General features: G+C 41.8%; 4 protein-coding genes across 14 annotated transcripts; 2 read left to right on the top strand and 2 right to left on the bottom strand.

The window, feature by feature from the left end:
• Nucleotides 1–23,528: 23,528 nt before the first annotated feature.
• On the bottom strand, nucleotides 23,529–91,389 carry LOC144604862 (zinc finger CCHC domain-containing protein 2-like). 5 transcript variants are annotated; one of them, XR_013548782.1, is made up of 15 exons: nucleotides 90,558–91,389; nucleotides 84,745–84,850; nucleotides 79,587–79,663; nucleotides 74,777–74,848; nucleotides 73,576–73,688; nucleotides 64,875–64,966; nucleotides 63,362–63,445; nucleotides 60,207–60,261; nucleotides 55,086–55,218; nucleotides 52,430–52,494; nucleotides 51,994–52,091; nucleotides 40,813–40,938; nucleotides 36,355–37,767; nucleotides 32,046–32,701; nucleotides 23,529–27,989 (listed from the first exon to the last, which is right to left on the bottom strand). XR_013548782.1 is itself a non-coding variant. In XM_078419632.1 (14 exons), the coding sequence occupies exons 1-14, from the start codon at nucleotides 91,239–91,241 to the stop codon at nucleotides 32,649–32,651; spliced, it is 3,171 nt and encodes a 1,056-aa protein (XP_078275758.1). In that variant the 5' UTR covers nucleotides 91,242–91,389; the 3' UTR covers nucleotides 30,491–32,648. The 5 variants fall into 5 exon arrangements, 4 of the variants coding, with proteins under 4 accessions (XP_078275758.1, XP_078275772.1, XP_078275790.1 ...); XM_078419632.1 differs by lacking the exon at nucleotides 23,529–27,989 and having other exon boundaries at nucleotides 30,491–32,701; XM_078419646.1 differs by lacking the exon at nucleotides 23,529–27,989 and having other exon boundaries at nucleotides 30,491–32,701; nucleotides 63,362–63,406.
• A 124,658-nt stretch (nucleotides 91,390–216,047) lies between these two features.
• Nucleotides 216,048–335,033, bottom strand: relch (RAB11 binding and LisH domain, coiled-coil and HEAT repeat containing). Of its 5 annotated transcripts, none has more exons than XM_078419588.1 (29): nucleotides 334,621–335,033; nucleotides 317,314–317,403; nucleotides 296,794–296,865; nucleotides 296,631–296,695; nucleotides 295,767–295,880; nucleotides 290,730–290,921; nucleotides 289,631–289,722; nucleotides 288,796–289,125; nucleotides 287,030–287,105; nucleotides 284,863–284,958; nucleotides 269,346–269,458; nucleotides 268,491–268,581; nucleotides 263,519–263,590; nucleotides 263,298–263,438; nucleotides 263,015–263,179; nucleotides 259,634–259,781; nucleotides 258,824–258,980; nucleotides 258,260–258,383; nucleotides 253,525–253,573; nucleotides 252,829–252,914; nucleotides 252,630–252,736; nucleotides 246,365–246,464; nucleotides 243,148–243,230; nucleotides 241,781–241,844; nucleotides 238,879–239,017; nucleotides 237,411–237,527; nucleotides 234,170–234,258; nucleotides 232,086–232,156; nucleotides 216,048–217,241 (listed from the first exon to the last, which is right to left on the bottom strand). In XM_078419588.1, the coding sequence occupies exons 1-29, from the start codon at nucleotides 335,018–335,020 to the stop codon at nucleotides 217,121–217,123; spliced, it is 3,564 nt and encodes a 1,187-aa protein (XP_078275714.1). In that variant the 5' UTR covers nucleotides 335,021–335,033; the 3' UTR covers nucleotides 216,048–217,120. The 5 variants fall into 5 exon arrangements, 4 of the variants coding, with proteins under 4 accessions (XP_078275714.1, XP_078275746.1, XP_078275723.1 ...); XM_078419620.1 differs by having other exon boundaries at nucleotides 289,631–289,719; XM_078419597.1 differs by lacking the exon at nucleotides 216,048–217,241 and adding an exon at nucleotides 230,323–231,456.
• An 889-nt stretch (nucleotides 335,034–335,922) lies between these two features.
• On the top strand, nucleotides 335,923–496,951 carry pign (phosphatidylinositol glycan anchor biosynthesis, class N). Of its 3 annotated transcripts, none has more exons than XM_078419540.1 (29): nucleotides 335,923–335,957; nucleotides 339,692–339,952; nucleotides 342,432–342,553; nucleotides 343,334–343,432; nucleotides 347,385–347,491; nucleotides 348,778–348,902; nucleotides 356,241–356,371; nucleotides 360,012–360,128; nucleotides 362,417–362,457; nucleotides 365,289–365,348; nucleotides 371,437–371,529; nucleotides 375,147–375,202; nucleotides 388,096–388,174; nucleotides 391,081–391,263; nucleotides 391,495–391,637; nucleotides 393,937–394,036; nucleotides 396,426–396,518; nucleotides 398,882–398,973; nucleotides 400,203–400,317; nucleotides 403,480–403,588; nucleotides 406,485–406,587; nucleotides 411,122–411,224; nucleotides 415,531–415,617; nucleotides 417,906–417,961; nucleotides 418,258–418,333; nucleotides 420,898–420,971; nucleotides 421,091–421,133; nucleotides 424,622–424,674; nucleotides 485,439–486,524. In XM_078419540.1, the coding sequence occupies exons 2-29, from the start codon at nucleotides 339,732–339,734 to the stop codon at nucleotides 485,581–485,583; spliced, it is 2,826 nt and encodes a 941-aa protein (XP_078275666.1). In that variant the 5' UTR covers nucleotides 335,923–335,957; nucleotides 339,692–339,731; the 3' UTR covers nucleotides 485,584–486,524. The 3 variants fall into 3 exon arrangements, with proteins under 3 accessions (XP_078275666.1, XP_078275686.1, XP_078275675.1); XM_078419560.1 differs by lacking the exon at nucleotides 485,439–486,524 and adding an exon at nucleotides 496,815–496,951 and having other exon boundaries at nucleotides 335,926–336,120; XM_078419549.1 differs by lacking the exon at nucleotides 485,439–486,524 and adding an exon at nucleotides 442,012–443,262 and having other exon boundaries at nucleotides 335,926–336,120.
• Nucleotides 496,952–497,017: 66 nt separating this feature from the next.
• Nucleotides 497,018–499,943, top strand: rnf152 (ring finger protein 152). Its single transcript, XM_078419574.1, has one exon. It carries the CDS (start codon nucleotides 497,018–497,020, stop codon nucleotides 497,633–497,635), a length of 618 nt encoding a protein of 205 aa, XP_078275700.1. The 3' UTR covers nucleotides 497,636–499,943.
• Nucleotides 499,944–529,447: the final 29,504 nt, after the last annotated feature.

The following is a 529,447-nucleotide window of genomic DNA, read 5'->3' as shown; positions in this document are numbered from 1 at the left end:
GCAACAAAGGTAAAACAGTTATAATGGGTGACTTAAATCTACATATAGATTGGGTGAATCAAATTGGCAGAGGTGCTGAGGAAGAGGATTTCTTGGAATGTATGCGGGATAGTTTTCTAAACCAACATGTAGAGGAACCAACGAGAGAGCAGGCTATTCTAGACTGGGTATTGAGTAATGAGGAAGGGTTAGTTAGTAGTCTTGATGTGCGTGGCCCCTTGGGCAAGAGTGACCATAATATGGTTGAGTTCTTCATTAGGATGGAGAGTGACATAGTTAATTCAGAAACAACAGTTCTGAACTTAAAGAAAGGTAACTTTGAGGGTATGAGACGTGAATTGGCCAAGATAGACTGGCAATTGATTCTTAAAGGGTTGATGGTGGATATGCAATGGAAGGCATTTACAGACCGCATGGATGAACTACAACAATTGTTCATCCCAGTTTGGCAAAAGAATAAATCAGGGAAGGTAGTGCATCCGTGGCTAACAAAGGAAATTAGGGATAGTATCAAAACAAAAGATGAAGCATACAAATTAGCAAGAAAAAGCAGCCTACCAGAGGACTGGGAGAAATTCAGAGTCCAGCATAGGAGGACAAAGGGCTTAGTTAGGAAAGGGAAAGTAGATTATGAAAGAAAACTAAGGAAGACATAAATAATCTGCCGGAAATAGAAGGGGACCGGGGGTCAAATGAGATGGAGGAACTGAGTGAAATCCAGGTTAGTTGGGAAGTGGTGTTAGGTAAATTGAATGGATTAAAGGCCGATAAATCTCCAGGGCCAGATAGGCTGCATCCCAGAGTGCTTAAGGAGGTAGCCCCAGAAATAGTGGATGCATTAGTGATAATTTTTCAAAACTCTTTAGATTCTGGAGTAGTTCCTGAGGATTGGAGGGTAATGTAACCCCACTTTTCAAAAAGGGAGGGAGAGAGAAAACGGGGAATTACACGACCAGTTAGTCTAACATCCTCTAGTGGAGAAAATGCTAGAGTCAGTTATTAAAGATGGGATAGCAGCACATTTGGAAAGTGGTGAAATCATTGGACAAAGTCAGCATGGATTTATTATGAAAGTTAAATCATGTCTGACGAATCTTATAGAATTTTTCGAGGATGTAACTAGTAGAGTGGGTAAGGGAGAACCAGTGGATGTGTTATATCTGGACTTCCAGAAGGCTTTCGACAAGGTCCTACATAAGAGATTAGTATGCAAACTTAAAGCACACGGTATTGTGGGTTCAGTATTGATGTGGTTAGAGAACTGGCTGGCAGACAAGAAGCAAAGAGTAGGAATAAACGGGTCCTTTTCAGAATGGCAGGCAGTGACTAGTGGGGTACCGCAAGGCTCAGTGCTGGGACCCCAGCTATTTACAATATATATTAATGATTTGGACGAGGGAATTGAATGCAACATCTCCAAGTTTGCGGATGACACGAAGCTGGGGGGCAGTGTTAGCTGTGAGGAGGATGCTAGGAGGCTGCAAGGTGACTTGGATAGGTTAGGTGAGTGGACAAATGCATAGCAGATGCAGTATAATGTGGATAAATGTGAGGTTATCCACTTTGGTGGCAAGAACAGGAAAGCAGACTATTATCTGAATGGTGGCCGATTAGGAAAGGGGAGATGCAACGAGACCTGGGTGTCGTGGTACACCAGTCATTGAAAGTAGGCATGCAGGTGTAGCAGGCAGTGAAGAAAGTGAATGGTATGTTGGCATTCATAGCGAGGGGATTTGAGTATAGGAGCAGGGAGGTTCTGCTGCAGTTGTACAGGGCATTGGTGAGACCACACCTGGAGTATTGCGTACAGTTTTGGTCTCCTAATCTGAGGAAAGACATTCTTGCCATAGAGGGAGTACAGAGAAGGTTCACCAGATTGATTCCTTGGATGGCAGGACTTTCATATGAAGAAAGACTGGATAGACTCGGCTTGTACTCGCTGGAATTTAGAAGATTGAGGGGGGATCTTATAGAAACTTACAAAATTCTTAAGAGGTTGGACAGGCTAGATGCAGGAAGATTGTTCCCGATGTTGGGGAAGTCCAGAACAAGGGGTCACAGTTTAAGGATAAGGGGGAAGTCTTTTAGGACCGAGATGAGAAAGTTTTTTTTCACACAGAGAGTGGTGAATCTGTGGAATTCTCTGCCACAGAAGGTAGTTGAGGCCAGTTCATTTGCTATATTTAAGAGGGAGTTAGATGTGGCCCTTGTGGCTAAAGGGATCAGGGGGTATGGAGTGAAGGCAGGTACAGGATACTGAGTTGGATGATCAGCCATGATCATATTGAATGGCGGTGCAGGCTCGAAGGGCCGAATGGCCTACTCCTGCACCTATTTTCTATGTTTCTAACGACCTCAAACTCTGTGGCAGACCAGTGAATAGGGCATGTGAGAACAAAACCATCTGCGGTTTCTCCAAGTGACATAACAATCAGCTTTTTAAAGATGGGTGGTACTTCTTATGGCCAAATACTGGAAATTGCCCTCTAACTACTTTACTCACCACCACCTTCAAGCACAATTAAGAATGTGAAAATAATATTGGTACTGCCAGTGATGCCCAGATCCCAGAATAAAATTTTAAGAGGATTGCATCCTGGGACCATTAGATCAGGTACCACTAAAGATCTATCGATAATGTTCTTCTCTGATAGTCTCCCTCTTCTGCACATTCCTCTGCTGACATATCCTGTTGTTCTGCATCAATTGAAAAGGATCTCTGGCAATATGTGAAATCTTGGATCTCAGTTTGCCTTACCAGTAAAACATTTTGAAGAATTCTCACTCATAGAGCAAGCCTGAAACTAGATTGCAATAGTTACATTTTGAACTGAGCAGTCTGCTTAATTTCTCATCTGAAAGCAGGACCTTCAACAATACAGTGTTTCCTCAGTCATGCATTGGTACATTAGCTAAAGTTTATATGCCCAGTCCCTAAAGTGCAACGTGAAGGAATCTATTTTTTGAGCGGAGGTAAGAGCACTACTGGTGGTCTTTACTTGGAAAATAAATGGCAAAAACATTAAAATATCACAGACATTAAGATTAAAATTTGATTGATCTATTAGTCATAGAGTGATACAGTGTGGAAACAGGCCCTTTGGCCCAACTTTCCCACACCGGCCAACATGTCCCAGCCACACTAGTGGTAGTGTAATGATATTTTTAAAATTCTACCGAAAGGTATTTATTGCTCTCTTTCCAAAGTACATGGCACGGTTAGCAAGTTTGCAGATGACACAAGTGGGTGGTATTGTAGATAGTGAAGATGGCTGTTAGAAATTGCAGCAGGATCTTGATCAGTTGGGCAGGTGGGCTGAGGAATGGTTGATGGAATTTAATACAGAGAAATGTGAGGTGTTGCATTTTGGGAGCACTAACATTGGCAGAACCTACACAGTGAATGGTAGGGCTCTGGGGAGTGTTGTAGAGCAGAGGGATCTAGGAGGACAGGTACATAGTTAATTGAAAGTGGCATCACAGGTAGATAAGGTGATCTAAAAGTATTTTGGCACATTGGAATTCATCAGTCAGAGTATTGAGTTGGGAAGTCATGTTCCAGTTGTAAAGACGTTCATGAGACTGCATTTAGAGTATTATGTTCAGTTTTGGGCACCATGTTATGGGAAAGTTGTTATCAAGCTTCAAAGGGTGCAGAGAAGATTTACGAGGATGTTGCCAGGACTCGAGGGCCTGAGCTATAAGGAGAGGTTGAGTAGGCTAGGACACTATTCCTTTGAGCACAGGAGGATAGAAACATAGAAAATAGGTGCAGGAGGAGGCCATTCGGCCCTTCAAGCCAGCACCGCCATTCATTGTGCTCTTGGCTGATCGTCCCCAATCAATAACCCGTGCCTGCCTTCTCTCCATATCCCTTGATTCCACTAGCCCCTAGAGCTCTATTAAACTCTCTCTTAAATCCATCCAGTGATTTGGCTTCCACTGCCCTCTGTGGCAGGGAATTCCACAAATTCACAACTCTGGGTGAAAAAGTTTTTCTCACCTCAGTTTTAAATGGCCTCCCCTTTATTCTAAGACTGTGGCCCCTGGTTCTGGACTCGCCCAACATTGGGTACATTTTTCCTGCATCTAGCTTGTCCAGTCCTTTTATAATTTTATATGTTTCTATAAGATCCCCTCTCATCCTTCTAAACTCCAGTGAATACAAGCCCAGTCTTCTCAATCTTTCCTCATATGTCAGTCCCACCATCCCAGGGATCAATCTCGTGAACCTACGCTGCACTGCCTCAACTACAAGGATGTCCTTCCTCAAATTAGGAGACCAAAACTGTACACAATACTCCAGATGTGGTCTAACCAGGGCCTTATACAACTGCAGAAGAACCTCTTTACTCCTATGCTGAAATCCTTTTGTTATGAAGGCCAACATTCCATTAGCTTTCTTCACTGCCTGCTGTACCTGCACGCCAACTTTCAGTGACTGGTGTACAAGGACACCCAGGTCTCGCTGCACCTCCCCCTGACCTAACCTAACTCCATTGAGATAATAATCTGCCTCCTTGTTTCTGCTGCCAAAGTGGATAACCTCACATTTATCTATATTATACTGCATCTGCCACGCATCTGCCCACTCACTCAACCGGTCCAGGTCACCCTGCAACCTCCTAACATCCTCTTCACAGTTTACACTGCCACCCAGCTTTGTGTCATCTGCAAACTTGCTAGTGTTGCTTCTAATTCCCTCTTCCAAATCATTAATATATATGGTAAACAGTTGCGGCCCCATCACCGAGCCTTGCGGCACTCCACTCGCCACTGCCTGCCATTCTGAAAAGGACCCGTTTACTCCTACTCCGCTTCTGAAAAGGACCCGTTTACTCCTACTCTTTGGGGGTGGAGGGTGATCTTAGAGGTGAGAGGAATAGTTTGGGTAGACACAGAGTCTCTTGCCTAGAGTAGGGGAATTGAGAACCAGAGGACATAAGTTTGTGAGGGAAGAAAGTTGTAATAGGAACCTTAAGAGGTTTTTTTTTTCACGCAAAAAGTGGTAGGTGTATGGAACGAGCTGCTCCATGCAGCAATGTGCCAATGGAGGTCATTGTGGCAGTGTTATTGCAATGTTTAGGAACATTTAGACAGGTACATGGATAGGACAAGTTTAAAAGGATATGGGCCAAATACAACACTTTCTGAATCAAAATGACATTTCAGAGATATTTAAATCTGATTTCAGAGCAAATTACAGCACCAAGACTGCTCTGATAAAAAATAGTCAGTGAACTTAGAGTTTGCACTGAAGAGGACAAAGTCTCAGTGCTGGTCCTCTTAGACCTCACAGCAGCTTTTGACACCATGGATCGCAGTATTCTTACAGGGAGAGAAGGAATTCCTTCTCTCCCGAGATGCTGCCTGACCCGCTGAGTTACTCCAGCATTTTGTGTCTACCTTCGATTTAAACCAGCATCTGCAGGTTTTTTTCCTACCGTATTCTTATAGATCGCCTAGAAAACTGGGTCTGCCTGTCAGATCAGGTACTGTTGGTTCCAATCATATATAAGTGGAAGGAAGTACTTTGTTAGTTTTGGGGACTATGTGTCATATTCTTGATATACCCTTTGGTGTAGCACAGGGTAGCTCCCTTGGCCCGTTACTCGTTTCCTTGTACAGTGCACTCAGAAAGTATTCAAACCCCTTCATTTTTTCCACATTTTGTACGTTACAGCCTTATTTTAAAATGGATTAAATTCATTTTTTTTATCATCAATCTACACATAATACCCATAATAAAAAAGCAAACAGCGGTGTTTAAAAATGTTTGCAATGTAACTAAAAAGAAATAACAGAAATATCACATTTACATAAGTATTCAGACCCTTTACTCAGTACGTTGTTGAGGCACCTTTGGCAGCGATTACAGCCTCAAGTCTTCTTGGGTATGTCGCTACAAGCTTGGCACACCTGTATTTAGGTAATTTCTCCCATTCTTCTCTGCAGATCCTCTTAAGCTCTGTCAGGTTGGATGGGGAGCGTCGATGCACAGCTATTTTCAGGTACCTCCAGAGATGTTCGATTGGGTTCCAGTCCGGGCTCTGGCTGGGCCACTCAAGGACATTCACAGACTTGTCATGAAGCCACACCTGCGTTGTCTTGGCTGTGTGTTTAGGGTCGTTTAAGATAACTAAAAAGGCAATACGGGGAGAAAAGATGAGGTACGAGGGTAAACTAGCCAATAATATAAAGGAGGATAGTAAAAGCTTTTTTAGGTATGTGAAGAGGAAAAAATAGTCAAGGCAAATGTGGGTCCCTTGAAGACAGAAGCAGGGGAATTTATTATGGGGAACAAGGAAATGGCAGACGAGTTGAACCGGTACTTTGGATCTGTCTTCACTGAGGAGGATACAAACAATCTCCCAGATGTTCTAGTGGCCAGAGATCCTAGGGTGACAGAGGAACTGGAGGAAATCCACATTAGGCAGGAAAAAGTTTTGGGTAGACTAATGGGACTCAAGGCTGATAAACCCCCAGGGCCTGATGGTCTGCATCCCAGGGTGCTTAAGGAGGTGGCTCTAGAAATTGTGGACGCATTAGTGATTATTTTCCAATGTTCTATAGATTCCGGGTCAGTTCCTGTGGATTGGAGGGTAGCTAATGTTATCCCACTTTTCAAGAAAGGAGGGAGAGAGAAAACGGGAAATTATAGACCAGTTAGTTTGACATCAGTGGTGGGGAAGATGCTGGAGTCAATTATAAAAGACAAAATTGCGGAGCATTTGGATCGCAGTAACAGGATCGTTCCGAGTCAGCATGGATTTACGAAGGGGAAATCGTGCTTGACTAATCTACTGGAATTTTTTGAGGATGTAACTAGGAAAATTGACAGGGGAGAGCCGGTGGATGTGGTGTACCTCGACTTTCAGAAAGCCTTCGACAAGGTCCCACATAGGAAATTGGTGGGCAAAATTAGAGCACATGGTATTGGAGGTAGGGTACTGACATGGATAGAAAGTTGGTTGACAGACAGAAAGCAAAGAGTGGGGATAAATGGGTCCCTTTCAGAATGGCAGGCAGTGACTAGTGGGGTACCGCAAGGCTCGGTGTTGGGACCGCAGCTATTTACAATATACATCAATGACTTGGATGAAGGGATTAAAAGTACCATTAGCAAATTTGCCGATGATACAAAGCTAGGTGGCAGTGTGAACTGTGAGGAAGATGCTATGAGGTTGCAGGGTGACTTGGATAGTTGTGTGAGTGGGCGGATGCATGGCAGATGCAGTTTAATGTGGATAAGTGTGAGGTTATCCACTTTGGTGGTAAGAATAGGAAGGCAGATTATTATTTGAATGGTGTCAAGTTAGCAAAAGGGGACGTACAACGTGATCTGGGTGTCTTAGTGCATCAGTCACTGAAAGGAAGCATGCAGGTACAGCAAGCAGTGAAGAAAGCCAATGGAATGTTGGCCTTCATAACAAGAGGAGTTGAGTATAGGAGCAAAGAGGTCCTTCTGCAGTTGTACAGGGCCCTAGTGAGACCGCACCTGGAGTACTGTGTGCAGTTTTGGTCTCCAAATTTGAGGAAGGATATTCTTGCTATTGAGGGCATGCAGCATAGGTTTACTAGGTTAATTCCCGGAATGGCGGGACTGTCATATGTTGAAAGACTGGAGCGACTAGGTTTGTATACACTGGAATTTAGAAGGATGAGAGGGGATCTTATCGAAACGTATAAGATTATTAAGGGGTTGGACATGTTAGAGGCAGGAAACATGTTCCCAATGTTGGGGGAGTCCAGAACCAGGGGCCACAGTTTAAGAATAAGGGGTAGGCCATTTAGAACAGAGATGAGGAAAAACTTTTTTAGTCAGAGAGTTGTGAATCTGTGGAATTCTCTGCCTCAGAGGGCAGTGGAGGCCAATTCTCTGAATACATTCAAGAGAGAGCTAGATAGAGCTCTTAAGGATAGCGGAGTCAGGGGGTATGGGGAGAAAGCAGGAACGGGGTACTGATTGAGAATGATCAGCCATGATCACATTGAATGGCGGTGCTGACTCGAAGGGCCGAATGGCCTACTCCTGCACCTATTGTCTATTGTTGCCCTGTTGGAAGGTGAACCTCCTCCCTCGTCTGAGGTCCAAAATGCTATGGAGCAAGTTTTCATCAAGAATCTCTCTGTACTTTGCTCCATTCATCTTTCCCTCTATCCTGACCAGTCTCCCAGTTCCTGCCACTGAAAAACATCCCCACAGCATGATGCTGCCACCACCATGCTTCACCGTAGGTATGGTATTGGCCAGGTGATGAGCGGTGCCTGGTTTCCTCCAGATGTGACTCTTGGCATTCAGGCGAAAGAGTTCAATCTTAGTTTCATTAGACCAGAGAATCTTGTTTCTCATCGAAGGTATCAAAAAATGCTGGAGTAACTCAGCAGGTCAGGCAGCATCTTGGAGGGAAGGAATGGGTGACGTTTCGGGTCGAGACCCTTCTTCAGACTGATGTCAGAGGGGGGGGGGGGGGGGGGAGACAGGAAGACATTGGGAGAACTGGGAAGGGGGAGGGGAAGGGAGGGACAGAGGAACTATCTAAAGTTAGCGAAGTCAATGTTCATACCACTGGGCTGTAGCTGCTCAAGCGAAATATAAGGTGCTGTTCCTCCAATTTCCAGTGGGCCGCACTATGACAATGGAGGAGGCCCATGACAGAAAGGTCAGACTGGGAGTGGGAGGGGGGGTTGAAGTGCTCAGCCACCGGGAGATCAGGTTGGTTAAAGCAGACTGAGCGAAGGTGTTGAGCGAAATGGTTGTCGAGCCTGCGTTTGGTCTCACCGAAGTTGACATCTGGAACAGCGGATACAATAGATGAGGTTAGAGGAGGTGCAGGTGACTCTCTGTCTCACCTGGAAAGACTGTTTGGGTCCTTGGATGGAGTCGAGGGGGGAGGTAAAGGGACAGGTGTTGCATCTCCTGCGGTTGCAGGGGAAAGTGCCTGGGGACAATAGACGCAAGAGTAGGCCATTCGAGGCAGCACCACCATTCAATGTGATCATGGCTGATCATTCTCAATCAGTTCCCCGTTCCTGCCTTCTCCCCATAACCTCTGACTCCGCTATCCTTAAGAGCTCTATCTAGCTCTCTCTTGAAAGCGGAAGCTAGGAGGGGGTGGTTTGGGTAGGAAAGGACGAGTGGACTAAGGAGTTACGGAGAGAACGGTCTCTGCGGAACGCAGAAAGGGGAGGAGATGGGAAGATGTGGCCAGTAGTTGGATCCCGTTGGAGGTGACGGAAATGTTGGAGGATAATTTGTTGGATACGCTGGCTGATGGGGTGGAAGGTGAGGACAAGGGGGATTCTGTCCTTGTTACAAATGGGGGGAGGGGGAGCAAGAGCGGGCTATAGAGGTGGCCCTAGTTAGAGCCTCATCTATAATGGAAGAGGGGAAGCCCCGTTTCCAAAAGAATGAGGACATCTTTGATGCCCTAGTGTGAAACACCTCATCCTGGGCGCAGATGCGGTGTAGATGAAGGAATTGGTAGTAGGGGATAGACTTTTTGCAGGAGACAGGGTGGGAAGAAGTGTAGTCCAGATGGCTGTGGGAGTCAGTGGGTTTGTAGTAGATGTCAGTCACTAGTCTATCTCCTGTGATGGGGATGGTGAGATCCAGAAACGGTAGGGAGATGTTGGAAATGGTCCAAGTATTGGAGGAACAGCACCTCATATTTCGCTTGGGCAGCTTACAGCCCAGCGGTATGAACATTGACTTCTCTAACTTTGGATAGTTGCCCTGTCCCTCTCTTCCCCTCCCCCTTCCCAGTTCTCCCACTGGCTTCCTGTCTCCATATCCTTTCTTTGTCCTGCCCCGCCTGATATCAGTCTGAAGAAGGGTCTCGACCTGAAACGTCACCCATTCCTTCTCTCCAAGATGCTGCCTGATCTGCTGAGTTACTCCAGCATTTTTTGATACCTTCGATTTGTACCAGCATCTGCAGTTATTTTCCTACACATCTTGTTACTCAAGGTCTGAGAGTCCTTTAGGTGCCTTTTGGCAAACTCCAAGGGGGCTGTCATGTGCCTTTTACTGAGGAGTGGCTTCCGTCTGGCCACTCTACCATAAAGGCCTGATTGGTGGAGTGCTGCAGATATAGTTGTCCTTCTGGAAGGTTCTCCCATCTTCACAGAGGAACTCTGGAGCTCTGTCAGTGTGACCATCGGGTTCTTGGTCTCCTCCCTGACCAAGGCCTTTCGCCCCCGATTGCTCAGTTTGGTCGGGTGGCCAGCTCTATGAAGAGTCCTGGTGGTTCCAAAGTTCTTCCATTTAAGAATGACGGAGGCCACTGTGCTCTTCGGGACCTGCAATGCTGCAGAAATTGTTTTATACCCTTCCCCAGATCTGTGTCTCGACGCAATCCTGTCTCGGAGGTCTACGGACAATTCCTTCGTCTTCATGGCTTGGTTTTTGCTCTGACATACACTTTCAACTGTGGGACCTTGTATAGACTGGTGTGTGCCTCTCCAAATCATATACAATCAATTTAATTTACCACTGGTGGACTCCAATCAAGTTGTAGAAACATCTCAAGGATAATCAATGGAAACAGGATGAACATAAGCTAAATTTTGAGTGTCATAGCAAAGGGTCTGAATGCTTATATAAATGTGATATTTCAGTTATTTCTTTTTGATTACTTTGCAATAATTTCTAAACACCTGTTTTCACTTCTTCATTCTGGGGTATTGTGTGTAGATGGATGATTAAATTTTTTTTTTAATTCATTTTAAAATAAGGCTGTAAGGTAACAAATGTGGAAAAAGCAAAGGGGTCTGAATACTTTCTGAATGCACTGTATATTTTCTAAGATATGCCGATGACACTCAGTTATACCTCTCTGTCGAACCCAATGATGCAAATGCCTTGTTCCTTGACCTCCTGCCTATTTTCCATTAAAAAATGGATGAATGCTAACTTTCTTAAACTCAATGATGACAAGACTGAAATTTTATTACTTGGATCAAAACCCAAGAGAGAGACGTTACCCGGTAAACTGGGAAATTTGACTGCCTATGTCAGACAAGAAGTCACAAGCCTGGGGGTAAAATTTGACAATGATAATTTTAAATCTCAAGGTAACAAAGTGTGCTTTCTATCACCTCAGAAATATTGCTAATGTACGGCCTTTCTTAACTCAACATGACTAAAAAACTCATACATGCATACATATCAATCAGACTGGATTACTGTAATGCCTTATTTACCAGTCTGCCTTCAAAATCCACCAACAAGTTACAGCTCATTCAAAATGCAGCAGCCCGGCTTTTAACAAATACCAAGAAAAGGGAACATATCATCCCAATATTATACTCCCTTCTTTGGCTTCCTATGAGACCCAGGATAGACCAAGAAGTCCACCTTCTTGTCTATAAAGCCCTAAATGGCTTAGGAGCAGCATATTTTACAGTCCCTCCTTCCCTATGCCCCTACTCCAGTGCTCAGGTCTCAATGCCGCAGCAATAAGAAAATTGGTGAAGCAGCCTTTTTCAATTATGCCGAGCTGTGGAATATTCTACCCAGGGCAATGAGCGACGCCCACTCAGTTGACATTTTTAAATGGCAGCTAAAAACTTATCTTTTCAATCAAGCTTTTAACTGACTTTACTTCTCCTGATGGCATTGTAAAAATTACCTTTCTTCCCTTGTATTTATCTCAGCATACCCTTCAGCAGCTTCTGTGCTCATATAGTATATGGGACTCTGTATTTGACCTCAGTGTTTTTGTTTTTTTGCCTTTTACACTCAATTTTTTATTTTATATTTTTGTATAAATCTGTGTTTTTTAAGTTATTAACTGTCTATGTCCTTACCGTTTTAAATTGCATTTTTGTTTAGACCTGTGTTTTTGTGAAAAACACTGGGTGGCATTCAATTGTATGAAAAGTGCTATACAAATAAAATTATTATTATAATTATAAATACAGGCAGGTAGGACTAGAGTAGATGGGACATGTTGGCTGGTGTGGGCAAGTTGGGCCAAAGGGCTTGTTTCCACTCTGTAAGACTTTGGCTCTAATCACTGCCATACCTATTCTACATAGTATATACAGTAAATAAATAATTTGTGCACATAAAAGCCAATTGCTTCAAATTATTCCAGGAACCACAGAAAATTGCAAGTCTCTGGGAGAAGGAAAATTAATTGTATAAAATAAATAGAATTAACAACCAAGTGCTTTTTAAGCCAGCAGTAAGATGTTAGTTTAATATTTCTGGAAGGATATAAAAATTGTAAAATGGCTGCAGTGTTAGACATTTACTTTATTTATAAAATTAATATGTTCTATCAACACTTTTCACTTCTTGCTCATTTCCCAGTTCATTACAATGCCAGTCATATTTAAGGTATTGCTAATCCAAATTTCTAGGACAAATGTAGAGGTGCAGCCACTTAAAAACATCCCCATCTTTATAAATTGACAAAGCTGGAAGTGGGTGTATTTTCCGGCTGTGGAAGCCTTCACAAATTTTGGGTACATGGCTTCTACGATGCATTGTATTTGCCTAGGATAACAGCAGACCTCCCAACCCTTCCGAATTTGGCAGAAAGTTTCTGCTTTATTAAATTTCCGGCTTTCCGATTTCACATCACATTTTTCCGCAAAACACATGCCTCGCCGTTCGCCCAGCGCCTCACGCCACTGGCCCCGACTCACCTCGCTGCTGGCCTCCCCTCGCCGCTGGGCTCGCCTCGCCTTGCCGCTGGCCTCGACTTGCCTTGCCGCTGGCCCCACCTCGCTGCGTATGGCGAGGCCCGTTGATGTTGAGGGGAGGGGGGCAGGGGAGGGGGGAATGGGGGTCGGGGGGTGGAGGAAGGGAGGGGGGAAAGGTTGGGTGGGGAGGGCAGGAGTGGGGGGAAGAGGGGAGTAGGCGGAAAAGGGGGGAGTCGGGAGTGGGGGTAGAGTGGGGGGTGTGAGGGTAGTGGGGAGGAGTGGGGGTGGAGGGGACATGGACTGTTGTGATCTGCTGTTGAAGACCACTGGAGCAAGTATGTCTTCAATGAAATGTACAGTTTTGCACAGGTATGTGCAGTTTTAAATGAAACTCTTTCTTCATTACTTAATCATACATTTTGTGTAAGGCAAAAGCAAAATAGAGAAAACAAAACAAAACAATTTTATCTTTGTGTTGTAAAAAGTATTTCTGTTCAATAACCTTTCGATAAATAGCAGAATATACTCATGATAGGCCTGACATTGTACATGCAGTCCAAGAACTACAGACTGTTGGAAATAATAGGTTTTTTTACACATGAATGTAGCGCAATGCGTGTGCGCATTTGGCGTGCATACTTTTTTTTGCTGAAAAGTTGCATTACATATAACATATAACAACTACAGCATGGAAACAGGCCTGTCCGGCCCTACCAGTCCACGCCGACCATTCTCCCTGACCTAGTCTCATCTACCTGCACTCAGACCATAACCCTCCAATCCCCTCCTATCCATATACCTATCCAATTTACTCTTAAATAATAAAATCGAGCCAGCCTCCACCACTTCCACCGGAAGCCCATTCCATACAGCCACAACCCTCTGAGTAAAGAAGTTCCCCCTCATGTTACCCCTAAACCTTTGTCCCTCAATTCTGAAGCTATGTCCCCTTGTTGGAATCTTCCCCACTCTCAAAGGGAAAAGCCTACCAACGTCAACTCTGTCCGTCCCTCTCAAAATTTTAAAAACCTCTATCAAGTCCCCCCTCAACCTTCTACGCTCCAAAGAATAAAGACCCAACCTATTCAACCTCTCTCTGTAGCCTAAGTGCTGAAACCCAGGCAACATTCTAGTAAATCTCCTCTGTACCCTCTCCATTTTGTCGACATCCTTCCTATAATTTGGCGACCAGAACTGCACACCATACTCCAGATTCGGCCTCACCAATGCCCTGTACAATTTCAACATTACATCCCAACTTCTATACTCGATGCTCTGATTTATAAAGGCAAGCATACCAAACGCCTTCTTCACCACCCTATCCACATGAGATTCCACCTTCAGGGAACAATGCACAGTTATTCCCAGATCCCTCTGTTCCACTGCATTCCTCAATTCCCTACCATTTACCCTGTACGTCCTATTTTGATTTGTCCTACCAAAATGCAGCACCTCACACTTATCAGCATTAAACTCCATCTGCCATCTTTCAGCCCACCCTTCCAAAAGGCCCAAGTCTCTCTGTAGACTTTGAAAATCTACCTCACTATCAACTACTCCACCTATCTTAGTATCATCTGCATATTTACTAATCCAATTTGCCACACCATCATCCAGATCATTAATGTAAATGACAAACAACAGTGGACCCAACACAGATCCTTGGGGCACTCCACTAGACACTGGCCTCCAACCTGACATACAATTGTCAACCATTACCCTCTGGTATCTCCCATTCAGCCATTGTTGAATCCATCTTGCAACCTCACTATTAATACCCAACGATTTAACCTTCTTAATCAACCTTCCATGTGGAACCTTGTCAAATGCCTTACTGAAGTCCATATAGACAACATCCACAGCCTTGCCCTTATCAATTTCCCTGGTAACCTCTTCAAAAAATTCAAGAAGATTAGTCAAACATGACCTTCCAGGCACAAATCCATGTTGACTGTTTCTAATCAGGCCTTGATTATCCAAATAATTATATATATTGTCCCTAAGTATCTTTTCCATTAATTTTCCCACCACAGACGTCAAACTAATAGGTCTATAATTGCTAGGTTTACTTTTAGAACCTTTTTTAAACAAAGGCACAACATGCGCAATGCGCCAATCTTCCGGCACACCCCGTTTCTAATGACGTTTGAAATATTTCCGTCATAGCCCCTGCTATTTCTGCACTAACTTCCCTCAATGTCCTAGGGAATATCCTATCAGGACCTGGAGACTTATCCACTTTTATATTCTTCAAAAGTGTCCGTACCTCCTCTTCTTTAATCCTCCTAATTTCCATCACTACTCTACTTGTTTCGCTTACCTCACATAATTCAATATCCTTCTCCTCGGTAAATACCGAAGAAAAGAAATTGTTTAATATCTCCCCCATTTCTTCCGGCTCAGCACATAGCTGTCCACTCTGACTCTCTAATGGACCAATTTTATCCCTCACTATCCTTTTGCTATTGACATATCTGTAGAACCCCTTGGGGTTTACTTTTACATTACTTGCCAAAGCAGCCTCATATCTTTTTTTCGCTTTTCTAATTTCCTTTTTAAGATTCCTTTTACATTCTTTATATTCCTCAAAAACCTCATTTACTCCCTGCCGCTTATATTTATTGTATATCTCCCTCTTTTTCCGAACCAAGTGTCCAATTTCCCTGGAAAACCACGGCTCTTTCAAATTATTATTCTTTCCTTTCCACCGAACAGGGACATAAAGACTCTGTACTCTCAAAATTTCACCTTTAAATATCCTCCATTTCTCTATTATATCCTTTTCATAAAACAACAATTTCCATTTCACTCCTTTTAAATCCTTTCTCATCTCCTCAAAATTAGCCTTTCTCCAATCCAAAATCTCAACCCTTGGTCCAGATTTGACCTTCTCCATAATGATATTGAAACTAATGGCATTATGATCACTAGACCCAAAGTGCTCCTCAACACATACCTCCGTCACCTGACCCATCTCATTTCCTAACAGGAGGTCCAACACTGCCCCTTCTCTGGTAGGCACCTCTACGTATTGCTGCAAAAAACTATCCTGCACACATTTTACAAACTCCAAACCATCCAGCCCTTTAACAGAATGTGATTCCCAGTCTATATACGGAAAATTGAAATCACCCACAATCACCACTCTTTGCTTACTACTAATATCTGCTATCTCCTTACATATTTGCTCTTCCAATTCTCGTTCCCTATTTGGCGGTCTATAATACACCCCTATAAGTGTTGCTAAACCTTTCTCATTTCTGAGTTCCACCCAAACAGCCTCCTTAATCGAGCCTTCTAGTCTGTCCTGCCAAAGCACTGCTGTGATATCCTCCCTGACAAGCAATGCAACACCCCCACTTCTTGCCCCTCCGATTCTATCACATCTGAAACAATGAAATCCTGGAATATTTAATTGCCAATCGCAACCCTCCTGCAACCATGTTTCACTGATCGCCACAACATCATACTTCCAGATGTCAATCCAGGCTCTAAGCTCATCCACCTTTCTTACAATGCTCCTAGCATTAAAATATACACATTTAAGGGACCCATCATTTCTTATTCTCAGTTTATTTCTTTTCCCTTCTTTCTCTCCTACATATTGGGTCTGAGTGTTTCCCTTTTCTGCCTCCTGCCTCACACACTGCCTATTAGCTATCTGTGTTTGAGTCCCTCCCCCCAACCGTACTAGTTTAAAGTCTCCGCAGTTATTTTAGCAAATCTCCCCGCCAGGATATTGGTTCCCCTCGGGTTCAGATGCAACCCGTCCTTTTTGTACAGGTCATACTTCCCCCAGAAGAGGTCCCAATGATCCAGAAACTTGAAACCCTGCTCCCTGCACCAGTTCCTCAGCCACGTATTTATCCTCCACCTCACTCCATTCCTATTCTCACTATCGTGTGGCACAGGCAGTAAGCCTGAGATTATTACTTTGGAAGTCCTTTTTTTTAACTCTCTTCCTAGCCCCCTGAATTCTCCTTTCAGGACCTCTTCCCTTATCCTACCTATATTGTTGGTACCTATATGTACCACGACCTCTGGCTCCTCTCCCTCCCCTTTCAGGATATCCTGGACACGCTCAGACACATCCCGGACACCGGCACCAGGGAGGCAAACCACCATCCGGGTCTCCCGACTGCGTCCACAGAAACGCCTATCTGACCCCCTCACTATAGAGTCCCCTATTACTACTGCTCTCCTCTTCCTTTCCCTACCCTTCTGAGCAACAGGGCCGGACTCCTTGCCAGAGGCCCGGGCACCGTCGCTGCCCCCAGGTAGGCTGTTCCCCCCAACAGTACTTAAACAGGAGTACTTATTTCCAAGGGGTACAGCCACCGGGGTACTCCCTAGTCCCTGCCTCTGTTCCTTGCCCCCCCTAACAGTGACCCACTTGTCTACCTCCCGTGGTCTAGGAGTGACCACCTCCCTGTAACTCCTATCTATAACCTCCTCACTCTCCCTGATCAGACGGAGGTCATCAATCTGCCGCTCCAGGTTCCTAATACGGTCCCTTAGGAGCCCCATCTCGTCACACCTGGCGCAGATGTGGATGTCTGGAAGACTATCAGACTCCCAGATTCCCCACATCTGACACCCAGAACAAAAAACTGCCCTGGCAGTCATACTCTCCAAACAAAGCCCCGCGCTCAGTTACTAAACCTACCGCCCGGCCGCTACTCCAACCGCCCACCCAAAAGAACTGAGTGATCTCCTGGGAGAGGCGAAAAACCGGATAAAAAACCCAGGCCAATTTGGGAAAAAATCCGGGAAATTCCTCTCCGACCCCAAGCTAGGCGATTGAAACTAGTCCGGGAGATCACACAGGTCTTACTCCTTACTATCCCCACACACTACTTCCCAAGCAACACAGCTTGGTGCTACTGCTGCTTGCTGCTGCTGCTACTGCTGATTGCTGCTGCTGCTACTGCTGATTGCTGCTGCTGCTACTGCTGATTGCTGCTGCTACTCATATTACGTGCCATATTATGAATTTTGTTGGAAAATTCTGAATTTTGGACATCAAAATTCTGAATTTGTAAAATCAAATGTTGGGAGGCCTGTAACAGACCTGTAACCAGTAGGTCTAATGCATTAGTTATTTGGCTGCCTGAAGGAATCCGAATTTGCTACTACTTTTAAACATTTGATTCTGATGAGTTGACGATTTATCTTTGTAAATAAAGGACCATAGAGTCTCATTCAATATCTTTATTTCAAGCAAGCATAGGTATGAGATCTGATATTTCTCGTACTTCAGATATAACTCCGCCTCCTGCAGAAGTTTTCAGATGACTGCAATTGTGGGCTGCATCAGTGAGGGGAGGGAAGCTGAATACAGAGGTGTAGTCAACAACTTTGTTGAGTGGTGTGGGTTGAATCACCTGCAGATCAACACTGACAAGAGGTTCGCAAGAGGTTCGACTAGCCCCGACCCGGGGTCCAATCGCCCGGCGCGGGGACCTGCGATCACCCCGCTGCAGAGGGCCTGACCGCCGGCTAAGGGAGCAAAGATTGTCCCGTCAACAGAAGGCTCGAGCCCCCCAACCGCAGGAAAGCAAAGAGGGAAGAGATTTAACTTTTTTTCCACCATCCATCACTGTGAGGAATGTGGAGTCACTGTGGTGGATGTTTATGTTAAAATGTGCCTTGTGTGTTTTGTTGCTTTTTATTGGTATGAATGACTGTATGGCAAATCAAATTCCTCGTATGTTGCAAAACATGCTTGACTAATAAAGTATGATTATGATTATGATAAGACTAAGGAGTTGGTGGTGGACTTTAGGAGAGGAACACCCCTGTCCCCCTATCTCCATCAATGGTGTGGAAGTGCAGTTTACCAGGGAGTACAAATACCTGGGAGTGTACCTGCGCAGTAAACTAGACTAGTCCAGGAACGGTGAGGCCCTGTACAAGAAGGGATAGAGCCGCCTGTACGTTTTGAGAAGCCTCCGCTCCTTCAACGTCTGCAGTAAGATGCTGCAGATGTTCTACCAATCGATGGTAGCCAGTGCCATCTTCTTCACTGCCGTGTGCTGGGGCAGCAGGGTGAAGGCTGCAGACGCCAATGTGATCAACAAACTCGTCAAGAAGGCTGGCTCCGTCCTGGGGGCAGAGTTGGATTTATGGGAGGTGGTCTTGGAGGGGAGGATACTCCTCAAACTGCAGAGCATCCTGGACAATACATCTCACCCCCTCTATGACACACTGGTCAACCTGAGGAGTGCCTTCAGCACCAGACTGGTTCCACCAAGAAGCAGGACAGAAAGCCTTCTTCCCTGTGGCTATCAGACTGCATAACTCCTCCCCCTTCTGTCATGTGGTACACTGAGACTGACCTCCTCAATCTTTGCACATCCCCAAAGCCTTTCCACGTCACTTTAATTTCATGTATTTTGTTTTTTTATGACAGTTGGCAAATTAATTTCCCTCCAGGGATAAATGAAGTTCTATCGTATCGTATTTGTATTTAACTTGTTATTTCAAAAGTAATAATTTACTCCTAACTTTTAGCAAATCTATATTATAAAGGAGCAAAATTCCATACGTAACACAAGTAATCTGGCTCCAGATCGTTGTGGATCTAGCCGAGTCCATCACACAGACTAGCCTCTGAACCCCCCCCCCCATGAAAGCAGCCCAACATAAAGACCATTCCATTTCTAATCCTCTCCTATCAGATTGAAGATACAAAAGCCTGAAACCACCCGATCCAGGGACAGCTTTTTTCCTGCTGTTATCGGACCTCTCTGTAGTGGCCCTCCATAAAATAAGATGTAGGCCTAATCTCATAACCTACCCCTTGGACTTTTTCTCTCTAACTGTAATGCTATAATGCTACAACACTATATACTGCACACTGGTATTTTTTTCCTTTGCATACTGGTATTTTTCTCTTTGCATTGCCTGTTGTACTGTTGTATGGATTGATTGCACTCATTTATAGATAGAAACATAGAAAATAGTTGCAGGAGTAGGCCATTCAGCACTTCGACCAGCACCGCCATTTAGCACTCACCACGCAATATGATCATAGCTGATCATCCAAAATCAATACTTCATTCCTGCTTTCTCCCCATATCCCTTGAATCTGTTAGCCCTAAGAGCTACATCCAACTCTCTCTTGAAAACATCCAGTGAATTAGCCTCCACTGCAGAAAATTATAGATTCAAAACTCTCTGGGTGAAAAAGTTTTCCTCATCTCAGTCTTAAATGGCTGACCCCTTATTCTTAAACTGTGACCCCCTAGTTCTTGACTCCCCCGACATCGGGAACATTGTTCCTGCGTTGAGCCCGTCCAATCCCTTAAGAATTTTAGATGTTTCTATAAGATCCCCTCTCATCCTTCTAAATTCCAGTGAATACAAGCCCAGTTGACCCATTCTTTCATTATATGTCAGTCCCACCATCCCAGGAATTAACCTGGTGAACCTACGCTGCACTCCCTCAATAGCAAGAATGTCCTTCCTCAAATTAGGAGACCAAAACTGCACATAATACTCCAGTTGTGGTCTCACCAGGGCCCTGTACAACTGCAGTGGGACCTCCTTGCTCCTATAAACATCCATTTGCTATGAAGACCAACATGTCATTTGCTTTCTTCACTGTCTGCTGTACCTGCCTCCTTACTTTCAGTGACTGATGTTCAAGCACACCCAGGTCTCATTGCACCTCCCCTTTTCCTAATCTGATACCATTCAGATAATAATCTGCTGCCTAGTTCTTGCCACCAAAGTAGATAAACTCACATTTATCCACATACTGCATCTGTCCACTCACCCAACCTATCTAAGTCACCCTGCTGCCTCATAGCATCCTCCTCGCAGCTCCACTGCCACCCAGCTTTGTGTCATCTGCAAACATCAAGACGTTACATTTAATTCCGTTTAAATCGTTAATATATATTGTAAATAACTGGGGTCCCAACACTGAGCCTTGCGGCACCCCACCAGTCACTGCCTGCCATTCTGAAAAGGACCCGTTAATTCCTACTTTTTGCTTCCTGTCTGCCAACCAGTTCTCTATCCATGTCAATACCCTACCCCCAATGCTGTGTGCTCTAATTTTGCACACTAATCTCTTGTGTGGGACTTTGTCAAAAGAGTATGATTTGACTGGATAGCAGACAAAAAAAGCTTTTTAACATATCTTGGAGCACATCGCAATAATAAACCATTATCAAAGACCTCAGCATTTATTTAGGCATTTAACTTGGAAGACATCTGAGCAGTATCATGCACATTAAGCACAAAATGGTTAAGGAAATTGAATTATAGATGTTTTCCATTTGGAATACAACATGCTTAAACTGCAAAGGTGTATTTAAAAGTCTGAGATTAAAAATAATAATTTTCTTTGGTGATTTAAGCATTGCTATAACTTTACACCGATATTAGAATTGGAAATTCACATGTCCAATAGCTTAAATGGGGCTGGGCCATTCTAAATGAACTAAGATGTGTGCAAGGATCGAAAGATAGTGTTGATAAATACAGTGCCCTCCATAATATTTGGGACAAAGACCCATCATTTATTTATTTGCCTCTGTACTCCACACTTTGAGATTTGTAATAAGAAAAAAAGTCACGTGGTTAAAGTGCACATTGTCAGATTTTAATAAAGGCCATTTTTATACATTTTGGTTTCACCATGTAGAAATTACAGCAGTGTTTACACAGAGTCCCCCTCCATTTCAGGGCACCATAATGTTTGCGACACAGCAATGCCATGTAAATGAAAATAGTAATGTTTAGTATTTTGTTGCAAATACTTTGCATGCAATGACTGCTTGAAGTCTGCGAATCATGGACATCGCCAGTTGCTAGGTGTCTTCTCTGGTGATGCTCTGCCAGGCCTGTATTGCAGCCATCTTTCGCTTATACTTGTTTTGGGGGGGTAGTTTCCTTCATTTTTCTCATCAGCATAAAAAAGGCATGCTCAATTGGGTTCAGATCAGGCGATTGACTTGGCCACTCAAGAATTAACCATTTTTTAGCTTTGAAAAACTCTTTTGTTGCTTTATGTTTGGGATCATTGTCTTGCTGTAGAATGAACTGCCGACCAATGCGTTTTGAGGCATTTGTTTGAACTTGAGCAGATAGGATGTGTCTTTACACTTCAGAAATCATTATGCTACATTATGCTATTTCAGATATTACGCAGTTGTATTATCAATGAAGATAAGTGAGCCAGTACCTTCAGCAGCCATACATGCCCAAGCCACAACACCCCCACCATAGTGTTTCACAGATGAGGTGGTATGTTTTGGATCTTGGGCAGTTCCTTCTCTCTGCCAATACTTTGCTCTTGCCATCACTCTGATATAAGTTAATCTTCGTCTCATCTGTCCACAAGACCTTTTTCCAAAATGGTGGTTGTTCTTTTAAGTACTTCTTGGCAAACTGTAACCTGGCCATCCTATTTTTGCGGCTAACCAGTGGTTTGCATCTTGCAGTGTAGCCTGTATTTCTGTTCATGAAGTCTTCTGCGGACAGTGGTCATTGACAAATCCACGACTCCTGAAGAGTGTTTTGGATCTGTCGGACAGGTGTTTTTGGGGGGGTTCTTTATTATAGAGATAATTCTTGTCATCAGCTTGCAGGTCTTCCTTGGCCTGTCAGTCCCTTTGCGATTAGGAAGTTCACCAGTGCTCTCTTTCTTAAAGATGTTCCAAACAGTGATTTTGGTATGCCTAAGGTTTCTCTAACAGTTTTATTTTTGTTTCTCAGTCTCATAATGGCTTCTTTGACTTTCATTGGCACAACTTTGGTCCTCGTTTTGATAAACAGCAATAAAATTTTCCAAAGGTGATGGAAAGACTGGAGGAAAGACTATGATCTGAGAGCTCTCTAATACCTGCATTAAGGAGGCAATTAAACACACCTGAGCAATTACAAACACCTGTGAAGCCATATGTTCCAAACATTATGGTGCCCTGAAACGGGAGGGGGGGGGGGGGGGATTATGCACAAAACACAGCTGTAATTTCTACATGGTGAAACCAAAATGTATAAAAATACCCTTTAATAAAATCCGACTATGCACTTTAACCACATGTGATTTTTTCTATTACAAATCTCAAATTGTGGAGTACAGAGACAAATAAATAAATGATGGGGGTCTTTGTCCCAAACATTATGGAGGGCACTGTAAGTACATGCCTAATTCTTGGGCAGATATTAACTTTTTCTTACATTCTCTTGGAAATATACTTGCATGTTATATTAAAAAACTCAGGAAGAACTAAGATTCAGTATCCAAAAATTGACAGAAATCAATCAATTCCAAACTTAAAATCCAAAATAAAATCAAAATACTCAGTATGTCTGCCAGCACTTGAGAGAGGGATGATCTTTCATCACAACTGAAAAGCGAAGATGCAGAAGAATGGGGATGAAGTATTCCCCCTCCTAATTCACTGCAATTAACCATGCCACTACAGGCAACCTCCCACCACATTAAAGGGAGGGGGTGGAGTAAGAGAGAGGAGTGGTAGTGTTACTAGAAAACTGTTCATATCATGATTTTACATAACGTGAAACTGCATCACCTGCATCAAGAAATGCAAGTTGAAAATAAATAAACGTGTATTTATTTGCTTCTCCATATGGTACTGTACTACCTGTACCATACCCAAATGAAGACTTGAATCCACAGCATCAGGATTCATGAAACAAGAATGTTGCACTGCCCACTAAGCCAATCCTGGCAACTGACAAAACAGACTCTTGACTCAAGATCTCTTATCTATCAAGCTGGTTTCCAGAACAGATGATTGGACCTAACCAAGCAATTGGCTGACATAAGCCAATCTCAATTATTTCCCTTTATTATCATATTACTTGACAATTTTAAAGGTCAACTTAAGCCATGTAACTACATAGAAAATCATGCACATGCATTTAAAACACGACAGCTCATTCTCTATCAAAATAACCGAATTGCAAGGAATTCTGGCCCCCAACCCATATTTATCTAAAATCTACTGCTGCCCATTGATAACAAATGTTAAAACAGGTAGATTTCCAGAATCATAGCAAAGGATTATTTTATTAATCATTGCATTTCATTATTCTTCGTTTGTCCCCACTATAATTTGTAGAAATAAATTGAATATTGTAGCGAATCTGGAAGCGGATGAGTGTTGCAGAGTTTATTGCATGGGCAAAAACCTCCGTGACAATCGCAACACCCAAAACAGTAGACAACCAACAAAACGTCTTCTCTAAACGGAGTTCAACTCTAGACTGCTTGTCCCTCCCGCGCTGGCACACCTGGTGACATCGCTAGCCAATCCGAGGGTTCGAACTCTTCCAGCCAATCCCTATGTCCCTACATGACCCCCCCCAGAACCCTCGGTACCGTACCTAACGGGCACCCGGACCGCCCTGAACGAGTGCGGAGAGGGGAGGCCGGTACCGCCAGCGACGAAGGAGGCGGGGAGGGCCCTGCAGGTGAAGGCGATGGGGGCGCGGCTGGAGGGGGCAGAGGAAACACGGCCGTGGGCAGCGGAGGCCCGAGCGGTGGGAGAAGAGACGAAGCTGGGGAAGCAGGTGGGCCGGCCAGAGGGCGGCCCCGGTGAGGAGGTTGGCCCACCAGCACGGGACGGTCCTGGTCCAAGTGGGCCGGTTTCAGCCGGGAGACAGACGAGCTCCTGTCGGGTGCCCACTTGTAAAGTGAAGGTGACCGTCCCCCTTTTCAGCACCTGTAACGGGCCCTGGTAGACCGGCTGCAGAGGGGGGCGATGGGAATCCCGCCGGAGGAAAACGAACTCGCAGTCATGCAAGTCTGCCGGTACGTGCGCTGCAGGACTCCCGTGACTGGAGGCCGGGACTGGGGCCAGGGAACCTACCCGAGCCCGGAGAGAAGCCAAAACTGCCGGTACAGACGACGGCAGGGCGGAGAATAAGGGAAGAATGTCACCCGGCACCCGCAGGGGCGAGCCGTAGACGAGTTCCACCGAGGAAGTACCCAGATCAGACTTAGGGGCCGTGCGAATGCCGAGGAGGACCCAAGGCAGCTGGTCAGCCCAATCAGGGCCGGTCAGCCGGGCACAGAGGGATGCCTTCAGCTGTCGGTGGAAACGTTCTACCATCCCGTTAGCCTGGGGATAATAGTCTGCTGCAAGCGGGACCCATACAGCTGCGCAAGCGCGACCCACAGGGATGAGGTGAACTGGGCGCCCTGGTCGGTAGTGATGATGGCCGGGACGCCGAAACGGGCAACCCAATGCAACGCCAGGGCCCGTGCACAGGAGGCCGCCGAGGTGTCCGACAACAGAAAAGCCTCCGGCCAACGAGTAAAACGGTCGACCATCGTCAGATGAGTGTAGCCCCTAGAGTAAGGCAATGGACCAACCAAATCCACGTGAATGTGGAAAAAACGGACGGGCGGAACCACGAAATTCTGGAACGGAGGCTGGACGTGGCGGTGGATCTTGGAAGTCTGGCACGGGACACAGGCGCGGGCCCAGGCGGCCACCTGCTTCCGCAGGCCGTGCCAGACAAATCGGGCGGCCACCATAGCCAAGGTCGCCCGAATGGACGGGTGTGCCAGGCCATGAATGGCCTCAAAAACCTTGCGCCGCAGGGCGGTCGGCACAACCGGGCGAGGGCGGGGAAGGGAAACGTCACACCAAAGTGTGGTACCTGTAGGGCCGCACGCCACCTGGGCCAACCGCAACCCTGAGGCGGTGGAGGCATACGCTGAGGCAATATCTTCCAGGCGCTGAGCCTCCGCTAGCTCCTGAAAATCCACCTCGCCCCCCACCGCAGCTACAGAGGAACTGGCCGGCCGGGACAGGGCGTCAGCAACGGCGTTAAGCCTACCCGCGAACATCTGTGGTGAACTCCGAAATGAGGGTAAGGTGCCGTTGCTGGCGGGCCGACCACGGATCAGAAACCTTAGAAAAAGCAAACGTGAGGGGTTTGTGATCCGTGTAGGCAACAAAAGAGCGGTCCTCCAAAAAATAACGGAAATGGCGAGCAGCTAAATAGAGGGCCAGGAGTTCCCTGTCGAAGGCACTGTATTTCAGCTCCGGTTGAGTGAGCTGCCGGCTGAAAAACGCCAGGGGCTGCCAGTGACCATTGACCTGTTGCTCTAAGACCCCACCCACCACCACGTCTGAGGCGTCCACCGTCAGGGCCGTGGGGGCAGAGGCGCGGGGGTGCACGAGCATGGTGGCGTTGGCGAGGGCCAGCTTGACCGCATCAAAGGCCGCCTCGGCAGCTGTGGTCCAGACCAACTCAGCGGGGTTACCCGCGAGGCATTGAAAAAGGGGGCGCATGATCCGGGCTGCCGCAGGCACGAAACGGTGATAAAAATTCACCATGCCCACGAATTCCTGCAAACCTTTGATGGTGGTAGGGTGGGGAAAAGAGCGGACAGCGTCCACCTTAGCGGGCAAGGGAGTGGCACCGGCCGGTGTGACCCGGTGACCCAGGAAATCCACCGAGGACAGGCCGAACTGGCATTTGGACGGGTGGAGGATCAGGCCGTGGTCCTGTAGCCTCTGGAACACAGTGCGAAGGTGAACCAGGTGCTCTGGGACCAAACGACTAGCGACCAGGATGTCATCGAGATAAATAAACACAAAAGACAATCCGCGACCCACATGATCCATGAGACGTTGGAATGCCTGAGCCGCGTTTTTTAAACCGAACGGCATGCGCAACCACTCAAATAAACCGAACGGAGTAATCGTAGCCATCTTGGGAATGTCCGGTGGGTGGACAAGGATCTGATGATATCCCCGCACCAAATCGATCTTCGAGAAAACCGTAGCGCCCTCGAGGCTGGCAGAGAAGTCCTGTATGTGAGGGATCAGATAGCGGTCCGGCCGGGTGGCTGCGTTAAGACGCCGGTAATCCCCACATGGTCTCCACCCCCCAGATGCTTTAGAGACCATATGCAAGGGGGAGGCCCACAGGCTGTCTGAAGGACGAACAATCCCCAGCTGTTCCAAATTCAGGAACTCCTCCCGAGCCATGGCCAGCTTGTCGGGAGGCAGGCGCCGAGCCCGGGCGAATACAGGCGGCCCCTCGGTAGGGATGAAGTGGACGACACCGTGCTTAGCGGAAGGGGCATCGAACCGCTGTACGAGGACCGCAGCGAACTGATCGGGGGCCGCGGTGACGGCCCGGATCGACGGGCAGGGTGGGGCGGTGGGGAGAGGAGTAGCAGGCTCCATGCTGTTAGCCGAGGGTTGCAGGCCCTTCCCGCGGACGTCTGCGACCAACGAATAAGCCCAGAGGAAATCCGCGCCCAGGATGGCCTAGCCCACGTCGGCAACGATGAAATCCCAATGGTAGGTCACTGAACCGAAGGACAGGGACATGGCCCTCTTGCCGTAGGTGCGGATGGGACTGCCGTTGACCGCAATGAAGGACAGGCCTTTCCTACCTGCTCGAACTTCGCAGCCGTAGGGAGGCACAATGCTAACGACCGCTCCCATATCGACCAGGAAAACGGTGCCGGGACCTTGATCCGTGACGTAGAGGCGGCGATTGCGGCCGACCGAGACTGCCTCTATATTCGATCGGCCGAGGCATTTCCCGAAAAGGTGCATGGGGCCCTGCAATTTCAGGCTTCACTGCCCCACCGCTTGTGGAAAAAACACCAGCCGCGCCTGTGCGGCTGTTGCCTGGGCCCGCTGCAAAATGGGGGGCGCTGCCGCTCCGTCTTGGCGGGCTTTTTGTAAAATGGCGGCCGATGCGCCGCCATCTTGGCCGCGCGGCCGGTCGCTCCTAGGCCTTGAAACCCGATTTACCGAATCGTCTGCCGCCGAGTCCTCTGTTACGAGCGCGTCAGCCTTCTCCGCGAACGCCACCGGGTCTTCGAAGGAGGCGTCCGCCAAAACTAACCTGACGTCCCGAGGCAATTTCTCCCGGAATGCCGCCTCAAACATCATGCAAGGTTGGTGGTCGCCGATTAAGGTTAGCATTTCGGTCATCAGGACAGACGGTAGCCGGTCCCCTAGCTCCGGTAAATGCAGGAGCTTCAGAGCCCGCTGGTTTTGGCTGAAACCAAAAGTCCTCAGCAGGAGCTTCTTGAGTCCCTCGTATTTCTCGGTTTGGGGGGGGCTGGTCAGGTACCGTCCCACCCGCGCGGCCACCTCGGGCTGTAGGCAGCTTACCAGGTGGTGGAATTTCTATTGGTCCTCCAAGACCTTCTTGATGTGGAACTGGGACTCTGCCTGCACGAACCACAGGTGCGGCTGATGGGTCCAGAACGGAGGCAGGTGAACGGCGACCGTGTTCGGCTGCCCGCTGCTCGCTCCTTCTTGCGACGTGTTCTTGTGATCGTTGATCACGTCGGGGTCACCAATATAGCGAGTCTGGAAGCGGATGAGTGTTGCAGAGTTTAATGCATGGGCAAAAACCTCCGTGACAATCGCAACACCCAAAACTGTAGACAACCAACAAATCGTCTTCTCTAAATGGAGTTCAACACTAGACTGCTTGTCCCTCCCGCGCTGGCACACCTGGTGAGATCGCTAGCCAATCCGAGGGTTCGAACTCTTCCAGCCAATCCCTATGTCCCTACAATATCTAGTTGACGTTATTGTGCATCAATGTCAGCTTTTCGCCAATCTGTTTACCGTTGAACTAGGTGTCAACGGTTGCAATGCTCGGCATCTCAGACATGGTATTTGGAGGTGTAAAGGGTGGCGCAGCGGTAGAATTGCTGCCTTACAGCGACAGAGACCCGGGTTCGATTCTGACTACGGGTGCTGTCTGTACGGAGTTTGTACGTTCTCCCTGTGACCTGCTTGGGTTTTCTCTGAGATCTTCAGTTTCCTCCCACACTCCAAAGACATACAGGCTTGTAGGTTAATTGGCTTGGTGCAAATGTAAAATTGTTCCTAGTGTGTGTATAGGATAGTGCTAGTGTGCGAGAGTTGCTGGTTGGCGTGGACTCAGTGGGCTGAAGGGCCTGTTTCCGCTCTGTATCTCAAACTAAATCCCCAGACACATGGCAAATAGCTTCCCTAAACGGGGGCCATATTCCTGCTACCAATTGTGCTTGCATTGAGAGGACATTAAATAAATAAGTTAACCAGAAGACATCGACCTAATTCATTGATCGAAAATTCATGGTAAACAAAATAGAACATAACAATAAAGAGGAATCAGTATTGTTTGTACGATGTGAAGTTTCTTTGATTTATTTTACGATCAAGGTTTGTAGATACAGTGCCCTCCATAATGCTTGGGACAAAGACCCATCATTTATTTATTTGCCTCTGTATTCCACAATTTGAGATTTGTAAAAGAAAAAATCACATGGTTAAAGTGCACATTGTCAAATTTTATTAAAGTCCTTTGGTTTCACCGTGTAGAAATTACAGCTGTGTTATACTTAGCCCCCCCCCCCCCCCCCCCCATTTCAGGACACCATAATGTTTGGGAAACATGGCTTCACAGGCGTTTGTAATTGCTCAGGTGTGTTTAAATGCCTCCTTAATGCAGGTATAAGAGAGCTCTCAGCACCTAGTCTTTCCTCCAGTCTTTCCATCACCTTTGGAAACTTTTATTACTGTTTATCAACATGAGGACCAAAGTTGTGCCAATGACAGTCAAAGAAGCCATACGAGACTGAGAAACAAGATTAAAACTGTTAGAGATATCAGCCAAACCTTAGGCTTACCAAAATCAACTATTTGGAACATCATTAAGAAGAATGAGAGCACTGGTGAGAGCTTACTAATCGCAAACGGACTGGCAGGCCAAGGAAGACCTCCACAGCTGATGACAGAAGAATTCTCTCGATAAAGAAAAATCCCCAAACACCTGTCCGACAGATCAGAATCAAAAAAGGAACTGCCCAAGATCCAAAGCATACCACCTCATCTGTGAAACACAGTGGTGGGGGTGTTATGGCCTGGGCATGTATGGCTGCTTAAGGTACTGGCTCACTTATCTTCATTGATGATACAACTGCTGATGATAGTAGCATAATGAATTCTGAAGTGCATAGACACATCCTATCTGCTCAAGTTCAAACAAATGCCTCAAAACTCATTGGCCGGGAGTTCATTCTACAGCAAAACAATGATCCCAAACATACTGTTAAAGAAACAAAGGAATTTTTCAAAGCTAAAAAATGGTAAATTCTTGAGTGGCCAAGTCAATCACCCAATCTGAACCTAACTGAGCATGACTTTTATATGCTGAAGAGAAAACTGAAGGGGACTAGCCCCCAAAACAAGCATAAGCTAAAGATGGATGCAAATACAGGCCTGGCAGAGCATCGCCAGAAAAGACACCCAGCAACTGGTGATGTCCATGAATCGCAGACTTCAAGCAGTCATTGGATATGCAACAAAATACTAAACATGACTACTTTTATTTACATGACATTACTGTGTCCTAAACATTATGGTGCCCTGAAATGGGGGGACTATGTATAAACACTGCTGTAATTTCTACATGGTGAAACCAAAATGTATAAAAATGGCCTTTATTAAAATCTGACAATGTGCACTTTAACCACATGTGATTCTATTATAAATCTCAAATTGTGGAGTAGAGGCAAATAAATAAATGATGGATCTTTGTCCCAAACATTATGGAGGGCACTGTATGTTAGAACTTGCCACCAGCAAAACTATTTTTGAGGACAAGAAAATAAAATTGGTTCCAACAACATCTAATTAGGTGACAAGTCTGGGATTTAAGCACTGCTCTCTCAGGTACATTTTGCTGACTGAGCTGCCTATTCAATAGATAATATCAAAAACAATTTTGGTTATTAGATTTGACTACTGGACAGGCAAGGACAGCACTTTAAAAAAAGAAACAAATAAAAGATTTGTATATTTTTTATTGCTGTTAATTCAGGGGAAAGTTGCATAAAATCCAAAAATTGTTCTAGAAATATAAGTGACCTTTCCAGTACATAACATTTTGAATATCAAAGAATACCAGTAAACAAATGAACAAACTGAAGGTAACAATATACCTCCTATATACAGTACAGTTTTTAAACCATAAAATTAGTTCTAATACAACCAAGTTATTCAGAACACATTGTCTTACAGGCTTGTGTGATTTCCCAGTCTCTCAGTCTCATTTTAAGAACCATCAGCACAGTCACATCAAGATAATTATCCTGTATTCAATTGGTCATCCAAAAGTTCAGGTAAAAGAAATGTGTTTTAAGGAAATTAATTGCCACACTTTGAAAATGAGTTCTTAATTGATTCATACAGGTGGCAGTTTTTTTTAACATGTAAGAAATAATTTGGGTCATTGTCATTCGGCAATGACCCAAATTATTTCTTGCATGTTAAAAAAAACTGTACACAAGATCTGGCACACAAGATCTAGCTACTCAAAGCAGCTGAACTAGAATAACCATAGACTCATTAACTCAGCTCCTTCTTTTATATATGTGTAAGCATTTTTGTTGACACTGGGCTTTTAGGACAAGACAAAGGCTTTTAAGATCCTACAAAACACTTTCAAATCCTATGACACTGTTGCTTGTTTTCAAGTCAACAAAATACATCAATCCACTCGAGGACAATTCATTTACAGAAAAAGCAGACTGCTGCACACCAATATCATAGCTCTGTATATTCCCATTAAAGTTAATGTTAAAGGAATGCCAACAAGATTAGGCAGCATTCTTTGCAACAAAATGCAGCAACCCTCAAAAACCACCATCATCTTGTGAATAACATCAGTGCACCTTTGAGAAATAAACCCAGAAACAGAAATAGTGCATATTGGCTTTTTTTCTTTCTTTAAAAAAAAAAGCAGCAGCATAAATTAGGGACTTTGCTGACATGATTAATACCATCTACAAATATCGAGCGTCAGTCTTCACATTATAGTGGTGGCAAATGCATGTGAAAAGGTAAATTAAGTTCCGTGCCAAATTTTCAGAGCTGATGCTACCTACAATAAATATGCAACAGTGGTATTTCTGATCATGGAAATGTATGTTTTTTGTATCATACGAGAAAACAAAATTTGTTATATATTCTAATATCCAAGTAAACACTGCTACAGAAATTTTTTTGCTTAAAGCTTTTTTGTTTTGAAAAGAATCAAGTAATTTCCAATGTCGAATGGTGCAGTATAAAGAAGGGATTCATTAAAAAAGTGTGGCTATTCAATATTCTACACAAAGACAAAGGGGAGAAAAAACATTCGTACATTGTCAAATTCAACACTCACAATAAATATTATCTAAAGTTAAAGCAACAGGAGTATTTAGCTGTCTAAATAAAATGTTTAAAAACGTTTGTTTATCTAAGCTCTAATGAAAATAAACACTAACCAGCCAACTTTGAAAACTGTTTCCTGTTAATTTTTATCAACATTATTACAGGTACTCAATTTTCTAAAACATTTTCTTTAAAGATCAATATAAAAGGTATTACCCATGTCAACACCAAAATTTATTCTTTTTCCAGTAGGCGAAAGTACTTTTAAATTCATGTCTATTTTTGAAAGTGGAGTTGCTTCCAAACAACTGAAAGAGGATACAATAATATTAAACAAGAACAAAAGAGACTCAGAATTTGAAGACAATTTGTTGCAGACAAAAGATGTAGCATGATGTAAGATGTGACCTAACATTTCAACTGGCAACAGGTCTGCTCATTCCAGCTCAAGTATCTACTGGACAGGTAGATTCCAAAACACTGCCATAAATTATTAGACAATGAACATTGCACGTGCCACTTGGTATAATACATTCATCAGTGCAAAATCAGAGGTCATTATTGTAAGCATTTTTAGGACGTTACACAAACTGCTCTGTTTGCTTCATGAACACTGCAGCCAAAACAGGTGAAGACGCGTTCATAGGAAACAAATGCCACAATAAGTTCAAGGCAATCCAGACTTCAGTGACCACGTACTAATCCCAAACACATTTAGAAAACCCATTCAGCTTTTTGCTGAATGAGAGAGCATCAACTGTGTGGTTAGGGTCAAACCCACAAAATCAGGCTCATTGCTAAAATAATGAATGTTCTAGCTTAGTCAGCTGGATCCAAATCATGAGGTGGAGCAAACTTTAATTTAAAGGCACCTGTAAAACAAAAAAATGGGATTAGTACAAGTTAACCACAGAATTTATTACAAGCAAAGAACATATAAACATGTCAATAACCTGTTGGGGGGAAAAAAACTTTCAATTTCAAATTATGTAATATATACAGCCCAGTATTGCAAAAACACTGTTTTGTTCAAATTATTTAAGGCGAGGGACTGTTTTAGTTTTGTGGAGGTGGGGAAATTAGAAAGCAATCATTTAAAATAGTTCTCACTTTCTATTCCAACTGTGACCTGTGCCAATATTTGATCGAACCATTGATTGTGGTATTTTCTTAATTGTGTCTGTTGTGCTAAAGACTGTTGCATTATTCTTAAAAAATGTACTTAACACCCAAGAGAGAAAGGCTCACAAGTTTCCTAATCTTAAGCTTCTGCATATCTAAAATATCTGACAATAATTCCACCTTTCAATTGCTATCGCAAACATTAAAATTGCTACATTTCTCAACAGATTTACACACCAATCACATCCAACTGAATTTTGGTCTTGCACCAGGCATGAAGCATTGCAACCAGTCAGTATGCCCTGTACCATACACCTATGGACGTTCAAGAGAATATTTGTCGACATATGGAATCTCCTCAGGAAGTAGCATTGATAGGCTTTCTTTGTGATTGTTTCAATGTGCTGGACCCAGGACAGATCTTTAGAGATATTCATGCTCAGGAACTTGAAATTGATGAGTCTACTGCAAACCCATCAATGAAGACAGGTTCGGGGATGTCCATGCCTGAGAAATCGCAGAAAAATACAGCAACAGGAGGGCTAAAATTAAGCTGTTGAGATCATGGGATATGATGTTCAAAACTTTCAATGATTTTGTTAGAGTTTTTTTTTTAAAAGACCATGTTCCAGACTTGTATGGTAATTGGTAATTGATCGAAGTTCAGAAATGGCATGTTTCAGTAAGGAGGAGAGATAAGGATGGCAAAGTAAGGGAACCTTGGATGACCAAGGAGGTTGTAAGTTTGATTAAACAGAACAAAGATTGCACATGCAAGATTTAGAAGAATGGAATCTGCCAGGGCCTTTGAGAAATACAAAGAAAAAAGAGAAAATAACTCAAGTGGGCAATTAGAAGGGCCAAAATAGGCCATATAATGGCTTGGGTGAGACAGATTAAAGAAAATCCCAAGGCTTTTTGTACCTACATTAAAAACAATAGGGTGACCAAGGAGAAGGTGGGACTGCTCAAGACGAAAGGAGGCAATTTATGCTTGGAGTCTGGGGAATATAGGCAAGGTACTAAATGAATCTGTTTTAACCAGGAAGAAGGACATGGACAGTGAGATCAGTGTGGAGAATATGAATATGCAAGGGCAGTTTAAGACTAAGGAGGAGGTGATGTTGATGCTCTTGAACAACATGAAGGTGGGTAAATCCCCAGGACTTGATGGGACCTAACTCCCTGAAAGTGGCAACAAAAGTAGATAGAGTGGCAAAGAAGGTTGTGGAGAAACTTGATAGAAGTGTATAAAACGATGACAGGCATAAACGAGGGGCACTCAAAAAAAAGATGTGCAGGGAAGTTTGTTTCCTATATAGGTGGTGGGTGCTCGGAATGACCTGCCAGGGGTGGTGGTTTAGGCAGATACGATGGTGGCATTTAAGAGACTTTTGCATAGGCAGATAAGAGTTGGTCTTGACATTATGTTCAGCACAGACAATGTGGGCCAAAGGGCCTGTCCTTGTGCTGTACAGTTCCATGTTCAATGAAACTAGAATAAAAAATGTAGCCTTTTCATAGCCATTCAAATTTTCATGAGTAAAAAAGATATGGATGGTCCTAGAAACACGACAGTCTACCAAAAGATCAGAAATTACTCCAGAACTATTATCTAATTTCCATGAAAATTCCAGATATTACTCATGGATAACGAGCTTCCCCCGCTCCCAATCCTGAACTGATCCATTAATTTCTTCATACTACAATTGCATGAGGAATGATTTACCAGTAGCTTTCCAAATGTGCAACTTAATTAACCGGGCTGGGGGTTGGGGGGGGCACAAGGTGTGGGATGCATTCCACAATCACACATCCTTGAATTTCAACATACAATGGTGGGACACAGCCTGCAATTTCCCAAAGCATAATGCCCAAAATGCCTTTTAAGAACCATAGTTGGAGTTCTCTCCCTTCACCACTTCTAGTCTTTCTAACTCAGTAATCAAAACTGGATGCAGCATTTATGATGTTGCCTGATAAAACACTTGATCAATATTTGCTGCCACTGAACATTTGGTACCAGAAATATAACAGTCTCTAGCCAGAGGTGGATTATTGATGCGAGTGAGAATAATGACAAATTTCACAGCCTCTGAACAATTTCCGCAATGAATAAAAACTATCTTTACAAAAGAACTAGACTGCAATCTGTTATTATTTTTAGTGCTGATCGATTAATAAGTATGACTTGCTTCACATAGTTAGTAATGTATTTGCCAAATATTTGCAGCTTCAGCTCTGCAGCAATGAGAAACAGTCGGAATAAAGGGAAGGACACGCAAGACAGAAATTAATACTGAAAACATTTGTTCCACGTGGAGCTTTTCAATCAGCCCAAGCATCTTATTTGTTTTTAAAGAGGAAAAAATCGGGAAAATGTTCTTGATCTAGTCTCTCAAATGTCATTAAAGTTCTCAAGAAATAAATCAACAAATATGTTTGGATTTGGTACATTTAATTGAATCTTGAATTAACAAAATCTTCTTTTCAGCAAGCTTCAAAAGTTCACTTTCAACTCAATGCACTGATCATCACTAGTTCAACACCTGCGCTCAGTCCGCGTTGGCCAAACTAATCTCCCGGTGGCCGAGCACTTGAACTCCCCCTCCCGTTCCCAGTCTGACCTTTCTGTCATGGGCCTCCTCCAGTGCCATAGTGAGGCCCACCGGAAATTGGAGGAACAGCACCTCATATTTCGCCTGGGCAGCTTGCAGCCCAGTGGTATGAACATCGACTTCAACTTTAGATAGTTCCTCTGTCCCTCTCTTTCCCTCCCCCTTCCCAGTTCTCCCTCTATCTTCCTGTCTCCACCTATATCCTTCCTTTGTCCCGCCCCCTTGACATCAGTCTGAAGAAGGGTCTCGACCCGAAACGTCACCCATTCCTTCTCTCCTGAGATGCTGCCTGACCTGCTGAGTTACTCCAGCATTTTGTGAATAAATACCTTCGATTTGTACCAGCATCTGCAGTTATTTTCTTATATCACTAGTTCAGGAATTACCTTAGATTGATACAAAATATTGGAGTACTTAGCGGGTCAGGCAGCATCTCTGGAGAAAATGTACAGGTGACTTTTTGTGTCGGGACTTCAGTCTAACGCAAAATGTCACCTGTCCATTTTCTGTTGGTATAAAACCACCATCTGCAGTTCCTTTGTGTTTTACAATCAGGAATTATTTTGTTGTCCATTACTCTCTGACAACTTTAATAAACATTTATGTTTCAACCACATTGATTATAAATGGTTAACATTCCAGTATTTCTTAGTGCTTTACAAACATAGATACAAGACCACACCACAGTTTAAATATGTAAAAGTCCACTTTAAAGATCCCAGTGTAATGAAAAGCTGAGAATTTTGCAGACGGTTACCAATTTTGTTATCAAACACACTGCTTACCTGGCTGACTGGCCTCCATGGATGGTTGTTTACAATCTTGTGCATGGTGTCCACCTACACCACAATTATAACAAGATGCAGTTCCATTCTTTTTAGGTCCTAACCCATTAACATTAGTGACCATGTTAGCTACTTGGTACATTAATGGAAATCCACGGACAAATCCCGGCATTTGTTGCATCCCATAGTTTGTCTGATTTGCCATAGGATCATGCATTAGTCCATTAGTGTAAGGATTCTGATAAAAGGGCATCTGGGTTCCATTGTTTTGATGTGCTTGGTTGAGGTAGCTACCATTACAAAGAGAAGTCATTCCACTTAAGGGGATTAACGGAACTCTGATAAACTGGCTAGGGATCGTACTAGGATAGTAGTAATTAAACAGTGGATTACCATTGTTCCCACAGCTACCTCGGCACCCACAAGAACTACAAGCCCCACAGGCAACCTGTTGAGCTGGTTGAATGGTCCCATTCGTACTAGTATTTCCTATTGTATTTATGTAAGAGGTGCTATCACTCTGAGCTGTGCTGTGAGTTAATGCAGTATTCAGGCTTGGTACAGGGCCCGGAGTGTGGGTGGGAACAGAAGATCCAGTGGACTGGATTTGGCCTACAGGAGATGGTGTGCTTGCTGTTCCCTGTAAAGGCAAAACACCAGCCGGAGTCCCACTTAAGTTGTATGAGCCAGGTTGTGGTGGCAGAGCAGCAGCAGGAAGCATTACTTTTAAATTGGCAGATTCAGGTGCTGCTGCTATATTTCCATCAGTCTGAGGCAACAAGGTGTTCAGTCCTGCTAGGTTCTGTGTTGAAGGTTTAGCAACAGGATCTAAAACAGATGATGCTGGAAGTTTCCCGGATGGAGAATGGCTTTGAACTGGGATGAAGGCAGTGTTGGCTGATCCAATGTTCACAGTGCCTGCTGGTGGCTGGGGTCCAGGAAAATGGCAGTTCTCTAAATTAATTTGTGGTGCTGTCATTTTATGTCTATGCACCATTGGATGTAGAGCAGGACCAGCAGCCTGCAGAAGGAAAGGAGTTGCCACTGACATGGGTGAGGACATTAGGTCCAGTCTCTTCCCTGTTTCTGCAGCGCCAACTGACGTGATGTGCGATGAATTCCGAAGAGAGGCGACAGCAGGAGGGATAGTTACAATCATCCCCATAGTTTTACTATCTACAGTAGGAACATAGTCTGGTTTTGTTCCACCGTTTTGCATCATGTAGTGTGCAGGAGGCATCAGAGGAATGCGAGGAAGCAAAGGGGCCGGCGGATTTCCCGGAATAGTACCATTTTCACTCTGCACTGGTGCAACCTGAGCAGTTGGCCTGCTGGTAGATCCACGGGCAGGGTTACAAGGAGGCATCTCTTTCTGCCTCTCCTTCACAGAATCCTCCGAAGTGCTGTCAGAATCTAGCCAAAAGAAAATAAATATAAAGGTGGCAAAGACATAAAGGCATTGCTCTGATAACATGAAATATTACTTTTGGATATATGAAGCAAAAACCACTGGAACATCATTATTGTTCACCAAAGCATCCATTACAAAATGGGAAAACAGTAGTATTCCTTCAATAACCAGATGAAATAAAATGGAAAAGGTTATTTGCCATTATTAGGTCTAATCACAAAGGGTGGTTAAAAACAAAGAGGCTCAAGCCTCTTTGAACACAGCTCAAGCCTATTTTGTCATTCATTTATATTGACCATAATCTGCATCTCACCTCCCACTGGCCAAACGCACGCCCAACCCTCTGTTCATACTTTTGCCCAGTAAAAATGTTTATCAACCTTAAAAACTACATCTGAATATATGCAATATATTAAGCATGCATGCTGTTCATTCTGTCGATGCAAAACATTTAATTTATCAATGTTTATTCGGGTAAACTATGAAACTAGCATGACGTTTGTTTTGAAGAAAACATTTTAGATTCGGCATTTTTTAGTGTTGGCATCAGTGGTAACAGCTTCTTTTGCTTAGCATGGTGCCACTTACATTATAGCTGTACCTGGTTCACACCACATTTTCTTTTAGGCAAGTCTGATGCTGAACCTGGAATGCTCTTCTATACTCTACATTGAACCAGAGTGGACCTCCGTTGTGACAGCAATACTAGAATGAGAAATATGCTGACCAAGTCACATATTGCAATGGAATTCAATCTTGCTGAAAGTGACAGCTCAGAGACATCCCATCACGAGTTCTGAATCTATCCATTTAACATTGCCACACATGACAAGATATTCAACATGAAAGTCGCTCTCTCCAACGTCATGGCAAGATACAATTGATAACGAGTAGATTAGTGAACACAAGGTTAAAAGGTGTGCATATTGCTTCCCAGTTTAATAGCCATGCCCCTCGGTAGTAGGTCAGTCTTATTAGGACAGTTGCTAATGAGACACTCCAGTTAATGAATAAAGTTCACCATTTAGAATACTTTCCCCTTATTCGCAACAATTTTTGCTAAAATGTTATTCAATAGGGAAGTACCAGTTAATCAACTGAAGACAGAATAGTGTTTTCCTTTCCATGTTTTGTTAGATGACATAAAAAATTCATGTGGGACTGATTCATTCCCTTCCTAGAATGCACCACTGTGATGACTTCTTACAGATCTATCCCAATTCCTTTTAGTGTCCTACTTTTCAGACATATTGCGTATAGACAGGACACTAACATTGAATAGGAAGAGTTTGGGAATGTTGATACAACATGTGCAAGAAAAATGATCTGAGAAAAAGGTCATGTTCAAACAATGGACAAACCCAATTGTTAAAAATATTTCACAATATTTACAGAAATTGTATCATGAGCACCAGCCTCACAATTAATGTTGTGTCAAGACTGTGGATTGAAGCCCCACTCCATTACTTGCAGTTAAAAATACTCGAGAGTGGAGTTTGAGGAGAATGCCCTTTTCTAAATGGTTGGAAGGAACTAAGGCCCTATTTACTTGGCAGAAGCAAAATATCCATGGAAGTAACTGTAGAGTAACAGAGAGCTCACTTCTCCTCCTGCAAAGTCAACTCGCTCATTGAAAGTTTAACTGATGATGTGCCTCCTTGGCCATGTGCAAATTAGTTACAGGTTGAACAGAGCCATTCTGGAATATCCGTTTTTCTGGACTAACAGAAGTCACATGATAATGAAACAATGCACGCCTGGCCCACTGATGACACCCCTACCATGTCTCTAAAGCACCATGGAGTACCAGAAATTTAATAAAACAAATATAAAACGTAAACTGAATGTGAATGGAATGACCTGCCAACCTATCCCCAGCTCGCACTGTCTCCATGGTCGTTTAGAGCACCGGCTTCTGCCGCCGCTCCCGACTTACAGGGTGCGCGGTGAGCCCTTCACTCACCGAATGGACACAAAGTCCTGGAGTAATTCAGTGGGTCAGGATCTCTGGAGAACACTGGCAGGCCACTTCAGGACCCTTCCTCAGACTGGTACAGTCAGCTGAGTTACTCCAGCAATCTATGTTTCAGTGTGCCCCCTTGGTCACCATGGGGCTCTCTCTCCTCTCACCTGCTATCACTTCCATGGTGGAGTATGTCGGCGACTCCGGGGGGAGGAAGCAGCGGTGGTGGAGGGAGGAGGCGGGAGCCCTGACATCCAACCTTTGGGTCGCATCAGCAATAAAATAAGAAGGGTGTAAAAATGTAAATCTGTATGAAGGACACAATATACTACATACAGTTACCATCCTAAAGCACATTCAGCAGAGAAACATGAGAATACGGAAGATGTACCCTGTGAGGGAATTTTGGATGGGTAGGTTAATGGCCTCCTTTTGCTCTGGTATTTTATTTCATTCACATGTTTAAACTATAATGTTTTATTCTTAATGTTTTAAGGTTTAATGTTTTATTCTTAATTGTTTACTGTATGTCGTGTTGCTACTTGCGAGCGGACCACCTAGGCAAATTCCTTGTATGTGTACATACTTGGCTAATAAACTTATTCAATTCAATTTTGGCTGGATTGTTTGAATCATCTTTAGTTTCTTCAAAGAGGCTCATTAGTTGATTTTTATTCTTGTTCATTCATACTGCATGAGACAGTAAAAAGCTGAAGGTAAATAATCAAAGGTAATTATAAATCGCTATTTATTTGTGATTGTGAGCCATTTGTAATATTGTGTAGTACTTCTGGTCCCTTTGTTTAGTGAGAATATTTTGCTTTTTTGTATCTTGTCTTCTGGAGCATGAAAATTGCAAAAACTTCAGGAAATTGCAGAAATTTCCAAGAGACAGTTTGCAACTATTTTAGTTGCATCAAATACCCAATTATGATTCAGATTTCCACCCTCTGCTTGCAGATTGAAACAGCACCCACAAGTCAGCCCATTTTAGCAGCCTCAGTGTCATATAAATAATTGGTGATTTGACTGCAGGAGATTTAAAACCAATCTAGCAGGTTTTTAAAAGTACATAATAACTCACCTTTGACTTTCTCATCTTCACTTTCACAACTCTCTCTCCCATCGTGTCTTGGGCTGGAAGGAGAACTGTAACTTTCTGAAGAGCTGTCTCCACATGCCTCCAGACCACAGCCAACATCCCTTAATTCTAAAACAATCAGGTAGGTGCCATTGAGTAATAAAGCACAGCCAATTACCTTTTCTTCAAAAAAGTCTGTGGCATAATCTATTGCATTATTTTGCAAAATACTCTCATCTCTTCCCATCCTCATCAATCAGGCAAGTGTGCTGGACAGTTTAAGATAAGCCTCCATTGCTTCTAATTTCATTCCAGAAGTAAAGTTGAGATACAGGAATTAATTCCTGTGAATAGGAAATTTGGCTGTGTAATCTGCATTACCACCCTCAGTTCCAAATCAAAACAATTAGCAGCTTGGAAATTAATATCTTCTGAACAATTAATCAGCACACAACTCTGATTAACATGCCAAAAATATACTCACAAGCAAGCACTTATGAAATGTTGATAAGGCTTAATTTGATGAAAGCAAAAACACTGATTATTTCTCAGATGAAAAGGCAAAAACCCTCAATGCATTGACATTATATGTGATAATTAGATAAAGTATTAGATAAAATTAGTAATGCAAAAGAATAGTAAAAAGTTAGACACAAAGTGCTGGAGTAACTCAGCGGGTCACCTATTTTTTTTCCCACCAGAGATGCATTTGGACCCACAGAGTTACCTGTGCCCTTTGAGTCTATCTTTGATATAAACCAACATCTGCACTTCTTTGTTTCTACAGCAGTAAAAGGTTAACGGTTTACTTAACCTTAACCACTAGATGGTGCAACAACTTCAATTAAATTGTTTTAATACTGAAAAACTGGCTACAAACTCCAACATACATAAGATGATAGTTAATGTTGTTTTCATGCATTGAATTGACCTCAACGTGGTTATTAAGATTCTGAATAGAAATCAACTATTTCCTTTCAACAAAATTAGATGAAATAAACCCTCTTTTACTACCTCAAATTCTCAACGTTTTTTGGAGGACTCCATGATTACAAAAATGTAAAGGAGGTAAAAGTACAAAAGGTGTGGAACAGAGTAAGCCAAAAAATGTTAACAATGCTTTGGAATAGGCAGGGGGACGGTGTCCTGGCAAATTGCACAAGTTGGATATGGACAGGGCTTTCATTGCTGACAAGTTTAATAAATCAAACAGAAATGAGACACAGCAAGGTACTGAAGGCTAGAATAAAAATCAAACCAAAAGTGATGGGGAAGAAAATATGGGAAAGTGTTTAACAAAAAGTGAATGTTAAGTCAATAAATAAAACTATAGAAATGTTAAAGCTTAGGACCTTATCTGAATGCATACAGTTTTATAACAAGATAGATTAGCTGCCAACAAGATGGAAACAAACAAGTTTTATCTAATAGCTATTACAATGGCATGTATTCTCGTTATTCAGGAATGGGATCTGAATAAACTAGATTACTAAAATTCCCAAAACATCAGGTTTTAAAAAATTTGGAAAGGGTAGCACTGTTATTCAAGGAAAGTTTCAGTGTTGTGGTTATTCATGAGAGAGTTCCAGTGCATGGCAATGTGGTATCGTTTTGGATTGAAGTAAAGAGTAGCAAGGGAAAAAGGAGAGAGTAGGCAATCATCTTCCTGCTCCCAACACGAAACGGTTCGGAGTCAGTAAGAGAAATTACATTTGGGACAATATCAAGGAAAGCGAGAAAGAAACTACAGTTATAAATTATTTTAATCTGCATATTGATAGGATTAATCAAACTGGCAAGGGTACCATAGAAGAGAAATTTAATAAGCGCATCAAGAATTGTGCTGGAGAAACCACCTGGGGAAAGGTTATTTAGATTTATTGATGTGAAAAGGTCAAGTTAATAGGAGATCCTATAGTTAAGGGTCCTATAAAGAGTAGAGATGACAACATGGTGGTATTCCACACAAAACCAGCATCCTCAACTTAATTCACCACACCTAGCTCTGAGGGCTAATGGAATCAAGGGATATGGGGAAAAAGCCAGAACAGGGTACTGATTTTGTATGATCAGCCATGATCATATTGAATGGCCGAATGGCCTGCTCCTGCACCTATTTTCTATGTTTCTATATTACCAGTTCCCTTATTTATCTTGTGTGGACCTAGAAAGAAAAAGTCAGTAGCTGAGCAGTGGCAGTGGTTCAAGTAACTATTTCATAATGCTCAGCAGAAATTGACTCAATGACAGAGGATGAAGTGAGAAAGATAATCATCTATGGTTAACAAAAGAACTCAATGAAAATATGAATTCAAAAACTAGACTATATCAAAGGGCAGACGACATTTTTTCAGGAACCAGCAGCAGGACTAAAAAGCCAATGAGGAGAAAACTGATGGGATAAAACTGGCAAGTAATATTAAAAAAAGCAACGAACTTCTCTTCATACATGAAAAAGAGGAAAGTAGCTAAGATAAGTATACGACTCCTGGATGGTGAGACTAGTTAATTAATAATAGGAAACAAGGAAATAATTTATACCAGAACCTTGCCATTAGTCGTCAAGGTGGGGGACACTATTAACATCCCAACAATAACAGATGGGCTAGTTTTGAATAATAAGAACAAACCTGTAACAGTCTCCATTATGAGGGAGAACTAATGAGACTAAAGGCAAGCAAGTCACCAGGACGAGATGGACTGCATGCAATGGTGCCATTGGTTGATCTCTTTCAAAACTCAGTGCGAGAAGAGTACCAACTGACAGAAAACTACACAAATGGTTCCCTTGTTCAAGAGATAGACAAAAAGCATGTCTAAATGCCAGTGAGTATAACATGTGCTTTTGGCAAGTAGGAGATCAAGGAAGAGGTAATCAAGGAAGAAATAGCCAGTCATTTAAAGAAGCTTAAGGCAATCAAACAAGTTAACACGGTTTTATGAAAGAAAACTCAAGTTGGACAAATACGCTACAGTTCTTCAAAGATATAACAAACAAGGTCTGTGGACATAGTGTATTTGGGTTTCAGAAGGCATTTGATAAGATACTACATAAAAGGCTGCTGCATAACATATGAGCTCATAGTATTAGGGGAAGTGCACTGACATGGATTGAAGAATACTTAACAAATAGGCGTCAGAATAAATAATTCTCTTTCAGGCTGGCAGGATAATCACTCATGATGTGTCCATACTTGGCATTCAACTATTTACGATTTATATTCATGATCCAAGGAAGGGGTGTCATGCAAGGTATTCAAGTTTGACGAGGATACAACAATGACTAAATGGAGAGACTGCAAAAGAGTGGAACTAAGGGATTGAGATGTTCTTGCATATGAAACAATAAGTCTGCATGTAGGTGCAGCAAGAAGTTAGAAGGAATAAGGTCTGTCAACCTTTGTTGTGCGTGGGTTCAAAGTTAGAAATGGATTCTGAATCAGATTGCAAACATGTGTCTTGATGTTTGAAGGCATACACCAGATGGGATGGAGTGTTACAAAGAATAACTTGTTTTCCAAATATTTTCTCGGTCTTTTTGATGTCAAAAATTAAACTAAAAATCATAAATCTATTACAACAGTGATCTGACTAATTTCATTGGAATTAAATTTCTATTTCACATTATCAATTAAGCTCTTTTTTGATGGTAAACTAAACCTTACCATAAAAAAGTTACTAATCACTACCTATAAATGTATTAAATCAGTCTGAAGAAGGGTCTCGACCCGAAACGTCGCCCATTCCTTCTTTCCCGAGATGCTGCCTGACCTGCTGAGTTACTCCAGCATTTTGTGAATAAATACCTTCGATTTGTACCACCATCTGCAGTTATTTTCTTATACTATATAATGTATTAAATCTAGCCATTTCATAAAACCTTTCAATAAAATAGGTTTTAAGTTTCAACAATTACATTCAAAAAGAGTTTAACTTGGTTAAGTAGCCAAAATAAAGCACACTGGAGAATAAGGTAATGAGCAGTAAAAATAAATGTGATCTATTTATCTAAAAGCATATACTTAGCTACAAATATAATAACTGTCTGGCCAAGGTGCTCAACTGCAGCAATCTCAATTCACACAATGATAATTAGTTACCAAACTCCACTTAAATTAAGACTGTACTAAGGCACAAAGATCAAGGAATTGATCCCAAATGGCACCAGATACATACAAATTAATTGAACCTACTAGTGGGTGGTTTGGAAATTCAAAAACAAGAATAAAGGAGGCCGTGATAGACATTTCAACCCACCACAATTTGGAGGAACAGCACCTCATATTTTCCTTGGGCAGCTTACACCCCAGCGGTATGAACATTGACTTCTCTAACAATAGATAGCTCCTCTGTCCCTCTCTTCCCCATCCCAGTTCTCCCACTGTCTTCCTGCCTCCATCTACTTCCCTTCTTTGTCACCCCCCCCCCGACATTAGTCTGAAGTAGGGTCTCGACCCGAAACATCACCCATTCCTTCTCTCCAGAGATGCTGTCCAACCCGTTGAGTTACTCCAACATTTTGTGATACCTTCAACCACATGTCAATGCCTTGGGAAAACAACCAACATAATGAAGAATCATAATCAAGTCTGAAGAAGGGTTCTGACCCAAAACCTCACCTATCCATTTTTTTTCCAGAGATGCTGCATGACCTGCTGAGTTATTCCAGCATTTTGTGTTTATATTCAACTCAGCGGCGGCAGCAGGTACCTTGGTAGCAGTGGGGCCTCAACGGCAACGTGGGCCTCAGTGGCAGTGGGGCCTCGCGGTCAATGAATGTGAGGGGGGAGGGGAAGACAATGACCCAGCTGGGGGGACTGGCGTGAAGAACAATAGGAACCCGGTGTGGGGGGGAGGGCACTCTAGTTTAGAATCCTCTGCCCAGGGGATAAGTCTGTTTGTTTGTTTGTTCATTTGTTCCGGTGAAGGCATTGTGCACACTTTTTGTTTTCACTTTTAATTTCAAGTTTTTGTGTACCATGTGTGTTGTGAATGTCAGCAGACCAATTTTCCTCCGGGGATGAATAAAGTTTTATCGTATCTCGTATAATCAAGTTCCATTTACACCCATCATTTTCTTTTCTCTCCTCCCTGGTTGCACCAGATTCAGGAAAAGCTTCTTCCTCCAAACTGTTATCAGACAATTGGTTGGTCCTCTCATTATCTAAGAGCCTAATCTCCCACACGACCTCATTTTGGCCCTCACGCTTTTTCCCCCTAATCTGCATAAGTTTCTTTAGAATTTAACACTCTAATGTTGTAACATTTTTTACGCTGGTATTTTTCTCCTTGGACTACCTGTTGTACATATATGGCTTTATTGTACTTTCGTATAGTGTAATGAGTCGATGGCAATTTTTTTCACTGTATCTCAGTGCAAGTGACAACAATAAACCATTACCAGACCTCCCATTTGATTTGACAAATTCAGAATTTTACATCAAAATTCATAATATGGTGCGTAATGCAACTTTTCAGCAAAAAAAAGTATGCACGCCAAATGCGCACACGCATTGCGCTACATTCATGTGTGAAAAACTACTATTATTTCCAACAGTCTGTAGTTCTTGGACCACATGTACAATGTCAGGCCTACCATGAGTATATTCTGCTATTTATAGAAAAGTTATTGAACAGAAATATTTTTTGCAACACAAAGAAAAAATTGTTTTGTTTTTTTTATTTTGCTTTTTCCTTACACATCCCAATTCTCGGTATTGAATAAAAGAACAGTCATAAAATGTATGACTAAGTTACAAAGAAAGAGTTTATATATGCAATTCGTCTAAGCATATGGAAGTACTTGAAGTAAATTCGAACATTAATTGATAATCAGCCCAAAAAGGTGGTAATTGGCTTTTCTGCTGTGTTCTATATTTTAACCCCATCTTAATTAATTAATATAGTTATAGAATCTTGCACTTAAATTCAATATTTATTCATTACAGTTCCACCACTGATTTTCTGGCACTCATCATCATCATCATATATATATACAGCCGGAAACAGGCCTTTTCGGCCCTCCAAGTCTGTGCCGCCCAGCGATCCCCATACATTAACACTATCCTACACCCACTAGGGACAATTTTTACATTTACACAGCCAATTAACCTACATACCTGTACGTCTTTGGAGTGTGGGAGGAAACCGAAGATCTCGGAGAAAACCCATGCAGGTCACGGGGAGAACGTACAAACTCCTTACAGTGCAGCACCCGTAGTCAGGATCGAACCTGAGTCTCCGGCGCTGCATTCGCTGTAAAGCAGCAACTCTACCGCTGCGCTACCATGGTTTATCCAGCCGGCCAAGGAAATCAGCTATGGGGACAGTTCCTGAGCCCTGGCCGCAGGTTGCAAATTCAACCCACCAATCGGCCATGGAAGTCCTGATGAGGTCGAGATTGGTTGCATTGCCCAGCCTAGGTGCCACATTTTCAGGGAGACTTCCAGGGCAGGGGGAATTTCTCGCGGAACCCCTAGCGACCTCTCGCGGCCACATTGACAAATTGCAATTATCAACTGTTTTGCGGAAAAATGTGAGACGAAATCGGAATGGCCGAAATGAAATAAGAAAGCGGAATAATGCATTACCAATGTCTGGTCCATCATTGGTACCAACCTCCCCACTGTCAAACTGATGAAGGCCAATATGCCAAAAACCTTTTTGACCACCCTATCTACCTGCGATTCCACCTACAAGGAACCATGCACCTGCATTCCTAGATTCCTCTGCTCAACAACACTCCCCAGAGTTTTACCAATCACTGTGTAGGTTCTGCCCAAGTTAGACTTCCCAAAACGCAATACCTCACATTTCTATGTATTAAATTCCATCAACCATTCCTCAGCCCACCTGACCAATCGATCAAGATCTTGTTGTTGTTGCATCCAATGTGCCCATAAAGCTGCAGCAAGTAAGGCTTTAATTGAAGATAAACACAAAATGCTGGAGTAACTCAGCGGGTCAGGCAGCATCTCTGGAGAAAAGGAATAGGTGATGTTTTGGTTCGAGACTCTTCATCAGACTAGAGTCAAGGAGGAGGAAACTGGAGGTATAAAAAGGTACAGAACAAAACGGAGTCTGCATTGATGACTCAGGAAGGGTGCAGCCCATAATGGTCCATTATTGACTGGGGACAAGGTGATAACGAGGGGATACAAACAGTGAAATTAGCGAGAGGACTGGGGGAGGCACGGAGAGAGGGGGAATGCAAGAGTTCGGGGATAAGGCCAGTGTAGGCCTGGAACAGGGATTGTTCGACGTACCCTACAAAGAGACAGGCATAGCTGGGGCCCATGTGAGTGCCTTTGATTTGGAGGACACGGGAGAAGTCAAAGGAGAAGTTGTTGAGCGTGAGGACCAGCTCTGCTAAGCGGAGGAGAGTGTTCATAGAGGAAAATTGGCTAGTTCTGCGGTCGACAAAGAAATGGAGGGGTTTAGAGGCCTTCGTGGTGGGGGATGGAAGTGTAGAGTGACTGAACGTAAAGATGAGGGAATTGGGACCTGGAAAATGGAAATGATTGAAGAGACGAATGGCGTGTGACGTAACTTGAACATAGGTCAGGAGGGATTGGACCTGGGGGAATAGGATGGGGTCGAGGAACATGGAAATTATTTCAGTGGGGCAGGAGCAGGCAGAATGTTTAATTGATCAAGTTCATAGAGACAAACAAACATTCTTAAATTTCCTTGACTGTTGAATTTATTTTGATATAATATCCTTACCAGGCCAACTGAACACCGTGGGGAGAGATTACAAAATATCCAAAATGGATAAGAAGTTAAAACATAAACATTATCAATCCAATTCAAACATGTCTAATTTGGAACAAACACATGTGTTGGTTATACATTGAATGCCTTTCTTGAAATGTGCATCCACTTTAAAAAGACGTATGACATTACGGGTCTATTTTTTCACGTCTCAGGAATTCCAACAGGTAATAGGAAGCAAGAAGGATCCAACTCAGAGCCAAAACAACACAGCGCAAGGTTAAACGCCTCATTCAGGCTCAAGAAGCTAGAACGTTGATAACGCACAGAAAAATAGTTCTTCCCACAATAGCTGATGAACATTGAACGTGTTCTCTCTGTGTTTACCATTAAGCTTTACCACAACCATCAATAGTCAAATGAAATTTCAATAACCTGACAGAACAAAACAGATTCTTGAGAGATTGGTGGACACGGTCTGGTTCACCACAGCATCGAAAGCATCTGCATGGCGCATTGTATCAAGAAGGCAACATCTATCATCAAGCAATCTCACCATTAGGGCCATGCCTTCTCCTTGCTATCATTTGGCAGGGTATACAAAACCTGAGCTGCACACCACCCAGTTCTGGAACAGCTACTTTCCTATAACGACCATGTTCTTGAACCAACCTTCACAACCCTAATCCTACCTCGGCAACAGAACACTAGAGATCACCACTTGCATCACTGTGGACTTCTTTCTTTACAAAATGCCTTTCACACAAATGTCTTTTTTTTGTTGTCTTTTTTCTTTACACTATCTTGCAGGATTTATGTAATTTATGTTTTTGAGTGAGTGTCTGTGATGCTGTTGCAAGTTTTCATTGCACCTATGCCTCACTGTGCTTGTGAGCACAACAATAAACTCGTCAGGCAGCTAGGTGAGATCATTGCACTGGAAGTAGATAGGGACAGCTTACAAGAGGGGAATGTCTCCAAATTTGAGGAAGGATATTCTTGCTATTGAGGGCGTGCAGCGTAGGTTTACTAGGTTAATTCCCAGAATGGCGGGACTGTCATATGTTGAAAGACTGGAGCGACTAGGCTTGTATACACTGGAATTTAGGATGAGAGGGGATCTTATCGAAACGTATAAGATTATTAAGGGGTTGGACACATTAGAGGCAGGAAACATGTTCCCAAATGTTGGGGGAGTCCAAAACCAGGGGCCACAGTTTAAGAATAAGGGGTAGGCCATTCAGAACAGAGATGAGGAAAAACTTTTTCAGTCAGAGAGTTGTGAATCTGTGGAATTCTCTGCCTCAGAGGGCAGTGGAGGCCAATTCTCTGAATACATTCAAGAGAAAGCTAGCTAGAGCTCTTAAGGGTAGCGGAGTCAGGGGGTATGAGGAGAAAGCAGGAACAGGGTACTGATTGAGAATGATCAGCCATGATCACATTGAATGGCGGTGCTGGCTCGAAGGGCCAAATGGCCTACTCCTGCACCTATTGTCTATTGATAGGAAGAAGGCAAGAGAACAATGTAATCTAGATTCATGCTCCGGTTCATCATGAGAAATGGGGCTAGACCATTCTTCCCTTTGCCTGCTCCACCTTTCTGTAACATTGCCAATCTTTTACCTCAGCTAGTTTTGTGCCCAACCACATATTCATCATTTTCACTTAGCAAAACTTTACATGACTGCAAATAGCTACTTAGGAAGTAATTATAAACTGCCAACATTTCAAAAAGGTTAAAACAAAAATAGAATGTAAAGAACTAATACAAAACCTTATAATCTCAAACAGACCAAAATAAATCCTTAATTAAAACTTTAGACTAGAGATACAGCATGGAAACAAGCCCTTCAGCCCACCAAGTCGACCAGCAATCACTATAACACTTTCATGCACGCCAGGGACAATTTGCAATTTTTTAACCAAAGCCAATTAACCTGCGAACCTATACGTCGTTAGAGTGTGGGAGGAAACTGGAGCACCCACATGGTCACAGGAAGAAAGTACAAACACCGTACAAGGCAGTACCTGTAGTCAAGATTGACCCCAGGTCTCTAGCGCTGTTAGGCAGGAGCTCTACTGCTGTGCCACTGTGCTTCCCTTTTAAATATTTAAACACAGTCCAGTAGAAAAGTATTTTAAAATAAATTATAAAAGTGGAAATTATAAAATTCATGAACAAAGAAAATAACTGTAAATGGTTATCAAGTTACGCTCTGAGGTGCCTTGGGCTGCATTGTTAATGGTATTAGATAACCAAATTCCTGTGGCTTTGTCAAGAAACATAGAAGAAAAGCAGATTCCACTTGAGCCCCTCAAAGTTCTTTTCCCCAAAAAATGTTTAAACTGCATATGGAAAACCCTATGCTGGAGAAAAAAGGAATGCGATGGAAACAATTTGTGGAGGAAAGATTGATCAGTGTCGGTACCCAGATTGAAAAATCACTGGAACAGCAAATATTTAACAACCTGTGATTAAACTGGCATGACCACAACAGTTTAATTTGAGAAAAGGTTCAGTAATAGAACAATGAAAAATAAGTGCTGAAAACACTCAGCAGGAAAGAGTTTCATTGTCAGTTAAACTCTCCAGACTTTATCAAGAGCATTGATTTGTCATATGCACTGGATGTGAACCAGAACAATGAAATGCTTACTTGCTGCAGCTTTGCAGACACATTCTGTTGATCTTTAATTTGGTACCATGCTCAGCAGTTGTGCAAGCAAAATTCTACAGCAAAATCAATAATCAGTCTACTAATCCTAAACTGCTCACCTTTCTGCCATAAATGTACAAAAGTAAAGTTTTTCAGCACATTCACAAGGATGACCAAATTTTCATTTTGTCTTACACCACATGGACTTATCTTGGAATCCACCTTGGCAACATCCATAGATTTGGATTTTGCAATCAGATGGCTACATCAATTTTCTTTTCATCACACTTATAATCAGGAAATATGGACGTCTCTCAGAATGGAAGGCTTTTAAGACATCAAAAATGACCAAATTTTCATTTTGTCTTACACCACATGGACTTATCTTGGAATCCACCTTGGCAACATCCATAGATTTGGATTTTGCAATCAGATGGCTACATCAATTTTCTTTTCATCACACTTATAATCAGGAAATATGGACGTCTCTCAGAATGGAAGGCTTTTAAGACATCAAAAATTTGATTTTAATGCCATTTTATTGCACTAATCCATTACTTAACTGATTGTTTCCCCACCCTCCCTAGTATAAAACTCTTCTCATCTTTACCACATCCAAGTACCTTGCCATATTTCCCACTCTGGATACTGCACTTGGCAGGCACTGCACAGTGTGCCTAGGCAGGATCCAGAATTTGTTTTCCCAGGTTTAACAAATTTTGAGTCAGCTGACTTAAATTAATCAGTTATAAATGGTTACCACAAACAAATATGACCATAAATTATTAAGGAATAACTTTGATAATTTCTTTACCTTTTCCTGATCCAGTCCACATGTGATGCACAGGAGGAATTCTGAGAATGCCATTACCAACAGGTGCCCGTTGATTGCCACGGTCTGCCTTGTTTTTACTATGGTGGAACAAATAAAATTGGATCAGAAAGACAACTTATTTCTTCCACTGCAATCCCCTCCACTCCACCCACTTCAAAATGTATTCTAAACTACTGCCCTTGTATTTACAAAAAAGGCGACAATGTATTTAATGTTTATCAACCCTTACGTAGACTCCTCAACCTAAGGATACGAAGACTTCAGTTGTACCGGAATTTACCACTAGCCTTCTGTTTCTCCAAATCAGTCTTACAATCCTTTCCTTTCTGGAGGCATACAACTGGAATTACTTACCTTACCTCAATGTACATTTTAAATAGACAATTTTCATTACATAGGATAGTTCAATACATACACATCAATGCGAGTGTTCAGCTTTTTATTCCCAGATGAAGCATTTCTTTTGTCTTCTGTCAAACACTACAACAGATGTGGAAAAATAGATGCAGGATTAGAAGTCATTGAATATTCTATAATAAGACCCAGTGAAGATACAGGAATGACATATTAAAATGGTTGATTTTTGTACATTCTGCATTCTCATATTCCAACATATATTGATTTACAGCATCAAAGTTTTTTCATTACTATAAAAAAATATCATAATTCTTTCCCAAAAACTAGTAATTATATTTTGTACCAAATGTAATTTAACAGTGTGTAGGAATAGATGAACATGGGAGCGTACATACATAACTCTTTGAAAACATCAGTTTAATTTAGTGAGTAACCCAATTGCCCTGCATTCACAATTGCCACTTGCCTTAACAACCATCCATTCAATACAGAATCAGAGCACAGAAACAGGCCTTTCAATTGATATTTTCAAGAGAGAGTTAGATTTAGCTCTTAGGGCTAAAGGAATCAAGGGATATGGGGAAAAGGCAGGAATGGGGGTACTGATTTTGGGCCATTCTTAGTCATGTGTGACCAAAAATGTTAAAAATTGTGGAATACATCTCTTCCAATTCTGAAAGCATTACAGGTATACTGTTTTGTACTGTATATATGATTTATACATCCATGTGAGGTCACACACGTGACCAGTCATATTTGACCTCTGACCCTAAACAAACATTGTCAGCATAACAAATAAAAATTTCACTTGATAAACTTCGACGTTTATAAGTCACATATAAACAGTACAAAACAATTTCCCTGTAATGCTTTCAGAATTAGAAGAGATGTATTCCACAATTCCACGTGGTCACACACATGACTAAGAATGGCCCATTTAGATGATCAGCCATGATCATATTGAATGGCGGTGCTAGCACAAAGGGCCCAATGGCCAACTCCTGCACCTATTTTTCTATGTAACTAGTCCATGCCGACCATGATGCTATCTACACTAATCCCATTTGCCCCCACTTGGCCTGTATTCATCTCCTGAAGTCCTGGCGCATAAATGAAAAGCATTCTAAGTTCTTAGCCCACCAAACCAATTAACTCATGTTGTAACCACAGAATTCAGGATTGCCAACTAAATTGCCTTCAAATTTAAGGATTCTCAACTCACTGCTGAAATGAAAATTACTTTTATTAATTTCTCAAAAAATTCCTATTTATTTACTGCTAAACAGTATGTAATTCAAGCTAGTGGGGAGAGGGATGGAAAATTCAACTCTGAAAATCTTTATGCTGAAACCCCTCCAAATAAGGCATTAATTTCAAGCATCAAGATATAATTCCTTCCAAATAGCTTTAACAGCATTTCTTTCAGGGGCTCAATGGAAAAATAACCAAGACAGAGACAATTACACACTAATTAAACCAGACCAAACCAAAATATGGTAAAGAATGCTGGAACAAGTTTTAATTTCATTTCAGAGAACAGAGACTGAAGATTGACAATATACTATGCATTACATAGTACCAGCTACTGCAAGAGCAAAGGTTTTTGGCCAGCATTGGGCAAATATTGGCAGAAAATCCCAACCCAATTCTTTGCAGAGATTTCCTAATATAATTACCACGGGAGGTCAGAATTGTCTGCTCAGAAATGGAATAATTGATATTATGCATCATAACATCTGTCATTTTTGGTGACATTGGATGTCAAAAATGCTAACAATGCTAAGGGAGGGAGAACTTTAGTGGGAAATAGTATTTATAAAAATTAGTCCGACACAGAAAAGTATCCATCCCCTCTCAAAAGCCAAAAGGTGCAGGGTGGAGATCAGGAGTTTTCTGAAACGACTTACCACTTAAGAGCTTGTTTGTTTCAGGTTTAACACATTTATCAAACGGTTGAATTATGATTAAGCCAAGAAAACACCAAATCCCTAATAAGGAAAAGTTCATGAGTGTTGGTCAGCCAGGGCTTTCCTCCCAGAGAGGAAGAACATTTTCAAGACGAGAGATGTCAGTATCAAATAGATGATGGAGTAAATCACTGCTGAGATTCAGTTATTTTCAAGTGATTAACTCTGAATAAAGGGGAGGCCATTTAAAACTGAGGTGAGAAGGAACTTTTTCACCCAGAGTTGTGAATTTGTGGAAATATCTGCCACAGAGGGCAGTGGAAGCCAAATCACTGGATGGATTTAAGAGAATTAGATAGAGCTCTAGGGGCTTGTGGAATCAAGGGATATGGGGAGAAGGCAGGCACGGGTTATTGATTGTGGACGATCAGCCATGATCACAATGAATAGGGGTGCTGGCTCGAAGGGCCAAATGGTTTCCTCCTGCACCTATTTTCTATGACATCTGTGGGTGCCTGAAGCAATAGGACTTTGCAGGAGAAAGAAACACAGACATTGAATACACAACATTTGTATACATTGTGTATGCAAGCAAAGAATTTCTCTGTGCCAAGTCACATGTGACAATAAAGTATTCCTTCCTTCCTACACAATAATACTTAAAGAAAAATGATGCGGCAGGAGGAAAACAAAAGAGAGCGAAAAGATTGGATAATAATTTTAAAAACACAAGGTTCCGTGGTATCATCAGTTCAAAGTGCTCCTTAAGAACAGTAAGATTAGGTAAAATAAAATATTCATACTCACATGTTCCATCACAGCTGTACAGTGCTCAGTGCTGTGTTTTGTGCTGTAGTTCCTTTTCCTCCAGTCCAGTGCACCATTCTGCTCAGAGTGCTGTAAGCCTACACCAATCCCTGGAGATTTTACACTCGGGATACTGTAAAAAGAGATGGTTCAGGAGAAATTAACTACAAGGTATTTTTAAAGCATGACCTGAAGCAGTGTCATTATGCAGGGCCAACACCACCAATAATGCATGCACTAGACAATGAGAGTACAGACCATTATAACTAAATTTAGTTTCCTTTTCAAAAATAAGGAAGTTACTCTCCATTCCTATTCAATTTATAAATGCCAAAACTAATTGGTAAAGCAAATGCACCCACCAAAAGGTGTTGCAAGTTTTACCTCCATAATGTTTGGGACAAAGACCCATCATTTATTTATTTGCCTCTGTACTCCACAATTTGAGATTTGTAACAGAAAAAAAATCACATGTGATTAAAGTGCACATAGGCAGATTTTATTAAAGGGTATTTTTATACATTTTGGTTTCACCATGTAGAAATTACAGCAGTGTTTATACATAGTCCCCCCATTTCAGGGCACCATAATGTTTGGGGCACATGGCTTCACAGGTGTTTGTAATTGCTCAAGTGTGTTTAATTGCCATCTTAATGCGGGTATAAGAGAGCTCTCAGCGCCTAGTTTTTCCTCCAGTCTTTTGAACACCTTTGGAAACTTTTATTGCTGTTTATCAATATGAGGACCAAAGTTGTTTCAATGAAAGTCAAAGAAGCCATTATGAGACTGAGAAACAAGAATAAAACTGTTAAAGACATCAGCCAAACCTTAGGCTTACTAAAATCAACTGTTTGGAACATCATTAAGAAAGAGAGCACTGGTGAGCTTACAAATCACAAAGGGACTGGCAGGCCAAGGAAGACCTCCACAGCTGATGACAGAAGAATTGTCACTATAATAAAGAAAAATCCCCCAAAACCTGTCCAACAGATCAGAAACTCTCTCAGGAGTCAGGTATGGATTTGTCAATGACCATTGTCCACAGAAGACTTCATGAACAGAAATACAGAGGCTACGCTGCAAGATGCAAACCACTCCAAAATAGAATGGCCGGGTTACAGTTTGCCAAGAAGTACTTGGAAGAGCAACCACAGTTCTGGAAAAAGGTCTTGTGGATAGATGAGGCAAAGATCAACTTATATCAGAGTGATGGCAAGAGCAAAGATGGAGGAGAAGGAACTGCCCAAGATCCAAAGCATACCACCTCATCTGTGAAACATGGTGGTGGGGGTGTTCTGGCCTGGGCATGTATGGCTGCTGAAGGTACTGGTTCACTTATCTTCATTGATGATAGAACTGCTGATGGTAGTAGCATAATGAATGCTGAAGGGTATAGAAACATCCTATCTGCTCGTTCAAACAAATGCCTCAAAACTCATTCTACAGCAAAACAATGATCCCAAACCTGCTGCTAAAGAAAAAAAAAGGAGTATTTCAAAGCTAAAAAATGGTCAATTCTTGAGTGGCCAAGTCAATCACCTGATCTGAACCCAATTAAGTATGCCTTTTATATGCTGAAGAGAAAACTGAAGGGGACTAGCCCCCAAAACAAGCATTAGCTAAAGGTGGCTGCCATACAGGCCTGGCAGAGCATCCCCAGAGAAGACACCCAGTAACTGAAAGTTGGCATACAGGTACAGCAGGCAGTGAAGAAAGCTAATGGCATGTTGGACTTCATAACAAGAGGATTTGAGTATAGGAGTAAAGAGGTTCTTCTGCAGTTGTATAGGCCCCAGGAAAAAGTTTGTGGAGTGCCTCCGAGATGGTTCTTAGAACAGCTTGTACTGGAGCCTACCAGGGAGAAGGCAATTCTGGATTTAGTGTTGTGTAATGAACCTAATCTGATAAGGGGACTCAAGGTAAAAGAGCCATTAGGAGGCAGTGATCACAATATGAGAGGGAGAAGGGAAAATCAGAAGTGTATTACAGTATAGCAAAGGGGATTACAGTGGCATGAGCTGGCCAAAATTGACTGGAAGGAGGCCCTAGCAGGGAAGACGCTGGAAAAGCAATGGTAAGTATTCCTGGGAATAATGCAGAAGTTGCAGGATCAATTTATCCCAAAGAGGAGGAAAGATTCTAAGAGGCACCCATGGCTGACAAGGAAAGTCAAGGACAGCATAAAAATAAAAGAGAAGTATAACATAGCAAAGAAGAGTGGGAAGCCAGAGAATTGGGACTCTTTTAAAGAGCAACAGAAGATAACTAAGGCAATACAGGGAGAAAAGATGAGGTGCGAGGGTAAACTAGCCGATAATATAAAGGAGGATAGTAAAAGCTTTTTTAGGTATGTAAAGAGAAAAAAACAGTCAAGGCAAATGTGGGTCCCTTGAAGACAGAAGCAGGGGAATTTATTATGGGGAACAAGGAAATGGCAGACGAGTTGAACCGGTACTTTGGATCTGTCTTCACTAAGGAAGATACAAGCAATCGCCCAGATGTTCTAGTGGCAAGAGATCCTAGGGTGACGGAGGAACTGAAGGAAATCCACATTAGGCCGGAAATGGTGTTGGGTAGACTGATGGGACTGAAGGCTGATAAATTCCCAGGGCCTAATGGTCTGCATACCAGGGTACTTAAGGAGGCGGCGCTAGAAATTGTGGACGCATTGGTGATCATTTTCCAATGTTCTATAGATTCAGGATCAGTTCCTGTGGATTGGAGGGCAGCTAATGTTGTCCCACTTTTTAAGAAAGTAGGGAGAGAGAAAACGGGAAATTATAGACCAGTTAGTCTGACATCAGTGGTGGGGAAGATGCTGGAGTCAATTATAAAAGACAAAATTGCGGAGCATTTGGATAGTAGTAACAGGATCGTTCCAAGTCAGCATGGATTTACGAAGGGCAAATCAGAAAGCCTTCGACAAGATCCCACATAGGAGACTAGTGGGCAAAATTAGTGCACATGGTATTGGGGGTAGGGTACTAACATGGATAGAAAATTGGTTGACAGACAGAAAGCAAGGAGTGGGGATAAATGGGTCCCTTTCAGAATGGCAGGCAGTGACTAGTGGGGTAACGCAAGGCTCGGTGCTGGGACCGCAGCTATTTACAATATACATTAATGACTTGGATGAAGGGATTAAAAGTACCATTAGCAAATTTGCAGATGATACAAAGTTGGGTGGTAGTGTGAACTGTGAGGAAGATGCTATGAGGTTGCAGGGTGACTTGGACAAGTTGTGTGAGTGGGCGGATGCATGGCAGATGCAGTTTAATGTGGATAAATGTGAGGTTATCCACTTTGGTGGTAAGAATAGGAAGGCAGATTATTATCTGAATGGTGTCAAGTTAGGAAAAGGGGACATACAACGAGATCTGGGTGTCCTAGTGCATCAGTCACTGAAAGGAAGCATGCAGGTACAGCAGGCAATGAAGAAAGCCAATGGAATGTTGGCCTTCATAACAAGAGGAGTTGAGTATAGGAGCAAAGTGGTCCTTCTGCAGTTGTACAGGGCCCGAGTGAGACTGCACCTGGTCTCCAAATTTGGTCTCCAAATTTGAGGAAGGATATTCTTGCTATTGAGGGCGTGCAGCGTAGGTTTGCTAGGTTAATTCCCGGAATGGCAGGACTGTCATTTGTTGAACGACTGGAGAGACTCGGCTTGTATACACTGGAATTTAGAAGGATGAGAGGGGATCTTATCGAAACCTATAAGATTATTAAGGGGTTGGACACGTTATAGGCAGGAAACATATTCCCAATGTTGGGGGAGTCCAGAACCAGGGGCCACAGTTTAAGAATAAGGGGTAGGCCATTTAGAACGGAGATGAGGAAAAACTTTTTCAGTCAGAGTTGCAAATCTGTGGAATTCTCAGTTCTCTGAATACATTCAAGAGAGAGCTAGATAGAGCACTTAAGGATAGTCAGGGGGTATGGGGAGAAGGCAGGAACGAGGTACTGATTGAGAATGATCAGCCATGATCACATTGAATGGTGGTGCTGGCTCGAAGGGGTGAATGGCCTACCCCTGCACCTATTGTCTATTGACCACATCTGGAGTATTGTGTAGTTTTGGTCTCCTAATTTGAGGAAGGACATCCTTGCAATTGAGGCAGTGCAACGTAGGTTCACGAGATTGATCCCTGGGATGGCGGGACTGTCATATGAGGAAAGAATGAAAAGACTAGGCTTGTATTCATTGGTGTTTAGAAGGATGAGAGGGGATCTTAAAGAAACATATAAAATTATAAAAGGACTGGACAAGCTAGATGCAGGAAAAATGTTCCCAATGTTGGGCGAGTCTAGAACCAGGGGCCAGTCTTAGAATAAAGGGGAGGCCATTTAAAACTGAGGTGAGAAAAAACTTTTTCACCCAGAGAGTTGTGAATTTGTGGCCAAATCACTGGATGGATTTAAGAGAGAGTTAGATAGACCTCCAGGGGCAAGTGGAATCAAGGGATATGGGGAGAAGGCAGACACGGGTTATTGATTGTGGACAATCAGCCAGGATCACGTTGAATGGCGGTGCTGGCTCGAAGGGCCGAATTGCCTCCTCCTGCACCTATTTTCTATGTTTTTATTAACTCATGATGTCCATGAATCGCAGACTTCAAGCAGTCATTGCATGCAAAGGATATGCAACAAAATACTAAACATGACTACTTTTATTTACATGACATTGCTGTGTCCCAACATTATGATGCCCTGAAATGGGGGGACTATGTATAAACACTGCTGTAATTTCTACATGGTGAAACCAAAATGTGTAAAAATGGCCTTTATTAAAATCTGACAATGTGCACTTTAACCACATGTGATTTTTTTCCTATTACAAATCTCAAATTGTGGAGTACAGAGGCAAATAAATAAATGATGGGTCTTTGTCCCAAACATTATGGAGGGCATTGGATGTAAATCAGATTCACACAAGGCTTGGAAGCATTTCTTTAATACAAAAACAAAGATCAGAATTTGGCACCGTTTGTATGTTTGTAATAGTAGTGATTTTAGATTTCTCAACCATTTCTTTTGAATTGCAAAGCCACCAGTTATGTTTTGCATTTTTATATCCAACCATTCCTACATGTCTTCATAACCCAGTAATGTTACTAGTCTTACCTGCAGACTCTAGCTTTCCCCATATTTTTGTAATGAAGTGTTTGCTGCTTTCCATCTAGAAAAATATTAAAAATCCTACTTAAAATTGATGTCCAAAACCTTTCCATCTTAAAGTAGCTATTCTTGGATAGATTGATTTTGATTTGTCATCACCCATACTCTCAATCTGCAAACATCCTGCAGAAATACAATTTCCTACATTTTAAAATTTCAATTCCTCATCAAGAAAAAACAGAAATCTTGTCCCATTTTTTAACCAATGTTTCCATCCATAAGATGCCTGCAAAGGATAAGAAATCCAGGACAGAAAGTAGCCAGCAAGTAGTGGCGGTTACATAGATGAGAATAGAGATGCAATAACGACTGCAATGTCAACAACGTGACAGGACCAATAAGATGAGACTTCACAATGTCAAACACATTTAAATTATACAGAAATATTGAATATTTTCAATAATTTCCCAATAAATTGATTCCCAACATATCCATTTGAATGTGGTATGTCAATAGTATATTGTTTACAGTCAGCTCGTGGTTCTACTAGATATGTTTAACAAACAAATTGTAAAACTTCATCCTTACTTTTAAAACAATGTGAATCTGCAATTGTCTTTTTGCAGCAGTACTATAAAGTGATTAAATTAAACCACCCAGATTGGTGGTTTGGCATGGTATTTGGCATTGGTATGGCAATTTACACTCCAATAAATAAAAATGCATTTATTTCAATGTGTGCCTGCCTAAAAACTTCAGACACTTATTTCAATGTCAGATTAGGTATTTTGTTTGAGGGGGCAGGAGTAGAAGATGAAGGGGTTATATCAGTGGAGTTAAAATGGAATTGTATGGGCAACTGCTTCTCTATGGGGAACTGGGAACCGAAAAGGCACAAAGACTTTCACGGTGGATCTCTTTCTACATCTACATTGTATGTCCCGGTATTAAAAAATTGAAAAGTTTTATCCACAGATACACATTCCATCCAGCGCTCTCTCACCACCACTTCTATTGACCTCCTCACCGTCACCAAGAATTACTTTATCAATATCTATAGCTAGACGATAATTAGGTTCCCTCAAATTTGGGGAAAATGAATTGTGTAATTTGCATTTTCAAATCAGCTATTTAACTATCTTTGTTATATGACTATGCCTAAAATAAACAGTTTGCACAATTGGTGTCAAGTTGATTTTCAAGAATTCCAGACCGCACATTCACACTATGGGTACAACTGCCCACTTACACCTCTGCAACTATGACAACTTTAAATTCCATTCTGTTCCCTGCTAACCTAAGACACCCAAAACGATATAACCGCTCTCCTAAATTAGCCTTAATTTTGCTAATTCATCAAGCTTCCTATTGACATACACTGACTTTGTTTATGCCTAAATTTGAAATGTTGTCACCTTTGTTTTTAAATCTCAATTTGATCAGATCACACCATTTATTTTATCTTCTCTGGCATACATCACTCCGTTTCCACATCTCTCTAGTTGCAGCTTCTTGACCATCCCGAATGTACACATTTTGTCATCATCAGCCTCATCTTTAGCAAATACCTTCGCCCTTCTTTCCTGATCTAAGACACCCTCTAGGTTTTGTCCATCTATGCTAATATATCATCGTTTGGATTGACATTAAACTTCATTTGACAAACTTTACAACATTAAAGGCACTGTATAAATAACAAGTGCAGAAGGATTGATTAGTTGCTTCCAGCTTTGTACGGTTCAATCAGATTCCCTCTCACTCAGCTCTCACAAATACAAACCTGGTCAAATATCCAGTTCAACACCCAGAAATTAGTGTGGCAAATATTTGCGACTTTAATTTTTTTCTTAGGTAGAGATGTCAAAACTGCACACAACATCCCAAATCTGGTCTCACCAAGGTCCTGTACAATTTTGGCAAGACTGTCTTGCTCCTGTACTAAAACACTCTTGCCATGCAGGCCAATATACTATTTGCCTTCCTAACTGCTTGCTACATCTGCATGTTTGTAGACCAGCAGAATTCAACAAAAAAAGGTCAAGCATTGATGAGTCTAATTCATTTTCTCAAAACAGTGAGTGGCATGGAACGTCATCACGTTTAACATGCTTACAATCTACAAAGTTACAGATAAATCTGGAAGCAAAGTGCTCCTCCTTGGCCAGCAGACATGAAGGACCAAAAAGGATTTTGTTAATTTCATTGTTTCTTTAAGTTGCATATATATTTGTGGTTACCATCTCACCTAGGTTAGAAGCAAGTGAAATACAATCCTTTTGGAACTGCAAAGCCTTCTAAAATTGTATTTCTAAAGCATTTGTTGTTTTGATAACAATGGTTAAACTAAAAATTAACACCACATTCCATAAGTTATACTCTGATTGATGATCTTTCCAGGATAAGGACTCCACAATCAGATTAAACCAGTAGTCTGCAAGATGGAATGTAACAATGTTATCATTAATGTGATGTACATGCCCACTACCCATTTTCCAGCACCCTTGGTTCCAGAGTCTTTCTGGATTATCTATTCTGCCAGATCAACAGAGACCATGGCCTCTGAAAGGAGTCAAAAGGTACCAGAACAGTCTGCCTAGGCCGCCAAATGTCCGAGATACCAGCCCGCAAAGTTGGCCTTGGAAGTCAGCTTTGGGAGCCAATCTGCTGTCTCTGGCTGCGCCGGAGTTCCAGAGCACCAGCGGGAGAGGGCTAATTCGAACCCGCCAATCAGCCATGGAAGTTGAGTATGGGAACAGATCTGCTGGCTCCAGCCAGGCCGGAGTTCCAGATCCCTGGCCACAGGCGGCAAATTTAACCCGCTGATTGGCCACGGAAGCTGGCTATGAGAATGGATCAGCTGGCCCCGGTCAGGCTGGAGTTCCAGAGTTGCCCCGAACTACACGAGCAACTTCGACCTTCCGATCGGCACGGAAGTCCCGATGACGTTGAGATCGGCCTGCCTTACCTGGCCCTAAGAACCACATTTTTGGGGAGTATTCCAGGAGGGATTTCAAGTGCACTCTCGCGATTTTGTCTAGATTAAAGGAGGAGCTGGGCCATTATTTGCTGGAAAATCGGTGGTGGGCGTGTATATCCATTCAACATTACAGATGTTGCACTTAATTAGCAGGACCAATGTTAAAAAGCACAAAGCCATGTACCTTCTTCCTGACTGGAAGCTTCAGAACTGTCTTCTTTGAAGTGCTCTGTAGATTTAGACAATTTTAACACTGGCTGTAAATTTGCTGTTAAAATAGTGAGGTGATTAAAAATAACTCAATCTTTATTATTCATGATACTGCAGTGAAACAAAATGGAAAGACTATTATCAAGGTAACTGTAGATTCATACAAGAACTGCAAACGGTCTCTGTAAAATGCCTGCAGTATCATACTTTCATGTAACATCCCCCTCAAGAGAATTCTCCTTCATAATTTCTTTTTTGAGAGCTCCAAAAACTCCAACTACCCATCAACATTTCAATCACTCCCTTTAAAAAAAGAGACAGGACCATTTCTCTTACCCATCTTAACCCAATTGCTATAGGAACCATCATCTTTGTTAGCCATAATCAGATGCAACTATTCCAAAACACACACACCCCTCTAATCCCACTCATGCATAACAAAGAATGATTTTAAGAGCCAAAACTTTAATACTCCTATTCTTGGTATATAAATGTGACCCAGAGGGTTTCCCCACATAGAAAACTCAAAAATAATCTTGGAATTTCCGACACCTGACTCATGAGAAACTGAATGTCCTCTCAGCCCCTCAAACTAATTCAACAAATTTAACAAATTCATTGGAAATTTCTGAAGATGCATGTGTAATATGTTTTGATTTCCAGATGGCTATTGATAAAGTGCTGCATTAGAGGCTATTGGGGTAAATTAATGGTGTAGGAGATAACAATGGCATGGATAGAAAGAAACAGTAGGCAGAAATGGGTCTTCACCTAAATAAGAACATGCAAGGCTCTTTGGCGGGGAAATCATGAATTAAAATCTAAAAGAATCTGCAGATGCTGGATATTCAAAATAAAAATCTGAAAATTCCAGAATTACTTCGGAAGTGTCAGACATGTTGTGTTCCAGCACATTTTTAAATGCTACCTGGCCTACTGAGTGTTTAAAAATAAGGTGTGGCTCATTTAAAACAGAGTGACCCCAATGGATAACAAGAGTGACACCATAGGGTTAGCAGCCTTTGGAACTGTATGTCAAAATAGAATGCAATGTAAATAGAGTTTTTGAACATTTTTCAGATTTTGGTAGTCTTAATAAGCAAGGATGTGAAAGGTCATCTACAGTAGGCTGCAATGCAATATTGATCAGATCATACATGATCCTACCAAATTATATAGCAGAGCAGGATCAAGGAGTTTAGCAGCCTACTCTTGTTTCTGACATGTGCATATATATTCACTTCTGAGGTGTGCTTTCAGGTCATTTAATCCCCACATGCAGAGTTGATTGTTGTCCTTTCCTAATTTGCTGAAATGCTGTTTTGTTTTCTGGAGAACAACTGAAATTTTATTGTTTCCGCTTCAAATTCTGACCAGCTCAAGCATTTCCATCACTTGTTCCTGCGAGGCAACAGTTGAATAATGCTCACAATCTATGTTCATTCATTAATGAATTCCATCAAGCCTGCACAACTTTGATTACTTACTATGAAACTGACTGTGGTCAGAAGGTTTCCCGAAGAATTCAAAAACATGGTCACTTCTTAAGAAAGAGCGAGAGGGCGAAAAGAACAGTTGCCTAATGGATAAAAATTAAGAAACAACTTTACTCTTTGCACTGGACAACTGGACCTACGCAATATCCACAGCTCAAGCAAAATACTCTGTAAAATTAGTGTTTTGTAGCAATAAGGAAGCTCACTCAATTCCTTCTGCTGCAAAATGACTAGGTAACATTACTAAAAGCAAGACTCTAAACTGACCAATTCCCATTTGGTGGAATATCCACAACATACAAACATATCCATATATACATTTACATATCTATTACAGTTTTGCAAAGTACAATGCCCATTCCAGCAAGAGGTCACAACTAACGTGCACAGCGTCTGTTATTTAAAGGTATATTTATATTTTGCTTGGGTTACACAAGACAAGATAAATTGCTCTTCCAAGCAGAATACAGAGAACAATGGCAATTTTATTAAATGTTAAAATGTTCACTAGATATAGACATGGCAAGACTTGAAGGATACACAATTTTCAAGAGACACAGTGCAAAAGTGAAATGCTTCAATATTTTAGAGAGATAAAACCGTCGGATAGGGAAAGATGCAGCATTTTAAAGTTTAGAGATACAGCATGGAAACAGTCCCACCAAGAACACGCCAACCATTGATCACCAGTTCACAGTAGTTCCATGTTATGCCATCGTCGCATCCTACTACTGGGACAATTTACAGAAGCTCATTAATCTACAAACCTGCAGGTCTTTGGAATGTGGGAGGAAACCATAGCACCACGAGAAAACCCATAGTGGGCTCACTGTGTTCACTTAAGAGTTCACTATGCATAGATGAGCTACATTGCAGCAGTGATAATACTTCAAGAAGTATTTCATCGACTTATAAAGTGCTTTCGATCAACTTGAAAGTAACATGAAATACACCACAGAAATACAATTCCTTTTTTTCAGATTTGGAAACTCAGTGTCTGTGAAGACAGAAACAACTCGAATATTTCAGACTAGTTAAGCAACTGTTCTGAATCACTAGCTTGGTTTCTTCTCTGCAGTGCTACCCAATATGCTCAGTACTTCCAGTAAGTTTTGCTTTTAAAGTCATTATAATTTTGGATATGATCTCAACGATAAAGGTGAGTTGAAGCCGAGACAATGGCTGACTATTTTGCAGGGATATGGAGAGAGAGGAGGAAATAAGATTAAACTGGAATAATCTTGAACAGAACCAATACAGATTCAGTGGGCTGAATGGTCTCCTGTGCTATGATCATGCTGTAATTATATGGAGTCGCAAACCGATGGAAGTGGTCCTTAGCAGGAATACCGTCAAATAAATCTTAAATTAATCAATATTACCTATGAGAAAAATAGAGCAATAGGCAAGCGATATATTTCCAGGGCAGGGAGACCAGGATGTCATTTGATTCAGGTTCAGGGACATGACTTGGAATTGCCCACTGTGGATCAGATCTCATTTAATAAGGCATTGATGAGTGAATGCTAAAGTCAGGATCAGATAAGAAACAACCTATTTTGGTGGAAGACATGCCATGGAAAGATTTTTTGAAAGAATGGAGGTGAAAGAAATCAATTAAGGAAACCTGTCTGAAATAAATTATCATAAAGTGTAGAGACATCGTGGTTAATTAATTGTCCAAGTTGTGAAAACAGTATTGTGCAATGTTTGGTGGCAGTTCCGCACAGAATTATTAGCATTTTTGAACCCGTGGTTTCTTGGTCACGCTCAACGATTAACAGATAACATAGAACTCAGAATAGAGCACGGGCCGAAGTGTTTTATTGTTTCATGTCGTGACCCACATCCCATATCTACCTGTATTTGTAACATAGTGTAAAAATACTATTTAAATTCAATCTGAAACTCGTCAAGAACAAAACCTGCACATATTTTAAAAACATGGAAAAAACCCTCCAAAATCTTGAAAATTTGCATAGCTGTAATTGACCAATCAAGACACGTTTGTCATTGAGTCGAACGCCAATTGACCAATCAGGCGCTTTGTTTCAGGCTAGCTAGGCAGGGAGCCGACTGTGATCATGGCAGAGAGTATTTCTTCTGAAGATTCCCAGGAAGGTTCTTTGGTCCTCTGTGCAATACATGTCGTCGAAACCCATAGCAAGGTAATTGCATTTAGTGAGAAAAGCTTTAAGAAGTCTCAAGAATGTACAGCTAAGTGGATTGAAGTGGAAGGAAGTCTGGAAAGCAAAGTCTCTGCTGAGGTGCTGCAACACAAACAGGACAGCGTGGGACCATTTAAACTTGAAGCTGCAGGCGATGATCATGATGGCCATTCTCATGGACATTGTGAAGCAACTGGAACTGGAAGTAGTTAACGTCTTACATAATATCAAAGATGAAAATAGGTTAAATACTCCCTTACACATTGTATCTTCTATTATTAGGAGGCAGCAGTGCATCCCGTGTTATCATGCCAGTGCTATCGTCACTTCTGTAACATCACAACAAAACACTGAGCTTTTACATCAGTATAGATAGAAGAAAAATGAAAGTGAAAGAGTTCACGTTAGCTAATGTCAGTACTTTTACTAGTATGTGATGTGCAGGAGCATTAAAACATGTTACAGTCATATGGGGAATTGCAGATTGTCATTCCCAAGGCATATGGATAACATGGGGTTCCATATTTTGTAAAAGTAAAAGTATAAAAGGTCCAAATCTAATTTATTTTGATTACCAGAAATCATAACGTGTTGTTTCATTATTGTGAAGATTGTTGCGAACTTATCAACAATGAGCGAGAACCTTGATCATCACTCATCAGTCTTCATGTGCTGTGAAATTTCATGTAATATGTCCTTTCAGGGTGAACAAATAAAAATTCAATGTTTCTGTTTGTAAACTAGCCATTCATTACATACACACGAATGAAATCTAAATCAAAACCTTTGGAAAAAACATAATTAAATACAGTTAGATTTTGCTGTTCAGTGTGTCGAATAAATTAATCAATGAGTGAATGGCTTATGATTATGGTGTACTGATGAATAACATGATGTGCTGCTTTTGTGCTGGATGCTAAGTTCGCGCGCGCGTGCGTGCGATTACTGGTGTTGCCACAACTGTCAGGAGGTGGGTAATAAGGGGCAGGGGACATTTTGGAACCATATTGTTATCATTATGCACACATCTACACACGCATACATACACAAGTGTGCATAATATACATGTTCGGCAGGTAGACACTGACACACACATACAATGCAACACCTTTTTGGGGTAATTTAGGTTAAAGGTAGTAGCACTCATTTGCAAGACACCATGGGGGGGGGGGTTCTTGAACAGAAATATAGGCTCGTTGTAACTTAAAATGACTACTCATCGAGTAAACATGAAAGTATTCGATTCTTGGTCATAATGTGACATTTATATCAGAAATAAGACGTTTTCCTCTTAAAGCGACTGGAAGATGCCTTACAGGTAGCCCTCATTTGCAAAGCATCGTGGGGGTCTTGAACAGAAGTAGGTTCATTCAAATTAAAATGACAACTCATCATGTAGACATATCACGACATTCAATTCATGGCCATAATATGACATCTTTTGTTTGTTTGTTCCTGAACTACAACCAAAACGGTACACGATAGCGCGACAATTTTAGGCCCACTTACTCACCGTCGTCCCTTTGGTGCTAATGGAAGAAGTTTCATTGGTGTTATATTTTTTAAGTTATTCACATTTTAAAGTTTAAATCTATCTCCTAGGGAGGGAGGGGGAGGAAGGGAGGGGGGAGGATAGGAGGGGTTGAAGGGGATGGAGTGGGGGGAAGAGAAGGGGGTGGAGGGAGGGAGGAGGATAAGGGGGATGGAGTGGGGGGAGGGGTTAGGAGAGGGTGCTGCACCAATGCAGGAGAGGTTTGGGCCCAACGGGTCCACTTGGTCTAGTTTACATTAAAAATAAACGGTTTACCTCTTCATGCAACTGGAAGGTGCCTTAAGAAATCAAATAAAATAAATTCAAAGTTGAGTGTATTCAAATATCATTTCCAAACTTGGAGGTGGTGTGATGTAAAATTTCACAAATACTATATTGCAACCAAATGTGGGCTACTACCTTCAAGAACTCATCAATAAAAATAAAAGAAAATTTGAGGACTTTTGTTGGGGGGGACACACCGGACATTCCGGGAGTATAGAAACTCTCACCATGCACTAACACTGGTGAACATACACTACATTTCATTTCCCTCATCTAAATCTTGTCATGTATCCAGAGGAATCCAGCTCCCCATAGAGTAAGGTATCACAAAATGCTGGAGTAACAGCGGGTCAGGCAGAATCTCTGGAGAGACGGAATGGGTGACGTTTCGGATCGAGAACCTTATTCAGACTTCTCGACCCGAAACGTCACCCATTCCTTCTCTCCAGAGATGCTGCCTGACCCGCTGAGTTACTCCAGCATTTTGTGATACTTTCGATTTGTACCAGGATCTGCAGTTATTTTCCTACACTCCCCACAAAAAGTAATATACGGCAACCTATTATTGAGCACAAGAGGGCGCTGTTACTTTTTCTAATTAGCTTAATTATTTAGTGTGCAACTTTTGGCACTGACGAGTTATTATTTCCTTCTCAATTACTTTCTATCTAAATCTGTGCAAAATTGATGAGAGATGGGTCACGATGTTTAGCCTGGTCTAGAAACCTTTTGGTATGATTATAGCTTTATGGAGGAAGACAGAAAATAATAATTTCATTTATTGAAAATCCCACTTTTTTCCTCAGACTTGAAAGATGGGTGGTTTTGAAACTGACAAACATTTACAGAGTTTTGTGGCCAAATACTTATTCCAGCGGACCCATGCTGGAATTATCGCAAATTCTGATCCATTTGTATTGAAATAAGTCTTGCAATCCCAAATATTGTTCCTGCACTTATGGGGTAGGCAGCATTTGATCTAACTGAGGCAAGGACAAAAAGTAGGCAGTTTGTTCATTCATAATGAGGGACTTCAAGGCTGCTCCATCATTCGTCAACATTAAGCTGACCTTCTACCTTGGCCCCATTTTTACTACGTAATCATATCCTTCGAATCCCTTAATTTTCAGAAATTCACCAGTATTCAATGTTCAATGGATGAATGTCCACAGGTCTCCAAAATAGAGGATTCCAAAGACGGATTTCATTTCAACCTAATGGCTCACCCCATGTTCAGACGATGACCCTAATTCTAGATGATTCTGTTTACTCAACTACAGCCTCCTCCATGTATCCAGCCAGTGGAGCCCTGCTCTAATTTTAGTTCCAGTGAGAGCTCCAATCACTCCTTGAACACTCAATCTATCTTTTCTCGTTTCCAAAACAATTTATTCCAGAAAGCTGCACAGCAAATCCCTCTTGCACTCCAACAAAGGAAATTACATTATTTTTTAACAATGCAACCAAAATTGCACATAATAATCTGGATGCCCTCTCTCTAAGGAGTTAACTGCAATAAAATAACTTTACTCCAACATTCCAACTTTCATAATAAAAGACCAAGACCTGTGTAATTATTTGTTTCAACAGCATATCGCCTTCCAGTCACTTGTGTGCAAGGACATCCAGATTCCTCTGAACATCAACATGACCCAATTTCTCAACTCCACACTCACTTACATAAGTGGATAACCTGAATTTCCCATGTTGCACTATATCTCATCTATTCAACTTAGCATTTCTTTCCCTCAAAGTCTCTTCATATCCGCTTTCCTGTCACAATCCTGTTTTGTTTTGTATCATCACTAAATTTTTAAATAAGACTTTGTTCCACTCATCCAAATTGTGACACTGATTAGTTTGGGCTCAAGCACTAATCCCTGTTGTACGTCAGTTTGCGAATCCAATAGGAATCAAACCATTCCCACACAATGCATTCTATTGGTTGGCCATCGCTCAGTCTGTGCTAATACAGTATCCCCAAATTAATGTGTTCCAACTCCTGCATGTGATTTTACCCAAATACATCACATCCATCAGTTTCCCTTTATCAATTTTAATGGATATATACGCAAGAAACCTGTTGATCAAAAATACGACTAAATTTCATGTCCATGCAAATTGCTCTCACCTATGATTTTCTAAATGTTCTCAGTCTGAGGAATATTGAATGGAAACAGAATAATTTGACCCACCATGACCTTTCAATCACGATTTACAGCAATCCTACATGTGATTCTAAGAAAATAACTGCAGATGCTGGTACAAATCGAAGTTATTTAGTCACAAAATGCTGGAGTAACTCAGCAGGTCAGGCAGCATCTCGGGAGAGAAGGAATGGGTGACGTTTCGGGTCGAGACCCTTCTTCAGACTGATGTCAGGGGGGCAGGACAAAGGAAGGATATAGGTGGAGACAGGAAGATAGAGGGAGATCTGGGAAGGAGGAGGGGAAGAGAGGGACAGAGGAACTATCTAAAGTTGGAGAAGTCGATGTTCATACCACTGGGCTGCAAGCTCCCCAGGCGAAATATGAGGTGCTGTTCCTCCAATTTCCGGTGGGCCTCACTATGGCACTGGAGGAGGCCCATGACAGAAAGGTCAGACTGGGAATGGGAGTTGAAGTGCTCGGCCACCGGGAGATCAGCTTGGTCAATGCGGACCGAGCGCAGGTGTTGAGCGAAGCGATCGCCGAGCCTGCGCTTGGTTTCGCCGATGTAAATAAGTTGACATCTAGAGCAGCAGATGCAATAGATGAGGTTGGAAGAGGTGCAGGTGAACCTTTGTCTCACCTGGAAAGACTGTTTGGGTCCTTGGATGGAGTTGAGGGGGGAGGTGTTGCATCTCGTGCGGTTGCAGGGGAAAGTGCCCGGGGATGGGGTGGTTTGGGTAGGAAGGGACGAGTGGACCAGGGAGTTACGGAGGGAACGATCTCTGCGGAACACAGAGAGGGGAGGGGAAGATAAATGTGATTCTCATCAACTCCCCCAACACTCGCCTACACACTGGGGGGGGGGGGTTTACAGTGGCTAATTAACCTACAAACTATGCAGGTTATGTGGAAGTAATGGATAGGCAAAGTTTTGTCAGGACACTTTAATCGAACTGTTTGAAGGGTCCCAAGCCGAAACGTTGCCTGTCCATTCCCTCCACAGATGCTGCTTGACCCGCCGAGTTCCTCAAACGCTTACATTTTGCTTAAGATTCCATCATCTTTGGTATGTAGGAAGAAACCAAAGCACCTGGGCAAACTCACATCAACATAGGGAGTATGCACAAACTCCACACAAACAGCATCCAAGCTCAGCACTGATCTTGTGTTTCTGTTGCTGCAAGTAGGAGGCTATATGTGCTGTGCCTCTATGCCAACCCTTTGATATTATTCTGTTACTCCATCCCTCATTATAGATCACAATACTGAACTGCTCCAAGCACTGAACACAAGAAAATGTGAACAGCAGGCCACGAGGCTCTTCAAGCTACCATTAATATTATAGCCGACTTCTGCTGTCTTCAACTCTTCTATGCCAGTTCCTTGATCTTTCAAATATTTACCTCCCCTTTCATATTTCTATTGATCGTCCATTATTCTCTAAGCACATAATTGCATAGATTTATTATCACCAGAAGAAATTTCCGCCCACCTTTGCTTTAAATGAATGGTTCCTTATCTTGCAGTCATGTCCCCTTATTCATGATTCTGACACATCTCACCAACTATTGTGAAAAGTTTCCTTAGGATCTTGTATGACTTAAGGTAAAGTTTGGTAGTTTCCAATTTTCCCTTTCTCTTTCTTGCCTAAATTGTTACATTTACAAATCTCTAATAAGCAGGAATCACTCCAAAATCTATAAAATTTTGAAAGATGATAGCCAGTGCATTTACTATCTTGGTAGCCATCACTATCAAACCTTTGGCATGTAAATAATTGACTTTCACTCTCACCAACATTTTGGGATAAATACCAAAATTAATTCAGCTCATTATTGTTAGATTCTGGATTTCCTACTTTTGTATCTTCCCTGAAGGCAGATAGTATTGTTTGATCACTCTGCCATTTCTTTTACCCCATTATAAATTGTCTCATCTCTGCTAGGACTCTGCCTTTTTGTAGCAACTCTGTTTATTTTTAAGATCATCGCCAGTTCACTGCAATATTTTACTTTCCACCCCGTAGCAATTTCTCGGTCCTCCTTTACATAATTCAATTTAGAACTTGTAAATGGAATACACTAACACGATACACAGCCAAACTCAAATAGTGAAAATGGCTACTTTATTCATCTTTAATGGTGTGCATTAAAATTAACCACAAGCAAATCAAAGTAAAATGCCATGAAGGATTAGTGATAGGGTCCATGTGAATAAAAGTCAGAAACAATCTGCTTAAGGCCAGACAAAGCTAAAGATAGAAATGAGAGAGAAAGGCGGGCAAGAAGGAAATGCACAATTTAATTGAAGGAAAAAGGGTGACAAGCAGAAATGGATTCTAAAAATTAAGCTCTTATTGTAGGAGAAGACCTGTAACAAAATGCTGCAACAAAACAGAACTTTCAATGATTTTGGTCTATGGACATTTAAATGAAAACTAACTTTAGATAGACTTGCACAATGCAAAACAACATGGTTATACTTTATAGACAAAGGGGACATCAATACAAGATAAAGCAAAATTAGCACTTTGGTTTCAGATTGTCACCAACAATTACCTTATAATTGACTCTATATCAGAGTGCTTCCTGTCTTCTCTTGTCTGAGAACTGTGATTGAATGCCCGCAATACAGTCTTGCCAAAAGCGTCAAGAGAAATATCCTTGGGAAGCTTCATTTGAAGAAAAAGTATTTCAATTACAGAAAGTCAAAAAGTGAAGACTATTATTCACAACCAATTTAACTTACGGTAATAGTAAGTTTTATTATAAACCCTCCAACGACGTGGCTATTAACATCCACATACAACGAAATGTTAGAAATATTGAAAACTCATTTTAAATCCCAACATATGATCAGCAATATAATTCCATATTATTCCTCAGAAACCAAGCATCTTTAAGGATGTCAATATTTCTGACAATGGTGCAAATTTATTCCAATCAAATCTTTCCAGATTCCACCACACCTACACTCTAGGGATAATTTACAAGAATCAATTAACCTACCAACCTACATTCTTTTGGGCTGTGGAAGGACCCGTTGGAAATCAATGCTGTCAGAGGAAAGAATGTACAAACTTCACACAGACAGCATCAGAGCCAAGGTCTGGCATGGAACGGCAGCAGTTCCACTAGCTGTATAACCCAATTTTGAAAGTGTTTTAGAGATTGGACTGCATTTCCAATGCCTGTGGCAAAATCACCGACTTTAAGGTATTTGTTATTCCTGAGAGGCGAGGAGTTTCTTCAAAGGGCTTCAATTCTTTGGAATTCGCTACTCCGAAGGACTGTGGATATCACTTGTATTCAAAGCCAAGGTAGACAGTTTTTTGACAATAAGTGAACCAAGAGACACGAGATTGGTAAATGTGATAGCCATAATTTTAATGACAGCAGATTTAGTAGAAAAAGCTAAAAGTTAGTAATTTATAAATAATTGAAAATAGTAAATTCAAAATGACTAGCTTGTCTAAAGAAATGATTTGGAATTGTTTCATACACAAAGAGCTCAAATGAGCTTCCATTTTACAATTTAACGAAAATTCAGAAATAAAATAAAAACTGGTGAGTCCAATATTAGCATACAACAAAAACTGCTTCCAACATCAAATAGCTAAAACAAGTTGACAAATACAGTCTCTCGTTAATTCTAATTTTATGCAAGATTAAATTGATGCGAGAAATAAAGATTAGATTACTATCTATGCAACAATTTCATTCAACACCTTGAAAAATTGCAGTTTTAGACAAAACTTACTTTAGTTAAAAACTCCTGGAGATCATGGTGTGTTTTTCTCACAGTGCATGTTGAATGGTCAGTCCTTGTGATCTTAAAAACAAAAGTAAAATAATATTAAAGTTCCAAGTATCAAAGAGTGCTGACTGCAGAATGGCAGTCCATGAGTCCAAACTAGTACTTTGTTTTTTGTTTAAAAAGCTAAACTTTCCCTCTCCTTCAGATTCAGAACAAAAAAAACGTACTCAAATGTCAGATCTTCAGCTGATTTATAATCAAGAGGACAATGTCATATAGCACACAGTGTATCTCCAATCCCAACAGAAAAATATTTACCTTCAATGCGATCCCACCATCAGTCACATCTTCCCATCCCCTCCTCTATGCAACTCCTTGGTTTGCTCATCCCAGCCAATTAACCCAGGCACTTTCCCCTGCAAATGTAGACCTGTCCCTACACCTCCCCTCTCACTTCCATCCAGCGACCCAAACAACCCTTCCAGATGAGACAGAGGTTCACCTCTTCCAACTTATTTTAATGTTCTCTGTGGCCTCCTGAACATCGGCAAGATCAAGCATAGGCAATGCGACCGTTTCACCAAACACATACTCTGTCCGCCCAGACCAGTCGAGCTCCCGATCTCTAATCACTTTAACTCCCCTTGGCCTTCTCCATTGCCACAGTGAGGCCACATGCAAATTGGAAGAACAGTACCTCATATTCCATGTAGGGTAAACTACAACCCAACAATAAGAACACTGAATTCTCCAATTTCAATTAATACCCTCTTACCTCCTCCCCCTTTCCCTTCACCCTTGTCATCCTGCTCCATTCCCCTCTTCTGTACACTCGTCTCCCATGCCCAACTCCTATATTTATTTTTTCCCTCCACTGTTTTCCCTCCTCTGTTCCCTTCCACCCATACCCCTCCATCTGGATTTACGTTTCACTCCACCGATACACTCATCTGATATCCTTTTGTCTCCATTTCACTTGAAGCCTTTGTCACTTACTTCACCCATCTGCCAATCAACCCCCCCTCACCTTTAATCATCCATTGCTTGCCAGGCTTCATCTCACCCTACCTCTCCTTTCTGGCTTTCGCCTTTCCCCCCCTGCCCCCCCCCCGTACGATGACAGGATGTACAGAGAACTGACCAGGGACTTTGTGGACTGGTGCCAGCGGAACCGCCTCCGGATCAACGCGAGGAAAACTAGGGACATGGTGGTGGATTTCCACAGGTGCAGCCACGCCCCCTCGACACCGGTGAACATCCAGGGAATGGAAATCAGGAGAGTGGACTCTTATAAGTACCTGGGTGTTTACCTTAACAATAAACTTGACTGGACCGAAAATATCAATGCACTGTACAACTAGGGCCAGAGCAGACTTTACCTGCTGAGGAGACTCAGGTCCTTTGGAGTGCAGGGGGCACTCCTAAGGACCTTCTACAACACTGTGGTGGCATCAGCCATTTTCTATGGAGTGGTCTGCTGGAGCAGCAGCATCTCAGCAGCGGAGGGGAAGAGACTTGACAAGCTGATCAGGAAGGCCAGCTCTGTCCTGGGTTACCCCCACGACTCAGTACAGGCAGTGGGAGAGAGGAGGATGATGGCAAAGATAACATTGCTACTGGACAACGACTCCCACCCCATGCAGGACACTGTCACTGCACTGAGTAGCTCCTTCAGTGACAGACTCCTTCACCCCAAGTGTGTGAAGGAGAGATATCGGAGGTCCTTCCTTCCCGCTGCTGTGAGACTGCACAACCAGCGCTAATCCCAGCAGACCAGTCAACAGACCAGTTAACAGTAACAGTTTAAAAAAACACAGTAAATGAAGACATTATCCTTATCTTTATTTTTATTTATAACTAGACCAAGTATATTAATAACTGCCCATTCCTCGTAGAGGGGGGGCAGGGAAGGGGAGAGGGTATGATTGAGTGAGGCCTAGACCCAAAGCTTGTATTTTAGCACCCTCAACCCCCCACTCCTCCCCCTACTAACCCACTCCATCCCCCCAGCCACCCCCACTTGCCCCTCCCCTGCCCCCACCCGGGAACGCGGGGGGATGGAGTGGCCGAGTGTTAGACCAATGCAGTAGAGGTTTGGGGGAGTTTCAAAGGGGGTTCAGGGGGGATGAATTGGGTGAATGGAGGATAATAGACAATAGGTGCAGGAGTAGGCCATTCAGCCCTTCGAGCCAGCACCACCATTCAATGCGATCATGGCTGATCACTCTTAATCAGTACCCCGTTCCTGCCTTCTCCCCATACCCCCTCACTCTGCTATCCTTAAGAGCTCTATCCAGCTCTCTCTTGAAAGCATCCAACGAACTGGCCTCCACTGCCTTCTGAGGCAGAGAATTCCACACCTTCACCACTCTCTGACTGAAAAAGTTCTTCCTCATCTCCGTTCTAAATGGCCTACCCCTTATTCTTAAACTGTGGCCCCTTGTTCTGGACTCCCCCAACATTGGGAACATGTTTCCTGCCTCTAATGTGTCCAATCCCCTAATTATCTTATATGTTTCAATAAGATCCCCCTCATCCTTCTAAATTCCAGTGTATACAAGCCTAATTGCTCCAGCCTTTCAACATACGACAGTCCCGCCATTCCGGGAATTAACCTAGTGAACCTACGCTGCACGCCCTCAATAGCAAGAGTATCCTTCCTCAAATTTGGAGACCAAAACTGCACACAGTACTCCAGGTGCGGTCTCACCAGGGCCCGGTACAACTGTAGAAGGACCTCTTTGCTCCTATACTCAACTCCTCTTGTTATGAAGGCCAACATTCCATTGGCTTTCTTCACTGCCTGCTGTACCTGCATGCTTCCTTTCAGTGACTGATGCACTAGGACACCCAGATCTCGTTGAACATCCCCTCTTCCTAACTTGACACCATTCAGATAATAATCTGCCTTTCTATTCTTACTTCCAAAGTGAATAACCTCACACTTATCTACATTAAACTGCATCTGCCATGTATCCGCCCACTCACACAACCTGTCCAAGTCACCCTGCAGCCTTATTGCATCTTCCTCACAATTCACAAGGATGGAAGAGAGGGGTGGATAATGGGGCTGGGGGATGGAATGGATGAGAAGAGGATAAGGGGGTGGGTTGTGGGGGGGGTGATAAGGAGTTGAGGGGGTGTGGATGGAGTGGGTGAGTGGGGCTCTTAAAAAAAAAAACCTGAAACCAATTTAAGTTAATGCAGCACAGGTTTGGGGGAGTTTTAAGGGGGATTAAGGGGGGAATGGAGTGCGTGAGTGGGGCTCTGAAGAAAAATCCTAAACACAATTTCAGTTAATGCAGGAGAGGTTTGGGGGAGTTTTAATGGGGGGTTGAGGTGGTAATGGAGGGGGGTTGAGGTGGGAATGGAGGGGGGGTGAGGTGGGAATGGAGTGCGCTCCCCCCTCCTCCCTGTCAGTCGGGCAGGTGCCCCCCTCACGGAACAGGAGAAGCGACGACACCTCCCGGCGGTCAGCGCGGCCCGATCTGAGGAATGGCAGGCACGAGGCATGCCGGGACGGGCGGCTGTGATCCGGGGGCGGGGGGAGCGCATTAGTGAAAGGTCCGGGGGGGAGCGCATTAGTGAAAGGTCCGGGGGGGGGAGCACATTAGTGAAAGGTCCGGGGGAGGGGGAGCGCATTAATGAAAGGTCCAGGGGAGGGGGGAGCGCATTAGTGAAAGATCCGGGGGGGGGGGGGGGAGCGCATTAGTGGGAGGGGGGAGCGGAGGGGGAGGGGGGATTGGAGAGCGGATGGAGTGGGTGAGAAGGAGGGCGGATGGAGTGGGTGGCGAAGGAGGGGGGATGGAGTGGGTGAGTGGGAGGAGGAGGGGGATGGAGTGGGGGGTAGGCAGTGGAAGTGGTGGAGGGGAGGGTGCTGCACCAATGCAGGAGAGCTTTGATCCCAACGGATGACTGTCGCATCCGCGCCTCGTGGTTGGGAAGGGTTGCCATTTTGTGTTCAGCCCTGACCTCCCGCTCGATGCCCGATTGGCCCGGTGCTCCTCACTCTGATTGGTCGCCGGCGAGTCCTGATTTGCTCCTGCTGCTCACCCCCACGTGGGATCCATTGATTGGCTACAACCTCCCGCTCAACACCCGATTGGCCCAGGTCCCCACGTCGGGTCGAATGATTGGCTCCGACCTCCAGCTTGACGCCCGATTGGTCCAGGTCCCACGTGGGGGGAGCAGTTTCTTCCCACTCAAAGCAACTGCCCTCGCAGTCGAGCTGACGCTGCTGCTGAATGAGGGCACAGTCTCGAGGATCTCCAAGAGAGGATTTTAACCATAAAAAGCAAAGGCATTCCAGATAAGATTTATTTTATTTAAGGAAAAAATGCTATTTATTTTAAAAGAAAAACACAATGGGAACCCAACGAGGAATGGACCCAATGGGTCCATTTGGTCTAGTGCAACATTAAAACTGGTTTTCAAAGATGTTACTGTCACAGGGTAGTCATCCCATGGTCAAACCTACTCACTTCAAATGCAGATGGTCCATTATGTTGAGCCAATGCATCACAGTGTCAAGACCACCACCAAGCCCAGCGTAATCATACGCAAATGTTGTAGTTGTAAAGCAGGTCAAAGATTTGACATTCTTAAGCAAGAGACTCAGTGCCCGACTTATCAAATAGCTACATATGCAAGCCAGGTCTATGATGGAATATCACTCAATTACCTTAATGAACCCATTTCCAAAAACATTAGAAAAATAAGTCAATTAAGACAAAGTGAAACGCAATCAACCCTGTTTTCTTCCCTCCACTCATTGTAAGCAAAGACCCCACTTTGAAAAGAACATTCTACTTACATCAAATGTGTACTCCCAGTAGTTTTCAGATCTCTTTTTTGATACATTCTTAAAGATAATATTTTCAATCTGCACACCTGAAAATGAAGCATTCAGAAATTCCAAGTTACTCAAAGATCAGTTGTAAATAACTTCTACCAACAAGGATACAACTGACAGTTGTTCTTAGTGGTCATGCAGTTAACTTGTACCTCATTCCTAACTACTTTGATAAATGTGTTGGAAAGAACTGCAGATACTGGTTTAAATCAAAAGTAGAAACAAAATGGTGGTGTAACTCAGCGGGTCAGGCAGCATCTCTGGAGAGAAGGAATGGATGACGTTTAGGTCGAGACCCTTCTTCAGTCTGAAGAAGGGTCTCGGCCCGAAACATCATCCATTCCTTCTCTCCAGAGATGCTGCCTGACCTGCTGAGTTACTCCAGCATTTTGTGTCTACTTTGATAAATGGACCTATTGAGAAACCAAGTATTCACAGAATTTTTTCCAGGAAAAATACAAATTGATTTATAGCAAACTGTAATCTTTAAAATATAGTAACCTTTAACACGGCAGTTACGGCAATCTAAGAGGCCAACTAACTTGTGTTATAACTCTAGTCTACAATTTGCACTGCAAGCCGCATCAAAGTGACCCCCTGAAGAAAATCTCATGATGGCTTGAAATTAAGCCAAGGATAGTATTTACACTTTTTACAGAAATTAGTTGTTCCAATATTAAATGTAAAGGATAAACAGAATTCTGCAAAACATATCCAATCCTAATATGAAAAAATTCTGACACCTTACACTTAGTCTTTTCTTTGCTATAGCAGTTAATAATTTGGCAATCCCCAAGCCCCAAGATGATGTCATGGAAAGATCATATTTCAGAAAGAAAGTTAGCTTCAAGTTAGAGTAATATTTTTTAAAGTGTGAGCCACCACATTCCACTGGATTAGGCAATTCATCTCTTTAGTCACAACACCACTGTAATCCATTGAAGGTCTGTTTGGGAGCAAATTTCAACACCATTTCCTAATTTCCAAACAGCTTTGTTAAGAGCGATTCACATAAAAAGTACACACTACCTCCAAACAAAATGTAATAGTTCAATCATGTAGTCATTTACATGCAAACTAAAGGTAACTTCATAGAACATTTATGACAAAGTTATTCAAACTTCCCTGTTCCCACTGATTATAAAGAAGCAACCCAACACAATCCCATCTTCCAGCACAAGTGCAGGTCACAACTTTAACTGCATGCACAATTTCTAAAAGGAAGATTTGCTTTTTTAGAAGTGCTAAACTCCTTCCAATCTCACAGAAAAAAGCTTTTCCTCATTTTCCTTCTATTTGTCCACATTTGTTCAGTGCCAATTCGTTTTTTGACCTCGAAAGGAAATGGAGCAAATAAGATCAATAAATCTCCCCTTTTTTAGTTTCTTGGTGGACAAATTATTAATACCAGAACATAGAATTGCACAGCACAGGAAATGGTCCATTGTCCCACCACGTCTGCAATGACCATGATGCCTATCAAACTAATCCTATCGCCTGCACTTATTCTATATCCCTCCATCCCCAGTCTGTTCATGTGTCTAAATGTATCTCAAACATTTCTTTCGTAGCTACTTCTACCAACCTGCCAGTGTGTGCCAGCCACGCACCTATGTGTGAAAAAAACTTGCCTTACAAATCTCTCTTAAACATTCCCCTCACTTAAATCTATGCCCTCTAGTGTTTGACATTTCAACCCTAGGAGAAAGATAACTACCTACTCTATGTGTTTGTCCAAACACGTCTTATAACTAATATTTTCCAATCCAGCCAATATCATGGTTAACCTTTTCTACACCACCTCCAAACACTCCACATCGGGGTCGGTCGGGGACGAGTTGTCTGTCCGTGGGCGTGGGGAAGAGAGTGGAAGTTTTGTTGCCTCCATCACAGTGAGGGGGTGTTTGGAGTCACTGTGATGGACGTTTGTGTTGGGGTTATGTGTCTTGTGTTCTTTTTTTCTATGACTGCTATGTAGTTTCGTTCGGTACTTCGGTGCCGAACGACAAATAAAGCTCTGTTATACCTGTTATACCTGTTATCCTTCCTGTTGATGTGAAATGAAACAAGTATAGCAGAGGAAGATTTTGAAAGAACCAAGGGGAAGACCAAGAAAGAATGAATGGTGGTGATGTTGCTGCCATAAAAAAGGGACCACTAGCAACTTCTGGTATTTTAGAGGAGTCTCCTCTTATTTACACATTCCCAGAATATTTTATTCATTACTCACTGGGCTTCATAACATTTTCAATAGATCTTCCTCCAATTCTTTATCACTCCCTATTTTCTGAAATGATTTTAAAAAATGAAGGGGCTGAATATATACAATTAAAAAAATAGAAGAGGCTGGAAATATTCAGCTGGCCAGGCAAATCAGAGGCAGCCTAACCTGCTGAATATGGCATTCTTTATTTTTGTTTCTTTAATTTTTTCCAGATCTGATGAAAAGTCTTCCACCTGAAGTGTTAACCCACAGATGCTGCCCAACTTGTTAAATATTTCTGGCATTTTCCAGTTTCATTGTGCATTTTCAGCATCTATCTATAAGGAGGTGGCTCTAGAAATAGTGGAAGCATTGGAGATCATTTTTCAATGTTCTATAGATTCAGGATCAGTTCCTGTGGATTGGAGGATAGCAAATGTTATCCCACTTTTTAAGAAAGGAGGGAGAGAGAAAACGGGTAATTATAGACCAGTTAGTCTGACATCAGTGGTGGGGAAAATGCTGGAGTCAATTATAAAAGACGAAATTGCTGAGCATTTGGATAGCAGTAACGGGATCGTTCCGAGTCAGCATGGATTTACGAAGGGGAAATCATGCTTGACAAATCTACTGGAATTTTTTGAGGATGTAACTAGGAAAATTGACAAGGGAGAGTCAGTGGATGTGGTGTACCTCGACTTTCAGAAAGCCTTCGACAAGGTCCCACATAGGAGATTAGTGGGCAAAATTAGGGCACATGGTATTGGGGGTAGGGTACTGACATGGATAGAAAATTGGTTAACAGACAGAAAGCAAAGAGTGGGGATAAATGGGTCCCTTTCGGAATGGCAGGCAGTGACCAGTGGGGTACCGCAAGGTTCGGTGCTGGGACCCCAGCTATTTACGATATACATTAATGACTTAGACGAAGGGATTAAAAGTACCATTAGCAAATTTGCAGATGATACTAAGTTGGGGGGTAGTGTGAATTGTGAGGAAGATGCAATAAGGCTGCAGGGTGACCTGGACAGGTTGTGTGAGTGGGCGGATACATGGCAGATGCAGTTTAATGTAGATAAGTGTGAGGTTATTCACTTTGGAAGTAAGAATAGAAAGGCAGATTATTATCTGAATGGTGTCAAGTTAGGAGGAGGGGGAGTTCAACGAGATCTGGGTGTCCTAGTGCATCAGTCAATGAAAGGAAGCATGCAGGTTCAGCAGGCAGTGAAGAAAGCCAATGGAATGTTGGCCTTCGTAACAAGAGGAGTTGAGTATAGGAGCAAAGAGGTCCTTCTACAGTTGTACCGGGCCCTGGTGAGACCGCACCTGGAGTACTGTGTGCAGTTTTGGTCTCCAAATTTGAGGAAGGATATTCTTGCTATGGAGGGTGTGCAGCGTAGGTTCACTAGATTAATTCCCGGAATGGCGGGACTGTCGTATGTTGAAAGGCTGGAGCGATTGGGCTTGTATACACTGGAATTTAGAAGGATGAGGGGGGATCTTATTGAAACATATAAGATAATTAGGGGATTGGACACATTAGAGGCAGATAACATGTTCCCAATGTTGGGGGAGTCCAGAACAAGGGGCCACAGTTTGAGAATAAGGGGTAGGCCATTTAGAACGGAGATGAGGAAGAACTTTTTCAGTCAGAGGGTGGTGAAGGTGTGGAATTCTCTGCCTCAGAAGGCAGTGGAGGCCAGTTCGTTGGATGCTTTCAAGAGAGAGCTGGATAGAGCTCTTAAGGATAGCGGAGTGAGGGGGTACGGGGAGAAGGCAGGAACGGGGTACTGATTGATAGTGATCAGCCATGATCGCATTGAATGGCGGTGCTGGCTCGAAGGGCTGAATGGCCTACTCCTGCACCTATTGTCTATTGTCTATTGTCTATCTATATATAATATATTACTAAAACTCTGTTTGTTTGTGTGTGTGTCCACCATAACTTATTTGGTTCGCACAGCCAAAACGGTACACCATAGCGCTACAATATTTGGCCCACGTTACTCACCATTATCCTGGGCATAATGTCTAACAACTCTCATTCAAATTGAAGCGACGTTTTTAAAGCTAGAGAGATTTTAAAGTTTAACATTTTCTTTTCTAACCCATTTCTTGACCGTCTTCAGCGTGTGACGTCACAATGGCACTCGTGCGACTGAGAGATGAGATGAGCTCGCGCTCCCCCCCCCCCCGTCGGTATTCAACATGTGACAATGGGACACGCACGTCTTTAAGAATAGCGCTCTCTTCTCCCCCCCCCACCCCCCCGATGAGCTCGAGCCGGGGATCGCCAACGGGTCCACGCCTCCACTGTTGTAGAGAGGATGGGGTGTGTGAGTGGGGAGAACAATGTCCATTTTTAAGTGGGGGTGCGTAGGGGGGATGGAGTGGATCAGTGGGAGAGGAGGGGGGGATAAGGGGGATTGAGTGGGGGGTTGAGGATGCTACACCAATACAGGAGAGGCTTTGGGTCCAGGGCTCACTCAGTCACACCCTCTCCCCTCCCCTGTCCCCCCTCTACGAGGGATGGGTCCCACCTGGTCTAGTCTGTACTATTTTCTTTTACAATGGAGGACTTTTTCACATCTTTGGGTTCACCAAACACTGAAGGCCTCCTCTGGAAACAGATTATACCAAAGACAGGCACCAAGTGCTAGAGCAACTCAGCACGTCAGGTAGCTCTAAACAAAAACGATAGGTGACATTTTGGGTCGGGAACTTTCTTCAGACTAATAATTTTTCTCCAGAAATGCTGCCTGACCCACAAAGTTACTCCAGCACTATGATTACCAAAGGCCTCCTGATCAATTGCAAATCCAAAATCCTCCAATGTTTCAGAAGTCTCAAAATAAGTGCCACATTACTAAATTGCTTAAAAAAAACAAATGTGATTTAAGTGTAATTAAAGATTACCTGGTCGCTGAGTGATTGCTTCTGCCCCTTCTTCAGAAGATAGAGGTGGCCTCTCATAATAATTATTTTCTGTCCCCAAAGAATAGTTTTTCCTGGAGAAGCGCTCCTTTCAAAGCAAAAGTACAAAGCAAGAATAATGAATAAACCAAAGGCTATTTTTAAGAGAGACAACTAAAGCAGTTTGAGTACATTTGGGAAATCCTATTGCAGGTGTATAAATTTTGGTTCAGCCCCTTGTGTGCAATTCTAGTGGCCGCATTATAGCAAGGACGTGGAGACAGGAGAGGGCCCCTGGAATGCACCCTACCTCTACAAGCAGAACCATCCTTTAATACCACTGTCAATGGGATTTTGGTCGGGTTCGAGAATATTAGTACTGCATATATTAGTTTGGATTGCATACTATACAGAGCTGGAAGCCAAGGGGCATCCTGAAAGAAGCATATACAATTACCAGAGACATTGATAGGGCATGATATTAACATCATGGTTGGGACATACGCTGTGGCCAAAGGCCCTGTACTGTTCTATGTAATTTCATGATTTCTTTTCTCAAAAGTATGCTAATTAATGTTAAATTGTACATTTGAACACTGCGATTTTAAAGGAACATATTCGGGAACTGAAATCTTATTTTTCCCAGACAATTTTAACCTGGAATTCTCATTTAAGATGGGCAATTTCTAAACAGTTCAAAAAGGCGTAGCCCAAATATTTATTAATTGTTAGCAAAAACATATTGTATTCAGTACACTTGACCAATTGTTTACTATTGCATGGCCCAGAATATGCAACCAGTGATGCTGTAATGGTGAATACTGCTGAGCTTGATTAAAGTTTCCACCACATTTTGTCCATCTGTGGAGCAAGAACTACCCCATTACCTCGGCCCATTTTCTTCTTCAGCAAATGTGCAGGATTGAGGAGGAGATGTTTCCACTCTGGTTTTATGGGCTCCGAGGTGACTGATGAGGCCAATGTAGGAACTGACAGAGAGGAAGAGGAGCCAATTCAAATGGGTGAACAATTAATTTTATGAAATAGCTCTCTCCTCCTGCTGTTTACACAAGAAGTCTGTGCGTTTCTGATGCATGAACTCAAGGTTCTCAAAATATTACAGAAGTTACTTTCTTAAATATGAGCAATTATCACAGGCATTCCCAGCAGTGAAGGGAATGTTAAGAATTTTTTGAAGAAGGCTTTGAGCACAACTGTTTTTTTCCCTGCAATTTAAAGACATCATTGACTTCAATGATAATTGTTGGAAGCAATTTAAGAGGCAAACGAGAAGGCAAGTCATCTATTAAAAATTTACTAGAATTTATTTTAATGATTTTTAAATGTCTCATATCAGACATCAAAAAATCATTGGGCCAAATCATCCACTGAACACGAGATTGCCATCTGTTCTGCCTCTACCTGCATAATGGCTTGACAGCACAAGGTCCAGTCCTCCTGATCATAAAATGATAAAGGTGCCACTGAAAATCAATTCTTACAAATGGCCTTCACAAACCAAAACATCTAGAACCTATTAAAATGTTTTTCAGCTATATGCCGTTAATTACTTAGAACACCAGAGAACATCTATGGGTAGAAAACTACGGGTCATTAACCTGCAAAAATACAAAATCCCAAAAATTCAATATTTCTCACTCCACACTGTTAAAGTAGAATCTTTTCTATGAAAGCATTTAAAAAAAACAGTAAAGACAACCCTTCAGATCCAAAAGACAAATATTCCATCATAGATGAATATTCATAAAGATCTTTGATCGGGATATGAAAGATATAGTGCAGTATGATCATGGCTGATCATCCAAAATCAGTACCCCGTTCCTGCTTTTCCCCCATATCCCTTTAGCCCTAAGAGCTAAATCTAACTCTCTCTTGAAAACATCCAGTTAATTGGCCTCCACTGCCTTCTGTGGCAGAGAATTCCACAGATTCCACAGATTTTTTCTCATCTCAATCCTAAATGGCCTACCCCTTATTCTTAAACTTTGGCCCCAGGTTCTGGACTCCCCCAACATCAAGAACATTTTTCCTGCATCTAGCCCGTCCAATCCTTTAAGAATTTTATATGTTTCTATAAGATCTCCTCTCTTCCTAAATTCCAGTGAATACAAGCCCAGTCGACCCATTCTTTCATCATATGTCAGTCCCGCCATCCCAGGAATTAACCTGGTGAACCCACGCTGCACTCCCTCAATAGCAATGATGTCCTTCCTCAAATTAGGTGACCAAAACTACAAACAATACACCAGGTCTCAGCAGTGCCCTGTACAACTGCAGTAGGACCCCCTTGCTCCTGAACTCAAATCCTCTCGCAATGAAGGCCAACATGCCATTAGCTTTCTTCACTACCTGCTGTACTTGAATACTTAATTTTAGTGACTGATGTACAAGGACACCCAGGTCTTGTTGCACCTCACCTGTTCCTAATCTGACACCATTCAGATATAATCTGCCTTCCTGTTCTTGCCACCAAAGTGGATAACCTCACATTTATAGTCACTGCCTGCCATTCTGAAAACGACCCGTTAATTCCTACTCTTTGCTTCCTGTATGCCAACCAGTTTTCTATTCATGTCAATACCCTACCCCCAATACCATGTGGTCTAATTTTGCACAATAATCTATTGCGTGGGACCTTGTCAATGGCTTTTTGAAAGTCCAGATACACCGCATTCACTGGCTCTTCCTTATCTACTTGTGACATCCTCAAAAAATTCCAGAAGATTCGTCAAGCATGATGTCCCCTTCATAAATCCATGCTGACTTTGACCGATTCTGTCACTGCTTTCCAAATGCGCTGCTATTACATCTTTAATAATCAACTCAAGCATCTTCACCACTATCGATGCAAGGCTAACTGGTCTATAATTTCCCATTTTCTCTCTCCCTTTCTTCAAAAGTGGAGTTACATTAGCCACCCTCCAGTCCACAGGAACTGATCCAAAGTCTAGAGAACATTGGAAAATGATCACCAACAATTTCTAGGACCACCTCCTTGTGTACTCTGGCCCCATCAGCCTCCAGGGATTTATCAGTCCCAACAATTTACCTAACATCATTTCCTGACTAACGTGGATTCCCTTCAGTTCCTCACACTAGATCCTCGGTCCTCGAGTATTTCTGGGAGATTGGCTGTCTTCACTAAGGAAGACACAAACAAAGTACTCGTTTAACTGGTCAACCAGTCACCAAACCGAACCTTACATTTAACAGTTGACTATTGTGCCAGTTTACATTTTTGATTCTTGAGAATAGTCTTGATATCACCAATAACACTCACAACAAGGAATGTTCGGTCCAGTCTATCAACAAGCCTTCAATCTGGTCTGAAGGATCCCGATCCAAAACCTCACCTATCTACGTTGTCCAGAGTTGCTGCCTGACATACTGTTACTCCAGCTCTTTGTCTCTTTTTTTTGTAAACCATCATCTGCAGTTCCTCATTTCAACAATTATGTTTTCAAAAAAAATTGAGGTTTTTTTCAAAAAATACTTTACTGAAGTAATGCTCTTATTTAACTCTGGGGTTGAGTTGCAGTTCAAGTATGTAATCCCTTAAATCTATCCAAATGTGTATTAAAGGTTGAAAGTATCACAAAATGCTGGAGTAACTCAGCAGGTCAGGCAGCTTCTAGGAGAGGGAATGGGTGACGTTTCAGGTCAAGACCCTTCTTCAAACTGATGTCAGGGGACGGGACAAAGAAAGGATATTGGTGAAGACAGTGGGAGAACTGGGATGGGGGAAGGGGGAGGGGAAGAGAGGGACAGAGGAACTATCTAAAGTTGGAGAAGTTAATGTTCATACCGCTGGCCTGTAAACTGCCCAGGCGAAATAAGAGGTGCTGTTCCTCCAATTTCCAGTGGGCTTCACTATGGCACTGGAGGAGGCCCATGACAGAAAGGTCAGACTGCGAGTGGGAGTTGAAGTGCTCAGCCACCGGGAGATCAGGTTGGTTAAGGCGGACTGAGCGAAGGTGTTGAGCGAAACGATCGCCGAGCCTGCGTTTGGTCTCGCCGATGTAGAGAAGTTGACATCTGGAGCAGTGGATACAATAGATGAGGTTGGAGGAGGTGCAGGTGAACCTCTGTCTCACATGAAAAGACTGTTTAGGTCCTTGGATGGAGTCGAGGGGGGAGGTAAAGGGTCGAGAGGGGAGGTAAACAGTTTAAATTATTTTAAAGTAATTAGTGTTGCAAATTATAATAAAACATCTCAGGTTTCACTACTGAATCTCAAACTCCAAGTCTGGGGCAAGGACAATCCAGCCGAATCCATGCCATTAAATTCAACGGAGAAAATACATTTGTCGACTTTTCTCCATACACTCGTGTGCAGTTTCACTTTCATACCGCCACAATATTCAGGAGTTTGAAGGCGCAGAATCATTTCGGCAAAAAAAAAAAGAACTTTTAGTCAAAAACTTGTTTTGCATAAATGCAAGCATCTTCGTTTTTAAACTACATACAAGTTAAAGAATTTCAAGAGGGCACGGGTACATCTCTTCCTCCACCATGCCCTGGGATTAAGCAGTAAAACATTTAAACATTTTAAATATCCATTACGTCAAAATGAACTGTGGCAACGCTCAGCCTTGTGAACCAATCCGTTTTTAGTTAAAGGCAAAGACCTCCGTCGCCCTTTGCCGACTATTCTTTAGTAAGGACATGTGATCTCATGAAGGCGGATTTTCTCTTCGCGGCGACTTGACATACGAATGGGGAATCAGGGCAGCCTGCAATGCCGTGCCAGAATAGCTGACAACTAGCCCAGATTTTGGATACAACTTCTTCCACACCCACCAACCGACACCGACCCAATACCGCCATCCCATTGGTCAACATTAAGCGCCAACGACCCATTTAAAAATACACAAGAACCCCACCTCCTCCTCCCTCACTCGGTCCCCGCCCCCGCCACAACCCGTTGCCAATCGTTTGCCTGCGCCCACCCAGCCGAGCGATGCACCCTGGCGGCGCGGGGGGTGATGATTGTGAATGCGAGATAGAGGAAAGAGCGAAAGATGATAATTCATTCGCTAAGATATAAAAGACATCTCTCACCCCCGTCGCTCCTCTCGCCACACCAAGCGCAGAGAGAACGTGTGGGAAGAACTGCAGCTGCTGGTTTACACACAGAAGATAGACACAAAACGTTGGAGTATCGCAGCGGGACAGGCAGCATCTCTGGAGAAGGAACGGGTCGACACACCCTTCTTCATATTGAAGGGTGACATATGAAGAAGGGTGACTCGACCCGAAACGTCACCCATGCCTTCTCTCCAGAGATGCTGACTGTCCCGTTGAATTCATAAGTAACAGTAGCAGAATTAGGCCCTCAATACTTCGCCATTCAATCGTGCATGGTCTATCTTTCCCCCTGAAGCCCATTCTCCTGCATTCTGCCACTTAACCCCGACACCCGTACTAATCAAGAATCTATATCTCAGATTTAAAAATAACCATTGATTGGGTTACTCCACTGAGTTCCTCCAGCATTTTGTGTCCAGCATATCAAGCGCAGAAAGAACGCGGCCCGGACAGTGACGGCGGGCGGGTGGTCGGGGCAGTGACGGCGGGCGGGTAATCGGGGCAGTGACGGCGGGCGGGTAATCGGGGCAGTGACGGCGGGCGGGTAATCGGGGCAATGATGGCGGGCGGGTGGTTGGGGCAGTGATGTCGGGCGGTCGGGGCAGTGACGGCGGGCGGGTGATCGGGGCAGTGACGGCAGGCGGGCGGGCGGTCGAGCTCGAAGGCTGCCTGGCGCGCGCTGCCCTCGCGCCGCGGGTTCCATTTACCTTGGCGACGGTGTTCTGGAACTTGCGGCCGTTGGCGGCGGCCCCCCCGCGCCGCCGCTGCAGGCCGGCCAGCTGCTCGCGCAGCGTTTCCTTCTGGTGGAAGGAGAAGGCCGGGTGGTTGGACGCCATGGTGAGCAGCAGCAGGAACTCCTGAACGCCGCGCTCCGTCAGCTGCAGCCCGCAGTTGCGGATGACCGAGTCGATGCGGCCGAGGGCTCGGGCCAGCACGGCGGCAGTCTCCCGGTTCTCCGAGCCCAGGAGCGCCAGCGAGACCACCAGCTTGCTACGCACCACCTCGTCCGTAACGTCGCCGATGGTGGCCAGGTCGGCGGCGTTGTTGGCGCGGATCTCCGAGTCCCGCAGCGAGTGGTAGTCCTTGCGAGCCAGATCCTCCAGGCAGCTGCCGAGGAAGCGCAGTTCCAGCGGGTGGCACAAGTCCAGAAGGCCGCAGCAAAACTCTAGTCTCTGGGCCGACGTGAGGGCCGAGCCGAACCACTCGTACACCGCCTCCTTCTGCGGCGGCGGCGGCATAGCGGGGACCGCTCTCACCCCCTCCTCGTCGTCGTTGTCCTCGTCCTTCTCTTCGTCGTCGTCCTCCTCCTCCTCCTCCTCGTCGTCCTCTTCCTCCTCCTCCTCCTCCTCCTCTTCGGGATCGGGCAGCTTCATCAGCACCTTCATCTTCATCAAGTGAAAGCGATGTCCGCCACCGAAGAGAAAAATATACAAAACACAAACAGCTCGTTAATTAACTGGAACCATCCACTCCACACATTCTCAGCACGTCTCGGTCACGGTTTGATGGATATTTTTTCCCTCCTCCCTCTCCGATCAGCAACGAGCGCCGATTGAAGTGAAAGTCTCCGCCTCGGCCCCCGCTGTCAATCACCCGCGCCCCGCCCCGCATGTCAATCACTGGCGGCGGCCCCGCCCAGTGCCGGATGGCCCCGCCCCTCACCCAGTCCATGGGGCAGGTCGCAGCTGCCTTCCCGCAGTCACACCGAGCCCCGATCCGCTCCGGTCCCACTCGCCAATTACCCAAGCCCACCACTGCCTCCTTCAGGCAATACCCCTGCCATCCCTCTGCTAATGTTCCTCACTCTCTGGCCGTACTCCGGTCAGAGGTTTATCGCTTCTAACCGGACGGTTGGGAGAGAGGCGTCAGTCACGAAAGTTGGCACCACATATCCCCAGGACTATTTTGATAATTGTCTTATTTTATAGTATATAGTTATATTTTTTTGATATAATTTTGCTAAAAAAAATCAATTTTAACCTACACTGAAACATAGATAAAAGGAACAGGAATGGCCATTGTCTCCTTGAGCCCGCATTGTCATTTAGTACAATCATGTTGATCATTCCCTGAATTCATGTTTCTGCACATTGCCCATATTTCTTGATGCATTTGCACCTAGAAAATGTGTCTCTGCCTCTTCTTTGTACAGTGACTTGGCCACCACAACCCTTTGTAGTAACAAATTGCACACTCAAAGTGAATATATTTCTCCTCATCTCAGTCCTTAATTCCCCTGAAATTGTGAACCCTTTTTCTATGCACACCAGACAGTGGAGACATTTTTCTGCAGCATAATACTCTCAGAATTTTGTAACTTTCAATTAGATTTCTTTTTATTCTTGTAAATACAAACTAGTACCCTAATGCCTTCTCATTCTACAGTAATGCCATCTCAGGAATTAATCTGGTGAATCTTTCTCAATGGGAAGTATATATTTTCTTATGTAAAGAGACCAAAACGGCACCGCATCATTTTAGTGAGATATTTTTGCTCCTGTTGTCAAACCCCTTTCAATGAAAGCCATCGTATCATTTGCCTTAATTGTTTGCTGTAACTGCACGTTTGCTTTCTCTCTATTGTCCTACTTCTATAACAAATTTAGCTGCAACTTTTTCCAAAGGGGAAAACCTCATATTCTCCAGTCTATCCAGATAAGCAAAGTTCCTCTTCCCTGAAATAATTTTAATATTTCTCTTATGCGCACCCTCCAAAGCCTTCAAATCTATCCTGAAAACTGTGGCTGAACCTGTGTTTTGTAAAGGTTCATTACAATTTACTGGTTCATGTACCTGTCTATTTAAAAATAATGCAATCGACTGCAGTTTCAATGAACTAGGTTTAGGTGTATTAGTATCATGTGTATCAAGGTACAGTGAAAAGGTTTGATTTGCATGCTGTTCAATTAAATCAGAATACTGTACATAATTACAATCAAACTGAACAATTACAATAGGGAGAGCAAGGTGAAAGATACAGAGTGCAGAATGTAGTTCTCAGCATTGTAGCAATTCCAGAGTCAAATGTCCACAAAGGTGTTGAGGTGAGTCAAACACTCCCCTAGCTTATCAACAAATACCCCCCAAATCTCTGCATTCTTGCACCTTTTAGAGGCGTGAGCCACTTTCTCGATCAGAGAGAAAGAGTAGGGTCAACTTCCTCATGGAATGGCTCTTGGCCATGCAACAATGTCTACCAGTCAGTACAAGAAATTAGGTATTCGGGATTCTTTCAGTCTGACTACCTTCCTCTCTTCCAATGATTCCTCCATATGGGGAGGAAGCATATGATGAGGTGTCTGGATAGCATTAATCCCCTAGAATATAATTTTGCTTTAAGTTTACTTCAAATAGACATAATCATTGTGGAAAAAGATGAAACTGAATCTCAATGGGTTGTACAGGGATAAAGTCTGTTTTCAATAAACCAAAAGAACAAAAGAAGGGATAGAAAATATAATTTTAAAATTGTTTTTTCTTGATTTGGTCATTGCTTTTGGCTACAGCACAAGTTTTTATTTTGGAAGGTTTCGTTCATGTTATTGTTTCAGTTTCAATTCCAATGAAATGGAAATCAGGAGAGGCAGAGACATGTTTACTTTAATAAATAATGAGGGAGGGGTCATTCTCACCAGGTTGGGAGAGTGGAGCAAAAAATCTGAAACCAATGTATGAACACAGTTGAACTGCTGTAGGCATTTTTTGTTGTTCTATTGTTTTTATTGTTAGTGAGCCTGCAGACTTGTATCTAAAATGCTCACTAACACTTGGCATCACAAACACTTTGCTGGTTCAGGAAAACCTCATCCTGGCATAAAGTCATAACACTTCAAATACATATCCATGTTCTTTTTAAATGTGAAGAGCACTTCAGCCTCTACTATCCTAGAATGTCATGAGCTCTTGTTCCCAAAGTGAAAAATATTTTCCTCAGCTTTCTCATGTTGTTCTTGGGTGACCTTTGGGTTGAGGATAACTTGCTTCGATTGGAATACTGTGGAATGAAGGTTGCTTGAATTATTCTAGTCACAGTCATACAGTGCAGAAACAGTCCTTTTGGCCCAACTCGCCATGCTGAACAAGATGGCCCATCCAAACTGGTCCCATTTACATAGAACATAGAACAATACCGTCTCCGTCCATCCCTCTCCTTCACAGCTGCAGAAACCCTCATCCACGCCTTCATCACCTCCCGTCTGGACTACTGCAACAGCCTCCTTCCTCTATGGCTCACCCTCAAAAATCATCAGTAAACTTCAATACATTCAAAACTCCGCTGCCCGTCTACTCACCCACTCCCCGATCCGTGACCATATCACCCCCGTCCTTTACAAACTCCACTGGCTCCCCATCCCCCAGAGAATCCAATACAAAATCCTCCTCATGACCTACAAAGCCCTCCATAACCTGGCCCCATCCTACCTGACTGACCTCCTCCACAGGCACACTCCCACCTGCACCCTCCGCTCTGCTGCTGCCAATCTCCTGTCGTCGTCCCCCCCCCCCCCCATCCGGACCAAACTCAGATCCTGGGGGGACAAGGCTTTCTCCATCGCTGCTCCCACCCTATGGAACTCACTACCCCAAACCGTCAGAGACTCCTCCTCACTCACCACATTCAAAACATCACTGAAGTCTCACCTCTTCAGCACTGCCTTCAACCACTGAAGGTCACCTCACCTTCTGCCTCCTTTCTCTGTTCGTTTACTTATTTATCTATTTATTCACTTCTCTATGTTCTAGAAATCCCTGTAAAGCGTCTTTGAGTGTTTGAAAAGCGCTATATAAATGTAATGCATTATTATTATTATTATTATTAATACAGCACAGGAACAGACTCTATGGCCTGCAATGTTAGTGCTGAACATGATGCCAAGTTAAACTGTTCTAATTTATCTTTTAAAAAAAAAAGTTATTTAGTTATTTTCCGGTCAATACAATACAACAGATTGACCACACAGCTGTGAAAGTTAAATAATGCAAAATCAATGTATCAAAAATAAAACAATATAATCACACATGATATTTTCTGACTGAAAAAAAAGGGTGTAGACAGAAGTCAAAGCTTATTGTGCCTACCCATAATACTTAACAAAATATAATTTAAAAAAAACACAACATCATAAGTCAGAAGCAGATAAACAAAACATAGAAAAAAACACAAATATAGTCAAGAACCATCATTTCTGTCATGTCAGTCATTTCTCAGTGCTGATCACATAATTTGTATCTTTCAAATATAATATTTTTGAACATTTTCTTAAATTTACACATATTACTACACTCTTTTAATTCATTGTTGCAACTATTCCATAAATTGACCCCTTTAACAGTCACACATCTATTTTTCACATTTGTTCTTACCCTCTTTTTTTCAAATAGGCTTTCAATTTTGCCTGTACATGATCCATATCCCACTATTCCCTGCACTTCCATGTGCCTATCTAAAAGCTTCTTAAACTCCACTATCATATCTGACTCCACCACTACCCCGAGCAATTCCAGACCCCCATGACTCTCTATGTAAAAAAACTTGCCCCGCACATCCTCTTTAAACTTTGCCCCGCTCACCTTATAGCTATGCCCTCTAGTGTTGGATGTTTCCACCCTGGGGGAAATGATTCTGACTGCCTATCCTATCTATGCCTCTCATAATTTTGTATGCTTCTATCAAGTCTCCCCTCAACGCTGACATTCCAGAGAAAACAATCCGACTATCCAACCTCTCCCCATAGCTGAAACCCTCTAATCCAGGCATCATTCCAGTAAATCTTCTCCTGTGATGGGGTGACCAGAAATGCAGCCATTTCTCCAAATGTGACCTAACCAAAGTCGTATAGAGCTGCACCCTGACTCTTATATTCAATGTCCCTAGCAATGAAGACAAGCATTCCATACGCCGTCTTTAGCACCCTATCTACGTGCTACCACCTTCAGTGAGCTATGAACTTGGACTCCAAGATCCTTCTGCACATTACTGCAGTTAAGGGTCTTGCCCTTAACTGTTTACTTTCCCCTTACATTCAACCTCCCAGTGCAACTCCTCATACTTGCTCAGGTTAAATTCCATCTGCCATTTCTCTGCTCATTTCTGCAGCTGATCTATATCCCGTTGTATCTTCTGATAGCCTTCCTCACTGCCTGCAACTCCTCTAATTTTGGTGTCATCAGCAAATGTACTCACCAACCCATCTACATTTATATATATCACAAACAGCAAAGATCCCACCACAGATCCCTGCGGAACTCCACGTATCACAGAACTCCAGCCAGGATATCTACCTTTTACCACAATGCTCTGTCTGCTATGAATAAGCCAGTTCAGAATCCATACAAGCAACTCCTCACGAATCCCACATATCTTAATCCCACACTAAAATTCATGTACACAACATCCACAGCCCTACCTTCATCAATCTCCATCAACTCAAAAAACTCAATCAAGTTCGTAAGACATGACCTGCCGCATACAAAGCCATGCTGGTTATTCCTAATTAGTCCATTCTCTTCCAAATAAGAGTAAATCCTACCTCGAAGAATTCTCTCCAACGGTTTCATTAGGCTCACTGACCTTTCGTTCCCTGGATTCTCTCCACTTCCCTTAAACAAAGGAACCACATTGGCCACTCTCCGGACACAAAATACTGGAATAACTCAGCAGGTAAAGCAGTATCTTTGGAGAAAATGGATAGGTCATAAGTGATAGGAGCAGAATTAGGCCATTCGGCCCATCAAGTCTATTCCGACATTCAATCATGATTGATCTATCTCTCCCTCCTAATCCCATTCAGCCTTCTCCCCATAATCCCTATCACCCGTACTAATCAAGAATCTATGCCTTAAAAATATCCATGGACTTGGCCTCCACAGCCTTCACCACCCTTTGACGAAAGAAATTCTTCCTCATCTCCTTCCTGAAGGAATGTCCTTTAATTCTGAGGCTATGACCGCTAGTCCTAGACTCTCCCACCAGTGGAAACATCCTCTCCATCCACAAGGATAGGTAACGTTTCAGGTCGGAACCCTTTTTCAGACTGATTGTGGAAGGGAGAGTGGGGAAAAAAAACTGGAAATGAAAGACGTAGGACATCACTTTGTCATGAGATATGAGATTCATGAATTCTGCCCGAAGTGGAGCAGAAGATGCTTCATGGGGTGGTTGGTTAGGTAGCATCAGAGTTGGTATGCTCCTTTTGTTGTTTTTACTGAATTTCTGTGTACAACTGATGACCATAATAAATGGATGCTGACTATCCAACGAAATCCAAGCCTTTCTGAAAATGATTTATACTGTATCGTTGAATGGATTCTGTAATTTGCCCGTTACTGAAGTTAAACAAACTAGTCTGTAATTATTTGATTTATCCTTTCTTCTCAACCATTCATGATATGTGTCCTGCCCTGATTAGATCTCCTAAAATGTATCACATGTAGTTATCAGGAGTAAATTACATCTGCCATTGTGCTATCCAATTTACCAACTGTCCAGATCTGTAACCTAAGAGACAGCAATAACAGCATCACCAGTTTTTGTGTCATTGGCAAACTTAATGGTCATAACTCCTATGTTCATATCCAAATAATTAATGCATACTATAAAGAGTTAAGAATCCCAGCAATAATTGAGTCCCAGTAATGGTCAGAGGCTTCCAACAACAATAACTCCACCATCATCCCTTGTTTCCTATTACCAGGCCAAATTTGGATCCAATTTGCCAACTTGCCATGAGTTCTAACTTTTTGGACCAGCCATCAATTGCACTGCATAGATAAATAATTTTGTTACTTATTCAATCAAAACCATCAGATCTACTACCAACAAAGCTGTGCTGATTATCCCTGTTCAACCCTTCCTTTTTAAAATGTAAATTAGTCTTGTCCCTCAAAAAAAATCAAATTAATTTGCCACTGACATGTAATTATTTAGCTTATCCCTGCTAATCTTCTTGAATAACAATACCTCAATTTCTATCCTTGTTTCTTTGATTGTTTCTTTAACCAATATTATCAACCGCTGTTTATATTCCCCTCTCCATTTCATCAGGAAATCCTGTAATCAGGAAGGTTAAACTGCCAATCCTGCTTGGCATTTGGCTACATTTCCATGAGTTAAATTACATTTCCACATGTTCGCATAAATTATATTTCAGTATGTTTGGAAGATGCCATGTTTACTGAACTTGCTTTTAGGTGCAGACAATTAAGCACAGCCAGACTCAGTTTTAATCTATTTTCCCACATTTGTTTGCTGTACCTTCCAAACAGTTTTACTAACATGAAAATAAAAGAACAAGTAAAATATTAAATAAAAACAAAATGATGGAAAAACTCAGCAGGTCAGGCAGCAGCTATGAAAAAAAGAAACAAAGTGCTGGAGTAACTTAGTGGGTCAGGCAGCATCTCCGGAGAACATGGATAGGCAATGTTTTGGATCAGGACCCTTCTTCAGCTATGGAAAGAGAATTTTTACATCTCACTACATTTTTTGCCGTCCATTTCCAATTCTTTACTGGCTTTTTAGTTTAGTTAGGTGTGGAAACAAGCCATTCGGCCTGACGAGTCCACACCGATGTGATTCTCTCCTACACACTAGGGACAATTAACCGACAATCGTGCACATCTTTGGAATGTGGGAGGAAACTGGAGCACCTGGAAGAAACCCATGTAGTTACAGGAAGAATGTACAAACTCCATACAGACAGCACCCACAGTCAGGATCGAATGTGGGTCTCTGGCACTGTAAGGCTGCTACTCTACTGCTGCACCACTGTGCCGCCCACTAATCTATGTTGAGCTTCCATCATAGTACCAAGCCTACTTAAACCCTCCCGAGCAGTGCCAACAAACCTGCCTATCAGATTTTTGTTCCTGGCCCTGTTGAGACACAACCCATTGGGCTCTACATGTCCCAACATCCAATAAAACAGTTCTGATATCTCATGTATGTTCATTGCATTCTGCTTCCAAAGTTTGGTTCCAATGAAGACAATGACACAAAATTGAGAGCGAAGAGTGTTTTCTTTGGAACAGAGGAAAGAGAAGGAAGACTAAAAAGTAGTGAATAAAATTATGCAGGCCTTACAGAGGAAGGAGTTAATTGCCCAATGAGAGGGATATAACATCAGTGAAGATGGATTGAGAGCACATGGTAAAAGCATCAGTGAGGTCATGTTAAAAATCTTTTTCACAGAGAGCAGAAGGAATGCCTGAAATGGCAGAGGCAGCATCATCTCACTTTAGAAGTACTTGGATGTGCACTTAAAAGCATTCATGCTTGTGGACATTGTACTGGAAGATTAGATTTGGTTGGGTAATTCTTATTGACAACTGCAGACACAAAAGGGAAAGGTGGCTTCCTTCTGATTCAAAAAGTTTCCTTTATCCATGATTTCATAACTCCAGGTTGTAAACCACAGGTTCAGGTCAAATGCCAACTTTACAGAAATAAATCTATTGGAGAGGATTCTTTTGGAATCCCATACTCCCATTTGAAAAAGAATGGGTTAATTAGGGACAGTCAGCATGGCTTTGCATGTGGCAGGTCTGTCTTACTAAATTGAGTTTTTTGAGGAAAGGACATAGATGATCAATGATGGTAGGATGGTGGATGTTGTCTACATGGATTTTGGAAAGCCATTTGATAAAGTCCCCCATGATAGTCTAATCCAGAAGATTAAGATGCACGCAATTAACAATCACTTATTTGTATGGATCCAGAGCTGCCTTATTGATATATGACAGAGTGTTGTGGCAGATGGGCAATATTCAGACTGGAGGTCTGTAATGAATGGAGTTTCCCAGGGATCTGTGCTTGGACCTCTGCTATTTATGGTATATATTTAAAAACTTGGACGGAAATGTAGATGGGTTGGTTAATAGGTTAGCAGATGACATCAAGATTGCTGGGATGATGGACTGTGAGGACGACTTTCAAAGTATACAGTAGGATATAGATCAGTTATAGAAATGGAATTAGAAATGGCACATGGTGTTTAATCCAAGCAAGGGTGAGGTGTTGCATTTTGGGAGGTCGATGGATATGCAGGGAATGGAGGGTTATGAATTCTGTGCACGCAGACAAGGAATGGTCTAGGCATCATGTTCGGCATAGACATTGTAGGCCAAAGGGTCTGTTCCTGTGCTGGACTATATGTTCTAAATTCACAGCCTGCTCAGTCTTTGCCAATATAACTAATCTGTTTAAAAATCTTTCCTGCACCATCACCAATGCACCAAAATCCTTCTAAATGTTAGTACTGTCATACATATACTTTAAGTTATACTCCCAAAATTAGTCACAGAAAAGCATTTTTGTACCAGTTTATCCTTTTCCTGTTGTTATTCCTGCTACCACCTGAATAATCTAAATTGATAATTTTACCATTCTCTGAATATTTCTATGTATGATCTCCCTTTAATGTACAGTAAAGAATATCTAGCACAATTAATTTGCAATTGAGAGTGATCAATGGGTTGAGTCAATTTTACAGGAACACATGACATTCATGGATAATGAGGGTTTGGTTCACATTCATCAGGGAAATCCTATTATCTCCCTTATAGAATGCAAATGGTTCACAATTTGCTTTTGTTTTAAGTACTGTACTGTACTGTGAAATTTATTTCATATACTATTCAACAAAGAGTATGGTGACATGCCTCAGCGTTCAAACACCATCATCCTCTCCAAACTTGTTACTGAACTCTGGGAACTGGGTCTCCCTTTCAACTGAATCCTCAATTTTCACATCAACAGAACACAACCGACACAAATTTGCAAACACACTTAATTCTTGATAACCATCGGCATAGGGACACCTTAAGGATGTGTGTCCAGTTCCGTGCTCTACTCTAGAACTCCATGACTGTGTGGATGGACATAATTCCAACTCCTAATGACTTAGATGAAGGGATTAAAAGTACCATTAGCAAATTTGCAGATGATACTAAGCTGGGGGGTAGTGTGAATTGTGAGGAAGATGCAATAAGGCTGCAGGGTGACTTGGACAGGTTGTGTGAGTGGGCGGATACATGGCAGATGCAGTTTAATGTAGATAAGTGTGAGGTTATTCACTTTGGAAGTAAGAATAGAAAGGCAGATTATTATCTGAATGGTGTCAAGTTAGGAAGAGGGGATGTTCAACGAGATCTGGGTGTCCTAGTGCATCAGTCACTGAAAGGAAGCATGCAGGTACAACAGGCAGTGAAGAAAGCCAATGGAATGTTGGCCTTTATAACAAGAGGAGTTGAGTATAGGAGCAAAGAGGTCCTTCTACAGTTGTACCGGGCCCTGGTGAGACCACGCCTGGAGTACTGTGTGCAATTTTGGTCTCCAAATTTGAGGAAGGATATTCTTGCTATTGAGGGCGTGCAGCGTAGGTTCACTAGGTTAATTCCCGGAATGGCGGGACTGTCGTATGTTGAAAGGCTGGAGCAATTAGGCTTGTATACACTGGAATTTAGAAGGATGAGGGGGGATCTTATTGAAACATATAAGATAATTAGGGGATTGGACACATTAGAGGCAGGAAACATGTTCCCAATGTTGGGGGAGTCCAGAACAAGGGGCCACAGTTTAAGAATAAGGGGTAGGCCATTTAGAACGGAGATGAGGAAGAACTTTTTCAGTCAGAGAGTGGTGAAGGTGTGGAATTCTCTGCCTCAGAAGGCAGTGGAGGCCAGTTCGTTGGACGCTTTCAAGAGAGAGCTGGATAGAGCTCTTAAGGATAGCGGAGTGAGGGGATATGGGGAGAAGGCAGGAACGGGGTACTGATTGAGAGTGATCAGCCATGATCGCATTGAATGGCGGTGCTGGCTCGAAGGGCTGAATGGCCTACTCCTGCACCTATTGTCTATTGTCTATTGTCCATCTTTAAATTTGCCAACGACACCAAGTTGTTGGATGAATTACGGATAATGATGCGTCACAGTTTAGGAGAGACATTGATCGTCTGATTGAGTGGTGCCAGAACCATAACCTTGTCCTCAGCATCAGTAAGACCAAGGAGTTGATGGTTGACTTTAGAAGAAGAAAGCTGAGCATCCACAAACCTGTCTTTAAGACGGGTTTGTGGTAGAGAGAATCAACAACTTCAAGTTCCTGGGCATGCATATCTCTGAAGATCTGTCCGAGACCCAGGACATTAATGCAATCATAATGAAACCCCATCAATGCTTCTACTTCCTTAGAAGATTGAGGAGATTTGATATGTACCTGAATAATCTTTTGAACTTCTACAGGTGTACAGTAGAGAGTATATTGACTGGTTGAATCACGACCTGGTTTGGCAACTCATACACCCAGGAATGAAGGAGATTACAAAAAATGGTGGACACGGTCCACCATGGGTACTGAACTCCCTACCATCGAAGGCATTGGCTCAAAAAGGCAGCCAGCATCATCAAGGACACACACCACCCTGGCCATGGTCTCATTTCACTCCTGCCTTTGGGAGGAAGGTATAGAAGTCTGAAAATCGTGACCTCCAGGTTCAGGAACAGCTTCCCAACAATCATCAGTTTATCGAACATTAGGAGTGCATGTGCATGGTTCCTTGAAGGTCGAGTCACAGGTGGAAAAGGTGGTCAAAAAGGCTTTTGGCACATTGGTCTTCATCAGTCAGAGTATTGAGTATAGAAGTTGGGAAGTCATGTTGCAGTTGTATAAGACATTGGTGAGACCGCATTTATTGTGTTCAGTTCTGGGCACCATGTTAAAGGAAATATATTGTCAAGCTTGAAAGGGTTCAGAGAAGATTTACGAGGATGTTGCAGGAGCATGAAGGGTGATCTTCCAGAGGTGTATAAAATCATGAGAGGAATAGATCGGCTAGATGCACAGTCACTTGCCCAGATTGGGGGAATCGAGGACCAGAGAACATGGGTTCAAGGTGAAGGGGAAAAGATTTAATAGGAATCTGAAGGGTAACTTTTTCACACAAAGGGTGGTTGGTGGGGGTATGGAATAAGCTGCCAGAGGGGGTAGTTGAGGCTGGGACAATCCCATTGTTTAAGAAACTGTTAGACAGGTACATGGACAGGACAAGTTTGGAGGGATATGGACCATGCGCAGGCAGGTGGGACTAGTGTAGCTGGGACATGTTGGCCGGGGTGAGCAAGTTAGGCCGAAGGGCCTGTTTCCACACTGTATCACTCTATGACTCTATGACTACAAACACCAACTAAACTTTGAACTTTGAACTGTCTTGGTTGAACCAGGGATTTTGGGCCTTATTTTTATTTTGCACTAATATGAGGTTTCTATATTTATTGAACTTTTTTGTTTATTACATTTTCTATTGAGTACTGTCTTTACGGACTGTTATGCTGCTGCAAATAAGTATTTCATTGTTCTGTTTCGGTGCATATGACAATTAAATACGCTTAACTCTATCTTGACAATATTATTAACCATTTTAAACATCCTATAGAAACTACTTTCAAGACTTTAATATCATACTTTTTACCTTAACTCTGACTGCCATCTTTAATAAGCCTCACTAATTCCTTTGTTATACTCTTTCATCCTACCTATGAAGAAAATAAATTCTTCAAGTTTACCTACCAATGTTATTTCACACACTCCCTTTGTCTCCTTAGTGACCCTTTCTAATTTGACACCTATTATTCTGTATCTTCTTTAGCCCTCAGACTGAGGATGAATTTCTATGCAATACAGCTTTTCGCTTGCATGTCTCTCTTATTTCTTGGCATTTTGACCTAGATGTTGAAGTCAAAAGCTTGCTAGGGCTGTATAAAGTTATAAGCAGCTGTACAGGAGTGAAATTCAACAGCCTATTGGCTTATGAAATATCATAATTAATACTTCATATTCATTTATGAGCAGTTTGTATGATTTTTAAATGCAGTTTGTTTGAATTAAAAACAGTAAAATATTGCATGACTGAAGCTTGAGGCAATTTATTGGTTTAAACATTAGTTCTTTTTGTTTCTTGGAATTTCCAAGGTTTCCAAGGAACCTGGGCATCTTTATTATTTTTTCTTCTATTTTTCTTCATCTTCTCAGGCAGTCGCTTAGGAAGAAGGGTGTCTTATTTCCTTTCTGGTTTTGTGAGTTTTGAGGTAACTATTGAGATAGATATGGGAACTGCAGACTCTCCACTAACAGGGCAGGTTTTTCATATATAGGATGTTTGTGTTCTCTCAAAGCATGACCTTGAGATTCTCAATAAGATCCCAAATATTCCATCTCCGCTTTGAGCAGTCTTGGATCAGAAGAGTTATCGAATCATATAGTCAGTAATGATATTGTACGTTGAACAATCCCTGTTCCAGGCGTACATTGGCCCTATCCCAGAACTCTCTCTCCATTACATTGACAACTCCATCGGTGCTACCTCCTGCACCCATGCAGAACTCATGGACTTCATTAACTTCAGCAACAATTTCCATCCTGCACTCAAATTCACATGGACCATCTCTGACACCTCCCTCCCTTTTTTTGATCTCACCGTCTCCGTCACAGGAGATAGACTATTGACTGATGTCTACTACAAACCCACTGACTCCCACAACTATCTCGACTACACTTCTTCCCACCCTGCTTCCTGCAAAGACTCTATCCCCTACTCCGAATTCCTCCGTCTATGCCGGATGAGCACCATACTAGGTGTTCCATACTAGGAGATCCAAGATGTTCTCATTCTTTAGGGAACAGGGATTCCCCTCTTCCATCATAGATGAGGCCCTCACATGTGTCTCCTCGGTACTCCGCAGCGCCGCCCTTGCTCCCCCTCCCCCTAGTCGCAACAGGGACAGAGTCCCCCTAATCCTTACCTTTCACTACATCAGCCGTCACATACAACACATTATTCTCTGACATTTTCGCCACCTCCAACAGGATCCCACCACTAGTCACATCTTCCTATCTCCACCCCTTTCCACCTTCCACAGAGACCGTTCTCTCTGCAACTCCCTGGTTAATTCATCCCTTCCCACCCAAACCACCCCCTTCCCAGGTACCTTCTCCTGGAACCGCAGGAGATGCAACACCTGTCCCTATACCTCCTTCCTCGACTCTGTCCAGGACCATGACAGTCCTTTCAGGTTAGACAGAGGTTCACTTGCACCTCCTCCAACCTCATCTACTGTATCCGTTGTTCAAGATGTGGACTCTTATACATCGACAAGACCAAACATAACCTGGGCGATCGTTTTGGTGAACACCTTCGCTCAGTCTGCCTGGACCTACTTGTTCTCCCGGTTGCTAAATACTTTAATTCCCCAACCCATTCCCATACCGACCTTTCTGTCCTAGGCCTCCTCCATTGTCAGAGTGAGGCTAAACGCAAATTGAAGGAACAGCATCTCATATTTCGCTTGAACAGCTTACAACCCAGGGGTATGAATATTGATTTCTTTAACGGTTTCTCTTTGGTTTAAACCACCATCTACTGTTCCTTCCTACACATTGTGTTTCTTTCAGGCGGCTTTGAGCACATCTTTGGATTATTTCACATGTCCACTTGATAATTTCTTCCCATAGCCTCGCTTGGAATAGAGTTTAGTTCAGTTTAGTTTATTGTCACGTGTACCGAGGTTGCGTGCTATCCAGTCAGTGGGAAGACTATACATGATTACAATTGAGCTGTACAAATACAAGATAAAGGGAATAATGTTGGTGCAAGATGAAGTCCAGTGAAGTCCACTAAAAACTAGTCCAAGGCTCCCCAATGAGGTAAATGGTAGCTCAGAACTGCTCTCTACTTGGTAATAGGATGGTTCAGTTGCCTGATAACACCTGTGAAGAAACTGTCCCTGAAGTTGGAGGTATGTGTTTTCAAACCTCTGTACCTCTTGCCTAATGGGAGAGGGGAGAAGTGTGAGTGTCTGGGATGGGACTAGATGGAATCAATGGAAGCGAGGTTGGTTTGTGTGATGGTTAGGGCTGCGTCCACAATACTGCAATTTCTTGCGGTCTTGGATGGAGCTGTGATGCATCCCGATAAAATGGTTTCCACGGTACATTGGTGAGTTGTTGGGGACATAATTTCATTAGTTATAGGAGAAGAATTCAACCCATCAAATCTACTCCGCCATTCAATCTTGGCTGATCTATCTTTCCCTCTCAACCCCATTTTCCTACCTTCTCCCCATAATCTCTGACATGCCGAACTTCCTAAGCCTTCTAAGAAAGTAGAGGTGTTAGTGTGCTTTCTTGGCCATTGCTTCAATAAAACTAGTCCAGGACAAGTTGCTGGTGATATTTACTCCTTAGAACTTAAGCTTTCAACCATCTATACTTCGGTGCCATCAATGTATACCGGGGTATGTGCACCGCTTCACTTCATGAAGTCTATCTCCTCTGTCTTGCTGACATTGAGAGAAAGATTGTTGTCTTGACACGAGGTTACGAGGTTCTCAATCTCCTTCCTACACTCCTACTTGTCATTATTTGATATCTAGCCCACTCCAATGGTGTCGTCCGCAAATTTGTAAATTAAGTTGGATTTGTACTTGCCTGCACAGTCGTGGGTGTATAAGTAATAAAGAAGGAGGCTGAGAACACAGCAGTGTTGAGGAGTATCGTAAATGACGATTTGTCCTCTATCCTCACTGATTGTGGTCTGTTGGTCAGGAAGTTGAGGATCCAGTTGCAGTCTGGACTTTCCATGGGTTAACCCTCAGGAAGGCTGATCTAACATCTGCAACAGTGACCTTGGGAAGAGACACATAAATCTGATGGGGTAGATGTCATCGCCCTATAGGCCTTCTGCTCAAAGCAAGCACAGATTGCAGTGTTCATCAGGTATGGCCACACTAGCACCAGTTATGTTGCTTGACTTCGCTTTGCAGCCAGTTATAGTATTCAGACCTTGCTACATTCTGCGGGTGTCCAAATTATTATACTGGGACTCAAGTTTGTCCCGGTATTGTCTCTTGGCATTCTTGATGGCTTTGTGAAGATCATAGTGAGCTTTCTTGTACCGCTCGGGGTCGTTTGACTTGTATGCAGCCAACCTGGATTTCACCTGTGAATGTACCTCATGGTTTATTCATGGTTTCCGGTTGGGAAACATTCGGATTGTCTTCTTCGGCACGCACTCTTTTATGCACTTGCCGAAGAAGTGAGTCAATGCAGTGGCATACCCATTCAGGTTGGCTGCAGAATCCCCAAATATGGACCAGTGCTGTGAAACCAATCGTGTAGGATGTGAAGGGACGGCACTTCACAGTCAGAAATTCTAGGTCCGGGGAGCATGAGGGGAACTGCCACGTCTGTTTGATATTGACTGTTTCAAGGATTGGGTGCTGACTAAGTGAACAACATAGCCTGACCAACAGAGCCAACTATAACTAGGTCCTCAATACTGGGAATTATGGTCTGGCAGAGGCAGGAAGTCCAGATTTTGGGGCAGGTATCACAGCTGCCTGATAAATTATGTTTTGTGCCAGGTCTAAGATTTTGATTTTCAAAATTCTTTTTTTTCCATTTGACCCAAAGCTGAGCTGGCACATTGTATGCTGAGACATGGGAGGTGGTTCACATTTCTGTTTGTGATATATTATTGCTGGAGGGCAGTGTGGCACAGTAGGGATAGGTTGGAATAGTACCTTTTACTTGAAGATGTTCAGTGTAAGCATCCCCTTGAATGCTTCAGTGAAATTGTTAAAGATGGCTTGGAGCTCAGCAGACACAAGCAGTCATCTACATATTTCAGCTTGACTTCTAACATTTGCGCAATGTTGGTTCTGGATGTAGTCATTATAGGTTGAATGGATTCCCATTAGGCCTGAAGAGCAGTGTCACTCCCATGTGAAGTTTGTTGAGTGTGTCCATTAAGAAAGATTGAGAAAACTACTGGGGCAATGGAAGAGTCTTGTTTGACGCCATTCTTCACTGAAGATAGATGATTATGGTGTAAACCAAGTGTTCAAAATAACAGCTTGCATGACATTGTGGAGTAAATGTAAGATGGAAGTGAATTTCTGTGGTCATCCAAATGTAAGGAACATCCAACAGTCCCTCCGGTCTGAAGGATGATTCTGACCAAAAACATCAGCTATTCCTTTTCTCTAGAGATGGTGCCTAACCCACTGAATTAATCCAGATTTATTTATCATCCTGGCAAAAGGGCAAGCCATCCATCAGATCTCACTTATACTTGTAAATCTTGTTTACAGATGTGAAAACATAACCAATTTTGATATATTCAATATCAAAAAAGCTCTGTGTACTTAAAGTTGTTTATGTTCAGATTCAATGTTTAAAATCATAAATATGTTTCAGTCCTAATGTTTACAAAGATTGATCGTTGTAGAAATACAATTTTTTTTGGTCTAAAATATTAACTTATTTTAATATCTTTTCAATCTCGCCTTTAATTTAAGGGTTTTAATTCATACTTGTTGATTTTCATTGACACGAACCAATGTTTTTTCCTGTAGTGGCAGCTCTGTTTCTCCTCTTCCACAACATCCATGATCAGAATTTAAATGAGCTTTTCACACTGAAGAGCTGTACTAATAATAAATACTCACATAAAGTATTGTTGGACAAATCAATTGAAAGCATAGTTCCAATGCTGAGACTTGCTCGTGTTGAATATGGATTAGCAAAAGGGTTATGTAGCATTATTGTTCAATTTTCCCTAACTGATCAAATCATGAGTGAAACAAAATATTATAATAATAATAATAATAATAATAATAATAATAATAATAATAATAATAATAATAATAATAATAATAATAATAATAATAATAATAATAATAATAATAATAATAATAATAATAATAATAATAATAATAATAATAATAATAATAATAATAATAATAATAATAATAATAATTGTTGACTCTGGAAATGTGAAATAAAAACAGATAATGCTGGAAATACTCAGCAGATCAGAATGCACATCTGTGGAAGAAAAGTCACTGTTCATCTTTTAGGACAATTATCATTTATCAAGGCTGGAAAATATTGAAGATTTAACAGGTTTTAATCTGTTCCTTAGGAATTTCCTCTGGATTGAGAATGAGCTGCTTCCGCTTAGTTCCATGAGTTCCGGGATGACTAATGAGACAAACATAGGATCCACAGACTTTGCCACAGGTGGGACAGACACGCTTGACAGGACAGGCAAGTGAATAATCGAGGAGGTTGTGTATGCTTTCCATCATTTATACTGGGCTCTTGACAAATAGACTCAAGGTTCTCAATGCTATCCTGAAAGCTCTTTCATTATTCTGAGTGGTTATGGGCCATGAATTCTTGCAAGTCATAGAATGTTAAACTGATTTATACAAGATTTGAGAACATTCTTGAATCATTTTCTTTATCTACCTGGTAATTTCTTGCCATTATGAAGCTAAGAATATGTCTATTTTAGTACCCTGGTACTGGGCAGATAAACATCCTGCTCTACCTATTTGAGCTATCTGAATGTAATTAGGGTCCACAATGCAGATGATGTTGGTCTGGGAGAGGAAGGTGGCATTGGTTCACTTAAACTGCCAGTTTATTGGAGGATTTTGTGGCAATGATGTTCATATCTCTCTAGTGCTTTGAGGTTCCCGGTGCATGTAGTCCATGTCTCAAAGCAGACAGGATGTTTGGGATCATTTTGTACTCCTGGTGTTGGGTTTAGGTCTCCATCTTTAAACTCTATTTTGCTCAGTCAACCAAAAGCTGTGCTGTAAAGGCAGAGAATTTCACACCCATGATTATCTCTGTTGCAAGGTTGATCCCAAGTTATGGGAAGCAGTTCAGATTTTCCAGACTCTTGGCAAGGCCTTTCATGTTGATGAGCCATTTTGTATATAGGAACCAATTTTCAACAATGATTGTTTGGTAGTGTTAATGAGCAATTTAACCATACCACTTTGTGTATCAGTGAACATGATCCATGTCTATTCATATGGACTAGAACATCAAGTTTGATAACGTCATGAGTAATTTGCCAAAAAAATAATTCCTGAATAATAACATTCTCTGTTATATTCATAACATATCACCCACATCTCATTTAATTAAATAGATTTTAAATATATATGTTATATTCTGACTGATCTTGAAATATATTTATTAATTTGATTGTTAAGCGCTTCTACGGTTACTTCCTTCTGTTTAGCTGGTTAAACCTCCTTCCTTCTGCCTACTGACCAGCTAGATTGAGACCTGTTACACCATGTTTCTGATAGTTTGTTTCTGACTCAAAGATTCAGTAAGATAATTACAATAAAATGCAAAATAAAGGTTATATTAAATAATTTCTTTAAAAATTGAATCCATAACTAAAGATTTGAGCAAACACTGTCATCTCAGTCAGAAAGTTAGGCTGACATTTTAATGCAGGAGTAAGGGAATGAAACACTATTATCATCTTTGTATTAAAATATTTAAAAGAGGTTCCATCTGTTCAAAACTGGACATAAAGACATCCCAGACCATTATTTTGAAGAGCAGGATAATTTATCCCAGTGTTTTGGCCAATGATGATGACTTGATAAACATTATTCAATATAGATTGAATATTTCACTGTGCAACTTGTGGGAGTTTGCTATGAACATATTGATTCTTATGTTTCCTGCATTACAATGGTGGCTGCACTTCAAGAGCGCCTCACAGATTATAGAAAAGCGTGGAATTTCTTGAAAAGAACATAAATAATGCAATACAGCTCCATCTTTCTTTTTCCATGTGGAGCAAATTGCAGATAAGCAAGCTTGGTTCAACAGTAGTGCCACAGAAGACTATACATAAGGAAACTTGTACTTGCTTCTAACCCACAGATTGCCTGAATGTGGTTCTCAGAAGAACATCTATGTACTTTCCAGCATTATAATGAAAACTATAGGCCACTACTCTACATTTGTCAACATTACGCAGCTTCTCCCACTCCTTGGCCTTTAAACTTACCTGCTAAACACCATCAAAAACGTTCTAATCATTTAGATGCTGATAGTAGCTCCCTTTCTCATTAACTGTTTAGTAATGGGCTCATTCTTCAATAAAATTGATGCTTCAGACATAACAGTTGTACAAGTAAATTTTTGCCTGGGCCCTATAACCACTGAAAATAAATTAATTATCTTTACCATACTCCATCTCTTCATAATTTTAATGTGTAATGCCAGCACCATCAAGAAACTGTGTGTTGTGCATTATAGGCCCATAATAAATTGCTTCAGTGTTATAAGGGAGCAAAGTTTCAATGCAAAAGGTAATCTAGTATTCCTCAAATCCTCATGTATGTTAGAGACATTGGGGTGAATTTTGACAGTTGGGTTATGATTGGATGCACTGTTCTCATTCTGTGAAAATTTTTATTTTATTTTAAATCCATCTCCAAACTATCTTCTTGAGGCAGGACAAGCTATGGGCTAGCAACCTCATCCCATTTCAGGATCAAATTTCAGGATCAAGTAGAAATATAGCACAAGCTCCTTTTTTAATGTTTTTTTCTCACAGCCCGTGCTGCCAAAAAATGGGATCATAGGTGAAATATGAACTAACCCTGCATTCTCACCATTTCATCATTTCCCATAGCATCTCTAGTTAATATAATGATATCAAATTTAGATTAAATGTGACCCATTTCTCAGCATCAATTTGGATTTTTGGAAGAGATTTCCATTCTTCTGTTACACATGTAAATGGTCTAGACGTAAATGTAGATGGGTTGGTGAGTAGGTTTGCTGACAATACCAACATTGGAGGAGTTGTGGACAGTGAGGAATGCTGGCAGAAGATACACTGGGATATAGATCATCTGCAGAAATGGGCAGAGATGGGCAGATAGAGTTTTACCCGAGCAAATGGGAGGCATTGCACTTTGGGCGGTTGAATGTAAGGAAAGAGTATACAGTTACTAGCAAGATCCCTAAAGGCATTGATGTGCCGAGGGCTCTTGGACTCCAAGTTCATAGTTCACTAAAGGTGGCAGCACAAGTAGATAGGGTGATAAAGAAGACGAATGGTGTGCTTACCTTCATTGCTAGGGGCATTGAATATAAGAGTTGTATGTTCCTCCTTATGGATACGTGGTTTTTATCTTAACTCCCAACAGACCGTGCCATTTTGTCCCACACTCCACGCACAATAGAAATAGTTTCTCTTTGATCATCCCACTTACATATAAAGCAGTCTTTTGTTGTTAGATTACCGCAGGCACATTCAATGCACCATTTAGTTCAATAAAATATTCAACAATAGAGATATGATCTATAGAAGGCACTGCAAATGAATGCACCAATGTGTGTCATTAAACTTTGTAGATTGCCTATCAGTGTTATTTCCATGGGAAGCCAGGGAATCATCATTAATATTGTTCAACTGTGACATTTTGTTCACAGAGTAAATCACCAACTTCAGCACTGAATGGTTCTTATTGTAAATAAGGTGAACTCAGTAACCAAAATACAGGCGTTGTTGAGTTTTGGCAGGTTTCCTCCCTAAAAGTGTTATGGAGTGTACGTTATTTCTGGCAAAGATTAAGCAGCCTGCTGCCTACAACATTCCTGCTGTGTCTGAATCTGAGCCTACATTACTAAGATGTATGAGGTAGAGTATAAATATATCTTTAATCTGTCCAAGTGCATATATTTTCTAAAGGAACAGAAATAGGGAAAGAAAATGAAAAACTGTGGGTGTTTCCTGAAGACGAACATAAACATCTTGTTGGAATACCTTTGAAAGAAGATAAATATTATTTAATTCTATCATTGGTTCATACGCAAAATGAATGATGTCCATTGTGGCTATCAGAATAATTATATTTGATACTGCCTAGTGAGTAATGTACAAACTGGAGCTATTTTAAATACTAAAAAGAGAGTGTTTAGATTAGTGGTAGTGCCCAAGTTTGGCAAAGTTAAAGCTGATAAAGAACCAACTGCTGAGAATAAATTGCCTAAGCAAGGCTTCCCAGAGATTGTAGGCAGTTTTTTAATGTACGTTTTCTGGTTGATTGAGGTATAACCTTTTTAAACATATGTAAATATGAGCCAGCTTTCCCTGTTCTCCAACATGAAACACGTCAAGGGTTGACGGTACAAATTCGAAAGTCACACTTAACATTTGCATGTGGAAATGCACATCCAGGTTTGATGTTGCTTGTGGTACCCACATCCCAAGAGAAACCAAGAACAAAAACTGTTTGCTTGTTAAATAGTCAAAGAAATTGTCCTATTACAGCAGCTCTGCAATGTTACACTTCCCTTATATTATACAGTAATAAGCTATGTTGCACCAATTCATTGTGCGATCTGTGTTATGTAAGTACGTCAATCATGTTCTTTGTAATTCGTCATCAGATGTACTGAACAATGAAGAGTAGGGGAATAAATTCTTTATCAGTCAAATGACAACGCAATCATGGAAGATTTAACCTGTACTATCTAACGTTCACTTCTGTACAGTCTTCATTTCCTCAGGGGAAAGCATAATGCACATGAGGGACATGAATTCCAATTGTAGGCTGGAGGAATGAACATTTATAGGAGAACCTTGTGAAAGCTCTTTCCTTCTTTTACTTAACATAAAACTAATTACAAGCTGAATTGAAACAAAGCTATTGCATTATTGGTTCTTTCCATTTTATTACCATAACATCCAGTTAAGTTATAAAAGCCTCCCAAATAATTTTAACTTTTAGGTCCAGCAATTTACAAGAAATAAATAAATGTTCTTAAATGTAAAGGAAATATAAAGACATTGAAATGTATCTTTATGATAACTTGCAACAATGTCCAGTAAATGAATCTTTAATTTAAAGATTCCTGTATATTTTTGGAGAGTTGTCAGTTTTGGTAAAGTGTGGAAAACTACCAGGGAATTATATTGGTAAAAAATAATGTGCATTCCAACAACATGCTATTGTTTGTAAATGACTGAAATGGAGTAACTTTTAACCAAATCAACTACCACTTGCAGCATTGCTTGCCTAAGTCGTAAACAGTTAGACATGCAATTTAACTAACTTGGCCTTTGAAATGATTTTCATTTAACTTGCAGTGATTAGCTGTTGCATTGGTTTCCACTGATTTCAGGACACGAGTGCTGTTTAACTTTTGATCATTTGTCAACTTTTTAAAATACAAGCTCTTCTTCTGGTTTACCTGTTGTTCAATAAGCTTCATTACTTTCTCGCTGAATGGTTATATATTCCCACTAATTTTGTAGGAGTGCAGGAAACAAGTCCCTTTGGTCTGGTGCCTGCATGTTAGAACCACATTATTAGACCAGCAGAATGTTGCTGGAAATAATTAAAGTGGCTTATTGCTTCCCATCTGTGCACAAAGCAGATGAGCAACAAAATCAAAAACAAATTCTTCTTTCCAGTACCAAAATCTGCATCTAATTGTTACCCAACTATTTAATTTTGTGTCCAACTACATTTGTGCAGTTTCATTAGGTAGATTATTTCTTTCCCTTATAATGTTGCGCACAATACAACAGATTATCAAGATTTTTCCAACATGATTATAGCATTTTGCAAAGCATTGCCTGACAATGAAAGCAATGATGGTTCTCATTCTCATATTCTCTTTGCACTACAATCCTTTAGTACATTTGTACGTTCTCTCCATGACCGCGTGGGTTTTCTCCAGGTGCTCCTCCCACACTCCAAAGAAGCTTTTGTACAAGTTTGTAGGTAAATTGGCTTCAGTAAATTTGTAAATCGTCCCTAGTGTGTAGTGTAGTGCTAGTGTACAGGGATTGCTGGTTGGCACGGACTCAGTGGGCCGAAGGGCCTATCTCCAAACTAAACAAAAAAACAAAACTTTGTCCTAGGCTCATCCCAGAGAGACACTCCTCATAGTAATGCTTTTTATGAAGTGAAAACTGACAAGGTGACAACATTTGTTGCAAAATACTTTGGAATATTTTGAAAGAAACACGAAAGACAACTGTGAAATGCAAGTAGGTTATTTAAATTTAACACTTTTCCTCCAGTTGTTACAGTGTAAAGTGACAGCAGAGCTGTACATGTTGTGTACATGGACTTCAGTAAAGGTGTTCGCCAAAGTTCTGCATGGTAGGCTGCCCTAGAAGGTTAGATCGCATAGGATCCAAGGAGAGATAGCTGAATGGATAGCAAATTGGCTCCATGGAAGGAAGCAGAGGGTAATGGTGGAAGGTTGCTTCTCAGACTGGATTCCTGTGACTAGTGGTGTGCCTCAGGGTTCGGTGCTGGGCCCATTGCTGTTTGTCATCTACATCAATGATTTGGATGAGAACATACAGGGTAAGATTAGCAAATTTGCTGATGATACAAATGTTAGTGGTTTTGCAGATAGTGAAGATGGTTGTGAACAATTGCAGCAGGATCTGGATCGATTGACCAGGTGGGCGGAGGAATGGTTGATGGAATTTAATACAGAGAAATGTGAGGTGTTGCATTTTGGGACGTCAAACAAGGGCAGGACCTACACAGTAAATGGTAGGCCTCTGGGTAGTGTTGTAGAGCAGAGGGATCTAGGAGTACAGGGGCATGGTTCCTTGAAGGTCGAGTCGCAGGTAGATAAGGCTTTTGGCACTTTGGCCTTCATCAGTCAGAGTATTGGGTATAGAGGTTGGGAGGTCATGTTGCAGTTGTATAAGACATTGGTGAGATCGCATTTAGAATATTGTGTTCAATTCTGGGTACCATGTTATAGGAAAGATATTGTCAAGCTTGAAAGGGTTCAGAAAAGATTTACGAGGATGTTGCCAGGACTAGATGGTGTGAGCTACAGGGAGTGGTTGAGTAGGCTGTATCTCTATTCCATGGAGCGCAGGAGGATGAGGGGGGATTGTATAGAGGTGTATAAGATCATGAGAGGGATAGATTGGGTAGATACACAGTGTTTTGCCCAGAGTAGGGGAATCGAGGACCAGAAGACATAGGTTCAAGGTGAAGGAGAAAAGATTTAATAGGAATCCGAGGGGTAACTTTTTCGTACAAAGGGTGGTAGGTGTATAGAACAAGCTGCCCAGAGGAGATAGTTGAGGCTGGGACTATCCCAACGTTTAAGAAACAGTCAGACAGGTACATGGATAGGACAGGTTTGGAGGGATAATGGACCAAGCGCAAGCAGGTGGGACTAGTGTAGCTGGGACATTGTTGGCCGGTGTGAACGTGTTGGGCCAAAGGGCCTGTTTCCACACTGTATCACTCTATGACTCTGACTCTAAATCGCGTGAAATCTTGCTCCACCTGATTTCTCACTCTTTTATTGGCATAATTTTGAGTGAGGTGGATCACATACTTCACATACTGTAAGGAATCTGTTTTGAGCAGATGGGTAGTTTATTTCAAATTTTAATTTGGGAGCACAAATCTGAAATAAAACCATAAAGGTGCTGAAAATATTCTGCAGGTCCACCAAGTTTAGTTTAGTTTAGAGATACAATGTGGAAACCAGCCCTTCGGCCCACCGGGATGCGCCCACCAGCAATCCATGCACACTAAACTACCCTTCACACACGAGGAACAATTTACATTTATACCAAAGCCAATTAATCTACAAAACTGTACGTCTTTGGAGTGTGGGAGGAAACTGAAGATCTCGGAGAAAATTCACGCAGGTCACGGGGAGAACGTACACTCTGTACAGACAGCACCTGTAGTCTCATGATCTTTGATCAGATTGTCTGTGCAGTCAGGGAAATTTATAGATGTATGGTCACTGTACCTCTGGTTCATCAGAATCAATAAGCACATTCACCCAATTACACCCAGGTAGTTTGCCAAAAATTAATTGAAAGATTTTCACCTCCAATGCCACCCATGTTCCTCAGATACATTGCTCATTTTTTAGCTCCGTACAAAGGAAGAAATGAATTAGGAGCAGGAGTTGGTCTTTTGGCCCTTAAAACCTGCTCTGCCACATGAGATCATAGTTATGTTTATGTAATCTCATTTTAGCTGTAATATCTTGTCATCCCCACTTAACAAGTATTTAATTCTGCCTTTAAGTCAGACTGATTCAACTGTCATTTGAGGAAGTGAGTTCCAAAGACTGAAAGTTCTGAGAAAAGATATTCTACTTGTCTTAAACAGTGACCCCTATTTAAAGATTCTGGCACTAAAGAAAACATCTGCTAAGCTCTTGTCATCTCTTACTCTTTAAAATTTTTATTTGACTCTTGATTGTAATGATGTGTAGTCTTTTCTTTGACTGGATAGCGCACAACAAAAGCTTTTCATTGTACAAATGAAAACAAACTAAACTAATCTAAACTAAAACGAAGCTCCAGCAGATCCAAGCCTAGTTCATCTGAACATTCTTCATAAGGCAGCTTACCCACATTAATTATCTAGTAATCTCTCTGGACTACTTCTAGTGCAATGACATTCTTCCTTTAAGAAGGTGACCATTACTGTACCCAGAACTTAGATGTGGGTTTCACTAGTGCATCTGAAGAAGGCGACCCAAAATGTGACCTATTCCTTTTCTTCAGAGTTAATGTCTGACCCGCTGAGTTACTCCAGCTTTTTGTGTCTTTCTTCATTCCCAATAACTAATATCTTTGCACTAAACTCTAGTTTTTTTTGCAGTCTTTTTTACTGCGTTGCAGAATATTACATGTAATTTATGTATAACTTATGTTTTTTCTGTGTTTGTCCAAGTCTATGTGCCTGTGATGCTACTCCAAACAAGATTATCATTGTATCTGTACCTCACCATACCTGTGGATATGATAATAAATGACTTGACTAATCTACAATCTCACAGTTGAACATTACTTCTCCCTCACAATAAGTGATCACACTTAATACTTTTAATTACTTTCAGCACCTTTTGACTCATGCAATAGGATGCCCTCATCTCTCTGCATCTCAGAGTTCTACAATCTCTCATTGTTTAAAAAATATGTTCATTTATATTTTTCCTGATAAAATGGACAACTTTTACCTTTTCCTACATTAGTTGGCAGGTCTTTGTCTACTCAAACTTTTTACATCCCTTAGTAACCTCTTTATTTTCTCTTCATACCTTATTTTCCGTTCCTTTTGAATATCAGCGGATTTCAGTACGGTCATCCAAGTCATGATTAGCTGTTTCGTTAGCATTACGCAGACGTCTACAGCATATAAAATACTTGTGTTGTACACATGCAACAATATGGTAAAGCTGTGCCTGCGCATTTGCTAAAATACACAGAGAGTTAAAATGGCGATCTTGTGTCCAGACGTGTGTTGTTTTGGTCTCTCACTCAATGCGTGCTTTTGAGAATGATACTGAGAAGAACGTATCATTAATTGGCGACGAGGATAAACTTGTTTTGAAGTTTCGCCTGGTGACTTGCTGTTGTGGCTACCATGGCTATTTTTGGCTCAATAGGTTGCACAAGGCGACTGGGTGCAGTCTGCCGAGCGCATGGAACATTACTTCCAAGCCAACAACATTACAGATGCAGGAAAGAAGAGGGCCATCTTGCTTTCCGTTTGTAAAGGACCAACGTACAGACTCATCTCGAGTTTACTTGCTCCACAGAAACCTGGGCAAGTCGAATATTCTGAGATTGTGTCAACAGTCACGAATCACAAGGTCCCAAAACCGTTGGTCATCGTCCAGCGTTACAAATTCAACTCTCGTCATCATCAACCGGGTGTGTCAGTCGCGGATTATGTGGCCGAGTTACGTCACCTCGCTGAACATTGTGCTTATGGTTCGAATCTCAAGGAAATGGTACGTGATCGTTTGGTGTGGGGAATTGATGATGACCGCATTCAGCGTCAATTATTGTCGGAAGCCACGTGGATTTCGACAAGGCACTCGTTATCGCCACCGTTATGGAGACGGCAGACTGCAACACGGCTGATCTCCGTGATGGGAATCAAAAGCCCAGTGAAGTGATAAACAAAATCGCAAAATCAAGGGGGCATCACAGTGGTCAGCCCAAGCGGGGAACCCTAAGAGGATCTTTGTGTTATCGCTGTGGTGGCTCTCCCCACGCTGACTTGAACGACTGTCCAGCGAAACAGGTGGAGTGTTTCAACTGCGGGGAAAAAAGGGCATTTCTTGCGGGTGTGCAAGTCGAGTGGGAAAAATGCTCAGCGTGGAAGGAAAAAACAGCAGAAAAAGCAGTCAGCCGGAAAAACGGATAAAAGCCACCAACTGACCGAGGAAGGTGATGTGTATGGTCTTTATCATACTAAAAGTGAGAAGAAGAAAGTTACTCCTTTCACCGTGGACATGTGTGTGGGGGGAAAGACTATCCCCATGCAAATCAACACCGTAACTGGAGTTACGCTTATCAGTGAAGAGACATGGAAGGACCAGCGGCGAAAAGGTGAAAAGTTACGCCTTCGTGATAGCACCGTGGTTCTCCGTACTTACACTGGAGATAAAGTGGAATTGTTGGGAGAATGTTTGGTGCCCGTCTCTTACAACCAGCAAACAGCGACGCTCAAGCTGCTGGTAGCGAAGGGGGAGGGACCAAGCCTACTTGGCCATGAGTGGTTGAAAGTTCTGGACTCAACTGGCAGGAGGTGAACCAGGTCAACGTGAACGACCGCCTGCAGAGCCTCCTCTCCAAACACGGTGACCTCTTCAAAGCGGAACTCGGGACGCTCAAAGGCGTCGAAGTCGACATCTACATCGACCTGGCTGTACCACCGAAATTCATCAAGGCTCGACCAGTGCTGCTGGCCCGTCGTGATCGCGTTGATCGCGAATTAGATCGCCTACAGGAGGTGAAAATCATTGAACCCGTTCAACACTCGAAATGGGCGGCACCGATTGTCTCCATTGACAAGGCAGACGGTAGCGTGAGAATCTGCGGAGACTACAGGCTTACGGTGAATACAGCAGCTCGATCTGATACGTATCCGATACCTCAGATTGATGAGTTGTTTACGAAGCTGGTGAAGGGGAAGCAGTTCACCAAACTTGCCCTGTCGCACGCTTACCAGCAGTTGGTTTTGTCGTACAAACTGGGCTCAGCCAACGCCAACGCAGACGCGCTTAGCCGACTCCCACGACGAGCGACGGTATTGCAAGCGCCAATACCAGGAGAAATCGTCTTTCTGATGAGCGAGTTGGAGAAATCGCCCATCCCTCCGTCGCGTGTTCGCACCATGACGCAGAGGGATCCGATTCTGTCTCGTGTTCGCGAATACATCATGAGCGGATGGCCCGACAAACCACCAAATGATGATTTCAAGCCCTACTTCAGTCGCAGTGGTACTGAGCTTTCATGAGGGTTGCCTTCTCTGGGGTAGTCGTGTTGTAGTACCACCCCAATGTCGCTCGCAAATGATCGAGGAAGTGCATGATGCCCATCCGGGTATTGTGAAGATGAAAAAGATCGCTAGAAGTTGTGTGTGGTGGCTTGGAATCGATAAGGACTTAGAGCACAAAGTCCGAGCGTGTTCAGAATGCCAAATGCATCAGCGGGATCCGCCCAAAGCACCATTGCATTCATGGGAGCATCCTAGTCAACCGTGGTTCATGTCGATTATGCCGGCCCGGTACAGGGAAAGATGTTGCTTGTTCTCATCGACGCATATTCAAAGTGGATTGAAGTGCATATCACAAGTGAATCAACCCGTCACGTCACTATCGACAAGCTTTGCTTCGTGTTCGCGACACATGGCCTTCCGCATACACTGGTTTCGGACAAGGGCCCATGTTTCGCTAGCGAAAAGTTCACAAAGTTCATGAAAGCGAATGGCATTCGTCATGTCAAAAGTGTGCCATACCATCCAGCAACCAATGGTCTCGCAGAGCGCGCCGTGCAGATGGTGAAGGCAGTGCTCCGCAAGATGTCGGAACCGCTGCAAACACGTGTCGCTCGATTCCTTATCTCGTATCGTTCAACACCGCAAACTTCTACAACGCAAACGCCGGCTGAAATGCTGATGAAAAGGAAAATTTGCACGCGTTTCAACATCGCGGTGCCAGATGAAAGAGCGACCATTGGTGACAAACAATTCTCGCAAAAGTTACACCACGATTCACGCCCAGCTCGAGAATTTAAGGAGGGAGAGAGCGTGCTAGTGCGCAACTACGCGAGAGGGGAGAAATGGGTACCAGGACGCATCGCAAAGAGGCTAGGCCCTGTCTCGTACCAGGTCGAGGTTCACGTCAACGGTGTAGAAATCTGGAAATGTCACGCAGACCAAATTCTGAAACGCAAAATCGACTCTCCCAAAACCAACGAAACGGGAGGTTCGATAGATTTCGACATGGGTACGCCCACAGTGCGTGATGAAGAAGTCAACGAAAGAAGCATTGCACAGGAAAATTTAGACGAAAGCAACCACGAAAGAAGCATTGCACATGAAAACTTTGACGAAAGCAACCACGATGACACCGTCGAGGACGCGACAACAGAGCGCAATGAAGGAAGCAATTCAGGGCGTAAGCAGTACCCAAAGCGAAATAGAAAGCGACCGGATTATTACGGATTCTGAAAACGGATGATTTTGACAACGGACTTGACTATACGGACTCGGTTAGATGGACAATGTAAACGCCACGAAAAGTTGGGTTATCATTAATGGAAAGGATTGTAGCATGAATACTCTTTTGACATTACATTGAAGATGATACCCACAATCAAAAAAAGAATTGGATATGTAAACTTTGATTTGGTTTTAATTGGATACAAAATGATACATATTTTTGGACTTACTTAAATTGGGTTTTGTTATCGAAAAATATTTTGGAAACATAATGGATAAAGATCATTATGATTAAAAAAAAAGTATCACAATTCTAAGGGGGGAGATATGTGATGTATACATGCAACAATATGGTAAAGCTGTGCCTGCGCATTTGCTAAAATACACAGAGAGTTAAAATGGCGATCTTGTGTCCAGACGTGTGTTGTTTTGGTCTCCCACTCAATGCGTGCTTTTGAGTATGATACTGAGAAGAACATATCAATACTCTTCTGGAGTGTAGTCACTGGTGTGATAAAAGAAAAGGGCAGCCAAGCTACATACAGATATTTGCGCATTTTGCTCCTTTCCTATACTTTGAAGCTCTTGCTGTTGGAAGGGGTAGACATGGCCTTACTTTTTTTATTTTTTTTTATTTTTTTATTTTTTTTTATTTTTGAAAAGCATATGTACAAATCGAAATAAGAAAAAACACATTTGTTACAAAGTTCTTACATAGCTTCAATTTTTAAATTTTTGAAGAGAGAAAGTAAAAATAAAAATATAAAACTATAAACTTGGGGAGAGAGAGAGTAAGAGGGTTAAAAAAAAAGAAAAAAGGATCTAACAATAAAAATTAACGGGAGTAGATCCGGGAGACAAAAACCACAGCTGTACATCCAACCCCCAACTCAAGTTTCAACTTTTTATTTAAATTTTTTTTTTATTTTAGTCCTGTGCCAAACCCATTTACTTTTCTAAAAATTCAATAAATGGAGACCATATTTTTAAAAATAACTCAGGTTTGTCGATTAAGGCAAACCTTATTTTTTCCAAATGCAGGGTCTTACTTTAATGTTTAATTCAACTCTTCCAGCTGTGTGATCCTTTCTCAACATTTTACTGGAATATCGGTATAGGTTCACTCCTAGTATTATCAAGATGTGGTTGAGGTGATGGAACTAAACAACATCTCAGCTGTGGTATTGAAGAATTGCTCTCCAGCATTAGCTTTGCCTCTATCCATGTTGCTGCAGTACTTTTACAATGCTGGCATCTGCAAAAGTGTGGAAAATTACACAAAGTAATCCTCCTCACAAAAAATAGTATGAATTGAGTTCTACCAAGTGCAACCCAATTAATCAACTCAAAATCCATCACCAAGGGATATCTGTTCACCAATAACCCAATGAATGGTTTGGGCTTTGCCAAGATTGCTCTGTTCCGGACCTCATCCCAGGTTTCATCCAAATATGGATTAAAGTTCAAAATTGCAAAGTTGAGATCAGAGTAACTGCCTTTGACATCAAGGCAGCATTTGACAAAGAGCAGCATCAAGCATTCTGGTAATCAAAGTTACAGGTCATCAAAACAAACATGGTCCTTTGGTTGGAGTGATACATTGTATAAAGGAAGATGGCTGTTGTTATTAGATGTTATTCATTCTAGAAGTCAGAAGGGGTGATGTTCATTGATCAATTTCATTTGTAATTCATCAGCAAATTAAGCAGTCAAAGAATTAAACAACAAACAACAAACTGGTATGGGCTGATAAATGGCATGTAATATTGACAACCCAAAAATGCCAGGAAATAACCAGTTTAAACAAGAAATAGTCTAACCACCCACTATAACCATTATCTATCTATATTCTAAAATTCTCGTTTGTTTGTTTGTTTGTTCCTGAACTACTGCCAAAATGGTATATGATAGCGCGACAATTTTAAGCCCACCTTACTAACCGTCGTCCCTTTGGTTTCATTGAAATCGGTGTTATATTTTTTAAGTTATTCACATTTTAAAGTTTAAATCTATCTCCTAGGGAGGGAGGGGGGGGGAGGGGGGAGGATGGAGGATAAGGGGGGTTGAGGGGAATGGAGTGGGGGGGAGGGGAAGGGGGAGAAGGGAGGGGGAAGGGGGAGGAGAGGGTGCTGCACCAATGCAGGAGAGGTTTGGGCCCAATGGGTTCACTTGGTCTAGTATATTACTAAAACTCTGTTTATTTGTTTTGATCCTGCCTTATCTTTGTGCTCCCGTCACATGATAGCGTGATGATTTTGGACCTACATTACTCACCATTGTCTTGGGGTGTGTTTAACCCAAGTTTCATTCAAATTGATCTTATATTTTTAAAGTTATAGACACTTTAAAGTTAAAAAATTGACTTTTCAACTTACGTTGGCCGTCTTCAGCATTCAACGTCACAATGGGACCCGCCCAAGGGCCGGGAATGGCGGCTAATGAGGGAGGTGGGGCCCCCGATGACAGCCGGGGGCGGGATCCGCCAGAGTGATGGGAGTGGCGACCAATGAGGGGGGGGGGCTGCTGAGCCGCCGGGAAAAGGGGGGAGTGGGGGTGGGGAGGGTGCTAGACCAATACAGGAGAGGTTTGGGGGGTCGGGGAGGATGGAGTGGGTGAGGGAGGAGGGTTGAGGGGAGGGGGGATAAGGAGGGTTGAGGAGGGATGGTGAGTGGGTGAGGGGGGGAGGGGAGGAGGGGGGTTGAGGGGGAGGGGGGGAGTGGGGGAGTGGGGGAGGAGAGGGTGCTGGACCAATGCAGGAGAGGTTTGGGCCCAACGGGTCCACTTGGTCTTGTCATTACTAATTCCCCAACCACCGATATACTGGCGTTCACCATTGACCAGAAAAACAGTTGGAATGGCAACATAAATGCTATGTCAAAAAGAGCAGGTTGACAGCTAGATAACCTACAGCAGGTGACTCACCTCCTGACATTGCATAGCATTTTCACTATCTCCAGGAATGTTGGGAGCATGATGGAATACTCTCCATTTGCCTGAAGATTCACCATTTCTCCGAAATACAACATCGCCATTAACCAGCCGAAGCATTCTTTCCTTCCACCACCAGCGTACACACATACAATGGATCCGATGTGTACCATTCGCAAATGTGCTGCATTTTACACCCTCGGGCGAATCCAATAGCACTTACCAAACACCTGATCTCTACCAGAAAGAAGGACAAGGACAGCATGTTCCCTTTCAAGTTGGACACCACCCTAATTTGGAAATATCTGACCATGCTCTCATTGTTGCAGTTCTGAATGGTGGAACTTACTAGCCAATAGCACTGTGCAAGTAACTTTATCAGGAGGACAATAGCGGTTCAAGGTGATGGTACATCACTATCAATTCAATGATATTTAATTAAACAGAACAGCCACAGTTACCACTTCTTGAATAACTGATAGAGAAAAGAGACTGTTAATTGATGGGCTATGTGTACAAGGAGCATTATCATCATTGCTGGACTAATCTTTGGAAATGTCTGCTGAGTAACTCCACAAGCAGAATTGCCACTTGAAATGAACCAAGTACTCCAGCAACAAACAAATGCCTACCTAATTTTTGAGATGGAGCTATCAGGACCTATAGCTAAACAGCTAATGTATTTCAGTGGGATAGTACTGAGCACTTGACATAACTTGATCAAGCAATGTCCTCCTTCTGGTTCCTGCCACAAAAGTATTTATGGACCCACCTTGTTATTTACCCTTAGATCATATATGCATTTTACTTTTTGATTGGTCTGCCATTGATTGGCACAATGTCAAAAGCCTTGGTAAAATCCATGAAAGATTACATTAAACATGTTACCGTCATTAACCCTCCCTGTTCTCAAAAAGTTAATCAAGTTAGACAGCCATGACCTACTCTTAACAAGTGTACATTGACTATCTGTGATTACTTTGTACTTTGGTAAACTCTGATTAACACTGTCTCTCAGAATTTTTCCCATAAATCTCCCATCAGTTTATATTGATTGACCTGTAATTACTCTATTCCTTTTTAGACACTAACAGCCTTTCAGTTCCCTGGCACTATGCCTATAGCCAAGGAGACTCACATGTTTACTTCCTTGCATCACTTAACAACTTGGACTACATATTATCTGAATTTTGGTTTACTTTTTGTATTTTTCAGCATTTAATATTTCATTCTAATAATTAACACTAGTCCTTTCTACCAGCAATGTCTGAATCATTTTCTTTCATATCTGGACACACATCAGAGCTTCTCAATTCACACAGAGGTGATCTTTCTGGTTTTCAATCAGTCTGACTTTTAGAGATTCATCAAGAGAACGACAAAAACAAACAAGGCTTTCTCATGTCTTTGCTTGACAATATTCTTCATGCTGCTGTTTTCTTACAAATTTCCTTTATTAATTCATTCTTGGCAGTTTGGACACTGTTGTACAAGATGTTATTGAGGCAAAACTTAGAGTTCTAAGTTCAGTTTTGATCACCCTTGCCATTTGTGGCACATTGGCACACGTTTGGGAGGAGTTGTTGCCTTACAGCACCAGAGACCCAGGTTCGATCCTGACTACAGGTGCTGTCTGTATGGAGTTTGTACGTCCTCCCTTTGATCTGCGTGGGTTTTCTCTGGGATCTCCGGTTTCCTCCCACACTCCAGAGACGTACAGGTTTGTAGGCTGATTGGCTTGGTAAATTGTAAATTGTCGCTAATGTGTGTAGGATAGTGTAAGTGTGCGAGGATCGTTGGTCGGCGCGGATTCGGTGGGCTGGAGGCCCTGTTTCCATGCTGTAGCTCTAAGCTAATCTAAACTAAAGGAAGGATGTCATGAAGCTGGTAAGAGTGCAGAAAAGATTTATGAGGGTGGTGCCAGGATTTGAGGGACTCAGCTATAGGGAGATTGGGCAGGCTTGAACTTTATTCCTTGGAATGCAGGAGGCTGAGGTGTGATCTTATTGAGGTGTATAGAATCATGAGGGGATTAAATAGGGTGAATGCAGTCTTTTAAGGTGAGGAGCGAGATTTAATACAGACGTGAGAGGGAAAAGTTTAACTCAGAGGGTGGTGGGTATATGGAATGAGTTGCCAGGGGAGGCAGTTGTAGCAGATACCATAACAACATTTAAAAGACACTTATAGGAAATAGTCAGAGGTATATGGGCCAAACACAGGCAAAATGGAACTACCTTAGAGGGGACATCTTGGTCAGCATGGACGAATTATGCAGTAGAGCCTGTTTCCATGCTGGAAACTCTACGACTCTATAATTGATCCTTGCGTCAATTTTGGAATGTTTTTCACAAATTAATATTGTCTTTTCTTAACATTGCTAAACTGAATTAAAAGATGATCATTATCACATTGATATTTCTTCCACCTGTCCACTTCCCTTCTTTAAAATAGTCCACAACTGCTCTTTCTATTGTTGAACTTACTACTTGTTGATTTTTAAGCACGTTTTCATTAATACTTTTAAAGTTCTCCATCTTTTTATGCCATCTGTGCAATTCCTTTTCCTATTATTATTTAGATGAATTATGCTTCATATCTCATTGGTGACTAAAATTTATGTTATAAAAACTCAGTATTAAAGGCAAACACATATTCAAGTGTTTACAAAAGCATAGCAAAGTATCATTATTCATAAATTAGGATCTGGTTTAAGAAAGAGCTTTGACAATAATATCCATTAAACAATGGACGAGAGGAATGGTAATTGGCCATTATAACAGATAGATGCCAAGCTACTTTTGTAACATTCTTCGGCTATTAAAAAAAATAAGATTTTTAACCCATAATATATGGTTTTAGTGGTAAGGTTTTGTGGTTATGGTTCTCTACTTCCCCCTAAAAATACTTCTTTCTGCTGGTGTACAATTCCAGAAGAACAGAAGCCTACCAGTTTCTTGCTCAATTAATGTTATTCAATTGCAAATGCAAGCGATCAGATAAATATTCCTGCCAACTTCCAATGATTGTAAATGAAGTATCAGAAAGTGGGAGATAGTAATTGCTGCACTATCTATACCTTTTTCCACCAATGAAAGATGCCAGGTTTAGACTACCACCAATCAATTCCCCACTACAAACTTAAGCATGCTATCTCCTGCATAGTTGAACTGATATTTTATGAACACCAGTCTCTGGCCATCTCATAAGACAGCATTTGATTGTGAGAGTTGGATGATGAAATGCAGTTACATCACAATCGGCTGTAAAGTCTTTTTGACCTTCTGAGGTTGTGAAAGCTAATTTACAAATGTAAGTCTTTTTTAATTGAGGATGATGATGATTTAGAAGAAAACACTGGTTGGATCAGCTGCCAGTCAAAAGAAAACACAGAATGAGGAGAACATTTCCTCCAGTGTTTGAAGGTCAACAAAAAGGTTTTCTGAATGTCTATAATCATTTTACTAATATCACCTAAGGAATTGATTATGCAATACCATAAAGCAATAACAGAAACATGATATAACTGAACGTAACACATCTCAATATTTGGCTATTGAATATACTACACAAGTGGAATTTCCACATATACTACATATTGTTCAACCAATTTATTAGTACCAGAGCATTTTAAATCACATAGATCAAGGCTTACTCAGCCAAAATATCAATCTCCACCAACACAGAAATCATCTTCAGTTTAAAAGTATAGTGCAGAAGTGATAAGCATTTATTTACCCTATTGATTGCTCAGCTCATTTAGCATGCAGCAAGAAATTAGAGAGAAAAGAAAATAGTTCTATTAAAAATGTATATCCTGATTTGCAATTGTCCAATATTTTTCTTGAGTTTGTACACATTCTATGACTGTACAGAATTAACTTACCAGTTTTAGTGGTCTTAGGCTGAATAAAGGCTGGCCGAAATGCCGTTTGCAGAAATGATGATAGTAATACCCAATCTCAGCATTTTGGACTATTAACATGAAATCTACACATTAAACAAAAGAAAAACAATGCACTAAATAATGGCACATTAAGGACAAGTTTAAACTGTAAAACATTATTTGAGCCTTTGACATACATTTAAGAATTCAACATTGGAATTTAGTTTTCAAACAATATTTATACAACAGTTTATATGGTCACAATAATATTGCATTTGATTGGGCGTGCTAGATGTAAATTCCTAATGGTTTTCCGAGCGCTGTTATCATTGCAATATAACTATACTTCAAAAGTATTTTATTCTATTTTGGGATATACTGAAAGGGATACATTTGGCTTTATGTCCAGTGTTTGTTCTCCAGAGGACAAAAACAATTAATGAAGAGACACAAGAGATAGCAGATGCTGAATTCTTGAGCATACAACTAACTGCTGTAGGAATTCAATGGGTATGGCAGCCTCTGTGGAGGGAAATGAACATATGATGTTTTGATTGTGATGCTTCTTCAGTCGAAGAAAGGTCCTGACCCAAAATATAATCTGTCCAAATAATGAATAGAATAATGAATACACTACAGAAACAGACCAGAGAGCCCACCGTTTCTATGTCAACCATCAAGTGTTTACCAATGCTAATTGAACTTAACAATGCTTGGTCTGTGGTCTTGGTGATGTTTTTGAAAGATAAATTGCTTTGGGGGAAATTAGGGTAGTGTATGATTCAGTAATTTAAAGTAAATAATTGTCTACATATACTTGAAATTATCCTTCAAGCTGTCCATTTGTACCTGCTCTACGTACCAGCTCCTATCTACTTTTCTCCTATCTCTGTTTCATTCTTTCCCAGTCCCTTTTCTCCAGCAAGAGAGGGGTTCTTGGCGTTCAATCTCAGGGCCATTTATATTGAGGTCAATTTTAACCGGAATTTGACTGGATTAGGCACTTAATTACTGTGACTATAAGAACATGCCAGTGGCTCCCGATATTGTGAAAATGACACAGCTCCTTACATCCACATCCTTTTTAGCATCTATTCATCACTAGCCACAAAGGTGAAAGAATATATGAGTTCTGCTTCAATAGCCAATGATGGCCAACACCATTCAGGCTAAAAAAAAATAATTTGATGACCCAACACCACGTTAGAAATGCACTCCCTCCACACTAGGGCTGCATTGTAAAAGATCTACAAAATGGACTGCAGCAATTGCCCAAAATTTCTTCAATGGCACTTTCCAAACTTGTGTTCTCTACCTAATTGAATGTTTGGCCCAAATCAACCACCAATCTGACTTGGGAAATATATTGTCATCCCTCTGTTATTGCTGGTTAGAAACCTATAACTCCATTCGAACAATAGTGTGGAAGCAGCTTCACAATAATGGCCACAGCACTTCAACATGGTTGCTTATTACCTAATTCTTAAGGGAAAAAGGGGATAGACATTAAATGCTGGCTCTGCAGCGATGTCAGGAGTGAACTTTTAAAAAACAGCATGTAGTTATTATTACCTTATGATATTGGATTTTTTGTTGTTGTGAGAGATGCTTACCTCCATGATGTATGATAGCAGACTTGTTTTACAGAATTGGCTGTGCCTCTAGCTATGTGTTTCCAGTGTTATTACAATGCTGGCATCTACAGAACAATTTGCAGACTCTGATGATATACCTTGTTCATAAAAAGGAGAAATCCAATCTGACTAATTACCACTCATTCAGTCCAGCAACATTGGATATCATTCAACAAGTTATTGGTGACGATCGGACTGTTTATGACACCTTATATCATGCTTTTGCTAACAGTTTGGGTTTTACCTGGACCACCCCACTCCAGATCTCATCACATTCTTATCCAAATATAATCCACAGAACTCAATTTTAGAGATGAGGGGAAATAACTGCCCTAGACATCAAAGCAGCATTTGACCAAATGCAGCATCAAAGAATCTTGGAAAAACTGAAGTCACTGGACACCAACCGAGAATTTGGTGGAACTGCACTCATTAAGGCAGGTGAAGCATAGCCTATTTATTATGTTTCTGACTTCTGCTTATAGTTGTAGAAGGGCTTTGGGATGTCAGGAGTTGAATCAAGCACAATACCCAGCCTTTGAACTGCTCTTGAAGCCTTGATGTTTATGTGCGTAGACCAATGGAATTTTTGGTCAATGGTGATTGATTCAAGGGTGTTGATGCTTGGGTAATAAGTGATATTAATGCCTTAATACATCAAGATCGAGACAACATTCTGGCATGGGCTTATAAATGGGAAGTAATATGTGCCACAAAGTGCCAGGCGATGACCATTTCTATACACCCATCCTTGACTGGCAATGGCACTACTATTTTCATTATGGGGAATAAATTCTGGTCTTTCCAGCAAAGCCTGAAGCCCAAGAAATAAAGAGATGAATTTTAAAAATCTCTCATTTGGAATGCAACAAAGGTAAAATGAAAGAAAAAGTCTTTGAGCATTCAAAGATATTTCTTTAAAGTTCCCTTTGAAATCCAAGTAAATATATTCACAAGACATGAGGGAAAAGTATTATAAATATGAGTGATGAGTATTGCTAGTTTCTATTTTCCAAAGGTACATATTAAAAAATATTGAACCGTAATCACTTCATTAGGAAAATAAAGGACATTCTTTTCACATAGCACTGGTCTACTATTGTTAAAAAATCTGCAAAGTAAAAGAGAATGCATCAAAATAACAATGTAAAGTTGATACCTCTGCTAACATGATGAAGTATGTTTTTCAGGCCTTAATCTTCAGTGATACAATGGTTGCCAAGGACCTCTGCTATTGTAAAGAAACAGCAGTGACGTCACAATGACAAATTCCAATTCACATCATGTTCCAGTATCCACAACACCAATACCTGTTTGTTGATGCCATAGTGAAAGATTATTTGGTGATGGTAACCACAACATTGTTTAAATAGATGGAAATGAATGATAAAATACCATTGTTGTTTGGAAATCAGATATGAAAGATTGTGAACTATTGAAAGGCACTCAAAACATCTATTGGTGTGTTCTGCTAAGCTGCTACACAGATTTGTTTTGTGCGGCAAATAATTTTTTCTATTATGTATCCACCATAATACATATTGTATTCCAGCTATTATAGTTGCCAGTTAGTAAAGCAATTGCACGAAAGATTTCAGGGTGGATTTTCTCAGTTCATGTAGTCAGTGATAGGGCTTGAATGTCACCAATGTGTTTTGGAAAGCTGTGGAGCACTGCCTTTGGTTTTCTGTTATATGAAATCTTTCATGTTGCTCACATAAAGAACACAATTTTCTAATGTATGATCATGGATTGACTTGCAGTGACTCCAAGATGTTGAAGCTCTTCACCTGAGGGAATTTGGTTGATGGTAGAGTTAAAAGTTAAGTAGGTAGACACAAAATGCTGGAGTAACTCAACAGGATAGGCAGCATCTCTGGAGAGAAGGAATGGGTTACATTTCAGATCGAGACCCTTCTTCAGATTTAACTTAAAAGTCAAGTGTTGGATTCAGTATCAGTGTTCTTGCACCATTGTTTGTTTTCCTGTGACTCATTGATGGTAGATGTGTATATGGGAGAGAGGGGTGGTTAAGCAGAACTTTGAGAGGGGGAATGGATCCTGTATCATTATAGCTGAAAAGATTGTTTTTATAAAGCTTCTAATCAATTAAATCTAGTGATTCTGTGGGTCAAAAATTAAAAATTCTCTCCTATTATTTACCAATACCTAAGCAATTTATTTTCTCTTACTTATTCCAATCAACTCTCCTTAGATTATTTTTGGTATTAACCCACACTGGGGTAATTTATAGCAACCTATTAACTTGCCAACTGCATGTTGTCTGTTGAGAATATCAGACTCTCCTTTTAAGACTGCAATGTTATTCTTATAACACCAGCAATACAAATATACATTACAGCTGCTTTGTTCAACATAACACAATCTAAACTGAAGATGGTTTCTTTTCTTTACCATTATTTCTCATATTAATGATTTAAACAGAATCAAAATTCACTCTAGCGTTGCATTATTCGTCAGCTCAATTGATACCACATCTTTGCTTTCATCAGAAGTTGTGGATTTAATTTACACTCCAGACATTGAACAAAGAAAAGGTCAGTAGATATTTCTACAGAACTCTGTCAGGGACACTATCTTTCAAATGATTTGTTAGTATTTGTAAGAAGATAGAAAAGATTCCATGACACGATATGAAGAATAGCAGCAGGCTTATTCTGTAAAATTAAAATGCAAAAACATGTAAATGCTGAAAATCTGAGTGCTGATAAAAAAGTCTCCAAACTGAATCATTAATTGTTTCTCTTTCCATAGTTATTGTTGACCTGCTGAGCTTTTCCAGCATTTTTTTCAGTTTTATTGCTCCTGGTATTTTCTGTACATTATGTCCCCCTTACCAGGCATTTCTAAAACTGATTAATTAATCAATGGTTGTAGGAGTTTAGCTGTGTAGTTTAGCTGCCTTAAAATTGCCAGATTACAGCAACTACACTCCAAATGTACTTCAGTGGATGTAACATGCTTCGTGATCTTTTAAAGTGTTTTAAAATATATGGCTTTTTTCCAATGGTTAATTTCCAGTTGGTTTTTCACCTTCAGGACTGTGTGTGCCAATATTTGTAACAAACCCAACAACACTTCTTGACTTGCAATTCTTTAAGAAAATCAAATACCGCTCAACACAGCATCCAAACTCCCTCTAGTGTTACTAACCTGCAGTTTTCCCCAATTTTTTTAACTTCCACATGTAAAGAAAATATGTAAAATAAACAAAAATTGCTGCCTCTGAAGAAAATATGACTTATTTATTATGTCTTTCTGTCCTTCAAAAACAGTCCACTGAAAGACAGAAGCCATTTCACAGCAAAAATGCCCCTACAAATTGCAAAGCGATAACAACTGGAAAAGCTGTATTTTTAGGTATTGCAAAAATAAAATGTTGCAACTGGTGGATATCTAAAACAAAACCTTAAAAATACTGGTCAAGGAGCATGTGTGCAGAAAGAAAAACAATGTTTCCAGTCAATGTTTGGTGTCTCTCCCTCCTTCAGTAAGTTTTCTAATTCAATTTACAAATTTGCAGATGACACCACCATTGTGGGCCGGATATCAAATAATGATGAGTCGGAGTACAGGAAGGAGATTGAGTACCTCGTGTCCTGGTGTCAAGACAGCAACCTTTCTCCAACACCTCCCTGTCCTTTCTTGATCTCACTGTCTCTATCACAGGAGTTAGACTATCGACTGACATCTATTATAAACCTACCGATTTCCACAACTGTCTGGACGACACTCCTTCCCACCCTGCTTCCTGCAAATCCCCTATTCCTAATTCCTCCATGTACACCGCATCTGTGCCCAAGATGAGGTGTTCCGTACCAGGATATCCGAGATGACCTCATTCTTTAGGGAATGAGATTTTCCCTTTTCCATCATAGATGAGGCTCTCACATGCGTTTCCTCGGTACCATGCAGCTCCGCTCTTGCTCCCCCTCCAGTTGCAAAAGGGAGAGAGTCCCCTTAGTCCTTACCTTTCACCCCATCAGCTGTTGCATACAACACATAATCCTCTGACATTTTTGCCACCTCCAATGGGATCCTACCACTAGTTACCATCTTCCCATCTTTATCCCTTTCCACCTTCCGCAGAGACCGTTCCCTCCGCAACTCCCTGGTTAACTCGTCCCTTCTCACCCATACCACTCCCTCCCCAGGTACCTTCCCCTGCAACTGCAGGAAATGCAACACCTGTCCCTAGGCCTCCTTCCTCGAATCTATCCAGAGACCTCAACAGTCCTTTCAGGTTAGGCAGAGGTTTACTTGCACCTTGTCCAACCTCATATACTGTATCCATTGTTCAAAGTGTGGTCTCATACATCGGCGAGACCAAACGTAGACTGGCTGAACACCTTTGCACAGTCCGCCTGGGCCTATCTGATCTCCTAGTTGCCGAACACTTTAATTCCGCTTCCCATTCCCACACTGACTTTTCGATCCTGAGCCTCCTCCATTATCAGAGTGAGGCAAAACACAAATTGGAGGAACAGCACCTCATATTTTGCTTGGGCACCTTACAACCCAGCGGCTGAATCTTGGTTTCTCTATCTATAAGTAACCCTTGCATCCCTTCTCCCTTCATCCCTCCCCCACCCAAGTCATTGTACTAGTTTCAAAGTTGTTTTGTTGAGTCTCATTGTCTGTAACTCGTTTTCACCTACCCCACAGCTAACAATGGCTGTTTCCTTTATCATCATTACTTTTTTTAATATCTTTCATTCATTTGTTCTAAATCTCTCTATATCACCGTCTATATCTCTCATTTCCCTTTCCCCTGACTCTCAGTCGAAATGTCACCTATTCCTTTTCTCCAGAGATGCTGTCTGAGCCACATAGTTACTCCAGCATTTTGTGTCACCTTTCTCTCAATGTCAGCAAGACAAAGGAGAAAGTGATCGACTTCAGGAAGTGAAGCGGTAAACATACTCCAGTTTGCATTGACAGCACCGAAGTAGAGATGGCTGAAAACTTGAAATTCCTAGGAGAATATATCACCAATGACTTCTCCTGGACTGCCCATATTGAAGCAATGACCAAGAAAACACACGAACGCCTCTTCTTCCTAAGAAGCCTTAGGAAGTTTGGCATGTCCCCACCAACTTCTACAGATGTGCCATAGAAAGCATTTTATCGGGATGCATCATGGCTTGGTTTGGGAACAGCTCCATCCAAGATTGCAAGAAATTGAGGGCACAGCCCAGACCATCACACAAACCAACCTCCCTTCCAGCATAATCAAGGTTGAATCACACCCTGGGCACACCCTCTTCAGTTCAGTTCAGTTCAATTTATTGTCACGTGTAACGAGGTACAGTGAAAAGAGTGGGGATAAATGGGTCCCTTTCAGAATGGCAGGCAGTGACTAGTGGGGTACTGCAAGGCTCGGTGTTGGGACCGCAGCTATTTACAATATACATCAATGACTTGGATGAAGGGATTAAAAGTACCATTAGCAAATTTACAGATGATACAAAGCTGGGTGGCAGTGTGAACTGTGAGGAAGATGCTATGAGGTTGCAGGGTGACTTGGACAGGTTGTGTGAGTGGGCGGATGCTTGACAGATGCAGTTTAATGTGGATAAGTGTGAGGTTATCCACTTTGTTGGTAAGAATAGGAAGGCAGATTATTATCTGAATGGTTTCAAGTTAGGAAAAGGGGACGTACAATGTGATCTGGGTATCCTAGTGCATCAGTCACTGAAAGGAAGCATGCAGGTACAGCAGGCAGTGAAGAAAGCCAATGGAATGTTGGCCTTCATAACAAAGAGGAGTTGAGTATAGGAGCTAAGAGGTCCTTCTGCAGTTGTACAGGGCCCTAGTGAGACCGCACCTGGAGTACTGTGTGCAGTTTTGGTCTCCAAATTTGAGGAAGGATATTCTTGCTATTGAGGGCGTGCAGCGTAGGTTTACTAGGTTAATTCCTGGAAAGGCGGGACTGTCATATGTTGAAAGACTGGAGCGACTAGGCTTGTATACACTGGAATTTAGAAGGATGAGAGGGGATCTTATCGAAACATATAAGATTATTAAGGGGTTGGACACATTAGAGGCAGGAAACATGTTCCCAATGTTGGGGGAGTCCAGAACCAGGGGCCACAGTTTAAGAATAAGGGGTAGGCCATTTAGAACAGAGATGTGGAAAAACTTTTTCAGTCAGAGAGTTGTGAATCTGTGGAATTCTCTGTCTCAGAGGGCAGTGGAGGCCAATTCTCTGAATACATTCAAGAGAGAGCTAGATAGAGCTCAAAGATAGCGGAGTCAGGGGGTATGGGGAGAAAGCAGGAACGGGGTACTGATTGAGAATGATCAGCCATGATCACATTGAATGGCGGTGCTGGCTCGAAGGGCCGAATGGCCTACTCCTGCACCTATTGTCTATTGTCTATTGTCTAAAAGCTTTTGTTGCTTGCTATCCAGTCAGCAGAAAGACAAATCATGATTACAATCGAGCTATATAAAGTAAAAAGATACATGATAAGGGAATAATGTTTCATGCAAGGCAAAGCCAGCAAAGTTCAATCAAGGATAGTCCGAGGGTCACCAATAAGGTAGATAGTAGTTTAGCACTGCTCTCTAGTTGTGGTAGGATGATTCAGTTGCCTGATAACAGCTGGGAAGAAACTTCCCTGAATCTGGAGGTGTGCGTCTCCCATATTCTCCCCTCTCCCATTGGCAAAAGGTGTAGAAGTGTGAAAATGCACGCCTCCAGATTCAAGGACAGTTTCATCCCAGCTGTTATCAGGCAACTGAACCATCCCACCGCAACCAGAGAGCAGTCCTGAATTACTATCTACCTCATCGGGGACCCTCAGAGTATCTTTGATCGGACTTTACTGTCTTTACCGTGCACTAAACGTTATTCCCTTATCATGTTTCTGTACATTGTGAATGGCTCAATTGTAACCATATATTGGCTTTCCGCTGGCTGGTTAGCACGTGACAAATGCCTTTCACTGTACTTCTAAACTAAACTGAAATCATCAGGTTGTAACATGAATTCATTTTTTTCTCTCTTTGTAGATGTTGCCTGATCTGCAGATTATTTCCAACAGACACTTTTTTTCACTTTTACTCCAGTTCTGGATCTTGTTGTTTTTTTTTTGTTTTGCTCGCCTCTATTCTCATGCATCTCCCACCATTTACATTTCATGCAGATAGATACACGAGCTTTAAGATTATTAAGCAATCCATCTCTTTCTCAGCCAACACCAATGTCATATACTTCATTCAGTCTCTCTTGGTCTCCACCTTATCATAGCTATTCCTACTCTTCTCGCCACCCTTCTTTACAACTAGTTCTAGTGAAACGTCATCAACATGCAACATTAACTTTGTTTCTCTCCCCAATTATGTCACCTGACCTGCCGATTATTTCCATCATTTTCTGCTTTTATCTGTGATACCACCAATGTTCTTTGTTAAAACACCCAGTCTCACAAAATTCTCAAAATCAGCTCTCTCCAATGATGTCAGCAGCTTCAAAAATGAATAAAGACATTCGCAACTTCCTTGAGATAAAAGAATGACCAAGGTGATAATTTGTTTCAGTACTTCTGGGGTTTTTTTCTGGTGACATTCATTCTTTCTCTGACTGCTGTGATTTGTAGCTCAAAATATTTAAATAAACCTTGAAACTGAAAAAGGCTCCAATACATCATTTGGAGGTCTTTCTCTTGCTTCTCAGAGTAAAAGAAACTGAGAGTTAAATTGAAAGATCTGGATTCAGAGAAAGAATTCAATTAAAGATTAATGCATTTAAGGGATTTTACTTTTCTTATATTGCATCCTTGAATCCTGAAGAAGGAGATGTAAATTGTAGGAAATGGGACTGAACAGTTTGATTTTAAGGAATCCATGCCTGTGAGAACAATAGGTGACTTGTCAAAAACAGGTTCACTCCTGGAAAATAAGATTCTGTCACTGGTGAGACTGCACCTGGAGTATTGTGTGCAGTTTTGGTCTCCTAATCTGAGGAAAGACGTTCTTGCCTTAGAGGGAGTACAGAGAAGGTTCACCAGATTGATCCCTGGGATGGCGGGACTTTCATATGAAGAAAGACTGGATAGACTAGGCTTGTACTCGCTGGAATTTAGAAGACTGAGGGGGGATCTTATAGAAACATATAAAATTCTTAAGGGGTTGGAGAGGCTAGATGCGGGAAGATTGTTCCCGATGTTGGGGGAGTCCAGAACCAGGGGTCACAGCTTAAGGATAAGGGGGAAGTCTTTTAGGACCGAGATGAGAAAACATTTCTTCACACAGAGAGTGGTGAGTCTGTGGAATTCTCTGCCACAGAAGGTAGTTGAGGCCAGTTCATTGGCTATATTTAAGAGGGAGTTAGATGTGGCCCTTGTGGCTAAAGGGATCAGGGGGTATGGAGAGAAGGCAGGTACAGGTTACTGAGCTGGATAATCAGCCATGATCATATTGAATGGCGGTGCAGGCTCGAAGGGCCGAATGGCCTACTCTTGCACCTATTTTCTATGTTTCTATGTTTCTATGTTTCTATGTCACTCACAACTTGAAGCTGTATCACACAGATGCACAGAGAGATACAGCACAGAAACGGGTCCTTCCTCCCGCTGAGTCTGTACTGAGCACAAACACTATCCGATGAAAACAATATGCCATTATTAATCAAGCTTGTTCTCCTTGCATTCTCATTCATTCTTCTCAGATTCTACCACTCACCTAAACACTGGAGGCATTTTACAATGACCAATTAACTCACCAACCTGCACATCCTTAGGCTGTGGGAACAACTAGAGCACCCAAAGGAGACCAACAGGTAGAATGTGCCAACTCCATACGACAACAAGCTCCAACGACAACAACCGAGGTTATGCCTGAATCTGGATCTTTGGAGCTGTGATACAGCTTCTTTACAAGCTGAGCTACAGTGCTGCTCCTTTGCCAAAAGGCCAACATAGGAATTCCATAATGAATGTCGACTGCTTAGATCAAAATGCTCAGGAAAAATAAATATGTACTGAGTGATATGAAGGGTTCCAAGATAACTAAATCATAGAATGACTGCATTGTGCTCTCATACCACCCTCAACATGCCTTTAGCCACTTAACAAATAGTCTATACACAGTACGATCTGCAGGATATGTCCTATCAAATGAAAATATTATTAAAAATTGGTCATGTTTTTCAGACAGATTTCCAGTGTTTGGGTTGTTTTTTTATTCTTCTGTTTATGATATTTGAATCATTTTATTTTAAATGTTAAATGTTTAATTAGTAATTCAACAGGTTATGATGTGAATAGAGATCTACAGATATACATGTTACACTGGTACTTCAAAAACAGCCCAGACTTGTAAAAGGACTTAATTCATGCTGGATTCCATTCATGTGACGTTGGATTCAATGTGCCAATTACAGCTGTGAGGATGGGTTGTGGTGGAAAAAACTGTGTGTGTATGATAGTTTTTCAGAAGCAAACCACTTCACTGCACAGTGCATGTTAATGGACAAACACATTTACTTTAGCATTTGCAACTTCTATTAGATTCAAAAACAAGTAACAGGAGTCCTGGTAAAATTAACTTCTTTAAAGCTTGCTGTGATAGTTTAGCCTTCAATAGAAAAACTAACAGAAATTACTTCATCATTTATCTACTTATTGTAAATTCGATATAAGAAAGACTAGGAACTTGATTTTCCGACAAATCATGAGAGACTATACTTTAAAAAGTCTTTGGCTGTAAGTTGCCATGAAACTTGAGAATCAGAAAGGTGTCCAAAATAGAAAGTTATTTCTTTATTTTGGTTCTGTTACCAATATATTTATGGACTTCAAATAGATAAATACCATATAATGCTTCGGAATGGGTTACATTACCGTGTTACAATCCACGGAGAAAAGTTTAAATCCTACCATAGCACTTGGGCATTTCAATCAAGTTAACTAAATATTCAGGATTTTAAAAAATAGGATTGTTATGAAAACCCAACTTGTTTACTGAAGTGATTTTGGGAAGCTTGCCATTTCATAACCAGTAACTCCAGAGACTTCGCAATATGCTTGATGTGACTTGGCAAATGGCATGAATGAATCCATTTAAATAGTTGCAAATTATTCTCTCTTTTATCAGAAAATCATGCTGTTAATTATTTCAAGAAAAACAGTGAACAGATTTTAATGTGAACAGATTAACCAATTTATAAGTAATTTACGTATTTTTGTCTAATGCTTTCACAATCCTCTAATGTCTGTTACTGTTTCACAACCAATGGAGTAGCTACTGTTGTAACATAAAGAAACAGTATGAAGCAGGCTCCTAGAAATAGCAAGATAACCAGGCAATTTGATGTCAACACAATATCAACATCTGGAAGAATTCCCTACTCTACTTCCAATTGCCTCTTTAGATATTTTAGTTATCCAGATTGAAGACCTTTTATCAAACCCTTGTCTTTCCACAGATACCACCTGACCTGTTTTTATTACTACTCCCTATGTCCAGACTGGAGTCCAGTCCGGAATGGAATTTGCACACTTGACTTTCTGATTCTAGCACGAGGGTGCAGCCACAGGGGCCAACACATTCTTTCAGCAGAAGCAACCCTGGACGAATTTCTAAACGAGAGCATTTTGGTTATAAGGATTCATCCTGTTAGGTGTTGTGCAACTGCATGAACAATTTACATGTGAATGTTCTTTTAGTGATACATAAATACAAGTTCAAAAACTTTGTAGTTCTGATGAAAAGTCATCTTATTTCATCTTGATCTGATAAGGTGAACTTATTTTTCCTCTCTATAGATAGTCATAGATTCATAAACATGTAACATGGAAGCAGGCCCTTCCACCTAACTTGTCCAGGCCAAACAAGTTGTCTAACTGAGCTGGTCCCATTTGCTTATACTGTACTTGAGTCATTCCATCTAAACGTTTTCAATCCATGTACCTGTATGTTATAATTGTACCTGGCTCTACAACTTCCTCTTTCATTACCTCCTTCCTCTGTGTGGAAAAACGTTCTCTGATTCCCTTTAAATCACCTTAAACATATGCACTCCAGGTGTAGACTCACCTACCCTGGGAAAAGACTGACCATTCATCTTATCAATTCCCCTAACGATTTTATAAACCTCAATATGCTTATCCCCCAGCCTCTGAGATAGAGTCATAGAGTGATACAGTGTGGAAACAGGCCCTTCGGCCCAACTTGCCCACACCGGCCAACATGTCCCAGCTACACTAGTCCCACCTGCCTGCGCTTGGTCCATATCCCTCCAAACCTGTCCTATCCATGTCTCTGTCTAACAGTTTCTTAAACGATGGGATAGTCCCATCCTCAACTACCTCCTCTGGCAGCTTGTTCCATACACCCACCACCCATTGTGTGAAAAAGTTACCCCTCAGATTCCTATTTCATTTTTTCTCCTTCACCTTGAACCTATGTCCTCTGGTCCTCGATTCCCCTACTCTGGGCTAGAGACTCTGTGTATCTACCCGATCTATTCCTCTCATGATTTTGTACACCTCTATAAGATCACCCCTCATCCTCCTGAGCTCCAAGGAATAGAGATTCAGCCTATTCAACCTCTCCCTAAAGCTCACACCCTCTAGTCCTGGCTACATCCTTGTAAATCTTTTCTGAACTCTTTCAAGCTTGACAATATCTTAGCTATAACATGGTGCCCAGAACTGAACACAATATTCTAAATGCAGTCTCACCAACGTCTTATACTGTCGCCCCTAGGAAATACAGTACCGTCTTAGATGACACAAAATGCTGCAGTAACTCAGCAGGACAAGCAGCATCTCTGGAGAAAAGGAGCAGCAATCAGATACTGAAACTGTTCAGCATTTAATATCTGAAATTTTGGAAATGTTTAAAATGTTATTAAATAGATACTAGATTTGGGAGCAGCTACTGATTATTGAATATATTTTAGTATAATTAATGTAGGTCATAAGGCTTTCTTTCAATCATATCAATGGTTTTAAGTACATTTCATTGTACACACAATTATATTGCAAATGAATTGTACTGCTTTTGTGCTTCACACATTATATTCTCAGAACATTTATAAGAAAAAAGGTAAAATACAATACAAATCAGAATCTTCAGTTTATATACAACATGCAAACTTTATACGACTGAACAACCCTCTGTATTCTATTTTGTAGCGTAACGTTTATCACTATTAACCAATGCTGTAAAGCAAGTGGTACTGACAATAGACAATAGACAATAGACAATAGGTGCAGGAGTAGGCCATTCAGCCCTTCGAGCCAGCACCGCCATTCAATGCGATCATGGCTGATCACTCTCAATCAGTACCCCGTTCCTGCCTTCTCCCCATACCCCCTCACTCCGCTATCCTTAAGAGCTCTATCCAGCTCTCTCTTGAAAGCATCCAACGAACTGGCCTCCACTGCCTTCTGAGGCAGAGAATTCCACACCTTCACCACTCTCTGACTGAAAAAGTTCTTCCTCATCTCCGTTCTAAATGGCCTACCCCTTATTCTTAAACTGTGGCCCCTTGTTCTGGACTCCCCCAACATTGGGAACATGTTTCCTGCCTCTAATGTGTCCAATCCCCTAATTATCTTATATGTTTCAATAAGATCCCCCCTCATCCTTCTAAATTCCAGTGTATACAAGCCCAATCGCTCCAGCCTTTCAACATACCCTGGATACCATGTGACAGAATTTGAGAGCAGACATTGAATCATTGAAATTTACACAATACAGGAATGACATGCCAGTGGAAATGTTGATCATAATTCATGGTCTCTAGTTTCACAGGTTATGGCACATCAAATGCAATAAGGGTCTCTGCTTCACCAATTGCCTTGCAAGCAATGAAGGGCCTGCATCCTCTGAGTGAAAATAAATTCTCCTCAACATTTTTCTAAAGTTTCCTTCAATTACCTTAAATCTTTGTCTATTAGTTGTTTTAACCTTTTCTTAAGAAAGAAGTGTTCGTGTCATCCCATCTTGATCTTTTAGAACTTTGTAAACTTTAGTTAAATGTTCCCTTGGCTTCCCATGTTCTCTAAGAGACATAAGCCCAGAAATTCAACTTGATTGGCAGATATTCACAAAACACATTTAGTCATCCTACTTTGTCACAGAATATGGAGGGATTTAGCTGTTATTATGCAAGAATTGCAAAAGATTAGGCAAATATAGTGAGATTAAGAAAGCAAAGGGCAGATTGACTTGAAATGCATGTGCTTTGGAGTTTATGAATGGATATTATTAAAATTGTTTAGTGTACTGGTGAGGCCACATCTGGGGAATCAGTCTGAAGAATGGTCTCAACCCAAAACGTTACCTATTCCTTTTCTCCAGAGGCTGCCTGACCCGTTGAGTTGCTCCATCTTTTTGTGTCTATCTTCTGGAGGAATGTGAATAGTTTTGGAACACTTATTTACAAAAGTATATACTGGCATTGGAGGAAGTCCAAAAGTGATTCACTAGACTAACTCTAGAAATAATAATTTTGTCCTAACATAAATTGCTAAACAAAATTAGATCTTGTCAGCACCCTATATGTGGCGACCCTTTGCATACTTTGTGTGCGGTATGCAAAACAAAGAATTTCACTGTGATTATAAATTATATATCAACCCCTGCTATAAAAAAGAGACTATTGAACAGGAAAGAGTGCAGAAAATATTTACAGGGATGTTGTCAGGATTCGAGGGTTCTAGGGTTCAAGAATCAAGAACTAGGGTGTTGAAGTGTAAGGTAAGATGGAAAATATTTAATGGGAACCTGAGAGGCAACTTTTTCCATGCAGAATGTGGTACATTAATGAAATTATCATTAATCTGACACATGGCATTCCAGGATATTCACTAGCTGACACAAATTTGTGTGTATCGGAATTTAATACAGCTGTTGTTAATCCAACAATTCATAATCTAACAACGTTTTTCACAAAACTAATTTTTACTTTATATTTCAATCATTTAACTAACAGTCAGTGCACAAAACAAATATTTTAGCCAAGTGTCTCAAACTCTTCATTCAACTCCCAGCCAATCAAATATGATTGTCCCACCAATTCTCAGCTATAAGATCATAGTTTACCGCTCTTCTCACAGCCAATCAGAACCTGTGAAGTGATGACTTTAATCCATAGAAGTTCTCATTGGCAGTTCACATGTTCAACCATGCATATTTTTTGACAAAGAATAAAACAATAGATTTATGACAGACTCACATTTGGACATCTGATTTGTTTTTAGTTCTTAATAAAGTGTAAATTGTGCATCATATGTTGTGTATAAGTGCCCCTTGTTTTAAGCAACCATCATTCAGTTCATTTTATAAACCATACAAACTGTCTAAATGATGCGAGAAGAATACCGTGCATTTCAGCATCCCTACAAGCGCTTGCAAACATACGTCTGTTGCACAGTAGAGAGATTTGTGTTTATATAAGAATTCTAAAGTTTTCCAACTTGATATCAGCATTCACTTCTCAGTTTTCGAAGGTCACTATCCGCTACTACACTGTTCATGATATTCTTTGTCAAAAGAACAAATGGGCAGTAGTTACAAAGGACAGTGCCAGTGTTGTTTGAGTTTATAATGCTCAGCATTCAGCCCTAGATGAAGCTCTGATATGTGGTTTTGTGATGAGTCTGCAAAACACGTTGCTATTAATGATGACATCATGATCACAAAAGCTACGTCTTTTGATAACAAAATGAACATTGATTCAGAATTTTTTCCACACACAATATCAGTCACTTACAGTCAACATAGTCAGTTACCTCTGTGATCATAAAATTTAATAATATGACATATACAAGGCGTAATAGACTGTGTCAGATTAACAAGAATTGACAGTGTATGGAACAAACTGCCAATGGACGGTCGAAGAAGATACAATAACAATATTTAAGACATTTGAACAGATGCACGAATAGGAAAAGTGGAGTGGGATATGTGTCAAAAGTGGACAAATGTGACTAGTGTAAAAAGGCATTCGGTCAACAATAAAAGCATATCAGTATAATTTTTACCAGCAGAGGGACCTGTAATTTATTATAAAACCACTTCTAAACATTAACTTATCTGTAACCTTTTCAAATACTTGTGGAAGATACTTAGGTCATTGAATCCTACACTGCCAAGCAAAAAGTTCTTGTTTCTCTTCGAGAAAACATTGAATTATCCAAATCCTTTTTATGTACGCTGATACTGTATTGTTAGAAGCTACATTTTCACTGATATTCTTTTTATTAAATCATAAAAATCTTGTATAAAGGTAAATGTATTGTCAAGTTGTGCATCATTGTAAAAAAGAATGCAAGTACACAATAAAGTGATAGGAGTAGGCCACTCGGTCCATTAAGCCTGGCCTGCTCTTCAATTTGATTTTGGCCGATCTGCACTTTGCAGCATCTTCTGTTCTACCCATAACCCACAATTCATCAATCTTTCAAAAAATTACCTATCTCCTCTTTAAGTACCTCCAGTAAGCTAGGCTCCACAAGTCACTGGAAGTACTAAATGAGTAGAAAATCCCAGAAATTCAGACATCTCCATTTTTAAATGACTGTATTTTCTCCTGCAACTGTGTTCCCTCATTCGAGATTCTCTTATCAGTGGAAACAACTGAACATCTACTCGGCATTTCTCCTCATAATCTTGTACATGAGCACCCACCATTCAATGTGCTTCAATGGTGCACTTTTAATTTCTGAAATTGTTTTTCTAAACCTTTCAGCCTCTTTTACAGTCCCTCTTCAACTTGAAAATATTTCTTAAAACTTGCTTTTTATGACAAAACTTCTGGTCAACAGTCCTTGTAACTCATTATACTTGGCAGTGTTCAGATTATACTTCATAATGTTCCTATGCAGCCTCTTAGGATATTTAAAGGTGCCACACAGATTTTAGCTGCTGTTATTATAGTTCTGTGTTTTGAATGAAACTTTATCCTTGCACATTTGTTGCGACACAATAATTCCAATCTGGCAGTAAAGATGGCAAAGAAAAAACAAAAATGTTCAGGTAACATTAAAACAAGCAAACCAATTTCCTTTACCTCCAGTATGTAGAAATAAAAAGTCTTTGCATCTTTTTCAAAAAGTTAATGTACTTTGTTAATTGTTAATGTACTTTGTTAAAGTACTTTATTAAGAACTGCAATGAAGCATCTTGAGCTGAGGAGTTCTGCTCATTGATTTTCTTCCTCTTTTGGTAAATGTTCGGATTTTCCATCTTCTTGTGTAGGAAAGGTGTTTAATCTGGAATGGCAGCAACATTCCTGGTTTACTGTTCCACCAGTGAGGATCAAAGGTTCTTCCAAGCTCTGCTTGCTGTTTATTTGCTCTTGAATGGGAAAGTTGACTTGGTGGTCAATAAGACTAGTTTGTTCTTCTTGCACGGGGAAAGACATAACAGGCAATCCCGTGTCTGTTTCAAAACCCCGCATAATGCCTGATTTCTCCTCTTTGTCAGAGAACCTGTGAATTCTTCTAAAATGTTTTCCTTTATCTTTGTCTTCTGTGGCAAATGTTGCTCTATCATTTACACCTCCTTTGTTGCCCTCATCTGTACCATTTTTCACTTTGACAATTACATTGAAAATGACTGAACCACCAGCACTCGATACTGACTGGCCACAAGTATTATACTTCATGTTACTACCATGTGAAAAACCTAGAATTAAGGAATAAAAAGTTTCATGTAGACTCAATTTATTGTTTTAAATATACCAACAACTAATGTTCATACAATTTCATTTATTTTACAGTAAATTATAATGAAATATTGAAGGCAGATGTTTCATGGAATTTTTGTAATTTTATATAGTTTTAATGCTTCTGAAAAGCAGGGAAGGTTTAGACACTGACCAAAAGATTTTGCACTGCAATTTCATGAGGGAAACCTGTCTGGCCTGCAAGATAATATGATTTATTTTCATTTGTTCTTGGGATGTGGATGTCATTGATAATGTCAGTATTAATTGTCCACTGCTAATTTACCATACAAAACATACAGACAAGCACCCATAGCCAGGATCGAACCAGGGTCTCTGGCACTGGAAACGCTGTAAGGCAGCAACTTGACCACTGCGTCACCCTGCTGAGTTTTTAATACTGGCCAAGGTTTTGCTGAGTGGGGTCTTGTTACGGGGGTCTGGGGTCTGGTCAGCTCCAGTGGCAGCTGAATGTCAACAATCTTAGTGAGTCAGTTTTCATATAATGGACAGACCAGATACATTTTGTTCCCCGAGGACATTAGTGAACCAGGTAAGTTTTTACAAAAATCCATTAAATTCATGGCACTATTACTTCGACAACCTTTTAAAAAAATAAATCTCATAGGTGTGATTAGATGAATTTAAATTCTCCAGCTATCATCATTGGACTTAACCGCTTATGACAAGCCATTGGCACTGAACAGGGCTTCACCAATTAGGTTCAGGATGCTCTCTGTCAACAAACTTCAACTTCTTGATCCAATATGGTAAAGGGCGAAGGAGAATTCGTAACAAGACCCCACTCAGCAAAACCTTGGCCAGTATTAAAAACTCAGCACGGTGACGCAGTGGTCAAGTTGCTGCCTTACAGCGCTTCCAGTGCCAGAGACCCCGGTTCGATCCTGGCTACAGGTGCTTGTCTGTATGTTTTGTATGTTCTCCTGTGACCTGCGTGGGTTTTCTCCGAGAAGTTCGGTTTCCTCCCACACTCCAAAGAGGTACAGGTTTGTAAGTTATTTGGCTTTGTATAAATGTAAAAATTGTCCCTAGTGTAGGATAGTGTCAATGTGTGGGGATCACTGGTCAATGCAGACTTGGTGGGCCGAAGGGCTTGTTTCTACGCCGTATCTCTAAACTAAACTAAACTAAACTAAACTCAGACAGAATGAGTAAAGAAGCAGAGGAAAGTAGAGGACATCAAAAGCTGGAAATAACTGCCAACATCCAGTGGCAAATGATTGTAAAAAAATTGAACACAATGAGCTAGAAATCATTTCGGCCCATGTTGTTTGCTCCAGGAAATTGATTCAATTTGCTAAACTGCAAGTCAAGTTATTGATGTCTATGCGATTTATGACTGTGTGGGTGAAGGATGGAAGCAAGTTACATTGCTGCTTTTATCATTGGATGTGTAGAGTGTTCTTAATGTCCATATAATCTGGATTTAGAACTGATATTATCTCTAGGCCTAGTGAATCAGGAATGGACAATAGATTTCTGCAGAAATGGAATGGCTCTTAAGAGCACCTCAGGGCATAAAGTGATAAAATAACTCAGTAAATTAATTAGTTTATGCTGAGGGGGATAAAACAGCAGAAATCACAGGCACAGTTGCCAGATAGAGGCACAATCTTCTTATCCTCTCACATTGACTTTCGGTATTTTGTCAATGTGTGGAAAGGAACAGCAGATGCTGGTTTACACTGAAGATAGACACAAAATGATGGTGTAACTCAGCGGGTCAGGCAGCATCTCTGGAGAAAAGGAACAGGTGATGTTTTGGATCGAGACCTTTCTTCAGATTAAGAGTTGGGGAGAGGAAAACTAGAGGTATGAAAAGGTACAGAACAAATCAGACCTCTAGTATTCATACCGCTGGGTTGTAAGCTGCCCAAGCGAAATATGAGGTGCTGTTTTTCCAATTTGCGTGTGGCCTCACTGACAGTGGAGGAGGCCCAGGACAAAAAGGTCATTATGGAAATGGGAAGTGTGTTAAAATATTTGGCACCGGGAGATCACGTAGGCCAAGGTGGACAGAGCGAAGGTGTTCAGCGAAATGATCGCCCAGTCTGCGCTTCTTCTCGCTGATATATAGGAGCCCACACCGAGAACAGCAGATACAGTGAATGAGGTTGGAGGACGTGCAAGTGAATCTCTGTCATCTACGCCAGCTCCATTTTACTGTCATGTTTCCACATCCCTTGATTCCCATAATATTCTGAAATCTATTGATCTCTGATTTGAATGAACTCCAAAGACCTAACCTCCATAGCCCTCCTGGGTAGGGAATTCCAATTAGCAACCCACCTCTAAGTGAAGAAATTTCTCTTCATCCCTGTTCCAAATGGCTTGCACCTTATCTTATGACTCTGACCCCCTGATTCTAAACTACTCATCCAAGGGAAACATCCACTCCACCATGGTTTTGTTGTGTCTTGACTTTTGCAGGTTTAAGTGAGATATGGGAAGGAGATATAATGTGACATTGATGAGTTATGATAGTACAAGGCAGAGAAGGCTGACTTAATCATGTTCTTACTTATTAAGTGCTTACACTTCTGTGTTCGTTTTAAACAAAGTTTCTAAAATAAGCAGGTTAACTTACCAGCTGGCAGTGAATTTGCTGAGTTGTGTCTATTTTCATCACCCGGACTGGTTTGGTCAGAACTATAGTTGCTGGAATCAAGTCTATCAATGTGCTCAGCCTTCTGGGTAGAGCTGGAAGAGTTACTTTGACAATACAAATGACAATCATGCTTTGGAGTACAGTGTATGCCTGATTGAGTAGAGCACCTCAGAATTGTACTGTCCGAGGCTGGAGCTTTTTTTTGGCTGTTTCTGAAGAGATAGACACTGTTTCTGGCTTCTAGTGTGGATGAGTCACTGGGAATTGACCCCTCCATCTCATAGCCCACAGACATTAAGGGGTTTAGTGAAGTTCCACTGTTTCCATTGGCCAAAACAATTGTGCTGGAACCTCCTCCTCCACTTCTAATATATTTTGCAACATCTGGAATTTGCTTTGGGATCTTTGGGGAAAGTTTGGTAGTCGACAGGGTCTCAACTCCGCAGTAAGGATTCCATAGAGGGTGACAATCTGGACATTCTGCTAATGTACAGAATATGGAACCATTGTTATGATCAGTTTTCTCCACCAGATTTTTATGTTGCAGAAATAACTTGCTCTCTGGATCCCAATTATGGTCATCAGCTTTAATCACTGGATCCACAGGAGGATTTCCCTGGAAAGTAACAGAAACTCATCAGATGGCATGGCAGGAAAAGTACAAGTGAGTAGAAGTGATGCCTTAACATGACCAGCACAGAATTTCCAGGATGAAAGCAGGATTCCACCTAGAAGGTGATGACACCCCTTCGTGAAGTCCCAGGTCACCTTTCACTGCTCCACTCCAATGAATGAATGTTTCTTCTAGCAGAAACCTCACCCTGCAAGTCACAGCCAGCATCTGCCTGCAAAGGCTTCAGTTGCAGCTGGCTAAATGCAATGGGGCCAGCAGTCCAGAGTTCTGGGTTAGGAATTTTGAGAGATGAATTTGGCGAATTTGTTGAAATACATCAATCTGGAATGAAAACTTAGGATCTGTAAGGGTGATTGTTCAAAACTTGTCTAGTTCATAGACCTCGTTTGGAAAGGAAATCTCTGATCCTAGTTTGGTCCTGATTCACAGCAATGGTGTTGGCAGTTCTGAAATTAAGTAAATACTTTGTGCCTGCCTTCACAGAAGAATCTGCCAGAAATTGTGGGAAAGTGTAGGTAGAGATTGCTCAAATTATTGTTAGTAAAGAAATTATGAATGGAGAAATAAATGGTAAAATCCTTAGTACATAATTGCCTGCAACGTGGGATTTTGAAGAGCTGACCACAGAAATAGAACATGCACTGGTTGTCATCTTTAAAAACACCAAATATCCTTAAACAGTTGTTAAAGATTACAAGGCAGCAAATTAGATCCATTATGAAGAAAGGAAGGAAAGAGAAAACAGGGAACTATAGATCCCAGTTAACCTAACATAAATAGTTGGAAAAATGGTAGACTCCATTAAGTAATGAAAATCATGTTTGACATCCGTTAGAAGTCCTTTGGGGGCTTAACTAGCAGAATAGATTAGGGCAAAGCAATTGTTGTTGTATATTATAACTTTCAATCCCTCACCATTTAGAAAATTAATTGTCTTTCTATTTCTTCCACCAAAGTTGATAACCTTGTAACTTTTCCACATTATGTTCCATATGCCCCTCACATTAAATGTTTACATCCCTGAAGCTTTTCTGTATCCTTCTCTCACATCCCATGTGGTCACACGAGAAATTACTAGCCTGAATGTAGAGCACTGAATATTGGGAGGTGGGAGTGAGAGTGGGTAACATGCTGATGTAGATTTTGAATAGGTTTACAGACAGTTGGAATAAGTAGCTAATTTTCAGGTTGGGTGACTGAGACAACTGAGGCAGTCATAATTATATTGAATGATTGGGCAGGGATGAGGGGCTGATCATCTTCTGTATTCCTTCTTCTGTATCTTATATTCTGGATTAACAAAGCAGTTCAGGGAGGGGTGCATGACAAATACTGACTTGCCAAATATTCCCATCCCTGTGAATAAATATAAAATACTAAGTGCCATGTAACCATCTCCCAGACTCTTCCGCCCCTTTGTTGCCTCCTACTGTTCCTCTTGCTGCAGCAACATCTCAACCTGACTACTGCTGGGCATTCCACTTTCAAATATTAGTCTCCCATTTGGTAAGCTTACCTCATTTCTCTTTCTCCCACCAATACTGCACCAGGCATGAGCAAATCTTAGTTGAACAGAATCTGTATTAAGATAAAGAAATGTTATCATCCAAACACTAGTACACGACACAAGAAGAACAGTGCTACCTAACATCAGCAGTAATTCTCTTTATCTTCAAGCTATCAATAGTATAAGGTACAAAGAGAATAAACATTGACCTCTAATTTCAGGTAGTCCCTGCTTCCCCTCTCTATCCCCTCCCCATTCCCAGTTCTCCCACTAGTCTTCCTGTCTCCGACTACATCCTATCTTTGTCCCGCCCTCTCCCCTGACATCAGTCTGAAGAAGGGGTTCGACCCGCAAAGTCACCCATTCCTTCTCTCCCAAGATGTTGCCTGACCCGCTGAGTTACTCCAGCATTTTGTGTCTACAAAGAGAATAAAAGTGGTTCTACATAATTTACAAAGGTAGTAGTTATTTGGTCTGGCGCACTAATGACACTCATTGATGGAATAAGCATAATAAAGCATAACAACTGATGTAACAAACTAAGTTGAGTCCTGGGAATGGCAGTTTTTTGCATGAGGAGAGATTAAAAAGACTGGGCATATCGTATTTTCATCCTAGAATAATTGCCATAGAAAAGTACAAAGTTCTTACAGATCTGGAGAGAGGAGATTATGTTTCTTCTGGTTGGTAGTTGAGCTAATTCAATAAACGAATACTACCAGCCCAATAACCAATTAATAAAGTTTAAGTGCAATGCTGAAGCAATAAACCATAAATTGTGGTGCGTTTCATCCATTAAGATAGCACGATGGCACAAAAAACGATTAACTAAGAGCCCATCGTTGATACGAATTTCTGCTGTTGAGGTATGTGATGTCAGCAGGGGTCAGCAGAGATCAGCTCCTCAGACTTCTATAATCTCGGGTTCTTGATTCTCTGATAACGCACTTCATAAAATATTTCAATGCTTGTAAAGTGCATTCGCTCAGGTATAAAGGGGACTATGCAAATACAGATTTTATTTCTGTCAAAATAAGCTAGGCAGAGGAAGCTTTTCTGAGGAATGCCCCGATTAACATCTCTTTTTCTGCGGCGTGGGACATGCGTGTAATTTTTAAAATATTTACAATTTTTTGTGAAACGAAACATTAACACAAAATACCTGTTAAAGTTGTCAGAGTCTTTCTGTGGAATATTATGGCACAGATAAACACTGCAAGTATTGTACATCCGCATGAAAGGCCCACAACAATGGTCAACATTGTATCATCTATGATGGAAGGAGAGCAAGATTATAATTGAATGTACCTCAGTACATCCAGTGTAAATAATGCATAAATCAAATATGTGATGTAGCAATGGTTTGACCTCCACCTTTGAAATTTGCTTCTGTTTTCTTCAGTGAAATAACATTTCAGAATCAAACTCAGTACATATGCATTACTGCATATTACATTCAGTGCTTACAATGGAGAATAATGGATGGTAGGATCCTAGGAACAGGGAGATACAGTCGGAAGAAGGCATGTGGAATATTTTCTACATCGGCTGGGGCAGAGAACGTAAGAGCAGGGATGCTGTGGTAAAGCATTGGAAAGGGCACAACTAGAATATTGTGCGCATTTCTGGTTGCCACATGATAGAAAGGACGTGTATGTTCTGGTGAGGATGAAAAGAGATTCCTCCGAATGTTGCCGTTATGAAAAATGAGAATGGATTGGCTGGGTTTGTCATCCTTGGAGAGAAGTAGTATGATGGAAGATCTGACTGAAGTGTAAAAAATTAGAAGGGGCATCGATAAGGTGGATAAACTTACTTATTTGTGTTCAATATTATCAGCAAGCATAGGCTTAAAGTAAGTGTCAAGAAATCTAGAGACAATTTGAGTAAGTGTTTCACATGCAGGTGGATAAAATCTGGAAGGCATCGCTTGAGAAGATGGTAGAGGCAGGAAGACGTATTTAAATGAACACTTGAAATGCCATGATGCAGAAAGCTTCCAACCGATGCTGGAAAATGGGATTAGATAAGTGCTTGATGGCTGGCATGGGCACAGTGGGGCAAGGGGTCTATTCCTGTGGTATATGGCTCCCATTTATGGCTCAGATACTAGTTCACCGTGAATATCTATTACAAAGCAGAACCCTAAATGATAGATTTATCATCATGCCACATAAATTTTATATTCTCTACCTGAACTGAGTGATGTTGATGCAGCAACTGCGATGCATACAGCATCAGCCGTAGCGTTGCCAGGTACTTTCTCCATTAGTCCAAGGAGTGTGCAACTATGAAAAATGAAGTAATTTATTTGTCAAATTATGTACCTTTATTATCCAAAACAATACTTTTACTATAAGCATATAGATAAAGACAAAAATACCTAAATTAATTGCAATTTAATTCCTGTGAATTTGAGGAGGAATGTTTCAATGCAGTCCGGAGACTGGAACAGGGTGTGTAATCGATGATATTACAGAGGCAAAAGGATAGCCTTTGATGTGGCAGAGATTTGTGGTTCAAAGCGTATCTGAAGTCAAGCACAACACGAGGTTGTGAATAAGTATAAACAATGAAAAACAGATTCTGGTTAATACAAAGTGCTGGAGGCCAGGTAGCATCTCTAGATAACATGGACAGGTGACATTTTGGGTGGAGACACTTCTTCAGACTCATGATAGATTGATTCAGCATCAGACACTCGCCAGCTTTAATCCAACATCAAGGAATACCACAATTCCTTCAGACGTGAATTCAGTAATCACTGAGCTCCGGGAGCAGAGCAAGGACGCCCGTTGGCTGAGCAGTAAAGTAAGTGCTAATCACAGTTGAACAGGCAGTTTAAGTGAGAAGTCAGGTAAATTGGACAATCAGGCAATTTAAATTGGTGATATAAGCAAGGCTTACAAAAGGGTGCAGCCCTGTTCAGGTGCAGCCCAGTGAGAAAAGTGCGAGTCTTTGGCTGCGAGTCTTCGGCGAGGAGGCTGAGGTGAGGAGGATACGATTGTTTTAAGCCAGAGCTGGTTATAGGCACAAGGTGATGGCGGAAAAGTTGGTGCGGTGTGTTTCCTGCAGGATGTGGGAAGACGGGGACGTCGCTGGAGCATCTGGGAGCTACACCTGCAAGAACTGTGTCCAGGTGCAGCTCCTGAAGGGACGTGTGGTGGAGTTGCAGAGGCAGTTGGATGACCTCAGGGCCATCCGGGAATGCGAGAGTTTCCTGGACAGGACCTATTGTGAGGCTGTCACGCCAAGGGTCCAGGTCGAGCGAAGGTGGGAGACTGTTTCAGGGGGGAGTGGACGTGGACTACAGGAGACCCCAGTGGCTGTGCCTATTGCAAATAGGTATACCCTCTTGGGAACTGTCGGGGCAGAAGACGTTTCCAGTCCGAGTGGCGGAAGTCCGAGTGGCGGACCTGTTGGCAAGGATACTCGACAGGGGAGACCGAAGTCTGGAAGAGCCGTAGTGGTCGGTGACTCCATAGTCCGAGGGACGGACAGAAGATTTTGTGGCAGCAGGAGGGACTTGAGGATGGTCTGTTGCCTCCCTGGAGCCAGGGTTCAACACATCACAGACCGGCTTCAGAAAATCCTAGCGAGGGAAGGCGATCAACCTGAAGTCGTTGTGCACGTGGGCACGAATGACGTCGGGCGGAAGAGGAAGGAGGTGCTACAGCGGGAGTTTAGAGAGTTGGGAAAAACGCTGAGAAGTAGGACGTCGAAGGTAGTTATCTCTGGACTGCTACCGGTACCTCGTGCTGGTGAGGCCAGGAACAGAGAGATAGAGGGTATGAATTTATGGCTGAGGGACTGGTGCAGAGAGCAGGGATTTAGATTTCTGGACCACTGGGATCTCTTCTGGGCTAGGGGTGACTTGTACAAAAGGGACGGGTTGCATCTTAACAGCAGGGGGACAAACATTCTGGCAGGCAGGTTTGCTAGTGTGACACCTGTGGCTTTAAACTAAGTAGTGGGGGGGAGGGGTTAACAAATTGTGAATATGAAGATGAGGTAAAAGGGAATACAGGAGATATTGCAAAAGACTCTCGGAAGAATGGGAACAGAAGTTCTAGAGCGGAAAAGAAATTAAGGGCAGGGCCAATTGTGAACGATGTGAGAGGGGAGGTAAATACAGAAGTTAAAGTGTTGTACTTAAATGCGCGTAGTATAAAAAATAAAGTGGATGAGCTTGAGGCTCAGTTAGTCATGGGCAAGTATGATGTTGTAGGGATCACTGAGACATGGCTACAAGAGGACCAGGGCTGGGAACTGAATATTCAGGGGTACACAACGTATAGAAAAGACAGACAGGTGGGCAGAGGGGGTGGGGTTGCTCTGATGGTAAGGAATGATATTCATTCCCTTGCAAGGGGTGACATAGAATCAGGAGATGTTGAATCAGTATGGATAGAAATGAGAAATTGTAAGGGTAAAAAGACCCTAATGGGAGTTATCTATAGGCCCCCAAACAGTAGCCTCGACTTAGGGTGCAAGTTAAATCAGGAGATAAAATTGGCGTGTCAAAAATGTAATGCTACGGTGGTTATGGGAGATTTCAACATGCAGGTAGACTGGGAAAATCAGGTTGGAAATGGACCCCAGGAAAGAGAGTTTGTAGAGTGCCTTCGAGATGGATTCTTAGAACAGCTTGTACTGGAGCCTACCAGGGAGAAGGCAATTCTGGATTTAGTGTTGTGTAATGATCCTGATCTGATAAGGGGACTAGAGGTAAAAGAGCCATTAGGAGGCAGTGATCACAACATGATAAGTTTTACTCTGCAAATGGAAAGGCAGAAGGGAAAATCGGAAGTGTCGGTATTACAGTATAGCAAAGGGGATTACAGAGGCATGAGGCGGGAGCTGGCCAAAATTGATTGGAAGGAGGCCCTAGCAGGGAAGACGGTAGAACAGCAATGGCAGGTATTCCTGGGAATAATGCAGAGGTTGCAGGATCAATTTATTCCAAAGAGGTGGAAAGACTCTAAGGGGAGTAAGAGACACCTGTGGCTGACAAGGGAAGTCAGGGACAGCATAAAAATTAAGGAGAGGAAGTATAACATAGCAAAGAAGAGTGGGAAGACAGAGGATTGGGACTCTTTTAAAGAGCAACAAAAGTTAACTAAAAAGGCAATACGAGGAGAAAAGATGAGGTACGAGGGTAAACTAGCCAATAATATAAAGGAGGATAGCAAAAGTTTTTTTAGGTACGTGAAGAGGAAAAAAATAGTCAAGGCAAATGTGGGTCCCTTGAAGACAGAAGCAGGGGAATTTATTATGGGGAACAAAGAAATGGCAGACGAGTTAAACCGTTACTTTGGATCTGTCTTCACTGAGGAAGATACACACAATCTCCCAAATGTTCTAGGGGCTGGAGAACCTAGGGTGATGGAGGAACTGAAGGAAATCCACGTTAGGCAGGAAATGGTTTTGGGTAGACTGATGGGACTGAAGGCTGATAAATCCCCAGGGCCTGATGGTCTGCATCCCAGAGTACTTAAGGAGGTGGCTCTAGAAATAGTGGAAGCATTGGAGATCATTTTTCAATGTTCTATAGATTCAGGATCAGTTCCTGTGGATTGGAGAATAGCAAATGTTATCCCACTTTTTAAGAAAGGAGGGAGAGAGAAAACGGGTAATTATAGACCAGTTAGTCTGACATCAGTGGTGGGGAAAATGCTGGAGTCAATTATAAAAGACGAAATTGCTGAGCATTTGGATAGCAGTAACGGGATCGTTCCGAGTCAGCATGGATTTACGAAGGGGAAATCATGCTTGACAAATCTACTGGAATTTTTTGAGGATGTAACTAGGAAAATTGACAAGGGAGAGTCAGTGGATGTGGTGTACCTCGACTTTCAGAAAGCCTTCGACAAGGTCCCACATAGGAGATTAGTGGGCAAAATTAGGGCACATGGTATTGGGGGTAGGGTACTGACATGGATAGAAAATTGGTTAACAGACAGAAAGCAAAGAGTGGGGATAAATGGGTCCCTTTCGGAATGGCAGGCAGTGACCAGTGGGGTACCGCAAGGTTCGGTGCTGGGACCCCAGCTATTTACGATATACATTAATGACTTAGACGAAGGGATTAAAAGTACCATTAGCAAATTTGCAGATGATACTAAGTTGGGGGGTAGTGTGAATTGTGAGGAAGATGCAATAAGGCTGCAGGGTGACCTGGACAGGTTGTGTGAGTGGGCGGATACATGGCAGATGCAGTTTAATGTAGATAAGTGTGAGGTTATTCACTTTGGAAGTAAGAATAGAAAGGCAGATTATTATCTGAATGGTGTCAAGTTAGGAGGAGGGGGAGTTCAACGAGATCTGGGTGTCCTAGTGCATCAGTCAATGAAAGGAAGCATGCAGGTTCAGCAGGCAGTGAAGAAAGCCAATGGAATGTTGGCCTTCGTAACAAGAGGAGTTGAGTATAGGAGCAAAGAGGTCCTTCTACAGTTGTACCGGGCCCTGGTGAGACCGCACCTGGAGTACTGTGTGCAGTTTTGGTCTCCAAATTTGAGGAAGGATATTCTTGCTATGGAGGGCGTGCAGCGTAGGTTCACTAGATTAATTCCCGGAATGGCGGGACTGTCGTATGTTGAAAGGCTGGAGCGATTGGGCTTGTATACACTGGAATTTAGAAGGATGAGGGGGGATCTTATTGAAACATATAAGATAATTAGGGGATTGGACACATTAGAGGCAGATAACATGTTCCCAATGTTGGGGGAGTCCAGAACAAGGGGCCACAGTTTGAGAATAAGGGGTAGGCCATTTAGAACGGAGATGAGGAAGAACTTTTTCAGTCAGAGGGTGGTGAAGGTGTGGAATTCTCTGCCTCAGAAGGCAGTGGAGGCCAGTTCGTTGGATGCTTTCAAGAGAGAGCTGGATAGAGCTCTTAAGGATAGCGGAGTGAGGGGGTATGGGGAGAAGGCAGGAACGGGGTACTGATTGATAGTGATCAGCCATGATCGCATTGAATGGCGGTGCTGGCTCGAAGGGCTGAATGGCCTACTCCTGCACCTATTGTCTATTGTCTATTGTCTATTGTCTATTGTCTCCCTCCTCTCTCATCAGCTGACATTTCCTCCTCCACTTTGTCCGCTCCCCCTCCGCCTCCTCCTCCTTCTCCCATTGCTCTGTCCACTCAGCCTTCCCCCCCCCCCCCCCCCCTCCCATCCTCCCTCATCTCCATCACCACTGCCTTCTCCTCCTTCTCCCCTGCAGTCACTGACATATTCCACCTTGAAAGATGTCGGTGACTGACGGGCGGCACAGAGTGGTAGAGATGCTGCCTTACAGCGAATGCAGCGCCGGAGACCCAGGTTCAATCCCGACTACGGGTGCTATCCCATGACCTGCATGGGTTGTACGTTCTCCCCATGACCTGCGTGGGTTTTCTCCGAGATCTTCGGTTTCTTCTCACACTCCAAAGACGTACAGGTATGTAGGTTAATTGGCTTGGTAAATGTAAAAAATGTCCCTAGTGTGTGTAGGATAGTGTTAATATGCGTGAATCGCTGGTTGGCGCGGACCTGGTGGGCCGAAGGGCCTGTTTCCGCGCTGTATTTCTAAATTAAAGAAGGAGGAGGAGGCGGCATTGGAGCAAGAAGCAGACAAAGCAAAAGAAGAAGCAGCAGCTAGGGAGAGGGGAATGAGCCCCACGGTGACTGTGCATCCTGTCGTTGGCAGCGGCCTGAAGAAACCGCTGTTGGCCAGGCACTACAATGTGAGCCACAACAACAGCCACTTCAACTAAACCATACGGCTGATGGTGAATCAGGCCTCGCTGGTGCAGACAGCGGCATCGGTGCCTCGTTTTCAGGAGAAATGACATAAAGTACTGGCGTAACATTCTAATTGTAACCGGCACATAGAAGTGAAAACTCACATTTCTGGAAACATTCTTAAAGATGTCATCAAAGTCAAGCAAAACATTAAAATGCTTATGTAATCTTGCAGAAGGAAGTGATTATTTAGCTCTAAAGTATATGAAAACAAACTGCAGTTAATTAAGGAGAACGTTGGTCATCATGAGAGCCAAAGCATTCGATACTGAAGACCAGGCATTTCTAGGTCTGATCCAAACTCTGCTGGATTTTTAGCTGACCTCGTCACAGCACTTCACTTTAACAAAAATTAAAGAAAAATAAACCAAGGCGGTGAGCAAAGATGGTCAAAAAGTATATGTAATAAAATAACTGCAAATGCTGGTGAAATCGAAGGTATTTATTCACAAAATGCTGGAGTAACTCAGCAGGTCAGGAGAGAAGGAATGGGCGACGTTTCGGGTCGAGACCCTTCTTCAGACTTCAAAGTATATGATTTGTGCAATAAAAGCTTCAGTCATGAATTCTTCTTGGTGTGCTACTTCTTTTCTGCAATGTACCTAGTAATTGTGTTGAGGCAAGGATCATCCGTCTGTGGTCATGTGAGGCCTACAGAATTCACATCATGCACAATGATCAAAAATGAAAACAATTACACTCGTTATAAAGAAGGGGATGTTGGCAATTATATTGGGTGCTGTAAAAATTCATGCTGAGTATATAATATTCATGAAGTTACTGACCACAAACATTTGTTTACCATTTTGGTCACGTGAACTATTCTCATGACGGCTGCATCAAGAATATAAAAGTCCTGTTGTCTCAGTATGTCAATCGAAATAAAAAGCTGCAGTGTGTACTACTTCATAACAAAACATAGAAAGTGAAATTTATATTCTATTGGCTATTTCCCCATCAAAAATAACTTTTACAAAACATAGAGGTCTGATTATGAGGCAACTCTTGGATCTTGGTAGTAGAGCAACTCAGATACAGGTATGGATGAAGATTTGAAGAAGTTTCATTACAGACCTGCATCTGAGATGTGAAAGTCAGATATAGAGGAAATTATGGAAGTGCATGGTGCTAGGTAATATCCCGTGAGGTTTGGAGAGAAATTCCAAAATGGTGGGAAGTGGTCTGGGTGACCCGAAATGTCATCTGTTCATTCCAGTGCCTGACCCACTGATTTCCTCCAGCACATTGTGTTTTGGTTCTGTATCAATAGCCCAGTAATTTCATTGCTACATTACTGTACTAGTCCAGGAAGAAGCAAAGCAGTTCCAGTAACCAAAAACACTTTCTTCTCAGCAGAGAATGTTCCCTCCAAAATAATCTTTTATATTCTAATTTAAAGTCACATCAGCATGGAAACAAAACTTTGACAAGAAAACAGTAAAAGTAACACCACTGTTCAAGAAAGGAAGGAGAGAAAAAAAATAGGGAACTGCAGGCTGGTTAGTCTGACATCAGACATTTGGGAAGGTACTGGATTTTTTTGTATACCCCTGTCTTTCTCTCTCCAAGTATAATGCATTTCAGTGGGGTCATCTATTACCCTCCTAAATCTCAGGCAATCCAGGCTCTTTCTTTGCTGCATTTAGGAATAATCATTTCAAAAAACAATGACAAAACTAACTTAAGTTACTTTGAACTTACTTGGTCATTTGTTTACATTTCACTGTAAATGAAGTCTCATTTGAAAAATGCATCGGAGGACATGATCTGCACCTGGTATCTGATTTCCTGTTTACTGTAGGGCAGAATGACATTTGTTAGAAAATGGAATACAAGCAAAACCATCAATGTCAGAAGTATGTTCCTGAGAGGTGTCAGTTACCACATGGACAGCAGTGATTTAAGATGACCACCACTCATTCTGGGCCAATTACAATGGGCATACAATGCTGATCATGCAGATGAAACTTATATAGAAACAGTTTTGGAATACTACTAAATTCTGGTCAAATTTACAAAAAATACACCAGAATCAAACAAAGCCCACTATTGCAGCCCATAAAGAAAGAATACATCTGCCACAGTTTCATTGATATAATTTAGCAGATTGCTAGGCATTATCAGTGAAGAAACAATTAAATCTTGCTGTGGGTCAAGTCAAGTCAATTTTATTTTATTAGACACCAGATCAGATAAAGAATCAGCAGCTCAGGCAGTATCTGTGGTGGGAGAAACAGACTTTAATGTCAATGAGCTTTCCTCAGACCAGGAAAAACCTGGAGATAAAGTAGCTGGAAATTGGACCATTTGTGTATTTTTATACTCAATTTGCATATTAGTTGTACTGTGCTTTATCAGACTTCAATAGCAATCATATTGTATCAATTGGAGATCAATGGGGAATTGGTGTAGGCACTTCTGGGCTGGATCCAAGCTAGTATGACATTTTCCCAGTGTTAGACACACTCTCAATTATATCATCAATATACATGACACTCATTTGCACCCTTATTTGCGTGCAATTGAAGCAGGAAGTTTTAACTTAAACCACTGATGAATACTCCAAATTCAACCACAAGTACATTGTGGTTCTGCCTGTGATTTAATTGAACACTCTTCTGACATCAGATGATCTGACGGGGCATATCAGAATGATTTTAGATTGTTCAAATACTTCCCTAAGTCTCTAAACGGTGTGATTGTTTTGAAGAATTGGTTGCTCCAGAAATGACACCATTGGCAACACTCCATTATTGGAGGATTCCATATGACCATGACTGATCTCTCAGAGTTGTGGGAGATTGGAGGCAGGAAGCATTGACATGTTTGTGTTGAAAGAGCATTTACCCTGATGCAATAGACACTATATCTTATTTGGACCTTTGAGGGAAAGATTTTGAACATGCTCTTATACCTTAACTATTCTTTCTAAAGGAGATGAACTTAACCTCACTTCCTCACTTCCTTGCCATGAGATATTTTGAGATGGCTACAGTGCATCTTTGCCATGCTCTGTGGCATCAGCGAACTCACTCAGACATGCTACTCAAAGAGGGATGAGTTCAGACACTTCGGTGAGAAAGTGGTAGCATCTCGGACATGGGGATTTGCCAGCATTCCTGGTTTCCCTCCGGTCAAGGCAGTCATCGATTGCACTTAAGTGCTCAGAGTGGTTGCTCTTGCGTCAACCGGAAGGGTTTACTCTCCTTCAATTTCTACCTGAACGTAAATCATCAGAAGAATTTCAATTATCATCAGAAGAATATCAATTATGTTTTAATCAACAGGGAGATCGAATGCCCAGAAATTTTCAGCAGCCAGAATGGATCTTGGAAGCTGTAGATTAGTGTAATGGTGTCACTGATGTTATGCGTCATGCTTTTGTAGTTACGCCCCATTAACTTTTGAGTGACCACTGCTTGCGAGATTCGGGTTAGTGTAAGTGGAACATGCAGATGTGAGGTCATGTTTGCTATGTAGTTAATAAAGTCTTTGGATCGTTATCCAGGTGTAAGGCTTCTGTTATTATATGGCCACCACAACATGGTGTCAGAAGTGGGATAACGTTGCAGCGCGCTTCCGAGTCGACTTTGAGATAAAGGGTTTTGCCATTAATGAGCAATGCGACCTTGGGATCTAGCTTGGTGCCCGGCACTTGAGATAAACGAGGAGAAGTTTGAGAAGACATGCTGGCTGCATTAATGCTGGCTGCATTGCTGTCCGAGATGAGCTGGTGCTGCAAGATGGCATTGTTTTAAAAGGACACAAGGCCGTGGTTCCTGCTTCGTTGTACCACCGGTATTTTAACGTTGTCCATGCGGGACACCTGGGTGCTGAAGCCACTGTTTCACGTGCGAGAAGCATGTTTTACTGGCCTGGCATGGTCACCGAGAATGTGGCATCCTGCGCAGTGTGTAACAGTTTGGCACCTCACCAACAAAATCAACCGCTTCTTTCACATCCGGTACCTGAGCTCCCGTGGTCTACAGTCGCAGCTGACATGGTTGATTGGCATGGCAAACAATACCTGGTGCTCGTGGATTCTTATTCAGGATGGTTCGACATTGATTTTCTCAGCAGCCCCACTTCCAGCGGAGTGATTTTGAAGTTATCTCGCCGCTTTTCAATCCACGGATCCCCAGGCAAACTGCTAACTGACAACGGCAGTCAATTCACCAGCCAACAATTCAGGGAGTTCGCTAGACACTGGAATTTTTACCACATCACCAGCAGCCCGGAATATCCCCAGTCTAACGGGCTGGCTGAACGGGCTGTTGTAGTTATGCCCCATTAGCTTTTGAGTGACCACTGCTTGCGAGATTCTGGTTATTATAAGTGGAACGTGCAGACGTGAAGTCGTGCTTGCTATGTAGTTAATAAAGTCTTTGGATCGTTATCCTGGTGTAAGGCTTCTGTTATTATATGGCCACCACAACAAAAGCAGGAATTACCTGTCACTTATCTGACCTCGTTCCAGTGCACTCTCCCATCACAATTGCACAGCACTGTCACACAAGCACAAGGAGTATTATAGAAAACACCACTAATCCTGAGATCCCAATGCCTGGGTCAGTCCAGTGACATTTGGTGCTATTTGCCAAAGAGATACGCTGAATTCATGATTGCGTGATGTAAGCTGCACAATTCAGACAGCGGCCTGAGAGAGAAGAGCCTTGAAGCCTGAGGGAGGTCTAACTCTTGCATGAGCAGAAGGACTTATTAAAGTCTTTCTCAGCTAATCCTGTCCCATTCATAATGGGAAGTTCCAAGAGAAGAAAGGAGCAGGTTTTCGATTGCACCGTGTGACTTCCTTTCTATTCCACTACTTTTCTTTGGAGTCCCACCCTTTGAGGTGACCACAATAACTAAAATACAAACAGAACAAGCATTGGAGGAGAATTGCAACATAGTAATGAACTTCACATCATTGGTAACTTGTATCTTGTATTCATCACCTCCGAAGAGTCCACAAGGGACTATACTGGAAGTTGACGAGAGTGGGTTTGGTCTAGCAGGGGCTTTGGCGTCTGTGGGCCTGGATGGAGGTCTTGAAGGTTGCGTAGGTGGGCATGTCAAGAGAGGATTGTGGGAGGGCATTCCAGAGGGAAATTGCTTCAGGGAAAAAAGACTGGATGTAGGGAGTAGATGTGTGTTGTTGAACTACAAGTTGCTTGTTGTGGCTTCTTCTGGATCTTGTTGTTTTCTCTTTGACAGCGTCGGGGTCGATGTCCTTGTTGATGATCTTGTGAAGGGTAGTCAATCTGAGCATCTGGCGCCTGGTTTCAAGGGAGTCCCAGTTTAAGTCGGTGAGCATTTTGGTTACACTGGATTGTCGTCTGAAGTCGTGGTAACCACAACATTTATTGGAACACCATACAGTAATGACATGGGTTCACATTGTCTCATGCAGATAAGATCTGAAACAATTAGGTGACTATCAGTTAAGGGAATGCATCAATATAATTAAGCTTGGATAAGCTTAATTAGGATTAAGCTTGGATACATTCACATGACACATAATGCATAACATTAAGAAACTCATTAAGGGAAGGGGAAGACGGCAGGGGAAGAGAAAAGACATTCTGGCCTTCCATCACAGTGAGGAGGTGACTGGAGGAGACTCACTGTGATGGATGTTTCTTTTTTGTTTTGTTTTGTGTTGGTTTGTGATTGTGTGTGTTATTGCTTATTGTTATTGCTCTTATTGTTGGACTGTGGGTAATGGAATTTCGTCCAAAAGACTTGTTCTTTTGGATGGCAATAAAGGCTATTCTGATTCTGATTCTTCTGAGATGAGGTGTGGTGGAGGCCTTAACAATTAAGAATGTTATGTACACAAAATGAGAATACATTGCAACAATATTAATATCTTCACTCAACATTATAAAAGTTGCAAATGAAATTACACATCAGTGGATAATAACTGACACTCTTATGCGCTTTGTGATCGATCATAAGTTCTAGCACTAAGTCACAGTATCTCCTGTGCGGCTGATATACAGTAGCTGCTGGAAGGCTGTGCTTAGAGTTGGAGTCTACATGGATGTCCTTGATGACCCACGATGATCGCTTACTTACATGGGCTGGCCATGTACTTACTTACTGTTGCCCAGGATAACAGGGATTAATCGGAGATTCCTTCCTATTGGGAAGTGATGAGTGTGAAAGGCTATATTGGCAAGTGAGAAAGGGTTTTTGTGAGAGGAGTCATCAACGTCTTCTCCCTGAACACCAGCCAACTGCTCAGAGGATTGGCCTGCTCTGATTCAAACAATTGCTGGAATTCGGACCATTCCACAACCTGGAGTTTCCAACTTGGAGTTTAGCCAGCTGACTGACCGCAAGTCACAAATGTCTGGTCACTGATACATTCACTCTTCTCCTTGGAGACAGCTGTCTGCACAGGACTCTGTGCATAATGAAGAGATGTGTCATTGATGGAGGGAAGGAAATTGTCTCTGCTCTTGCATGCTCCATGTGAGCTCCCTGCAGCAGAGTAGTCTATTAATATGCAGTATCTCCTGAGAAAATGTAACATCAAGCTGCGCCCTGATCCTTGAAGAACACCAAACTGCTTCTGTGTGGTAGAGACCTGATATCTTCCTGAATCAGGGTGAGACTTTATGGAGACTAAAATAATTTGTGTGGCCTCTGTCTCTGCCTCCACAGCTGTTGTTGTCTTTTCTAGTGACTGCTATATGAGGTGATTGATGTAGGGTCCATGCCAGAGTAAATGCTTAAAAACACCAGAGAGGGGTTCATACTTTTTGGCTCCACACAAACCGCCTGTCAGAGCTTCGAGGTCGACTCCTCCATGGTGTTTTGGATCCTTTGCATTTGGTCAGGCAGGGCTAATAGCATGTTCACCATTCCAAATGTCCCTTCAGCTGAAGTTTCTGGGGCAGAATAAAGCAGAGACCCCTCCACTACAGTGAATGCCTGCACCACCAAACAATTCCCATTATCAGACTGGAGCCCACTGGTGCATGGTTTATTTCCATGTTTCATGTGTCCTTCCAACCCACTCTAACCCTCCCTTGTGCAGCCAGTCGCCGAGGTTGTGCTGGGGAGTCTCCAGTGCAATAAAAAGCTGAGTCCCTGTCAGCATCATTATCTCCCTTCAACTACTCCCCTCTCTCCAGTTCCTCACTTTCTTTCTTCTGTTCCATGTCCCCTTGTTTCCGTGTGGTATCCTCCCTCTCGCCTTAGTCTCCTTTCCTCTCTTCATTATCACAGCTGTTCATTCTCTTCCTCCAATGAACTTTGTCTCTGCTCCACCCTCTGGTGTCCTTCCTTTTTCTTGCTTCTTACCTGTACAGCCTCAGTCTCCTTCCCTCCCTTCCTAGGCATTTACTTCCTCCATTATTCCTGCCTATGCTTCTAGATCCAAACTTCTCCTCCATTTGTGGGGAGGTAGAGCATAAGATTCCTGTCTGGTTACACTGCTAAGCCAGAAGAGGATATAATTGCATTTGTGGTCTCTCACTATATCAACTTTAGGGTGATGATAATGAGCAAGCTTTTGATCATCTCAATGAGGATGTTCCAATCAGTATGAAACATCTTTATGAGTGCAGCTGGCAGGTTATGGATGGCATTGGTATCCCATTGACTTGTGGCCTAGTGATTGTCTGCTCATCAATCAGAGAGTAGTGTCCTAGAATGTCATGAGCTGCTGCCTTCTGGAGAGGCTTCCTCCTGTGCTGATGGCCTCTCGTGATTTCTATTCTGTAAGTGCTAAAACACGTTGAATTTCATTTTCATTTGCTTTTCATTTGCTTCTGTAGAAGTTGTGCTGAATGAGTATGGTGGAGGGATTAGAATGTCAGCGGTGGAGAAGGTAATGTGGGGAGGATATGGTGTATGGATGAAGTATCTAAGCACGAGTACATGAGCACGTGCATACTTGAATAAGTGTCAGTGTTAAGAGGCAATGTTTAAATTATTGTAGTGCTTACCTTCACATACCTAGCATGATCATGAACTCCTTTTTGGCAGTGCTCTGTAGTTCAGATTAATGTGTAGATAGTAGCTCACCCACCATATACCAAACACCTTTGGGCATTTTTCACTCTCCTTTACTGCTTGTTTGTCTTCCCTGTCAACTGTCATGTGCGTTAGTGGCATCTGACTGTGTGTCTTTAAAATCTGATGTCCTTCTGGGATTGGTGCACCAAAAAAATGTGTGCATCTGTCCAAATGTTGGTATCATCTCAACCAAACAGGCAGTCCCGTTTTAATGCATGACAGTGGATATAAGGCACATTAATGATTTATTTAATAGCGACACAATCAACCCCATCTTACTTGAATCCACCTATCATTTGCCAGTTCTTGCCACCCCCTTTTGTTTCACCTCTTTCTGCCAGCCATCTCCCTCTACTCCATCAGTCTAAAGAAGGGCCCTGACTCGAAATTTTGTCAGTGTGTCTCCCTGCACAGATGCTGCCTGACCTGCTGAGTTCCTCCAGCAGTTTGTTCATTGCTCGATGTTTCCCTTAAGATGATTTTGGCCAAATTTGTGTGTGACTTGATTGAGGCATTTGCACTAAATGCAATGTCAAATTAACACATCACAAATTTAACTGAAAGACTAACAGCGTTTAGGGTAAATATTATGGGGAGCTACTGATAACCATCAGATGGAGGGTGGTGAGTTGGCTACTCCAAATATACCACGTCTACCCTTCATGACAGAGAGATATTTCAGTCCTTTGGGCTTACTTGCATGTGATGTGGAAGGCTTGTATATTCTAGTGCACAATGCCTTTCAAATGCCTGATCAGAGAAAATTGTGCAAAGTAGGTGGATTTGTGATCAGATTCACATACTCAGCATGTAATAAGACAGGTTTCTCCTTTTCTGCAAGATAATGTGATAGTCTAGTCTTGTTCTTCAGCTTGTATTGTGTCCCAGTCCCCACCAGACAGGCACTGGCCTTGATTGCTTGCCCAGTGGTTGTAAATGATAGTAGTGTCGGGGATACAATGCAGATTCCATTCTATCCTCTTGTCTTTGAGTCACTAATGGAAAGACTGTGAGAGGTCACTAAAACTATGGGAATGGCAATGAGGTGACCCCAGTGTTGAAAGGTATTACATTCGCCTTCTTTCTTATTCTGTCCTCAGCACCTACTGGTAGAAGGTTTGCAGTCTCAGTTTCTCAGTGGTAGGTTGTTGACTCATCTCCTTACAACTTCTCAGCACCTCCCAAAATCATTCTATATTCACGCTGTGCTGAGTGGTGAATTGATGGGGAATTCCCTCTCGATTATTCATTTGTCCTCGCTCCCTACCAGCTCAGAACTTCCCATCTGTTTGGCACCGTGTCCGGGAGAGCAATTGGAAATGTGGATTAGATGATATCACAGCTACCTATAAATAAGGTCTGGTTCAAGCCCCAGTCCTGAAACCCAAGCATAAGTAAGACTAGTTCAGCATCGATATCTTTCAGATGATGTATTAAATCAGAGTTAGACACAAAGTGCTGACTCTTCTTCAAGAAGGGTTCGGACCCGCTAGGTCACCCAGCCTTTTTCTCCAGAGATGCCTGACCCTCTGAGTTAATCCAGCACTTTGAATCTATCTTTGGTATAAACCAGCATCTGGTTCCTTGTTTCTACATATTAAATTAGTCCCTTTTAATTTCTGCTGCAAATGTTACGTGGGTTAATCAAATGCTGAACCTTTCGAATTCCAAATTTAGTTTCATTGTATATTGTGAAAGAGCAGGGGAAGTTTTCTCCAGGGTTTGGTTGATATTTACTCAAACATAGTAGCCTCTATAAATAGCTTGTTGAGGGAATTATCTTTTGGTATACAACAAACCATGGTTCTTGCCACCAATAACTACATTTCAAAAATACTTCATTAGATGCAAATTATTTCAGGGTGTTGTGAAAGGCATGGGGTAAATGCAGTCGCTCCAGATTATCCTTTAGAATTTTAAAAAATGTTAGGCATTCGAAATATTTCCTTTGGAATCTTAGATCAAAATATGCTGCCCAATTTCTGCAATAAATTGGAGACACAAGAAATAGTAGATATTGGAATCTTGAGCAAAACACAAAGGACTAGTCGGAAGAAGGGTCCCGACCTAAAACATTGTCTGTCCACTCCCTCCACAGATGCTGCCTGACCCACAGAGTTCCTCCAGCACTTTATGGTTTTTTTCTACAATAATTGACCATTTGATGGTCATAAAAAAACGCTGCTTTAAGAGGGCTGCATGGGTTTTTCTTTTTGCCTCTCAATTACAATGTATCCATAGTATTTGCCTACCTTTTTCTTCCACTTCAGACCCTGGGGAACAGGGATTGTCCCTGAGACAGTATTCACAGTCTTGGGAGCAGTGGTAATTTGCCTTACATGTGCATTGTGTAGCAGTCACTGAATCTCCTTTACGGAGAACTTCAAATCTCTTCACTGTAAAGGAAACAAAATACTTTGAGACACAATGGTAACGAATGGCCATTTGTATCTATCTATTGCAGTCGTTTTGCCTGTGCGTAGTGACCTATTGTGTCACCTCAATTCTGTGACAAATAATATATCTAACACTTTCCGGTCGGTCTATGACGCCACTTAGACACTTTGAATACAATAAAAACAAGGAAAAAATGAAACACAAAATAACAGCCAATTGATGCAAGTAAGAGATTATTACGTATATCAACAAGTAACTTATTAATCTTGGATAAAGCTTAATTTTGTTTCATTTTAGAGTTAATATGAAGACTTCTTAAATTAGTTTAATTTGTTGACAATTCTCTTTTTGAATTGTTGCCGCATGTTCAAATCCTAACTCAAAGCTCAGCCGCATGTAACGAATGTTCAGATGGGTAGCTGAGTCAAAGGGATATCTCACCCAAGGCAGTAAAACCTGTTGTGCTGCTTGACACCTTGATTTTTCTCTGGGACTCTGAGGGGTTTAGGGAATTGAGGGAATGGGTTTCAATTTCCACATAATAAAACAGGAGACAATAAAGAGGGTTTAATGAACTTATTTTGCATTGTCTAATTGGCGTGATCTTGGATATGGAAGGGAGATTTAACAGTTTTCCATTTGTGCTCTAGATTAACGCTAATGGAAGAGCAACAACACCTTTCAGCAGGCAATTAAGTAGAGGGCTGGTGCAATAATTCAGTGTAGCTTGACTCCTGTGTGCACTTTGAGTCTATGATGCATCCTTTGGTGAAGACCATGGTTTGTCCAAACATCAGAATATAAATAAATTAGAACAAGATCAGGCCAATCACACCGCTGAATATACTCTGTCATTCAATAAACTGCAGATTCAGACTTGGTTTTCCCTGTTCTCTCCCTATTCTTCTTCACTTCTTTAAAGATCAAATATCTATCAACAACCATTTTATAAATTACAAATGACATTTTCTCCACATCTGTCTTGGATAGAGCATTGCAAGGAGTCAGGATCATCTGGGAGATGATATTTCTCCTCATATCCATCTTACCTATGTGACCCATTCTGAAACTATGCCTGTAGTTCTAGATACCCTCAAGAGGGAAACATTCTAACAGTACCGACCCAATCAATCCCTCTGAATATTGTGTTTCAGTAAGATCACTTCTCATTCTCTTAAATCCTTACTTCATACAGTCCTTACTTCATAGATCGATGCAGGAATTGAACCCAGTGAATCTTTTCTGTATTCCTCAAGCACCTCCTCCCTTTAATATAGAAAGCAAAACTGTATGCAGTACATACAGTCTTGTCCCACCCGTGCCTGTAAAGTTGCGCCAAAACATCCTCGCTCCATATCCATCTCAATAAATACAATCCTTTCAAAAATTTGCTGGGTTGCCGCAGAAGGACCCCTGGACTACCTTGTACCACAATGTATTGTACCATCACTACATTTAAACAATAATTTGCTTCCTTTCTAAGAGAATAACGCCACAGTTGCCACATTATATTCCGTCTGTCAATTCCTGTCTACACATTTAATTTATCTGTATGCATTTGCAGGTTTTTCTTGTCACAAATTTGCCATACCTGATTCCTGAAACAATTGCTCCTCTCTAAGGTCCATCAAATCCTCACTGAAATCCCAAGAATTATTGAAATCCCTTGCTCAAAACCACTTTAACTGACAGAAGCATCTAAGAAAGCACCAAGCACTAGGGGTCTCTCTGAAGAGAGTACACGGAGGCATGTGAAAAGAACGTACTACAATCCACATAACACATCCACCTGCCCTATCAAACTCCATCTGTGGCAGGGTCTGTCACAATTATTCTTAAAGGATAACTATCTTTATTTTTTTTGTCAGGTGTGAGTGTTGTCTGCATTTATTGGCTGTCATAACTTGTTAATGAAGGGAGTAAGTTGCTGCACTATTTCTGACAGCAGTTACAACTAGGTACATTGCCCTGGATATGGAGTCACACAGAGGCCAAACTAGGCAAAAGAAACAGATTGAAGACTCAAGGCACAATTGCTGAACAAAAAAGGACTGGAGGAACTCAATGGGCAGACAGCATCTGTGGAGGAAATGGATGACTTTTTGGGTTGGGACCCAGCCTGCAGAAGGGCAATAACCCAAACCTTTGTCTATTTCCCTCCTCAGATGCTGACTGACCAACTGAGTTTCTTCAACACTGTATTTTGCTCAAGGGAAATTATTTGCTCAAAGGATATTATGTACCCAGTGAGTTTGTGTGACAATTTCTTGGGCATTTGTTTCATGGCCATTTTAACTGATATTATTAATAGACTCTAGACTGTCGATATACTTGCAGAACCAGGCCCTTTGGCCCACCGAGTCCGCATCGACCAGCAATCACCCTGTACACTAACCTACACACACTTGGGACAATTTTACAACTTACCAAAGCCAATCAACCGACAAACTTATACATCTTTGGAGTGTGGGGGAAAAACCAGAGCACCCAGAGAAAACCCACTTGGTCACAGGGAGAACGTATAAACTCTGTACAGACAGCAACCATAGTCAGGATTGAACCCGGGTCTCTGGCGCTGTAAAGCAGCAACTCTACCAATGTGCACTGTGCCGCCCTAATCTTTTATTTCTGATTATTCAATGATATAAATTTAAATTCCCTAGACCCCATGATGGGTTTTAATTTATATTTCCAAATTATTAAACTCTATCATTAATCATTTTCAACTGTTCAGTTTATTATATTATCAACAGACTGGTAGTGACCAGTCCACAAGTAGATACTAACTTTGATCACACTCGATCTGTTTCAAGCATTCTGTCTGAGAATTATTGTGGTCCAGGTACTCGCCTTCTCCACAAGGTATGCATTGCACGGGTTTCTCCGCGGTACATGGAGTTGAGAGATGGAAGCCTAAAACAGAGCATCCAGTGTTAACATCTGTGCAACTTATCTGAAACTGGCACACTTTGGGAAAGGGGAACACAGATGGGATCAGTACTGAGGTTCAGGTATGCCACTGTTTTGGACCACATTGTTAAAATGACTGGATGTCTTACTCCTGCTGAATCCTCAACACTCAATGTCCACAATGTGCCATACACTACAAAAACAATCAAGTCAATAACTCATGAAACCTGATTGCTTCCCAGAATTAATGTACCACTCATCCAAACAAATTTCAATTCTCAGTCTACATGGACTGCGCACTATTTTAATGATTCTGTCCACAGTTAAGGCTTCATGTGTGACTGGGAATGTAACATGCGCAGAAAATGAAGTGATAGCATAGTTAGATAGAATCTTTCTTCCAATTATTAATTTTAAAGTTTGTGCTTCATTGCGTTTTTAGTCACTGTTGCAGCTGGAAAATAAAACCATCAATTGTAATAATATTATATGAATTTGATACAGGTGTAAGAGGAAATTTAGCAGAAACCCCCAAAAGTGGCTAATGGATAAGAAACAAAAGACTTGGTAAATGGATGCAACTGAAACTGGAGCAGGCCGACCAGTAACAATGGCTGCCACCAGAGGACAGAAATGGGTCAGTCTTGAAATGTGCCAGAGAAGGAGGAAGCTGCCAAACAACTTTTTGTCTTCAGACTTTGGCACACAGAGGATGCTGTTGAAGAACAAAAGGTGTGGCATGTGGACAGGAGAGGAGCAGGTTAAATGAATGCCATTATCGACAAGAAGAACATTTAGCATTTCAGGAAGTATAGAAAGAAACAAAAGTGCCCACTCACTGCAAAAGTTCCCTACTGTGTGGATGAACTTATGGGTCCAAAGACATTGGGGCAGAAGTTTGGCATCTCAGTAAACTTGTGGATAAATACAAGGACACAAGGCATGATTAGTAAATTTGCAGATGACACTAAAGTTGATGAGTTTAATACAGAGAAGTGCGAGGTATTGCATTTTAGGAAGTCTAACATGAGCAGGACCTACACTGTGAATGGCAGGGCACTGGAGAATCTTGCAGAGCAGAGGGATCTAGGAGTGCAGGTAGTGTAGGAAAGAACTACAGATGCTGGTTTAAATCAAAGTTAGACACAAAATGCTGGAGTAACTCAGTGGGACAGGCAGCATCTCTGGAGAGAAGGAATGGGTGGGGTTTCGGATCAAGACCCTTCTTCCGACTGCAGGTAGAGGTACAGGCGTGCAGGTACATTGTTCCTTGAAAGTGGCATCACAGGTAGATACAGTGGTCAAGAAGGCTTTCAGCTCATTGGCCTTCATCAGTCAGAGTATTGAGTACAGAAGTTGGGAGGGTATGTTACAGTTGTACAAAGCATTGGTGAGGCTACGATTAAAGAATTGTGCTTAGTTTAGGTCACCCTGTTATAGGAAAGATGTTAAATTGGAAATGGAGCAGAGAAGATTTACAAGGATGTTGCCAGGACTTGAGGGCCTGAGCTATAGGGAGAGGTCGAGCAGGTTAGGACACTATTCCTTGGAGTGCAGGAGAATAAGGGGTGATCTTATAATTGTATACATCTCTATAAGATCCCCTCAGTCACCATTGGTCCAGTGTAAAGAGCTCAGCTGATCCAAACTCCTCCCATAACTTAAGGTTACATTCTGGTGAATCTCCTTTGCACTCCCACCAGTACAACCACATTTTTCCTCCAGTATGGCAACCAGAACTGCCCACAATAGTCCAAGAGCAATCTAACCTGTGTTTTGTAAAGTTACATTACATCCAGGTAACATCCTGGTGAATCATTTATGCATCCTTTCCAGGTTAATGACATCCTTCCGAGACTGGGTTACCAGAACTATACACAATTATTCCATCTATTTTCATATATTACCCTGTCTTTGTCAATCTTCTTAGTTACTTTCCCAAAAAACTAAATCAAATTAATGAGGGATTTCTCCCATATACCACCATGCTGACTGTTGCTGATCACCAAAAGTCTTTCCAAATGTACATAAATCCCATCCCTTAGAATCTTCATTATTTTCCCTATCATTGACATAAGGCTCGTTGGCCTATTGCTACCTGGTTTTTCTCTCCTGCCCTTCTTTAATAAAGAAAAGCATTAGCTGTCCTCCAGTCGCCGGGTACCCCACCTATGGATACAGAAGATGCACAATACTCTTCCCTTGCTTCCCAAAGCATACTGAGATAGATCTCAACCTGCCCTGAGGATTTATCAACCATGACGCTCTCTATGAGATCTAACAATTCCCCCTTCTTAATAATGATGTGCTTCAGACTATCACCATAGCCCTCCCTGAACTCCTCCATATCCATCTCAATAAATACAATCCTTTCAAAAAATTGCTGGATTGCCGCAGAAGGACCCCTGGACTGCCTTGTACCACAATGTATTGTACCATCACTTCATTTAAACTGATTTAAGTGTGTAGACAGGAATTGACAGACGGAATATAATGTGGCAACTGTGCCGTTATTCTCTTAGAAAGGAAGCAAATTATTGTTTAAATGATGGACTTTAGCCTTTAGAGATACAATGCGGAAACAGGCACTTTGGCCTACTGAGTCCGTGCCGACCAGCGATAACTATCTTACACATTAAGGACAATTTACAATTTTACCAAAGCCAATTAACCTATAAACCTGTATGTCTTTGGAGTGTGGGAAGAAACCGTAGCTCCCGGAGAAAACCCACAAGATCATAGGGGGAATGTACAAACTCCGTATAGACAGCACCCATAGTCAGGATCGAACCTGGGTCTCTGGCGCTGTAAGGTAGCAACTTTACCGCTGTGCTATTGTACTGCCCCAGATGAGGAGACATTTTTATTATTCTGCCCTCCTGTGGCTATGTTGCTGTGGTTACGGAGGGAATGGGTTGGAAAACTAAGGTATTTTTCAACTTATATCCCTGTTGAAATTGTTCTCTCAATGTGACTGTAAGACAAATATGAAAATATCCACACTATAACAAATATGTACAGTGGCAATCTGGTGCATGTTATAGACAATGCGATATAAAGTTTACCTGCTTGGCACTCATTGCAGCAGTTCTTAGCTTTGTCAAAATGGTGAGCACACCCTGAATTTAATGGCTGTGATATTCCCTGCAAAACATAAAATTGTTAGAAAAAATAAATGAATTTCTGCAAAAAAATACCATCAAAGGTTATTATCAGCTATGGCTGAATAGGTTATCTTTGAGGAAAAAAGGCTGTAAATTTGTAACACCATAGAAACTTGAGCACGGATTTAGTCTGATGCTTTCAGTGCAAGACTGGGAGTGTGCTGCACTGTTGGATGTGTCCTCCTCCAGAGACATTAAATTGCTACTCTTCAGTACTCTCTCGGGATGTTGTAAAACGAATTTATGGCATTATTCTGAAGAAGAGCAGGAGAGATTTCCGCTGTGTACATGGCAGTGTTCACTAATCAAAGGAACAATCAATACAAAAATCTGTATTTTGGGAGCATGCAGTGTTCAACTTAGTTGCCATCTTTTCTAAATAAATGAATGAATGAATGAATGAATGAATAAGTTTATTGGACAAGTATGCATATACACGGAATGTGCCTTGGTGCTCTGCTCACAAATGACAACACAAACATGCAGTTAACAATTAAACAATAAAGCATAAACACATCAAAACAATTATGATACACCATTACGGTCTAAACATGTGGGTGAAAATAAACCAGAGCAAAAAAGAGACTACAAACTTTAGTTATTGAGTAGAACTATCACTCGTGGGAACAAAAGCTGTTTTTATGTCTGGCTGTGACTGCCTTGACAGTCCGGAGTCGCTTTCCAGAGGGAGTTGCTTCGAAGAGTTTGTGGCCAGGGTGAGAGGGGTCAGAGATGATCTTGCCCGCTCGCTTCCTGGCCCTTACAGTGTACAGTTCGTCAATGGGGGGAAGGTTGCAGCCAACAACCTTCTCAGCTGTGCAAACGATCCGTTGCAGTCTCCGGATGTCGTGCTTGGTGGCTGAGCCAAACCAGACCATGATGGAGAAGGTGAGGACGGACTCAATGATATATATAAACAACATAGATATAAATGTAGATGTGTTGGTTATTAAGTTTGCAGACAACAACAAATCTGGTGGAGTTGTGGACAGTGAGGAAGGCTGTCAAAGTATACACTGGAGTACAGATCACCTGCAGAAATGGTGAAGCAGAGGTTCACGCACCTCCTCCAACCTCATCTACTGCATCCGCTGTTGCAGCTGTTAACTTTTCTACATCGGAGAGACCAAGCGCAGGGTCCGCGATCGTTTCGCTGAACACCTCCGCTCAGTCCGTCTTAAATTACCTGATCTCCCAGTTGCTCAGCACTTCAACTCCCCCTCCCATTCCCAATCTGACATTTCTGTCCTGGGTCTCCTCCATTGTCAGAGTGAGGCCCAGCGCAAATTGGAGGAACAGCACCTCATATTTCGCTTGGGTAGTTTACACCCCAGCGGTATGAACATTGACTTCGCTAACTTTAAATAGCCCTTGCTTTCCCTCTCTATCCCCTCCCCTTTCCCAGTTCTCCCACCAGTCTTACTGTCCCTGACTACATTCTATCTTTGTCCCGCCCGCTCCCTTGACATCAGTCTGAAGACGGGTCTCGACCCGAAACGTCACCCATTCCTTCTCTCCAGAGATGTTGCCTGTCCTGTTGAGTTACTCCAGCATTTCGTGTCCACCTTTGATTTAAACCAGCATCTGCAGTTCTTTCTTATACAATAGACAATAGACAATAGGTGCAGGAGTAGGCCATTCGGCCCTTCGGGCCAGCACCGCCATTCAAAGTGATCGTGGCTGATCATTCTCAATCAGTACCTACAGAATGGATTGAGAAATGGCAGATGGAGTTTAATCTGAGCAAGTGTGAAGTCCTATACTTTGGGAGGTCGAATGTAAGGGGAAAACAACAGTTAAAAGCAGGACCCTTGGTGTATGGCGAGATCTAGAGTTCCAGGTCCATAGCTCTCTGAAAATGGCACATAAGTAGATGGCAGTGGTAAAGAAGACACATATCATATCATATCATATATATACAGCGCGGAAACAGGCCTTTTCGGCCCACCAAGTCCGCGCCGCCCAGCGATCCCCGTACATTAACACTATCCTACACCCACTAGGGACAATTTTTACATTTACCCAGCCAATTAACCTACATACCTGTACGTCTTTGGAGTGTGGGAGGAAACCGAAGATCTCGGAGAAAACCCACGCAGGTCACGGGGAGAACGTACAAAACTCCTTACAGTGCAGCACCCGTAGTCAGGATCGAACCTGAGTCTCCGGCGCTGCATTCGCTGTAAAGCAGCAACTCTACCGCTGCGCTACCGTGCATGGTATGCTTCCCTTAATTGATCGGGACATTCTGTATAAGAGTTTAGAAGATATGTTGAGCTTTATAGGACTCTAGTTAGGCCACAATTGGAGTATTGTTTGCAGTTCCGGTTGTCCCATTACAGGAAGGATATGGAGGCTTTTGAAAGCATGCAAAACAGTTTACCAAAATGCTGCCTGGATTAGAGGCTAATATCTATAGGAGAGGTTGGACAAACATTGATTATTTTCACTGAAGCCTGGTAGGTTGAGGGAAGACATGATAGAAAAATATAAAATTATGAATGGCATGGAGAGGGTAGACAATCAGAACCTTTTTCCCAGGGTGGAAATGTCAATGACTATAGCACATAACTTTAAGGTGAGAGAGGCAAAGTGTACAGGGAATGTGTTGGCAACTTTTTTTACACAGAAGGTGGTGGATACCTGGAACATGCTGCCAGGTGTGGTGGTGGAGGCAGATGTAATAGTATCTTGGACTTGGTAGGCATTTAAGAGGCTTTTAGATAGGCACATATGGTTATGCAGGAAATGGAGGAAAATGGATGATGTTCAGGCAAAGGAGATTAATTTAACTTGACATAATGTTTGGCATGAATAGTGGGGCCCAAAGTGCCTTTTCCTGTGTTATATTGTTCTATGCTCCATGTTCTATAACACACCAGTGACCTGATTTAATGCAGCTTTGTTTTTTTTGGCAGCTGGTAATGACTGTGACATAAAGTCTTTATGTTTTCAGATATACATGTACATATATTCAAGACTAACAAGTTACAATGATAAAATGAAGAAGTAAAGGCCAAAGAGAATTCAAAGGCCAGTTGAGTTGGATATACCTGTACATAATTGTTAAATTAATTTCACTCTTTCTTTACATTACAAGTAAAAAGTGGTACCATTTTTGTAAGTTTACATTTTGTGGCTGAATCAGTCTAGCCATTCAAAGTATACCTACAAATTTTATTCAGAACTAGGTTGATCTGTGACAGTCTTGCTATCTCTGTCACTGTCACATGAAAGTCATCCTCTGCTCCCTGCCAGGAGTAAATTACATTTGTTTTATAACTGTTGGTACTTTCAAAAGGCAATCTCGATAAGGGCAGCGCAAGACCACCTCAAATAGTGTAAGCGTCTTACAGATCCGGGTAAGTGTCTTACAGATCCGGGTAATGATTTTGACCTTAAATGTTTTGAAGTACATTCAAGAGGAAAATCAGGACAACAAAAAGAAGACGCGAGGTTGCTCTGGCAGATAAGGTAAAGGAGAATCATATTACTCAGGGTTAGAGAATTTCAAAGATTTAACAGCCTCTGAGTGAAGAAATATCTTTGTCTCAAAATAAGAGTAGACCATATCAGACTGTGACGCAATGACGCATAAATCTAGACTCCTCAGGTAAAACAAACATTCTCCTCTATATCAACTCTGTCAAGCATTCTAAGAATTTTGTATGTTTTAAAGGATCATTTTCATTCTTAAAATGAATAATTCCATAAATGCAGAGCATTCCAGGGAGTAACTACTATATCACTTCTTAACTGGAGAGTCATAAAAGAGGTTACACAATGCAAAATGTGCTTATACCTACTTTGGCTATGTCTGCTTCCATGAGGCAACAAAGATATCCCATGAGGTGGGATCCAACATACTTTCCTGACACACCATCACTAATGTGCCTGACATCTGCCTCACAGTCAAAGAAGGCTTGGGCTTGGAATTAATTTAAATTACTTCACCATACGGACTGCAACATTTCAAGATGATGACCAACTTCAAGAAGATTGCCCACCATCAAATTCACGACAGTGATTGTATCAAATATTGATATATTATGGGGAAAATCTGTGTTAGATGATTGCCTTAGATTACTCTGCTCCATTTTGCTGACTATTCTCTTTATATTGCCCTGTCACTAAAAACCTAATTTATAAAACAGGTCTACGGCTAGATTTTTTCCCAATGAATATTTCAACGAATAAGCAAAATTTTCAATTCATGTCATCCAGTATCACTTAAAGTTTGGACGTCATCCTCAATTCATTCTTATCTAGTTATTGCTAATCAGAGGGCAAAGATTTAATAGCAACCTGAGGGGCGACCTTTTTCATACCAAGGTTGGTGGGTGCATGGAATGAGCTACCAGAGGAGGTAGTTGAGGCAGGTATTATCACACCATTTAAAAGACAATTGGAAAAGTACATAGATAGGAAAGGATTAGAAGGATATGGGCCAAACACAGGTACGTGGGACTAATGGATACCATGGGACTAAGGGATATCTTGGTCAGCATGGGCAACTTGGGCCGAAAGGCCTGTTTCCACTCTGTATGACTCTATGGTTCTATTTGACCCAGTTACACTCAACTCACAACTGTAACTCCCATTTTCTGCAGTCTTTCTCCGATGTTCAAGCTAAGCTATGACCTATGAAAATGTAAAAACATGCCTCACAGAAAATCTCGAGGTTACATAGGTGTTTTGGGTGATACCAAACAGAATTACTTGACCCAGTAAAAAATATATCCCTTTTGTGTGGCATTGAAATTTACTGCAGATACTTGATACTTCTTTGTGGAAATCCCAGGAATTAATTTTCAAAAAGTTGGTAAAATCCCATGTATCTAATTCCTTGTTAACAATGTGTTTGTTCACTTTCTAATGCATGGGAAAACATGCTATTATCTTGGGAGAGGTATTGTATTGCCAATGATCTGGCATAACAAGTACAGCAAATATAAAAATGAATATAATTTTAGCTTCTGATAGAATAATTGACATTATTCCACACCCCCGAATTGCCAGAAAATGCAAGGCAAATAGGGATAAAATAATTATTAAACAAAAGAATTGGGATTTTAAGAAGGAAATTAGATCCAAACACATTGGTTTCTATTTTGGCAATATGCTGAAAAGCACACATTCACTAACAGTAAAAACTTCCATTAATAAAGCACTTTTGTGACAATAAAGAACCCTGAGCTGCATAATCAGACAAAATTGAACACCGAACCAGTTAATACAATTAGAAAATGGGTGATTAAAAGTTTTATCAAAGAAGATTTTAAGAAATGTCTTAAGAGAGGATGGTGAGGCAAAAAAGAGAAAATCCCAGAGCATAATACCATGGCAACTGAGGGCACAACCATTTATGGTGAAATGATTACATTTGGAAACCAACCAGGCAGCAGAATTGAAAGGACGGCGGCAAAATTGAATTGGGCGGCACGGTAGCGCAGCGGTAGAGTTGCTGCTTTACAGCGAAAGCAGCGCCGGAGACTCAGGTTCGATCCTGACTACGGGTGTTGCACTGTAAGGAGTTTGTACGTTCTCCCCGTGACCTGCGTGGGTTTTCTCCGAGATCTTCGGTTTCCTCCCACACTCCAAAGACGTACAGGTATGTAGGTTAATTGGCCGGGTAAATGCAAAAATTGTCCCTAGTGGGTGTAGGATAGTGTTAATATACGGGGATCGCTGGGCGGCACGGACTTGGAGGGCCGAAAGGGCCTGTTTCCGGCTGTATGTATATGATATGATATGATATGATATGATATGACATGGAAATCAAAATTAGGGAAGAGCAGAGCAAGAGAAAGGTTTAACCTCACAAATGAACATTTTAAATTGGAGTTACCAGATATCCTGCAAGTAGGTGCAGAATCATCTGTAGTCTGGATTACTGCACACCTAGGGATAGAGCTTGAACAAGCTCATGGCAGTCAGTGGAAAGGTTGCAGGAATGATCGTGCAATGGTAACTCAGTTATTCCAATCCCGACCCCTTTCTGGTTTCTGCAAAGACCACTGATCCCTACCCACTCAAACCATCCCCTTCCCAGGTACTTTCTCCTGCAACAGCAGGAGATGGATCACCTGTCTCTAAACCTCCTCCTCCACATGGACCCCAGCTGTCCATCCAGGTGAGACAGAGGTTCATGTGCAACTGCTCTATATTCCCGATGTGGCTTCCTTTACATCAGCGAGACCAAGTGTAGACTCGGCAACTATTTTGCTGAACACTGGTGCTCAGTAGATTTCTGGATCTCTTGGTTGTTGACCATTTTAACTCCCCTTCTCACACCCATACTGACCTTTCAGTCCAGGGCCTTCTTCATTGCCACAGTGCATGCAAACTGGAGGAACAGCACCTCATATTCATATTGGGTAGCTTACAACCTAACAGTATGGACATTGAATTCTCCATTTTTAGTAACCAACCCACAAATGACCAACTTTTTTTGCCTTTCCCCATTCACTGTTCCCCATCTGGATTCAAGCCATTCCTCCTACTCCCCCTCCACATCTTTTCGTTTCTCTAGGGAGAGGTTGGCAGGTTCGGACTTTATACCTTAGAGCACAGAAGGCTAACAGGAGATCTTATAGAGGTATATAGAATCATGACGGGAATAGACAACTCAACTACAGAGGAAGTAGTTGAGGCAGGTACAATAACAACATTTAAAATACATGTGGACAGGTACATGGATAGGAAATGTTTATAGGGATGTGGACCAAATGTGGATAAATGGTACTCGCTTAGATGGGGCATCTTGGTCGGCATGGATGAGTTGATCCAAAGGGCCTGTTTACCTGCTGTATGACTCTATAAGTTGTTCTTTCATGGGATGTCAATGTAATTGGCAAGGTCAGCATTCATCAACCATTCCTAATTTCCACCAGAGTCAATCACATTGGTGTGTCTGGAGTTACAAATAGACCAGGACAAGTAAGAGCAACAGATTTCCTTCCTTCAAGGACATTAGTGAACTGGCTAACTTTTATAACAAACATTCTAACAATTATTTCATAATCGCGGTTACTGAGATAGCTTATTAATTCAACTTTAATTAACTGTTTGAATTTAAATTGCTCAGCTGCCATGGTAGGTTTGAAACATTTATGCCTTCATCAGCAGTCCAGAATGTTAATGTGATCAGCACAATGGTGCAACTGACAGAGCCATTGCCTCACAGACCCAGGTTCAGTCCTGATCTTGGGCTTGTTTGGCTTGGGCACAATTTCTCTCTAACTGCATGGGTTACCCATGTGGATCAATTGATTAACAGGCCATTATAAATTATTCCTTGTGTGTAGATGGGTGGTGGAATTTGGGGTGGGGGAGGTGGGGGGGTGGAGTTAAGAATGTGGGGAAAGAAAAAAATGAAATTAATAGACAATAGACAATAGATAATAGGTGCAGGAGTAGGCCATTCGGCCCTTCGAGCCAGCACTGCCATTCAATGTGATCATGGCTGATCATTCACAATCAGTACCCCGTTCCTGCCTTCTCCCCATATCCCTTGACTCCGCTATCTTTAAGAGCTCTTTCTAATTCTCTTGAAAGCATTCAGAGAATTAGCCTCCACTGCCATCTGAGGCAGAGAATTCCACAGATTTACAACTCGCTGACTGAAAAGGTTTTTCCTCATCTCCGTTCTAAATGGCCTACCACTTATTCTTAAACTGTGGCCCCTGGTTCTGGACTCCCCCAACATTGGGAACATGTTTCCTGCCTCTAGCGTGTCCAATCCCTTCATAATCTTATATGTTTCAATAAGATCCCTTCTCATCCCTCTAAATTCCAGCGTATACAAGCGTAGTCGCTCCAGTCTTTCAACATAAGACAGTCCCGCCATTCCGGGAATTATCCTAGTGAACCTACGCTGCACGCCCTCAATAGCAAGAATGTCCTTCCTCAAATTTGGAGACCAAAACTGCACACAGTACTCCAGGTGCGGTCTCACTAGAGCCCTGTACAACTGCAGAAGGACCTCTTTGTTCCTATACTCAACTCCTCTTGTTATGAAGGCCAACATGCCATTAGCTTTCTTCACTGCCTGCTGTACCTAAATGCTAACTTTAAGTGACTGATGAACAAGGACACCCAGATCTCTTTGTACTTCCCCATTTCCTAACTTGACACCATTCAGATAATAATCTGCCTTCATGTCCTTACCACCAAAGTGGATAACCTCACATTTATCCACATTAAACTGCATCTGCCAAGCATCTGCATGGCATAATGTACAATCAGTGTACATGGATGGTTGATGTCAGCTAGACTAGGTGGGCTGAAGGGCCTGTTTCCATGCTTATCTCTCTAAGGCTCTAATTTAGCTCAAAAGAGTGTTTTATTGTCATATGTCCCACACGGAACAAATAAATTCTTACTTGCAGCAGCACAACAGAAATATGTAAACATAGTGCTCTGTAAACATATAATAAACTAGAAAAACACACATATATAGATTTTTTTTCTCATTTATTATATTGTTTACAGAGTATTATATATATATATTACAAAGTATATATAGATATATATATATATATATATATATATATAGTCTGAAGAAGGGTCTTGACCCAAAACGTCACCCATTCCTTCTCTCCAGAGATGCTGCCTGTCCCGCTGAGTTACTCCAGCATTTTGTGGCCATCCCCCAGAGAATCCAGTACAAAATCCTCCTCATAACCTACAAAGCCCTCCATAACCTGGCCCCATCCTACCTGACCGACCTCCTCCACAGGCACACTCCCACCTGCACCCTCCGCTCTGCCGCTGCCAATCTCCTATCCCCCCACATCCGGACTAAACTCAGATCCTGGGGGGACAGGGCTTTCTCCATCGCTGCTCCCACCCTATGGAACTCACTACCCCAAACCGTTAGAGACTCCCCCACACTCACCACATTCAAAACATCGCTGAAGTCTCACCTGTTCAGTACTGCCTTCAACCACTGAAGGTCACCTCACCTTCTGTCTCCTTTCTCTGTTCATTTATTTATTTACTTATTTATCTATTTATTCATTTCCCTATGTTCTCAAAATCTCTGTAAAGCATCTTTGAGTATATGAAAAGCGCTATATAAATAAAATGTATTATTATTATTATTATTATCTTTGGTGTAAACCAGAATCTGCAGTTGCTTCCTACGCACATGCGCACACACACACAACACATGCACACACATACCACGCCGCACACACACCACATATATATATATATATATATATATATATATATATATATATATATACACACACACACGCATACACACATATATGCATATACATACACATATATACATATACACACAAAAAACACACACATAAAAACAAACAATAATTGTGCAAAAAAAACAATGCCTAAAGTCTATGTTGCTACAATGGTACTATTAATGTGTCTCAAACACCTTTAGTTCTTTTGATTCAAATCAGTGTCCTCTTGTCCTTGGCTGTCTTGCAATATGGACAGTTGTTTTTCTTAATTATTTTGTCAAATATCTTTACAATTTTAAGCATAACCGTGATTATATTACTGGATTAATAAGCCAATGATCATAACTAATGATGCAGAGCTATGAATTTGACTCCAACCAAAGAAGCTTGGGAATTTACATTCAATTAATTAAATAAAAGCAAATATGGAATGGAAAAAAGAACTGCCAATAATAATAACCATAAAACTATCAGACTGCTCTCAGAAAACAAATATTTTTTTCAGTAAGAGAACCTACCATATTTACCTGGTCAATTTTACACTGGTCGATCTTTAACTTCCCTCTGAAATGGGCAGCAACTCACTCAGACCAAGAGCAATTACAGACAGGCAGTAACTCTGACACCAATGAATAAAAATAAAGAAACTAAAAATAAAACCATAGAATCCTGCAGCAATTCTGCAAATTAGTCTTCCTCAAATCTAGGCAGCTAAATAGATGTGAGCATGACTGGATATTAACCTGCACCTGGTCAATCAGTCTTGATCCTGGCCCTGTTTGCTTTCAGTTACTCTCCTCCCCTCTGCTAAGAACCGAGCTATTGATTGATTCATTGATTGAATTGATTGAAAGATACAGTATGGAAGCAGACCCACTGAGTCCACACCAACCATTAATCACCCAGTCACACTAATTCTCCGTCATCCCACTTTCGCATCCACTTCCAACACAAGAGGGACGATTTGCAGAGGCTAATTAAAACCTACAAACTCACACATCTTTGGTATGTGGGAGGAAACTAGAGAATGTGCAGACACCAAACAGACTGCACCCAAGGTCAGGATTGAGCCCAGGTCTCTGCTGTTGAGGCAGCGGTTCAAGCAGCTAAGCCTCTGTATTGGGATTCTAGGGTACAGCTCAATACCAACATCTCTCTGCTGCACAGGCTGACAGTCTAGTCCATGAAATTTCAGGCTGGTATGAAGAAAAAATATACAAGTCCTCCCCAGATTATGAACAGCCCATACATACGAGTGAGGTTTGGAAAACCAGCGGGATGGATGGGGGTTGAATTGGCTTGACTGCTGAGGGGCTGCAGGCATCTATTCATTCCAACCCCTGACCCACAACACTTAGGGGCTGGGTTGTGCCAGGTCAGTGATGCCAGTTGACAGTCACCCATGCTCGCTCTCCCACCACAGCAGTTTCTGCGATCCTCTCCCATACAGTTTTTGCTCATTTCAACTTAACAACAGTTATTGTTACGAACTGTTCTAGAAGTGGAACCCTGGCATAACCTGGGGAGTCACATTTGGAATAGCTAGGGTGAATGTACATTGTCTTTTACCCAGAGTTGGGGAATCAAGAACTAGAGGACATAGGTGTAACGTGAGAGGGGAAAGATTTAATAGAAATTTGAGGGGCAACATTTTCAGACAGAGGGTGGTGGGTATTTGGAATGAGCTGATAGAGGAGGTAGTTGAGGCAGGTACTATAACATTTAAAATACATTTGGACAGGTATATGGATAGGAAAAGTTTAGAGCAGGGATGTCAAACTCATTTTACGTCACGGGCCGGAATGGGCAAAATGCGACCATGCGGGCCGGATCAGTTGTGCACGTGCAAACGCACGCGCGTGTGCTCCCACAGCTTTCATTGCCTTCATTTTTTCAACCTGCTCTCATGTGTCTCAGTCTCTGCTATAACTACAAAGTGTTTCACTTTACGAATTTCGTTTCTTATGAAGATTGCCTCGCAAGCATTACTTTTATGATTGGTATCTAGGCCCTAGAGAGAGTGGATGTGGAAATAATGTTTCCAGTAATAGGAAACATTAGAGTTTAGGACCACAGCATCAGAATAAAAGGTCATACATTCAAAATGGAGATGAGGAGGAATGGGTGGTGAATCTGTGGAATTCATTGCTGCAGACAACGGTGGAGGCCAAGGCATTGGGTATTTTTGCGGCAGAGATTGATAGGTCTTGATTAGTTACAGGGAGAAAGAAGACAATAGAATGTAGTTGGGAGAGAAAATAGATCAGCCATGGTTGAATGGCAAAGTAGACCTGATGGGCTAAATGGCCTAATTCTGTTCCCCTGTCTTATAGTCTTCCTACAGTGTTTATGTTTTGCCCACAATGGGCTGGCTGGGTGGTGAACAGCCAAACAACTCCCTGGCATGGTGAAAGATGGTCTGTTCATCATCTCACCTGAAGGCCCCGCTCCCCATCTCATGTCTTCCTTCCCCTCACATCCCTCACCTCTCATGTCCTTCTCTACCCTCACCTTCTCCCTCACCTGCCCTCTCCCTTTCCTCAGCCTATCCCTTCTCTCTTCCCCACTTCCTTTCTTCCAACTACACCCCCACTCCGCTCCCTTACTTCATGCTCTCTCTTTCCTTACCTCGTCCCTAAATCCCCTCCCTTCCCTCATCCCTAAACACCATTCCTTCTCTCATCTGCTCCTTTCCTCAACCCTTTCCTCCCTACTTCCTTCTTTACCACCTACTCCCTCACTTCCCTCCCTCGACACCCTCTCTTCCCTTCCTCATCCCTAAAAACCCTCCCTTCCCTCATCTGCTCCCCCTCCCCTTCCTTTACCACCACTTTCTCCCTTCTCTTCCCTATTCCCGCATAATTACCAGCAAGTCTTCACATCCCACCTAACCTTAAGCCAAATCCAGAGCCCCCACCCTGGAGAGCAGCTCAGATTTTGGATCGCTGGCTGCGGCCCCATTCACAGTGCGGCGATTTCCCACCAGCCTCTATCCACGCACTCAACATGGTCTCAGGTACAGGGTGGTGGTCTCTGTGGTCCACAACCACGCTGAGTTTCCCCATCTTCCCCAGCGCCGGCCCCCTCCCGCCCGCGTCACCTTATGGCTGGATATGGGCGTAGCTTCCATTCACCCCCGAGAGCTGGGAAATATGGGGAGGTGAAAGCTTCAGATCGCACTTGCATTTTCCTTCTGTGCAAAATTCATATTTCCTGCGAGTTGAAGCGGTCATGTAGCTCACTTTCTGTGAATAATCTAACAGCGCTGGCCTTTCCCCAAATCATCCCACGGGCCGGATTGGACCCCTTCGCGGGCTAGATGCGGCCCGCGGGCCGGTAGTTTGACACCCCTGGTTTAAAGGGATATGGGCCAAATGTGGGCAGCTGGAATTAATGTAGATGGGGCATCTTGGTCAGCAAGAGCAAGTTGCGCCAAAGGACCTATTTTTGTGCTGTATGACTCTATTGCTATTGCGTAGACCAGAGTTATGCCATAATGCCAGGTATTTTCTTATACCAAAAATAAATCAGAATTTAGATGATGGCATTCATTTGAAGTTTGTGGTACATATTTGTGTAAATCTGGTGATGCTAATTGAGAGATAAATCTTGACTAGGGTAAATGGAGTAAATTGCTGCTGCAAAATATTGTCATCTCTAACATCCAGCTGAAACCAATGGATTTATATCTTATCCACACGTGAATACTTGGACGGGGAGCACTCTCAATTCACCGCTGAAGTCTCCCGACTAGGATTTAATATGAAGAAGGGTCTTGACCCGAAATGTCACCCATTCCTTCTCTCTCTGCCTGGCCCACTGAGTTACTCCAGCACTTAGTGTCTACTTTCATGCTGCCTGGCCTGCTGAGTTCCTTCAGCACTTTGCCTTTTGTTTAAACCCACATCTTTCTGATTCATATTTGGGAGGTGGTGAAGGCAACTAATCTTAAGGGTGACAAGTGGAAATTCTCAACATGCTTTGTCGAGACTTTTAGTCAAGAATTAAGAGTGTTTTATTGCCATATGTCCTAGATAGAACAATGACATTCTTACTTGCAGTAGCACAACAAAATATGTAAACACAATGCACTGTAAACAATATAATAAACGAGACAAAAGTTCAGTGTGTATATATACGCACATGCTCACACATATCACACACACATATATACACACACAGATATATACATGTATGCATAACAACAATCAAACAATAATAGTGCAATAATAACAATAATTGTCTATGTAGTTCAGAGGTTGTGGTATTTAATAGCCTCGTGGCTGTAGGGAAGAAGCTATTCCTGAACCTGGACGTCAGGTACCTTCTTCCCGAAGGAAGGGCAGGGCTTTTAGATTGCGTTTTGCCAGTGTGAAAAGTGGAGATCGAGATTTGCACCATTACTCACATTAACAAGTTTCCCTTCTCGGGATAAAAGTAATTGCCAACACGGGCATGGGTGAGTGGTAACCGTGCACACGCGGTGGGACTGCTCACGGCGGCAACCCAACACTGCAGAGAGAGCCGAGGGGGGACTTACATGTGCGGAGAAAGCGGAGCAACACAAGAGCATCCCAATCCACTTCTGGAGAACTTCTGCTGGTTTCATGCTTGCGACCAAGAAGTGTCCAATTGTTTCCTCAGCCGACGGTCGGTGCCGCGCAGCCGACCGACCCCGTGGAGACAAGGGCGGGTCTGGGTCGCTGCCCAGGTACTTACTCATGAGCTCTCGGGATAAACTCGCATGAAGAGTTGATGTTGGTCTTGATGTGGTTTGCAAAGATCTTACTACAACGTGAGTTTGCGGAAGTTGAAGTAACATGACACTGACATAACAAAATATGCGCACAGGGAGATAAGCTTGCCGGCATGTCATTACCACTTTGTATCCAAGCAGAGGAAGTTCCTTTTCAAAATAATAGATTTGTTAAATACTTTTATAATTATCGGCAGCATTAATTTGTGAATAAACCTATAGAGTCAAATCTTAATTTTAGAATCACTCTGCTAAGAATGTTCTTGACTATTGTTTTTGTAAATGTCATCATCAACAATGGTTTTGGTGCCTTCTCCACTTCTCACAACCGATGCTCACCACTGGCCAGCTCCTCTTCTGTTGACCTAATCTGGCTCCGGATTCAGAAATGCAGCAGCCTTAAGATTCTCACCTTGGTCTTTCAGTCCCATCTGGAAATTGTTCCTTTTCTCTTGAACTGTGGACTGGCAGGGAGAGAGAAAGAGGAACATTTTCCATTGGCAAGGGTGGTCTCATATCTAATACATGATATTCATGAGGGAAATTAGAAAAAAAAATCTTCACACAAAGTCTGATCCCAGTGTGGACACTTCCCCACAAAAAGCAATGGATGCTTGCTCGTTTCATCATTGGAATCTGAAATTAATAAGATTTTGTGAGAAAGTGGACCTGAAAGTGGAAGCAAAGTTAGGTGCATGGAGTTTGGATGGAATCTCATTGAATGGAAGACAAGATTGAGGGGGAGGGGGGTGGGGGGTGGGGGGACATGGCCCTTTCTGATTTGATATTCCAATATTTGTTGGCTGCAAGGGATAACTTTCACATTCTTCAGTGAGATGGGGGCATTGGTGTCAAAAGGGAAAGAGTTCTTGTTGGCAGTCTGAATATTCCCAACAGTTGAGACACAGGGAACTGCAGATGCTGGTTGATAAAAAATCACTCACAAAATGCTGGGGTAACTCAATGTTACTCAATGGCAGCATCTCTGGGGTCTCATGGATAGGTGATGCTTCACATGGGGACCTTTCTTCAGACTATTGTAGTAAGGGGGAGAAAGCTAGAATAATGGTGGGCCAGGACAAATCCTATCACTTGCCTGCTTTGCCTCATTCTACAATCGTTCTGAAGTAGGGTCCTGATCTGAAACATTACCTCTCCTGCCACGATTTGTCGACCCGTTGAGTTACTCCAGTACTTAGTGTTTATTTTAATTCACTATTATTGCTGTCCAATTTTTTGAGGAAATAAGTTCACACTCCAAATATATTTTATAAAAAGGTGGTTTGTCCATCTCTCATAACGCACCCTATCACGATAAATGCACATCTGAAGCATTGTTAGACCATAGCCGTGAAGTAACACTACTTCGTATAGTGCTCCTCACTGTTACAGTAAGTTGATGTTGCACTGGAAAGGATCTTTGCAAATAAGTCATAAGGACTCAAAACCTGTGGCTACAAGGAAAGTTTGGATACTGTGGAGCAGAAGGTAGTCTTTGGAACAGAGGAGGCTGGAAAAGAACCTGACTGAGATAAATAAAAGTATTAGGGGGGTGGATTGTATAAAAGAGGTCAGACCCACCCCCCTTAGCTGAAGACTGAAAGAGGGTCTGGATTTATGGTAAATGGCAGAAGGATTAGAGAGAAGATTTTTTTTAAACCCACCAATGTGGTAGGGGTCTGCAGGCTGAAATAGTCATAGAGGCAGAAACCCTCATCATATTTAATGGTGGCTTGGATAATCACTTGAAAAGCTGCCAGAGCAAAATCTTTGTCCAAGAATGTGGGATTAGTTCAGTTACTGAGTGGGCAGAATGGTCTTTCAGATTCATCGATGTTCTTGCTGTATTCCGTAATTCTGTTGTAGTACGGAATACAGCAAGAAATTTGCACACAGCTCATACAAGAGCAAAACAACGAAGATAATTAATACTTGGAAATGTAATTGAAGGATAAATATTGTCCAGAGTGTCATTGATGAATGGTATTCTCATTTCCAAAATATTGCTGAGCATCTTTATGTTCCACCTGAGAGGGCAGGAGGGGCTTCGGTTGACATCTCATCCAAAATATACCACCCCAAAGACAGTAAGAATTTACTGGCTAATCAAATCCCACTTGGGGAGAACAAATAACCCTTGCAGAAAGAGAATTGCCAGCTCTACCACAGCAAGTATCATTAATATGTGTTCTTAATATAACAGCTGCTGCTGCAGAAGGCAATATTCTGAACAAATGGATAAGGCCAAGCACATGGTGTATCTGCCTGAAATATCTCATTGGAGACAGTCCCTTGCATGAAAAAGAGGTTTCTGGTTTGTTTCTAAACTCCTTGGGTTGAAGCAGCTTGTGCGTCTCACACCAGGCTCAGTGCCAGATCACAGGTTGATTTCTGCAAATGCAGCACTCATCGGTTGGAAGCCGTGACCAGAACCTTGCTTCAAGAAAAGATTTGCATAATGCTTCTTAACCGCCACTTAATTTCTCACAGTTCCCTTTTCAAGGAAACTTTCTTTTCTGTATTTATTTTTATTTTGGCAGGCTGAGTGGGAGCTCATGCAAACCTGTAACATCCCGAGGATAAAGAAGCCTCACAAGCTCCATTAACAGTTGGTCCAGCTATGAACAGGAAATTTCTGTCACAATTTGTAAATGATAGCTCTAACAATAGACAATAGACAATAGACAATAGGTGCAGAAGTAGGCCATTCGGCCCTTTGAGCCAGCACCACCATTCAATGTGATCATGGCTGATCATTATCAATCTGTACCCCGTTCCTGCCTTCTCCCCATACCCCCTGACTCTGCTATCCTTAAGAGCTCTATCTAGCTCTCTCTTGAATGCATTCAGAGAATTGGCCTCCACTGCCTTCTGAGGCAGTGAATTCCACAGATTTACAACTCTCTGACTGAAAAGGTTTTTCGTCATCTCCGTTCTAAATGGCCTACCCCTTATTCTTAAACTGTGGCCCCTGGTTCTGCTACATTTCAGCCTCATTCACCATCTACCAGATGATTTCCACTGTGCAGTCATAAAGTGAGAGAGAGGTATATAACTTGGAAACAGCTCCTTTGGCACACCAGGTTTGCCTAAACCATCAAGCACCCATTTTGTAATTGCTCCTCCATTCCTACACTAACCTATTTTGTGCATTACACATTCCCATCAACGTGCTACTCTGCCCCACGACCTTACCTTCCCACCCCACCACTTCACCCAGGCTCCACCAATTATCTACAAGGTAAAGGCAATTTACAGTGATCAAGTAACCTATCCACACTCATATTTTTGAGACACAAGAAAATGCAGATGCTGGAATCTTGAGCAAAACACAAAGTGCTGGAGGAACTCAATGCATCAGGCAGTATCTATGGAGGGAACTGACAGAAGACATTTTGGGTCGGGACCCTTTCATATTTCTGAGATGTGGGAAGAAATCAAACCATGTGGAGACAGCAAATGCAGTCGACCTTTTCAAGAAGGACAGCAGAGTAAGCCTCACAATTACTGACCTATGAATCCAATGCCAGTGGTAGGGATGTTATTTTTTTTTTAAATCTGAAGGATAGGATTAATGATCACTTGGAATTGTAGGGACAAATCAGACATAGCAAGGGGAGATCTTGTTTGGCCAATCTGACTGACTTTTTTGAAAGGTTACAAAATATATTGATGAGACCAGTGCAGCAGATGTGGTAACATGGACCTTAGTGAGGTTCTTGGGAAGGTTGCACGTGGACATGGGTAAAAAAGGTTTGGGCCCCATGACATCCTCGGTCAATTGGCAAACTGGATCCAAAAGAGATTGGCGGGGTGGGGGGGGGGGGGGGGGGGGGGTTGAGGGAAATCTTGCTCACCCAAAGAGTGCCAAGTACCTGGAAATTTAAGAAGTAGTATTTAAGACATGTTGAGATGAGGACTGAATTGCAGAGGCATCAACGGTGACTGACTTAGTGCCTGAAGATGGGAGTAACCTGTATGGGTTCCCACTGGCCAGCATGGACATGGTGGGCCGAATGGCCTATTTCCTGGCTGTATAGCTTTTGGACTTTATGATCTATAATTCAATGACACTCAGTGGAAAATCATAAGGTCACAGGGAAGGCATGCAAACTCTACACAGATAGCATCACAGCATCAACTGAATCTTCAGAGCTGTGAGGCAGAGGCTTCACAAGCTGTGTCGTTGCGATCTTAAAGTAAGAACTACTTGTGTAAACTAAAAAAAAAAAACTGCTGGGGGAACTCAGTGAGTCTGGCAGAAGCTGTGAAGGGGAATGGACAGTCAATGTTTAGGGTCGGGACCCTTCTGCAAATGAAATAATATATACTTCACTGAAAAATTGTACCAGGAAAAATAAAATTAGAACTGCTGGGCTGTAGATTAGAAAAGGGAACTCACAATATTTATTATAACTGATGATTTCAAAGTTCTACTCAACAGGTTCCTGTCTATTACTTTATATTAACTTGAGGTAATTCAAAATTCTACTTCCTATTTACCACCCATCAACAGGTTCCATTTACTCTTCACTCCTGTGATCATCGACCAGTGTTGGTTTACATTCTGTACTTAATTTTAAGATGTTCATCCAGCTTTCAAATCCCTTATGTCTCATCCCATTCTTATTTCTCCAGCTTCCTCCAATGTGATATCTCTTCCAAATATCTCTGGTCCTCCAATACTAATCACCAAATCATCCTCGATTTTTAGTGCTCCACCAATGGCAGTGATTTATTGGTGCATAGAAGGTCGAGTTCTAAAATTCTTGTTGCAAACCTCTGCTCACCTTTCTATCTAAGCTGGCTCGAAGGGCCGAATGGCCACCTCCTGCACCTATTGTCTATTGTCTATTGATCCTGAAAATTTACCTCTTTAACCAAGCTATTTCTCATCTGCCCTTATAACTCCATTTGTGGCTCAGTTAAATTTTGATGAATTATATCCTGTCAAGCATCTAGATCATTTTACAATGTTAAAGATTCTTTATAAATGCAAATTAATATTGCGATTAAATTACTAAACTAAAGACTAATACTGTTGTATTTCAATGAAGCAGTTAGAGAGCAGGTTATTTTGACATTGGCTGAAAGCGTAAAATGGCAAAAAATTGAATTAAATACCATAGTTTGGAAAAATAAAATAAATATGTAAGTATTATTTTTTACTGCTTAGTTGTACTATTTACATGGCTGCATTTTGCCAAGTCTATTTTGGCAGCACCTCTCCAAACCGCAGCCCTATACCATTGAAAGGATTAAGGATAGCATGCTTTTTGAAGCACCACCAGAGCTAGCCTTACTCAGAGATATATTGCCTTTCCTTCTACGTAAGTGCTTCTCAACAAAAATGTGGAAGTACCTTCACCACAAAAACAGTAGTGGTTCAAGAGGTGGCTCACTACCACTTTGATAAGGATAAATTTGTGTTCACTTGCAATGCTTACATCCTGTAAAGGCATATATAAATAAAATGCTACAGTTCCTTTTGTAACTGATTGGGTGTTGCCACCACGTGGTAAATTGATCTGTTAAGAAAAATGGAACTGTTTATTTTCTAAGCCAAAGGTAATATTCTGATTTTGAGTCAACATTTAGATAATCAGGACTAGTTTATAATTTGAAACAAAAAAAGGTGTCAGAAAAACTTAATAGGTCAGGCAGCATATGTGGAAATAGAAACAGTTTGCAATAGTCCATCTCAGGAAGCAAGATGTAAGGAACCCGCTAGGATTTTCCATTTGAATAAATGTTATTCAGTAATAATTTTCGGCACTTCCATGAATGAAGGCAGAGTATCTTAATGTTATTGATTAAATAACATTAAACATAATGTTAATTAAGCTCTAAACATAATTTAGAGGCATGAGCTTAAATCCAGTCACAGCATAAAACTGGGAATCTTGAACTGGGAACTAGAACTGGGAATCTTGTAGCTTTTCTCATTCGTTAATTTTTTTCTCTTGTCCTCCAACTCATCATTTTCTTTAATGTAAATTGCTGGATGGATGGTGTGGGTCATGGGACATCTAGGTCCTCAGTGAACAATAGTCCAAGAGACCAAGGCTGGAAGAATTGAGGTAGAAATAGATTCTACGTCAATGTACAGAAAGTACAAATCACGTTGATAAATGATTATTAATATAGATAGGTACTTGATGGTTGGCATAGAGAAGAAATTGAATGAATAAGCGAGTTCGGTATTACAACTGCACATGCCCAGGTCATAAACATTCTTACCAGCTGAGCAACTGTGTGTATACAGACCTGCATTTCATACATATTTTCCAGTTTTGCTTCTTCGAGGTAAGAAAATACAGCTTTCAAAACTATTAATTAGGTGTATTTATGGTTCATTTGTACAAAACTATGATGATTTGGATGGTTTAATTACCTTTTCCTTGGTCGCTTGCTGGCCCGCTTTGGTGAGTGAGCAAGATGTGATGATTAATAACAACCAATTTTTATTGTTTTTGTTTTGGAAGGGGGGGGGAAGAATGAAATGAAATGTATGATTTCTATAACCATCAATAGATAATATGAAAAGTATTTGTGAGGTTTTCACCTCTTACTATACTTCTCCACAGCCACGGGCTGTATGTACGTTTGTTCACTTCTGAATGAGTCTGCATGTACATGTGTAAGTAAAGTCGTGTAGTACAAAACTTAGTCACGAGTCACCTGACTAATCATGTCGCTTCTGATTCCCATTACATTGGATAATTTTAATCAGTATTTGACATTCTAATTTTCAGTTATAATCTTGTGATTGTATAAATTAGTTCAATATACTTGCACCATTTTCTTACAGACTCTGCTGTAAGAGATGTAAAAAGCATGTTCAGTAAAAATACCAAAATACTGTGCTTTCCCAAGGATATGGTCTCTGACTTGGCAGAAAGAATCCTGCATATTGTGGCAGAACACCCAACTGTGAAAAACATCATACTGCACATAGGGGCAAATGGTGTTGTCTGAAGTGCTGAAACAGGACTTTATTGATCTGTTGAACACAGTCAGCTCTCTGAATGCTGAGGTGTTTATCAGTGGCCCTCTACCACCAGTCAAAAGAGGAGTTGAGAGATTCAGCAGGTTGTTGGCACTGAACACATGGCTTTCAACTGCATGTGCCATCCATTCAGTGCATTTTATTGACAATTTCAACTTTTTCTGGGACCGCAGACATCTTTTTAAGGTAGATGGTCTTTTCCTTAATAAGTCAGGAGTAAAGCTGTTCACCTCTAACCTACTTTACTTCCTGCGTCACCCATCTGTTCCCTCTGATAAGATAGAAGAGGAACCAGTTAGTCTGACATCAATGGTGGGGAAGATGCTGGAGTCAATTATAAAAGACGAAATTGCTGAGCATTTGGATAGCAGTAACAGGATCATTCCGAGTCAGCATGGATTTACGAAGGGGAAATCATGCTTGACAAATCTACTGGAATTTTTTGAGGATGTAACTAGAAAAATTGACAGGGGAGAGTCAGTGGATGTGGTGTACCTCGACTTTCAGAAAGCCTTCGACAAGGTCCCACATAGGAGATTAGTGGGCAAAATTAGAGCACATGGTATTGGGGGTAGGGTACTGACATGGATAGAAAATTGGTTGACAGACAGAAAGCAAAGAGTGGGGATAAATGGGTCCCTTTCGGAATGGCAGGCAGTGACCAGTGGGGTACCACAAGGTTCGGTGCTGGGACCCCAGCTATTTACGATATACATTAATGACTTAGATGAAGGGATTAAAAGTACCATTAGCAAATTTGCAGATGATACTAAGCTGGGGGGTAGTGTGAATTGTGAGGAAGATGCAATAAGGCTGCAGGGTGACTTGGACAGGTTGTGTGAGTGGGCGGATACATGGCAGATGCAGTTTAATGTAGATAAGTGTGAGGTTATTCACTTTGGAAGTAAGAATAGAAAGGCAGATTATTATCTGAATGGTGTCAAGTTAGGAAGAGGGGATGTTCAACGAGATCTGGGTGTCCTAGTGCATCAGTCACTGAAAGGAAGCATGCAGGTACAGCAGGCAGTGAAGAAAGCCAATGGAATGTTGGCCTTCGTAACAAGAGGAGTTGAGTATAGGAGCAAAGAGGTCCTTCTACAGTTGTACCGGGCCCTGGTGAGACCGCACCTGGAGTACTGTGTGCAGTTTTGGTCTCCAAATTTGAGGAAGGATATTCTTGCTATTGAGGGCGTGCAACGTAGGTTCACTAGGTTGATTCCCGGAATGGCGGGACTGTCGTATGTTGAAAGGCTGGAGCAATTAGGCTTGTATACACTGGAATTTAGAAGGATGAGGGGGGATCTTATTGAAACGTATAAGATAATTAGGGGATTGGACACATTAGAGGCAGGAAACATGTTCCCAATGTTGGGGGAGTCCAGAACAAGGGGCCACAGTTTAAGAATAAGGGGTAGGCCATTTAGAACGGAGATGAGGAAGAACTTTTTCAGTCAGAGAGTGGTAAAGGTGTGGAATTCTTTGCCTCAGAAGGCAGTGGAGGCCAGTTCGTTGGATGCTTTCAAGAGAGAGCTGGATAGAGCTCTTAAGGATAGTGGAGTGAGGGGGTATGGGGAGAAGGCAGGAACGGGGTACTGATTGAGAGTGATCAGCCATGATCGCATTGAATGGCGGTGCTGGCTCGAAGGGCTGAATGGCCTACTCCTGCACCTATTGTCTATTGTCTATTGAATCAAAACACAAGAGACAACACAGTGCGGCAGAGAACCACCTCAATCCCCGCCTGAGGAGAACTTTGTCCATGGGAGACATCAGAGCCGAGACGAGGAATCTCCACCCCCCTCCACCCCCCTCACCAACACCAACGCCTCTGAGGATCCACCTCCTTCACCGCCCCATTCCCCATCCATGTCACCATTCTCTCCTCTCACCTTTTCCCCCTCCTCCCCCCTGTTGGAGTTCACTGACCAGATGAAGGAGCTGGTCATTGCTGGAACCAAACTTACCCGCCCTACTCCCATTTTCTCCCCCATTATTCCCCCCTGGCATCCACTTGCCCCAGTTTTGACACAATCATCACAGGTACAACGCTGAGCACCTCCTGCACGACAGCACCATCCTCTGTCTCCCCATCCTGATAAGGTTGCCTGTGTACAAAATGCAACAAGCTCTAATTGATATGTGCTGGGTCCAGGCTGCACAGCTAATGGCACTCGTGACTCTTTCCAGGACAAGCCGGGGCCCTGTGTACCAAAAGCTTCCTCAATTTCTGTCTTGATAGGTAATAGAAAAAGAATGGTGAATCTGCTGAGAAACAAGAAGCACTCAACTGCAAATTTAGCAGATTTAGCATCCATTCCTCATCAGCCACAGCCTGTCCCAAAAAATGGGAAAGATAATGCTTTTAACACCCTAAAACTATCTTTATTAAATGTTAGGTTTTGGCAGGAAAATCTTTTTTAATCAACGATTTCATTATTAAACACAATCTTGATTTTATGTTTTTAACTGAAACTTGGTTGGACCAAAATAACAGTGCAGCTGTTTTTATCGAGTCAACCCCTCCCAACTTCAGTTGAGTGAGGCGAGAGTGCATAGGAAAGGAGGTGGAGTTGCCATAATGCTTAATGACTCACTCCAATGCAAACAGATATCTTATGGAAATTTTGCTTCTTTTGAATATGTGGCTCTTCAGCATAGTTCCTCTTTTTGAGGAGCTATGTTCCTAAATATCTACAGGCCACCTAAATACTGTGCAAGCTTCTTTGATGAGTTTACTGAACTGCTGTCTATAATCTGTATTGACTTTGACTGTGTAGTTATTGTTAGTGATTTTAACATTCATGTTGACAACCCCCAGGACAGAGGGACTAAAGAACTGTTTTGTGTTCTTGATAACTATGGACTGACTCAGCATGTGACGGAGCTCATACACCATAAGGGGCATACTCTGGACTTAATTATCTCCAAAGGTCTGAACATTTCCAAGGTTGTGGCGACTGATGTTGCTTTCTCTGATCATTCCTATGTTTTCTTTGACAGCACTATCTCTGTGCACACAAATGTTCAAACAGAGAAAAAGAAGGGTCTCGACCCAAAATGTCACCCATTCCTTCTCTCCTGAGATGTTGCCTGACCTGCGGAGTTACTCCAGCATTTTGTGAAAAAAATGTTCAAACAGAGATAATCACAAAACAGTATATCACTGAAAACCCCAGTGAAACATTTATTCAGCTTTTCCCTTCCACACCCTTCTTGGGTCTCAGTCAATGAGCTTGTAGATCATTTCAATTCTAAAATTACAAATGTTATTGATGCCATTGCACCCACTAAGGTGAAGGCTGTCTCTGGTAAGAAAAGATCTCCATGGAGAAATGCCACGCTGGTAAGAACAGAAAAAAAGAGTGTCAAAAAGTTGAACGCAGGTGGCAAAAATCAAATCTTCAGGTTCACTATGACATCCATAGGGAGAGACTTCGCATTTATGGTTTGGAGCTGAGAAATGCAAGGCGGTCCTTTCTCTCTGACATCATCGCCAAAAACAATAATAATGCAAGTGCCTTGTTTGCTAGTCGACAGGCTAACAAACCCTCCTGTGTCAGTAGCCTCTGTACTTCTATCTACCAGGGCCTGCAATGAATTTGCCTCCTTCTTCACTGACAAAATTCAGAAAATTAGACAAGCAGTCAGTGCCTCCATATCAGGTACAGGATGTGCATCGTCCTTGTGTCCACGTAAAACCAATTCAAATGCCATGACACAATTTTGTGTGACCAACCATAAAAACCTGGAGGACATTATACAACATCTGAAATCCTCCTCCTGCTGCCTTGATATTCTGCCAACAGGCTTTTTCAAAAATGTTTCAAATCATTTGGCCTCAGATCTTCGACAAATTGTAAACAAGTGTCTTCTCTCAGGTGTCTTCCCACAGGCCCTGAAAACTGCAGTCATCAAGCCGCTCTTGAAAAAGAACAATCTAGACACATCACTAATGAGCAATTATAGGCCCAGATCAAACCTTCCATTTTTAAGTAAAATTATTGAAAAAGCTGTTTTTCAACAGCTTAACAACTTCTTCTCACTAAACAACTGTTTTGATGTCTTCCAGTCAGGTTTTCGACCACACCACAGCACTGAGACTGCTCTTGTTAAGGTCTTCAATGACATCCACAAATACAGACAGTGGCAAAATTTCAGTCTTAGTATTACTGGATCTCATTGCTGCATTTGACACGGTCGACCACACCATATTACTAGACCGATTGGAAAACTGGGTTGGACTTTCTGGCACAGTTCTAAACTGGTTTGAATCCTACTTAAAGAACAGGAACTACTTTGTGTCTATAGGTAATTACACAGCAAAGCGGACAAATATGACATGCGGAGTTCCCCAGGGCTCCATTCTGGGGCCTCTTCTGTTTAACATCTACATGCTTCCACTGGCTCAGATTTTGGAAAACAACAAAATAAGTTACCATAATTATGCAGACGACACACAAATTTACATAACCATATTACCAGGGGACTATGGTCCAATACAAATACTGAGTAAGTGCAACGAACAAATCAACGATTGGATGTGCCAAAACTTTCCTCAATTAAACAAAGACAAAACTGAGGTAGTTGTTTTTGGAGCCAAAGAGGAATGATTAAAAGTCAGCAATTGGCAATGTTAAAAACCACAGACAAAGCCAGAAATCTTGGTGTTGTCATGGACTCGGACCTGAATTTCAACAGCCACATTAAGACAATTACAAAGTCAGCCTACTATCACCTTAAGAATATATTACGGGTTAAAGGACTTATGGCTCAGCAGGATTTGGAAAAACTTGTCCATGCATTTATCTTCAGTAGACTTGACTACTGTAATGCTGTCTTTTCAGGTCTCCCTAAAAAAAATGATAGGCAGCTACAGCCGATTCAGAAGGCTGCTGCTCAGGTCCTCACTGAGACCAAGAAAGTGGATCACATCACTCCAGTTCTGAGGTCTTCACACTGGCTTCCAGTCTGTCAAAGAATTGATTTCAAAATACTACTGTTGGTTTATAAAGCACTGAATGGTTTAGGGCCAAAATACATTTCAGATCTTCTGCTGCATTATGAACCATCCAGACCTCTCAGGCCGTCTGGGACAGGTCAGCTTTCTGTCCCCAGAGTCAGAACTAAACATGGAGAAGCAGCGTTTAGTTTTTATGCACCACATATATGGAACAAACTCCCAGAAAACTGCAGGTCCGCTGCAACTCTCAGTTCTTTTAAATCGAGGCTGAAGACTATTCTGTTTGACGATGCCTTTTTGTTTATTCATTTCTTACACTGCATTGTAACTTTTAAATTTATATTTTATGCCTGTCATTCTATTTTAGCTTGTTTTTATTTTCTATTCTCTTTAATGACTGTTTTTAATTGCTTTTAATTGCTCTTTAATGTTTTATATAAAGCACTTTGAACTGACTTGTTACTGAAATGTGCTATATAAATAAACTTGCCTTGCCTTGCCTTGCCCTGCCCCTGCTGAGCATTTCAAGCATTTCCTAACTTTAATTCCAGTATCTATAATGTTTTGCTCTCGTAATATTAAGACATTGAGCAAGGAATGATGCAGCTTTTCACCAACTATTTGTCCAACCATTCCTTATAGCTAATACCCTCTATTCCAGGCAGCATTCTGGTGAATCTCTTTTGCACCCTCTCCAAATCGCCACATCAATGTGCCTCTGCATTCAAAACATATTTCCAGCAATATTTCTGCATGCTTAAAGTCTTTAATAGTTTCTTTTTTTTAAACCTTAATTTGTCGTTTTCTCTTTTAAATCTGCTCTTTCTTTCTCCTTTCCGTAGCATGTTCAAATACAGTGCCCTCATTTCAGGGCACCATAATGTTTGGAACACATGGCTTCACAGGCATTTGTAATTGCTCAGGTGTGTTTAATTGCCTCCTTATTGCAGGTATAGGAGAGCTCTCAACACCTAGTCTTTCTGCCAGACTTTCCATCACCTTTGGAAACTTTTACAGCTGTTTATCAACATGAGAACCAAAGTTGTGCCAATTAAAGTCAAAGAAGCCATTATGAGACTGGGAAACAAGAATAAAACTGTTAGAGACATCAGCCAAACCTTAGGCTTACCAAAATTAACTGTTTGGAACATCAATGAGCTTACTAATCACAAAGGCACTTGGAGGCCAAGGAAGACCTCCATAGCTGATGACAGAAGAATTCTCTCTATAATAAAGAAAAATCCCCAAACACCTGTCCGACAGATCAGAAACACTCTTCAGGAGTCAGGTGTGGATTTGTCAATGACCACTGTATGCCAAAGACTTCATGAACAGAAATACAGAGGCTACACTGCAAGATGCAAACCACTGGTTAGCTGCAAAAATAGGATGGCCAGGTTACAGTTTGCCAAGAAGTACCTAAAAGAACAACCACAGTTCTGGAAAAAGGTCTTGTGGACAGATGAGACAAAGATTAACTTATATCAGAGTGATGGCAAGAGTAAAGTATAGAGGAGAGAAGGAACTGCCCAAGATCCAAAGCATACCACCTCATCTGTGAAACACAGTGGTGAGGGTATTATGGTCTGGGCATGTATAGCTGCTGAAGGTACTGGCTCACTTATCTTCATTGATGATACAACTGCTGATGGTAGCAGCATAATGAATTCTGAAGTGTATAGACACATCCTATCTGCTCAAGTTGAAATAAATGCCTCAAAACTCATTGGCCGGCGGTTCATTCTACAGTAAGACAATGATCCCAAACATACTGCGGAAGCAACAAAGGAGTTTTTCAAAGCTAAAAACTGGTAAATTCTTGAGTGGCCAAGTCAATCATCCAATCTGAACCCAATTGAGCATCCTTTTATATGCTGAAGAAAAAACTGAAGGGTACTAGCCCCCAAAACAAGCATAAGCTAAAGATGGCTGCAATACAGACCTGGCAGTGCATCACCAGAGAAGACACCCAGCAACTGGTGATGTCCATGAATCGCAGACTTCAAGCAGTCATTGCATGCAAAGGATATGCAACAAAATACTAAACAAGACTACTTTCATTTACATGACATTGCTGTGTCCCAAACATTATGGTGCCCTGAAATGGGGGGATTTAGTATAAACACTGCTGTAATTTCTACATGGTGAAACAAAAAGTGTAAAAATGGTCTTTAATAAAATCTGACAATGTGCACTTTAACCACATGTGATTTTTTCTATTACAAATCTCAAATTGTGGAGTACAGAGGCAAATAAATAAATGATGGGTCTTTGTCCCAAACATTATGGAGGGCACTGTACCACTGTGGCCACTCAAAATAAACATTCAAAAGATTTAATCAGCATCAAAAGGCTATTGTAATTCAGTTCATCAAACTAATACCAATAATGGTGACCATGAAACTATCGGACTGTTGTGCAAACACATCTGGGTGACTAACCTTCTTGAAGGAAGGAAACAGGTCAACTTGGCCTGACCTAAATATTGACTCCCAGCCTCCCTCTGCAATGTCTGAGCAAGCCTCATATATTCATTATACAGGTGGGAATACCACTCAAATTTGCACTGTGATAGTTCAAGCCAACAGATCAGCAGATTCTCCTCATCATCAAGGAATCATCAATGAATACTGACTTTGTCAGAGACAACCTTGCACTGTAAATTAAATTTAAAATTTGAAGTTTGTGGAGGGAAGTGTCAGTTCCTATTTTTGTCTTATGTTGCCACCGAAATGAGAATATTTCAGTTTCTTGCAACATATGACACATACTGCAAGAAATATTCAAGAGGAAAAACAATTCTTATCATGCATATATAATTTATTTCTTTGAGGCATAGGAAGCTGAGGGGTGACCTTATTGAGGTCAAAATTTAGTTCATCCTTCAGAAAAAAATATTCAGCGACTGTAGTGAGATAAAGTGCAGAAATAAAGCACAGTACTGTATTGTTACAATGCTAATTTGAATGGACAGTTGTTGTAACTAGGAGAAACAAAATTGTCTCCAAAACAATGCAAAACTTTATAAAAACGTTGCTGTACACTTGGCTGCCAAAAGGATGCTGTTCAGACTTGCTGCCAATAAAGAGTGGACAAATTGATGTGCTATTCCAGATCCAGTGCTGAAGTATTAAAAGGAACGTTTGTGAACACACTCAAAATTCCACTCTCAGCCACAACATTTCAGTTGTTATTTGCAATAAATTAGAGATGGAGGTTATAACCACCATTAGCAAATTTTCCTCTAATTACTATACCACTTAACATATCATTCTTTGCATATTAATGTAAAGATTGTGAATTCTGGAAGTAAAGTTGTGTTTTGCAATTCTAATCAAAAGGATAGGATAATAAAATGTATCCATTACTTTCAATTTATTTGACACTTTTGAATCAGTACTTGTATACTTACCTTTGGCATTCTTACTGGCATTTTCTTACTGGCATTGAGTCAAATGACAGGCACCAAAAAAAAGTGGTCAGTTCATGACGTCATTGTGTCATGTAGCCAAACAACACGGAAACAGGCCCTTTGGCCAACTCATCCATGCTGAACAAGATGCTCCATCTCAGCCAATCCCATTATTCCGTGTTTGGCCCATATTCCTCTAAACCTTTCCTGTCCAGGTACTCGTGCAAATGTCTTTTAATAGTTGCTATAGGACCTTCCTCAACTACCTTTTCTGGCATCTCATTCCATATATGCACCTGAGTGAAAAGGTTTCCCCTCAGGTTCCTATTAAATTGCTTCCCTCTCACCTTAAACATATGACCTCTTGCTTTTCGTTCCCCTACTCTGCGTAAAAGATTCTGTAACATTCATCCTATCTAATTTCCCCCATGATATTTTACACCTCAATAAGAGTCATCAGCTCCCTGGGCTCTGAGGAATAAGGTACTACTAGCCTGCCAAACCTCTCCCTATAGCTCAGGCCGTCAAATCCTGGCAACATCCTGATAAATGTTTTCTGTGGTCTTTCCAGCTTAATGACATCCTTCCTATAGTGGGGTAAACAAAACTGAACATAATACTCCAAGAGTGGCCTCACCAATGTCTTGTGCAACTGTAACATAACACCACAACTTCTATACACAATACCCTGACTGATGAAGACCCATGTAACAAAATCCTTTTTTACCACCCCATCTATCTGTGACGCCAATTTCAGGGAACTATGTATCTATATTCCTGGATCCCTTTGGTCTACAACACTCCTCGAGGCTTTGCTATTCATTATGAAGGTCTTGCCCTTGTTTAACTCCCCAAAATGCAACAACTCACACTTATCTGCATTGAACTCCATTAATCATTCCTCAACCCACTGCCAAGCTGGCCAAGAGCCTGCTATAATTTTTGATCACCATCTTCTCTATCTACGAGACCATCCACTTTAGAGTCATCTGCAAACATGCTAATCCTGCCTTGTACATTCTTATCGAAATCATTGATAGAAACCACAAGCAACAATGAGCCCAACACTGATCAGAGAGGCACACAACTAGTCACAGGCCTCCAGTCCAAAAAACACCTTCCACACTCTGCTTCCTTCCCTGAAGCCAATTCTGTATATAGTTAGTTAGCTCTCCCCTCGATCTACCTGGAGCGATGCAAGTCATCAAATTGTACAATAAAGAAACAGGCCCTTTGTCCCACTTTGTCAATGCTAATTGTGATACCTATCTATGCTACTCCCATCTACCCATAGTATACCCATGTCCCGCGATGCCTTCCTATCCAAACGCTTTTTTAAAAGGTTGTAATTGTATCTGCCTCCACCACTCCTCTGGTAGCTTGTTCCAGATACTACTACCTTCTGTATGAAAAATGTAGCCCTCACATCTCCTTTAAATATTTCTTCTCTCACTTGAAACGTGCTCTCAATTTATAAACTCACCTGCCTCTTGTGGAACAACTGGGGCAATCTGTGCAGCAGCCAAAAGGTATATGTAAGATCCTAAATGTTTTTCCATAGGAAACAGACCTTATTGTTGGAGAATTAACGGATAAGGCAGATGAAAAACTAATGCAGGTCTCCATAAATAAAGAGGACATATTCACTTCCTTGATGGGCTTACAGATGGATATATCCTTCGGTCTGGATGGGATTTATCCCAGACTGCGAAAGGGAAGCCAAGGGAAGCGATTGCAGAGGGCCTGGATGAGATTTTTGAATCTTCACTGAGCACAAGTGAGGTACCAGAGGCTGGAGGCCGGCAGTAGTGCTCCCTCCTTTTCAGAAAGGCTGCAGGGAAAGGCCTTGTAACTGCAGACCTGTGAGCCTAACATCAGTGGTAGGTAGGGAAGATACTGGAAAAAAAATCTGAGGGTGAAGATTAATGATCACATTGAAAGGCAGAGATAACCAACATGTCCTTGTCAAGGACAGAATTTGATTGAATTCTTTGAAGAAGTAACAATATATGTTGTGTGAGCATGGACTTAAGTAAAACCTTGACAAGATCCCACATGGGAGACTGGTTCAAAGGATGAGGGCACATGGAAGTCAGGGGAAGTTGGAAAGAGGATCCAAAATTGGCTTGACAACAGGAGAAAGAGAAAGTTTTTATGATTGAATGAATTTGATTATGTATAGAAACATAGAAAATAAGTGCAGGAGACGGCCATTCAGCCCTTCGAGCCAGCACCGCCATTCATTGTGATCATGGCTGATCATCCACAATCTGTAACCCGTGCTGCCTTCTCCCCATATCCCTTGATTCCACTAGCACCTAGAGCTATATCTAACTCTTTCTTAAATACATCCACTGATTTGACCTCCACTGCCCTCTGTGGCAGAGAATTCCACAAATTCACAACTCTCTGTGTGAAAAAGTTCCTTCTCACCTCAGTTTTAAATGGCCTCCCCTTTATTCTAAGACTGTGGCCCCTGGTTCTGGACTCCCCCAACATTGGGAACATTTTTCCTGCATCTAGCTTGTCCAGTCCTCTTATAATTTTATATGTCTCTATAAGATCCCCTCTCATCCATCTAAACTCCAGTTAATACAAGCCTAGTATTCCTATGTCCCACAAGGATCAGTGCTGGGACCTTGCTGTTTGTAACAACAAATTCTGCATATCCTCAATGACTCTTGCCAATTTTTACAGAGACACCATAGGAAGCTTGGTATAGCAAATGCACTGTCCAAGACTGCAAGAAATTGCAGAGTTGTGGAGAGTTGCATCTTTGTTTTATCTGCACTTTCTCTGCAGTTATAACACTATATTTTGCACTGTTTATTTTCCTTTTTGGAGTACCCATTGTACTCCTTGTACTCAGATATCTGAGTTGCCTAGTTTGCAAAATGACATTTTTCACTGTATGTGTGACAATAATAAACCAATATCAAATCCAATAACAGAATATAGTGTTAAAGAAAACTTTAAAACATAACACAAAATTGGGCGAGATAATCAAGACTTTATTCAAGAGCGCCAAATATAGTGATCACTGGGAGCAATCGGGAGCAATCTAGAAGATTGCTCAACGAACAAAGATTCATCTGTTCATATACAGACTTTCCTTTTGATGTTCCGTTTACCTTAGGTGTTTCCTTCTTCCCAAGTGGTTTTACAACACTCACAGACCATTCACCTCCGGGAAACACAGAATAAACAGAACCAAATGACACCCCATTGCAGATAAGCAAATGTCCTATTACCCTTTCAACCTCAATTTATTGCTTTATGATTGCCATTTGCCCTTTTACAACAGAGAACAGGATCTGACTGAAGTAGTCTGTAGAAGGTGTAATTTACACATGCTCAGTTTCACCTTTCTTTAAAACAATAATTATAAAAACATCATCAGGACTTTAAGTATTTCTAGGCACTCTACCCATCCCTCCACCCCTTGTTGTTTTCTTGAAACTTTACAATTCATCTTTGTCAGTAGTCACCAGATTGAAAGAGAGAATTGGTAATATATTATGGAGACAGGATGATAATAGCTCATAGATTTTTACAGGACAGTTTTAAAATCCATCAAAGTTTCTCTTTATACTTTGCAATGCTTGTATTATATTAATGTACGGTGTTTATATTAATGATTTGGACGAGGAGATTGAAGGCTTTGTGACAAAGTTTCCGGATGATACGAAAATAGGTGGAGGAACAGGTGGTGTAGAGAAAGTAGGGACTCTGCAGAAGGACTTGGACAGATTGGGAGAGTGGGCAGAGAAGTGGCAGATGGAATATAGTGTAGCAAATTGGGAGTCATGCATTTTCGTAGACGGAAGAATGGCATACACTATTTTATAAATGGGGATAGAACCCAGAAATCGGACGTGCAAAAGGACCTGGGAGTGTTGGTGTAGGATTCCAAAAAGGTTAATCTGCAAGTCGAATCGGTAGTAAGGAAGGCAAACTCAATGCTACCATTTATTTTAATAGATAATAAACAATAGGTGCAGAAGTAGGCCATTCGGCCCTTTGAGCCTGCACTGCCACTCACCGTGATCATGGCTGATCATCCACAATCAGAACCCCGTTCCTGCTTTCTCCCCATATCCCTTCACTATCATTAAGAGCTCTATCTAACTCTCTCTTGAAAACATCCAGGGGATTGGCCTCCACTGCCTTTGCAGAGTTCCACAGCTTCACAACTCTCTGAGTGAAAACGTTTTTCTTCATCTCTGTTCTAAATGGCCTACCCCTTATTCTTAAACTGTGGTCCCCTAGTTCGGGACTCCCCCAACATCGGGAACATGTTTCCAGCCTCTAGTGTGTCCAACCCCTTAATAATCTTATATGTTTCAATAAGATTCAAAAATGTTTCAAGAGTGTTTTATTGTCATATGTCCCAGATAGAACAATGAAATCCTTACTTGCTGCAGTGCAACAGAATATGTAAACATTGTACACTGTAAACAATACGATAAACGAGAGGGAAAAAAAAAAGTCCAGTGTATGCATATCCCAAAAAGTTAATTTGCAAGACGAATCAGGAGTAAAGAAAGCAAACTCAATGCTAGCATTTATTTCAAGAGGGCTTGTATACAAAAACAGGGATGTAATGCTGAGGCTCTATAAGATGTTGGTAAGGCCGCTTTTTTTAATATTGTGAGCAATTTTGGGTACCATATCTGAGGAAGGATGTGCTGGCTGTGGAGAGGGCCCAGAGGAGGTTTACAGAATGATCCCAGGAACGAGTAGGTTAACCTATGACAAGCATTTGTCAGCACTGGGTCTGTACTCGCTGGAGTTTAGAAGAATGAGAGGCGACCTATTTGAAACATACAGAATAGTGAAAGGTTTAAATAGAGTGGATGTGGAGAGGATGTTTCCACCAGTGGGAGAGTCTTAGACTAGAGGTCATAGCCTCAGAATTAAAGGACGTTCTTTTAGGAAGGAGATGAGGAGAAATTTCTTTAGTCAGGCGGTGGTGAATCTGTGGAATTCTTTGCCTCAGAAGGCTATGGAGGCCGTCAGTGGATATTTTTAAGGCAGAGATAGATAGATTCTTGATTAGTAAAGATGTTAGAGGTTATGGGGAGAAGGCAGGAAAATAGGGTTTGGAGAGATAGATCAGCCATGATTGAATGATGGACCAAATGACCTAATTTTACTCCTATTCCTTATGTTCTTATGTGTAGAAAAACAAATATATTGTTGAGATTAAATTCACTGCTTTGCAACAGACGTATATGGTGGTATAAAATAACCCAATACTGAACAAGCAGGCCGGCAATAGAATATACAAAACTTCAATGTCATTCTACCTTTTCTTCAATATGAAATCTACAGCATGAAAAGTCCAACTATCCTCAGGAACTAGTCCGTAAGTTTAAATATGAAGCAAAAACAGGTACTGCCTATTTTTACATGGTTATTAAAGGTGCCCCATATGACATCTGATAATCTCTCGGTGATCTAATAGTGTTGGGCACAGTCTGAAATATTTATTATTCATCTAATAATAATTTGCTTTTCCCTTAAGTGCACCTTGTTTGAGTATTGTTTTAAAATGCTTGTTCATAAATTGTGTGATTCTTTAGTCTCAATCTTCAGATTTTTTATTCCATTTGTGGTTTGCAATCAGCACTTTCAGGTGCTGTCTGCATTATGTGTTTGCTTTAGGAAATGACTTTATTATTTCTCATCCCAGTGTGCATTTTTGGAAACTGAAAATCATCCAGGCTGATTTGAATGTTCATAATTTCCTCCAATAAATCTACAACCTTTGAAATTCCCCTGAGGCGGTCCACATCAGTTAAAAGTTGATTTTTTAATTAAAAATTGTCTTAATATTCGACCCAACATTACAAAGAGGTACAAATTAGTCCAGAAATGTTGAATGCACCAAGCTATTAAGAAAATGGCATTTTATGAAGGAGGGGACACTGAGGAGCTGGTACATTTTATATATTTTATTTCAAGCCAGTTGCTGTATCAGCCAGCAAGTACAAACAGGCAGATTCTAAACAAGATAATCTAATCAGAAAAACAAATGTTGATTGATACAAGGAAGACTTTCTGCAAAGCCATTCAAGTCTGCCCTTAAGGAGTGATTTGGGAATGAGGATCAAGAGTCACAAGTTTAGAGGTACAAGAAAGCGTCATGAGATACAAGAAAGCGTGCTGTGATCTTCGCAAAGCCATAAAGGTTGCCAATCAACAAAACTGGAACAAACTTGAGTCCCAGTGTAGTAATTCGGACACTCGCAGCATGTGGCAAGGTGGCTGCCTCACTGGCTGCAAAGTGGTTAGACAACATCACTGGTGATAGTGCAGACCTACCTGATGAACTTAATGCTTTCTATGTTCGCTTCGAGCAGAAGGCCAACGGGGCAATGACATCCATTCCCTCAGATTCAAGTGTGCCTCTTCGCAGGGTCAATGTTGCAGGGGTTAGATCGGCCTTCCTCCAGGTGAACCCACAGAAAGCAACCGGCCGGGACAGAGTCCCTGGCTGCGTCCTTACAAAATGCATGAACCAACTAGTGGGAGTATTCGCATACATCTTTAATCTCTTCCTGCTCCGTTCTGAGGTATCCACATGCCTCAAGAAGACCACTATCACCCCTGTGCTGAAAAGCAAAATCTCATGCCTTAACGACTACCGTCCAGTGGCCTTGGCATCCACCATCACTGTGCGCCTACTGGCAGAACAGGTCCATAGCTGATGACAACCCCCTGGCCCTTCATTCATCTCTGGAACACCTGGATAACAGAGCAACCTTTCTCTCGATGTCACCAAGACAAAGGAGAGAAGGATCTTGACCCAAAACGACACCTATTCCTTCTCTCCAGAGCTGTTGTCTGACCCACTGAGTTACTCCAGCTTTGTGTACATCTTCGAGATAGTGATCACCTTCAGGACGCATACCCTGATTGATGGTACCACAGTAGAGATGGTTGAAAGCTTCAAGTTCCAAAACTTTGCATGATATCCAGTGAAATCCAGTTAAGTTTAGCATGCAACAAAAAAGCCTTTCACTGTACCTCAACACACGTGACAATAAACTAAACTAAAGAGTGTGTTTCATTGTCATATGCCAGGACCGGAACAATGACATTCATACTTACTGCAGTTTTACAGGCATATTAAATACAACACAACATATAATCATACAAGAAATTATCAATTATTCTGAGTAAACCGTACAGTGATAGTGCAAGCCAAAGTGTGAGGTATCGCAATGTATTGTTTATTATCGTCATGTGTAGCAAGATACAGTGAAAAGCTTTGTGTGATATCCAGTTAAATGCAGTCAAACCACATGAGTGCAATAAAGCCATACACAAGTAGAACAGCAAGTGAAAGGTAAAAAAATATCAGAGTACAGAATATAGTACAGCATATAGTGTTACAATTACAAAGAGAATTTTAGTAGTCATCGGCGGTCATTCAAAGCGAGTACGACTGTCCTCTCCATAGGGTCTGTTCCCTTTATGGAGGACGCCTGTGCATGACTTTGTTTAACGTGGGGAGACTGGTGCACAGAGCCACCACACGGTCCTTGACAGATCTGGGTCAGGATCCAGTGACATTGAGTCCAAGACAACCCTTTTCTGCTGCAGCCTTCATCCACCTTCCCAGCCGTTATGACGCTCCACTAAAGTCAGCCATCATCCTCCGCCTGTTCCACCGTTGAGGTCTTGGTTGGATTGCTCTGTCAGGGACCTCCCCCTTGACCTTACCGCCATGGGTGACCCTACCAGGAGCATAGCTCCAGACAGCATCGCTCTCAAGATCTCAGGACCACACAAGCTTCTCCACAACAAGGTGACAATCCACGGAGAAGAATTTTAGTAGTGCCACCTGTGCATACCAAGTGCATAGTAGTTTGATGCTGAGATGAGTTTGTAGTTAGGGTTGTGCAGAAAAATAGTGTTGCTCAAGGGCCTGATGGTTGATGTAAAGACCAATTCTGGAACCTGGAGTAATGTTTCTCAGGATCCTGTACCTTTTCCTGATGGTAGCAGCAAAATGGTAGATTGGTCATGGTGGAGTGGGTCTGGTTTGTAGTTTAATCGGCCTCTCTAAATTGGCTCCAATGTGTAGGGAGTGGATGTGAAAATGGGATAACATTGAACTAGTGTGAATGGGTGATAGATGGCTGGCATGGTCTCAGTGACCCAAAGGGCCTGTTTCCATACATAAACTAAAAAAAAATTTCTAAACAGTCTTGTTTCAAAGATTACGCTCAGAGCTGTTTATAGTGATGCTCAGCTTGGGTGAATGAAAATAAATGTGAAGCAGAGATAAAAAATAATTGATAAATATATGAAATAAATCAGGAGCTATTCACATTTAACAGTGTTTAAACCATTTGCAAATATTGCTGCTTTTAAACAATTTGATTATTGTGCTTCACATTGTTATTTTTGATCAGTTACTTGATCTGGAAACTTCTGGTCAGAGAAACAGGCAAAATGGAGCAAGTGCTTTCCAAGACCAGGGTGCATGTCTCTTTAAGGGCATAGTCCCTTGGTATAATTCTAGCATCAAATATTAAAAGTCCTTTTGCACACACTGCATATGGAGATGAAGATATTAACCTGCACTAAGACTAATTTTCTAACAAAGTTAAATGCATCAACACATTTCTGCAATAATTAGACTTTGTCTTCATGGCAGTATGCATTTTTTTTGAACAGTTCCTAAAATCAGTATGTTTTATAACATACAACTTACTGGGTGCTACAAAAGAAATTACTTGATGCACGAAAACTGATCTGCTCCTAAACCTTCCCAGAAAGCTCAGAGGAGAACAATGTTAAAACCTCATTTGCTTAAGTGGATAAAGATTTCCCAAAGTGTCAGTTACAATAGTCCATGACAAATTAACTGAAATGTATCTTTAATGGAGCAGAGAAGGGAAAGTATGGAGTGTCATCCAAATGACAGTATATCATTTCAAAAGGTGACAAGTAATTTCTCCAGTCAAGTGGATCTGACATAAAGATAAGCAGTACTCATGACGTGGAAAAGAACATTTTTGGCAGAATACAGGGGCTGTTTTAAGGAAAAAGTCGTTTTTCTGATCCAATATTAACAAATAATTTCCTTCGAGCCCATCATGATATTCGTCATCCTTCAATCGTTACGCATATTTATTTTTGTAATGGGACTTCTTGAACTGATGCAGCCATGGTGCTGACAATGTTCCCACTATGATTGATTGGATTCATGACTCAAGAACAAATTGTGATTTGCATCCATTTCAAGATGATACCTTGCTGTGTTGGGGACACAGTGATACTGATCAGTGATGCCAAAATAAATTAGGTTATCCGCTGCAGTGCATTTGTTCAGATAATAAACATAGCTTTGCCCAGTGCACTGGAGGTGGACAGCAAATCCTGTGTTGAGGAAATAATTATTCAGTTCGGACGTTATTGGGCATCTATCTGCCTTGCATACTAACCCTCAGGCTCTCGGGTGATAAAATAATAAAATCTGTCTCCATATACATGGCTGAGATCTCCTACAAACATACCGGTTCTCAAGATGAAGCTTTCCATTCCAAACGCCATGTGCTCCTCCACTGCCATAAATGGATCTCCAGCCTGGGTCTCCTCCGAGTCCTGTAGCTCTGCTCTTACTCCCCAGTTGGAACAAGGATAGTATTTTCCTATTCCTCGCCTTTCACCTCACCAGTTTCCAAATCCAACACATCATTCTCCAACATTTCCTCCACCTTCAACATGATCCCACGATCAGTAACATTTTCCCATCCCCACTCCTTTCCATCTTCCATAGACCGCTCCCTTAGCACTCATCTCTTCCCACCCAAACTACCCTTCCCCAGGTACATTCCCCTGCAACTACAGAACACCCATCTCTAAGCCTCCTCCCTCCCCTTCTTCCCAAGACCCCAACAGTTCTTCCAGGTGAGACAGAGGCTCACATGTAGCTGCTCCGACTCTCTACTGCACGAGGTATTCCCAATGTGGCCTTTTTTTTACCTCGGCTAGACAAAGTGTAGACTCGGTGACTAGGTAAGATTTCTGACACAAAGACTTTCCCTATTACCTTGACTAATCTGCTTTGAGGTCTTGAAATATTTACAGGAATATAATTTTTATGTTGAAGACAATTATGTTAATCTTCCTCATTTAGCTGGATTATGGCTGTGAAGAAGTCAGGAGCAGAATGGAACAGGGGATCGTGGCCAGAGCTTTAGCAGCCATATTAAAGATACAATGCTGGATACAATTACATAGCTTTTGCTAAAAATTCTTTGAAAAACTGATTTATCTCTTCAACATTTAGATATATTCTGTTTGCTACAAATGGTGGGTACATGGGCAAATTTCCACTTTGTTGATGGCACTATTTATATCCAGACTACAATGCTTTTTCAGGCTATTGCTAGAGGCATGACTTCTAGTTTACAAATCTTCAACAAAAATAAAATGAGAGTCTGTTTTACAGCAGTACAAAATTAGATGGGATTGTGAACAGCGGGGACGATGTCAAGAGCCTTCAAATGGATATAAGTTAACTGCATGGTTAAGAATATGGAATATAATCAGAAAGTAATAAATGAGGTTACCACTTTAGGACACAAAGTAGATGATTTTATAAAAGGAGCGATAGACTGGGAAATGTTATTGTTCAAAGGAACCTAGGACTTCCTTATACATGACACAAAGCTAACACACAAGCAGGTATGAGTGGGCAAATGATATGATTGAAGAGGTCTAACTGAACATATAGGACCTTGAGCAAGACCACATCAAGATTTTTTTGCAATTTTGGTGTCCTTAGCAAAGCGGAGTCTGCAGTGTAGAATTATCACACAGGCTCCTGAACTAACCGATCTGCAGAACAAAATAAGACATGCTAGCACTAAAAAGAAGAGCAGTTGGAGGAACTCAATGAGTCAGGCAGCATCTATGGTGGGAAATGTAACGTGACATTTTGGGACAAGAGGGGAAGGAGAGGGGAAGGGGGGAAGGGAGGGGGGTTGGAGGAGGATGGAATGGGGGGGAGGGGAGGAGTAGAGGGAGGGGGAGGGGAGGAGTAGAGGGAGGGGGAAGAGGGGAGTGGGGCGGGGGGGGGAAGAGTGGAGTAGGGGAGGAGAGGGTGGCTGCACCAATGCAGGAGAGGTTTGGGCCCAACGGGTTCACTTGGTCTTGTAAACTAATAAAATTCCAAAGCTTTACAATTTTATTCTTGTGTGTGGATTAGTTCCTCACCCACAAACTGAGTATTGTCACAAAAGTAAAGTGGCACAGAAATAATTTTATTGTTTCAATCACCATTTACAGAAACTTTTTAAAATTACATTATTGAATGCTTAGCCTACATTTGTTTTGCATGAATTTGTTCATAACCAGCACAAAGAAACATTGTAGATTTACATTAAGATTACATAAACCTTCTAGCTAATGAAATATAATTATCTCCAACTGTACACAAGGAACGTATTGCACTGTAGGTAAACAGTACACTCATGCAATTTAAATTTGGTACATTTTTTTCAGTTAAATGTAACCACCATTTCTTGGTCACAATTAAAACCAAGTTGAATTAAAAGCAATGCAAGGATTGAATATACACAGCCTTTCTGCAATGTCTTTTATATGAACATCACAAAACAGACACTCTAATTCACATTCTTGATTTTACAAATGTAAAATTAAACTGAAAAATTGGGACTTCTTCATTAGCATAGATGAATTATTTAACTGCTTATTGCAAAGTAATATTCATTATGCTGCAACACAACAGAAAATATTTCCAATTTAAAAGAACCATCAAGGTATATAACAGCGCTCCTACGCCAATTTCCCAGGTCATGTATTATGCTGTAGTCTGCTTTCTTCTGATCGGAAGGCACAGGAATATGCTGGTGACTTTTTAAAATCAGTCAAGAATCCAGGCAATAAAAGTAGTCCGAATGGATCCCGCATAATTAAATACATAAATGGTTCACACTTCATTATTTTGACACCAATGTGAAATTTACATTATATCCAAGTTAAAGATATAGTGCTTCAGTGTATAATACAAGTTTTTACTGTTCAAATTCTACTTTCAGAATAAAGAGAATAAACTGCCCATACAGAAGAAAATACTGGATACAGCATAGGACAAAATATATAGACACCAATACAGTCATCTCCACACCCAGCACACAAGAAACAGCAACATACACACAAAAATATTAAGTGCAAATATCTTTGGAAGTTAGAATAAAATAATTACCAAAACAAATGTGTTTTTAAAAAAAGGCAGATAATTTACTTCAAGTACAAGATATGTGACCCATAAGAGGTCAGTTTAGTGTTTATGAACTTTCTTCAATTCATTTCTTCCTCTGGAATACATTCGCCAACATTGCACCTGAAGTGGAGAGCTGACCCATTTTGTTCAAGAACCTCGTCTTCGTATCTTCACTTACAAGACTTGCAGCAATAGACATTGAACTTAAAACAATAAGAACAATGAGTAACTCAGGTTATGTACAAAATTGAATTTAACTGCTAAATATGCAGGGATATGTTTAATAATCATAATATGTTTAATAGCAAACAGTTCATATAGCAATTTTTTTCATCAAATCAGGTCTTTATGAAACTGACAGAAAAACACATTTGATTTAAAAAAGGATGGCAACCCATCTCCATCATTGCTGCAAAATAATGTTTCACTCTCAACATCACTAAAGCACTTGTAACAGGGTAGTATTCAGTGTTGCTGGGCATCTGCCATTTGTCCTACAAACCCAAAAAGGAGAGAATAATTGCCCACTGAAAACACAACCGATCAGATTGTTAACAGAGTCAACTACCTCCAGGAGACTTGATTAAGTCCATGTATTGTGAAAAATATATAAACCGCTGGAAAAACTTGGTGGGGAAAGCAAGAATCTGTGGAGGAAAAATGAAAGTCAATGTTTCGAGTCGAAACTTTGCATTGGACAGAGTGCAGAGGGGAAATAGAGGTGAGAGGGAGGGCCACAGAAGGCTGTGGCCAATTCCATGGATATTTTTAAGGTAGAGTCAAGAGTGTTTTATTGTCCGATGTCCCAGATAGAACAATGAAATTCTTACTTTCGGCAACACAACAGAATCTTTAAACATAGTACTCTGTGAAAAAAGTTAATTGTGTGTATATATAGAGACAGATTCTTGATTAGTATGGGTTATGGGGAGAAGGCAGGAGAATGGGGGTAAAAGTGAAAGATAGATCAGCCATGATTGAATGGCGGAGTAGACTTAATGGGCTGAATGGCCTAATTCTGCTCCTATCACTTATGAACTTGTGATATGTGGAATCAGATGATGAGAGAGATGGTGGACAGATGGACACAGGTAGAGGTGGGAAAGAGCGAGGTCATTGGGTATAAACTTAAAGAAAGAGGAAAAATACGTTTAGATGGAACCAGGTCGGGGAGGAGAAGGTGCAGGTTGGAAGGTAATAAATGGAAATAAGAGGTTGCTGATACCATCAGTAAGTTGATAAGTGGATCCAGATAAGGGAGAGATCATGGATAGATGGAAGAAACAAAATGCTGGAGTAACTCAGTGGGACAGGTAGCATCTCTGGAGAGAAGGAATGGGTGACGTTTCGGGTCGAGACCCTTCTTCTCTCCAGAGATGCTGCCTGTCCCGCTGAGTTACTCCAGCATTTTGTGTCTACCTTCAATTTAAACCAGCATCTGCAGTTCTTTCCTACACATGGATAGATGGAACCAGTTGGGTGAGGGGATAGTTGAATCAGTAGAATTGGATGTGGGTAACAGACCGATAGAATCAGGTGGGGGAGAATTATGAAACTGGGTAACTGCGAAGGGAACTAGAAGGAGCACAGGGAATGCGGATTAACTGAAGTTGGAAAATGTAATATTCAACCCATTGGGTAGAGCGCTGCCCAAACAGAATACATGGTGCTGTTCTGTTATACCCAGGTCATGGCTTGTAAAAATGGGCAGAGGAAAGATTCACTGTCATGAACAAAATAGGCAAATTTTCAAATCTTTTATTAAAATTCAGAGGTTAAGGAAGGTGGAACGGAGGAGAGGATGCAGAGTATGTTTATTCATTTGCCCAGAAGGACACAATTCAAGCCACTGTTTCATGTAAATCACAAGCTGTCATCTGATGTGTTCAACAATTCGCTGCTCTCTGTAACTACTTTTTTAATATAAAGAAAACAATCAAAATTCAGAACAGTGCCCATCAGTTCAAGTGATTATGTCAGAGGCATTATGGTCACCCTGTCAATATTCAGTGCTAATGACCCTATTAACACTATGCCTTTATGACCAGTGAAAGTGATGTATTGATTGTAAAGGTGGTAAATAGAAAATCATTGTCATTTTGTTCATAGTGACAGTTAAAATGATAGAACTTATCAGAAACGTCAATCACCTACAATTTGTGACAATTTTTTCAGTCATAGAGCAGAAACAGACCTTTTGGCCCAACTCATCCACGCCGATTGAGATTTACATTTGCACTCTCCCCATTTGGCCTATCGACCAACACTCTCCTCCGCCTAGCAGAGCTGGTTCTTACCCTCAACAACTTCTCCTTTGACTCCTCCCACTTCCTCCAAACCAGAGGCGTAGCTATGGGCACTCGCATGGGCCCTAGCTACGCCTGCCTCTTTGTCGGGTACGTCGAACAATCCCTGTTCCAGACGTACACTGGCCCCATCCCCGAACTCTACCTCCGCTACATCGACGACTGCATTGGTGCTACCTCTTGCACCCATGCAGAACTCACTGACTTTATACACTTCACCTCCAATTTCCATCCTGCCCTTAAATATACCTGGACTATCTCTGACATCTCCCTCCCGTTTCTGGACCTCACCATCTCCATCACAGGAGAAAAATTAGTGACGGACATTTATTACAAGCCCACCGACTCGCACAGCTATCTGGACTACACTTCTTCCCACCCGGTCCCCTGCAAAAAGTCTATCCCCTACTCCCAATTCCTCCGTCTACGCCGCATCTGTGCCCGGGATGAGGTGTTTCAGACTAGGGCTTCCGAGATGTCCTCGTTTTTCAGAAAACGGGGCTTCCCCTCCTCCATTATAGATGAGGCTCTCACTAGGGTCTCTTCTACATCCCGCAGCTCCGCTCTTGCTCCCCATCCCCCCACTCGCAACAAGGACAGGATCCCCCTCGTTCTCACCTTCCACCCCACCAGCCAGCGGATCCAACATATCATCCACCAACATTTCCGTCACCTACAACAGGACCCCACCACTGGCCATATCTTCCCATCCCCTCCCCTCTCTGCATTCCGCAGAGACCGTTCCCTCCGCAACTCCCTGGTCCACTCGTCCCTTCCTACCCAAACCACCCTAACCCCGGGCACTTTCCCTTGCAACCGCACGAGATGCAACACCTGTCCCTTTACCTCCCCCCTCAACTCCATCAAAGGACCCAAACATTCTTTCCAGGTGAGACAGAGGTTCACCTGCACCTCCTCCAACCTCATCTATTGCATCCGCTGCTCTAGATGTCAACTCATCTATATCGGCGAAACCAAGCGCAGGCTCGGCGATCGCTTCGCTGAACACCTGCGCTCGGTCCGCATTAACGCCACTGATCTCCCGGTGGCCCAGCACTTCAACTCCCCCTCCCATTCCCAGTCTGACCTCTCTGTCATGGGCCTCCTCCAGTGCCATAGTGAGGCCCGCCGGAAATTGGAGGAGCAGCACCTCATATTTCGCCTGGGCAGTTTGCGGCCCGGTGGTATGAACGTCGACTTCTCCAACTTCAGATAGCTCCTCTGTCCCTCCCTTCCCCTCCTCCTTCCCAGATCTCCCTCTATCTTCCTGTCTCCACCTATATCCTTCCTTTGTCCCACCCCCGACATCAGTCTGAAGAAGGGTCTCGACCCGAAACGTCACCCATTCCTTCTCTCCCGAGATGCTGCCTGACCTGCTGAGTTACTCCAGCATTTTGTGAATAAATCGATTTGTACCAGCATCTGCAGTTATTTTCTTATATATATATATATATATATATATATATATATTTACATATACTAAAACTATCGTTTGTTTGTTCCTGAACTACAGCTAAAACGGTACACGATAGCGCGACAATTTTAGGCCCACCTTACTCACAGTCGTCCCTTTGGTGCAAATGGAACAAGTTTAATTGAAATCGGTGTTATATTTTTAAAGTTATTCACATTTTAAAGTTTAAATCTATCTCCTAGGGAGGGAGGGGGGTGGAGGGAGGGGGAAGGATGGAGGACAAGGGGGGTTGAGGGGGATGGAGTGGGGGAGAGGGGAAGAGGAAGAGGGGAAGAGGGAGGAGGAGGGAGGGCACTGCACCAATGCAGGAGAGGTTTGGGCCCAACGGGTCCACTTGGTCTAGTAATATATATATTATATTACTAAATCTCTGTGTCACTGTGAGGGATCTTGTTTGTTTGGCTGAGGCGAGTTGTTTGTTTGGCCGTTAACCGTATTTGTGCCATCACACGTAGCATGACAATTTTAGGACCACATTACTCACCTTTGCACCGGGGAACCTTTCATCCATGTTTCATTCAAACTGGTCTTATATTTTATATTTTTAAAGTTAGAGAGATTTTAAAGTTTACAAATTTGGTTATTAAATGGCAGCTTGGCAAGGTTCAGCGTGAGACGTCACAATGGGAGGGGGGGGCACGACCAACGAGGGAGGGGGCGGGACCCGCCAGAGTGAAGGTAGTGGCGGCGAATGAGGGGAGGGGTAGAATTTTCTCAATTAAAAAACAATTTAGCTTAAAGGGGGAAAACAAAGTTTAGTTTATTTCATTCTTTCAAAAAAAAGTTCTTCAATAACAATCACGTGGGGGGAGCGCTGCCCATTAAAAAAAACCCAACAATCTTCCATCCAGCTCGACGCCCGATTGGTTCGGATGGACGGGGGGGGGGGGGATGGGGGTGTGAGTGGGTGGGGGAAGGGTTGCCATGTTGTCGTCCGCTCTGGCGTGTGCGCAGTTGGGGAATGGTTGCCATTTTGTGTTCAGCTCCGGCCACGCGCTCGACGCCCGATTGGTCCGGATCCGACGTGGGAGGAGCGCCGGCACTCCCCGCTCTGATTGGTCGCCGCGCATCCTGATTTGCTCCTGCCGCTCACCCCCACGTGGAGTCCATTGATAGGCTCCGACCTCCCGCTCGACGCCCGATTCGTCCGGGTCCCACGTGGGGGAGGCGGTGGGGGAGCATTCATAGCAAGAGGATTTGAGTATAGGAGCAGGGAGGTTCTGCTGCAGTTGTACAGGGCCTTGGTGAGACCGCACCTGGAGTATTGTGTACAGTTTTGGTCTCCTAATCTGAGGAAAGACATTCTAGCCTTAGAGGGAGTACAGAGAAGGTTCACCAGATTGATCCCTGGGATGGCAGGACTTTCATATGAAGAAAGACTTGGCACTCTTTGGGTGAGCAAGATTTCCCTCAACCCCCCCCACCCCGCCAATCTCTTTTGGATCCAGTTTGCTAATTGACCGAGGATGTCATGGGGCCCAAATCTTTTTTACCCATGTCCACGTGCAACCTTCTCAAGAACCTCACTGAGGTCCATGTTACCACATCTGCTGCACTGGCCTCATCAATATATTTTGTAACCTTTCAAAAAAGTCAGTCAGATTAGCCAAACAAGATCTCCCCTTGCTATGTCTGATTTGTCCCTACAATTCCAAGTGATCATTAATCCTATCCTTCAGATAAAAATTAAAAAAACATCCCTACCACTGGCATTGGATTCATAGGTCAGTAATTGTGAGGCTTACTCTGCTGTCCTTCTTGAAAAGGTCGACTGCATTTGCTGTCTCCACATGGTTTGATTTCTTCCCACATCTCAGAAATATGAAAGGGTCCCGACCCAAAATGTCTCCTGTCAGTTCCCTCCATAGATACTGCATGATGCATTGAGTTCCTCCAGCACTTTGTGTTTTGCTCAAGATTCCAGCATCTGCATTTTCTTGTGTCTCAAAAATATGAGTGTGGATAGGTTACTTGATCACTGTAAATTGCCTTTACCTTGTAGATAATTGGTGGAGCCTGGGTGAACAATAGACAATAGGTGCAGGAGTAGGCCATTCAGCCCTTCGAGCCAGCACCGCCATTCAATGCGATCATGGCTGATCACTCTCAATCAGTACCCCGTTCCTGCCTTCTCCCCATACCCCCTCACTCCGCTATCCTTAAGAGCTCTATCCAGCTCTCTCTTGAAAGCATCCAACGAACTGGCCTTCACTGCCTTCTGAGGCAGAGAATTCCACACCTTCACCACTCTCTGACTGAAAAAGTTCTTCCTCATCTCCGTTCTAAATGGCCTACCCCTTATTCTTAAACTGTGGCCCCTTGTTCTGGACTCCCCCAACATTGGGAACATGTTTCCTGCCTCTAATGTGTCCAATCCCCTAATTATCTTATATGTTTCAATAAGATCCCCCCTCATCCTTCTAAATTCCAGTGTATACAAGCCTAATTGCTCCAGCCTTTCAACATACGACAGTCCCGCCATTCCTGGAATTAACCTAGTGAACCTACGCTGCACGCCCTCAATAGCAAGAATATCCTTCCTCAAATTTGGAGACCAAAACTGCACACAGTACTCCAGGTGCGGTCTCACCAGGGCCCGGTACAACTGTAGAAGGACCTCTTTGCTCCTATACTCAACTCCTCTTGTTATGAAGGCCAACATTCCATTGGCTTTCTTCACTGCCTGCTGAACCTGCATGCTTCCTTTCAGTGACTGATGCACTAGGACACCCAGATCTCGTTGAACATCCCCTCTTCCTAACTTGACACCATTCAGATAATAATCTGCCTTTCTATTCTTACTTCCAAAGTGAATAACCTCACACTTATCTACATTAAACTGCATCTGCCATGTATCTGCCCACTCACACAACCTGTCCAAGTCACCCTGCAGCCTTATTGCATCTTCCTCACAATTCACACTACCCCCCAGCTTAGTATCATCTGCACATTTGCTAATGGTACTTTTAATCCCTTCATCTAAGTCATTAATGTATATCGTAAATAGCTGGGGTCCCAGCACCGAACCTTGCGGTACCCCACTGGTCACTGCCTGCCATTCCGAAAGGGACCATTTATCCCCACTCTTTGCTTTCTGTCTGTCAACCAATTTTCTATCCATGTCAGTACCCTACCCCCAATACCATGTGCTCTAATTTTGCCCACTAATCTCCTATGTGGGACCTTGTCGAAGGCTTTCTGAAAGTCGAGGTACACCACATCCACTGACTCTCCCCTGTCAATTTTCCTAGTTACATCCTCAAAAAATTCCAGTAGATTTGTCAAGCATGATTTCCCCTTCGTAAATCCATGCTGACTCGGAATGATCCTGTTACTGCTATCCAAATGCTCAGCAATTTCGTCTTTTATAATTGACTCCAGCATCTTCCCCAACACTGATGTCAGACTAACTGGTCTATAATTACCCGTTTTCTCTCTCCATCCTTTCTTAAAAAGTGGGATAACATTTGCTATCCTCCAATCCACAGGAACTGATCCTGAATCTATAGAACATTGAAAAATGATCTCCAATGCTTCCACTATTTCTAGAGCCACCTCCTTAAGTACCCTGGGATGCAGACCATCAGGCCCTGGGGATTTACCAGTCTTCAGTCCCATCAGTCTACCCAAAACCATTTCCTGCCTAATGTGGATTTCCTTCAGTTCCTCCATCACCCTAGGTTCTCCGGCCCCTAGAACATTTGGGAGATTGTGTGTATCTTCCTCAGTGAAGACAGATCCAAAGTAACGGTTTAACTCGTCTGCCATTTCTTTGTTCCCCATAATAAATTCCCCTGCTTCTGTCTTCAAGGGATCTACATTTGCCTTGACTATTTTTTTCCTCTTCACGTACCTAAAAAAACTTTTGCTATCCTCCTTTATATTATTGGCTAGTTTACCCTCGTACCTCATCTTTTCTCCCCGTATTGCCTTTTTAGTTAACTTTTGTTGCTCTTTAAAAGAGTCCCAATCCTCTGTCTTCCCACTCTTCTTTGCTATGTTATACTTCCTCTCCTTAATTGTTATGCTGTCCTTGACTTCCCTTGTCAGCCACAGGTGTCTCTTACTCCCCTTAGAGTCTTTCCGCCTCTTTGGGATAAATTGATCCTGCAACCTCTGCATTATTCCCAGGAATACCTGCCATTGCTGTTCTACCGTCTTCCCTGCTAGGGCCTCCTTCCAGTCAATTTTGGCCAGCTCCTGCCTCAAGCCTCTGTAATCCCCTTTGCTATACTGTAATACTAACACTTCCCGATTTTCCCTTCTGCCTTTCCATTTGCAGAGTAAAATTTATCATGTTGTGATCACTGCCTCCTAATGGCTCTTTTACCTCTAGTTCCCTTATACTCGCTGGAATTTAGAAGACTGAGGGGGGATCTTATTGAAACATATAAAATTCTTAAGGGGTTGGAGAGGCTAGATGCGGGAAGATTGTTCCCGATGTTGGGGAAGTCCAGAACCAGGGGTCACAGCTTAAGGATAAGGGAAGGGGGAGGGAAGGGAAGGGATGTTGAGGGGGGATCGAGTGCGTGAGTGGGGGGAGGGGACGAGGGGGGAATAAGGGGGGTTGAGGGGGGATTGAGTGGGTGAGAGGGTAGTATAAGGAGGGGTTGAGGGGGGTGTAATGGGTGAGGTGGGAGGGTGGAGGTGGAAGGAGGGGGAGATGAGGGTGCTGGACCAATACAGGTTTGGGGCCAATGAAGGAAAGGGGGCTGCTGAGCCCACGAGCTACCGCTAACTTTAATAGATGCGCTCCCTCCTCACCCCCACCGGGAGGACCTGACCTTCCTCCCTTGGTGCAGCGCGGCGGCAGAGGGTCCAACAATATGGCCGTCGCCGCCGTGCTGCAGGAAAGGCTTTGGGTCCACGGCTCGCTCTGGCTGCAGCGCTGGCGGCACAGGGCCGAGGTGAGTGGCTCCCTCTCCCCTTCCCTGTCCACCCTCACCCGCCCACGGGGGACACTCCCCACCTGGCAACGGGCTTTGTCAGTTGGAGAGGGTTGCCGGGCCTGCAGGAACATCAGTTGGGAGAGGGTTACCCCAGGAGAGGCCCGCAGGAGAGATTTGGACCCAACGGGTCCACCTCAGTCTAGTATCTCTCTAAAACTTTTCTATCCATGCACCTGGCAAAGTGTCTTTTACATGTTGTTATATTACCTGCATCAACCACTTCCTCCGTCAGTTGGTTCCATATACGTACAACCCTGTGTGAAAAGGTTGCCCCACAGGGTCCTGTTAAATCTTTACCCTCTCACTTTAATGCTATGCGCTATAGTTCCCAGTCCCCCAACCCTGGGTAAAAGGCTGTGCACATTCACCCTATCTATGCCCCACAATTATGTAGACCTCCATAAGATCAGCCTAAATACTCCTACCCTCCAAGGAATAAAGTTCCAGCCTGCCCAATATCTCCCTCTAACTCAGTCCTTTAAGTCCTGACAATGTTCTTGTAAATCTTTTCTGCACTCCTTCCAGCTTAATAGAATCCATTCCTCGAGCTGGGTGACATAAGCTGAACACAGTATTTCAAGTGCAGCCTCACCAATGACTTGTGCAACATAACATCCCAATTTCTATACTCAACACCCTTACTGATGAAGGCCAAGCTTCATCATCATCCTGTCTACTTGTAATAGTAGGGCGGCACGGTAGCGCAGCGGTAGAGTTGCTGCTTTACAACGAATGCAGCGCTGGAGACTCAGGTTCGATCCTGACTACGGGTGCTGTACTGTAAGGAGTTTGTACGTTCTCCCCGTGACCTGCGTGGGTTTTCTCCGAGATATTCAGTTTCCTCCCACACTCCAAAGACGTACAGGTATGTAGGTTAATTGACTGGGTAAATGTAAAAATTGTCCCTAGTGTGTGTAGGATAGTGTTAATAGTGTTAGTGTGCGGGGATCGCTGGGCGGCGCGGACTTGGTGGTCCGAAAAGGCCTGTTTCCGCGCTGTATAGATGAAATGAAATGAAATAATGCCACAAAGGAAATTAAGTACTAATACCCTGAGATCCCTCTGTTCTACAGAACTCAAAGGGACCTGCTGCTCACTGACCTGACTCCTAAAATACAAAACTTTCTATTTTTCTGTATTAAACTCCATTTGCCATCATTATTGTTTTTGCACTACTTTTGTTTTATTTGTGTATGGGTGTGTATGTATATATATATATGTATTTATAGATATGTGTGTATTTTTATATACATGTATGTGGATATCTATATATATACATATATATGCGTGTGTGTTCTTGTGGGTATGTGTATATATATATACACACTGAACTTTTTTTCTCTCTCTCGTTTATCATATTGTTTATAGTGTACCATGTTTACATATTCTGTTGTGCTGCAGCAAGTAAGAATTTCATTGTTCTATCTGGGACACATGACAATAAAACACTTTTGACTTGACATTCCCAGTTGATTAAGATTCAGCTGCAATTCCTGATGACCTCCTTCACAGTGGCACAGTGGTGCTGCTGGTAGAGTTCCTGCCTCAGCACCAGGGACCCAGGTTCGATCCTGACTTCTGAGGTGCTATCTGTGTGAAGTTTGCATGTTTTCTATGTGATCGCATGGGTTTCCTCCAGTTGCTCCAGTTTCCTCCCATAACCCACGACCTCCCAACTTCTTTACTCAATACTCTAACTGATGAAGGCCAATGTGCCAGAAGTCTTTTTGACCACCCAATCTACCTGTGACACCACCTTCAAAGAATTATGTAGTAGCACTCCTACATCCCTTTGCTCTCCAACACTCCCCAGAACTCAACCATTCACTGTGTAGGTCCTGCCCCTGTTAGACTTTCCAAAATGCAACAGCTCACATTTCTCTGTATTAAATTCCATCAACCATTCCTCAGCCCACCTCGCCAACCAATCAAGATACTGCTGCAATTTTTGACAACCATCTTCACGATCTGCAATACCACCCACTTTTATATCATCTGCAAACTTGCAAATCTTGCCATGTACATTCTCATCCAAATCATTGATATAGAATACAAACAGCAATTGGCCCATTAAGGCACACCACTTGTCAGAGGCCTCTAGTACGAGCAGTAACTTTCCACCATCATCCTCTACTTCTTTCCGTGAAGCCAATATTCTATCCATTCAGCTATCTCTCCTTGGATCTTGATTCACTGATGACACCACCTTTGTTGGACGAATTACGGATGATGACGGGTCATAGGAGGGAGATCAATCGACTGAACGGATGGCGCCAAAACAACCACCTTGCTCTCAACGTCAGTAAAACCAAGGAACTGATGACTCTAGAAAAGGAAGGCCGAGGATCCACAAACCAGTTTTCAGCGATGGGACAGAGTCAAAAAGTTTAAACTCCTGGGCTTACACATCTCTGAAGATCTGTCCTTGACCTGGCATGTTGATGCTATCATAAAGAAAGCCCATCAACTCCTCAGAAAATTGAGATTTGGTATGTCGACAAATAGTCTTTTGAACTATTACTGGTGTACAGTTGAGAGCATATTGAATGGTTGCATCACAGCTTAGTATGGCAACTTGAATGCCCAGGAATGAAGAAGATTGCAAACAGTGGTGACCACTGCCCAGTCCATCACGAGCACTGAGCTCCCCACCATCGAAGGGATCTACAATAGTTGCTGGCTCAAAAAGGTATCAGAGACACACACCACTCTGGCCACACTCGCAGTTCACTGCTGCCATTGGGAAGGTGGTACAGGAGCCTGAAAACTAACGTCCAGGTTCAGATGCAACTTCTTCCCAACAACCATCAGGTTATTAAACACTCCAAAACTACATAGATTTGGTGGCATTGCTTTTGTCTCTGCACTATAATTGTGTTTTTACAAAATACTGAACTTTGTTTGTTGTTCATTATGATGTTTACAGAGTATCATGTTTACATATTTGTTGTGCTGCTGCAAGAAAGAATTTCATTATTCCATTTTGGGTCATATGACAATAAAACATGACTCTTGATTCTGGAGGTACAATGGCGTGGTTTAACAAACATTTAGCCCAGGTACATGTACAGGAACGGCTTAGAGGGATACGAGTCAAGTACAGGCAAATGGGATGAGTTCAGTTGGACGCGTTGGGATGAAAGGCTCGTTTCAGTGGTGTATGACTGACTGGAGTGGGTTTATTAGCAAGCTAATATTATAATGTTTATAGATGTTAAAAGAGTACACAGTGTTCCCAAGAAAACAGATAGCATTTGAACAAACTTCTTCAGAGTTTACAGAAACTGATCAAGCTCATTATTTAATTGCAAATATTGGCAGTTTTATGGGTGGAAATGCTTAAGGCAAAATGATTTTTAGAACACAAATTCTGCAGAAATTGGACATGACTGTAACTAGAGCTCAGCATTTTGTTTGTTTGATCTGGATTGTTTTGCACAAAAACCCCTAACCCCAAAGTAATCCGAAGATGTCTGTATTTTAAATGGCATTCAGATCCTGATGAGCATCGTTGTTGCCCAATGTGGAAATGTGTCATTGCAGACTTCTTCTGCGATTTGAATTTGTAAATTACCTATGCAAATCTTGATTATTATAAAATGGGCTGTTGAAATATGAAATAAAATTTATGTTTTTAAACTCCATGCAAAATCACCATTCAAACTGACTTTTGCAGCTTATATTTAAAACAGTAGGGATATTCCAAGTCATGCACTGTGGCAGCATACTGAAAAGAGAAAGTTTAAGGCAGACACACAGCTTGTGAAATACTACAGAAAGTGCTAGAAATACTCATCAATTCAGGCATCACCTACAGAGAGAGAAAAGCAGAGTGGAAGTTTCAAGTTGATGACCTTACAGCTGGTGAAGTCATTGCTCTAAAACATTAACTCTCTCCACACATGCTTCCTGACCTGCTGAGCATTTTCAGCTTTTCTGTTTGTATTTCAGATTTCCAACCTCTGTTGGTTTACAATAATGATGCTGAACATTTCCGGTCCCATCTTGCCCGAAGGTAATGCTGATATTAATACAAATAGAAAACGATAATGCCCTTAGATTGTGCACTTCCGTTCAGCATGATGGCTGAGACTGAATCTCGTCCACATTAGTACAAGACCTCCTATCCTTGGACCCTGGACCCATTGGAGCCAGCTTTGAATATATTCAATGACTGAACATTCACTATCTTCACAATATTTAAAAAAGATTTAGGATTCTCTATCTACAGAAATTTCTCAGTCATAAATAGATGCTTTCTCACCATGAGATTTATGTACTTAGTTTTAGGTTCAATGGGAAGAAAAATAAACCAGCCTCTCAGCATCTGTTAAATTCTCACAGAATGTACAGTGCCCTCCATAATGTTTGGGACAAAGACCTATTATTTATTTATTTGCCTCTGTACTCCACAATTTGAGATTAGTAATGGAGAAAAAAAAAAAATCACACGTAGTTAAAGTGCACATTGTCAGATTTTAATAAAGCCCACTTTTATACATTTTGGTTTCACCATGTAGAAATTGCAGCAGTGTTTATACATAGTCCCCCCATTTCAGGGCATCATAATGTTTGGGAAACAGCAATGTCACGTAAATGAAATCAGTCATGTTTAGTATTTTGTTGCACATCCTTTGCATACAATGACTGCTTGAAGTCTGCAATTCATGGACATCACCAGTTGCTGGGTTTCTTCCCTGGTGATGCTCTGCCAGGCCTGTATTGCAGCCATCTTTAGCTTATGCTTGTTTTGGGGGCTAGTCCCCTTCAGTTTTCTCTTCAGCATATAAAAGGCATGCTCAATTGGGTTCAGATCGGGTGATTGACTTGGCCACTAAAAAATGGTGTGAACTGATTTAGCAGTATGTTTGGGATCATTGTCTTGCTGTAGAATGAACCGCCGGCCTACGAGTTTTGAGGCATTTGTTTGAACTTGAGCAGATAGGATGTGTCTATACACTTCAGAATTCATTATGCTACTACCATCAGCATTTGTATCATCAATGAAGATAAGTGAGGCAGTACCTTCAGCAATCATACATGCCAAGCCGTAACACCTCCACCACTGTGTTTCACAGATGAGGTGGTATGCTTTGGATCTTGGGCAGTTCCTTCTCTCCTGTACACTTTGCTCTTGCCATCACTCTGATATAAGTTAATCTTCGTCTCATCTGTCCACAAAACCCTTTTCCAGAACTCTGGTTCTCTTTTAAGTACTTCTTGGCAAACTGTTACCTGGCCATCCTATTTTTGTGGCTAACCAGTGGTTTGCACCTTGCAGTGTAGCCTCTGTATTTCTGTTCATGAAGTCTTCTGCGGACAGTGGTCATTGCCAAATCCACACCAGACTCCTCATTGTTTCTGATCTGTCGGACAGGTGTTTGGGGATTATTATATAGAATTCTTCTGTCATCAGCTGTGGAGGTCTTCCATGACCTGCCAGTCCCTTTGCGATTAGTAAGCTCACCAGTGATCTCTTTCTTCTTAGTGATGTTCCAAACAGTTGATTTTGGTAAGCCTACGGTTTGGCTGGTCTCTAACAGTTTTATCCTTGTTTCTCTGTCTCATAATGGCTTCTTTGACTTTCATTGACACAACTTTTGTCCTCATGTTGATAAACAGCAATAAAAGTTTCCAAAGGTGATGGAAAGACTGGAGGAAAGATTAGGTGCCGAGAGTTGTTTTATACCTGCATTAAGGAGGCAATTAAACACACCTGAGCAATTACAAACGCCTGTGAAGCCATGTCCCCCAAACATTATTGTACCCTGAAATGGGGGGACTATGTATAAACACAGCTGTAATTTCTACATGGTGAAACCAAAACGTGTAAAAATGGCCTTAAATAAAATCTGACAATGTGCACTTTAACCATATGTGATTTTTTCTATTACAAATCTCAAATTGTGGAGTAAAGAGGCAAATAAATAAATGATGGGTCTTTGTCCCAAACATTATGGAGGGCACTGTAAGTGAACAAGATAATCCTTTCTTCTGAACTCGAGTGAGCTGCAGACTTATCTCATTCATTCTCTCTTTACTGGTCTACCAACAGTTCAGTTTAGAATCACTTTAAAGAACCTAATACATCCATTACTAAATGTTAGAACAAAAAAAGGAAAACTTGAATTTGGATAAATCCATAACATGAATTGTGAATGCACTGTTTAAAGACAAAATGTTTAAAATTGACAGGAAATTCCACTCATATTATTTTCGATTTCTTGCTTAGAGCATAACATACATTATGAAACGCAACTATTCCACCCCCTCCCTACAATTTCAACATAATCAACGCACGTAATATTAAAAGGTTACCTCTGAGGTTCCTGGACAGTCCTGTTTTCCACCTTCAATTCGCATTCCTTAATCATAGAACTTAGAATTACCTGAAATAATGTAGAGCAAATAGATATCCATTATATCCTTGCAACTGTAAATAATTACAATGATATACTTAATTTCAGCTGAATTATTTATTCTGCAGTAAACTAATAATTTTCACCCAAGGCAGATCTATTGCCCATCGCCAGGACATAACCATGTACTCCCCCAAAGTTCATTTCTATCAAAGCTCAGCACTCCTGCCACATTCCAGTCATGAACGATGTGGATAATTAAATAGCTAACAGGAGGAGGTGGCTCACACACAACCATCACCCCCAGACATGGTGCGGCCGGGTACATTGCTGCCAAAGACATGGCTGAAGCAATTCAATCAGCTTTTGAAATGCCAATGAAAGATCTTTTTCTGCTTCCACCTGAGGTCCCCCACCAACACAGAAGTAACTCCTCGGCCAATTTGATTTATTCCAGTAAATTCTAAGAGACCACAAAATATCTCAAGTGCAGTTCTTAAGACTTGTAGGCTACATCCCGTCAGAGTTCAAGTCAGGTCCCTCCAAGCACCATAAGAATGCAAATAAATTTGTCTGGGTATGCCCTACAGCCAGGAGGCGATCAAAATGCAATCCAGCTAATCACTGCTCCATCAGAATTGTTATATTCTTTCTGAAACATATGGATAAAATCTACAAAGCAGTTGAGATAGTTTGATTGACAGGAAGGAAACCAAACTGATGCAGTAGAAGGAACATTATTCTATATTTTGTTCAGTTTACAGTTTACCAGAGACATAGCAGTGATCGGATGCAGGAGGAAAAAAACCCCAACAGACCAGCACAGTGGTGCAGTGGCAGAATTGCAGCCTTACAGCGCCAGAAACCTTATGTGGCTTTTCTCCGGGTGCTCCGCTTTCCTCCGACATTTCAAAGATGTGCAGGTTTGTAGGTTAATTGGCTTCTATAAATTGTCCCGAGGGCGTAGGATAGAATTTGTGTACAGGTGATCGTTGGTCGGCGTGGACTCTGTGGGCAGAAAGGCCCGTTTCCACGCTGTATCTCTAATCTAAACTAAACTCAACGTCCCACCTAAACTCTAACAACAAACAAGTTTTCGGGCGCCACAGCTGGTAGAGCTGCTGCTTCATGGCGCCAGAGACCCAGGTTCGATTTGATATCGAGTGCCATCTGTGTGGAGTTTGCACATTCTCCCAGTGACCTTGTGGGTTTCCTCCGGTGCTCCATCTTCCCACATCCCTAAGATGTGAAGGTTTGTAGTTAATTGACCTACTGTGTAGAAAGTGGATGAGAAAGTGGGATAATGTAGAACTAGTGCAAATGGGTGATTAATGGTCAGCATGGACTCAGTGGTCCATAGGGTCTGATTCCAAGCTGTATCTCACAATCAATTAAATTAATTGAATCAAACGAAATTAGCAACCATGAGCTCCATAGAAACATAGAAAATAGGTGCAGGAGGAGGCCATTCAGCCCTTCGAGCCAGCACCGCCATTCATTGTGATCATCCACAATCAGTAATCTATGCCCAACTTCTCCCCATATGCCGATTCCACTAGCCCCCAGAGCTCTATCTAACTCTCTCTTAAATTCATCCAGTGATTTGGCCTCCACTGCCCTCTGTGGCAGAGAACTCTACAAATTCACAACTCTGGGTGAAAAAGTTCCTTCTCACCTCAGTTTTAAATGGCCTCCCCTTTATTCTAAGACTGTGGCCCCTGGTTCTGGATTCCCCCAACATTGGGAACATTTTTCCTGCATCTAGCTTGTCCAGTCCTTTCATAATTTTATATGTCTCTATAAGATCTCCTCTCATCCTTCTAAACTCCAGTGAATACAAGCCTACTCTTTTCAATCTTTCCTCATATAACAGTCCCGCCATCCCAGGGATCAATCTCGTGAACCTATGCTGCACTGCCTCAATTACAAGGATGTCCTTCCTCAAGTTAGTAGACCAAAACTGTACACAACACTCCAGATGTGGTCTTACCAGGGCCCTATTCAGAGAAAAATGGGAAACAGCAAGGATTTACGGATACATACCTCATGCTCTGGCGAAAGATGCTCCATATCTATTCGCAAACACTTCAGGCCGGGTAAGAAATGATTCACCATCAGTTCCTCTGAGATAACTGGAGAACGAACTTAAGGAATATTAACCATCAAATTCAATACACATTGACCAAATGCCAATCATTTTAAAATGTTATACACGAAAAGATCTCTATCCCAAGTTCCCATTATAGGCGTAGAATTAGGCCATTCAACTCCACCATTCAATCATGGCTGATCTCTGCCACCTTATCCCATTTTCCAGCCTTCTCCCCATATCCCTTGACACCCGTTCTAACCAAGAACTTGTCTATCTCTGCCTTAAAAATATCCAAAGACATTTCAGTGATGTGCAACTTTGTGCTCATTTACTCTCCAATTACACTAGAAATATTAAAAACTAGAGAATGCTGGAAGCACTCAGCATCTGCAGATATAACTCCATTGGCTAACAATCTCCTCCTCCCACTCTGACATTAGAGATCATTAACTCTAAACGGTAATCCTGCTCAGTTCCCCCTACCTTGCTCCATAGCTATCACCCAACCTGCTGAGCATCACACTGGAAACACATATGCTGGATTCTTGAGTGAAACACAAACTGCTGGAGTAACTCAGTGGGTCAGGTAGCATCTGTAGAGGGGATAGGTGACATTTCAGGTCGGGATCTGACCCCAACTCAAAATATTGCCTGTCCATTCCCTCCACAGATGCTGCCTGACCCACAGTTACTCCAGCAATGTGTTTAGCTGCTCAACATCCTCAGTTTTCCCTGTTCTTTCACCGTGACTGGCCATTTCTGACTGACGCAGCAATGATTGGTGATGTGACTTTGGCGAAGTCACGTTTGAACCACCTGGAGCTGAATTGGACAATAGACGTCCTCTCATCCCCCTGCATCCCCTGTAGCGACCCGTTGACTGGTCTCTGTCTGCAGTACCTCTCGATTCCTCCTGACCGGAGTTCTGATATTCTGTCGGCGGAAGTTGACCACACGGTAGATCTCCATTTTATGGGGTTGTTTAACTATTTTCAATCCTGAAGTTTTCAGAACCTTATTAAATGCCAATGTTTCCCGACCTGCCCAATACGGACACCTCCGTTACAACAGATTTCATCCGCTGTAACCAAAATCTGTTATAAAGAGGTCTGTAATAGTGAGGTAGGCTATAGTAGTATTATTGTACAAATGTAATCCATTGCTTACTATAGGGAGTAGTCCCACAATGCAAAAAGTGCCACTCAAATTATTTAATCAAAATCCAAGCCAATGCTTCAAAAAAGCCCTTCCAGAGTTTCAACAAGCCCATAATTCCTATTAATTCAGAACATAGGAAATTAAACTGGATATTGCTAAAATACACTGATACGGCAGCACGTTCAGAAACATGTGCAAAGGACATCCTTGCTGAAAGATCTAGAAAGATCGTGTCAGTATTGGTATATTGTCACGTGGATTGCATACAGTGAAACGTTATGTTTTTCATACTACCTGTGTAAAAATACATCCATACATGATGACAATCAAAAACCAGGCACAAGTACAACAGGTCATGCAAAGAGAACGGAAACTGAATGGAGAATATAGTGTTATAGCTCAAGAGAAAGTGTATATTTTAAAAAGTGCCATGTCCGTAGCAAGGTCGATTGGGAGGGGTTGGGAATACTTCCCTTAGATTGTGAGAGGTTCATTCACGAGTCAGTGAACAACAGGGAGTTGCCTTTGAATCTGTTGGTATGCGCTTTCAAACCTTTGTTTCTCAGCCCAATCAGAGAGGGGAGAAGAGGGAATAACCAGTGGGTGAGTGGTCCTTGATTATGATAGCTACTTTCCCAAGGAAGCATGTAGATAGTGAAGTGTTGAGGAGAGCATTCCATGGCTTTGGGTCCTGGCATGGTTGCAATGATGGTCACCAAATTATTCCAATTTCACTTGTTAATTCTGTTTCCACACACATAAAAGCATTTCCTAACAATGCGTATGGGTTCATGATGTATAACTATTAGTGTAACAGTTTGCAAACAGGATTAACCCATTTATATTTAATGCACATTTAACTAAAAAAGATGCAATTGCAGGCCAAATGTCAGAGGAAAATTCTTAATTGCTTATAACATTTTGGAAAAACAGTCACAAATTTGTGTCCCTGATGCCTATTTTCCCCTCTCTATCTTGAGAATAAAGGCAAAATAAGGATTTATATTGTATGTTTACTTACGTAGCTAAGATATTTCAAACTAAAGTAAACCTTGTGGATCTTCTCTAATTGTTATTCAACGATTCAATGATTGAGTGGTGGCGCCAACAATGGCTGCCTCGCCAGCAATGGCTGACTCGCCCACAGTCTGTCTGTCCCTTCCTTCTTTGTTGTTTTTTTTAGTATATGTTGAATGTATGTTTCAGGGTTCTTTAGTTTGTTTTATGTGGAGGGTGGGGGAAAACTTTTTTTAATCTCTTACCTCGACAGAAATGCGATTTTTTTCCGTATCGTATCTCTGTCCGCATTGCGTCCTAACATTGAGGAGCTGGCGGCATCTGCTGGAGACCGACCGGGAGCACCAACCGCGGGAGCCTGCAGGACCTACCATCGTGGAGCTCACGATCCCTGTCCGGGATCGAACTCGGAGCTCCAACCACGGGAGACTGCGGACTTTAACATCATGGAGCTCGCGGTCCCTGGTGGGAGACCGGCTTCAGGAGCTCGAAGCCGCAGGAGCTTCGATCGCCCCGACGTGGGGGCTTCGACCACCAGCTGTGGGATCTTCGATCGCCCCGACTGCAGATGGTTCGACTGCCCCGACCGTGGGAGAATAAAGAGGGAAGGAGATTAGACTTTATTGCCTTCCATCACAGTGAGGAATCCGTTATGGTGGATGTTTATGTTTACTTTTATGTAGTTGTGTTTCTTGTTGCTTTTGTTTTAAGTATGGCTGTATGGTAATTCGACTATCACTATACCTTAATTGGTACATGTGACAATAAAAGACCTTTGAAACCTTTGAATGTCACTTCAGGTGAGCAATACTGGCTGATAAACAACCATGAGGGTTACCAGGGTGATCCGGTCCACTTGTAATCAAAGCGTGCTAAAATGCAAGCAAAGAGGAACTTGGATATATTTGTTGGCACAAAATAAATGTGCCTACTGACAACAACACAATATAACAATAGAGAAGTGGTGGTGGCTATGATCCAAGAAGCTTGGCACAATTGGGTGCAGGAAAAGGATACAGCAACACGACAATGCACTGTACGCTTCAAAGAGTTGAATGGCAATATCCAACCTTTTCGTATCAATTGCTTGTTGGTTATTTGAGTTGGCCAATTTGTGTAGATTGGGAAGAACAACTGCACAAAAAGAAAAACAGACATGGTCGGCAATGACAATTTCACTGAAGCTGAAAATGTCCTTTCTGCAGGCCTTCATTTATAGTAATCTGCATCAAGAACCTTTCTCAACCAACCTGCATCAACTACCAAAGTCTCCTATTCTGTACACCATCGACTCTTTTGCTATTCTATTCAGAGGCAAACATTTGGGCTCCATTCTATGAAGCACCATGAATGGGGTAGGCAGCAGAGAAAGGATAAAATGTTCCCAAAATACAGGCAGTACAAAGCTCTAAAATATCACCTACCCCTCCTCTCCTCCCCAGTATTCCACTTTGTCATGTTTCATCCTCTCTTTTTAACCTCCTCAGTCTCTGGTGTTTCACTTATTCAGAGACGAGGGCTTCAGAGTTTTCTTTCAACCACCCCAGACCCAGTGAGAGAAAGTTGTTAAAGTAGAAACAACCAATAAACTGAGAAAGACACAAAGTGCTGAAGTAACTTAGCAGGTCAACCAGCACAATTAAATGGGAACCCTGTCATACACTAAATTTGGTAGACCTGATTAATTGACTAGTTGCATAATTTGTTTATCATTGGTAAACAAATCATCGACAATATAAAAACAATTAAGATCATTCAGAAGTTCAAACATCCCACTTTATGATAAATACATAAATATATTCATTTATCAGAACTGAAAATTCCCAACAAATGACGTCCCTCACTTTCTTGTAAATAGAGTAATGTATCCTATTACCAAAAGACCATAAGCAATGAGGTAGAGATACACTAAATTTAAAGGAAGATATAATTGGAATGTCTGAGTTAATTTATAGACCCTAAATAAATTGTATCAAACGGTTTCCTACATGCTAAAACACAGTTAAATTTTCAAGTTCTCCAGGTGATGTGTTTGCATTTTAAGGGATTCTGAAAAAGATCATATTTATTAACATGTGAATTTCGGTTAAAAAAAAGTCCTGGCTTTTTTCAATGTCAGTGACCCAATTTCAACCCCAAAAAATGAATACAAAACTTAGTTTACATATTTGAAATTTAAAATAATTCTTTTGTTGGGAGATGATAATGGATTTAAGATAGGCACCACTCAATCTTTGAAATATGTTTTTTTTTAGACATTATCAAAGGAGGTGTCAAACTTAAACACATTTGAAAAGCAGAGTGCATCTTAAACAACTTCACAAACAATTTTTAATGGGAACACAAGCAATAAGCCAGCTATCTTGCATATACTTGCTTAGTGAAGTGGAAAAAAAAGGCTGGGATACATGAAGGCACTGTTGACAATGTTTGAATGAAGGTAGGTTTGAGAAAAAAGCATGTGGAGAAAAACACAGGTACATACATTCATCCCTGAATCTTGGTTCTGCATTGGGACCAACTCTTCCAAAAGTCTTTATCATCTCCATGTGTAAAGAATGCTGATCGTGGTACTGTGGATCTTCAAGAAATGAAGCCAATTGCATTTTGACTCGTTCCAACAACTGTGAATTCAGATAATGGGGCATTAACAAAAAGCACAGCATCCTACTACAAATCAAACATCAATAAGCAAAATGAAAAGACTGCCAAAAATGTGAGAGCAAAATATTCCAATTCCATTCTCTCTGAATCATCTTTAGCTGCTGAGCAGGGCATTGTAACGGAAAATTGGAGAGCGACAAAATGTGAAACTGAAAAATAATATGTATAAAGCTATACAAGCTCTATTCATAACAAAGCACATCTACGGATACAGTGCCCTCCATAATGGTTGGGACACAGACCCCATCATTTATTTATTTGCCTCTGTACTCCACAATTTGAGATTTGTAATAGAAAAAAATCACATGTGGTTAAAGTGCACATTGTCAGATTTTATTAAAGGCCATTTTTATACATTTGGTTTCACCGTGTAGAAATTACAGCTGTGTTTATCCATAGTCCCCCTATTTCAGGGCACCATAATGTTTGGGACACATGGCTTCACAGACGTTTGTAATTGCTCAGGTGTGTTTAATTGCCTCCTTAATGCAGGTGTAAGAGAGCTCTCAGCACCTCGTCTTTCCTCCAGTCTTTCCATCACCTTTGGAAACATTCATTGCTGTTTATCAACATGAAGACCAAAGTTGTGCCAATGAAAGTCAAAGAAGCCATTATGAGATGGAGAAACAAGAATAAAACTGTTAGAGACATCAGCCAAACCTTAGGCTTACCAAAATCAACTGTTTGGAACATCATTAAGAAGAAAGAGATCACTGGTGAGCTTCTTAATCGCAAAGGGCCTGGCAGGCCAAGGAAGACCTCCACAGCTGATGACAAAATAATTCTCTCTATAAAGAAAAATCCCCAAACACCTGTCAGACCGATCAGAAACACTCTACAGGAGTCAGGTGTGGATCTGTCAATGACCACTGTCCGCAGAAGACTTCATGAACAGAAATACAAACTACACTGCCAGATGCAAACCACAGTTTAGCCGCAAAAATAGGATGGCAGGGTTACAATTTGTCAAGAAATACTTAAAAGAGCAACCACAGTTCTGGAAAAAAGTCTTGGGGATAGATGAGAAGATTAACATATCAGAGTGATGGCAAGAGCAAAGTATGGAGAAGGAAATGCCCAAGATCCAAAGCGTACCACCTCATCTGTCAAACACGGTGGTCGGGGTGTTATGGCCTGGGCATGTATGGCTGCTGAAGGTACTGGCTCACTTATCTTCATTTATGATACAAATGCTGATGGTAGTAGCATAATGAATTCTGAAGTGTATAGACACATCCTATCTGCTCAAGTTCAAACAAATGCCTCAAAACCCATTGGCCGGCAGTTCATTCTACAGCAAGACAATGATCCCAAACATACTGCTAAAGCAACAAAGGAGTTTCAATCACCCGATTTGAACCCAATTCAGCATGCCTTTTATATGCTGAAGAGTAAACTGAAGGGGATTTGCCCCCAAAACAAGCATAAGCTAAAGATGGCTGCAATACAGGCCTGGCGGAGCATCACCAGAGAAGACACCCAGCAACTGGTGACGTCCATGAATCGCAGACTTCAAGCAGTCATTGCATGCAAAGGATATGCAACAAAATACTAAACAAGACTACTTTCATTTACATGACATTGATGTGTCCCAAATATCATGGTGCCCTGAAATGGGGGGACTATGTATAAACACTGCTGTAATTTCTACATGGTGAAACCAAAATGTATAAAAATGGCCTTTATTAAAATCTGACAACGTGCACTTTAACCACAAGTAGTTTTTTCTTTACAAATCACAAATTGTGGCGTACAGAGGCAAATAAATAAATGATGAGTCTTTGTCCCAAACATTATGGAGGGCACTGTATCTGTTCATTTCCCTTTCACTTTGTTTAGGCGGATGAAGCAGCTCATCCTATTTTTATTTCTCCAAATATGTTAGCTCAAAGTGGCTCACTTCTGACTTCAGATAATCTACGTTTGAGCAATTCTACTTTCATTTATATACACCGATGAGCCAAAGCATTATGACCACTAGGTAAAGTTAATAACATTGATTCTCTTGTTGCAATGGCACCTGTCAAGGGGTAGGATATATTAGGTAGCAAGTGAACAGTCAGATCTTGAAGTTGATTGTTGGATGCAGGAGAAATGGGCCAAAACATTATGACCTGAGCGACTTTGACAAGGGCCAAATTGTTATGGCCAGACGACTTGGTCAGAGCATCTCTGAAACAGCAAGGCTTGTGGGGTGCTCACAGTCAGCAGTGGTGAGTACCTACCGACAGTGGTCTGAGGAGGGAAAAACCACAAATCGGCGACAGGGTGTTGGACGCCCAAGGCTCATCGATGCCAGAGGGCAATGAAGGCTATCCCGTCTGGTCTGAACTGACAGAAGGTCTAGTGTGGCACAAGTCACAGAAAAATGTAATGGTGGTCACAGGAGGAATGTGTCACAATACACAGTGCATCACACCCTGCTGCATATGGGGCTGCACACGGAGGACCAACAGCATATTAGGCAAGTGGTCATAATGTTTTGGCTCATCAGGTCATAATGTTTTGGTTCATCAGTGTAGTTCATAGTCTTTTATCCCCAAGTTAACAGGGTATTTTTCCATCCTGCATTACAATCTATTGATCATGTAATGTGTTCAACTCCATTTTATTGTTTAATAGCCACTACTTTTCAGTCTTGATTCTAACAACTAGAGCAGACATATATAATGAAACCAGTTTTCCCACTCAGAAATGAAATCAGTTTGCCCATGATACTATACCTCTCTTTGGATTACTGTTTCCATAATCGTGCCAAAGGCAGGTATTGTAGCTATTCTGACAGAGCTGAAAAATGAAAAATCCCATTTGGTACTGCTGTACAACAAAGTACTTGTCTACATATATATCTATAGTACAGGTTAGTAGGTAAGTTTTGTTAGACTGTTACAACACAATAATCAACAAACATAAATCTAACAGTTTCCCCACCAGTGCTTTATAGATGAATAAGCTGGTGACCACAGAATATGCTGTACCTTTATATCTTAAGAGATACTGCAAAATGTGATGCAAAAACTAAAAACAAAATAATCCTACTTTTAAACTTCAATATCTTGTCCACTTTAAAAATAACTGGTTGCAATAGTCAGCCATTGGGCCTGAAGAAAAGACTGCAATGCCATTGAACAGAAATAAGCGCAAATGTGAAACCAGAGATTTTATTCATTTTCTGTTTTTCTTAAAAGCATGTCTATGGTCTCATTCTGAACAACTCACAATTCTGGGTCACTGGATAAGGTAACAAGGGCCGGAGCAACCCGCTTGTCAATTAAGGCTTCATTCATGCCTCGCACGATGAGCTGTAACCAGTCCAAAAGAAAAACAAATGCAACAAAAACAAAAAAACATATCGATGAAAAAAATTGATTAGTTCACAGAGGAGCACTCGGACACAGTCCATTCAAGGAAGTGTCCAACCACTCAACACATGGGTCACAAAAATGAGATATTTGCTTGTGCTAAAAACTAGTCATAAACCTGAGAGAACATAGCAGGTTAAACAAAGCCATGCATCCCTTTTACTCTGAAAAATCACCCATCTAATTTGTTATTTTGTTAGGACAACCATGAGAAAGCCAAAATTATAAAAGTGAAAAGTTTTAGGTGACATTTTAGTAATTTAAAGTTTAAAGCATGTTTGGCAATGGAAATTATACAAAATATTAGCTGCCATTGCACAAACAATCACAGAAAACAAACCTCTTGGAGGGGGTACTTCAGCAAATTTAGTTTTGGTTAAAAAAACTCCTTGTTAACATTAAAAAAAAACATGTAAAAATGTAAATACAATGCCAATTCATTTTTCATAAATATGGAGGTAAATGATTTCCAAACCTGCTTCCATTTCTTTATCTGCCAAATCTTAGATACACTCCCGTGCCCAGGAACCACCCAACCAGTCCCCCTCAGCTAAACAAAAGATTTTATTTGTCAGTTCTGATATGAATTGCATACTCAATTTAATTTCCATACAACCTTGTACAGAATCAGTCAAGTTATTTTTAAGTCTAAACAAACAAATCAAAGGGTGATTTCTCAGCGAGTCAACAAAAAGTGATGCAATTGCACAGGCTCAGAAGAAACTTACATTTCAGGGTCACTGGAGAGAGTGATTAGAGCAGGGACAACTCTCTGAGCTACTAGAGTTTCATTCACCCCCTTCACCAACAGCTGATTGGGCAGTAACAGGGATGTCACATGATACGAAGAAAGAGTGAACAGAGTATCATGGGAAGCAGCATGGCACATTGAAGAGAGAAGGGACAAAAGAGCAAACAAAAATTAGATGCCAAGCGACAATTTCTACAAAATCAGTTCAACATTTACAAGGCTTCAAACACTATAATTTAAAAAGTGTGCCACATACCAATGCTGATCAGATCTTACATTTTTGGTAGATTTAAAAAAGTTATCATAGTTATTATGCTTTCAATTGACATGTCCACCATTTGAGGAATTATTAGCTTTATTAATGATACTACATTAGTAATGCATTGATGTTATCAAACTTTCACTTTACAATCTAATTTAAATTAACACACAGGGCTAATTCAGAGTGTATATTTAAATTTAATTTGTGTACAGCATGTCAGGAAAGCATAATGCATAAATTCATTTAAAAATTCTCAAAGAAACCAATGAGTTTATTAAAATGCTCATTTTATCAGAAGTGATGAAATCTGAATAAAAAGATGCTAAAATATCCATCTTATACAAATCCCTAGAATTAGCCACTTAATTATAGAGCTGAGTTTTAAGGGTGCAACTTCCCAGATGTACTAGAGGACAGAGGATCTAGGGAAACAGAGGAACTGAAAGAAATTTGCATTAGGCGAGAAATAGTATTGGGTAGACTGATGGGACTGAAGGCTGATAAATCCCCGGGGCCTGATGGTCTGCATCCCAGGGTACTCAAGGAGATGGCTCTAGAAATAGTGGTCGCATTGGTGATCATTTTCCAATGTTCTATAGATTCAGGATCAGTCCCTGTGGATTAGAGGATAACTAATCTTATCCCACTTTTCAAGAAAGGAGCAAGAGAGAGAAAACGGGGAACTATAGACCAGTTAGCCTGACATCGGTGGTGGGGAAGATGCTGGAGTCAATAAGCGAGTTCAGTATTCCGACTGAGCATGCGCGGGTCATAGGTCACCGGGGCATAGAATCGTCGCCAGCTGATCTACTACGTGTAAACAAACCTTTGTTTCATCCATTTTTTCCAGTTTTTCTCCGTATAGGTAAGAAAATACTGTTTTCAAAACTGTTAATTTGGTGTATATATAGTTAATTAGTAAAAACTACGATGATTTTGTAGGTTTTTTTTGCTTTATGTGGCGAGTTCCCCATAACTCTCCTCAACTCTTTAACTTGTCCCGGAGCCATAGAACCGTGGCGGCGGGGACTGGAGGCCGAAGCTGCCAGCGAAGGTTCACTGGAGAGCGGATCGTCACCGACGCTGAGCCGGGATAAGGCGAGAGATCGCAGCGCCCCCTCGCAAACAACAAACTCAAGGAAACTTCCCTCCTCGCTGCCGCCGCTCACCCCAGGGATGCGGGGCATCTGAACAACTACAACATTTGTGTTTGTTCTTATTTCGCTGAGTTAGAGGGAGACGGGGCCAGGGAAGAGAGTGGAGGAGCGGCACAGATCTCGCTGGCGCTGGGAGAGAGGGGAGAGAGAGCTGGGTGGCAGTTTGAACTGCGAAGAGGATGCTAGGAGGTTGCATGGTGACTTGGACAGGTTGAGTGAGTGGGCAGATGCAGTATAATGTAGATAAATGTGAGGTTCTCCACTTTGGCGGCAAGAACAAGGAGGCAGATTATTATCTCAATGGTGTCAGATTAGAAAAAAGGGAAGTACAACGAGACCTGGTTGTCCTTGTACACCAGTCACTGAAAGTAAACATGCAGGTACATCAGGCAGTGAGGAAAGCTACTGGCATGTTGGCCTTCATAATGAGAGGACTTGAGTATATGAGTAAAGAGGTCCTTCTGCAGTTGTACAGGGCCCTGGTGAGACCACATCTGGAGTACTGTGTGCAGTTTTGGTCTCCTAATTTGAGGAAGGACATCCTTGCTATTGAGGGAGTGCAGCGTATTTACAAGGTTAATCCCTGGGATGGCAGGACTGCCATGAAGAAAGATTGGAACGACTGGGCTTGCATTCACTGGAATTTAGAAGGATGAGAGGGGATCTTATAGAAACATATAAAATTATAAAAAGACTGGTCAAGCTAGATGCAGGAAAAAAATTCCCAATGTTGGGGGAGTCTAGAACCAGGGGCCACAGTCTAAGAATAAAGGGGAGGCCATTTAAAACTGAGGCGAGAAGAAACTTTTTCACCCAGAGAGTTGTGAATTTGTGGAATTCTCTGCCACAGAAGGCAGTGGAGGCCAATTCACTGGATGAATTTAAAAGAGTTAGATAGAGCTCTTGGGGCTCAAGGGATATGGGGGAGAAGGCAAGCTAATGTTACTAAATGTGGATGATCAGCCATGATCACAATGAATGGCGGTGCAGGCTCGAAGGGCCGAATAGCCTCCTCCTGCACCTATTTTCTATGTTTCTGTGTTTAACACTTGGAATCTCTAAGTCTATGGAGTCATAACACAATTAAAAAAAGCCTTGTAAACACAGTAAAGATTACATTTAAAATTAGATCCAATTTAAACTTTTCCATAGCTTATTCTTATAAGCACATCTCCCTAACCCCAGTTGTATCTACAAACAAAACATCTTAAAAAATCCTGTCTGGTCAAAATTTAATAATACCAAACATGCTAGAAATTTGTCCAGTAATTCAGAAACTTAAAATGAATAAAGACTTTGCAAATCATATGACATTTTATTCCATTAAAATTTCATCAGCTCCCAATATCCTAATATTTATTCTTTAAAACAACATGGTCAGCACCTATATTTTAATTTTTCCCCAATTTCCATCTCTCTCATTAAAAATCCCTGAGAAAAATGTGCACCAATTTCCCCTCCCTTGATCAATCAGGTCTGCCAGCTTTGGTTGGGCACAGAAGCTACAAGATGTCTTACTCTGGAGAATAAGCTTACATTCTGAAGCATGCAACAATCTAATTATACAAAATGACTAAAGCGAGCTGATCTCAAATGTAATAACTACACACATCATACACCTGTAAAGATATACAGCATGCAACAATAATATTTTACTTGGTCATCAGAAGGATATATGCTGTTCTATTAATATTCATTACCTAGAATTTGAACAATGTTTCGAAGATGACTAGGTTCCAAACATTTTCTTAGCAAAATAATTTAGAAAATCTTACCTCAAACATTCTAGCAGCAGTGCACCTTACAAGTGCTGACGTGTGTACAACTCCATACCACAACACAGATAAAAGCAGTTCATGGTATGCTGGGTTTGCACTAATAAAATGAAAAGGATTTAAAAGATCAAATTTGGAGCATCTACACAGCATTACATTTTTGGAAAAAGAATCCCTGCCAATACACAATGTTCTCAAAGTCCCTTTAATAAACATTGATGCACATATTACTGTTAAAATAATATAAGCTTTTCTGTCAGAAATGGTTAAGTCTGCATAAATCTTGAAATTCCGTGGCATATAGATTTCACTAATCACTGGAGTCAATTGACCACAATATTAACAGTAAATGAGGGTCTCGATCTGAAACATCACCCTTTCCTTCTCTCCAGAGATGCTGCCTATTCCGCTGAGTTACTCCAGCATTTTATGTCTATCTGGGGAAAGGTTTGGAGCAGTGGAGAAGAAGCCTGCCAGAACACCCTTCACCATGAACCAAAGAACAGCAAACATCCATAAGATCCGGCAGGAGCTGAAGTCCCTCAAGAAGCAGTACGAAGAGGCCAGTGGGGAGCAATGTCCCCCCTTGGCTAAGTTGCGAACCTGAGGATGAAGCTGCTGACCCTCCGTAGAGTGGAGTGGCACCGAAGTCATCGGAAGGAAAAAGCCAGGAAGCGAGCATCCTTCATAGTCAAGCCCTTCGGCTTCACCAAACAACTGCTAGTGCAGAAGCGCAGTGGGAGTTTGGCTTGCCCTAAGGAGGAGATCAACCGGCACATCCAGACTGCGATCCCATCAGGCAGCAGGAGCTGGGCCAGTGCAACATCCTGATAAAACCACTTCCACCCATCAAGGAGTTTGACAGTAGAGAGCCACTCCTGAAAGAGGTCCAGGATGTTGTGAAGAGAGCAGGATCTGGCTCAGCCCCTGGCCCGAGCGAAGTCCCCTACAAGGTCTACAAAAACTGCCCCTTGTTACTGAAACGGCTGTGGAAGATCCTGAAAGTCATCTGGAGGAGAGGGAAAGTGGTGCAGCAGTGGCGATTAGCTGAAGGATTCTGGATCCCAAAGGAAGAAGCTTCCAAGAGAATCGACCAGTTCAGGATCATCTCCTTGCTAAGCGATGAAGGCAAGATTTTCTTTAGCATAGTAGCGATGTGGCTGACCAACTTCCTCTCCAACAATGGCTACATCGACACCTCAGTGCAAAAGGGAGGCATACCTGGAGTGCCGGGGTGTCTAGAGCACACGGGAGTGGTGACTCAGCTCATCAGAGAAGCCAGGGAGAACAAGGGAGACCTGACAGTGCTCTGGCTTGACCTGGCCAAAGCCTATGGCTCCATCCCACACAAGCTGATCCAGTCATGGTCAAGCATCATGTGCTGGGCCAAGTGGCAGATCTCATCCTGGATTATTACAACCAGTTCAGCATGAGAGTCTCAGCAGGGTCAGTAACATCAGAGTGGCACAGACTGGAGGTGGGGATCATCACAGGCTGTACCATCTCTGTGATCCTTTTTGCCCTGGCGATGAACATGATCGTCAAGTCTGCTGAACCAGAGTGCCGGGGCCCTCAGACCAAGTCAGGAATGCACCAACCACCAATCAGGGCCTTCATGGACGACCTGACTGTCACCACTGAGTCAGTGCCAGGAGGCAGGTGAATCCTGCAAGGGTTGGAGAAACTGATTGAATGGGCAAGGATGAGGTTTAAGCCAGAAAAATCAAGGTCAGTGGTGCTGAAGAAGGGCAAAGTCATGGACAGGTTCCGCTTCAGCATCGAAGGGACACTAATGCCAACTGTCTCCGAAAGGCCAGTGAAGAGTCTTGGCAAGGTGTTTAACAGCAGCCTGAAGGATACAGCATCAGGACAGGCAACCTGTCAGGAGCTGGAGAGCTGGTTGAGAGCGGTGGAACGGTCAGGTCTTCCCGGCAAGTTCAAGGCATGGATCTACCAGCATGGTATCCTGCCAAGGATACTGGCCACTGCTTGTCTACGAAGTCCCAATCTCCATTGTAGATAGCTTGGAGAGGAAAGTCAGCAGCTTCCTCAGGTGGCTGGGATTGCCCAGGAGGCTTAGCAGCATCGCCCTTTACGGTAATAACAGCAAGCTCCAGCTGCCCCTGAAGTCCCTGGAGGAGTTTAAGGTGACTCAGGCCAGAGAGGTGATGCTATACAGGGACTCCAGTGGCCACAAGGTGGCTCAGGCAGGGTTGGAGGTGAAAACTGGGTGGAAGTGGAGAGCCTGCAAAGCTGTGCTGCAAGCGGAGTCTCGGATACGCTACAGAGTCCTGGTGGGAGCAGTGACTCGGGGAAGAGCTGGTCTGGGAACCTTCCCAACTCCCCAGTTTGACAAGGCCAAGGGGAAGGAGAGGCACAGGCTGGTCCAGGAGGAAGTGAGGGCAGTGGTGGAGGAGGAGAGGTCTAGCAGAGTGGTTGGCTTGAGACAGCAGGGGGCCTGGAGAAGGTGGGAGCAGGCCATGGACCGAAAAGTCACATGGACTGAGCTCTGGCGGGCTGAACCACAGCGTAATCAAGTTCCTAGTCCAGCCAGTGTACGATGTCCTGCCCAGCCCATCGAACCTCTTCATCTGGGGCAAAGCGGAATCTCTGGATTGTCCGCAATGCTCAGGTAAGGGAATGTACACCCGGCATCATGACCAGGTTCTGATACCCATTGCAGAAGCCATCAGCATGGGAATTAGCAGCTGCCGACGAGCATGCCCCACCACCCAGATGACCACCCAGAGGCAACCAAAAACATCATCTTGTTGGAACTGACAGTGCCGTGGGAGGACCGTGTGGAGGAGGCTCATGAGAGAAAGAAGACCAAGTAACGAAGAGCTGGTCATAGACTGTCGTTAGCAGGGCTGGAAGGCAAGATGTATGCCCATCGAGGTTGATTGTAGATGTTTTGCAGGGCAATCGCTCTACAAAGCCTTGAGTACAAAGCCTGGGCATCACTGGAATGGAGAGAAGAGTCATCAAGAGAGGAGGTCCATGGGGAGGAGCGAATGCCACCTGAACACAAGTCGTGGTCTGATCAACCATGGCTAGGTCGTCTGGCGAGGGTGTCTGATGTTGAAAGACCCAAAACCCCCAAAGACCCCAGGTTACATCACTGATGATGTGTTCAGGCCCATCAAGAGATGAATTTGATCAATCACAGTAAATGACCATTTGGAACACAAAATGATCTTTAATGATCTGAATACCTTCTGCTGTCACAAACAATTTGTGCTTCCACAAACCCAGAAGCTTTAACTGTGAAAGAATGATAACAGTAGCTTTTACTTTTGTTCACCAAAATGGCGGCAATTCCTCCATACTCAAGTACGAATCTAAATACAGTGAGCCAGATGTACATTGAAAACAAGAAGAAAATTGACAATGCATTTCTCAGAGCTATGTAATACAAAGTGAACTAGTAGCACCAGAACAACTGTGTCTCAGTAGCAGAAATAGTGGGAATACTTTAAAAATGTTACAAAGAAATAGAAGGAAAAGAAAATGAGAGCACACGGAAAAGAGATCAAAATTAATATTAAGTCAAGGAATGATAGACAATGTATTGGAAGGAATGTACATGCACTTACGTAATAGACAAGGGTCTCAATATGTTGTCCCAATTCCTGAATGATCTGTGCTATTGCAACGGGACGATGGTGAGGGCTTCCTGCCCACTATGTTGGCCGTCACTTTGTCCTCTCCCCACTCCACCGTCATTGCCTCCTCGTCCTCCATATTCCAAGGTGGAAGAGGCAGCAGTAGAGGAGGGAGCGGACACAACAATGGCTGACAGGAAGAAGCAGCAGCTGATGAGAGGGGAGGGAACCCCTTGGTGATCGAGCATGCACTGTTGGTGGTGGCGGCCTGAAGAATGTCAGGGGCGACAACATGAGCCGCAACAACAGCCACGTCAACCAGACATGGTGGCAGCTGGTGAAGGGCTCGTTGGTGCAGACCAGCAGCATCGATGCCTCGCTTTAAGGTGAAACGACACAAAGTGCTGGAGTAATTCAGCAGACTGAATCAGTTTGAAGTAGGGTCCCAACCCAAATCATCACCTATCCATGTTCTCCAGAGATGCTGCCTGACCTGCTTTGTATTGTTTTGTGTATTAACCAACATATACAGTTCTTTGTTTCTACCTAGTTTTAAGGTGATTCCTGCTTCTGTTAAATCCAACTTGATGGAATGTAACCCTTACAAAAGTGGAGGCATGTCTTATTATGAGAATCATTTGAGGATCACTGAGAGGAAATTTTAAAACAAGCATATCTAAAAATTAAAATATGGCTGGACCATGAGAATGGATAATAAATTAAGTAAGCCTTGGAGGAGGAAACAAAGAATAGAAAAGCAGAAAATTCATGAATAAAATTGCTATGATCCAAAGGGAAAGTGGAATCTCAAAGGAAAATGCTCAGAACTGTAAGAAAGCTTGAAACTATCAAGTGTGTGTACTGAGAATTTCTGCAAATCAAGAAAATAAATCAATAAAACTTGGTTAGATTCATGGTTATAAAAGGAAGGAACCAAGAGGCATTGAGAGAAATGAGGGAATGAATGCAGGCACCAATGATAACGTGATTATAGTAAAATACTTAACACCATCCATGAAATACAAAGAGGTCATAAGGAAGTTTATAAAGTAGGGAAATTCTGTCATAAATAAACTTGATCAATAAAGAGATTATGGAGACATGAGTGACTGCAGATGCTGAAATTAAGCCAAACAACAAATTGCTGGAGGAACTGAGCAGGTCAGGCGGGAAATGAACGGATGCCATTTTGGGTTGAAACACCTCTTCAGACTCAAAAGTGGACCTTTTAGGGATTGTGGTTATTTTTGCCTTGTATATTGATAGACACTTGTGCCCCAAGGATCATATCTTTAAAGTGGAAAGATGCCTATTTGGAATGGGAAGAGTACATATTGCATCTCAGGAAAAGATTCTCCTGTGATAAATAATAGTGCAGAACTTGCTTGAAGAAATAATAAATAAGGTGTGTTGTTTTAAGGTATAAATTACCCGGCAAACTCAGGAAGATTGAAGGATGAAACCATAGCTTCCCTCAAGAACTGGTTGATCTTTTTATTTGCTCATCTTGAACTGTAAAGCACTCCAAGCCTCCCCATTATTTTTAGGAATAGCTGCACCTTCTCATTAAACAATTAAGATGCAAATATCTTTACAACAATTTCCCAACTGTTATTGCATTGCTGATTACCCCCCCCAACATAAAATAGGGATAGCTTCAAATGTTCAATCTCATTATGTACTTTACTCATTATTGATTAACCTCATTACGTTTCAGTATTGATCACAAATCTCATTAGTTAAGGATATAAACAGTTAGAACATAGAACCGTACAGCACAGGAACAAGCCCTTTGGCCCACAATGTCTGTGCCAAATAGGATAGCAATATAAACTTCTCTCTGCCTGTATATAATCCTTATCCCGCTATTCCCTGCATATCTATGCGTCTATCTAAAAGTCTCTTGAATGCCACGATCAGATCTGCTTTCACCACCACTCCTGGCAGCGCATTCTAGGCACTCCCCATGTAAAAAACTTGCTTTGCACATCTCCTTTAAACTTTCCCACACTCACTTTAAAGCTTTTCCTTGTAGTACATAATATTTCCATCCTGAGAAAAAGTTATGACTGTCTAGTCTATCAATGCCTCTCATAATTTTAAATGCTTCTATCAGGTCTTCCACAACCTCCAGGATTACAGGGAAAACAGCCCAAGTCTGTCCAACCTCTCCCTGCAGGTGATATCCTCTAATCCAGGCATCATTCTAGTACAAAATTCAAACTAAGGATGTAAAATGACATTCACATTTCTAACTTTGGCAATAGAATTAGTGAAAGCAATGAAAAATGGCACAGAAAACACGACTAACAAGGTTAGTTATGGAGAAACAGGCTGTATGAAACAGTAGAGCGAGAATCAAGAGAGGTGAGAATACATTCACTGCATAGTCAGTTTGATTCTCAAACCGGAAGCCTACACAGAACAGAATTCAGAAGGTATGGTGATGAAAAATATCAAATCTAGGCAACAGTGTATGTATGATATAAATATTATATTAATATTATTATATAAGTATTAGATATACCATCCTGGAGAGTGATGTCACAACAAAAAGAATTACATGCATTAGGAACAGTAGAAATATACAACTCCATAACATTTAAATTAAGTACAATATTAAGGGATATAAAGCCTTAATAAACTGTGGAATAACTTACCCCAGTTCTACAAATGAAGCCTTCAGACTATCAAGTGGCGCGTGCGATAATGAAAGTGTGGTCATTACATCTTCCAAAAACCCCACTAAGAGCTTCCGGTCTTCTTCCTGGAGGAACATTACTCAACAGTATAGCCAGTCTTTAAATGAAGCAAGAGATTGATTGATGGAGCTAGAATTGCAAATATAACTTCCATTACCTGATTGTAACAAGTAAGTACTCCAGTAGCATATATAGGAACTGTGGCTTTTGTTAGCACTCCATTGCCAGTTGTAGCAGAAACATCTTTTCACAAAAAAAATCAACAAACAACATTACTTCAATATTGTACTTTATCTCTTTTTGCATAAACCATTCATCTCATGGTTAAATTAGCACATAAAGGCCACATTTAGAAACATGATTAAGTCAAGATTATATCAAACTTACAATAAAGCTGTAATTACAGTTTTCCTGCAGCACCAAATCATGAACAAAACCCACTTTGACTTGACTACTATTTTATACAGGATAATTATATCAAATCTTTGATACCAGCAACAATACTGCCCACTTAATTTGCTTTGCAATGAGAATTAAACTTGATAGCTGGTCCTCAATAACAGCTAAATAACTTGGATGCCAAAACTATGTGTATAGTGAAAGCATTGACAATAAAACCTTGTTCTGGCAACCATGCTTAATCATATTTTGGGAAGCCAAACACATTCATTGAAAGCTGCACTGATGACCTCCTGAAAGAAAACCGTATTAAATATTTTACACATTCCTCTTAAGGGAATAAAGACACACTGTAGAGAATCAATGCATTTTTAGAGTATCCAAAGTTATTATATTCCATCGTCCAGTGTGCAAAATGAAGCCTTCAGTAAATATTAAGCAAACAAAGGCTTACCAATAGCATCTTCTGATAGCCTCAGTATTTCTTGAAACTGTGGTTTTACCTAAGGATGTAAAATGTATTGTCAGAAAGGCAGAAAATTGTATGTTTCTTCCCAAATGATGGCCTTCACATTCAAAAGCAAAGTATTGAAAATTAAATACTTGAACACTAAGGCCAAAACTGAATACTCAACTCACAAGTTAAGCATTTGTTTTAAAAATAAATTTGAATCTAAACCATGTGGCTTTTCATTCTTGATCCTAATATCAGGAAGAGCAGTTTCTCTTCCTTAACTTCACTTAAATCTTTCATGATTTTGAACAGTTATTTAAATCACTCAGCTGTCTCTGGCTCACAGAAAACAACACAGCTTCTCCACTTTATTATTTCTCAAGTTCCTTGTCCCTGGAAACATCCCAAATTCGTTTTCTTCACTCAGAAAGCAGAATATCTTTATAACTGTCTTTCCCATTGGGCTGAGAATACTCTGTCATCAAGTTCATTCAAATCATAGATGAATATTAACACAATCAATGGATATGGGATAGTGCAGAAACATATCACAGAGGTAAAGATCAACCATGGTTTTAAACGAATGACGAGGACGGCCAAATGTCCTACTCCAACGACTTCTTCATTCTAAATCTTCACCACACTATGCCATGCAGGTTGCAACCTTACTACAAAGTGCAGAGGTCATAAATAGGGATAAGACTCCAGCTTTGGATGGATTAACAAAATTCAAAGATTTTGTAGGTTACGCTTCAATTAATAAAACTCAGGATCCCACTTTAATTTGTTTGTCAGTTAGTCCTATCACCTGTGCTCGCACATCCCAAAGTCATGCTGGAAGGTTAATGACTACTATTAATTGACTCTCGTACCGGTGGGTAGTAGAAACTGGCAAGTTGATAACAATGTGAGAAAATAGGTTGCAGTGTAGCGGTGGGAAATGAGGCTAGACACCGGTTGGATTCAGGAAAGCTGTTTATTAACAACTGCTCATCTCCAAGCCACGAGGCAGACTCAGGGATGATCTCTACCCCTTCAAGAAACCCCGTAGCTTAGGGCCATCCCCCCAGACCTGTCCATCTAGTGCTGAGAGGTTCGACCCAGGTAGTGGCCTAATCCCCAGAGACCGCCACAGGAGCAAGATAATTAGACTGATGGGTACAATATAGGAGCCAATATTGATTTGATGGGCTGAATAGCCTTCTATGTCAGAAGGAAGTAAATGAAAAATAAGCAAGGTACAATAAGTCTCGTCTTGCTGGTTCATAAATAAATATCTTGGTGTCCGAGAGGACAATTGAATCCTTGAACAATTCCTATGTTTCCGTTAAGAGATTCTTACCAGGATTAGAATTTATTGAGTGGGATACAACTGGAAGACATGGATAGAGGAAGGATTACTGTGGTAAATCTGACTTTGGTAAATATGAAGCACTTCAAATATAAACTATTTAAGTATAGCAGCAAGCCACTCCAAACAAGTAAATACTCCATTTTGAAAAATAAAATCTGACAACACAGGTTGAAACTCTCTGGTCCAGCTTTCTGTAGTCCGGTCCTACAGGTTTTGAAACTGTAGAACAAATATCTATTAATTAATTAACTCTAACAAAGACCCTACTGATATTAGAATCAACTAAGATCTGTACTAATGTGTTAGTAATTAATTTACTAGTGCAACGTGCAAGCTCAGCCGATAAAAACAGAAAACTTGTTGCAATCCTTGCATAACCCAGGGAGTGTCTAAATGAACAGCGTTAAAAAGCAGTTTTCCTGCTCAGGGGAATATGATCAGGGGACAATTTCTGTGGTCTGGAACTTGTCAGATCTCAAAGATGCTGGACTAGAGAATTTCAACTAATTGTTGCTTTTCTCAAGTTGCTCAACATTTTAATCTTGCTGCTACCATTTAACAACCACATTGAATCTTTAATGGTCATAGCAGCAATTTTATTTTAGAATCACAACCAATTGGAACAAAGTAATCAGGAACTGCAAATGCTGATCTACACCAAAGATAGACACAAAATGCTGGAGTAACGCAGTGGGAAAGCAGTTTTTTAAAATCTATTTACAAGCAGAAATAACGCAGACTCCATTTAGTGCAAGTTGTTGCAACTCAACAAAATTAGAAGCAGCTACATAAATTGTACCAAATCTGTTGTATTTTTGATGGTATCAAAAGCAATCACTTTTTCTTGCTTTTTATTGTGCCTCAAAACTTCAGTGATATGAAATTAGTACATATCAAAGGGTGGGTACCAGCCTCTCAGTCCAACATCATTGCTTGTAGCAAAATTTTGTACGTATTGGACTAATTTAACAGAAAAATATACATGCATATTGTAAATTAATAAAATGACCCAGAGAAAATCCAATGAAAACATCAAATTGATACAGATCAATAAATGAAAACCAGAAGCAAAGCAAGAATCTCATTGCCTCATCTTTACCATGCATGCCCAGTTCCTTTACACCTTCATCCCCCACCAGGAAGGTCTTAAGAACCTTCGGGTTCTTCCTTGAACAGAGATCCAAAGTTTCCCTCTACTAACACTCTCATCTGCCTGGCAGAACCTGTCCTCACTCTCAACATGTCTTTGAACTCCTCTCACTTTTTAAAATTAACGGTGTAGCCATGGGCGCCCCAGCTATACCTACCGTTTTGTTTTGTTTACATCGAATAATACTTGCTCCAAATGTACACTGGCATCATCCCCCAACTCGTTCTCCGTTATATGCACAAGACAGCATCTGGGCTGCCTTCGCCACCTATGTAAAATCCATTGATTTCGTTAACTTTACCACTAACTTCACCCCTGCCCTTAAATTCACTTGGACTCTCTTTGACCCATCTCTCTACCCTTTCTTGATCTGTGTTTCCTTCACAGGGGACGGCCTATCGACTGACGTCTACTACAAACCTATCGACTCCCAGTTATCTTCTCCCATTCCCTCCCCCTTTCCACCAGCGTCACAATTCTCACCCCTTCTATTGTTATCTCACACCATCTGTCTTTTCATCTCTTGCCTTTGCCCAAGCATCTGCCTATCAATACCCCTCAATCCATCCCACCTGTATCTACCTATCACTTGTCAGGCTTTGGACAGCCCCTCCTCTCTTCCAACTTTCTCCCCCCCCCTCCCCCTGCAACCACAATCAGTCTGATGAAACATCCGAACCAGATATGTCATCTATCCATGTTCTTCAGACATGCTGCCTGACCCAATGAGTTACTCCAGTGCTGTGTTTTTTGTAAATCAGTGTCTCCATTTCATTAGACATTCCTTTAGAAAGGAGATGAGGAATTTATTTAGTCAGAGGGTGGTGAATCTGTGGAATTCATTGCTACAGACGGCTGTGGAGGCCAAATCATTGGGTATTTTTATACGGAGATTGGTAGGTTCTTGATTAGTCGATTAGGCAGGAGAATGGGGTTGAGATGGAACAACAGATCAGCCATAATTAAATGCTGGCGTAAATGCGCCGATTAGCTTAATTCTGCTCCTATGACATATGGATTACGAAGTTCCTTGTGTTTACAAAATTCTGATTCGCCTTGGATTAAATTCATCTATCAACACCGTTGAACGATTTTACCACACCATGATATCATCATTTGTTGTACCAACATATCTAGTATTTTTCATGGTGTTTTAGTATTTTGTTCAAAAGTAAAAGGAGGTCCAATACTTAAAAAAAGGTATTTCAGATTGACTGAAGGCAGGATAATCTGCTAGTTAATTTTCTAACATATAACAATAGAATTCAAAAACAACAAACAAACAGCCACAGCTAACAAGCAGTGCACCTGTGGCTTTGATGGTGATCGATGAGGTGTTCCATCTAAACAAGTGTTGATTTCCCTTTCAGATGCAGAAAGTAGAAGAAAGAAAACAAGCTCGACAAAATCCTGCCCTCATAAAGCTTAACATTTTATATTGGTGGGAAAATTGGGCAACTTGCAGAGGAGCATAGGATTCAAGTGCTCTCTCTTCTCCTGGGCAACAGCCTCCACATTTTGGCTTTCAGTCAAAAGTAAATTAAAACTGGAACACACAAAATTAAAACCAAGGCTTTTCTTCCAAGGCAAACATTTTTACATACCAAAATCAGCTGCAATGTGGTTCTTAACCCATAATTACATTACCTTGGCTAGCATTTCACAAAATCTTTCTTGGACCATCCAATGTTAAACTCCCAAAAATACCCAGATCAACTGGCCAAAGTTAATTTAAAGATTAATGCAGCAATAAAAATAGCAATTTCAGTCTACGATGATTGCATTTTTTGTATTAGGTTTAAGAAATTGGACTGTAGGAAAAGGATACAATGTTTGGTTTAGCGCTTTCCCAGCTGTTCTTAACTCAACCTTGGGCAAGGTGCGGTCATATTATTGTGATGGACCCAATTAGAAATTTATTTTGAACAACTGCCATAAAATGTACTATTTTAAACAACTTTTTTCCCCAATAAAAATTAGACCTGGTATTAAATTTAATTTGACTTAAATTTCATCTAATTTTAGAAGAAATTCAAGATGTGCAAGATCAGGACAATTTAGATCACATTTCATTCTCTTTTCTGCACAATGGGCAAAATTAAACGCAGTCAGAATATATTAATATCTTGACAATGTAATCAGTTGAAATTTGGCCAACAAACAACTATATATAATCATAGTTTCTCTGTATATAAACAAATGTCACTGGCAAAATTAATAAATCAACTCACCTTTGTATTTGTAAATATTTTACCAAATGTCCTACATAGCCTCCAGAAATACCGGGAGAAGTCATGAACACAAGATGTTGAGGCAACATTAATATTACCAACAGTTTCTATTAAATGCGGTAATCTGCAAAGAATGGAGAGCCTCTTGTAAATTAGAATTCACTTTGAGATCAGATCTCTAAATATTTGCTGAAATTCTTACCAAGCCAACAAATGGTTCATTTTTATCCCCTAACAAAATGTTTTCAGCAACTCAGAATTTTTGTATTTAAGAAGCTTTGCCAAACAAATCATAAATCAATACCTCTAATATGCTAAAAGCATGAACATTATCAGCCTCTTATGACTTGAAAAATTAAACCACAACTTCAGTTTTGAGGATGGCTTTAACACTGGCATGTTAAATATTTAACAAAAGCATTTTAAAGCAGCTTGTGTAAATATATAGCATGTTTAAATATCTTTGAGACAATGGCATGATGACGAGCATTATGGTGCAGTAACCACCTACAGCAGGCAGATTCTGAAGGAGGATTGTTGGAAAGTAGAATGAAACCAACTTACAATTGGTTAACGACCCATAATAGATTTTCCCAGCCAGTCGTGCCCTCGTGCTCCAGTTGATTGTCATACAATTGTAAAAGCACTGACAGTTGTTCTCGACTTCCAATGATTGTTGCTACGTCCTGCAGGGGAGAGGCTGGCCGAGGGAATCTGGTCACTGGAGACAGTTTTAAATAAATAAGAGTTCATGACAGAGGCACACACAGATATAAATGATTATGTTTTTCAGTAATGGAAGCATTTTTCACCAGTTATCTTTTACAAACTATGAAAATGCATTTTTATTTCCCTTAGTTGGATGAATTTTAGATAATTTAGTAACAAGAATGGTCAGTCAGGTTTTGTCATTGCTGACCTTGGCCATGTGATGTGACAGTAGGAGCCACAGTCAGCTTCAGAGTTCACTGGAGATGATGAACAAACAACAGTCAAAGACCATACTTATCAAATAATCTAATTGGGAAATATCATGTTAAATGTTTTTCACTCTTATGACCAGTCCTTTACATTCTTAAGGAAATGTGCAGAATATCTATTACACTGACAATTCCATTCTGAAACCCTTGCTCCCACCAACTTAACAATAGATGTTAATGATGGTGAAAGAGAATTACGTCTATGGATTCAGCACTGGACCTTGTTGGTTAGTTCATTTTTGAAATACCGTTAATGGATGCAACTGGAAAATAAAATGACTTCCAATATCAAAAATGTTCTGATTTAATAATCAAATAGGGCCACATTAAAATAGCATTTCCACATAAAATTATTCAAGTGACATTAATGTCAGACCAATGCACAATATACTACCCTCTATCTGTGGCACTTCTCCTTGAAGTTTTGCTTTGCTTGCAAAAGGAGCATTTTTCAGCACCAGGGCAAATAATGGTGGAATCAGTGACTGCATGGCTGAAAGATGTAGGTGCAGTTTATGTTCATCAAGTCCATGCTCTCCATCCTAAATGAGAATATGTAAAATCAGAAGTGTCAGGATTTGAAAAATTATGCACAGGGTCAGGTGACCCTCCACTGATGTCAAATTGAAAAATTAGCAAAATTGCAAGACAATGACTGTACAAAATCAAATTTTAATCCTATTCAATATCTAAATTAGAGCCAAAGGTAGACATAAAATGTTGAAGTAACTCAGCGGGTCAGGCAACATCTCTGGAGAGAAGGAATGGGTGACATTTCAGGTCGAGACCCTTCTTCAGACTGATTATTATCTAAATTAGTCTCTATGAAAGGGGTCACAAATACACTGAAGATTTTGAACAATCTGATTATCAACTAATCCCAAAGTAATTATCCAGTTATTCAGGTGTGCTCACTCCTCACACCAACACTGATTACCTTATAGCCCTTGTATTCAATAAAGCAATGACATTGATTTTTCTTTTTGCCCATGTTAGTACCCGATTCGTGTAATTTCTAAAACATAACAAAAATCACCAGCCAATTGTCAGTGTCTAGCTTTGGAAGCAAATTTCTTTATTGGCAAAACAAAGATGTTGGTTAAAAATTAAGCTGTTGGTAAAGATTGATAAAGCGTTGGAGACGACATTGTTGAGAACCACGAATTTGGCTAAACAGCAGGGTGGATGATTTGAGTATTCAACTCCCCTAGACTTACCATATGGTGCAACCTTTGTCTAATAAATCTTACTTAACAAGTTTTGATTTAGAAAGCAGTGCTTGAAAGGGCAGATTATAAGCAGATTAGAAGCAGAGCTGAAATTGGCACGAACATGGTAGCCTCAATCTTAGATTTTCGGTAAGATCACGTTACATCTGATGTGCCAAGTGAGTCTTAAATACACATTAAATGTGTATTTAAGACTGGCTAAGGTCCACCTGGATGTGATGCAAATATAGCCATTAAAAGATAACCTGTTCTTCAAAAGAGTGATAAAAAGCTTTGCTACAAATCTGAAATAAAATCAGAAAAAAAATGGAACAAGCAGCATTCATGCGAGGAGATACAATGAAAGTTTCAGAACAAGGATGTTTTTGGTGGAATTAGTAACAAAAGAAAGAGAGAGGGGTGGGGGGGAATGCAACTCAATGCCTGTCATATGCTGATCTATTATAGCCCTTCCCTTGCATTTTCACTTGTTATTACAATATTCAAATTGGCTTCATTTCAGAGAAACCTAGCATGAATGAAATTCATAATTATTACAAGAGCACAATTTTGTGCAAGATTCAGGTCAGTATTATATTGGGTTTGGCGACAAAGACTGTGAACCAGCAGGTGCACTGCCAGCTAAAACGTGTGCTGTTGGATTAAAGACTTCCAAGCCTCAGCTTGCAACATTGGAAGGTGTTGGGGTTCAGATCCAGGTGCATTTGATACTCACTCGGACTGATAAATGTAGGGAAAAAGAGTACTCAATAACAACCTGAGCTAAATTCGGGCACACTTTGTCCCAGAACTCTCACCTTTGACAAATACTGAAGACAAATTAGTCTTTCATCAACGATACTGTAATCTATTAAGGTAGAAGCCACAGCACACTTGGGAAATGCTAAGAGGACTGGGACAAGTAACAGGGATTTATGAAATAAATTAATGTTGACAAACATATTGTAAGAAACAATGATGCTGTTTATTTGGATTGTCAGAAGAACTTCAATAAAGATGCCATACAATAGATTATCAAATAAAATTAGAGAACAGGACATTGGGGATAACTTGATGCCATAACTGAGAATTGGTAAAAGACAGAAAACAGAAGGAAGAAACAAATCATTTTCAGTTTGGTCGGCTGTAACTGGAGGGGCAGAAAGGACCTGGTGCCTTTGTATAGGAAAAAAAACCCTGCAGATGCTGGTTTAAATCGAAGGTAGACACAAAATGCTGGAGTAACTCAGCCGGTCAGGCAGCATCTCTGGAGAGAAGGAATGGGCGACGTTTCGGGTCAAGACCCTTCTTCAGACTGATGTCAGGGGAGGGGGCGGGACAAAGATAGGATGTAGTAGGAGACAGGAAGATGAGTGGGAGAACTGGGAAGGGAAAGGGGAAAGAGAGGGACCGAGGAACTATCTGAAGTTAGAGTAGTCAATGTTCATACCATTGGGGTGTAAACTGCCCAAGCAAAATATGAGATGCTGTTCCTCCAATTTGCGCTGGGCCTCACTATGACAATGGAGGAGGCCCAGGACCGAAAGGTCAGATTAGGAATGTGAGGGGGAGTTGAAATGCTGAGCCACCGGGAGATCAGGTTGGTTAAGGCAGAATGAGCGAAGGTGTTGAGCGAAACGATCGCTGAGCCTCGCTTGGTCTCGCTGATGTAGAGAAGCTGACATCTGGAACAGCGGATACAATAGATGAGGTTGGAGGAGGTGCAGGTGAACCTCTGCCTCACCTGGAAAGACTGTTGAGGTCCTTGAATGGAGTCGAGGGGGAAGGTAAAGGGACAGGTGTTGCATCTCCTGCGGTTGCAGGGTAAAGTACCTGGGGAGGGGTTGGTTTGGGTGGGAAGGGACGAGTGGACCAGGGAGTTACGGAGGGAACGGTCTCTGCGGAAAGCAGAAAGGGGCGGAGATCGGAAGATGTGGCCAGTGGGATCCCGTTGGAGGTGCGGAAATGTTGGAGGATAATTTGTTGTAGACGACGGCTGATGGGTGGAAAGTGAGGACAAGGGGGACTCTATCCTTGTTACATATGGGGAGAGGGGGAACAAGAGCGGAGCTGCGGGATATAGGGGAGACCCTAGTGAGAGCCTCATCTATAATGGAAGAGGGGAACCCCTGTTTCCCAAAGAATGACTTTGGATGCTCATTTTTGAATGTTGATAAATTGAGCACACAAAGCAATAATCCTCAAATGGTACATTGGCAGTCAATCAATGCAAGGACATTCAATGCAGTCAATGCAAGGACATTCAAGTAGATGCGAGCAAGAGACAGGACAGGCCATGAACGATCTAACCCACTATGTAACAAAAAAAATCAGTGGAGTGGGAAATTCCTACAGGTGCACATACAAAATTTCTTGTTCGGTTGGCAACAACACAAACACCCATCTTGTTCTCTTTCAAAATGGACGCTCCTCTAAAACCTCAACCATAAGGATTGGTTGAGGTGATGTTCAACCAAGAGACGACCCAGGCTGGCAAGTACAGGGGGTGCCCTTCGGTGGACGCAACTTGGCACCAACTTAGAAACAGATGCTTTCTTTTCACCTACCCTGAGTATTTTTTCAGTGTTGCTCAGTAGAGTTGGAATGAGATGCGACTGGAGTTTACCCAATTCTGTTGTCCATGCTGCAAATGCTGGCAGGAATACTTCATGCGTAGCATTAATCACCCTCTCGGAGGGGTCATTTAAGGCTGACATTTGCAGTTCAAAACCCTGTGGTGAAAAAAAAGACCACGTACATATATCAAAGGACAAAAAGTGGGAATTTCCATGAAGATATCTGATCTGAAATAAAATACTATAACCTCAGGCGCTTGGCACAAAACCATACCTGCAAGTATTTATCAGGATCATCAATATAGGCCATAATAATACCAAGACTTTTAATAACTGCCTCTCGCACAAGGTCTGCCTTATCTTCTGTCAACATCTGCTGCAGCATTGAAAGCACCAGTGAACTGCGAATCTCTTTCTACAGGAAAGAACAATAAAATTAGCTTGGTAATCAAAGGATTTGCTTGCTTTGAACAGAAAGATGTGAATGTTTCTTACAGGCAAGTACGGTGCAAGTGCTCCGCAGGCTTCTGCCACCAGCAACCTTCGCTCTGGATACTTGTGATTGATCTGGAAAAAGGATAAATTAATGAAATACTCTGTACTTCTGATAATTTAGATCAAGTTCACACCATAACAATGTGGATTAAAAAAAATGCATGTAGAAGCATTTCCACTGACGGGATTACATTTGCGTGTCATTCCAATACTGAGGATGCATGCATATTCAAATATTGAACTAGTGTTTCCAGTAACCCACTGACATATATTCCCCAACATAAATGTGACAGTGATATCAACGCTTACATTTTTCATTTGATTGATATTTGACTTAAATCTTCATCAAATTAAAGAAATATCCATTTTTGGAGGGGTCATTGGACTGGAAGCATGACAACAAATGCCATAATTTCAACATCAGTGTAGACACCAAATTACACACAGTTGGTTCCTAGTAAGCTGTTTTCACGCAGAGTATTGAACACATCCTTGTTCACTTTATTTCAAGCAAATTAGGTTGGAACATACTGCTTTTCCAATTGGTGGTCTAGCAATGCAGTAACGAAAACCATATTTAAGATCAGATGCCTCACTGGCAGATGGAGCACTAACTCAGGCAAAAACACTCCAATTTAGGGGCATGATGCACTATGCATCCAGACCCTCAGCACATGCTCGGGATGGTCGATTTATATAGCATGACCACACTAGTTTGAATAGAGATTACGGGCTTGATTGAAAACGTAGGTGGAGCCAATAGGCTTTTTATTTTACATGTGTACGAAGGAATTGCAGATGCTGGTTTAAAGCGAAGATAGACACAAAAAGCTGGAGTAACTCAATGGGACAGGCAGCATCTCTGGAGAGAAGGAATGGGTGACGTTTTGGGTCAAGACCCTTCGTTTTACAGAGTGCTTTTGGATGATAACACTTCAGTTTACTTAAAAACACAGCTTTTGAAATTTCAAACTATATAAATCCTTTTGAAGTCAGACATTAAATTGAGTATAGTTTTTTGACAGCATGGAAACAGGCCCTACAGTCTACTGAGACCACACTGGCCACCATCACCCATTCACAGTTGTTCTGTTATTCCACATTCTCATCTACTCCATACACACTAGGGGCAATTTTACAGCAGCCAATTAACCTACAAACCCACATGTCTTTCGAATGTGGGAGGAAACTGGAGTACCTGGGGAAACTTACCCGGTCACAGGGAGTATGTGCATACTACACACAGACAGCAGCCGAGGTCAGGATCGAACCCGGGTAGCCGGCGCTGTGAGGCAGCAGCTACACCAGCTGCGCCATTGTGCTGCTTTTCAAAAATGTTGCCCCTAGGTTCCAATGAAATCTTTTCCATCTCACCGAAAACTTATGTGCTCTGTTAAAAAGCTTTTAACAACGAGGAGCTATTGATAGTCCAAAAGCAAAACATTGTAGACTGTGGCATGCACTATTATGGTCACATATATTAAGATTACATTTATTCTATTATTGATTATTATGTATCTCTGTTTTATTGTGTTTATAGCCCTTAACGCTGGAGCAAGGAAGAATTTCATTGTGCCCCTGTCAGTACATATGACAATTAAATACTCTTGAATGTCAACTCTTGAAAAATTGATATGAAAAAAATTGGAGCTCATGAAATAGTCAGCATGTCAAAAAAAGCATCTGTATAGAAAGAAACAAATTAATATTTCAGCTTGCTGACCTTTCATCAAACATGGCTAAACTTCTGTTGATCAGCCACTGAACTGAAACATTAACTCAAGGTTTCTCTGTGCTGATGTGTCCTAACATGCCTTGTGATTATTGTTTTTGTGGCAAGAAAGGCATATGACATGCTTGCACACTGGGGTAGTGTGTGCAGTTGTGGTCACCACACTGTAGGAAGGATGTGGTTACACTACAGAGAGTTCATAAAGGTTTAATCGGCTTTGGAGGGCTGGCATTATCAGGGGAGATTGGATAGGCTAGGTCTGTTTATCCTGGAGCAAAGAGGTGACATGATAGAGGTATATAAAATTATGAGGGGCATTGATAGGGTAGATAGATTGGATGTCTCCCATGGTAGGGGTGTTAATAGATTTAAGGTGAGAGGGGAGTTTAAAGGGGATCTGAGGGGTACAATTTTTAAACAAGAAAAGTTGGTATCTGCTAGTGATGGTGATAGGAACAGCAGCAATATTTAAGAGGCATCTTGACAGTTACTTGAAGGTGCAGGTCATAGAGGGTTATGGAGTTCATGCAGGCAAGTAGGCTTCTGCCACTGTATGTTTCTTTTTTTTTCCTAATCAGATGTGCAGCACTTTGGTCAACGTGGGTTGTTTTTAAATGTGCTATACAAATAAAATTGACTTGACTTGACTTGACTTATTATAGATAGGCACGATGGATAGAAACATAGGAGTGCACAAAGGAGGTATGTATGTGCAGTACGAACCCTTTCTGGGATAGCACAAATTTGAATAAAGAAAGCTTTCTTTTAACACATGCAAATTAAACAGATTTGCATTTCAAGATATCTTTGGCACATACTCGTCCTGTTCTTCCCCACCAACAGCCTAGTTGTTGATGGAATATAAGCGATTCAAAGGGACAATATTACTATTATTTCCATTTTATGTAGTGTGACCTACTACTTTGGTCAAATGTTATAGGGTTATCCAAACCAATATGTTAACAATTTTCATTCGTAGAATACAGAGAATGCAACTCATGTGTTACAATTGCACGGTTACAAGAAAAAGGATGATGAGTCATAGGATGCCAATAAGTTTTGCCACTTATGGGTCTAAATGGGATTGCTCTGAATGTAAGAAATATGAATAGAAGGCCATGTGAGCCATTGAGTCTGTTCTGCCATTCCATGAGATTACGGCTGATCACTGGCACCAATTCCAGTTCCCTTTCAAAAAGGAAAGGACATGTACAGATTGAGCATAAAACCTAAATGTAGAGCTCAAAGCAAGGCAGTCAATGATACACACAGAATCTGTAGGAGGCCAGTCAGCCTGTCGTTGATAACACTGCTGAATCAACCAGGCAAAAATATTTTTCTCACATCAGCTTTGACTATTACCATCGCTCTATGCCCTCGAGTTCTTGATCAGTTCTGACAATGAGAAATAATTTCTCTTTAGAATTTCTCAATATTCTTCATGATTCTATCAATACCTTTCATGATTTCAAATAATAATAATAATAATAATAATAATAATATTCATTTATTGCTTTCCAAGCATTCAAGTTTCTCCGGTCTATCAAAATAAATCCCATGTCCCTGGAATAATTTTCAAAGCCTTCACATATTTCCTCCAGCCTGGCACTCAGACCGAGAGAATCTGCTTCTGCTACATTTAGACACTTTTTAAAGTTCAACACAAGTTCCCTGGTCTTGTATTCCACATCTCATTTCATAAAGTCCAGGATCCCAAATGCATTTTAATCACTTTCCCAACCTACCTTGGCATCTCACCCTGCTATATTGTACTCATTTTGTCCAGTTTCACGAAGTTCAATTTTCACTCTGCTCAGTTTTACAACTGTATTTAATGGATCCTTCCGACATTAATTACAGTCAAATAAACAAAGAAAAAAAAAGGAAAAGTACATCTGGAGGGTTTGCGCATGGAGGAGAATGCCAGGATGCTCGCATTGCTTCCCTGGTGAGGTTATCAATGGTATAGCACTTTAGTATCCCATTTGCCAACAGCAGCTAAGCAACAGCAGAGAAAAAGATTTAAGATTGTGCTCAAATCTTCCTTAAAACAGTCAACATTCTCATCAACTCTTGGAAATCCTTGGCTTCCAAATACTCAAGAACAGGAGGAGCATTTGCAATGGTATCAAGAAGCTAGTCAATGGAACCTTATGTAAATGGAAGAGGTGCACCACCTCACACACTATCCACCTGCCTTGACCCCCTCCCTCAGCAGGCACCTCCTGCCCATCAGTGGTAGAAGCGCCAATTCCCAGAATAGTTTTTTGTGGGTTCTGTCCTGACAGATGGAGTCAGAAAGGAAGCAGGTCATCCTGAATCCTGAGGGACTCCCTAAGAGGCGGTAATAACCAAACTCTCAGTTATTCTTATCTGTGGAAACCAACTACAATTAGAAACACAAATTTTAAAAAAACCTATTTTTAAGATAATTGGCTTTTAAGTCCTGGAGGAGAGGTACACTTTAAATACTACTATATATTTTGTAATCCTTAAAACCCTTAGCCAAGTTGAGCCAGAGCACAAATAAAAGCATCTAGCCAGCTTTTGTGATTGTCTGGCTAGGAAACATTGTAATAGCTTCTTAGCTCTTTCAGAGATCATACTGCAGCTTGTTAAATAACCTTCCAAGAGAGAATCCAAGATTGGTCTTTCTCCACACAACACATATCCTTAGACATTCAAGGGTCTAAGACAGAATCCCCCTTGAACTCACCTTCCACCCCATCAGCCGCCGCATATAGCACATAATCCTCCAACATTTTCGCCAGGGGGGAGGGGAGAAGGAGGGGGAGAGGGGGGTTAGGGGAAAGGGGGGTTAGGGGAAGGGGGAAAGGGGGGTTAGGGGAAAGGGGGGAGGGGAAGGGGAAAGGGGGGAGGGGGAAAGGGGGGAGGGGGAAATGGGGAGAGGGGGAAATGGGGGGAGGGGGAAATGGGGGGAGGGGGAAATGGGGGGAGGGGGAAATGGGGGGAGGGGGAAATGGGGGAGGGGGAAAGGGTGGGTGAGGGAAAGGGGGGAGGGGGGAACGGGGGGAGGGGGGAACGGGGGGAAGGAGAGGGTGCTGCACCAATGCAGGAGAGGTTTGGGCCCAATGGGTCCACTTGATCTAGTTTATACCTACACATGTAAGCCGTTTTTGTAATTAGATTAAGTGAGATTTACAGGTATAATTACGTTTTTTCAACAAGAATTTCTATACCTGGCAACTAAAGTTATTTTAAATTAGGTTTTTCATTTACCTGCTCCCAGCACTGTGGTAGGAGTTCAGCTTCAACACGAGTTGGCCCCACATGGCGAGCAAACGCCACACAGCCAGTTAGAATCATTTGCCTAAAACCAAAATAGGAAAGTAGATGAATACTGAACGATTACTCCCAGGAAGTTTCTGGTGTTAGTCCAATAAATTTTCTTTCCCTTTTCATTGACCGAAAAGCAACACTCTTTTCTGGTTAAGGGGTTTCAATAAGTTTGGGTCATTCAAGTATAAAAATACCATAAACCATAATACCATAAGCCTGTCTGACAAGTTCAAGAAATTAAAATTAAATGATCCCAAAGTGATGTGTTATGAATCTTAATTTCTAGTGTTTGCATGCATGTTCCAGGGAAACATTATTACAGCTGCAATTGGTTTATTTTGATTATTGACTACTATCTGAGAATTCTTTCTCATGTGGTCAAGAATACAAATTGAGGCAGTAATCAGCTGTGGTACATGATTTTTGGCCAATTCTTTTTGAGGGGCCCAATTTTCTTTAAAGCGTAAAAAATTTATCTGAAAATAACAGGAATTAAGTATTGCAACTATGTCTTTGCAAGTCATTTAATACAAGGAGGTGCTGCATAGTTCAAACAAATACAGCAAGAAAATTATCCCTGCAGACCCCAGGGTCTGGTCAGTATTGCTTTCAACAGTTACCAGTTAGGAGTTAAGTTCAGTTTAGTTTATTGCCACATGTACCTGGGTACAGTGAAAAGCTTTTGTTGCATGCTAACCAGTCCAGCAGAAAGACAATACATGTATAAGCAAGTTAAAGAAATATTTGCTTTAAAGTCAAAAGTGGGTTTTTGAAATATAACACAACAGTTTGTACCTTTGTTCATCATCTGGACGCTTAATTAAGTTGAAAAGAATGTGCAGAAGCTGGTCCCTCTCTTTGGGTTCCGGATGGAGGCAAGCAGTACACAGGATTAGGGGAATTAACTCCTAAATTAGGGGAAAAAAGTCAAATAAATAAACAACATAGCATAAGTATAGCTTGGTAAAAACATCAAGGAAATTTTGCGGGCTTCTCAGCGTGGTATTTGAATTGTCATAACTGCAGATTACTTGCAACTCTGGGTTTCAAATACCTTTGGTGCCTTCAGCAAAAAACAATGTACTGGAGGAATGCAGTGGGGAAGGCAGTATCTGCAGATGACCTCTCGGGTAGGAACTCTTGTTCAGACAACCTGAAACGTCACCTATCCATTTCCCTCCACAGATGTGGACCTGCTGAGTTCTTTCAGCCATTGTGTTTTTGTTCAAGAGTCCAGCATCCTCAGATTTGTGTCTCCATATCTTTGCTGCCTTTCTCTGGTTTACCCAGTTTTACTCAATATTTTCAGTCACTGCCATGAAATGTCAGTTAACAGTGGTGGCTGATCATTCTGCTCTCCCGCCTAAATGTTTGATTCTAACCATCGGCTGCTCTTTTCCATTATCCTTGCAACTAACTTTCCTTAAACATAACTACTGTATCTTATTAAATCTCCATCACATCTACTGAAATCTCTGCCATGTGGATTCCAGCAAAACTGCAAAGTCATTACATTGTCCACAAAATATGTACTTCTGTAAATTTTCTTGCCTATGCAGTTCCCAACTTTGTGTTTTAGAGAGTTTTGATTACATTCACTGTAACGTTATATATTTATAAATATAGTTAAATAATTAATTAACTTCATCTAAACTTTTTTTTTGTGCCTCTGACAGCCTTATTAAAAGTTTAAAAAAAACATTTTAAAGTACAGGAATTTGTACCCTCGATCTCTCTGCTCTACAACACCCAGAGGGCCCTACTAATCATTGTGAAGGTCCAGCCGTAGTTTGACTTTCCAAATTGTAACACCTCACACTTATCTGATTTAATCTCCATTAGCCATTCCTTGCCCAACTGATCAAGACCCAGCTGTAATTTGTGATAACAATCTTCAATGTGTCCCACATTAAACCTATGCCCTCTAATTTTCCATTCCCCTATCCTGGGAATAAGTCAGTGGCCATTCACCTCATCTATGCCCTTCATGATATTTTTTTTACCTCTTAGGCCATTCCTCAATCTAGGAGGCCCCATGGAAATGTCCAAGTTTCTTGAATCTCTCATAAATTAAGCCCTCTGGTCTTCATAATATTCTTGTGAATCTTTACTGCACCCGTTTCATCTTAATGACATCCTTCCTATAGCTGGGCAACCAGAACTCTCCAAAAGTGTGGGCTCACCAACAACTTGGTCATTTGCGGTTGGATTGACAATCTTATCCCTTAAAGTACAAATCGGAAAAACTGGTATGGCACTTCATTTGCTTCTCAGTGATTTATGGGATTAGCACTAGGCATATATACTCTGGGGAAGTTCTTCTGGCACCACAACTCCATCCCAAAGAAGATTATATTAACAATACTTTTGACTGGCTGGATGCACCCAGGCACATCCAATCAATTATTGCTCCTTACCTTTCGAGTTCCTTCTAAACTCCAAATATCAGGACTGGTGCCATTAAGTATTGAACTTCAAATTATCACTTTGAAGATAGTGAGCAATTCCAGGGTGAGCACATTGATAGAAATAGGAAACGTGCAAGGTTGACCATTTGGGAACTGAATGACATCTGGTAGTAATTTAAATCTTACATGCTAAGTAATAAAGAACATCAACACTACCTTCCAACTATGCTTCCAAAATTCATATCTAATAGAAATTGTCCAATTGGATATTCAGAATAAATTTGGGATGCAAATACTAATTTAAAAAAAGCTAGGGTTAAACCTATGGTTTCAATTACCACAGAATACACACTAATTAAAATACATTCATTTCAAACCTTGTGAGCATGATCAAGATCATAAAAGTAGTTTCAAATAATTCAGTGATATTTCACAATCTGGTCTAAGGAGCTGAAATGTGGGCTCATCATTAGAATTTCCCTACCTTTCCCCCACATGGGAATGTACTTAGACTGTAACTAAAACTTCTCCATCTTAAATGTCTCCCATTGTTTAGTTACAGATTTGCTTGCCAAGCTTTAATTCCACTTTACTTGAAACATGTCAGTTTGCATCCCATTGAAACCTTAAACACATTATATCACCCTTAATCTTCTACTCAAGGTAATACAAGCTTTATCAATACAACCTGCACTCAATGGTTTAGCCCTGGTTCCATCATTGTGAAATTGCATTGTTCCTATTCAAAAGGTTTTCGCTTCCAAGGTGCAATGGCTAAAATAGAATATGTTATGGGAATCATAGTTTTAAACCATGTAATTTTATTATTATAGTTTTGAAGTAACCCTTTGCTGTCTATAGCCCGAGAAAAATAACATTCCATGAGCCTTCTAATTCTAATTAATGACCACTGTTCAGCTCAAGACATTTTGCTTTAAATATCAGAAAGTCACAAGTGAATGCAACAACCATAAATATGGAAATTATTATGAATTAGAAACATTCTCCATTCAAAATTTGAAAAAAGAGTTGTTCCACTGATGTAAAGCTAAATCATTTGTATAAAAGGAAATGTTTAACTGGTATCAACCTGAATCATTTGTATAAAAGATACATCTATTGAACCTTAACTTAAACTAACTTTTAAAGCGTTGCTCCAAAGACGTACAGGTATGTAGGTTAATTGGCTGGGTAAATGTAAAAATTGTCCCTAGTGGGTGTAGGATAGTGTTAATGTGCGGGGATCACTGGGCGGCACGGACTTGGTGGGCCGAAAAGGCCTGTTTCCGGCTGTATATATATGATGATGATGAGCACTGTGAGTGATTTGGCAATTACTCAGCCAGTTCAAAATTGATAAACACAATCCATCAACCCGTCACAGAATGTGGGTAATTTCTTGTGCAGGCTAGATTGGCTAAGCATAGCTACCTCATCAAAAAAGTAGCAAATCTAATTGTTACTTCTCCAAGGTATTTTCATTAAATGTTTCCCAAATTAACACTCAGAACCAAATTTTTAAAAACTGAGTACTTTAAAAAAAAAAAATGCTCTCTCAAAAATCAGGCATTTTATTCTAAAGGGAAGCAACAAGAATCAGTAAACCTTTGTTTAATTAAAATGCATTATAAATTGCAAAGTTAACTGCAGGAAAACAAATGCATTTTTTATTTTATTGTATCAACTTCACCCAGAAATTAATGAGCTATTTTTAATGCAAGGTCAAAACTTTTTTCTCAAGCAACTTCTATTAATTAAAAAAGTTGAGAACATTTAGAAAAGTAAACTGTTTTTCAAAACATTACAAAAAACAAATCAACAACTCTTGGAACCAACATTCTTCTGATCCACTACTTAAGGGAGGAATGGGGGAGGGGGGAGTGGGTGAGAAGGGGAGTGGGTGGGGGGGGAGAAGAGGGAGTGGGGTGGGAGTTGAGGGGGGTGGGAATTGAGGGGGGGGGGGAGTAGCGAGGGGGGGAGTAGGGAGGGAGGGGGGGGGAGTAGGGAGGAGAATAGGGGGAGTAGGGAGGGAAGGGGGGAGTAGGGAGGGAGGGGGGGAGTAGGGAGGGAGGGGGGGGAGTAGGGAGGGAGGGGGGGGAGTAGGGAGGGAGGGGGGGGAGTAGGGAGGGAGTAGGGAGGGAGGGGGGAGTAGGGAGGGAGGGGGGAGTAGGGAGGGAGAGGGTGGGGAGGGAGTAGGGAGGGAGAGGGTGGGGAGGGAGGGGGTGGGGAGGGGGTGGGGAGGGAGGGGGTGGGGAGGGAACGGGTGGGGTGGGGAGGGAAGGGGTGGCGGGGCATGTGGGGGTGGGGGAAGAGAGGGAGTGGGGAGTGAGGGTGGTAGGATAGGGGAGGGGTGGTAGGGGAGGGGGAGGTAGGGGAGGGGGAGGGAAGTGGGGGAGGGGAGGGTGCTACACCGATGCAGAAGAGGCTTTGGGTCCACGGCTCGCTCTGGCTGCAGCGCTGGCGGCACAGGGCTGAGGTGAGTGGCACCCTCTCCCCTTCTCTGTCCCCCCCTCTCGCCCCCATACGACCCCAGGACACACTCCCCGCCCGGGAGGGGAGTGGGGTGGAGGAGAGAGGGGGATAGAGGGGAAGGGAGTGGGGGGGAAGGAGGGGGGATGAGTGGGTGAGTGGGGGTCGAATGAAAGACATTCTTGCCATGTAGCGCAGCGGTAGAGTTGCTGCTTTACAGCGAATGCAGCGCCGGAGACTCAGGTTCGATCCTGACTACGGGTGCTGCACTGTAAGGAGTTTGTACGTTCTCCCCGTGACCTGCGTGGGTTTTCTCCGAGATCTTCGGTTTCCTCCCACACTCCAAAGACGTACAGGTATGTAGGTTAATTGGCGGGTAAAATGTAAAAAAAAATTGTCCCTAGTGGGTGTAGGATAGTGTTAATGTACGGGGATCACTGGGCGGCACGGACTTGGAGGGCCGAAAAGGCCTGTTTCCGGCTGTATATATATGATATGATATGATATGATAGAGGGAGTACAGAGAAGGTTCACCAGATTGATTCCTGGGATGGCAGGACTTTCATATGAAGAAAGACTGGATAGACTCGGCTTGTACTCACTGGAATTTAGAAGATTGAGGGGGGATCTTATAGGAACTTACAAAATTCTTAAGGGGTTGGACAAGCTAGATGCAGGAAGATTGTTCCCGATGTTGGGGAAGTCCAGAACAAGGGGTCACAGTTTAAGGATAAGGGGGAAGTCTTTTAGGATCGAGATGAGAATGTTTTTTTTCACACAGAGTGGTGAATTTGTGGAATTCCCTGCCACAGAAGGTAGTTGAGGCCAGTTCATTGGCTATATTTAAGAGGGAGTTAGATGTGGCCCTTGTGGCTAAAGGGATCAGGGGGTATGGAGAGAAGGCAGGTACGGGATACTGAGTTGGATGATCAGCCATGATCATATTGAATGGCGATGCAGGGTCGAAGGGCCGAATGGCCTACTCCTGCACCTATTTTCTATGTTTCTATGAGGGGGGATGGAGTGAGGGGGAGGGGGGATGGAGTGGGGGTGGGTGGGCAGTGGATGTGGGGGAGGGGAGGGGGCTACACCAACGGAGGAGAGCTTTTGGCCCAACGGATGACTGTCGCATCCGCGCGTCACGGTTAGGGGAAGGTTGCCATTTTGTGTTCAGCTCCGGCGCGTGCACAATTCGGGGAGGGTTGCCATTTTGTGTTCAGCTCTGACCTCACGCTCAACTGGCCCGGGTCCCACGTGGGGGGAGCACCTGCGCTCCCCACTCTGTTTGGTCTCTGGCTCGTCCTGGTTTGCTCCTGCCGCTCGCCCCAACGTGGGGTCCATTGATTGGCTACAACCTCCCGCTCGACGCCCGATTGGCCTGGGTCCACATGTTGGGTTGAATGATTGGCTCCGACCTCCCGATTGGTCCGGGTTCCACGTAGGGGGGAGGGTTTCTTCCCGCTCAAAGCAACTGCCGTCGCAGTCGAGCTGACACTGCTGCTGAATGAGGGCACAGTCTCGAGGATCTCCAAGAGAGGATTTTAACCATAAAAAGCAAAAGCATTCCAGATAAGATTTATTTTATTTTAAAGAAAAAATGCCTTTTATTTTAAAGAACAAAAGCGATTTTCCCACATCACGATGGGAATCCAACGAGGAATGGGCCCAACGGGTCCACTTGGTCCCTAATTAAGTTTTGAAAGCAGTATTTCGTACCTCTGAAGCAAAACTAGAAAACACTGATGAAACAAAGGTTTGTTTACACCCAGATCAGCTGGCGACAATGCTTTGCCCCCGCGACCTATGACCTGCATATGCTGAGTCGGAATACCACACATATGCAAAGATTGTGGGCGGCACGGTAGCGCAGCGGTAGAGTTGCTGCTTTACAGCGAATGCAGTGCCGGAGACTCAGGTTCGATCCTGACTACGGGTGCTGCACTGTAAGGAGTTTGTACGTTCTCCCCGTGACCTGCGTGGGTTTTCTCCGAGATCTTCGGTTTCCTCCCACACTCCAAAGACGTACAGGTATGTAGGTTAATTGGCTGGGTAAATGTAAAAATTGTCCCTAGTGGGTGTAGGATAGTGTTAATGCACGGGGATCGCTGGGCGGCGCGGACTTGGTGGGCCGAAAAGGCCTGTTTCTGGCTGTATATATATGATATGATATGATATCTACGGATTGATAGGTTATTTATGCATTGCGAATTGCCTCTTGTGCAGGTGAATGGGAGAATTAGGGGTGGGGAGATGACAGGAAAAAACAAAATGGGGTTAATTAATTGGATAATTGATAATCAGCATTTGAGATATAATAATCTGTATTAAAGGAGAAATTTCTCCCTTTTGCTTTCCACTACCCGTGTGTTGTGGTGTTAAAAGCATGTGCAAAAGTTCACCAAAACCATTAGTTTTATTGCCATCTGGTGGTAAATATCAAAGCCGCAAGAAGTACTTTGCGTAACATCTTAAAAAAATGTGAATTGAAAGAGTGGTGGTGTCATAATAGGAATAACATCCAATAGTTTAGAAAATCTGCCAGACCGGCACCACTGAAATCCCAAACATGCTGGTTTAGTTTTACTGTATTAAAATGTGTTTTGGAATTAAAGTTTCTCTTGTTCACACTTGGTAAAATGCACGTTCCCTCCATGAACTTCGAATATTATAGTAATAAACTCAATTCCGAAATACTAAAGTGTCCTGGAAACACTAATTGTTGGCATGTAAGAAAATAACTGCAGATGCTGGTACAAATCGAAGGTATTTATTCACAAAATGCTGGAATAACTCAGCCGGTCAGGCAGCACCTCAGGAGAGAAGGAATGGGTCAATTGTTGGCATGTGCACACCTCCCTCTCCAATGGGAACAAAACACCCAAATGGAACGAATGTTCAACACTGAATGATTCTGGTAAATGTCTCGGCGCGTGCTCATAGACATGTGTGCACATGGCCATGCTGTGAATGGCGAGTGCTTTTTCTGATGTTCATGCTTGTATCAGTCTATTCATGTGTTAACTGATAAAAGTTAAAGTCCCTAATTCAGAACCAATGTGAAATTAAGTATGATTCCAAGTTATCCAATAATGTTACAAGAAGCATTCGTCAACAAGAAGGTTGCCTAAAAAAATAATTCATGGATTGAAACTAATTCTCTCCAAGTACACGTCAGACAAGATATTTCACAATGGGTGGATGACTTAGGCGGCAGCTGAAAATTCCAACTGTGTATTGTGATCTTTATTAATGCACACAGATGGGCCCAGCAAATCCACTACGAGTTGAACGATGATTTTCCGGCAACAGATGGTCAGCACGCCCCTATAACCTGTACAAAATTATGAGTGCTCAGCTGAAATTCAGAGCGGCCACAGATGAAGTTGTAAACTGAATGTGAATGAAATGACCTGCCAACCCATCCTGGGTTCCCACCTGCTACCCGCCCGTTTACGGCTCTGGCTTCCGAGCTCACTCCCGACTATCAACGTTCACCAGCGAGCCCATCTCACTGCTGCTGTGTTTTAGCGATAGCTTTATCTGCTGCCCCGTTCAACCACCGCTACCTATTTCTCCCGTCGCCCTCTTCCCCCTACCTCCGCCTCCACCTTCTCCCCCGGAGAGGCTGACATACTCCACCTTGGCAGCGACATCAGATGAGAGGGGATGGAGCCCCAAGGAAATAGCACCTAGTTTTAAAATAAAATGACACAAAGTGCTGGAGTAACGCAGTTGACTGAATCAGTCCGAGTAAGGGTCCCAATGTCACCCATCCATGTTCTCCAGAGATCCTGAGTCTCTGACTTACTCCAGCACTGTGTCCTTTTGTCTATTAACCATCATCTTCAGTCATCGGCCATAACGGACACCCTTATAATGGCCCGTTATAATGAGGGGTTACTGTAAGTCGGCAAGGTTACCGTGGGGCTCCCACCCCTCTCCTGCTGCTGCTTCCAAGGTGGAGTATGTTGCAGACTCCAGGGGAGGAGGTTGTGGAGGCAGTGGTGGGGGAGGGGGGGAAAAAGGCTGATTGGACAGAAGACAGGAGAAGCACGTGGTGGTTGAGCAGGGAGCGGATAAAGCCATCGCCAATAGCAAGAAACAGTAAGAGGTGAGAGGGGATCGATGGTGCATCTTGTGGGTTGGAAGCCGGGGCTCTAAATGGCCGGGGAAACCGTGGAAGCCGGGGATGGGTCGGCAGGCCATTCCATTCACATTTTATATCTGTTTTGTTCTCTGCTACTCGATGGTGTTTTAGAGATAGGGGAGGGGTGTCATTAGTGGAACAGGGGTGTATCGTCACTTCATTATCACGTGACCTCTGTTGGTCTGGAAAAACAGATAATCCAGAAAGGACAATCTGGGAAAATTGTTCAACCTGTAATACTGTCCAGTTCTCCCTTGCACACAAAGCTAATATAGTTTCATGATCAGGTTCAGATCATGGTCACTGTGGTTGCATTTCTTGAATTTTGTTTGCTTCTTTTCAAAGACTGCAACAGGGTGCAATATTTTTTTCTTTGAAACCGGAATAAATAGCAGATCACAGTACAGCAAGAGCATTTCAGCAAAAGTGGATATTACATTTGGAGTTTTATAAACTTTTAATAGTTGCAGACATGCCGATCCAATAAGCGAGTTTGGTATTCCGACTGAGCATGCGCAGGTCATAGGTCGCGGGGGCAAAACATTCTCGCCGGCTGATCTGTTGCGTAAACAAACCTTCGTTTCGTCCGTATTTTCCAGTTTTGCTTCGTAGAGGTAAGAAAATACTGCTTTCAAAACAGTTAATTAGGTGTATATATGGTTAATTTGTACAAAACTACGATGATTTTGTCGGTTTTATTGCTTTATGCTTCCGTGTGAGCAAGATAGTGACTGAATAACAAGCATTTTTTATTGTTCTTTGTTTTGGAGGAGAGGGTAGAGAATGAAATGAAATGTATGATTTCTATAGCTATCAAGAGACTTCTGAATGAGTCACAGTTCAGCTCTGAGGCTAGAATATTTGTCTTGGTTAAAGTTTGATGCAAGTTAAGGACAGCATTTTCTATTTCAACCTGTTTCAGTGCTGCACCGAACATTGTGTCAGAGAGTGTGTTAAAGGGGCAGGCGGCTCAGACTGATGTCACTGAGTTTGTGGGTCCGAACACTTCTCGGATTTCCTTGTCCCTCTGGCGAAAAATGAAAACATATCCGTGTCACGGGACGCTCCCCAACTTAATTCTGACGTGCGAATTAATGGCAACATTTTCGTTAATTTCAATATTTCAGACAAAATGCAGCGAGCATGTCTGCGATCGGGTAAGAGAACACGTTCGGTGCAGCACTGAAACAGGCTGAAATAGAAAACGCTGTCCTTAATTTGCATCAAACTTTAACCACGACAAATATTCTAGCCTGAGATGAACCGTGCTTCATTCAGAAGTCTCTTGATGGTTATAGAAATCATACATTTCATTTAATTCTCCACTCCCCTCCAAAACAATAAAAAAATGCTTGTTATTCCGTCACTATCTTGCTCACTCACTGAAGCAGAAAGCACTAAAACCTACGAAATCATCGTAGTTTTGTACAAATTAACCATATATACACCTAATTAACAGTTTTGAAAGCAGCATTTTCTTACCTCGACGAAGCAAAACTGGAAAAAACGGATGAAACGAAGGTCTGTTTACACGCAGCAGATCAGCTTGCGACATTGCTTTGCCCCCGCGACCTATGACCTGCGCAGTCGGAATACCGAAATGTTCAGTCGGAATACCGAACTCGCTTATTCTAGTAACTTACACTTATTTGGTGGAGTAACTTACAGGCCATTTCAGTGATATTGGTCATACTTTGCAACTGCAGTCCCATTGAGATATATACATTTATGGCTAACATTTCAGTTTGTGCATGACATTTCTGCATGCTTAAGCTTTCAGTCCTCTATTCCAAGTCTTACCATTTGGTGCATTTCATCTTCATATTTCTCCCCACAAAGTAAATCATCTCATTTCTCCAAATTAAACCAACTGAATGTTGGCAGCAATTGAAGGCAGCATCTGTGGAGGGAGAAACATAGTTAAAGTTTCAGGTCAATATGAAACCTTAACTGTTTCTTCACAGATGCTGCTAATCCTGCTGAGTAATTCCAGCATTTTCTGTTTTATGTCATATTTCTAGCAGCTTTGCTTTGCACTTTGACTTTAGAGTATCAGAGTTAATGTTATGAATCAACATGATCTATTTATAGTTTTTATTCAGTTAAGCTACAATCCTTACTTGACAGTTGCCTGCAAATTCAATTTGGGCCTACTACACAAATTATTTACCTGTATTAAAAGCGGTTACCCCTATTGTTTTCTGTCTTTCAATCAGCCTCCTGCCAAGAATCACATATGCTCGTTCATCATAATAGTTATTAACAAGCTTATTGTGGAGGGAAAAATAAAAAAAACACCTGTTAAAGGTGTACATGTACGGTTTCATCCCACCAGGAATTTCCAATGGATGGAAGGTAGTCAGTATTATTGTCATGGAGGTGCTGAAGGTCCTTGTGCATATATAAAGATCGACAAATCTCCCACGCCCGATTGGATATATCCGATGACACTGTGGGAAGCTAGAGAGGAAACTGCAGGTACCCTGACTGAGATTTATGCGTCATCATTAAATACAGATGTGGTGCAGGAACACTGGAGTGTGGCAAATGTTGTGCCTCTATTCAAGAAGGGCTGCAGGAGAGAGCCTGGGAACTGCAGGCCAATGAGTCCAACATCTGTGGTCAGTAAGTACTAAAGAGTATTCTGAAGGATAAGATATCCATGCATTTAGATGGACACGGGATGATTAGGGATAGTCAGTACAGTTTTGTACGGGGGATATCATGTCTCATGAATCTGATTGAATTTTTGAAGATGTGACCAAATAGGTTGTTGAGGGCAGAGTTGCAGATGTCGTATATATATGGATTTCAGCAAGGGCATTTGACAAGGTTCTACATGGTAGGCTGCTCTGGAAGGTTAGATTGCATGGGATCCAAGGAGAGCTAGACAACTGTATAGAAAATAGGCACAAAATGCTGGAGTAACTCAGCGGGACAGGCAGCATCTCTGATGGGATTCCTTCTCTCCAAAGATGCTGCCCGAGTTACTCTAGCAATTTGTGTCTAACTTCGGTTTAAACCAGCAACTGCAGTCCTTTCCTACACAACTATATAGAAAATTGGCTTCATGGAAGGAAGCAGAGGGTGATGGTGGAAGGTTGTTTTTCAGACTGGAGGCCTGTGACTAGTGGTATGCCTCAGGGCTCAGTGCTGGGCCCATTGCAGTTTGTCATCTATATTGAAGATTTGAATGATAAGGTACAAGGCATGATTAATAAGTTTGCAGATGACACCAAAGAGGGTGCTATAGTGAAGGTGGTTGTCAAAAATTGCAGCAGGATCTTGATCGGTGGGGCAGGTGGGATCAGGAAAACTTCATACGTTCATAATTCATAGAAGCAGACCATTCTGCCCATCGAGTCGACTGCCATTCAATCATGTCTGATTGATCATTCCCGCTCAAACCCATTCTCCAGCCTTCTCCCCCATAACCCTCGACACCATGACTAATCAAGTATCTATCAATCTCCAGCTTACAAATGCCTCCCATAGCTGTCTGGTAATGAATTCCACGGGTTCACAATCCTCTGACTATAGAAATTCCTTCTCATCTCTTTTCTAAAGGCATGTTATTTTATTCTGAGGTTATGCCCTCTGGTTCTAGCCTCTCCCACTGGTGGAAACATCCTCTCCACGTCCACACTATCCGGCCCTTTCACTATTCGGTAAATTTCAATGAGGTCCACCATCATCCTTCTAAACTCCAGCGAGTACAGGCCTAGTGCCGTCGAACACTCATCATATGTTAACCCAATCATCATCAGAATAATTTTCCTAAACCTCCTCTGGACCTGCTGGCACATCTTTCCTCAGATATGGGGCCCAAAACTGCTCACGATACTCCAAATGCGGTCTGACCAGTGCCTTATAAAACCTCAGCATTACATCGCTGTTTTTATATTCCAGTCCTCTCAAAGTAAGTGCTAACATTGCATCCTTACTACCGATTCAACTTGCAAATGAATCTTTTGGGAATCTTGCACCAGCACACTCATTTCTGAATCCTCTCCCCACTTAGAAAATAGTCTACACTTTATTCCTACTACCAAACTGCACACTTTGCTACACTATATTCCATCTGCCACTTCTTTGCCTACTCTCTCAAACTGTCCAATTCCTTCAACAGAGCCCAGGGTTCTCTACACTACCTGCCCTTCCGCCTATCTTTGTACTATCACCAAATTTGACCACGCAGCCTTCCATTCCCTCAACAAAATCATTGATACAACATGAAGAGTAGCGCCCCACTGGACCAACTAACAGCATCAACCCCTGCAAAACTAGTCACTGGCAGCCAACCAGAAATCCACCCCCCCCCCTTTATTCCCATTATTTGCCTTATGTCATTCAGCTAACCTATCTATGCTGGTATTTTCCTTCTAATACCATGGGCTCTCATCTTTAGGAAGTGCAGCACCTTATCAAAGGCCTTCTGAAAATCCAGGTAAATAACATCCACTGACTCTCCTTTGTACATCCTGCTTCTTCAAAGAATTTCAACAGATTCTTCAGATAAGACCTCCCCTTCTCAAAACATTGCTGACATCGGCGTATTTTATCATGTGCTTCTAAGAACTTGGAAACCTCACCCTAGTGATCAAGAAGACTTTTGGCACATTGATTAAGGCCAAAGGTATGGAGTATAGAAGCTGTTGTACAAGACATTGGTGAGGCCACATTTAGAGTATTGTGCTCAGTTTTGGTCACCCTGGTACAGGAAAGATGTTGTTAAGCTGGAAAGGGTGCAAAAAAGATTTGAGGATATTGCCAGGACTAGAAGGCCTGAACCATAGGGAGAGGTTGAGCAGGCTAGGACTTTATTCCTTGGATCACAGGGGGATGGTGGGTGATCTTATAGAGGTGTACAAGACCATGAGAGGAATAGATAGGGTAAAATACCTAGAGTAGGGGAAATTGAGAACAGGAGACATAGGTTTAAGGTGAGTGGGGAAGGATTAATTGAACCCGAGGGCCAACTTGTTTTTTTTTTTACACAATGGGTGGCAGGTGTATGGAACGAGCTGCCAGAGGAAGTAGTTCAGGCAGGTACTATCACAACGTTTAAGAAACATTTAGACAGGTACATGGATAGGATAGGTTCAGAAGGATATGTGCCAAACACAGGTGGGAGTAGTGTAGATGGGGCATGTTGTTCGGCATGGGAAGTTGGGCCGAAGGGCCTGTTTCCACACTGTATGACTATGAATTTATCTTCAGAGGAAATATACTCATTTCGTAGTTCAGTCCATCGTGTTTGCTTCTCACCAAATCATACAGCACAAAAATACGTCTACTTGCCTGCACCTGGCCCATATCCCTTCAAACCTTTCCTGCCCATGCATCTGTTGAAGTATCTTTTAATTTTACCCACCCCTACCACCTACTCTGGCAGCTCATTCCACATATGCAACACACTGTGTGTGTAAAGTATTGTTTTTCAGGTCACTTCTAAATCTCCCCCCCCCCCATCCGCATCTTAAGCCTTGAGCATTAGACCAACCCAAGGGTAAAGACTATGGATAGTCATCTTATCTATGCCACTCATGATTTTATACATGTCCGTAAAGGTCACTGAGCTTCTTCTGCTGAAGGGAGAAAGAAAAAAATTGCCAGTAAAGTAACTACAGATTCCTCGATCTTTCAAATATTCATTTATCTCCATCTTAAATATATTGAATTATCTGCATCCACTACTGCTTACTGTAGAGAATTCCAAAGATTCCAGAGACTGCTCTCTGAGAGAAGAAATTTCACCACACCTCAGCTCTAAATTTCCAAACCCTTATTTTGCAGCTCTATTGGAATTTTCATGTTAGACCAGCACAGTTGTTATGCTCCTTATTTTGTTAAGTGTGCAGCATAAACTATTAGCAAGTTTACTTAAAAAAAAATGTAACACTCATCTGGCACTGACAAGGACAAATGCCATAAAGCAAAAGACCTATTTACAATAGAGACATGCAAATGTTATTTGGTGTTACATCCAAGAATGATTCTGTAATGTTATTCGCTAATGCTAATCTATCCCTCTCTTGAGAAGATGGAGATTTTGTCCTAGATTATATTATGAAAGTTTCATTGAAAGGAACATAACTTTATTTATAAATACAGGACATAGCTTTATGTACAACTTAGTGTAGAAACAACACAACACTTCCGAGATGCAATGAACTGACACTTTTAGATGTTTGCTGAGACTGCAGTTTGTTCAGCCTGCACAAAGATAAACTAAAGCAATCCCTTGATAGAGAAAAGAGCAAGGCTTATTTTTCTTAAGAATCCTTAAAATCTCCTTGTCACCCCTCAAACAAACATAGTACATGTGCAAGCACAATCATGTTATCTAGAAATGTTGCCTGACTCACCAAGTTACACCAACACTTGGTGTCTTTTTCTTAAGTATTTCTCACTGAATTATAATTTTGACAGTGTAGATAGAAAATACAGTGGAAGTAGCCAATGGTGAAAAGATAAGGGAGCAGAAACTCCGTTTGAGGTTGAGTTATTGAAGTTATTTAGGCTAGTTAAGAGTGACGAGAGCAGGATAGTTTGTCTGTTTGTCTTTATGTTATGACTGTTTTTGTAAAGCGCTTTGAGCTCCTGGTAAAGCGCTATATAAAATAAATGCTTATTATTATATTATTATAAGGTATAGAATGAGTTTGAAGGATACGGAGACTACTCCAGGAAATGGGGAAAGACAAGTATGATTCAAATAATGATTCGAACGAAATTCAATTCTTGTTTTTACAAGCGTTACACCAAAGTGTTATTAACCTACGAGCATTGATATTTAAATACATTTTCCCTACAGTAGAAATTTAGGTTTATGCACATTTTGCCTTATTCGCATTAGTGTTGTCATATAAAATTATTGAGATGTTAAATGCACTGGGGTAGAATTTCCCTGCAAGTTACAGATAAGAATTTTTAAAACACAAAATCTATTCATAAGGCTGAATTAAGAATTTATGCTAGCAATTGCAAACATCACAATATTAATAACATTAAAGAGGTTAGCCTGGTTTTAAGAAAACATAGCAGCAACAACAAAGAAAACCTTTTGGATACCTTGAAGTCTTATCAACTCACCTGGCAGAGATGTACAACCATTCTCTAGGATCAGAGATGCAAGTACAATGTAAGAATAAGGCAAAATATAACTAATGTCTTTTTTTAAACTGAAACAGATGCTCAACATTTTGAAATTGTTAAACGGAAAAACAAAATTATGCTATGTACTAAAATTTCAAGAATTGCAATGAAGACAAAGACTGCATCTTACTTCTCGTTTTGCTAGCAGCACATTTGGTACTATGTGTGGAAGACATCGTCCCAACATCAACATCACACACTGTTCACTATCTGCAATTCGTGAAACCTACAGAGACAGAAAATAAATCTTACAGGCCTAATGCATATTTATAAGATTCCCAAAAATAAAAAAACCCATCATAAATGGGTAAAAAAAGGCATAATAAATCACGTTTTAGCCCGTAGAAGGGTCTCGACCCGAATCATCACCCATTCCTTCTCTCCAGAGATGCCGCCTGACCCGCTGAGTTACTCCAGCATTTTGCGTCTATTTTCAGTTCTATCGATCTACTTCCCAATCTTCAATTAACACAACAATAACTTTGTGGTTTTACGTTTCCAATGAAAACACCTGTGCTCTTTCAGAACTATGTAGCTAATGATCTAATGCATATAAAGATTGATTTGTTCAATTTGCTTTAAGTCTCTCTTTTCACAATTAGAAAGGTCTGTAATGGTTGGAAAATGGATTCTTAAGTTCCTTGTATTGCAAACTCCTGTGTGATCCCTAGAAGAAACAGTTGGTTACACAATGCGACCATAACTAAGGTTTAAACCTAATTCCCCTATTGCGTTAGGTTTTGCAGCATTTAAGGAGGAAAATTATTCATACTCATGAATTTCCCCTTCTTAGATCATCTGTGGCGTTGCACAAATTCACAAGAATAATGGCTTCATTGACTATTTTAATTTGGAAAATAATTGACCAGAAGTTCCAGACATTGTATTGTGGAGTCATCCAAGTTCATGTTACTCAAGAGTATTGGAAAGTCTTGCAATACGAAAGAACCTGATGTTGATGTGAAATTCACAACCAGATTGCGAAAGCAAAAAGACCACAATAACTACCAGGTCAGCGAACTTAATGTAAAACTTAATGTCCAACATGGAAACTCTTCAGCCTCATTAGCAACATGCTGGCAACCTAAGTGCACAGTATGTAAAATAGATTACACAGGCAATAGAAATCTGAACACTGATGTGTTAAGTATAACTTCCTACAAATCCTGCTTAAAAACTAACAATTTGTTTGAAAAACAGAGGAAACCAGTGGAAGCACATAATGCATGCCCACATGTACTATATAACATATAACATATAACAACTACAGCATGGAAACAGGCCTGTCCGGCCCTACCAGTCCACGCCGACCATTCTCCCTGACCTAGTCTCATCTACCTGCACTCAGACCATAACCCTCCAATCCCCTCCTATCCATATACCTATCCAATGTACTGTTACGGAGTCACATAAAGATATTCTGTACAACGGATGCAGCCCTTTGGTCCACCAAGTCCATCAGCATCATGAAACACCCATTATGTTCATCTAATTTTTATTCCCCCCACATTACCGACTAACCCTTCCCCACCCCACCCCTCCACACCCCTCCCCTCCACCCCCCCGGCAACTTTTGTTTAAATCATGCACTGCATACCAGGAGCAAGTTACAGTGGCCAACTAACCTACAACCCATGTGTCTATGGAATGTGGGAGGCAATCGAAATACCTGGAGGAAACTAACATGGTAACAGGGTGAACATACAAACTCCACACAGATTACACCCAAAGTCAGGATTGAACCCATGTATTTGGTGCTGTGAGGCAGTGGCTCCATTAATAGCACCATTGTAAACTATCAATTAGAAGTAACAATGAGGTGATGGTTTATTTTTGGTGTTTGCCTTCAATAGCTTCCACCTTTATCGGCTATGAAATTTCAGATTTTAAATATTATCCATAAAAAAAAATCAGCTGATGCACACATGGCCCAATTTGTATAACTTTATATGCAGATAGCCACGGGGAGCAAGAAAAATGAAAGTCAGTTGAAGAAAGTTGCTAAAAGGAAAGAGTAACCAGGCAGACAACTTCATCTCCAATTTCCCCATCATTTAATAGCTATTGTTGGATCTTTGTCAGATCTCTACACCAGCTGCATTGTCTGTGAAGGTTCAACAGAGTGTGGAACAGGGAAGCTGCACGCAATGTGGGTTTAAAAAAAAAACTGCATGCACAAAGTAACTGCATTAGTTTGCATTCACATGTTGACTGACAGTACAACAGCAAATATAAAACAGAAGGACAATTCTGTTTAGGTTTCATAATAAATGTGCAAATTTTAATCAAGAGGTTACCTCCACTCCTAAACGACTGTCAGTGGCCATACGGCAAAAAGATAGCAATGCTTGATGAAATGCAGGTGATAACGACCTATAAAGAGAACAAGTGCATACTATAAATTACAATAGCATTACAGTTCTATTATTCAACTTAGACCTTGCAAATAGACAAGTATTAGGTCTTCTGACAACTCTACACTGAAATATAGCCATTGAAGAGCAATCAAAACCTAACAATGAAGATGGCAAGCAAGATGGAAGATAAGGCAGTCTGAGTTGTGCAGTTGTACAGCATGGAAATGGGCCCTTGGGCCCACCTCGTCCATGTCACCAAGTTAGGCTCAGCCCATTTGTGTGCATTGGGCCCATAGCCATCCAAACTCTTTCTATCCCAACATCTGCCCAAATGCGTTTCAAAAGTCATAATTCTATCTACTTCTGTATTCCAGATACAGAAACATAGAAAAAAAAAATAGGTGCAGGAGTAGGCCATGCAGCCCTTTGAGCCCATTGCTGATCATCCAAAATCAGTACCCCGTTCCTGCCTTTTCCCCATATCCCTTGATCCCTTTAGCCCCAAGACCAAAATCTAATTCTCTCTTGAAAACATCCAGTGAATTGCCTCCACAGCCTACTGTGGCAGAGAATTCCATTTATGAATTCCATTTAATTCCAGAGAAATCCTTTATGGAATACCCCATGAGTGAAAAGGTTGCCCCAGTGGCCCTTTCCCATTTTATTTTAAACATGTGCCCTTTGGTTTTAGAATCCTTTATCCTGTGGAAAAGACTGAGCGTTCACTTTATCTATGCCCCTCATGATCTAGTACACCTCAACCAGGTCACCCCTTAGCCTCCAATAGGCCAAAGTCCTAGCCTATCCCAATAACTCAAACCCACAAGCCCAGGTACCATCCTGGTGAACCTCTAACTTAAGGACATCTTTCCAATAGCTAGGTGACCAGAAATGCACAAAGTTCTTCAAGTGTGGTCTCACCAATGACGTACAGTTGCATCATGTCCCAACATTTGTGCTTAATATGTTTCCCAGTAAAGTAAACCTACAACATCTGGTGGCGTAGCAGTAGAGCGACTGCCTTACAGCGCCAGAGACCAGTGTTCAATCCTGACAATGTGTGCTTGTCGCTATGGAGTTTGTATGTCTGCCACATGACCTGCATGGGTTTTCTCCTAGATCTTCAGTTTCCTCCCACACTCCAAAGACACACAGGTTTGTATGTTCATTGGCTTGCTATGAATGTAGAATTGTCCCTAGTGTGTGTAGGATAGTACAAGTGTGCAGGGATCGCTGATCAGCGTGGACTCAGTGGGCCGAATGGGTTTCCATGCTGTATCTCCAAACTAAACTCTTGCAGTTGCACATTTACTAGAAACTGTTTATGAAAAGAATCTGAATTTCAACTCAGACTCAACTAAGTAGACAACATATGATGAGTGCACATTAAATGTGCAAGATAAATGAAAGTAATTGATGCACGCAAAATTGGTGCTAAATTTAAAAAATAATAGATTTGCAGTGATGCTCAAATTTGAATACTTTCATTATAAGACGTCTTATCCAATGCTGGACAATAATCTGGCACCAGATGATTTGGCATGGAGCACAAATTAACAACAAAACTTAATTGAAAAGTAAATAATTATACTAATAAGAGTTAGTGGTCCCATAAAAATACACTATGACATGTGCTACCTCCTGTTATTTAGTGAAAAAAAAATCAATTATTTTCTAGTTAGTAAATATGTACAACATTGACCAACCTGTTTGGCTTATCAAACTGTACAGGTCCATGAGAATGGATAGTTGATAATTCAGTTCCTTTTTTGTCATGCGAGATTAGTGTTGTCATTGTACTGGGATCAATAGAGCGAATATTAGAATCTGTGTTCGTGTCCGTTGGGCAAGAAGTGCTCATCTCCTCTTTCTCTGGATTGCAGCTATCATTATCAAAGCTTCGTACATCCAGATACTCCCCACTGTCCATTAGTCTAATCTGAGGCACTTGTTCTGATGTGGATAGTGGAAGTGCTGAGCTTTCCGGTGCAGCAGTCACGGCAGCCAGATTTCGTTGCTTGAGCATTTCTATTTCGCTGTTAGAATTAAAAGAAGTTTAATTAAATCCACAATACTTGCCTTCCTTTCTAACTCAAATCACTTTTAACTTTAGCCTCCCCTGTGAAAGCTATATGGAATCACTGAACAAACAATATTTAAAAATCTAGTAATATTTCACAACAAAATGACAAAACAATAGTGAGAAGATTAAATGCACTATGATGACACAAACAAACACTTGAATCTAACAGATAGTTAAATTCAGCTGGCTTCAACATGAAGATAAATATGAAAATAATTACTCTAGACAAATTCAAACAACAACTGCCAAACGAGACTCAAATGTGCAGTATTTACCTAGCAACTAATTTTAATCAATTGAATTTGATGCATTAAATGCAGCTTTCTTGCAAATGGTATTGAGAAGGATTCAACACTCCAATAGAGGCCAAAATCTCATTGTTGAAGTGTTTTTTAGCAGGTGCACTTCAACTGAATTAGACAATGTAAAGGTTACCATTTTTTAACACTAGCACATACGTCTTTAGCTGTCTGATTTGCGATGCAAGGAATAGTTTCTCATTGTTTAACGTGCTAAGTTGATTTTGGAGTTCTTGCACGATTTTTGCCTGCTGGAAATAAAATTACAATACATTAACATGTAGAATTAATTATCTTACACTTTGGAAAGAGCCCATGTTAGAAATTTCCTACTTTAAGAAATTACATTCATTCTGAGCATGGAGATGATGCCATATCTCATCTCCATGGGCTATGACAAATGGGATATTGTCATAGCCCATGGAGATAACGTAGAAGTGAGAATAGTCCTTTCAAGGACAACTCAGCTGAAAATAATGCTTTGAACAGACTTGAGATTTCTGTATTCATAAATAATTATGGAAAATAGTACTTTTTAAAAAGTATATTTGTTACATTAAAGTCCATTGTACTTTATGAAGTTACTTTAAAAGGCAACTAGACCAAGTGGACCCATTGGGCCCAAACCTCTCCTGTGTTGGTGCAGCACCCTCTCCTCCCCCTTCCCCCGTCCACCCTCCTTCCCCTCCCACTCCACCCTCCTTATCCTCCCTCCCCCCCCCTACTCCATCCCCCTCAACCCCCCTTATCCTCCCTCCCCCCCCCCTACTCCATCCCCCTCAACCCCCCTTATCCTCCCTCCTCCCCCCCTCCCTCCCTACGAGAGAGATTTAAACTTTAAAATGTGAATAACTTTAAAAATATAACACCGATTTCAATGAAACTTCTTCCATTAGCACCAATGGGACAACGGTGAGTAAGGTGGGCCTAAAATTGTCACGCTATCATGAACCATTTTGGCTGTAGTTCAGGAACAAACAAACAAACGAGAGTTTTAGTATATAGATAGCTAACTTAGTATTGAGCATCTCTCATGCCTTCATACATTTATGTCTATATGGAATAATTTGGAAGATAATCTATAATTTGGAAGAAAATATGAAAATCATCACTTTTTAAACTAGTCTAAAAGAAGAATGTTTCTATTTTATTACATTTTATGAACCCCAAACATTATTATTTACCAGGAAAAGATTTTGTGTTTGAATTTGGATTGATGAAGAGTTTCTTCACTTTAACGTTTTTCTTCACTTCTTACCTCTTGTGGTTGCTGCAAAGCAACTGATTCTTTGCCATTCGGGAGCCCTTCCAAGTCTTTTGGCTCCACTCCAACTGCTACGTCTATCATTTCTTTCAACGAGGTTGCATGGCTCCCGTATTCCCTGTACATTTGCAGCAAGTCTGGAGGTTTTGGAATGTTCAATCCAACATCGTCCCACAATTCAAAATCCTGAAGGATTGAAAAAAAAAAGTATTTTGAATCATTCAGTGTACCCGTCAATAAAAAAAAGTAACATTAAGTCCAATTCAGGTTATACATGAAGACCTTGCATCAAAATAGGGAAATCCTGGCATGCTAGATCCTTTAAGTGCTAGAAATAAAAAATTAAGTCATCTTGTTTTGCCAATTTCAAAATGAAAACCCAAGAATGAATAATCTTTTGACTCTAATTAAACTCATTATAGAGGTTTGTTCCAGGCACGACAGGGTCCAGATTTGAATGCAGTTCACCCAGCTGTTTATTTCATTACGAGTTAAATTTATGCACGTGTTATTCAAATTTCGCAAACTGTTAAAGTTTACAATATTAATTTTAAAATAATCTGGTTGAGAATTCATCTTCCGAGTAATCGAGCAACTAACCCAAAATATTTCAAGAAGTCATTTTATGAAATGAATGTGTTCAAATCCAAAAAATTCAGGTTTTCTGAAGAATTATATAGTTCAGGTTCATGCTTTGAAACTACAACCCAAGAGCAGGATACTTCAATATGACTTCCCCATTTGTTATCAGAAAGTACAAATTCTAGCTCAGAATTGTAATGCAAGAATAAGAAGTGACATTGAGATTTGTGCTTTACAAACAAAAACATTTGCATTAATAAGCCAAGTCATTTTTCTTTGAAATTGTAACTCTCAAAGCCTGAAAATAATGTCTAAATAAAGTCTTAAGATAGCAATGGGTGTTCAAATTGCAGCATGCAGTTTGTTTTCAGGGAGCAAGTAAACTCGAGTCCAGTATTTGCAATAATGTCTGTTTCAGGATGACACACACTCGCGCGCGCGCACGCACGCACGAACGCACACACGCACACTTTGGGTAAATGTTCAATCTCATTGTTTGTTTCTGGGCCGCAAATGTTGATGGTGGAAAGTTCTTGTTTTCTCTCCCTGCCTTTTATTTGCCGTTTCTTGTTTTCTCTCCCTGCCATTGTTTACCCCATTTAAAATAGTGAAAGAGGGTTGTACAGTTTGGCCTGCTTTGCTGGCTGCTGAATCATTACCATGCTGATTTAGTCATTTTGTGTGTAAATACACTAGATAGTAGCTTCATTAAACTGGGAACTCTTCCTGCTCTGATGCAATTCTTGGCAATGCTCTTGTATCTGCTTCGGTTAATTAATTCAATCAAGGGTGAATGGGCACCATGGTGTTACAGTTAGTACAGCTGTCTTATAGCTCCAGTGAGTGAGGTAGGTTTAATTGTGGAGTAATCTGAATGTTATTCCCATGTTTGCATGGGTTTCCCTTGGGTGCTCTGGTTTTCTCCCACATTCAAAAGGCATACTGGTTGTTTAACTGGCCACTGTAAATTGTTCCTGGTATAGGAGAACTGGGGATTAAGTGAGAGGATGTGTTAATATGCATTAGAAATATATAATTACAGGGCAATACCTTATTGCCCTGTAATTATATATTTCTAATGCATATTAAAACGTCCTCTCACCTAATCCCCAGCTATCCTACACCTTGTGTGTGTGTGGGGGTTGGGGAAAGGAAGGGGATTTGTATTGATTTATTCACAAAATGCTGGAGTAACTCAGCAGGCCAGGCAGCATCTCGGGAGAGAAGGAATGGGTGACGTTTCGGGTCGAGACCCTTCTTCAGACCCTTCTCGAGACCCTTCTTCTGGGGGTCGGGACAAAGGAAGGATATAGGTGGAGGACCCAAACAGTCTTTCCAGGTGAGACAAAGATTCACCTGCACCTCCTCCAACCTCATCTATTGCATCCGCTGCTCTAGATGTCAACTTATTTACATCGGCGAAACCAAGCGCAGGCTCGGCGATCGCTTCGCTGAACACCTGCGCTTGGTCCGCATTAACCAAACTGATCTCCCGGTGGCCGAGCACTTCAACTCCCCCTCCCATTCCCAGTCTGACCTTTCTGTCATGGGTCTCCTCCAGTGCCATAGTGAGGCCCACCGGAAATTGGAGGAACAGCACCTCATATTTCGCCTGGGCAGTTTGCAGCCCAGCGGTATGAACATCGACTTCTCCAACTTTAGATAGTTCCTCTGTCCCTCCCTTCCCCTTCTCCTTCCCAGATCTCCCTCTATCTTCCTGTCTCCACCTATATCCTTCCTTTGTCCCGCCTCCCTGACATCAGTCTGAAGAAAGGTCTCGACCCGAAACGTCACCCATTCCTTCTCTCCCGAGATGCTGCCTGACCTGCTGAGTTACTCCAGCATTTTGTGAATAAATCGATTTGTACCAGCATCTGCAGTTATTTTCTTATACTTATGGGATTTGTATTGCTTTGATAACTGGCATAGACTGAATTCTTCTGTGGCATAAGGAAATATTAACGAATGCATGAACCACACTACATCATACTTGTGGTAGTGAGGTGAAAAACTTACAGGTTATGATGGAACACAACTGTTCAAATGATTGGATCTGCACGGTTCTTAATCTATCTCATTGTGCACAACTAGAATGTCAGACATGGAATCACTGGATGGACTCAGTTAGAGCCTTCATTGTAAAAATAAGATGTTAAATTCTCAAGGTTACTCCTCATCATAGGAACATAGAAAAATAGGTACAGGAGTAGGCCTTTCGACCCTTCGAGCTAGCACTGCCATTCAATATGATCATGGCTAATCATCTAAAATCAGTACCTGCTTTTTCCCCATATCCCTTGATTCTTTTAGCCCTAAGAGCTAAATCTAACTCTCTCTTGAAAACATCCGGTGAATTGGCCACCACTGCCTTCTGTGGCAGAGAATTCCACAGATTCACAACTCTGTGTGAAAAGATTTTTCCTCATCTCAGTCCTAAATAGCCTACCCCTTATTCTTAAATTGTGACCCCGGGTTCTGGACTCCCCCAACACCGGGAACATTTTTCCTGCATCTAGCCTGACCATTCCTTTAAGAATTTGATATGTTTCTATGAGATCTCCTCTCATCCGTCTAAATTCCAATGAATACAAGCCCATATGTCAGTCTCGCCATCCCGGGAATTAACCTGGTGAACCTATGCTGTACTCTCTCAATAGCAATAATGCCCTTCCTCAAATTAAGAGACAAAAATTGCACACAATACTCCAGGTGTGGTCTCACCAGGGCCCTGTACAACTGCAGTAGAACCTCCTTGCTCGTAAACTCAAATCCTCTCGCAATGAAGACATCTGTGGCTGGAAAAATTGACAAGATCAATAAAGTTATTCCCTCAATTTGGTTCTCCTATAACTAGCCATGCCCAGCGGTTTGAAAAGAAACTATGATGGTATTGTTTGCTGAAGGTTCCAACCAACATTTTCAATGTTGGACCATCATCTTATGTCAGTAGAGAAGGCAATAATTTGAACAATAGAAGACAAACATAGAAGTCAGTAACGTGGAAACTTTCTTGCACATGTTTTTCTAGAAGGCCGCAAGATTGGGTTAATATCATGGACTCTTTTGGCTTCCCCTGGTCAGTCAGTGGCAAGGGCACATCTCCATTGTTTGCTAATTTGAAGGCCAATGGGTTGATTTTTTTTTATTTTTTAAAAGAACACTGTTTTTGAGATTTGAAATTGCAGAATGGCTTTCCAGGCCTGTCACTTTAAGAAGCAGTCATCATTTAGTCCTCAATAATGCTTAATTTCCATTCACCATTTTTTTCCCCGTAACCAAGCGAATTAGTTCTTTCAATTGATTCCTGAAAGTTCCTTTGGAATCTTGTCAGTCATTCACGGCAATACATTCACGTTACAAAAGCTCCAGTCTCAAAAATTATCCATTTTCAGCCAAGTGTTTCTGACATAAATATTAAATTTATGAACTCATTATTCACGCATTTACCAGAGGAATCTATTTCCTTCCAATTGCACTGCTGAAATAACATTGAATATATTCACAAAATGCTGGAGTAACTCAGCAGGTCAGGCAGCATCTCGGGAGAGAAGGAATGGGTGACGTTTCGGGTCGAGACCCTTCTTCTGAAGAAGGGTCTCGACCCGAAACGTCACCCATTCCTTCTCTCCCGAGATGCTGCCTGACCTGCTCAGTTACTCCAGCATTTTGTGAATAAATCGATTTGTACCAGCATCTGCAGTTATTTTCTTATATAACATTGTATATATATTAGCTTCCTTTCACATTCAGAGCCTCGTTCATTTTAGATTTACTTCAAACTCAACTCAAGTTCTGAGAATGCTACAGTACAATTTATTGCATTAGTAATTTCTCCATGTTTTCCTATCCTTCAATGTGTCACAGGTGTTTTCTTTGGATCCCTGCAGCTGTCCCCACACAAAACATGGAAAATCAGAAATACCAACGGAACATATATACTTGACATTTCTTTCGATCACACTTTTACATCAATCTTTTCCACCAGAAATTTCAAAGAACACAGTTATATCAGAAAGTGCATGTTCATTGCTGGCAAATAATTTTTCATCTCCAGCAATGCCAACACCTAGAATTGTGTCTCATCTCCTTAATCCAAAGTCCGAATTGTGTAGCTCTTATTTACACGCAAATAAGATTATCTAATGAAATTAAAGCTTCATACTCATTTTAAATTTAAGGGACTTTAAATTGAAGGCTGCAACAGACACGGAGTGTATTAATACCTTCTTAATATTACTGTCAGCTGATGCTTCATCTTCCTCGAACCAAAGCCATGCTGGATTGATTAATTTTTATATTACCATTTTTTAAATGTACTGATTATTCTATCAGCAGTGCCATTAAGAAATACTATTTAAGGAGTATATTTGCCTAAAGATGTATTTTACTTCATAATTTTTAAAACTGTAGTCGATCTGCAGCCCTGGTAATAAGTATTTTAAATATTACCTGGTCGTCATTTTCATCTGAAAAGGTTATTGAGGTGAGCTTGTAATTAATCTTCAATAAGTATTCATTCACTAGGAAATTTAATGCTCTTTTCTCAAGAGGTTTAACAGCCTCCTAAAAGAAAACAAACCAAATTCTCAGTTAGCAAAATTAAAAGGAAATACAACAAATAGTCCTTGAATTTAAAATAAGGAGTCAAAGATGTCATTAAGTCTTGAGGCTCTAAGAAATGGAAAAATAAACCTTTCCTCTCTGATCATTGAAAAGCAGCTTTTGCCAATTATCTTCAAGCTGAACAATGATAATCTAGCAGATCTCAACATCCTAATTCTCATGTATATTTCAAAGTGAAAAAGTAGAACAAAGTAACTGTATACCCTCCCTGGACAATTGTATTTAACATTCACAACTGAACATTATTACTGTTGAACAAGGCGCAAAATGTGCATCATCTAAACTTTATCCCTTAACCAAGCAAACACAGATGATATAATCATATCTACAACGTGCTCGAGAGGGCTTGCTGTGCACCATTTTAGTGCGTTTTATCCCTATATGTCAATATCAAAATAGATAGCAGGACCATCTTTGCAAGCAAGCATGCTTTGTTAGTTTTTCAAAGCATAGGCAAAGCATCTTCAAAATGCTAATCGCCCTGATACTAATTTGTCGAAATTGTGGACTTATTTGCATTTCTTATTTCCCCCAAAGCACTTGCAACTAAAATAAAACACATTCTCCAATAATGTAAAGTTCAGTTAGTCAAGCAGAGAATTTACTCGAGGTAATGGTTTCACCATTTCATGGAGAAAGGAGAACTTTGGCCATAATATCCTTCATGTGCTTTGTTCTCTCAAACCTTACCTGAATTTCAGGGCTGGATGCATAATTTTTCCGTTCCTGTAAAGGAACATCATTTTCTGTGAAAGCTGAAAAAGCAAAAATAAATTCACATTTCTTAAATGTTCCAGGTCTGTTCATGCATTAACAAAGCAGAAAAAAAAGAAGAAAGTATAATGTACACCACCTGCAGCTTGTGTCAGGTTGGCACGAAGGGACTGAATGGTCTCCTTGGCTTTCCGCAGTTCAAATTCCAGGACTGGATAGGGATTGTATTAAACACACAGAGGAATCCAACCAAGAAAAAGGGAAAATAAAAACAAGGATGGGTGTGAAAATAAAAGAAAAAACAGTTTTGAAAACAGAATGCATGCAATTTATGGAATCTGTGAACACATGCAAAGTTTACTAGCTGGGTGAGATTTTTTCCATACTTTCACATATAATAATTGAATCTCAGTACAGGCTGCTGAAAATATTCTGAATGGCTCAAATAGTGAAGTATACTTACTTCCTGCAGCAGTTATTGATTATGTCCTTTTTTATAATCATAAATCTTTTTAAAATGTGATAAGATAAAGCTGTCGAGAATATAAAGTCAACACTTGCAATTGTACTTCGGGCTAAGCAGGCTCCATTTTCAAATACATATATACTCCGAAATAAACAATGCAAACTAAAAAAAGTATTCAGCATTAAAAGCATTTAATAAGCCTCTTCCTTCGCAGAACATGGGGGATCCTGTTTACACTTATAAGCAGGTGCAGATGAAGAAATTTAGTGCTTCAGCTTGATGACAATGGCCCCATTCTCTCTTGCACAGAATGTTTGCCACTGACCTAAAAACAGCAAGTCCACACTGCAGATCTCCCAAAAGGTACTTTCCAAACAATGTTGGCTCCAATCTTGGCCATGGGATCCTATTTGTGGACAGGAACTTTTAGGAATAAACTCCATCAAATGGAGGAATCCCACAAACAAAACCACCAAAATCCCACAAACAAAACCGCCAATTAAACTGCAAATTTAATGCTATTGAAGGATAGTTTCTGAATGTTTTACCTAAAATTCAGGCATTCAAAAACACTCCAATGCTCGTAACAAAGACATAGATAGAAACCGATATAAACATGCAACACAGAAACAGACCTTCTCGGCCCACCTCGTCTGTGCTCATCTTAATCCAATTAGACTGCATTAAGCCTGTGGCCCTCTACATTTTTATTATCCCAAGACTTGTTGCAGATTTTCATTGTATCTGCCTCCCCATCTCCTCTGGCAGCTCATTCCAGATATTCACAACCCTTTGTGTGAAAAATATATTCCTTTGATCTTCGTTAAATTTCTCCGCTCTCACCTGAAACTTGCACCCTGTAGTTCCAGGACCCTATCCTGGAAGAATGTGTCAGACTATCTATTCTCAATTTTTTAAAACTTCTACAAGACCTCCCCTAAGCCTACTATATTCCAGTGAGAATAAATCCAGACTATCCAATTTCTCCTTATAATTGTAGCTATTCATTCTAGAATACATCCTGATGAATTTCTTCTGCACACTCTCTAATGCAACCAAAATTGTGCACAACACGCTCAATGCTTTGCTACACGCTAACAAATACTTTGCACAACAATAACAACATGATACCCCAGCTGTTATATGTGATGCTTCTGTCAATGAAGGCAGGGATACCAAAAGCCTTATTCATCTGTGTTGCCATTTTCAGGGAGCTGTGGACTTGCACCTGAAGGTGACTCTGTACACCTCCTAAGGTCCCTGCCATTCTTCTATAAATTAAGAAATCCCAGAGAACACCCCCGTCCCAATCATTCAAATAAACAATTAAAAACGAATCTACAAAACAGACACTTACCTTAATCCCTTACAGCTGCTATCTTCAAGCAAACAGCTAGCAAGCAGTAAAGCAGCAGGTACAATAATACGCAGAAATAAACTGGCACTTATACGAAGAAATGTAACAGTTGCACATGGAACTGCAGCATTTCCTTGCCGAATCCTGTTTATTGTGTTTGACATAATTTGTTGCATTGTGGTCTGGAAAATCAACACTTTACCTCACATTTTCAACAATTAAAATCTGGAAAGTATTGTGGAAATCTTTCCAAGTTGCCAAACATCAAATTTCACCTGAGCTGCTTGATTCAACACTCTTGGTGGAAAGGGCAACTTAAGTTGGTATCACCAACTGTTCAAACTGGTAGACATTAACAATCACTCTGCAAGTATTTATCTGAATTCATTTTTATCGTCAGTGACATTAAACAACATTTGATTAAGTTTTAGTTACATGGGCTTGCTCACTTTAGGAACCAATGGCTGAAAACAATTTGGTTTTTCAGCCTCAATCCCAAATGATTCGTTTTATTCTTTTCTCTTCAACTGCTGCCCCAGACCCAATTGTCGTTCGTCACCTACTAATCCTCCGCTAACTACATAGTTTGATTTCTTGAATTATTCTTTCTGGTTCAAGTTTTTAAGTAACCATTATTGTCTATTCCAAAGATCAGATAACTTTTGGAAAGATCACGTTTATGCTCAACAACATTTCCTCATGGATATAGTTGTAGCATACAGTTCTACAAGCTGTTAAGTTATAACTAAGGTATACATTATTTGATAAGCATGTCCAAATTGCTATCAGATCAGATTACACCGGTGTTACATACACGGTGCAGCAAAATACCTTGCTCATATGAGGTTCGCAGAGTTAAAAGTCTGCACTCAGTTCTGGTTTTATCAACCACTAGACAGGCATGGGTGCAAACCTCTCCTGCGGGCCTGGCAACCCTCCATCCAAACATCTCCTGCGGGCCCGGCAACCCTCCCCCAACTGATGACCCGTGGACCCGTTGCCGGCCGGGGAGTGGGGGGGCCGGGCGAGGGGGGAGAGGAAAGCATTCACCCCGGCCCCGGGTGGCCAGAGCGAACCATGGACCACTGGGTGCAAACCTCTCCAGCAGCGGCAGCTCGACGTCGACGGCCGTTGCTTTGCAGGGGTGGCGGCGCTCCCCCCACATGGGACCCAGAACAGCTACCAATCAGGCATCGAGGAGGTTGGAGTCAATCAATCAACCTCATGTGGGGGGGGGGGGGGGGGGAGCGGCAGGAGCCAATCAGGACGCGGACCCCACGTTGGGGATGGGGGTGGTAGAACCAATCAAATTTAAACTTTAAAAAGTGATTTATTAAAGTTTAAAAAGTGAATAACTTAAAAAATATAACAACCATTTGAACCACAGGCCAATGGTGAGTAAGGTGGGCCTAAAACCGTTGCGCTGTTGTGTACCGTTTTGGCTGTATTCCAGGAACGCACAAATATACAAGATGAGCGTTTTAGTAATATATAGATATTAATGTAAAAGGCACCATGGCAATTATACCAATATGCGCTTTTAACTAGCTGAAAAAGCCAAGATTCATCTTACAGTTTAAAGCTCAATGAAAAACAATTATTAAAAGAGTTATGGCTTATTGGGCAATTTTCAGAACTTCTTTAAAGTATACTTTTTTAAAGTTTGCTCATAATTTTAAATACTTAAAAATACACATATTGATCTCCCTCAGTTGGATTCAAAACCTGGAAAAAGGTCATCATTAGACAAATTGTGTGTTGGCCCAAATAAAATGAAGATTTTCATTGTACCAGCTTGAAATCTGTAGGGGTTGACTTAAAGTTCGAAGAAGGCTTCAGACCTGAAATGTCGCCTATCAATGTTCTCCAGAGATGCCACCTGACCTGCTGAGCAACTCCAGCAGTGTGTGTCTTTTTCTGACATATCGAAACCTTGTGTCTCTATTTGCACATATAAAGAGATGGGATAAAGTGAGTGGTAAATAAAAAACACTACCTAAGAACTCAACTGGTCAAGTAGCACTTGTGGAGGCAAAGAGATGGTTGACAATTCGGGTCAAGACAATGCATCAGGAATAATAAGTACTATTGCTGCAATATTCCTGGAATCTACATGCCCCTTCTTAAAATTAATGCTTTGATGAATAAAACTAATTTTATTTTAATGGTTTTACTCAGAGGCAGGTACTAAAGAGTCACACAAAAAATGGGGGAGATTTTCCACTTTGGGCACAATGTACACATTTGTCTTAAACTGCATTTCCCTTGGAAATCATTTGATCACTTACAAAATTTTAATTTTGGTATACTCGCAGTATGACAATAGACAATAGGTGCAGGAGTAGGCCATTCTGCCCTTCGAGCCAGCACCGCCATTCAATGCGATCATGGCTGATCACTCTCAATCAGTACCCCGTTCCTGCCTTCTCCCCATACCCCCACACTCCGCTATCCTTAAGAGCTCTATCCAGCTCTCTCTTGAAAGCATCCAACGAACTGGCCTCCACTGCCTTCTGAGGCAGAGAATTCCACACCTTCACCACTCTCTGACTGAAAAAGTTCTTCCTCATCTCCGTTCTAAATGAATCAGCCAAAGATGTCTGATTGTACAGCATTCTAAAAGTAATTAAAAATGCTGCAAACTTTTGTTTCAATATAGCTTTGTGAAAAGTATGCAGTATTTAAAAGTGCATTACTAATTACATAAAAATAATTACTATAGTTACGCAAGGAATGAGTAAAGGTCGCACTGCCCACTTCACTCAGAACCAGAACATAATCAAGCAACTATATGGATACCATGATGATGCATAACCTAGATTCTCTAAAAAGCTGCTACAATTGTTACATTAGGCATGCCGAAGGGCCCGTTTTAATGCTGTATCTCAAAACTAAACTCATCTCCAATTGATGATATACTGCTTTCAAGTACCACTTTTCAAAGATATTATCAAAATGAAAAGTACTGCTCAAAGAAAATAGTATGGAAAAAATTCACCGCAAAGTAAATGATCAAGTCTCAGCTTGCATTAATGACAAAATAAAGTGCCCAACTGTGTTTTAGGTTTACTGACAGAGATGTGTCTGATAATATTATGCATGAACAGACGGAGTCAACACAGAAATATAAAACATGGACTAAATTATAATGCATTGTTGATCTGCAGATGCTGCAACATTATGAGCACAAATGTGTAAAAAGTTGGATGGCCAAGCCCACCCTCTTGCAAAATGGCCGATTGTCAATGCAATCTGCCATTTTATATTTAATCATCTGGTTCAGGTCCTCTCACTTAATCAAGTTTACCAAAGACAGGATTATAAACAAATCTTTATTATGGAATTTTCTGAAATAGTTCTCAATTGGAAATTATACCCAATTAGGATAAAAGTTAGAAACAAAGGACTGCAGATGTTGGTTTATACCAAAGATAAACTTCAGCACTGTGTCTATCTTTACAATAAAAATGATCAGGCCAAACTTTCTGTTGCCTTGACATCACTAGCCACCTGCCCATGAACTTTTTTTCAGCATGGTTTCTGGTGTAGTGTTTCACTGAGAGCTCAGTTCAAGGCACATGGGTGTAGCATCGTGCAGCATCGGAGCAGTCTCAGTGCAAGTATCCAGCCGAGTCCACAGGATGGTTTTGACATCCTCAAACAACCTGCTCTCAGTCAAAGCTGTGAATATAATGCAATGCTTGTGAAGTCTGACAATTTAGACATTCAAGAAAAATCACATATTGGCAACACAAAATACTATAGATTCTGTAACATGGAAGGAAAAAAAAACTTGTTTTTTTAAAACTGTTTTTTAAAATTAGTGCTTGTACAATACCCACACCACACATTGCATAAAGTAAAGCATTGAAAGTGAGGAGCTTTTCAACACCGAGAACAATAACCTATCCTTTTGATCAAGGAGATAAGCTCCCTGCCCACTCACCGACATCGATCTTTCCTTCCATTGTCATCTTAAAGGGTAATCTGTCAGTTGTCCACCTACATCAGATCAACATCCCACTGTATCATTTGACAGACTTCTTCACTGTCGGCATCTCCATTGATTTTTGGGTTGGCTGCAAACTTACTAACCAAGCCACCAACATAATTGCAGAGTTCCCAGCACAGATCACTGCAGAACACCACTGGTACAGATCTCCAGGCAGATTAACACCCAGTCCACTACTACCCTTTGTCTTCAACGGGTAAGCCAGTACTGAATCCAAGTTACCAAGTCATCATGGATTCAATGCATCTTAATTTTATGGATTAGTGCACCATGAAGGACTTTATCAAATGCCTTACCAAAATCCATGTACACAACATCTATTGCTGTGCCCTCATCGTTCACCATCATCTCCTCAATAAGCTATTGAGAAAGCAAGACGTGACCTGCAGCAGACCATCTTTAGTTATCCCATTCTCTTCCAAATGGGAGTAAATCCTATCCAAAAGAAGTAGTGTCCCTACTACCGACACGAGGCCCACTGGCCTATAATTTCTCAATTATCTCTACATGTCTCATAAACAAAGGAATAACATTGGCTACTCTCCACCCCTCTAGGACCTTACTTGTGACTAGAGAGGATACAGAGATCTTCATCGTGGCCACAGTAATCTTCTCACTTGCCTCTCACAATAACCTGGGATAAAACCCATTAGGCCCTGGGGATTTACCCATCTTCATGTTTTTCAAGAGACCCACCACTACCCCCTTCTTGATCTCAAACTGCCCCAGTATGTTATTAGACTGATCTCACTATCCTTCAAGTTCTTCTCCGGTTGTCAGCAATGGAGACAGACATTCAGAAATATAATTCCTGTGGGTTGGACAGCCTAGAATTCAGGGGCAAAGTCAAAAAATTAGAGTGAGGCCAGGAAACAATTCTACACAGTAATGGAAGTTCAGAACACTTCTACAAAAGAGTGATGAGATTGATTGCTCATTTTAAATTTGGTAGATATTTTGTCAAACTTATCAGCTATAAACTCACCGAATAACTAAAAACTGGCCTGAACATTGATATATGATGTTCTGGAAATTATACCAAAATTAAGCAAGTACAGTACCCTCCATAATGTTTGGGCCAAAGACCCATCATTTATTTATTTGACTCAGTGGTCCACAATTTGAGATTTGTAATAGAAAAAAAATCACATGTGGTTAAAGTGCACATTGCCAGATTTTATTAAAGGGCATTTTTATACATTTTGGTTTCACCATGTAGAAATTACAGCTGTGTTTATACATAGTCCTCCCCCCCCCCCCATTTCAGTGCACCATAATGTTTGGGACACATGGCTTCCCAGGCGTTTGTAATTGCTCAGGTGTGTTTAATTGCCTCCTTAATGCAGGTATAAGAGAGCTCTCAGCACCTAGTCTTTCCTCCAGTCTTTAAATCATCTTTGGAAACTTTTATTGCTGTTTATCAACATGAGGACCAACGTTGTGCCAATGAAAGTCAAAGAAGCCATTATAAGACTGAGAAACAAGAACAAAACTGTTAGAGACGTCAGCCAAACCTTAGGCTTACCAAAATCAATTATTTGGAACATCATTAAGAAAGAAAACACTGGTGAGCTTACTAATCGCAAAGGGACTGGCAGGCCAAGGAAGACCTCCACAGCTGATGACAGAAGAATTCTCTCCATGATAGAGAAAAATCCCCAAACACCTGTCCGACAGATCAGAAACACTCTTCAGAAGTCAGGTGTAGATTTGTCAATGACCCCTGTCCGCAGAAGACTTCATGAATAGAAATACAGAGGCTACGCTGCAAGATGCAAACCACTGGTTAGCCGCAAAAATAGGATGGCCAGGTAACAGTTTGCCAAGAAGTACTTAAGAGAGCAACCACAGTTCTGTAAAAGGGTCTTGTGGACAGATGAGATGAAGATTAACTTATATGTTAGATTTAAATTTAGAGATACAGCGCGGAAACAGGCCCTTCGGCCCACCGAGTCCGCGCCGCCCAGCGATCCCCGCACATTAACACAATCCTACACACACTAGGGACAATTTTTACATATTACCCAGTCAATTAACCTACAAACCTGTACGTCTTTGGAGTGTGGGAGGAAACCGAAGATCTCGGAGAAAACCCACGCAGGTCATGGGGAGAACGTACAAACTCCGTACAGACGGCGCCCATAGTCAGGATCGAACCCGAGTCTCCGGCGCTGCAGTCGCTGTAAGGCAGCAACTCTACCGCTGCACCACCGTGCTGCCCTATTAGAGTGATGGCAAGAGCAAAGTATGAAGGAGAGAAGGAACTGCCCAAGATCCAAAGCGTACCACCTCATCTGTGAAACACAGTGGTGGGGGTGTTATGGCCCTATGGCTGCTGAAGGTACTGGCTCACTTATCTTCATTGATCATACAACTGCTGATGGTAGTAGCATAATGAATTCTGAAGTGTATAGTCACATCCTATCAGCTTTTTTCCACGAGTAGTAGTTCTACTCAATAACCAAAGTCTGTAGTCTCTTTTTTGCTCTGGTTTATTTTCACCCACATGTTTAGACCGTGTTGTATCCTTATTGTTTTGATGTGGTTATGCTTTATTCGTAATTGTTAACTGTATGTTGGGTTGTCATTTGTGAGTGGAGCACCAAGGAACATTCCTGGTATATGCACATACTTGGCCAATAAACTCATTCATTCATTCAAGTTCAAACAAATGCCTCAAAACTCATTGGCCGGCGATTCATTCTACAGCAAGACAATGAACCCAAACACACTGCTGAAGCAACAAAGGAGTTTTTCAAAACGAAAAAATGGTCAATTCTTGAGTGGCCAAGACAATCACCCGATCTGAACCCAATTGAGCATGCCTTTTATATGCTGAAGAGTAAACTGAAGGGGACTAGCCCTCAAAACAAGCATAAGCTAAAGATGGCTGCAATACAGGCCTGGCAGAGCATCACCAGAAAAGACACCCAGCAACTGGTGATGTCCATGAATCGCAGATTTCAAGCAGTTATCGCGTGCAAAGGATATGCAACAAAATACTAAACATGACTACTTTCATTTACATGACATTGTTGTGTCCCAAACATTATGGTGCCCTGAAATGGGGGGACTATGCATAAACACCATTGTAATTTCTGCATGGTGAAACCAAAGTGTATAAAAATGGCCTTTATTAAAATTTGACAATGTGCACTTTAACCACATGTGATTTTTTTCTATCACAAATCTCAAATTGTGGAATACAGAGGCAAATAAATAAATGATGGGTCTTTATCCCAAACATTATGGAGGGCACTGTATATAATATGCTTAACCCGAGAACCTTACATACTGGAGAAACATGGGAAAGAGGCAACATAGAGATAACTTAAAAGTCATGTTAGTTAGAGGCATTTTGTGGACTAGGGACATGTTCCGATTGCAAGGCATAGCTAGCTGGAGCAAAGATAAACATTGGATGCTTGTACATTGGGCTGAGGACAATATCATTGACATAAAATCCGAATTACTTTACAACCCCCATAGAGAGGAAATAGAATAACAGCTTTCTTAGCACAAGAAAAGTCCCAGTTGTCAATAGGCTAAAGGCTACTCTAGCAAAATAAGACGTGGCGCACAATGCCAAGGAGCAGCAGAACAGCACTGGAGGACACCAACAACATTGCTAGGCCTGGCCGATCCCTGCACCACTGATCCAGTACGGCTGCCAGGCCAAGGTTAGACTATTCTTTTAAGAACTTGAAAGGCACAATATGACACTGGAAATGTGGCCCCACAGTGTATTCTACTATTCTTACACTACAATTGCTGTATTTTTGTTCTTGGGTATGATTCTGCTTATGTAAAGTTTGTTTACTAAATTGTATGCATGACAATAATAAACCCAAACGACCCTGTTACCACTGCCTCTAATGAGAGATTCCCCCAATTTCCCTCCTACTGATGCCAGATGAAATGATCTATAGTTTGCAATTTTCTCTCTCTGCTTCCTTTCTTAAATTCATGATAAATAAAATGATAACTTCCAGTCTGTGGGAATGGTTAAAATTTTGAAAAGAAAATCAACCACCAGTCCTTGTACCATCTCTAGAGCCATCTCTGTTATCCTACAACATTTACAGATAGCTCTATACATGTTCACCCACGACGATGAACACAAAATACATTTAATTTTTCTGTCATATCTGTATTCTATATAATTTGATATCAATCTGTAATCTTTTCCTTTTTTAGACATATTTCCATGCATTTGAAAACAAACAGCTTCCTTGAATATTTGTAGCAATTTCATCGCCATTTTTGCTTTGCAGCTCAGGTGAGACTGCAGGAAGAAGTAATACAAATTTGAGTTGTGGAACAAAAATGAACATAAAAGCTAATTTGAATCAGAGCCATGCGACACAAAAACATGTTTTTTTGCCCCTCCATAACGATACTGTCCATTACATCTACCTATATTAATCCCATTTATCTGCACACTGCCCTCAGCATGGCAGCTGTGGAGAGGAAACAGTTGCCCATCTCTCCGCAGTGTGGGGATTTACTAAGCAGGTCTGGAGAATGATGCAAGGGTCTTTGTCGCAGTTAATCCTAAACAGAATTAACTGAATTCAGGACTCACTGATTTACGGGCTGTTCCCAGGGATACATTCGGAGACGGACATCAGGTTCTGCTGGAAGATCATTAGTGAAAGCTCTTTGGTCTGCCCAAAACTTGTTGGCCTACCAATACAGTGAGTTGTCAATAGACAATAGACAATAGACAATAGGTGCAGGAGTAGGCCATTCAGCCCTTCGAGCCAGCACCGCCATTCAATGCGATCATGGCTGATCACTCTCAATCAGTACCCCGTTCCTGCCTTCTCCCCATACCCCCTCACTCCGCTATCCTTAAGAGCTCTATCCAGCTCTCTCTTGAAAGCATCCAACGAACTGGCCTCCACTGCCCTCTGAGGCAGAGAATTCCACACCTTCACCACTCTCTGACTGAAAAAGTTCTTCCTCATCTCCGTTCTAAATGGCCTACCCCTTATTCTCAAACTGTGGCCCCTTGTTCTGGACTCCCCCAACATTGGGAACATGTTATCTGCCTCAGGAAATGTAAGAAAATAACTGCAGATGCTGGTACAAATCGAAGGTATTTATTCACAAAATGCTGGAGTAACTCAGCAGGTCAGGCAGCATCTCAGGAGAGAAGGAATGGGTGACATTTCGGGTCAAGACCCTTCTTCAGACTGATGTCAGGGGGGCGGGACAAAGGAAGGATATAGGTGGAGACAGGAAGTTAGAGGGAGAACTGGGAAGGGGGAGGGAAGAGAGGGACCGAGGAACTATCTAAAGTTGGAGAAGTCAATGTTCATACCACTGGGCTGCAAGCTGTCAGGGAATGTTGCCAACTGGCCCATTCCAGATTGCAGGGGTACATGCTGAAGAACTAACTGAACTTGGTGAAACCAACCCCAAGGACTACAGTGTAGGATACGCAGAGAATGTCTGGAGTTTTTGCAGTTTTTATTTTATATATTTTTTATTCCGAATAGTTATTTTTGGAAATTAAAAAAAACCTGTAATAGGTTGAGAGCCTTCTATGCCTTGGTGATTCATGTTCTTATCCAGATGCGTCTTAACTTGTGAGAGAGCATTTCTTCCACCACTGCGTTGGCATTGCATTCCAGATTCCAACCACCCTGTTTCCCAGCACTCCTTTAAATCTTCCACTTTAATCCTGTACCTTCCTATCTTATATGGAAGAAAATGTTGTTGCGTTACCTCAGTTTTGAGGCACAAGTTGTGCTAAGTTATCAGATACTTTGAGCAGTTCACATCAATTGCACATGCGACACCATACTCCTGAAACATGTGCCCTACTCCAAGCATTTATGGGACAAGATTACCAGGAGGCTGAAGAACAGATTCAAGGATGTGCTCACATCTTCCTTTTAAAGCATACAACATCCCCAGAGACTCCTGGAATCTTTGGCCCATGAATGCTTGAAGTGCAGAAGGAGCACTTTGGATGGAAGTGAGAACATCCACAAGGAGCAGACCACACTATAAACCATACACTTGTCTGGCCTGTCAGTTACTACTTTCCCCATTCTGTGGAAAAATCTACAGTTCCCACAATGGCCTTATTAGCCACGTCAAAACCCATAAAATTGGAGTGGAGGCATCTTTGATGAACATGGATTCCCTAAGAAAAGGGTGACTGGACCAGTAACCCAGGAGATCTGTATTACAATCTTACCGTGGGAACTGTGGAACCTAAAGACATTTAACAATCACGAATTGAGAAAGAAAAAGCTATTCTTAATAATGATTACCATGCAATCGCCAGATTGTTGTAGAAACTCATCTGTTCCCCTCATGCCCTTCGGAAAAAGAAATCTGCCATACTTAGTTGGTCAGGCTTACATGCGATTCCAAACCGTTATAACCCTACAACGCTGAACAGGATGGGTTTTTTAAAAGTCATGTTAAGAATATAACCATTTTTTTCCTCGAAAAAATGCAGATCAACAATACAGAATGATGGATTCAAATAGATGGAAACAAGAGAGGAATTACAGAATATCACAAGTGAAAAAAACAGCAAGGTTCGGCGCAAGTGAACTGCAACTATACAGGTAAACAACCCTGAAAGCACAGATGAGTACAAATAAATGGGGACAGCATCTTAATCAATATTTGGTTGGTTTGAACATGGTTCCGTTAGCTTGGTTTCAGCTACTCAACTGCAAAATATATTGTTTCTTGCATTTTTTTTTGCATATGCATCATGATCAAATATAAAATAAGTAATTTTACACAGATTCCAGAGAAAAAGTACCAGTCATTTAGGTTAAAAAAAAAAAATCACAACCAAGGGAGAAATGTAATCTTTAACTACCATTTCTGAATTATAAACTTGCATCTGTTCCATGGATTGATTTAAATTTAGTGATTTGCATTATACATGCTTAAAAAAAGTTGTATGTAAAGAAACTCAATTTCCCTGTAAAATAGCTGTAAATAGAGTCAATGTCAGATGGACATCTTGGCACATGACCTTTTCCCAACTTTTTCCCTGCCAACCAAGATGGCTTAGTCCCATTTGCCTGCATTTAGCCCAGAGCCCTCTAAACCCTTCCTATCCATGTAACTGTGCAAATGTTTTTTTAAACGTCGTAATGGTATCCACTTCCACAGCTTCCTTTGGCAGCTCATTCCAAATACAGACTATCCTCCAAGTGAAAAGGTTCACTGAGCAGTGCATTTATGTCAGAGCAAGAAACAGTGATGATATTTACTTAATTCTCAAACAGAATCAATATAGAGGTGGTTAAAAACACTTACAATCAACCAACTTCCAGCTCTAGAAAGAAACTTAGTATAAAAACAGGACGACTTTTTACGTTGTTTTGATTGTGAAATAAGAATGGTTAAGTACAAGAATTTTCCCCAAAAGCACATCACAATTACAGATCATTTAAGAAATCTATAAACTTTCATTAAACCAGGATATCATTTGGATTTTCAGCCCCCACATCTACCCTCCCAGATTACAAATATACAGTATTTCTTGCATTAATTACAGTTGTCCTGTTTTTATCCTGTAATATTCTAAAGAATATTACAGTAAACCCTTGTTTTAACAGACTTCTTTATAATGGATTTTGATTATAGTAGACCAAATCTGTTGTGGACAGATTGCTGCTTCATGGAATGACCACTAGGTGGATGGAACAAATGGTGTTTTTGAACCATTTTAGCTGGGTTTAGTTTAAAGATACAGTGTGGAAACAGCGCGTCCGTTCCCATCAGCGATCACCCATACACTATGTGAGAGGAAAGATAGAACCACTGACATCGTGCTGCAGAAGACGATTTGCAGATCTGACAGGTCCCCTTTCAGGGGAAAATGACAGGAGCAGCCAGATCATTGACTTCACATCTGGCTCTGTTGTGCAGCAGGGGAGGGAAAAGTCTTAAGTGAGCAGTGTTATAGAATTCCTTAATCAGGGGCACAAACAGCCATTGTCATGATCTGTATTGGTGTGAACGACATAGGCAAGAGAGATGAGGCCTGCAAAGTGAATTTAGAAGCTAGGCAGAAAGTTAAAAAGTAGGACCTCCAAGGATGAAATATCACGATTACTCCCTGTATCACGTCGGTGAGATGAGAAATAGGAAGATGGTTTAAACCGAAGATAAACACAAAAAGTTGGAGTAACTCAGCGGGACAGGCATCAACTCTGGAGAGAACTTTGAAATTGCAACAGTGCATGGAACTAGAATATTGTAGCCATTACAGAGATTTGGTTGTAGAAGGACAGGACACGCAGATCAATGTTCCAGGATTCAGATATTTCAGGTACGATAGAGGGGGATGCACGAGCTCAGGGAATTGAATTACCCGTTAAAGACAATGTCACAGCAACACTTAGAGATGATGTAGAAACAAGAATCTGCAGATGCTGGTTTACAAACAGGGCACAAAGTAACTCAGCAGCTCAGGCAGCACTTAGGAAGTGAGTCTGGCCAGATGATCGCAGCTTCAATGGGAGAGCATATTGGGAACAGTGATCATAACTTTGTATGTTTTCAGATTTTAGTCTTTACTTTAAACTTCAGAGATACAGCTGGGCCCACTGAGTCCCCACCGACCAGCAGCGAACACCCTGAACACAAACACTGCCTTACACTCTAGGGACAATTTCTAATCTTACCGAAGCCAATGAACCTACAAACCGGTGCTTCTTTGGAATGTGGGAGGAAACCGGAGAACACCCACGCAGTCACAGGGAGAATGTACAAACTCTGCACACAGAGCACCTATGGCCAGGATCGAACCCGGGTCTCTGGTGCTATAAGGCAGCAATTTACCGCTGCACCACTCTTCCACCCAGATGGTTATGAAAGAGGATAAGAATTGACCTCAGGACAAAGTGCTAAATTGGGAAAGGGCTAATTGCAAAAAGTATGAGGAAGGATCTGGGCAAGTCGGGAGTAGCTGTTATTAGGTAGGTCCACGACTAATAGGCCAGCAGATCAGAATTCAGGACCTACATGTACTGCGAGGACACAGGACAAGGATACAAGGCTTGGGAACCTTTAATGACGAGACAAGTTGCAAATTGGTCAAAAAAAGAAAAAAGGAACCATGTGTAAGGTTTAGGAAAATGAATTTGTCTGGGCATTGGAGAATATAAACAAGCAAACTTAAAAGAGGAATCAGGAGTGCTAAAAAAACAGCTTGAATTGTAGAATTACAGTAGGATTGTCAGAGTAGGATTACAGAGAATCCTTTGCCATTTTATACATATTAAAAACAAGAGGATAACTGGGGAGGGGTAGGACCACTCAAAGGGGGGAAATTTATGTCTGGAGCTGGAGAAAATGAAAAGGTACTAAATTAGTAGGGGCACTCCCTGAGTTACGTAATAGGTGACTTAGATAAACTCTCACTTAGACAATTCACATTATGTGGTCCTGTTTTTCGAATTACTTGTATTATTGCAACAGGCGGATGGTGAGGGTTTCCTGTCAGCTTCATGGATATAAAAGCATAGCGCAGGCTTTCTGCACTTGCAGTTTCGGCCTCTGTCAGGCCCGGCCTCTCTGCACCATCTGTTGTTGCGGCTCATGTTGTAGCCTCTGGCTGACCACGCTTTCTTCAGGCTGCTGCCACCAACAGGACTTGCTCAGTCACCGTGGGGCTCCTCTGTAGTCACCGACATCTTCCAAGGCGGAATGGACTAAGCAATGGGAGGAGAAGGTAGTGGTGGTGAAAGGAGTGGACAAAGCAATGGCCGACAGCAAGGAGCAGCAGCTGGTGAGAGGGGAGCCCCCATGGCGACCGAGCCTTGGCCTAAAATATGTGCCGCAACAACAGCCACATTAAAGGGACGGCACGGCAAATGGTGAAGTGCTCACTGGTGCAGACACAAAGTGCTGAAGAAACTCAGGTCAGGTAGCATTTGTAGAGACCAGGCAGCACGGTGGCACAGCGGTAGAGTTGCCACCTTACAGCGAATGCAGCGCCGGAGACCTGGGTTCGATCCCGACTACGGCTGCTGTCTGTACAGAGTTTGTACGTTCTCCCCGTGACCTAAGCGGGTTTTCTCCGAGATCTTCGGGTTTCCTCCCACACTCCAAAGGCGTACAGGTTTGTAGGTTAATTGGCTTCGTAAATGTAAAAATTGTCCCTAATGGGTATTGGATAGTGTTAATGTGCGGGGATCGCTGGTCGGCACGGACCCGGCGGGCTGAAAAGGCCTGTTTCCGCGCTGTATCTCTAAACTAAACGTGGTCAGGATGTTTCGGGTCGGGATCCTTGTACAGTATGCTTTCTATCTTGCAACTGTAAGAAGTTTGTAAGAGACACTGGAGACATGCCATTAGACTTGACCCATGTGTGACATTGCAAACAGTTTTGTCTGTCGTGGCAGGATGGTTAAAGCCCTGATTCAATCAATTTGAAGAAAAGTCCTGACCTGAAATGTTACCTATCCATGTTTTCCTGAGATGCTGCCTGACCTGTTGAGTTACTCCAGTACTTTGTGTTGTGCAGAGTTAGAGAAGTCAATGTCCATACCGCGGGGGTGCAAGCTACCCAAGCAAAATACAAGGTGCTGTTCCTCCAATTTGTGCTGGGTCTCACTCTGACAATGGAGGAGGCCCAGGACAGAAAGGTCAGTGTGGAATGGGAGGGGGAGTTAAAGTGTTGAGCAACCGGGAGATCAGGTAGGTTTAGGCGAACTGAGCACAGGTGTTCAGCAAAACGATTGCCGAGCCTGCACTTGGTCTCGCCGATATACAGGAGTCCACACCTGGAACAGCGGATACAGATGACGAGGTTGGAGGTGCAAGTGAACCTCTGCCTCACCTGGAAAGACTGTCGGGGTCCTTGGACGGAGTCGAGAGGAGAGGTATAGGGACAGATGTTGCATCTCCTGCGGTTGCAGGGGAAAGTACCCGAGGAGGGGGCGGTTTGGGTGGGAAGGGACGAGTTGACCAGGACTCTGCGGAAAGCGGAAAGGGGTGGAGATGGGAAGATAGCGAAAATGTCAGAGGATTATATGTGCCGTATGCGACGGCTGATGGGGTGGAAGGAGAGGACCAGGATGACTCTGTCCTTGTTACGAATGGGGGGAGGGAGAGCAAGACCAGAGCTGCCCAGGAGACCCTCGTGAGAGCCTCATCTATAATGGAAGAGGGGAGCCCTAAAGAATGAGGACATCTCCGATGACCTGGTATGGAACACCTCATCTTGGGCGCAGATGCAGCGTAGACGGAGGAATTGGGAGTAGGGGATAGAGTCTTTACAGGAAGCAGGGTGGGAGGAAGTGTAGCCTAGATAGCTATGCGAGTCAGTGGGCTTATAATAGATGTCAGTCGATAGTGATGGAGATGGTGTGATCTAGAAAGGAAGAGAGGTGTCGGAGATGGTCCGTGAATTTGAGTGCAGGATGGAAATTAGTCATGAAGTTAACGAAGTCAGTGAGTTCTGCATGGGTGCAGGAGGTAGCACCGATGTAGTCATCAATGTAGCGGAGGTAGTGTTTGGGGATAGGGCCAGTGTATGCCTGGAACAGTGATTGTTCGACGTACCCTACAAAGAGTCTGAAGAAGGGTCTCGACCCAAAACGTTACCCATTCCTTGGCTCCAAAGATGCTGCTTGTCCCGCTGAGTTATTCCAGCATTTTGTGCGTACCTTCGATTTAAACCAGCTTCTTTGCTATGCAGTTCTTTCGTACCCTACAAAGAGGCAGGCATAGTTAGGGCCCATGCGAGTGCCCATAGCTACGCCTTGGATTTGGAGGAAGTGGGTGGAGTCAAAGGAGAAATTGTTTAGGGTATGGACCAGGTTTGCTAGGCGGAGGAGAGTATTAGTAGATGGAAATTGGCTGGTTCTGTGGTCGAGGAAGAAACTGAGGGTTTTAAGACCTTCCCGGTGGGGGGTGGGCCAGTCTTCATTAGTCAGTTCATTGAATACAAGAGCAGAGGTCAAGCTCCAACTTTATGAAACATTGGTCAAACTTCATCTGGGGTACTACATGCAGTTCTGATCAACACAGCATAGGAAGGATGAGATAGTACTGGAGAGGATACAGAGAACATTCTCCAGGATATTGCTCCGGTTGAAACACTTCAGCAATGAGGAGTGACTGGACAAGCTAAACCTGTTTTTGCTGGAATGGAGGAGGTTAAGAAGAGACATGATTGAGATGTATAAAATAAGATTGGGTAAACTGCAGGAATCCTTTCCCCTAATCAGAGGTGAATAAAACCAGTGGACGTAGAGCAAGGGGTAAGAGATTTAGGAGGGGGGATGCGAGGGCCTTTTTTCACCCAGAAAGTGCTGGATACTTGGAATGCACTGTTGGAAAGAGTGGCACAAGCATAGTCACTCACAGCATTTAAGATGTGTCCAGTCGTCCAGACAAAGGAGGTCATGAGCCTAGTCCTGGCATATGGGATTTATACAGATGTGTGCTCTCCGGTTGGCATGGATTTGGTGGGTTGAACGAACTGTCCGTGGAATAAAGGGAATAAGGATAGGGCAGGAAAAAGGGCATGCTGCTGTGATTTTGTTGAATAGCAAAACAGATCCAAATGGCTCACTCCTGCCCCTGTTTCGTATATTTTTGGTTGTCAGACGGGATTACTTCTTTATAGTTACACTCAACTGCATAAAGCCATGATCAAATCTGATAGAGTGAATATGCACCTAGTGATCCATTTTAAGCAGCTAAATATATCTACACGGGAATACACAAACTACTCTGCAAAGGTCACATCAAACATTATTTCAATTAGGTAGGCAACATATTTTGTCATGTTATAGCCTGATAAGACATATTTAAAAATGAATATATTAAGCCTCTATGAAACTGGCACACTAGCGATTTTGGTGGTGCTGGACTGATAGATTTCTTAGACCAATGGATGCTATTCTAATTTATACTCCATTAATTTTAATTCACTAGTGACATACATTTTCCAATGAACCCATTATGCTTCAAGCAAAGGTAGGAACTCAGTGTGGCGAGAGGGGGGGCAGGAACCGGCATCTGGTGGGCCAGATGCTGACCCAGTCTGCTTCCAGCATCTGCAGTCTTATCTTTGATGAATCATCTGTATTTTCAAACAATTAGGCAACAGATTATCAGAAATTTATTGGATCTCTCAATTTCACTGGCTCACCTTGTAAAACTAAACAGGTTATAATAAATCATGATTTACACTACATGATAGTAATATGAACTATATCAGCTTCCTAATTTATTAATAATAAATTTACATGTTAAAAACCCATCAAGAAAGGCTGAAATAACGGATACTAGAAATTAACTTATGTGCCTACTTCACTAAAAAGGTATTCAAAAACGACTTGGAGGTTTGCAATTTTTATTGATCTGACTGCTAGTTAAATATTAATTCTTTACGATATTGATTAAATTGTTCAAAAGGGATGGTTTAAATCGAATATGGACACAAAATGCTGGAGTAACTCAGAAGGGTCTCGACCCGAAATGTCACCTGTTCCTTCTCTCCAGAGATGCTGCCTGTTACTCCAGCATTTTGTGTCTATCTTGTTCAAAAGGAAGGATGCCTTAGGCTAAGTGGGATGTAACTGTGTCTCTCTCCCCTCTCCGTCAGGCAAAAGATATAGAATCGTGAAAACGCACATCTCCAGATTCAGGGACAGTTTTTTTCCCCAGCTGTTATCAGGCACCTGAACCATCCTATCACAACAAGAAAGCAGTAATCTTCCGCAGTAACTGTAATCTTCCTCATAGGTGACCCTCGGACTAACCTTAATCGGACTTTGCTGGCTTTACCTTGCACTAAACGTTATTCCCTTATCATGTATCTATACACTGTAAAGGGCTCGATTGTAAATCGATGGGCTTGATTGTACAAATACATATTTGTAATCATGTATTGTCTTTCTGTTGACTGGATAGCACACAACAAAAGCTTTTCACTGTATCTATGCTACACAATAAACTAAACTGAACTTTACAAAGTTATTAATATGACTCTGTCCTATTTGGAAATAATTATTTTGGTGCACTGTCCCTAACATGGAAACTTGCTATTGCAGGTTCTAAAATCACTGGAATAATTTAGATACAACCCAAATTTTTTTTAGATCAAATTAAAATGAGCCCTTTGCTGGAATGGAAACCGAAGGAAGGAATCCTTGGTGCACAATGGTGAGAAAAGCAACACCAACAAAGCAGGAAGTATCTGCAGTTTTAATTTTGAGGAAGTCAGCACGACAGCAAGTCCAGTTTTGATTGTAAATTCTGCTGTACAGAAGGACACATTATCAAAGTAGAAAACTATATCTCAATGCCAAAAATGCTCATTTATAAAATTTTGTGAATATGATGCTTGAGAATTTTGAAAATAAATCACATTATGCTATGTCTAATCTCAAAATGTATTAGCATTAAACACTGTGGCACTTGACAGGGAGGGGCAGCATCTTAACTTCACGACAAACCCCTGGTATCTAAACATGCAAATTATACAATTTAGTAAATTATAAAAATGAGGAAGTTCACTAAATTTAATTCATTTCATGGAGCAGAGCAATATCAGTTCTCTATTCAAAACTAGACAGCAGTCTTTTACAACTACCTCTGCATGTGCAAAATACAAATGCAGTTGATTTTAATACCAATTTCTAATGCTGGTTTGCTATTTGAAAACTAGCATTATCAAATATGTAGTTTACATATCTGTAGTTTACTTTTATTCCCCCATTGTTGGATACAATTTAATCATAACTTTAAGAGATTTGTCCAGATATAATTCTGAAGGCACTCTTCAAGTTTATGCCAAGACCAGCAAAATGGCGCTTACCTGCCAAACGCTCATCAGTCTCTCTGTTTCCATCATCAGAATACCGAGCAAAATCCAAAGAATCTAGGGTGCTTATGCTGCCAGCTCGATCTATTAAAGAGAAAGGAGGAGTGAGATTTTAGAACCAGATTCATTTTGACTTTTCATTGTATCTGTTGACAACGAGCTATTGATTTTTCTGGGGATAGTCATTTGTGAAGGGTGCTAATAGTTGCCACTATTTAAAATGTATTAATATTTTGATTTCACTGCCAACTGTAAAAGTTCTAATGTTTCATTCTTCAATTCTGGATTTCAAGAGTCAAGATATATATAAGACAAAACCAATGCCCCCAAATCTATGTACATCGGAGCTTATTTGGAGGTTGAAATGTTTAATAGCAGTAGGGAAGAAGCTGTTCCTGAACCTGGACATTAGTTTTCTAACTCCTATATCTTCTTCCCGATGGCAGGAGTGAAATGAGACTCCACCAGAAGAACTTTTTTTCAATCCATCTGAAGAATCCCTTTACTTCAGTTGGATCACTCCTCAAACACCTTAGTTTAAAGAATTACATGACAACTCTTTATTACTTCTCCCCTTAAACAACATATTGTGCTCCAATATCTCTTTTGGTGATTCTGCAATGCATCTAACCATGGTCCCAAGTTCTAAACACCCACAATCATAAAATTAGAGTAGAGTATTGTAAATCATATCATCATCACCAATCCAAACCATCTCTCACCTCCATGTCTGCATTCTCATTCGCTACTCCAACAAGCTTCCCATACTCAATGTTGTGACTCAGTAAATTTGAAAGACAGGAATTTATGGTCTTCCATTACTATACCATCAATAAAGCTGATGGTTTGTTTCGCATAGCCCCACCTACCGTTTTGATGCTCACTTCCTCAGTTACTGGCTATGCAGCCTTCACCTTGTTTTCTTGACCATTTCTTGTTTTAAAGCATCTCAAACAGGAGGGAACATTTAACCTTCCTAGAACAAATTGCTTTATTGTATTTCCCCATAATTCATGTTGCAGGGAAAAGAATCTTCAATGAAAAAATGTTTGGTAATATTCAAGAGAAGCAGGAATTACACCATGTAAAGACAATTCTAGGACCAGGCAAAAACCTATCCTGAGTAAACTGTCTGAAAGACTTGCTGAGTGGTTGAATTAATGGACATATTAATTAGGGACAAGAGTCAAATCCCACCAGTGTAACCGGGGAGTTTAAAATCAATCAATTAAGTCAATTAATTGTGAAGCTAATATTGGTAATGGAGAGAATTGAATGACTGGACTGTTAAATGGTCTGGTCTACATGCAGAATCCAGACCAACGACAATTGGCCAAATATCAGTTATGGGGAATCTTTGCTGATTTGTCACTGGCACCAATTAAAATACAATTGTAATGTATCTCAGAAGGAGGGAGGAAAAAAAACCATAGGATGAGGTCTCTGGAGACTGGGTGCAGAACACTTGTTGCAACAACAGTTCTAATTTATATTTAGCTGTGATAAACTTGATCCATTATCCAGCACCAAAATTCTGCAGGTAGACACAAAATGCTGCAGTAACTCAACGGGACAGGCAGCATCTTTGGAGAGACGGAATGGATGATGTTTTGGGTCGAGACCCTTCTTCAGACAAGGGAGGTGCCGTGGTAGTCTGGCGAGCTGACCTCTACTGGGTTGAGGCCAGGCGACACCTCCTCCTACGTATCCTTGGACCATGAACCCACAGACGAGCATCAGGCCTTAATATTACAAAACCATTTCTGATTTCATTACTTCCGGCTCTCTGCCTTCCAAAGCCTCAAACCGTATCGTTCCCCAGCCCCGCACGGCCCGATTTTATCTCCTCCCCAAAATGCACAAATAAAACTGCCCTGGCAGAGCCATTGTTTCTGCTAGTTCATGTCCCACTGAATGAATTTCCACATACCTCGACTCCATCCAATCCCTCCCTACCTATGTCCAAGACACCACACATGCCTTTTGTCAAATATTACAATAATAATTATTATTAATAAAAAATATATTTTTTAAATGCACCAAAATTCTGAAAAACTAATTATTGCTCAGAGTTTTTATCTTTGCATCTATAGTCAATTACAAAGTATTGGCAATGCAGCTTAGGAAAACTAACATTCACCACTAAAGCTTGTTTTGCTGGATGCCATTTCTGAAGTATGATTAGGTATTTCAAATAACAAGTCAAGTCTAGTCAACTTTAATTGTCAGATACATATACAAGATGTGCAGTGAAATGAAAGTGGTAACGCCTGCGGATTGTGCTAAAACTACAAAACAGAACACAAAAAATAAATTATTACAGTAAATTAAATTAGTCCCTGGTGATATGAGAGTTAACAGCCTGTGGGAAGAAACTCCGTCTCATCCTCTCTGTTTTCACAGTATGACAGTGTAGGCGTTTGCCTGACCGTAGCAGCTGGAACAGTCCGTTGCTGGGGTGGTAGGGGTCCCCCATAATGTTGCTGGCTCTGGATCTGCACCTCCTGATGTATAGGTCCCGCAGGGGGGCGAGTGTAGTTCCCATAGTGCGTTCAGCCGAACGCACTACTCTCCGCAGAGCCTTCCTGTCCTGGGCAGAGCTATTCCCAAACCAGATTGTGATGTTTCCGGACAAGATGCTTTCTACAGCCCCAGAGTAGAAGCACTGAAGGATCTGAATTTCCTCAACTGTCTGAGGTGGTAAAGACGCTGCCTTGCCTTACTCACCAGTGCGGCAATGTGTGTTGTCCATATCAGATCCTCTTTGATGTGGACTCCCAGGTATTTAGAGCTGCTCACCCTATCCACAGTAATCCCATTTATCTCCAGTGGCGTGTACGTCCTCGGATGTTGAGCCCTTCTAAAGTCTACAATCAGTTCCTTAGTTTTTATATATATAAAAATGTTCCACCAAATCAATAGCATTTAATGTGCTTCTCACAATACCAGCTCTCTGTTGTTTCTTATGCGTTTCCATTCCAGAAGGATACATTCATTTGCTCTGCTCCATACAATTACCACACCTCCACCCGTGTCAATGATATTGCACAAGACTAGCCTGGTATGACAGCTACTCTAATTTTCCCTGTTTGTGGACAGCAATCTTGGTGCCGGTGTACTGTGCAGACAGAGCAGGGTGCAGAAATTTTGAAATTCATTACTCAATGCCACAACACAATTTTATCGTCCTCCATAGAATATAATGCTAATTTGCACAGAAATATAGGGGATTATGCAATTTGTCACATTCATATTTGGAAACGATATTTATGCACTCAATGTGCAAAAAGTAGAGAGATTCCTTTTGTACAAGCATGATTGTTCACAGATTCTGGTGTAACATCTGTCAAATTGTGGCACTCTTGCTGAATGCAAATGCTGATTATCTTATGTTAGTTTCCAAGCAACCTACTTGTGGCCAAAGCAACAACATCACCCGAAACAAGTAAAATATGCTCAATACAAAAATCAAGATGAAATATAATGCAATCACTCCATAGAAATTAAAGCATTATACTTTGCCAAAGGAACCTAAAGCAGCAAGGCCAAAGTTATTCTACTCATGCAAGATTTTTCGATGATTTTGATATTATCAAAAGGATAAAAGCCATTGACTTGCAATAGTGATTTCACCTTTACATCTGATTTCCAAAGACGGTGATCACATTTGAAATTGCTGAATAATGTTTTCTCTTAAGTGATTCATTTGCTGTAAAACTGATTCTGTCCATAGTCATAGAGTGACACTGTGTGGAAACAGGACCTTCGGCCCAACTCGCCCAACAATGTCCCAGCTATCCTAGTCCCACTTGCCTGTGCTTGGTCCATATCCCTCCAAACCTGGCCTACCCGTGTACCTGTCTAACTGTATCTTAAACGATGGGATAGTCCCAGCCTCAACTACCTTCTCTGGCAACTTGTTCCATACACCCACCATCCTTTGTGTGAGAAAGTTACCCCTCGGATTCCTATTAAATCTTTTCCCCTTCACCTTGAACCTATGTCTTCTGGTTCTCGATTCCCCTACTCTGGGCAAAAGACTCTGTGCATCTACCCAATCTATTTCTCTCATGATTTTGAATACCTCTATAAGATCTCCCCTCATCCTCCTGCACTCAATGAAATAGAGACCCAGCCTACTCAATCTCTCCCTGTAGCTCACACCCTCTAGTCCTGGCAACATCCTCGTAAATCTTTTCTGAACCCTTTCATGCTTGACAATATCTTTCCTATAACATGGTGCCCAGAACTGAACATAATATTCTAAATGCAGTCTCACCAATGTCTTCTCCAACTGCAACATGACGTCCCAACTTCTATGCTCAATACTCTGACTGACAAAGGCCAAAATGCCAAAAGCCTTTTTGACCACCTTATCTACCTGCAACTCGACCTTCAAGGAACCATGCACCTGTACTCCTAGATCCCTCTGCTCTACAACACTACCCAGAGGCCTACCATTTACTGTGTAGGTCCTGCCCTTGTTTGACGTCCCAATGTTCATACTCATGGGGTGTAAACTACCCAAGCAAAATATGAGGTGCTGTTCCTCCAATTTGCGCTGGGCCTCAGTCTGACAATGGGGGAGGCCCAGGATAGAAAGGTCAGATTGGGAATGGGGAATTGAAGTGTTGAGCTACCGGGAAATCAAGTAGGTTAACACGGACTGAGCAGAGGTGTTCAATGAAACGATCGCCGGGCCTGCGCTTGTTCTCACCGATGTAGAGAAGTTGACACCTGGAACAGCGGATACAGTAGATGAGGTTGGAGGTGCAAGTGAATATCTGCCTCACCTGGAAAGACTGTTGGGGACCTTGGATGGAGTCGAGGGGGGAAGGTAAAGGGACAGGTGTTGCATCTCCTGCGGTTGCAGGGGAAAGTACCTGGGGAGGGGTGGTTCGGGTGGGAAGGGACGAGTTGACCGGGGAGTTGCGGAGGGAACGGTCTCTGTGGAAAGCAGAAAGAGGTGGAGATGGGAAGATGCGGCCAGTAGTGGGATCCCGTTGGCGGTGGCGAAAATGTTGGAGGATTATATGCTGTATGTGACGGCAGATGGTGTGGAAGGTGAGGATCAAGGGGACTCTGTTCTTGTTACGAATGGGGAGAGGGGGAGCAAGACCGGAACTGCGGAATATCGAGGAGACCCGAGTGAGAGCCTCATCTATAATGGAAGAGGGGAACCCCAGTTTCCTAAAGAACGAGTACATATCCGATGCTCTGGTATGGAAAACCTCATCCTGGGCGCAGATGCGGCGTAGACGGAGGAATTTCTTTCCTACACAACATTTGCCACCCTCCAGTCTCCGGCACCTCTCCTGTATTCAAGGTCGACTCGTAAAGTTCAACGAGGGCTCCAGCAATTTCCTCTCTAGTTTCCCCGCAATGTCCTCGGATATAACTGATCAGGCCCTGGAGATTTGTCTACCTTCAAACACGACAGTACCTTCAGTACTTCAATGGTAACCCTGATTGCTCTCGACACTTCCAGTGACTGCTCCAATTTCCTCCGTCCTACTGTCTTTCTCCACGGTAAATACAGAGGAGAAATACTCATTTAGGACCTTGCCCATCTCCTGTTGCTCCACACAGAGGTGACCGCTTTGATTCCCGAGAGGTCCCACTCTCTCTCTAGTTACCCTTTTCCCCCTTGTGTATTTATAAAATCTTTAGGGATTGTCCTTAATGGTACCTGTCAGAGCTATCCCCTGGCTCCTTTTTGCCCTTCTGATTTCCTTTTTTAGTTTACTCCTTAGTTCCCAAAACTCCTCCAGGGATGCACTTGATCCCAGCTGCTTATACGTGTCCCATGAATCCTTCTTGTTTTTGACGAATGTCTCAATTTCCCTCGACAGCCAAGCTTCCTTACGTTTACCTGCTTTACCCTTCACCCTAATGGGGATGTACACATCCCTAGCTTTCTTCAGTACACTTTTAAAACATCCCACCTGGCCGATGTTCCTTTCCCCTCAAATAACCTGCTTGTCAACTTGAGCGAGACCTTCTCTCAGACCCTCAAAGTTGGCCTTACCCCAGTTGAGCATTTTAACACGTGGACCCTCTCCATCCCAATCCATAACTATTTTAAACGTAATCGAATTGTGGTCACTGGTCCCAAAAGGCTCATTCACACACACTTCATTAACTTGCCCTTCCCAATTTCCCAATACTAGATCCAGCATTGCCTTCTAACGTGTGGCGGCCTCCACATACTGCTTAAGAAAATTCTCCTGAACAAATTTGAAGAATTGCACCCCATCTTCACTAAGGAAGACACAAACAATCTCCCAGATGTACTAGAGGACAGAGGATCTAGGAGGGTAGAGGAACTGAAAAAAAATTGCATTAGGCGAGAAATAGTATTGGGTAGACTGATGGGACTGAAGGTTGATAAATCCCCAGCGCCTGATGGCCTGCATCCCAGGGCACTCAGGGAGGTGGCTCTAGAAATAGTGGACGCATTGGTGATCATTTTCCAATGTTCACTAGATTCAGGATCAGTTCCTGTGGATTGGAGGATAGCTAATTTAATCCTACTTTTCAAGAAAGGAGCGAGAGAGAGAAAATGGGGAATTACAGACCAGTTAGCCTGACTTCGGTGGTGGGGAAATGCTGAAGTCAATTATTAAAGAGGTAATAACGGTGCATTTGGATAGCAGTAAAAGGATAAGTCCAAGTCAGCATGGATTTATGAAAGGGAAATCATGATTGACTAATCTTCTGGAATTTTTTGAGGATGTGACAAGTAAAATGGATGAAGGGGAGCCAGTGGATGTAGTGTATCTAGACTTTCAGAAAGCCTTTGATAAGGTCCCACACGGGAGAATGGTGAGCAAAATTAGAGCACATGGTATTGGGGGTAAGGTGTTGACATGGATAGAGAATTGGTTGGCAGACAGGAAGCAAAGAGTAGGAGTAAACGGGTCCTTTTCAGAATGGCAGGCAGTGGCGAGTGGAGTGCCGCAAGGCTCGGTGTTGGGGCCACAACTATTTACCATATATATTAATGATTTGGATGAAGGAATTAGAAGTAACACTAGCAAGTTTGCAGATGACACAAAGTTGGGTGGCAGTGTGAACTGCGAAGAGGATGTTAGGAGGTTGCAGGGTGACCTGGACAGGTTGAGTGAGTGGGCAGATGCGTGGCAGATGCAGTATATAATATAGATAAATGTGAGGTTATCCACATTGGCGGCAAAAACAAGGAGGCAGATTATTATCTCAATGGTGTCAGGTTAGGTAAGGGGGAAGTGCAACGTGACCTGGGTGTCGTTGTACACCAGTTACTGAAAGTTGGCGTGCAGGTACAGCAGGCAGTGAAGAAAGCTGATGGCATCTTGGCCTTCAAACCGAGAGGATTTCAGTTTTGGAGTAAAGAGGTTCTTTGGCAATTGTATAGGGCCCTGGTAAGACCACATCTGGAGTATTGTGTACAGTTTTGGTCTCCGAATTTGAGGAAGGACATCCTTGTAATTGAGGCAGCGTAGGTTCACGAGATTGATCCCTGGGATGGCGGGACTGTCATATGAGGAAAGATTGAGAAGACTAGGCTTGTATTCACTGGAATTTAGGATGAAAGGGGATCTTATAGAGACATATAAAATAATAAAAGGACTGGACAAGCTAAATGCAGGGAAAATGTTCCCAATGTTGGGCGAGTCCAGAACCAGGGGCCACAGTCTTAGAATAAAGGGGAAGCCATTTAAAATAGAGGTGAGAAGGAACTTTTTTACCTTGGGAGTTGTGAATTTGTGGAATTCTCTGCCATAGAGGGCAGTGGAGGCCAAATCACTGGATGGATTTAAGAGCGAGTTAGCTAGAGCTCTAGGGGCTAGTGGAATCAAGGGATATGGGGAGAAGGCAGGCACAGGTTACTGATTGTGGATGATCAGCCATGATCACAATGAATGGCGGCGCTGGCTCAAAGGGCCGAACGGCCTCCTCCTGCACCTATTTTCCATGTTTCTATCCAAACCCTTCACGCTATGATTTTCCCAATTTATATTGGGAAAGTTAAAATCTCCTACTACAACAACCTTACTTGACCTGTAGCTGTCTGCAATCTCCTGTCACATTTGTTCTAATTCCCATTGACTATTCGGGGGTCTGTAGTACACCCCCAACAAGGTGATCATCCTTTTCTTGTTCCTCAGATCCATTCATTTGGCCCCACTAGATGAACCATCTATAATGTCACCTCCGAACACAGCAGTGACATCCTCCTTAACCAACAATGCAACCCCCCCTCCTCTTTTTCCCTCACCCCTGTACCCCAGAACATTGAGCTGCCAGTCCTGCGTGTCCCTTAACCAGGTTTCAGTCATGGCTACAACGTCCCATGTACAAATAAAATTGAACATATATCTTTTCAAACCACTTGCAACGAAAAAAGTATTAATCACATACAAAATTCATCGCGCAAATTTGCCCAAGATAATTATTATGTTATTTTGAGTTACAAACCTCTGGAAAAATATGGAACATTTAAGGCTTTGCATTTAATACAAATAATTGACTTTTGGATTAATTATTGCTCCTCCCCAATTCTCTTGGGTTGGCCACAATCTAGACATGATGATGGATCATTAGCTTGAAATATAAACTAATTCTGCCATGACAGATGCCACCTGCTCGGTTGCTTAGTTAAAGCAAAAAATGACATTTTCGCATTTAAAATCAGTTTATTACCCATTTATATTACAACAACCTCATTTACAACCTCTATTCTTGGTTCAAACACAAAAATATCAGATTTACTGCGTTTAACTGCAAAATTGAATTTGAACTCAACCCAGTCTGTACATAACGATCACCTTACATACTGATCAAACCAGTTGGCACTATCACTGAGGCCTCAGGCAAAAATCAAAAGAACATTCTGTTTAAGTTTATAAAAATAGGATGCAAGATAAATGTTTCAGCTCATCAATCTGAAAACACATTGTACACAAATTGATCTTTGATGCAGTCGCAGAAAGTATCCACTATTTAAAGTATTTAATGCACAACACAGATGAAGAGTTATGCTGGCCATTATTTCCCCGTATTGAAAGGCTGTGTTCAGATTTCAGAAGACTACAACAATGGAAGACGGTGGAATTTGGCAAAGGATAGCGAAGTCCTGCGGTTAAATGTGAGTACAGTACCTGGACAATTTGATGGCAAAATATGCATCATCATAACAAATAAGATGGCACCAAATTCAATCTATTTTCCTACAGTAGCTAATAGGATTCATGAAAAATGCTGTTCTATCATTGAAAGATCTGCACATTATTTTAGAACTGCAATGATTATGTTCTTTATTTCTGTCTGCAAGAGTGTTACTGAATTGTAATGTTAATCAAATGCCTCCTTTAGGAGGTAGTAAGAGGTAAAGCATACACAACCAAAGTAGTTGGCTTTGCTGAAAATTTGCAAAACACGAGTAACATAATATGCTTAAAGTCAGTATCATGTCATAAGGCATGTTATGCTTGTTTTCAGCTGTCAGGGCATTGAGTATAAAGTTAAGAAGCCATGTTGCATCTTCATAAGACTTTGGTTGGGCTTTATTTGGAGGATTGTGTGCAGTTCTGGTTACCTCAGAAAAAAATTGCCAGAATGCTGCTTGCATTAAAGGATATTAGGTTTCACGAGAGGTTGAGCAAACTTGAACCGTTTTCTCTGGAGTGTCAGTGGCTGAGCGGAGACCTGGTAGAATTATATAAAATATGAGAAGCATGGATAGGACACAGTCAGAACCTTTTCCCCAGGGTGGAAATATCAAAGGCGAGAGGACAGTTTTATGGTAAGAGGCAAGGTTTAAAGGAGCTGTGCAGAGCAAGGGCAATTTTTTTGAAAACACAGAGAGTGCTTAGTGCATGGAATGCATTGGCAGTGGTGGAGGCAGATACAATAGCAGCATTTAAGGGGCATTTAGATCGGCATATGGATGTGTAAGGAATGGAGGGACATGATATGACTCATGTTCAGGCACAGGAGAAGAGATTAACTTGGCATCAAATTCAGCACGGACATTGTGGGCCATAGTGCATACTCCCTTGCGGTACCACTTTATGTTTTATAGCCAATGAAACGAATAAACCATGCATAGCATTTTAATTATATATCACCTTTGCCTTCTGAATATAACCAGATCACAGGAAGATACAAAAATTTAACAGTGAAAGCAATAATAAAAAAAATAATAATAATGCAAATAAAACAAGGACATAATTTGTTAAATCAGTAAAAGAACATTGCAATCACTTCAAGTAGCAGATTGAAATAGCCACTTACTAATGAAAAGTAAATTTAATCTTAAACAGGCTGCAAAATCTAGAGTAAGAAAATAACTGCAGATGCTGGTACAAATCGAAGGTATTTATTCACAAAATGCTGGAGTAACTCAGCAGGTCGGGCAGCATCTCAGGAGAGAAGGAATGGGTGACGTTTCGGGCCGAGACCCTTCTTCAGACTGATGTCAGGGGGGCAGGACAAAGGAAGGATATAGGTGGAGACAGGAAGATAGAGGGAGAACTGGGAAGGGGGAGGGGAAGAGAGGGACAGAGGAACTATCTAAAGTTGGAGAAGTCAATGTTCATACCACTGGTCTGCAAGCTGCCCAAGTGAAATATGAGGTGCTGTTCCTCCAATTTCCGGTGAGCCTCACTATGGCACTGGAAGAGGCCCATGACAGAAAGGTCAGACTGGGAGTGGGAGTTAAAGTGCTCAGCCACCGGGAGATCAGGTTGGTTAAGGCGAACTGAGCGAAGGTGTTGAGCAAAATGATCGCCGAACCTGCGTTTGGTTTCGCCGATGTAAAGAAGTTGATATCTAGAGCAACGGATGCAATAGATGAGGTTGGAGGAGGTGCAGGTGAACCTCTGTCTCTCTTGGAAAGACTGTTTGGGTCCTTGGATGGAGTTGAGGGGGGAGGTAAAGGGACAGGTGTTGCATCTCCTGCGGTTTCAGGGGAAAGTGCCTGGGGATGGGGTGGTTTGGGTAGGAAGGGACGAGTGGACCAGAGAGTTACGGAGGAAACGGTCTCTGCGGAACGCAGAAAGGGGAGGTGATGGGAAGATGTGGCCACTGGTGGGGTCCCGTTGTAGGTGACGAAAATGTTGGCGGATGATTTGTTGGATACGCTGGCAGGTGGGGTGGAAGGTGAGAACGAGGGGGATTCTGTCCTTGTTACGAATGGGGGGGGGGGGGGGAGCAAGAGCGGAGCTGCGGGATGTAAAAGAGACCCTAGTGAGAGCCTCATCTATAATGGACGAGGGGAAGCCCCGTTTCCTGAAGAATGAGGACATCTCTGATGCCGTAGTGTGAACACCTAATCCCAGGCGCAGATGCGGCGTAGACGGAGGAATTGGGAGTAGGGGATAGACTTTTTGCAGGAGACAGGGTGGGAAGAAGTGTAGGCCAGATAGCTGTTTATAGAGGTTGTCAGTCACTAGTCTGTCTCCTGTGATGTAATCTATTGCATCCGCTGCTCTAAATGTCAACTTTTTTACATCGGCGAAACCAAACGCAGGCTCGGTGATCGTTTCGCTCAACACCTGCGCTCGGTCCGCATTGACCAAACTGATCTCCCGGTGGCCGAGCACTTCAACTCCCCCTCCCATTCCCAGTCTGACCTTTCTGTCATGGGCCTCCTCCAGTGCCATAGTGAGGCCCACCGGAAATTGGAGGAACAGCACCTCATATTTCGCTTGGGCAGCTTGCAGCCCAGCGGTATGAACATTGACTTCTCCAACTTTAGATAGTTCCTCTGTCCCTCTTTTCCCCTCCACCTTCCCAGTTCTCCCTCTATCTTCCTGTCTCCACCTATATCCTTCCTTTGTCTCGCCCCCCTGACATCAGTCTGAAGAAGGGTCTCGACCCGAAACGTCATCCATTCCTTCACTCCTGAGATGCTGCCTGACCTGCTGAGTTACTCCAGCATTTTGTGCAAAATCTAGAGGTGACTTTAGATGGTGTTTTGCAATGTCATTATGGGCAGAACAGGAAAAATGGACAATCCTGTTATTAAAAAGAAAATTTCAATATAGCCTCGCATATATTTAGGCGGTCATGATATTTGAGTTCTCAAAACAGTAGGTTTTTTAAAGAAAAGTATTTTAGAGTAAAACTTTCAATCCAATACCAACTGAAAATATGAACGCAAGTTCAATACCAAATTCACTTTTGATTTGGTCATTCTAAACTTCAAGTAACTATCTCGAAGTTTGCCGATGAAACAAAGCTGTGTGGCAGTGTGAGCTGCGAGTAGGATTCTGTGAGGCTGCAGGGTGACTTGGAGAGGTTGGGTGAGTGGGCAGATGCACGGCAGATGCAGTATGAGGGGGATAAATGTGAGGTTATCCACTTTGGTGGCAAGAACAAGAAAGCAGATTATTATTTGAATGGTGCCAGATTAAGAAAAGGGGAGGTGCAACGAGACCTGGGTGGCCTTGTACATCAGTCACTGAAAGTATGAATGCAGGTGTAGCTGGCAGTGAAGAAAGCAAATGGCATGTTGGCCTTCATAGCGAGAGGAGTTGAGTATAGGAGCAAGGAGGTCCTTCTGCAGTTGTACAAGGCCACACCTGGAGGAGTTATGGTCTCCTAATTTGAAGAAGGGACTTCTTGCTATTGAGGGAGTGCAGCGTAGGCTCACCAGGTTAAATCCCAGGATGGCGGGATTGACATATGATGAGAGAATGGGTCGACTGGGCTTGTATTCACTGGAATTTAGAAGGATGAGATGGGAACATATAAAATTCTTAAGGGATTGGACAGGCTAGATGCAGGAGAAATGTTGGGGAGTCCAGGACTAGGGGTCACAGTTTAAGAATAAGGGGTAGGCCATTTAGGACGGAAGCGAGGAGAAACTTTTTCTCTCAGAGTTGTAAATCTGTAGAATTCTCTGCCACAGAAGGCAGTGGAGACCAATTCACTGGATGTTTTCAAGAGAGAGTTAGATATAGCTCTTAGGGCTAATGGAATCAAGGGATATGGAGAAAAAGCAGGAACGAGGTACTGATTTTGGATGATCAGCCATGATCATATTGAATGGGTCAAAGGGCCGACTCCTGCACCTATTTTCTATTATGTTTAAACCATGTACGTCAGCATATATTTCTAATATATTGCTTCACTAACTGGTCAAGCTACTTTTGCACCTGGTATTAATTCAGCCTATGATATGCATTTGGGCACCAGGATAGGTATTTAGAGAAACAATAATGCTGTTCTTCAATCACAGTAGTGGCATTCATCCTTGAACCAGTCCTCATTTTGTTCTAAAAATCAAGACATTATAAACCTCCGCCACATTTGGAACTGATTTACCATCTCTACCCAAAAAATGCTTTAAAAAGAACGCATTCAATTTCTCTGTTCCTTTCACTCAATTCCTCATTCACTATAGACAGTAAAATTTAAGCATTTCTCCAGTCACACTTTACAACTTTAAACGATTCTGCCACTACAGACAAAATTGTTGCAATATGAAGCATAGGTATGTCTCCAGTGACTCTTAGAAACATCTAGATTTACCATAGAAAGCATACTGAAGGGTCCAAACCGAAAACGTCACCCGTCATGCTCTCCAGTGATGCTGCCTGACCGCTGAGTTACGACAGCACTTTGTGTCCTTTTGTGTAAACCGTCATCTGCAGTTCCTTGGTTTGGGAACAGCTCTCTCCAAGACCGCAAGAAATTGCAGATTGTTGTAGATGCAGCCCAATCCATCACACAAACTCGACTTCCCACCAGTGACTCCATCTACACTTCACACTGCCTTGGAAAAGCAGCCAACATGATCAGAGTTGGTCATTCCTTCTCCCTACTGTCTAGAAGGTGGTACGGAAGCTTGAAAGCATGCTTTACCAGACAGGCCGATCTTATTATAATGGACTTTAGCAAAGCCTTCGACACCATTCTCCACCGCAGGTTGATGGCTAAGCTTCACCAAGTTGGCATCCGAAATAACATCTACTCCTGGATTGATTAATTCCTCACCAAACGAAATCAAAAGGTTGTAGTAGTGAGTCATCACACCAATCTCCAGTTGAGTCCGGCGTGCCACAAGGAACGATGTTGGGACCCTTGCTGTTCTTGATCTACATCAACGATCTGCCTGACAACCTGTCTTCGAGAGTGAGACTCTTTGCAGACGACTGTATTGTGTATCGAGAGATCAAAGCTGCTAAAGATGCCAAGATTCTTCAAAATGACACAAACTATCTTTCTGTCATGGGCCTCTTCCAGTGCCATAGTGAGGCCCACCGGAAATTGGAGGAACAGCACCTCATATTTCGCCTGGGCAGCTTGCAGCCCAGCGGTATGAACATTGACTTCTCCAACTTTAGATAGTTCCTCTGTCTCTCTCTTCCCCTCCCCCTTCCCAGATCTCCCACTGTCTTCCTGGCTCCACGTATATCCTTCCTTTGTCCCGCCCCCCTGACATCAGTCTGAAGAAGGGTCTCGACCCGAAACGTCACCCATTCCTTCTCTCCTGAGATGCTGCCTGACCTGCTGAGTTACTCCAGCATTTTGTGAATAAACTATATTTGCAATTGGGAAACCATTTGGCAAATGGGTTTCAATTACACCAAATGCTGTTCCATGAGAGTTACTCATAAATTCAAAGCCGATCATAAACCAGTACAAGATGGGAGACAACCTGCTTAAAGAAGTTGATCACCACCCATACCTGGGAGTGGAACTCACATCTGGCCGAGCTTGGAACATTCACATGAACCAGATTGCCACAAAAGCAAACAGAACTTTGGGCCTTCTCCAGAGAAATGTATCCGGTTGTGACAAACCAACAAAGGAGGTAGCGTACAAAACACTTGTCCGCCCACTGTTGGAATATTGCCAGACAATATGGGACCCTCACCAGAAAAATAACATTGACACCCTTGACAAGGTTCAGAGGCGTGCAGCACGGTTTGTTTGTGACGACTACTCAAGACAGTCAAGCGTCTCCGATATGTTAAATCGCCTTGGCTGGAAGTCGTTGGAGTCAAGATGCACCAAAGCCCGCTTATGTACTGTCTACAAAGACACTCAAGGCATCATCCCCAGTAACATATCTCACTTCATACAATCCAATACCTTGGAATTTACAAGACAGTCGTCAGGTCACTTCATTTATACTAGAATTAGAGCAAACAAAAATAGCTACCTATAGTCACCACCAAATGTGCACCAACCTTGTCACTCTTCAAGTCACAGCTCGACAAGTTGGACATGGATCATCTCACCAAACTTGCCCACATAAAAATCTAAATAACCCTTTTGCAACCAGTACACATGCGAGCAAAACCTGCATGAGATAGCCCAGCTGTTGGCGGTTGTACAGTAGAAAGTAGAAAAAAAGCAGAAGAGAAAAAGGAAGTTTCTTTCCCTCTGTTGTCAGTTTTCTTAATAGTCCTCCACAAGCTACAGTACAGTTCAATTTGCCTCTACCCTATTGGACTATCTATTGTACTTTAGTTTTATGTATATTTAATCTGTTTAGATAGCATGCAAAACAAAGATTTTCACGGTACCTCGGTACGCATGATTATAATAAACCTAAACCATGCAAACATTGTTTTCTGTTTCATTCCACTGCCAAGTCAAACTCAGAATTCACTGGAAAGGTATAATGCAAAATAATAATTCACAGGAACACAATTTGTAGTTCACATTCAGTTTTCATTTAATGAATAGACAAGGTGAATTTTCTGTCCTTTTTCAACAAAAGGACTATTTATTTTCATCACACCGATTAAATTACACTCAACCCTTATCTTAAGACAAAGGAACAAATTACAAACTTATCTCTAAAGTATTTTTCTTATGACTGTTCCAAAGTGTTTCACAGGAAATTAATTATCCTGAAATGCAATCATTTGCGCGATATGGACAAGTATGGTTACTTTGTGGTGTATAATTTCCCACAAACACGTGTGAAATAAGTTACCAGTTTTCTGTCGACCCAGCTGAGACATAAGTGATGGACAACACTAAGAAAGATCTTATTCCAAAAATAACTTGATCTGATATTCACAGCAAGTAGCACCTCGCTTCGGGATGCAATTGAGAAGATAGCACAGCAGACAGACAATTGAGAAGATAGCACAGCAGACAGACAATTTAGCACTCACTCAGTAGGTTCTCTAGCATTGGTCAGATTAACCAGACTATTTTCTGGATGTATCTTGATTGTGTAACCTCCTAGCCCAAATGAGAATAGCATCATTGAATTTGACACGGAGCATTAATTCATGATATATAAATCTATGGATCACTCAGACTGTATTACCTAGAAATTCTTCTGCATCGTCCTCATGATGTCACCTAGGTAGATGTCACCTAAATCTGTATCAACAAACTCATACCCCTCGTTCAAATCAAGGATATAGATTATCAGCAGTTGAGGCTCCAGCATCGTCCTACTTTTCAGTCTTCCACCCTGATAATTATCCTGTTTATTTCCAGTTTCTAATTTCTGCCGGTTAACTAATCAATCAATATGCTATATCTCCAATCTTACAAGCTCTAATATTGAGTAACTTCCAATCAGCAATGGCTGTCTTATCCAATTCCACTGTTTCCCTTTATAAATTTCATCTCCATTTATTTTGTTAAATTATCAGGGATCACACGATTTTCACATCATTCTCCAAGTGACCAAAGTTGGTAGAACTGGAATCTAGGATGGATAACGGATAGCTGAGGAAGAAAATGTAGTAAACATTTAAAAAATGGAAGGCAGACATCATATGTCCTGATGCAGTCCTGACCCAAAACGTCGACCAGCCCTTTCCCTCCACAATCACACGAGCGTCGTAAACAGGAATTGGACAAACACATTGCACTTGTCGAGCATTCAGATCACGTACGGGGAAAAAAATACAAATACCAACGAAGGCACACGTCTCTGTCTCTTGAAAACCTTTACAAAGAATGGAGTGGGCAAAATAAAGGTCTCACAACTGGTAATTCAGATGCAAATTCTATCACATATCAGTACTTTTATTTTACAATTCTCCAATTTCAAGAATGTCGTTTCCACGTTTCCCACCCGCCTTTCTTTAGATTACCATCTATCGTATTCCCACGTTTTCTCGCAACGGCTGCATCATCCCTCCATGGCTAACCAAAGGAGAAAAAGCGCCATTCTCTTCCCTGGTATCATGTCACTCCTGCAATCCCAGTCCTTTATCACACTCCTTTCACCATGCCAATACTCGATCTACCCGCAGTTCAGGCTATTCTGCTTTCAATGGAGTTTATTTCCGGGAACTGACCACCACCCCCTCCCTCCTCGCCGTCACTTACTGAGTTGGCCGGGGATGGGCGCCAGGTCCTTGGGGGGAGTGGACATTTGCCTCTCGAAGTTCCCCGGGTTGGAAAAGTAATCCCGCAGCCGGGGCAGCTCCCTGCCCGCCTCCTGCAGCTCGGTGTGAAACTCGAGCGCTGTCAGGATGAACTGATCCCGCAGCAGCTGAGCCGCGATGGTGTCGTGGGGGACGCGCTGCGCCTCCGCCGCCGCTTTCACCAGCCCCACGCCGCTTCCACAACCGTAACCCGACTCCGGCTGAGGCGACAGCAGCAGTGGAGGAGGAACGTGTTCGGAGGCTGCCGGGCCCGGTACGCCAGGGTCCTTGTTTCGCCCCATCTTTCTCTCCGATTCTTCATCCGAGTCGCTAAGGAACGGATTAACACTAGACGTCGCCATCTTGCTTCTCGTCTTCCTGGTTCAACCCTCGCGAGCGCTGTCCTCGCGTCAGCTTCGCCCCGCCCACTCCCGGTCAGCCCCGCCCACTTTCACATCAGCTGTTAGCCCCGCCCACTCTCGACCAGCCCCGCCCTCTCTCGCGTCAGTGCGGGCAGCCCCGCGCACTCTCGGCCAGCCCCACCCACTCCCGCGTCAGCACGGGCAGCCCCGCCCATTTCGCGTCAACTTGGGCAGCCCACTCCGCGTCAACAGACCGGCCCACTCTCGGTCAGCCCCGCCCACCGCGTCAGCTCGGTCAGCCCCGCCCACCCACGTGTCGATACCGTCAGCTCCGCCCATTTCCGCGTCACCCCGCCCACTCCTGCGTCAGCGTCAGCTCCCCTCCCTCCCCGTCAGCCCAGCCCCGCAAAGTTTGCGTCACCCTGCCCAGGCAACGTCCACTCCTGACGACCCAATCCCGCCCGCGTTAGCCCCGCCCCCTCGCGACAGACCCGCCCCCTCCAATTCGAAAGCCGATTGGACATCCGTTGTCAAGGGTGTCACTTGAGATCCAGCAGAGGCGACCATCAACGAGGTGAGCAATGATAACAGTATCTTTGGAGTTGACCATTCACCTCAGGGCAAGGGTGTGAATCTAACACGTCTGTTGTGGAAGAGCAACACAATTCCACAAACTCAACAGTTTTGCAACAATAGAGTGACGTGCCTCCGCCGTGTACAATTTGCAAACACATGTTTATGCATTGCAAATAAGGGGGTTTCAAAAGTATCTGATCATTGCAGCGTTGAGGAGACGCACATGCGCACTGATGGCGTTCCCTCTGTCATTGGGTCAAAGGAGCTCTGCGCAAGTGCAGTCAGGGCAGCTGCAGCTCTGAATTATTCTTTCTGGTGCATGGGAGAGTGTTGCTTCGAGGAGGAAGTGCACAAACACCAGGCATGTAACTTTACTTTCCCACCTCAGAGATTTGCATTGAGGCGAGAAGATGTTTATTCCCAAACAACTTGCGTGGTTCGAGTTCAGATCCCATACATAAATAGGTGTGCCAGCCATCAAAAGCTCTTCCATCTTTTGGAAGTATTGCAGGGAATTGGTTACAGTAAGTGGATCAAACTCTTCAACACTGTTTTGGATCAGAATTTGTTGCTTTGGTCAAGATAAATGAATAGATTTTATAATCCTTTTAGTATTAGAGTCATATTAAAATTATTAAACCATATTCAAGAAACTACAGTGCGAAAAATACGGTACTGGCAAAAGAGACACGGGTGATGGAATCGTTTTTGTTTTATGTATTGGGTTGTTGTGATCTGGAATCCACTTTCATTTTAATGGTAATAGAAACAGACTCAACAGTAAATTTTACCAAATCATTTAATGTTTAGGTTTATTATTGTCAAGTGCAGTGGTGCTGAGTTACAGTGAAAAACTATCTAAATGCCATCCAAACATATCAGATGTACTAGACATAAATAGAATCAAGTTACAGTCAAGTACAATAGAGAGAGCAAAGAAGAAGATACAGAGTGCAGAATAGTTCTCAGCGTCATAGTGCATCAGTTCCTTAGGCAAGGTCCAATGTCGTCAATGGGATAGAACTGAATCAGACAGTATCCTAGCTTATGGAAGGACCATAACCCTGATAACAGAAGGGAAGAGTCCAGAGTTCCTGAGTCTGGTGGTGCATTCTTTCAAGCTTCTGTGCCTTCTGTTGGATGGGAGTAAGAAGAAGAAGGAATGACCAGGGTAGGACAAGTCTTTGATTATGTTGTTGCTTTTCTGAGGCAGCATGAAACGTAGATGGAGTCAATGGTTGGAAGCTGATCGATTCAGTGTATAAAAGTATTGTCATTTCAGATCATGCTTTACCACTAGTTAATTATACCATTAGGACAGCTAGTAGAGGTCTTGTTGTGTGGCGATTAAGCCCTATGATGGTTACATGATAAAAAATTCCTCGAATTTGTTGGAAAAAATATTGATACTTATTTCCAAATGAATACAACTCAAACTTCAGCATCAACTAGATGGGAGGCATTTAAAGTCTATATTCGAGGGCAAATGATCAGTTATACAAGTAGCAGTTCAAATAAACAACATCAGAGTAAATAATATTGGGCGGCCCAGCTGTGAGGGCAGCCTCTTTTTGGTTTGAGCTTGAATCACCCCTACATTGGATAAGGATGGAAGCCACAGACTGGGCTACATCTGCAACTGTCTGCAATTTCTTGTGGTCCTGGGCAAAGCATTTTCCAAACCAAGCTGTGATGCAACCCGACAGTCTGCTTTCGATGGGTGCATCGGTAGAAGTATTTAAGAGTGAATGGAGACATGCCCAGTTTTTCTCGGGAAGTAGAGATGGTGGAGTGCCTTCTTGGCTGTTGCTTCAGTGTGGCTGGTCCATGATGGATCATTGGTAATTTAAAGTCTCAACTATTTAAGGTCTCAACTATTTCCACTTCTGCACTATTAACGCTGATTGGGGCATGTACTCCACCATGCTACCTGAAGTCAATAGTTAGCTTCTTCATCTTGCAGACATTGAGGGAGAGGTTATTGACCTGACACCATGTCAATAAGTTCTCTATCTCCTTCCTGTAATCTGTCTTGTCATTGTGTATGGTTTGGCCCACCACAGTGATGTCAACTGCTAACCTGCAGATGGAATTAGAGTGGAATTTATTTTCAGGACACCGGTGTTGCGAATTATTGTGGCGAAGGTGTTGTCACCTATCCTCACTAATTGAGGTCTGTGGGTGAGAAAGTCAAGAATCCAGTGGCAGACCGGGGAACTGATTCCTGATAACTATTGTTATGTCTGGCTGTGGCTGCTTTGACAGTCCGGAGTCACCTTCCAGAGGGAAGTGCTTCAAAGAGTTTGTGGCCAGGGTGAGAGGGGTCAGAGATGATCTTGCCTGCTCGCTTCCTGGCCCTTGCAGTGTACAGTTCATCAATGGGGGGAAGGTTGCAGCCAACAACTAATTTTATTGAGCATTTGACCCTGAAGAAGGTTCCTGACAGATGCTGCTTGACCTGCTGAGTTATTTCAACACTTTGTGATTCACTCAAGATTCCAACATCTCCCGTTCCTTTTGTCACTATTTTAATTCCTGGATTGAGGTATTTGTCGTGTGTGAAGAGATTAAATAGACTAGGCTTTAGGGTTTAGAAGAATTGCAAATGATCGAACTGAAATGCACAAAAGTCTATTGGGTTTCTGACAAGATGGATGCAGGTTCAATGTTACTCTTGGTTGATGAGTCCAGAACTGGGTATCACAATCTCAAATAGGGGGTTGGCCATTCAGGACGGAGATGAGAAGGAATTTCTTCATCCAGATGGTGGTTAATCTTCACTACACAGAAAGGCAATGGAATATATTCAAGACGGACTGATGGATATTGTGTATAAAATGGTGCGAGGTAAGAGATCACTCACAATTTTATTCAATGGCAGAGCAGCCACACGGGACCAAATATTCTACTTCTGTTTCTTGTACCAAGTGACTATTATTGTCTCCTTACTGTTTGTTATGCTCACTACCGCATTTCCCTCTGCATCCTTATAAACTCTGCCACCTTATTCAGTCTGAAGAAGGGTCTCAACCCGAAACGTCACCCATTCCTTCTCTCCCGATGCTGCCCGACCTGCTGAGTTACTCCAGCACTTTGTGAATAAATACCTTCGATTTGTACCAGCATCTGCAGTTATTTTCTTCTACACCTTATTTAGTTATTCTGTGTGCCTGCTATTTAATGCGGACTTAGTACTTCCATAATTACTATATTTGAAAGTGTGTTAGTATTGCACTCCACTCACATTACTCATTTACTTCTATTCACACTCTAGAACATAAGTGTGTTTCAAGAAGTAGTTCTATTGTTCTCAAATAGTTTGGAGTACCCTGAGCTTGGAAAGGTTCTTTCATGTCAAATGTTACAGATTTGTGTTTCAAGTTGCAATCAGAGCCCAAGGAGTGGACTGAAATGTTCATTGTGTTTCTTGGCAATTAGACATTTTGCTTGGCGTTGTTTGAAGAAATAAAGAATTCATCAATATATTAATATTGCAAAGAAGTAAATAATTGACAAGTAAAAAATTCTCGCTGTGTGCCAATATACCATGTACATCAGATACCCTCCCAAGGAATGAATTTAGGTAAATCAGCAGCAGTAGTACTACAGTTGACTCTGTAACCTTGATCCGTAGAATAAAGTTATTATTGAATAATCAGCTGGAACTTGGCTGATGAATTGGCTTGGACTGACTTGCAACATAGAGTCTGAGACCTACTAGGCTATGTATTAAACGCTGGATCGTGCAATAATTTGACTGGCTATCACTTTTTTGTTGGTCTAACTTGAAGGGCTGAATAGCCTCTTCTGTTCCATAAGGTTATGTGGTTATTATAGAATTACACACAACTAATAGAATATTCATCTATTGATTTGAATGTAACTACAATTGGGATCGTCTATTCGAGGATGAAATGAATATCAGTTTTTACATTTTACTTATTGTTTAATTTAGTTTTGTCTTTAAATTTAGTAAGAAGTGATATTTTGTTTTGAATAGGATGAAAGCTTAAGCATGTTTTACAAAATTAAAAAAAACAATAGAACAGTATTGTGTTCAAACTTTCTTGTGACATACTTCCTTTTGATTTTCAGTTTCGCTGTGAATGAAGTGCTTAGTTTTACATCCGAAAAGATGCTGACATTTTTCCTGATTGGCTTTCTTGTGCATCTTGTCTTCTTTGCCGCAATTTTTGACATCTACTTTACCTCTCCCCTGGTCCACGGAACAACTCCTCACCGTGTCCCTCGTGCACCACCGGCGAAACGTCTCTTTCTCTTTGTTGCTGATGGATTACGTGCTGACACATTTTTTGAACTGGATTCGGAGGGACAAACACGTTCGCCATTTCTCCGGTATGAGTAGTGCGGGTCATAGAAAATGTGTATCTTTCACATTCTTAGAGTTTGATATAGTGAAGTGAACATGGTCTCCTCTTATTTTGGAGACAAACTAGTCGCCATCAGTGTGGACTATCTGTTTGGGGATTCAGGAGAAACGTTATTGCCGAGAAGATAGCACTTGACACCTCATTGCGTAATGGAGATGAATAACTAGCTACATTTTAGAATAAGTTAGATAAATAGATAAAGGAGACAGTAGAAGGGTTTAGATAAAGTTGCATTGGGGGAAAACTCATATGCCCTGTTTAAACAATCGATGAACCTAGTTAGCCTGTTTGTGTGCTATGTGTTTTAAATGTGGAAAAATAAATCTGAAATAGTCAGCATCAAATGTTTTCTTCCCAATTGTATATTATTCTTGCTAAACAAGTACATGTAGGCTGATTGTAAGACTTTCAGAAATATATATTTTTTCAAAATAATTACTTATTATGATATTTCAGCTTCTTATTTAATGTTATTTCTGTGTCCATATGTGTTTGTTCCAATCCATCCATCATAAAGTGTTTTGCCTTCCTGATCAGCTGTAGATATGACTTCTTCAATGTGATGGGGTGCTCACAGAGTTGATGACATGACCATCGCTTTATAGGAGGAATCCCTATGAACGACATTTTTTAAAGGCGTAATCTGCACTGGAGATATTTCCTGATCTTTGCATACTATTTTTTTTTAAATTCCAGTTAGTTGTGAAGATCACTGTGTCAATATAGACCATAAATTGCTTTTGAGTTATTATCCTGTCCCTATCCCCAGTGCTCTGGTAGAGGTCGTTTATGTCATCTTGGATGTTTTATTTTGCAAAAGACAAAACGCTTTTTAGCAAGATTTGAACAAGAAATTATAAAATCTTAATTGGATAAGGTTCAGATATTTGAACATGGAATCCATACTTTGGTAAAAGGGGAGATAATTGATGATTTTTTAAAATTATGTTAAAAAATATCCTTTTATATTGGAACAAATGTTTAATGATTGAGCATCAAGCCCAATATCAGTAACAGAAAACATATAAACAATAGTTCATTATAGAAACTACAACATATAAGACAAGCCAAGACACCTGTCAGCCCTAGGCTGTAACTCACAGAGCTCCTCACTGTCGAGGCTTTGTCATGAACTCCAATTGATGCTGAACACCAAACACCAACTTGCCCATCCGTGAAATTAAATAAAAAGACAGGTGATTCAGGATGGAATATTGAAGTGGGTTTATACAAACTGGAGAATGGCACGTGGACATATGTTTCTTTTACATAATGAAGATGATCATTTAAAAAATTATCTGAAAAAAAAGAGATAATGGCGTGCATTGGGACTTTGTAATTCTCTCTGCTTAAGCACTTAGAAGATTCAACAAATAACAGGTAAGATAAATGACAGGTGATGACTGTGGATTGAATTGGTCAGGCAACTGCCCTACCTCTTCAACTCAGCACAGCAAGCAGGATTTGTTTAGTATCTTGTATGTAAAGTTATACCACTGAGAATATTGTGCTCTTTCAGTGCCCTATATAAATGGCAGCCTTGATTATCTGCTCAGTCTGCAATGGGGATCACCATCCAAACCATGCCCAAAACAATTCTCTCCCTAAAGTCAAGTGTTTGCTTTTCTAATCAAAAAAATTAAGTCTGCATAAACTCTGTTCAAAGCCTGTTAATTCCCAGAGTATTGTTATAAATAATTTATATTAATTCATTCTTGATCCAATCAAGAATGACTTGTTTCCGTTCTGAGGAGTGAGAGCCTTCACAATTAGGGGAAGAGGAGGGGGAGGGGAAACTCTAGCACGGAAGGCATATTTGTGCAGCAGGTAGTGGTGCTACTTCACACCTCCAGCACCACATGTTCAATCCTGACATCCAGTGCCCTACCGCCCTCCCTCCAAGTGTTCTGGTTCTCCCTCCCCTTGCATGCTAAAGATTTTCTGCTTGGTTGTAAATTACCAAGTACAGGCTGGGAAGTGGGAGAATCGGGGTAGAGATAACAAATCCAGTCTTAACAATATAAGTAAGCAGCAATGTTTATCAATAAATTTAGTGCTAATGCAGGTAAAGGTACGAATAACTTTATAGTTTTATTAAAACGGAACAGTGTACTACAAATGGCTGAGTTGAGAAAATTAGCAAAAATAATGAGTTGAGAGAAAATAGATTACAAGGAAAAATCTGATTGAGATTTCTTTGAGAGCCAATATAGATTTCATGGGCTGAACTGCTCCCTTCAAAATCATAAGAGAATACAATAATAGATTAGTATGTATTCAACAACGTACTCACTTGATTTCAGGAATAATTACATTCTGAAAGATTCTACTTTTAATTGTCAATGGCAAGATCGATTACATTGGATCACATTAAAAACTAGGTAAGTTATCATACTACTACCCTCCCATGTTGTACATCATAACGTTTTTGTTTCTGCATTCAGGGATGTGATCGAGCACAGCGGAAGCTGGGGGGTGTCTCACACACGGGTTCCCACTGAATCCAGGCCAGGACATGTGGCTTTGATTGCAGGGTTTTATGAAGATGTCAGTGCTGTTGCTAAAGGTATGCAGTACTTAATATCTGTTGGTAATAATCATTTGTTTTTATGCCAGACACAAAATATTCTACTTGAACATCTTTCCAATAGGTGTGTTTTGAGAAGAAAAATGAATGAACGCAGAAAATTGTACATAAACGTGGAATTGATTATGATCTGTATTTGTTTAAAATGAGGGAAATATTTGTGATTTTCATTTTAGTTAGATGGTAAATTATAGTTTATAGAGCGTCTCACTAGGCAGAATGATGTTAATGCCCAGTTTCGTGACAGAATTACAGATTTTGTTTTTACAAACTTAAGAATTGAAATTGTATTCAGTTTATTTGAATGGTCTAATTCCAGAACACGAAAACTATAGATTTAAAAAAATATTTTATTTTTAAAGTATATTGATCCAATCTGGATACAATTTTTTAATTTTTTTTATTTGCCCAGTCTTACAGAATCAAGTAAGCAGCATTGTTTGTCAAAAAGACTTAGTGCTAATGAACTAAGCAGAATAGTGTCCGACAAATAGCTGAGTTCAAAACACGAGGAGAAGTAAAAGTTCTGAGCTGATTATTATGGCTACAATTCGGAAAGAGTTAAGATCTAAACCTTGCATTTCAGCAATAAAATCAGCAAAAATTGAAAGTTCAGTATATCAGATAGCATCATCTGACCAGCTGAACGCATCCAGCATTTATGTTTTAACTTCTGACATCGTGCCTTCTAGAGTTATGGAAATGACTCTGCCCCATATAGCATGTGGCTTTTTACATACACTTGTTTAATTCCTCCAGGCTGGAAAGAGAACCCGGTTGAATTTGATTCTGTTTTTAATGAGAGCAAACACACCTGGTGCTGGGGAAGCCCTGACATTTTACCAATGTTTGCAAAAGGTAGGCAAATGTGGATTATTACCATCTTAAAGCAAACTGTAAAAAATCTTATTTGTTGCCTTTGTTCAAAATGTTGGATCAAACAGGGAGGTTGTAAGGAGACAAGAGAGGTGGCGAGGTTCAGGGAGGCAACTCCAGAGTTTAGGAAAATCAAAAAACTCCTGATGTTGGCAATTTGAAATAAAAAACGGAAAATGTTGGAAACGCACAATGAGTCAGACAGCACTTGTGGAAAGGAGAATATTTACGGTCTATTTCTCAGTCTGACCATGTTTCCAGTATTTTCCGGTTTTTTGTACCAAAGTGTAGGGCTCTGGCTGCTCAAGGGACAGCCTCCAGATGAGGAGTGATTACATTCAAAAGCCACCAGTCAGATTTGGAAGCGTTTGGACTTCTCGAATGCAAAAGATTTCAAAATAAAGGATGGGCAAGTCTGTGGAAATCTGAAAACGATAATAAAATTTTTGAAAACAAGGTGTTGCTTAACTGGCAATTAACACAGTGTGATGTGTGGAAAGGACTCTAAAGTAAAGACTTGGTGGGTACAGAGGCATGGCAGTAGGCTTTATATACAGAGGATGGGAAATGGAAGGGAAGCCAGGAGTGTGTTGAATAGGTGTCTGGAAGGCGAGAATGAGGATTCAGCAACAGATAACCTAAGGCAAAGATGGGTGATATTAAGGAGGTAGAAGTATGTATTTCCTTGAAAGTGGCATCACAGGTAGATAGATTGGTCAAGAAGGCTTTCTGTATCTTTGCCAAATATACTTTTCCAAATGTACCCTGGCATCACTCCCCAACTCTTTCTCGGGGACATTGATGGCTGCCTCGGAGCTGCCAACTGTACCCATGCAAAACCCGTCAACTTCATCCACTTCACTGCCAACTTCCACCCTGCCTTCAGATTCACTTGAACCATCTCGATATCTCTCTCTTTTTTTGGTCTCTCTATCTCTATCTGAGGAGACGGACTATTCACATCTACTGCAAACCCACTGACTCACACGACTGCCTAGACTACACCTCCTTCAGCATATCTCTTGCAAAGAGGCCATCCTTTTCTCCTAGTTCCCCTGTTAAGATGAGGCATTCCACTCGAGCACATCTGAGATGTTATCTTTTTTCAGAAAATCATTTATATCCCTACCCCACAATTATGGATGGAGGCTGCATTTGCATTTCCTGTGTTGCCCACAGTTCTGCTCTCACCAACAACATCCACACCGACCCCACCCCGACAGACAGAACAGGGTGCTTACCCTTCATCACACCAACATCTGGATCCAACATGATATTCTTTGACATTTTCCCCAGCTTCAACGCAATCCCACCACCAGTCACTCTCCCCACCCCTCTCTGCTTTCCACAGAGACCACTCTCTCTATGTCTCCTTGGTTCGCTAAATCCTCCCCCTCCCTAGGCACTTTCCCCTGCAACTACAGGTGCAACACCTGTCCCTACTCCTCCTCCCTAACTCGGTTCCAGGCCCAAACAGCCCTCTCAGGTGAGATAGAAGTAGACATGCACCTCTTCCAAACTCATCTATTGTATCCGGTGCTCTCAATGTGGTCTTTGCTACATTGCTGAGACCAAGTGTAGACTAGGTGACTTCTTTGCCAAACACGTGCTCTGTCCATTGGGGCCTACTGAAGCTCCCCATGGCAAGCCACTTCATCACCCTTCCCATTCCCATACTAACTTGTCTGTCCTTAGCCTTCTGCATTGTCAGAGTGACACCACATGCAAAGTGGAAGAACAGCACCTCATATTCCATTTGCGAAGCTTACAATCCAACAGCATCAAATTCTTTGATTTTGGGTAGTATATCCACTAGCCCCTTCAGACCTACACAGGCGTTCACACCCATCCACCTTTCTTTCCAACTCTCCCAACACCACCCTCCCCTGTCACCCAGTTCCTTTTCGCCTCCTCCACTTCCTCCTTCTACTTAGCACTCACTCCAACCCCTTCTGTGTCCCCCAATTTCCCCTCCAACCCCACTCTGTTTGCAGCTACATACCATTCCCTCCCTCAGGTTCCGTATTTCACTTGTCACCTTTCTTCCCTATTTGATTCCACCAGCTGCACCCCTTTGACTTCTCCACTTATCATCTCTAGTCTTGATTACTATCTCCATCCTTCTGCCCAACATCTGAACGGTCGAGGAAGAAACGGAGGGCTTCGAGACCATCCTTGTGGGGGATGGAAGTGTAGTCAATCCCCATCTACCAACCTCCGTTTCTTCCTCGACCGTAGAACCAGCCAATCCCCATCTACCAACACTCTCCTCCGCCTAGCAGAGCTGGTTCTTACCCTCAACAACTTCTCCTTTGACTCCTCCCACTTCCTCCAAACCAGAGGCGTAGCTATGGGCACTCGCATGGGCCCTAGCTACGCCTGCGTCTTTGTCGGGTACGTCGAACAATCCTTGTTCCGGGCATACACCGGCCCCATCCCCGAACTCTACCTCCGCTACATCGATGACTGCATTGGTGCTACCTCTTGTACTAATGCAGAACTCACTGACTTCATACACTTCACCTCCAATATCCATCCTGCCCTTAAATATACCTGGACTATCTCCGATATCTCCCTCCCGTTTCTGGACCTCACCATCTCCATCACAGGAGACAGACTAGTGACGGACATTTACTATAAACCCACTGACTCGCACAGCTATCTGGACTACACTTCTTCCCACCCGGTCCCCTGCAAAAAGTCTATCCCCTATTCCCAATTCCTCCGTCTACGCTGCATCTGCGCCCGGGATGAGGTGTTTCACACTAGGGCTTCAGAGATGTCCTCGTTCTTCAGGAAACGGGGCTTCCCCTCCTCCATTATAGATGAGGCTCTCACTAGGGTCTCTTCTACATCCCCTAGCTCCGCTCTTGCTCCCCCTCCCCCCACTCGCAACAAGAACAGAATCCCCTTCGTTCTCACCTTCAACCCCACCAGCCAGCGGATCCAACAAATCATCCGCCAACATTTCCGTCACCTACAACGGGACCCCACCACTGGCCATATCGTCCCATCCCCTCCCCTCTCTGCGTTCCGCAGAGACCGTTCCCTCCGTAACTCCCTGGTCCACTCGTCCCTTCCTACCCAAACCACCCCAACCCCGGGCACTTTCCCCTGCAACCGCAGGAGATGCAACACCTGTCCCTTTACCTCCCCCCTCAACTCCATCCAAGGACCCAAACAGTCTTTCCAGGTGAGACAAAGGTTTACCTGCACCTCCTCCAACCTCATCTATTGCATCCGCTGCTTTAGACGTCAACTTATTTACATCGGCGAAACCAAGTGCAGGCTCGGCGATCGCTTCGCTGAACACCTGCGCTCGGTCCGCATTGACCAAACTGATCTCCCGGTGGCCGAGCACTTCAACTCCCCCTCCCATTCCCAGTCTGACCTTTCTGTCATGGGCCTCCTCCAGTGCCATAGTGAGGCCCACCGGAAATTGGAGGAACAGCACCTCATATTTCGCCTGGGCAGTTTGCAGCCCAGTGGTATGAACATCGACCTCCAAATTTAGATAGTTCCTCTGTCCCTCTCTTCCCCTCCTCCTTCCCAGATCTCCCTCTATCTTCCTGTCTCCACCTATATCCTTCCTTTGTCCCGCCCCCCCTGACATCAGTCTGAAGAAGGGTCTCGACCCGGAAACATCACCCATTCCTTCTCTCCCGAGATGCTGCCTGACCTGCTGAGTTACTCCAGCATTTTGTGAATAAATACCTTCGATTTGTAACAGCATCTGCAGTTATTTTCTTATACCATTCTTTTGCATCAAGGTTCATTTTTTAACTGAAAAATATGCCAGAAATGTTGAAATACGAGTCTGACTCTATTAAAAGTTGTGATTCATGTTATAATTAATGTCCAAACTCCACGTGATGAGATATTTTTATTTCGCTATTAACTTGTTCGGCTAAGTTGTCAAATTCTTGTGATACAGGTGCCAGTGGTAACCATGTTTATACACACATGTATCCACCTGAAAAGGAGGATTTTGCTGCTGAAGATGCCTCCAAACTGGACACTTGGGTATTTAATGAAGTAAAGGTATCTGCTGCTTTTTTATTTTGGGTTGTGACATCCTAATATTAACTATGGAGATTTTGTAATTATTCTTTGAAATATTTATCTTCCTCGTAAAATGTAATTTCTACTATTGCGATCTCTTTTGCATCTAATTCTTAGGTTGCATGAAGTTACAGTGTGGAATTACAGCCTAATTTTACAGCGATTGTTGCTCCCATTTAAGATGTAACAATGAGATACTAAGCTGGGGGGTAGTGTGAATTGTGAGGAAGATGCAATAAGGCTGCAGGGTGACTTGGACAGGTTGTGTGAGTGGGCGGATACATGGCAGATGCAGTTTAATGTAGATAAGTGTGAGGTTATTCACTTTGGAAGTAAGAATAGAAAGGCAGATTATTATCTGAATGGTGTCAAGTTAGGAAGAGGGGATGTTCAACGAGATCTGGGTGTCCTAGTGCATCAGTCACTGAAAGGAAGCATGCAGGTACAGCAGGCAGTGAAGAAAGCCAATGGAATGTTGGCCTTCATAACAAGAGGAGTTGAGTATAGGAGCAAAGAGGTCCTTCTACAGTTGTACCGGGCCCTGGTGAGACCGCACCTGGAGTACTGTGTGCAGTTTTGGTCTCCAAATTTGAGGAAGGATATTCTTGCTATTGAGGGCGTGCAGCGTAGGTTCACTAGGTTAATTCCCGGAATGGCGGGACTGTCGTATGTTGAAAAGCTGGAGCAATTAGGCTTGTATACACTGAAATTTAGAAGGATGAGGGGGGATCTTATTGAAACATATAAGATAATTAGGGGATTGGACAAATTAGAGGCAGGAAACATGTTCCTAATGTTGGGGGAGTCTAGAACAAGGGGCCACAGTTTAAGAATAAGGGGTAGGCCATTTAGAACGGAGATGAGGAAGAACTTTTTCAGTCAGAGAGTGGTGAAGGTGTGGAATTCTCTGCCTCAGAAGGCAGTGGAGGCCAGTTCGTTGGATGCTTTCAAGAGAGAGCTGGATAGAGCTCTTAAGGATAGTGGAGTGAGGGGGTATGGGGAGAAGGCAGGAACGGGGTACTGATTGAGAGTGATCAGCCATGATCGCATTGAATGGCGGTGCTGGCTCGAAGGGCTGAATAGCCTACTCCTGCACCTATTGTCTATTGTCTATTGAGATCATTAGGCTTTAGTATCAGGCAATTCTCGGAAGCTGGGGACCAGGCTTGTTGTGGGACCACAATAGAAGGAACATTACCACACTGAATTGTGCCAACTAATATTGGTCACCCAGTGCCACAATGCATTGTTCTTTGTCTCAACAGAATTTTTTTGAATATGCCAAAAGTAATGAAACACTTTCAAACAAAATGAAGGCAGATCAAGTTGTTTATTTCCTGCATTTACTTGGCCTGGATACAAATGGACATGCTCACAGGCCAAAGTCACGGTAATCCTCGCTTATTCTTTGAAATGAAATTGTTTGCGTTCACTCTGGCCCTTCTTTCAGTAACCAAATCTTGCTTGGTTTATGTATTGTCCTTTGCTTGAAAGGGAGCATGTGTTTAATTATCCTTCAAATACAAGCAAGTGCAAAACAGGGAGGTTACCAGTGACCTGAAAATCAGTAATATAAAAAATGTTGAAAACTATTGCATGGATAAGTATTGCGAGCTTGAGGAATAATCATTTGGTTCTGTGACTGGCATTTCCAGTTAACTTTTCATGATCAGTGATTTGATTTTCAGAGTAAGATAGAGGCACCCTGTTGTATTTGTTTTCAAAAAGAAATGCATTTGGAGTTTGAGAATTGAAGTGAGAGTGACACATAAAAGATTTGAGAACTACATCAGAGTTTGCAGATGATACCGGGTGAGAATGTATTGTCAGGAAGTGAGAATAGATCATTTTTAGAAAGTGTTAATTAAAAAGAATCAGTAGAATAATGGCAAATGCAATTGGGCCCATGGTGAGTGTTAGTATATTTTGCATGCAGGTTAGTGTGTTTTGTGTACAAGCAAGAGTAGATGGAATTATAATTTAAGTGAGGAATGGATGATCTTGTGTGTATATATATATATATATATATATATGAGATTTGGTTGTGGACCTACAGCCAAAACGGTAAACCATAGCGCCACAATTTTAGCACCACCTTAATCACCATTGTCCTGGTGATTGTTGATGAACAATTTTATTTAAATTGGTCTTATATTTTTAAAGTTAGAGAGATTTTAAAGTTTAAAAATTACCTTTCTAACCGATTTCTTGAAGGTCTTCAGCGTGTGACGCCTCAATGGGAACCGTGCGCCTGTGAGAGATGAGCTCGCGTTTCCCCCCCCCCCGCCCGGTATTCAGCGTGTGACGTCACAATGGGACACGCACGTCTTCAAGAAATGAGCTCGCTCCCCCTCGCCCCGAACACTAACTAATGCGCTCCCCCCCCCCCCCCCCGGGGGGACTGCCGCCCGTCCCGGCATGCCTTGTGCCTGACATTCCTCAGATCAGGCAACGCTGACCGCCGGGAGGTGTAGTCGCCTATCCAGCTCTGGGGGGGGGGGGGGGGGAGGGCGGCACCCGCCCAACTGACAGGAGTGCCGGCCAATGAGCGTGCGGGGTGACGAGAGCTCTGCTGCTGCTGGCCCAGAGCCGTGGTCAGTGGCTCCCTCTCCCCTTTCCTCTCCCCCCTCGCACACCCCCAACCCCGGAGGAGCTTTAAGCGCAGGAGAGATTTGGGCCCGCAGTTGGGGGAGGGTTGACATTTTATCTTCCGTGTTCACTGGGTGGAGGGGGTAGGGGGAGAATGGGGGTAGGGGAGAGGATGGGGGGAGAGTGGGAGTGGGAGTTGGGGGGGGGGGGGGTGGGGGAGGGGGTCGTAGGGGTGGGGGGAGGAGAGAGTTTGGGTGGCGGGGGAATGGGACAGTGGGGATGGGGGACAGGGGAGAGTGGGGATGCGGAGGAGGGGACACTGGGGGGAGGGGGTTGGGAGAGAATGGGGGTTGGGGGGCATTGGGGGTGGGGAGAGGGGGGAGTGGGGTGGGGGAGAGTGTAGGGTGGGAGAGAGTGGGGGAAGGGGGGATGAGGGTGGGGGGCAGTGAGGGTGGGGAAGAGGGGATAGTGGGGGTGGGGAGGAGGGGGGTGGGGAGGAGGGGGGGTGGGGAGGAGAGAAGAGTGGGGGACGGGGGAGAGTGGGGGTGGGCGGCAGGGGAGAGTGGGGGTGGGCGGCAGGAGAGAGTGGGGGTAGCGGGCGGGGGATAGTGGGGATGGGGAGGAGTGGAGAGCGGGGGTGGGGAGGAGGGGAGAGTGGGGGTGGGGAGGAGGGGAGAGTGGGGGTGTGGGGTGAGGGGAGGGGAGAGTGGGGGTGGGGGCGGGGGAGAGTGAGGGTGGGGAGGAGGTCAGAGCGGGGGGGGGGGAGTAGGGGTGGGGAGGGGGGAATGGGGTGGAGGCAGGGCTGGGGGGAGTGGGGCAGGGAGGGGCAGGTGGGGGGTGGGGTAGGGGGGATGGAGTGGGTCTGTGGGGAGAGATGGGGGGATAAGGGGGATTGAGTGGGGCGGTTGAGGGTGCTACACCAATACAGGAGAGGCTTTGGGTCCAGGGCTCGCTCAGTGACACCCTCTCCCCTCCCCTGTCCCACCTCTACGAGGAATCGGCCCAATGGGTTCACTTGGTCTAATATATATAGCAGTCCATGATTTTTTTTAGTCTTCATATCCTTTTTAGTTTCATCATTGTTAGAATTTCTAGCATCTTAATATATGTGGATATGTCACTGTTAGCCAAGATTTTCATAAGAACCTACTCACTATTCTTGCCTCTTTGTCAACTGTAAGGAATCCAACTTTTAAACTTGCAGTAGAATATGAACAACTGTTTCAGTTTAATGAATCTGCTCATTTCCCATATCACGTTCTGTTCCTTCAACAAACTGCCCGGTCTATTTGCCAATCATGGTTTCTCCTTCAGCGGCCAGCTCTGTTAATGTCTGTTAACCGTCTGTGTGGAGGGAAAAAGGGTTTCTCCTTTTGTCCTAAATCTGTCACAGTTAATCTTGCTCCCAAGTCTCCTCATTCCAGTTCCTTCAATACTGGGAATACTCTTTCTAGTGACTCTGCTTCATCCCTTTGTTATTTGAACACAAAATTATTAATTTGTTCCATATTCTTCTCCACTGACTCTCTTTTTATATTGTTATTTCTACCTACTTTGTGGTGCAGAATAGAAACAAAATGCTGGAGGAACTCCGCTTTCCTCCACAGATGCCGTCAGTGGGCCAGGTGGCATCTGTGGAAGAAAGCGGACAGATGATGTTCCCGGTCGGAAAGCTTCTTCAGACTGTTAAAGTAGAGGGGAGAAAACTGGTAAAGAGTGGGAGGAGAAGGGATGGGGCAAAAATTAGCAAGTGGTAGGTGAATGCAGGCCGTCTAATTGGCTGATAGATAGAGATAATAACAAAGGCTTCACGTGAAATGGACACAAAAGAGTGTCAGATAAGGAAGAAAAGAGGAGTGAAATGTAAAATAGGAGGGAGTGATATAGGTGGGAGGGGGTAGCAGGGAGTAAAAGAAAGGGGATTAAAGGAAAATGGGGGATGGGGTAGGATGGGAGGGGCATGATCAGTGGGGGGAAGGGAACGGAACTAGATGATGGAGGCAATGCGGGAAAGTTATGTACTTCGAGGCAAGGTGGCACAATGGTGCAGCGGTGGAGTTGCTGCCATACAGCGCTTGCAGTACCGGAGACCCAGGTTCAATCCTGACTACGGGTGCTATCTGTGCGGAGTTTGTACATTTTCCCCGTAACTGCGTGGGTTTTCTCCAAGATCTTTGGTTTCCTCTCATATTCCAAAGACGTACAGGTTTGTAGGTTAATTGGCTTGGTATAAGTGTAAATTGTCCCTTGTGTGTGTAGGATAGTGTTAGTGTGTGGGGATCGCTGATCGGTGCGGACGCGGTGGGCTGAAGGGCCTGTTTCCGCGCTGTATCTCTAAACTAAACTAAAGCAAGGGGGAAAAGACAGAACAGAGTGGATGAGAAGGGTGGCTGGTGAGAGTTTATCAGAAATGAGAAAATCCAATGTTCATGCTACTATCTAAGCAGAACATTTCAGGTTCCCCGTCTTGCCACCCCCCCCTTCATATCCTTCTTACCCTACCCCCCTCCCACACATTGTGCACAATTTTCTCCCACCGCTCCAGTCACTCAGTTCCTTTCTCCTCTTCCACTTATCTCCCACCACACCTTGGCCCATCCCCTCTTCCAGTCACCATTCCTTCTCTCCCACTTTCCCTCCCTCTGGCTTTATATTTCACTCTTCCCAGGATGCACTTGATCAGGTTCCAGGCATTTATCTTTCTGCCTTTTTAAGACCTCCAGCCTCTCATGATACCTTTATAAAAGAGTAGTGGAGTTCTTGCCAAAGGCATGGATAATTCTTATCCCTCCATTCAGATCACGTTGTTGAGTGCTCGATGCAGCTTTTAAATGTCGCGTCACGAACACCAGATGTATTGTGTCACTTTCATGAATGATGTTACCTGGTCCTGTATTTTCTACATTACATCAGTCCCTACACTTCAATAGTATTTCTCTGTGAAGAGCTTTTGAATGTTCTGAGTGTTATGAAAAGCATTTCTTCTTGCTCGCATTGAGGATTCATCTTGAGACCTGATATTTGCATGAATATCAGATATTGTCACTCGATATGGTTGATTGATGGTTTCATTTCCTTCACATTAGAACCATATAGAATGTATGGTACAGAACAGGCCCTTCCGCCCAGCGCTTCCATGCTATTCACACAAGCCTTTCCCCACCCTTCTTCACCTTGCTGATCAGCATGAACTTCCATTCCTTTGTGTTTACCAAACTTCTCCTTAAATCGATTAATGAGACTACTCTTTTACTCATACAAAGTGAGTAACTATTACATCATTACAAAGTGAATGTAACTTTATGGGTAACAAAGCTCACCTGGATTTCCTCAGAGATTTATTGATAATTATCTTGGCTCTATAATATATGACTTTCTTCATTTTTCATTGACAGCCTATTAATCGAGCAAACTATTTATAGCATTGAGTAAACCTTGTCTTTGACAACATTTCCGAGAGGTTTTTGCATGGGCAGGCTTCTCGCTTTATTTTAATGAGTGATTCTGACCAGGATTAATTTTGCATACGGTGAACATGTGTTGAAATAAATCCAAAGGAATTATTATGATTTTTAAGAAAGAACATGTTGATATTGGAGCAGTGTTGAAAACCGATGCATTTGCGTTTGGTCAGGTGGATTGGTGCAGATTTTTAATTTTAAAGGCAGTGAACCCTGCATGAAGGCGTGCTCCCCCAAAAATGGAACAGACATTCATTTGAAAGGACTAAATGTTAAAGTATGCATGGGGCATCCTTAAATTCAGGCATTTACCAATTACAAGCTATCCCCAATGTTCTCTGCACCGAGCGCTTTCTACAACTGAAAAAAGCAGGACTTCCAGATCAGTGTTAAATGGGAATGTATTTCATGAAGAAATACATAACTTTACACCTGGGAAAGTGAAGTTTCTCCATTGCTTTGCAAAATGATTAAAGAACTCAAAATTCTTCTGATTGCTATTTTTTTTGCAGCGTGCACAGTTTTGTAAATGAGGACACCACATGTCTGCCCATAAAGGGATTGTGATTTATCAATTTTACTCTACAGATAGAGTTTGGTTCAACTGGATGGTTTGTGTGTGATATCACTGGAAGGTTATGTTGTTCCTCTGGTTATATCATACTCTGAAGCCAGAGCAGAATCACATGCTCAATAGCTGTTTACGGTCAATGTTCAGTGAGGTCCCCCCTCATCCTTCTAAATCCCAACAAGTATAGGCCCAGAGCTGTCAAATGCTCATCATACTTTAACCCAATTATCCCTGGGATCATTCTCGTAAACCTTCTCTGGACCCTCTTTAATGTCTGCTCATCCCTCCTCAGTTATGGGATCCAAACTGCTCACAATATTCCAAATGCAGTCTGCCCAGTGCCTTATAAAGCCTCAGCATTACATCCCTGTTTTTATATTATTTTTCTCTTGAAATGAATGCGAACATTGCATTTGCCTCCCTTACTACTGATACAACCTGCAAATTAATCTTTTAAGAATCTTGCACCAGCACTCCCAATTTCCTTGCACCTCCAATTTCTGAATCATCTCCCCATTTAGAAAACAGTTTATGCCTTTATTTCTACGACCAGAGTGCATGACTCCACACTTTGCTATGCTACATTCCATCTGTCACTTCTTTGCCCACTCTCCTAACCTGTCCAAGTCCTTCTGCACACTCTCTGCTTCCTCTACACTACTTGCACCTCCACCTATCTTCATATCATCTGCAAATGTCACCACAAAACCATCAATTGTATATTAATGATCAATTCCAAATCATTAATATTCAACGTGAAGAGTAGTAAACATGGCCAAAGAAAAAGGGAAGCTTAAGAAGATGAAATCAGACATTGAGGAATATGAAACAAATAGGAATTAACTTAAATGGGCAATTAGAAGAGCCAAAAGGGGGCAATAAATGTTGTAGGTGGAATAAAGAAAGAGTTATGAGGGAGAAGGTGTAAAGGTGAGAATTTGTGCTTGGAATCAGAGGATGTGGGCGAGATACTAAACAAGTACTTTGCATCTGTAATCGCAAGGAAGAAGGACATGGAGGATAGTGAGATAGTGAATACTAATATGCAGTGGCAGTTTGAAATCAAGGAGGAGTGTGATGTTGCAGCTCTTGAAGGGCATTAATGTGGATAAATCACCAGGGCCGGATGGGATCTATCCCAGATTATTAAGAGAAACGAGAGAGGAGATTGCAGGGGCATGACAAAGATATTTGCAACATCTGCAGCTGGAGAGTAGCCAATGTTGTTCTTTTGTTTAAGAAGGTAAGTACAGGTAGTGATAATCCAGGGAATTATAAGGCAGTGTCTCTTTCAAAGACTGGAGGGCATAGCTTTAAAGAAAGGGGCAAAGCTTAAAGGAAATGTGTGGGATGTTTTTTACACAGAGGGTGGTGAGTGCCTGGATTGTCTGCCAGAGGTGGTGTTCGAAGCGGATATGATAATGGCGTTTAAGAGGCTTTTAGTTTGGCAGAGGGTTATGGAGGGATACTGATCATGCACATGCAGATGAAATTAATTTATCTGGCATTGTTTTCAGCACAGACATTGTGGGCCGAAGGGCCTAGTCCTCTGTAATGCTTTTCTATGTAGTCTATGTAGACATGAAACATCTTCTATTCGTTGAGATCCACCAACACTTCATTTTTTTGATCAAGGTTCCAATGTCTGAAGTTTCTTGCAACTGCATTTCAGTTTTACATCGCTGCTATCTTTCCATGTAACGATGTCCCCTCATCCAAGACTCTTTATTAGTGGACACCGTTTGACATCTCTCCTGTCATGCGTTATAGGGATTTCATATGTCAATAAGATCACCCTCATTCTTCTGAATTCCAAAGAATATAGATCCAACTCTTGAACATGGATATGACAACTTTCATTTAGCACTTCATCCAGCATCTCTCTTTTGAACTGTCTCAAATGGTGGTATAGCCCTTTATTAAATAAGGAACCACCTCTTTGACCAAATCTTTTGCTCATCCTCCCTCATATTATGTTGTGGCTTTGTGTTAAATTTTGTTAATAAGACATTTATGAAGGACAATGGGCTGTTTAACTACATTAAGGTAATTTTATCAATACAAATTGTTGATCCAAACTGCTAAATCTAATCATTTAATTATACAGCGAGTACATGGAAAATATCCGGACAGTGGACAAGGGCATCCAGGAAGTTGCATTGCTCATTGAAGATTTCTTTGAAAATGATAAGAAAACTGCCTTTATCTACACGTCTGATCATGGGATGACAGAGTGGGGTAAGAGCAACAGTTTTTATTGTAGCAAATTGAAATTCATTTATTCTATGAGAGATCAGTGATACCAGGTTTCCTTAAGAAACGGCACATGTAGGTGATGCTGCCAGCATGTTGCAGCAATCCATGTTGCACCCTTTGCTGAGCATTTAATACTATGCAACTGTCATTCAGCTGTTTTTAAACTATTTCTCTGAATTTTTAGTTAGCAGATTGCATTCACCAGCAGGTGGTGGTACATTCATGGTTTTTTTTCCTGGAGAATGATGAATATCATTGTAAAGAATAAGGAACACGCTAAACAATAGACATGAACCCATCCTAGTTAAATTCTTTTCTTACTGCTTTTTAACTGTTTTTGGAGTCATAGAGTCTTAGACAATAGACAATAGGTGCAGGAGTAGGCCATTCAGCCCTTCGAGCCAGCACCGCCATTCAATGCGATCATGGCTGATCACTCTCAATCAGTACCCCGTTCCTGCCTTCTCCCCATACCCCCTCACTCCGCTATCCTTAAGAGCTCTATCCAGCTCTCTCTTGAAAGCATCCAACGAACTGGCCTCCACTGCCTTCTGAGGCAGAGAATTCCACACCTTCACCACCCTCTGACTGAAAAAGTTCTTCCTCATCTCCGTTCTAAATGGCCTACCCCTTATTCTCAAACTGTGGCCCCTTGTTCTGGACTCCCCCAACATTGGGAACATGTTATCTGCCTCTAATGTGTCCAATCCCCTAATTATCTTATATGTTTCAATAAGATCCCCCCTCATCCTTCTAAATTCCAGTGTATACAAGCCCAATCGCTCCAGCCTTTCAACATACGACAGTCCCGCCATTCCGGGAATTAACCTAGTGAACCTACGCTGCACGCCCTCCATAGCAAGAATATCCTTCCTCAAATTTGGAGACCAAAACTGCACACAGTACTCCAGGTGCGGTCTCACCAGGGCCCGGTACAACTGTAGAAGGACCTCTTTGCTCCTATACTCAACTCCTCTTGTTACGAAGGCCAACATTCCATTGGCTTTCTTCACTGCCTGCTGAACCTGCATGCTTCCTTTCATTGACTGATGCACTAGGACACCCAGATCTCGTTGAACTCCCCCTCCTCCTAACTTGACACCATTCAGATAATAATCTGCCTTTCTATTCTTACTTCCAAAGTGAATAACCTCACACTTACCTACATTAAACTGCATCTGCCATGTATCCGCCCACTCACACAACCTTACAGCGTGGAAACGGGCCACTTGGCCCAACTTGCCCACACCAGTAAACATGTCCCATCTACACTAGTCCCACCTGCCTGTGTTTGCCCCATGTTCCTCTGAACCTGTCCTATCCATGTACCTGCCTAAATGTTTCTTAAAAGTTGCGACTGTACCTGCCTCAACTACCTCTTCTGGCAGTTCGTTCCATACACCAACCACCCTCTGTGTGAAAAAGTTAGCTTTTAGGTTCCTATTAAATCTTTCCACCCTCACCTTAAATCTATGTCCGCTGGTTCCTGATTCCCCTACTCTGGGCAAGAGGTTCTGTGTGTCTACCCAATCTATTCCTTTTGTTATGCTTTTGGAAAAGAGGAAACAGTGTCATAAATTAACATAAAATTAAGATGATGCCCCCACTCCCTCATCTTTCCTATGGATGTCCAGACACTCTACACCTCCATCCCCCACCAGGAAGGTCTAAAGCCCTCCGTTTCTCCTCCACCGCAGAACCAGCCAATTTCCGTCTACTAATACTCTCCTCCGCCTAGCAGAGCTGGTCCTTATCCTCAACAACTTCTCCTCCAACTCCTTCCACCTCCTCCAAATCCAAGGCATAGCTATGGGGACTCGCATGGGCCCTAGATATGCATGCCCCTTTGTAGGGTACGTTGGACAATCACTGTTCCAGGCATACACTGGCCCTATCCCCGAACTCTACCTCTGCTACATTGACAACTGCATCGGTGCTACCTCCTGCACCCATGCAGAACTCACTGACTTCATCAACTTCACGACCAATTTCCATCCTGCACTCAGACAGACTATTGACTGACATCTACTACAAACCCACTAACTCCCAAAGCTATCTAGAGCTTCCCACCCTGCTTCCTGTAAAGACTCTATCCCCTTCTCCCAATTCCGTCTACGCCGCATCTGCGCCCAGGATGAGGTTTTCCATACCAGGGCATCGGCTATGTCCTCATTCTTTAGGAAACTGGTGTTCCCCTCCTCCATTATAGATGAGGCTTTCTCTAGGGTCTCCTTGATATTCCGCAGCTCTGCTCTTGCTCCCCCTCTCCCCATTCGTAACAAGGACAGAGTCCTCCTGGTCCTCGCCTTCCACCCCATCAGCCGTCGCATACAGCATATAATCCTCTGACATTTTCGCCACCTCCAACGGGATCCCACTACTGGCCACATCTTCCCATCTCCATCCCTTTCTGCTTTCCGCAAAGACCGTTCCCTCCGCAACTCCCCGGTCAACTCGTCCCTTCCCACCCAAACCTCCCCCTCCTGCAACACCTGTCCCTTTACCTCCCCCATCGACTCCATCCAAGGAGCCCAACAGTCTTTTCAGGTGAGGCAGAGGTTCACATGCACCTCTTCCAACCTCATCTACTGTAGCTGCTGTTCCAGGTGTCAACTCCTGTACATCGGCGAGACCAAGAGCAGGCTCGGCGATCGTTTCGCTGAACACCTCAGCGCAGTCCGCCTTAACCAACCTGATCTCTCGGTTGCTCAGCACTTTAACTCCCCCTCCCATTCCCAATCTGGCCTTTCTGTCCTGTGCCTGCTCCATTGCCAGAGTGAGACCCCGCACAAATTGGAGGAATAGCACCTCATATTTTGCTTGGGTAGCTTATGAACATTGTTATGAACATTGACTTCTCTAACTTCAAATAGCCCTTGCTTTCTCTCTCTCTCCATCCTTTCCCCCTTCCCTGTTCTCCCACCAGTCTTACTGTCTCCTACTACATTCCTTCTCTGCCACCCACTCCCCTGACATTAGTCTAAAAAAGGGTCTTGACCTGAAACGTCACCCATTCCTTCTCTCCAGAGCTGCTGTGTGTCCCGCTGAGTTACTCCGGCATTTTGTGTCTACCTTAGTCATAAATTAAAATCCTTCGAGACAGCTTCTAGGACTGGCATTCAATAACAGCGCTGTCTGATTTGCCTCTACCCCATTGCGGACATTGGTCTTTGCCTATGGAATTGATGCGCCACAATCCTGAGAACTATATTCTGCATGATGCTGGAGTAACTCAGCAGGTCAGGCAGCATCTCAGGAGAGAAGGAATGGGTGACGTTTCGGGTCGAGACCCTTCTTCAGACTTCAGTCTGAAGAAGGGTCTTGACCCAAAACGTCACCCATTCCTTCTCTCCTGAGATGCTGCCTGACCTGCTGAGTTACTCCAGCATTTTGTGGATAAATACCGTTGATTTGTACCAGCATCTGCAGTTATTTTCTCATATTCTGCACGATGTATCTTCTCCTTTGCTCTATCTATTGTACTTGAATTTGCCTTGATTTTATTTATGTCTAGTACTATTTCATCTGTTTGTACAGCATGCAAATTGTATACCATTTCCTTATAACAAAGCATTTTGCTCATCAGAAATATGCCTGATTCCTGATTTATTTGTTGATGTAGGTTCCCACGGTGCAGGACACCCTTCTGAAACCCTCACCCCTTTGGTTGCATGGGGAGCTGGAATAAATGGACGTCAGCCTGGTTCAAACCAACAGTTTCAGGATGATTTTCTCCAAGGTACAGTGAATTTCACTTAATATTAGCATTCACAAGCCAAGCTTCTTTATAAAAGAAAGATCTGCATTTATACTATGACACACGAAAACACCTCTCGGAGAGCCATTTAACTTTGAATATAGTCGGTATTGTAATATCAGAAATGTACTCATTATTTGTTGCTTTTTAAACAATCCATATCCTCTGAATACAGTAAGTTCTCTATAAACTCCTCGTGAACTCCATTTCAGAAGTTGAATTAATTGAAAGTAGCCTTTTGATTGTAGTTATTCCAGGCTTTCCTGAAGATTTCAGATGCCTCTTGCCCAAAGTAGATTTCTGATGAGATTTCAGACATGCTGAAAAATTGTGAAATGTGATTAGCAAAGTACTGCTTATGGGAATGCATGCAGGATGGCTGATTTGATACTTGGAAGCACTGCATTGACTGTCAAATGCTTTGGGCCAGTGAATCCTTTAAATTGTTACATTAATGTAAACATTTTCACACTGAGTTCAAATTTGGGGAAAAAAACATGAGAGCAACATGGTGAAAAAGTGTTAACTTTAGAAATGTGTTCATTTATGAGGATTAATGCTATTGTGATAATTTTAGATCTTAAATCTGAGTAACATTTACAACGCATGAACTGGAAAAATGATAAAATGAGATAAAGATCTAAACTGAGGTGGCAAAGATCTATTCCTTTTTATATTCATTGGATGGATATGGGGTTAGTACAGGCATGTGTCACTGGATTAGAGGATTAGCTATGAATTTATTGATTGGTGGAATAGGCACAAGTGGCCAAAATGGTTCATTCTATTCTGTGTTTATTGTCTCAGCGTCACAGACAAATATTTCATGTACCACTTGGCCATTTTCATTGTGACCTTTAGGTTTTGATTGCTTAAAATTAATTAAGAAAATATTTTTTATATCTTATGCAGCAGTTAGATGAAGGAAGTAAAGTTAAATGGATTTCACTGTCAGGGATGTTGATAACCAGAGAACACAGATTAAGATAAAAGAGCCAAGGAGAAGTTGCAAGCTCTAATCTGAAAAAACAGTGGAAGCACATTCAACAATAATTTTGAAAATGTAATTGAGTATAAATAGGAAAGGAAAAATGTTTCAAGATTTTGAGAAATCCTTGATTGAAAGGATTGATCAAGTATAAAAAGGTCAGAATAGAAAGGCGAGTTAAAATCGAGAGCAACAGGGAACTCCAGCAGGCCTTGGTGGACAGAACACAAGTGTTCGGCTAAACAATTACCTAGTCTACAATGGGTCTTGCTGATGTAAAGGGGGCCACATCGGGAGCTCTGAATGCAATGGATGAGGTTGGAAGAGGTGCACTTGAACTCTGTCTCACCAGCAAGGGTTGACGGGGTCCCTGGATGGGAGTGAGAGAGTAGTTGTGGGGACAATTATTACATCTCCTGTGGTAGTAAGGGAGGGGGCGAATGAGTGGGAAGGGATGAGTGAGCTAATAGTCATGGAGAGAGTGGTCTCTACGTAAGGCAAAAAAGGGGTGAGGACGGGAAGAAGTGACTGGTAGTGGAATCACATGGAAGGGGACAGGAATGATGTGCTGGATGTAGCATCTGGTGGGGTAAAAGGTAGCGACTAGAGGAACTCTCTCGTTGTTCTGCCCAGAAAGAAGGGGAGCAAAACTGCCATCTAAACATCATAATGGGATTACCTTCACCAGAAAGTCTTGCACTTGTTCAAGAAGGTGGCTCACAACCACCTTCTCTTGGATAATCAGATCTCGAAAAATGAATACATAGAGAAAAAAAGAGCATTTGCTGAGCCGCACGGCGGCACAGCAGTAGTGATGCTGCCTTATAGTGCCAGGGACCCTGGTTCGATCCTGACTATGGGTGCTGTCTACACGGAGTTTGTAAGTTCTCCCCTTGACCGCGTGGGTTTTCTCCGAGATCTTTGGTTTCTTCCCACACTCCAAAGACGTACAGGTTTGTAGATTAATTGGCTTAGTAGAAATGTAAAACTGTCCCTAGTGTGTGCAGGATGGTGTTAGTGTGCGGGGATTACTAGTCAGCACGGACTCGGTGGGCCGAAGAGCCTTTTTCCACGCTGTATTTTTAAAAACTAAAAGAACGTACAGCCACATAAGCTACTGGCAGAGGGAATTCTAATTTGTTATTAGTTGCCACAGCACATAGGTCTGAGGTACAAATAAAACCAAAGGCCATAGTCCAGCGTGTATCTAAGATATTTTCTCACTCAATCCAGTGATACGGTGCCTTTTGGCTAGTTTAAATTGTATTTCTGTTTCTTTCAGAATGGAAATTAAATGATGTGCGGAGATTAGATGTGAACCAGGTAAAACATTTGTAAAGAATTGAAACTTTTTTTACACTTTTCTATGATGATGCATGTTAATCTTTTATTTTAAAGTACATTCATTTTCTGTCACCACATCTGTGGCAGCTCCAATATGCCAAGGCATTTTGCTCACTATGGAATTATCAGGTCTGATGAACAAAAGCTTAAGCAGAGTTTTCAAGGGTGCATTGAAGGGGAGAAACAGGATAGAAATGTTCAGGGGAGAAATGCAAATCTTAAGAGTCTTGCCAGCTGAAAGATTAGCTTATAATATTTGAATATTTAAAAATCATGGTCAAGTCACTATTTATGGAGGGACATGCATATCTTGGTTATAAACCTGTTGGAAATGGTGGGAACATGGATTGATTTGGAAAGATGAACATTTATTATTAAAGTATTGGGTAACAAATCAACATAAATGACAAAGCACAATAATTAGTGTAAGAAAATAGCTGCAGATGCTGGTACAAATCGAAGGTATTCACAAAATGCTGGAGTAACTCAGCAGGTCAGGCAGCATCTCAAGAGAGAAGGAATGGGTGACGTTTTGGGTCAAGACCCTTCTTCAGACTGATGTCAGGGGGCGGGACAAAGGAAGGATATAGGTGGAGACAGGAAGATAGAGGGAGAACTGGGGAGGGGAAGAGAGGGACAGAGGAACTATCTAAAGTTGGAGAATTCAATGTTCATACCACTGGGCTGCAAGCTGCCCAAGCGAAATATGAGGTGCTGTTCCTCCAATTTCCGGTGGGCCTCACTATGGCACTGGAGGAGGCCCATGACAGAAAGGTCAGACTGGGAGTGGGAAGGGGGAGTTGAAGTGCTCAGCCACCGGGAGATCAGGTTGGTTAAGGCGGACTGAGCGAAGGTGTTGAGCGAAACGATCGCCGAGCCTGCGTTTGGTTTCGCCGATGTAAAGAAGTTCACATCTAGAGCAGCGGATGCAATAGATGAGGTTGGAGGAGGTGCAGGTGAACCTCTGTCTCACCTGGAAAGACTGTTTGGGTCCTTGGATGGAGTTGAGGGGGGAGGTAAAGGGACAGGTGTTGCATCTCCTGCGGTTGCAGGGGAAAGTGCCCGGGGATGGGGTGGTTTGGGTAGGAAAGGACAAGTGGACCAGGGAGTTACGGAGGGAGTGGTCTCTGCGGATTGCAGAAAGGGGAGGGGATGGGAAGATGTGGCCAGTGGTGGGGTCCCGTTGTAGGTGATGGAAATGTTGGCGGATGATTTGTTGGATACGCTGGCTGGTGGGGTGGAAGGTGAAAACGAGGGGGATTCTGTCCTTGTTACGAATGGGGGGGGAGGGGGAGCAAGAGCGGAACTGCGGGATGTAGAAGAGACCCTAGTGAGAGCCTCATCTATAATGGAAGAGGGGAAGCCCTGTTTCCTCAAGAATGAGGACATCTCTGATGCCCTAGTGTGAAACACCTCATCCCGGGCGCAGATGCGGCGTAGACGGAGGAATTGGGAGTAGAGGATAGACTTTTTGCAGGAGACAGGGTGGGAAGAAGTGTAGTCCAGATAGCTGTGCGAGTCAGTGGGTTTATAGTAAATGTCAGTCACTAGTCTGTCTCCTGTGAGGGAGATGGTGAGGTCCAGAAATGGTAGGGAGATGTCAGAGATAGTCCAAGTATATTTAAGGGCAGGAGGGAAATTGGAAGTGAAGCGTATGAAGTCAGTGAGTTCTGCATGGGTACAAGAGGTAGCACCAATGCAGTCGTCGATGTAGCGGAGGTAGAGTTCGGGGAAGGGGCCAGTGTACGCCCGGAACAGGGATTGTTTGACGTACCCGACAAAGAGGCAGGCATAGCTAGGCCCCATGCGAGTGCCCATAGCTACGCCTCTGGTTTGGAGGAAGTGGGAGGAGTCAAAGAAGTTGTTAAGGGTAAGAACCAGCTTTGCTAGGCGGAGGAGGGTGTTAGTAGATGGGGATTGGCTGGTTCTATGGTCGAGGAAGAAACGGAGGGCTTCGAGACCATCCTTGTGGGGGATGGAAGTGGAGAATGACTGGACATCCATGGTAAAGATGAGGGAGTGGAGGCCTGGAAACCAGAAGTTATCGAGAAGATGGAGAGCTTGTGAGGTGTCCTGGACGTAGGTGGGGAGGGATTTGACCAGGGTCAAAGGTAAGATAAGGTAGATAAATCTGCAGAGTCTGATCAAGTATATTAAAGAACACCAAGGGAAGCTAGAAAAGAAATTGCAGGAGCCCTGGCTGAGATATATGCATCTTTGTTAGCCATAGGTGAAGTGGCAAATGAGTGGAGCATGGCTAATGTTGTTGCTTTATTTAAGAAGGGCTGCAAAGGAAAACCTGGGAACTTTAGTCCAGTGAGCCTACTTTTTTTTTTAAGAAGGTAAAAAGTAAAGAAGGTAAGAAGGTTGTTGATAACGATTGGTGGAAATTAGAAAAATAAATTGGCAATCATATGATGGAAATTATTTTTTTAATTCTGCAATTGTAGCGATTCCTAGAAAACTGCCTGAAAGGATAGTGGAAGCTGATTCAGCAATTAACTTTCAAAAGAAAAATTGGAGAAATGCATCAAGGTTATGGAGAACGAGCTCGGTAGAAAACAACTAATGGGGTATCTCTTTCAAAGTGCTGGCACAGTGCAATGGGCAGGATGGCTTTATTCAGTGCAATTTGTTTTTATTCTATTCAACAATTGAATCATGTACAAACATGTACATTCTTTGTAAACTCCAGCTACTGTCATTTGCAGCACCACATTTCAAGCCGTGACTTGGAAAGTAAAAGTATAGATGTTTAAATGTTTTTGATTTCTTATTGCTGTGAATTATTTCTGTTTTACATTGCACAGGCCGATATTGCTCCATTGATGGCTTCTCTCATTGGAGTCCCCTTTCCTTTAAATTCTGTGGTAAGCTGCTGCTTGATATTATCATTATTTAATGCATGAGGCAGTTGATGTATAATTGGATTGTAATTAATAATAGTTAAACCTGAGTGATTTCCTTGTGTATTTTATGATTTGTTTTAACTGCGACAATCAGGGTTGATTATTTTTCAGTGAAGAACCTTGCTGATGATGGTAGATGAAATAAAGTCAGGTTTAGGACTTACCATAAGACATAGGAGCAGAATTAGACCATTCAGCCCATCGAGTCTATTCCGCCAGTGTCCCAATTTTTCAAACTACATAAGTACAACATGAAGACCACATGAAGTCATGCTACTGGCAATTTTGAAAGTCTTATTTAACATCTGGTTCTGGTTGATTACTGCACAAACACCTCATAAGTGGTTATCTCGCACAGGTGAATCTTAAAGTGAATCATAGCTTCTGTTTTCAATTTAGATAGAACTCTGCTCCAAAGAGAATGGTCAAAAATAAAAGGACAAATAAAGCAAATTATGAGAATTTTGACAGATCTAAGAAATTTCTCAAAATGGCAACATTATGAATTGCTTTTCCTCACAGTCAGAATTTTTTTGAAAAATTGCATTCTGTCAGCAAGTGAATTCTGGCACCACATTTCAACTAAATTGCTCTGTTATTTTGCATTTACCTTCTCGAAGTTGGGAATGTAGTTTTTGGCCAAAACCACTCTGGAGCCGAATGCTGAGCTGCTGAGCAATTGCAGAATCTTGAACCAAGCATCTGTGTCACAGAGATAGGCCCGAACAAGCCCGGCCCAATAAAGCCTTGAGAAAACTTTCACCAACAGCTACGCCTTGCCACAATTTCACTGTTTACCAAAGCTGTCGGTTTTCAGTACTATTTACATTTAAATGTCCAAAAAAAGAAGAAAAAAAGAAAGAATTTAAAGAGGCAACATTTTAGTAAAAGAACTAATGACACTAAAACACGGGTTTACATAACTAAATATCTAACGGAAGCACAAATAATTAGATTTTTTTTTAACTTCATGACAGCTGTAAAATTCCCAATTCGAATGAACTTGCTCTAAGATTCTGTATAGTTTAGTTTAGAGATACAGTGCGGAAACAGGCCCTTTCGGCCCACCGGGTCTACGTCGACCAGTGATCCCCGCACATTGAAACTATCCTATATCCACCAGGAAAAATTAAAAAATATATTTACCAAGCCAATTAACCGTACGTCTTTGGAATGTGGGAGGAAACCGAAGATCTCGGAGAAAACTTACGCAGGTCACGGGGAGAACGTACAAACTCTGTTCAGACAGCACCGGTAGTCAGGATCGGACCCGGGTCTCCGGCGCTGCATTCGCTGTAAGGCAGCAACTCTACCGCTGTGCCACCAAGCACAAGATATCTGAGCACAGATTCCTCGGTATAAATTCCACTAGTTTCCCAATTGCCCTCTGTGCAGAGTCCATTAGTGGAGCAATCCCACAGATTGTTTCTAACATGTACATTCAGAACATCTGCATTGCTCAAAACTGCCACCAAATCCTCACAAAATCTAGCCCAAAGTTTAAGTTTACCACATCCCACCCCCTGGGCGCACACATTTATCCCACTATCTTCCCCCCTTCCCCACCCCTGTCACCTTTCCACATATATCCCTCCCTCTGGGTTTACATTTCCCACCTCTGGAATAGATTAGGTAAATGCACAGAGTCTTTTGCCCAGAGTCAGGGAATCAAGAACTGGAGGACATAAGTGCAAGTCAAGGGGGGGAAGATTTAATAGGAACCCGATGGGCAACTATTTTACACAAAGGTTGGTGGGTATATGGAATGAGCTGCCAGAGGATGTAGTTGAGGCAGGTACTATCATAACATTTAAGAAACATTTGGATAGGTACATGGATGGGGTATGTTTAGAGAGATATGGGCCAGGAGCAGGCAGGTGGGACTAGACAAGATGGGGCACGTTGGGGGCATGGGCAAGTTGGGCTGAGGGGTCTGTTTCCACACTGTATGACTGACTGACTTCTCTCTTTATCTGACACCCTTTTGTCTCCTTGTTTACTTTGACTTTTTTGTCACTCTTTTGCCTCCTTTTAAATTCTAGCCTTTGTCCACCCATCTAACAACCCTGCCCCCCCCCCCTTCACCTGTATACACCCATCACCTGCCAGGCTTTGTTCCGCTTCCACCTCTTTTCCAGATTTCTCTCCCCCTCCCCCCTTTCTCCCTACTGTAAGCAGTCTGCAGAAGGGTCCCAGCGTGGAATGTCAAGGGGGGGAAGATGTCTTGTCAATGCCCTCCAGAGATTTGTTTTTGTTGCAGCAACCCCAGCTATACCTGCCTGCCTGGCCATACAACGTTATATGGGAGAATGCAAAGCACTGCATATATACATAAGCCTGTGGTTTTTTGCTCAACTTTGAGGGAATCCTTTTGGATTTCCTCATCAACTGCTTAATTGATATTTGTCATCAGCAAAACCTCACTATTGCAAACTCATCAACAAGAGATGGATCACACCCTACATCTATAATCCTGTGGTGTCATACTCAACCTCCTAATAACATATTTCCTTGAGCATCTTTGCTCGGTTTATACAGTGCATTCAGAAAGTATTCAGACCCCTTCACTTTTTCCACATTTTGTTATGTTACAGCCTTATTTTTAAATGGATTAAACTCATATTTTATTATCAATCTACACACAATACCCCATAATAAAAAAGCGAAAACAGGTGTTTAGAATTTTTTTGCAAAGTAATTAAAAAGAAATAACTGAAATATTACATTTACATAAGTATTCAGACCCTTTACTCAGTACTTTGAGGCACCTATGGCAGCGATTACAGCCTCAAGTCTTCTTGGGTATGACGCCACAAGCTTGGCACACTTGTATTTGGGTAATTTCTTCCATTCTTCTCTGCAGATCCTCTCAAGCTCTGTCAGGTTGGATGGGGAGCCTCGAAGCACAGCTATTTTCCGGTCCCTCCAGAGATGTTCGATCGGGTTCAAGTCTGGGCTCTGGCTGGGCCACTCAATGACATTCACAGACTTGTCACGAAGCTACTCCTGCGTTGGCTGTGTGCTTAGGGTTGTTGTCCTGTTGGAAGGTGAACCTCCACCCCAGTCTGAGGTCCAGAATGCTCTGGAGCAGGTTTTCATCAAAGATCTCTCTGTACTTTGCTCCATTCATCTTTCCCTCAATCCTGACTAGTCTCCCAGTTCCTGCCGCTGAAAAACATCCCCACAGCATGATGCTGCCACCACTATGCTTCTCCGTAGGAATGGTATTGGCCAGGTGATGAGCGGTGCCTGGCTTCCTCCAGACGTGACGCTTGGCATTCAGGACAAAGAGTTCAATCTTGGTTTCATCAGGCCAGAGAATCTTGTTTCTCATGGTCTGAGAGTCCTTTAGGTGCCTTTTGGCAAACTCCAAGTGGGCTGTCATTTTTCCCGCCTAGCCACTCTACCATAAAGGCCTGATTGGTGGAGTGCTGCAGATATACTTGTCCTTCTGGAAGATTCTCCCATCTTCACAGAGGAACTCTGGAGCTCTGTCAGAATTACCATCGGGTTCTTGGTCACCTCCCTGACCAAGGCCCTTCGCCCCCGATTGCTCAATTTGGCCGGGCAGCCAGCTCGTTCCAAAGTTCTTCCATTTAAGAATGACAGAGGTCACTGTGCTCTTTGGGACCTGCAATGCTGCACAAATTGTTTTATACCCTTCCCCAGATCTGTGGTCTCGACACACTCCTGTCTCGAAGATCTACGGACAATTCCTTCATCTTCATGGCTTGGTTTTTGCTCTGACATGCACTGTCAACTGTGGGACCTTATATAGACAGGTGTGTGCCTTTCCAAATCATGTCCAAACAATTTTACCACTGGTGGACTCCAATCAATTTGTAGAAACATCTCAAGGGTAATCAATGGAAACAGGATGAAACTAAGCTCAATTTTGAGTGTCATAGCAAAATGTCTGAATGCTTATGTAAATGTGATATTTCAGTTATTTCTTTTTAATTATTTTGCAAAATTTTCGCTTCTTCATTCTGGGGTATTGTGTGTAGACTGATAATTTAAAAAAAGAATCCATTTTAAAATAAGGCTGTAACGTAACAAAATGTGGAAAAAGTGAAGGGGTCCGAATACGTTCTGAATACACTGTACATTAGATGCTTGCTTTTGTTATTGTGGAAGAATTTCCTTACTTTTGTATTCCAACCTTCTAGACAGAAAGGTGAACATTTATATCTGTCCACCAGTCATTAGTGGGCTGCCTTATAGTGTACAGCTTCACACCATTAAAATATTCTAATTTATCTATCCTGTCTCCAAAATGAATGACTTGCAACCTATTCTACATTGAAGTCCTTTTTAAAAGGTTTTGCCCATTCACATATATTTGCCCATTACTTTGTAACTTACGCAACTGGCAAGACCTCTGAACTTGAGAGTTATCCGCAAAGGTAAATGGACATTGCAGGAATCTGCCCATTTTCGGAGGAGCATTTTAATACTGGAACATAAAGCAATCTGCTGGAATAACTCAGCTGGTTGAGGCGAAGGGATATTTGAAATTTTTGGTCAAAACCCTGCACCAGGATTGGTGTTCATGTTAATATTAAATAAGAGTTGTGAAAACTCAGGTTGCCTTAATGTGCTTATATATTGAAAGAAAACAACATATCCATGGCTAGACACGAATAGCTGAAGTAACTCAGCGGAACAGGCAGCATCTCTGGAGAGAAGGAATGGGTGACATTTCTTCAGACTGCCTTCAGTGTGTGTGTGTGTGGTCATTGACTGAATGCAACACAACTTTCAATGCTTCGTTGTATATCATGAGGAATGGTTATTTTCAAAACTTATGCCACATGGGGAAAGAAAAATTTGTGCCTGCTGCAAACTCCCTGTTCTTCTTTGGCAATGTAATTTGTAAAATTGGTTAAGATTCTTGATATTAATAACTTTATTTGAAATTCTTTTAATGATGTGTAACAGTATTGACATAATTTGCTTAAGCAATGGTTCAGATGAGCTGTGCATGTTTTTGCCCGATAAGAGACATTCCTGCCCTTGCTGTAGCTTAACAAGTTTTTTTTTGTCACCTTTCTAATTCTGATAAAGGATTTTGGATCTGAAACTTTGACTGTTCTGAGAGATGAGACCTGATCTGCTGACTATTTCCAGCATTTTCTGTCATCACTTCAAATTTACAGCATCTGCAGTTTTCTTTTGATGTTCCAACTGACTTTCCATATTATCTAACTAGATTGGTTCCTTCAGCATGCAGGGTGCTGCCATTCAAAAAATCAAGGCTATCTTAGATATGAAGGCATTGTAACATTTTGTTATGTTCGGCAACGTCATCTTAAATTTATATTAAATTGATAACTGTACAAAATTGACAACCAAAAAAAGGCCAGCTGGTCTATCAAGCCTGTTCCTGATTAGTGATCTTCACATCCCTTTCTCATAAAACGAAGGATAAAATTAGTTTTTTTCCCTAATCAATAAATTTAAGATGGATTCTCTGGGAATTCTCTGCCTCAGAAGGCAGTGGAGGCCAATTCTCTGAATGCATTCAAGAGAGAGCTGGATAGAGCTCTTAAGGATAGCGGAGTCAGGGGGTATAGGGAGAAGGCAGGAACGGGGTACTGATTGAGAATGATCAGCCATGATCACATTGAATGGCGATGCCGGCTCGAAGGGCCGAATGGCCTCCTCCTGCACCTATTGTCTATTGTCATTCAATTGTCTTCATTTATGCATTAAAAAAGGTTACTTCTGGTCAGTTGTAATCCTGGAACTTCATGAGATAAATTCAACGTGGGATATGATAATGGTAGACACGGTGCTTTTCTCAGCATGTACATCTTATCTGCTGATCTGCACAGGCTAGCAACTTTATTTTGTCGAAGTTTTGTCATCTAGTTTGATATGTTTGTATTCATTGAAACTCGAATATTGTATTTATTTCTGTTTGTATTCTGAGCAACCTGAATAAAGTGCAAATGAAAAGTTTGTTATAAAACTTGTAAGGATCTGTTTTGAATGTTCTTCATGCCTCATTTCTCTTCCATCTTAATTTGTCTTTTTTTTTTCATAGGGCATTTTACCGTTGGAGTATTTAAACAATACCGATCAGTTTAAAGCTGAATGCATGCTAACAAATGCTTTGCAAGTACTGGAGCAATTTAAGGTATGAAATTCAACATTTTATAATAGCAATCTCATAAAGTGTGTAGTTATACGTTAAGCACACTGTTTTGCTTTTGATAAGTGCCTTAAACACCTCCCGATCTGTCTGGATACTTTCACTCTGTTGAGCGGAAGTTATGAAATTCAAACTAATTTACATTTCTGCAGATAAGTGACCAGTCATTTATTTCTGGGTCCAAATGACATCATATGAATCAGAATGAACTAACAAGACCTTATGTGTTACTTTACATTGGGTCAGCAAAGTAGAAAACACATTATGCTTTGAGATCATTGCAGCAGTGCTTTCAAACAAAAGTGGGGACTGTTGTGCTTTATTCTGCTCAGTTATCCTGTTTCATGTCAGGTGGCATCATGAGATGGTGGGGAGACCTTGGTGGACATAGATTTCCTCCGACATTCCCAAGTGGAATTTCTACTAACCTTGTTAGAATATTAAGAGCAGTTAATTAATTTAGCGTAGGTGGGTTATTGGTTCCGGTGAGGAAGAGAGCTTCATAGAAGTCTGATTTCCCACCAGGAAAGCTCTGGCATTTGCTTTGATATAATTCCCTCCCTTTTTGGGGTTGACCTATTTGTAGCAATAGCAAAATGCAATGAGATAAGATCAGGGGATAGACCAAACAACTCCTTGAATCTGATTCACCACTCACCTGTGCAGGTTTCTGCATAATACAGAGATCTGTTGATTTTCCTAACGCACAAAAAATCCATACATTGAATACACAAAGACTGGACACCCACAGCCCTCGAAAGAAAGAAATATTAAAGATTTGCAATTCCTTGCTGATTCAGACGACTGAAAATCAGGGGAAAAAAAGAGGAATCATTAACTTGGTCGGACCACATAAAACTGTTGAAACATCCACTACATCTTCTCATCGCTAACCACATCCACGCCACTCTCTCACATCACACCACGCTTTTACATAACACTCATCAGTCTAGGCATAAACTTAACTAACTCAATAAAGTTAAATTTGAACAAAATTATTGATTCGTATCATGTTATTAATGACGTCCGTAATGATTACGTACCATGCAGCTTGCAGCTCCCCCGACATGTAAACAACAGTGTTGCAAGATCGTGAGATGCCGATTTCACCAGACAGCTTGCAAGCATTTAGTGCGCGGCCCTCGAAAATGTGGGGCCCATAGCATATGCCACTTTTGCTACGAGGTTAATCCGGCACTGTATCGACCTCACAGAAACAGACCCTCAGTATTATTCATATCAAGCCACTGAAAGTTTTATTTGTTTCGATGAGATTGCCTGCCATTTTTCAACACTTCTGAAGATATTGATGTTTGCATTTAATTTCTGTTGACAGATAGATTCCCTCAACCTAATAATCAGCCCAGTTAGTGTTCCTTGCATCCATTCTTGGACCATCTTCCTCATGGAAGCTGGTTAAAACTTTGTGGGATCTCATAAGAGCCCTACATATTTGTAGCAAGCCACTCTTACTCTTGTATACCATGTACCACTTGCATTTCTAAATACAGAAGCATATTAACGTGCAGTGTTTTTAATTTGGACATGGAACCCCTAGCTTTCACATTATATGATTCTCAAATGTAAAAAAAAATCTACTTCTCTTTGTATGGGAAGAAACTGCAGATGCTGGTTTAAACCCCGCACATTAACACGAGAGATATATCTATATCACTCTATATATAGTATAAGAAAATAACTGCAGATGCTGGTACAAATCGATTTATTCACAAAATGCTGGAGTAACTCAGCAGGTCAGGCAGCATCTCGGGAGAGAAGGAATAGGTGACGTTTCGGGTCGAGACCCTTCTTATCACTCTATATCTACAGTGCCTTCCACAATGTTTGGGACAAAGACACATCATTTATTTTTTTGCCTCTGTACTCCACAATTTGAGATTTGTAAAAAAAATAAAAATCACATGTGGTTAAAGTGCATATTGTCAGATTTTATTAAAGGCCATTTTTATACATTTTTGTTTCACCATGTAGAAATTACAGCTGTGTTTATAGTCCCCCCATTTCAGGGCACCATAATATTTGGGACACATGGCTTCACAGGTGTTTGTAATTGCTCAGGTGTGTTTAAATGCCTCCTTGATGCAGGTATATGAGAGCTCTCAGCAGCTTGTCTTTCCTCCAGTCTTTCCATTACCTTTGGAAACTTTTATTGCTGTTTACCAACATGAGGACCAAAGTTGTGCCAATGAAAGTCAAAGAAACCATTATGAGTGAGAAACAAGAATAAAACTGTTCGAAACATCGGCCAAACCTTAGGCTTACCAAAATCAACCATTTGGAACACCATTAAGAAGAAAGAGAATACTGGTGAGCTTACTAATCACAAAGGGACTGGCAGGCCAAGGAAGACCTCCACAGCTGATGACAGAAGAATTCTCTCCATAATAAATTCCCCAACGAAGATTAACTTATATCAGAGTGATGGCAAGAGCAAAGTATGGAGGAGAGAAGGAACTGCCCAAGATCCAAAGCATACCACCTCATCTGTGAAACACGGTGGTGGGGGTGTTATGGCCTGGGCATGTATGGCTGCTGAAGGTACTGGATCACTTATCTTCATTGATGAATCAACTGCTGACGGTAGTAGCATAATGAATTCTGAAGTTATAGACACATCCTATCTGCTCAAGTTCAAACAAAGGCCCAAAACTCATTGGCCAGCGGTTCATTCCACTACAAGACAATGATCCCAAACATACTGCTAAAGCAACAAAGGAGTTTTTCAGCTAAAAAATGGTAAATTCTGGAGTGGCCAAGTTAATCACCCGATCGGAACCCAATTGAGCATGCCTTTGAAATGCTGAAGAGAAAACTAAAGGGGACTAGCCCCCAAAACAAGCATAAGCTAATGATGGCTGCAATACAGGCTTGGCAGAGCAACACCAGAGAAGACATTCAGCAACTGGTGATGTCCATGAATCGCAGATTTCAAGCAGTCATTGGATATACAACAAAATACTAAATATGACTACTTTCATTTACATGACATTGCTGTGTCCCAAACATTATGGTGCCCTGAAATGGGGGGTCTATGTATAAACACTGCTGTAATTTCGACATGGTGAAACCAAAATGTATAAAAATTGCCTTTATTAAAATCTGACAATGTGCACTTTGACCACATGTGATTTTTTCGATAACAAATCTCAAATTGTGGAGTATAGAGGCAAATAAATAAATGATGGGTCTTTGTTACAAACATTATGGAGGGCACTGTACATCTCCCTATATAACTATCTATATCTCTCATTCTCCTTTTCCCCAGACCTCTTTGTATCAACATGCAGAAAATAACACTTCTGTCATCCCCTATCATATGGTAGAGAGTAGGAAGAATAAACCTTGCAGGATAAAAAAACAAGCATCTACAAAAAAGTTAGGCTCAAAAGAGGCATTAGAAGAAGGTGAAATAGTAAAGGAGAATTTTCGGAAGAAAAATCCACAGTGCAAGCTGCAACCTGTGGAGGGTTGCGGGAAGGGAGTGACTGTTATTATTGGGATTTTACAGTTTTGTATTGTGAATGCCAGAGAACCTCTGGATGAGGAGCTGTGTAAGTTGAAGGTTTTAATTTATTTTTCAGGTTAAGATGACTCACAAGAAAAAAAACACCCTGACCTTCTTGTTTAGCCCCTTCAAGTAAGTCGATTCCCTTTTATAGAGTGCTGATCTGAAGTTTTTTTTTTCTGTTGCAAGTACAATGAGGATGAACCATTTATGGAGTACATCCTGCAGATTTTCCATGAGTATACCTCCGATTCAGTGTTGACACTATTATAACAATGTTTGGTGGCCAAGCTCAGTAGTAGGTACTCTCTGTCACTCGCCATCAGTCCCATTCCCTCTGGCTATCATAAAGCATCTGTCCACATATTTTCTTTGTGTGACCAGAGTATAATGAATAGCATTTTTGCCCCCATATATTATGGGCTTGAAATTGGCATTAAAAAGGCTGAAGGGTGGGCTGGAGTTGGTGGGGTGATAGTGATGGCAGGGGTAGAAGCCAAGATCTGAACTGGACTTTTCTGACTGTTTAGACACTTCATGAGTAGAACTGGGAATGGGAGGATGCCGGGGAGAGGGAAGCAGAAAAACAAGAGATTTGTAGGGGTTAAAAAGCAGAGGTGAAAGGGAACAATAACAGCAGTAAGGAGGGGGTTAAGGCAAAAGGAGAAATTGAAAAATTGGTCTAAAGAGGGAAGTAAATGAATGTCAATTTTGAAAAATAAAGTAAGGAGGATGTGTGTCACTTACTAGTAAAAGTGGGGGCTAAGAGTTGTGTGAGGGCCAAAACGCTCACTGAAGTCAGAATGAGTGGCAGTGTCTTGCTTGTGGGAGAGGCAGTAGCCAGTAGATGGTAAAGAGATGAAAGATTAGCTGGTAGACGCTGTAGGAATGGGGTGAGGCCGTGAGTGCCAGGACATTTAGAATAGGTAGGGGATCACCTTGACCGGGCTAGAAGGGGAGAATTATGGGAGACTGATTTTGAGGAAGCATTGCACTGTCAACTGGCTGAGTTAGGAGAAGAAATTGTGACACAGTCAGAGTTTTTTCACTGGTCTGGTATCTCTGAACCTTATGCATTATGGGGGGAGGAGGCATTAGAATATGGGAAAATGATAATTAAAGTTTGGAAGGTATTTATTCACAAAATGCTGGAGTAACTCAGCAGGTCAAGCAGCATCTCGGGTGAGAAGGAATGGGTGACGTTTCAGGTCGAAACGTCACCCATTCCTTCTCTCCTGAGATGCTACCTGACCTGCTGAGTTACTCCAGCATTTTGTGAATAAATACCTTCGATTTGTACCGGCATCTGCAGTTACTTTCTTACATTAAAGTTTGGAAAGTGATAATCTGGATGCCATGTTTCAGAATGCAAATATCATTTTACAGGTATGAAGTGTGCAGATATCATTGAAATGCATCTACAGTTTTATACCTTTTTAGCAATTGGATTCCCTATTTTTTGGTTGAATAGATCAACCAGCAAAATGTCATTATACATTTTAACTGCAAAATTTCATTTGCTGGAGCTCTTCTTGAGGAGTTACCTTTTAATGCTGTTAGCTGTTTGTTTTGTTTTACAGCTTGCTTCTTAGTTGAGCATGTGTATATATATCAATGTTAATGAGCAATAAATTGATTTTAGTACTTCTGGTGGCGATATTTTGGAGTTCCAAAATACAATTATGATTTCTCCTGTTTTCATAATATCTAATGTTATGTAGTGTCATCCAATGACCGTAATGGTAGTGGAATTGCTAATAATAGATCACATGACCTGAAACTGTTTCATGTATCATACACTGGATATTTACAAAACAGACATGATGAGATTGTATCAAGTTGGTGACAGGCATCTATTGTCACCAACAGTGTATGGAAAGTTTCCTGCATTGGAAAACCATCCTGCCAGGGCCGTCTTAACGCATGGGCCTGATGGGCACTTGCCCGGGGGCCCACGAGCATAGGGGCCCCATGCTGATCTGTGTATGTTAAGTGACTTGCAATAAATAAATACTACTTTAAAAATGTAGGTTCAATAGGTGCTTTTTTCGCAACACTTTCGGTCCCAGTGCTTCTCACAGCGATCTGTAAGTGCTTTTCGCAACAATGTAGCACCCTAAGTCCATCGCTAAGTGCTTTTCGGTAAGTGCTTTTCGCCGGCACGACGGGGGGGGCTGGTAGGGAAAGGGGGGTGGGGGAGAGTAACGGTAGGGGCCCCAGTACACTGCTTTGCCCGGGGGCCCATAATGCTGTAAAAACGGCCCTGCATCCAGCACAATTAGTCTTGATATCGCAGTGACAGCAGGGACTTTCTCCAAGAACTCTTCTATTTTTGGACCTCATTGGAGACATGGACCTCATCTGGATTTCATCCCAAAATCCCTACTGCCTGACGAGCGTGTTTTGCCTGATGTCTCCAAATGCACCTCAGCTCATCACCCATTTGGTCCCCCTGGAGGATGGAGATATGGGAATGTCCCCACTCACCAGCCAATATACATTAATTCTTGCAGCAAAGAAACATGTGTACTTCTGTAGTGCCTTTCATATGTTGCAAAGGCTTGCATTTTAGCAAGTACATTTGAAACATTGTTGCATGCAAAAAAGCTTCAAAAACACCAATGTTATGATAAGCAAATGATTCACCTTAATTCATTACCTAATGTTGTTTGGTGTATGCTGTAGGCAAGGAGCTTTGGGAGAACTGTGCATGTTTTAAAACTAGTGCCATAGGATCTTGGAAGGAGCTTTTGTCCAACTTCTCATCTGACAAGCATCACTTCTGGCAGTGCATTGGTCTCTCAGTGTTCCTTTAAAGCACCAATCCCGATCTTATAAATGGACTTTTAAATTGGGACTTGAAGCTCACCCTGCAGACTTCAAGGCAAGAATATTCCCGGTGAAAGGCTGCACTGGTCAGAACCTCAGTCTGCAACAAGTCACCCTGTCCATTCCAACTTTAGGTTGCACATGCTTCCTGTCATAATTTTGGTTCTGGCATGAATGAAGCCACAGATTTACAACCCCAATGACAGTAATTTTAGACGAACATTTTTTCCAATCAAGAAGCATTTATTTTTCATCGAACAAAGACCAATTCAGCACAAGAACAGGCTCTTCAGCTCACATGCTTGTGCTGAACATGATGCTTAGACCATCTCACAATTACCTGCCCGTAATCCATATTCCTCAATTCCCTATATATCCATATGCACATCCAAAAGTATCTTAAATGCTGCTATAGAAACATAGAAACATAGACAATAGGTGCAGGAGGAGGCCATTTGGCCCTTCGAGCCAGCACCGCCATTCAGTGTGATCATGGCTGATCGTCCACAATCAGTAACCCGTGCCTGCCTTCTCCCCATACCCCTTGATTCCACTAGCCCTTAGAGCTATTGGGGGGGGGGGGGGGGGAAGAGAGAGAGGGAGAGAAGAAGAGCGAGGGGGGAGAAATTGGGTGGGAGTGATAGGGGGGAGAGAGAGAGAGAGTGGGGGAGAGAGAGGGAGGGTGGGTGGGAGGGGGAGAGAGGGAGGGTGGGGGGGAAGGGGGGAAGGGGAGAGAGCGAGAGAGAGAAAGAGGGAAGGAGAGGAGCGAGGGGGAGAGAGAGGGAGGGAGGGGGAGAGAGGGAGGGGGAGAGAGAGAGGGGGGGAGAGAGAGAGAGAGAGAGAGAGAGAGAGAGAGAGAGAGAGAGAGAGAGAGAGAGAGAGAGAGAGAGAGAGAGAGAGAGAGAGAGAGAGAGAGAGAGAGAGAGAGAGAGAGAGAGAGAGAGAGAGAGAGAGAGAGAGGGAAAGGAGCGAGGGGGGGAGAGATTGGGTGGAGAGAGATAGGGGAGAGAGGGAGCATGGGAGGGATGGGGGGGGAAGGGAGGGAGGGGGGGGAAGAGAGTGAGGGAGGGGGAGAGAAGGGGGGGGAGAGGAGAGAGTGAGAGGAAAGAGGGGGGGGGGGGGGGAGAGGGGGAGCGAGCAGACCCCCAGTGCCCGGCTTACCGCGTGTACAGGCGTGACGGTGCCCGCGGTAAGCCCAGGTCAGGGCACGGACCAGCAGCCTGTACATGACATGACCACCTGCAACACACAGAGCCGGCACCAGGGGCAGTGTTAGCGCTTCACCCCCCCCCCTCACCAGCACAGCAAGATCCCACAGCACGGCACTCCCTCCCTCCCTCCCTCAGCGCGGCGCTCCCTCCCTCCCTCCCATTCTTCCTCTCCTTCCCCACCATCCCACCCTCTCTCTCTCCCCTCCACCCATTCTACCTCTCCCCTGCCCTCTCTTCCACCCCATTCTTTTTCCTTTGATTTTGCAAAAGTTTCCCTCTGTGAAGAACTATGACTTTTATAAAGAATGCCAAGTTGTACAAACTATTGAAGGACACCTATTTTTTCAAGGCCTTTTGCAAGCTTCGACATCCCAAAGCACTTTATGTTGAACAGGTTACTTTCTGGAGTACAAGGAGTATTGTAAAGTAGGAAATGTAGCAGCCACTGTGCACTTGGCAAGCTTCCACAGTTACAAACATGGTAACGATCAACTGAAGTATTGTAGGTAATGATTGAGGAGTAAAATTTGACCGAGCACCTTTCTTCCTCCTTGGTCTCCTTCAAAATAGTTGTCTGAATCCTTTGTGCCTGAACTGGTGGGGCTTCAGTTTATTAACTCATTCAAAATTAACTCACTTCAGGCAGTACTGCACTTGTTTTTGTGGTATAATTTCTAGAGTGGTCTTGAACCATAAGGCAAGCGACCCAACAGCTGAACATCCTTGATGTCCATCCAGGTTTATATTTGAAAATATTAATAGAATTTGTTTTTTTCCTAAAACGAGATTAATTGTCAATTCTCATTTAAATTAATAGTTAATATTGTGCAAAAAAATACTGTGACCCGTGCCAGATTGCAAGCAGCTACAAGCCAGAATCATAACCCTATTAGTACAGCAGTCATGTGGCTGCTATTTTACCACGAGGAAAACAATCAGCAATTGTGCCGACAACGCTTAGGGCATACATATGAAATGAAAACTTCACAAATGCAGCTGGTGCTTTTGCAAGCCAGCATGACTGTGCTGTCATCATTATCAAGAATCCTTGCATATTGTTCTTGAGGTTTTAAAGATTTTTCCCCTTTGTTCTGATATCTGACTGACCTGAATGACCAAGGTTTTGATAAAGAACTGGATTTCTCACTTTTCCTTGTACATTTTGAAAACATTATTTGTGAGTGTTTAACCTTTTGTGCGCTTGTCACTCCTTTCCCATCCTGTGAATATTTAAATAGAGAAGGAATTTTAAGAACAGTAGTTTAGGCTTCCTGACATAGGCAGTGACTGATATGACATTTATTATTTGTATTTTCCGATTTCCAACTTGTTAGTATTTTACTTTTGTTGATCATTGGATGAAAGGGAAGGATTCATAAACATGTTGTAATACGTAGGAAGGAACTGCATATGTTGGTTTAAACCGAAGATAGACACAGAAATCTGGTGTAACTCAATGGGCTAGACAGCATCTCTGGAGAAAAGGAAGAGGTGATGTTTCAGGTCGAGATCCTTCTTTAAACAAGAAGAGGGGTCTCGACCCGAAACATTACCAATTCCTTTTCTCCAGAGATGCTGTCTGACCTGCTGAGTTACTTCAGATTTTTGTATCTATCCTATGTTGTTGTGATACACGATTGATTAATGATTTGCTGTTCTTAATGTGGCCTTCTGGTATGCCTTTGCTATAGATTTTGAGCATTATTGATTATACTCATCTGTGTTTCTGTATTTGCTAAAACAGCTGATACCATAAAATGGTCAGTAATAGAATTAATAAGTTAAAAAAAAGGATGCATCAATCTGTGCTTGTTTTGGGTTTGCATTTGCATGGAAATTCTGTACATCTATGATGTACGTGCAATTCAATGCTTTTTTGGTGACCAGTTAAAGGTCTTTTCAGGCCAGATTTTGTGGTTAAATGGTTAAATGACATATTCGTCGCTCATCGTGATTAAGTAATATAATCAGCCAGCAACCTCTGATGAATGCATGCTGCAGTTAAGTGCAGAATTTGTAGAGCTGCTGTCATTGTTGCTCAATACCATCATGAGCTTTGTTATTTTGGCATCTACTTAAGAAAGTCATTGTTGAAATATGCAGAGAGGCCTTTGACGATAGAGACACATGAGGAAAAGGTTAGGCCAGTTCTACATCAGCTTTTTGTTCTCCCTCAACGGACACTGCCTGATGTGCTAGGAATTTCCAGTATTCTCATTTTTGCTTTTGGGTTCAGCACAACCGAAAATTGTTAAATCAAAAAATTGATACAAAATGGCATGGGCTAGTAGTGGGCCAGAGGACTGGGATTTTTTGAATTCCAGTGGAGAAAGACTGAAAAGTTCATAAGAACGAAGAAAGCTGATTTTGAGAGAGAACATTTCATGTATTATCATAACAAACAGTGGACATTTCTATTGATGTGTAAATAGGAAGAGTGTGGCTAAGGTTGGCATGGAATCTCTAGAGGATGAGCCTGGTGAATTAATAACAAAAGAAATGGCTGATATGTTAAATATTTTTTTTGCATCAGTCTTCAGTATAGTGGACACTGCAAATGTTCCAAATATACAAATGGGACAACATTGAAATAACGAGAAGATACGTGTAAAAATCCCAATCATGAGGGATTAGATAGTAGATAAACTCACAGGGCTAAAGGCGAACAAATCTGTGAAGCAGAAGGTAGGGGGTTCAAATTTCATGTCGGAATCATGAGTTCAAAAATTTGACATCCCATTGCAGCGTTGAGGGAGTCCTTCTCTGTCGAAAATGCCATAATTCAGACAGGAAGCTAAATCTAAATTCCCATTTGGCTTCTAGGTAAAGGCCTCGTAGCACAATTTTGAAGGAGAGCATCAATTGATCATGATCAATAAGAAGTTATAGGTGTGGGAATGGGAGGAGAAGTTGAAATGGCATGTAACTTGTAGCTTGCGGACAGAGTGCTGATTCGCTGCAAGCTAGTCGCCCATTCTTTACTTGTCTCGAGATACAATGGAAGCCATGTTGAGAGCACTGAATACAACAGACGAGGTTGGAGGAAGTGCATGCGAGTCTTATCCTAATTTAAAATGGATATTTAGGTAGCTGGATTCTGATGAAGGGTGCGGTGTAGGGATAGACTTGCATCTAAAGGGAAAGTGTTGCAGCAGATAGTGCCAGGATTCAGGAAGCGGAGAATTGAGTGGACAAGGGAATCACAAAGAGAGTGGTCCTGTTGTCCTCAGCCATCTAGTCTAGGCAAACTAAGAGTAACATCTCTTCTGCATGGGTAGTTTACAACCCAATGGTATGAAAATTGAAAACCCTTATCTTCAGTATATCCCGTTTGCATTGACAGCGTCAAAGTAGAGAAGGTTGAAAACGTCAAATTCCTATGAGTCAATATCATCAACAACTTCTCCTGGACCACCCATATTGAAGCAATGACCAAGAAAGCTCACCAAAACCTCTACTTCCTTAGAAAGCTTAGGAAGTTGGGTATGTCCCCTACAACTCTCACCAACTTCTACCGATGCACCATAGGTAGCATTTTATAAGGATGCATCACAGCTTGGTTTGGAAACAGCTCCATCCAAGATCACAAGAAATTGCAATGAACTGTGGATGCAGCCCAGACCATCACACAAACCAACCTCTCTTCTATTGACTCCATTTATACCTCAGGCTGCCTCGGCAAGGCCAGCAGCATAATCAAGAACGAGTCGCACCCCGGCCATTCCCTCTTCGCCCCTCGCCCATCAGGCTAAAGATATAGAAGTATGAAAATGCACACCTCCAGATTCAGGGACAGTTTCTTCCCAGCTGTTATTAGGCAACTGAATCATCCTACCACAACAAGAGATCAGTCCTGAACTACTATCTAACTAATTGGTGACCCTCGGACTATCCTTGTTTGGACTTTGCTGACTTTACCTTGCACTAAACATTATTCCATTATGTATACAATGTAAATGGCTCAATTGTAATCATGTATTGTCTTTCCGCTGACTGGATAGCACGCAACAAAAGCTTTTCATTGTATCTTGGTACACATGGCAATAAACTAAACTGAACTGTCTTCTCCTGATCCACTTCCAATCTTTCCATTTCATTCCCCCTCTGGTTCCACCCGCCTGCTATCCCACACCACCCACCGGATCTCCTTCCTATCTCCTTCCCATCTGTCCCTCATCTCCCCCTTAAATGCTTCCCATTATCTCCTTCCTTACTGATCAGCTTCCAGTGCATGTAGCCATTGAGAGCCTGCTTATCACCTTCCAGGCACCGCCTCTACCTTTTCCCTCTGGCTTCTCCACCTGGCTTCTGGCCATTATCACTTACTGTTCCTTGGTTCACCTATCACCTGCCAGTCCCTGTCACATTCCTCTACCTCTCCTCTTTATTTAGGCTATCCTCACTCAAAAGTTTCAGAACTGATGCAGGATCTCAACCCAAAATATGAGCAATTCCTTTCCCACCCTCACGATGCTGCTCGACTATCACTAAACTGAGACTCGTTGAGTTTTCCTCCAGCAGTTTGCTTTTTTATTGAAGCTGAAGTGTTAACCACTTATCTCTCTCTTCACAAATTTTTCAGAATCTTTAAGTCTTTACAGCATTTTCTACTTTTATTTCCATTTACAGACATCAACAATATTTTGTGCCTGTTCACAAACATATTGTAGAATTTTGCACTGATCGATTTTGCTTCTGAGAGTTTGCTGTTGCAAATAGACTTCTGTATTTCCTCTGGTACAACATTTCATTGCCTGTTAAGTGCTTTGAGGCACAGTGGCATAGCAGTGGTTGCTGCTTTACAGCACCAGAGACCTGGGCTCGATCCTGATCATGGGTGCTGTTTGTAGGAGTTTCCCTGTGACCGTGTGAATTTTTCTCTGATTACTCTGGTCTCCTCCCATATTCCAAATTCATGCAGGTTTGTAGGTCAATTAGGTTTTGTAAATTGTCCCTTGTGTATAGGATAGAAGTAGTGTGTGGATGATTGCTGGTCAGAAGGGCCTGTGGGCTGAAGGACCTGTTTCCATGCTATATCTCTAAAATAAACTAAATTAAACATACTGAGGACATTAAGAGCATCTTTTTTATTCTGGCCCTTATTGTCTTGAGAATTCCTTGAAAATTAAAGTATCCTCCAGGCAGGAGCACTAAAAGTCCACAATATAAGGAGCATTTAGCAATCACAAACTTGCAGCAAATTATTAAAAGGGGAAAATTAAAATTATCTACAGTATGTGCCCAGATTCATCAATTTCCCTATAAATTGCCTTGCAAATGTCAGTTCTTATTCTTTTCAATAAAGATGCTTTATTAAAAAATATGATGTAACTGTGCAAACATTGTGCTGTGCAAACAGCTTTTAGCAATGCATGGTATGTGCTTTAGATGGATTGACAAGGTATTTTAAATTCTGCCCTAGGAGGTTGTTATTAAGGGAAGGCTGAGCAATCTGTGATCTGTTAAAGCAGTAACTCCTAGTTGTCTTCAAACTATTTGACGAATGATTGATTTTTGAATGATCATCTATGACTTTAAAACCTTTTTTCTAAAATCTATCCTTTTAGATCCTTGAAGTAAAACCACTTAAATGAATCACAATAAAAAAGAATGTTACTTGCAAGTGAAGCATTTAGCCCCTGGCAAGCAACCATGTTTTAAAAACCTTTGTGTTAAATGAACTACCAATGATGGACAATGTTGTTGCAAACTACTGCATCAGGAAGTGCTTCAGATTTGACTAGTCATCTTTCCTCAATCATGAGCCTCCTATTGTGGTGTTGTCCAGGAAAACACTAGCCTAGAAACAGATCAATCTGTAAGAAATCAATAAATTGGAGGTTGGGTGATGTGAACATGGGCAGAAACATGGCAAAAGCCTGCTAGGTCTCTTGCTTGTCATGTAATAAAACTGCAAGAGGAAAAAAGGATGAAATTATTATGTGCTTCCCTGCAATGTTTTTATCAGCAAAACTGCCTCAAGGAATACAAAAAATGTTAGCACAAAAACCTTTTGAGTTTTGTTCATTTTTAGTACTTTCATGTGTTTATTTCATTGCCTCTTTTTGTATATCCCTTTTTATACCAGTTGGTTTGAACTGTTTCTTTCAACAAAAGAAATTGAGCAGATCTTAGGCTCTCTTTGAATTGCTGGTCACTTGGGGCATGTTGTTTATTCCAGCATAATCCTACTAGAACTCAACCTCCTGGCATTTTGACATGATGTAGTGCAGCAGAGGGTTGTTTTAGCAACATTGCACAGTGCCACCATGGGGCACCTTTGACGATCAGTGATGGCTTCCCCAAAGCTCGACTAGTTCTTTAAAGGTGTCTCTGTTGTTGAAGTTTAGTGAATCTCATTGACATTCACAAACACTCAAAAGCATTTGCAGCCAGTCAAAAAAATGTAAATACTTCTTAAAATCATTTTATAATTAAAATGCTGAGCTAAACATTTAAAGAATTTTAAAAAACTTATTTGGTGGTAATATTGCTGAATATTTGTACTTTGAAATATAAAAATGTGGAAAATAAGTGCAAGTTGATGCACTTTGAGAAGATTAATTAGGATAGGACATAAAGGTATATAATGAATGGATGGACTCGATGGATGGATGTAGAAGTCTAAAGATCCCTGGATGTGGCAGATGAACAAGGTGTTGAGAAAGACAGATGAGATACTTCCTTTCATTAACTGGGTCTTAGAATGTAAGAGTAGGGTGATTACAGAATAACCTTATAAAACTTAAGATAGCTCATAGCTGGAGCAATTCATAATGTTTTGGTCACTGCACTATAGAAATGGCATGATTGCACTGGAGAGGGCGTAAGGAATATTTACTAGTTTATTGCCTGGGCTGGAAAGCTTCAGATATAAGGAGAGGTTGGTTAAGATGGGTTTAGTTTCCTTGGAGCAGGATAGGCCGAGAGGGTACATGATAGAGATGCTTCTTCTACAGGACTCCTGTATGCTCCTTCTGTTCGAACCTTAAGGTTCTCAATACCATCCCGTATATTCCTTTTCCACTTGATTATGGGCCAGAGGTTCCCCAATAATCAGTGGAGATAAAGCTTTGAGCATGTCGTTGAATCTTTTTCTTATCTGCCCAGAAATTTCCCATATAATACTCTATTTCTGGGGCAATCAGGTTTGGTAATAGCAATTGGTAATTGAATCTGTAAAACACGAGTAAGTCTGGTCATTAGCTACACTGGCATTTTAGTAACATGATTTACATGCTTTTCACCGTTTTTTTTGTTGTTGTCAGCTGCTTTCCATCGGATGGAATTGTATATGACAATCTTTCATTACCAAGGGCTCACCACCAGGGCTATCTAGCACCATTTTCTGAAGTGTTTGTATTGCTTCCTTTTTAAGAACATTGCTGTATGGGGAAGCCATTTAGATCACCGCGCCATTCCTCCCTGTCATTATTGAGAGTATGCCAGCAAAAAATTACTCTCTGTTTACAATTAACAATTCATCCAGCATTAACTGTCACTGGTGGAAGAAAGGTCTAAACTTTTAACACACCAGCATTTTCATAGTTTCCTCTTGAAAGATCAGTATTTAATTTTGAGACGATATCCCTTAGTTCTTGATTCAGGAATTAGTGGAAATAGTTTCTCACTATTAAAGCAATTTGTTCTCTATGCCTTCAATGGCTATTAGATTGTATATATGTATTTTCACTTGGAGCATTAGTTCATCAATGTTATCATGAATGCTCCATCGCCAATACTATTTGAAATTCAAATTTTATCTATGACTTGGAGGGAATCCTGCATGAAGCGGTATTCATGTTCTTAAGAGCAGAATTAGGCCATTCGGCCCATCAAGTCTACTCCGCCATTCAATCATGGCTGATCTATTTTTCTCTCTCAATCCACTCTCCTGCCTTCTTGCCATAACCCCTGATACCCATACTAATCAAGAATCTATCAATCTCTGCCTTAAAAATATCAATTGACCTGGCCTCCATAGTCTTCTGTGGCAATGAATTCCACAGATTCACCACCCTTTGACAAAATAAATTTCTCCTCATCACCTTTCTAAAGGTACGTCCTTTTATTTTGAGACTATGACTAGACTCTCCCATTAGTGGAAACATCCTCTCTACATCCACTCTAACCAGACTTTTTGCTATTTGTTAAGTTTCAATGATGTCCCCCTCATCCTTTTAAATTCCAGCGAATACAGGCCAGTGCCGTCAAATGCTCATCTTATGCAAACCCACTCATTCCTGCGATCATTCACATAAACCTTCTCTGGAACCTCTCCAACGCCAGCACATCCTTCCTCGGATATGGGGCCCAAAAATCCTCACAATACTCCAAATGCGATGTGACCGGTCGGTGCCTTCCTGAGAAAGCCTCAGCAGTACATCCCTATTTTTATATTCTAGTCCTCTCAAAATAAATGCCTTCCTTACTACCGATTTGACTTGCAAATTAACCTTTTGGGAATCCTGCACCAGCACTCCCAAGTCCCTTTGCACCTCTGATTTCTGAATTCTCTTTCCATTTAGAAAATAGCCTACGCCTTTTTCCTACTACGAAAATGTGACTGAACACTTTGCTATGCTCTATCTGCTACTTCTTTGCCAACTCTCTCAACATCCAAGTCCTTCTGCAGAGAATAAAGTAAATTGGCCAAAAATGCTTTTTTTTAGCATGCATTTCTGAACACATGAGGATAACACAGCTTTGTATAATGGAAAAACGTGATACAGCCTTCTTTTTAGGAATGTCACTCTATGCTCACCCCACTCCTTCCATAATGTGGGACTGGCCTCTGTGTGGTTGGAAGTTTTCTTTTGTATGAAATAAGTGTACACAGTTGCAGGCTGTCTGATTGAGGCTCAGTCTGTTGCAAAAGAGCAGCATCAAGTCAGTAGCTAGGGAATGGACCATGTAACAGGGATTTGAAAGGATAGTTCAATGAAAACTCAAGTGTTCAAACAATTAATAATTTTCTTTCAATAGATCCCTTCCACTTTCTAAAGAACAGGACATGCTTCGAACAGTGAGATTGTATATTCAGCAACATCAGTATGATGAAGCAGTAAGTACACGATTGAAGATGTAATTATTCAGGTTATGTATTTGAATTAATGTGTTGGACAATTTAAGCAAGAAATAGGGTAGTGGTTTATTTTTAATATGAAATGATAATGCATTATTTTCTAGAAGGCTCTTAAAATAAATGATTAACCACATGACTGTACATGTTGTACAGTACCCCTTAAAACACAATTTGTAGTTGATTAATACATACTTCAAAAACATTAATATATATTTATCATTTAATTTTACTTTTCATGAAAAATATTAAACATTATATAGTGGAATTCAACTGGGATAAGTGTGAAATGTTGCATTTGCAAGGTGCCACAATGCATTGTAGAACAAAGAGACCTAGGGGTACAAGTACATAATTTCCTGAAAGTGGCCATACGGGTAGATAGGGTGGTGAAGAAGGCATTTGTCACACTTGCCTTCATCGGTCAGGCCATTGAGTATGAGGGTCACAATTGTAGAAGATGCTGGAGACCACACGGAGCATTCTGCGGAGTTCTGGTCACCTAACTGAAAGACGAATGCCATTATATTGGGAAGAGCACAGAAAAGATTCACAGAGATGTTACCAGGACTGGAGAGCTTTAGTTATAAGGAGAGACTGGTTAGGCTGTGACTTTTTAACCTGGAGCCTAGGAAAACGAGAGGTAACATTACGGAGGTATACAAAATCACGAGGAGCCATAAATAATCTCAGTCTTTTTCACAGGGTAGAGGAGTCTAAAACTAGAGGTTTAATTTAAGGTGAGAGGGGAAAGATTTAAAGAGAACTTGGAGGTCAACTTTTTATCATTAATAACCATTGCGATGTATGATTGATAGATCATTGACCTGAAATGTTAACACTGCTCCTTGTTCCATAGTACAGCAGCTCCAACAAAGAAACATGGATGAAGAAATTCCTAGGCAGTTATCACAGGAATATAGGAACACGAGCTGGCTTTGCAGCCTATTGCATCCTTTAATTAGATTAAAGCTGATCTGTATGTCTGCTCCATTTATCCACCTACTTTGCTCACCTAACTTCAAAAGAGGTTTATTGATTTTTACTTTCAAGGGACTTGCCCCCAACTCTGTGTTTGGCAACATCAGAGGGCAGTGAATTTCACATTTCTTTGAGAAGTGCTTCCCTGATATCATCCAGTTGTGGTATAATTATTTTTTTCTGTTGGTGCTCTTTCATTCATTATTCTAAGCATCTTAATTAGATTAATATACAATCCACCTTTAGAATTTAATACATTTATCCTCTTTGCATTTCCCATGGCTTCTCATTGGATCAAATAAGGATTCAAATGCATTCAGTTTTTGAGACTGCAGGTGGGCATATTTACTGACACTTAGACGGACTTATTCTTGATCCTGTGTCAATGTGCTCTTAATGAAGTATTGGTTACAAGTGAAGTCAGTGTGTAAAATGTGGTCGCCAGCAAAATAGGTGGACACGACAAAAATGTAAAGTGGCATCAATTGACCGGTAAGTTGCTATCCGCATCAATGGAGAAAATGAGGTTCTCGCAAGTGAAATCAAAGTTGCCTGTTTTGAGAAAGGGTAATGGATAAAAGGGTAATGGGTAAAAAGGGACCTAATCATGATTGAAATATGTGTCAATCTCGTAACGTTATATGGTGGATGAATTTTACCTAACAAATAGAAGCATTATTAATTTAATTTAATATTAATTTAATTCCTTTCTACTCATTACTAAAAGGGCTGAAGGTATTGGTGATTCATCCCAGCTTTGTTTTTCCTTTGAATGTTATGGACACATCACAAGGTCGGTGGACCTAAAAATGTCCCTATTTGTCTGACTCTCCCCTAATTCTGCTTGACTGCAGACCAGTGGATTGTAATACTTGCATCAAGAAGAGTACCTCCATTATTGCTGCATGTGCAAAAGAAGAGGCATTTTTACTCACTTCACTGTCATAGGGTATAGTGAACATTCTCACAAAATAAGCATTATGGCAAAATATCATCAACCAAGTCTAAAGGGATGTGGTGTGACCATTGCACATAACCTGGTACTCCCATGACCCTCAATCTTGCACCTACTTGGCAAAAAGCTGGTATGTTTTTCTTTGGTTAAGATATCAAGTCGCCATTATTTGTCTCAAAATAAATATAATGATCTAACTAATACCAACAGTTGTGACAAATAAGAATTTTGGGAAAATAAAATATTGTGAATACTAAGCTGGCAAAAATATGTTAGTGCCTTCACATCTTGACTCTTATCAATGGAGCACGTTGGCCTGCTATTTATATCCTGGGAGAAGTTTTTAATAATGTATTTTAGTGGAAAGTGTTATGGGATTGAATCATATGATCATATAAGTGAGCAGGCAGTTATATGATGAGAAAATGAAGATTTCCCTCTGCCAAATAACATGTGCTAGGAGATACAGCATGAAAACTGGGTATTCAGCCCAATGATTCCACAGCAACCATGAAGCTCCCATTTACTGTAATCCTACAATAATCCCATTTTTTATTCTCTCAAATTCTCGTCAACTCTCCACCATATTATGTACTCAAAAGAATTTGGCTCTGCTGTTTTTTAGTTTTTAGTTTTTTTAGTTTTAGAAACACAGCACGGAAACAGGCCCTTTCGGCCCACCGGGTCCGAGCCGACCAGCGATCTCCGCACTGTTGAGTAAGATATAAATAATATACCTCAACATCACCTTTCCATAAAATTCTCAGATTGATTTAAAAAAAAAAAAAATACATCTGAGAAATACTGTTGATATAATATATGGAATTACTTCAACAATAATCTAATATATTTCAGAAGTTAACCAGATTGATATGCAATTTGATAGTCTGGCCTTTCACAATTTTCTTTAACGGTGGAACTGCTTAATTATTAAGGTTGTTTTCTTTTACAGATCAAACTTTGCAAGTCTCTAATAAAACTTGGCTTGGAAGGACTCTCTTATTATCATACCTATGATCGCATCTTCTTGGGGACTAGTGTAGTTCTCGGATTTTTGGGCTGGATATCGTATGCTTTTGTTCTGATTGTCAAATTCCACACAAAGTTAACCAAGCCAATCTCCAAACTGGATAAGGTAGATGAACTGTTTAAAACCCTCCCTAATTGTTTGGTTTCATAAATATCAAATAGTAAAACTGTATATATGGTTTTGGAAGCAAGCTAAATGTATTACAGTTTGAAATCATTAATTGCAATCACTGCAAATGTTTTCCCGACGACTGATTCCATTCTGCATTGTTTGTGTACCTTCAAAGACTGTTTTTGCACGAATATGAATTTGTGCTATATTCCATGTATTTCACAGCTGTCGACTGACCATCTCCTTCCTGTGATATTCATTGGAGCTGGTGTAATGATAACATTGTTTCTGATGATTCAGAGCTGTCCATGGACCTATTATATTTATTGCCTGCTTCCAGTCACTGTGTGGTACGCAGTAATAAAGGAGTAAGTGGTAAATAATTCAGATTCTGCTGTCAAATTTCTTGTACTTCACTACAGTGGACTAATGCAAAGAATTGTGTTGAAGGATGCAAACAGACTTTCGTAAAAGTTTTATGGATTTTTTTAGGATTACTGGTTGACTATTTTGGCATGTTGAAGCTTTCCTTTGTGATATGCAGATTAAGAGTTAAAACATTTTACGTTGCTGCTTTCAATAGAAGTTCATTTACATTAACTTCATTTTTAGAATGCATCTAGTAAATCAAGAAGAGTAAATCTTTACTTTTGAAGTGATGTAAAGTAATTTGGAGTGCCTGTTGTTGAGGCAGCAGTGTATTGTGGAATCTCCTGATCATAGTCATAGATCATAGTCATATAACATACATCACAGAAATAGGCCCGATCAGCCCACCTTGTCCATGCCAAATGCAATGCTAACTAAACTAATCTCATTTGCCTATATCACTCAACACTCTTCTTATTTAAGTACCTGTCCAAATGTCTTTTAAATATTACTCAATAACCAAAGTCTGTCGTCTCTATTTTGCTCTGGTTTATTTTCACCCACATGTTTAGACCGTAATGTTGTTTCCTTATTGTTTTGATGTGGTTATGCTTTATTCTTAATTGTTAACTGTATGTTTGTGTTGTCATTTGTGAGCGGAGCACCAAGGCACATTCCTTGTACATGGACATACTTGGCCAATAAACTTATTCATTCATTCATTCATTACAATTGCATAAATGCACAAACCATTCCTTCTATCCAGAGATGCTGCCTGTCCCGCTGAGTTACTCCAGCATTTTGTGTCTATCTTCAATGTAAACCAGCATCTGTAGTTCCTCCCTACACATAAACCATGTCTATTGTTCTGCCTTTGTTTTTTTTTATAGATATCTCCTCGTAAAAACCAATTAGATTGGTGAGACAGAATTTTCCCTGCACAAAACCAAGCAGACTCCTCCAAGTGAACATACATCCTATCCTGCCCCTTTGAATCTTCTCCAACATCTTCCCGGTCTATAAAATAAGGCCCACCAGTCTGTAGTTTCCAGGCTTATTCCTCCAACCCTTTTTGGACAAGAGAACAATGTTAGCTATCCACCAGTCTACTGATACCTCACCCATGACCAACAAGATGCAAAAATCTCTGTCATAGCCAGAGTATACTCCTTGGTTCCCTTCGCATCCCAGGATAGATTCCATCAGGCCCTGTGGATTTATCCATCCCCTTGTCCACCACAGATATGTTGTGGGAAAATATACAGAACTTGCAGCATTTGATTTGGTAATGGAATTTAGATCCATGAATGAATTAAAACCACGTGTGCCTATCATTTTGTGTCAATTTATTGTGAATAGGATCTTGAAAATCTTGCTATAATTGCATTAAAACTCACTAGCACTCTGCCTCTCCTCATATAACACACTCTTTTCAACTTTTCTCTCGACCAGGCTTTTGATTATCTGGGTTAATATACTACTAAATATTTAACATTTTATATTGGTTAGACATCATATTCCATTTATCAAGATGATGCTGTGAGATCTATTTATTATCATCTATCAAAAATCTGCGATACCTCTGGTTTCTGCCCATGAACCTACCGATAACACATCCTACTTCTGCCATGAGCTCTCAAAGTTTAGGCAGCCAGTGTTGAATTCTACAGATATTTATGCTATTTCTGAATTCATGTGCTTTCTGATGTTCAGTGGCTCTGGATTGCTAATAAAGTTCATTCTCTTAGATTTCTCTCCATAAATTCACACTTGCTATGTTATGCCCTCCTGCCCTATAAAATGCAGAGATATTTGTGCTCTAATGCTTGCTACTTCCTGTCCCCTTTGACAGCCAATGGCAACCAAAGTCTTAAACTCTGGCATCTCCTCCTAAAATCTGTCAATGTGTGTTTCTCCCTCTTTTTTTAAAATGATCTCATCTTAAAAGTAAACCTCTTTATGAAGCTTTCTGTCAGTTTTGCTCATATTACCTTGTGAGATTTGACATAAATTTTATTTTATTTGATAGTGTCCTTGTGAAAGACCTTGGAATATTTTTGCAATATTGAGAGTTCGGTGAAACTGAAATCTACCTTTGTTCTTGCACTACTTGCATTTCTAATTTGTATTTTCTATTTTAAGTAAATATGATTTATAAGATAATATATTCTACATTTATTGCTTTCAACTCATTTAAGGAATATTATTTTACCAATGCTATTTTTAGATTGAGGAGTTAAAAAAAAAAATTTGTGGTTAAGTCTGATCTCAAATAATGGATATTTTATTATTTTACAGGTTTAGAGTCATTAAAAATATAATCAATTTATTTTCAACACTTCCCCCTACAAAGTCCATTGGCTATTTATTGCTTTTTATCCTGGGGATTGAAACCATGGTGAGCAATGTGAACTGTTTTAAATTTTCCTTTTCAAAATCAGAGATCAAACTCCAGCAAATGGAAATTCTGCTGGATAGTGATCTCACAGATCAACATGTTTTATTGTTTGGCATGTAGATTTACAGAAAGTGTGATGTGGGATTTAAAGTCATCAGCCTGACATTTGCATGGGACTGTGAAGGTGGCATTGGGCAGAGAATCTCAGGATGGGAAGTCTGCTTCGGAAATGAATTACTGTTAGCTTAATCGAAAGAAAACTAATTTAAAATGGATGGTGTGTGATGTTCAACATGAATTTTTGCCATACCCAAAAGTAACATCTTTACTTTTGCATTTTGAATTTATTATCAAGTATGGTGGGGAAACCGGTGCAATGAATTTCCCTTTTGAACAATGTGGGTACAAACTGCTCTCTGGAATATGAGAGTGCTATTTAATCTGCTGGGTAAATTCAAAGCAAGGAAATTCTATTTTGTTAGAAGTGCCATGCTTTGGAAATGTTACAATTACATTGAATGGCAAAGTAGGACTGAATGGCCATCTGCTGCTTCCAATTCCGAATTTGGGTATTAAGACAAGTTCTCACATTTTCAAGGGGATGATAACTTACATCTGACACTATTCAGAGTACAGCAGCTATCCAATGTCTTAAGACAAAACTACCTCAGTGAATGCCACCAACAATGATAATTTGGCCATTCTTTTCTTGTTTGAGGAACTATTTTATGTGCTTCTAATCATTGTGTTTGGAATTGTAACTGCTGGCTACACAGTAGAAGGAATTTAGTTGTTTCCCACGTGCTCTGTGAAATACTGATAGCCATAAAAATACAATCACAAGATTCTGAACTAAATTTACTTTTGGCAATTTATTGATGCTATGTTGAGGGTAATCCTTTAGTACTGATCCCGTTTCACCATTAAAATTGGTTGCTCTGTAATGAAACATAAAGTGCTGGAGTAATTCAGTGGGTCAGGGAGCATCTCTGGAGGGAAATGGACAGGCCACAGGAATTGCAGATGCTGGAATCTTGAGCGAAATATAAAGTGCTGGTGTAACTCAGTTGGTCACACAGGTTGTATAAGATAACTGCAGATGCTGGTACAAATCGAAGGTGTTTATTCACAAAATGCTGGAGTAACTCAGCAGGTCAGGCAGCATAGGTTGGTCACACAGGTTGATCTGTACCTTAATTTGATCTATGTGCCTTGGTTCTGTGACTCTTAATGTCTAATGATAAAAGAGGACAGTGAAACTTCATTGCTTTCAATAGTAAGTGAAAACATATGAAGTTGTTTTCTATTAACTAATGGGGTGCAGCAATAAATGAAATGGCTGCATATATTGTTCATCCCTAAGTACCCATGAATTGGCAGGTAGCTGAGAACCTCAGAGGGTCTAGTTGCACATATTTATGATAATAATAATAATGCATTACATTTATATAGCGCTTTTCAAACACTCAAAGACGCTTTACAGGGATTACTAGAACATAGAGAAGAAAATAAATAGATAAATAAGTAAACGAACAGAAAAAGGAGACAGAAGGTGAGGTGACGGTCAGTGGTTGAAGGCAGTGCTGAACAGGTGAGACTTCAGTGTTGTTTTGAATGTGGTGAGTGAGGAGGAGTCTCTGACTGCCTGCCTGCCTGCCCCGGTAAGGGTAGCTGATGTGGCAAATAATTATGTAGTGAACAGTATGTTTTATGTATGGAGTGGCTCTATTTCACGTCAGTCAGCTACATTATTTCATTGAGATGGCACAGGCTTTCCTCTTTCAATTATAAACATTTGTGCATGGCTGCTTCCATTCCTTTGTGTTCATTTGTCTTCGAGAAAGAGATTGATATGACAATCTATGAGGAAGAAGAATGGAGCATGGCAACTGTTCATTAGCTTCTCTATACCATTTTCTGCAATAGTCTTTCACAGTTTATCTAAAAAAATATACAATCGTTAATAATTTTGTATTATAGCTACTGTGAAAATCCTCTCGAGGGAAGCACATGGATATTAAATGCCCCCCTCTCATGTAGATTACAGGTCATTTCCATGCAATAATCCTTGCAACTCTGTGAATCTGTCCTGAACATTGCAGCAGCTTTCTTTGAACAAATGAAAATAACAAAGCCAGGTGCACAATAAATTACCTGTATGAAACTTTCCTGAAGTTATATAGCAGAACCAACTTTATCTGTACAACTTATGTCAGGTCTTCATTGAAAGTGTAAGCACCGAGCTAGTATCTGTGAGCACTGAGTATTGTCCAACGATTCATTTGTGGTGCTGAGACAAATTTCCAATTTTGTAGCAGCACTCTAATACTTTCCTTCGTATTATATTCATTTACATCTGTATCTAATGGTGGGATATTTTTTTCTCTAGGTTGTCAGTTTCTTCTACCGTGAAGTCCTTTCACTTGGTCTGGTTGCCTTTGCTGGCTGGCCACTGCAATCCAAGCTGTTTTATCGCAATAAGGTGATACTGCACTGACTTAATACACTCTTATGTTCTGAAAATACTTTTGAAATACAGCTAATCCATTACCAATTGTTATATTTACCAATTCTCTTCTGTTATTAACTTTGCTTTTTAAATAAATTGCAATTTAAGGTTATTTAAATGGTTATTTTATTGAAGTTGATAGGCATTGGTGCAATTTTTCTTGCTAGTCGGGCATTCTGGAACAAAAGGACAAAGCACGCATTCAAAATCTGTGCATGGCTGGAATTTAGGACACTAATTCTGCCAGACTTTAAATGGATTACATTTAAATGCATTTTTTCCCTTCGGTTACAGAGACCAAAATCATGGTGAATTATATGGCATTAGTGGTTCCTTTTAAGAAATGGCTACAGCAAACTTCCATTTCCATGACTAAAATTGTATGAAATTAAGCATGACTGGGGAGCCTTTTGAATGTCGGAATACCTGTTGACAACGCTGTATTAGAAAAGTGAAATGGCAGTGGGATATAAGACAAGCTGTGGTCTAATACATATTAAACCAAGCCAATTTGTTCAGCAAGTCCATTCAATCAACAGAGAAAACATGGACTCGGTGAACTTCTTTCAGTAAAAGGAAAGACACTTCTCCAGAAAAATGCATCGAGCACATTGCAAATTATATGCATGAAATTAATATCAATTCACTTCTAAATTCTCTGCGTAATCGTGCCTTTCCACATTCAGCATATGTTCAATACTAAAGCCAGCCAGTAGAGATGATTGGCTAATTCCCCTGTCAAATGAGCTTGATGAATTGACAACTCGGAAAGATCCAGTAATTATTTAAATTATGCATGCCTAATTACCTTTTCATTTTCCTTTTGAATGTCGTTGAATATTTACAGCAACATTTGTTCGTACTTTAGTGATTTTCTAATAAGAAAACTGAAATTGGCACACTTACAGCTGTTATAAATATGTACAATCATGCAGCATAAGTGTCTTTAGAAACAACTCTTAATCAATCAAACAGTTGGTAACAATAACAGCTGACAGGATTACTTTCTAAAAACCATGACTAAATAAATGGTACGTTTAACACAAATCTCAAATATATACCGTTTATTTCATACCCACCTCGAAGGAGCCTGTCGCACAAACAAACTCTATTTGAATTTAGACAATCTGTTTGATTGCATTATACTGGTCACCTTTTCCTGCTTTTCAATGCATGAATTCATTTTATTGAAATTATATACTGTTCTTTAACAGCGTAGTATTGTCACTGTTGGATCACATAAATATCGTCCCAATTTTAAGCATTCTCAAATCAAGTGTTCAAGAACTACCTGTCATACTGTTATATCTATGTATCAGGACTCTATGTTATATGTTAGGAAGCCACACAGTGACTGACATTCATGTGAGTTCCAAAGAATATATGATGAAGAGAGATTACACAAACCAAGTCTGTATTTCCCACAGTAGAGGAGGTAATGGGCTGATTTAATTCTAAGGCTTTTGGAAGCATTCGAAAAGATAGGACATTTAAAATTGTAGGTCGAGGGACGATCAGAACCAGACGAACTGGGCAGTTTAGGAGAGCAGATCAGATATTTATCAACACACAAAAAGTTGCATGTGCAGAAGTCTTTCTCCCAAAAAGTAGTATTAGATGCTAGAAAAAATTATTAAATTAAATCTGACATCAGTGATTTTTGGTCGACACCAGATTAATGAATATTGAGCCAAAATGAGCCACATCGATATCCTTGAATGGTCAAATCGGCCTGAGAGATTGCTGGACACCTCCTGTTCCTGTTTCATTTTGGGCACCCAAAAACTCTTACATGGGATCTAAATCGTCAGCTTTGGAAAATATCTTTACAGTTGAGGCAGGTTTTGTTGCATTTGCTAATTTGCTGCCTGTGATTTTCAGCATATTAATGGCCAGGGAAATGAGCACACTCTTTCCTATATTTTCTGATTTGTTTCCAGCGGACAAGATTTCCTTGTGCAGTAATGAACTAATCTCAGCCTTAAAGAAACATTTTATCCATTGAAAGCTTGCAATTTAATTCTTATGTTGAGTTCACTGATTGTCATTGGGGAGGGAATCAATTAGTTTTATGTAAGCATCTTTATATCCAGAAACAGGATCCATGGTATATATCCTTTCATCATAATTATAGCATTCATGACCGCCATCCATTAACTGGGGCAAATTATGGAGATTTCATGCATCATTCAGCTGGATTTTCACACTGATAAATGGACCATATCTAACTTGAGCTGGAAATAATCAAATCTGCAGGATAAAAGTTGCTCCTGGATCTAAATTGTATCTGTATTAATTTTTGTTTTGTTATCTTTATGTTTTTTTGTCATCCTAAGGCTATGTCTTTAGGTTGGATTTCTCTCTGCTTAGTCCTGGCTTTGTTTCCATTAATGCCAGTTGTTGGAAGAAGTCCCAATATTACACTTGTGTAAGTTTGCCCATCACGTGAGTCAAGTGATTATAACAATACAGTACAGTGGTATCTTGTGATAAAGTGCAAAGAAAAATAAATTGAGCTTTAATATTTTAAACAACAATTGAGTAGAAATTACTTTCAAAAGTTTATTTTGGCACCAAGCTTAATATAAACATAATCGCATCGAACAGCAAAAATGGACCCATAATTATACAAATATGCTGGAGATCATATTGTTAAAACTGGAGCAGGATAGTTTCCTGTGATGAACTGTTGTGCTTATAATTATTATGATATGAATTACATTAGTACCTTGATTTGAGTATGTAGCAGAAGATTAGAAAAATTGCAGGCCTTGAGGTAAAGGACAGAGAATTGTGATTGTTTAGATAACTTTTTGAACAGGTCTCACCTAGAAACCAGGGGGCAAATGATCTCATTTTCTGCTGTATAGTTATAGAATCACAGTGTCATGCTGCATGGAAACAACTTGCCCACGCCTACCAAGATGCCCCATTTACGTCCGCATTTGACCCATATCTCTCCAATCCTATCTTTTCTATGTATATGTCCAAATGTCTTGTAAATTCTGTTATAGTACCTGCTTCAACTACCTCCTTTGGCAGCTCATTCCATATATCCACCACCCTGAGTGAAAAAGTTACCCCTCAGGTTCCTATTAAATCTTTCCCTCTCATCTTAAGCAGGTCGTCTGATTCTTGATTCCCCTACTCTGGGTAATGAAATCACCCCTCAGCCTCCTGTGCTCCAAGCAATAAAGTCCTAGCCTGCCCATCTCCCTATACCTCAGACTCTCAAGTCCTGATAGGATCCTTATAAATCATCTCTGCAATCTTTCCAGTTTAACGACATGCTTCTTATAGCAGAGTGATCACAACTGAACACAATACTCCAACCCGGCCTCATCACATTTTGTATAACTGTAACATAGCAACCCAACTTCTATACTCCGTACTCTGACTGATGAACCCCAATGAACCGAAAGCCTTCTTGACCACCCTATCTCCCTGTGATGCTGCTTTCAGGGAATTACGTACCTGCATTCCTCGATCCTTTTGCTCTACCGTACTCCCCAGGCCCCCGCCATTCACCGTTCTATGCATTTAAGAGTCTCAAGTAATTGACAGGAGGGCACCAAGTATGTTTCAGATAAATATAATTGCTGGTAATGGTAGGTCGCCATTTGAATCCTTTAATTTGATATCTCTTTCTGGAAGCAGAACCGGAGCTGGATTACTCACTGTCATCTGTACTTTTATCTTTTTCACTTCAATCAAGATGGCAAAGCAACAAATATTTGAGGCCACAATGAGAAAAAGTGTATACGTGGCACAGGTTTGGATATATATGTTATATTTATGCAGAATTAATCATTGTAGCAAAATGGTATTGTATTATTTGTCTTGTAATATTGTATTAATTTTTGCAACATTTATCAGTGATGTCCATAAGCAGTAGAAATTATTTGATAACAATGACAGAATTCAGCATCTATTACTCAGCCAGACAAAGTCTCTGTCTTTTGTTAGTCCTTGGAAGTGTTTATGTGTGTTTTCTTTGAAAAAACTTCTGCCCAGACTTGTCAAGTCCCTTGTGGCGTATTCAAATCACCAATCTTGTGGATTAACCTCAGCAGTGAATGTCAGATCATTGCCACACTTGACATGCATGTGCATGCTCTTCTGCTAAGAGTCAGTGCATTTTGATGAGAGCAGAGACCCTCACTGTATTCTGATAATACACTGTGAGCTTGATCCTCGTAACATAAGCTGAATCCAAGTGTTCCGGTTTGGTCTGAAGGGACCAGAAGGGGTTGTGAGAAGAGAAACTGACAGGCCTTTATTTTTAAGATTCTGAGGCAACCACCAAACATCAAATGAAAGCGATTTTCACTTAAACACATAATAATACTTGCTTGTATTTCAATCAATTGCTGTTAAAATTGCATATAAGATCATAATTAGTTTCCAGGGGCATATACAAACAATCGATTAATTTGTGATTTGACAAGATAGGCAAATTATTATTAACAAGTAGCACTGAGGGGTATTGGGAAAAATAGATATGTGCATTTAGTTCAGTCTTGGCATTGAATGGCAGAACAAATTTGAACTGCATGACCTCTTTCTAAAATCTATATTTCCGTGCTCCTGTGCTTCGATAGTTGTTGCAAAGTTCACAAAAATAGTCAGTGGTGGTTGGAGTCTTAAGATACTTTCTTACCCCAGACATCCTCCAGTCACCTAACACTGGCTATCGCTATGGGTAAGTATCTACTTGGCACGTGGTGCTTAACATCTCCTCCACTTGCCCAGTTAAGTTAAGGATGATTTTGATGAATTATAGAAGTGACGGTTATGATCAGGTAAAAGCACAAAGTTCTAAATTATTGATGGTTGTCACACTCCCAGAGAAATAAACAAAAAGCTCTAGTCGGCATTCTGGTGCAGTATGAGAGGGTGCTGTAGTGCCAGAGATGTGCTCGATAGGATGAGATGATAAGGCAGGGGTCCATCTACTCTGCTGGTTGGAAGAAGTAGAAGATGGTGCTGTTTTAAAAGAGCAGGGCGCTTATCCCAAGTGATTTGGTCAATGCTTATTTCTCCATCAGTACCACTGCAAAAGACTCCCTGGCTTTTGTCACAGTTTTGTGTGTTGAATTTGCTGGGCATAGATCAGCTGGCATATTTACTAAATAATAACAGGTAACTGCCCTTCAAAATTCATTTATTGTTTGCAAAGAACATCTAGAGGTAATGAAAAGAAAATGCTGGAAAAACTTAGCGAGTTGGGTAACAACTGTGGGAAGAGAAACAGTGTGTAGGAAGGAACTGTAGATGCTGGTTTAAACTGAAGATAGACACAACAAGCTGGAGTAACTCAACAGGACTGGTAGCATCTCTGGAGAGAACAAATGGGTGACGTTATGTGTCAAGACCCTTCATCAGACTGAAAGTCATGGGAAAAGGAAACGAGAGATATAGACGATGATGTAGAGAGATATAGAACAATGAATGAAAGATATGCAAAGAAACAACGATGATAAAGGAAACGGGCCATTGGTAGCTGTTTGTTGGGTGAGAAAGAGAAGCAGGTGCGACTTGGTGGGGGAGGGATGGAGAGAGGGAATGCGGGGGTTACTTGAAGTTAGAGAAATCAATATTTATACCGCTGGGTTGTAACCGAAGATAGTCCCAAAATGCTGGAGTATCTCAGCAGCACAGGCAGCATCTCTGGAAAGAAGGAATGGGTGACGTTTCGGGTCGAGACCCTTCCGCTGGGTTGTAAGCTGCCCAAGTAAAATATGAGATGCTGTTCCTCCAATTTGCGTTTAGTTCCCTATCAGGACAAAGACCCTATCCCCTACTCCCAATTCCTCCGTCTACGCCACATCTGTGCCCAAGATGAGATGTCCTCATTCTTTAGGGAACGGGGGTTCCCCTCTTCCATCATAGATGAGGCCCTCACACGTCTCCTCGGTACCTCATAGCTCCGCTCTTGCTCCCCCTCCCCCTAGTCACAACATAGTCAGAGTATCCCTAGTCCTAACCTTCTACTCCATCAGCCATCGCATACAACACATAACCCTCCAATATTTGCGCCACCTCCAACGGGATCCCACCTTTAGTCACATCTTCCCATCTCCACCCCTTTCCGCCTTTCACAAAGACCGTTCCCTCCGCAACTCCCTGGTTAACTCATCCTTTCCCACCTAAACCATCCCCTCTCCAGGTACCTTCCCCTGGAACCGCAGGGGATGCAATACCTGTCCCTATACCTCCGCCCTCGACTCTGTCCAGGGATCCCAACAGTCCTTTCAGGTTAGACAGGTTCAATTGCACCTCCTCCAACCTCATCTACTGCATCCGTGTTCAAGATGTGGACTGTTACATCGACGAGACCAAACATAGACTGGGCGATCGTTTTGATGAACACCTTCACTCAGTCCACTTGGACCTACCTGATCTCCCAGTAATTTTTTTTCTGTAAGGTCATGAAAGATGTCATTAAGACCCGAGGTTTGATTTCACTGCTGTATTACGCCAGTGAGGTGGTTTAGATTTAGATTTTTAGAGATACAGCGTGGAAACAAGCCCTTCGGCCCGCCGCGTCCGTGCCGCCCAGTGATCCCCGCACATTAACACTATCCTACACACACTAGGGACAATTTTTTTAAACATATTACCCAGTCAATTAACCTACATACCTGTACGTCTTTGGAGTGTGGGAGGAAACCGAAGATCTCAGAGAAAACCCATGCAGATCACGGGGAGAACGTACAAACTCCGTACAGACGGCGCCCGTAGTCAGGATCGAACTTGAGTCTCCAGCGCTGCATTTGCTGTAAGGCAGCAACTCAACCGCTGCGCCACCGTTTAGTGTCATGTTGTCCAGATAGCATGGCTTTAATCGTAATTAGTATTGCTTGCAATTTTTAGGACTGCAGTATTTAGTAATACAAAACAATATCTAATATGAAACCTGTATTTATTGCAGTCGCTGATCATTGTTCTGTCACTCTACATTGTGAACACCACACACTCCAGTGTGGCTCTTAAACATGGGGTGCCGCTAATCAATCAGATTATCAGTTGGACAATTCTAGGTAAGATTTGGTGCAAGAAGGCTTCCGAACTACATTGATGATATGGCATTACTCTGCGGCTTTTGTGTTTGGTGAAAGATAATGAATTGCTAGTGGAAATGCATTTCAAAGGAGCAGAGCAGAAATAACCACCAGTCTATCTGGATGGATCATAACTGCAATGTTAATGAAACAGGAAGCCTTAGAATTCACCCACACAGTAGTAAAGGAGTATCAACTGAAGCTCAATGATAAAAACAAAATCTCCGTTTCAGAAACCATTGGTCAAATTGCACTCCAGAGAGATAAAGGTAATTGTATACATTATACAGATATGCTATAATCTGAAGAAGGGTCCCAATGTGAAATGTAGCTTATCCATGTCCTCGAGAGATGTCATCTGACCCACTGAGTTATTCCATTGCTATGATCCAGTTAGCTGCCAAGCTGTCCCTCTGATTCTCGATTCATTCACCAAACACACTTGTTAGACTGAAATGACCACAGGAAACTTGTACCCTTCTGAGATCAAGTTCTAGTTTTCCCGATAGTGACCTTAAGTAGGAGGGTCTGCTGTTACCTAATAAGAAGGGCTTCCACTATCCATTGTCTGGAAAAATTGATTCTTAATTTGCCACATAATTTAAAGATAATGTTCCTATTTTGTTAATTTTCCCAAGTTTATTTTCTCAAGGTCATAAGGAATAGTAGAATTAGGCCATTCGGTCCATCAAGTCTACTCCGCCAGTCACTCCGCTGATCTATCTCTCCCTCCTGACCCCATTCTCCTGCCTTCTCCCCATAACCTGACACCTGTACTAATCAAGAATCTATCTATCTCTGCCTTAAAAATATCCACTGACTTGGCCTCCACAGCCTTCTCTGGCAGAATTCCACAGATTCACCACCCTCTAACTAAAGAAATTTCTTCTCATCTCAACGTCCTTTAATTCTGAGGCGATGATCTCTAGTCCTAGACTCTCCCACTAGTGGAAACATCCTCTCCACATCCACTCTATCCAAGCCTTTCATTATTTTGTATGTTTCAATGATGTCCCCCCCCTTATTCTTTTATATTCCAGCGAGTACAGGCCCTGTGCCGACAAACGCTCATCATAGGTTAACCTACTCATTCCTGGGATCATTCTTGTAAACCTCTGGATCCTCTCCACAGCCAGCACATCCTTCCTCAGTTATGGTGCCCAAAATTGCTCACAATATTCCAAATGCGGCCAGACCAGCGCCTTATAGAGCCTCAGCATTACATAGTTCTTACCTTAAAATCTTTTAGTCTTTACTTCCTTGTTATTTCAGTTGTCAACCATCTAAATTCCAAGCACACTTTATTCGTTTAACCTCTTAAGCCTTGTCATTCAGTAGCATCTGAACTTTATGGCTTCCAATATATATTTCCAAAGATATCCAAAACCAGAGTACTCCAGTTTACCAAAATTTTGCAAATGCGTTGTCAGTTCCTCATTAGATTTTCTGTCAAAGGCCAACATTCCACCAGACATTTATTCCATTTTTTACATAATAGTTTTAAGTAATTTGCATGCATTGAAATCAAATTCCTTTGCAATTCCTACTCCTACATGCTAATAAGGAATTCTAACCTGTCCTTCCAAACATTGTTTGTGTTTATGTGTAAATTGCAACTCCTATCTGTACAATGTGCCTCCTAATCTGCTGCTATTAAAAAAAATCATTTGTACAGTTATCTATTATTTCAGTTAAATTCTCATTGTATAAGATATCTGGGAAATACCACTTACCACATCATGCCAAATTGAGAACAGATCCTTTATTCCTATTGTTAATTTGTTAATTTCCTACCCATTACTGTCCAAGTCAGTTGGTGCTCTCCAATTTTATGCTCAACACTTTTGCTCATGAAATCAAGTGCCAAACTCTTTCAGATACCTTTTGGTATTGACAGCACTCAAAGACAGTTGCTCAATAGATGTAATAGTGAAACCATGCTGCTTATCAAACATTACATCCCTTCCTTTCACAAATGCATGCAGCATGCCACCTGTTCATATGCAGTAATTATCGATTCCAGTAACTTCCCTAAAGTGATGTTAACTAGGTAGGTCTGCTGTTACCTAACAACTCTCTGCTCACTACCTTAAGTAAGGAAGTAATAGCTTTCAAATTTCCACACTAGAAGCTCAAAATCCAGAATACCACTTCCAGGAATTTTCAAGAAATTGTGCAGTTCTTTCAATCATTTCCTTTCATAGCTTGGGATCTCAATTATCAGCTGCTAGAGATTTGTCAGTCTTACGTTCCAATCTTTTCTGTATTTTTGTTGACTTGCTTTAAATCTATTATGTTCTTTCTGATTTTTTATGTCCCTGGTGTCTTTGCCATTGGTCTCTTATCTTCAACCTTGAAAATGGATACAAAGTGCTGTTAACGTGCCACTTCTTTACCAGCAGTCCCCCAGCACGGTCAAGGTGCCACCTTTAGGGATTGTTGTTAAACTGAGGGGAATTCTAACCTTTCATGTCAATGTTAAAACTGAAATGGTATGAATCAAGAAGGACTAGTAAGTTTTGGTGTCCTGGTCAACTTCACTCGAAACCCTGAAACAAATTTATCGCATTGCCGTTTGTGACACCATGCTGATCACACTTGGCATAATGTCTGGCACTTGAATTTATCAGCAACATTGATAGTGTACTTTTGATGTTTGAAATGTTGTTGTAGATTTTCCTAAATTTATTTTGAAATTATTTAAGGTTAAACAGGAATGTTCGCTTCATTGAACCCAATTAGTTTTGTTTGCAGTTTCAGTAGCAAAGGCCAGTTGCAATAATAGTGCAAATTCAGCTGTTTTTGTGGTGATACCACATTTTACATAGATGTGGAATGCTATTGAATTCATGATATTCTTTGTTTTTCCTTACAGCCACCTCCTTACTGATACCTTTGATTAGCACAACATTTATCTTTCAACGACTACTAAGCATTTACCTCTCGTTGATGTCCGTCTACCTCTTGTTCAGTACAGGGTATCCTTTTTTCTCTATGTAAAACAAATAACTGACATTAATTTCAATTAGATCCTTAGTTTTAGCAGTTATAAGATTTTTTACAGATTTTCTATGGATATTTTTCCTCATAGTTCCAGAGATGCTATACTACGTTGTTGTATAAATGCATGTTTAACCAAGGACGATCAACGTGCTTTGTCAGTTTAAACAGAATTTGAGGTTAAAGAAATAGCAGGCTGCAGATGGTTATTGCACAATTTTAAAAGAGACACTCATTATCCATAATGAGATGGTGTAATTTTGTTGATGCAGCATAAATAATGCTCTGTTATCTGTACTTATTATTTAGTATAATAAGGCACTGAACAGCTTCAGTGTTAGAACATAAATTAGGTGATATCTGACAGGAATGCCATGAACACTTACACTCCACATGAATGATACTAACTTCCATGGCTGGCTCAGTTTCTCAGAATTTGTCAGCATGGAGGTGCAAGACCTACATAATTAGCTTGTACACTGGATCTTCATTGTACCCATGGGAGTAGAGTTGAGTGCATGGAGATAGAGAGGTAATTTTGCTTTATTCAAAGTGGGGGGAAAAGTGAAGATTTGTTTTGCATATGCCATAGATTTGGATTGAGGGCTAACGGGAGTAAGATTGTTTATTGATCTTGCACTGTGGGTTCAATTTTTCTGAGGCATTTCTCGCAGCACTTGTGGAAGCACATTGGTCCCACAAAACTTTTTGCATGTTCTCAGCTATAATATTTATGACTTGTTTTATCCTATGAGCAACACAGTGGCACACCTGCTAGAGCTGCTGCCTCACACTGCCAGAGACTCTAGTCCAATCCTGACCTCGGGTGCTGTCTGTGTGGAGTTTGCCATTCTCCCTGTGACCGCATGGGCTTCCTCCATTTGCTCCAATTTCCTCCCACATCCCAAAGACATGTGGCTTGATAGGTTAATTAGCCTTTGTAAATTGCCTCTACTGTGATATATAGAACAGGTGATCGATGATTGGTGTGCACTCGATGGGCCGAAGGGCCTGTATCCATGCTGTATCTTTCAATCGATCAATCAATCAATCAGTCAATCAATGTTGTAAGATACAGTGTATTAGCCATGTGTATGAATGCTTGGTGTTGCTTTGGTCTGGAGGTTTTCTTGCAGTTGGATGTTTGGCTGCTGTGCAAGAGGCAATATCAACCACCTTTCTTTAGATAGTGTCTCTAACATGGAAAATGTCCCAAGACATTTAATTAAACAAAATCTTGCACTAAGCCGCTGATAATCAAAGGTTTGGTCAAATAATTAACTTTAAGGAGGTCTTGAGAGAGAGAATGGGGGTGGAGAGGCTAAGGAAGGGAATTCTAGTGTTTAGGTCTTTGGCTTTTCAAGAAAAGCATGACAGTGTTCGCTCGATCAACTAAAAGCATAGATGCCCAAAGCAACAAAAATATGCAAAACAGTTTGGACACTGCAAATTTGCTGTAGTTGGTCCAAAACTAGAAATTCTGGGCATTAATGTTTTATCCCCTCTCAAAAATATATCACTGCCGTGGCTTACCTAAAAATATTTTGAATATAATATCAAGGAACTGTAGTAGATGCTGGTTTATACCAAAGATAGGCACAGAATGCTGGGTCAGCCAGCATCTTTGGAGAAAATGGACGGGTAATATTTGGATTTGGTGCCGACCCGAAATGTCAACTATCCATTTTCTCCAGAGATACTGCCTAACCCGCTGAATTACTCCAGCATTTTATATCAATATTTTGAATATGTTGCTTCTGACGTTTAAATAGTTGTTTCAAGTAGTTAGTTTTATTGGTTTATAAATATTTTAGAGTCATAGAGTGATATAGTGTGTAAACAGGCCCTTCGGCCCAACTTGCCGATGCCGACCAGCATGCCCCATCTACACTAGTCCCACCTGCTTGCGTTTGGCCCTTATCCCTCTAAACCTATCCAATCCACGTTCTTGTCTAAATGTTTCTTAAAAGTTGCAACAGTACCTGAGAGATCTTATTGCATGAATGCGCTTTTTCATGAGTATAATCACTCCTTTTCATGAGTATAATCATAAGACCATGACCGACCATAGGACGATGTGCTTCGTCCTATCCCTCAATTAATAAACTCATTGTGCCGGTATAGCCACAGTCTGTCTCCTCTTCTGGAACGTTACTAGTTTCACGACCATGAACTCCCTTTCTAAACCACAGTCATTTATGTCTGAATTGAGTTTGCAGTTTCCAGCGCACGTAGCAGACTCGACGGTGACATTCGAGGAAGTAATGGATGCTTCTGAAGATATGTTTGTAACTTAAATCTATGTTTCTATCATTTAAATATATTGTTCTGGCGGCTAATTGCTCTGCTAACACAAAGATGTTAATAAACAGACCTGCCCAGTTCTGCTTTAACTGGTTGTAGATCCCATTTCACATTCCATGAGCTCCAGACTGATTATAAATTTCTAGGCTCAGCCTACTAATCATATTGCAACTTCCTGCATAAATAACAGACTGGATAAAGAGGTAAAATGCACCACAGATTCTTTGAGGAAAGGTAATGTTAACCAAGGAGCATTTTGTAGTTTGTGTGTGTCTGTGTAATAGATGAGCTCATTTGGCATAATCTTTATGCCAGACTCTTCATGTTATTGGTTTGTGGCTCACTAGGCTGGCACTTCTCTGGAGTACTACGTTTTATTTATGCTCTGCTTCACATGAGATCATAAACCAAATCCTTACCAGTCTGCTTTAGGCAGGTGCAAAACTGCCTTGTGGCATAGCCAACACTACTGTACATTGAAAATTAGCTGGCCATTCATTAGTTGATTGGGTGTAAGATAATGCTCTGCAGCTGAGGTTACACCTTGAGTAGGAAACTACCTCACGGTAGGGTGGCATGGTGGCACTGCGGTAGAGTTGCTGCCTTACAGTGCCAGAGACACGGGTTTGATCCTGACTATGAGTTCTCCCTATGACTGCGTGGATTTTCTCTGGCTGTTCCGGTTTCCACCCACATTCCAAAGATGTGCAGGTTTGTAGGTTAATTGGCTTCTGTAAATTAATACAAGTATGTCGAATTGAACTAGAGATAGACACAAAATGCTGGAGTAACTCGGCGGGTCAGGCAGCATCTCTGGAGAAAAGGAATAGGTGACGTTTCGGGTCAAGACTCTCCATCAGACGTAGAATAAGACTAGAGTGTGGGTGATCATTGGTCGGTGCTGACTCGCTGGGCCGAAGGGCCTGTTTCCACGCTGTATCTCTAAACTAAACTATTGACATGAAAAATGCTCTGGGATGTTTCTTCAAGATGATGTCAAATAATACATGAATTAATTTTTTTTCCTATGCAAAACCAACTGAAAAAGAGTGGTAATTTGTTCATTCATCAGACCCAATTGCATTCCATAAGATTTGAAAAGTTGTCATTTCAGGTCTATTATTATGTGTATTGAGATACGGTGAAAAGCTTTTGTTTGCATGGTACCCAAAGCTTTTTCCTATCCACTCTGCTTGGAAGAGGTCTCAATTTTCATAACTTCTGCAAAAAGTCATCAGTGGTTTTGCTCCTGTGATATCTGTGAGCATTATTACCTACTACTTGCATTATACCATTGGTTTATGACAATAGGTTCTAAGGTTATGGACACAAGTCGAGAGGGATGTAAATATTACTTTACCGAAGGGGCACCAGTATTTGAGCCAAGCTAATGAGCTGCTCGTAAAGGACAAGTACCTCCAAGTGAAATGTTTGAAGGAATCTAAGAGCACTGATGGGAAAATGCATTTGGAAAATGTACAGTGGGAGCTTGCATGGCCTGGCTGTCACAGCAGGAACTGTGTTCTCAGTGAGTATTGTAAGAGATATATAAGAAAATAACTGCAGATGCTGGTACAAATCGATTTATTCACAAAATGCTGGAGTAACTCAGCAGGTCAGGCAGCATCTCGGGAGAGAAGGAATGGGTGACGTTTCGGGTCGAGACCCTTCTTCAGACTGAATAGAATAGTTTTCAGTGAGTATTGTGTTTTATAGACCTGTTATACTGTTGCAAGAAAGAATTTAATTGTTCCAGTATTGGTACATATGACATTTAAACACTCTTGACTGAAATTCTCCTAATTTCAGGAATTTAACCTTCAATTTAAGGAGGCTTGGTAACTCTATTTGCTGAGTCCAGGTGGAAATTGATGAATATCTGCTCTAAGTGGTCTCTTCCATGTTTGAGCTGTGTTGTGCTACTAAATCTGCTCTTTGAAATTGAAATTCACTGATGCAACTACATGTTACTAACTAAGAAAGGATTTTTTTTAGGGTGTTTTTTAATGTTCAGGGTATTCTTTAACCAGTCAAGTTTTTTTTTCCATGTTTCATACATGTTTAACATGATCTTCGAAGGAAGGGGAAGGCAGTTACGTTTCTGTTATTTATTGACAAAGAATAAATAATGACCTGTCCTAGATTTCAATATTTACGGTTGAATAGTTTTCATTGGTGGTTTTACCTTAACGTTCATGCTTCATCCAGATACGAAGCTTTATTTCCACTTCTGCTGTCCTGCTTGACATTTGTTTGGATCAGTCTGGAACAAGAGACGATCCAGTTTCACAATATTTCTCCAGTTCCAAAGGTAATAAGAAACCAATTGTTTTAAATGTTGTTGTTTTCCAAGAATTACGGCCGGAGTTTCATTGTAAAGTTGCCACTGCAAATAATAATTAAGTAGTTATATAAATAATTTCATAGAGGAGCTATTATGGTGTACGCTGTATATGTCACAAGGTACAAACCATCAACAATGATATTTAATAATCGGTGTTGTGACAACGTTGAGATGAGATTTACCCTTGTGCGCTGACACGTTCAGGATTCCTGTGCAAATGGGGAAGTCCTGAAATTGTTGGTGGGCCAGTCCTGGTGATTTTAGGCCTGTGCTGATAATTATTGACCAGTGCTTCAATACTTGATCCTCGTGAAGTCCAACAGTGGAACAGAATCTTCCTGGAATTCCCCAGTATTAGTTCTGGAGAAGCTGCTCTCAAATCCTCACCTGGTGCAGGACCTGAATTTCTTCAGTTCACTGGAAATTTTACAGCTGTTGAGAGGAAAGGTCAATTATTTGTGATTCTACTAATGTTTTTTTCAATTGTCTAAGTGTTAAAAAATGGACTGATTTTATTTTTATATTTATAATTGTTAATTTTTACACTTTTAATCATTTTTGACTGCTTTTGAATGTCTAAGGTCAGTCATTGAAACACGTTGACAGCATTGCCATATGGCAAGGTGAGAGGTTTGGCTTGCCTTCTGAAAGGGCTCCTCAGCAGTTTTGTAGATAGGGCTTGTTCTGACACCCATGGGACCTGCAATTCTCTCAGGGACCACTTAGGACCTTGCCAGTCAGGTCCAGGATCCTCTCAGTCAGCAAGCTCTGAAGTTACAAGTTAAGTTCAGAAAAATTGTTTCTCAGTGGCAAATGCAGCTGAGCTGCTCTCGAGAGAATCAGGTCCCTTGTTATCTCAAGGTGAATGTTACAAGTGTTGTACCGGTGGAGGTTTAGTTTAGTTTAATTGATTATTATGTGTACTGAGGTACAGTGAAAGGCTTTTTTGTTGGTTACCCAGCAGACATTCATCACGACTTGACAATATGTTTTGGTCTGGGATCAGGTCAGGTTCTGCTCTGCTATGCTATCTCATCTCACTACTATATCCAGGTGAAGATGATTTGCTTAGGAAGAAAGTCATTTTCAGAAAACCGAGAGTTTCAAAAGAAATTAATTTGATGCATTATCCATTAAAAGATCAACAGCTAATTTGAGATGTTAGATTTACTTAAATGGTGTGATCCAGTATGGTAAGTATTATGATTTCCATAGTTCAGATTGACCTCAGTTAAGTCTTCGTTTTAATTTTGTACTGGAACAGACCACGGGTGGAGGGATAGAGTAGTTTGGTACCAATGTTATGCATCTCACAGTGCAGCAGCTTGCTTATGATGCAGCACCATGAGTTCATATCCCACCATGGCAGCTGGGGAAGTTAAATTCAATTGGATCGATCAGGAACAAAATGTCTGAGCAATATTTAGTACTGAATCAATAACCTCACCACAATCAATCTGAAGATGGGTCCCGACCTGAAACGTCAACTATCCTTGTTCCCCGGAGATGCTGCCTGACCAGCCAATTTACTCCAGCACTTCGCTTTTTGTAAACTAGCATCTGCAGCTCTGTTTCTAAATCTATGCCCTGTAGTTTTCAACTCCAAAACTAGATTTAAGGTGAGGGAGTCTAAAAGTAAAGGGCCCTGATTTAAGATGAGAGGGGAAAGTATAAGTATGAAAGGGACTTTTCACATGGGTACAAGCTGCCAGAGAGGGATACATTTCAAACATTTGATTTGAAGAGGTTTAGAGGGATACAGGCCTATTGTGGGAAAATGACTCGCTCTGATAGACATCTTGAATGGCATGGACGAGTTGGGCTGAAGGGACAGTTTCCATGCTGTATAACTCTGACTCTACTTCCTTGCAACCACTATTTTCAGCTGACACAAATCATCTCCAAGGAAATGCAGAAACGAGAAAATAGAATTGTCAGTACTAAATATTCAATAGCTAAGGGCACAAAATGGCACAGTCTCCATGTGTTCGAGCATTCTTAAAGATAGGCTTCTGCGTATAAGTTAGTAGTACTGTACATACTCCAGAAGTGATACAGTACCGTGGCGAGTTGACTGCAGTTTCATTTCCGCCACTGAGCTGAACTTTCTAACCTCGAACACTCTGCTGTGGGAAGGATTTAACTTGAAACTGGGCACTCTGCCTGCAGGGAATACAGAGCAGAAGGTTGCTCTCCATGACTTCTGGCTAATAACATTGGCAGTGATTCAGGAGGTGCATATGCTTGGGAAGGAAAGGAAGTTCCATACCAGTGAAGGAAAGAAAATTTAATACCATGTGCTCTAATTTTGCCCACTAATCTCCTGTGTAGGACCTTATCAAGGGCTTTCTGAAAGTCCAGATACACCACATTCACTGGCTCTCCTTCATCCATTTTACTTGTCACATCCTCAAAAAATTCCAGAAGATTAGTCAAGCAGGATTTCCCCTTCATAAATCTATGCAGACTTGGACCGATCCTTTTACTATTATCCAAATTATCAATTCTTCAATAATTGACTCCAGCATCTTCCCCGCCACTGATGTCAGGCTAACTAGTCTATAATTCCCTGTTTTCTCTCTCGCTCCTTTCTTGAAAAGTGGGATAACATTAGCTACCCTCCAATCCACAGGAAGTGATCCTGAATCTATAGACATTGGAAAATGTTCACCAATGCATCCACGATTTCTCGAGCCACCTCCTTGAGTACCCTGGGATGCAGACCATCAGGCCCTGGGGATTTATCAGCCTTCAGTCCCATCAGTCTACCCAATACTATTTCTTGCCTAATGCAAGTTTCTTTCAGTTCCCCTGTCTCCCGAGATCCTCCGTCCCCTAGTACATCTGAGAGATTGTTTTTGTCTTCCTTTGTGAAGACAGATCCGAAGTACCTGTTCAACTCTTCTGCCATTTCCTTGTTCTCCGTAATAATTTCCCCTGTTTCTGCCTTCAAGGGACCCACATGTTTTTGGTAATCTTTTTCTCTTAACATACCTAAAAAAGCTTTTACTATCCTTTATATTCTTGGCAAGCTTACCTTCATACTTCATCTTTTCACCCCGTATTGCCCTTTTTGTTACCTTCTGCTCTCTATTGAAAGTTTCCCAATCCTCGGGCTTCCTGCTACACTTTGCTAAGTTATGCATCTTTTCTTTTAGTTTAGTTTAGTTTAGAGATACAGTGCGGAAACAGGCCCATTGGGTCCGCGCCGACCAGCGATCCTCACACACCAACACCACCACACAGCCACCAGGGACAATTTTTTACATTTATCCATTTATTATAGTGATTTCCAATGATAGATTTTAGAGATTTGTGTTCCCTAGTGGCAAACTCTATTTTAAGGATATACTGCACAGCTCTCCATCTCATTAAAATTAATTCATTTTGACTGCCTCACTTCAATTTCTGAAATGCTATCCATCAAATGAATCTGTGCCAGAAACATCAATTCATCATATCTGCCCTGTGGTTTCAAAGAAATAATAAATCAGAAGTACAAAAATAATTTATTGGGGATAAACGTGAAGCCTATACAATAGCAAAACAAAATAACGTGGACCACGTAGCACGCTGAAAGAAGTAAAATTACTAAAGCAGCAATTATATCTGTCAATATAGAGCTTGGTAACATGACGGCAATGAACAATGAATCACCACTGATCTGTATCTGCTAATTTCAGAGGAATCATAAGACTAGACATTGATTTAACTCATTATCCACATATTGTGTGGTTAAATTCAGAACCTCGCATTACATGGTTCACTTTTTAGCATTTTCCACCAGAATATGGATCCGCAGCGAATGGAGGGATATGTATGGATCAGAAGCAAACGGAGGAGAGTAGGTTCACTTGGCATCATGTTCAGCACGGACATTGTGGGCTAAAGGGCCGAATCCTGTGCTGTAGTTACTGGAATAAGAAAATCAGATATAAATTCTGTGAAGATGTTTGAAAGAAATTCTGCACACACATTGTGATCAATACTCAGAATGGACTTCTTGGATAGATTGCGATTAAAATTTCAGATTCATTTAAGAGAGAGCTGAGTACACTGATGAAACAAAAGCAAGTCTTTAGCTGTTCTGGGTGGAAGATGCAAGGTGGATTGACTGACCTTTCTCAACTGTGCTGCAATCTTGAGATTATTTGAAAGAGGGACAACAATTATTCATCCTTCTATTACCTTTAATAATATGGATACACATCTTGGGGAAGAACAGAGAGTTTAAGCATTCATCCTTTCACTGAATGTGTTTTCATTCCTGCAGTTGTCCCAAATGGATTTTGCCCAGAAGGTTGACACCACTCAGATTCGACAACTTAGACTAGATGATATAAGACGGTCTTATTTCTTTGTATCCTTTAACTTAATTTTCTCAATTTTGTGTTGTTATTTAATCATTAGTTTATAATTGATTCAACTTTCAATTTTAACTGCAAAGGAATATCCAAAGTTCATAGGTTCACTTAAATGCATGCCTAAAGTTCAGTGCAACCACAAATGAAAGAACTGATTAACTGAAAACATTAATGGGCTGATTTCCCTCATGCCAATTATGGCAAATCCCCATCCAGGGCTGGAATTTAGGGTACATAGATACATAGACAATAGGTGCAGGAATAGGCCATTCGGCCCTTCGAGCCAGCACCACCATTCAATGTGCTCATGGCTGAGCATCCACAATCAGTACTCCGTTCCTTTCTCCCACATCCCTTGATTCCGTTTGCCCTAAGAGCTCCATCTAATTCTCTTTTGAATGCATCCAGTGAATCGGCCTCCACTGCCTTCTGCTCCGCTCTTGTGCCCCCTCTCCCCATTCATAACGAGGATAGAGTCCCCCTTGTCCTCACCTTCCACCCCATCAGCCAACGTATACAACAAATTATCCTCCAACATTTCCGTCACCTCCAACGGGATCCCACTGGCCACATCTTCCCATTTCCTCCCCTTTCTGCTTTCTGCAGAGACTGTTCCCTCCGTAACTCCCTAGTCCACTCGTCCCTTCCCACCCAAACCGCCCCCTCCCCAGGTACTTTCCCCAGTAAACGCAGGAGATGCAACATTTGTCCCTTTGCCTCCCTCTCGACTCCATCCAGGGACCCAAACAGTCTTTCCAGGTGAGGCAGAGGTTCACCTGCACCTCCTCCAACCTCATCTATTGTATCCGCTGCTCTAGATGTCAACTTCTCTACATCTCTACATCGGCGAAACCAAACGCAGGCTCGGCGATCGTTTCGCTCAACATCTTCGCTCAGTCCGCCTTAACTAACCTGATCTCCCGGTGGCTCAGCACTTCAACTCCCCCTCCCACTCCAAGACTGACCTTCCTGTCATGGGCCTCCAATATGTGATAGTGAGGCCCACCGCAAATTGGAGGAACAGCACCTCATATTTCGCTTGGGAAGCTTGCAGCCCAGCGATATGAAAATTGATTTCTCTAACTTTAGATAACTCCTCTGTCCCTCTCTTTCCCCTCCCCCTTCCCAGTTCTCCCATTGTCTTCCTGTCTCCCACTTCATCGTTTCCTTGTCCCGCCCCCTCCCCTGAAGAAGGGTCTGAAGAAGGGTCTCGACCCGAAACGTCACCCATTCTTTCTCTCCAGAGATGCTGCCTGACCTGCTCAGTTACTCCAGCATTTTGTGATACCTTCGATTTGTACCAGCATCTGCAGTTATTTTCCTACACTCCTATTACATCCACAATCATGGACTTTTATTTTAGATCATCACTTTGGAGTAATGTGTGTGATGACAGTATCTCTCCAGCGATAGCAAAGGCTCTGGTCCTTTAGCATTATCCACGGGATATCGTTCACGAACTGCTAATTTTACATCCTCTACCTCATTGGTGCTGAAACGCAAGAGATTTAGAATTGTGTATTGGCAGTCAGTGAGAACTATGTTACCTCGGTCATACAGTTCAGTCAAATTAGATTCTACCCAAATCTCCTTGAAAGATATTTCCAGACAAGATGTATCTTCCAGTTGAGTGGATTTTTCTGGGGCAGTTTGTGGGCTCCAGCAGAAATTCCTCCATTAAAGGCTTTGCAAAGTGCCTGCCTGCCTGCCCAGACTTGACAGGGTAGCTGTTCATGTGGCCCAGAGTAAATAAGCCGACTTCTGGAGATAAGTAAGATAGACACAAAGTGCTGGAGTAACTCAGCGGGTCAGGCAGCCTCTCTGGAGAAAAAAGATGGGTGACGTTTTGGGTCAGGACTGTTGACATTTTTTAAATGCTCTTTTTTTGTTTATGAGAATACAATTAGGACATATCACTTTTTTTAGAGAGCTCATAGTTTAGCTTAGAGAGGTTGGCATCATTCTGGTTGTCCTCTTGATGGAGCAGGTGAGTTACTCCTCATAATACCTTCAGGTAACATACTTGCCATACTTTTTTCGTATGGCTGTATGGTAATTCGCATATCACTGTACCTTAATTGGTACATGTGACAATAAAAGACCTTTGAAACCTTTGAAGGGCTCTTCTGTAATTTAAAGCTGGATCACACACCCATCTAATAGCATGACTGTAACTTCCAGTGAATGTGTAATGTAGCTCTAATTTAAAGACCCCTACTTCCAGAATGACTTTATGTGGATTATATTTTCGCTCGCTGGGTTTTCCTTACCTGAGAAATTACAGATTTTCTTCGTTGTGACAGCTTTCTTTGGCACTGGAAATATCGCATCTATCAACAGGTAATCCAGATTATGTTTTAAATGAACTTCTGTGGATGGATAACTTTAACTTAAAATAAATTATTTACAGTGTACAATATTATTGTAATTACTAAAATTCTTGAATTTAATTAGTAGCATAATGGCTTGGATTTTGCACATCTGATTAGTTTCCTTTAGAATTAGGTATCAGGGAATAAATACAAAAAATATTTAACATTGTAAAAATTCCGATATGCATTTTCAGGGGAGGGGAGTTTCAAAGAACAGAATAGTATATTTACTAATACAGCTTTATTCTCATTATCTCATTCCAGTTTTGATCCTGCATCTGTCTACTGCTTCTTGACGGTTTTTAATCCTTTTGCAATGGGATCATTAATGATGTGGAAGGTTGGTATAGTCAATCTGTTTTCATAGATTGTTAAGGGTCGACGTGAATTTATATTGGCCACAATTACATGTCAAATAGATCACTCAATTGATTTTAATTCATCCAGCAGTCTCTCTTTCCCGATTGCAGAATCCATTTGTTTGTTAAATCTTTTTACCTCTATTCCCCTGCTTCAGCTTAATTCTACTTCTTTAGCATTCTGTGGAAAATAACTTTAATTTTCATGTCATTTATTGGCAGTCTTTGCATTGTTCCTCTTTTCTGTTCCATGAAGGAAATGGCCTCTGTTAGTTTGGGACATTCCTGGTGCTGTCTCTTTCTGGCAGCATGGCAGTGCCATCATCAACATGATGGGAAGTTCACACAGATGGTCTATTTTTAGATATGAGCATATGGTATTCGCCATGACCTGGTTGATCATCTGCCTGTTTCTTTCAGAATATATAAGTCCCTCTGCAGTGCAGTCTTTAAGTGCCATGGCACTGTAGTATTTTTGTTTTGGTGAGATGTTTCCTCTCCTCCCAGTGACACATTTCAAGGAAGTTTAGTTTTGAGATACAGCATGGAAGCAGGCCCTTCGGCCCTCTGAGTCTATGCCATCTATCGATCATCTGTTCACACTAATTCAAAGTTATCCCACTTTCTCATCCACTCCCTACACATTAGGGGCAGTTTTACAGAGGCCAATTAAACAAATGTGGGATGAAACAGGAGCCCCCAGAGGAAACCCACGTAGTTACAGGGAGAATGTTCAAACTCCACACAGGCAATACCAAAGGCCAGGATCAAACTTGGGTCTCTGGTGCTGTGAGGCAACTGCTGTACCAGCTGTTCTGGTGAACTGGTTCATATTTATTCTTCAGTCAGCATCACTGAAAAAGATTATTGAACATTATTATATAACTGTGGAAAGACAAAGAAACTAACATCTCTGAACTGCTGTGGGCAAAGGGGTAATGCTTTTTCCTATATTACAACAGTGGCACATCAAACATACTTGTCGCAAAGTCCTTGTTAAATCCTATAACTGGAATGGGTATGATGGAAATGCATAAAATTAGAGGATGCTTGAAATAAAGTTCTATCATATTGTAAATACGTTGGCTGATCAGGTTAACATTAGAGATCCGTGACCTTTCATGAGAGCTGGGAAATGGGTATTAATTAGGTTTGAAAATGGCCCTTTCTCACCATGTTGCGATCATTAATTTCAGCATCCACTGAAGTCCTGTATTTCATTAATTTAAGTGTTTAAAATCAGCAAATTCAAACAAACCTGCTTGTTTGTAAGTGTAAAGTCTGCCTCATTATAATAGATTTTCCCTTTCCATTCACTGGACTATTTTTACAAGATGTTAATTTGCCAGCAGAAATCCTTATGTCTTTACATACATGTGTATCGTCCATTTTTTTCCTTTCCGTGTGCAGTCCTTTAGATTTGTCTGCCATAAATTTTATTCAGTGTTGTTCTGTGCATGGATGTCACTTCCACCCGGTTTGGGAACATCTTCATTTCTTTTCCCTTTCTATTCTCTGGTAATCATCCACTCACTACAAAATCTTGCTTTTTTCAACAATCTGTCACTCGTAGCACAGTTGAAATTTGTATTTTGTAATGTATTGTAAAAGATACAGAGAGTGCATTTCTCTGTCTTGTTGACTATAACACGAGTAGAACTGCAAAATGCTAGATGAAAGGACGTTTCCTACACCGTCCTTTGATTTCTGCAACTGCTCCACCAAATAGATGGAGGGCAAGTCAGAGATTCTCCCTTGCAAATTCACCTTCACAACTCTTGAAATTAGTTATTTAATATTTACAAATGAAGAGCTGTTGACTTGTCAGTCATCATTTAAACCTATTTTTCCTGCCAAACAATTAAAATAGAACATTGTGGCCTAAGTGTAACATTTTAACTAATTTGGATTTTGGCCTCCAATATTTTCTCCTCTGTCTGTTGATCTCAGACTACTGCTTATGTCATAAAAAAATAATTTCTTAAAAAGTAGATAGTGTATCCTTTGGTACAACCTGTGTAATTTCTCATTGAAGTGGTTTGTCCTTTACCAAAATAATAATAGTGATTTTGTTATATTTCTTGGCACTCCAACACAGTATAATTGAAACCTTTTCATTTTCTTGTTAAGCTATTGACAAACCTGCTCTTTACATTTGTTAAAAAGTTCCTGCTGCCCATCAACAGGTCGGGAATGTGGTGTCTGATCAAAATTTGTCATTGGCTTCATCCTCCAAATCCAAAGATTCCACAGTTTAAGTGCCAGGGCTTCAGGGAAATCATTAATTGTTCTGGGCTGCTACACTTTTCTTGTTTGCAAAAATGTGCATTTTCTGTTTGATTATGCTCTCTGACAGTTGACAGAAATAAATACTAAAATAAGCAGTGTTATTGCTTATTTTGATGTGGGTGATCATTACCCAAATTACATGGAGGAGATTCACATTGAAGAAGTTTTGTAATGAATTTATATGTATCTGAACACAAATGATGTGATGAGGTTCCCCAGAGAACATGGAACAATAATATTATTTATTTTTATGCAGATATTAATTCCTTTTGTGATTGTGATGTGTGCAATTGAAAGTATTCAAGTTTCAACTCAGTTATCATCAAACAGGTACAGCAAATAATTACATATGTTATATAAAGCTTTTTGGTAACACTTATTGATCTGTTGTTTCACATAATTTGCAAGCTGTGAATCTTTTAACACATTTTTCTTATCATTTCCAATAGTCTTTTTCTGATTGTTCTTTTAATCTCCGACATCATGGCTTTGGTGAGTTGTTACTCATTTGTGAAGAAGCAGATAGCTTCCTAATTTTCAAATAGCATTATGTAATGAAAGAGAACATTATTAATGTTAGTTATAGGAATTACCATTTGAGATAATGTCGACATGTTTTGCATTGTTTTGCTCAGAATAAATTCAGTTAAGAATCCTTATACATAAAAAGATATAGTCACGCATCTGTGTAAATAAGAAAAATATTTTAGGACTTCTTGTATCCATTTCAGGATGTCCAAAGCCGCCAAAAAGTCATGTGTTGAACAGTACTCACTGATGCAATGTAGGAAATGCAACATGTGCAGGATCCCACAAATAGCACGATGATAATGCTCATATCTCTATTAGTTAATCGAATGACAGGCACAGGCTATAACAGCAGGAAATATTTCTCCAAGATACAGGGATGGGATGATTTCTAACCATCTAATGCCTCATCTGATGGACTGCATCTTTGACAGGGTTATCCTTCCTCAGGTGTGCACTGAGATGTCGAGCTAGATTTCTGTGCTGAGACGTGGGACTTGAACCCATAACCTTCTGAGCCAGAGATCTGAGGATTTATTTCCAGAACAGCTCAATAGGATATACAACCATAAAGGAAGCACAGATTCTACACTCATTGCATCAGTCGGCACCTCAGGTGCAGCTGCCTTTTAATCTACCACGCGGTCCATAGTGACCAACATTTTCATCGAAGAATCTACCCTTCAATGTCTATTCTGCTGATGGTTTTCTTCACTTGAATTAAAGTGTTTAATTTGACACCTCCTCCCCCCACCGCATGGATTGACCAAATCCTGACCCTCTGCAAGCCTTGTATATTTATGTGTAGGAAGGAACTGCAGATGCTAGCTTAAACCGAAGAGAGACAAAAAAAGTTGGAGTAACTCAGCGGGACAGGCAGAATCTCTGGAGAGAAGGAATGGGTGATGTTTCAGGTCGAGACCCTTCTTCAGACTTATACACAGTATCCCAAGAAGCACATTTTTACAACTGGCTATCAAAATCTTTCTCTTTGTGTCATTGCCATTGCTGTAGTTGTTTGAAGAAATATGCAAAAAAAGGATTCTCACTGTGTTTTTTATGGTTAGAGTAAAATGTAAGTTAACAACACATAATGAATGTGATGGCCTATGAATGACAGGAGTAATTTCGTTCCCTGCAAAGCGATTGTAATGATGTGAGTAAAGTAATATTCAAAAGAGAGCTAGGAATATAATGGGCATTGCGTGGGCAGTAATGACAAGCAATTACAGCACTAGAACACACAATACTTTAAGTGGTACGCATACATTGTGCAATGCATTCTCAGAGGAAGTAGCTCACTCCTGTTATCTTCCCCGACCTCATTAAATCATTGAATGTTTTCGAGCATTGAGTAAACATAAATGACTTGTACGATTTGGCACCGTGCCCTGGCTACCTATTTCCAATGTGCTGTATTGGTTGACTTACTGAGATCGTGTCTGTCCTTTTAGCTGCTGAATATCTCTTTTCCACCCCAACCCCTATTGGGGTACAAGGCCCATTGAAAGTAATCTCTGATGTCCAGAGTCTACAATCTACTTCAAATATGTAAATGCATGGAAATTATGGCAGCTCAGAGTGAGGGAAACGTGCTGTCCCTCATTTTTGGTCAGATTTGCATTCAATAGAGGGCTTAAATATCTTTAAAATAAGTTGGATCCAAATATCCATCCCATGTCGCATGTGTCCTCTCAGTGTAAATGGTGCTTATTTTTTTGTGGGTTACATTGAAATGTATGTACCATGAAAACACTTAAAGAGCAACCTGGGCCCAAAAAAATTCTGACTTTTCACCAAACTTCATTCATTGTGAAAATTAAAGTGACAGCTCAATTAATCATTGTTCATGTCATTAGACATGACACGTTTGAGCACAGATAATCTTGTGCATTCAATTTTTAATAGGACTTAAACTAAGACTATAAAAAATGTATCCAGTGAAATGTCAGAGTAAATCTCCGTGAGGGTATTTTGTTTTCAAAAAACACCCAAGAATTGGTTGCAAACACTGGAAAAAATGATTTAATTCCCCTTACACATGACAAGAAAACCTCAAAGGAAGAAGCGGAAACATCGGTGCCGGCTCTGATTAGTTCTGTACCTTTTCATACCTCTAGTTTCCCTCTCCTCTGACTCAGTCTGAAGAAGAATCTTGAACCAAAATGTCACATTCCTTTTCTCCAGAAATGCTGCCTGACCTGCTGAGTTATTCAAGCCTTTTGTGAATTATACAGTATTTTGTCTATCTTAGAAGAGAAACATGTTGAGATTGATGAACAATGAGTATAGGAGTCAGTAAGTCATGTTCAGCTTTATAACCATTTGATTTGGCCACATTTGGAATATTGTGTGCAATTTTGGTCACCCTATTACAGAAAAGATTTGAACGATTTGAAGAGGGTTGCAAAAGAGATTTATGAGGATGCGACCTGGATTAAAGGGTGCTAACTAAAGGGAGAGATTGGACAAATTTGGATTGTTTTCACTGGAATGTCAGAGGCTCAGGGGAGACATAGTGGAAGTTTATAAAATTATGAGAGGCAAAGATAAGTTGGACTGTCAGAATCTTTTTTCCCAGGGTAGATATGTTGCATATTAGAGGCCAGTGAATGAAGTGAGAAGGGGAAATTTTAAAGGAGATGTGTGGGGCGTTTTTTAAACAGAGATGGGTGTTGGGAAAATGCTGCCCTGGAATGGTGGTGGAAGTGGATATGATAGTGGTGTTTAAGAGGCTATTATACACATGAATATGCATGGAATGAAAAAAATAAGGAGCATACGCAGGTAGAAGGGATTAGTTTAAGCAGGCATTATGTTCGGCACAGACATCATGAGCCAAAGGGCCTGTTCCTGTGCGTGTACTATTCTATGTAACAACGTTATTGTTTGAAAAGAACTCCTGAGCAGGTATCTTACTTTATCTGTGGAATTCTCTGCCACAGAAGGCAGTGGAGGCCAATTCACTGGATGGTTTCAAGAGAGAGTTAGATTTCGCTCTTAGGGCTAAGGGAATCAAGGGATAGTGAGGAAAAAGCCAGAACGGGGTACTGATTTTGGATGGTTAGCCATGATCATATTGAATGGTGGTTCTGGCTCAAAGGGCCAAATGGCCGAATCCTGCACTTATTTTCTATATTTAGGTTCTCATTTGGAAGGGTGGGGCAGCGACGGTGGAGGGTACTGGTGTTGGCAGAGTGATTCCGAAAGAGTCAAGGAAATTTTGGTGCAAGTCTGAGGCAGTACATTCTGGCCATGAGTTGGACGTGCATCACGCTTGCTGCTTTCACGGGGCAAAGCTATGCAAGGAGATGTGGTGATCTTCAGGAAAAATATTTTTAAAAGATGATAGTTTTCTTTGTATCGAATAATTATGTAGAAGAAAAATAGCCTTTTTGCTGTTTCTCAATGGCGGGCATTTCTGACGTTGATATATGCATTTGCATTTGCAGCATTTTTTCTTTTTGGTTAAAGACAATGGAAGTTGGCTGGACATTGGAACTAGGTAGGTGAATTTTTGAATTGTGTTTAATGTCCTGCTGATATATATATTTTTTAAATATAATATGCATACATATGCTTTTTGTAAGATACCTGTCATCAAATTATGTGGTCTTCCGCCCTCCTGATTAACATCTAATCCAATGCCTCTCAGTTACACAACCTCTCTAATGTAAATATGAGGATCTGGGTTAATAAGCATTTCATTTTCTTGCAAGTCTATTTATCCATGTAAATAGCCTAATTGTTTTGTAAAATTTAGCATGTAGTAACATATACCTTAGGATAACATGCTTGTGTTAAATATGATAATGTAGATTTGGCACGTATAAATGAAGTTAGATCAGATACACTGAGGTGCTGGATTGCTCATCATAGATTTCAATCCAGTCAATGAATCAGGCCTGAATCAATTCTACTAGTTTATAAGAATCTTGAGCGAAATCAAGGTTAAATCCTTCAAAGCCTGCTGTTTTAATTTATTAACTGAGTATGCAATATTTAATATTGTGCATTTTTCTCAGAAGCACAACAGTGATTTTAGAATGACATCTGGACCAAACATATCCTAACTTGGCTACCAAAGCTTATTAACACCATGAATAAAGGCACTCAATTTGGTTAGCGAGACATGACTTTTCTAACTTTATTGATTATTTTATTCAATTTACGAAATCCGAGTCCCTGAGGTTTGTTGCAATATTTGCAAGCATAAATAAATGCTGAAAACATTTAACTTGACTGAATTAGCAAGAATGTTGTCTGTATTTAGTTGTAACCACTTAATTATACCCTTGAGTTGAGATGTCCTTTCTCCACCTGAGAGCGACGTTGTTTATACATGTAATTGGCATGATGCCAGTAATTCAACGACAAAGATATAATTTATCGGCATAGTTAACAGCTAAAGATAACAACGATACGATTTTCTTCTTTTACTTGCTCTCTACAGCCTTCTTCCACCTCTTCTTCTATAACCCCACTCCACTGCAACCAACTGTACCTCTTATGGGGTAATGTCAATCTACAACCAGTTAGTTGCTTGTGTTGTGACTCCAATTTTGATGCATGCAAAAGGCTGAGATTACCTGTAAAATCAGCAGTTTACATTTGTACTGTGCTCTTAGCATTGTGAAAAATCTCAAAGTCTAATATCTGTGATCGGAAAATTACTAGAGAATATTCTAAGGAATAAGATATACATGCATTTAGATGGACAGGGGCTGATTACGAATAGCCAGCATAGTTTTGTACATGGGAGATAGTGTCTCAAAAAGCAGTTTTTTTTAAGATGTGACCAAAAAGGTTGATGAAAGAGTTGTAGACATTGTATATACAGATTTCAGCATGGCATTTGACAAGGTTCAGCTCGGTAGGTTGCTCTGGAAGGTTAGATCACATGGAATCCAAGGAGAGATAGCTGACTGAATAGAAAATAGACACAAATTGCTGGAGTAACTCAACAGGACAGGCAGCATCTCTGCATAGAAGGAATGGGTGACGTTTTGGGTCCAGACCTTTCTTCAGACTGAGTCTGAACAGTGACTGAGTCTGAAAACTTCAGACTGAGTCTGAAGAAGGGTCTCAACCAGAAACGTCACCCATTCCTTCTATCCAGAGATGCTGCCTGTCCCGCTGAGTTACTCCAGCATTTTGTGTCTATCTTCGGTTTAAACCAGCATCTGCAGTTCCTTCCTAAAACATTTTGACTGAATAGAAAATTGGCTTCATGGAAGGTTGCTTTTCACACTGGAGGTCTGTGACGAGTGATGTGCCTCAGGGTTCAGTGTTGGGTCCATTGCTGTTTATCATCTATATCAATAATTTGGATGAGAATGTACAAGTAAGTAAGTTTGCAGATGACACTAAAGTGGGTGGTATTATAGATAGCGAAGATGGTTGTAAAAAAACTGCAGCAGGATCTTGGTCAGGTGGACTGGGGAATGTCCACCTGATCTCCCGGTGGCTGAGCACTTCAACTCCCCCTCCCACTCCCAGTCTGACCTTTCTGTTATGGGCCTCCTCCAGTGCCATAGTGAGGCCCACCGGAAATTGGAGGAACAGCACCTCATCCCGTTGTAGGTGACGGACAACAACAAATCATCCTCCAACATTTCCGTCACAACAAATCATCCTCCAACATTTCCGTCACCTACAACAGGACCCCACTACTGGCCACATCTTCCCATCCCCTCCCCTTTCTGCATCCCGCAGAGACCGTTCCCTCCGTAACTCCCTGGTCCACTCGTTCCTTCCTACCCAAACCACCCCATCCCCGGGCACTTTCCCCTGCAACCGCAGGAGATGCAACACCTGTCCCTTTACCTCCCCCCTCAACTCCATCCAAGGACCCAAACAGTCTTTCCAGGTAAGACAGAGGTACACCTGCACCTCCACCAAACCCATCTATTTTATCCGCTGCTCTAGATGTCAACTTCTTTACATCAGCGAAACCGAACGCAGGCTCGGCGATCGTTTCGCTCAACACCTTCGCTCAGTCCGCCTTAAACAACCTGATCTCCCGGTGCCTGAGCACTTCAACTCCCCCTCCCACTCCCAGTCTGACCTTTCTGTCATGGGCCTCCTCCAGTGCCATAGTGAGGCCCACCGGAAATTGGAGGAACAGCACCTCATATTTCGCTTGGGCAGCTTGCAGTCCAGCAGTATGAACATTGACTTCTCCAACTTTAGATAGTTCCTCTGTCCCTCTCTTCCCCCCCCCTTTCCAGTTCTCCCTCTAACTTCCTGTCTCCACCTATATCCTTCCTTTGTCCCGCCCCCCTGACATCAGTCTGAAGAAGGGTCTCGAACCGAAACGTCACACATTCCTTCTCTCCTGAGATGCTGCCTGACCTGCTGAGTTACTCCAGCATTTTGTGAATAAATATCTTCGAAGAGGGAGGTGAAAGTAAACAAAGATGATGATCCAAAAATTGGTGCACTGCTAAATCTGGCTATATAGGTCAGCAAGAACAGGAATGATGGCTGAATGAGATTGTAGGTCAGGACATGATCAGCATTTTGGATGAGCTTAAGCTTGCAGTTGGAGCATTTTCAAAGGCTCAAATGACAATTTATTCTGCCACACAGCTTTAGTTTTCCTTATTTAAATTTTCTCCAACCTCAGGTTTATCTGGACGTTTCTTCTGCATGCTGGATGTGCGAATGATACAAATCCACAGAATAGCGAAAAAGAGTACCGTTAGCTAATTGTCATTCTGGTAAACTTTGCACCACTTCCGAACAAGATGTTAAATTAGCCATACCATTGGGCTAGTGTGAAGGGTGTTTGGCTCGAAATTTTGCAGTTTCCAACATTGTGGTCCCAGAAGGATCATATTACCAGGATAATATAAGAAAATAACTGCAGATGCTGGTACAAATCGATTTATTCACAAAATGCTGGAGTAACTCAGCAGGTCAGGCAGCATCTCGGGAGAGAAGGAATGGGTGATGTTTCGGGTCGAGACCCTTCTTCAGACTGATGACAAGGGGGCGGGACAAAGGAAGGATATAGGTGGAGACAGGAAGATAGAGGGAGATCTGGGGAGGAGGGGAAAGGAGGGATAGAGGAACTATCTAAAGTTGGAGAAGTCGACGTTCATACCACCGGGCTGCAAACTGCCCAGGCGAAATATGAGGTGCTGTTCCTCCAATTTCCGGTGGGCCTCACAATGGCACTGGAGGAGGCCCATGACAGAAAGGTCAGACTGGGAATGGGAGGGGGAGTTAAAGTGCTCGGCCACCGGGAGATCAGTTTTGTTAATGCGGACCGAGCGCAGGTTTTCAGCGAAGCGATCGGCGAGCCTGCGCTTGGTTTCGCCGATGTAAATAAGTTGGCATCTAGAGCAGCGGATGCAATAGATGAGGTTGGAGGAGGTGCAGGTGAACCTTTGTCTCACCTGGAAAGACTGTTTGGGTCCTTGGATGGAGTTGAGGTGGGAGGTAAAGGGACAGGTGTTGCATCTCGTGCGGTTGCAGGGGAAAGTGCCCGGGGTTGGGGTGGTTTGGGTAGGAAGGGACGAGTGGACCAGGGAGTTACGGAGGGAACGGTCTCTGTGGAACACAGAGAGGGGAGGGGATGGGAAGATATGGCCAGTGGTGGGGTCCCGTTGTAGGTGACGGAAATGTTGGTGGATGATTTGTTGGATCCGCTGGCTGGTGGGGTGGAAGGTGAGAACGAGGGGGATTCTGTCCTTGTTGCGAGTGGGGGGAGGGGGAGCAAGAGCGGAGTTGCGGGATGTAGAAGAGACCCTAGTGAGAGCCTCATCTATAATGGAGGAGGGGAAGCCCCGTTTTCTGAAGAACGAGGACATCTCAGAAGCCCTAGTGTGAAACACCTCATCCCGGGCGCAGATGCGGCGTAGACGGAGGAATTGGGAGTAGGGGATAGACTTTTTGCAGGGGACCGGGTGGGAAGAATTGTAGTCCAGATAGCTGTGCGAGTCAGTGGGTTTATAGTAAATGTCCGTCACTAGTCTGTCTCCTGTGATGGAGATGGTGAGGTCCAGAAATGGGAGGGAGATGTCAGAGATAGTCCAGGTGTACTTAAGGGCAGGATGGAAATTGGAGGTGAAGTGTATGAAGTCAGTGAGTTCTGCATGGGTGCAAGAGGTAGCACCAATGCAGTCGTCGATGTAGCGGAGGTAGAGTTCGGGGATGGGGCCAGTGTACGTCTGGAACAGGGATTGTTCGACGTACCCGACAAAGAGGCAGGCGTAGCTAGGGCCCATGCGAGTGCCCATAGCTACGCCTCTGGTTTGGAGGAAGTGGGAGGAGTCAAAGGAGAAGTTGTTGAGGACAAGAACCAGCTCTGCTAGGCGGAGGAGAGTGTTGGTCGATGAGGATTGGCTGGTTCTACGGTCAAGGAAGAAACGGAGGGCTTCGAGACCATCCTTGTGGGGGATGGAAGTGTAGAGTGACTGGACATCCATGGTGAAGATGAGGGAGTGGGGGGCTGGGAACCGGAAGTTATCAAGGAGATGGAGAGCGTGTGAGGTGTCTTGGACGTAGGTGGGGAGGGATTTAACCAGGGGGGATAGGATGGAGTCGAGGTAGGTAGAGATAAGTTCGGTGGGGCATGAGCAGGCAGAGACAATGGGTCTGCCGGGACTGTTATGTTTGTGGATTTTGGGTAGGAGGTAGAATCGGGCAGTGCGGGGCTGGGGAACTATGAGATTGGAGGCACTGGGGGGTAGATCGCCGGAGATGATGAGGTCAGTGATGGTGCTGCTGATAAAGGTCTGGTGTTTATCGGTGGGGTCGTGGTCCAGGGATAGGTAGGAAGAGGTGTATGATAGTTGTCGTCTGGCCTCGGTCCGGTAGAGGTCAGCACGCCAGACTACCACAGCCCCTCCCTTGTCAGCGGGTTTAATGATTAAGTCCGGGTTGTTGCGGAGTGAGTGGAGGGCTGCACGCTCAGGAGGGGAGAGGTTGGAGTTAGTCAGGGGAGTGGAGAATTTGAGGCGGCTGATGTCACGCCGGCAGTTCGAGATAAAAAGTTCTAGTGAGGGTAGTTGGCCAAAAGGGGGGGTCCAAGAGGAGGGGGTCCATTGGGGACGGGAGAAGGGGTCATCACTGGGGGGTGAGGACTCCTTCCCATGGTAAAAGGCTCGGAGGCGGAGGCGGCGGTAAAGGATAAAACAGTTTTATGAATTCATGGCAACATCGTTGCAACTTGCAAGACCTGCAGCCTATGGATGACCCTCCACAGTGATGAAGCAACTGTGCAGAATGAGGCAAAATTTCTTTACACACATTTGAGATCTGATACGCACCACCTAAAAGGATGGTGTAATCAGATTGAATTGCATGTTGCCTAAAACACAGGAATGTCTACTTAATGTGGTCAGATTTTCAGGTTATGAAGAAAGGCTAGAGTGTGGGACTGAATCAAATGGTTCTGTTAAAGAGCCTAGTCAGGCCTGAGGGCTGCAATGGAATCCTTCGGTGAGATTTCACAGTGCCCTGTCCCTCAAAAAAAAACTGGAGATCAGAGTTCATTCTTTGACATGCCCTTCTTCCTGGTGATCAACAGATTAAAATGAGTTTTTACATTGCTGAGCAAGATGAAAGTTGTTTCCTTCTCTCTCCACTCCAAGCAATTTATTATCTTTTATTCTCACTGTATTTTGAGTTGGTCATTTACAGTGCCCCACATTTTTAATGAAGCCAGCTCTTCCAATGATTTGCACTTTCATTTATTCCCAGGCATGATGTGGGTTCATTAATCTTTTTACAAGGGTGTGAAAAAACAGAGCTGTCATCCTTACTTTTAGTTATTAAATCGCATGATGTAAGACTTGTAGGCAAAGCCATAGGGTATTATACATCCAAATTACCTATGGAATGAGTCTATTGTGCCACTTCAGCTTGGGTTTATTATTGTCCCTTGCACCATTGACATGCAGTGAAAAGCTTTGTTTGCATGCTATCTACTCAAATCAGATAATATTATACATATATACAATTAAGCCAAACTCCAGTAAAATAGGTAAAGCAAAAAGATACAGAGTACAGAATATAGTTCTCTGCATCATAACACAACAGTTCTAGAGACAAAGTCCAATGTCCGCAATGATGTAGAGGAAAATTGGATTGTGCACTCGCTTATGCATAGAGTGTTCAGAAGCCTGATATCAAAAGGGAAGAAGCTGTTTTTGAGTCTGGTGGTGTGCACTTTCAAGCTTTCAGATCTTCTGCCCGATGGGAGTGGGGAGAGCAAGGAATGACTGGGGTGGGAAAGGTCTGATCAAAAAGCAGGTAAGAATCAATAACTTGGCTGTAAGTCTGGGGTCATTTATATGGGAGAGCAAGTAGGAGTAACTGATTAATCTCTTAAGGCCTTTATTGAACTGGTTGAGTTTTTAATCAGGTAATTTCATGGTCTCTGACACTGATGCTGGCTTTGCATTGCAGATTAACATAATTAATTGAATTTAAACTTGGGTACCATGGGGGAGAGGGGTTTGAACATGTCCCTAGTTAATTTGCTCCTACTCCTAGATTATCAGTTCACAAGTAGAAATTGGAATGAAACTTGATCCATTATGAAGTGAATGAACTATAATTTATAAACATTCCTTGCCATGCCATTATTTCAGTCACCGTTGGCAGAGTAGGCAGAAGTTGTGGTTGACTATTGATACTTTTATTTATTTTCACTCAAAGTTATTATCCTTAGCTTGAATTTTGCAGTGCTTTACAGAAACATTTGTTGCAACTTCTGGAATGAATATGCTTCTATTGAAGAAGCCAGTGTTAATATTGAAAACATAGTATGTAGCCAAACTCTAAAAATGATGCTCAAGAGTAACAGAAGTTTGTTAAAATTTGTGAAAATGTTAACACTGGCTTTTGCATTATTACTCTGAATGCTTATTATTTATAGTTCATTGACTTTTGTATGCTATGTTTAAAAAGAGAACAATATTTGGGGACGAGGTGTGACTTTTGCATTATCTTTAATTTCTGGAAACCACTCCGGCTGCCATCTCCTGTCTGCAGCTCCGCAGGTTTTACAGAGTGGGGAGCCAGACCTTGCTGACCTGCTCCCCCTACTCCAACCACCGTTGTTGTGAGATTGTTTTCATGTCTTTATTGCTCAAAATTTTAAATAAATTATTAATATTGAAATAAATAATTTAAAAACTTTAATAATCGCTATCTTTTTAAAAATAGGTTTAACTGAAACCACCTACAAATGCTTATTAATTATTTTAAACATGAAATATTTTGAATAATGTAGCTTCCTCTTTGCCTCCTACTCCAAAGTCCTGCAGTCACCTTGAAATCAATATGGCCTTGAGTTTTGTGTACCTGATACTTTCCTCCTTTAAATGCCAGTGAATCACAGCAAGACTGAGTTTTGCCAAAAGACTCCATCCAGAGTCCACTAGTAGAGCCTACATGCACTGCCTTACATGCACATGTTCCATTCTGAACTAACAGTAGTTTAAATGGCTAAATGGTTGCAGTTACATTCCCAATATCCGGCACAAGATCTGGTCCAAGATTTGTTGACTGATGGTTAAGTTACCGGATTTGTGATATAGAGCTCTGAACTGATACCCTTGTTACAATGGACCAGAAGGAAGGAATGGTGTCTGTTATTGCCGATTGTCTGCTATAACTGATAGGTCTATGAAATCTATCCCCTCTCATCCATCATTCCTCATTGACAGCACTGCCCGGGCACTGGGTCAGAATGCTAGAGGCCCCTTCACTGAGAGCCCAGTGGGACCCCCCTCACACATGGAGTGCAGCTGCTCAAGAAGGTGACCCACAACCAACGAGTTTGAGTTGAGTTTATTGTCACATGTACCGAGGTAGTGAAAAGCTTTTGTTGCGTGCTTACCAGTCAATGGAAAGACAATACATGATTACAATCGAGCCATCCACAGAGTACAGATACATGATGAAGTGAATAACATGTAATGCAAGATAAAGCCAGTAAAGTCTGATCAAAGATAGTCCGAGGGTCTCCAATGAGGTAGATAGTAGTTCGAGTTGTGGTAGGATGGTTTGGCTGCCTGATAACAGCTGGGAAGAAACTGTCCCTGAATCTGGAGGTGTGTGTTTTCATACTTCTATACCTTTTGCCTGATGGGAGAGGGGAGAAAAGTAAGTGGCCAGGGTGTGTCTTGAAATTGATTATGTTGGTGGCCTTGTGAGGCAGCTTGAGGTATAAATGGAGTCAATGGAAGGGAGGTTGGTTTGTGTGATGGTCTGGGCTGCATCCACAACTTGCTGCAATTTCTTGTCGTCTTCGTTGGACCAAGCCAAGCTGTGATGCATCCTTATAAAATGCTTTCTATGATGCATCTGTAGAAGTTGGTGAGAGTTGATGGGTACATGCTGAACTTCCGAAGCCTTCTAACAAAGTAGACGTGTTGGTGTGTGTACTTGGCCATTGCTTCAATATGTGTGGTTTAGGAGAAGTTGTTGGTCAAATGTACTCCTAGGAATCTGAAGCTTTCAACCAGCTTGACTTTGGTGCTTACTCCTGATTTATAAAGTTCAAATCCCATCATAACATCATGGAATATTTAAATTTAGTTAATTAAATAATCAGGAGTGAAAAATATCCATTCTGGCTAAATATGGCATTGTCATCCTGTGCAGTTTTAAAATAAATGGACCATAAGCAGAGGAGGGATCTACTACCATACTGGATCTGACGTGTATGGTACATTAGAGTATCAGCAAAGTAGTTAATTCTGAAGTGACCCAGCAAGTAGGTCAGTTCCATCAAATCATTGAAATTAAACACAGAACTGCAGTAGTTCAAGAAAATTTGCCCCAGTACCTACTGCAGGGCAAATAGGGGTTTAGCCTTTAGACTAGAGATACAGTGCGGAAATCGTGCTGACCAGCGATCACCCTATACAGTAGCACAATCCGACACACTAGGGACAATTTTACAATTTTACCGAATCCAAATAACCTACAAGCCTGTATGCCTTTGGAGTGTGGGAGGAAAGCAGAGCACCTAGAAGAAACCTACGCGGTCACAGGGAGAATGTACAAACAGACAGCACCTGTAATTATGATTGAGCCTGGGTCTCTGGTGTTGTAAGGCAACAGCTCTACTGCTGCTCCACTGTTCCGCCCTTAAGATAGGGCAGATAGGTATGTATTCTTGTATTGCTAGCAAGGATTGATAATAAATGCTGACCTTGCCCATGATGGCCACATCAAATAAATTAATTTAAACAAAAATTTTGATTTGATTGTGGGGCGTGCTGTGCGGGAAGGGTGGAAGATGCACGGTTGTAGAATTCTGGAATTAAGTTTAAGCGAGTTATTGAATAGGAGTAGAAATGATCTTCGCCTGTTTCTGTTTGAGCTGTGCAAGGATTTCATTAAACAACTGCTGCTGGGCAAAACTGATTGTATAAAAGAAAACTTCGCCTAAGTCTTGTAACTCGAGGCTGGGCAGGGAAAGCACGTGACTCAAAAGATTCTCGTAGCTAGCTTTCCCATATAATCTTAGTTGGAGGCTAGTTAATGATTGAGTGAGGTGGCAACAAAAACTTTTAAGATTTGAGGGAAACTTCACTGCCTATCCGTTCATTTAAAGGTCACTTTTAATTTTGGTTTTATATTAGGTCCATTACAGTGGTAATTCATTGTTGTGCTTTGTGGGCTAATAGATGACTTTGCCGAGTTAGCATTTACATATATCTGTACAAATCGTAGCTGGGGACTTCAACCATGCTAACCTAAAAACTGTCATGCCCAAAGTATACCAGCATGTTGATTTCCCAACACGAGAAAACAACACCTTGGACCTTGTCTACACGACCATCAAAGGAGCATACAAGGCTTCCCCCCTCCCCCACATCGGCCTCTCTGATCACCTCACCGTTCTGCTGAAACCGGCATACAGACCCCGGGTGAAAGTCACCAAACCGGTTTCAAAAGAGGTACGTGTGTGGTCAGAGGACAGCACAGCTGCACTCCAAAACTGCTTTGAGACTACAGACTGGGACATGTTCAAGCAGGCAGCAACATACAACAACACAACCAACATTCAGGAATACACAGAGACAGTTACAGGCTACATCACCAAATGCATTGACGATGTGACCCACACCAGAGCCATCACCATCCGGGCTAACCAGAAGCCATGGCTGACAGGGGAGGTCCATGGGCTGCTGAGGGTCCGCAACGCTGCCTTCAGAGAGGGCAATCCAGCCGGTCTCAGAGCAGCCAGGGCCAACCTTTCCAGTGGCATCAGGAAAGCCAAACAACACTACACCCGGCGCATCACAGCCCACTTCAGTGACAGCAGAGACACACGGAGCCTGTGGAAGGGTATTAGGACTATCACGGACTACAAACCCTTACCACAGACCTGTGACAGTGACACCTCTCTCTTGAACGACCTCAACGGCTTCTTCGCACGCTTTGAAGCTCAGAGCAACACACCTGCGCAGAAAACAACTCCTCCCCCCAACGACCAGGCTATTTGTCTGTCTCCAGGCAGTGTGAGGAGCACACTGTTAAGGATTAACACCCGGAAAGCTTCTGGACCTGACAACATTCCTGGTCGTGTGCTAAAAGACTGCGCAGCTGAGCTCACAGATGTCCTCACAGACATCTTCAACATCTCCCTGAGCCAGGCTGTTGTTCCCTTGTGCTTCAAAGAAACCACCATCATACCTGTGCCCAAGAAGTCTTCTCCATCCTGCTTCAACGACTACCGCCCTGTAGCGCTGACTTCAACCATCATGAAGTGCTTCGAGAGGCTGGTCATGAAGCAGATCAGATCCAACCTCCCCCCCTCCCTGGACCCGTTTCAGTTTGCATATCGAGCTAAGCGGTCCACTGAGGATGCCATCTCCTCTGCTCTACACCCAGCCCTCACCCACTTGGACACTAAAAACTCATATGTTAGGATGCTGTTCATAGACTTTAGCTCAGCATTTAACACCATCATCCCCCAGCAGCTGGTTTGTAAACTAACAAATCTGGGCCTCAGCCCCCTTCTCTGCAACTGGCTGCTGGACTTCCTCACTGCCAGACCCCAGTCCGTACGGGTCGGCAGCAACACATCGGACACCATCACGCTGAGTACGGGTGCCCCACAAGGATGTGTGCTAAGCCCCCTGCTCTTCACCTTGCTGACCCACGACTGCACACCCACCTACAGCTCCAACCACTTCGTCAAGTTTGCGGATGACACAACAGTGGTGGGTCTCATCAGCAACAACGACGAGACCCACTACAGGAAGGAGGTGGACCAGCTGGCCGCGTGGTGCCAGACAACAATCTCTTCCTGAATGTGGAGAAAACAAAGGAGATTGTTGTCGACTTCAGGAGAACGCACACCCAACACCCCCACCCACTGACCATCAATGGTGCTGCTGTGGAGCAGGTGAGCAGCACCAAATTTCTGGGGGTGAACATCACCGAGGATCTCTCCTGGAGCAACAACATCACGTCCATCGCCAAGAAAGCCCAGCAGCGCCTCTACTTCCTCCGCAAACTGAAGAGAGCGGGAGCCCCCACACCCATCATGTACACTTTTTACCGAGGTGCCATCGAGAGCATCCTCAGCAGCTGCATCACTGTGTGGTTCGGAAGCTGCACAGCCTCCAGCCGTAAGACCCTGCAGCGCATAGTGAACACTGCTGAGAGGATCACTGGCGCCTCACTCCCAACACTCCTGGTCCTTTACACCACCCGCCTCACCCGCAAAGCATTGAGCATTGTGGGTGACCCCTCCCACCCCTCCAACAGCCTCTTCACCCTCCTGCCTTCAGGGAGAAGGTTTCGCAGCCTGAGGTCAAGCACCACCCGACTAAAGAACAGTTTTTTCCACCAGGCTGTCAGGATGCTGAACTCTCTCCCCTCCCTTCCTCCTCTCTCCCCTGCCCCTATGGGACCTGGACTTTAACACCCCACACACACGCACATCCAGCACCAGACACTTTTTTAAAAAAAATTTGAAGTGACTATATTTTATATTTTATGTTTTATGTTGATTGTTGTTTGCTGTGCCTTTTGTTTTATGCACTTTGTTCCTCGGGATTGTGGGAAACGGTATTTCGATTTTCTGTCTGTGTGAACTGGCTGAGGATTGACAATAAAATTGACTTTGACTTTGACTTGACTTTGAAATCATACGATGCAATTTGGTGAAAGCAAAATACAGAACTATCACTCATTTTAATTTACTCTGCCTTAATAAATGGTAATCAGGTTCTACTGGCTGTGGATTATCACCACACCCCATTTTGGAGACGATAATAAAAGCTGCCTTTCGCCTCCAGCTCAAGAGTTGGCATGTTTAACAACTAACATGTATCTTAATAATACGTTCAAGGTCAATTCAGCCCACTAAGCTTGTTAAATTTTATCAGGTGAGTTTGAGGAAAGTTTAGATTAGGTTTAAAACCCTTGCACAGTCACTGAAATGCAATATTGACTTTGATTAATAGATTGAAATGTGTGATATCATCATAAATGCCATCATGCATCCTACTCAATTTACAGTTCCATTATAGCCATTAATTTTATATCAACCAGCATTAAAATTGTCCGTCCCCCAGCCACTTCTATTTCTGTAGAATTTGGAGGGCAAAGTATTATAGCAGACTTTACTGGATACCCATTGGGCTTTGCTGATCGAAGGAGGCGGCTCCTTACCTGCCCTTTTCAAGGTTTCAATGGACTCCCATCTGTGTTGCTAAAGAGAACACATTTTGCCTGCACTTCAAATGCTGAACATTACTAATCATTGGGGGAAGAGGGATAGTTTAAAACAAAATTTGAACCTATTCTGGAATCTTACCCTGACGTGCTAAATCTGTTCACATTCTCCCCTCCTTCATTGTTTGTAATTGGCTGGGAGGTGAAAAAACATAACATTGATATTCATGGCATTCTCTGTACATGGCCTCCCCATTGAGCAGCTTCTGAAGGAAAGCTTTAACATTACATTATGAACTTCAGGCTTGTATCTACCCTAAATACAGATGCTAATTGGAATCATGGAAATGTGCAGCATGTAAACAGGTAATTGGTCCCAACCATTCACACTGACCATTGGGCACCTTTCAATATTAATCCCAACTCCCAGCACATACTCCGTTACCTGGGAAATTCAAGTGCTCGTCTAGATGCTTCTTAAATGCTGTCATTGGCCCAGTTTGAAGCACCCCCTAAGGCAGTGCATTCTAGGTACTTACCACTCTCTGGGTGAAGAAGGCCCTCCTTGTATCCTCTCTAAGTCTCTGACCTCATACTCTGATTATTATGTCCTCTTGTTTTATCTAGCAGACACAGGGAAAAGCTTCCTGCAATCCACGCTATCTATGCCCCCCATAATGTTATATACCTCTTTGCTCTCCCCTCCAAACCGTGTCTGCTCCAGAAGAACAGGATGGACTTCTTCAGTCTCTCCTCTTAATTGAATGGGTCTATTCCAGGCAATATCTTCTCTGCACCCTCTCCAGTGCTACCGCATCCTTCTTCTAGCATGGTGGCAGAACTGCACATGATACTCCAACTGAGGTCTTACCAAGGGTTTATAAAGTTGGAACATGATCTCCCTCCCTCTGTATTCTATGCCCCAGCTCACGATAGCCAGTATCCTATATGCCTTCCTCGCCACTTTATCTACCTGCATGGTCAGCTTCAAGGATCGTTGCACATGTACTCTAAGATTCTGCTGTTCCTCTATATTCCTGAAGATCCTACTATTAGTGGTGTATATCCCAACCTCCTTAGTACTCCTAAAATGTGGCACCACACATATAAAGGCACAAATTGCTGGTGTATCAGCAGGTCAGGCAGCATCTGTGGAGAACATGGGTACGTGACCTTTTGGGTTGTGATCCTTCTTAACACCGAAGAATGGTCCCAACCCGAAACATCAGCTACCCATGTTCTCAAGAGAAGCTGCCTGAACTATTTAGTTACTCAAACACTTTGTGTTGTTTTTATAAACCAGCTTCTGCAGTTCCTTGTGTCACCTCACATTTATCCGTGGTTTAATTCCATCTGTCATTTTTCAGCCAATTTCACCAACACATCGATATCTCTCTGGAGCCTAAGGTTACCTTCTACACTATCACCAACTGCAATCTTTGTGTCATCCGAAAAATGTATTGTTCCTGTATCTCATGTCCACATTCAGTTCTTCCATGCATATATTGGCACGGTAGCGCAGCGGTAGAGTTGCTGCTTTACAGCGAATGCAGCGCCGGAGACTCAGGTTCGATCCTGACTACGGGTGCTGCACTGTAAGGAGTTTGTACGTTCTCCCCGTGACCTGCGTGGGTTTTCTCCGAGATCTTCGGTTTCCTCCCACACTCCAAAGACGTACAGGTATGTAGGTTAATTGGCTGGGTAAATGTAAAAATTGTCCCTAGTGGGTGTAGGATAGTGTTAATGTACGGAGATCGCTGGGCGGCACGGACTTGGTGGGCCGAAAAGGCCTGTTTCCGGCTGTATATATATGATGACGATATGATGATGATTACAAACAACACCGATCCTTGCGGGACACCACAAGTCACAGCCATCCAATCGTAAAACAACCCTCTGCCATCACCCTTTGTCTCCTTTTGCAGAGCCAAGTTTGGATCCAGTTTGTTGACTTGGTTTGGATCACAAGGATCCAGGCCTTTTGAACCGGACTTCTTTGTGGGACCTTGTCAAAGGTCTTTCTTAAATCCATGTAAGTCACATTACTCATCCACTGCCCTGTCCCCAGTGATACACTTTGTTACCTCTTCAAAGTTTCACATTCCATGAAGTCTCAGCAAACCTTGACATTATGAAATGGTGGGACATGGATTATTTGAATGCTCATTTCACAACTACACATCTGTAGATCAATCATATTTATCTCTGTCAATATGACCTTCACCACATATCTTATGCACGATATACATTCCACCATGTAATCCAGTCCGGGATTTGAGTAGGACTGCAGCTACTGATAACAGCCTGCTCGTCCCTTAGTTTAGTAGTCTGTAAGTTGATACGAGGAGTGCAACAATATGTATTGTTCACTCTGCATGGGTTTTAATAAATGCTTTGTGGTTCACCTAATACTTTATAATGGATTGATTACAAAACAACATCAAATGGGTGTAAAAGTATATTAGCAAACAAAATATTATTTAATTTTTTTTTTGTATAATGTTTGATTGAATTGAACATGATCCTTTAGAAATATTATCTCAGTCTTTTGTATCGTATTTTTATATTGTGTGTACATTTGTAAGTTATGGTAGAGCATTCATCCAGTTTCTTGGCAATCTATGATAGTGGCACCACTTCCGTTGGTCGCACTTCTTTCCACTTCTGTTTGCCATGCTGTACTACAAAGTGAACATTAAGCTGTTAATCCCTTTTAACTCGGAAATTCATACCTGTCACACGAGAGCTGTGACAACATGTACGTACCGTCCTCCTACCTCGTTGTCACATGCAAAGCTGCATTAGCTCGATGTTGCTGGCTCATCTGAACTGACACGGACATTCTCAACTCCCGAGTACTGATATCTAGTGCTATTGTCCTGGTGTTCTGGACTTTCCAAGAAATCGAATAGCACCTTTAACTTCTAGTCGGTTATTTTTATTAATTAGATACACCCACCTTCTCTTAAACTGCACCCTCCCCATCTTTCTCCTGAAAAAAGGTCAGCTATAGTTCCATTAATTTTAGCCTTTCACTTTGGCTACTCTCTATGTGGGAGGCCTGTTTGTGCCATAGTCGAGAGTGAGAGCCCTGGTTCTTAACTTGCTCTTTTTGAAAATCAGTACTACAAAGCTCATTTGTAATATGTCTTCCCAGGTAAAAATAGAGGCAATTAGTACAAACAGGCAGTGATGTTATATTTGACTACATTAGCTCAGTAATTAATGCAGGCCCAGCAGATAATTGCAACGAACTCCTAGCATGGTTTTGGTATCGGTTTGCCAGGGAATGTCGCCAAAGTTATTCAGGCAGTGACTAACCATGTCATGATTTTCCTTTTTGGTTTGGATTTTAAGACATCGTCAACCTTGGGTTGTCACTGAAACTAGTACGTGAATTTATGCCTGATTGAGCATGTCCTGGAAGAGATTGGAACTTCAACAGTCCTGCATTTTACTTTTTATATATTCACATATTACATGGGCACATTAAAACACAAAGTATAGTAAGGGTTATAATTACATGGCTGGAGTGACCTCAGAGCCTACCTTCCTTTTGATCCGAAGTGGTTAATTAAAAGCAAAACCAAGTGAAGTCCAAACATAATCGTGTTCATGTACCAAACGTTTGGCAGCTGTGTCACATGCTTTTGACTTGAAAGAAACGATGTATATTCCTTGTGTGATTTATGAGGGAGACAGTGAGGCTACAGGTTGTTCCACCCTCATTCAGCCTATACTTAAGTATTGCAAAGCAGGAAGAGGCCTTGCAATCTGGAGCCAACACAAGAACACATAAACAATCATTTTGATAAAATACTGTTCTTGGATGCCAAACAGAAATTAGTTAACATCATTTGGTAAAAATCGTAATGGTGCAAACTGGTATTGGACATTTCAGTCAGCAAAGAGTGCATGGCAATCATGAATATAGCTGTCCAATGTGGTCAATTCTTGCCCAATGACAATGCTTATATATAAGATTCCAATCCCTTTCAATCAACCAGGAAGACACAATCCTGATTCAGAGATTTGGTCTTGTTTGGTTAATTTTAATTCTCCAAGTCATCTGAAAAGCTCATGGCAACGAGAATATTTAATGGAATTTAGTGGCTGCTGTGCATAATTAACATTTTTCTTCACATTATTTAAAATAAAAATCACATTGTTCTCTTTGTTGCAGTATCAGTCATTATGTCATCGTGATGTCCATGACCATATTTCTCATGCTCCTAAGTCGCTTGGCTGAGATATTGACTACGAGGAGAATTAGACTTCATGGAAAAATCAAGCAGCATTTCACATGACCGTTGAACATGAATGATTAAAAACTCCATCACTCTGCAAAGCTGCTGTTTGGGTTGGATTAAGACGAGTAACATGGTGTGCAGTTGATCACTAAGCCCTCTGTCCACATCCTCCCTAAGAACCAGGAGACATAAGCAACTGAATGCATGGGATAATTTTCCTAAGCATTAAGTGACAGAGGTTTGTAATCACATTGTTTTTGTACTATTTAGTTCAAATAGCGCGAAATTGCTGTTGCTCTAATGTGGTACTGGGAGCACTGAGACAATGTAGATATCTGGCACGGCCAATTTCAGTGAGAAAACATTGTTAATCTGATGGAATCTCTGTACCCAAATCAAGCAACTCTATACATCTTGCATGGGCAATTGAATTTATAACAATCTAAAATATAATCAATTGTGTCTACGGAGGCATCAATGCCATTTTCAACTGGAGTACACATTTCAGTTTTGTGTGTGATGGGTTATGTGCTGCAGTGAATGGTCAGATCATGGAACTGGCAATGTAATGAAATTGGAGAGGGAGCAAGTCTGCTGGTGATCATTAATGCAGGGAAATATTAAATTTAAAGAAGAGAGAAATTACAAAAATGGAAAAGACACTGAGCTGAAATGAGAAATTTGCTTCATTTGATCTGATTAAGCATTTTGATTCTTTTGGTTTGAACTCGTTTTGATGTCTGGGATTTGTTCAGCTTGCTGTTCTGCATTTGAACCTGCTCTATCAGGTTATTTTCAGGGGAGTGGTAGTGTAAGTAACACCACAGTTTTGACATGTCTGGTGTCAAATTTTAATTAAATGGTGTTAACATTGACGCTGTCAAGACATAACTAGATCAAGACTCCAAATTCAGTTAAATATACGCATTTGCCAGACAAAGGTGGTTTCTGGGATTTATGTGAGGGAATAATGTAATGCTCTTGAGCATAACGTTGCATTTTAAGCCAGAGATTATCTGTGTAATGAAACTGGCCTTTTTCATTCCCCTCAATAAGTTTGAAATTTATAATGGTCGTGATTTAAAAATGCTATCCTCAACTTGAATATTTATAGACTTGTATGATGTGCATGATTGAGATTTAAGTAATTTGATTGCTGAATATAAACTATTCAAACTGGTTAGTTGCACTTAGATTCTCAAAAATCATTCTTTCAATCATGCATCTCTTGTATTTTTAATGTTTTAGATTGTTTCAAACATTTATATTTCTGTAAATAAAAAAATGTTTTCTAATTCATTTTCATTGTGCTTTTTAATTGCAATTAGTATTTTCTGGTCTTGGTTTGCTTCCATAATTTAGAGCTATACTTTGGTTTAACCTTCTCAATGCGAATTTGATGCAAGTTTCTTTAATTGATTATCCTGAAACTTAAATGTGTCTTCTGTTTATAGATATTATTTATGTTGTGACTCAATTTTATTCCAGGTTTGTGTAGTGTATCTACTGCAAGGTTACTTTTTGTGATTGACCAACTGATCAATGGTCTTAGAATGTTTGTTGCATAATTGTACCAATGCATAATTTGGGTAGTTTCTCAGAAAGGCAGTACAAGATGATAGGTAGCCATTAATGCATTTTCCTTTCTGTGTTTCTGGGTTATAAATAATGATTCCCCTAATATTGCCAAGAGAAAATCTAGCAAGTATTGGAAATCTGAAATAAGTAGCAGAAAATGTTGAAGATGATCAGCGGGTGGGACATTGTCTGTGGAGAGAGAAACAGTTTGTTTTAGGTTGCTACGGACTCATCAGAACTGGAAATATATTTGGAGCTACAAAAAAAATCTTAAGATGTGGAAATGAGTGTGTTGGACAGTGGGGGTGAGTTGGTGGGAGACCAGAGGGAACCAGAAGAAAGAACAGAAAAGAACATCTCAGATTGGATGGAAAACAGCAGAAATTAAATGTAAAAGACATGAACGTGTTAAATGAAAGTAGATGGTTACGGGACAAATAAAGAAACAAGATGTGAACAAGAGTGGCAGGATTATCACATGCTGAACTTGGTGATAGACACAACGTGCTGGAGTAACTCAGCGGGACAGGCAGCATCTCTGGAGAAAAAGGATGGATGACGTTACGGGTTGGGACTCTTCAAACTTGGTGTTGAATTTGGTATTGAGTTTGGAAACCTGCAACTAACCTAGTCTCAAGATGAGATGGGACAGTGCAAGAAGATAATGATCCTGAGGGAACTGGGAATTCTAATCTTTGTTTTTAGATTTTCCGGTGCTCCTTGTACTTTCTTGAATAGATCCTGCATATTATCACTGTAATGCAGGGTGCACATGCTATAGAAAAGGTGACACAGCCCAAGCAGGACAAGATTCTGACATGGCACCAATTACGGTTTGGAAAATAATTAGAACAGCTGTGCTCACTGCTTCCCGGCATCAGCAACTGCACAGCTGTAACCATCATGAACTATTGCAGAGAGTCAGCATAACAACAGCAGCGATTTATTAGCTTGTGCTACAAAATGCAAACTGCAGTCTACAACAGACCTGCACAAGCAATACTTATTTTAAAATAGAATGAAACAATCCTTCCACCAGGGTTAGTTCCTAATAACCCAAGTGTACACGCACTTCTTTGCAGTGTCTACATTGGCAGCTAAGCAGCTGCTGTTAAAATGACAAGGGCTATTTTTAGGAATGCATTATACTTTTCAAAGGAACAAGACAGATTGTGCATATTTCTTCTTGCTTATTATATTTTATTTTGTACCAGTGCTGTACTGCCATCGGCATGTGTTAGCACACTCATCGATTACATTTTGGTTCAAATGCCTCCTGGGTTGGTGCATCTAAAGCTCGTCAATATGTTAGTTGTTAAGAGCCCTACCTGAAATAAATCCATGCACTGTCAAACCAGTCCCTAAAGCAAATGTGCTCACAGCATTAAACCGGTTTTGAATGGACGTAGAGTATTGTTAAGGCACAGGACTAGCAACTAACAAGGTTGGTCGTTCACTTGCACATAAACAAATTGTGGAATGGGTTCAATGATTTCTAGTCTGGCTTGGGAAAGAATGTCCACTCAATTAAAATAAGAAGGCCACTAAATTTTAACAATATGATTACACTGGCTAAGAATATAAAGCATCTCCGTGTGTAATGCCCACTCGAGTTTTAGGTGATTAAACACAATACCAGTGCTAAATAATGATAACATTTGTAAGTTAACTTCTGGCAATCCATGCCATCGCTCTAAAGTTGACTAGATCAGGTTTCAAACTGGCCCATTTGTTCAAGGCCAGTGCTCCATCCTTTAACACATGTATATTCCAAGGGGCCAAGAAGAGTTCAATTGCCCATTGGAAGGGGAGTTATTCAAATTGTCAGGTTCATAAAGATTTTAAGCTACAAGCTCGGAAAAAAAACTTTTTACAATATTATTCACAATGAAGAAATGCAGATGCTTTCAAATATAACCAGAAGGCATCTGTTGTATATAGATGGCACATTGGACAGCAAAGGTTTATGGTAACTTAACAGCTGACTTAACTCGACTGCTCCCTTGAGGCAATTGCACTCCATTAATCCCAATGTTGTTAGTTTTAACTCTCCAGGTCATTTACTATTTCTTATGATTTCTTGGGTTGCAATTACTTTAGATATTTACTTTATTAGAAACATTTGTGGAATAAATAAACCAAGATTGTATTAGCGTATAAACACCAAGAGTCATTAAGTTTTTTTGTTAAAGTTTAAAAGCCAGAGAGAAAAAATCTTGTTTGTCATGAGCCATATATCTGACATCAATTCGTTGTCAACCGAAGGAATTTTACGTGTGGGAAAGAACTACAGATGTTGGTTTAAATCGAAGGTAGACACAAAAAGCTGGAGTAACTCAGCGGGACAGGCAGCATCTTTTTTGAGAGGAGGAATGGGCGGCATTTCGGATCGACACCCTTCTTCAATATTCAGACCCCTTCACTTTTTCCACATTTTGTTACGTTACAGCCTTATTTTCAAATGGATTAAAATATTTTTTTATCATCAATCTACACACAATACCCCAGAATGAAGAAGTGAAAACAGGTGTTTAGAAATTTTTGCAAAGTAATTAAAAAGAAATAACTGAAATATCACATTTACATAAGTATTCAGACCCTTTGCTATGACACTCAAAATTGAGCTTAGGTTCACCCTGTTTCCATTGATTATCCTTGAAATGTTTCCTCAACTTGATTGGAGTCCACCAGTGGTAAATTAAATTGATTGGACATGATTTGGAAAGGCACACATCTATCTATATAAGGTCCCACAGTTGACAGTGCATGTCAGAGCAAAAACCAAGCCATGAAGATGAAGGAATGATCCGCAGACCTCCGAGACAGGATTGTGTCGAGACACAGATCTGGGGAAGGGTATAAAACAATTTCTGCAGCATTGCAGGTCCCGAAGAGCACAGTGGCCTCTGTCATTCTTAAATGGAAGAACTTTGGAACCACCAGGATTCTTCATAGAGCTGGCCGCCCGGCCAAACTGAGCAATCGGGGGCAAAGGGTCTTCGTCAGGGAGGTGACCAAGAACCCGATGGTCACTCTGACAGAGCTCCAGAATTATTTGTGAAGATGGGAGAACCTTCCAGAAGGACATCTATATCTGCAGCTCTCCACAAATCAGGCCTTTATGGTAGAGTGGCCATACGGAAACCACTCCTCAGTAAAAGGCACATGACAGCCCGCTTGGAGTTTGCCAAAAGGCACCTAAAGGACTCTCAGACCATGAGAAACAAGATTCTCTGATCTGATGAAACCAAGATTGAACTCTTTGGCCTGAATGCCAAGCGTCACGTCTGGAGGAAACCAGGCACCGCTCAGGTTCGATCCTGACTACGGGTGCTGCACTGTAAGGAGTTTGTACGTTCTCCCCGTGACCTGCGTGGGTTTTCTCCGAGATCTTCGGTTTCCTCCCACACTCCAAAGACGTACAGGTATGTAGGTTAATTGGCTGGGTAAATGTAAAAATTGTCCCTAGTGGGTGTAGGATAGTGTTAATGTGCGGGGATCGCTGGGCGGCACGGACTTGGTGGGCCGAAAAGGCCTGTTTCCGGCTGTATATATATGATATGATATGATAATACCATATCTATAGTGAAGCATGGTGGTGGCAGCATCATGCTGTGGGGATGTTTTTCAGCGGCAGGAACTGGGAGACTAGTCAGGATCGAGGGAAAGATGAACGGAGCAAAGTACAGAGAGATCCTTGATGAAAACCTGCTCCAGAGCGTTCTGGACCTCAGACTGGGGCGGAGGTTCACCTTCCAACAGGACAATGACCCTAAGCACACAGCCAAGACAACGTAGGAGTGGCTTTGTGACAAGTCTGTGAATGTCCTTGAGTGGCCCAGCCAGAGCCCAGACTTGAACCCGATCGAACATCTCTGGAGGAACCTGAAGATAACTGTGCATCGACGCTCCCCATCCAACCTGACAGAGCTTGAGAGGATCTGTGGAGAAGAATGGAAGAAATTACCCAAATACAGGTGTGCCAAGCTTGTAGTGTCATACCCAAGAAGACGAGGCTGTAATCGCTGCCAAAGGTGCCTCAACAAAATTCTAAGTAAAGGGTCTGCATACTTATGTAAATGTGATATTTCAGTTATTTCTTTTTTATTACTTTTCAAAAATTTCTAAACACCTGTTTTTGCTTTTTTATTATGGGGTATTGTGTGTAGAATGATGGTAAAAAAATGAATTTAATCCATTGTAATGTAACAAAATGTGAAAAAGTGAAGGGGTCTGAATACTTTCTGAATGCACTGTAAGTACTTTTATCTTCAGATGCTTAAATTCAAATTACTCTTTGGATGTGGCCCAGGTTGTCACTCAGGTTCAGAATGAGGAAGCGATGCTCTTTAAAGCATTGTTTCCTCTTTCAGCTGGGTGTTAAAGATCCTATGACTGCTCAAAAAAGAGCAGTATTTTTTCACCAGCCCTGGCTACTGGTCTTCTCTGCAATCTGTACCCTCAGCATCTTCTCACAGTGTCTACTTAAGGGCCTGTCCCACTTAGGCGATTTTAAGGCGACTGCCGGCGACCAGGCTGTCGTCGACAGTTCGTCGGGGTGTCGCGGGCATGATCGTGAGGAGTCTTCCAAAGATCGTAGTGGATCTCTGCGCGTCGCTGAGATATCAAATGGTTTGAAATTTCTCGGCGACAGCTGGCTTGTCGGCAGGTATCGTAGCTTATTGCGGGTGCTGTCGCATGCTGTCCCCAGGTTTGATAGGTTCTCTTAAGATACATTTAGAAGCACATAATATTAAAATAAGTAAAGTCATTACAAAATACCATAAAACGTTTGTGTTTAACGAATTTATTTACCGTCAAGACATTTGACAGGTAGATTGGAGGCGACAGTTTGACGGTCAGGTAAGCGTGGGAATTTTCGCAATGTTTTTGTCCTCAGCCATTACATTTAAAGTGGGCTCCAAACCCAGATATTCAACCCACAAACCAGATATGCATCTCCCTTACATTTAAAAAAATACAGCTATTAGTAAACTGGAAGTAAATCTGGTTTATTCCTTATTACAGTGAAGCTTGGTTTTTAAGTAACCCATACAAGGTGTTATAGTTCAAAACTCTCAAGTACTTACCGACTTGTCTGTGATTTCAGCGAAAATTAGGATGCCGGAGAAGCATTGACAGTGTGGGAATTTTTGCGATGTTTTAGAAGACGGTGTAATCTCGACCTGACTCGGCATTGTCGTGGTCATTGTCGTCGGGTAAAAGAAAAGTTTGGCGATCTGCTACAACTTTGACAGTCGCCGGCAGTTGCCAAAAAAATCGCCTAATGGGACAGGCCCTTTATCCTTCCATACCTCTTCAGAACTATAATCAAAGAATGTTGTAAAAGTTAACCAGGACATTTTTCTAACTCCAGTCCCTTCATCATATCCTTTAGTGTTCTTTGTATAATCATTTGTCATGTAACAAAAAAATTGGTGCCTAAGTTTTACAGATGTATGTCATCTCTGCTTTAAAGGTATCACAAAATGCTGGAGTAACTGCTTTAAAGGATTTTTTTGTAGGAAAATAACATTCTTAAGTTTAAAATATAATTAACTTTTCCCCCAATTGCTTTCTAGGTAGCCACTGCAAAGGAATCAATTTTAAGTCTTAATACTCTTACTGTTTTGTTGCTTCAAGTAAAGTTTAATGCAAACAAACATGAAAATACAAACAAATTTCATGTTTGTGTTAATAAATAGATATTGGTGTTTAAAAAAAATTGATATTGAGTTCTACCATATCTAATTTTGTTGAATAGTGGTACGGCGAATGGCGCTGCAGTCTTGCAGCGTCAGAGACCAGGGTTCAATCTTGACTTTGAGAACTGTCCATGTGAAGTTTACATGTTGTTATTGTGACCGGATGGGTTTTCTCCCAGTGCTCTGGGTTCCTCCCTCATTCCATTGATGTGCATCTAAGCAGGTTAATTGGCCAGAATAAGGTGTCTCCAGTGTGCAAGCAAATGAAAGAGTCTGCCGGGAGGGGAGAGTTGGATGGGGGGGATGGGGGGGGAGGGGAGTTGATGAGAATAATGTGAATCAGCTCACCGGCGCAGATTGGTGTATTGAAAGGCCTGTTTCTGCCATATCCAATAAATTATAACAAGTGTGGTGTATGAGTGGTGCTATCTTTATTCAGTTATTTACTTTAAAATAATTGATTGCTTCTGATTTCCCTGAATCTCTTGCCTCTGATTAGGGCAGCTTAGTGGCGTAGCGGGAGAATCACTGCCTTACGATGCCAGGGACCCATATTTGATCCTGACTACGGGTGGTGTCTGTATGGAGTTTGTACATTCTCCCTGTAACCGCGTGGCTTTTTTCCACATGCTCCGGTTTCCTCCCACACACCAAAGACGTGCAGGTTTGTAGGTTAATTGGGGCTGTAAATTCTCCCTAGTGTGTAGGATAGAACTAGTACACGGGTGATTGTTGGTCGGTGTGGATTCGGTGGGCCGAAGGGGCTGTTTCCATGCTGTATCGCTAAACTAAAGTAGACAAATGTTAGTGGCATAGAATTTCACCCTGTATATATTTTCCATCTGTGATTATTTTTAAATGGTGCCCCTTTAAGAAAGAGATGGGATGGTATTTTGTTTTTAGAACAACCTTCCTCAAAGTGTTGTTGGGAGCAAAGTCTTTGAATATTTTCAGAAAAAAGGTACTTGAATTCTTGTTAAGCAAAGCAGTGAAAGGTGTCTGAGGGTGGGGGGAGTTTGGAGTTGAGCTTGGAATCCGATTGCCCATTGAATGATGGTGCAGGCATGAAGGATGAGGAGCCCACTCTTGCTCCCAATCTGTATGTTCTTTCTAAATCTTGCCATCCATTGCAAAGGAACAGTTTATTTATACCTATTTACCTTATCCTAAATTCTAGTAATGTTTGTCTTCTGTAGTTTCCATTCTCAGTTTTCAGAGGAATAACATAACTTTGCAAGTTTCTTTTCATAACTTTGCAAGTTTCTTTTCATAACTTTGCAAGTTTCTTTTCATAACTTTGCAAGTTTCTTTTCATAACTTTGCAAGTTTCTTTTCATAACTATAATATCTCAGTTGCTGTTGACAGCAAAACCTGTGTACACAACACACCACTGCCCTTTATACCCTTTGTGTGATTGGTGCCCCAAATTGTAACTAGTACAGTGTTCCAAGGTCTCTCACCAGTTCAATATGATTACTTGTTTTATTATAATACACTACTAGATTAAAATGAAATCTTCCTTTTGTCTCTGCATACAAAAAAGTATCTTGGAATGCTGTTTGTCTTCAGATCAGATCTGTTCTTTGGTATCGTATTTTCCACAAGCAGAACAGCACAAATGTTAAACAATTGAACATGTTAGTGTTGAATGGCGCTGTTGTGCAACAGTCAAGGTTTCTGGCTTTTAAGATTAGTTGTGAAGGAGGTATGTAATTGTTGGCTGCATGTGATCGTACAAAAGTTGCATTAAGAAGCTCAATGTCCCTGTATGTAATTAAGGATTATATTCAAAACGCTAGATTTTAATAGCACCTGTGACATAACGAGTCTTGAGCTTCTCTGGCTTCATTGCAGCACTCTTTACTTGAGACTCATCATTTGGATAAAATCTTGATCCTATTCTCTCAGACTGTCAGTCAACTATGCTTCTTGTTCTCTTTAATTCAGTCAGACATTTGCTACTTGCAGCAGCACAACAGAATATGTAAACATAGTACACTGTAAACAATATAATAAATGAGAGAAAAAAGTTCAGTGTGTGTATACAGTATATACATATACTCACAAATACACATCTATATAGATTATATATATATATATACACACACGTACACACATACACGTACACATTTAAAAAAAAGAATAATAGTGCAATAATAATAACAATAATAATAGTTCAGAGCTTATTCGAGGTTATAGTGTTTAATAGCCGAATGACTGCAGGGAAGAAGCTGTTCCTGAACCTGGACGTTACAGTTTTCTGTCTCCTGTCTCTTCTTCCCGATGGCAGGGGTGAAATGAGTGTGTGGTCAGAGTGGTATATATAATAAATAAAACTAAAGTACCTTTATTGTCATCCAAAAACATGTTTTTGGACGAAATTACATTGCTCACAGTCAACAATGAGAGGCATTAAAAAAGAAAGCAATAAAACACACAATCACAAAAACCAACATAAAACAAAAAACATCCATCACAGTGAGTCTCCTCCAGTCACCTCCTCGCTGTGATGGAAGGCCAGAATGTCTTCCCTGCCGTCTTCTCCCGCGGTCAGGCAGTCGAAATTGCCACGTCAGGGCGGTCGGCGGTCCCAACATTGAAGCCCCCGCCGGGCGGTGGAAAATCCCGCGGCCTATTCCAGGCAGCACCGGATGGTGAAAGGTCCACAGCAGGCCGACCAAAGCCTCTCTATTCGGGGCGGACGAAGACGCTGCCGCTGCCGGAGCTCCCGAAGTCGGCCCCACCCAGGGACCTGCGAGCTTCAGACGTCCACAGGGCCCGCGGCCAAAGCCTCCGAAGTCGAGTCGCAGCTGCACTCGCAGCGCCACCACAGCCTCCGAAGACAGCCAGCTCCGCAGGTGGTGAGTACAGTCCGTGGGCTCTGCGAACCAGAGCCCCAGGTGGTCCCAGGTAGTCCCAGCTGGAGGCCGCCAGCTCCTGGACATTTATTCGTCCAAACCAGCTTCTTTTATCCATGATACTCGTGATCCCCAAAATGAAGTTGAAGCACACGAGAATTCTTGACCCCCAGATTCAATAAAATTGAGACTTCATTTTGAAAACATTTGTGTATCAAACTGGACCACAGATGCTGGAGCAGGCTGGCAGACCGCCACCAGCATTAAAGTACAGTAATTCTGAAATTTCACAACTATTATTACCTCACACCCTGAGCTTAATCACTTTTCTTAACCATTTCCCATTTTGTTACTATTACTGTACCTCAGTGACTGCTCAACCATATGTCTGTTGAGATTCTCCAGAGGTCTGCTAAGATCTTATTGCAAAGGTTTGGATCCAAACAAAACCTTAATTCGACTACTGTTTCCTGCTCTCTTCTAGTTGTTGTCCTTGCTCCTGCAACCATCTTTGACTGCGCAACCCATTGAAGAAGTACAGCTAATGTAATCTTGCTAGAAGCTTGCAACATGAGCCTGTGAAGGTCCATATGTGGCTTTCAAGCTGGTTGTTTTCCATTGATTTAAAAACATGGTTGATTTGAACTGAAACACAAAAAAAACTCAAGCTGCACAAACAGTGCGGTGCTATTTTATTTGCATGGATCTTGCCGTAGAATTTACCACAACTAAAAATGTACGAAAGATGGCCATTAATGAAGACCATGAAAAATGACTATGTAAGTCAGTATATTACTGACTATGAAACATTGAACTGTACTCAGGCATTCGGGTTTCAGGAACTATTCTTATTCTACCTAAAAAAAGAGTCAAAGTCATATATAATGAATCAGAACTGAGCAATTGAGTAATGGAAATAGATTCTGGCTTTAAAATAGAAAATAGACCTTTGTTCTGTGAACTCTTGATGTGTTGGATTCTAGTTGTGATTGAATTGCTGCTCTAACTAAAAGGTTGGAACAAAAAGAGCAAAAGACACACTAGCTGTCTGTAGAAAGACATTGCTCTGCTGTTTACTAGCTGCTTTGGTTTATGGCTGTAAGTGTACCAGACAGATAGAAGGCAGACTTAGATTTAGATACTGCTTTTCACAGCCTCGAGGCATTGCGAAGTACCTTTTAAAGTCCATTCAATTTTGCAAATGTGAGAAATGCATTGGTGATGTGCACACAGCAAGATCCCACACGCAGCACTCTCATAATGTGTCATCTATGGGGCGGTACGGTGGCACAGCAGCAGAGTTGCTGCCTTACAGCCCTTGGAGTGCCGGAGACCCGGGTTGAATCCCGACTTCGGGTGCTGTCTGTACAGAGTTTGTACGCTCTCCCCATGACCATGTGGGTTTTCTCCGAGATCTTCGGTTTCCTCCCATACTCCAAAGACGTAGAGGTTTGTAGGTTAATTGGCTTGGCATAACTATAAAGTGTCCCTAATGTGTGTGTGTGCGAGTGTAGGATAATGTTAGTGTGTGGCGATCGCTGGTCAGTGTAGATTCGGTAGGCCGAAGGGCCTGTTTCCGCACTGTATCTCTAATCTAAACTATTTTGCAGGTGTTATCTGATAGATAAATATTGCTTCAGAATACTGGTGTTCTTCAGAAAAATGCCAAAGGTTCTGACACATAACTCACTAGACATTTCTTCTCCAGATACCAATCTGAGTCTTTAAATGCTAATGTCGTGGCAACTTCAGTCTTTACGATAAAGTCCTTTCCGCTTACCACCATTTCATGGAGGCTGGAGTGATAGATCTTAACGCAAATCGATAACAGAAATCTTAATGACGTTTCAGTTTTAATTGGTAAATTATTGAAGTAGTAAATCAAACAGATATGTATTTCTCCCATCATAGATCTGGTAAGAACTGTATCTCACCATATCTTCTCTACGTCTGACACCTCACATCTCCACATTCCCAGATAGTACCTAGTTCTGGTTCCTCCCAGTACGTTATGCCCATATATGCCCATTATGTCCATATATGTATTCATCTCACGACAACCCCCAAGTGTCCAAAAATAATACAAGATACAAAATAATATAATATACTCAGACAGCTAATAAACATAAATGGCTCCTACACGCCGGCCCCTAATTGTTCCACGTATATAACAAAACAATTACTAATAAACATTAAAAGGAGCCATAAAAACTTCACACATAATCAAAATAAAGCATGCACTATATGTTGGTATCTAATCTACTTTAGTGATTTTTCAATCTTTAAGGTCACCAGTCTTTACTGTACTCAGGTATCAGCTTCTAGGAGCAGACATATCTTCATTATCGGTCTTTCCAAGATGTTGCTCTTAGTCTGAAGTCGAACGGTGCGCACAAGACCTTGTGCATCTGGTGTGGTCTCCAATATTCTGCCCATTAGCCAGGAGCTTCGTGGTGCAGTGGAATCAGCCACCACGACAATGTCACCTGGAGCAAAGCTTCTTTGGCAGAAAGAGATGATTGCGCTTTCTGCTTGGGAAAGATCTTCAGGACATAAACATTGTCCATGGAGTGTTGCTTTAAAGGCTTGCATCTCCTTTTCAACTTTTTCTTTCAGTTTGCCAGGATCCTTTACAAAGCTACTCACAGCAGTCTGAATTTCCTTTCTCTTTCGAGTCATCTGCAAGAGTATTGTCTTTACTTTAAGGAGCCAAACTACGGCAGTCTTCAGATTCCTCCACGATGAGAAATAGGCGATCAGAGAGTTTGTGGGATTCAATGGATTTTTGACAATGACGTTCATTGTGATATCTTTGCTTGATTTCTGGATCATTAGCAGAGATTGCAGATTCCAAGTGAGGTTTTGGCCATTCTCTGTCTGATTTACAGAAAATTTCTGGTTCTGTGATCTATCTTTTACAGCTTAAAAAGCGGTCTGCTGTTAGTCCTCTAGATGCTTCATCTGCACGATTTTCTTTTGTGCTAGCATATCTCCATTGTAATACATCAGTAGCATACCTTTCAAAAGAGATCCTGTTTGCTACAAATGTTTGAAACAGTTTGGTTTCGTTGTTGATGTACTTAAGCACCATTGTGCTATCGGTCCAGAAGATGGATTTGTCCAGTTGAAGCTGTAATTCTTTTTGCAGCTTTGTGTCAACTCTGACAGCTAGGACTGCAGCTGTAAGCTCCATTATGGGAATTGTGATCTGTTTTAATGGCACCACTCTGGATTTTTCCATTATGAACGCAATATGCACTTCTTTGATATCGTTTTCTAGTCTTAGATATGAAACAGTACCATGGCCACTTTCGCTGGCATCTGAAAAGTGGTGCAGCTTGTGCATATCTGATTTGACCAAAGCTTGCAGGCTTCACGCACCGGTCCACTTTAGACCGCAATCTTGTTGAGATCTGCTAGCCATCCTGTCCATCGCTGAGAGAAGGTTTGGGGTATGTCTTCATCCCCTCCAAGCTTCTCCTTGCAGAGTTCCTGCATAATCAGCTTGGCTGGCAGAGTAAATGGTGCTAGAAATCCTAAAGAATCGTATATAGAGCCAACTACAGAAAAATGCCACATCTATGTACGGTCGTTCCTGTAGAGCAATTCTGAACTTGAACACATCTGTTTCAACGCACAAGCGCAATCCCAGTGCTCTTTCTATTGTCCAAGTCCAACTCCTTGATTTCTTTAGTTCTATTTGCTTGAGGAATGGATGCCAAGACAGCACGGCTGTTGCTGATCCATTTTGACAGCATGAATCCTCCCATTTGGCAGATGGCAGTCGGGTCTTTTTCCATCTGAACTGCTTCCTGTTTTGAAGGCATGGATTTTAAACAATCATCCACGTAGAAGTTTTCGTTACCATGTTGTCACCTCTTCAGGAAAGCGAGCTTTGTTGTCCTCAGCAGTTTTTCTTAATGCAAAGTTTGCACAACTTGGTGATGACACGGCTCCAAAAAGATGTACCTTCAACCGGTATTCAACAAGATCTTGCTGCATATCACCATCGGGCCGCCACAGAAATCGCAGATAGTCAATATGCTTTTTTGATACCTTGACCTGATAAAACATTGCTTTGATATCAGCCATCAAAGCAACCGGCTCTTGTCTGAATCTAATGAGAACTCCAATGAGTGAGTTGGCTAGGTCTGGACCCTGCAGCAGTTGGCAGATGTACCATTGAAAACTGCACCACAGCCAAAGACCATGCTTAAAGTTCCTTTCTTTGAGTGATGCACCCTGTGATGAGGGATGTACCAGAGCCCTCCATCACTTCGATTCAGCTGGTCCATTGGTACCCTTTCAACATAACCATTGTCAATCATTTCTGTGAGGAAAGATGTATATTCATCATAAAACTTCTCATTCTTGCCCAACTTGCATTTCAAGCTCTGGATGCTTTGCTCTGCTATGCAATGGTGATTTGGCATGCTGGCGTTTTCTTGCTTGAAAGGTAAGTCTAGACAATAGTGTCCATCTGTCATCCTTGCTGAACGATTCATAATGTCCAAGAACTTTACCTCTTCTCTGGATATTTCTTCTGTTTCCTTGCTGGTTCTTTCACTGAAGTTGTGATTGTATTGTTTGACCAGAAGCTCCTCTAGGTTTGCAATAGATATTCTATTGACAGCAGCAGCAGGGCAGCCATTTACATCCTTGCTGTTGTGGTCTCTTAGGGGACCATAAACGACCCATCCCAGCAGGGTTTTCACAATGTATGGTCCATCCCCTTGGCTATTGACCAGCTCCCAAGGTTCCAATACCTTTGAAGCATTTGTCCCGATGAGTAGGTCAATGCCAGAGTCTATTTCAGGAATCTTGACATCCTTCAAGTAAGGCCATTGTTTCAGGTCTTCTTGCCTGGGAATGTTTAGCTGAGAAACAGGCATGGTCTTATGTGTGAACACATTAGATAGTTGAATAAAATTGTCTTTGTCCAGACTAGATATTTGCAAACTTGAGATAAGATGACTGGTCACAGGCTTCACTTGGTTCATGATACCCTGGAGAAATTTGGTCCTTGATCTTGGAATGTTCGGCCTTCTCATCAAGCTTTCTGTTCAAAAGGTAGATGAACTTCCATGATCCAAAAATGTGTATGTTTGCAACACTGTACTCCCCTTGTGGCTCTTGTACAGATACAATGGAAAAGATGCAGGTTTCATCACCGGTCCCAATATGTCAACATGTTTGAGATGAGAGAACAGCATCACTTGCACTTGGCTTTTCCTTCTGTTCTGTATGTTCTGGTTTCTTTTCTTTGTCCTTTTGTTCAATGTGAAGTATTTCAGGATGATTTTCTATGCACACATCACAAGCCAAACGACTCTTGTAGTCTTTTGTGACCTATTTTCCAACATCCAAAACAGATTCTCTTCTCCTTTAAGAAATCTATCCTTTCTTCATGCTTTTTCCTCTTGATCTGCCAACACTGCCCCAATGTGTGACCACCTTTGTTACAGAACAAACAAGAACCTTGTGGCTTGGCGGTAGGTACTTCGCCTTTCATTCCCTTTGTTGTCAGATTTTCTTGCACCTGTGCTTTTCCAGGCTTTGCAGTCATTGCAAAACTGCATCTGGTTGTTTGCGGCTTTTCTCTTGCCCGAGCAAAGGCAGGGCCTTTGACAGTTGCAACTGGCTTAGATTCCCCAAAAGTGGATCTGATAGTATCTTCAATTGTTTCTCAAAGAAGTCTACCAGGTCAAGAAATCAAGCTTGATATCCATGCTTTTCCTGTATCTTACCTGCCTTATCCCTCCACTTGCTCTGAACTTATAAGGCAGTTTTAGAAGGATAGTCCTCATATTGGAAACGACATTCATTTCCTGCAAATAGGCGAGATGTTTCATTGCATTGCAACAACCTCTAAGGGACAGCTGAGAAGACAGAAGGAACGATTGGAACTAGATGCTGCAATGGGAGCAACCAAGACAAGACTCAATGTACTTGATGCTATGAAATCAAGAAACAGCTCGATAGTACCTGATGGGATGAATTCTTATGTGGAAAAAGGAACTGTCAAAAGGAAACATCAGCTAAATTAAAGCCATGCAGCTGAATACTTGCCTGATCAAGGGCAACAGGTTGTTAGACTGAAACAAACAACTCTGGGACCATTCGCTAAAGCTCGTGATACGACCCATCTAACTCAACACCCTCTTCAAAGGCAAAAGGCAAAGACCCATGAGCAAAAGGGTGTGCAGGGGCATGCTCGCATTACCTCCCCTGGACAATATGATAGAAGCCAAGAGGCGTCAGACGTGGAGAAGCTATGGTGAGATACAGTTCTTACTCTATGTCGTGGCAACTTCAGTCCTTACGATAAAGTCCTTTCCACTTACAACCATTTCATGGAGGCTGGAGTGATAGATGTTGACGCAAATCAACAACAGAGAAATCTTCACGACGTTTCAGTTTAATTAGTCGTTTATTGAAGTAGTAATACAAACGGATTTGTATTTCTCCCGTCATAGATCTGGTAAGAACTGTATCTCACCATTGCTTCTCCGTGTCTGATACTTCACGTCTCCGCATTCCCAGATAGTACCTAGTTCTGGCTCCTCCCAGTACGTTATGCCCATATACGCCCATTATGTCCATATATATTAATCTCACGGCAACCCCCAAGTGTCCAAAAATAATACAACATGATACAAAATAATATAATATGCTAAGACAGCTAGTAAACACAAATGGCTCCTATAGCTAATATAGTACCTGCCTCAACTACCTCCTCCGGCAGCACGCTCCGTGTACCTACCACCCTCTGAGCAAAAGGGCCGCTCCTCGGGTTCCTATTAAATATTTCCCTTCTCAGCTTAAATCTATTCTCTAAAATATAATAGAACCTCTAGTTCAAGATTTACCTCAGCCTTCTGGGTTCCCAGGAATAAAGTCCTAGCCTGCCCAACCTCTTCCTTTTTGCTCAGGCCCTCACATCCTGGCAACTTTCTCGTAAATCTTTTCTGTACTCTTTTTGGTTTAACTGCATCTTACCTAAAGCAGGATGATCAAAACTGACCACAATATTCCAAGTGTGGCCTCACCAACATCTCATAGAGCTGTAATATAACCTCAACCTCTACACAATGCCATGACTGATGAAGGCCACATACCAAAAACCTTCACCACTTCTTCATATATACCTGCAATGTCACTTTCAGGGAATTATGTGTTTGTCCTCCTAGATCCCTCTGCTCTACAACATTGCAAAGGACCCTACCACTCACTGTGAAGATCCTGCCCTGGTTTGATCTCCCATTCCCACACCTCACATCTGAATTAAACTTCCTTGTCTTGGGTACAGCCTGGGTTAATGTTCTATCTGAAAGCTAGTACCTCTGCAACGGTAACGTTCTCAGTAGAGTAATAGAATATCCACCACGATGTTTGTACTTGGGTTTTTTGAGTGGGTCTTCTACTTCAATCCATCTGGATCAGGAGTAGGTGTTACCAGTTATTTAATTGACCAAGCTTTTGTTTCCCTAAACTATCATAATTTTATGTGGTGACTCAAGGAACTGCAGAAGCTGGAATCTTGAGTAGAACAGAAAGGGCTGGAGTAACTCAACGGGTCATAGAAACAAAAAAATAGGTGCAGGAGGAGGCCATTCGGCCCCTCGACCCCTCGAGCCAGCACCACCATTCATTGTGATCATGGCTGATCATCCACAATCAGCAACCCGTGCCCAACCTCTCCCCATATCCCCCGATTCCACTAGCCCCCAGAGCTCTATCTAACTCTCTCTTAAATCCATCCAGTGAGTTGGCTTCCACTGCCCTCTGTGGCAGAGAATTCCATAAATTCACAACTCTCCACAACTCTCTGGGTGAAAAAGTTCCTTCTCATCTCAGTTTTAATTGGCCTCCCCTTTATTCTAAGACTGTGGCCCCTGGTTCTGGACTCCCCTAACATTGGGAACATTTTTCCTGCATCTAGCTTGTCCAGTCCTTTTATAATTTTATATGTTTCTATAAGATTCTCTCTCATCCTTCTAAACTCCAGTGAATACAAACCTAGTCTTTTCAATCTTTCCTCTTGAGACAGCATCTCCAGAAGGTCTGGGCAGAGAATGTTTCCCATCTGAAATGCCGTCTGCCAATAGACAATAGACATGGTCCAGAAATGCTGCCTGCCTTATTGAGTAACTACAACACTTTATGTTATCACAAAATGCTGGAGTAACTCAGCGGGTCTGGCAGCATCTCTGGAGAGAAGGAATGGGTGATGTTTCGGGTCGAGACCCTTCTTCAGATTGATATCGCGGGACAAAGAGAGGATATAGGTGGAGACAGGAAGACAGTGGGAGAACTGGGAAGGGGGAGGGGGAGGGAGGGACAGAGGAACTATCTAAAGTTAGAGAAGTCAATGTTCATACCGCTGGGCTGTAAGCTGCCCAAGTGAAATATGAGGTTTTGTTCCTCCAATTTCCTCCTGCCTGACCCGCTGAGTAAGTCTAGCATTTTGTGACTGCCTGACCCGCTGAGTTACTCCAGCAGTTTCTAACTCTTCCATTATAGATGAGGCTGTCACTCGGGCCTCCTCTATATCCCGCAGCTCTGCTCTTGCTCTCCCTCCCCCATTCGTAACAAGGCCAGAGTCTCCCTTGTCCTCGCCTTCCACCCCATCAGCTAGCGTATCCAACAAATTATCCTCCAACATTTCCGTCACCTCCAATGGGATCCCACTACTGGCCACATCTTCCCATCTCCTCCCCATTCTGCTTTCCGCAGAGACCGTTCCCTCCATAACTCCCTGGTCCACTCGTCCTTTCCTACCCAAACCACCCCCTCCCCAGGCACTTTCCCCTAAAACCGCAGGAGATGCAACACCTGTCCCTTTACCTCCCCCCTCGACTCCATCCAAGGACCCAAACAGTCTTTCCAGGTGAGGCAGAGGTTCACCTGCACCTCCTCAACCTCATCTATTGTATCCGCTGTTCCAGATGTCAACTTCTCTACATCTGCAAAACCAAACGCAGGCTCGACGATCGTTTCGCTCAACACCTTCGCTCAGTCTGCCTTAACCAATGTGATCTCCCGGTGGCTGAGCACTTCAACTCCCACTCCCAGTCTGACTTTTCTGTCATGGGCCTCCTCCAGTGTCATAGTGAGGCCCACCGCAAATTGGAGGAACAGCACCTCATATTTCGCTTGGGCAGCTTACACCCCAGCGGTATGAACATTGACTTCTCTAACTTTAGATAGTTCCTCTGTCCCTCTCTCCCCCTCCCCTTCCCAGTTCTCCCACTGTCTTCCTGTCTCCACCTATATCCTTTCTTTGTCCCGCCCCCCGGACATCAGTTTGAAGAAGGGTCTCGACCCGAAAAGTCACCCATTCCTTCTCTCCAGAGATGTTGCCTGACCCGTTGAGTTGCTCCAGCATTTTGTGATACCTTCGATTTATACCAGCATCTGCAGTTATTTTCCTACACTTTATGTTATACTCATCATCTTATGTGGCTCAGTTTCAAATACTATGTTATCTCTCATGGGAAGTGCCTTGTTAATTTAAAGGCATATATAAAAAATAAGAAGTTGTTTCATAAAACTATCAGGATAATAATTGGTACACTAATTATTAGCAAAAAGTATTAAGCTACATTTTCTTCAATAATAAATACCTGATGCCCAGCAGAGAACTGACAAATTGTGAAACACTAGCAGAAAATGGGGGAGCTGTTATGATTTCTTTACTTTTAGCAAGTGTACTTCCAAGCAAAAAATTAAGTGCTTGGGTGTAAAGGAACATTATAACTTTGAATGTTCCAGCCTTGTTTCTAGCTCTCACATGCTGGGACACTCAGTCGTTGATGATGGAAGTACTTTTGATGCCTGCTTCTCCTATTATAAGTGATATGACACCCGTACAAATCACAAATCTATCAATCTGTGTCTTAAAAATATTCATTGGCTTAGCCTCCACAGCCTTCTGTGGCAATGAATTCCATTGCAGGTGTCACCAAGCCATTCTTGATGTACATTAAAGTACTCCATGTAGAGTACATTCTGTGCCCTTACTGTTCAATCTGTAGGTGCATCATTCATTAACGTGAGGGGGGACAGTAGATGATATTCAAGTGAAGGCTTCTTTACTTTAGAGATAGGGAGTGGAAATATGCTATTCGGCCCACTGAGTCTGCACCGACCAACAATCCGACACACTAGAGACAATTTACACTTTTACTGAAGCCAATTAACCTACAAACCTATACGTCTTTGGAGTGTGGGAGGAAACCAGAGCATCTGGAGAAAGCCCATGTGGTCACAGGGAGAACGTACAAACTCCGTACAGACAGTGCCCATAGTCAGGATCGAACCCGGGTCTCTGGCGCGGTAAGGTAGCAACTCTACCGCTGCCCACTGTGCAACCTACTTGAGTATGTTTAGCCTATTGCCATCAATCATAATTCTTTCTTTTTTTCGTATGTCAACTACAACAGTCAAAAGTGACAATTGGTGCTTCAGAGTACCGTAGTTGATGCTTTGCTGCAAATTTTGCCCGTTCCGTAGAACTACCCAGGGTGGACGATGAGGACGTAAAGCAGCTCCCACCCCATCAATCATAATGGGATCTGGAGTCAGATGGCCTTTTACAACAATCCAGAGATTTCACAGTCTCTGCTACTAATACCATCCTTTTAATTCCAGCTTAATTCAGTGAGTTTAAATTACATAGCTGCTGTGGTAGGATTTGAATTCATCATCACATCATTCGCCCAGACATCTGATGTACTAACAGCCACTATGCAGCCAATAAGACTGGCTGAATATTCATGTTAGCTACACTTTTCCACGCTGAATCATGAAATTCCCCTATAGATCAAAAGGTTAATGTTAATCGAACTGTTATGGCTTGCTACTAGATGTTATCTTCCCCTCACTATTCCTGATCTTGATGCTTCCAGGCATTTCCTGCTGATTTTCTTTGTTGATAAGCAAAACAAAAAAAAATGTTATAATGCCTGTTCATTAAAATAGGAAAGTTGGTATTCTGTCAATTGGATGCTAAACTGTGCTGCTGGGGTGAGTGGAGGAGATTGTGTGATGGAGTGCAATGGGTACCATTTATTGTCATTCAGTGTTCTAATGAAAAATCCGGTGGAAATATCCCACCTTGCTATTTCAGTTGGGAATCAGCTACAAATAGATATGTCACATTAAATCAGGATGCCTGTCTTCCTTTTGGTAAGCATTATGCAGAATCAGGCTATTACTGATCACTAACGTACCTTTTCAGAGAATACACTACTTGGATTATAATATTTTACATACACTTCATCACCACAGTATTAGTCAAATAAGGGTGCTCCTATTCTTGCATGGCACACTTTGAAAACATCCTAGCCTTGAAATAATACAGAGACATCACACCAAGGTAATGAAACTTTCCTTTGCAGCCTGTACTGCAGAGCTATTAAGCTGCTTATATCGTTTAAGGCCTTCATATTGTTTCATTCAGTCAGGAGATATGGATAATGCTGACGCAGCGCAGCGGTAGAGTTGCTGCTTTACAGCGAATGCAGCGCCGGAGACTCAGGTTCGATCCTGACTACGGGTGCTGCACTGTAAGGAGTTTGTACGTTCTCCCCGTGACCTGCGTGGGTTTTCTCCGAGATCTTCGGTTTCCTCCCACACTCCAAAGACATACAGGTATGTAGGTTAATTGGCTGGGTAAATTTAAAAATTGTCCCTAGTGGGTGTAGGATAGTGTTAATGTACGGGGATCGCTGGGCGGCACGGACTTGGTGGGCCGAAAAGGCCTGTTTCCGGCTGTATGTATATGATATGATATGATATGACAGCATTTAATGTCAATCCCAAATTGCACTTTGAGAAGATTATTTTGAAATGCATCTTTAAAGATAAGAAATAGTTGCAAACAAAGGCTGCCTCACCATTCAACAACGTTATGGCCAATCCTGCACCTCAACTTCACTTACCAGCTTGATTCCTCATATTCCTTGATTCTTTTTAATGTTCAAATACTGAACAAACTCGGCTTTGAATGCACTGAATGAACATGCTGCAATCTGGGGCAGAGAATTCCACAGATTACCAAGACACATCAGTCTGAAGAAGGGTCCTGATCTGAAATGTCATAAGTAGTTGGCATGCACAGATGCTGCTGACGGGCATGTTCTTGTGCTGTCCAGTTTTATGTTAAAATGAGACCCCAATCAGACAAGGAGAGCAACCAAAAATGGGTGCAGAAGTGCTGTAAGCATCGTTAACAGTATCTGCTATCTGAAAAAAATAAAGAGCAATGGGCTTTGACCTGAAGTTGCCTGTCAGTGTGCAAAGTGCTTCCATCATAAGATAAGCCACTTTTCCCTGAGCTGTAAATATTTACGATATTATGAGATTTTGAATTCAGTCAGTTCAGTGTAGTCAAAATTATAATTTCATAATGCCTCCTCCTGCATTGATTTTAACGGTATTTTATAATTCAGCTGGAACTTCATTTTAGCCGCTGTAAAGTTGATTAACAAAGAAACGTTAACATGCTCCATCTCAGGTGACCTCTTTGTAAATTGGATTTCACAGAGATTTCCTTATTTCTTCACAAAATCCATGTGAAATCCAACTGAACGAAAGATTTCACAGGCAGTGACTGTAATTCCAGGTTCCTTTCCCTGTTTGTGACCGACATCCGCAAAGAATGTTGAATCAGTTCTTCGTCTCCAGTGGATTAAACCTGCCCAGGCTGGTGCAAGGACAGAGCAGTGCAGAGCAGAAGCAACCTAGGTTACACATAAGCCGATCCTTCATCCAGATGCAGAGGCAGCACAGCAACGGAGCCTACAAGAATGACTGACAAACAAATGAGTGTGAAGGTAGAGGAAATCTAAAATAAAAGGGAGAGTTCTGGGTGTTCTGAGTAATTTTGCTAGGCTGCAGTGTTGCTGGGTGAAGTTGAAGATACGCAGATACGCAACAACCCTTGTTGTTGGGAAGAGGGTAATGCACAAACAGGATCTTCCCAATGAGACAAGCTAAAAAGAACTGACATCAATGGAGTTAAAGGAAACACAGAACATTCTGTAAATGCAGTCCAGGTGTAACTTGCAACTGTAGCAAGAGAAAAACAGAATTAATATTTTGCATGAATGACCTTCATTCGAACTGCTTTGGTATCCATGGGGATATCTCAAAATGCCTTTAAAGTATAGTAAAAGGCAATACAAGTTGCTTCATGAAATGGTGGAATTAAAGCAGGAAAGGCTACACATGTCCAGTATGCCGCTCGTCTTTGATATAAGAAAGTGTGCTGACAACACTGGGCATCAATCTCTTCCACGCTTATTTGGTTATTGCAACTCTGAATTCTTCAACAGTATTCTGCCCATTGGTGTTGACTGTGAAGGTTTCCACCATATGCTCCAGTTTCCTGTAGATTGGAGATGAGGAGACATTTCTTTGGTCAGAGGGTGGGGAATCTGTGGAATTCATTGCCACAGATGGTTGGGAGGGCAAATCAATGGGTATTTTTAAGGAGGAGATTGACAGATTCTCAATTAATAAGGGTGTCAGCAGTTATGGGGAGAAGGCAGGAGAATGGGGTTGAGAAGAAAAGATAGATCAGCCATGAAATGGGTTCTTGAGATCCAACAATGTCAACTGATGCTAGTTTTATCCAACTTGAATGTGTCTTTTAAAACTTAAATTAAAAAAATGTAAACTTTAAAATTAAGACTGTACTCACGCTGTATTTTTACATCTGCTGTTTGGGTTTTGTCTGCTTATTTTAATTAACTGTTTGCTTTGTATGGTAATGTACTATGTTTTTAACTATTGTACGTATTGTATTGTATTTCTTTACTAGGATGCCTAACAACATCAGGCTAAGGGACTTTTGATGAAAACTAGCCTCGGCTAACTCGAGTACATTTACATTTGTTTAAATGTCAATTAATGTACATTGTCCCTTTTTCGAATAAATTATTAAATAAAAATTTGTGGAATTCTCTGCCACAGAGGGCAGTGGAGGCCAAATCACTGGAAGAATTTAAGAGAGAGTTAGATAGAGCTCTGGGGGCTAGTGGAATCAAGGGATATGGGGAGAAGTTGGGCATAGGTTACTGATTGTGGATGATCAGCCATGATCACAATGAATGGCGGTGCTGGCTCGAAGGGTCAAATGGCCCCCTCCTGCACCTATTTTCTATGTCTAAATTTTTTTTTTTAAATGATTGAATGGCAGAGTAGACTTGATGGGCCAAATGGCCTAATTCTGTTTCTAGAATTTATGAACTTCCACTCATATCCCAAACACATGCCAGTTAGCAGGTCATTTGGCCATTGTGAATTGCCACTGGTGCAGCAAGTTGGCAGGAAAATGTGTTGGAAATGGCTGGGGGAATGGCATTGGTGAGAGTGTTCTTTATTTAACATTGATGCCATGGGCCCAATGGCAACCTTCTAAGTCATGAAGAAATAAGTGAGCATGAAGACTTTGCAAATGAGAAGACAGCAACTCTCTCTGCAAAGAACATCTTTCTTCTCCAGAAAAAACAGCAGCTGATGACACCATTACTGATTACTGAGCTTTACTGAATTTATTTGGCACCTTGAATATTGGGATAAAAGCCCCAGAGTTCATTTTTTAAGAACACAATCAGGCAAAGCTTAATCCTGTACCAAGTATGATGGTAAAATAAGTGATTAAAACCTGGATCAAAGAACTAAGTTATAAAGAGCATCTTAAAGCATGAGAGAGAGGCAGGGAGACAATTTCAGAGCTTACTTCGATGAAGACATGACCACCAGTGCGGCAGCAAAGAAAGTGATGTGTGTAGAAAGACCAAATCTGGAGGCTGTAAGAACGCAGATGGCTATAGCAATAGGGAAATGCAAGATCACTCAGCTTTTTAAACCAAGGCATTACTGGATTAAGTGTCAAAGTAAATTAATCTGCATGGGGTGATGGGTGACTGAGACTGATGTGATGTAGAAAATGTCAGCAGATTTTGAATGAGCTCAGACCTTTGGCCGAGTGCGAAATGGGAGATTGGCCATGAGTATAGTGGAATATTGAAGTTGGGAGGTTGAAGATGTATTGTCAGTTATTATCACTTACGGTACAAGAAATATAAAAATGAAATCATATGGAGTTCTTTGAAGTAAAAATGTCTCATTGTGCTTCACATTGATTACTTTTGGCTGGCTTTACACTGGCTGCTGCAGAATAAAGCAAAAAAAATTAAGATCCTTTATTTCATCCAACAAAAATGTCAATTAGCTAATGTTCTAATGAAGTTCATCGTTAAAAAGGGAGAAGAAGCTTTTCAAAGTAAAGCTCTCCCTCGTAATTCCTACCATCTTCTGCTTGTTTGATAGTTGATCTGTCAGTATTGCAAGGATCAGAAACTAATATCCAGATTAGAGGGAAAATGACAAAGGAAAGTCATGTGCATCACTCCATCAGTATTGCAGTGGGGTTCAGCATAGAATATGTGCTCAAGTTCTTTGTAAATTTAGGACCATCCACTTGTTACGTGTTCAACTTTTTCTGTTGGAACACTGCAGAAGCCCGAATGATCTTTTATCTTTCTGTGCACTTACTACTGTTTGCTGATAGTTACATAAAAGATTGCTTGGTATGAGGGAGGGGGGACAGTCTGGCTGGGATGGGGTGCCAAAAGAAGGCTTCTAAAGGACTTCTGAATCCTAATTAGAGAGCTACTTCAAAGGACAGTTGTACCGGGCCCTGGTGAGACCGCACCTGGAGTACTGTGTGCAGTTTTGGTCTCCAAATTTGAGGAAGGATATTCTTGCTATGGAGGGCGTGCAGCGTAGGTTCACTAGGTTAATTCCCGGAATGACGGGACTGTCGTATGTTGAAAGGCTGGAGCGATTGGGCTTGTATACACTGGAATTTAGAAGGATGAGGGGGGATCTTATTGAAACATATAAGATAATTAGGGGATTGGACACATTAGAGGCAGGAAACATGTTCCCAATGTTGGGGGAGTCCAGAACAAGGGGCCACAGTTTAAGAATAAGGGGTAGGCCATTTAGAACGGAGATGAGGAAGAACTTTTTCAGTCAGAGAGTGGTGAAGGTGTGGAATTCTCTGCCTCAGAAGGCAGTGGAGGCCAGTTCGTTGGATGCTTTCAAGAGAGAGCTGGATAGAGCTCTTAAGGATAGCGGAGTGAGGGGGTATGGGGAGAAGGCAGGAACGGGATACTGATTGAGAGTGATCAGCCATGATCGCATTGAATGGCGGTGCTGGCTCGAAGGGCTGAATGGCCTACTCCTGCACCTATTGTCTATTGTCTATTGTCTATTGACATAAATTATAACTTGTTACATTTGATTGTGTTCAGTTAGAGTACACCATCTTTTGTTATGTTGTTTTGTTATGTTTGAATTGAAGCCCCATTAGTCAAAGAAAGATGATTCCACTGTAAACCGTGGAATAGTCTACATATAAAAACAATATATGTAAACATATACTCTTTATGAGTATATCATTGAAATCCAGCCCCCCCAATAAATTGTCCCCCTGCCTTTGCACCCTTTCCCAATTTGCTCCATCTTACCCCCCTCCCACCCCATCAACCCCACCCCCAAATCACCATCCCATCTATCTGTTGAAAACTAGTTGCTTTTGATTACAAAGCTTGGGGCTGAGGTGGGGTTATTGGGCCACAATGTCTCACTCGTTATACGCTGGCTGCTTCACAACATCGACAGACTCTCCTGGCATTAATCCTGAACCGTGTTAGTCTCTTCCTCACATGAGAGGCTATGTGAGCAGCCCTTGATTATGCTGTTATAGTGAGTTAATGCCACAACTCAATCAAACAAACAGTTTAATTAATTGAAGGGTCTGATTATTTTTAACAAACCTTATTAATATTCATTAAAATATCTTTGAAGAGCCAAAAATATTGCTTTATTTTATTTTGAATTTTGAAGTCTTAACCAATTGACGACCATCGCAATAAATCAATGTCCAGCAGAAGATTATGAAGGCAGACTGTGTTTTCTACATTTCCTGTATCTGCACCATTCTGACCAAGTCCAAGGCAGAGACAGAGACTTCAGTTCCTTATTCTGTTCTTGCTTAACCCACAATACTAGAGTCCAGGATTTGAGCAAAACAGGAGCTTGATCGCAGAATGGGGCTCACTACGATTATCACCAGGACCACATCGGTTTCAGATGGGTGGTTCAGTTTCAATTCTATGTGGTAGGTTAATTGGCTATTATAAATTATCCATTAGTATAGGTAACTAGAAAGCTAGAAACATAGAAAATAGGTGCAAGGGGAGGCCATTCGGCCCTTCGAGCCAGCACCGCCATTCATTGTGATCATGGCTGATCATCCACAATCAGTAACCCGTGCCCAACCTCTCCCCATATCCCTTGATTCCACTAGCCCCCAGAGTATCTAACCCTCTCTTAAATCCATCCAGTGATTTGGCCTCCACTGCCCTCTGTGGCAGAGAATTCCACAAATTCACAACTCTCTGGGTGAAAACGTTCCTTCTCACCTCAGTTTTAAATGGCCTCCCCTTTATTCTAAGACTGTGGCCCTTGGTTCTGGACTTGCCCAACATTGGCAACATTTTTCCTGCATCTAGCTTGTCCAGTCCTTTTATAATTTTATATGTCTCTATAAGATCCCCTCTCATCCTTCTAAACTCCAGTGAATAATTGCCAGGAAGAATGAAAAGAGGAGTTGATAGGCACGTGAAAAAAAAGTTGCAGGGCTACAAAGAAGTAAAAGGGGGAACAAACCTGCTGGGGAACAGGCATGAACTTAATGGCTCGACTGGCTTCCTCAGTCGTAATATGTAAATTGACATCTCAGCAGAGCTGTTGCCAGTAGGAGATTCTGGTTCTCAGCAGTGGGCTGATGGACAGCCTTTACCCATGAGCAGGCAGTTAGAAGGTCAGTGATCAATGACTTTGCCGCTGTGACTACCAGTAACTCTTAGTCCGTGCATCAGGTATTCCTGCCCATTTTTGTTTTGACATTCCCCACATATCACAGAGTACACTTCCTGAAGAGTGTAGTGTTGACCTTGCGCAGAGATATATGACTCGCCGCATGGAGCTAATGTTCAATCTGAGCTGCAAACCTTATGCAAAAAAGAAGTCCTAAATAGAGTTTGGATTTTTTTTTTAAAAGGAAATCCTTGTGACGTCTTTCATGTCCCAATGTATTTATAGCCTATAAGCAACTTATGAAGTGTAGGAAAGCAGCAACACGTTCTGCACAGCAAACTCCCATAAATATCAGTGTGGTAATAACCACTTAATGTTTTGCAGTTAATGCGAAATAAACACTGACCAGGATACAAAGTTGAACTGTTTGTCTAAATATTTCCAGAGCACCCTACACATTAACTTGAGAAGATAGCTGGGGTCGTGGTTTGATTCTCACCCTGGTTGTAGTTTTGCTGACAACGGCTCCCTTTTCGCCCTATCTTTAATAATATGTGGGCCAAAGTTTGCTAACAACATGTTTTCAACATGAACTTGTTGCAAGTAGCCTAAGTTCTGGTTCAAACAGAACTTCACTGAAAAAAACCCAGCTAATCAAAGTCCCCTTGGCAAAATGAAATAGCAACTCACTGTTCCCGAGGATTTGAAGGTGGGCAAGTTGCAACATTTTCTCTCACTGAACTGACAATTAAAATATAAATGCTTCTCCAAAACCTTGTGCTGACTATGCAATTCTAAAGTGAAACATGAAAATCTACTAATTTATGAAGCTAATCGAGGTTGCTAAAAATTATATTCATTCGGGCATGAGGGAGTAGTTGGTGATTTATTGTCCATGCCCAATTGCCCTTGAGAAGGTGGTAGTGAGCTGCTTCCGTTACAGTTACAGTTCTTCCGGTGAATATTTCTGCAATCATGCATTTGGAGCCGGTGAAAATGAAAGAACTAATGAATTCCCAAACATAACAGTATGTGAACCTATAGCAATATTTGCAAGTGACGCCACTCTCAACACATGCTGTCCTTGTCCTAATACAATATAGTAGTCAAAGGTTTAGAAAGGATAGCTTAAGAAGCTTTGGCAATTTGCAGTTGAAGTTGATGCAATCTTGCCAAACGTTAGCAGGAAAAAATGTTCAGGTTGGTGCATGAACTCTCAATAAAATGGATTGCTCTTTCCTGAACAACTTTGAGTACTTGAGTACATAAAACGTAGAACAGTACAGCACAGGACGAGGCCCTTCAACCCACAATGTCTATGCCAAACATAATCACAAGACCAACTCTTATCCTCCTGCACCTAATCTATATCCCTCCATTCCCTGTATATCCATATACCTGTCCAAAAGTCACTTAAATGCCACTTTAGTATCTGCCCCACCACCACCCGTCATCAGCACATTCTGGACACTCACCACCCTCTGCATAAAATAGATTGCCCCACACATCTCCTTTAAACTTGCCCCCTCTTACCTTAAAATTATGCCCTCTAATATTTGATATTTCTAACCTGGTATACAGATGGGGCTGTGTTCATCCAGCAATGTGAGGAATATTATGCTGTAGTATTGAATTTAGACTTGAAATGGTGATTAGCCTTTGGTTAATTATGTTGTAAAATGAGTTGCTGGATCCCCAGCCTCCAATCTGTTTTGTGTACTCATATTATTTACATGGTTTGTCCATTTAGGTTTTTAGTTAATGGTCCTGTAGTCCCCTAGCGCTGTATAATTCCACGGCAAGATATTGATGGTGGGAGATTCAGCTCTGGTAGTTCTGCTTAGTACCAAGGGAGGTGGTTATTTGTGCTATGTAAGTGCATAAGAAGTGAATGTGGACTTTGTTTTGGCTGCACTACGTACATCGATTTTGCACTATTAGGGTCTTGTTACCTAGTATTGCTGATCATTAATTTATTGTATTACTGATTATCTATATTTATTTGTATTTTATTGCATTAATGGACCTGTGAAGCTGCAGCATGTAAAAAATTCATTGTCTTGTTGCCGGTACATATGACAATTGAACGCTCTTGACTTTTAACTATATTCTCTTGTTGGACCTGTGTTGCACAAGTGTTACTTGCCATGTAACAGCCTTTGTCTGAATGTCTGGATGTTGTCCACAGCTGATGCTTGTGGGGTCATCTCCTTGCCCGCCTTGCTGACCAACCAACTGAGGGAAGGTCATCAATAAATCTACTGAGGATTGTTTACCTGAGGAGATAGAGGGTGATGGGTGATAGGTGGAAATACAAAAAAAAACAGTTGTGGTCAAAGTAACTGTGGAGTCTCTTGGTTCTTGGTAGATATTAATAGACAGTTTGTTCCCTCAGATGGAGACAGCAAGATATAGAAAAGGTGAAAGAAGCGGCAGAAATGGTCCAAGTGAATTTGAAGGCTAGGTGAAAGTTAGACTCCTCCGCCTTTCAGAGTTGGTCCTTTCTCTTAACAACTTCTCCTTCGACTCCTCCCACTTCCTCCAAATCCAAGGCGTAGCTATGGGCACTTACATGGGCCCCAGCTATGCCTGCCTCTTTGTAGGGTATGTTGAACAATCCCTGTCCCAAGTATACACAGGCCCTATCCCCGAACTCTATCTCTGCGACATTGACGACTACATCGGGGCTACCTCTTGCACCCATGTAGAACTTACGGATTTCATTAACTTCACTACCAATTTCCATCCTGTACTCAAATTCACTTGGACCATCTCCAACATCTCCCTACGTTTCTTGATCTCACCGTCTCCATCACAGTAGATAGACTATCGACTGACATTTATTATAAACCTACCTACTCCCACAGCTACCTAGACTTCCATCGTAGATGAGGCCCTCACAACGGTCTCCTCGACATCCCGCAGCTCAGCTCTTGCTCCCCCTCTCAATAGGGGCAGTGTCCCCCTAGTCCTCACCTTTCACCCCATCAGCTATCACATACAGCACATAATACAAATGAGAAGCATTTTATCTATAAACTGTTTCAAAATATAAACTACAAGCAGTAAACTTGCGTTTCCCCTTTGCGCTACCTGATGTACTCATGTATGGTTTGATTTGTCTGGATAGCACGCAAAACAAAGCTTTGTTCTGTATCTCGATGCACCAATAAACCAATGCCAATAGCAATCAGCTTTGAAATTAAAAGCACTGCTGCCTGAATAAGCACCACTGTCTGCAGAGAGCTGGCAACTGGCTCACAGCAGGAGGTGCTTGAGGGATACGGTTTGTAAACTAACATGACCATGAGACATTCTCGTACACATTGGCCAAATGTACAGACAATGAGGCTATATTAATTGGCCTACATCAAATTAGGCATCAGACACCTTCAAATGCATCAAAAACTGGGAGATATTTGTGTATGCAAAGACTCAGCTCCCACTACACTCATTTCAAATGTTGAGCTTTCTGTCCTTAGAAACTTTCAAACTTTCCATGTGGATTACAGCAAAGGTGTTTGAATATTCAAATGTGTCTTGTTAGTTAAGATGTATTCCCAGTATAAATATGTAATTCAATGAAACTATTTGCATTAAAAATATTGAAGTAAACCATGCAACTATAAATATTGAAATTGTATTTTAAGTTTAGTTTAGAGTCATAGAGTCATAGAGTGATACAGTGTGGAAACAGGTCCTTCAGCCCAACTTGCCCATACCGGCCAACATGCCCCGGCAACACTAGTCCCACCTGCCTGCGCTTGGTCCACATCCCCCCAAACTTGTCCGATCCATGTACCTGTCTAACTGTTTCTTAAACATTGGGATGGTCCCAGCCTCAACTACCTCCTCTGATAGCTTGTTCCATACACCCACCACCCTTTGTGTGAAAAAGTTACCCCTCAGGTTCCTATTAAATCTTTTCCACTTCACCTTGAACCTATGTCCTCTGGTTTACTTTAGAGATACAGTGTGGAAACAGGCCATTTGGCCCACCGAGTCAAAAGTGACCATCGATCACTAGTTCTATGTTATCCCAGTTTTCCATGCTACACGCTTGGGACAATTTACAGAAACTGATTAACCGACAAACCAACATGTCTTTGGAATGTATGAGGAAACCGGAGCACCTGGAGAAAACCCATGTGGTCACAGGTAGAATGTACAGACTCTGCACAGATGCACCCTAGGTCGGGATCGAACCCAGGTCTCTGCCACAGTGAGGTAGCAGCTTTACCGCTATGCTACTGTGTCGCCCTATTCAATCACCTGCTGTTATCTTTGTTTTTCAGATTGTAATAGTTTGATGTACTTTGAGTTCAAATTGATTCTACTAAGGGATTGTCCCAATAGAGAGTTTTCCACCAGGTCTGAATATAAGCCTGTGCCGAATAAAGACCTTTAACACCTACAGCTCTATTCTCCATGAGGCTCATTTATAGTCACAACATTCCCAATGAATTATTAATTTTAACAAAGTGCATTTTGGAGTGTGCAGAGTGTTAAATGTGAGCGATTAAGAGCTCTACTGAGGTGTGAACATGGGTCTGGTTTAGTTAAAAGTTCCCAGACTGTGCATTGGTGTTCAATATACACAATAGCATAAGTCATGAACGATATCAAGAATCAAGAGAGTTTGTTTGTCGTATTCACCTGAAGAAGTGGAACAACAAAATTCTTACATACTGCGGCTTTACAGGCACAAGTAAGAATTGTCACGAGCTTAAATGTAAAATCAAACAAGAAATGTGGTACATTTCTCAATCACTAAATGCACGTTCTGCAATTCTCAATCCTTCCACCAATGTAAAAACATTCTCTACTTTCATTCTGTTTTAACCTTTCATGATTTTTAGCAGTTCCATCTTCTCACCACTCACCCTTCACTGCTCTAAAGAGGACAATACCAGCCTTTCCAGTCTGTCAATGTAACTGAGAAATATTCTACCAAACCTTTTCTGCACCCTCTGCAAGGGTCCCTTGCATCTTTCCTTTACTGCAGTGATCAGAATTGGTTGCTCTGTTCTGGGTGCTGCTAAACCAACATTTTATGGAGGAAGTACAGAGCATTCAGAAAGTATTCAGACCCCTTCACCTTTTCCATATTTTGCTACGTTACAGCCTTATTTTAAAATGGATTTAATTCTTTTTTTTTTAATCATCAATCTACACATAATACCCCATAATAAAAAAGCGAAAACAGGTGTTTAGAAATTTTTGCTAAGTAATTAAAAAGAAATAACTGAAATATCACATTTACACAAGTATTCAGACCCTTTATTCAGTACTTTGTTGAGACACCTTTGGCAGGGATTACAGCCTCAAGTCTTCTTGGGTATGACGCTACAAGCTTGGCACACTTGTATTTGGGTAATTTCTCCCATTCTTCTCTGCAGATCCTCTCAAGCTCTGTCAGGTTGGATGGGGAGCGTCGATGCACAGCTATTTTAAGGTCCCTCCAGAGATGTTCGATCGGGTTCTGGCTGGGCCATTCAAGGACATTCACAGACTTGTCACGTAGCCACTTCTGCATTGTCTTGGCTGTGTGCTTAGGGTCGTTGTCCTGTTGGAAGGTGAACCCAGTCTGAGGTCCAGAACGCTCTGGAGCAGGTTTTCATCAAGGATCTCCCTGTACTTTGCTCCGTTCATCTTTCCCTCGATCCTGACTAGTCTCCCAGTTCCTGCCGCTGAAAAACATCCCCACAGCATGATGCTGCCACCTCCATGCTTCACCGTAGGTATGGTATTGGCCAGGTGATGAGCAGTGCCGCTTGGCATTCAGGCCAGAGTTCAATTTTGGTTTCATCAAACCATAGAACTTGTTTCTCATGGTCTGAGAGTCCTTTAGGTGCCTTTTGGCAAACTCCAAGCGGGCTGTCATGTGCCTTTTACTGAGGAGTGGCTTCCGTCTGGCCACTCTACCATAAAGGCCTGATTGGTGGAGTGCTGCAGATGGAAGTTTCTCCCATCTTCACAGAGGAACTCTGAAGCTCTCTCAGGTCACCTCCCTGACCAAGGCCCTTCGTCCCCGATTGCTCAGTTTGGCCGGGCGGCCAGCTCTATGAAGAGTCCTGGTGGTTCCAAAGTTCTTCCATTTAAGAATGATGGAGGCCACTGTGCTGTTCGGGACCTGCAATGCTGCAGAAATTGTTTTATACCCTTCCCCAGATCTGTGTCTTGACACAATCCTGTCTCAGAGGTCTATCGACAATTCCTTTGGCTTCATGGCTTGGTTTTTGCTCTGACATGCACAGTTAACTGTGGGACCTTATATAGACAGGTGTGTGCCTTTCCAAATCATGTCCAATCAATTTAATTTACCACTGGTGGACTGCAATCAATTTGTAGAAACATCTCAAGGGTAATCAATGGAAACAGGATGAACATAAGCTCAATTATGAGTGTCATAGCAAAGGGTGTGAATACTTATGTAATGTGATATTTCAGTTATTTCTTTTTAATTACTTTGAAAAAATTTCTAAACACCTGTTTTCACTTTTTTATTATGGGGCATTGTGTGTAGATTGATGATAACAAAAAAGAATTTAATCCATTTTGAAATAAGGCTGTAACGTAACAAAATGTGGAAAAATTGAAGTGGGTCTGAATACTTTCTGAATGCACTGTATATTCATCATGCAGTCTGCACAACACGTCCAGTCTACTTGTTGTTCTTCTGACCTAATTCAACGGCAATGTATATAGGTGTTTTTTCCAGTGATTCAGCAGGAAGTTTACTTCTGTTCTCGTGCAAACTTTGTGGTTTTGGTTAATAAAACTATAAGAGAGGCATGTTGCCTATTTGTGGCCTCTAACCTGGCAATCTATATGTAAACTAACTGGACTGAAATCCACATGCAATTTGTCCAAATCAAGGCAAGTGTGGTTGTACCATTTGTACTGCATATGAGGCAAACAAAATTTGCTCAATAACTTGAATTGGAAACTTGTAGAGATTATGGACGTTTCTTTGCAGTCCGCCAATTGACTTGCCAACAAAACCCTATAAAAGCACAAGGGATATGAAGCACGCTGTTAAATTTGATTCAAATTGATTAGGTGATAGATGGTAGAGGGTGGTGGTAGATGTGTGTTTCCCTGACTGGAGGTCTGTAACAAGTGTACACTGCAGCTAAAATGGGTAGGGAGGAACTGCAGATGCTGGTTTACACCGAAGATATACACAAAAAGCTGGAGTAACTCAGTGGGTCAGGCAGCACCTCTGGAGAAAAGGAATAGGTAATGTTTCAGGTTGCGAACCTTCTTCTGATTATACCAGTGCTGGGCTCATTGTTGTTTATAACATATAAATGACATGGATGAGAAAGTGGAGGTTATAGTTAGTAAGTTTGCTGTTGACACAACTATTGGTGGAGTTGTAGATCGTGAAGATGATCATTTAAGGATACAATGGAACATAGATCAGCTGGAAAGTTGGGTGGATTGATGGCAGAGGGAAAGTAATCTAGACAAGAACAAGGTGATGAAATTTAGGAAGATTAATTATATTAGGACGTAGAATAAATGGCAGGGACCTTAGAAGCATTGGTGCACAGAGAAACCTTGTGGTACGTTCATAGCTCCATGAAATTGTGACAAAGAAGGATAGGGTGATGTAAAAGGCATTTGGTATGCTTGCCTTCACATGCTGAGGAATATAAGAGTTGGAACATTATGTTGCAGTTGTACAAACATTGGTTTTCGCCTCACTTGGAATACTATGTGCACCTCTGGTCACCATACTCCAGGAAGGGTGTAGTAGTCATGTGCAAAAGTGGGAAAGTGCAGAAGAGATTCACAATGTTGTCATCTGAAACAAGAAACAACCTGCCCAAGGAACTCAGCAGGTTGGGCAGCATCTGTGCAGGCAAAGGGATGGTCAACACTTTGGGTGGAGACCATGCGTCAGGACTCAGTCTGCTGAGTTTCTCTGTAGCTGTATTTTTTTCACCAGGATGGTGCTTGGAATGGAAGGCTGCAGTTATATGGAGAGATTGGGTAGGTTGGGTTTATACTTTCAGAATGTAGGAGGCTGATGGGTGACCTTATGGAGATTTGCAAAATTATGACGAGCATAGATAGTTTGAGTAATTTTTCCCATGGTAGAGGAGTCCAGAACTAGAGGGCCTGAGTTTAAGCTGAGAAGAGAGCAATTTAAAAAAAAAATCTGATGGGTATATTTTTCCATAGATCATTGTGAATATTTGGAACAAGCTACCAGATGAGGTAGTAGAGACTATTACAATGTGTAAAAAACATTTAGACATGTACTTGGACAGGAAAAAAGTAGGGCGGCACAGTGGCACAGCAGTAGAGTTGCTGCCTGACAGAGCTAGAGACCTGGGTTCGATCCCGACTACAGGTGTTGTCTGTACAGAGTTTATGCATTCTCCATGTGATCTGCATGGGTTTTCTCTGGGATCTCCGGTTTCCTCTCACACTCTAAAGACATATAGGTTTGTAGGTTAATTGTTTTGGTATAATTGTAAATTGTGTAAGTAAGGTAGTGTAAGTGTGAGGGGATCACTGGTAGGCATGGACTTGTGGGCTGAAGGGCCTGTTTCCGTACTGTATCTAAACTAAACTACACTCAAAAAAGTAGTGGGATACTGATCGAACATGGACAAATAGGATTAGTGTAGCTCGACATCATGGCCGACATGGATGATGTGGGCCAGATCAGTGCTGCATTTTTAATGATTTTGTGAAAATAAATGAAGAGGTTGGGAGCTGGAGTATTCTGTTATATAACATGTTCCTTCAGAGCCAGATTGCACATTCATTTTCAGCAACACTACCGCAATCTGAAATAAAATTCGCATTAATTGACAAGCATTTTTGTTTCATAATAACTTGACCTTGGACCTGCAAATGCATTCTACTATGCACAATTTTTATTACAATTTCCAATGGTGAGAAATAGAAATGAGAAGTAAGTTTTTCATTGGAAATGTTAAAGTGTGGCAGGCACTGGAAAATATCAGATTTTCCAAATTGCAATTGCAAATCTATGGAACAGATTTCTATGATAGGATGACAATCCTGCAACTGATGAAAAGCTGCATGATTATTTGCAAAGAATAATGTGGATGCAAATTATTAATTATAATTTGGTGAGGAAGTAAAATGATAAAACTGGAAAAGTGAAAGTAAACAATGCTAAATTCATTATGACATTTTGTAACGCAGTGCTTAATTTGTAAAGTAGTGGATATATTAAATTCCATGATGAGAACCGGGTTACGTTAAGGACCTTTAAGAATGATTTTAAATGAACAATGCTGTCAAACACATAAGTAGCGACAGCAGATGCTGAGTAAAATGCAAAGTGTTGGAGTAACTCCGTAGATCAGGCAACGTTTGTGAAGGAAATGGATAGATGATGTCCAGGACCCTTTTTCAGGCTGATTGCAGCAGGGGGGAGGAAAGCTGAAAAAGAGGTGGGGGCAGGACAATCCCTGGAAAGTGATCGGTAGATAGACGTGAAATATATAATGATTTAAACAAAGAAATCATTGCCGATTTTATTTGATAGCAATTTGGCCATAATCAATGCTATCCACAGCATTTGTGCTTTCTTGTACCATTAATGAAACTAAGTCAAGTCAAGTCAAGTCAAATTTATTTGTCACATACACATACTCGATGTGCAGTGAAATGAAAGTGGCAATGCCTGCGGGTTGTGCACAAAAATAATTACAGTTACAATAAATAAAGTTAATAAGTTACTAAACATAGCACCAAAAGTGTCGACAAAAATTTAGTCTCTGGGGTTATCAAAGTTGACAGTCCTGATGGCCTGTGGGAAGAAGCTCCGTCTCATCCTCTCCGTTTTCACAGCGTGACAGCGGAGGCGTTTGCCTGACCGTAGCATCTGGAACAGTCCGTTACTGGGGTGGCAGGGGTCCCTCATGATCTTGCTTGCTCTGGATCTGCACCTCCTGATGTATAGGTCCTGCAGGGGGACGAGTGTAGTTCCCATGGTGCGTTCTGCCGAACGCACTACTCTCTGCAGGGCCATCCTGTCCTGGGCAGAGCTGTTCCCAAACCAGACTGTAATGTTGCCGGACAGGATGCTCTCTACATTATATAGTAGAAAAAGGTGACAAAATATTCTACATGATCATCCCATAAGGATGCATTCTCAGCCCCTGACTGTACTCCCTATACACTCATGCTCTAACTCTGCTTATCTTTGTGGATGACACTACTCAAATCTAAGATTTATTTTTTATTTTTTTAAAACAGCTGTCCGTGTACTGATTCCAATACAACATCACTGTTCTCACATTTAATCAAATCAAGTTGAGTTTATTGTCCTATGTACCAGTATGGTGAGCTACAGGTACAATGGAAATCTTGTTAGCAGCAGCATCACTGTCACATAGTCAATCAGACAACACACAAAAACATAAATTAGCCATAAATTGTGCAAGCCAGTGAAAGAAAGAGTATTGTGCAAACAGAAGTGAGAAACGCACAATAGAAAAATAAGGCCCTGGCAGTGCAAGAGGTGAACTTAGTATTCCTTTGCTGAGTAGTATTATGGTCATGCTAGTCAGTTCAAGAGTCTGATAGTTGTAAGAAAGTAGCTGCTCCTGAAACTGTTGGTGTGCTATTTCAGCCTTCTGTCCGACGGTAGCAATGAGGCATGGGCATGGGCTGGATGGTGGGAATCCTTGATGATAGTTTTAGAAAACACCCTGGACAGGTTTTGAATGACTAGCGTGTAGTAGAGTAAATGCTGTTAGACTGGCATAGAATGGCCCTCGATAGTCAACATGGGCATGGGAGGCCGCAGGACTTCTTTCTCTTGTTTCTCTGCTGTCTGACACTGTGACTCTTGGGCCACTGCATATCTTCCTCCATTCTGCAAAGCAACCAGTTACTACAATTATTTATTTATTGTCCCTTAGCTAATTCTATATTCATTCCGCCACCATTCCTTTCATTCTGTGAATTTCAGTTTTAAGTTCATAAGTTGTAGGAGCAAAATTAGGCTATTCGACTCATCAAGTCTACTCTGACATTCAATCATGGCTGATCAATCTTTCCCTCTCCTCCCCATTCTCCTGCCTTCTCCCCACAACCCTTGGCACGCGTATTAATCAAGTTTTGCTGCTTTGTCCTGTTATACCTGGGCAACACACTGGGCAATTTTGCACTTTGTCTGGCAGCAGTCGGAGTTGTCCTGGAAAATATAGCTACAGATGAGACTGCATCTGATATTCATTTCAGCTGGGATGTCATTGTGACTTATGGCTTTTGTTGCGTCCAGTGCTTTCAGCTGCTTCTTAGCAAGACGCTGTATGTGACATAATGTGAATCAAATTGGCTGATGCAAGATTTTCACAATCTTGTTGACCCTTGCATGAGGCTGAGATGGATACTTGACACTTCAGGTGAAAGATTGTTACTGTAGGAGCCATTTATGCTTAATTCAGTTATTGTCATTGTGTCATGGCTATGTTTTAATATTTCTAGTTTATGTTTTTTTTGCATGCTTATGGGTGTGACTTAATACATAACGGGGAGTGTCTAGATGGGAGGAGGCTAGCGTGTCGACAGAGGTTGTGGGTCAGTTTAGGCTCGGAGGATGGTGAGCATACAGTTCTTTACCACGCGCTCGTACCATGCGCTTGTATCAGTTATATTTGTAAGAACCGCACGGTAATAACTGCAAGAATTCTGAGATATTGTTTGAAGAAGAAACAGTTGATAAAGTACGGAAAGTGATGAATTACTCGTTGATTTGTGCTAGTTTAATAAAACCAATTAATTAAGAAAGGACGTTTGAAGATTCATTTTGTCATATCAGGGTGCGACATGTGCGTAAGCTATAACTACATTTCATCCCTGAGTAGTAATGGCTATCGAAGTAGGACTTTGAGATGGTATAGAAATTGCCATTACAGTTACAGATGCTCTGGACTTGTCTCTTACACTCACAGCATGAGTTCTGCCTTCACCAATACTCATGCACTCTCCTCCAGTTAGCTGTTTAATTGTCTACTACCTTTCACAAATGGATGTGGCAGGTCTGCAACACTTAAATTCTGTCTGTTGTGTCGCTCCCATTACTTAGCTTACAGCATGCAGCCCTGTGAAGTAGCGAGGAGCAGCACAATGTGAATTTAAGATAATCTGATGCTGTTCCTAACATGTACATATTCTGAAGCGGGGTTATTCACAAACCTAATGGTATATGTTAGGCCCTCAGGAGACAGATTGCAGCAAAGTATGGATAGGATCTGGTATCCAAAGCAATTATAGACACAAGGAACTGTAGATGCCTGTTTACGAGAAAAGATACAAAGTGCTGGAGTAACTGAGCAGGTCAGGCAGCATCTCTGGAGAACATGGATAGGTGACATTTCAGGTCGGGGCCTTTCTTCTGATTGCACACAGCCCCCAGGTGCTCACGAGAACTGCACAAGCGAGACTGGATTTTGTCACAAACACATCCAGTGCACGGATGGGAGATGTCCTCCTCACTTTGATAAAAATTACTGATCCTTTGGACATGGCACCAAACACATTCACAAAGATAACCCCAGTTGATCTGAGAATTGGGAGGTGATTCCTATGAGGAAAATCTGACCAAGCTAGCGTCTGTTTCTCTGTAAATAAGAAAATACCAAAGGGTCATCTGATCATGTTTTTTTTAAATTCTAATGCAATTTGAGTAAACTTAGAGATGATTCTACTTGTAGGAGAGATCATAACCAGAACACACAAATATAAAATGATCACAAACAAAATCCAATTATTAGCATAGAGGAACAGTTTTACTTTGAGAGTGGTTGGGAGTGTGGAATATACTACAACCAGGAGATAGTTAGGTGAACAGCAGAGATAGGTGCGGACAAATGGCTAGAAGGTAATGTTGAAAGGGTGAAATTAATTAGGATGGGAGGAGGTTGAATGAGCTATTTTTGTGTTGTAAATTCAACATAATGGATTGTTGTCTTATAACAGCTAAAATCAGTAAGGATTGGGTGCAAAAATATATACAATTAATTCCGATTTGTCCTTATTTTGAGAACAACATGGATGTTGCCAAGAAAATAGGGCCTGAGCTATAGGGAGAGGTTAGGCAGGCTAGGACTTTATTCTTTGGTGCGCAGGAGGCAGGGGGCTGTTTTATAGAGGTGTATAAATCATGGAGGGAATAGATGGGATGAATGCAGTCTTTCTCCCGGGGTAGGGGAATCACGAACCAGAGGGCATAGTTGTTAGGTGACATGAGCAAGATTAATAGAACAGCCAACTTTTTCACACAGTGGGGGGTGGGTATATAGAACAAGCTGCCAGCAAAAGTAGTTAAGGCAGATACAAAAACAATATTTAAAAGACATTCAGCCAGGTACATGGACAGCAAACATTCAGAGGAATGTGGTCCAAATGCAGGTAAATTGAACTAGCTTAGATGGGGCTTCTTGGTTAGTGTGGGTGAGTTGGATTAAAGGGCCTGCTTCCATGCTGGATGACTCTTTGACACAAGTTAATTTTAATGATTACATAGAATGGATGGTACCTTCACCTTAAATGCAATAGCACCCTTTTGATTTGGGTAGTTTGCAACCCAACGGTATGAACATTGAAGTCTCCAATTTTACGTAACCACCCAACAACCCTTCCTTCTCTTTTTTCTTCTCCTCTCCTCCCTGTGCCCTACCTGGATGTGCACCCTTTACTCCCACTATCCCACCCCCATTTTCCATAAGCTAATGTTATAGGAGTAGAATTAGGCCATTCGGCCCATCTAGACTACTCTGCAATTCAATCATGGCTGATCCGTCTTTCCCTCTCAACCGCATTCTCCTGCCTTCTTCCCATAACCTGACACCCGTACTAATCAATAATCTATCAATCTCTTTCTCTTTCCTTCCATCCCCTTCCACCCATCTCTCTTCCTCTACCACTCATTTCACGTCTCTTCTTTCCTTATCTCAGCCTTTTGTCTTCTTTTCATCAATGGCCTTTGTCCACCTATGTGCCAATCAATCACCGTCACCTGTATCCATCTGTCACTTACCTGGCTTTGTTCCTTCCTCCACGTATCTTCCAGCTTTCTCCCCCCTCTCCCCAAATCCCCCACTATCAGTGTTAAGAAAAGTTCTGACCGGAAATGTCACCTATCCATGTCGTCCGGAGATGCTGCCTGAACCAGAGTTCCTCCAGCACTTTGTGTTATTTTAACTTTTTGAATGCATTATTATTTCCATCTTCTAGGGAAAGCACCAGAATGTTAGATAAAATTCTTGAAATAAATGTAGAAATGCAGTCCTAAAATTAATTATTTCATATGTTAATGCATGCAACATCTGCAGTCATTTGGGGATAGGGGTGATGTACTGCAATTGTGGTCAGCAAGCAGACTGTGAAGGAATCCAATTATTTGTAAGCCCTTCCCAGAAGGGTCTCGACTCGAAACATCACCTATTTCTTTTCTCCAGAGATGCTGCCTGAACTGCTGTTACTCCAGCATTTTGTGTCTATCTGTGAAAGTGCATGTTGATTGGCGGCAGTTTGCCAAATTGTGACCCTTTGCTGCCGATTGCTGCAATCTAAATTCCATTCCATTGAAAAGGGCATGACAGGGCAATGCAAGGGATGTGTGAATGCAGATGAGGAGAGTGTATGGATATTAATATTGAATTCTCTAAATTCAAATACCACCCTACCCCCTCTTTTTTCTGATGCCTCTCCACCCCCGTACGCTCCCATTACACAAACCGTTTCCCAACACCCCCACTCCCCCTGTCTCCTCCTTCCTCCACTCGTCTTCCATCTGAGTCCCCCTTTTCCCTTTTATCTCCCCACCTTCTTTATCCCTTTTTACCCAAATCCCTAGCCCCAGCTTTATGTTTCACTCCTCTCATTATCTGACATACTTTTGTCTCCTTTAATTCTTTAACCTTTGTCACTTACTCTCCACCCAGCTGCCAATCAACCTCACCCCCCCCCCCCCACCTGTATCCACCTATTACTTGCCAGGCTTTGTCCTATCCCAGTAGAAATAAAGAACTGCAGATGCTGGTTAATACAGAAAATGACACAATGCACTGTATTACTTCTATCGGGTGGCACCACCACAGTGGCAGCCTCGCCAACAGTCTGTCTGTCCTTTCTACTGTTTTTACTATTTTAAGTATGTGTTAAAAGTATGTTTTAGTGTTTCTTGGTTTGTTTTATGGGGGTGGGGGGGGGGGGAATTGGGATAAACATTTTTCAATCTCTTACCTTGACGATTTTTCTCCGTATTGTATCTACGTATCGTATCTCCGTCCCCTCTGCGGCCTAACATCGAGGAGTTGGCGGCCTTTCCTGGAGACCGGCCCGGTGCTTCAAGCCGCGGGCGTGGCGTGGACTTTAACATCGCGGAGCTGTGATCTTTTGCCGAGGATCGACTGTGGAGAGGTCCAACCGTGGGGCCAATGGACTTTAACATTGTGAAGCCCGCGGTCTCTAATAAGAAGAGGCCGACTCGGGAGCTCCATGCTGCGGAGAGTGTTTCAACCATTCCAACGCGGGGAGTTTCGATCATCCCGACGCGAGGGCCTCAGACCGGACCGTTGGCTGTGACGACTGAGGATGGTTCAACAGCCCCGACCGCGGGTGAACAAAGAGGAAGATGATTGAACTTTATTACCTTCCATCAGAGTGTGGTGGATGTTTATGTTAAAATTTACTTTATGTGACTGTGTGTCTTGTTGCTTTGCACTTAGTATGGCTGTATGGTAACTCAAATTTCACTGTACCTTAATTGGTACATGTGACAATAAATTGACCTTGATATCTTGATCTAGTAACTCAGCAGGTCTGGACACAAAACGTCACCTCTCCTACCCCACCTCTTTTCCGGCTTTCCCCGACTCGTATCGGACTGAAGAAGGGTCCGAATCCAATATTTGTCTGTGCATTCCCTCCACAGATGCTGCCTGGTCCACCGAGCTCCTGCAACAGTGTTATTATTGAGATTCCAGCATCCAGCATCTGCGGTTTCTTGCGTCTCCATTCAGATGCCTCTGGTTTCCTTTAAATCACACCCTATTCCGATGTGAAAATATATGGGTCAGAGTCTTGGAACTCCTTGCCCAATGGGCCTGTGGCAATGCCTTCATGACAAGGATTGCAGAGTTCAAATAGGTGCCGTAAACAAAAAAAGGACCAGGGATGGGCAATAAATGGTGAATTTTGTTGGGTAAATCCACATCCCCGAACGAATGAAAGCATCGTGCACACACTGGGGCTGAGAATGTAACAGGACGAGCAGAGAGGAACAAAGAAATGATCATCTCCATGCAGTGCCACAGTCCAGGCATTTCCTCCCCGTTATACACAACAACGAACACATTAGCAACTTCACATGTTATGCCTTCATCTTTTTGCACACAAGGGTTGGTACAGAATTTTAAATATTATGTATCAAGGAAGAAGCTGTTTATTCTGTTATTGGAGCTTGCACGCAATTTCCCGCTCGCCAAGACAGCGACAGCGTCTCTTTTTACTTGTGTTGCAGGTTTTATTTTAATACAATGCATTTTTATTTTTTTAAAGAACGTGGTCCTGTATTTTAAGAATGAACAGTGACGTTCAAGATGAACTGGACTATATAAATATAAGTCCCACTCATTAGCTGGTCAGTATCTTTTATCTGGGAACTGGAGGCGAAAAAAATAGATGCTGCAGGCTTTGAAATGCTGATTTTTTGTTGTTGTCTTGCGACTGTTTCAGCGTTTGCATTGTTTTTGTTGGCGATGATTATATTATTTGCAAAAGATGCGCAAATTAATTAACAGTGCAAATCTCAAATTATGTCAATAGAGTTGATAGTGAACGGGGGAATAAAATCGAGGGAAATGTGCATTAACGAAAGTGTCTGGATTTTTTCATTCATTGAATCGATTGACAAGCATAATTGTCTCCTTCAAGGAATAGGCTGCTGCTGCCTGGCCATCGTGTTCAGCGCCGCCTTGAAGGAAACTATCACCAGGACACAATGAGCGGCCTATTTCTACTCCCTAGCGTTTGAGGCTCATTGAGGAGACGCAGTGAACTGTTTGCGTGCTACTGTATGTTTCATTTTTTTCCCTTAGTACCTAATCAGATGTACAGCACTTTGGTCAACGTGGGTTGTTTTTAAATGTGCTATACAAATAAAATTGATTTGACTTGACTTGACTTCACCTGCATGCGCGGGGCCGGCTGTCAAGCGGGGAAGGCGGGGCCGGTCGGTGGGCGCATTGCGTTCTGGTAGTTGTAGTATCCGTGGAGCGGTGAGGAGCGGCGAGCGGCCGCGGTTGGACTACAATTCCCAGCGGTCCGGCGTGTCCCGCACAGGCTCTCCTGCTCCTCCCCAACTGCCAGCCCGCCTGCCCGCTCGCGCGCGACATGTACCCACCCGAGCGCAGAGCAGGAGACTGCCAGAGATCAGGAGTACGGTGTGCTGGCCGCTGCCAGGAGAGACGCTCCCCAGCCATGGAAGATAGTGCGAGGAAATAAGCAAGTAGGCTGCGGAAAGGGAGAGACTGCAGCGCTGAAAAATAATATACTTTTTTATTAAATCATTCCCTTTTGCAGCAAGGCAGCTTGCAAGTGTAGTCTCAGAGATTGCTGAAGGTATTGCTGTTTTTATGTTGTGCTATTTCCCTTTGCACGATTGCAGCTACATCGGGATGAGCTGTCTGTTGTTTCCCTCATGTTTCGCTCCTTGAAAGCGAATGCTGTATGTTTATGCAACATTAGCTGATCAGTTTGAGGGTTGGCATGGACATTTTGGCATTACGTTCCATGCAAAGTGGATCTTAAACTATTCGCATAAAAATGCCAACTTTTAATTACAAATGCAGGGCGCCGTGTACGTTTCGCAGGAGTTGTGTGCTGTGATGTGCTGTGATGTGCTGGTTGAGAAGGTAACGAATTCCTCTTCAGCCCTCAGGGTGATAGTGACGACAAAAGAATTGTTCCGAGTGAATATTACAGTACAAAAGCAGAATGGGCCGAAGGACCATCTTCCGCGTTTAATTAAGATTGCTTGGATGAAATAATGCAGTGAATTAAAAACAAATTAAAAAAATTGGGCCAGCGGTGGCGGCTAATGGATCTATGTAAGGCTGCATGGTGCATTTTATATCAGAGACCAATGCAGTCAGAGCCAGAAAATATTTTTTTATTTATTCCGTGAAATAACATTTGGTGCAGAATGTGGAAGGTCATGGTCTATCGAGGGAAATTACGGATAACAAACGCTGCCGATGGGGTTATAGTTTATCTGAACTTATAGAAAAATATAACTCTGGTCAAACATAATGGTAAAATAATTATATGTGTGTTTAATTAAGTTTTATCGCTCAGATTTGATCAACTGCAAAGGGCAATGAGCTTATTTTCGAGTCTACATCAATGAAAGTGATTTGCTGCAGCCAAATGTTCAAACAGCCCTATTTTCTACACTAATCGCATTACTTTTGGTGCGTTTCCCTTTTTTGGGGGTAATATTCATGTTTAATTGGTATCTGTACGATGCAAGGCATGGCCCGTTGTGTTAGAATTTTAGAATGAGAATAGTAGAGAGTGATGGAAACGCGTGTATTTTTATTGTTCATGAATTAGCCTTGCAAATATTCCTTTGTTTGACAGGAATTATTTTCTTATCGCTTTCATACTCGGCAAAAAAGGTTCATATCAGTGTAAATACGTCCCGGACCGTCACTATTACTGGAGCTTTTTGTACCAGTGGCTCTTCCACAGTGGCTTCCGTAGTGAGAGACCTTTGCACCAGATCAAACCATTTATTTCACACACGCACACATATTTGTATTTTATTCGTTCTGTTCCTTATTTTGATTAAGATAAGGAACAGATGGGGTAGAGAGGAATAAATCGGGTCGATGCACAGAGTCTTTTGCCTAGTGCAGGCGAACCGAGGACATGGGTTTAAGGTGAAGGGGGAAAGATTTAATGGGAATCTGAGGGGTAACTTTTTCACATAAAGGTTGGTGGGTGTATGGAACAAACTGCCAGAGGACGTAGTTGAGGCTGGGACTATCTCAACATTTAACAAACAGTTAGACAGGTACATGGATTGGACAGGTTTGGAGGGATATGGACCAAACGCAGGCAGGTGGGACTAGAGTTTAGTTGGGACATGTTGGCTGGTGTGGGCAAGTTGGGCCGAAGGGCCTGTTTGCACACTGTATCACTCTATGACTATAAATTATGTTTCTGAATGCTTGAAACCTTGTTTATATGGTACATTTGAGGGGTTTTCGGAACACACCGATAGCCAATAAAATGTTTTTAGAATTTGGCCATCATTATAGAAAACATAACAAATAATTTATACAGAGCAAGCTCTTATCAAATGTAGTTTAGTAATAACCCATACTGTCTATTTTCAGTATGTTAATTGGGAACACAGCATTTCCTGGACATCAGGAATAACTTTTGCTCCTCCCTCTTTCCCCCAGAAGGAGAATTTCAATATCTACCTGAGAGGGCAGATGAGCCTTGGTTTGAAACTCAATGGCAGTCCTTCCCAGAACACCATTCTTTGTTGTTGATTGTTTGACTGCACCTAAAAATAACCTGCTGTAAGGTGGAATGTGTGACTTTATAATTGCTGTTTATTTTGTTTGGGGACTCTTAGTCAGCAGGAGCCTGGTCTGCTTCCCAATTCCACTTGCTCTCTGGCTATAATCTGGCCTAAGTAATAAACACAAAGAACTCCACTATCTCTTGGGGTATGGATATTCTCATGATATTGGTAAACGGTGCACTTTCTGAGGGAAACCATTTAATTATAAACTGAATTTGCACCTGTTTCTCAACTGTAGGACTCAAATAGGAACATAATGCTTAATGGGTCAACTGTTTCTTAAATGAGAAAGGATTTATACAATTGTTTCTTAGAGCATCTTACGGGTTGGTAATATAAATTGTGATGCATGTATATTAATCACTATCGTGATTTAACAGTAAAAAGGTTAATGATCAGTACTGGAAGTTACTCAAGTCGTATGAGCATATAAATCTGAGCCAGACATTCATGGATTCAAGGAGACACAATAAACTGCAGATGTTGGAATCTTGAGTAAAACACAAAGTGCTGGCGTTATTTAGTGGGTCAGGCAGCATCTGTGAAGGAAATGGATAGGTGATATTACGGGATATAACTAAAAAGGCAATACAGGGAGAAAAGATGAGGTACGAGGGTAAACTAGCCAATAATATAAAGGAGGATAGCAAAAGTTTTTTTAGGTACGTGAAGAGGAAAAAAATAGTCAAGGCAAATGTGGGTCCCTTGAAGACAGAAGCAGGGGAATTTATTATGGGGAACAAAGAAATGGCAGATGAGTTAAACCGTTAGTTTGGATCTGTCTTCACTGAGGAAGATACACACAATCTCCCAAATGTTCTAGGGGCCGGAGAACCTAGGGTGATGGAGGAACTAAAGGAAATCCACATTAGGCAGGAAGTGGTTTTGGGTAGACTGATGGGACTGAAGGCTGATAAATCCCCAGGGCCTGATGGTCTGCATCCCAGAGTACTTAAGGAGGTGGCTCTAGAAATAGTGGAAGCATTGGAGATCATTTTTCAATGTTCTATAGATTCAGGATCAGTTCCTGTGGATTGGAGGATAGCAAATGTTATCCCACTTTTTAAGAAAGGAGGGAGAGAGAAAACGGGTAATTATAGACCAGTTAGTCTGACATCAGTGGTGTGGAAGATGCTGGAGTCAATTATAAAAGACGAAATTGCTGAGCATTTGGATAGCAGTAACGGGATCATTCCGAGTCAGCATGGATTTACGAAGGGGAAATCATGCTTGACAAATCTACTGGTATTTTTTGAGGATGTAACTAGGAAAATTGACAAGGGAGAGTCAGTGGATGTGGTGTACCTCGACTTTCAGAAAGCCTTCGACAAGGTCCCACATAGGAGATTAGTGGACAAAATTAGGGCACATGGTATTGGGGGTAGGGTACTGACATGGATAGAAAATTGGTTGACAGACAGAAAGCAAAGAGTGGGGATAAATGGGTCCCTTTCGGAATGGCAGGCAGTGACCAGTGGGGTACCGCAAGGTTCGGTGCTGGGACCCCAGCTATTTACGATATACATTAATGACTTAGACGAAGGGATTAAAAGTACCATTAGCAAATTTGCAGATGATACTAAGTTGGGGGGTAGTGTGAATTGTGAGGAAGATGCAATAAGGCTGCAAGGTGACTTGGACAGGTTGTGTGAGTGGGCGGATACATGGCAGATGCAGTTTAATGTAGATAAGTGTGAGGTTATTCACTTTGGAAGTAAGAATAGAAAGGCAGATTATTATCTGAATGGTGTCAAGTTAGGAGGAGGGGGAGTTCAACGAGATCTGGGTGTCCTAGTGCATCAGTCAATGAAAGGAAGCATGCAGGTACAGCAGGCAGTGAAGAAAGCCAATGGAATGTTGGCCTTCGTAACAAGAGGAGTTGAGTATAGGAGCAAAGAGGTCCTTCTACAGTTGTACCGGGCCCTGGTGAGACCGCACCTGGAGTACTGTGTGCAGTTTTGGTCTCCAAATTTGAGGAAGGATATTCTTGCTATGGAGGGCGTGCAGCGTAGGTTCACTAGGTTAATTCCCGGAATGGCGGGACTGTCGTATGTTGAAAGGCTGGAGCGATTGGGCTTGTATACACTGGAATTTAGAAGGATGAGGGGGGATCTTATTGAAACATATAAGATAATTAGGGGATTGGACACATTAGAGGCAGATAACATGTTCCCAATGTTGGGGGAGTCCAGAACAAGGGGCCACAGTTTAAGAATAAGGGGTAGGCCATTTAGAACGGAGATGAGGAAGAACTTTTTCAGTCAGAGGGTGGTGAAGTTGTGGAATTCTCTGCCTCAGAAGGCAGTGGAGGGCAGTTCGTTGGATGCTTTCAAGAGAGAGCTGGATAGAGCTCTTAAGGATAGCGGAGTGAGGGGATATGGGGAGAAGGCAGGAACGGGGTACTGATTGAGAGTGATCAGCCATGATCGCATTGAATGGCGGTGCTGGCTCGAAGGGCTGAATGGCCTACTCCTGCACCTATTGTCTATTGTCTATTGTCTGAAGAATGTCCCAACCTGAAATGTTGTCTATCCATTCTCTCCACATATGCTGCCTGACCTGCTGAATAACTCTAGCATTATGAGATTTAGTCATGGTGACAAGACCCACCCCAGTTACATTAAACAGGCTGATGCATCAGCACACCATGGAGAGAGTGTCAGAGATGCTATCATTCATATGAGACGCTAACTTAAAGCCCTTCACTTTTAGACAAGTTTAAAAGGCATAATTTGAAATGGAACATAGCTGTTATTATTGTTTTAATCAGTCAGAATCATTTACTTTAATTATTGTCATTTATTTCAGTGTAGTATGTGAAAATTTGCTGGGTTTAATCTGACTGCTATTAATGCATAGTTTATTCCAATGACAATATTTCAACCAAAAGCACTAATGTATTGGGATCGTGAAATTATGTGAAAACCAATATAAAATTATTCCTATGGTTGGTGCATCAATAACCTTTGTTGATACAATCTCTGTTGTGAAAAGCCAAACAAGCTGCACGTTAGAGGATCTGGAAATGTTTGGCGCTCTGTGCCTGGAAATTAATTTGGGAGTAGACAGGGGGTGGCTCCAGCTGTGATTCTGTTTGTCTGCCACAACTGAACAACCCATAATCCAGCAATGACCTATGTAACATTTTTAAAATCTTTTAACTTCCCTCCAGAAAGAGGTAAACAATTTAGTGGAATGTTGAGTTTGAGTTGAATTTAGTTTATTGTCACATGTACCGAGGTACAGTAAAAGTTTCCAGTCAGCGGAAAGACAATACATAATTATAACTGAGCCATCCGCAGTGAACAGATACATTATAAAGGGAATAGCGTTTAGTACAAGATAAAGCCAGTAAAGTCCAATCAAAGATAGTCCGAGGGTCTCCAGCGAGGTACATAGTAGTTCAGGACTGTGGAGGAAGCTCTAGTTGTTGGTAGGATGGTTCAGTTGCCTGATAATAAGGTACGGTTATGATCATCAGGTAAATAATTTTCCAAGTTGTTATTCATGAAGGTATTTTTAATTATTTTTGCTTTAATGGAAAACATGGACATTTTATTCAGAGAGCAATTCTATTACGGGAAGATAGACACAAAAAGCTGGAGTAACTCAGCCGGTCAGGCAGCATCTCTGGAGAAAAGGAATAGGTGACGTTTTGGGTCGAGACCCTTCTTCAGACTGAGAGTCAGGGGACTCGACCCGAAACGTCACCTATTCCTTTTCTCCAGGGATGCTGTCTGATCCGCTGAGTTACTCCAGCTTTTTGTGTCTATCTTCGGTTTTAACCTGCATCTGCAGTTCATTTCCTACACAATTCTTTTATTCCCTGGTGGTGATTGATATAACTTCCTGTGTGTCTACAAGTATAAACATTGAGCTTTTTGTTTGCATTGTCACATGGGTTAATTGTTGTCCTTCATCTGCAATCCTCTGCTGCCAATATTTTAATCATGATTGACAAAGTGAACAAGCAGCCTGCCCCTAACTCTCTGGACTTTGAGTTCGTGGAAGTATGTTGACGGAACTTAGCTGACAGTCCATCTACAACCTGGAGCTCAATGCTCTCAAGACAGTGGAACTAATTGTAGACTTTCGAAGAGATCCCCCTCCCCTCCCCCCACTCACCATCAACAACAACATACTCACATTCGTGGAGTCATTTAAGTTCCTTGGAACCATCATCTCCAGGGACCTTAAATGGGGGGCCACCATCGACTCCACAGTCAAAAAGGCCCAACAGAGGATGTACTTCCTGCGGCAACTGAAGAAACACGATCTACCACAGGCAATGATGGTCCAATTCTATGCTGCTATCATCGAGTCCGTCCTCACCTTCTCCATCATGGTCTGGTTTGGCTCAGCCACCAACCACGACATCCGGAGGCTGCAACGGATCGTTCGCACAGCTGAGAAGGTTGTTGGCTGCAACCTTCCCCCCATTGACAAACTGTACACTGCAAGGGGCAGGAAGCGAGCGGGCAAGATCACCTCTGACCCCTCTCACCCTGGCCACAAACTCTTCGAAGCACTTCCCTCTGGAAGGCGATTCCGGACTGTCAAAGCAGCCATAGCCAGACATTATAACAGCTTTTTTCCCCACGAGTGATAGTTCTACTCAATAACCAAAGTCTGTTGTCTCTTTTTTGCTCTGGTTTATTTTCACCCACATGTTTAGACCGTAATGTTGTATCCTTATTGTTTTGATGTGGTTATGCTTTATTCTTAATTGTTAACTGTATGTTTGTGTTGTCATTTGTGAACGGAGCACCAAGGCACATTCCTTGTATATGCATACTTGGCCAATAAACTTATTCATTCATTTATTCATTCATTCTGTAGCAGCATTTTGCTATGTTGGGAAATACCAGGCATGAATAATCTGTTTCCCCAATTTAGAACTGTGAAAGAAAACTAACAGCATGGGTGCAAATTCACTTCCTCCCACCTTGCAGCACGATCAGTACACATGGCACGATTTCCTTTCTTCCTTTCTTGATTTTACTAATTTATTTAGTAATTTATATTCAAATAAATAAATGCATTTTTCCATGTTTAAGGAAGTAGTTGCAAATGATTGATTTGTCTCAAATTTTGGGTTTGAATCCCACTGCAAGAAGATGTGCAAGTATTCCAGTTGACATTTTAGTTCAAATTGAGAGCTCCACAATCAAATAAGATATTAAATCAAGCCCCCATCTTTCCTTATGAACAGACTTCAGAGATCCCATAAAACTACTTTGAAGGGGAGCTGAGGAGTTACTCTTGGTGTTTACCCAATATTTACCCCCAAACAATATCTTTAATATTGCCATTTGTGACCACTTTCTGAGCGTACATTGGCTGCAGTCTTTTCTGCATTGCACCAGATGCTGCATTTCAAAAGTAGCTCGCTAGTTATGTTGTGTTTTGGGATGAAGTTTGGGAAGGTGTTAGATGAGTGCAATTTTTTATGCAAAAAGTAAACTTGTTTCCTCACGTTATGAAGGAATCATTTACAAATTGTTTGGTTGGATCATCTCCCACCCACAAACATTGGCAGCACATGATCCTTTTGTGAATTAAAAATAAACTTGTAAGTTCCTTTGAGGATTCCCCAAAAGGGTTTTTACAGTTTGATATGCACTTCAAGTGCAGTCACCTTTATGATATAACAAACACAGGAGCCAGTTTATTCAACAGATTCTCAGAAACACAACTGTGATAACTATTAGGTGATATGTGTTTGTGGTGTTGAGTAAAGACAGATCTGCAGATAATTAGAATTATCCCGGTGGTCGAGCACTTCAACTCCCCCTCCCATTCCCAGTCTGACCTTTCTGTCATGGGCCTCCTCCAGTGCCATAGTGAGGCCATAGTGAGGTAGGAAGGGACGAGTGGACCAGGGAGTTACGGAGGGAACGGTCTCTGCGGAACGCAGAAAGGGGAGGGGATGGGAAGATATGGCCAGTGGTGGTGTCCCGTTGTAGGTGATGGAAATGTTGGCAGATGATTTGTTGGATACGCTGGCTGGTGGGGTGGAAGGTGAGAACGAGGGGGATTCTGTCCACGTTACGAGTGGGGGGAGGGGGAGCAAGAGCGGAGCTGCGGGATGTAGAAGAGACTCTAGTGAGAGCCTCATCTATAATGGAAGAGGGGAAGCCCCGTTTCCTGAAGAATGAGGACATCTCTGATGCCCTAGTGTGAAACACCTCATCCCGGGCGCAGATGCGGCGTAGACGGAGGAATTGGGAGTAGGGGATAGACATTTTGCACCCAGTCCGCTGCTCTAGATGTCAACTTATTTACATCGGCGAAACCAAACACAGGCTCGATGATCGCTTCGCTCAACACCTGCGCTCGGTCTGCGTTAACCAATCTGATCTCCCGGTGGCTGAGCACTTCAACTCCCATTCCCAGTCTGACCTTTCTGTCATGGGCCTCCTCCAGTGCCATAGTGAGGCCCACCGGAAATTGGAGGAACAGCACCTCATATTTCGCCTGGGCAGCTTGCAGCCCAGTGGTATGAACATCGACTTCTCCAACTTTAGATAGTTCCTCTGTCTCTCCTCCCCTCCTCCTTCCCAGATCTCCCTCTATCTTCCTGTCTCCACCTATATCCTTCCTTTGTCCCGCCCCCCTGACATCAGTCTGAAGAAGGGTCTCGACCCGAAACGTCACCCATTCCTTCTCTCCTGAGATGCTGCCTGACCTGCTGAATTACTCCAGCATTTTGTGAATAAATACCTTCGATTTGTACCAGCATCTGCAGTTATTTTCTTATATTAAAATTATACATATCTCCAGTCTAAAAGGAGGCCAGTTGGCTTATCAAGGTCTTTGCATCCCAAGAAATGAGGTACATCTCACTTTTTACCCTTAGTACACGGGCTTGAAAATAAAGTTGCAGGTGTATCAGAGATACACCAGAGCATCAGCTTATAATTTAGTACTCGGGTCACTGAGGTGGGACCAAAAACTGACCTTTCTGAGCCAGACAGTATAAAATTAAATTAGCTGAGGGAATCACTGTACTTTATCACGTTCGCATAAATTATCAAATGTATATCATTTACTTTTTACTTGTATATTTCCCAATTTTGTTTTGTAGGTGATGAAAGTGGGCCACTTGCTACAAGTGACAGCACATCTCAAAATCTACTGTTCCCTGAAGGCAACACCAAACACTGGAAAACTTTAAAGTCAGTGACCGAGGGCTTCTGAAAGTGTCGAAAGTCACAATTGAGAGTAATTTCGCTGAGAGCCTATTTAAAAAAAAAAGAAAACAAGAAGTAGGCACCTGTCAGTTTAGAAATGGAGACCGTTTCTCAAGATTCCCAAATGGAATGCCAGATCTGCTTCAATTACTACAGCCCTCGTCGCCGCCCCAAGCTACTCGACTGCAAGCACACATGCTGTTCTGTCTGCCTTCAACAGATGAGAAGCAGTCACAAGGAACTGACATGCCCCTGGTGCCGAAGTGTCACCAAGCTCTCTCCCAGCTTGTCTGTATCCCAGCTGCCCGATGACCCAGAAATAATTGCTGTGATCAGCATCCCTAATGCCTCGGACCGCACCCCAGTTTTCATCAGGCTCCCAAGCAGTGGTTGCTACATGGTACCCCTGACTGTTACCAAGGAGAGTGCTCTGTTGCCAGGAGAAGGGAGTTGTCGACTGTTGCCGGGAAACCAACGGAAGACTGTGACTGCTGTTTTGATCCCTGGGGAGCAGCAGCATCAGCAACACCCGTTGCAAGGCGGACCGAGGGAAGATGAGGAAGAGGAGGAAAGCAGGGAAGTTGTGAAGACCTCCACCTGTTCAGGTGTTTGCACTGTACTCCTTGTGGCTTGTGTTCTCCTATTCCTCCTCGGCATTGTACTGCATAACATGTCTTGCATATCAAAGCGATTCACTGCCATCTCTTGTGGCTGAAATAACTGCTGATCTATAAAGGGCTTTCAGAATTTACTAGTTTGCAAGATACCTGGACTGTGGCTGTACTGAGGAATGCAGCGCGTTTAGTCTCTTGCGGCCTGAGCTTCAGAGCCATGCTGAGGAAGCTGAGCAAATGCATCAAACTAAAAGGAATGATTCATTTGGGAAGTGATGAATACCTAAGTTGTAATTTGATAGATCATATGAAAACTGTATTTCTGGTGAATTTTGAAGAGGTTTTACAAATTAGTCAGTACACACACAGAATTAATGGAAATTGATTTCCTTAATATCACATTGTATTTCTGAATTATTATTCACCTTAGTCTCCCTTTTAATGGGTAGTGCAATAATACTATTCATAGTGTAACATGAATCGGTCTCCTGTAAGTATTGGTAAGCATCATTTTATACACTGTAAACTAGGTTACCCTGTCAAAACCTGGGCTTTAATTGATTGTAGTCCATTGAGTTGCAGCAATCTTCTACAGAAGTAATGCTCATATTTTTCTCACCATTAGGACAGGTTTTAGACAACTGTGCAGGTGTTCGTAAATATAATTGTAACCATCCTATTTGGAGCTAAGTTGTATGAATTAAAAAAATATTTTTACATTTTTGGCAGGTTGTTGGAATTGAGTTTTTATTTTATGTTTAGATTTGTATATACATGCATCAAGGGTTTAAAGTCTAGTGCATACACATCTACAGTGATAAAAAGAACATAAAATTATTTAAGCCAGTCATTACTGAAGACGGTTTATCTTATTTGTGTGCAGGTGCTGACTAAAATGATTAGACTTATTTTGCATTGTGGAACTGTATTGATGAATTACTTTAGTTCCCAGTTGATGAGATGATGGTTCAGCTGTTTAGAAAGTGGTTTGATGTGTGTGATATGATATCATTTTACATGGAGACAGCTTACAAGCAAATAATTAACTTTGTGGTGAGTTGAATTTCCAATTTAGTTTGTCAAACACATGTGGCATAAGCTGATTTTGCTGCAGGGCTCTAAGATTACTGTTTAGGGTTTTATACCATTTGACTGGATTTATTAAATCACATGCCTTTTGAATGAGCAACATTTTACATTAAGAGAAAAAACAAACTAAGTCACAATTAAAGATGTGATTTGGTGTCCTGCTGTGTACAGTCCTAGTTGAGAGGAAATATTAAACTTAATGGGATTGTAATGTGCTGCGAGACTTTGAGAAGCAATATCATAATGGTGATGTTTGGTGATCCTGTTAATGTAGAGAAGGAAGAATAATCATTCATGACTTAAAATTATTTGTTTAAAATAAAGAGCAGTAATGGATGGAGCTTGGTTAAGTCATGATGGGATAATTGTCAGAGTAGGTTCAGATTTGTATATGAGGTATAATTGCCTATATGGTACTTTTTCTCTTTGGTACCAGAGATTGAAATCTCATTGTCCAACATTTTACACCGTCTCCCTTTCCAGTTTTGTAAATATTGGAATGAAATGTTGAATTTTTCTTAGAAAGTATTTTATTCAAATATCAAGTGGTGTCTGTACTTTATATTTGTTTATTTTTCTGGATATTTTGATGTAAAATTGTGATCATGGCCTCAAGGGAATGGAACTCTCACTGACTTGTACCAGTTAGGCTGACATGAATGGCAAAATATCTTCTCCCTCAGAAAATAGCACTGGGTAATACAAATGAAAAATACTGTGCCTGCTGGAAATCTGGAATAGTGACATACAATTCTGCTGGCCAGGCAGCATCTGTGGAAAAAGAGTTAAACATATCATGTCAATGCTCTTGTATCAGAAAAAAATAATAATTGATTCTCTTTTCATGTGTGCTATCTGACCTGAATGTTTTCATCGCTGATTAATAGACTGATAACATGTCTCTGCTAATATCCCATGATCACTGTTGCCTATACATGCTATTAAATAGTTCAGTTTTTCCATAGATTATTTATTTTACAAACATGTCTTTGTGCCTAAGTATATTGGGGTATATGAACTGCCAGTGTGTGCACATACCTGTGATGATCTGCAAAGGTAGAGGTTGGAAAGAATGGTAAAGCTGCTGTTTATAGTTGCTGACTGTTGTCTTTGTGCTTACTCTTTTGTAGAATAAAATATTGCATGAGGCTGCAATAGCACTTTTCTTCTCACTATTTTTATGATGCAGTGTTCTGAACCTGCCTGTTTATATGTTGTTTATATGTGTTCATTTTAGTTTAATGATGATTGTAAGGAGTTCATTCATATAGTTTGAAATGGACCACCGTACTGTGATTCTGGTTGTATTGACAACATTATTCAGCAGTTTATAATAAACTTTATAAATCTTATCCAACTAACTTATTAAAAGAGCATACTCTTAAGTGCCATTACAGGAAACTAATAATTACTACTATGATTTCATACTTTGGCAGATGTGCAAAAAAAAGTTGTGATTATTTCTTACTTTTTATTGCCAGGGCCTCAGATGGCATTCTCTGGTGATCTTGAGGGAAGTTCCCATAAAGGTTGAGTGATAGGAGGTTCCCTTCTGCTGACGCCTGTCAGATTCAGACAGCAGTTCAATGTGATCACTAGCATCTAATCCCGGAGCTGCTTAATCACATTAAAGAATGTCATCAAACCAGGAGGATGGTGCTCGATTTCAATTACCTTTCCTATATGTTTTATAGAGTGTTAAAGACTGAAAAATATACAAACTTGCAAGTCTTCAAGCTGAAATATCATAACATTAAAACAACTTTAAAGGAGTTAATTTATTTCAACTATTTATCAGGGAATTACATTTCACATAAAATATATATATTAGGGCTAAAAGGGTTTCTATGCAACAATTACAGTTAGACTCAATCTTTAATACCTGGTTAGAATTCATTTGACATGTTGGGTACCCTCTCCCTCCACCAAAGCCACATCTGCAAGATGTGTTGTGTTACCCATCTATGCTGCTTCTAACAGGACCTCTCAAATCTGTGACCTCCATGATTAATAAAGAGGGTGTCAGGAGGATCATGGACATTAGCATCTGTAAATGATTCACTGCATTGCACATCATCCTGACGTGGAACTATCTTACCATCATTATTGTTGAGCCTAACTCCTGGAATTCTGCACCAAATCCATCACAGTGGGAGTACCTTAATCAGAAGGTTGTACCTTAATCAAGCAGCTCACCGCTGCTACCTTAACAGTACTTGTGGATGAGCCACAAATGCTGGTCAATGTTATCCACATTTGTAAATGAAAACCATACAACAAAGATAATATTATCAGGGTATTTTGTGGTAATGCTTCAAATTAGAAAGTAAAATGCTGCACAGGACACAGGAGCAGATGAGAGAAAAATATGTCTTTATTTAATTATTACATTTATTCAGTGTCTTTCATGCCTCGATCATAATGCCCCGAAGAGGGCTAAAACCAATAAACTACTTTATTAATAATTATTAATTAGTAAGAAGGTAATTTCTATGACTTGGGATTCACTGACAGCAGTCAAATCTCAACCTGAAGCGTCACCTCTCCATGTTGGTCAGAGATGCTGCCTGACAGGTAGGGTCAGGCCGCATTCCTCGAGAAAAAAATAATGGGTGATGTTTCAGGTGAGGACCCTTCTTCAGACTCCAGCACTTAGTGTATTTTTCTGCAGTGAAATTCCACATCATTTTGCTGGTGTAAGAATGACAAATGTAAGTGATTTTTTCATTAGAAAATTCAGGCTAATGTATTGCAATAAATCTTTCATCAGGTGTTTGACCAAGGAGGATTTCTGAGGTACAAAATCTAGACTAGTGGACTTTTTTTTATCAGCATAATAAAATAATAATTTAACATGCAATACAAAGTCACTCAGGCTATCTAGAGAGGGAAATTGAGTTTGCAATTAAATGATTACCTCCAGTTAGGAAATGGGGAATGCAACTGAATGCACTGGAAAGTTGGTTTTAACCTACTTTTGAGAATTGAATCTTTATATGAACCACTCTGAACATTTTTCCATTAAACTACCTATTCTGGTTGGAATTTTTTAGTGGTAGGAGAAAATTGGAAAATTTAGCTAGAACCTTTCTGCATTTAATTGCGAGCACTAATGAATATTCCACTTTGACTATTTCTTAGCTAGCTGAATTGAAAATAAGGATGGAAAAATTGTTATGGTTTATCTTTTTCTCCAATGAGAAGCAGAAAGCAGGCAGCCAATTCTAAAGTGAAACGAGTTTTTTGTCTTTTAAATTAAAACAAATCGATGGCCCTGTCATCTTTGTTATTCATCAAATGGTTTAAATACAAAATATTCGCACACTAGACTAATGCCCATCTTTGCTTTTCAAACACCCTTGGGTTCCCCTCAAGATGTAATGAGGTGGTCAAATGCATCTGTTCCATTGACTACATTTCTATTCTCATCCACCTCCTTCCCACCTAGATCAAAGCCAGGGTTCCCCTTGTGTACTGGCAGTTTCTATACCTTCTCAAAGTCCAACTTCGATAGCCATTACAGCTCGGGGATGGAATGGAGGTATAGCTTACGCACACACCGCACTCTGAGACAACAAAAACAAATCTTCCAAACGCTGTTTCTTGATTAATTGGTCTTTATTAAAATAGCACAAATCAAAAGAGTAATTCATAACTTTTCATTCTTATCAATTGTTTCTTCTTCAAACAATACAGTACAAAATCTTGTAGTCGTTACCGTGTGGTCCTTGTGAGTGTAGCTGGCAGTCGCGAGTGTGGCAGTCGTGAGTGGCAGAAGTGAGTGTTGTAAAACACTATTCTCTCCATCCTCCGAGATTAAACTGACCCACAATCTCTGTTGCTACGCTAGCCTCCTCCAATGTAGACACTCCCCATTACGTATCAAATCACACCCACAAGCATGCAAAATAGACAGAAATTCGAAATATTAAACATAGCCATAATACAATGACAGTAACTAAATTAAGCATAAATGGCTCCTACACACCAGCCCCTAATTGTTTTGCGTATATGATGACGCAATTACCAATAGATACCAAAAGGAGCTATAAAAGCTTAATATTTATCAAAAACAAAAGTAATATGCATTATATGTTGGTATTCAAACTTCTTTAGCGATTCTTCAATCTTTTTCACCTTCTAGAAGCAGACATATCTTGGTTATTGGTCATACCAAGATGTTGTCCTTAGTCTGAAGTCCTACAGTACGCACAAAACCTTTAACGTCTGGCACGATCTCCAGTATCCTGCTCATCAACCAAGAACCTCGTGGTGCAGTAGAATCAACCACCAAGACGATTTCACCTGGAATAAAATTTCTTCTCACTATCAACCATCGTTGACGTTCTTGAATTATAGGTAAATATTCTTGTGTCCACCGTTTCCAAAAAAGGTCTGCCATATATTGTACCTGTCTCCATCTGTGTCTAACATACAAATCTTACTTCACAAAGAGCCCAGGTGGCAGCATTAGCTTGGTTTTCAATAAAATAATATGATTTGGTGTAAGTGCTTCCAGGTCACTTGGATCATCAGAACTCTTGGTAATGGGTCGGTCATTCAAAATTGCTTCAATTTCACAAAACAAAATTTGCAACCCTTCTTCATCCAGAACTTGTTATTTAAGGACAGAGCGCAGCTCATTTCGAACCATGCAAATTAAATAGTTTGTTGAATGCAATGGGTCCTTAATAATGGCATTCCCTGAGATGTCTTGCTTGATCTCCGGATCATTAGCAGAGATTTCAGTTTCCAGGTTAAACTTTGGCCATTCTCGGTCTGGTTTACAGAGAAACTCTGGCCCATTGATCCATCTCTTACTGCTTAAGAAGCGGTCTGCTGTTAATCCTCTAGAGGCTTCATCCGCAGGATTTTCCTTGGTATTAATATACTTCCACTGTGATACATTAGTAGCATCCCTTACAAAAGAGATCATGTTTGCGACACTGTGCCACTCTGGCCTTTCCTATTAAGAATGCAGCATGTACTTCATTGTTATCATTTTCCAGTCTCGGATATGAAACAGTACCGAAACCACTTTCACTTGCGTCAGAAAAGTGATGCAGAAGATGCAGGTCTGATACCTTGACCTGATGAAACATTGCCTTGATATCCGCCATCAAAGCTACCGGCTCTTGTCTGAATCGAATGAGAACTCTGATGAGTGAGTTCGTTAAGTCTGGACCCTGTAGCAGTTGACAGTTAAGTGATTTACCCTTGAAAACCGCAGCACAGTCGAAGACCACTCTTAATGTTCCTTTCTTTGAATGATACACCCCATGGTGTGGGTTATACCAAAGCTCTCCATCACTTCGATTCAGCGGGTCTTCTGGCACCCTTTCGGCATAAACATTATCAATCATCTCTGTGAGGAAAGATGTATATTCATTATGAAATTTTGTATTCTTGCCAAACTTGCGTTTCAGATTTGAATACTTTGTTCAGCAATGCAACGATTATTCGGCAGAGTAACACTTTCTTGTTTAAAAGGTAAGTCTAGGCAATAGTGTCCTTCTATCATCTTTACTGAGTGATTCATAATTTCCAAAAATTTTACTTCTTCTCTGAACATTTCTTCTGATTCCTTGCTGGTTCTTTCATTGAAGTCGTGATTATATTGCTTGATCAACAACTCCTCTAGATTTACAATAAATATTCGATAGACGACAGCAGCAGTATAGCGATTCCTTTCCTGCCTTTGTTCCTTCTCAAGGAGCCATAGATAACCCACCCGAGTATGGTTCTCGCAGCAAACGGTCCATATCCTTGACTGGTAACAACCTTTCTAGGTTCTAATGCCTTCAAAGCATTCGTTCCGATAAGTAGGTCGATATCAGAATTTATTTATCAAGTAAGGCCATTTTTCCAAGTCTTCTTGCTTAGGTATATTTGGATGAGAGATGGGCATAGTCTCTTGTGTAAACACATCAGATATTTGTATAAAATTGTCTTCCTCCAGACTAGATATTTCCATACTTGTGATATGATAACTATCGTAGCATTTCTGACCATTCATAGTGTTCAAGAGAAGCTTCATCTTTTCTCCTGTAATGTCCAGCCTTCTCATCAAGCTTTCTGTGCATAACGTAGCTGAACTTCCACTGTCCAAAAATGCATATGTTTACAACACTGTATTCCCCTCGCTACTCCCTACCTGTACTGATAAGATGGAGAAAATATAGGTTTCTACCCCGGCCCCAATATGTGCATTTAACTGAGGTGAGGCAACAACATCATTCGTAGCTGGCTTCTCCTTTTGTTCCATTTGCTCCGACTTCTCGTCCGTATTCCTCTGTTCAATGTGAAGCAATTCAGGATGATCTTGTTTGCATATATTACAAGTTATCCGATTCCTGCAGTCTTTAACCATGTGTCCTTTCTTCAGACATCCATAACAGATTCCTTTCTCCTTCAAGAAGTCAATCTTATCTTTATATTCCTTTTTCTTGAATTTTCGACACCATCTTATAGTGTGACCAACTTCATTACATGAAAAACAAAACCCTTGTGGCTTAACGGTAGATACATCCTTTTTTATTCCATGCTTCGTTTCTACAGGTATTACGGCAGCAGCAAAACTGCTTTCCTTAGGTCCTGATCTTCCCTTGGTTTTAGTAAAGATAGAGCCTTTGACAGTTGCTCATTTAGGATCTTGAATATTCCCACAGCGTAGGTTTGACATTAACCGTACTTATCTTTCCATGCAATTCACCAGGTCAGGAAGCATGGCCTCTCTATCATCAACCTCCTGTATGCTTTATCTCTCCACTTTTCTCTAAGCCTATAGGGCAGCTGTAGAACAATAGCCTTCATATTACTAACAACATTCATTTCTTCCATGTGGATGCTATTTCTCATTGAATTACAACAACCCCTAAGAAATATCGCAAACTCATGCAAAGCCTTCACACCTTCCGCCTTGATAACTGACCAAGCAAAGGCCTTTCTCATGTATGCGTTAGCAATCTTCTGTTTGTTACCAAAATGCTCTTCAAGCACCTCTCTGCCATTTGATAGCCCTTATCCTTTAGGCAATTGTCAACAACTCTTAACATGTGATGTGTGGGGATTTCCATATGTGTTTCACACATCTCCACTTATAAATGTGTGGAATTCTTCACACATTTCAGTGGTCTGTGTGTGGTGCATTGATCCAGGTGATCATTTGGTTGCAAAAAATGTCAGAGATATCAGCAGGATATTAATCAGAACTAGTGGGCTCAATCACAGTCTGTTTTTATTTTGCAATCCTGACAAAAAATTGGAGAACTATCAGAAGGCTTTGCTCATTCTCCTGCATTGCATTAACATTTCGCAATGAAGCTGCGTAGTAATAACGTTCTTATTATTACTGATAAGTCCAATAGTATAAGCCAATGTAACTAGCCAAACCACCTTGAGTGGAAGAACCCCAGCCAAGGAGAAGGGACAGGTCTTGCAATTGAGCACACAGGAAGTACAAGTGCTCTGTGAAGGGTCAACCCACGCAAGGCTGCAGGCCCGGATGGAGTTCAAGGAAGGGCACTTAGGGACTGTGCTGAACAGTTGGCTGAGGTATTCACCAGGATCTTTAACCTGTCGTTATCTCTAGCTACGGTCCCCAAATGCCTGAAGTCGGCTACCATAGTGCCGGTGCCGAAAAAAACAAAAATCACCAACCTGAACGACTACCGTCCGGTTGCCCTAACTCCTATAGTCATGAAGTGCTTTGAAAGGCTGGTCCTCTCACACATCAAATCCAGCATCCCTGCCTCACTGGACCCGCATCAATTTGCATACAGGGCAAACAGATCCACAGAGGACGCCATCTCTCTGGCTCTTCACACTGTCCTGACTCACCTGGAGAGACAGGGCATGTACGTGAGGATGCTATTCATTGACTATAGCTCTGCCTTCAACACGGTCATCCCCACTAAGCTCATCACCAAACTCCACCAGCTAGGCCTCAGCTCGTCGTTATGCGACTGGATCCTGGACTTCCTGCTGGAGCGACCGCAAGCAGTGAGAATGGGCCCGCACCTGTCCTCCACTATCACCCTGAGTACCGGCACACCACAGGGCTGTGTTCTAAGCCCCATACTCTACTCCCTATTCACACACGACTGTGTTCCTGCATTCGACACCAACACTATTGTCAAGTTTGCAGACACAACGGTGATCGGGCTGATCACCAACGGTGATGAAACAAACTACAGAGCGGAGGTGCAGAACCTGGCGGACTGGTGATAACAACCTGTCCCTAAATACCTCCAAGACCAAGGAGCTGATCATCAACAGGGATCCTTATCAATGGGGTCAGTGTGGAGAGAGTGTCCAGCTTCAAGTTTCTGGGCACACACATTTCGGAGGACCTAACATGGTCCACTAACACTGCTGCGCTGGTCAAGAAGGCGCAGCAACGATTTTTCTACCTAAGAACACTGAAAAAGTCTGGTCTACCCCAACAGCTGCTGACGACCTTCTACCGCTGCACCATAGAAAGCATCCTAACACATGGCATCCCTGTGTGGTATCTCAGCTGCACGGAGGCAGAGAGGAAAGCTCTTCCGCGGGTAGTCCATAGAGCTCAAAAGCCACCAGCATTCACAAAGACTCCTCACACCCCTGCAATAGTCTGTTCGAACTTCTACCATCCGGCAGATGCTAAAGGGCCTTCTACGCCCGCACCTCCAGACTCAGGAACAGCTTCATCCCCAGGGCCATAGCTGCCATGAATCGGTCCTGCTGAGCCGGATGGTCACATCGCACAGTGAACCGGCACAGATCGACTTGCACTTTATTCTGTTTTAAAACTGTTTCTAATTTGTTTCATTGGGTTGCTTAAATTAATACTGATTAGCTAATTAATTTATTGCATCATATGGGAGGGGCATTCCCAATCTCGTTGTGCCCCTGTACAATGACAATAAAGATATATTGTATTGTATATTGTATTGTATTGTATTGTAGTTCAATGATCATACTCTTTATCTTTTAATCAGGAAACCATTGTAGTCCATCCCCCATAGGTTTTATGCATAGGATCTAAACCTGAAAATCTAGTGCAGTATTGGAGGACGGGCTGAGGTGATGCTATAATATTGGAGCAAATATTATTTTACACCTACAGCACATACAGTACAGTACATTAAGGCAAAGACCTTCTGGCATCTTTAAAAAATAAGTTTTTGAGTGACATTCTTTAATCACCATTTGATTTAATTACCATTCTCTTCGTTGCATACACATTTGCTGCCAATGTTGCCTAAAAAAACCTATCCAAGCCTTATTAAACTTTATTTATTTTTCTGATTTTCAAGCTCTTTTGGATATCTAAAGCCTCAAAGGTGCTACATCAAACAAAAACTGTTATTAAGCTTAGCTGTTGATCAAAGATCATTTTAATTGAAGCAGCATTACTTATGGAATATTGCTTTGATTTTAACTTCTATCCTAATTCTGTACGGGCTTTTAGCTTGAGTTATTTAGCATCATCGGCAAGTTTCAATACGTCTGTGTTCTGTAACTCTGACAGAGCTCATCTCACCCCACAACATGCCAAATGAGAAAATTTAGCATCCTGAAAGAAAAGAGAAATCTTGCTTTTTTACACCACCCTTATTATTCCTGTTAGGGCATTGTACTTTATGGTTATTAGATACCTTCAGGGAACATTAACAATGATAATATAAGAAACTTAGCAGCCAATTGTTAGACTGCAGGTTCCTATACACAATGTGATAGCAGCAGCTTTAACGATATTAATTGAAGATCAAAACGAGCTTTACTGGAGATAACTCACCTGCCACACTTTAACATTACCTCAAGAGGTATTCAAGTACCTTTGAGAGTGTAGTTGGGAACTTTGTTTAATGGGTCACCTGATAGAAGGCTCCACTAATAAGGCAGTACTTCCACACTTATGCCTGGGATGTCAGTCTGGAACTGTGGTGCTCGTTTCCAGCGCCAGGGTTGAAACCACAACTTTATGACTTAGCGGAAAGGAAGTTGCTAACAATGCTGTGACTGAATGCTTGTCTGGTTACTGGTCATTTCTCAAAATGAAACAATCCGGATGCCATCTTCCATTGCACGTGCAAGCAAAACCAAAACATTCTGTTCTTCCTATTGGGGAGAAAAGCATGTTATGACCTCACATTAAAATGGTCATAGCTGACAATCCACCTCAATGCCTATTCCTGCTTTCTCCCCATTCTCTGATGCCTCTTCCAGAATTTAGAAGCCTGTCTGCTCTAGCTGAACTACTTGGGAATATTCCACGATTTGGCTTCTACAACCCTCTGTGATAGTGGATGCCACAGGTTCACCACCCCCTGACTAGATTTGTTTCTCCTCAGCTCACCCCTATAACAGACTGTGTCTTCTTGTTCTAACCAGCCCAGGTACGGCTTGCTGCATCCAGGTTTTGCTTTAGTTCACTGGTGTACAAGAACACCCAAATTCTTCTTTGGATATCGACACTTCTCAAATGGACCCTCACCTGCATTCATGTTATACAGCATCTGCCGTGATGTTACCAACTTGCTCAATCTGTCCAAAATCACCTTGAAGCCTCTTCATATCTTCCTCACTTCACATCCCAACTAGTTTAACGTCACTGGTAAACTCTGAAGTGGATGTAGAAATTGAATTCTGCTAATTCAATTTAAAACACAAAAAGCTAGTCTTTGCAATGATGACCACTAATCGTTCAGTTCGTCATTAAACAATCTGGTTCACCAGTCCCTCCTTAGAGGAGATCTTACCTGGTTTAGATCATAGTTGGCCTTTGATATTTTGCAGTGAGCGTTTGTGGATGTGTAATAAATGCTGAGCCTACCAGCAATGTCAACATGCAGAGAGAGAGATAAATAAAAGCAACATGGGATGTGCTAAAGTTATGAAAGACCTTTTTAATCCTCATCTTGAGGAAAGAGTACAACTGCATGGCAAGTTGTATTGATGAAGTTTCCACAAAACACTATTTTTGACTATAAAGTAAGTGAAAGCGAAGAAACATTAAAATGGATAAATCCCTGTTGTTTTATGTGAAAACAAAATGTTTGGTATTATATGTAAACTGAGTAGAACAAGGAGAGGGAAGGAACTATTAATGAATGTGGGTGAATTCTATGTCAAGTCAGGCTCAGAAATTAACAAAATTGCTCATTCAAAAATGACAGTCATAATTTCCCCGTCGCACGGAAGGGAGAGGCTCATAGTGTTGTTTCTATTATTTCTGTGCAAATGCTGCAGTGAGGGAAGATGAACAATTCATTGCAGAGCACCAAATGTTGTGGTTCAGGACACACTGCTGTACCATTGGCAACATTGGCAATGTGTCATCTCCCGATTGTCCTGTACCTAAACTAATTAAGTCACAATCCCTGACTGGATGTTTGAGAAGTTACCAAGTTGTTTTTCTTGTGCATGCGGATTCCAGATGCTGGCTTTGCTCTGCCATTAACAGCTGCTTGCCAGCAAAATATTGCTGCGATTAAACAAGACACATTTAACTAATGGCAAATCTCATTAAATTCACTCCTACAACAAATTATGGGCTGATGTATGGTACGCAGAAAAAGATGTCATTGAGAGGACTCATAGTAATGTTGGAATAAAGTCATTCTTTGCGTAAAATTGCATGATCAATTTAGGGAAGATATGTGTGTATTCAGCTGATGTACAATAACTGATGTACTGATAAAACAAATTCCATCTCATTGACATGGATGAGATGACAGCATTGATGATCTGGGTGTTCTGGAGAATCTTTCAAGGAATGTAAGCCAGATCCTGCAGTCACAGGGTAAACATCATCAAAACATGAAGCCTGAGGTGCTCACAGCAGGTTTGCTTGTCGAAATGTTGTGAAGTGCATCATCAAACAAGAAAGATGGCAAGACTTCATTGCCCAGTGAAATTACGACAGATTTCAAATGGAACAACTACTAAATTTACAGCATGAGCAGATGTTGCCATTGATGGGACTTTGGAGCAAGGATAATAGCTGTTTGATGCCAAATATAAAAATCTTGTGTGAAGTTGCAGAAAGGCGAGGAACGACAATTAAAGGAACTCTTTTTAGAATCAGTAATACTCCAGTAGTTACAAAGAGTTCAGCCTCTAATAATGTGTAACTTGTTAATATGATAAATTAGCAATTTGAGCAGAGCATGATTGTTGACAAGAGAGGTTTGTCATTTGTTGCCCATTCTTAGCTGCCTTGAGAAGATGGTGGTGATACACCTTTCTGAATTTGTGGTGAGGGTATTCTCACAGTGCTTGATTGAATTGATTGTTAGAAAGATGCAGCATGCATGGTAACAGGCCCTTCAGCCTGCCGAGTCCATGCCTATCATTGATGGCCCATTCACACTAGTTCTATATTTTCCCACCTTCGCATTTGCTCCCTACACACCAGGGGCAATTTTACAGACATGCGCATCTTTGGGACGTGGGAGGAAACTGGAGTACCTAGAAGAAAACCATGGGGTCACAGGGAGAAGGGGCAAACTCCACACAGACAGAGGCCAGGATCAAACTCTTGTCTTTGGTGCAGTGAGGCAGCAGCTCTACCAGCTGCACCACCACGCCTGCCGTTTGGGAGAGAGTTCCAGGATTTTGACCCAGCAATGCCGAAGTGACGTGATTTACATTTGAAAAGCAACGATGTGTGAATTACGGGGGAAGTTTGGAAGTGGTGGGGTTTCCATACACCTGCAACCCATCTTACATAAATTGGATTGATTACCTGCTCATTGTTAATATTAGAATTCAAGACAGAGAGAGAATGCATTTAAACAGGCCCTTTGGCCTACTCTCGATACTGATCATCAAGCACCTGTACTTATACTAATCTTACCCTAACGGGCCTAACCCATTATTATTCCCCTCACATTCCCACCAACTGTCCTTCGAATTCCACCACTCACCACCAGGGATTATTTACAATAGCCAATTAATCTACCAACCCACACATTTTCAGGACATGGGAGATCTCTAGAGCATCTGGTGTAAACCCACAAATATGCCGACAAAAAATTGCAGATGCTGGAATCTTGAGCAAAAAAACAAAGTTCTGGGGGGACTTAGAGGATCAGTCAGCTTCTGTGGAGGGAAAAGGGACAGACAACGTTTCAGGTCAGGACACTTCTTCAGACTGAAGATTGAGTCTGAAGAAGGGTCCTGACCTGAAGCACTATCTGTCCTTTGTCCTCCAAAGTGGGAAGGCACAGTGGTGCAGCCATAGAGTCGCTGGCTTACAGCGCCCGAGACCCGGGTTCAATCCAGACTATGGGTGCTACTGTACGGAGTTTGTACATTCTCCTTGTGACCGTGTGGGTTTTCTCTGGGTGCTTCAGTTTCCTCCCACATTCCAAAGATGTGCAGGTTTATAAGTTAATTGCAATAGGCAATAGACAATAGGTGTATTGCCTGGTGTAAATTGTCCCAAGCGTGTAGGATAGAACCAGTGTTGTGGTTCTGGTGTGATTGCTGGTCGACATGGACCTGGTGGGCTGGAGGGCCTATTTCCACGCTGTATCTCTAAACTGAACTAAACTAAACTGCACACAGACATCATTGGAGGTCAGGATCAAATCGAATCACTGGAATGTGGCGCAGCAGCTCAACCAGCTGTGCCATTATTCTACCAATAAATATGATGAGTTTAATTTATGTAATTATATCAGCTCTCTGCTGCAGAGGCTGCCATTTTGGTTGCGAGGTAAAACCTATAAAGAGAAACATTCAAAGTCAAGAGAGACAACTGAATAGCATTTTGTTCTGAGGTAATGTGATTTCAAAAATTTTGTTGGCCTTCTTCATCAATCCTTAGTTAAACTCACAAACTAACACTCTCATGTGCATAAGATGATTGTGAGTTTAAGCCCACACCAAAGAAATGAATCAAAAATTTAAGCTGATGCTCCAGTGCATTACCAAGGAAGTGCAGCACAGTGGCAGATTCATATTTTTAAAGTGGAGATTGCCAGATTCTTGATTAGGAAAAGCATCAGGGGTTATAGGATGAAAGCAGGAAAATGGGGTGAGAAGGAAAGATAGGTCAGCCATGATTGAATGGCGGAGTAGACTTGATGGGCCGAATGGCCTAATTCTATTCCTGGAACTGATTGAACTTATGAACTTCGATCCGAAACTTCACCCATTCCTTCTTTCCAGAGATGCTGCCTTGTGGAAGCTAGTGGAGTTACTCCAGCATTTTGTGGCTACCTTCGTTTTAAACCAGCATCTGCAGTTTTCTTTCCTACACATCTTGCGTCCACTACGAATTCTCCTCGAGGTATGTCTACTTTGACGAAGTTCTCCTCCTCTCTTCGACGAGAGTTTAGCATCATCCTCCCTCACTGCTCCCCCTCTGTGATTCCTCCAGCCCTCCGACTCTATGACCGTGTTTTAACCCTGACTCGCTACCACAGCCACGTTTGTTTTCTCGGTGCTTGTCTGCGCCTCCATCTTTTACCTCGTGGATTCCAACTCCGGTTCCAGACCTCTCAGTTCAGACCTAATCCGGACTATAGGTTCCGACAGTCGATCTGCCGCTTTTCGCACCAGTTCTCCTTCCGTGCCCTATGTTCTACACTGGCTGCTATACGCCGGCACCAACAAGCACTCGCCCTGACTCTCCCACAGCTCCGGACCTCACTCACCCGCCCCTGCAACAGATCCCAGTCTGAAGAAGGGTCTAGGCGCGTCCGGTGCGGCCTGAAATAGGCCGCGGGGTTTTTCTCTGCTCGGCGGGGGCTTCAGTGTCGGGAGCCACGACCGCCCCGACGTGCAGCAGCAGCGACAGCGACAGTGTGTTCACCCTCCCCGGATCGCGGGGCTTGGGTGGGCCCGCTGCGGACCTTCCACTGTCCGACGCGGCCTGTAACGTGGCAACGACACCAGCCTGACCGCGAGAGAAGACGACAGGGGAAGGGAAAAGACATTGTGGCCTTCCATCACAGTGAGGAGGGGACTGGAGGAGACTCACTGTGATGGATGTTTCTTTTTTTGTGTGTTGGTTGGGGTTGTGTAATTTGCTTGTTTTATTGCTTTTATTATTGGACTGTGGGTGACTAAATTTCGTCCAAAAACTTGTTTTTTGGATGACAAATAAAGATATCTTGAATCTTGAATCTTGAATCTTGAATAACATTATCCATTCCTTCTCTCCAGAGATGCTGCCTGACCCGCTGAGTTACTCCAGCATTTTGTGTCTACCTGCATTTTGGTTGATGTGTTAAATTCAATGTCTATCCTCTTATGTAGGCATAAAAGATCCTTTGACAATCTTACTAACAATAGGGAAGTTATCTTATGTCCTGGTCAATATTTGTCATTCACTTGACATTTGAAAAAAATCTCTCTGCTTCTGTTTTAACAACAGTAAGTAAACTGCGGGTTACTTCATTAGCTGTAAGGCATTTCATGACATGTTGAGAGGAATGTGAAAGGTGTTATGTACACACAAACCCTTCTTAGTCTCAGGACATGCCAATGTGCTTTACAGCCTATTAGAGTGCAATCACTATTGTACAGGTCTACCACTGATTTTCCAGCACGTTTTGTTCCAGAGCCTTGTCGGATTATCCATTTTGCCAGATCAACAGAGGTCACGGCCTCTGTAAGGAGTTTACGGTACCAGAACGGTCCGCCTAGGCCACTGCGGTGCCAAGAAACTTGCCTACAAAGTCAGCTTTGGAAGTCAGCATTGGGAACGGATCTGCCGGCTCCAGCCAGGCCGGAGTTCCAGAGCCCCCATCATAGGGGGCAAATTTGATCCGCCGATCGCAAGCCTGGCCTCGGAAGTTGGCAATGGGAACTGGAATCCCAGAGCCCTGGCTGCAGGGGGGTATAATGGGGAAATCTGATTGTGGAAGTCCCGATGAGGTTGGGATCGACCATTTCAACCAGCTAGGGGCCACAATTTCGGGGGGACTTCTATGAGGGATTTCAAGAGTCAAGAGTGTTTTATTGTCACGTGTCCCAGATAGAACAATGAAATTCTTACTTGCTACAGCACAACAGAATATGTAAATATGGTACACTGTAAACAATATGATAAACTCGAGAGAAAAAAAAAGTTTGGTGTGTCAGTATATATATATATATATATATACACACAATATATATTTCAAGTACACTATCTTAATTATGTCCAAATTAAAGGAGGTGTTGGAACATTCATTGCTGGAAAATCGGTAGTGGATCTGTATTATCACTCAATCCGTCCATAGGAAGTTCATACAAATAGCAACTTGTTGGGTTAATCGTTTTTTATTAGTGTTGATTGAAGGATAAATATTTTTTTTAAGTACCATTCGATCTTGCACATTCAGTTAAAGCTTTTTTATATCTGAACATAATAGTGAAATGGAGAAAGACAACTGAAATAAGAATGTAAGGCGACAAATGTACTCATGGACTATAATTTTTAAGCCTTGCATTTCTCTAGTGCCTTTCACATTCCTTGTATGATGTTTCAAAGGGATTTACAAATAATAAGGAGATGTACACAGCAGCTAAATTGTGCTGAGCAAGCTCTCAACTGCAATGTGATAAATTACCAAACATTCTGTTTTGGGCAATGATGTAGAATGAGAGATAAATATGATAAGAGGCACCAGAGATAAATCCATTGCTTTGCTTCAAATAGTACCTTGGGATTTTTAACATCTATCTGGCAGAACAGACCGAACCTTGGTTCAATGTCTCTCCTGATAGATAGATCACTGAACATTCAGGACTTCTTTAGTGATGCACTGAGCAATCAGCCTAGAATTTTCTGCTCAGGTCTCCAAAATGAGACTTCAACCCCTAGCCATTGTGGCTAGGGGTTTCACAATAGTTGACAGAGAGTAAATGTTTGTATGGAGTTAAGAATTTTTTTTGTTGCATTGATATTATGAAATAGATAAATTCATGTTTATTGGAGTGGTTTTCAGTTGAATAATGCTGCCTAAATTCAGTATATAATGTTGAAACACACAGCTAGATATTGACAAAATGTGAGTATTTGTAAATGTGTAATCGCTTCTTCTCTTGCACTGTGCAGAATACTGCAGTGGGACTAAATGATATAAATCACAGCTGAAATGAAACTCGAAGCATATTTTTCCTTACAAATGGATGTTCCCTAGAAATATAATTCTCTTGACACCCCATCATGTGGAACATAATAATTGCCTTTGCTACTTCTGAGGATAACCTCTGGGCACCAATCTAATAATTTGCTACAAAGAGCAGTGTCGGTGTGACGATGTGTTAACGTTCCAGTTGATAATTCTAATACAGCGGTGTTATGCTTCCAATCAAAGGCTCAAATTTGCAGCCAGCTTTGATGAATATTTAGGACATGCCAGCCTGCACTGGCCGACTTTAATCAGATTGCCAAATGCAGAAAAGTGTCCTTGGTGTGGGCTATCTGACCTTTTTAGTCAATGAGTTATGGCTCAATTGAAATGAGAAATAAATCAAATCTATTTTAATTGATTTTTGCACAGATTTCAGATGTCAAGATATATTGAAAATGTGGTTAAGTAATTGTAGCAGTGATCAGAAAACTGGACCGATGATCTAGCAATGTGTAGTGTCTATTTAGCAATGTAAGTTCAAATCACACCATGGTAATGAAAGTATATGGCGATCATGAAAATATTGGATTTTAAAAATGGTGTTTAAAAGTTCATCTTCAACACTAATATCATTTTAGGAAGAAATTTTACCCTTCTTACCTGTACATGACTTCAGACCCAGAACAATGTAATTGACTCTCAAATGGCCTCTGACAGCTTGTTGAATGTCATAGTCATAGGGTCATAGAGTCTTACTGTGCAGAAACAGGACCTTGCCCAAATTGCCCACACTGGCCAACATGTCCCATCTACACTTGTCCCACCTGCCTGCATTTGGCCTTTATCCCTCTAAACCTGTTCTATCCATGTACCTGTTGAAATGTTTCTTAAACGTTGCGATAGTACCTGCCTCAATGACCTCTTTTGGCAGCTCGTTCCATAGACCTACCAACCTTTGCATGAAAGAGTTGCCCCTCAAGGTTCCTATTAAATCTTTCCCCCCTCACAAATCAACGTCCTCTGGTTCTTGATTCCCCCACTCTGGGCAAGAGACTCTGTACGTCTCCCCGATCTATTCCTCTCATGATTTTGTACACCTCTATAAGATCACCCCTCATCCTCCTGCACTCCAAGGAATAATGTCCTAGCCTGCTCATCCTCTCTCTATAGCTCAGGCCCTCGGGTCCTGACAACATCCTCGGAAATCTTCTTTGCTCCCTTTCCAGCTTGACAACATCTTTCCTATAACATGGTACCCAAAACTGAACACACTACTCTAAATGCGGCCTCACCAGCATCTTCTACAATTGCAACATGTCTTCTCAACTTCTATATTCAATGTTCTGACTGTTGAAGGCCAATGCGCCAAAAGCCCTTTTGACCACCCTATCTTCCTGAGATGCCACTTTTAATGAACTACATACCTGTTCTCCTAGATACCTCTGCTCTATAAAACTTGCTAGAGCCCTACCTTTACAGTGTTGGTTCTGCCCATGTTAGTGCTCCAAATATGTAACACCTCACATTTCTCTGTATTAAATTCCATCAACCATTCCTCAGCCCACCTGCCCAACCGATCAAGATCCTGTTGCAATTTTTAACAACCATCTTCACTATCTACAATACCACCCACTTTTGTGTCATTTTCAAATTTGTTAACCATGCCATGCACATTCTGATCCAAATCATTGATATATATGACAAACAGCAATGGGCCCAGCACCGAACTCTGTGGCACACCACTCAACTTCAGTTGTCAAGAAAATTGCATACCACTTTCTTCTCTGGGTTACGTAGAACGGGTAACAAATATTAACCTCAACAATAGGCAGACATAAAAAGCTGGAGCAACTCAGTGGGTTAGGCAGCATCTTTGGAGAAAAGGTGAAATTTCTTGGAGAAAGGTTCACGAGAGATATAGCCGGTACCAGAGAGAGCTGGATAGAGCTCTTAAGGATAGCGGAGTGAGGGGGTATGGGGAGAAGGCAGGAACGGGGTACTGATTGAGAGTGATCAGCCATGATCGCATTGAATGGCGGTGCTGGCTCGAAGGGCTGAATGGCCTACTCCTGCACCTATTGTCTATTGTCTATTGTCTATTGTCTATTAGGACAAATGAATGGAGGATTTGCAAAAAGCAATGATAATCAAGAAATGTGGAGTCCACAATGGTCCAGTTGGCTGGGAGCTAGGTGATAAGACCTACACTATGGCAAGTGAAGGAATATTAAAAAAGAAACACTGCAATCTTCTAAGTGCGTACATGCAAATCTCAGTCTTTTCTGATTCCAAAATTCTCTTTTCCTTAAAAAGCAAATCAGAGCTGTTTAACACTGAACAATGAAAGAAGCTCCATCAGTCATTATGCAGAGCATGAAACATTTCATTACAATTATATTTCAGAAAGATTTTTATTTAACTACTCCAGGTCAAGATAAAACCTAAAAATTACACAGTTAATTCGGGTAAGATAATGGAGGAAGATGGAGACTAACATTTCTGTAGTGCACTCATGATGTTAGGATATCTCCAACCATTTTACAGAAATACAGACACAAAATGCTGGAGTAACTCAGCGGGACAGGCGGCTTCTGTGGAGAGAAGAAATGGGTGAAGTTTCGGGTTGAGACCCTTCTTCACCTGTTAAGGTGAAGTGCCGTGTGGAGGAAAAGGGCATCTTGAGGCTTTGGCTCGAGAGGCTTCGGAGAGAATGGCTGAGGAGAGAGGAGCAGACCTGTCAGACCCAGAGCAGCAGCAAGTAGGAAGTTTCATGAAAGTTTGTGAGATATGCAAAGGAAACATGCAGGATCACGCGATGTGGGAGCTGGTGGACCTATTGGTGAATCCTGGTGACCACATCTGCAGAAAATGCTGGTTGATTGAACAACTAAGACTGAAAGTGGACGATCTGGAGTCTGAGCTTCAAACGCTGAGGCACATCAGAGACAGGGAGAATTACTTGGACACTTTATTTCTGGAGGCAGTTACACCCGCTAGAGTAACTGCTTCCAACATGGTCTGTGGTGATGTAGAGGGTATGACTGCTAATGAGACAGGCAGGGGAATAGAGGTGAGGACTGAGTTAGAGGACTGTAGGAAGGATGAGCAACCTGACCAGGGCACCATAGTTCAGGGGGGGGGGGGGGGGGGGGCAAGCGAGAGGGGAATTGAAAGAAAAACGAAGACATATAACATTGTAAAGATTAGTGGGAAGCCAGGGGATTGGGAAGCTTTTAAAAAACAACAGAAGGTAACTAAAAAGGCAATACAGGGAAAAAAGATGAAATACGAAGTTAAGCTAGCTAATAATATAAAATAGGATGGCAAGAGTTTATTCAGTTATATTACGTGTAAGAAAGAGTCAAGAGTGGACGTTGGAAGAAAGAGGTGGATTTAGAGATTGTGGAAGCATTGACAGTGATATTTCAAGAATCACTGGAGTCAAGAGTGGTTCCAGATTGTTGGAAATTTGCCAAGATTTCCCCACTGCACAAGAAGGGAGCAAAGCAACATAATGGGAATTATAGGCCAGTTAATCTGACTTTGGTGGTTGGTAAGATTTTAGTGTCCATTATAAAAGATGAGGTAAGGGCAGATACTAGCATGGATAGCAGGTTGGCTAGCAGGGCAAAGAGTGGCAATAAAGGGGGCTTCTTCTGGTTGGCTGCCAGTGACTAGCGGAGTTCCGCAGGGTTCGGTGTTGGGGCCCCTGCTCTTCACGTTGTATATTAATGATTTGGATGAGGGGATTGAAGGCTTGTGGCCAAGTTTGCAGGGACTGCAAAAGGACGTGGATAGGTTGGGAGAGTGGCAGATGGAATATAGTGTAGCAAAGTGTGGAGTCATGCATTTTGGTAGTAGGAATAAAGGTGTAGATTATTTTCTAAATGGGGAGAGAATTCAGAAATCAGAGGTGCAAAGGGACTTGGGAGTACTGGTGTGGGATTCCCCAAAGTTTAATCTGCAAGTTGAATCAGTAGTAAAGAAAGCAAACGCAATGCTAGCATTTCTTTTGAGAGGGCTGAGACACTATAAGGCACTGGTCAGGCCGCATTTGGAATATTGTGAGCAATTCTGGCCACCATATCTGAGGAAGGATGTGCTGGCTCTGCAGAGGGTCCAGAGGAGGTTTGCAAGAATGATCCCAGGAATGAGTATGTTAACATAAAATGAGCGTTTGATGGCACTGGGCCTCTCCTCGCTGGAGTTTAGAAAAATGAGGAGGGACCGCATCGAATGTAAAGAATAGTGAAAGGTTTGGATAGAGTGGATGTGGAGAGGATTTTTCCACCAGCGGGAGAGTCTAGGACTAAGTCATAGCCTCAGAATTAAAGGACGTTCTTTTAGGAAGGAGATAAGGAGGAATTTCTTTAGTCATAGGTAGTGAATCTGTGGAATTCTTTGCCACAGAAGGCTGTGGAGGCCAAGTTAGTGGATATATTTAAGGCAGAGATAGATCGATTTTTGATTAGTACGGATGTCAGAGGTAATGGGGAGAAGGCAGGAGAAGGGGGTTAGGAGGGAGAGACAGATCAGCCATGATTGAATGGCAGAGTAGATTTAATGGGCCGAATGGCCTAATTCTACTCCTATTACTTGTGATCTTCACTCGACCCAAAATGTCACTCATTCCTCCTTCCCAGAGATGCTGCCTGTCCCGCTGAGTTACTCCAGCATTTTGTGTCTATCTTCAGTGTAAACCAGCATTTGCTGTTCCTTCCAATACAGAATACAAAGTTAGAATAGAATAGAATAGAATAGAATAGAATAGAATAGAATAGAATAGCCTTTATTGTCATCCAAAAACATGTTTTTGGATGAAATTACATTACCCACAGTCAACAATGAGAGGCAATAAAAAAGAAAGCAATAAAACACACAATCACAAAACTAACATAAAACAAAAAACATCCATCACAGTGAGTCTCCTCCAGTCACCGCCTCATTGTGATGGAAGGCCAGAATGTCTTTCTCTTCCCTGCCGTCTTCTCCCGTGGTCAGGCAGTCGAACTTGCCACGTCGGGGCGGTCGGGGCTCCCGACATTGAAGCCCCCGCCGGGTGGTGGAAAATCCCGCGGCCTATTCCAGGCCGAGCCGGGTGGTGAAAGGTCCACAGCAGGCCGACAGCAGGTGAACCTCAGCTGCTGCGCAGCGCCGCCACACCTCATAAGGTTCATTTTAAGGTGAGGCCACTGCTGTAATGTAGGAAACATGGCAGCTAATTTACACTATGCAACTTTGCACAAACACAGAGGGGTAATGACAACACAATCTGTTTTTTAAAGTAATATTCCTTTGGTTCTCTTTGAGAAAATGCAGTGGGATTTTTATCTCTATTCAAGATGTAAAGTCTCATCTGGAAGATGATACCTTTGACAGTTCAGAATTCCCTCAGTGCTCACTTGACTGTCATATTAGATTTTGTTTAGATGCTCGTTTTCCTGTCTCAGAGGCCAGATTCTGACCTATGGCTGACAGGTGAAAATTGACCCGTTTTATAGTATATACCTTTTGCAACTTCAAGTATTCTTGCTAGCATTTTTATTCAGCTGCTTCAGTCTTTCAGAAAATCACACAGTATGGAATTCTTCACAGAGATTGACTCAACAGTTGGATAAGGCTGCAATCTAATCTACATCTGTGCTTGCAATCCCCAAAGTACCAATCTGCATTGCTGTGAGTTCTTCAGTGAGTCTCAGAATGACTCTCTTGGTTAATTGATGCAATAATTCAAAGTGAATCTGTCCTGAGGCTATAACAGTTTAATTTTTCAAATAAGATGAAAGAAGACTGAACTCATTCTTCAGAACCTTTGGTTGAAAAGCACTCCAGTTAAGCAGTGGCTAGCTGGCTAATCAATAGGATCCAAAAATAATCACTTTTCAAAATGTGCAGTCTATTGTTCTAGCAAAAACTTCATATGAAAAAGAGGTAGCACAATGAAACGTTGCAATTAGTACCAAGGTGCAAGTTTGCTCACACCACAGCAGCAGTGTACCAAGGAATAGTAAAGCAGAATATCCAATGCTTATAAAACCTAAAAGGACACAATGTGCTGGAGTGACTCAGCAGATGAGGCTGCATATCTGGAGAACATGGATAGGTGACCTTTTGTGTCGAGTCATCTCCTCAGACTGATTGTAGGGGGGAAGAAGATAGCTGGAAAAGGGGAAAGGCAGGACAAAGATTGGCAGGTAATATGTGGATACAGGTTAAGAGAGTTTTTGATAAGCAGATGGTTGGAACAAAGGCCAGAGATGAAAGCAGGCATCAGAAAGGTTTGAAGAATTGTGGATTGTGGTCAAAGGGAGGAAGGAAGTGGGGAGGGGAGTGGGGGGGGGCGATGGAGGAGAGAATTAAGTGGGAGTCCAGGTTGGGCACAGGGAAGGGAAGGGGGCAGAAGAAAGGGAAGGGCTTGTGGGAGAGAAGGGGGTGGGTTAGTTGGAAGTTACCTAAAATTGGAGAATTCAATGTTCATACTATTGGGTTGTATGCTACCCAAGCAAAATACGAGGTCTTGTTCCATATTCTGCTTGATTAACATCCTGACAACCTTATTCAACAGCCCATAAGTGTAAAAAGATGATCTGGTCATAGCTGGTATATGCACTGTTAATCACTGATGATATTACAGCGCAGCTACCACTGTTTTATTGTGGGAGTGACCGTGGAAACAACAACAATCTCCATCACTACACCATGAAATGGAGGCTAACATCCGCAGAAGGCACCTGTGCAATTAAAATGGGACATCATTAAATTGCTGCCACTGATTTCTCTGTAAACTCATAGGGTGCACTGGTTGATAACCCAATCTAGTGTAAATATCACATATCAAAAAGTCAAGGCATTTTGCAGGTACAATCTTCTCTCATTGTAAAAGAACCTGCAAATGTAACACATGGTTGTTTGAGTTGCAAATGAATTTTGACAATAGAGAGATCTCTCGCTCCAAAAATCTGATTTTTAAGCATGGTTTTCATTTCCTCAGTAAATTATTTCAAAATTCTATGCTTTTAAAAACACATTTCAGCTTGTACCTCAATACCATATAAATATTCCAATCTTTATTCCATGCTGTGCAAAATGTTTCATGTAATGTAGAAATAGTGGTTCATATATCTTGGTTGTTATTTATGAGGATTAAGGAAATGCAAAAAAGCAGAGATTTCTCAGTCTTTGTGGCCAGCTTTGTCTGACTGCACAAGTGACATCACTTCATCACTGACTGTATATTTGGAGTCATGAATTACTAAACCTATTTCTGAGGATAGACACAAGATGCAGGAGTATCTCAGCGGGTCAGGCAGCATCTCTGGAGAAAAGGAATAGGTGACATTTGGGGTCTGAACCCTACTTCAGCCCAGTTCCGACCTGAAATGTTACCTATTCCTTTTCTCCTGAGATGCTGCCTGACCCGCTGAGTTACTCCAGCATTTTGTGTCTATCTTCAGTATAAACCAGCATCTGAAGTTCCTTCCTACACTGTTTCTGAGGGATCCTGACGAGATTCATAGAATCAGTACTTTATTTGTGATCGTATCTTCAGTACAGCGATCTCTAATAAGTTAGAATTTCAATTTTTAGAATTTATGCTTTTTGATTTTAAATTATCAGTTTTATTGTAATAAGATTACTAAAGGTATATAACATAAAATGTGTTAAATTAATTAGGTGCACTGGCCCTTAATCAGAAAAATCAGCTTTTAGGGTGTTGATCTGCCTTTGTCACCAACAGCAAGGAACAAAATTAGCAGATTGCTTTTGATGACAACTTGGACAAAATTTAGAATCTTCTATCATAAAACTAGGTTCAGTCATTTTTTTATTGTATATTATTTGAATAATAAGTTTAATTTTCAGCATGTGTTGATTTTATACATTTTAATTATTAGTTTATTAAATTGAAAGTTGATTGATCACTAAATTAAAACAGAAGAGCTATATTGATGGAACAACGTGGTTGATAAATGTAACTTAATTTTTGATTGATACAGATGTGGGCACCTTTTTGTCCACAAAAAAATAGCACTGGAAAGAGTTGTGGAGTGATACAGCAGAGAAACAGGCCCTTCAGCTGACTGAGTCCGTGCTAATCTTCAAACACCCACACTATTTTATTGAATTATGACATGAACAAACACAACAATTTGATTTATTCACAAAATGCTGGAGCAACTCAGCAGGTCAGGCAGCATCTCGGGAGAGAAGGAATGGGTGACGTTTCGGGTCGAGACCCTTCTTCAGTCTGAAGAAGGGTCTCGACCCGAAACGTCACCCATTCCTTCTCTCCCGAGATGCTGCCTGACCTGCTGTTACTCCAGCATTTTGTGAATAAACGATTTGTACCAGCATCTGCAGTTATTTTCTTATACAACAAACACAACAAGTTCTTCACTTAAAGTTGCAGAGGGTGTTCAGTAAAATAAGCAGCATGATGTAAAGACTACAACTCAAATTTGTGTTCTTGCAATTTGCAAAGAGGTGAAAGGTCATATTACAATTTATTATCCATGATAAGAGTTGAGTTGATACAACAATTGCAATTTTAATCCACATGGTTCAATTCTCTTTCTGAAACTTTCCAAATCATTTTCCAGTAATTGGATGCAAATAAATTCAAATGATATCCCAAATGATGAGTAGCAATACAGTTCACATGACCTCAGACTCTCCATGAATCTGTAATACAATAACCCTGAACCCTATATAATATAGTTAATAAATAGCATTGTATATTCTTAAAATATTCACAAACACTGAAGGAAACGACATAGCACCAGAGAACTACAAGGGTTTCTGAATAGGAATGCCATGGTTTTAAGATGAATTTCAAACAACATATTATGCCATGATACCACATCGTGAAAGATAATTTTATTCTAGACTGATTGACCAGCCAAGACATATAATAGACAATAGACAATAGACAATAGGTGCAGGAATAGGCCATTCAGCCCTTCGAGCCAGCACCGCCATTCAATGCGATCATGGCTGATCACTCTCAATCAGTACCCCGTTCCTGCCTTCTCCCCATACCCCCTCACTCTGCTATCCTTAAGAGCTCTATCCAGCTCTCTCTTGAAAGCATCCAACGAACTGGCCTCCACTGCCTTCTGAGGCAGAGAATTCCACACCTTCACCACTCTCTGACTGAAATAAAGCTCAGTATTTGACCACCTATTATCTTTGTGTGACTGGGGAACCAAGTGTTTTATTCATTCACACAATGTGTGCAAATTTGTCAGAGGAATAGATCGGATTGATGCACACAGTCCCTTGCCCAAAGTCGGGGAATCGAGGTGCAGAGGACATAGGTTTAAGGTGAAGGGGAAAAGATTTAATAGGAATCTTGGAGGTAACATTTTCACACAAAGGGTGCATGGAATGAGCTGCCAGAGGAGGCAGCTTAGGCAGGGACAATCGCGGCATTTAAGAAACAAACAGGTACATGGGTAGGATAGGTTTAGAGGGATATGGGCCAAACGCAGGCAGGTGGACGTTATGTAGCTGGGACGCAGTGTAGCTGGGACGTTGGCCGGTGTGGGCAAATTGGACCGAAGGGCCTGTTTCCACGCTGTATCACTCTATGACTCTAATCTGTGTGTCTCTTGCAAAGCTGGCATTTATTGCACATTCCAAATTGCCCTTGAACTGAACAGCTTGCTAAGCTATTTCAGTTATGATCTGCCAAACTATTCCTAATGACTCTGCAGATCAGTAGATTTTATGAATTTGATTCCTTGAGCAAAACCAACTGCAAGATCTTAGTTGTTCAAATCTTTCAGTGTTAAATTTGATTACATTATTAGATGCAATACAGTTTGATGCAGCGGGATTTCCAATTTTGGATGAATTTCAAGTTGAAATCATTGGTATTTTAGTTGGTGATTACATTTTAAGCGTTTTGCGTTTTCAATGCTGACGGATCTCTTTATTTTCTTGTTGCTGTGCTTCATGTTTATTGGAATTTTAGTCAATAATCTAAATTGGCTGCAACCTGCACATCATGAAAGACTTGAACCAAATTCCAGGAACATGATTGTGGCTTGCAGTTGATAGCTGGCGTGGAATTAAGAGGCCAACTTGTTGAAATCTGAGCAGAGCACTAATTAGAGATGAGTGTCTAATGGAGAAAGATTGACAGATCGAGAGGGGTGTGTTTGTTCATAGGATAAGAGGTTGTTGGAATACCTGCACCTTAATCAGCTAACTAAACTCCATTTTGGCATGTTACTCCTTTGTCCCCAAACATTTTAACTTAGTTTCTGTTGTGAGAATTATATTATTAGGAATCAGTCAGCAGAAAATAATCCATCTTGCTAATACTAATGCATGTACTATGTTCCTGTTGGCAATGGAAATGTATGCATTTAACTTACCCTTCATGATTAAATGGCTGAATACAATGCTTAACTGGTTTAAAATAATGGTTGATTGATTATGCAGTGAGTTTGATTGCAGAATCATGTGGATCAGTGCTTGTCACCTTTAAAGACAGGAGTTTAAAGACCTGACTCATAGTGCATCGTTGCATTTGTCCATTTGTGCTTTCTGCTGGGAAAGGTCATGCTGTAGGTGAAATGAGTTTTCAGTAATAGCGTATTAGCTATAGAGCATAGACATTACAACAAATCACTTCCTCCCAATAAAACAGTAAGGCAATATTTGTAAGTTCAATTTTTACAGCCTTTATCTGCATACTTGTGAGAAAATTGAAAGCCAGTCATAACTTTCATCTATGATTTAATTTGCTTTTGAAAATATAAACTATTTGCTCTTAAGTGGACCAATTAAAATGGACAAGGATTAATGTGTAATGGAAGCTGTAATTATATACGCTGGATAGGACAAATCTTGACCTTTTGATAATTTGTTTAGTGCACCAAAATCCATATATGTGTTGGATATTAGCCAAGATTCCTAGATAATTCACCATGTTCCCTTCAATATATGAGTAACAGGCAGGTCAAAAAAAGAATGAGGTTTCAAGTGCTATCTCTGGGTAAAAGTGGGACATTGCTTCCATTTAATCATTTAATCTCTCCTGGTTAGCATCTTGTTGAACAACTTTTCCTTTTGTTCTTTCCTGCCCTTCTGCTTTCTCCGCATCTTAAAAGTTGTCAGCTGTATCATCAGCAGCCTGAAGCATTAACGCTGAATCTCTCTCCACACATGACCACTGAGTATTTCCAGCAGTTACTGTTCTTTTTTATTTCAATAATTTGCTATCTGCATTAGATTAATAATAGTTTACTTTGATCTCTAGAACTAATCTAGTCAATTAGCATTTACCACAGAATAACCCAAGCATTGGCAGAGAACCCCTTAATGCTTAGTTTTTCCCTTTCTACATGGAATTCCAAACCCACAGGAAAATAATTGGCTTTTAACAATGATCTGACATGGTCTAGAATACCACATTGTTTGAGACAATTAAAGATGGGCAATAAATTCTGGTCTAAGAGACACACAAAATAATGGAGAACTTGAGTTGTGGGGAAGATTGGTTAGGCTGGGTGTTTTTGAAGAGTGAGGAGAAATTTAATTTTGATGTCTATGAGAGTACAAAACAGGATGAATAGCAGGACATTTTTTAGCAGAATTGTGCACTGTATCCACAATCAACGATCACCGTTCAGTGTCAGCAAGACAAAGGAGTTTGTGATTGATTTTAGGAAGCAAAGCGGTACACACATCTCAGTACACATTGATGGTGCAGAAGTAGAGATGGTCAAAAGCCTCAAGTTCTTTGGAATAAATATCAACAGCAATTTGTCCTGGCACAGTCATATCAAAGCTATGGCCAAGAAAGCACACCGACAGCTCTGCTTCCTTAGAAGGCTTAGGAAGTTCGGCATGACAACCCTCACCAACTACAACAGATGTGTCGTTAAAATCATTTAATCAGGATGCATCACAGAATGGTTTGGGAACAGCTCCATCCATGACACCACCACCATCCTACACACACTAGGGACAATTTACATTTACACCAAGCCAAGTACCCCACAACTGTATGCCTTTGGAGTGTGCGAGGAAACCGAAGATCTTGGAGAAGCCCCACGCGGTCACGGGGAGAACGTACAAATTCCATACAGACAGCACCTGTAGTCAGGATCGAACCTGGGTCTCTAGTGCTGTAAGTGCTGTAAGGCAGCAACTCTACTACAGCGCCACTGTGCGCCCTGGTAACAGAGAAATGTGAGGTGTTGCATTTTGGGAAGTCTAACATGGGCTGGACCTAGACAGTGAACGGTAGGGTTCTGGGAAGTACAGTTTAGTTTATTGTCACGTGTACCGAGGTACAGTGAAAAGCTTTTGTTGCGTGCTTTTTACTGTACCTGGAGTGTTGTAGAGCAGAGGGATCTGGGAGTGCAGGTACATAATTCATTGAAAGTGGCATCACAGGTAGATAGGGTGTTTAAAAAGGCTTTTGGCACATTGGCCTTCATAAATCAGAGAATAGAGTTTAGAAGTTGGGAGGTCATGTTGCAGTTATATAAGATGTCGGTGAGGCCACATTTAGAGTATTGTGTTCAGTTCTGGGCAGCATGTTATAGGAATTTTTTTGTCAAGTGCAGGTGCTATCGCAACATTTATGAAACATTCATACAGATACATGGATAGGACAGGTTTAGTGGGATTTGGGCCAAATGCAAACAGGTGGAAGTACTGTGGATGGGACAAGTTGGATGGTGTGGGCAAGCTGGGCTGATGGGCCTGTTTCCATGCTTTATGACTCTATGACCCTCAGACCGCCAAGATCCATCACCCTGAGGGTTTAACAATGAAACATGACTTTGACCATTTTCCTTATGTAACTCAGTATCAAACTTTGCTAATGTCCCAGTGCAAACCTTGGGATTGTTTACTGAATTAAAGGCATTTTTTTAATGCAACTTGTCTACTAAATATGCCCAGTCACTGTAAATTGGTTAGTGGTGTTTGTGTGTGATGCTCTTACAATTTAATTAGGATAATTAGCTATATCACACCATAGGATGAGTTTATTCAATCTAAAATAATGCAGATGTATTTACAATAATATCTATATACTAAAACTCTCGTTTGTTATCTTGTTTGTGACTGAACTTCAGCCAAAACGGTACACGATAGCGCGACAATTTTAGGCCCACCTTACTCACCATTGTCACTTTAGTGATAATGCAAGTAGTTTTATTGAAATCGGTGTTATATTTTTTAAGTTATTCACATTTTAAAGTTTAAAAGGAGGGGAGGGGGAGGGGAGGAGGGAGGTGGGAAGGGGGGAGTGAGGGAGGAGCGGGGAGGGGGGGGTTGAGGAGAGAGGGGATGGGGGAGGACAGGGTGCTGCACCAATGCAGGAGAGGTTTGGGCCCAACGGGTCCACTTTGTCTAGTAATAAACAAAGGCAAACACACACTGCAAGCTGTTAAATGTTTCAGTGTGAGCATGATCTACCAATTAATGAGATTTCAGCTGGCCTATATCTCCCTTTGGCTTAGACACAAAATGCTGCAGTAACTCAGCGGGTCAGGCAGCATCTCTGGAGAGAAGGAACGGATGACCCGTCTTTAGACTAATGTCAGGGGAGGGGGCGGGACAAAGATAGGATTTAGTAGGTGACAGGAAGACTAGTGGGAGTGTAGAGTTGGACGGCAGGAGGAATCACAGAGGGGGAGCAGTGAAAGAGTATGTTGTTAAACTCACATTGAAGAGATATCTTGTATTGTGCATCTAACAAAGTTCTATCAACCTCTCCATCTTCTTAGGCAATGATTT

This window comes from Rhinoraja longicauda, chromosome 2, assembly GCF_053455715.1.
Source record: "Rhinoraja longicauda isolate Sanriku21f chromosome 2, sRhiLon1.1, whole genome shotgun sequence".
Lineage (NCBI taxonomy): Eukaryota > Metazoa > Chordata > Chondrichthyes > Rajiformes > Arhynchobatidae > Rhinoraja > Rhinoraja longicauda.
The sequence above is the reverse complement of the archived record's forward strand: the minus strand, read 5'-3'. Positions and strand labels throughout refer to the sequence as shown.

Bases quoted from the DNA above. Each gene is read 5' to 3' on its own strand.
- LOC144604862 (XM_078419632.1), bottom strand. From the start codon at position 91,241: ATGAAGATGAAGGTGCTGATGAAGCTGCCCGATCCCGAAGAGGAGGAG. The intron at 84,851-90,557 runs GTAAATGGAACC...TTGCTTTGAAAG, and splicing joins TCCAGAACACCGTCGCCAAG to GAGCGCTTCTCCAGGAAAAA. The intron at 63,446-64,874 runs GTAAGTAATCAA...CTATTTTAACAG, and splicing joins TGACCACAGTCAGTTTCATA to CAAATTTACAGCCAGTGTTA.
- relch (XM_078419588.1), bottom strand. From the start codon at position 335,020: ATGGCGACGTCTAGTGTTAATCCGTTCCTTAGCGACTCGGATGAAGAA. The intron at 289,723-290,729 runs GTAAGAAGTGAA...TTTTATTTCCAG, and splicing joins CTTTGCAGCAACCACAAGAG to CAGGCAAAAATCGTGCAAGA. The intron at 258,981-259,633 runs GTAGTATATTGT...AACTGTCTCCAG, and splicing joins AGAAGTGCCACAGATAGAGG to TGACCAGATTCCCTCGGCCA.
- pign (XM_078419540.1), top strand. From the start codon at position 339,732: ATGCTGACATTTTTCCTGATTGGCTTTCTTGTGCATCTTGTCTTCTTT. The intron at 391,638-393,936 runs GTAAGTGGTAAA...ATTATTTTACAG, and splicing joins TGGTACGCAGTAATAAAGGA to GTTTAGAGTCATTAAAAATA. The intron at 396,519-398,881 runs GTGATACTGCAC...TGTCATCCTAAG, and splicing joins AGCTGTTTTATCGCAATAAG to GCTATGTCTTTAGGTTGGAT.
- rnf152 (XM_078419574.1), top strand. From the start codon at position 497,018: ATGGAGACCGTTTCTCAAGATTCCCAAATGGAATGCCAGATCTGCTTC.